The sequence below is a fragment of the Channa argus genome, chromosome 19 (assembly GCF_033026475.1).
Source record: "Channa argus isolate prfri chromosome 19, Channa argus male v1.0, whole genome shotgun sequence".
NCBI lineage: Eukaryota > Metazoa > Chordata > Actinopteri > Anabantiformes > Channidae > Channa > Channa argus.
The window spans coordinates 693451-1270166 of NC_090215.1; the positions used below are offsets into that span (position 1 = coordinate 693451).

General features: G+C 40.0%; 6 protein-coding genes and 1 non-coding gene across 19 annotated transcripts; 3 read left to right on the forward strand and 4 right to left on the reverse strand.

The window, feature by feature from the left end:
* Nucleotides 1–38072: 38072 nt before the first annotated feature.
* LOC137104607 (partitioning defective 3 homolog) lies at nt 38073–381166 on the reverse strand. 9 transcript variants are annotated; one of them, XM_067486037.1, is made up of 25 exons: nt 380760–381164; nt 347836–347937; nt 284233–284407; nt 259600–259784; nt 255138–255275; nt 229200–229300; nt 228561–228644; nt 227641–227724; nt 224097–224222; nt 220994–221221; nt 220105–220292; nt 216114–216253; nt 215371–215499; nt 202130–202318; nt 201452–201622; nt 188301–188433; nt 176670–176856; nt 161737–161885; nt 153534–153767; nt 150554–150791; nt 124882–125010; nt 108188–108478; nt 53310–53430; nt 45519–45646; nt 38073–41453 (listed from the first exon to the last, which is right to left on the reverse strand). In XM_067486037.1, exons 1-25 carry the CDS (start codon nt 380877–380879, stop codon nt 41024–41026), a joined length of 4200 nt encoding a protein of 1399 aa, XP_067342138.1. In that variant the 5' UTR covers nt 380880–381164; the 3' UTR covers nt 38073–41023. The 9 variants fall into 9 exon arrangements, 8 of the variants coding, with proteins under 8 accessions (XP_067342138.1, XP_067342139.1, XP_067342137.1 ...); XM_067486038.1 differs by having other exon boundaries at nt 202130–202315; nt 229200–229303; XM_067486036.1 differs by having other exon boundaries at nt 229200–229303; nt 380760–381163.
* Nucleotides 381167–384569: 3403 nt separating this feature from the next.
* trnaw-cca (transfer RNA tryptophan (anticodon CCA)) lies at nt 384570–384641 on the reverse strand. Its single transcript has one exon. It is a non-coding gene; the product is annotated as a tRNA-Trp (tRNA).
* Nucleotides 384642–385743: 1102 nt separating this feature from the next.
* On the reverse strand, nt 385744–400933 carry cul2 (cullin 2). 2 transcript variants are annotated; one of them, XM_067486751.1, is made up of 21 exons: nt 400828–400933; nt 399634–399772; nt 399108–399210; nt 398888–398982; nt 395872–395977; nt 395572–395654; nt 394342–394438; nt 394114–394224; nt 393156–393318; nt 392940–393064; nt 391299–391406; nt 391086–391145; nt 390875–391003; nt 390540–390626; nt 390281–390433; nt 389208–389285; nt 389044–389110; nt 388600–388802; nt 388306–388407; nt 388080–388196; nt 385744–386491 (listed from the first exon to the last, which is right to left on the reverse strand). In XM_067486751.1, exons 2-21 carry the CDS (start codon nt 399750–399752, stop codon nt 386360–386362), a joined length of 2238 nt encoding a protein of 745 aa, XP_067342852.1. In that variant the 5' UTR covers nt 399753–399772; nt 400828–400933; the 3' UTR covers nt 385744–386359. The 2 variants fall into 2 exon arrangements, with proteins under 2 accessions (XP_067342852.1, XP_067342853.1); XM_067486752.1 differs by lacking the exon at nt 390540–390626.
* A 6632-nt stretch (nt 400934–407565) lies between these two features.
* Nucleotides 407566–412721, forward strand: LOC137105038 (cAMP-responsive element modulator-like). Its single transcript, XM_067486992.1, has 3 exons — nt 407566–407781; nt 409859–410003; nt 410576–412721. The coding sequence occupies exons 1-3, from the start codon at nt 407751–407753 to the stop codon at nt 410718–410720; spliced, it is 321 nt and encodes a 106-aa protein (XP_067343093.1). The 5' UTR covers nt 407566–407750; the 3' UTR covers nt 410721–412721.
* Nucleotides 412722–413885: 1164 nt separating this feature from the next.
* ccny (cyclin Y) lies at nt 413886–452674 on the forward strand. Of its 4 annotated transcripts, XM_067486377.1 has the most exons (12): nt 413886–414685; nt 438377–438451; nt 440446–440466; nt 441715–441749; nt 441917–441940; nt 442400–442500; nt 442625–442660; nt 443626–443683; nt 444028–444147; nt 446679–446845; nt 448815–448977; nt 449454–452674. In XM_067486377.1, the coding sequence occupies exons 1-12, from the start codon at nt 414532–414534 to the stop codon at nt 449568–449570; spliced, it is 1071 nt and encodes a 356-aa protein (XP_067342478.1). In that variant the 5' UTR covers nt 413886–414531; the 3' UTR covers nt 449571–452674. The 4 variants fall into 4 exon arrangements, with proteins under 4 accessions (XP_067342478.1, XP_067342480.1, XP_067342479.1 ...); XM_067486379.1 differs by lacking the exon at nt 441917–441940 and having other exon boundaries at nt 413912–414685; XM_067486378.1 differs by lacking the exon at nt 440446–440466 and having other exon boundaries at nt 413912–414685.
* A 786-nt stretch (nt 452675–453460) lies between these two features.
* On the forward strand, nt 453461–460469 carry gjd4 (gap junction protein delta 4). The gene is made up of 2 exons (XM_067486376.1): nt 453461–455424; nt 455573–460469. Exons 1-2 carry the CDS (start codon nt 455361–455363, stop codon nt 456778–456780), a joined length of 1272 nt encoding a protein of 423 aa, XP_067342477.1. The 5' UTR covers nt 453461–455360; the 3' UTR covers nt 456781–460469.
* A 4561-nt stretch (nt 460470–465030) lies between these two features.
* Nucleotides 465031–467928, reverse strand: fzd8a (frizzled class receptor 8a). The gene has a single exon (XM_067486832.1). The coding sequence runs from the start codon at nt 467512–467514 to the stop codon at nt 465772–465774; it is 1743 nt and encodes a 580-aa protein (XP_067342933.1). The 5' UTR covers nt 467515–467928; the 3' UTR covers nt 465031–465771.
* Nucleotides 467929–576716: the final 108788 nt, after the last annotated feature.

Below are 576716 nucleotides of genomic sequence, written 5' to 3' on the forward strand. Positions count from 1 at the left end.
AACTTGTGACAGTCTTTATTCATTCCTTCACAATCAGATTTGCATACAAGTGTGCATGTACTAGAAAACCAGCACAGATTCAAAGGTAGAGTTGTCTCACATGTTCTCCATCTGTTGAGGGCCCCTAAGAGGCACAGTTAGACACCGCCTGGCAGTTCCACAGACACACATGGCAGTGGTCTGCTGAGTGGTCATCAGCTCCCATTGAGCCCCTCTGAAAGTGTTCACTTCCTATCATTTGGTTAATTAAAAAAAGAAATTTGTGAACACATTACCTCTTCTGCATCAGTGGTACACTGGCTGGTCTTAAATACAGACCTGCTGTGCCAAGACAGGAGGTTTGAGGCAACTTGAGTGATGTATGGCTGCACTCCACGCAAATGACAACAAATAACAGTTGGCACAAACACTTATACACAGTTGCTGAAACAGAGTCACTGTTTTAAGAAAGATGTATTATTGTAGTAAATAAACTTGCTGTTTATTTCACTGTACACTTCACTGTAAATGTCCACAAATAAAGTAAAAAAAAAAAGATTTAACACTTTTTAACAAATTGCTGATATTGGTCTATTGTTTGTGATACATAGCAAATAAATTTGTCATACAGAGTTTACGTTCCTGTGTATGTACACATTTTTAGTGAGTAAAAGAGATTAATGCAAATATTATCTGTTTACTCTAAAAAACGTTGTTTTAAAAATTCAGACTACACTCGCCAACTGTGGCGCAGGACAGTAGAGCGTTTCTGCACCAATCTCACAGCTGTCGGTTCAATCCCAACCTCCCACCAATTCTCAAAGTGTCCTTGAGCAAGACACTGAACCCCAACTTAGTTGCTCCTGGTGAGTGTTGTCCAGCTGCATAGTAATGGGTGAATAAGAAGCAGTGTAAAGTGCTTTAAAGAAAAGTGCAGACCATTTAAACTGATATCTTAGTACAATGTTTTTGATTGTCTGATGGCTTTTTTTTCTTTATTTGACCTGTAGCAATATCACATGTTCTCAGATCACTACTGTTTCTGTGAAATTAAGACTGAAATAAAGTATATATCCAACTGGTACAAATAAAACCCAAGTTGTAATCAAACCAGGACAATCCTTTTACCACCTTGTAGAGTAAAACACTGCACACAATTAGATAGAAATATTTTCTTGACTTGCATGTCATTTTCTCTGAGCCAATATTGACATAATTTGCATATAAGTAATCAGGTCACTGTCTGATTGGTTTTACTGTATGTGCCAAGCTGCCATGCTGTAAACAGAGCTGTGGCTTTGCCTGTGTTGTGCTTAATAGGGATCTAGACCTCTTTCATTTTTTTGCTCAGTAGTCTTGCCCATAAGGAAATCGATGGATTAGCAAATCAGAGCTCACGGTATTAACACATTAAAGTCACAGTCAAAAAAATTAAAGGTTTCAAAACAGATGGTCTCATTTTATGCAAATGTTATTATTCAAAACTAAGCCTCAAGGCTTGGCAAATTTTTCAGCTTTTTAATTGCCAGAGAAGAGAGAGAAGTGCCAGACGTTGCAGGTGGCAAGGTAGCCCCACTTTTCTTTTGTCACATCCTGAGAGAGAATTTTATTTTGTCTTTTTCCACCAGGGCCCTTACTACAATCATCTGCATGGTAGAAGGGGAAATCATAGAGCTCCATGTGATAATGCAGCATCTGAAAGCTTAACTAACTGATAATGCAACACACTTCTACTCGCAGCAGGAGCTGCCTCACTACAGCAAAAACAGCTGAGGATAGATCATTACTTATAGTATGATGGTGAACATTATGAACCATGTTTTGTTCTCTAAACTTTCATGTCCTGAACTACTGATTAGGACAATATACTCTGGAGTATGTCAGGATAAATAGGAGACCTGATGTGAACAGGCCTTCACCTCTAATGGTCTGTTCAAGTTACCTCCTTACAGAGTAGCAAATATTGCACTTCTGCTATTGCACTATTGCACTTAGTAGGTTGCTAATGACTAAAATAAATAAATTCAGTTTAATTCACAGTTATGTGAAAATAAATTCTGGAAAAAAAAAATGCCTGAATACATATCCATGTCCACTGATGTGTCCACTGATAACACTCTGTCTACGCATCCTGTAAACTGCCTTGATAAAGGCCCTGTGAAGAGATGCGTTGGTACAATGAAGAAGATTTAAAAAAAATTTGTCAATATTGTTATAAAGTTCTTTTTATCTCTTGAGCTCCTTGAGCTGTCACTACTGGTGAAGTAGTGAGAGCACACCTCTCCTATTAATACACTATACCACATTATGTGAAAACTAATTAATTTTAAAAAAAAACTTGCGTTTATTTTGAAGCCTGCAAAAATTTCATGCATTGACTCAGACGTCACGCCTGACAGAAGCTTTGAACCATCGAGGCAATAGCAACTCATGCAAAATCACCTCAATCACCCTGATGAAATCCAGATTTTTGGAAATTGATCAAATAAGTATTATTAGTGGATGTGAATAGAACTTTAAAATCCTTTCTTCTCCCTCCTAAAATGTTTTAAAGTTGGGTCGTCTTCCTGAAAACGTGCTCTTCGTCAGTGGAGTTTAAAGTCTACTGTTTGGGAATCAGTCATCTGCCCACCATGTGGGTATGTGAAGTACAGGAAACAGTGTGATTAACTGTTGGCACACACTGTACAAAAAGAACATATGTGGAACTGCTGCATCTGAAGGGGTAGTCTCTTAAATTCGTAGCACACCATTCATGCTGTGGCAGTACAAATATTGTGGCCAATGCACGTCTTAATTTTTCAATCTAATTATATAAACTGATAATCATAAATGTTTTTAAAAATAATTTCCTCTGTCCAAAACAGACTTTATATACATAGGATTTCTTATGTATTCAGTAAAATTAAAGATGTGAGCTCTTTGTGTTTCTGCTTCTCAGTGCTTGTAGAGGCTAACAAACAATACATGAGATAACCCTATGCCATGATCGGACTTGACCTGCTTGTCCTATGGGCAGCACAAACACCTCTGGCTTTATAAATATGTAAAATCCAGGTTCCAGGGCCCCAGCTGAGCTCTGGGTCTGTGAATCATTCAGCCAACCCTACCTCCTCCAGTGGTGCCCTTGCTTGGCCTCTTTGGGGAGCAGTCAGAGTAAACAATGTAAATAAATAATGATAACTAGACCTTGTTAGCAGATGCTCATACAACCTTTAACAGTATTATTTCAGTGTAGCAAAAAAGACCAGATGAAAGTTGTTGCGTGGTAATAAATGCAGTAATTACAAGTACAGGATTGGTAAGGTAACTTTATCAGATAATTCAAACGCTCGTGTCATTTTTCCATTTTCTTTTTATGTCTATTCGGCATGTTGATTTGGCACAATGTCTTTTACGCCTGATGACCTTCCTGATGCAACTCTCCCCAGTTTCTACCGGGCTTGGGACCGACACTGCATAGCGGGGATGGTGTTGAGGTGTTGGGGTTCATTATCAGCCTATATTTACGGGTATGGTAGTTCATCTATTTATTTTCTTAGGTATTATGAACAAGACAAGTTGCAGTTTGTGATCTGATTTAGAATGGTCAGGGTTTACACAAACTGGTGTTTGTGTCTCATTTGTTGTTGCTTTTGTATTTTACCCACTCCACACAGACCACACCCACAATTGTTCTCTCTGGTTTTTGTAGGTTTATTTTTGCTTAAACTAAACAGTCATGCAAGCTACGAAGATTTACTTGACTTGCTAAGTGATTTAAAGCAAGAGAAGAGAAGAATTTACTTTCAAACCCAAGGGAGATGTGCAAATACTATTAAGAGACCATGTTAAACATGGTGGTAAATTATCATAAATGTGATTCTCCTGCTGTTTGTGTGGATCCATCATGTTTAATTTCCAATCATCTTCTGGTGAAAAGTTCATCTATTTTTACTGGGTTTTATTAGAAGCTAAGGTTCATACCAATTATAAAGCTGTCACTCAGGTGATGCCAGATTGATTTTGCTGAAAAAACAGGGCTTCATAAAAGTATCTCATCGAATATTGTTTGCTTCATGAATTAAATGTTTCAGTACAAATTAGAAATATTGTCACTGATGCAGAATCCTGTATGTACTGGTTTTTGGCGATGTGGCCAGAGATGGATGCTGATGCTGTGCGGGTCTGCAAAAATAAAATTCAATTACACTGTTTATTTATTTGAACACTGTAAAGGAAATTTCCTGGTGTTCTGTATAAATTGGTATTAAATTGGGATCTGATCTTCACCAAAGTCACAAATATTAACAACCATCCGGTGTGCTGCAATGTTATTTTGAGGGAGCAGGGCTTTCTTCTGTGGTTTCTTGCCACGCCATGCGCATTCATTGTTTTATTTATGATTCTAACAAACCCCAATAAATATTTCAAGTCTTTAGCTGTTACTCTTAAGAAATAATACTAATTTGAGCATTTAACAGTATACAATCTCCAGCATTCTGACCTCCACACACCTAGACTTAGACTAGATCTTATAAAGTATGATAACGTTCAAGTAAACCCTTCCTAGAATAATTGGCTCATCCATTCAGATATCTATTCATTATTTGTAACAGCTTATCCCATTTAGGGCTGCGGAGGGTGTGAGCCTATCTCAGCTGTCAATGGGGAAGAAGCAGGGTACACACTGGAAAGATCTCTACTCTATTTAAGGGCAAACACAGTGAGAGACATACGCAGACAATCATTCACACATATTTTCACACCTACTGGTGTGATTTAGAGTTAGCATTTAACCGAACATTCATGTCTTCGAACGTTTTCTGGTAACTGTAGTGGCTGTAGTGGGTGGGTAAAGCAGTCAGTATTTCCACTCCTACATGTCACAGTGTCCTCAGACAAGACACTGTATCCCAAGTTGCTCCTGGTGGTTCAGGTGAGCACCTTGCCATGGTAGCCACTGGCAGTAGCGTGTCAGTATGTGTGTGAATGGGTGAATGAAAAGCAACCTTATAAAGCACATTTGATAGAAGTTCTATATAGGCAGATCATTTACCCAAAGGAAACCCACACAAGCACATATAAGAACATGCAAACACCACATATAAATGCTGCAGCCATTAGGTAAATTCAAACTGGGGACCTTCTAGCTGTGGAGCCACAATACTAACCACTCCACCTATTTATATGACTCAAAGAAGCATAGTATGACACAAATTTTCATCCTAAAAACAAATTCTGAATAAAACCTGTGCAAGCATGGCAGATTGGTTGGTTAGCTTTAGCCAAAAATGAAACATTGTTAGGTTTGGTAAAAATGTTGCGACTTAAAATTACTTCTTTCTTAATATGATGCATTATCATATAACATACCACAAATAATTTATTTTATATGCTCATGGTAACCTGCTTTTTTGTGTGCCTAAATACTATGGGAGCATGTCATGTTTACTACAGCTGCTAGACATTTGTTGTTTGCGTTGTAAACTAAACTGTAACAGCAAATCATTTTTGTAGAAATATGATTACTGAGTGGGGTATGATCAGAGGCAAATTTGTATTTTATTATTATCATTATTTTGTTTTTATGAATGAAGCATCACATTTGTAAGCTATTACAAACTAGACAAGTGGTGCTTGGCCTGGTTTGTTCATTAGGTTAAATGTTCGTAATTCACATCTCTGTGAAGACATGCAGTGTATTAGATGTGTATAATTGGACTTCAGACATTTGGATGGAACATTTATTTCTTCTCTTGTCATGAATACTGCCCCCCAAATGTAATTGCAATTGTTTCTCAAAAAAAAAAGTAAAAAATTGTATCAACAGCCTTGATATCTAAAGAGTCATTCTGTGCCATGCTGACATTTGATTGTTGATAGACTATACATGTATGCATTCACAGGCAGGGCAGATATTAATTTGCCAATACGTCTCTTATGAGACAGGTTGCAGGGGAATTACATAAATGGTAATGCCAGAGGGTTTTTTGTTGTTGAAGAATGATTACTGAGGTAAACACAAAGCAGATTGTGAGGAAGATGATTAGTAGTGAACTCCATTTTTGATAGGCCTTACAAGATATTCTCACAGTAGAACTGTAGGCTTGGTTTACAGTTTGTTGTTTTTTAATATGATTTTTTTTTTCATTACCAGAAATTTCCTCCTAACACAATGGCAGAGAGAAAACAACACCCTTGGGGGGTCTGATGCAGGAGAACAAATACTTTAAAACACTTATGAGGCCCCTAATTAATCATGAAAGCTTGTTACAGATTCCGTGTTTTTTTCTGAAGAACAAGAAATCTAACCGAGGGTGGTGCACTCTGTATCGTGATAGTAACTGAACCTATACCTACAGAACTTCCCTGGTCATTTTGGCTAACAAAGCAATTCAGGCACCATTACTCATATCTTGGACAGCAATTTCACTTGGTCAGGAATTGAGCTAAGATGAGCTGTAGTGATCAGCAAAGTTACCAGTTTTCAGGATTTAAGAAGTCAATCTTTCTAGTTTTTATATCAACATTAAATTACCAAGACATTGGTTTTTTTTACATTGATAATTCACAATTCAAATGACCCTCTTGTTGAAAAGGATGACTGGCACAATCATTAACAGGTTACTGGTCAACACATAACGCTTGTTGAAAGGTCAATGGAATCAGACATTTCTAGTGACATGTGTCTCCTCACAGCACTAAGAAATGTGTATTCTTAGCTCAAAGGCACCAGACTTTTTTCTAATTATTTTTTACAGTTGGATTCCTGCCCACAAACCATGATCTATCAAATTTCTGATGGGAAAGAACTTTAAAGAACTGGTTAGGCAACAGTGGCTTAGGGGGTAGAGTGGCTGTCCCCCAATCCCAGGGTTGCTGATTACATTTCTGGCTCCAACTGTTAAAGTGTTTTGAGCAAAACATTGAACCCCACCTTAGTTGCTCCCAGTGAGTGCAGGCCAGCTGCATAGCTTGGCCTCTGTGTGACAGTGTGTGTGAATGGGTGTATGAGAAGCAGTGTAAAGTGCTTTGGGTACGAGTAAGCAGTAGTAGAACCGCTATACAAGTGCAGACCATTTACGATTTACAAGATGAAGTGTCCTTGAGAAAGATACTGAACTTAAATTCAATTCAACTTTATTTATAAAGTGCCAATTCACAACAAAGTCATCTCAAGGCACTTTACAGAATAAAGTCAAGACTATAAAGATGTATAGAGAGAACCACCAACAATTCCCCCTGGAGCAAGCCCTAGGCAACAGTGGAGAGGAAAAACTCCCTTTAATGGAAGAAACCTCCAGCAGAACCAGACTCAAGGTGGGCGGCCAACTGTCTTGACCAGTTGGGGTGAGTGGAAAGTGAAAAGAGAAAAGAAAGTGGCAACAAAAGCAACAACAAAACATCGGGCAGGTTGGTAGGACCAGTAGCTGCACACTGGAAAACACACAGCTTCAAAGCCTGCGGACACCTGCAGAAAGGGACAGAGAGAGGGAGACAGAGAAGGAGAAAGACAACTACGGGAGAGAACACACAGAGTTAATAACATACAGTAGTGACAATTGTGGGGTGAGAAGAGAGGAGAGAGGGATAGGAGGAGGGGTGTCTCCCAGCAGTCTCAGCCTATAGCAGCATGAATATAACTAACTATAAGCTTTATCAAAGAGTTTTAAGCGTAGACTTAAAAGTAGAGAGAGTGTCTGCTTCCCGAATAAGAACTGGGAGCTGGTTCCACAGGAGAGGAGCTTGATATCTAAAGGCTCTGCATCCCATTCTACCTTTGGAAATTCTGGGAACCACAAGTAGGCCTGCATTCTGACATCGAAGTGGTCTACTGGGATGATATGGTGCTATGAGGTCTTCTATATATGATGGAGCCTGGCCGTTCAGAGTTTTATATGTAAGAAGCAGGGTTTTAAATTCTATTCTAGATTTAATGGGAAGCCAATGGAGAGAAGCTAGTGAAGGTGAAATATGATCTCTCTTGTTAGTTCCAGTCAGCGCTCTTGCTGCAGCATTTTGGATTAATTGCAGGCTCTTTAGGGAGTTACTGGGGCATCCTGAAAGTAGGGAATTACTGTACTCCAACCTAGAAGTAACAAATGCATGGACTAGTTTTTCGGCATCACAGACAGGATGCTCCTAATTTTGGCAATGTTCCATAGGTGGAAGTAGGCTGTTCTAGAGATTTGTTTTATTTGTGAGGTAAAGGCAAATCCTGGTCAAAAATAACTCCTAGGTTCCTTGCAAGTACTGGAGGCTAGACTTATGCCATATAATGATATGGTTGGACATCATATTTCTTAGATTTTTGGGCCCAAATATGACTTCAGTTTTGTCTGAGATTAGAAGTCAAAAATTATGGGACATCCAGGCCTTTATGTCTTGTAGGCATGCTTGAAGCTTGATTAACTGATTTTTTTCATCTGGTTCCATAGAGAGATATAGCTGGGTATCATCAGCATAGCAATAGAAATTTATGGAGCGTTTCTAATAATGTTGCCTAAAGGAGACATATATAAAGTAAAAAGTATTGGTCCTAACACAGAGCCTTGTGGAACTCCATAGCTAACCTTTGTGTGCATGGAGGATTCATCATTAACATGAACAAATTGAAATCTATCAGATAGATAAGATTAAACCAACCTAGTGCAGTTCCTTTAATCCCAATTTCATGTTCCAGTCTCTGTAATAATTGTTATACATACTATAATGAAATGTTGTGATCAATGGTTTTAAATGCAGCACTAAGATCTAAAAGAACAAGTATAGAGACTAGTCCATTATCTGATGCCATGAGAAGATTCTTGGTGACTTTTACCAGTGCTGTTTCTGTACTATGATGAACTCTAAATCCTGACTGAAAGTCTTCATACAAATTATACCTATAAAGGTGGTCACATAATTGTTTTACAACTACTTTTTCAATTATTTTAGAAATAAACGAGAGATTAGATACTACTCTCCTTTCGGCTTATCCCGTGAGTTCGGGGTCACCACAGCAGATCATTGTCCGCATGTTGATTTGGCACAGTTTTTACACCAGATGCCCTTCCTGACGCAACCCTCCCCAATTTCTACCGGGCTTGGACCAGCACTGCATCGCTGGGGAGGGGGAATGGGCTGTTAGGGGTTCAGGGTCTTGCCCAGGGACACTTCGACATATAGCCAGGGCCAGGGATCGAACCACTCACCCTGTGGTCCGTAAGCAACTGCCTTTACCAACTGAGCTATAGCCTCCCCTAAACGAGAGATTAGATATTGGTCTGTAATTGGCTAAAACATCTGGGTCAAGACAGAGTTTTTTTTAAGCAGCGGTTTAATTACAGCTACCTTATAGGCCTGTGGTACATAGCCTGTTTCTAAAGATAGATTAATATCTAATACGAACTTATCTATTAAGGGTCTTGAGCAGGAATCTTCCTTGAGCAGTCTGGTTGGAATAGGATCTAGCAGACAGGTTGTTGGTTTAGATGAGGTAATAGTTGAAGTTACCTCAGTGAGGTCTATTCGTAAAAAGCAGTCTAAGAGTCTAAGGAAAGGGGCCTTATTGATGATTCTGGCACTATTGTTCATGAAGATCTATCTGCAATATTTGGGGGGAGGATCTGGTGAATTCTTTCTCTAATAGCTACAATTTTATTCGTAAAGAAAGTCAAGAAGTCATTGCCGCTCAGAGTTAAGGGAAAAGTAGGCTCAACAGAACTCTGGCTCTTAGTCAGCCTGTAACTTCCAGTTATGTGTAAGCCTGTTTCACATGTGATCTCCAGATAAGGTCAGAAAAAATCAGCCTCAGACATTGTCCAGAGTTGCGTTTCACACATCTGGCTTCGTCCATGTCAGAAGCGTCCTTACGGGAGAAAACAAACAAACAAACAAAAAAACAAACCATTTGCTCGCTTGGAATCCTCCCGGGACAGAGCAGCATGCTGCATGCATGGTCTCACAAACAGACTTTGTTATACGGGGCTCGCAGGATAAAGTCCAGATAAAGTTTGGAGCGTCTCATTCAGACATTTGTCTTCTCACATACACCCTGGCAAAGTCAGGATAATGTCAGCATTCCAGTGCCTGTCTGAAAGGAGCTGTAGTTGCTCGCAGTGAGTGTAGGCCAGCTGTAAAGCAGCTCCCCATCATGTGAGTTCATGTGAGAGTGAACGGGTGAACGAGAAGCAGTGTGAGTACCAATAAGGTGGAAATGCACTATTAAGTGCAGTCCATTTACTGTCTCTAATGCAAAGCTATAAGTGATTTTGACATTAAGCATCAACCATAAAAACATGTTGACCTCAAAGTCTCTGTAGTTTCTATTTGGCACCATAATGTGTGCTAATATGTGTGTGCTAATGTACCAAGAAATATGACAGCTGGTTTTAATTTTACTAACCTTTATGCATCCCAGTTGGTCTTATTAACCACATACTGGTTCCCACATGACTTGTTAACTAGGGTTTACATAAAAAATGGATTTGCAGGTTTCACGGGCTGATAATTCATCATTATCCTGTTGTAAGCCCTGCTTTATCACCTGTTTAATTCTTTATGCAGATTGCAGGGTCGCTGACCTTATGGGATGTGTCTGGCTGTGGTGAGCAAAAGTGATGATCTTAGTAATTATGCTGTAAAGGGGCCAAGGTCAATAAGAGAGAAATTCTTGAGCGCAATTAAATTAATGCTAATATATATTGGTTGCTAGCTCAGTTAAGTGCCTCAACTGTCAAATTATTGTATTAGGAAGGTTTCAGAGTGGCTAGGGCTGGTTCCACATTCAAAGAGAGCAACTCACCTCAAATTTTCTCTTGATTGCTAGAAAAGAAAACTGTTCCCTTAAATATCTTAATTGCCACTGTCTTTTGTGCTCTGTGTGTTCTTTTTAAAGAAGAAAGATAATTGAGAGGACAATCAGATTTGACCCAGATCAACTGCCAATAAGTGACACATTTTAATGGGCAGCAAGAAACGGGCAGAAATAAAGACCATAAGTCAGCTACAAACAGATAAGTAGGGAGCAAGTAATGGAAGGAAGCCAGGGGTGGCTGCTGTTGGTGGTGATATCTCTCTGGAGCAGACGTGATGCTTGAGAGGATTTGGGAGACGGGCTGGCTGGCAGGAAGCCTCCACACTGGAGAACAGATACAGTACCTGTCTCAGCAGCTAAACAATGTCTACTGTAAGCACTTTTTAAGTGCTTGTAAATGAGACAGCTTCTGTCTTTTGAAAAAAACCATTCAATTTTGCATGGAAAAGGGTTCTTTCAACTAACAATAGCTGGCTAAGGTGTTTCAATTCAGAACTGATATTTACCTTAATCCAATTTATGACAAATTAAGGATACATCTTTGAACAATGCAGAAAATTCTGAAAAGCCCTGAATGTTCACCGCCTCCCTTCAACAGTGACTGCCACTGCCCTTTACGTGAATATGTGTCCCATATAAAGTCAATCCAATCCCCAGACAGAGGGAAGAAGAGCTGTCACCATATCCCTTATCATCCACCTCAGCATTGTGGCTGTCAGTATTCTTGCTCTTTTCATTACTTCCACCGCTTTTTTCTTCTCCTCCCTCCCACCTCCGCCGTTGCCCCCTGGTATTCAAACAGTTTAAGGAACGCATATAATCTTCAACCACCCAGCCAGCCCTAAGCCTCAAAGAGTCACCCAGATATGGCCAGATGGAGGTGAGCTATCAGCTAACCTGTAACTGTGGGCCTAAAGCGATAATCATTTCAAAACCTCAGGGGGAAATGGTTTTAATAGCCCCGCAAAGGTAACGTTTGTCTGCCTTATCACACCTGGCAGATGCATTGCTGAGAAGGAAGGGGAAGAGGAAAAGGGGGCAGGAGGTGGCAGCAAAAATCAGCTGATAACAGTACCTCCCCAGGGAGAAATGTGTATGGAATTAAAAGAATCCTTCTTTCAGGAGAAAGTTTAGGGGATTACGTTTAGTTGCTTTTCCTCCCTGTTGCACCTGTACTTAATGGTTTCCCCTACCGCCAGCTGTTAACCTCTGGAATTAAAATTTTATAGGCCCTGCAATATGTTTGACAGACACCATAGTTCAATTATTTTCATCATGGCTGAACATTGTTTTGATCAATCCACGGTCATTAAATAAGGAAAATATTTCATTAAATGTGGCCTGAATTAAAACCCTAAACCTAACCTACATATTCAAAGTCTCTCTGTTGGTTGACTTACTGTATTATTTGAAGTTTCAAATAATGTTTTGTTAGTAGCACAACCCTCTGTGCAGTGGTACAGCAAGGCTGTAATATTACACTGTGGACAGACCTGGACTCAATCTCAGACTAAAACTCTTTGAAGGTTTTCTCTCTAGGCTGTTTCACTCTCTTACATCATTGGGAATGGTTTGGATTTATATTTGTTCTCCTCTGCTTCAATGTAAATGTTTTATGGAATAATTATGGAAAAGTTTATTGTTTTGTTTATTGTTCCCAAACCAAGAGTGGAATAGCTTTATGAAAATATTAGCTGATGCAATGTTTGGAAAGTTAGTACATTTGGCACCAATGCAACAATATTCTACTGCCTTTATGAGACCATAGAATATTTGTCATTACAATGCAACCTAAGATGGAAAAACACCAATACTGATGACTGTCCACAAGTTTTGTTTAGGGACGCTGTATGTGGAGGGCAGACTATAGAGATGCTTTATATATGATCATACATTTTTAACCTGAGCTCAAACTGGTCTTCATTCATTCACTTATGTGTTTGTGTTATTTAAGACTCAGGGTGTCCCTGTCCCACATATACTATAAAGCCTCTCAGAGATGGAAATGAGGTGAAAAAAATAGTCAGTGTTGAGGTGTAATATTCCCTGTTTATCAAATACTGAGCTCAGATATACTTGTTATTGTAGTCGTTTTGATAAAGACCTGGGAAAGATTTTCTTTCCTGAATCACAGTATTGACTTTAAAAATGTCAAAACTGTTGGAATGTAATATACAGTATAGAAATGTTTGTCCTTTTCAACAGCATTACAGTCACTGAAATACTAGCTTAGTTGACTTACCATTATGAATTATTACTATCACTTCTTTGACATAAATGAATGTTTTCCAGACTGCTACTATTACAAATTTAAATATTTAAGCTACTGCAGCCATAGGTTCTCTAAATGTTCAAAACCTTTTATTATAGGTTGTTACTTTTTCTTTTTTTTTATGTCCTTTCGGCTTATCCCGTGAATTCAGGGTCGCCACAGCGAATCATTGTACGCACCTTCCAGGGATCACTCACCCTGTGGTCTGTGGACGACTGCCTTTACCAACTGAGCTACAGGTACAGCGCCCCCTTATTATAGGTTGTTACTAATACAGAGAAAAATATAACATAGCAGGTCCCAAGGTTCAGTGGCTTAAATTTTGCATAGTGGCTTTCTTTGGAATTTAGCTTCAGTAGTGTTGTACAGAAACATTAAAAAAGTCTATTTGATTTTACCGTTTTCTTTCATGCATGGTTGCTACATGTCTGACAGAGGAAGGGTAATGTGATAACTTCACAATGGCATGTGGTGGAACCTCTGTAAGTGTTAATGGTGTCTCACGCTCCTCCTGGCTCCAAACAGTGAGTGCTGTTACAGTCCAGACAGGAACTTCTATTATTGGCTAATATTGAATATTTAATTAAAGTTCAATATGTTTGCTGTACATCTGAAAATGTATATATTGGCCTAACTTAAAATCATAAACATTTCTAGCGATCACCTTGGGTTCAATTGGGCCTCCCTCCCTGTGATAACTGAGCTGTGTAGCACTGACGGTGTTTTCTCTTTATGGTTGATTGAGTTTGTCACTAACTGTCAAACTATAACCTGTGGTTTAATATGCTGCAGGCCGAGCCATTTGACAACCATGACAGCCTGCTTTCACTCTCAGTCAAAGCAACAGCATCCTAGCAATCCGCTGATGATGAAAAAGCATCAATTTCCTGTGTGGAAACAAAACAGAAAAAGTCTCTGTTATATAAGCTAAAATTGGCTCTTAACAAAAGAAAGAGGGGGAGAGAATAGAGGCATCCAGACTTATAGTAGAGGTTGTTCCACTGAGCGCCTCTCCGTGTACCAAATCACACCTTGAAGTGTTTAGCCATGTTCAACACTCCCATTATGCTTCAGGGTACAGATAACTTTTGACCCAACAATCTTTCTTTTTCTCTTTCTTCTTCTCTGTTTTGTTCTCTCAGAGGCCTTCAGACTGTTGCTATCTGCACCTTTAATGCTGGAATTAATTTCCTGACACCCTTTTCATCTCACTAGTGTAAATTATTCTACTGCATGCCTCCAGGTATTAGCTTTCACTCTTTATTTAGTAAAGAAAGAAGGTGAAAATTAAAACTCTTTAGCAAGTCAAGCTAGTTTGCATAAGAGTGATCTGTCTGACAATTTAAGTTAGTTGCTAAACTTTCTCCACTAATGTACTTCACTTAAAATGTCAATACACGTACTGCATGTTGATGAGATGGAACATTCAAGCTCTTAAAAACCAATGAACTGTGGCATTAGGAAAACAATTCCCACGCAAGAAACATGTTCATGGATTATTTCCTCAAAGTAAAGAATGAGTCAGTGTTCCAAATCATGCTGCCTTGACACTAATGCCCAGACCATGACAGCAATGTCTGGGAATTCAGCAAATCTAAAACATGACATCTCTGAGCAGACTGAAGCTTAAATGTGCCCGTTCAGCAGACTTGATTATTTAATCGTCCATGATCTGTAACTGTTTATCCTGTTCAGGGTCACAGAGGGCTGGAGCCTGTCCCACCTGTCATTGGTCAGGTGTCCAGTTTGTCTCAGAGCCAACACATAGAGACATAAACAGACAGAAAACACTTCACGCTAACACTTAAGTGCAATTTAGAGTCGCTAATTAACCTAACATGCATTTCTGTAAAACAAGCACAGGTTGAACATTTAAACTCCACATACAAAGGCCACAGCTAACTGGGATTCGAACAGGGAACTTTTGACAGTGAGGTGGAAAAGGGAATTACTCATCCACTATGATGCCCTTATTTATTCATATACTCGTTCAAATAACCAAGGACTGTTTAAATAACCAAGGGGTGCTTCCGTGATGAAGCCAAACTTAATGAAACCCTAATTCACTCAGGGAGGATTAAAACAAAGACCAAATGTTCATGGAAAGTTGATGTACCTTCAAAACACTGCACTGCTTTTCTTACACCAACAGATGTTAACTTGCCTCCAACAAATAAAAGTTTTTTGAGCATCTATAAAATAGTATAAGCATATTATGTTTAGTAGTAGCCTCAGCTTGAGCAGCAGCCAGCTTTTATTGCCCAGCATCCCGCTTTCAGGCCTAGCTAAATCTCCTGTGCCTTGATAAGCCTTACTGCTCACTGTTTCCCTTTAATTCTCACCGTTTGGTTACCCTTCACCAGCATCCAAATCCATCTTCCTAATCCGGCCTCACTCTACTCAACGTCATCCCCATCTGTCTGTCTTTCTTCTCCATTTCTTCATGCAGCTGTCTTGGTGCTCTCCGACAGATCGAAAGTGTGGAAACTTTGCAGCAGCAGCTAACCTAAGCCCTCCACGTGACTCCTAGTCTGGAAGAGGTGAGGTTCATTGGTGGAGCATTTTCATCCAGTCCATTGTCTCCAACGTTCAGTATCAACCCCTGTATGCATTCTGTAATTTTGCCATTGTGAAGAAAGAGCTGAAACTAAGCATCAGTGATCTCTTTATTCTCATAACAATGTGAGATGTGTTTTTAGTGACAGCCTTCTGTTTGGTTTTACCTGCAAAATCAAAAGGAGAAAGTGCTTCAGAGTTTAAATACACTGCCTTGCATATCAGCAGTCAACTGTAATTTTGAAATAATTTCTCAAAAGTATTTTTTGTCCTGTATCCTTTCCCCTAGCCTGATTTCCAACACTGACCTATAATACAGTTCACAGAGTTAACTGTACTGAGCTGAAAATAATGCAAATTATTCTGCCAAGTTCCTGCTGTCTTCCATAATTTAAAATGTGATGTCACTGTATCACTGATGTACAGTATATTGCACAGAGGAACTCAGACACTGTCCTCACAGCCAATTAAGATGCATTTTTGCCTGGATATATTTTGGCAACATAGCATGTTGTTGAAAGTGAATGGAAACCTGGCTGTTTCACATTGTATTCTGTGTCATTGTCACATTGTCTATCTCTTCTTCTTCCATTCTTTATGCTCTTATAGAAGATGTGTTCTTGACAGCTGTCATGGGTCTGGGGTGCCTGAAGGGAAGAGAATTTCTTCCCATACCTTCCATCACTGAAACTAGCAACTTACATTTCTGGGGTGAAATGAAAGCAGAGAGCTGCAGCCTCCCACCTGTTTCCAGACAAATCCTATTCTTATTGTCTGTGTAAATGTTTGTGTATACAACATGTACACTTGTCTGTTTGGAACATGTCCATTGCTCGCGTTCTGAATCCTGGAGTTCTGGAGTGACAACCTACGCTTCACATTCTATGTTTAACCTGTGAGATTCACCCCCTGAGATGTGTGACATGTAACTCCCAATTAATGTCTGCTTGAGCATAATTAATCTTGGGTTGAAACTAAACTTGTGTCACTAGATGCTGCAATTAGCTTTCTTGTTTTCTTGTTATTCTCTTGATTCTCTTGTGGATTGGCATTTTTAATAGCTTTAACGCAGCACTTCGTCCATAGCTGTTGCAAAGCCACAACAAAATATCTAATATAAAATTACATTACATTACATTACATTATTGACCTGTTTCTAATGCAGAAAACCTAATGAGTGCTAAATGTACAACTACACTTTTGCCACTGAAACATGAAAATAGTCAATAATTTAAGTACGTTTTAATGAAGACCATTTTTTATAATAAAAATAAATAATTACTTTTATTGTTAAACATGTTTATACATTTCGATCCCCTTATGATGACTATACTAAGTTCAAGTATTATATTTGATCTTATGTATAAGAAAAAACACATTAAATGACGTTGAAAACCCTGTTGTGCAGTTCCCTCTAAAAGTATTGGGATGGCAATGCCAATGCATTTGTTTTAGTTTTGTTTATTTATTTACTTACTTAATGGGAATTAAAGCAAGATTTGTTAAACAATATGGAAAATAATACCTTTTATATCAGATGACCCACATTTTAACTGAGCAAAAGTATGGAAACATAAGTGAATGCTCTTGGTTTTAGCTTTGCGTTTCACCTATGAAGTGTATTTGCTATTTAAAAAGAATAAATCAGCATAATAAATAAATCAACAGTACCTGTTTGTAGAAGATACACAGAACTGGTCACCAAAGTAAAACAGCTGATGAGAAAAGAACTAAAACAACAGTTAGTGACATCAGCAACAACCTCCACAGAACAAAATGATGAAAGTATTACAATGCACCATTTGAAGAGAACTTAACACTTACCATAAGCAGAAATACAGAGGCCATACTATAAAGATGTAAAGTCCTCATCAGCAGGAAAAATCAGAAAACCAAGTTGGAATTTGCTCAAAAGTACAAGAGTGAGCCATAAAATTTCTAAAGCGAATTTTATGGACTGAAGGGACAAAGATAAATCTCCACCAAAGTGATGGAAAGGCACAAGTGTGGGAGAAAGAATTATTATGTGTGAATGGATTACTTCTTTCGTGCCCTCAAATTATTTTATTTATGAATTATTTATTTATTTTATTATATTGTTGACTTAATTGAGAACAAATTCTCATTTACATTAATGACCTGGACAAAAGCCAGTATGAAAAAAAAAACAGAAACAAATGAAACATTATTAATGACAGTACAGTATAAATGGTAAATGTTCTGCACTTCTATAACGCTTTTCCACTTAGGGCAGACTGTGGTGCAGGAAGTTTAAGGAGCAGTTGTCCACCAATCTCGAAGTTGTTGTTTCAATCCCTGACTCCACTAGTCAAATGTCAAAGCGAGCAAGACACTGAACCTCAACTTAGTTGCTCCCGGTGAGCAACCAATGGGTGAATAAGAAGCAGTGTAAAGTGCTTTGAGAGCCAATAGGTAAAAGAGCGCTATATTTAGACCATTTATCACTTACTATTTTACCTATTGGCGCTCAAAGCACTTTACACTGCTTCTTATTAACCCAACTTACAATCACACACACATTCATACACCGATGGGGGAGCTGCTATGCAGCTGGCCAACGCTCACCATGAGCAACTAAGCTGAGGTTCAGTGTCTTGCTTAAGGACTCGACATGTGACTGGAGGAGCTGGGGACTGAAACAACAACTGCAGGATTGTTGGACAACCGCTCTACCTTCCCGCCTCACAGTCGCCCCATATATATGCAGTGACATGTATTAAAAAGTAGATAGTTAATAGCAATAAGTAATTTGTGCTTTACATTTTTTTCTTTCAAGCAATTTTTAAGTTCCATCTCTCTTTGTCTTGCAATTCAAACAAATATAGTGTAGTAAGTTAACTGCTGCTTCAACATAGAGAACAACATCTGAACAACAGGTTTTCACATATTCCATCTCTGGATTGGTCCAAACATTAGTCTGTATGTTTTCAGTTGGTGGAAGTGCACACAAAGTTCTCATCCAGATTACAAACCACCTCTATGTATGCAGAATTTAGCTTCTTTTGGAATGGTGATTGAACAGGTTTACCACCGAACAATGCATTTAGTTATACAATAAAATCCCTAAAACCATCAGACATCAGCAGGAACGTGTCTCTCCAAATGAGCAACAGCTATAACCACTATTTTTTTTGTGATTATGCTAATAATCAGGCCATCTTGGCTATGTGATGGGTCAGCATGTTGTTGTAAATAACAGCTGTCTGTTGCCAGTAATTTACTGTGAACATTTTTACACTGTATTTTTGGGACAGTTGAGGTCAGGATATGAGGCCTTACTAAATATATTCTAAAAGTTCCTGTGTTTCATCTGAGCCAATGTCCTTTCAGCTGATTGAAGGAAACCGGGTCTTCTTTTAATGTTGGAAAGTGGATCCAACTCCCAGTAATTTGTATTTATGTATAACTGTTTAAACTGATGATCATGGAATATGCAGTCGTTTTAAAATGCCTTAAGTAAGAGACCCTCCTTACTCGTTGTTCTGCTCAATTCCTGAACCTTCTTAAATCCTCACTGAACTCCATGGAATTTCCCATTCTGCTGTCAAATAAACCCTTTTCATGTTGTCACAGAGAAGCTACCAGGTGTAGTCACTCATGAGGATGTGGCAAATTAAATAACACTTCTGACCTTTTAGCATCAATGAATTAATTAATCTGAGTGGGTGTTTTTGTACTTTTAACCCTGTTTGAATAATCTGAATTGTGATGTCAGAAAACCCCCAAATGCATTAAACTCACAGATGAAAGAAGTAATCAGTTCAAAGAAGTAATTTGAGGCTTCTTGCCAGGCTTGTCCATGTTGAGTGTATGTAAACATTTGTTCACAGCTGTAATGATTTGTGCATTGTTTCATGATGCATTCTGTGGGTTGGTTCCTAAATGCATGTTGATCACATTTTTAGCAAATGTTAGAAGGAATGGAAAAAACTAAAGATAAAGTTTAGAGGCTATTCTAGACAATAATGCAACAAACAATTCAGTTTTTACAAAAACTTTCAACATATGATGCTTTTGACTAGAATAGCCACAAGGATTATTTTTGAAAACTGGTGTTTTAGAGTGTGTGGAAATCCAGCTTTAAAGCTAAAGGTAGAGGAACAAAACCCTTCCAGCAGAGAGCTGCTGAAGAGGATCGTCTGTGAAGAAGGATTGAACATTACTATATAGATCATCTATGCCCAGGAGGGTTAAGTTTGTCATTAAAATGAAGGAGAACATTAAAAGTATTGCAAATAATAGAGTCTTTTGTTGAAGTTATGTCTAAGGATCTTTCTTTATTTTTATCAATTTTATTTTTGTTATGTAATAAATGGGCAGAATGTGTAAATATCACAGTAAGATTATTCTGTTTAATATACTATTACAGGCCAACCGCTGCTAACACTTGTGCTTTGCCGTTTTGTGAGTGTTTTAGCTAAAAAGCCAAGTAAATGTTAGCAAAATATCCACAGAAAAGATGATGCCAGTTGATCAAATTAGCAAACAGCTAAAGAAATCAACATGAAGATGATATTCAAATGAGAGAGATATGACACACAAAAGAGTCATTTCATTCACTTTATTCTTTCACTTCAATGAGGTTCCTTATGTTTGACTCGTTTATCTCTTTGGAATAATGCTAAGCATGTCTTTAAAAAATGCTAACAGACTCAGTAACTGCAAGAACATTATTAGTTGCTGTGATTTGCATAACATTACATGACGCTCTGGCCTCAGGGATTATTGCAGTGCTGTGAATTATGACACATAAAGAGGCGTAAAGTCTTCAAAAAGTCATCAAATGAGTCTTTTTATAGGCCTGAATAGTCCTGGCTTTTGAGTTTTCTTGAAATCAGGTTATTTTCACTGTACCATAGTGCCAAGCAAGGAGAAGCTTGGGACAAGCACCATGCTGCTTCCGCAACCAGCACTCATCGTTCTTCTCCTTTCCCGAAAGTCATTCCTCCATGTGTACACTAAATGGCCTTCCATTACCTGTCTGGGTGGTCAGCCAGTCTGCAAAGCGTATGAGAGCCATTTTTTCCTCTCAGTCCTCTACTTCTATTAGTGTTATTAGTCATTGTCACTACAAGATCATCTTAGGGTCAGGGACCCGCACTATGGGCTGTAATTTCAGATCATTATGCCCTCAAGAGACACTCCAACCACCAAAAGAACTGTCACCCAGTTTAATATGAAATTATATCAGGATGAATCATAATAGATTAACATCGTTGGCAAGGTTGGCTCTCAAAACAATAATGCATTGAAAATTGATAAATACCTGCCTAAAAGTATTATAAGGAACAATTGAGGTGGAATATTCAGCCTCATTAATAAAAATCACTGAACTGTGAAAAAAGGGAGACAAAGCTAATCGCCAACCTTTTTTTAAAAAGGCATTGACCATAAGCTTCTTATTAAAGTGGCCGTGGAACATTTATCATATTATTTCGATGACTGTAATAATTAGATTTATAAACGTTTTTCATCAGGGCTGACTACTTTATTAATTTGTCAGCACACAGTCATAATTTATTAAAAGTAGAGACAATGTTTAAAATAAAATAATAAAAATAATAATAACTTCTTTTAAACGATTGCCAGTAACAAACAACTGTTTGAGCATCCACAAATCCACAAAACAACCAGGTATAAACAAGATGCAGAAAGATTTGCCTCCTTTTCAGGACCCAAGCTCATTTATATTGGACTGAATTAAAATGGAAAACTGACCTGTGGTCTAAATTTAAAATTAGACACTATTCTTTCTATGTAAAAAAAAGGGAGAAAGCATTTGACTTTTTATCAGCCAACACTTTAAAAACCAGCGTCTTTGATGGTGTGGGTGGTACAGTAATCCAGTAATTTTGTGAAGTCAGCAGTATAATGTATACGCGGGTTATCTAGGCATCGAAACATATGTCTCTTTCATGGAAGGCCTTGTTTATTTTAGCTAATGCCATTGTGGAAAACTCAAGCTATATGCTAAAGACACTTAGAAAATTGACACAAGCAAGCATGTCCAGTCCTTCTGTAACTAAATGGTAATTTACAATTCTCACACTCAGTAATTAATCTTTATTGTATTGATGTTTTACAGTTCCCTCCAAAAGCAACATAAGTGTTCTATGACAACCCTGTCTCCTAAAAACTGAACAACAAACACAATGTGTTTTTCTGAGGAACATAATTACAACCAGATTACATTTTCTATTTAAATAATAAGAATATGTTGACATGTAAATGAAAGGTTGCAAATATGTTGATAGTGAACATGTTCCCCTGAACATAACCAGACTCAGGACTTTGGATGCAAATTTGGCATGACAGACCTGCACTTGTTCTGTCCTTGTCCTGTCCTCCACCACCCTCCTGATAACTTGCCCTCCCTCACTAAATGTGCCACTTGATTAACTCAAATATACATTGCAGTGGAACACAATAATGTGCTTATTACGTTCCTCAGAAAAATGTATTTTCATTAGCAGTGTAGTTGCATAGGAATGTAATGTTTAGGAGAGAGTCTGGGTCTGGGTCTGGGTGTCTTTTACACATTTGAGTAAGAAAATCAAACAAAAAAAATTTTTTATTAAAATGACTGCCTTGCATCCAGAGATTGTCTAATACTTCCCTACTTTTGTCTAATTTCAGGGGTTTGCGGAAGGGTCCAGGCATCATTTGTGAGCTACATTTTGATGAGTACAAAATTACCATGACAAATAGAACAGAAGTGGAAATGTACAACAAAAATAAATATACTTGAAGGTTTGTCTGTTGCACAGTTGATGTGGGTCATCACAATGCCTTTGCATTTACAGAGTTAAAGTTAAAATGCTCACGATTAATACCCTCCCATCTAAATATGGCAATACAATTCTCATTGACCAGCAGCTCCATTACACATGCTGATAAATGTTTCTGACACTTGAGTACATTTTCATACATCCTCACAGGGGTGATATTAACAGAGATAAGAAAAACAAAATGACACACAATACCTCCATCCCAGTTTAGACGGCAATCATCTAGCATATCACATCAGTGTTGACCTGAAATCCTGAGATTTACTCCTAATGTATTAAGCAAAAGACTACATTAGAAAATAAAAATGATTTTTTTGAGGCAAAAGTGGAGGAAAAACAACATGAAGAAGGACAAGACAGATGTTACAAGGTTTATTTTCAGTGAGTTCCTAGCATTCACTAGGCACAGAATATGTATGAGGTCAGAGCTGTGGTCTGACTATCTGAATGGTTGTTTTCAGTCAGTTCAGTGCATTATGGTGCATTCATGCAAAAGACTGTGATGCCAAAATAAATGTGTTTTTTGGCCAAAGTAATGACATCTGAGTGCTTTCAGAAATAGATCAAATAATTTAAAGCAAGTTCAAATCATTTTGTTTGTGCACACACCATGAAGAAAAGCAGCGTCTAAAAGCTCTATTTTCTAAATGACTCTTCTGTGAATGCACTTGATTGTCTCCTAACTACATGAAGAACGACATTCTTCACGTACATGTGGAAAGGAGTTCATCATCGTTACCGTCCGCACATATTAACCATCTTACACCTTGCTCTCCATCCTCTGATGCTTACAGAAATGCATGAATGAACTCTACTTTAACAAACATTCTAAATAAATGGTTTTATCGATCTGTTGTTTTGCCACATAATTATTTAAGAGGGTTAGTTCTTTGAATAGTTTTAATGGACCTTAGCCAAGCGTGTGAGCTTGTACTTACAGATGACAACATGATTGTGTAATTATTCCGGCACAATAAGTTGGATACAAAGAGCAGTGTTCCCTGTTGCCAGTTGTAACGATCTCCACTACAATCACTCCACTATAAAGTTCACTTGTAAATTTTCATCTAATACATTTCTGATCAATATGCTTTTTTTTATTACCTACCTAATTTCTGTTATCTACTATATAACCTGTTTCAATTTAAAGCTCCTAAGTTAGACTTTATTTTGCTACACTCATTTCACATCAGTTTTCCTGTATGTGTTCAGATCAACACATTGTAGACGCCAATCAAATGATCCCTGTAGGCTCTCAGTCTCCCTACCCTCCTGCCCCAGGCCCTGGAGATGGAGAAAGGACGTCATGGGGCCACAGCACTTTTTGTTTCTCATTCAGAGAAACCGCACTACCATTCCTTTCTCATTACCCACAAATCACGTGTCTGTCTTAACCCCCTTCGCAACAACACGCCTCAGCTTCAACTCAGAGGTCAGGTATTATTGAAGTTATTTATTTCTCTTCTACACTCATGTATCACTGTCACAGTAATCACGGACAGGATATTTCTGATGTGTTTTTCCATCTTAAAAGTAGGGACTCACCAAAAAAGCTTCAGAAGTAGAAAAAGATATTCTGAATGTTGGTGTGACTGGTTGTCTGTATTTGTAGGCGTCACTTTGTCCTGCCTGTTCTGTGTTACTTGATGCTTTCAGTATTAGCAATAGGCACATATGAGATGAATCTAAATTGATGTATCATAAACCCCCTATGTGCAGTTTGATTTTATTTGAATTTCATTTTAATTATTAAACCAGGCCATCATTAAATCAACAAGCCCCAGAACAGGTGCACTATTTTTGTGTAACAGTGAAAAAATAGTGTCGGTGCACTGAGCATGTCAACTGGGTTTTGGTAATTTTCTCATGTCACCAGATGTTTTAACGCTGCTTTTTTGAAAGACATTCTCAACAATATTATAAAAACATGCCGCTGTTAAAAACGGTCCATTGACGTTGCTCAAAAGAGACAACTGAAGTCCTTGAGCGCGTGGCGTTTGGATACGACATGCAACGCAGACTGTTTGATAAATTAAAATACACATTTCTATGCAAAAAAAAACAAAAACAACAGTTCCAAATGTTAGTTTTAGATTATTTTAATATTGTACTTTGTTTAGGTTAGTGTACTACATAGGGAGCAATATACTAAACTCTGCATATTTGGGATTTTATTTAGCCTTTGATATAAATATTAATCTTCATGAGATTACCACCATGTAAAGTAGCTGTAAGGTTTTTATAGTGTTACTGTTTGATAGACAATAAATAAATATTTATTTGTGTCTATTCCATTGTCTTTCCACTATTCTCCACTGAATACAAAGAAGAGTTTGTGGACCAGCATTGGGCAATGGGCCCCCTTTGCAGCAGCTGTTGGCACAGATGTAAGGTGACAGTAATCAATACTGATTATTAAAGTGGGAACACCATCTCTGGTGTGTGATTAATCTTCATTTCCCCATGTTTACAGAGCATCCTCTGGCCCATTCACCTCCGAGGAGGAGCGCTCGCCATTATCTATCCCCTGAGACAGGAAAAGCAAAACAGTGTCAATATTAAAGATACTCACTGTCGCTGGTAAAGGAGGCAGGCACAGGTTGTCATTGGGATGGGGCCCACAAGCGCTGTAGTATCAAAGCACGATATCTTTATTGGGGAGGTGTAAATGAGAATATGTGTTGAATATCTAAAACAAATCTGAAGCTAAATGAATCTCCCTTCTATACAGTACCAGAGTCAAAGTACTGCTAGTGTGCTCTAAACTAACACATTTGTATGACGTTCTGTCTCATCTGACCATGACTAAGGTGATCAGACAGTGTTCTGTCAACATGTGGAGACTGTCACTCCTCCTAGAATGATGACACATAACAGACACTCTTTCTTCTAAGGCATTAAGAACATTATAGTGATTGATTAAATCAATCAAATATTGAATCAATTCCATGCATCTTTCCTATTACAATGTTGAGAAGGTGTCAAGCAGCATATGGAGCAAGCATATTGACCTAAAACTTGACCTCTTGTATTTGAAGTGATATTTGGTGATAAAAGTTTGGAAATCCCTTCTTCTACTGATAGCAACTAAAGCAATACCAACATTTCTTTGATTGTTTTTAGTCTTTCAAAGCACTTGTTCACTTGTAGTGAAACCAAAAACAATGCTAACTCAAATCACAAGACACAAACCCACTTCACATACTTTAGGCAAGTCTGAGGTCCCATAAAAGTACCATAATTACACAGAGGACATGTAGTATGATCCAAACTATAATTTATCCATTATCTGTATCTTGTGTATTCACCTTTTCAGGGTTGCATGGAGCTGGAGCCTATCCCAGCTGTCATAGGGTGAGACACAAAGAGACATACTCAGGCAGACAATCATTCACACTCACATTCACACCTACAGGCAATTTAGAGTCACCAACTAACCCAACATGCAGGTCTTTGGACTGTGGGAGGAAACCCACTCAGGCACAGGGAGAACATGCAAATGCCACACAGAGAGGCCACAGCAGGCTGGAAATTTGATCTGGGGACCTTTTAGCTCTGACGCTGAAGTGCTATCACTGTGCCCACTGCTGCACACTAGTGAATGGACAACCCAGGAATCAAACTGGGTGAGCACAGGCCCTTGAGGCCAACCCAAAGCAACAGGTCTGTATGTCTTTCGTCTCCCAGAAAACACAATCGAAACACACACAAATTTAATCATCATCATGATTACTGGTTTGTTAGTTATATGAAAGACACATATGGGTACTCAGTTTTCACATGTTATTTTTGGACCGTTCAATTTTTAATCTTTCAGTGCTTGTGGGAAATATTTATGCACCAGCAAAAGTAATTTCACAATTCCATAGATATACAAACATATGATCTAGTCAAAAACTTAACTCTTCTCTTAGCTAACAATGTGTACACAATTCATTCTTTTCAAAAGTTGAGTCCTGTAACCTTGCTGTATGGTAGCTATTGTGAAGCAAACAATTCATCATCCATGCTTCACTGCATCTACAATCAAATTCAGATTAATGTTTAAAACAGAAACAAAACAAAAATCAAATTACAGTCACTTAGAGTATGGATTTGTTTGGTTCGGGGCATTTATACTACCAGGTCAATTAAAGTAAGAATCAATAATACAATAATGAAACTTTGGCATCATGTGGAGGAGAAAGTAAAACAACCCAGGGCTATAATGCTAATCACTGGTGTACAGAAAACATCCAAAGCATACAGGAGCCGGCATGAATCATGTATGTACGGAGCCGTGTGCAGATGTTTGTTTGATATGCATCAGCAGAACACCATTAACATTTCTGGACCGAGTTGAAGGTGCTCAGTGGCTCTCGTCTCCATCGCCTGTGACTACAACAGATGGTCACCCCCTTTCTCACAGGCTCCACCCCCTCCCTGTGCACACCCCCACTGGTGTCAGGTTCCCATTCCCCCTATTGTTAAATAATCACCAGCAGTGTCCCTACCTCCCCCTTCTCATGGTTGTCAAAAAGGCACAGCATCCTTCCTTTGTTTAATCTGCACTTACTCCCCCTCTCCTCCCTCTTCCTCTACCACCACCTCTCCATGCTCCCATCAGTCAGCACCTGTGAGAATCCCACGAAACAGAGATAAGACCTTTGCATAGCTACCTCTTTCTCTCAGGGCCGGGTGATCGTGAGAGGGTGTCAGGTAGAACAAAGAGGAAGAAAGCGCAAAGAGACATTAGGAATTCTTGACAGCTGTTTCATTTGGAAAGCAATCTCCTCTCCCGAGTGCCATATCTGAGAAAAATGGGGGGGAAAGAAAGAGAGTGGCTGCACTCTTGAGAAGAAAAAGGGAATAGGCGAAGATGTTTAGGAAAGTTCAGAGGATTAATTTGACATGAGGCAGAGAGGATAGTAGAAGGGAAGGAGGAGGCAGCGGAAAAGGGAAAAAAAGCAGTCTTTGTCAGAGTAATTGCTCTCAGCCAGTCTAGTGTGCAAACTGGGAAGAGATTATAGGATTTATTCCCATGTAGATTTTCAACAGAGACGCTTTGCTGGAGTCATTCTGAACGTGTGGCCTGGAATGTCTTGCATTAATACTTAGCAATGCTGGAGCACCTTGTCTTTTATTCCTATAGAGAGTGAGGCAGATCAAGTACATATGGATCAAATATGTGTGTGTATGCGTGTGTGTCAAAGAGGACAAGTGATACAGTCTATATTTAGTGTATGGGAAGCAGAATGGCAGCTGCAAAGCGCATGGCCATTGTTTTAAAGCCAAACAAGCTTTTATTTAGTGTCAAGGCAGATTTCTTATCAATACTACAGGAAAAGGTGAAAAAAGTAGAATCCAGGGAGTGAGATTGGAAGACTAATTATAGATGCTATCATATAAGTAGATATTCAGTAGAATAATTCGTTTATTTGATGTTGAAAACCCAGAAACGACCTGAATTTGGGGGAAGAGATTATTATGAGATCAAAACAGTTGCACATATTTGCATTTGTTGTGCTACTTTGTTTATCAGAATACTTCAAACGGTGCATTACCACTTCAAAGCTGGTCAAGTATGTGTAAATCCTTGTCCACACATGAAAACAAGACAAAATTGTGTTTTGTTGAGTTTTTATCTTTGCGTGCTTGCCCGCAAGCTAAGAATATTGCGGCTATTACCGATTAGCTTGTTGTTTGCAGTGAACTTGTGCAAATAGCATTGCATTAATAGCTTTGTGTGAATGAGGAAATTGAACATGCAGGACAGATGCAAGCACATATTGAAGAATGAAAGGCTCACTTTGCTATAAAATACAACACCTGCCATACCTAACGCTTTGTTTCAATGTGGATCCCTAATCAAACAACTATCAGATTACCTGTTTTTCAGACTCTTTGACAGGATACTTATACAGGAAAGGGTTCTGAATTTTCGCTGTAATGTATATGTGAGTGTATGACAGGTCCCACTGCCTTCAGCGAAGCCCATAACAAGCTTTTATAACAGTCTTTCTGCACATCCTCATGGTGCAGGGTATCATTATGGCATCAGAGGCAGCAATGTTTACCGAAACATTTTTTTATTTGAGTATAATGAAGTTGTATCTTAACCTTAAGCAGAAACCCTGAGACTATTTCATGAGCTTTGTGGCAGGTTTCAAATCCCACTGGAGCGTAAATAAAAATAAAGTAACGCATCGAGCTCAAGCTTTCGACAAGCATTGACTCATGGCTCATGTGTAGGCTTGCTATTTTGATTGTTTCTCATTTGTAGGGAGGTACCCCCCTCGCACACACCACCCCAATTGCATTTGTAGCTGGTCCCAGACAGTGTGAAACTTCAGGGGTGGCAGAATAGGAAAAGGCCTCAGGTTAAACTCACACAGGAAGAGAAGGACTATCAGGGGAGAACTAAAGTCGTGTAATAACCTAATGTGGTCCTAGGGCTCACATTTGGATCTGTGATTTAGTAGATAAGCTCCTGGGGTATATGACCTTGACGCTTGTGGTTAACATATGGCGAATGGCCACAGAAATGAATGATACACAGTTTGGTTATATGATATCTTGCTAAATGTGGGTTTTCTTCATCTACCAACAGTTTTCAGAAAACGTCTTTTTATCCTTCAAAAATGGAAAATGGTCTGCTTATAAACCCCTTTTATGCAAAAGGGGTGCACATTACAGTGTTATTTGAAATTCACCCGTTCACACACCATCGAAGGTGCTCATCTGACCCACTTGAAGCAACTTGGGTTTCAGTGATTTGTACAAGGACACTTTAACATGTATGATGTAAGATGAACCAAGATTCCTGTGGTTAGCAGCTACTGTTCTACCAAGTGAGACTTAAACCATTGTTGTAATACAATACAATTTACCTTTAAACAAAACCATAGTCTCTCTCTAACCTAAACCACAAACGCTTTTGTTGCCTAATAATGGCAGCTTGACAGTAGGATGAAATGCCCACCTCCCTTCACAACCACCTCCTTACACGTTTCTGTTACTAGTACTGCTACTAAAAAAGAATCTACTGATTACATTCCAAAAACATTACTTGCATTTGCAGTTATATCCGTGCAAGTGTCATTTTTAGAGACAGGATTGGTCAATAATAAATTTAGCATGATTGATCTGGACAATTTTTCAAAAAATCTTGATCAGTGGACTGATTTGATGATGTTTTGAGCACCTACTTTGGCAATCTATTTTCCAAAACGGAATAGTGCTGCAAACAGTTGAAAACCCTGTTAAACAGACAACACCTCACATCCTCTTCCTGAGCTGCTGGTCAAACAGCAGAGCAGCTTCAGCAAGCGGCTTCTTCAGCTCCACTGTGATGGTACAGGAGGTCATTCCTGCAAACAGCTATAAGTCTGTACAATGACTCTCTGCGGCTTCAAGAGTGAGACCTTCACCACTTCATCACAACATAATTCCAACAACTGTAACATATATCCACTGTTACTGCATATGTGGGCGACTGTGGCGCAGGAAGGTAGAGTTTTTGTCCACCAATCTCACAGTTGCTGGTTCAATCCCCAGCTCCTCCGGTCACATGTCGAAGTGTCCTTGAGCAAGACACTGAACCCCAACTTAGTTGCTCCAGGTGAGTGTTGGCCAGCTGCATAGCAGCTCCCTCATCGGTGTGTGTGTGATTGTGAATGGGTAAATAAGAAGCAGTGTAAAGTGCTTTGAGTGCCAATAGGTAGAAAAGTGCTATATAAGTGCAGAACATTTACCATATGCACATTAGTACAACCAGTCCCAATCGGCACCTAACTTAATTGCACAATGTAGTTTTTATATATATATATATACTCTATTATTATGTGTAACAGCTACTTTCCCTTCGGGGATTAGTAAAGTATCTATCTATCTATCTATCTATCTATCTATCTATCTATCTATCTATCTATCTATCTATCTATCTATCTATCTATCTATCTATCTATCTATATATCTATCTATGTATCTTAAACTGATTCAGAACAGGAGTTTTTCAGTCAACCTAGGTGGCTTTTAATCATCTTTAGCACATCTTACCTGTGGAGTTCCCCAAGGGTCCATCTTTGGTTACACCGTGTTTTCCCTCCACATGGTCCCTCTGGGATCCATTTTTAATTAATATAGCATTTCTTTTCATTGCTTCATTGATGTCCCTCAGATTTATTTACCTCTAAGGCATGACCTCATAAAGAACTCTATAGAGCCTCTGGATGAAACTAATGCCTGGATGTCAATACATTTTCTCAATTTAAATGAAAGAAAACATAATCTGTGGTATTAAGAACTGTAAACCCTGATGTTCTCTTAACACCTATCTTGCCCTGTTAGCACATAAACCCCATGCAAGGAACCTGTCAGTGATATTTGACAGGAGGTTTAATTTCAATAAAAGAATGAACTCAATGGTTGAATCCATTTCCTTTGAGTCCTGGCCAAAGTTAAACATTCTCTTTCTTTTACTCAATTTGAGTTGTTCATGTCTGTATTTGAACCTGAGCTCTGTGCACTTTAATCTGCCAGTCTGCCCTCCCGTTCTAGCATCTCTTTATTGGCTTCCTGGTTGATTTTAAGGTTTTACTATTGGTTTTTAAATCACTTAATGAGTTAGCATCACTTTACTTCTCTGAGACTGTCCACCCCAATATACTATCCAGGGCACTTCAGTCTTCTGAAAAAAAAAAAAAAACTATGAGTAGAATAACAATTAGATGAGAAGAAAATAAATTGGCCCTTTATGCAGATGGTGTAATAGTGTTCTTAACTAAAATTCTAAAGTGACCACCACCTTTAAAAGATCAACAGCTTTTGGCTTATCCCTTCAGGGATCGCCACAGTGTGTTCCACACCTCAGATTTGGCATGTGTTTTTACGCTGGATGCCCTTCCTATAAAAAAAAAACCGAAATGAGTCAATTAGACAAGACATTGTCTAACTGACACATGAATAGGATATGTGGAACACACTGTGGCAACCCCTGAAGGGATAAGCCGAAAGCTGAGAATCTTTTGAAAGTTGGTGGCCACTTACATCATAGGGTGGACGTATGCAGTAAGCGTATTGCGTCACTTCCTGTTTCTTCACACTCTTGGGTTTCTATCAAAGGACTGTTAACTGATCCAGTGCAGCTTTTATTTTATTTAAATAAGTAATTTTTCAACAGCTAGCTGGGTGATGGTTCGTAAGAGATCTAATGCTAAACAGACACCTGAGGTTCATCACCACTTGGTTTACGTTTCTAATCAATTTTCGCCGCTCACCGACACACCCGCTGAGAAACCAACTCTGGTAATTGGCAGCTCTACAGTCAGAACGGTGAAGTTAGAGACTTCAGCGGCCGTAGTCAATGCCTTCCTGGGGCCAGAGCAGGCAACGTTAACGACGCCCGATTATGCAAAAAAAATCAAAGGTCACTAAATTGAATCAGTGTGTAACTTTGCTAAAACAATGTCAGACCCTGACAAAACTGACCAGTGACGCCATGTACAGCCGCATGTCATCATTCAACCTCTGGCAGTTTAGGTGGTGTCCAGCAAACGATGTGGGCTACATAGACAATTGGAAACGGTTTGGCGGAAAACCTAGGCTGATTATAAGAAATGGCATCCATCCTACTTTAGATGGTGCAGCTTTCCTATCAAGAAATATGGCTGGTTTTATTAGACAACCAAAAGTATGACAATCCAGAGCTGAGCTTAGGATGCAGAGATCCAGTCCTACATGCCTCTCTGCAGTATCCTTATAACCGTCACCACTCCACAACTCCCACATACCTATAGAGACTGTGTCTGTTCACCGACCAACTAAATTACATAAACCAAAAACAACCACAAAAGGAGTCATGATAACCTAATAAAAGTTAACAGAACAAAACCCCAAAACTATTAAATGTGGATTATTAAATATTAGATCTCTCTTCTAAATCTCATCTTTCATAGTAAGTGACTTAAAATGACGATCATCAATTCGATTTATTTTGTCTATTTACTGTACATCTTTATGCCAAAGTTCTCATCTTCAAAGAACGTTAACCCTAAGAACAGCTATGGAAGATTTACCACATGCTTTACTGCAGCTAAAGGTTAAGTGCTGGGCCCATTGGCTAAAGCATTTTCCGACACTTTGAAATAATATTTCACTATAGAAAAGTATTTGTGTTCTATGTAAGTCTATAATTTCTCACACTTAGAAGGAAATGAGGCCAAGGCTCATTCCTAAAGTTCCTCATCAGGTCATCTTTTCAGTTCATCTGGGGCATTTTTTTCTGACTTTCACACACACACACACACACACACACACATGCGCGAGCATGCACACACACAGCCTACTCTGCTTTTCATGATCCAGAGAATGAAAGGCATTAGCCCTCCTCTTGACTCTACCCACGCATTAGGGATCTTCTTCTTTTCAAATACACACACTCACCAGATGTTGCCCATAGCTTTAGGGAAGAGCCCCTAGGTATGAGAGTGTGTGTGTGTTTTTTTTAAGCGTCCCACAATTGGCCTTTCTTACGAATCTGCCGATATTTATGGCCACACTTTTTCCACAACAGCATCGACTTCCTCTTTTGAAATCCCAGTGGGGCCAGAGATCAGAGGGAGAAGCAGTTTCTTCAACCCAAAACAGGTGACTCAGACTCAGGCTCACCAGGCTGAAAAGAATGTAAAAAAATATATATTTTTATCTACTGGTAGTTCACATGAATGCCACCTGCTTCTCATAACAGCACACTTGCAGAAACTGGTCTGGGCTGCAGGGGTCAAGAGGAGCAGAATCTGCTGCTGATTGCTGCAATCATGAAAGGTTTTCATTATGAAGTATTATGGATGCAAAAGGGGGATATTAAAGAGATTTCTCAGTGTGAGTAACGCTCAGACCAAGTGGGGACAATGAAAGCTTTACTGTTCTTCCTGGATTTAAAGTGTTAAGGTGGAAGCTGATACGGCAGAGTAACCAGTAGATTACATGCTGTATCATGATGGAATAAATTCTATTTTGTGTTGATAGCTTTAGATTACTTCTATAGATGTTTTAGATATGTTCATCATGTCAGTTTTATTGAGATTACATTATTGTACATAAGAAAAATCACTCTTGTGCAAATCATAATAATGTAGCCACAGAATGAACATTTTGCTAAGACCAGGAATTCACCTCTGGTAGTTGGTAGCTCTTTAGGAGTAAACAAACAGGCAATACAATGACAATGAAAAATGGACGTTTAGTGTGGGAACGTGGTGACTGAGTATCAGTATGTCCATTGTGTAGAGTACAACAAGATAGCAGCAATGTAGCAGCAAGTATGAGATCAGCTGTTAATGAGTGTCATGGCATGAGCAAACTGTTGTACTGTCTGGTGGTTTTGGCAAACAGAGCTCTGTGTACCTACAACAGGGGACAAGCTAGAAGAGGTTGTTTCCTGGGTGAGAGGGGTCAGTGGTTATTTTCTTCGCCTGTTTCCTGGACCTCATTATGTACAAGTCCAGAAGAGTAGGCAGTAGAGCACCAATGATTCTTTCTGCAGTTCTTGCTTTCCAACTGCAATCTTTTCTTGTCCTGTTTGGTGGCTGCTCCAAACCACACTGTCACAGAGGAGCACAAAACAGACTCAGTGACAGCAGTGTAGAACTGGATTAGCAGTGACATTTCCTCAGCTGCTGCGGGAGGTACATCCTCTGCTGAGCCTTTCTGAGAATATAGTTGATGTTATTATTCAACCTTAATCCTTGGGAGATGGTGGACCCTGGGAATTTGAAAGTTTCCACTGTTGACACAGGATTGGAGGATATAAGTTTAGTTACGGGCTGCTCCTGAAATCCACAGCTATTTCCAAAGCTTTGAGTATGTTTAGCTGTAGGTTGTTTTGCCTCCACAACAGCACCAGCTGATCAACGTCCATCAGTTTTCAGCCTCACCATCATCTCAGATGAGGTCTATAACCATTGTTTCATCTGTAAACTGTGAGAGCTTCACAGTTGAGGCACTGGAGGTGCATTTGCTTGAGAAGAACAGAGAGAAGGACACATCGAGTACTGGTTTGCCATTTCCAGGATGTAACTTTCCTCATCCTTACTTGCTGTGTCCTGTTGGTCAGGAAGTTAATGATCTGACAAATGGAGAGGGATACAGACAGCCGGCAGAGTAAAGGATAGGATTTTATAAAATAAAATAAGAAAAAGAAAAATAGTATTATTTATTGATGGATCAAACTTCTAAATCTTTGAGTACTAGTACAGGCTGCAGGTGCGTACTGCATAGTTCCTGTAGAGGAGTACAGGATACAGGGAAATGTTACTTTTGTTGCAGAAAAACAGATAAGTGACAAGTAGTAAAAATTCAGGTTATCAAAGTGCCAAATAAACGTCCACAATCCAAGGTCCAACACAGAATCCCAAGATCCAAGGCTTTCCTGTTCCAAGATCCAATTTACACAATCCAGAAATAAAAGGCAACGGGGAACTTACGACACAGAGTACATGGGGGAAGGAACCCGAAAAGAGATTGAAGGGATGGTTTACAGACAGGCAGACAATTTGAGGAGTCAGCAGGTAGACTGATCAGACAGCCTGCTGCCTGTCTGATCAGTCTACCTATCAGCCACTTAGCAGGCAGGCCAATTTAGCAGATTAGCAGACCGGTAATAGGTAAAACTGGTTTAGCAGCAGGCTTCAGATCTCAGGTAGGTGATAGCAGACAAACAAAAGAGATTACCGTGATCCAAATGACATATAGAGACTATCTAGAAAGATCACTGAAGTCATGCAGGGACATGATCTGGCACAGGACTGTGGCAAGAGCTGGGTTTAAATCGTCATGTGAACCGGTGGAACCAATTAGGAGTGGAGATGAATGTCAAGTAGCTGAACAAACTAGGCAGGACATGGAAACAGGAATACAAAATAAAAGTCAGAGACAGGAAGTGAAACCAAAGGGCCGGATCATGACAATATTATTATGTATAGCCTCAGTTCTTATGATGGCAATTTGCATATGCTCCGTAATGTTATGAAGAGTGAAAATTATGATATGTGTAATTCTCAAAACGTTTCAACACGGCTGTAACAAAATGCGTTGCAGCCCTCGATAAACAACAGGAGGGTTTGTTATGGTTAGGAGCTGCATTTCTGCCAGTTGGTGATGTTGGTGATATTGTTCGAAATGATGGAGCTATGAATGCTGACATGTACGGGGTTTAATTAATCATGCCAATTCTTCTGGAACAGCTTTATATAAAGCTGCTCGAACAGCTTTATTGTACTTAGAATGACATTGATCACAAGCACACTGCTTGTAGAGGTGATCTTACTCGAAACTGACGAATCTGACGCTCCAGCAAAAACTTCACTCCAGAGATCGTTGTATGATGAACATTGAACATTTACTGTACTTGCTTTTCAACTTAGCCGATGACGGGTCAATTGTACATACAAGTTCAAGTACAGTAATCTCATTAGCACGTACGCAAACAGCTTCATCAAACAAGTTTCTTAAGGTATGGCTGAACTCACTGAACTCACAGAACTCAGTAAGAAACCGTGTGCCTCCACACCTACACACTGAACCTTTTTCTTCTAACATGTTGCTGTCCACACAACTTTGTATTCAGTTCCTTTACTCCAGCTACCATGTCACATCAGGACCCTTTAGTAGCTGAGCTGAACTCTTGCCACAAACCTTTGCATTGCATTGAACATTGCATTGTTCTCTTGACAAATGCACAACAATTTTAAAGTGTAAACTACAAAGGCAACCATCAAAGGCAAACTATGAAGGCTATATGATGTCACTGATGACATCAACTGGCAACTGTGGCGCAGGGAGGTAGAGCGGTTGTCCACCAATCTCGCAGTTGTTGGTTCAATCCCCGGCTCCTCTGGTCACATGTCGAAGTGTCCTTGAGCAAAATGCTGAACCCCAACTTAGTTGTGGAGCGTTGGCCAGCTGCATAGCAGCTCCCCCATCGGTGTATGAGTGTGTGTGAATGGGTGAATAAGAAGCAGTGTAATGTAATGCAGTGTAAAGTGCTTTGAGGGCCAATAGGTAGAAAAGCTCTATATAAGTGCAGACCATTTACCATCATCAGTACACAGAAACTTGACACAGTACAGTACAGTTCACAATACATAAAACTAAAACTGAGGAAACCCTTGGTTGGCTCATACATTGCTGATGCAGTGAAAGTATATTTGCAAAACAAATGCTGATAAAACACATTCTTCTCAGTGCTTGTATTGCAACCAGAGATGTTGGCAGAGAGTTTGACTAAGCTCACAGCTGGTAAAAATTGTATTCTAGTATTGCTATTATGAGACTATAAAACTTTAAAAATGTTTCATGCAAGAAACTTTTCCTAAATAATATGCTTATAATAATGTAATATAATAATAGTATATTTTATGTGGTCAGCTTATCCGAATAATGTATTTTTGTCATTGTGAGAACTGTTGCCAGACAAAAGAGGTATCATGTCAGCAGCCTGCCGCCCAGCTTCTAAGAGGATCTGACTGGTTGATGTCATCCCAGGGGAGAATAGAATCACTCAGTAAGCTGTTTAGTAGTTTTACTGCTGGCTGTGTTGGCCATAGCATTTTTATATGTGTTATCATTTTGTATGACAAAAGCATTAAGTTGGAATATTTCCTGCCCGTTTGTCTGGCCTCTGGCCTCCAGAGTTGTCTGGCAGTATGGGATGACCTGGACACGGAAAAACATAATAGACAGTTTAATAAATTACACACATACCACACTGCACATAGGACAATAACCTACGCTGTAGTTATTTATAGTAAACCAAATTTCTTTGCATCTAAATTTCACAACTTAGCTGTCAGTTCGACACAGCTTTAATCAGTTTACTAGAGAAAAAGTATTGTCTGAGTTAGCTGATTATTTGCAGCCTGCTCGCTAAGCTAACAAGTTGACTTCTGGTGACTCCAGCAAAGCTGGACACATTGAGCTGCTCTGCTAGTTTGCTAAGTTAGCTCATGTCAAATGTGAAAGTAAACCATAGAAACAATGTGAAGTGGAAGTTCCATTATTCCGCCTCTACACCACAATAAGAGCTACACTAGCAGCATTTGGGTAACAGTATTTAGTTCATTATATTTAATTGGTAATATCTCCACTGCTCCACTCACCACTAAACTTGCTTTTTACTCCCGTTCTTCTTTTTTTCGCTCCCAGAATGATAACTCTTCCTTATTTTGTCAGCTGGTTTTTATAGTTTTATTAGACCTGCTTGTTTACATTTAATCATAAGGAGTGAAAGTTGCAAACTTAAACCTAAACTGGCATTGTGCACCAAGCAGTTGCCTGCCTTGCCTGCTGGCACTGAGTGCGTACGTTAATATGTGCAAATATTTCCTGTATTTTCTGGTTATATCTTGATAAAGAGACCTGGAAATAAATATGGATGTCAGAGCAAAGCTGCTAAAACATGAGTATTTACAGGTTGACAGGATTGTATAAAAACTTAGATGGAAAAATAAGATACATTTTCTTTTTTAAATACAGTACTCTGATAACTGAAAAACAGAAGAATTATTGTCAATACTTAAATCACTAATATGCATTATGGTAAAAGGAAGATTTTCATAATTTTTCCTTTTTTATATATTCTTGTCAATGTCAAAGCACTAAAACTAAAAGCGACACTGAAACCTTTTCAAATTTTTTTACTGTAAAATGTTTAATATTGTATGTACAGAGAAAAGCAGACATTGTTCATGATGATACACTATCATAAAAAGGAAAATTGCACTGTGCACTTGCACTTACATGTTAGTCATTTTTTTTACCACCAAAGTACCATATTGTGGATAATACAACACAATGAAGAATGGTCATAAAAATACAGTGAAACAATAACAATATATTTCTCATATCTCCTAGGATAAAAAAAAATCCCCAGAAACAATAGCTTTAAGGGAAGAATCCATGTGTCACCCAGGCAATGCTCAAACATTAATTACACAACACAAATAATAAATGTGCATTATGGGATACTATCAAATGAGAAAAACAAATCATGAAATATCACCACCACTTCAGCCCCTCCCTAGTTGCTGATGAGACATATAAAACATGGAAAAATCTGTTAAAACAGCTGCTGTGTTAGAGTGGACCCTCTCAAAGACACAAAGCCACTTTCATCCATACAAAGCATCCACCCAGTAATTCTGCTACAAGAAAAAAGGGAAATTGACAGACAGATAAATAAGATAAATGAAGAGGAGAAGAAGACAAAGTAGAAACAATGAAACACCGCCTTGTTGGTAACCTCGTGTTTATACTGCAGACTCAGAGGAATAGTTGTGATTACTCCAATTGACTGAATCATCTGCAAGGTCAGGCTTCCCATCTCTTTCCCTCCTACTCCTCTGCTCCTCTCCCACTCTGAAGCCAAGTTGTTCACATGGCTGCCAAAACACATTCATAAACATATTTGACAATCCAGTTACTGGAAGCATTCGCAGACACTTAAACACATTCACCTACACACACAAACACACACACACAAAAAAAACATAAGTAGCTTAACAAACAAACTAGAACTGTACTTTAGGTATTTTTTTTGCTATAGACAAAGGCACACTTGTTTTTAAGTACTGTTGGGGACCCTCGGCAGGTCACCAAACTATTACATATAAATCATAAAAATCATATTTCCTATATTCTATATATCATATTCCTATATTCTAACAACTGCATGTCTGACCCAGGGGTTTAAATGCAGAAACTAATTTGGCTGTGTATAAATAAAGCAGATATTTTTTGTTTTTATTTTAATTTTTTCCTGTAAGTTCTTTAACTGCTTCTTTGAAAGAATTGACAATAATGCATGTATAATGTACTGCATGTGTTTAATCAAATAGAAATGCATCAAAATGTGTTAAAATGTTTTATTGCATAGTTTTCTGTACAATAAAAAAAACGTGCCCTTATGTGTTCTTATTGTATATAACTGGTTTGACCAGGTTTTATTTCTATAGTGGGAGTAGTAAAAAACAAGAGACAAGGCTTTTGTCCAGCTAGATGTTCTTTCACATGTATTTTGTATGTGTATCTCACGTGTAGCATAGCCTCTGGTTACTTAACAAAAATGATTTGTACTTGCAAAAGGTATAATTGCTGCCTGCGAACGAGCAAATAGGTAAAATTGTGACAATAATCTGATCAGTAAGTCACAGTAAACTCTTAACCTGCTCCTCCTGCAAACTACAGAACAAACAAAAACCTACCAGAACCTAATCAAAAAATCATCACTATCGCCCTACAATAAAAAATGTCTTCACATTACATTGTATACATTAGAAACATTACATCGTCTTCACATTACTGACAACTAAAGCTCAAGCTTTTGTTCTTCCAAGAACACATACACGGACCCACACATACAGGGCCACACCTATACACTCACGCACATTTTGAAATCTGCTCGGATCATTATTGATTGAATGAAGAAAAAGTGGTTTTCTATCAATAGGCATAATCACGACAAAACAAAATCAACTCCATTGTATCCGGTCTATAGACAGGCAGTCCCACACTGAGGCTGCCCACTGCAGAGCTGATGTGATTTCCTGTGTAAGCATCATGATGAAATATTCAGCATGAAACAGCTTGGACACCTAGGGGCCGATAGGCTTCGGTTACACCCAAATCATTCTGGCTGGGGCCAGAGCCATGGCTGTTAAGGTCACTATTTTTTCCTCCTCACCATGCATGACAACAAACACTCAAACAATGTCATACATCCATTTTTAATGAGGAACATTAATTAATAAGTCAGCCCTGACCCCATTTAGAGTGCTGGATTCCCTGGGTAGGTGGATCAGAGTAGGAGTAAAGAAGATCTAAAGCTGCATTCCTCCACTGAGAGTGCTGTTTGAGGAGAGGAGAAATGTGAATAGAAAAAGCAGAGGGGAAGAGAGAATTTAAGATGATCATACAAATTATGAGACAAGATTGAATAGAGGGCACAGACTTTAAGTTGTGTTGTACTTGAAACCGAAAGGGACATTAAACTGGACTGACTTCACAGTTCAAACTGCTTAACCTCCACACCTGCCAACTTCAGCCACTCAGCAATCACGCACACATGTACATGCACAGCAGTGCTTCATAAACTCATGAACAGGAACAATAAGCTTCATCCACCCAAGTGTGATATTGACTGAGATCCCTACTACGCAAACATAACTGGGCTGTGTCTTTTGCTTGGGGTTAGGATGTTTATGTCAGACTGCTCTCAGGCTTGATGTGGTGACATCTACCCTACTGAATGTGTCAGATGAGGGAGTCAGAGCTGCAGATGATGACTCAAAAACATGTCTTATGATCTGCAGGGGAACAGTCATAGAGCTAAAAGGCACTTACAAAGAGGAACTTGATCCTGGATAATAAAATATATAAAACTAATTCTTTTAAAGTAAATTTCAGGTCCATATCATATTGTTCTTAATATTAACATATTCTATTGACATTGTGAATCAGCATTTTATAAAAAAACAAAAACAAAATACAAATACATAGATTTATGGCCCTCATTGTATCTTCCCTGTTAATGCTTTCTAGAGATGGTCCAGATCTCCCAGCAATCCCATTGTCCACATCCTTTTCAGTATCTCAGGAGTAAAATGGCCTCCCTTTCTCCAAACTCTGAAGCCTGCTGAGCTTTGCGAGCTGAGAAGGAGACGGGGGTATGTCCTGTCTGTAGGGACCCTTGGATTGAGGTGGGGCCTGCACTGGGACAGACCTTAAGGACTGAGTATTGTCTCTTATGTGCTTGTAGGTGCTGGTGCTAGGGGTTTCTTGTGGGGGTGGAGCTCTGGCCTTGTTGGCCTCCTGTTCTCTGCGTCTTTGCTCCTGCCTCAGCAACTCCTGAGTCTCTAAGACCACACGGGCATTGAAATTAGAGGTTCCCAGGTAGCCGTTATGTGATCCCTGGGCACCAGAGTAGCGAGCTTTCTCCTTGGATGTGTGGAGGCCCTCTGTTGGCATGTACATCTTGTCCCATGAGTCCAGGGACACTTTGCTTGGGTTCTTGGGAGGTTGTCTAAACACAAAGGAGAGGTCAGTTTGAGCTGTTGAATAAAGTTCTGAATGTAAAGGAAAGAGAGGGGGAGTAGCAGTTAACTCTTTTTTTCTGCAGTAACCTCTAAGTAACCACTATTCAAAAGAAAATGCACTTTGGCAGAGAATATATACCATTTAACATATTGTGAGATTTAAAGGGGATGCGACAGTGCTGCTGAGGTAAAATACTGAAAGCAACACGAGTGGATCAAATATACTTCATGACCACAGTACATCCGGTGACATAAAGCTTAAAACATGAAGAAATAAATAGAAGAAGGCTGAAAAGGCCACATGACTCTTCGTTCCCAATTGTAAACAAACACAAACGCTTTTATCCGTTTAACTCCTCTTTGGAGATGAAGACAGTTGCACTTTCAGCACAGACGAAGTAATGGCAGGTTGCACAGCATTACACACCTTTTAATAATAATAATAGTTTGGCAGACTCTACGCTGAAAGGATGGCCCAAGATGCACACATCTCTCTCTAACTCTCTCTCACACACAAACAGACACTAAAACCTAATCCAACTTAATCACATTCCTATTCAAATCTGGTGAAGCTTGTTGCAATGAAAATAACTAGTTATAATCACCAAGACAGACGTACATATAAAGACATCAATATCGTACTAAGACCTGCTTCAAAAAACCTGAGCAATTCATTTGCTTGTATGCTGATATGTTGACAGTCCAGTGCTGTGTACACCATGATAAAGGTTCTTTGAATAGATGAGACCAAGCCAAAGAATTGTATGCTATGACTGGTGCAGCACCTGAGCAACAGTTCTTAAATCTCCAGCTTCTCAGCCACATTAAATTAAATTATAGACTGTTGTCTTTATTTGATGTTTTTGTCAAAGACCCAGATAAAATATTATAAAACTGTCCTAAAATAAAACGTTTTCACAATAGGAGTCTTGCATTGAATTAGCCATTGGCAGCTAAAGGGACATGCTGTTGGCGTGTACCATGTGGTAGTACTCACATAAACTGTGGTAGTACTCACATAAACCCCTTTTTTAATAAATATTGACTTTTTTTTTTCATCACTGCAATCCTCAGAAGTTAAACTTTGTTTTCTTTCTATGTTAAATTTCTATTAGCAATTCTAATGAGAATACCACAACTACAACACTAATAAGGCTCTTGAGGTCCAAAACTCTAAGAGGAGGGAAGAGCTCAAGCATGTGGGCCTGCAATGTGAGAACTTTGAGAGCTTAGGACTATATTTAATCATATGTAGACAAATGCGTATGCATTTGTATGCAACCTACTGTTCAAATCAAAACACACATACATCATGTTGCTTTGTTCCTTGTACATGTGTATATATGCATGTAGAGCATGTGTTAAGTATGAGGATAATTGGTGAAGGGACAGCTGCAGGGACAGACTGTAGAGAGAGCCCCACCACATGCTCCATATCTGGGTTTCAGTATCTGGGCGGGTCGCCATGCATTTACACTCCAACTTGGCTTCCAAAGCAGCCAGCAATGCTCATGAGGAAACTACTTGTTCACAAACCTGAGGCACCTGTTGCCGAAGGGAGAGATCTGTATTTCTAGAATGACCTTTTAGTTTTTAGAGCAGATAAGAAGATGTAGGAATGTAGTGATAATAAGAGAGCGGAGATGGTTGTGTATCACTGGAATGTGATTGATGTGTGAGATGTCATCGTATCACCTGTACTTGTATAAATCCCAAAGTAGGTTTGTTACATTTACAGAGGGAGGGGATGGAAAAAATGGGGTAAATTTAGAATGACAGAACATAAGCCGCACCAAAGGAGGAAACGTTGGCTGGTACTGGCCTCTGTGGTTTTCTTTGGAACAGCTGAAAAGATTCAAAATTTCGAAAGCACACACACCCACACTCACTCACATACAAAATGATTAAGACAATGTAACAACCACTACTATTTTGTGCAAAATGCCTAAAAACGTGGAATGTTTTCTCTATTGAGGTTAACAATGTTTTGGCAAAGGAATGGAAGCACAGCATGGGTAGACGGCAGAGCTACTGGCAGTTTACTCAAGCCACAGTTAAGAACCTCATCTTGACCACACTCGTGTGTTGGTGTGCATTTGTGTGTGTTCGTCAGGCTAATCAGTAGTTTCACTTGTTGCTCTCCCAGCCCTTCTTGTCTTTCACTGCCTTTCACTGCTAATCCTGCTCCCACAAAAAGCCTTCATTAGTGCTCTTCCAATCCTCACATCCCAGACAGAGAGCTAAGCCAGTCCATCATCAGATAATCGCCTAGCACAGGTTTTTCTGAAAGTTCTATTTGGGATGGAGTGTTTTGGGGGGAGGTGTCCCCCTTTGGCTGCATGGCAGTCTGCTCAGGCTTCCCTCCCTGATTTGGACAAGGACAGGATGAAGAGGTTCCAAAAGAGAGTTGGTTAGAGGTAACTGTGGTCATTAATCTGGGGATGGAAGACTTCAGCTTTTTAATGAGGAGCCGTGTCAAGACAAAAAGTTTTAACCAGGGTCAAACGTCAAGTCTGAGCTCATGCGACTCTGCTTAAAGACCCTGTGAGATTATAAGAGGAATGCATTTCAAAGGCTCGGCTTTTTGGTCGACCAGACAAACATTCCTAAGAAGAGCAACTCACTAAGAGAGGGTGGGAAGCTGGAGGCAACTGTCACATCACATGCAGTGCCGGCAGATAACACCTACGAAGTAAATGCATATATTGGGCTGGCTTATACAGAGCACATTGATTATACGTCCATGTGGACCACAAATCCATAGCCACAGACAGAAACATCTTTTAATTGACCTGACTGTGTCTGTTCAGAGACAGCAGCGCAAAGGAGGATGGCTATGATGAAATGATTACTGTTTGTGCAGGGAGGAAAATCACAGGAGAGCAGAGTTACTCTGGCCAAGAAAATTAAAAGACCACACACACACACACACACACACACACACACACACACACACACACACACACACACACACACACACACACACACAGCATTGGGTATAGTCTGTAAACACATGTTCTCCACTTTCGTTACAGTGGGCAAAGCAACAACACGTCAATAAACCAAGTGTCAGGTTCAGAATTTTAGTTCAGATTGTACATTTGTGTCTGTGCTGTAGAGATTGTACAACACAGAAACACCTGATTGTGGAATTATTTTTAGATTTGTAGAAATAATGTTTATTTTATCAGATTTTGAGTTAGTTAGTATTGAATCTACACTGCCTAGATTTATAAATGACTGACTAAAGAACATTTAGAAAGCTTTAAAGGATTGTAAAGAGATTTTTACATACATTCCAAATTTACTATTACTGATATTTCAACCCTTTTTACCAAATACCAAGTACCTATACAACTAAAGTGCAAATACAATTACGCTTCCTGTGAAAGGTAATTACAACCACATTATGTTTTCTATGAACATAAAAAAGGAAAATGTTGAAATGTAACGTAACTGAGACAGAGTGTCAATGGCAGAAAATTCAATGGCTAACATTAAATTCCTCTCCCTCCAAGGCTGTGAGATATAAAATAGGGTAAGTATTATTGGCATGTATTTGACAAATATGCAAAATAATTGAAAGAGGAAGATGTAGAAGAGACAGCTGCAGTTGAAGCTCTGAACTCGAGCCGCATAAGATGAGATTTTAAAGTGAAAATTCCTGGGAAAAAAACATGATATTGGAAAGTTATCTGTTATAAAGGAAGTAATAAGAGGGGTTTTGATGCTTGTGAAAAAGTTCCTGCCTTCTCAGGGTCAACATTGACTTAATAAATTCATTTAAATGAAATTATTTCATTCAAAGAGTTTTGCAAAGAATCATTGAGATGAGTTGAAAGTGCCTTTGTGGTAACTGACTTTGTGGGCAAAGAGAAAAAAGGGTAAAGGCATACACATGGGCAAAAGAAATCAATGGAAACGGAAAAAGTCAAATGAAGAAGTTGAGAAAGGGCACGAAGAACGTGATAAGTCGCAAAGAGGGGAGAGAGAGAGGGAGGCACAATGCAGTCAGATAGAGTAAAGAAGGCAGTGGAGGAAGGACGTCTCACCGTGGCAAGGAGCTATAGTTTCTTTGTGACTGTTGGAATCCATCTCTGTCTTCTTGCTGCTGTTTCTGGACTTGAGTCTCAACTGTTACAGAATGACGTCCACTCTGTGTGTCCATCCCGGGGTTTACCTGCAACAGGCACCAAATGAAAAACAACATACACACAGTTAAAAGAGTGTCACAACAGTAATAGACATTTCCATTTTGCTTCTCCCCCCAAATCAATGGCTGTTTGTTTGTACACGCACACAGATATGATGGAATATATTTCCCTCAACACAGCAGTTGGTTTGACAGTGTTATGTCTCCTGCGTGTTGTGCTGCCATCAGGGAGCAGCTAGTTAGTAGGTGTGATTCCATGACAGTGGCACTGAGAAATGCACCTGTGCCAGTGGAGTCAAAGTCCCCAGGTAATAGTAAAAGGCAAGAATCCCCAAGCTCTGATCTAACAAATGAAACAAGGACCCACCTATACACTAGCTGAGACCTACAAAACCTGTTTCCACCCACTGCCACAGATTGTTCCTCTTTGACAGTCTATAGTGGGCACACACCAGACATTTGAGGTAAGGGGAACAACTGGTCCATAATGACAAAGTTGTGGCAGTAGACAAATTTGAAAGTCCCACCATAGAAGCTCTCGTGAGTTCTTGTGTCAAAACAAACATGGAGGCCAAATGGCTATTTGCTCTTTTTAATAAATAGTGCAGTTTGTGCTGAATGGATAAAGATAAAAGATAAAGAAACGTACAGATTTCAGGTGGGATCCTGGATAGAGATGAGAGGACAATGCAAAACCTAAAGCCCACAGAAGGAAATGAGTGAACTTAGTATGAATTAAGTTTGTACACCAAGCTAACTTCAGGTAAGCAGACAGTTTTTAGCAGTCAGGAATATCAAGCATAATACCCTTGTGAGAACAACTGGACCAGACTAAAAATCTAAATTTCGAGGCGATTTTCTCTGACTTTAACAGCCCTGGATCAACTAAGACAAATCACATTCATAACCACTACAGTTGTGTGTGGATATTAAGGCTCGAACACTACCATTCTCTAAAAATCATACTGGGTTTACAAACACTCAGACTTTGATTGAAAATGCTACTGTCATTACTGTAGATAATATATATATACATATTTCCATCCGTTCATGCTGTGTATTTCTAATTGAAGTAAATACTGCTAAGACATAAACTATTGGGGAGTTTTACCAGGCACTGTTTCATTGCACATATTTGTGTGAGTTGATTAGTTGACCACTGCCTGTACCAGTGTGTGTTTGTCATCTCCCTCAACGGCAGCACACTGCTAACAAGCTGGCTGATAAAGGAACATGAAGAGCCCATTAAACAGAGGCATCGCAGGCATGGCTTGACCAAGGAGCGTCAGTTTTCATCAGTCTTAAATGATAATGTGATGTTGAGGTGTGTGTTACCATAAGTTACACCAGAGGAGTTTAAAAACTGAACAGAACCTCCAAAGAAGAGAGATTTTCTGGAAATCTGTTTAATTGTGGGGCCAGTGATGGAGAGGGGAAAAGCGAATGATAGAATGGATTAAAGGGCTAAAAGGTGCGTCAGCACACAGACCAGCTGTCAGCAAAAATGTCTTCTTGGAAACATGTGTTTTGATATGCTCTTCACTCAGACAGCTGCAATAACAGTGCAATTACATTTAATTCAGCATCCACAGCAAGCTCTTTCACAAATCCTGCAAGTTCTAAAAACAATAGTGTTCCACATGTGTAAAACAAATAGAACACATATGTTTTAGGTTTTGCAAGCTTCCCCAGTGTACAGAATACACATGATTATCAGATGAACTGTAAGGGAAAAGCGAGAAATTATTTTACCAGGGTGATGAGAAAATGATTAGTCACTAACACTGAAACTTTAAAGTGACCTGAAAGGAAACGGTGAGGAACCCGGAGGTGCTTGACACTTTGGTTTAAAATGAAAAGCTTGAGGTGGATGACACCGTGCCAAGCGAAATGCATGAGAAATAGCCAGGAGAGACAATCAGTCAGTGTAATGGCTTTATCCAGGGAAGGAGAATCAGATTATTCCATGTGAGGCCTGGAATACAAAGCTGTATAAAACATGACATTTGTTGAAATCGAATCAAAGAGACATCCGTTTTTGTTTTTAATCCATGAAAAATGATGTCGAGAGGGCACGCTTTTTCCCTACCTTGTTTCCTTGGTGGTGTCACAGACAAAGCAGGAGAATTCTCCACTTGTTTAAACATATGTAGGAGCAATTACAAACATTAAGTTGAAGGGGGGATGGGGCATAATTATGAAAATTATTTCCGACTACCAAAGCTCTAGGATCAGGACAGCAAGCTGTTAAAGTTGAGCTGGAGACAGACAACTAAAGTGTAATATTTCTCAGTTCATCTAAAGTAGGTTGCTGCAGCACTGACATATGGCTTTACCACCCACCTTCCTTGTAATGTAATGTTTGTAGGCCACAACGTAGGAAAAAGTTTGAAGAGATCCGCCAGGCTGTACACAAATAGACATGTGGAAAGCATTTAAGTTGCTAATGGGCAGACAGAATGAAAAGCAAGTGAAGGAATGGTAGCAAAAAAAACAACATCCTGACAAAAGCCCAGCTGGATAATGATTATCTCAAAATCCTTGCGTGTCAAAAAACGGGTATTTTCTCTAAGTGAGGAGATGGTGGGGAGTTTCAAAGTAAAGGGGTATTTATTTTTAAAGTAAAGAGTGAAGGTGAAACACAACTAAAAATCACTCCAGAAGGAGGAACAAGTACTACAAACAGTGTAAACCAATAACAAGGAAATCAACAGAGAAAACAACAGACATCCTAACATAGGCTGCAAGGCACAGTGACACAATACAAGAAAAGAGACAAACGCAAGCAACTGAGGAAAAAGACGGGTTTAAAAGGACAAGGGAACAGGTGAAACAAATCAGGACAGACGAGGTGGGTAAAGACACCAAACAGAGTAACAGGAAGCGACACAGGTGGAGCAACAGGAAATAAAATAAAATAAATAAAGGACAGGAAATAAAGCTGTGACAAACTAAACACAAGCACAGGGTTGTGACATTGTGCCAATCTAATTCTGCCAGTTTTTCATAAGCAGGCCCAGTCTATTAGTTAGCAGGGCATGTAGCTTTAGGCAGATCTAAGAGTTCTAAGCAGTGTGATCTGATATTTCCCAATATCTATCCCATGCTAAATGGGAGGTTTCTCCATATCACCAATAACTCCACAAACTGCATGAAATTAGGTTTGATACATGTGTGATGTAATACCGAAAAATATCATTATTCCTCCAGAAGTATAAGCTCTTTGGTTCCCCTCTCCTCCTGTTGTTCTCTGTCATATCTGTTTATTGGAACTAACTGAGTGCAATAAAAATGCTGTAACTTGCAGACATGCATACATCTGTACATACTGTACATAAGCTTCTGAGTGCACTTATGTTTTATTTCTGATTTGGCTGTAGGCAACTAAATTTTATTTGATTTGAAAAATCGCAAACCCAAAACCTGACTAAATACATCAAAGCACCATATTTTAAATAACTACGTTTCATATATATATATATATATATGCAGACACAGAAAACCATGGTAGCATAAGACAGACTGAAAGAATTCATATAAAGAAAGACTTTACAAGCTGCTGTTGGTTTGTTTATTTCTAGGTACCAGCATGATGCTCCAACCTTTCTGTGTGGTCATGCTCATTGGTGCTCCAGCCCAACAGCACGAATTGATTTTATTGCCACAGGCAGACCACAAGAGAAAAAGGCAACTTTGGAAAATACATAGTACTTTATGATGAACATCTGGAAATTCCCTTCTACAGATTGCAGGGAGGGAGGGAGGAGATAACATGCCAGCTCTATTTGTGTGTGTTGGCTTGGGGCTACGTACATGACAGACAGTGCTGAGCATATTCTGGTTATTATTCTATTAAGCAGGAAGACTGACCTTAGCATTGTCATTATTGACATTTACAGTAGACATGCCTGAGCTCCGTCTTCAACACCCTAGAGACGAGCTGGGGTCAAACCCATAGAGAGGGTGCCTCACATCTCATGCTGTTCCCTCTCTACTCTGTACCTGTTCCTCATTATGGTGATGAGTGTCTTGTGCATTTTTAGATTTTTTTTCCACCAAAAGTCAAATGTTTTTAAGAGGTAATATGTAACAGCAGATGTTCAGAATCTGTAGGAAAGGAATGTAGTACTGGGCATAATGTTGGATGAAGCTATAATCGCAATTAGGGAGGTACAGAGAGAGAGAGAGAGAGAGACAGAGCAAAAAAAAGGATGTAGTTGTGCTTTGGAAAAGTTGGTGTGATAGAAAAAGTCAGAAGTTAAATTGTAGCTCTCTCGAAAATGGTAAGACTAGTACCATCGCTGTGAAATACATTCAGCAATGACACAGATTGAAATTACTGTGAAAAAACAGATTTGTGAGAAAAGAACACAGTCACAGTATACTACAGCCTGTACAGGTATAAAACGTACAGCGGAACTGTTTGTTTTCGAAAAATACACATTTATACGCTATAGTTTGGAGTGGACAGTATAACATATCTCCTTGCTTCTACCTAAAAAGACCCTTTCAGATGACATCATGTCAAAGAGGTTCTTAGTTTGGATTAGGTCATCTGGTTGATCATATTAAGGGGGATGTAGTTTGAGTTGATGGACTGAAACACTCCTCCACATGATGTCACCTATAAGAGTTATTCAGATGTTCATTCCCATCCATATGTAGTCTCCAATCTAGAACCAGAACATACGAGCTGAAAATTCATGCAGTTAAACAACAGTTAACAGTTAATTTTCTTTAGTAAACTTTCCCTTTATTTCTGCATTATCCATGATCAGTTCTAAAGGTCTTTTTGTTTTCATTTTTAAGTTTTTTCACCAACATACCTAACTTTCAAATGTGTCACATCAGAGTTTTGTGTCTGTCTTCCCTTTCTCTGCTTTTCAAAATACCATGACCATGTTTCCCAAGTCCATGGTTCTAAAATATCCATTTTGTTTTTGAATGAAAAATGAAAACCCACGATTTCCCTTGAGTTTATCCAATCAGTGTCAACACATAACAGAGGTCTACCTACACTTTTCTACAATTGAAAATCATTGCTCACAGGACTAAAATAACATGAAAGAGGGCTAATAAAATAAGACTTAAATACTCCAGAGCTTGCCCTATATCTTATTACCAGTGGAATAGCAGGGTTATACACAACAACGTCAACCATCACAAGCAATTAAGAGCTCAGAGGCTCACGGAGAAAGACTGAGACTGCTTAGTGCTGAACAAACAGTTAACATCTCATCTTGACAGCAGGAATGGGAAGAAAGAAGGAGACTAGGAAAACAGTTAAGAAGGATGTTGACTTGATTTTCAACCTTTAGTAGGAACAACACTGAACCTTATCCAAACAACTACGGTCTGCCTTAATTTCTGAAAATGCAAGCGGTACAACACTGTGTACACTAACCAAACGTTATTTAGATAGCAGAAGATCCCTGCCACTTCACACAACTGTTATTTAAACAAATAATCCTCCAGAAAATTGCTTGCAAAATATTTTAACTGTATCACACATATAATGGCCCTTTATACAGAGGAGCTACACTTGTGCACTTGTACACTCTGTGACTCTGTTTAGTTACGGCACCACCAAAACCCTTGTTTCTATGTGGTAAGGGACCTGCAACTGCCATTGGGGTCTTTGTGATTGGGTGAATGAGAGGCAACATTGTAAAGCGCTTTGGATAAAAGTGGCCACATTTGCCATTTGGAGTTGAAGCTGATGCAATGTCAAAGTGTAACTGCCTGTTGGGATCATTAATGATCATAAAGTATGTGAAATCATGTGTTTCATTTTTAAACTTCAAGCGCAGTTGAACATTTTATGCACAACAAGCAGGAATTAATTAACAAAAAAACTAACTTGATCATAATTTTCCAGTAAAATCCTAATGTTACAGAACAATAAAGTGAAACATTTTTTTAATATCACTCTCTCTCGTTACTTTGCATCAAAGTTATAATTGGCCATCAAAATTTTACCTTGTTCATATCTTATTTTTTTTAATTTGTATCATGACATTCTAGCAAAAGTAAACTTACTAGGAATATTTTGCTACTATGTAGTTGTGGTATGTTTTTATTCAGCTAGTGATCAATGACAAAATACTGATGATATATCTATTTCTGGTAATACTGAATTTTTTTAATATTCTGTGCTATTAGCGACCTGCAGAATGCTCACCCCGACGGATTGTTTATTATTGCCGGAGATTTCAACCATGCGAATCTCAGGACTGTGCTCCCTAAACTCCATCAGCATGTGGACAACTAGAGGAGCGAACACGCTGGATCTTGTTTTCACAAACATCCCCGGCGCATATCGTGTAGAGCCCCGCCCCCATCTCGGCTACTCAGATCAGGCGAGGAAGACCACCCCTCCTCCCAGTGACCAGGTGCTCTGTCTAACCACAGCTGACGTGAGGAAAACTTGCAGAGTTAACCCACGGAAGTCTGCTGGACCAGACATCATTCCTGGCAGAGTGTTCAGAGAATGTGCATGTTGAAGATGTATTTACAGACATCTTCAACATCTCCCTGAGCAGCAACGTTGTTCCTACGTGCCTCAAGACAATGACCATTGTTCCAGTGCCTAAGAAGTCTACTGTCTCCTGTCTCAATAACTATCGTCCTGTCACGCTCACATCCATCGTGATGAAGTGCTTGGAGAGGCTCGTCATGAGGCATATTAAGACCCAACTCCCCCCCTCCCTGGACCCCATGCAGTTTGCATATTGTCCAAACCGTTCCACAGACGATACCATCTCCACAACCCTCCATTTGGTTCTCACCCACCTGGACAACAAGGGCTCATACGTACGAATGCTGTTCATTGACTTCAGCTCAGCATTCAACACAATCATCCCTCAGCACCTGATTGAGAAGTTGAGCATACTGGGCCTGAACACTTCCCTCTGCAACTGTATTGTGGACTTCGTGACTGGGAGACCTCAGTCAGTCTGGATCGGGAACAGCATCTCCAGCACCACCACACTGAGCACTGGGGCCCCTCAGGGCTGTGTTCTCAGCCCTGTGAACTCTGCTGACTCACGACTGTGTAGCAATGCACAGCTCAAACCACATAGCATGAGAAAAAGCATTCGGGCTGCGACATCCAGACATTGCAACCATTTTTTCCTGCAAGCCATCAGGCTCCTCAATACACAGAACTGAAATGGAACTCACACACAAACACACACACACAAATACACACATACACACACACTCATACACTCGTACAACCTGAACATGAAGCACACTCATCACTCATTACTCATCTCAATTCATTCCACCATCATTTATTTATTTATTAATATTATATACTTGATATATACTACACTGTTTACCTGCTGTTTTTTGCACATTCGACTGCATTGCACTGTATACATGCTGCAGATTTAACTGCATTATACTGTTTACATGCTGCTTTTTGCACCTTTAGCACATATGACTGTACTGTACTGTATAATCGAAGTATACAATAGGTTTACTGGTCGGCGCTATCTTAGGTTTTGTGTCCTGTCCTTGTAGCACCATGGTTCTGGAGGAACGTTAACCCAGTTTCTACTGTGTACTGTGTACCACTGTGTATAGTATAAATGAGAATAAAAACCACTTGATTTGACTTGACTTGAATTGTTTATTAATCTGTTAATCTGGTTTGAAAGAAAAAAGTTATTTATTGGACACTCACCCAGGTCTGGTCAAAACTGTAGGTGTGTCTATGATCCACAAGGTCCTCCTCCTGCTTGGCCTGCTGGAACTCGTGCCTCAACCTTTGTATCCGGTCATGGTTAGTGTGAGCCATCTCACTCCTGATGAAGACAGAAAGAAAAGGAAAGATAGTGGGACTAGTTGCTTCACTGTGAAAAACTCTGTAATTTAGAGGTAACTTGTAGCAACCCAATAACCTGCCACATTACATCAGCTAGCGTGTTGCAACACTTTCTTATTTAAATAATCGACCTAACCACCCTAACAGCCCTCTTTAATTGTCAAGGATTGCTTAACCTGACAGTCATGGTTTCCTTTTGCATAATTACACACATTTTTATGTACCTTTATACAATGCCCCCGTTCTTTCTACCTGTTGCTCCTGAACATCCCAGTAAGTGATTGTGAGTCCCTTATGCACCATTGAACATTATGCATATTCCTTTTAGACAGCAGCAGAAGGTTGGGCTTTTACAGTACACAGCCATTAAACACTGTGGAAACCTTCATTTACATCCCCTTCATGAAAGGGCTTTGAAGGCCTGTCAATAGGAATCAATAGCCTTCCCTCAGTTTAATCAGGCACTCTTTTTATCACCACCTACAGAAGCAACACATGACATAACATATAATTATGATGAGACATCCAGCTTGATTATAGCCTGCACCTATGAATAACTCAGGGGTGAAAGTGGCCACAGGATAGGAATGTGTGCTGTAAAGGGGTGTGAGCTTGGGAATGTGAGGAGTTAGTGTGAGGGAACGAAGAGGAGATAAAAGTAGGAGGGGTGTTCTCTGGGATTCGTAGAATAAAGGTTAATTAAGTGCATGTGAAAGAAGGGAAAGAAACAATGTCAGCCAGGACGCAGTAACTGAAACTCCCAGCCAGACCCACTGTAGGGCAGAAAAGTATAGGTGGATGAAATGAGGAGGATGGGGAGACAAAGCCAAAATCATTGTCAAAATGAATACTTGACATGAGGATCTGTCACCCTGTCATTGTGTGTGTCCTTCAGAGTAGCACTTACAGGTGGCACGGCAGCAGTGGAAGTGATTGCTTGTTTGGACCCAGAGGATTCTGGGCACAATTACAGCAATAATTGCAGATTAGAATAGCACCCTTTGATGATAATGGGCACTAGGAAATGCTGCCAATCAAGCTTCATTAAAAGCTCAATAAATAGGATGCGCAGGTCTCATTGCAGACTCTTTAGTAGCATTTGTTGAGACAGTTATCATGTTATTCAGGCTGCCTGATCAAAATTGTATTAGTACAATTGTATTAGGTATACTCCATTTGATTCCTACTTTTGCGTGTGAAGGGGCACAGTGTACATTAGACCCAATACTGCATGTGGACAATTAAATGGTTCAATGGTGTGTGGTGGTTTACGCTATTAGCATGTGAATGTGAAGTCCTTGCACTAATACTAGTAAGTAAATGTTCCTTTTATACCTGCATGTTGTTGTTAAGTAGCCTATCCATCCAATCCCAAAACCCACTGGGTGAGAGGCATGGCACACCCTGGACATGTCACCAGTCTAATGGTTCTAACCCTGACATAAAATTGTGTTTAATACATTTATTATAAACCATATAGTATATAAAGTTAATACTAATGCATATTCATGTTCTGTTCACCACCCTCCTCTTATTTTAATGTACACCACATCACAGACAGTTTTGTTTGTAAACCTGAATATTTTATAGTACTCAGTACTTAGTACTATAGTACTTATAGAACTATTTTCAACTATTTCCATCCATTCCATAGAAATGTTTTTTTTTTTTTTTTATTAAGAGACTGGACTAAATATTCTATATTATAATATATCATTGATATATATCATATATCATCCTATTGATTTTTCCATTAGTCATGAAACACTTTGCTCTAGAGAACAGTTAATAGTTAAGGTTCACTACTTTTACATTTTACTCTTCTAACACTTGAGGATTGGTAGCCTTATATTGTGCCCCTCATCACAAACAGGTGCTCCTGAGAACACTGAACGCTTTAGAAATGAATTTATACTTTGCACGGATCTATGCTTTGCCATTAAATGTTGGTGCGATGCTCCACACAGAGACCAGGCAAGACCCTTGTCCAGTCATTGCTAGCATTAGCACCTCAAATTTGCACCATTATCCTAGTGCACCTACAGGATGCATTGGGATTCTGTTGAAGATCCAATAAAAGGATCATATCGCAAGGTATAAACCTTCCCTTTGTTATTCACCACAGGATAAATGTAAAGACAACGTAGAGATGCTCTGCATATTACCAACAATCTGTTCCACTGTGTGGTGAATGAGATAGGGTTTAGGATGGGAGACATTCAGTGAAGACAAGTGCTCCAGCAAATAGAAGAAAAAGCAGCTCAGCCAGTAAATATGTTTTCAACGACCTGCAGATGTACAGATACAAATTGCATCAAGCAGGAACCGGGAGTGGGGGTGGGATTTAATGAATGGTGAATTTGTCATGGCAGTTGAAATAAGGCCTTTGGAATATCCAGATTGTCTGCAGGGGCTTTTCCATTTGGTCCCCCACCCACCAGTGTGGAATCAAGTTAATGGGATTTTTGGAAAACATTTTATGGCATTTTCCAGTTTAAATATATTCATGTGGTAAGAAAAAGAACTTGAAAGCTAAACACTGGGTAAGGGCAGATATCAAGCAAAAAGAGGCATTAGAAGCTGCCCAATATCACGGCAGCACCAAGCAGAAGGACTTTGACACCTTAAATAACTAGGCATAAAGTGTCATTGCTTATAGAGTACAACAATAGTCCCTGCAATAAATGCGTATAAAGGACTAGCTCATCAGTTTGCTGTATGCTACATGTTTGTGGGGAAAAAAAGTCTGAACTATGGGTTTGCATTGAATGAGCTTGCAGGACTTAATTCCAGTGCTGTTTCTCCTTTTAAAATGTGGGTCAACAGAAAATGGGATAGTGCCTGTAGAGTATTTAAATCATGGGGAGATCAAGTATCCATATGTCAAAAGAGTTTCACAACCAGTATCATCATTCTTTTCTGTATAATGAAATCTGCTGAAAATGCATCTGTGTATTTACAAGCTGAAATGTTAGCACGTACAATAAAACACAAAGACACCAACACACACTCACTATCTCACTCTCCCTGTTTCTCTTCTCCTCCTTTCACTCTTGTATTGAGTTAAGTCCCGATGCTACTGCATTTAGAGCTTGCCTGAGAGCTATTTCTGAAGACGTACGTACTGGGTGAGGTGAACCTGTTCACCAGCATGCAGACTCAGGTCAAATAACAAGGACTCAGACCCATCTGAGCAACAACCCACCCTGTGTCCTCCTGCTGCTTTAAATCATGCTCTCCCAATAGAGATATGACTTAAGAACTATTCAAAGGATGGGAATGCCACAGAAAAACAGAACAATATATATATTTTTTGCAACAAACTATTTCAGACTAATACTGTGAATGTGTGCATATATGTGTACCCACCACCACAACTGTGTTTTTAACCTGACCTTTTGACAGGGGTCACAGGCCATCTAAAGCTGCAGGTGGGGGTATGTGGAGGCCTAGGCCTGCCTGTGTAATAGTCATCTTTTGATCTAGGAGGATTTGGCAGATGTCTCACACACCATAGGGCTTAGGCCGAGGATGGAAACTATGACACAGTCCTCCTGTTTGCTTCTGTTAGTGGATCAAAGCTGCACTGAGCCTCTACACTGCTACCAGCTAATAAAGGAGTAATTCAATCACTGAGTGTGTAAAGTGGGTCATGAGCATGGTACGGTCAAGGGGCAGACCTACCCATTTAAAATGAAACCGACAAAGAGGAAACATTTTAAAGAGATGAAGTTTGACTGAGTTTTGGGAGTTGTCCCCGACATGTTCAGCAACTAAAGTAAAAAAGATGTTCTGTCGGGGCTTTGGTGTGACTCTAAAATCAGACAGTTATTTCTTATCTGATCACTGTTGATTGAAATTCTATCAGATTATGTGCTTTCTTACTCAGGACCCAGTATCTCCATGCAGCAGATGAGGGGGCAGGCTTCTTAAGTTGGGGCCCTTTGGCAATCTTGCATCAAGTCAAAGGCTTAGCTCATCTTTATTCCATCGCCCTGTGGACTTTCATTTATTTCAAAGTCAGAAGGATGAGGCATTTTTAGGGAGATGGACAGCCTTGGGGACCTGCTGTGATGATAGAAAAAGATTAGATATGTATTACTGCTAGTCATTTTTGAAAGTGAGAGGGACAAAGATAAAACATTTTGAGTTTTCAGATGAAATCAGCATATAATTTTCATCAATCAAACAATTGATGCATATACTGTAACTTCGTTCACGCATTTCTTTCCCTTTCTACTACTTTCTCCCTCTCATCTTCATAAAACTATCTTCCCGTTTTTTCTTCATATATCGCTATTTATTATTATTTTTTAAAATTTTTTCCCATATGCTTTATCTCTGAATACCTCAATCCTCTTCTGTGGTAACAGGGATAGTTCATGAAATCCCTCCTGTCCCCCTGACCCTCTCTCACTACCCTGGTAAATGACAGCTGCAGGCTGGATAAAGGCCTGATAATACCCTGGATTTGTCAGGCCCTGACTTCACCCATGTCCCCTTATGACTGATGCATAGACAGTGGCGCCTGGCCAGCTAAAACAGCCACTTCTAGAGAGGGGCTCTTGCTGTTGTTGAGCTGTGTTTTGAATTTGTGTCTGTGCCTGTCTATTCATGGTCCATTTCAGACTCCAAAGCAGCCCATATGGGGTCCTAAGAGGCCATCATCTGGGATGCTTGCCTAGGCCATGGTGGTGTCGTGACTGGGGAGCGTGGAGCTCTGATTAGCAAGGGAAAGAAGCAATGCTTGCAAAACTGCTCGCTCTGGCAGGCTGTCCAGCCTGACTAGCCCCTGGTGTACTGTTCATCTCTCGCTTCCCTAGTGTGAGAAATAAAGAAATAGCTCTGCCCTGAAGGGAACCACAGAAGGCCCTCCAGTAGGAAAACACAGCCCATGTAAAATAAAAAAAAGGAGGCAGTTCTCCAGCTATCGTTGTCCTTTTAGAGACCTATGCATTGCTGATCCATATGCCTAACTTTACAAATGTCCATGAAATGGCCACTTTATTAGGAAAACCTGTACAATCTAATGCAATCCAATACAGCAGTTCTATAATGAATTTTAGTTTTACAAGGTTATCCTATGTCCGTTTTTCATTTGAAACTGTCAAAAATGTGATAATTCTGAAATGACTTTATTATTGAGGTCATAGTGGGTGGTGGCGTTGTTAAGATATCATGTTAAGAAATGGTTCTAATGTATTGGCCACCCTATTTAAAATGAATGTGGGGCTCACTTTACATGCAGACAGGTGGTTAACCTATACTGATACATCGACATATCATATATTCATCATATCTTTATGAAAACCATATATTATTTAAAAATTAAAAGCACCAGGTGGTTTAAATGTTGTGGCTGATACTCTCTTTATTTGAATACAACAAAAAAATTATAGGAAATATGAACAATAATTATATATGTATAATAGTTGCAACTTTTGAAGTTTAACACTTTTGGTTCATCAACATCTAGGAAGTTTGTTGATGAACTAAAAGTGCTTGAAGTGATATTTCCCAAAGGACATTTTCCAAACATTAGGTGTATGTTTTTAACCCTGACTGCAGGCTGGTTTCAGAAAACCCAATATAAATAAAACATGATATTTCTTTAAGTGATGCTGAGATGGTTTCATACAAGCTTATCATGAAATAAAATATATTACTGGCTTTAGAACTACAAGTGCCTCTTTTGTATGAGATTTTCTTGCTGACAGCTTCGCCCTCCATTAAGAAAGAGATGAACTTTAAATTAAATCCACTAATCCCAGTCTATTGATTCAGAGGCATTGAGAGAACAAGAGGACGAGACTTGAACTAGACAGGGACCACCTAATAAAATAATTCTGTCGGAAATCCCAATTGGCACAATTTGTAAAGTGCCAAAGCTTCACCACATGCTAATGAATAAAACTAATCATAGATACAAAACGTGAAAACACACATGCAATTTGTTTTCTGGGTCATACCCCTGACCTCTAATAAAAAAATTTGTATAGAAGTATAGGTCGTTTGTCCCTACACTCTCGTGCAACCAGCGGGACTGTTTGTAAAAATACCACCCAATAACCCCCTCACCCACCTCTCTACACTCTGCAGTGTTTACAACTGTTTGTGTTGCACGGAGGCATCTGATGAGTCAACATTCCTCTTCAGGGTAAGAGGCTAAGGAGAGTGAACTGGCAGTCTTAAATAAGGTGTGAAGGCCAGAGACTAAAGTATCCATCTAAACAGGTTAGCTCAGCTTTTATGAACCCATCAGGATTTAAGGACAGGTTTTATGAGATATCAACTGGCTAGACACTGAGAGGGCAAAGGAGAGATGAGATAAGGGTGCTTTGGCTTCCAATCTAAAATATTTGGTCTAAGAATATATTGCCACAATAAAAAACAAAAATGTGTTGCTTCTTTTGCATTAGGTGACCTCCAATAAATGTTTAGTGACACTGGTGTTAATTTAAACTGAGAGAAGGTCGGAAATTTCGGCAGAAGCACTGTCATGACAATTGTGAGCACAAGATGGACACAAGTTGATCTCGAGACAAGTGTTCTGGCCAAATGTAACTGTCTCAGATGCTTTGCATAAAACTGACAACAAGTGGAAGTGTGAGTGACAAGTTCAATAACCTGCAAAATGACAGTGAGCAAATAGCAAAAGAACTTCAGCGTAAGTACTTGGGTTCGCCCGTACAATCTAATGCAATCCAATACAGGTACACTGCCATGAATTCTACTTTTACAATGTCCAACTGAGCTCATTACACAACGGTGTGACCCCAGATATCAGCGCCAAGCCTCTCCTTCCCACTTGACTTACTTTTTAACTTTGCATTTGAAACTGTCTGATCTGTCAGCTGCTCTCATGTACTGGAATAGGCAGCTTGCTAGACAGACACAAAGGTTTTTTGTAAGCGAGAAACAATTTAAAGGCAGGTCATTGTCTGCTAACAACAGGAGAATGGAATATTCTTTCTATGAAAAACTTTTATCAAATATTAACTACTGTGCTCTTCAAAATATCTCAGATTTCAGTTGGTGGTATATTCAGCTTTGTTGCATTTTATAAAAAACATATTATTTTTCTTAAATCTTCTTTTGTACTTAAAAACAGTCTATACTCGTTTTTTTAAAGGTTTTGATGGAAATATATAATTTAATAATGGTTAGCTACTGTTGTGCATTGATATTGAAAGGTTTGAGCTCAACTTGCGACCTGACACCTTTAAAAACAACCTCTACTTGCACCTGTATTATATGCGTAGCTGTGAGAAATCTATGGTTGCCCGCAGGGTGTAAGCAACACGTAATACATGTGACACACTATGAAACAGTGTTAGTGTTGGATAAATAAATTAAAGTGCAACAATATGAATGTGAAAGATGAGTCCTGTGTCACTTGTGTGCTATTCTAACACGCTACCAGAGTGAGACATTGTAACCGCTTACCTATAATGAAAGAATACTTTTCGATTTTAAAAGTAAATAAATTAACTAAATAGTCTTGCTTCCTTGGCCACACATTACATACATGTTCAATGTATTATTTGACAACTAGTGCATCATTTTCATTTCGTTTCCATTTGTCATTTTCAGTGAAACTGGTTGACGTGGAAGGTTTACTTCTCAGTAGACCCATTTTATTCCCTTTCAACATTTAACAGCCAAGAAGATTTCCTCCCTTAATTAAGAAATGGTTCAAACTTTAGGCCTCTCTTATTCCAGGGCAACATCAAACAGTACAGAATAGAGACAATCACACCCTTTCCAAATGTCAGACCCTGATGCTCAGTGGGTGAGACATGATCCAGCAGTAAATAATTCACATCATAGCCCTCCTTGCCATCCCATACACAACCCAACCTCCAGGTCTTATCTTCCAGGATCCCCCATGCTGCTGCTACTTCCTCTATATATAATTAACAAGACAGGTACAGTAGGGCACCTGTTAGTCAAAGCAATGGCTACAGTAGGGGACACTTTAAAATTAACAATATTGGTAGTGGGTGTAATAAAGCAAAATAACAGCTGGTGGCAGATTTAAGTGCTGTGGAGAGACAAAGAAACTGGGAAATGAGAGGGCGACTGGTTGATAGTTTTTTTAAGAGAATGGATAGAGGTGCAGAAAAAAGGGGCTGATGGTGGCTTGGTAGAAGTAGGAGGGGTTTTATTGCCACTACCCCTTCCCCCACCTCACCATCCCCTGGGATTCTGTGCTGTCTTCTCTCCTGTTCTCACTATTACTGGATTAAATCTTGGATCCCTCCTCTGAGATCCAGAAAGAAGGAAGGAGAATAAGGTTAGGGATCATGACCTTTCTTGATATCCATGGAGAGAGACAAACAAAAACGAAATATGACGATGGAGGCCTCATTTCATTTTATGTCATCAGTGGGGTGTAATAATCAATGTGAAGGTTAGGGGGTTGGCAAATGCTGACATATGGTGAGACACAAAAGGGAGAACAAAAGGATCAAAATGAGAGAATCAGAGCTAAAAACACTAATCAGTGTTACCATAAGAAGATTTGGTGGTTTGTTTTTTAACCTTATACATAATTAACTCCAACAAGAGGTTTGCATGGAAAGAGCATATGAGGACTTGTATGTGTTGGACACTAAAGAGGGACAGGTGGATTTGTACAGGTTGGCGAGGAAAAGACATAGAGATAGAAAGGATTTGCAGCAGGTTAGGGTGATTAAAGATAAGGATGGAAACGTATTGACAGGTGCCAGGAGTGTGATGGGAAGGTGGAAGGAGAACTTTGAAGAGTTGTTTTATTTATGTTGTTTTAATTATGCTTTTTTAAAATAAAAGGAAACGAAGAGTAGAAGAGGTGACTGGTGTGGAGCAAAGATTTGTAAGAGTGAAGTGATAAGGGCGTTGAAGAGGATGAAGAGTGGAAAAGCAGTTGGTCCTGATGACATCACTGTGGAGCTATGGAAGCGTCTAGGAGATCTGGCAATAATCTGACTAGTTTGTTTAACAAGATCTTGGAGAGTGAGGGGATGCCTGAGGAATGGAGGACAAGTGTACTGGTGCCGATTTTTACCCAAGTGGAACAGTAAGGTACCAGGGAGCAGAGGTGAAGAAAGTGCAGGACTTAAGTACTTAAGGTCAAGTACAGTAAATTGGGAGAACTTGCTGGAGTCCATCAGGTGCAGAATTGGTCAAGCATAGTTTTGCTATTTTATTTTCAGCTGAATGACAAGGCTTGGTAGAGATGACATTACATAAGATTATATATCTTAGTAAAGAATGCATGTACATATTGCAAAATCTTAATCTTGACATACTGCAGTGACTTTAGAGCTGTCTATGCTCACCCCAACCAAAAGCTATGAGATCAGCATGTTCACAAGACAAGCTTTTAGTCTAGAAGACAGTAATGGAGACAGCTGTGCAGACATGACACACACAGGGACGATATAGTATATTAAAGTACTGCTGTTCTGTACTCTGTGAATGCTGTTTGTCACAGCATAGGGACTTTTTATCACAAGAGGAAAAATGCAGCAAGACAAAATCAATAGTTTTGGAAATACTAGTTTGGTTAGATGTCAAAAATTACCTAGTGAGGTTGTTTTCTTGCAATATCCTTGTAATAAAATGTTGTTATCATTTCATAGTCCAGCTATTTCTAAAAAAAACATGTTTTTGATATCAAGCCACTTAAATTATGAACCTAGCTTTTATACATTTTACGAAATTGTATTTTTTGTATTACTACCACAAGCTTCTATAAATAGGTCAAAAATGACCCTCATTCATTTCCTATGGAATTTCATGGGAACCTCCAATTCTTTGACTTTCAGGAATATATTTTCTGTGGACCACAACACATAGTAATATTTCCTCATTTAACAATATTTCCTCACAACTCTCTTCTGTCTGACCATTTTTAATAACATTTGAATTTACAATAAGCAATACAGCAGTTAGGGAAAAATTCCACTATAACAAATGCTTAATTGAAAAAGCTGTCAACAAATTTAAAGGAATTATTCTTTCATCATTTGCTTCACCATTTGTCAATACAATGGAAAGTAGCCACCTTATTTTTACTCCTGCACAAGTAGATTATCTTGTTGACAATTCTGCAGCCTCACTATGTACAATACTCGATAGTGTTGCCCCTCTGAAAAAGAAGGCAGTAAACCAGCAGAGGCGATCTCCATGGTATAGTTCACAAACACGCAACGTAAAACAAGCAACACAAAAAAGTTAGAAAGGAAGTGGCGTTCCAGAAATTTAGAAGAATCTCATTTAACCTGGAAAAAAAGTTTAAAAATTTACAAAAAAGCTCTCTGTGATGCCAGAACAGCATATTATTCATCATTAATAGAAGAAAACAACAACCCCCAGTTTCTGTTCAGCACTGTAACCAGGCTGAATAAGAGCCATAGTTCTGCTGAGCCTACTATTCCCTTAACTCTGAGCAGCAATGACTTCATGACTTTTTTTATGAATAGAATTGTAGCTATTAGAGAAAGAATTCGCCAGATCCTCCCCCCAAATATTACAGATAGATCTTCACATACAGCAGTGCTAGAATCATCAATAAGGCCCCAATCCCTGTTAGTCTGCTTTTTGCCGATAGAGCTCGCTGAGCTAACTTCAACTATTGCGTCATTTAAAATAACCTGTGTGGTAGACCCTATTCCACCTAGACTGCTCAAGGAAGCTTTACCCTTAATAGATACTTTCTTATTAGATATTATCAATGTATCTTCAGAAACAGGATATGTACCACAGGCCTACAAGGTGGCTGTAATTAAACCACTACTTAAAAAACCCTGTCTTGACACCAGGTGTTTAAGCCCATTACAGACAAATATCTAATCTCTGTATGAACACTTTCAGTCAGGATTTAGAGTTCATCATACTACAGAAACAGCACTGGTAAAAGTCACCAACAATCTTCTCATGGCATCAGATAATGAACTAGACTCTATACTTGTTCTGTTTCCACTGCTATGCTGATGATACCCAGCTATATTTATCTATGGAACCAGGTGAAAATAATCACTTAATACAGCTTCAAGCATACCTGCAAGACATAAAGGCCTAGATGTCTCACAATTTTTTACTTCTAAACTCAGACAAAAATGAAGTCATAGTATTTGGGCCTAAAAATCTCAGAAATATGATGTCCAACCATATTGTTACTCTAGATGGCATAAGTCTGGCCTCCAGTATTACTGCAAGGAACCTTTGAGTTATTTTTGACCAGGATTTATCCTTTACTTCACGACATTGTGATTTGTAGTGAGAGCAGGGAGCAGGTGGAGGAAAATCTAGAGAGGTGGAGGTCTGCTCTGGAAATCAGAGGAATGAAGCTTAGCCGCAGCGAGACAGAATACATGTGTGTCAATGAGAGAGACCCAGGTGGAACAGTGAGGTTTCCGGGAGCAGAGGTGAAGAAGGTGCAGGACTTTAAGTACTTAGGGTCAACGGTTCAGAGCAACGGAGAGCGTGGAAAAGAGATGAAGAGACGAGTGCAGGCAGGTTGGAACGGGTGGAGAAAAGTGTCAGGTGTAATGTGTGAATTTAAAACCCTGCTTCTTACATATAAAGCTCTGAATGGTCAGGCTCCATCATATATAGAAGACCTCATAGCACCATATCATCCCAGTAGACCACTTCAATCTCAGAATGCAGGCCTACTTGTGGTTTCCAGAATTTCCAAAGGTAGAATGGAAGGTAGAGCCTTTAGATATCAAGCTCCTCTCCTGTGGAACCAGCTCCCAGTTCAGATTCGGGAAGCAGACACCCTCTCTACTTTTAAGTCTAGGCTTAAAACCTTCCTCTTTAATAAAGCTTATAGTTAGTTATATTCATGCTGCTATAGGCTGAGACAGCTGGGGGACACACCCGCCGATGCACTGAACTCCTTTCCTCCTCTTGACCATCTCTCCTCTCCTCTCACCCCGCAATTGTCACCACTGTATGTCATTAACTCTGTGTGTTCTCTCCCATAGTTGTCTTTGTCCTTCTCTGTGCCCCTCTCTTTTTCCCTTTCTGCAGGTGTTTGCAGCTGTGTGTCATCCAGCGTGCAGCTACTGGTCCAAGTAACAAATGTACAGATGAAATGTAACTGTGTGCAATGACCACAGCCAGAAACAGGTAGTTTGTCACAACTGCATATAGTGATGAGACAACAAGGCAAGAAATGAGAGTTACAAACAAATACACACACACACACATGCTACTACTCTCTCAGACACAGGGTGTGAAAGAGAACAAAAAGTTAGGTGGTTGTAGCTCAGTTGGTGCGGCAGTTGTCTACGGACCACAGGGTCAGTGGTTCAATTCCCGGAACCTCCTGACTACATGTCAAAGTGTACTTGGGCACTAAACCCCAGGTTGCTTCTGGTAGGTCAGGTGAGCACCTTGCATGGCACCCACCCATCTGTGGGTGAGTGTGTGATCTAATCAATGAGAAGCAACATTTTAAAGCACTTTGGATAAAAATGTTATATGGAAATATAAGTGGCCATTTTACCATTTACACACACAAAATGGATGTTGACATTGTTCTACTGCTGTTGAGTAAGTTTCTTTTAAATGTTTCTAAATGACTTAAAATGTTTAAAAAGTGAAAAATAAAACTATTTCAAACATTTAAAGGGGCGACCGTGGCACAGGAAGGTAGAGCGGTTGTCCACCAATCTCACAGTTGTTGGTTCAATCCCTGGCTTCTTCGGTCACATGTCGAAGTGTCCTTGAGCAAGACACTGAACCCCAACTTAGTTGCTCCCGGTGAGTGTTGGCCAGCTGCATAGCAGCTCCCCCATCAGTGTATGAATGTGTGTGTGATTGTGAGTGTGAATGGGTAAATAAGAAGCAGTGTAAAGTGCTTTGAGTGCCAATAGGTAGAAAAGTCCTACAAAAGTGCAGACCATTTACATGAAATCATTCTTGTGTAAGCAAAAATATAATACAAATTATTATTTTTAACCAAATTGACAAAAGTGGCATAAAAACACATCAGTGGTGGACAGTAATCAGTGGTATGCAGTGTTTTTACGTCACAGACAGAAATGATACCAAAAAGGTAAAATTATAGTGTCTAATGAAACAGCAAAAAAGGTGAGTAGATATAAGTAGAGAGGTTTAAAGAAAAAAAAACAACAACCAATAAAAAAAATCTTAGAGTAAAAAACTTCACTTAGGGGAACTCATTCATTCCATTTCAGCAGTCACATGAGGAATCTGTACTTTCATTAGAGGATGCAATAGGCCTGAAAAATAGAAACTGCACTAATAAATCTGCTCTTGCTGCATATTTCTTATTTCATCTTTAACACAGCCCCTCCCTTTGGCAGGGCTACATGTTCACAGGAAAAAAAACCATAAGGAGCCATGTGACACAGCCAAGCACTCAGCCAAGCTCCTAATGCACCTTGTAATGTCCAAGAGAATTACTCAGGCCTGGTTAGGTGGCTGACTGGGCTGCTGGGGGTTTACACTGCCCTTTAAGGGAAGAGGGCTAAGAGGCACTGGTGACAAAATACTGTCACCTTCAGGTGGGTTAAGGAATGGGTGACAGGGACAATACTTATGATGGTACTCCCAGAGTCTCAGACAAGCCATAGAGGATTAGACCTAATGCTGCTGATAAAAGAGATTAAGCCATCATGGGTTGCCCACAGATGGTAGCCAAGGTAGGTGATGCGTGAATGAATGTGTTAGTGAGTCGAAACTAAATAAAGACATTGTTTTTTACATACACACACGAGAATTCACACATATGTGCTGACACACCCACATACCCAAAGGCTCATTTTCCTTAACGTACACAATAGAGGGGTCGGGTGGCATGGGAACAAAAGCATTAGGTAGGAGTAAGTAAGCTTTAATTATAGGCCAGTTTTAAGAGCTCCAAACAGAGCAGAGAACAATAAAGGCCTTTGGTAATATTCAACCTGCTGAGTTAACACATATCCTCCAGGTATGACACATTCACACACACTCACACACAAGGCATTGGCAACAGCATGGAAATGAGGCAATAATTATGCAGTTGGTAGCTGATCTGAGTGGACTGAGCTCAGGCAGACATTTTTCTGAAGCATATTTTATTGGCTTTTGCCCACACACTTTACCTCCCAGTAATAATTAAAGTAATTATCTCATTAGATACTGTCACCTTTAACATTTAATTTAAAATAAGTAATTTAATTAAAATGTAGTTAACGTAAAATATAATTAAAAATAGAAAAACTGTTTCTTTGAATTGCTAAGAACTGCCCAAGATCAAAACCACATCACAGAAAAGGGAGTATTTTAAGATAAACAATTGAAATCCGTTGATCTCTGAATTCAAATCTGCCGTTCATTCCACGAAAATGTATCTACAAAAATGTATCTACAATGCATATGAATAAACTGGCTCTCTTGTGGTCTTTGAATGTGCTGAGGTGTTTGACTATTTGGGTACTTTTAGCAGTGCATGTATGAAGGATAAGACCTATAAATAACTTGAGTGCTGATTGTGACTGTGTGAACATATGAGAAGTGACAGCTTTCCCTCTCAGTGCATTTGACTGTCTGACTGTGGAAGGCTGTCCTGGAGCTGATAAACCCCTACTACACCCATCCCCCTTTCCAACAAAGCACTGAAAAAGACTGGGAGCACAAAAAGAGGAAGCAACTGATGGCTCAACAGTCTCAAGGACATTTTTAGGTCAAATGAGAGAAACAACATAAAAGAGACACATAGAGAATGTAGTAATAGTCCAACATTCTATGTCTTCCCCAACAACACCTGAATGCTCAAGACTCCCTGTCTGCTCACTTCCCATCAAAACCTAGATTGTCACTATTAAGAGAAAATAAAAAAAGAAATGGAAAATGAGCTCAACATGTGGTAAGTGCACTTTCCTCACAGTCCAATCAAAGCCAAGGTATTCCGCAAAATAACTTTAACAGGCCTGAAAGGCCAGTTGATATGGCAAATCATAAGTTATGCCATACTTACAAATCTTGTAAAGATTAATAAGAGGGGGAAGGAGAGAGAAAGTAGATAGATTGTAAAACTGAGGCAAAAATGGTAGAAAGCAAAAGCAGCTGGTGGCAGTAAACAGCGGTTGCCAATTGGCCAGCGTTCACAAGAATGCCAGTCTCCAGAAGCAGGGTGTGGCAGCTGTGCCAAAACTGGAACAAAAACTTTTGGTTTTCCTTCAAAAGGCACATTGAGTAATAGAGGTGATTCTTTGACCCTTAAACATGAGACAGACATTGGAAGAACTTGCAAAAATATCTGCAAAAAAAAAAAAAAAAATACATTGGCATTGCTATGAAGTCTAATTAACTAAGACAGGAATCATTCGTAAAATCCCTAAAATTCAATCTTTGGTTTTTCTGCAGTTTTAATACACATGTTTATTTATGTGCTTCAGTGTGTGTGGCCCCGGGTGAATCTGTCTAATGAGATACAGATGACATTTTTCTAATCTTATATGGTTGCTGTGCGTATTAAAATATTTCTTGAGGCGGTTTAAGACCAGAGACCTTCAGTCAATTCAGTTGTGGCATGATGGCTATGATAGTTTTCTTTAGCATACATCCACATTTGCACAAGGCCATTACAATATTTCCCAAGTGGGTGATTTCCAAACCTATGTAGCATGAATTGGCTATTGCTCCAGTAAGTCCAATATTCTCCATTGCCCAGGTTAAATTCAGTAATCGCTGCTTTGCACGACAAGTGCTAGTGGCTTGAAGTGGCAATTTCTATATAGGTACGTTCAGATTCCCTGTGTTGAACTGGGGATAGCAACACAAGATATTTATATGATATGGATATGATGTAAGTTGTCAAAAATGATGAAACAGCGCTGGGAGTAATAAAGGCTCAAGTCCCTGTGGCCCATCAAGAAGAAAATATCTGATAATCAACTCTAGCCTTTTATTGGTCGTCCAATCCAAGTAAAGTTTTAGAGTGTCACAGTGTGTTAGAGCATCCAGCGCACAGAGAGCATGTAGATGGACACCTAGCAACAAACATGATATCTGACTTACATGCATTTCTCCGCACAGTTCCATGGCTTCATCAGAAGGAAACTCACTCAACCAAGTTGTAAAGTATGAAGGAAATAAAATTTAGACTTTCAATTAATGAAAATAATATTTTAAATAAATTTGTCGTTTTCACATTTGCTTTCTCGGGCAGGTTCATGACTGCTAAACTTCAGCATCTTATTTCAGATGGCCATCTCATTGATCCCTGCTTATAATGTCGGAGATGGACAGTTGCTGTTAAGAGGCCAGAGGTCCCTGCTATTACAGAACCATCTCATCCATTTACTTGCAGATCAATGGGACAGTTACTAAAATAGCTCTTGGAACAGTATCATCAGGCTAAGATGCTTTAATGTCTTGTCATGCACTAACTCAGTACTAATCAGTATTATCCTCTCTCATCTATACTGTTTGCTTTTGAGAGAGTCTCTGCATAAGGACTGCACCCTGGGCTAGGGAGTTGTAATAAAGGTTGATAACAATGCCAGGAGAAGGTTTTGTTGGCTCATGTACGTTACAGAGTCACTCTGATTAACAGGTTGCACAGAAACAAAGTAATTTTATGAATAAGTAATGAATTTGTGTGGACACAGCCAAGTTCCCTTTTAATTAAATTCTCTCCTCTTCATTTGAACATGAAAGTGCATTATGATTGCAATTGAGAAATAAAAATTATGATGATTCTTCATCTCAAAGTAACTGCATAGACAACTCAAACTAAAAGAATTGCATGCAGAGGGTTCAAAGGAGCCTTGGACAACATTATTTCACTATAGGCAGTTTCTCACGCCTGTGAACATGCATACATACACGCCAGCATTCCTTTCCGGATGGACTTGCCCCTGAAAAGCCCTCCAAAGAGAAGGAGTAAAATAAAGCCGTCAGTAAATGAAGATTAAAAGGAGTGCCACACACTAAAAATCTGATTTATGAGGCTTAGGTTGCTAAGGGGGGTTTTGGTGTCATGGTAACTCAGTGAACATTGAGGTGAATGGGGGTGGATGAACAAGGAGTAGTAGAATAAGGATAAAAGAATGGAGAGTTTGAACCTCTCACTGTTCCCATCTTTCATCAAACCTCAAACCTTTACCAGGCTAACACATAAAGGCAAAGTTTCAATAGAGAGGTCAAAGTCCTCTTCATAAATTACGAAAGCACGCATCATTGTTTCCATTCAGGCAAAAACAGACCCATTTATCTGTTGAATGAGACAAGGATTTGAAGGCAACAAGTTTAGGACTTCAACTTTAAAATTTGGAAGTCATCATGACGATCATGATATTTTTATTTCGTGCTTCATGTTTTTTTTTTTGCTACTTTCTTTCCTTTCCATAACCTGTCTCTGCTTCTTTCAATGTTTCATCTCTCCACTGTCCTTTATTGTGAAGTCCACCGCTGTTCAGCCAGTCATTTAGCCAGCCAGCCTGTGTGGCAGCGCTGAGACCCACTGCAGTGAGTGCTCCCTCATTGTGTTGTTGTGTTTTGTCTGTGGGAGCTGTCCTGTGCCATGCTGCTGTGTCCGGGGCCAGGGCCCTTTCCTATTGTCTGCTGCCATATGGAAACCAGCACCAACATGGAGATAAGCCTGTCCTCATGCTGTTCCCTGACCTTCTCAGGCACCCAGCTGGCACTAAATGTAGAAATAATTATTATCCCAATTATTCAGGCCAACTCTCTCTCTTCTTTGTGTGCTGAGGTACTTTAGTTTATTGTGGTAGAGAACTACACTAACTGGGGGGTCTATAATTCTTGCTGATGAGTCAATTGTGCTACTGTCAAGTTTATAAACTCAGAAAGTGAATGTTGTAAGAGGTGTTCTACCTTATTATTCAGTCCTAAACTGAACAAACATGGAATAGATTCATTTACATATTCATTTTATCTTTTAGTAGCAGAATATCAAGCAGTATGAAAAAGGTTCTTGACTCTTGACTTTACAGATTTCTAGCTTTAATTACTTTTAATTCTTTTCTTGGGCACTGATTTGTTGAGATGAACAGACAATCATAGTGGTCTCTCTCAGTGGTCTCTCATAATTCAAATTAAAATAAAAAGCTGTCAATTGGGATCCAACTAATGCCACTGATACCTGTAACATTGCAAGAACAGGGCAAGAGAGGCTCACCGATGACCCAACATTGGCCAATTGGCAACAATTAACTTGGCGAGTCACAGGCTTAAGTGTCAATAATGAATTCAGGGGGAGTTTAAAAGGTTTCATAGGGCATTTGATATTTGTCTAAACTAAAGTTTTTCCACTGTTCCACAATTCATTCTTATGATGGATGAATAACAATTGAATTTAATAATAATAAATGAATTAACCCAATGGAGTCTAGGGTATTTCACCTTTATATTTCACCTTAAAACTGTTACCATGCCAGTAGTTTGTGTCATTTTTTCAGCACAACCTCATTTGTTATTTTTGACACATTGATCTAAATACACACAAGTGCTTTTGCTGAGTTTGACATCAGCAGATTTACCACAGGGGAGTTTAAGATCTTCACTTTTGACAAGCAAAGAATTAAGCATTCACACTTTGTCTTTCCACTACACCATCTTACACAGAGGATCGTGGACTTTACACCTGTTACTCTGTCTCTCGTGGTGTCAATTAAGTAATCTCTGTCTCTCCCCTCAAGTATTTCTATCTCCTTAGAACCCACATGGACGCCAAGCCTGGGCGCCATTTTACTGCCCACTCGACTCTTCAATCTTGGTCCCCGACTGTCATGCTCACCACTCACCTTCCCTAGCTCTGAGAGATTCTATTTCTCATTATACCTTACTATTTAAAATTGGCCATCAAAACTAATCCTCAAAAATATACAAATCATATCACTCTGTACTTCCTGTTTTTATTCCATTCCTCTGTATCAGTGCTCAAGATTTCGCCATCTACTGATCCAGAGTCCAACAGATGCCAATTCTTTGGCTTTCTTCTGGGTAAGAGGAGATGGGGGTTTTTTTTATAACGCTTAATGGTATTTGGTTTTTATTTGCTAATTTGCTTCAGAAGAAATACGTAAAATGGTAAAGAGACAAACATCTAATAAAACAGATAGAAGCGTGTAAGACATGCTATTCACCTTCTCACCTTCTTGCAGACTGTTGCTCAGGACGTTTGAACATAAATGCTGCACAGATATTCCAGCTGCTGGAGCATTTGTGTCTTAAATTCTGTTGGACATGCTAAAAAAATGGGTGGACAGTCAAGAAGAGCTTCAAAGCCGAGACAGGAAGGGGGGGTCAGCGCATTTAATACTCTCACAATGGATGTGTTCACTGGATGTGGAAGAAGGCATAGGAGAAAGATGCCTTCCACTAACCCCCACCCCTCCACACACACCCTCACACACACACACTGAACCCCTCCCACGACTGCTGGAGATGCTAATTCCTTCCAGAAGATTCTTACTCCTACTGGATGTAACTTTGGCTTTAGATGCTTTAATCACTTTAAAAAGCAATTTTTTATTGTTTTGTTTAGCTTCAGGGCTAAAGCTCTAAAGAATGCAGTGTGGGGGTTCTCTTCTTAAGAATTCTGTACAATTTTTGCTAGAGAGATAAGTAATACTGTAAATGCCTCAGTTGGTGGAAAAGAGAGGGAGGATTATTACATAGCTCTGGCCACTGAACATATCATGCCTTTATCAACTTTGGTCTGTCAGAGCTTGTCTTCTATTTGATACCTAACAGACACATAACAAAGCAGATCCTCATCCCATACTTCAAAGCCTGGAGTGTTTCATACATGGTTAAGTAATATTGGTGCTGAAACTGGAGCCAATTGCAGTCTTTCACATTGTGAGAAATCACTCTCTTATCAAACGTTCTCTTATCAAAGAGAACATTCTGAAAGAAAAGAAAACAACTCACACCTCGCTGGAGTAATGAAAGCAACAGAGAGTGGATTTGAAGAGATTAGCCTGCCAGCACACACATTTAAACGCCTCTACCTGGCCTTGCTTCAACTCCATCACATAGAAATGTTAAGAACCAAAGAAGGGAACAGTAGGGTTGATTAAACGGGGTTGGGGATTAGGTCTGAGTGAAGACACTTTTATTACACTAGTTGTTTAAATCTGCCCCTTCTTCAAGGCACAAGGCCACCTCCAGGAGAGTGCATCATGACTTATTCCAATGGAATGAATAAAATGGGGTGGACTGGCCTTCTGCTACTTGGCAGCGGTCATTAGCTCATTGCTGTTCAGTTAACAGCCTCAAAAAGTGGTAGGTAATCCAATCCACCACTTCTTATTCTGTGTTGGCAGATGTGGAACAAAATCAGTGACTACATCCAGTGGAGAAAGCTGACAGGGTCCACTTTTAATTAGGATAATCTCTGTGAGGGGTCGCTCAGTAATGGCAAATGGAGGGGATTTATGATGAGTGTGATTTCATGTGCCCTTGAAAGAAAAGGTGAGACTCTGTAAAACTGAGTTGCATACCATCAACATTGCTTACAATTTAAAGTTAAAAAAATTACTACAATCGCTTTCATATTTAACATTAAAGAGTCTAGGGAGGTTTTCATGTTCTCCCACCATTAGTAACGCAAACACTATCAACTTTTGCCTATGTGTGCGTATATGTGTGTTGTTGGTGCCAGTGCCAAAGACAGAGTAGCATTGTCACCATGGGAACAAAGACCTTCTCTTTTGCATTATGTGCCCCACAAAAGATGAAAATGGCCGCTGCATTTTGATAGTCACATTTGCCCATCTGGGATGGATGGAGTGATTGAACAAGTGTGTGTATGTGTGTGTGTGTGTGTGTATACATTTTTATGGTTGTGTAAACAAATTTTAGTTTGTGAAGACATTTTGCCAGTCTTCACACCTTCAAATGGCAGTTTAAGGGTGAAAATTAGGCTTTAGGTTAAAGGCCAGAATACTGTTAAGAATGAAGATTGGGGTTATGCATTATGGTTATGTTGCATTGTGAAGGTTAGGGTAAGAGACTATAGAATGCCATATGTTAATGAGTGTTGTTTTAGCTAAAGAAATGTGTGCGAGAAAGAAGAAGATGGTGGTGTCTCAGTAGGGGACAGAGCTATCAAAGACAATGCCAAAACCACTCATCTTCCTTTGCTGGAAACACACTGCACTCGCATCCAGTAAAACTCAGAAATGTGTGTGCATGCGCGTGTGTGTAGTTGTGCACATGCTCATTCTCAAATCCACAGCACATAATTACTTCTCAGTGTATGACCCCCATCTGTTGGTTGCTGCTGATGCCATATTTGTTGTTGTTTCATCTGCCGAGAATCAAAGACAATAATCCTGTTGAAATGGGCAGCATCACAGAGTGTCTTACAAGAGGAAATCTCTAAGTATGATTTTGTGTTAGTGTGTGACAGGGTTTGTTGGTGTGTTTGACACAGTAAGAACATCAAAGACCTGACTTAACCACTAACAGCTGGTTGCCCCACTTGCACACACACACACACACACACACACACACACATACACACAGTCAACAGTTACAAATTCTTCATTCATTTGAAAAAGGCTTTAGAAGACAGTGCCCAAGCCTGTCTACAGTACATTTAACATTTGAAATTAATTATTTGGCAGACGCTTTTAATCAAAGCTACTTACAAGTACATACAATTGATCTGGGTCCATGTCCAAGTTCTGTACCTGTTAGAGATTTGGCTTTAGGGGATGTCCCTGTTCAATCTTCTTTCATAAAATTACCTTACTATGCAACTAAGTGATTTGCAAGTTTGTGGTTTGAATAAATGGCATTTTTATGGTGTTGGAAAGTCACAACACAGACACGAGCTTGACCCTAGAGGCGTGGTTAGGTTTAAGCAACAAATCAATTTGGTTAAATTTAGAGAAACAACTTCTTTGATAAGTTACACAAATTGGATCCTGTGCTGCCATGAGGAAGAAGAGGCAAAAGTTAGTCAGTACTCCAAATATCAATATTTACAATAAAAAACCAGATGAAACAATATCACAAGCCTCTTTCACATATATACTAGAATCCTGAAATTCTCCAGGCTTTATCTGGAGGTGGTGTATGTGAGAATGCAAAAGTCCGAATGAGATCCGTACTTTATCTTGCCAGACTCCTAGTACATAGCCCAGATTTTGTGCATGAGCCCATTTGTGAAGCATGCTGCTCTGTCCCGTTCTTGGGAGTTTTGAATGCAAGCGAATGTGCATGATGACGTAATTTCTATCAGGTAATGTCCGGGTAATTCCCGTTAATGATTTCTCCAGACACTGTCGAGATTGTCTGTGAAAGAGGCTACATACTCCACCTCCGGATAAAGTCTGGAGAGTTTCAGTCCAGTGCATGTGTGAAGGTTAGACAGGAGTTACACAAAGAGCACCATTTCTTCCATTCAACAGATATAATTTACAGTCTTTAGCTGATTGCTTCAATTGATCACACAGGGCAGTACAGAGGCAGTCCGAGAGCAGCCCACCATTGACTAATGCACAAGGGAGGGACTGTACTGCATTGGTGAAAATAAATCATGTGTTAAGATTATATTCTTACGTGAGGCCTTGAGTGCATATTGATTCGTAATTATTTGGACTACAAGTGGCAAGGGAGGGACAATGCCATCCATTACTGTGTGAAAATAGGCAGGGGGATCAATACAAGTGGAATAAGGACTGTGGTGAAAGGCACTGTGGCAATTCCTCTGTCAAAGGCAATTATTAGCTTGGGTAGAAGAGAGAGCACTCTCCTCCATGACCATTGCTTGCCTTTACAAAGATGATGGTAAATTACATTTCATTCACAGAGGAAAAATTGACCTCCCTGCTCTTATGGTGGCACAGGCAGCTATGTAACAACTGTGTCTTAGGATCAAGGGCAATCATCCATTGCTTCTTGCCCTTTTTTCTTTTGTCTGTCCTTTTCTGTGCCACTGATATCTTGTCATTTCAACTCATCAAAGGAGAATTACCTAACAGTTCGAGACCATAATAACAACAGATGAAGGGGAAGTTCTCAAAAGGCACACATATAAAGGGCCAGCTTGGAATAAGGATTGAAATGTCAAGGTAGAACCTAGTGTGCATTCCATTTACTTTGGAAGTTGGAAGAAGTAATTGGAAATTATGTCACATCCGCAGTGGCCATGATCCATCACACCAGCCTAGTTATTAGGACAATATGGGTTGAATCATATGTTGTATGACTATTTTAAAAAGAAATAAATATGATAAAAGTGCTTATAAACTGTATTTTACTACAGCTTTTATACACCTTGGATTTGGACATGACTAATGAGGTTTGTACAACTTCCCAATTTGGAAATCCAGTTAACATTTCCAACTGAAAACTTTTGTCAATCCCAGTTCACATGGATAAAACCAAAAGAAAGCTTTAGAGCCCACACAGAGCTAATGTCCTGTGTAAAAATGTCAACTTTTAGTTAAAGATGTACAGTATGCTGCTGTGCAATGGTATACAGCATTCTAATGCATTATGCAGTATACTAAACTGAGTAGGAAGCAGATTCAGAAACAAGCCACCAGCTAACAATCTTGGTGTTCTCCACTAATTCAATAATTAAAAATATATGGGAGCCATGAATTGAAAAAAAAAAAAAAAAAACTAACAGAAAAACAAATGAAAAGTACTCTCCCCTCAGTTAGAAAATTGGATAACAGATCTGAACTATCTAAACACATTAACCCAGGCCTACAGGCCCAGGTAATATAACCCTGCTTAGCTACCCGCATTCACATTCACCCACACATACACACAGATGCACTAAGCAAAGAAAGGCAATCTCATCCTCCCATTATGATTTGATAGCTCAAATTGTAGCAATGATTCAAGTGTGGTCCTGTGGGTTTTGCGGATGAGCCCAAAGCCTGTTATTTCACCAGTGGGCACCAGGGGATCGAAAGGGATGCTATTGTAGCCAACAAAATGACTATTAAATCACAGGCTATGGCAGCACTCTGGATTTTGAAAAAGTGCACACCTACTGCCTGATGTGTTAGTTGTGTGTGTGTGTGTTTGTGGACGTAGTGCTTTGCTGCCAGTGTACATTGTTACCTGTGGGCCTGAGTGAGAATAAGTGCGATTTTCTTGCATAAAAATTGTGAGGCTACACAATTGAATTGCTGAACTGTACATTGTGTCAGTGCAAATTGTATTGGACTATAGCCGCTGAGTGCAAATTGACAGTTTTTTTTTCTTTTGTTCATTTCCTCCACAAAGAAAAGAGGTCAAGACAATAAGCAAGGTCCACCTGCCTCATGCTATTATATAAAATACTGTGTTTATACATGCTTTATAATGTGATATGATTCCAGGTAGGTACGTGGATATGCGATCAAATGCATTTGTTTTCAATGACATTAGACAAGAAAAACATAATGTATATGTGTATATGTATCTAGGACTGTTTTTTGATTACAAATATATCAGTTCATAACTGTACATTTATGTTGCTCTTTTGTCATTTCCTGTCATAGCCACTTAAAGCTACAGAGTTTGTCTGAAATGTTCCTGCTGGCTCTGTTATAAGAACATACTGTAGAGGTGTAACCTAGATTTATGTTTTTGCAGTAAATCTATGCACAGCTGATGCCGTAGGCTATGCAAGAGGCCACCACTGTTGTGGACATTTATACAGTATTTACGCACTTGTGTCTGTGTTGCTCTGCAATTACACTGCCAAAATGCTACTTGGCATTGGGGTTTCTATGCCACTGTGTGGAGTGTCTACAAACAACAGGCACTGAAACTAAGCAGATCATATTGGAGTGTGCGCTAATAAAGGTTGAATAGGTGTTGCTTTTAGAGAACTAATTGTAATGCAGAAAAGACAGAGGGTGTGGGAGGAGATTACTTTACAACATCTGAACTGACTGAGGCAGATGGATCAAGGTCTGCATCGCTACAATTATATTTCTGTTGAGGTGCATGTCAAGGTATGGTGTAGGAAACAATGAAGGGTATGGCAGAAGGTATGGTTTAAGTTTGACAAAGAAGCATATATCAAACTTTGGTGACTATAAATACCCTAGAACCTTCCATAAAGACACGTACAGTGCACCACCACTGCTCCACAAACCCTCTAATTAGGGGTCAGTCTTCTTCCTAGCCTGGGGCTAGATTGCTACTGAATATAGACACAAGTTATCATGTGTCTTTATATGGCAAAGGGTGATGTGTTTTGAATATTGAAAACATTTACATAATGCTGGTAGAAGAACATACAAAACAATATGTTGTTTTTCTGTCAGTGCACCATGGGAAAATAGAATAAATCAAGAAGCTACAAGAAATCGCAGCTGATGGCTACAATCTATCACTTGAGCCACTGTTTATCTCGAGGCAAAGTACTTCACAGATAAAAATACCTTCATCCGTTGACAAGCCCTGGGTTCCCATAGAAACATGGATGACGATGAGCCATTACTCCCATCTCCAAGATATCTGTTTACAACATGTTCAAAACATTTTCTTATTTTGTTAAAATTCAAAGACTATAATTATTCTCAGAAAAGTTTTACCTGAAGCAATTTAACTTTCCAGAGGAGGTTTTGTAGCTCTCCCCACAGCTCCTCATTCACTACAGCTGGACACATGATAACTGATTCAAGGTTTTTAGAGTCATATCTCATAGCGTTATGTTAGATCCCTACTGTAACTTTATGTGGCAGCACATCAAAGGCTCACAATAGGACATCTGAACTGTGGATATCTCAGTGCTGTCCTTGCCCCTGTTTGCTGGAAAGGAAGGGACAAGGGAGACAGAAAGAAAAAAACAGAGGTAGGGGCTTAGCCTTATCTCCTCCATGCATGTCTACCTCCAGAGGTGTGAACTTGAATGGTTTCAAAGTGCCAAGGTTTGGCTCTTGTTGTTACAATTACTAGGTTTCAAATAAACCTATATGGTACTGCTGAGGGAGACTGTTATAAAAAAGTAGCCCACCAAAGATGTGAAAGATATAAATCCAAATTTCTAAGGTCCAGCTATGTTTGAGGGCCAAAACTAACTCTAAGCTGTAATGCTTTGGGACGTCGTGTAAAATCAGAGCAGCCTGTAACTGTTATAACTTATTTTTCTAAAATAACTCTAAACTGTAATGCTTTGGGACAGAGCAGACCTTTTATGTGCAGCCTGTATCCTTTAACTGTTATAACTTCTTTTTCTTTATTGCTCTCTGTAGCATTTACCCTCCAAAGTTAACCCTGTCCTAAAAATTATATTGTTATACAACTAAACTGCAGAATTGATTATGTATATATATAGGGAACGCATGGAGCTCATCAATCATTTTGTTTCAATGCAACAAATTTGTTGAATGAAATAAATGTTTCTCTTTTTAACAGGAATTGAGTAGCAAGGATATGGCTGGGCTGGGTGTTTGGACTATAAAGCACAGAACTTCTAGGCCACAGACCACAGATCTATACCACAGTCATGTGTCTAGTTAGGTTGAGTTGAAAACCACTAACGTTAGGGTTAAAGAAAGGTAAAATTTGGGTAAAAATCAATTAAACATTGATGACCTAAACACAACTTTAAAATATTTTTAATAATACTATAGTTAGAGAAACTGAAAATCGCATATTTCAGCAGAAAACAAAATAGGATAGTTTACTGCTAGACCAGTTATTTTGGTGGTAACATTTTATTGATAAGGATCAAATTATCCGCAACTTGTATTTAAGTTATATATCAACATATTTTCATTATGTTTATATAAAAAATGTGATAGTAATTCATTCACAATTAAAAAGCATATTTCTGTTTAGTTTAGTTGTATGGGGTGTTCTTAGGATACAGTATTGGTCTGCACTTACATAGCGCTTTTCTACCTATTGGTACTCAAAACACACTTTTCACTGCTTCTCGTTTTCCCATTCACACACAATCACACACACACACTCACACACTGATGGGGGAGCTTCTATGCAGCTGGTCATCACTCACCGGGAGCAACTAAGTTGGGGTTTAGTGTTTTGCTCAAGGATACATCAACATGTGACTGGAGGAGCTGGGGAATTACAAGTATGAGATTGGTGGACGACCGCGCTATCTCCTGTGTGGTTCAAGAGATAGCGCGGCCAAAGTATAACAGTTTGACAAATCACTAAAACATAATCCGCTCTAAAATGACATTTCCTACAAATATTTCATTTTGCTTGCATAGCAACGCAATACTAAATGTGTTAGATAACTATTAATAACTGTTAGTTAATGTTTATTACTGCATTACCCAATGTTATATATATGTCATACACTATTTTAATCAATGTAAGGTTTTAAAAAGAGTATTGGCTGTTTCTGGATTTGTGGATATAAACATAGTTACATTCTTTTCAATTGTTGATAGTTGGATATTCAGAAGATGCACAAACACGTTTTGAATGAGTGCCACAGTCACAGTACTACATTAATCTCTTAAATCCCCGAATGTTTGTTTAGAAAAGAAATAGAAAGGGAGTTTGCTTTTTAAGGTCGATCTTTACATGACACGTGTGTAAACAAGAAGACGTCTGGTTTTTCTCCAACATGACATCTGATGCCATAATCTCTCTTAACAAGCTGGCTTTTGATTGGCATTTAACTAAACAGCACAGCAGTGAAAGTGACACATGTTGAAACTCAGCATAACAAAGGCAGCATAGCTTTGGGCGGTGGAAGAGTTGACAAGTCAAAGGGCTCCTTCTGTGACAGCTGACGGGATAAGATTTAAAAAAAAAAAAAGAAAATTGCATTAATTAAGTCATTATGGGTTTGGTGTGTGACTTTTGACTTTGGAAAATGGTTAGAGGGAATCACCGGCCTCTATTTGAAAATATCCATGTGAACCAGAAAACTAGAAATTCTGTTTTCTGATTACCAAAGAAAGCTGATTTCTCTAAACGGGCTCATTATGTAGTTCAAGTAATGTCTATAAAAAGACATTAGATTTGCTGTTAGCTATGATCTAACAGTGGGAGAAATGTAGAAATTCAATGCTGAAATGATGATTTTGTGTTTCTCTCATTGCCATACATTTACATTGGAATTAATTTACATGAACACAAGCCTCTCTGGTTGGAATACATTTTCATTTTTCATTAGAGTTGAAAGGAACATAACGCTCATTGACTTACATTTAAAGTATATGAGAGATAGAAACTCTGACTTTTATTATAATGAGAATGAAGCCTTGATGTCGGAGAATACTAAACGACGTTTGCTGCTTTGTGTGCATCACTAGAGGAGACAGAAGCCCAGCCAAAAACAAAAAGCCCAAAGCAAATGGTAACGAAACCAAAATCTTTATTTTGATATGTGCTTTAAATGTGTGTGGTACACAAGTACACACACTTTGACCATTTGCCTGCTCTTGCTGCATCCAGCTACCCTAGGGAGCTGCCCTAGCTACATAAACCTGCGGCACTCATGATCGGCAGGACGATATGTAGAGACATACAGTGACAAGCCCCACCTAGATTCATTAGACCTCTTAAGGAGCAGATCTATATAACACTGCAGGCTGGTGTCACTGCTGGTTATGCTGACACACACACACACACGCACACGCACACACATACACCTAAAGAAAAACAAATGCTCCTGGTGGGAACAACATGGAAGAAGACCTAAATCGATCTTGATACACAGTGAGACCACCTAACATTTAATATCACACAACTCATCTCAACAAGCGTGACAGGTATTGTGCCTGATTTCTGAAAGTTGGCTACACACTGTCATGACTGGTCAAAGTTGATGGAGAAACACTAAGGCAGAAAATGTCGGCAGCACTGATGTGTACAACATGATGATGTGTAGTCCAGAGAGTTGCAGCAGGCTGCTTACAGACTGGCAGTAAAAATTTAGCTGAGGAAAATTATAAATTCATCAACTATATACAAGGTTAGGTTCACAATTTTTTATGTTTGTGCCCTGAAAAAAGTCATAATGGCTGCAACCATGACTCCCGTTCTTGCTAAAGCCTTTACGTTCGTAATGATGGAGCCAAAACTCGTTGTTTTGCACAAAAAACGATTAAATGTGTATCTAAAGCTGCTTTAAGGCTTATACAGCAAATAGTCTGCACTTATATAGCGCTTTTCTACACTCTGGCACTCACAGTGCTTTACACTGCTGCTTATTTACCCATTTGCAATTACACACCGATGGGGGAGCTGGCCAACACTCACCAGGAGCAACTAACTTGGGGTTCAGTGTCTTGCTCAAGACCACTTCAAAATGTGACTGGAGGAGCGGGAAATGGAACCAACAACTGCGAGATTGGTGGACAACCGCAGTGTCTACACAAAAAGCACAGCATGTACATTTTTTGTGAGACACGTGTTTTGTACGTAAGTTATCAATTTCGGGTTAAAGGGCAACTTCACCAACTACAACTTGCTATCTGTGGCTTTGGTTTAGGGTGTAAATGTACATTAATGTACATAAACCTCCCTCTGAATTCCCTATATTAAAGTATTTACCTCCGTCTAGCTGAAAAACTCTTACATCACCCGGAATAGTTTTTTCAGGAGTTCAGATAATGTCCTCTGGGGGAGTTCTGGAAAAGCAGGTTGACTATGATCGCAAACTTCGTAGTATGAGCAAGAAGATGACATAAGCTGAACTCAAGGTGAAAGTGATGTTATCCGGAGGCGTATTTCAGCTCTGAGTAGAGAGATAGTTCAATATTTATAAGTCAAAGGGAACTTTAATGTCATTTATCTACATGTACAACCCAAACTAGAACCAAAAGAAGCAAGTTCAAAATAGTGTCCTTTAACTTACCAAGTTTGTGTTCGTGTTCACTCATGCACTGAAAGCAATTTGTTCATAAATAGCACAGAGAGGGGAAATAGAGAAAACTGTTTAAAACACAGTGGGTCAATTATCTGTTTTTATTCTGTTTAATAATTTCTTCTCATTTCTGAAGAAGTACTTTGGTTTGGTAGCTTTTGGTGCGGTGGTTTATGCTTGTAGACATCCCTAAAATTGGACTTGAAGTCTGTAGACATCAAGACTGATTGACACTGGAGCATATATTAACACGTCTCAAAACACAACTGACATTGGTTCTGTGTAGACATGAGTTTAGGCATATTGAGTTTAATAAATTAATATCTTCCAAAGTTAAAGTTTTTAATGTGAAATTTCCTATTTGTGTTTCCCCTTTCAATCCGTGTTGAGTTGCAAAGTAACTACAAGATGGTAATTGTTCTAAGCTGTTGAAAAAAAAAATCAATTTAATTTGGAATGTTGAAGCCTTATCCTTTCTTTACTTTTATTTATTTTTTATTCTTTTGCACAAATGGATGTCTATGAATTTTCTCCCCTATTACTTACAGACCCTTTAGGAGAGACGTCTTAAGATCTCCAGACATGAACATTGTAAACATTTTATTTGCTTCCAAATGAAACAAATTTTAAGATGGCAACTAAAAGATGTGTCTCCTTTTGTGAATGAGTGTTAGTGTTCTCGTGGCTGAGGGAGTATCCTGGTGGCGGGGCTGAGACAGGATGGCCATCAGATCTGCCAGCCATGCTGTCCCCCACCACCACACAGACTCTGTGTCTGCTCTGATTAGATGGAGCTTCTTACTGGGTTGTGCCAGGAGCTCTGACAGAGATAAAGACAGACGAACAGATGTCCCCTTATCTCAGGACCAACCTCGAGCCCATCAAGTCCTTAACACTCACAATCACTGAGACGAACGCATTGCTTTGCAAACTGAGCATCTTCAGACCTGGGAAGCTTCCTTTGACAGAGAAAGAAAAAATTTTGAGCTTCTCCACCCTTCTGCCCTCCTCCAGCCTCATGCAGTTAGGGCTGAAGTGGAATGTTAAAGTGGCGTTGAAGAGGTGTCTGCTTTGTGTCAACCCAATACAAAACACATTTATTGTTCTCACCATGCACGGCTGATTATATTATTCGTCTCTTCCACACACAGTAAAAAGGGAGCATTGAATAGAGGGGGTAAGGTGTGGGTGGCGAGAGAGAGAGAGAGAGAGAGAGAGAGATAGAAAAAGTAGCTATTGAAGGAAGAGAAAAGAGTGAAGGCAGCTCCGAATCAAGAGTCACAGAGATCACAGCACAAAAAAGAGAAGCCGAGCTCCAGGGCCCCCAGGCTTTGGGGTCCACGTGTAGGTATAATGAGTGGAGCCAAACATATCCAGCCTCATTAATTTCAACTATCAAAGCCTTCTTCTCTGTGTGCCATGCTGCCTGCTTCTTCTTCTGTCTGCTAAAGCCTTCACTTTTCACCAAAGATCAAAACAAGTGAGAAGTGGAACCATAAGAAAAATATGTCTTTCTGATAGAGCGTCTCACTTTCTTCAGCATAACCAGCCAGAGTCAGGGTTTAGGGGGCTAAGAATATTCCCAAACACCTGGTGTGGAGCGGAGATTGTGCATTGTAAAACAAGTGGTTAGACATCAATATTTATGAATGACATCTCGTTGAGATGGCAACAAAGAGACCCAGTTATAAAAAAAAAAACAAAAAGGGCCACGGTCACAAAGTGCAACCAGACAGAAAGAAACACTCAAATCCTCTATGAAGTTCAAAGTCAACATGGTGATTACTCTGTGTAACGAAAATAAAAACTGCATAAAATAAAATCGTATGCAAGAGAAAAAAGACGCACTGGATTCAATGGAAGCAACAGCAAAAAATAAAATATTTTAAACAAGCTATACCTAAGAAAACAGTTGTTGAGGCTTTTTAAGCTCCTGTCATATGTTTTTATCAGTGTTGTTTCTCTACTTGTCTTAGTGAACACTAACCTCATTGTGTGATATTTTACTGCTGGACATGAGCAAGCTTCAGCTAGTTCTCTATTAGCAACAGTTCATAAACTACTTTTGCTTTGTGCCTTTTCTTTATAAAAACAGACTGGTACAATCCTCAGGGTATCCGGAGCTCAATTCCTTGCTTACATGCTTTTCTGTGGTCTTCCCACAGAGGCCAGACAAGGTAGTCATTGTACCATTATCTCCATCATGTGTTAAGGACAGGCCCGAGGATGCACATAACCACCAAAACCTCCCAACCCTGGCATTTGACAGTCTCTCCTTATGTCCCCTGTTTGTGTTGGCTGAACAAAGGTGGAATTCATTAAACAAAAGATGGCATCCACTGCTCCAATAATGCTGGATGATTCACATGTCAAGCACAGTCAGATGTTTTATAATGTTGAGCACAGAGAGAGCTTTTGTAGCTCTGCGCTGAACAAATATGGAGAATTTTCCAAAAGCAGAGGAAACAAAGATTACGTTTATAGCTTACACAACGGTAACTTATCCAATGGCAAGTTTTCATATCAACAGACAATGCAAGAAACTTTGTAACCATATAGAAAACAACAGGGATCATATGCTTCCCAGGGCCACTATCAGGGAGTCTTTCCAGATCGTATCACTGTGTGCAAGTTCTATTATTGGAAAATACCTCAGTGGAGAATGTAGCATACTTTCTTGTTTTTCATGTAAAAAAAAAAAAAAAAAAGTAATTATCTGACCAGAGTGAGGTTAAAAAGTTTACAGGTTGTCAAGGGACAGACATGTCTGTGTCACCTCCTATCTCACTAATGGCATTTTATCACCCTGTCAGCTCCCTCTTTTACTGAAGAAGTGTATGATAAACAAGACTCTTCTTGCAGCTGAAATCAGCTTCAAGCTTGGTATATAAGTTTGTTTGAACCACCCTTCTACTTTATCTTCCCCTTAATCTGGACCCTCTCTACATTGTCCCTCTCAAACAGCCACACACCATACTCCCAAACAATGCAACAAACAAGGTTGTAGACTTCCACAATCACTGAAACGTCTAAAGTAACTAAAGAGTAAAAACTTTTCCATTGAAAAAGTTATTGACAGCCTAGTGGTTTGCCTTACATGTGAAAAAAGAAAGGGTTACATAACAATCTAGGTTAGTGCAAAAGTGATTTATCTGTAATCTGACATTGCTGATGGCAAAATTAGGTATGAATATAAAAAGCAGAAAAGAAAAATGATGTTTTATTCTTTTTGGTCTCTACCTGGTAGACGCTCACTTTCATTTTAGGCTACATGCGAAGTTCTGCAGACAGATGTAAAGTTTTTCACACAGTGGCAGCATGAAACAGAATTCACAATAGATGCTGAAAGATAGTATGATAATTTGTGTGTGGGCAGTATGGTAACCATGGAAACTTGCTTTATTGTAGTTCTGAAACAAATGTGTACTTTTTTTGTTCTTGTTTTTTTCTTTTTTCCTGGGGTGATGAAAATTTGCATCTCCTTATTGGAAATGGCAAAAAGACAAATTAAGACTCAACACAAATGTTAAAGCTAATTTCTAATTAAGTTATCAAGGGGGTGCAAACTTTTGCACTGATTTAAATGTATTTTAAAAAGCTCCCTTTCACTGATGGGGCTGACGCAAACATGCTTAATTGTACAAAAAGCCACCTGGAGGGGCTGACTAGTCCCGATGGTGTGGTACACATCTAAGAAGTTCAACAGTTTGTTTCGTCACACCCCTAAATTGTGTACTTTTTTAGACCATGCTAGTTATATCACCAGTTGTTCTGAATTGAGGTCTTTCAACAATATATAATGAGTTGAATGAATGAACTGGTGAAGTTTATTCTACTAATAAAATAAGTGTTTGAAGAAACAAAGCAACCGGCACCCAGCATGCATTTTGTAAGCTTTAAAGCTCTTCAGAGACCTCCATTAATGATAGAATAATGATGACTGTTTGTCTTTAATACATATTACATTGTTTCAAACTAATAGGAATTATAACATGATGATAGAATGATAGCAGGAGCTGCATGAAGAAATAACTCTATTAAACTACAACTGTTTGTAACAATTGTCCATCCATCTGAATAGTTGAGTCAACTTAATATTTTTCAGTTTAAAGGCTTTCTCAAATTCAGGCAACTTTGATCAATTTACATTTTCAAAATTCATTAAATGGCAGCAGATATGATTTCACGATAAGCAAACTGGAATTGATTTAAAATATAGAAACATTTACAGCTAGTTTAGTTATTGTTAGCTATTTTTTCTTTAGACAAAACAAATTTGATTTAATTGAATTTTCTTTTTGGTTTGATAAAAACCTTAATTTGACTTTTTAACTTAATAATTACAGAACAAAATCCTACCTTTCATTTTATCTGTAATTAAAATTGGGGTAAAACTTGGATGTTGCAGCCCTTCTCTGTGGACACTGTAAGTACTCTCCGCAAATAAAGAATCATTTCACTAGCTTGCAGATACAAATCACTCAGCAACACTTTAATCCTGGGCAACAACATGGTCACTTTCACTGAGCCATGGCCCCTGTAAGCAGCCATCACAGTTTGGCTAGTGACAGAAAACATCAGCAAGCTACTAATCCCCATTTAGGCCTGCAAAAACAAAGACAAAGGGCTCCCCTCCCTCTCACTCAGTCTTGTTATCCCTCTCACTGTCAGTCCTTCTCCTGCCCAGCCTCCCACCCACCTAGCCAGCCCCCCCCTCACACAAATATGCACACACACACACATATGCACACGGCTCATATGGAGAAGCCTGGCGAGTGCCATTGTCTCACAGGTTATCTTCTCTCTCAGCACCTGGTAGGGAGGGAGGATTAGCGTGCCTCCTAACCGCTCTAAGAATGCTCTCTATGCTTTGACTCTCTCCTGCCACGCTTCCTGTTTTGTTCTGGTGTCATCATGGTCAAGCACCATATGTCAGTCTGAATGAGGCTTATCCATGAGGGGCAGGCTTAACATGTAGCGCTGCTCAGCTCAACACTAGCATGTGTTGAGATGGACCAAGAAGTTGAATGGCCCAGGAATTAGGCAACTTCACATTCTCACACACAGAGCCAAATGGTGCACATGCACACTAAACCCTTTGCTTGTGATAGTCCCAACAGTGGCACACTTACCCATGATATAACACTCGTACAGTAACCTCGGTAACGTGGTGACCAAATTATTGTGACTGAATTTTACTATCTTGTGTGTACAGTTACACGTTACCACTATAGGATGACATTAAACTATTTAAAATTCAAAAAATGCCCATTTGTCTGCGGCATTTTCTTAGTTTGTCCCAGCTGTTTATTGTGTCTTATGGTCTAATTCTTAGTGGATACATTTAGTTCACAAACTTGGTAATATCAGAAAACACTGTGGTAGCGAATATAAGATGCAGCGTTAGTGAATGTAAAACAGTTTTGAACAGGTTACAGTGAAGGAAACTGATAAGGAGCTAGTCTGTGATTCCGCAGATGCTGCGGGTTGTCAAATAAGACTTTGCAATGTAATGAGATGAATTCATGTCCATTCATTCACCCTCATTAAATGTATTACTTCAGCTAGAAGAACAAAATCTAATTAAAAATATGCTATATCTTTTCTATTCTACAGGAATTACATACAGTATTGATCATATAATGCATTAGTAGCGGCAGTGGCTCAGTTTGTAGAGTGGTTGTTCACGGCCTGTTCTTCCCGATTACATGTCGAAGTGTTCTTGGCCAAGACAAAGAATGACCAACAGCCCATTCCCATCCCCAGCCATGCAGTCCCGGTCCCAGGCCAGATAGCAATTGGGGAGGGTTGTGTCAGGAAAGGCATCCGGCGTAAAAACTCTGCAAGCGGACAACTAATCGGCTGTGGCGACCCTGAACTCATGGGATAAGCTAAAAGGACAAATAATAATAATAATAATAATAATGATTGATCATTATTGGTGATCACATTCTTTGTGACTAAAGTACACCAATGGTGTTATTTAATAAAAACTTGATTTATTAGTTTTTGCATAAGACACTGGTGAACAAATCCTAGAGGGTTTGTGTTCATGAGGTAAAACCATAAAGGTCTCCAAATAACTTGTTTTCTCCTTTGCTAACTTTGCAGGACTAACAGCTTTGTGAGGTTCAAACCGGAAAATAGACAGTGCTGTAGAGTTACTGTCATTCTTTACCAAGTCATTTTACCATTTACCCAGAAATCAAAGCCTTATTTTACAGAATCCTTTCAGGCCCATAAATTGCACGGGGGTGAAAGAAAATCAATAATTACCGTAATTGTGTTAGGCTAATGTGCAGGACAGCCATCTAAGCTCACATCAGCCTGCCTGGCCAGCTCGCAGGCCAGCACCAGGAAGATAACGAAGGATGGCTCTCTTACACCTACAGCCTAATTACAAGCAATTCATCAGATAGATGCTGTGATTGCAGTTAATTGATTTGTGTATTAAGAATAGGGAGTAAAATAATCATTTTGCCAGTGTTTCCACCCTTATGGTACCTGGCCAACACAGAGACACTCCACATTCTGCAGGGTGCTTTTACTTTTCACACTGCTGTAAGGGAAAAGGGAGAAGATGAAAGAAGGTGATGCACCTTATCACACAATGTGTTAAACAATTACGTTGCCTAAATGGGTTCATTGTTTTGATTCTCTTGAATTTTTCCAATTGGATTCTGCTAAGCAAAAATTTGCCCTAGTCTGCCTAGCTTTTAGCATCCAACATTGATATTTTCCTGTCCTTCAGAATCTTCAAAACACTAGGTGGTATATACATACAGTGCTGCACCATTCTAAAGAACCTTTAAGCAGTTGGAGGGAAGAAAACAGGCAAAGACTGAGAGCAGAAAGAAATCCGGTGTTAAAAGCATGAGTGAATTCACAGACAGCGGTTGAGCTATAGCCTGCAGGGAAACAGCATCATGTCACTGTGTTTGGTTAAAGGTTGCACTGTTGTTAAACTCAGGTATGGGGGGTGGTTGTGCTGAGGTGTAGAGCAACCACAAGAAGGTTAGGAGGTCACGGGGGACTGAAAATAATGAAGAGGAAAGCTTCATTCACTTCCTTGGTTTAGCCTTTGGCCTATAATGAGGGCTCTTGACACCGAGGAGCACACGGATACGACACATTTGGCAGCCTGGCAAATTGACCTGTGAGCCAGATGGGTGATTGGCAGCTACTCCTGAGGGCACCTGAGCTTCCGAGCATGTGTGTGTGCCCGTTTGTGTGTGTGTGTGTGTGTGTGTGTGTGTGTGTGTACGCACATGTGAAGGAGGGGGTCAGACTGACAGAGGAGCACAGAAAAACTGAGATGGAGTGAAAGAAAAGAGCTTGGGCAAGGAGCTGTTGACAATGAAGAGAAAAAAAGTAGCACACCAGGCCTGGAAGGTGATTGTGGGTAATTTAGTGCAGGACAAATTAGAATTGGGGTTCAAACGTGAAAATGGTTTAGACCAGACAGAGTAAGTCGATATTGGTGTGGGCACCGCTCGTTCAGGTGTGGATGCTTTTGTGCTGCTGTGTCTAAATGCATAATGTTTTTCTGCTAGACTCTGCCACTGCTGCTTGATAGTCATCTTCCGAAAATTCTAAAATATGTTGGTGCCAAAATGCCACAGAGCTTGGCCATGAATTCAATTTAGCAATTTTGCAATTATACTTTTCCTTAGAAGTTTTACTTTTTAAACAAAAATGTCTTTTTAACTTTAATTTTACTTTGCAGAAAACTTTATCCTACCTTATTTAATTTAAAATAATATATGTTTAAATTCAGATTTTAAGGGAAACGGACTGTATATAATAAAACAGTGACTTAGTTTTTAGAAACAGTATTAATCACATTTACAGCACAGTTTTACAATAGCTACAAAAGCGTGTTTGTATGATCACTGTTAATAGTGATTAGCATGGTCGCTTTACTGCTCAACATACTTGGTACATTATAAACAAGACAATCTAACTATGATGGATTTATATTCCATTAAATGTAATGTTAATGTAATACATTTCTTTATTATTTGTTGTGAGCAGCTGGATGTGATCTGTGATCATCCAACAGTTTTTACTGGATTTTTACAATAATGATTAAGTATTTAAGGAGGATCTTAGTTTCACTACAGTTAATAATTGAGGAAAATGTGCATATAGTTGTAGTCTTCAGGTTGTAATACAGTATGGATCATTATTGTAAAAGTTTATACTATAACCTGTAATAAAGATATTACAAAGCTGTATAATATGTTTTCTTTGAATATGGGAGAAAAGTATTTTGAAAAGAGCTAAGATACAAATAATGATCATGAATTGTGGTCTTATTGTTAATTTGAAAGTCATCTATTGCCATCTAATTTCACATAATGTCCCTAGGAAAGCAGTCCTACTTTTGCCTTTTATTATTCCCATTAAAAAGTGCCATAAATGGGAAAGGAACATATTAAGAAAGAGATTGCAATGTTGTTCAAACACAGGCATAGCCTTGCTGACACCAGAGACCTTTAAATTCTAATTCAAAACTGCTGTCTCTCTGAGTCCTTCACCTTCTGGGCTTGTACCTGATACCAATTGTTTACCAGCGGGTCAGTCTCAGTCTCAATGAATCTGTTAAAGCTATACAGTTTGTGATCATTGGTTTGGGTCACTATATCTTTTCCTGCTGTCTGCATTGGCCATGACACAGGTCACAATGAATGTATTAAGGGAAATAGTGAAATAGTGCTGCCTCTCTGCCCCTCTGAGAATGTTTCTTCCTCTCAAAGCCAAAATGCATTTTCTCTATAAACCTATTTACAGCCTCAAAAGTACAAACATGGTCAGGGTTTTACTATTTTAAAACATGGAGGCTTAATATTTCTTAAAGTTTCCCCAAATTAACAAAAGTAACTTGTATTTTTTTGACACTGTCTCAATGTCAAGTGTACTGTATGAGCTGAGCAAGAGCTTGTTTGCAGCACCAGCAGAATTAAACATTAAGGTGCATGTAATAGTGGGCCACAGGCATGGAAGCAAACCTGGACGCATCAGCCAAGCAGTTTTTATCTGAATGATTGGATGCCATCTGTAAATCTAATACCCAGTTTTCCTTAACAGATCTGTGCACTTTGCATGGAATGTATTTAGTGTAAAACTGGGGACTAAAATGTAGCTTTGCCTCAGAGGAAACACTGCTAATAAAAACTGGATGGGTATTTTTCTAAGGTTAAGTCTATATGGGGTAACATTTTCCTCTTTGTGTGCCCATAAAGTAGCTCCTTGCAAACACCACAGGAAATCTGCAGAATATACCAATAAATACTGCATCTTGTAAAGTAAAAAGATCTTTTAGGGCCCAACTGGTATAGTTTTACTTTACAAAGATTCACCATAATATTACACAATCACTTATCCCCTTTTGCATAGTCTGAAATCCGGAATTACAGACTAGTTATACTGGTGCCAAACATGAGCAGTGCTGGATTAAATGACAGGACTTCATCAGTTGTTTCTGAAATATTGTCTAGAACTGTCATTAACCTTCATTAACCTTAGCGCTAACAAGTAAACAGACATGTACAATAAACATGACATAGCTTTTTATAATTACAAAAATAGCTGCTAATTGATATATATTTAAATATCCATTAGGCTGCATTGTAAAGCTACGAGCAGTTGTGCAGATGACGGAAAACTGAGTCGACACGCAAAAGCTTCTCTCCTGTTTACTTGCTGTCAACCTACTACAGGCGCACGGCCATCTAATTAATATCTATGTCCTGTAAATGTGCCAAAGAGTGTTTTTATTCTCAGTCAGATAGTGGGAAAACAGAGCAAAAATCACTACAAAAGGAAAGCAAGAGTGTTTCAGCTTGGAGGCATTTGCAACACTGCAATGAAACATACACAGTACATGTCAGCACCGGAGACCAAAGCTGATTAGAGAGACATAAGTAAATAAAAAGAAAAGGATGGTCTCACGTGACTGTGAGCAATAATGACACATTGACAGCTCTAGTTTATATGGCTAATAACCGTGTCTGAGTATCATGGAGCCGGCCCGGTAAATTATAGCCCCTGTAGACTCTATTGCCACCATTTTTCCTAAAGTCTCCCCAAGGAGCTACACATTCCATGTGTACAACATTCTTCTCTCCTGGCCTACAGGGATAAGGCTGGTAGATATACGGAGAATTACGATGATGGTCGTAGGCTGTTGCTTCTCATATCTCTGATGGTTGTTTTAAAGACAGACCCATGGGAGTGATGAGAGGGAGGGAGGAGAGATGGAGATAGGTGGTGTTTAAGGTGTATCTCTGAGGAGAAGGATAGTTGAGTTATGGTGTATTATGGAGACTGGAAAAACTGCACCAACCAGCTCAATCCACACACTGGTTCACACACACACATTATCCAGACTTTCTACTAAAGGGCATGGAGGATAATGTCTGGATTATCTCCAGACTATCTCACTCTGAAATTTGCATTATCACATACCTTATTAGGTCAAATGTTCGTATGCTGAATGTAAATAAAATTATTTTCTAATTTATCAAAACCCAGATGCTCTTTAGTATTTACTTTCTATGCTCATTGTGTGTGTTTATTGCATATTTTAAATCATATAGCGATGAAAATACACATTTGCATTTAGCACAAATAGGTATCTGTCTCAGAGGTTCACAAAGGAGCTGGCATCCTATGTAGCTTCCAGCATTTCTGATCAGCTTATGTGTAAAGAATATTATTTGACATATGTCATATAAATCTGTTGTTTAAAAGGTTTAATGCACCACAAATATAGGTAACTGTCTTTGACCTATTCCTCCTAAACTCCCAGGTCTCTCTGTCCATGTGGGCAGGTGATGATGTCACAGCATTTCATACTGATTACAAGGCTGAAACACAAAGACACAGTGACATCGGAAGTGGCACTGCTAAAGTCACCCTCACAAAAATAGAAATGACATGTCTCAGATGTGGACATAATTCAGTTTAATATGTAAAATATGAGTAGGTCCAAAATAAACACACACACACACACACACACACACACACACACACACACACAGTATTATAAATGATGTACTGTCATAAAGCGGGACATTTTGCTGTCTGTTTGTATTGTGCACCCTCAAACCAGCAGAATGAATTAGACAAGACGTGGGTGGGTGATTAGGGGGGTTCATCCTTTCATTCTGCAGCCCCAGATAAGATGTTTACCCTCTGTATGTGTGTGTGTGCGAGTGGGCCAAGCAGTCAATCGAGTACCGAAACACAGTCCTTTCTGTTTTCCTGTCATCTTCCTCTCGTTCCTCATCTCCATCCTTTTAACTAAGCTGATTAAAAGGCGACCACCCCCCCACCTCCCCCCCACCTCCACCTCCTCCAATCCCAGTAGTTACCCACAAACCAACCAACAGCCCTGTGGTAGCACGGCATGGCAAGGAGCCCCAACTGCTTTTTGCATGAATATTAAGTGTGGGATTTGTGTCATGGGTTTGAAATTGGAAATCACAAGTTTGACTAATCAGCTTTGGAGGTTCCACGTGCGTGTTTTTTGTGTGCCTGTGTGTGTGTGTATGCATGCTTTTCACTCGTCTCCACTAGCAACAGAGAGTTTGTACACACACAAAAACACACACACACACACACACACACGCACACGCTCACACACACACACCCCTACTGCCACCACCCCTGATCCTGCTGAGAGTCAGAGTGCTTATTCACTGCCTTGGCAAGACCAAATACAGCCCCCCACATATACTATCCTGCTCCCACCCACCTCCCCATTTAAAAAGTGAACCAGAAATAGCCCGAGAGGCTATTAGGAAAAATACAGCCAGAGGAGGAGGAAGCTGTAGGGGTTTACGGTCCAAATCCATTCAAGGGTGCACTCCAGCGTCGCTCTCTCTCTCTTCCCCCCTTCTTGTCATCCATCCTTCTCCTTCGCTCCCTCTGTCTTGCTTTGTTCTGATCAGTGCTTGAGTGAACATGCTCATTATGTCTTGATAACTGGGGCTTGTTAAGTATTCTGGTTATTGGTGGAAAATGGGGAAGAATGACATAGATAAAGAAGAAGAGAGGTGGGAAATGAAGGGTGGGGAGCGAAAGAGCGCAACAGGAGACAAGAAGAAAAAGAATGAATGTAGAGTTAGAGAAAGGAGCAATAATGAAGCAGAATAGAAGTGAACATGTATAATCTCACAAACCCACAATGGAAGAGACATGAAATAAAAGGGAAGGACATGACCTGAAAGAACATTTCAGGTCACCATAATACAATTTACATTTTCTATTTCGTTTTACTCAAGCTGTTATAACATTTTCTATGTTTTGGTCATTTCTTCGAATATAATTGGCTTGTGTTATTCCATATGCAGCCAGATGAGAGGGTGGACAAAAGTGCATAAATCATGTTTAGGTTGCATAAGTAAATGGTAGCATTGTGAGCATTCAGTGAATTAAAATCATGAGCTTTATGGGATAAATTGCTTCTGGATAAGTGCATAAAGCCTGAGCCAGGTTTATCCACCACATTCTCTGGCCTGGGTCAGGTAGGACAAAAATACTGTATACGGCTTAATTCAAACCAGATAAATTCATTTCACTAAACAGAGTTATTCCACTTGTAATAGGTCAATTTTATAAAGCACCTTTGTGTTTTCTAAAAGATGTGGAACGCCATAAAAAGTTTAAATTATAGAGAATATTTAGTAGTATTATTGTATGACAGGAGTGGAAATTAGAGTTTAATCTTATCGCTTTTACTTTAAGTCTGCAAACAACATGGCAGCACATAACACACGTGCCTCCAGATAGCAGTGAGCTGTGGTAAAATTAAACACAAAGAGCTACTTTATGAAACACTAAATATATCGCTACCCAGTGATGAAAACTCCAACCTTCCCAACTCACAGTCTATGACCTCACCAAACTGCAAGAATGAGTCCATGTCCTCAGTAATGTACATTGCAGCAACTCACTGCAGTACAGTATATTTTTGACTCAGGTTCTACTGTGAAACAGACGTCTGGTGACCTTTATTGTCATTATGTAGACAGATAAGACCACAGGAATAACAAATGCTCATCTATGACCCTACAAAAGAAATAGTTCACTGTTAGGGATCCCTTCTTTTTTTTATATATCATTTAATATAAAATTCAAAACCAATATATTTTTTATAAACTAATTCAAAATCGATACCAGATTTCTTTGAAACTAAACTGAAACTAAGAAACCCAGTCTCCAACAAAACTGAAATTAAACTAAATAATAATTTAATAATCCTAATAAAAAACTACTAAATGTTGAAACTTCAATAATAGTAGTACAGTCACAAAACACTACATCCTACATTTCCTTTAATGCAACTCAGTAGTATCCTTATGTATAGATTACAACTAAACCTAATTCATGAAAATCTGTATTTTGACTGTCACTGCAGATTAGGGAAAGACTGCGGTCTGGTCACTTCACACAAAACTTGTTGAAAACTTTAAGGATAGCTTTAAAGAACAAGCCTAAAATTGGAATAATAAAATAAAGTACAAGTATGTCAAACTTGTACTACATGAATGTGGCTGCTGAGCTCTTACACGCCACAATACAAGCATGAACAGTTCCCAGCCATAAAATAAAACATAGGGTGCTTTGAGATAACAGGTTTTATCATCTAGTCAGCTCTGCAATAGATGAACTACAACTTTGCACAAAAGGTCATGGAACCGATGTGGATTTTAATTGACATCCCTGACTACCACTAAAACACGGCCATTATCTTGGGTAAAAGTGACTGCAGGTCAGCCTATCAGTAAGGCTTTAATGATGGCCATATAATAGCAGGATGGGGATTATTTTTTTATGGTTATTCGTGGCAGAGAAGACAAGTGTTTCTGGGATGACATCTCTCCGTGGGACACTTTCAGACATTCAGCTAGAAGCTGTAAAACTGAAGAATGGTGGAGTGCAAGAGGCATCATTCACACAGGTGTAACAGTAATAACCAACAATAATGCAGATATTTTACAAGCTTAAAAATTTTCAAAAAAGCACGTTACAGTCAATTTATAGTCAAATTAATTTTAATATATAAGCATTAAAGTACGGAATGAGTGTGAAAGAAGAAAGTAGTGGGAAGAAGAAAAGTAGAGACTTTTACCATAGGCAAATCTGTCAGCAAGTTCAATAAGGCTGATTAGGTTAAATTATCTTTGTTTATTAACTAGTTTTTCTTCTGGCATACACTCTATCTATCACAGCTGACAGTGGGAACTGAGAGACACTTCTTTGCCTTCCTTAAATATGGCTTATTTTCTTTGCATAGCAGCTTAGCTCCTTGATAAGCTGAGATGACATCATAGTCCAAATACAGTCCACTGACAAGGCCACTTGCTGCCATCACTCTACTCCAAAGGACTAAGAGCATTTTATTGGCATGCTGATTAGACATGTCTGGTGACTATCACTGAGTTTTAGGTCCTGCATTGATTTCAAACTGGTCTGGCTAAGGTGACAAATAAAGCAACATTTTGCTATTACTAGGGTTTAGTATCCATGCAAGTTAAAAATTAAACTCTTCAGTTAAAAACAGTTGTAGTGGTCAAAGAATATACAGTCACACATTTGACATGAACATGGACATTAACAGAAAACATCCAACTACAGGCATACAACATAAATGTTGGTTTAATTTGAAATTGTGACATATTGTACTGTTTCCCACTGTGAACACTATTGTAGTTTTGGTTTGGAAGGTTTGAACAGTAGTTTTCTTCTTTTCTTCCTTTGTGACTAATGACTAAATGTAAAGCCGTCTCAATTTTCTTCAAGTCTATTCAGCCATCCAGACGTTTTCTGTACGTTTTTTAGCATTAGCGCACTTGCTGTGTTGATTTGTTATAATGAAATTGAAGCATATTCTCTCTTCATTTGTTGATGTGTGTGTGTGTGACCTGTGACATCACCACCACAGTTTTCAACCCTGGACCTCAAGGATCACATGTCTTGCTTGTTTTCCAAAACTAGCCCCACCCAACTACTACCCCGCCCACTGCTCATAACCTGGATGAAGTGGATTCAACTAAACAGAAGATGGAAAATAGGGTGGGGTAGGGACAAACGAAGCAAACTGGTATCTTCGACCATCAGACTGACTGAACACATCCTATCCTGATGTTTGAAACACTAAAGTCAAACAAGAACTTGGTCACTTGGTCTTTTTAATGTAATAAGGTTACATGTTCTTACAAGTAAGGTTAAATAATTAGAATTTACAGTGTAGATATATGTATATATTATGAATAATTGTAATATTGGAAAGAGCTCAAATCCACTCCATACTGGTAAATTAGATTAAAGTAATTACATCTCCGACATTTAAAGTCACAGGAAATGTCACATTAGTGGGCCCAACCTAATTTAATGTGTTGTTTGAAATACCCTACACAAGTACATTTAATCTTGTTGTTTCAAATAGTAGTTCTATAGTTTTTCGACTAGACAGAAAGTTAGTTTTCAGGTACTGTACAGTTTTTATGTTGTGTAAACTAAAGCAAAAGTGTACTACATTCAATTAGCATTTGTACAAGTACAATTACTTTAAGGCAACTGGTTTACATGTTGTGATAAGTGATAATAAGTAATTAAAATGTAATGCAATGTATATGTACAGTATATATTATCAATAATTGTAATATTGGAACATATCTCAAATCCTCTCCATATTGGTAGATGCCCCTTTTTTTTTATAATTTGCCTTCTCCCAGAAAAAACTATGTGCATTGTCATGAAAATTTTCTGTAGTCACATTTGAGTTTTTCCAGTTTGTGCTGCCCTCTCACCCACAAGTTCTATTTGTGGTGAGACAAGAGCCCCTAAACACTCTCTAATGACTGTACCAGCTTTCTATCTATCATAAACAAGGATTTTCATGGCCTCACTTTACTGGCTGGAAAACACTTGTACACAAAAGGAAAACTACAGCTGTTAGCATCCCTGCCTGACACTGGGGGCATGAAAGTCAACTGCTTGAAGCAGTTTAGAGTGCAAACCCAAACTCCACAGTCATTTCCACAACCAGTGTGTGAGAGCAGCTGATATTAGTGATGAAAGCTCTGTTGCCACATTAGCAATTAGGCCAGTGATAGTGTATAAAAGTGATTTATCTCTTAGGCAAGTTTCCTGCAGAAAAACTTTCAAATTCACATAACAGACACACCACAGTGTGCTATTCAATCCACAAGATTTCTCAGTGATTGAATATGGAGAAAGGTACATGCCATATTTGCAAACAGCATGTTGTGCTCTCTCTCAATTAGTCACAATAGGGACATTTTCAACAAATCCTCATATTCACTCTACATGGAAGAAGATAATTTTGTTTGTACAGTACAGTGTCAGGCATCAGAAGCATGCAGGGGAGTTGAGGGGAGTTGAGGGGGATTAACTGTTTATATGCAGCTGCTGATTAAGGTGCCCTCTAGTCCTGAACAACGAGGCTATGGCAACCCTCTGCCTTATTCCAACCCCCCTCCATCTCCACCTACCATTTTGTCTGCCGGGGCATGCGTCCTCTCAATATGACAACCCCCCACCACTCCCTCTTTTCCTTTCATCTTCTTTTGAGAAATCATTACTCAGTACTATACGCATGTCTTTCAGCCATCATATTTGAAGGGCATTGATAAAAAACATATTATATGTGTATGTTAATCAGCTTGATTCACCTGATGCAGAGTTAGAGCCAAAGTGGGCCTATCTCTCTCTCTCTCTCTCTCTCTCTCTCTCTCTCTCTCTCCTTCTAGAGAGAGAGGCTGTTTGCTTTCCTAAATGAACGTAATGGTACAAACGGGGGATAAATTTCCTTCTGTGTGTTCTGTCTTATCCTGTCCATCCCACAGGGCCCACTCCACAGAGGGAGAGTAATAAAAAACAAATAAAAAAAATGAAAAAAGATCAGGAAAACCATTCACTTGCTTTGCCTGGGAGATTCACATTACTATCTGAGTAGAGCTCCAGCGATAAGGCTCATGTGCGTTTGGTGCATTAGGCCTCCTGCATTACTGCCATGACACAGAACAGGCTATGAGGAGAGGCCAAAAGTCAGTATGTGAATGTTTTTGTGTATTGGACTTACACCTTTGTATTGTAACCTTCATACCTTGGCTTTTCCAAAGCTGTATGGGCACTGATATTTCATCTACATAGGTTTACCTGGTGTAGGGGATGTTCAGTAGACAACAGTAACATCAGCTGACCTGTTAATTCTCTCAGCTCATTTATTAAACTGCCAACTCTCACAACAGGAGAAAACAATCTAGATGAACTCTCCCCATCATCGCTGTTATTTATTCTCAGTTAGAGCAAGAGAAGGCACTGCTCTGCCTATTCACTCTGAGACTAGATTCACACCCATAGAAGGAAGGAATGGGAAACACTAGTGGATGACAGGGACAAACAAAAGGCAGGGTCTCTTTATGGCTCTGGGAATTAAAGGTGATACTGTCAGCACTGACTCTAATTTTTGTTTAGTTTAAAAAGAAACAGGACACATCAGACAAAACACCCTGATGTGGTAAAGTACATACTACATTTGAAATGTAAAAATACATTTTTAAAAATTCTCATGTTTTTTTTTTCTTTATTAAATGTACCAGTAATTTATTCAACGTTACAGAAACTCTGTGTTAAATGTGTGTAACACACAGAGAGACAACATTAAAACTCTAAGAAACAAAAGAGAATATTAGTTTCTCAACAGCAGAGCAACTATGAAATTTGTTTCTTCTAAACAATGAATTGCACATCAGGGAAACACCTCCATAGCTAAAGCTTTGTTGTTCAACTAGAAAGAATTGTATCCTACATTAAATAGCACCGAACTGGCATAATAGATATTTGTGATATTAGTGCATTTGCTTGTACAGTTCTATAATGGTTGTACTGATAAACATCGTACTGAGACAAACCTGCCAGGAAGAAAGTTGTGTTCATGTGCTGGTTGTGTTGACTTCCACCCTGAGTCAAACTCCTTTTTTTGTCTCACAGAGCCAATCATCGTAACAAACACAACACAGTGAATATGAACGTTTGCTGAAAGAAATCCTAGGGAAACAGTTTTTAGTGCTTACTTGCCGAAAAATTAAGAAATTGTATATTGTACTTATTTCTTTGTTAAAAGTAATAATTTAAAAAGTTACTATGTGAGATGGTAAGGTTACTTATGCTTTACTCTTGCCTGACAGATTTCTATGTTTCAGATGAAAAAATGAGATGTAGAGTTGGGTGGTTGCAGACTAAACTGAGGAGCAGCAGTGGATGAGAATAACAAGGTCCATATGAATAGATTGTTAAGTCAAGGATCAGTGTTTTTTGTGAAAAATATTTCACTGAAGACGTGTTTATATTTATGCATATGCACCTGGCCTCGACCATGTTGTGCTTGGAAATATTACAAAGTTTTATCAAAGTAAGATTTTTATTTTTTTTTATTTTTTTTTGCAGTGTAACAACTAAGAGAAATGTAATTAGCTAGCACTAATGTATGTTTCTCATAAAAGCAAACAATTCCTTCATGCTAGACATTTCAAGTTTGTTGGGAATTACAAGATAACATTATAAAAGACTTAGGAGCTGTTATTAAAGTCTTAACGCACATGCAGGGGTCATAAAAGATTTATTTGTTTACCAATGAATTATAGAGAGGGAGGATTTAATCAAAGTTACAGATGTTGCAGTCAGAAAATGTTGTTAATCTCACTTTGATTGCATCTAAATTAAAATATAGGCTATAAAAATCAAAGAGACTGATTGTTGATTGCAGAGTTAATTGCAGACGCCAAATACGAGACAGCAAACAATAAAAAAGCGATTACTTCAGATTGGCTCAGTGATCATGTGATTGAGGTGAAACATTGTTGTTCATAAGAATTTACACTTCATCTGTATTACAATAATGGAGTCATCCAGTGGTCCTTTCAGACAAAATAGAAATAAAACTAAATGACTATGGGTCCCCATGGGAAGGGTAATCTTGAGTTTTCCCATCCAATAATCAAGATGGGGATGACAAACAAGACAACACCCGTCACTCTTGTGATGATAAAATTAGTAGGCATAGATTATCATATAGCCCTGTCTCTGATAGAAGAAGCAACATTTTCCTTGTCCCTTCCTTAAGGTGACTTATTCTGTTTCTGTTACTAAGAAACTATGAAATAATTGTAAAATACTGGCACAGTTTTCATTTAACATAGCAGCCAGCATCCTGATATTAGATTTCTGGCACTTGAGTCCACCATGACAGATACTCTTGAGGATTATGTGCAGCTTTGGATTAAGCTACAGCAAATGTGTTTAGGGTCAGGGTAAGGTCAGAAAACAGGTTAAGCCTCATAGCTCATTGGGCTATCTCACAAAAAAGTGGCTCACCACCTTCTTCAGCTGCCTTGCACAGCTCAGCGGTGCTTTTTGAGTCTCCAGAGTAGCATTATGTTAAATTTCTCTCATTGCTCAAACAATATGAGTTTCGGTACAGTCCATAACATGTATATTATGTTCAGCTTTGCTGAATCAAAATCATGCAGTAAATATTTTTTTCCTTTGGTGTGAAAGGAAACTTTTTATAGTAAATAAAATATTAAAAAGTATTTTTTTTCTTTTGGTGGTGGCTTTGGAAAAGCGACTTTGCATGGAATCTAATTTTTAAAAAAAATTCAACATAATGAATTATTTCCCTAGCACTCAAGCCGCCTCTCCCCTGATATAGACAATGAGATGGAACAGAAGCACCAGTTTCACTACCTCTCATGGTGTCACAAAGGCGGATTAACACTGACCCTCGTGCCAAGAGTTGTACCAGGCAGTAAATGCCTTAGAATGGGCAGTGTCCTGGGTCTAGGTCTCTGAAGAGCAGATGGGTGGGCATTTTAACAGTGGACTGCTGTAAAAGATACTTAAAGTATGTGTCTCACTGCCATTTAACATTCCACGCCTCACATGTGCCTCCTATTGCCGAGGCTGTGTGAGAAATCCTCACAAACCTTCTCATAAGACACAGAGCCCAACCTTTTTATCAGCAGTGGAAAATCCATTACATACCTTGTAATTAAATTTCAGCACCATGCAAAGTAGACGTTTTGACTCAAGTTTAGTGCGGCGAATGCAAAAGGAAAAACACGACAGTGACTGCTTCTTTAGATTAGGATCTTTGGGTTATTTTTTCCTCTTTGCTGAGTTGCAGAGGACTTCAAGGGCTTTACACCGTTGAGCTCCATGAGCTTTATATATTTTCCTCTTTGCTCCCCCTACCCCGCCACCTTTTCCTCCATGTGTCTCTCTCACTCCTTCTCATGCCCATGCTCTAAGGAGCTTTAGAAACTCGACTGGGTAATGGAAGCAGCAGTCAATCAAATTGCAGTTTCAAAGGTGATGCTTTGTTTCGCGCTTGCTTCCCACAAATCCCATGGAGCTGGGCACCTGTCAGGTTGCCGTTCTGAAAAGCAGTATCCAACGCCAGTCACCCAATCCCCACGGTCTCTTGCCAGATGGAGGAGTTGACTTGTCAGCTGCCAGTCGAGAAATGAGGTCATTCCGTTTTGCTAAATCTACCTTTTCTTAATAACGTAAAACAAAAAAGTGAAAAAGAAAATACTGTGTTCAGGTGTTTATGTCTGACTCGGTTTCATGTAAAGTCAGTGACACACAGAAGAGAATTCATACTTGGTTTTAGGGGAAAATTATGTTTTCTTTTGCTTCGTATGAGGTTTTAACCAAACTATACACAAACTAATCCTAGATTCCTATTGGTGCCCTTCACTTTTACTGGGTCTGACACAACTGTCAAAACATCACTGGCTCTGCCAGATCTAATAATATGGATGCTGTTAATATATTGTAAAACAAGTTCTTGTTGTACCATGAGGCCACAGAGGAACCGTAAAACCTGATATGGCAGAAAGGACAGGATCTTTGGAGGCCCACTGCAACTGGAGGTCCTCATATCTAGGGTTTATAAGTTCAGGTCTGACTCATTCCAGCTTTATGGTCACAGTGACCTTCCCATTAAGGCTCCATTACAAAAGGTCTATTAGAAGGAGAGGCATACAACCAGACCATTTGACCAACTGCAGCCTCTCTCTATGAACTATAGTTGAAAGACAAGCATACAGCTTTGAAAATGCATAAAATAAATTAATGCTTATATGTGAAGCACCAAGCAGGAAATTGCAAAATTCTATTACAAAGTAACTTTCAATTGCAATCAGTTTAACCCCTTCTCCTCTAAATACACATCCCCACATCAACCAGAACATGTGACTGGAGGAGCTGGGGATCGAAACAACAACTGTGAGATTGGTGGACAACCACACTACCTTCCTGTGCCACAGTTTCCCTGGAAGAAAGAAGAAAGGTTGTCTCAAGTGAATTAATTTTCATTTACCTGGTGCCTAAGTTTGTGACATGCTTCTACATGTATACAAAAATAAAGAAATTGTCATAATGGTAAAATAAAAATTATGTGTCCAATTTGTCTGTGCTGATACAGTCAGGAAGGACTAAAAATTGTGTTGTGTTGGCACCTCATATTTGACAATGAAAGTTCCATTAAGTTTATTTCATAAATGCAAATTACTGTTTATTTTTGTTATGACAGGCAAGTGACGGATGTCTTGAATCTGAATGTGTTTCAAGCTCCTTTTGCAAATCGTAAATAGAAAGCCTCTGAGCTAAATGAGAACCAGTGCATATTATTATATCTCAAAGTCAGCAAGACAAATATTACAGGCAGACAGCTGGGCTGGCATATTCAAGATATGCAAAGCAGCATGATGGGCAAAACAAAAATGCAGTGTTGAACATGCAGTGCAAATTTCAAATCAAATCACAGTACTTGCAACAGTTAATCCTGTCGCTGAAAATAAATTGATGTACTGTGCTATCAAAACTCAAGGCTCAGACCTCAAGCTAAATATGAGTTTGCTTAACATGCAACACTAAGTTGTATATGGTAAAATATGCAGACGAAAAAAATACTTTTTCCAAGAAACTGCTACAACAAGGAAGGAATTTGGTTTTTGATGATAATGACTTTCATGTACCGCCTGATAAATATTATAGGTATTGTATTAAAATTCTAATGAGTTTTTGCAAAAAAGAAATACAATTATTATACATATGGGAATGCTTTTAGATGGTCAGAGGAAATTTGGCCAACTCAAAGTGTTGTCCTATAATAAGGTTTTTATACTGAAAAGCTGCACAAAACATCCTAGTGAGACAGTTGAATCTTATCTATCACTGACCAAAATTTCTAAGTCTTGTGATTTAAAAACCGATGTTCACTCAACACCAGTGAAATATTGTCTTGCCTCCTTTTGTCAACTAGCTGCTAGGCATCAACGTTGGCTTTAGAAGTAGGATGGTTTACAGAAGACAGTTGCAATGACACAAGGTTATCAGGAGGAAAAATGAGGATGTAAACCTTCACTTTAGAAATGTGGATGAGTGGTCTTTACTAACCCCCAGACATAAATTTAGCCAACTATCAGAGAAGCCCGATAACCTTATCATACTCTTGAGATTCAGATCTCAATAAATCCTTCTTTAAAAAATGCACACACTGACACTGAGGCACTTTGTTGCTCACAAAGTAATGCTTATGGTGCTTTTCCATTGTATTATACTCGCCTTGAAAAACGAGAATATCGAAGGAATGCTGTGCTTAACTCTTTGTATGGATGCTTTTCACAGCAAGTTTTTTTTTCATAAGAGGTTGAAGAAAGATCAAAATACCGGGGGAGTTTTGTAAATATTTCATCAGTTAGATTTTTGATGTCAAAAAGACTGTAGGAATAGTGGTTGTAAGTCTCTAACCAATTCATAGTCCCCAATATGAATGACCACGTCAAACCTGAGGTGATACCAAAAAAGGACCAGGCTTTAGATACCTTTTGCCCAAAGGAAAAGCAAAAAAGTAAGTATAGTCAATTCATGTGGGATCTGTCCAGAAGGGGCTGTATAACCTAACCCACCTGTTCCTAGTAGTAAGGGTCAAGAGCCCCCAAGTGACAACTGTTAATCGCAGGATGGTAACATGCAAACCATTAATAACAACCTACATTTTCTGGAAGACAAGTGGTATCGTAACTTGTCACTGAATCCCAGATGTCTGTGCAGAGAGGAATTGTAACATTAAGCTGGGGACACACATGAAGACTAACAAAGTCTGTTAAAGGCTGGTCAGGTCACACATAAAAACTATCACAGATTTCTAGTCTTTGACAGTCGGGAAGGAGCAACACCTGACGAGACAGTAAACTGGGAGAAACACACTTAACAACTGGTTGGGAACAACTGGACATTCTGGAGATAGATGCACCCCCCAAATCCAGCTAGAGAGGAAAATTCTCACCCGTTCTTGTGCCAAAACAAATATGGTGGATACCAGGAATCTCACTAAACACACTAAACATTTTTTTCTTCCAACTGTTTGGTCAGTGCTGGCCTGAGCCAGAATAGCACTGACCAGGACCAACTAGACGACTAAATCACATCCATAATTGTCAGCTGTCTTTTTCTGTTTGTAGTGTTGTAACACTGCCTTATTTTTTTTGCCACATACAGTCCGTGCCTTGAGAAAAGTTGCAGAAAACACATTTTCTGCAACTAAGTCAAGTCTTTTAAATGTTTTAATCTGATCTTTTTTATGAACCTAAAATTAAAAATACAATTTACTACTGAATCATTACAGTCGTGCTACTGTATTAAGATGATTATAGTGGTATATGAACAATTCAGCTGGTACACTTAATAAACCAGTAGTAGGACCAGCCCCTACTTGTGACCCTTAGTTTAATTACATCTTATATTCAGTTTTGTGCGATGTGTTGATGATCTGTTTCTTATAAAATTCCCTGTGAGAAATAAATGAGACAGTCATTCTTCATAGAAAAAGGGAGATACATGAGGGAACAGTCCTTTATTCTTCTTTTTTGAAATTAAAATACTACTATGCCACTACAGAATAAAGTGTGAGCCTATACACCCTGAATATTACTTTTCAGTATATTATGTATAGGGTTAGACTTGCAGTATAAGTAAAATTAGTTAAAATATCCAGTGTTCTGTTGTTGTTTTTTTTTAATGCTTTTCTAGGAACAAATTTTTCTTCTTCAAAGGAGACTTAAATGGAGCCACGTCACTCACACCTCCATCACATCCTCACTTATTTCTTTATAACACTATTTAAAGGAAGAACAAGAGGGAAACTAAATGATTTAGAATGCCAATCTTGTATTCAAGCAGTTAAACTTTGCTCTGGGAAACCATGGCTAGTTCCCTGCTGAAAAGGGTAAATAAATAAATAATTAACAACACACACACACACACACACACACACACACACACACACACACAAACACAATGTTTCACACTGGCTTTTTGGCAATCGCTTATCAACACAGGAATGTGAAATTAAAGCTCCATATGGCATTGTTGTCACATCAAATATTTGTGTGGCCAAGGAGGTTACAAGCACCTCAACCCCGCTCCCTCCTGTGACAAGGGAACTAAACTCACATGCATTATGACTTTCTGAAGAAGGTGTGTGAGAGGCCAGGGAAGAATAAAACTGGTCCAAGGCTAGTTGATATTAAATTCTAACACATAGTGAGTTGCTGACAGGCTCCTGGGGTTGTTTTACCTTGTCTGTGGTACAATCTGGCTTGCTTCGCTTGTGGTACAAGATTGCAATTCCTTTTTTTTTTTCCTGTGCAGCATCAACAAATACAATCACACCACTGGCTATGCATTATAAATGAGGTGTAAATGAACTAGATTGTTGCAAAGCACAAGCATTAGGCACAAAGCTAGTTAGTGTCAACTGAATGAATAAAAGAGAAAGAGAGCTTCATGGCACATGGTAACCTTGCAATAATCACCCATCGACAATTTTTTGGGCATTCCCTACCTGTCCGGAACTGCAGGGCACCCACTGCGAGGTTTGTTGACCTGGGCATAAAGAGCCTCTATGGGAAGGCCATTGTCCTGAATGTTCAAGGGAATGCGAGGGCTCTCGGGACTCTGAGGGAGATGGTAGTGGTGGTCATTGCTGCTATCGACTGACGAGTCCAGGGATTCGATGCCAGCATAAGTGTGCTCGTCATCTGAGCTGAAGGTGTGGCTGACAATGTCTTGGATCTCAGCATATTCCCTCTCCTTTGCCTGCTTCTCCCGAAGTTCTCGTGTCTTGGCTTGAATTCTGTGAAGAAAATAGAGTAGAGGAAAGTTACATTTATATATGAATCATATGGCAAATTGATACACAGGAATGGCAAAGTTCTGGACAACAGTTTTTATTTGCCTCATCCTATTTTAATTAGTCTAAAAATATTATATAATATATAGTGCCATTATATGTATATTATATAAAAATAATATATATGTTTCTGTTACCATGCAGTGAGTTCAGGGCCTGGTTCAAATATGTGAAATTTGTAAATATAAGAAGTAGATCTTATGTGAATGAAACTAACATTATATGATGGGTTTCTCTAGAGTAATGATGTATTGCTCCACTGGATTTTCTGGAACTAAAGCATGAGTCACTTCACATAAGATTATGCTGCTTAGGCCCAGGCCTCATTCCTGTGGCGTTTGTGCTCCTTTGTCGAGTTCTTAAGTGTTACACGCTGACGCTTAGGGTACCAGCTTGCGTCTGTGAGCTTTCAGCATAGTACAATAGAATCCCTAATGCCTAAAGCAATTACATGCTATTTAAATTGAAAAAGTTTTGTAGGGAGGTGGAAAGGGTGCTGTCCAGGAGACCAGGGTTCAACTGTAGTGCAACGTCATTTTGTACTTTATTTATGATTGGTACATGTGTGGCGCATGTGGTTGCTATAGTAAGGAAATATGTGTGTACTATTATCACTGATCGTAGCATTTTCTTTTTCTTTTATGTAATTTATCTTCTAACTTGACCTTACCCTGAAGTTTCTGTGCCTAATCCTAACCCATGTTCTATTTTAATATAACCTTACCCTGAACTTGTTTCTAACTCAGTTTTCGTGTACAAGTAGTTCCCACCGTATGAAATAGTGGTGCTCTTAGAGCGTCCAGTCTTAACACCAAATGGTAACTGTGGCATCAATATGATGATGCAATACAATTTGAATCCTTAGGAAGCTTCACTATCTGACACTGTGGGATGAGAATGTGTTGTTAGTTCCAGAGAACATGTCTTCTCAGAAACAATCTCTGGCTACAAAGTAAAACTTTACACAGAATAAATGTTAGTGAACTGTAACTGAAATAATCTGATTCTGATGAGTTTAATTGCAGAATCCTAACATCCGGCAGAAAGGGCATCCGGTCTGTAAACTCATGCCAAATCCACGTGTGGAACATGTTCCGCTGTGGCTTCCCCTGAAGGGACGAGCTGAAAGCTGTTGATCCTTGAAGAAATTGTGCCATTTGTGTAAGTGTACACATAGTTTAAAGTAATTATACCAGGTATGCCATGAACTGTATACTTTATTAGCCAATTAATGGATGAGCATGTTGAGGAGCAGTAGGCAGGAAAAGTGCTCTCCACACTAAGCACATTAGTACTGTACGGACCAAAATTCCAGTTCAGTTCAGAGTAGAGTACAGAGTACCTCTGCAGCACTTGCAGGTTCAGATAAAACATGTAAAAGCTTAGTAGAAAAGGATCTGATGCTATATAAATATGGATCCTCCAGATCAGCTAGGGGACATATCAACTGTGTGGTGTAATTTGTGATGGTTATACAAATGAAGTACAGTGATAAGAAGTATGACTGTCAACTTTGTGCATTTAAAAATCCAGTTTCTTTACTGTCTGCACCTAACTGAAAGCGAGCTAAGCTAAATGACACTTTTCTTTTGATTTTTTTATTGGTACTTAAACTGCTTTACACTGCTTCTATTTCGTATAGGCTTCGCCCTCTAAGAGCTGACGCTATTGGGTTTATCCCCACGTGCATGCGCAGTCGTGACGATTTACTTTTGTGGCCGGAGCAGGAGCTGGGCTGACTCCCTCAGCTCCACACCCAAAGTATATAAAACCGGTGTGCCCTGAGTCTGCCCTTTTTACTTTACTGAAGCAGTCACTAAGAAGAAGCAAGAAGAAGATGAATAGTTCATCTCACCGTTCGAGCACTGGGTTCCGAACGTGTTTATTCTGCAACACCGGCTACATCATGGAAAATGACCTCCACGCCCCCAGTGGAGCATGACTCTGGAGACATGGCAAAAACGAGACCTTATAAACGACCCTCTCTAGCCAGGTTTTCCCACCCTCCGACCATTCTTTTCAGTCGCACAAGATGACGCCTTCACCAGAGTCCACGGAGAGATCGAGCACGGATTTCCTGCCGTTCCACCGCTACAATCCAGTCTAGCCTCCATTTTGCTTCCCAAAGCAACATTCTTAGGCAGATGCCGGCCTACTCGAGACCAGGCCACCACCCGCCTCAATGACCGCGCAAACCAGTGCACTGCTCAGACAGGAGGCGCCACTACCAATATTGCGCTTCTCTCATCCGCTGTCTCCTCCATTGCAGCCAAGTCTGGGGCTTGATACGCTGAGCTGGCTGGTGAGATCGGCAGCCATTTTGATGCTCTCTTCAGCCCCAGCCGTGCCCCAGTCATGGATCATGGCTTGGATGACGAAGCTGCAGCGCAACATGTTGCTGCACATGTCCCCTCTTCACGGGGTGATCAGGAAGGGCATGCTGGACAGTCCCATCAGCCCCATTGGGCTCTTTGGGCCGCTCTTCCAGGAATCTGCCACCCATTTTCAGCGGGCATCAGAAGAGGCAGAAAGGTTGAAGTGAATCACTTTTTGGATTCACACACCATTCAGGCCCCACAGGCCCCTGACGCGATCGCAGAGACCATTGCCCTGGGCTGAGACACACCTCACACCTCCGGTGCCACTGCCTCTCAGGCCACTCCTCCGTCTCAGCACCCTCAACCTCATCCAGCGGTGGCAGTGTAGCGTGCCCCTCACTGTGCCCCTCCGCACACAGAGGCGGCCATTACGGGGCGCTGGATAGGTTTATCCGCTATAACTGCCGTACACAACGGCTCTTTTCAGAGTCCCCCACCTCAGTAAAGAGCAGTTTCCTGATCATCAGTCTGCCCCGCTCTCCTCTATAATGCGGCTATTTGTATCAAAGCACACGTTTCACAAACACGTGAGGACTCCACTGCACTAACACACCTGATGTCAGCTGCTGAGTCACTGTCTCCTCCCCGTGTTACGAGCGAAATAGTGTTTTCATCTCCTATAAACACAAATCTCGAACCGCTCACTCCACCTCTCTGTGGCCTCCCTCTCACCAATCTGTGCATGTTAGTGGTGGTTTCACATCGTGACATAACTCAGGTGATAATGTTTTTCCTGAGATCCATGCCACCTCACCTCAGCCCTTTCTCTCAGGCCCTCCCATGGGCTGTGCAGAGCGGACACTGTCGTTCATGTCAACAGAGGCTCCGCAGATGTGTGCTTGCCCGCTCTCAGACCATTACTCAGAGTGGCAAAATCAACTTTCCGTGAACGAGTGGATGGACAAATTAATAAAGAAGTTAACCCTTCTTTATTAATTTTTCAGTTCACCACCCTTCCTCCTTTCAACGTATTACCATCTCAAGTATTGGAGATGGTGATGTCGCCTCAGACAGAAACAGCTGCTCTGACGACGGAGTTAAAGGAGCTTTGGGAGCAAAGAGCCATCTCCTAAGTTCCAACAGGCGAGGAAAGCCAGGGTTTTTACTTCCGTTACTTCTTAGTTCCCAAGAAAACGCGTGGCATGAGACCCATTCTCAACCGGTCTCTCTTCAACAAACGCATTGTGAGGAGACCATTCCACATGCTCACAATAAAGAATGATGATTAGTTTACATCTATCCTTACAAGGGGCTCAGTATCAGTACAACCGCTTGCCTTTCGGTTATTCACTGGCCCCGCGAACATTTTTAAATGTGTGATTCAAATGGCCTCCTCCAGAGAAAGTGCAGTGCTCCACACAGAGGAGCTCGTGAAGCACCTGTCACTGTTGGGTTTTGCCATAAACTCTCAGATGCCCTCCCAGTCAATCATTTATCTGGGAGTGCACCTGGATGCACCCAGAATGATGGCAAAGCTCTCTCCTGCGAAGAGAGAGGCACTCGTTTCTCTTCTGTCACACACTTCTTGCTTCAAGCAGTAGTATCAGCTCTCTCTGTGATGCGCCTGTTGGGCATGATGGCAGACACGTGGTTGTTCCTCTGGGCCTTCTCCACATTTGGAGGCTCGGCAAGATCCAGAGGTGGTTCGGCCATCTCCGCCCTTGACCCAATACGCCACAAAAAAACATTGTGGACTGTCCCTCCATCTGTGCAGTCTGATCTGACGTATTGGAAATCCCCCATTGTTCTGGCAATGGGAATTCCCCTCGGCAGAGCGACTTCACAGATATCTGTGTTCACAGACGCCTCTCTGTTCAGGTGGGTTGGGATGTGTCTGTCTCAGGTCGTGGGAGGAAATTACCAAAAGTCACATAAAGTCCACATAAACTGGAGCTCTCTACAGTGTTGAAAGTTTTAAAACACTTTGCTCCACTGTTGAAAGACAAACACATGATGGTGAGAACAGACAACAAGACATCTGCAGCTTACATCAATCGTCAGGGCGGACTTCGCTCCGCCCGCCTGCTCAAAATGGCCAGAGGTCCCTTGCTGTGGACCCACAAAAACCTGCACCTCATCAGAGCGGTCTACATCCCGGGGAAACAGTACCAGGCTGCAGACCTGATGTCACGGGGAGGGCCTCTTCAGAGTGATAGGAGGCTGAACCCCTCCCTCGCTCACCTGTTGTGGAACAGGTTCGGGACAGCAGAGGTTGATCTGTTCGCCTCCCGCGAAAACACACAGTGCCCTCTGTAGTTTGCCATGAGCGCGCAGGATGGTCCACCTCTCGGAGCAGATGCCTTCTCTCACCACACATGGCCCAGAGCCCTAATCTATGCTTTCCCCTCCCATTCATCTGATCCCACGCCTCCTAGAGGTACAGGAAGAGCTACTATCAGTCATTCTAGTGGCTCCGGAGCACTCGAGCGCATCTTGGTTACCGACAATGATTCATTTTGTGTAGGGCAAACCGTGAAGACTCCCGTGGCCCAGAGACGCACTCTCACAGGTGGACGGCTTGATCCACCTTTTTCCGCTGACAGGTCAGGGCCTGTGGGTTTGGCTCCTTAACGGGAACATTTATAGAGATTAGGGCTCCTATCTGCAGTTATACAGACCATTCACGGCGCACGGGCTCCATCTACAACAGCCTCTTACACAGCAAAATGGTCCGCTTTTCAGCACTGGTGTTTGGAGAGGAGAATAGACCCCACATCTTGTCCTCTATCTCAAATCCTGACTTTCCTCCAGCTCTTAGTGGGGAGAAATCTGTCCACAATCCCTATCCCTATCCACAATTAAAACCTATGCTGCAGCTCTTTCTAGCTGCCATGAAGGTTTTAGAGAGAGATCTGTCTTTGCACATCCTCTGCTTTATAAAAGGAGTGAGAAGGAAGCGGCCCGTGGTGCATTCAATGACGCCTCCGTGGGAATTACCACTGGTTTTATGTGCTCTCAGGAATCCTCCCTTCGAGCCGAATATCTCAGATCTCTCTCAAGTTCCTCTCACCGAAAACAGCACTTCTCTTAGCCCTGACCTCGGCTAAAAGAGTGAGTGATTTGTGTGCCCTCTTAGTCTCTTCCTCCTGTCTCATTATTAGAGAGGACGGGAGTTTGGCCATTTTGAGGCCAAAGCCTACATTCATGCCTAAAATAATAACATCCTCTTTCCTCCCCACACAAATGAGGTGGAGGAAGAGTTTCACCGTCTCTGTCCTGTGCGTGCCCTGTCTCATTATGTAGCACGAATCCTCGGACAGACACAGCAGCTGTTTGTGCATTACAGAGAACATTCCCAAGGGAAACCTCTGACGAAACAGCAGCTATCCCACTGGTTGTGTGAGGCCATCTCACAGGCTTATGTGTCAGTGAGGAAGGAGCCCCCTCGGGACATGCGTGCACATTCTACAAGAGCCGTGTCTTCATCCACAGCTCTCATCCATGGGATGTCAATGGAGGATATTTGTGCAGTGACATCATGGGCTTCCCCGTGTCTTTGTATTCGTTTCTACTTACGGGACACATCAGAGTTCTAACTCACTCCGTGTTGTGCGTGGAGGGCAGTATGTAGCCCACAAATTAGTAGAGACAGGTTGGTGTGTGCAGCAGATGACACACATCCTCCTCTCCTCTGACTTATTTGCTTAAAGTTTGTGATTGTTACGGTGCGTAACGATCGTCCTGCCGCTCTCCCAACATAAGTTTGGCTGCGTGTATTTTGTCATTATTATTATTATTATTAACTCCTGCACAGCCTCTGCATCAAGTGCCTGTCTTGTCCTCTTTTACAGTGCGTAATTATCATCCCTTCCCTCTCTCAGCATTCAGGTTGTGTGGGTGCTTTGTTATCACCCTCTTTGTGCACCGAGGGTTGAATGCAGGAGGCTGTGTTCTAGTTTCTTCTCATGGGCACCTCTGTGGTGCATTGAGCTGGTGTGCTTTTATGGACTCTGGTGGTCCAGTGGGGCATCAATCACTTCCAGCTTCACCCTTATCCAAATAGAGACAGCTCCTAGAGGGCGAAGCCTATACAAAATAGACCGTTGGTTACGTATTGTAACCCAAGATTCTATGAGTATAGGCGTAGCCCTCTAAGCTGTCGGCCTCACTGCTCCCACCCAAGTCGGATAAAAGTAAAAATGCTGGCTTACTGGGAGCAGAACTCAGTGCACACCGTTATTATATACTTTGGGAGTGGACCCGAGGGAGTCAGCCCGGCACCTGCGCAAAACTAAATCTTCACGACTGCGCATGCACGTGGGGATAATCTAAATAGCGTCAACTCTTAGAAGGCTACGCTTATACTCATAGAATCAGGGGTTACAATACGTAAACAAAATTCTCGTTTTACCCATTTGCAATCACACACTCATGGGGAAGCTACTATGCAGCTGGCCAACGCTCACTGGGAGCAACTAAGTTGGGGTTCAGGGTCTTGCTCAAGGACACTTCGACAATGACCGGAGGAGCAACTATGAAAGTGTGACATTACGTGCAAAAAAACCTTGGTGAGCATAAAGCCGATAACAGTAGTTCATTAAACCCCCGTAAAACAAGCATGAGCAAAAAACAGTAATGTCTAAATCTAAGATTCAAAAATCCTGACAACAGATTTCAAACGTTTAAGTGTAATCATAGATACAAATCAGTCCAGATGTTAGAGAGCCATCTTTTAGATCTGAATGTCTTCTCTTGAAAAAATGACTTCCCTCAAAATTCAATATTATTCAAATATGTGGCTCAGTGAGCCATCTGAGGGCGAAAAAGGCAGTTGGGAGACAATCAGATCTTAACTTCCTCCTTCACACCCCTTCCTCTCCCTCCATGACGTTGGTCTTTTACAGAATCTTTTCTGTCTCATAGAATGGTTCCATGTGATTGCCCATCTATCCACAGTTAACAAGTCATGGTTTTGCGTGTGAGTGAGGAGGGCTGGGATTGTAAGAATGGGGAGGTTGACCAAGGGGGAGTGGATAGGAAAAGGACTGAGGCAGGCAGAGTAGGGAATTAACCTCCTACTGTGGTGACCCTGGCAGCAGCAACCAGATTGCTCACTGGTTCCAGATGTTATGTCCTCTCTGTGTTATGTCCTCCCAATGGTGCTTGTATTCCCTATTACCTCAGGTCATAGCTGACCTATCACCTTCCATTGCTGCCCCACACAGATGATTGACAGGTTTGGAATAGAGCTAAAGTCCAAGAACCGTGTCTGTGTATTTTATTAACAGTAATCACATTTCAAACAAACACTATTTCTCAGTGCTGGATTAATCAAGTTCTCACACTCTATCCATAGACTGCCTTGTTTATTTTTAGCCACCCAAAATCCCATTTTCTCAGTATTATTTTTGATTTTGAGAGGCCTGATGCAATGCTGCATCATATGCAGTTATATATAAAGCCTCGTGTTTCGTGTCAGGTGTAGTTCCGCATTGTTGCAAACCAGGTACAGTATGAAAATAATCGACTCACACCACAATTACTGTGTTGAGTTGTGTTCTCTCTTTAGATTGTGCTATCAACAAATAGAACACAATCTTCCATTTGGGAGAAAAAACACAAATTCCCACAAGCCCTTTCACCTGCCATCTGGCTAAAGTGATGTCAGATCACTGCCAGGAACGACCAGACAATGATATTACCACAGGTCCACAGAGGTCCACTGGGATCTCAAGACCCTCTGGCGTTTTATGTACTAATCAGATTCATAATAACAGAAATATTGACATTTGCGATGAGATAATGGCCTTGGCTAGACTGGCGACATCAAGTTAAAAGAAAGAGACTACTCTCCTAGGTCTCAGGAGTCTGACATGGATAAAGATAATAGGTGCATTTCAATAAAAGCATATTAACAAGCAAAAATGCCAAAGATATGAGTCATGCTGCTGTCACTGGTGTCTTTCCCATCAGACGCATGCTATGTTTTAACCTAGCTGCTTTTGAATTTTAAGCTTTAAAACAATAGTCCATTCACCACATCCATCACATTTCTCAGGGGAGAAGTTTTGCCTCTTTATGTTGTACAAAGATCTGTCTTTCAGAGTGTTTGTAGAGAAAACATATCCACAATCCTAACTTGTCACTCTTCTGTAGAGGCCTGTTCTGGATATCACACAGTGTTAAAGTTTCACTCTGGGAGCTGAAGACTACATTCCTTAACAAATATTTTCTGATAATATGATAAAAAAAAAAACATTGAATATTATAAAACATGTGACCAAGGTACATGATAACATTACCATGTTTACCACGGTGATATTAACATTTAGATGAAAGCACAACTGTGTCATACAATCGTCTTACTTTCCAGTATTATATTTGTTATTCCATAAATATGTACAGTTAAATGTCAGAAATTATTGTGGCTTAAGATACATTTTGGAAAATTCAATTCTAACCTAAGGTGTAATGTATGATGTAAACCCATGAAACCCATGAATGCAAAGCACTCTCCCTATGACAGTGCAGAACATTTTGACAAAGTACACAATTGTCGCTCAAAATAAATGTGGCCTAAGCAAGTGTGCCATTTAGGGGGCCTGGTGGCTCAGCGGTAGAGCATTGGCTTGTGATGCAGAATGATTGTTGGCTTTCTTTTCTTTGTGTTGCAGGCTATATTTTTTGATAGAGAATAAAATTAAATTCAAAGCTTCCTTACTTGTTCTTTATACCAGTGCAGTGGAAAGGCATTTCCTCCTGGCTGACAGACAGTCTAGACATTGTAATGCTGAGGCTTTCAGTTCAGTTAAAGTTCAGCCTCTAATCCACAGATGGACCATGTCTTCAAGAAGTTATGTCAGGAACAATGCTAATATTTCTTGAACTTTTCTCTTGTTCAGCTTTCACTTTTGTCCCCTTTTTTCCCATGTAAAGTCTCTAAATTAAGGCTAAAGACTCACTAAAGACTTCACAGCAACCAAAACAGAATTTGTAATGCTATTGTTGCTCAAGGATTATTTTAGCAGATTAATGTGAAAACAGAAGACTGACACATGAAGTACTTACTTAAACACCCTCTTTTGGTAAAATCAGAGGCCTGGTGTGAACTACCATATCAGCTCACTTCAAAATCTTCCTCTACCCACACTGAAAAATCTCACTGTTTATCCAACAGGGCTGTTATTTTGGACCAACAATGCCGGCAGACTCCTCCATATGCTTGTCAATGTTAATCGACCCAAGGGAGGAGGCAGGAGGGAGATCGAGAGAAGGATGGTGGGGTGTGCGTGTGTTTGTGTGTGGGGGTTTGTACACTCATTTTGAAGTCAACACACTTAGAAGTTTGAAAGCCTGCCTCTTCAATATGCATTGTTACCACGGTGGATGAAACAGAATGTGTTTGCTTTCTGACTTTCTCATTCAACTCCTTTGAATAGATTTTTCTTTTCAATACCCGCTCATCAAAACATGTTCCATTGTTCTGAAGTGCAGATGGAGGGCAGAATGTATCTGAATCTAATCAATGTGCACTAAATGACTTGCATGCAGCTGTCTGCGCAGAATTCCAAACCTCTGAAAGCCCATCTTTTGTGCTGACACTTGGCCCATAACAGCATAATGCAATCACGGAGATAATTGTCCAAGTTTTGCTGTGATAATTCACAGTGTTACTAATCGCATTAACTTGCTGTAGGTATCAATATAATTACAAATGTAATCACACTTCCCAATCAGTCATTTGTCGCTTCCTTTGAACTCACTATGCAAATGAGATTAAAATAGAATTTTGAAATAATGAGATGGTTGGACAATTTGGAATAATGGTGTTGTTACCATAATCACTAGGACAAAAAAAAAGACAGAGTAGAATATGTCTTGTTTATAAATTGCTTTACTTTTCATTAACTCACAAATACAAATTAAAAAAAGATACTGTAGGTCGGTGACAGCTGCTGTGTACTGCAAATGAATAATTGAAAAATTAGTTGCAAAACAATTATGTGACCAGCTTTATAGGAATAATTTGTATGAAGACTTTCAGTCAAGATTTAGAGTTCATCATAGTAAAGAAACAGCACTGGTAAAAGTCCCCAATGATCTTCTCATGGCCTCAGATAATGGACTCATCTCTTGTTCTGTTAGATCTTAGTGCTGCATTTGATACCATTGGTCATAACATTTTATTACAGAGACTGGAACATGAAATTGGAATTACAGGAACTGCACTAGGTTGGTTTAAATCTTATCTATCTGATAGATTTCAATTTGTTCATGTTAATGATGAATACTCCATGCACACAAAGGTTAGCTATGGAGTTCTACAAGGCTCTGTGTTAGGACCAATACTTTTTACTTTATATATGTCTCCTTTAGGCAACATTATTAGAAAACACTCCGAAAATTTCCACTGCTATGCTGATGATACCCAGCTATATTTATCTATGGAACCAGATGAAAATAATAAGCTAATAAAGCTTCAAGCCTACAAGACATAAAGGCCTGGATGTCCCACAATTTTTTACTTCTAAACTCAGACAAAACTGAAGTCATAGTATTTTGGCCCAAAAATCTCAGAGATATTATGTCCAACCAAATTGTTACTCTAGATGGCATAAGTCTGGCCTCCAGTACTACTGCAAGGAACCTCGAGTTATTTTTGACCAGGATTTGTTCTTTACCTCACATATAAACAAATCTCTAGAACAGCCTTCTTCCACCTACGGAACATTGCCAAAATTAGAAGCATCCTGTCTCAAAGTGATGCCGAAAAACTGGTCCATGCATTTGTTACCTCTAGGTTGGACTACTGTAATTCCCTACTTTCAGGATGCCCCAGTAACTCCCTAAAGAACCTGCAATTAATCCAAAATGCTGCAGCAAGAGTGCTGACTGGAACTAGCAAGAGAGATCATATTTCACCTTCACTAGCTTCTCTCCATTGGCTTCGTATAAAATCTAAAATAGAATTTAAAACCCTGCCTCTTACATATAAATCTCTGAATGGTCAGGCGCCATCATATATAGAAGACCTCATAGCACCATATCATTCCAGTAGACCACTTCGCTCTCAGAATGCAGGCCTACTTGTGGTTCCCAGAATTTCCAACGGTAGAATGGGAGGTAGAGCCTTTAGCTATCAAGCTCCTCTCCTGTGGAACCAGCTCCCAGTTCAGATTTGGGAAGGAGACACCCTCTCTACTTTTAAGTCTAGGCTTAAAACCTTCCCTTATTAATAAAGCTTATAGTTAGTTATAGTTATGCTGCTATAGGCTTAGACTGCTGGGGGACCCACCCCCCAATGCACTGAGCTCCTTTCCTCCTCTTGACCCTCTTTCCTCTCCTCTCACCCCACAATTGTCACAACTGTATGTCATTAACTCTTTGTGTTTTCTTTGTTGTTTTTGTCCTTCTCTGTCCCTCTCTCTGTCCCTTTCTGCGGGTGTCCTCGGCTTTGAAGCTGTGTGCCATCATATGTTCAAGTAACCTGTATCAAGGACCTAACCAAAGAATATCCACTGAAGTTTGTTTTCATGTGTACCATTTGACAATAAGTATCGAGGGCTAGTAAATATCCACTGTAAGAATTCTCATGTTGAGAACCATGTTTGTGTCACATGAGAGATTTATGGAATCCAGAACTAAGACTGTTGCACTAGGTCACTGCATCACTAAAGCGATTTTAAAGTTTGCATATTATATCACCAATTGGGATTTTGGAGTTCTTTGCACTATCAGGGATTGGAGATTCACCACGGCTATGTTCCACATGCTCACTACCAGGCCTGCCTCTGTGTTACAGATCCAGACCACTACATCTTCCCCAGTGTTCCCTCTTCCCACCTTTTCCCTACCCAATCTTCAAGTTACTCAACCCCGCTACATCTCAAGATTTGTCTACTCTACCAGGGCCATACTTCACTCTTCCCCATAAGAATCTGTCTCCTCTAGACTCTGCTCATCCTCTCACTGACTCTAGTAAGTTTTTTTTTTCATGTTCAGACACCATATCCCACAAGTCACTGTCAAGATACTCATCTTTGTGTCCTCTCTCATAGCCTGCAGTTCATCTAGCGAGTCGGAGGACCTACTTCATCTCCATCCTGTTTTGCCATCTATATTTTTATAATAAACCTTATTTGAACTGAGTAGTGGTGTCAAGTACCTTTATTGGGTCTAACACCAAAACTGGATTGTTACAAAAGGAGCATTTCAGAGAGGCAAAGACTCTTGAATTTAAAGTAGGGCAGAAACTATTTCAGAAAAATATTCCTTATAATATTGTTAAGACTTGTGAAGATCCCACCATGTACAGTATATATTATCATCAAACATTCAGAGAATCAGGAGGAATCTATGTGCACACGGGACAAAGCTGAAGGTCAAAACTGGATGTGTGATCTTTGGGCCCTTGTGTGGCACTGGATTAAAAACAGGCAGGCTTACCTACTTGCTATCGCTGAATGGACTCAGGAACATTACCAGAAATTGCTGTGTGAGCACAGTACGCTGTGCAATCCACAAATGTAAGTTGAAGTATCATGCGAAGAAGTATCCATATGTCAACGCAATCTAGAAACTCCATAGTGTTCGCTGGGCCAAAAGTTAAATGGTCTGAGGCAAAATGGAGACTGTTCTGTGGTCAGATTAATCAAAATATTAAATTCTTTTGGAAACCGTGGACTAAAGAGGGGAGGGACCATCCACCTGAACTGGCCCTGCCTGCAGTTCAGACCTTTCACCAATAGAAAACATTTGGTGCATCATAAACCAAAAAACCAGACAACAAATGCTCAGGACTGTTTAGCAGCTAGAATCCTGCATCAGACAAGAATGGGACAACTTTCCTCTCCTGAATCTCCAGCAACTGGTGTCCTCACTTCCCAGACATTTGCAAACAGTTAAGAGAAAAGGGGATTACTTTATTAAATCCAAACCACAACATTATCCTTAATTCTAACCAGTTTGCTTTTCGACTTAGTCCTATCGCTGTAGTGTTTATAAAAAAAAAACTGTAAATACGACACAGTTCCAATAATGCCTACTGGCTCATAAAGCAGGGACCTACTAAGTCACATGTATGGGCTTATAAGAACAAATAGCAAGCCACTGGTAGCTCAATGACATTTGAATTAGCTGCTTTATCTAATTATCAGGACATAAAAAGTAGAACAAATGCCAACGTTGGGTTGGGTATGTCAGAAATGAAATGTCCAATCAGAGCAGAGGATGTAAATTATATACTCAACACATCCTCTGAAATACACATTTTTGAGAGCCTAATTCCAGATCTGTGTGAATGCCAAACATGCCATAATTACTATACTTACTATAATTATTAATTAGGAACTCTTATGCATGGAGGAATTCTCATGCTTACTCCAGGGTTGCTTTTTTGTCAAAAGTGAAATGTGCTGACTGACCTCCAGAAACACTGCTCACGTTGTTTGTCTAGATTCAGCATGAATTCAAACAACAAAAGCATGTGGTCTTTCTATGAAGAAAGGAAAAAAAAGACAAATAAAAAAAGCAGTGATGTGCTGTGCTGTGGGACTGAGGACTGGGACAGTCGAGTGCTGGACACTGATTACAAGCCAACTGCAGCCAAGCAGATAAGCGAGAATGGACATCATAATCAGTTGCCACAGCAAAAGACAGAGGAGTGGCGCTCAGTTCAGGCAGAAAATGAAAAAGAGACATTGTCAGGTTCGCTTTGTGTTTCCCATTTTGGCCAGGAAAATATAGTTTCAGGGCTAACATGTGCAGAGATAAGTCAGAGACTGATAGAAGACCTACCAACACCTCCCGCCCTGTTTCTTTCTCTCTCTTCTCCCCCATGCCCTTGCATGAATGAGGGCCACAGTCACAGACATGGCAGCTCTCCAATGCACCCAGGGTCCAATCAGAGAGCTTGTTTTCTCCACAGTCCTCTCAACATGAGCCAATCAGACCGGGTTGTCTTGGGTAATGTCCACAAGCAAATGCTGCTGATAAGCACTCTTCATCAAGTGGATGCACTGTGCTTGGGTAATGAAGTCAAAGTTTGATGTACTCTCCTCTCCATCACTTTCAATGATGCCTGACAAAATATCAGTGGTGAAAACTTTTACTCAAAATAAACGAGTTGTATCTGCAAAGACATTAAGGCCAAACCATAAATTGTGTGAATCATGTCATGGTCGGAGTTTTAAATATGTAACTGTAGCTACCTTATTGCAGGGCGAAAAGTGCAGGCTTTATGAATTCATCTGTATCACAGGCTTTATGAATTTATGAAGTATCACCTTTTCTCAGACACCTATTCTTCTGTAATCACATAAAGCCCCTGTCAAAACAGTCTCCCCCAATTAAAGATTGCTAATCTTAGCCGAGCCAAAATTTGGCTGCAGCCCATGCCGACACAGCGTGCAGTCTGAGTACTAACTTTGTACAACTGATATAGTCTAATCCATAATTCTGAAATGATTCTGTTTTCTGTGAGAGTGGTGTAATCAATTGAAGCATTTGCCTTAAGCGGAGGAATTCAATCAACTAAAACCTTGGTAGTAGAGTAGTACAACCAAAAAAGTACAAAAACAAATGCATTGCTTAGCTGTTATCCTTCAGAACACTAAAGCTTTGAATACTGACTGGGTTTCATGTCGAGTTTGTTTATTATTATTATCCACCATCATTTCCCTCAGGATTCCCTTTCCATTAACTAAGGGACAATCCTGGCATTGCTGAGTGATGGGATTTTGGAAAAGATAGAGAAGGAAAGAATTAGGTTGCCCTTTTGCACAGGGAGCTGGGAGTTGCACCGGTGCTCACAGATGCAGAACGGACACAAACTCAACAGGGAATGAGAATGTGCTGCAAGACAAAGTAGCAGACAAAGGAGTTGGTTGACAGCGTTGAATAAAGAGAAGAAGGAGAAGGATTTAAATTGTGTGTGTGTGTGTGTGTGTGTGTGTGTGTGTGTGTGTTTGCTGAGAGGGGAGGGCCTGTACTCCACATATCTCAGGCCCACTGTGTGTCTGTGTTGATTCTGCTGCTTAGCATGACAGTCGTTTGGGAGTTGCTCAAAGGAGACAGATCTGGATGGAGAGCCCGGCCTGCTGGTCTCCAGGGTGCACTGAGGGAATTATGCTGGGTTTTTTTATCCAGAGGGGTTTGCACCCAACTGCGGGTGCCACAGTCATAGCTGAATAACAAAACACAAAAAAAATGTGCTACAGCTTTTTTTTAGCAAGGCCTCCAGATGTTCCATTCAGCAGGCACAAGTGTCCTTTGTGAGTTTTTCAATGTGCGCACTTGTTTGTGTTTATGCATTTTTGACAGCCATCCATCCTTCTCTCCGTTCGCTGTGAGAAGGAGCGGTATCAAGCCTTATTGTTTCTATTCAATTAGCTGTCATTACCAATGGCAGTTTGATTACTGAGTTCATTTGGCTGGTGGAGAACAATGGACAAGCAAGCTGTCTTTTCATTCACAATTCCACCAATATTATCCTCCCCGCTGGAGAGAATTAAATGGGGCTTGTCTCTGAGAGTAGAGGCACACGTCACAAAACCTTTGCCTTACTCATCATGATGTCACGATGTCCACAAACACCAGAGGACATGGAGACAAGAGTGCTGGATAAAATGGAGCAACATATTCCTGGCAATTAACAACTTGGGGGAACTGCAGGAGAATGCAGAGCTACATCGATTTCACTGTTATAATGAGCACCATTCAATCATGCCAAATCCACAGGGGCCTGTGAGCACCATTAGGAGGTCAGCACCTCTCAATGGCACAGGCAACAACAATCCATAAATGATCTATTTAATGCACTGATATAAAAGAAAAGGACATTTCACAAATTGACATCTGAGTGCTTTCCCAGAAATTCCCCAGCCTGGCTGCGCAATTTTGTTAATTAGGTAGTTTGCTAATTTTCTTGTAAGCAGTGTTTTTTTTTTTTAATTTTCTTTTTTCTTTATGTTCAGTTGAGGCATAATTGTTTAGGCTTTTAGCAACCTAAGGTTCTGTCTGAGCACTTACCTTTCTTGTTCTAGCCTCATCTGCATGGTCTCCTCTTCTGATGACTGCATGTCCTCAGTTTTAAATTTACTGGAGCTCTTCCTCTCCATCCTGTCTCCCGCCTGCTCATCCCTCCGGTGCTTTCCAAACCTGAGAATAAGAGAAGGGTCGAGTGAATTTAATTAAGGCCCAGGCTTAAACAATTGCCAAATCAATATGGGTGTTTTTACAGTAGCATATCTCGTCCTTTCTCCAGAAAATACAGGTGAAATACTCACTAGGAAATTAAAGTGTCAACCTGTCAAAGCTTTATTTTGGGTTTGCACTGGGGAGACAGCTTAGGAGGTATCTCCATGGACACCCATTCGTTATTAAAAGCATAACTTGGTTTCATATAAATGCAATCAAAATGCAACAAGTCATATCAAACGATAACTCAATGTAGTGAATTCCCTCCCTGCCAAACCTCCATCCAGGACTGCAGAAGAGAAGTCTAAAAAGCGGAAAGCTTCCCGTTTCCATAAGAGGACAAGCTCCCTATTCCCCCCCCAAGCTGTAGAGTTTACTTAAAGTGATGGGAGCAGTGTCAGCTTATGAGTCTGTTTGAGTTAGGAGGGAACAAACTACATGCAAGATGGTGAAATGTAAGTGGTGGAAATGGTCGAGCTCACTGGCATCATTTCTAACTTTCTAGGTAGCGTTGCAAACAGAAGTTAATGACAGAAGTGACACACTAGTGGCAGTAAATCTATGACAGCTTTACTGCCAGGTGAGAAAAAAAACAAGCAATGAGCGTACAATCTTCTGGTTGGCTGAGCTTAGTGTTTGCTGAACAAATGTACGAGACTCTGGCTGAATAAGGGGTGTGAGAAAATGATAAGCAGTCGATAGGAGTACAGTACATTTACAGAACTGCACACTCACAAACATAAACACAATATTTAGGCAACTATATTATGTGACTGGCTGAGACTTTATTGCAACAATTTGGTTGTGGGTCAGACTAATATCAGATGCCAGTCTTCTATCATGCAATAGCTTAATGCAGCACAGGAGGCTCAACCTGGGCCACAAATAAATTATCATTGAATTTATCATCTATCTATAAATCATCTTAAAGGCAAATATTGAAATGACAAGAACAACACAAGAAATTACAATAGGAAAATAAGACGGGCTAAACATTTACATCAATAAATTCGAGCAAGTCACCAAACATTTTAAACATGCAACCTCAAAAATGTTCATATTAAAAATAATTAAATACATAAAAATCTTTGGGCTTATCCTGTAATAAGTTATGGGTCACCACTGTGTATCATTGGCACGCTGGTTTGGCAAATATTTTACAATGAATGCCCTTCCTGTCACAAACCTTTCCAATTTTACTGGGCTTGGGGTTGGTGCTGCACAGATACGGATGGGAGATTTGGGGTTCAGTGTCTTGCCCATGGACACTTCAGCATGACAGAGCCAGGCACAAATCTTCAACCTTATGGTCAGTGGATGGCCATTCTAGCAACTGAGCCACTGCCCCCCCCCCCCCCCCCCCCCCCTCAGAAAATGGCCATAATTAAGTATAATTAGTTACTTTTTTTTGTATTACTGTCAAACCTTAAATTAAGACAACTAAATACATTTAAGTGATCAAAAACTATCATTTTGGCCTGTGTTTGTAAAGTTAGTGAAAACCATAAAATAAATAAATGACAATAATCATAAATATGACTGGATTATTAGTTTTATGATTTTAAAATCTTATGAGATGTTTTTGAATTGTACACAAAGGCACTGATTACGATGTTGCACACAGCTTTTTGAACAGGCCTACTCTATTTTAGACAGTGAAACAGGAGAAAGCATTAAGCTCTGCCGTCTCCCAGCCGCACAGTGCTTCGCTCTGAGTTTATTTTCATCCTCCTCAAAGCAAAGATTTATTTGACAGTTTGAAAACTTTCTCCAAAAGCTGAAAAAATTACATCAGACAAGACTGACTTTGGGCCAGTGGAAGTAAATATTCATGGAATGGGAGACTGTTTCCCTCACGGACGTTTATTATTCGACTTTACATTAAAAGCAGTCAGGGCCTTTGTGCAAATGACTTCTCTTGAGTAGTGTCTGCTTTGGCATTGTAATCTGTGGAATGTGTTTTGGACTGGTCAGAGAAGCTGGTTTGGGGTTGTGCAGAAAGTCCAGGAGAGGCAAAGCAAGAGTTATGTGGGTTATTTTGTAGCACAGATAGAATACATTACCTGATTAATTAATCAAGTAATGTCTCTAGTAAGGCATAAAACTCTAGACTGGGGTTAGGAGTGCTAATAATAGTAAGCCTGCTATCTATCACTAGGGCAGATAACGGTTCCTTCACCTTACTTCAAGGGCTTTCATTAAGTTCCTGAGGAAAGTTCACCTTCCTTTTTACCTCTTATATCTATTCTGCCTTTTTATTCCCCGAACCTTTGAAAAACATAAAACAGCCTTAGGGGAGACAAACCACTGCCTTCAACTGTTTCTTCAGTCCGGAAAAGGATCTGTCATTGTGAAAAACATTGGCAGATCGGACTGCGCAGGCTTCTGGACATGCAGCTATTCCCATAAGAAACACCATTCCCCCATCGCCAGTGGCTTGAGAAGGAGGACCCACATCAAAGCAGAGGCGGCGGAAAGGGACAGTACTACCAAAGCTATTAGAGGAGTACTGCGACACTTGGGACACACTGGTTCACTGACAATGTGGCTCTGCTCTTCATTTGAACAGCAGAACCCTGCCAGAGGGGACCATCATGGAACACAAGATTAACCAGCTAACCTCTGCTGACACTCACATCCGAGAGTAATATTTCTACGGCCAACATTTTCTCAGCAGGAGAACAGAGAGCGTGTCTATAAAAACTAAAACAAACTGAATCGACCCTCATACTTGTGTCTGAAAGATAAGTATTTCATTTGAGCAACAAAAGGAATTCAATAAAAACATTAATGGTTTAGAGTTAATCAGTGTCAGGAGGGAAGAAAGAAACTCAGACATTTTTATAAACTCTATTGGCTCCTTGGCATTGATCAAGGTTGGCATCAGGATAGCTGCTTTGAGGGTAAAGTTGATGAGGCTTGACAATAACATATTGACTGGCAGATGGAACTCGTGGGCAGAATGACAATGGGGTACCTACAGTATACACTCTAGTTTGGCCCAAAGGTCTGATCAGTTTTTTGCAATGTGGCTGCATCACAGTGTAAGTGTAGATCACTAATTGCTACATGTGAATTGTCTCTATTCAAGCCAGGTAACAATATTGTAACCATTCATGTCCTCATAAATATATGATATTTTTTCTGTTTTAGTCCACCAGTCCAAAGCCCTGCTTAATGAGCCATTCCTAAGCCAATCTTATTATGGCAAACAGGAGGTAGGAGAGATGAACACAAATGCAGAGGGCCCTCAGAAAATAAAGAATGACAATGAAAAATGAAGCACTTTAAACTACTTCTCATTCATCCATTTGCACTCATAATAACACACAAACTCACACATGCAAATAGCCAACTCTCACCAGGAACGACTAAGTTTGGGCTTCAATGTCCTACTCAAGGGCACTTTGACATGTAACAGGTTGGAGCCGGGAATTAAACCAAGAACCCTACCTCCTGATCCACAGTTACCCCATGTCATCAGTGTTTGGTCTTGATAAAGTCTGATTAGCTATTGGATTGAAAATTAAAAAAAATATCAGGGTGTTCAATCAAAGTGTGAAACTGCTGACATTTCATAAAATTAAAACTTTTCATACAGTTGCTGTCTTTACTGTATTTATTTGCTTTTACTGGAAAAGAAGTATAATATGCACTTCATTCTGTATGATCCATAATCATATATATCACATAAACAGGAGGGTTTCTACCACTAGCAGTGGATGTTTTACACATCATAATCATGCACATTCTCCTCCCAGACCATTATGTGATGCTACAAAAACAAAGAAATACTTTTTTAAAGAAGGAAGAAAAGTATATTTGCAGAGCCTCAAAGCCATCTTGATTTGTTACAATCATTTATTCTGTGAAGTATATTTAAGAGAATCAAATATTTTGACAACTTTTGTGGAGAAGTTTGCGGTTTGCTGATAGGTTGCTGGAGAGAGAACAGCAAAAATAACTGTTTATTTTTTCTAAAACCTGTGGTTTTCAAAGTGAATTTATGTGATTCAAAAAATATAATGGATCATCTGATTCAACTTCTTTTGATACACCTGTCTAATGGGCTGTTAAATCGTTTGGCATTATTCAAACCTGCAGAATGAACAGATGAGCCCCCTCAAAAAAAAAACAAAAAGAATGAAAAGAATCAATTTGAGTAAATGATGAGACAATAATTTTGAGGGCAGGCGAGGAGCGTCATTATGGCATCTGCTTGGCCAACCTGAATGTTACACCGAATTTCCCAGGGTAAAGTTACCAACAAGAGATCTGATGTGGTGTATGAGCCCCAGCCCTTTAACTGCATCTGTTACAGTCAGGAAGAAAATAAATTTGCCTGACCTGCTACATTCCATGTTGATAATCCATTAAGTACGTTAAAATTGCATCTCAGAAACTAATCAAAAACATTATTCATCTCATTGACGGCAAAAAGTACACAGCACAGAGTTAAGACTACTACACATACCCAGACACAAACAAACATATATTTTTATCTTTCCACATATCTGTCCAATGCAAGGGCATGTCAATATGAAGCAGTGCATGATTTCTACACTGTGCTGTGCCTTGGGCAAAACCCTGACATTGGCATGTAATTTTAATAGTAGCTTGTTAGGAAGGCAAGGCTGTGTGTCCTCCTTGCTACCTAAGTGTCGTTTCAGCTGTGGTCCATAAACACTCTCTGTCCAGAGTAAAACACAGAGATACCTTGTAAAAATCCAATAAAACAGTCAGAGAAAGTAAAAGTGAGTTTTTTTTTTTCTCTCAAGTATCACACTGTGGCCCAGCAATCGTTAATAGGCATTAAAGGGGCATTCGTTGTTTCCACTATTGGTTTCTAGGGACACCAACCACAGAGAGGAAAATGAAGATGCTCCCCTGTAATTCCCCCAATCTCAAGCCACCACCATCCGATTATCTCCATCCCCGTGGAACTCATTATCCACAACCAACGGTGTCAGTCAGCACTTTACCTCCTTAGCCAGACCTCCTTTAACTCCAATCTAGAATTTGATTCATCTTCAGAACAGCATTTACCTTTAAGAGTATCAAGAAATAGATTGCAGCCAGAGATCCATCAATGACTGCGTTAGGTAACACCTCTCTGAAGTCATGGTTTCTTGGGGTTTATGATATTTAATGTGGCTTTAAAACTCTTAAGGCAGCTGCACATTCTCTTTCCATTTACACAGAAACTGCCTCTGACAGGTCACAGCGAGAGTTGACATCTCTGCACGTTTGCTTCATCGGACAAGGGCTTGGGCATGCTGAACCAATCAATGTCCTCCCGAGAAGGAAAGGGGGAGCTTGTGTTGATTGGTTGATTGGTGTTGATTGGTTGCAGCTCTGAAGGGGATCCAGGCATAATTCTTTCAGCAATGGTATGAGAGAACAGTGGGGAGAGGTACTTGAGAAGGGAGGTTAGTAGTCGAAATTGTTCATGGTTAGTGGGTATGCACTGTGTTATCCACCATGAAGGCATGACATGCATTTATTCATGACATCAGGTGGCGCCCCAGTAGGAGAAGAGCACAACGGACAGGACGGAAAAAAATGTATTTTCATCCGAAACTTCTACACCTCTTAGGTCTCCCAGCTGGGCATAGAAGATGCTGCTACATCAGGGAACGCTTGGATTCAGTGATACTCTCCAAAGCCTTTCACCAAAATAATGAAAAAGAAAAATACTTTACTGTTTAGATTAAAGAATTGTATGCCATCTCAGATCATCATTGTATTTGAATGAAACACTGACAATAGAAGGGAGCCTGGTGGATCAGTGGTAGAGCATTGGGTTGGCATGCAGAAGGCCACGGGTTTGAACCCACCCGACCAGGTGTAGCCACACCCAGCCCGGGCCAGGACAAAATGGGATGGTTGCAGCAGGAAGGGCATCAGGCGTAAAAACTCATGCCAAATCAATGTGTAGAACACGTTCCGCTGTGGCAACCCCTGAAGGGACAAGCCGAAAACTTATGATCTATTGTCGTTGCTCATACAGTTGTACGACTAAATTCTGTGGGGCAGCTCCCATCAATGCATTTTTAAATACAAATAAAAATGATCACATTAAGATGACAGGTCACCCACTCTTCAAGTAAAAACAACAAAAAATAGAATAAAAGAGAGAATCTCAGTACACACGCATTGCACTTTACCATGAGAGTTAAAACTGTCCATTTAAAATCGCTCTTTCAAGTTTAAGAGTGTAATAGTCTCATGGATGTTCGGCTTGTCTGACTACTGTACCTCCTGCCAGAGGGCAGAAAGTTAAAGTGAGACTGGGCAGGGTGTGATGGGTCCGACACTATCTTTTTTGCCATGGTGATACAGCAGAGTTTGGCAATGTCTTCCAAGTAAAGCAGGGGGCAACCAATGATTTTCTTTGCTGTTTTTATCGCTCTCTGCAGGGCTTTCCCGTCTGCCGCTGTACAGCTGGCATACCACACTGTAATGCAGTACACTAATATGCTTTCTATTTGGAAGTGATAGAAAGTCATCAGTACTTTGGCCTCAAGGTGGTTTTCCGGCAGCAATTTGAGGAAATGAAGTCTCTGTTTCACCTTCGCTACTGCTGACGTGTTGATGGTCCACGCTAGATCATCAGTAAGTGACTGTCCACGCAGTCACTGTTTATCTGTAGTGGGGCAATATCTCCTCTCCGCCTCCTGAAATCCATTACTATCTCTTTTGTTTTGCTGGTGTTCAGCATGACATTATTTGCTGAGCATCACACCAAGAGCCTCTGAACCTAAATCCCGTATGCTGTTTAGTGGACTCGTGCGGACTCGTGCGGTAAGCGTATTGCGTCACTTCCTGTTTCTGCACACTCTTGGGTTTCTACCGAAGGACTGTTTACTGATTAATTGCAACTCTTATTTTACTTAAATAAGTGATTTCTTCGCACACGAATTGATACTTGAGTCGTAACATACGTTTGTATTACACAAGCACCTGCTCTTGTTAAACATAACCAGCTTAACGTTTACGAATTCCACATTTCACCTATATTAGCTTTGCTAACTTAGCAGCTAGCTGGTGCGGGCCAACCTAGCCTAGCCTCTGTTAGCTGTCCCACGGCAGTTCCCGAGCAGCCGGGAAGCCAGTCCGGCTGAGTGACGGTTTGTAAGACATCTAATGCTAAACAGACGCCCGAGGTTCACCACCAGTCGGTTCACGTTTCTAATCAATTTTCCCCACACAGCGACAAACCCGCTGAGAAAAAACTCTGGTCATTGGCAGCTCTATAGTCAGAAACGTGGAGTTAGAGACTCCAGCAGTCTTTCTGGGGGCAAATATTAGGTCACTAAAATGAATGTTTAATAGTTGTGTAACTTGGCCAAAACAATGTCGGACTCTGTAGTTTTCTCTGGACCCCTGCCAAATCTGACCAGTGACAAAATGTACAGCTGCATGTTGTCATTCAAGCGCTGGCTGTCTATGTGGTGTCCAGCAAACGATGTGGGCTACATAGACAATTGGAAACGTTTTTGGGGACAACCTAGGCTGATTAGGAGAGATGGCATCCATCCTACTTTAGATGGTGAAGCTTTCTTATCAAGAAATATGGCTGGTTTTATTAGACAACCAAAAGTATGACAATCCAGAGTTGAGCCTAGGATGCAGAGATCCAGTCCTACACACCTCTCTGCAGTGTCCTTACAACCGTCACCCCCCCACAACTCCCACATACCTATAGAGACTGTGTCTGTTCCCCGACCAGCTAAATTGAATAAACTAAAACGACAATAGGAGGAGTTAATCATAATAACCTAATAAAAGTTAAGACTACTCCTCTTACAGAACAAAACCCCAAAACGATTAAATGTGGATTATTAAATATCAGATCTCTCTCTTCTAAATCTCTGTTAGTAAATGACTTAATAAGTGATCATCAATTCGATTTATTTTGTCTTAGTGAAACTTGGTTGCAGCACAAAGAATATGTCAGTTTAAATGAGTCAACCCCCCCCAAGTCAGATTAATTATCATGTTCCTAGAACCACAGGCCGAGGTGGAGGAGTTGCAGCAATCTTCCATTGTAGCTTATCAATAAACCCTAGACCTAAACATATCTATAACTCATTTGAGAACCTTAGTCTTAAACTTTCATCCCCAAACTGGAAAACTCAAAAACCACTATTATTTGTTATCGTGTACCGTCCTCCAGTCCCTTATTCAGAGTTTTTGATTGAATTTTCTGATTTTCTATCTGATTTAATGCTTAGTACAGATAAAGTCATTATAGCTGGTGAGTTTAACATTCATTTAGATGCTGACAGTAACTGCCTGAGCACTGCGTTTAATTTATTATTAGATTCAATTGGTTTTTCCCAAAATGTAAATAAACCCACTCACTGATTCAGTCACACCTTAGACCTTGTCCTTACGTATGGAATTGAAGCAGATAATTTAGGAATATTTCCTCACAACTCTCTTCTGTCTGACCATTTTCTAATAACATTTCAATTTACAATAACTGACTATATAGCAGTGAGGGAAAAATTCCACTATAGCAGGTGATTAAGTGAAAAAGCTGTCAACAAATTTAAAGAAATTATTCTTTCATTCATTTGCTTCAAAATATGTCAATACAATGGAAAGTAGCCACCTTAATGTTACTCCTGCACAAGTTGTTTGTCTTGCTGATAATTCTGCTGCCTCACTATCTACAATACTCGATAGTGTTGCCCCTCTGAAAAAGAAGGCAGTAAACCAGAAGAGGTTATCTCCATGGTATAGTTCGCAAACACGCAACTTAAAACAGGCAACATGAAAGTTAGAAAGCAAGTGGCATTCCAGAAATTTAGAAGAATCTCATTTAGCCTGGAAAAATAGTTTAAACATGTACGAAAAAGCTCTCAGTGATGCCAGAAAAGCAGAACAGAAGAAAACAAGAACAACCCCCGGTTTCTGTTCAGCACTGTAGCCAGGCTGACTAAGAGCCATAGTTCTGTTTAGCCTACTATTCCCTTAACTTTGAGCAGAAATGACTTCATTACTTTCTTTATGAGCAAAATTGTAGCTATTAGAGAAAGAATCCACCAGATTCTACCCCCAAATATTACAGATAGGTCTTCATGTACAGCAGTGTTAGAGTCATCGATAAGGCCCCAATCCCTGTTAGACTGCTTTTTACCCATAGATCTCTCTGAGCTAACTTCAATTATTACCTCATCTAAACCAACAACCTGTCTGCTAGACCCTATTCCAACTAAGCTGCTCAAGGAAGCTTTACCCTGAATAGATACGTTTGTCTTAGATATCATCAATCTACCTTTAGAAACAGGCTATGTACCACAGGCCTATAAGGTGGCTGTAATTAAACCATTACTTAAAAAACCCTGTCTTGACCCAGGTGTTTTAGCCAATTACAGACCAATATCTGAAAGTCTTCATCTAAATTATTCCTGTACAGGTGGTCACATAATTGTTTTGCAACTACTTTTTCAATTATTTTAGAAACAAAGGGGAGATTCCTACTTTTTTTAATTATTTTAGAAACAAAGGGGAGATTCCCTTTGTTTCTAAAATAATTGATAAAGTAGTTGCAAAAGAATTATGTGACCACCTGTACAGGAATAATTTAGATGAAGACTTTCAGTCAGGATTTAGAGTTCATCATAGTACAGAAACAGCACTGGTAAAAGTCACCAATGATCTTCTCTTGGCCTCAGATAATGGACTCATCTCTATACTTGCTCTGTTAGATCTTGCTGCATTTGATACAATTGATCACAACATATTATTACAGAGACTGGAACATGCTGATGCTGATGATACCCAGCTATATCTATCACACGAACCAGATGAAAATAATCAGTTAATCAAGCTTCAAGCATGCCTACAAGACATAAAGACCTGGATGTCCCATAATTTTTTACTTCTAAACTCAGACAAAACTGAAGTCATAGTATTCGAGCTCAAACAAATCTCAGAAATATGATGTCTAACCATATCATTAACCTAGATGGCATAAGTCTGGCTTACTGCAAGGAAGCTTGGAGTTATTTTTGATCAGGCTGTAGCTCAGTTGGTAAAGGCAGTTGTCCACGGACCACGGGGTCAGTGGTTCGATCTCTGGACCTGGCTAAATTTTGAAGTGTCTCTGGGCAAGACAGTGAACCCCTAATAGCCCGTTCCCATCCCCAGCTGTGCAGTGCCGGTCTGAGCTCAGTAGAAATTAGGGATGGTTGCATCCAGCGTAAAGGTGTTTTTCCTCTCCACTGTTGCCTGTGGCCTGCTCCAGGGGGAATTGTTTGGTTCTCTCTATACATCTTTATAATCTTGACTTTATTCTGTAAAGTGCCCTGAGATGACTTTGTTGTGAATTGGCGCTATATAAATAAAGTTGAATTTAAGTTGAATTGAAACAAAAGTCAATAAAAAGCATCCTGCGTCCTGTAGTTCCCTGGTTGTTCTAGGTGGCTCACGGCACTATGAAAAGCACTGATGATGGCATCTGCTATTGACCTGTTTGCTCTGTAAGCAAACTGATGTTTATCAATGTTTGGGGGGTTGATTGGACTTGAGGTGGTGGAGGACTAATCTCTCAAAGTAATTCATTACTAAAGTTCTGTAGTCATTTAATAAGCTTATGGTCATATTTTTATGGAAAGGATTGGTCATGGCTGCTTTCAGCCTGGCCAATCTGAGGGAGGTCTTTAAAATTCTTCTAAGGACCCCTAACAAATGCTCAGAAAAGGCCTTTTGGTCTTTACCCAGTACTGCGTCTGGTCCAGCCGCTTTGTGAGGGTTTACAGCCTTCAACACCTTTCTCACTTGATGTTCCTGAAAGATAAGTGGGTGGGTGTTGGCAGACTGTGAGGTCAGAGGAGACAAGTAAGATCTTTCCGCGGACGAACAAGCAATTTAGTTCCTCTACCAGCGAGACTTAATTTGCTGCCTCTGACTTGTTGCCCTTGTAGTTTGCGATGTGCTGTAAGCACTGCCACACCTGCCTCTGTTATCAGTCAGATGGTTTTCAATCTTTTCCCTATACTCCATCTTAGCAGCTTTGACTCCTGCCCTGGCTACTCTGTACTGGTCTCAGTCCCCTGCTTTGAAGGCAGAGTTGCAAGATCTCATGAGTGACTGTACCTCTGTCATCATCCAGAGTTTCCTTTTGTTGTAAAACCTGATTAGCTTGTCCACTATGAAATTATCCGTGCAGGTCTTAAAGTAAAACAGTGCTTGTATTCGTGCAGCTAAAGCTGTTCAAAAACAGAACAATCTCTGTTTTTAAAACAATCCTGCATCCGATAAAATGCTTCCCCAGACCAGGAATTCTCAATCCTCACGGCTGGTTTAGTTCTCCTACTGAGGGGTTTATAAGCTGGACTATAATCAGTGAGATGTGGTCAGACATACCGAGGTGGGGGAGGGATATAGCTCTGTATGCCTGCTTCTCGTTTGAGTAGACTTGATCTAATGTCTTATTCCCACTCGTAGGCTACTTCATATATTGCTCAAACTCGGGTAAGAAAGTCTTTACACAGGCCTGATTGAAATCCCAAGATATAATGAAGGCTCCCTGGGGATGAGCTGTAGCCTGCTTGGTATGTCTTCACTGAGCTGAGAGAGAGCTGTGCTAACGTTAGCATTGGGTGCTTTGTAATCAGCAATAGCGAGCACTCCTGAAAGCTCTCTCAGTAGATAGTCGGGCCTACACATGACGGTCATTTGTAGGTTAGTATTTTTATTTTTCATCAGCCTTTACCTTTTTTTCTCATCACAATTCTCTTATAAATGTACAGTGCTGTAAAAAATATTGGACTCCATCCTTCTCTAGTTGTGTGTATCAATTTTTTACTTTTTCACATCTTCAAACTACATCTAACATAAACAAAGGCAAAAGCTTTTGGCTTGTCGCTTCAGCGGTCGCCATAGCAGAACGTGTTCCGCACACTGATTTTATGCCAGAAGCCCTTCCTGGTGCAACCCTCCCATTCAACCCAGCACAAGGACGGGTCTTGTTGGCTGGGTTAGGCCACACCTGCTGAGGTGGGATTTGAGCCCATGGACTTTTGCATCCTTACCCAATGCTCTACCACTGAGCCACCAGGGCCCCTGCAAACTGAACTAAAAATTAAAATAACTGTTAAAATCAGGATTTAATTTGATTTCTTTTGGGTCATTTCATACTCCACTTAATCTTATGCTGTTTTGTTAAATTTTTTTGTTTGCATAATCCAGTAATGGTCGATCTTCAACTCACACATTGATGACCTGAAATTCTCTTTCAGAATTCTCTAGTAGAGAGCAGAATACATGCTTGCCCTCAGTTATGGCAGGTCAGATTTATTGACTGTAGTGTTTTTGGAATTTAATATTATGAATACTTTACTGATCCCCATTGGAAATTGTTGTTGAACAGAACATACAGGATGGTGCTGATACAGGAGTTCCAGTGTCTTGCCTACAGACACTTTGACATGTGGATCACCAATCCTGGGGTTCATGGATGACTGGTCTTGTGCTACAGCAGCCACATTTTTTTTTTTAAATCAGTGTAGCACATTTATGTCCCAGTGAATACAACAATCATTTCAAACTGTAATCTTTGCTCACTGTTTTATTTGTCTTAGATGATGTTTGAAGATGTGAAACAGTTTAGCATGAAATGTGTGTGGGTGTGTCGAGTGTGTGTGTGTGTGTTTCTGTGTGTGTGTATGAGAGAGAGCGAGAGAGAGAGACAGAGAGAATGAAAGGGTATGGTAGATTAAATAAAACTAATATGGTTAGATAAGAAATTATCTTTCTAACCACAGAGACCAGACAAAAATCAGCAAGAAAGACAGACATCCGAGATGCTATAATTACATCAGAGTGAATGAGTAAGGATATTATCTGCCTTTAAACTAGCAACTATCATGATCAAAGCGACTGTTGAACTGAAAAAATATTTATGTTTGGGAGAGTGAGTATCTATGTACAACTAACAGTTTTCCATGTGTTGGGAGTTCATATCGGCAAGATGGAAAAAACAACATTCATACGCTTTACTCTTTGTGCCAATAATTTATATTTAAGCAAAACAGGTACAAATAAGCATCTCTGTGAGTGTTTGTGCTCGAGTGTGTGGGTATATTATGTCATATGTATGTGCCTGTATATCAAGGGAGAGCTTGGCTTTTAAAATAGTCTGTGCAACAGAAAGGACGAAGACCAGCCCAACATGATTGTCTTTAATTTTTCCCATAAATCACTGAGATGTGTGTGTGTGAGCGTATGCATGTTCACGTGTGTGAGATGGAGAGATGGGAGGGGAGTTTTTGGACACACTTAGAGTAACGTCTCAAATTCCTGACACCCTGATTAAAGCATCTCCTTACAACACAAATAAAGCATCCAAACACATTCATACATCCATTGGTTAAAGTGTATCAAGGCACTGAGGTAGTAGTCTCTGAAGGACAATTTACAGAAAAGTTCAACTGTTGAGATGAGTTATGAATTGTGTGTGTGTGAATGTGTGTGCGCATTTCAGTCAAGCATAATAATATAAAGTTATTTGAGTTGCTGACATGCATTCCACATTTTCCACATATTACACATAATCTCTCAGTATACTTTCTCTCACTCTACACACAAACAAACACATCAGCTGCCAAACATCTTGGCAAGCCACAACTCAGGCAGAAGCACACGGTGAAGAAGTGGGGGAAAACACTCCCTTTGTCAACAATTAACTCATTTACACCTTTCAATTTTCCTAACCGTGCTTTGTTTAGCCAAAATTCCAACTTTGATTTTTAACTTTGTGTAAAGCATGGTATCGTGTTACCGTGAAACAATGACATGCATACTTTAAGTTTGGGGATTGGTGGCTAGATGATTTATTATTGAATTATGTTTATTATATTTTATTACAATTGTGCAGTGCTGGTCCCAAGCCAAGTAGAAATTGGGGAGCGTTGCATAAAGAAGGGCATCCAGCATAAGAAACAAAAAAAGACTGTGCCAAATCAACATGTGGTGACCCTGAACTCACGGGATAAGCCGAAAGCACAAAATATTTATTAAAAAAAATATTATTACAATTGTAATGTTTCAGAATGTTAGTGGGAGGCAGTAAGTAGTAAATTTGGCTGTAGTGCAGTTTGAGTAGTTGGTATGGGTCAATGGTTTGGCTCCCAGTTCCTCCTGGCTACATGTCAAAGTGTGCTTGGGTAAGACACTGAACCCCAAGTTGGTGTGAGGTTTATTGACCACCTTGGATGGCAGCTGCTGTCATCGGTGTGTGAACGGGTGAGTTTTAAGCAACATTGTAAAGCTCCACATTAGCTCACTGTTTGTTAAAAAATGTATCTGGTAAAAGGTTACGCTTGTTTAAGGAGAAAATTTCAGTATAGCCTAGAGCCACTTGTCTTTTCTGGAGGGGTGGGGGGGTTCTTTGCTATTTTCAGACAGGTAGTTAATATATAACATTGTTGTCTTCAACATTGGTCACTTTTACATAAATGTTCCTCACAAATTAATTTAGACATATGGGCGACTGCGGCGCAGGGAACGTAGAGCGGTCATCCACCAATCCTGCAGTTGATCTTACGATCCTTGAGCGAGGCACTGAACCCCAACTTAGTTGCCCCCGGTGAGTGCCATCAGTGTGTGATTGTGAGTGTGAATGGCTGAATAAGAAGCACTGTAAAGCGCTTTGAGTGCCAATAGGTAGAAAAGCACTATATAAGTGCAGAACATTAACATTCCCACAACTATGACACACACTTGTGGTATCTGCCATAAACACAAGCTTAGTTTAGCTTCATCTTTAATATTAGTCATTCAGTTGAGGATATAGTTGACAAAGACCAATGTGGTTTGTAAATTTGAGAATGTACAAAATGGGACAGTGATTAAAATTTTAAACCTTATATTTAAGGACACATGCATGGGCACAAACAACATGACAGGTCTTCAACATGTGCTTAACTAAAAACATTAACAGACTGAGGATCTGAGTTGCAGTTGTAGTGCAATAAATTACTTAATGTGCACAGCCTGCTGAGTTTGGAATTGCAGATTGAGTGCAGCAATGGATTCTGTGAACGCTTGACTGTAATCTAGTTGGCATAAAAGTCTCAATGAATAGATTCATGACTGTGTTTACTGTTTCTTTTAATTGATTTTATGGATAGTGCTTGATAGTGATTTTATTGATTTGGTGATATATAAATAAAGCTGCATTGAAAATTAAATTCTATTAGTTCATTGAACAAGCTACTTGAATAAAAACACTGAATATTCTGTTTATTATATTTAACAATTCTTTGAAGTTCTGTAAATTTTAGCTCCCTTTTATTGGTCTCATTTGAAGAACAAACTCTTTAAAAGTTAGAATCAGAACCATAGTTCTGCAGCTAAAATGATAAACTTTACACTACTTCCAGTGAATTATAGCCTTTAAGTGACGGGGACTAAATTCGACATCATCATTCGAAAATCAACAACCATGACCTAATTGAACATGCATAAAGAAAGAAAAACACATTTGAAAAACTTTATGTCTCCCATGTTCTATACTACTTGAGATAACTCATAGATATGAGACTCCATAAAGATATTTTGCTAATCACTCTACTGTCAATGGCAAGTCACATACACATACATTGTTACTAAACTTATACATGTGTGTTATCACAAACTCTAGTACACTTTTTTGTTTGTTTGACTTCAGCATTGACTACAGTGTTATTAAACCATTTATGCGTGTTTAGACTCTTAAAACTTATGATTATGGTTAGGGACATATTTGGGTCTGGCTTACCGAAAAAAGTATTTTGCATCAAAAATAACGTGCATGTAAACAATCACTGTCTTTCTCTACCCCTAACCGAAGTCCTTTTCTTGCCAAAACTTTACCAAAACAGTGTAACTTACACTGTTGTTTGACAGTCCTGTGCCTTTCAACGACACTTTCTGATAATACAGTAAATGTTGCACTTCATTTCTAATAATACAATCCATTGGAACATAATCCTGAGCATAACATTCCCTATACAAACTGTCTGTGAAAACTCACAGTCATCCAGGTCATGGTTATCCCAGAATTGCTGTGCACTGGCCAATGGACTTGCATTTAGTTTGCCAAAAACGTTTGACCGCCCATCCAGAAGGCCTTCTCAGTGGCTTCTAACCTGCGGCTACCCCAAACAGGACCTTTGTCAAAGGCACAAAAAGATCCAGATGGAGCACGTCCACAAAAGACAGGAAAGACGAGCAAACTGAATAGCATTGTTATTCCATATGCTGCTAGCATTTTTGAGAAACTTATAAGATTTTTTTTTAATAAACACCACATCCCTGTACATTTCAAACCCGGAAAAAACACACTGTATGCTAGACTGGGACCCTTTCTCAACAAAGGAGGTGGCCTAAGAAACCATCTATCTAACACTTAAAAATGTTGTTCTCCTATCACTTCCGAGATTCAACAGTTGTTCACAGAACAAAGCATGTGTCTCCAAAAAGAAAAAAGGGGGCAGAACAACAACCCCTCATATGATTAACTATCAGGAGAATATCAGGAGGGTCAGGTCCTGAATTTTGTTAGGAGTTTCCCTTTCAGACATGTAGACAACACAGGGAGATAGTTTGTGCGAGATGTGTTCTGACTTGTGAAGAGATACTAATCGCGGCTGTAGCTCAATTGGTAAGGCAGTCATCCACGGAGGGTCAGTGGTTTGATCTCCTGTCTCGCCTACGTGTCGAAGTGTCCTTGGGCAAGACATTGAACTCCAAGTTGATCCTGGTGAGTCAGGTGAAGCACCTTGCATGGCAGCTGCTTCAAGCAGGGGGGAGGATATGACGCTTTCTCTCGCTTTCTCTCATTCTCTAGAGTATTACCTCCTCTATTCACAAATTAGCTCGATTGGAGATAATCCGGACTTTGCACTAGGGAGCTGGCTCGATAAAATCAGAGTAATGTCAGGGGCAACAGACTTGGGCGTTTGCATTCACACATACATCCACCTCAGAGAAAGTCTGAAAAATATCTTAATTCCAGTGTATGTCTGAAAGGGGCTTTAATGAATCCACAGAGTTTATGAGCTGGCCACTCTACCTGGTTAAACAGAATTGAGGAAGCCTTCTGAATTGGTGGTAAAATGAATGTGTAGGTTCGGATGAGTATAATGAACACACCCTCAGTAAAAGGCTAATGCCAAACCAAAGAAGCCCACACTCACATACAGAAATGGAGATGGGGAAAACAGACAGAAGACGGTGCTGTGGTTTGTCAGTGGAAGAGCTAGAGTGGATGGTTCAGACTGTGACCTAGATTTTGTATGACACACTGCATTCCTAATTCGATCACTGCTGCTCTCTGTATCCACAGATACTGTATGCTGCTGCTGCATCCCAAAGACAGTTCCCCTCCTTTATGGATGGGATATGGAACTGGTAAAAAAGCGAACCTGAACTTTGTAATAAATGCACTGCTATGCACAAACTCACAGACAAAGAGACTTGCACAGATAACCTTCTTGATGCTGTATTTACAGCTGCTTCACCTCCTGCAATTTTTACTCATTAGGATGTGTAGGTGAGAGGAAACTACTTATGGTTATTGTCATGACACAATATTACCTCATAAATTAATTTCGTTCGTCAGGCTTCTTTTCGTGTACTTTCGGTTCTGATTAGCCTTGCTTCTCATAATTGTCTTTCAACTCATTTACATGCCAATGAGTCTGGAGAGAGATGTTTTGCGTAATGCTCAGTTGCCTGATTCCCAACATTTCCATGATCCCAACATAAAGTACAGGTGAGGGAAGAAGAGAGGAAGGTTTTCTGTCTCGTGAACACCTGACTTTAAAATACATGCATGACACACAGCCAGAGCGCTGTATTTGAGTTTGTTGGAAAAAGGAGAGAAGAGATCTGCTGATCCTTAATGTACATCTCTCCCATCATTTAGAGGAAAACGAGAGAGAACTTCCTATTAATGCAACAATGGATCTCCAGGTAGGCAGAGAATTATAAGGGAAGAGGAATATGGAAACAAAGACAGAGGAAGCGACATTGTTTGTGAGAAAAGGGACGATGAAAGAGTACAGGGGGTCTCTGCAGGTCTTAAATAGTTAAATGAAATAATAATAATTATACTAATAATAATAATAATAATGCAGGACTGCTTCTACAGTTCTACTACTGTAACATCATATAACCTCATTGCATAAAAAGCTGCAGTATGTCCTATATTAGACTGAACTTTAACACAGCACTGTCCACCTCTCTCCTGTCCCATGTTATTATGGCAGTGAGAGCCAGCTTAAGACTCCTTGACAACAGCCCCAAGGAGGAATAAACTCCTGATCCAGCTATGAAAAGAAACAATTTCTCTGACCACCTAAGTTTTGTTCACCAAAGACTGTACAAAAATGATCAGAGTAGGAAAGAAACAAAGGTGGAAAAGCAGAAATAAAAGTAAACATTTTTACTTTTCATGCACAACACATGTCGAGACGTTGACAGAACAAGAGCAATTATGGTTCCTGGCTTTAACTGGTTGCCTTTGATGAAAATCAGAACCGTAATTCAACATCGATTGATATTACCTTTGTAATTTAAAAGCAATTTTCCCATCTTCTTTCTCTGTCCCACTCTCAATCTTCTCACTCACGTTGGGTGTGTGCACATCAGCAGGCAGGAACTCAGTGGATAGGAAAGGTCATTTCAGCCAAAGACCTCTATTTCATTACATGCTAAGCCTTGTGACTGGCTGAGCAGACTAGCAATGAGTCCTACAGTTACAGGCAGCCCAATCATTTGCACAGCACATAGTGGGAATAAACAGGTTCTCCCATGTGCATTTCTCACCTCTGTTTCAGTAACATTAAACAGGATTTGCATCTCCAATTCAGCATCCTTCTTGTCTTCCTCAGACTAAAACATACCTATCATCTGAGTTATTACAGAGGGCATTATAGATTTAGTTGAAGTGTTTAGAAAAAAACTAAATGAGACAAAAATGAGATTCTCAGATGACTGTGTATGTTTTTGTATGATCTAATCTCATTATTTTCAAATCCACCTGTCCTCTGAGTGTTGACTTGCATTAGAACAACCTTTCTCTGATTGATCAAAGCAATCCAGGCCAGAACAAAAAAAATAACATCAAAGTGGAATCCATGTTTCTCAAAGAGTGAAAAACAAATATCAAACAGCAGGAGGAATCATGCAGTTTCTGTTCGGCGTGTCAGGGCTGATGAAAGGAGGTAGGATGGAGAGATGGAAAGAGGAGAGAAGTCTTCGGTTCCCACTGGTGGGTCTGGGTATGAATCCGCTGGGGTTGGGTCATTAGTAGTCAAAGGGCTGGTAGAGTATGGAGGGGTGCACTGCTACACTTAATTTCAGCTCTTTAATAACATGCTTTATGAATTCAGTCATGTTTGCAGCCCTCTGCCTGAGACACAGTGTGAGAGACATTGCTGGATCTCATTTCAGGCCAGCAAGATTTCAGATTCAATTAACTCCATCGTGAAACACTGCCTCTTCACACACGGACCCACACCCACACCCACACACACGAACACATAGACCACCCTTCCCATGTCCCTTGCTTCAAGGTCTACCTCAGAGCACCACATGATCATTCTAAACCTAATTACTTCAGGGCTGTCTGATGGAGCCCAGTGCTGCCCAATCACATTTGCATCGAGTGGCCAAAGGCAGAGGAAGCCAGACCCCCCCCTTCCCCCAAACATGCTTGAAGAAGCCATGTTTCATTTTTGCATGGTGATAAAGGTTTGCAGAGCATCGTCTCTTCCTGGTCCTTATTCCTTTTACTCAGCCTTTCTCCTTGTCTAACTTCACACTGGTAGAAATTCACTGACATTTCTTTTGGATGGCTCCATTCAAAGCTGTACTTGCCTTAAACACGCGGGAGTTTGGTTGTTTTACTCTTTTCATTTCCTATTGCTGCACTCTGTGACAGTGGTGCTAATCTTCCCAGTGGGGGATTCTTTTGTTAGCTGTTTGGCCCCCTGCTGGGCCTCTTTGGAACATGCCCGGCAGGAGAGTAATGGGATGTCACATTCGGAAGGAGTTTGGAGTTCACCAAGCAAAAATGACCCCTTTAAAGTCCAGGGATCGTACATGGCTTTGAGGTTTTTTTCTGAAAAGATGTTTTTCCTGAGAAGCTGAAAAAGCTCTCCGTATAGCACCCTCAGTGACATGATATTCCTTTTAGCTGTGCAGCCATTTGAAGGTGATATTGAGGTGTGATTTTGCACTTGGAAAAGCTGCCAAAGTTCACTGTTGAGTTCCCTCTGAAATATTTATCCATGACAGGGGAAATGTGTGGCTCACTTTACGTTCGTCTGCTCAATGGGGAGGTCAAATGTCTTGTCCAGCAGCATGAAAGTGTCCCTGAAGATGGCAGGAAGTCACAGAAAAAACACTTTGTTGCTCACACACTTCCAGGGAGTAACTAGAAAAGCAATTTCTTCATTCACTGACCACTTTGCCGAGCTTGTGTCTATTCACCATTTACAGACCACAGATTGTTAATTTTTTTCATCTAATTATCTGTTGCTGCATTACTCAGATTCATCACATCACCCCAGCTGCCAGTCATTCTCATGTACAGGCTCCAGCCTGATGCTGTGCCCTGTGCTTGTCTTTATTTTCTCAGCACACACAATATGATGAGTGAGGCAGAGCAAAAGAAGAACAATTATCATTTTCTCTCAGATTACATTCAGCAGATGTCAGAGCCCACATGTGGAGGTGGCTAATTGCTGCCTCCAAATCAACTGTGCTATAATACTACAAGCATATGTGAGAGTTTGTGCGTGTGTGTTTGTGTCTATGTGTGTGTGTGTCTGTGTGTTGGAGAAGGTGGAGGCAATGATGGCGTGTTCTAGAGATGAGGAATATATGTGGATCTGGCAGGCTTCCTCTGGGCTGTGTGTGTAAAATCTGGTTAATACACGTCATGTCAGCGTACTAAGGATCAAATCAGCTTACCTACCATCAGCTACTTACTCCCACATCACCGGATGGAATCATATGGTATGAACACACAGAGCGGCAAAGGGACACACTACTCTCATGCGAAACACATGCCGTATGGAGAAGAATTAATTCTATAGTCTAGGCATATTCAAACATGCATACACCCCCAGCCTGATTCCCCACAGCCTTCAAATTATAACGACTGAACGGCTGAGAGCAGCCCTTTGCTCCAGCCTTCACTGCTTTCCTTCCAACCCCACACCCCTTTCTCTTTGAATGCGTCTGCATCTGTGGGGAGGTGGAGGCAGACGTGGTTCCAGGGCTGATTCAAGGGGGGGCAAGGCTGTCACGCTGAGCTCCGGTGTCAGCTGATGGCTCAGCGTGAGGCATGCCACTTATCAGATTGGTGCGGATGGTGAGAGTGGGGGTTGGGACTGTGTGTGTGTGTGTCTGTGTGCGTGTGTGTGAGCACTGAGGTGCTACGATGAGATGCCAGAGCCCATTGATAGTCTTTGGATTCGAACGCGAGCATTCATTACACAGCCATGCACACACAAATTTTCATGCTCCTTGAGACCTCTTACGCTTACACCACCACATTCAAGTGATCTAAATAAATAAATAAAGAACGAATGAAAGAAAGAAAGAAACTTCAATCCTTGCTTCTCCCTCAGGGCAGACTAGAGCACAAAGCCAAGATTGCCACTGTTAAAAGCTCCTTTCTGTACTCGTTCCCCCTTTTGCTATCATTTTCTCTATGGTTGCTCAGTCTCCAATGGTGCCCCCCACACGCTCTCTCTCCTTCCACTTTCACCTAATCCACAGCACCCCACCCCCAATATAAAATATACAGTGGTGGTGGAAAAAGATCACTGGGTTAAATAAAATATGATTGCTACAGTGGAAAAATACTGTTGCAAGTAAATGTTATGAAATGTATTAACTCAAAAAGTACTGTATCAAAATAAGTATGTTCATGCAGAATGACTCTTTTCTCATCAGTAAATATATAGACTATAATTATAGATGTTGCATCTGTTGATGATATCTTTAATTTTACCACCATGTATGTTTTTTTAAAGATCATATTTTGTATATATCATACATTTAATTTGAATTATCAAATAAATGGTCCGAACTTATATAGTGCTTTTCTACCTATTGGTGGCCAAAGCGCTTTACACTGCTACTCATTCACCCATTTCCATAAAATAATGGGGGAGGTGCTATGCAGCTGTCCTACAGTCACTGGGAGCAACTAAGTTGGGGTTTAGTGTCTTGCTGAAGACCACTTTGACATGTGACCAGAAGAGCTGGGGCTTGAACCAACAACTGTGGGATTGGCGGACAACCGCACTAGCCTCTGCGCCACAGTCTGTGTATTGAATATTTAGCTATAAAATACAGTGATGTTAAAGTATGAAGTAGCAGAAAATTTAACTACTCCAATAAAGTAGAAATCTATAAACACTGTTCAGTAAAATGTATTAAATATAACACACAGAGCAGACATGCAGAAATACCATCTCATTAACTTATTAACACATATGTTTAGTTTGTTGTAACACATACCACAAATGACACCTGAGTAATTGTATGTGGTTACACATGTGGAGACATGGCTTTCATGAAGGAGGTCAGTCCAGCATAAGAAGGCAGATAAACAACATCTCATGTCATGCTGAGGAGAGTGTTGCATGCGCTGAGACATCATTGTTAGCCTGCTACCACACAAACGTTTCCAATATCTAAACAGAATTGAAAAGTCAGGATCTCATGTTATCCACTAGTAATGAGATGAATGTTCACATGCAATGATTTGGAGGATAATGCTTCACTCTGAAATCCCTTATATTCCACTGGATGCAAACATGAACACAGTGATACATACAAGCAACAAACATCCTTAAAATAGCAGCAATCCTCAGCTGCCTAGGGATGGATTTATATCACACACATACATGCACATTGCTATCCATTCATAAGATTATAAGCTACCCATGAGTGGATGGCTCAGGACTGTGTCAGGCAGGCTGCCACCCTACAGGCAGTAAAGTATGAATCCAGAGATCCAGGGAAGCCTGGATTGTGCACTGCAGTTTCTTTGCTTTGAGCTTTAGGCAGTCAATTTTCTTTCCATCACACACTTGCACACTTTCAGTCGTTCTTGCACCCACAGTATTTATCTCACAGTCTCTCCCTTTATTCTTCCTGTCTCTCCCTATATTAGGCCATCAGCTCCCCCGGCTCTGATGTTAATGCACACCCAATCAGGCTGTCCATTAAATATGCCCACTACAGGTTCATCAGGACATCCAAAGTCCTGCATGAAAATGAACTCAAATTGTAGCACGTCTGTAAACTCACTGAAGCCTCCTTGCAGAGAGCATGTGAGTGTTAGACATTTCAGTGTAGAAAATGAGTGCATTTCATGGAAGTGAAAACCATGAAGACAAGCATTACAGAGGATTAACCACACAATCACAATGTCTTTTTGATATTTTGATGCAATGGTGTGACACTCACAGGTAGAACTTGCTAATGTAAATTCTCTCCATGATCCGTAAGCCTGAGAGTATTTTGTTACTGTCAGCCAAAGCCTTTGTCATGCACTGGAAAACTTTTCCAGTCTGAAATCTCTATCAAAACTTTTGCTGGATTTGCTAAAAGTCAAACACACAACATATCTGCCACATTCTTCTTGTCTTTTGACCGCTAGGCATTTTTCATCACACCATTTTGCTCTTTACAAAAAAGTTTGATACTGTATCCAGTGGGACACATTGATTCTCACCCCAGTTTCTTGCCATCTGAAACTTTCTTTTAGGTGCATTGTGAGGCAATGGGAAGAGAATAAAAAGGACAATGTGGATGTGTGAGTGTCAGCGCTGTCACAGTTTTAAATAGAAAGTGTTTAAGGTATCAGGAAGAAGAAGCAGTGGAAGGGGGAATGAAAGATAAAGCTTAGGAGACGTCCTGGCTAAGGAGGCACATGGCCTGGCATTAAATGCATAGAGGAGAGGGGAGTGTCAGCAAGGCCTGCTGCATGCCAACTCTTAAGTGGTGGTGGCACTCAAAGATAATGAAGAACAATGATGGGGCCGAGGAGGGCATGCAGAGAAATCACTCTGCAGTCACCATCGGTCAGAGCACGACTGCTCAGAAAGGTCTGCCAGGCTCAAATTTCCACTTTAATTTCCTAAAGCAGCAAACCACTGTGTGTTCCTGCAATCGTGCGTGTGTCTCCATGTACATTATGTGTAAGCCTGTACTGTGTGAACCATTGTTATCCCGGGATGCAATGAGAAATTAAAACAAAAACAGAAAAATAAAGGAAGATAAGGGCTGTCACTGCATACTTCAGTGGTGACCTCTGAAGTAATACATTTATCATCTTTATTGTTCATTACCAAGCTGTGGACCCTGATCTGCTAACTACAAATCCACGTGAAAACAACGTACAGCCCGATAATGTCCCATAACACCTACACCATTAATTTATGCCATATGCAAATGCGCACGCAGTTGAAATAATTAATGCCCCCACTAATTTTCCAGCACATTTTTTCTATGACTGCTGTTTATGTGAAGAGTATAGTGTAAATGGTGAATGGTATTTTCTACATATTGGTACTCAAAGTGCTTTACACTGCTTCTCATTCACCCATTCACACACACACTCACACACTAATGGGGTAGCTGCTATGCAGCTGGCCAACACTTCCCGGGAGCAGTTAAATTAGTGTTCAATGTCTTGCTCAAGGACATGTGACCTGGAGGAGGTAGGGATTGTGGGAACTGTGGGATTGGTGGATGACCGCTCTACCTCCTGCCCCACAGTTGCCCCTATCGTCCCTATTGTTGAACCTGTTGTCCAGAGTAATTCTATTCATAGCAAAAAACATTGTGGATTACTGCTCCGTAGCACTTTCATTATTTTCCAGGTTGAAAGAAAAATACACAACCACGACAATGTGCAAGTGTATGTGTGTGGCTGAAGTAGTCTCCTACTTTATAACATTAAAGATTTAGAGTAGGTGTGATTATAGAAATAATTGGCCCAAATCTCCTATTGTTGAAAAACCATTGAATTTAATGGCTGGTTAAGGAGCAGACACAACCACTCCGTCTTCCAACTGTACTCTATCATGAACATTTTGCAATGGCATGATGAGACAGTAACTAACTAACATCAGCTCCAGGTGACAATTGTAACCTGCAACTGATTTGATCAGATTATTCATCCCCGTCCACAGCTCCCACATTAGCAGGACCATGAAAATATTCTGCTGGACGACAAATGTTGAGCATGTTTGAATAGAAGAAGTGCACACCCGGGATGATGAATAAAACATGCAGCACTTATTAAAAATAATCTGGCTCAAAAGTGCCAGAAGCCTGCACCCCTCCAACTCCTCTTTAACAGCAGTTACGATGCATTCAAATTCAGTATAATCTAGTGGTGAATTTCAGCACTGAAATAAAGCAGATAATGATCGAACGTTGAATTGAATGATAGGGGCTGTCTCCGTCCTACCTGAACATCTCACCCAGGCCCTTAAGCACGCCTTTCTTGGCTTTGTTCTTGTCCTTGTCTTTCTCTTTCTCTTTATCCAGCTCAGGTTTCTTCTTATCCTTCCCGCCATCCTTGTCCCGATCATTCTGTTTACCATCTTTGGGTGGATTGCCGTTCAGCCCAGGGCCCACAGTGAGGTCACCAGTGGTGGACATTAACTCCTGACCTGATCGGGAACTTCCCTCTGTATCTTGATCCACTGGCGTAAGGAGAAAAACGAAAAGGTAAAGGTGTGTTAAATGCAGATATTGAGAGGGAAAGCAAAGACAAAGACAGGGGCAGAAAAATTGAAGTCAATGTAAGAAAACAAAAACTTTAACTTGCATTTGACTCCCCATGGATCACAGAAGCCACATTAGCACCTTTTTTTAATCAGTTACAAAGCTTCCGTTGTTTCTTCTGGTTCAGATGAACCATAAAAACAGAACATTGCGTCCCGCAAGATCTAGGAGCTTTGAACAAAACACACTGAATTCATCTGCCTCATTAGAGCAGAATATATTTACATTGCACACCCTTTGAGAATAGTTTTCAACTGAACACATTTTCACTTAGCTGAAAGCCTGAAGTTATTTCTAATGTGTACATTTCACACCGCACATGAGAGCGATAGCTTTTTTTCTATCCTTTTTTTCTTTTGCAGTTCATACAAAAATAGTGTGACCAAACTCTGGAAGCTATAATAATAGTCTTATGAATGTGGTTCTTCATTTCAGTTTGAACTAATTTCAAACAAGACATCAAACTAAAACCAAACTCCTTAGGTGATGTAGGGTTGATTAAACTCAAAGTTTCCATCACATCTAATCAGAACTGATGTGCAAAATGTAATTAATCTGTCAGTAATTATACATTTAAATAATCTTAAAAGAGCCTCCCAGGGATCCTAATTGCAAATGTGATGTGCTGCACAACTTGAATAGCTCCTGCTTATGTTATATATCTGGCTCTGAGGCGTGAGGTAGATGTCCTTCAGATTATACTTTATCACAGTCTCACATGTCATTGTCTAAGTTGGAGGAGAAAAAGGCTCTTATGGTGAGAAAAGAATAGGAAGGGTGGACCACAATGAACTACTGGATGAGCCTGATTAGGGGACAGAGTGGCTCGATTTCCTTTTCAATAATGAGCAGTGGTCCTCTCTTGCCATCAGTGAGGATGTCATCTGTTTCTTGCAGCTGTCATCTGAGAGGAAACTGAAGCAATTTCGAATGATGCTGCATGGATAGAGAGCAAACCTGCAGCTTCAGTCTTGTCAGTTAAAATGCCACATGCTGTCTTTTCCTTCCCTTTCTCCACCTTCACAAATTTAAAGGCAGATTTGGATGGGTATCACTTTAAGCCCTGCTTATCATCCAGTTAAAAGCAGGAGCCACAGATAGTAGCTGTGAGCTGTATACTGTATTGTCATTTCAATGACTAAGATTACCAGGAGTACAATTGTTTAACGACATCAATCGGCAGATAACATGCTAAACATTGTAATCCACAGCTTCCCAGAGGGGCAGTGTCCATGTGTATGTCTGTAAGCACAGACATGTGTTAAATTTGGAGTCAAATTCTTTTTATGGGTTTTTACAAAAGCACCATAATGAGTCAGAAGTAAGGACAACAAAACAAAACACTTCCATTCTCACTTTGATTATTAAATCATCATTTTTTTGGTCCTATTTGATTTATTTTGAGTCTTTTTAAATAGAGCGAGTAGGAAAGAAGTAGATATTTCCTATCAAAAGACTTTAATGGCTACAATCAAAAAGTTAGGACATCCACAGCAATTTAATGTAAGTGGAAAAACACAGGACCAACACAGGAAACTCACCCATTAAACATTGCTGCTTTATTAATCAAAGCCATATATGCTGACCTCACAGTGAATGGTAACACAGGCTAAATTCTTTCATTTCAATGCATAAAAGAAGGGATTTTTCTTTTGCCCTCTACTGCAACATTTTCCTATTTCATCAGACGATGCGACACAAAGTAGCACAAGGGAAAGTGCATTTTGCCCAGCAGGATATCTTGTTGGGGACACATTTTCTGTAGGTGATGCCACATTCTTATTTTATGTAAATAAAAGTCTGGGAGCAGAGGAAGGCAGAGGCTTATCTGTCAACTTTGACTATTAACCTCAGTGACAAGCACAGACTGGCTGCTTTTATCTAAATTGAAAAACAGAGTTATTTAAATATCATGGTGGAGAATGCAATATACGGCAGCAGGGGAAAACGGTTGCTTTCCCCATTTTTCTTTGCAGAGATAAGACTGTATTTAGTGGCAGGCCAACAGAGCTTATGAGAACAAAGCATTTCAGGCAAATAATTCCTTCTTTTTCAAATGTTCCCCAGCTCTTTTAATGGGATCGGTTAATAGTGAATAGAAATTTATATCTAGTGATTACTCCTGTGGTGCTGCAGTGTTATTACCTGTCACTAAACATAAGACGCCTGTCTCCCTAAATCCAGGGTCTGTATATTTGTCACCAAACATCAACAAGCAACTGATATATTCACTCAAACAGAAGGTGGCATTTTTTTCTTCTTCTTCTCTGCATGTTTTCAGAGATATTGGACAAATATGAAATTAGATGGTTTTAATAAAAGCACAGCTAAACTAATGTGACAGAACATTGTAAAGTTTTATGCTTTAATGTATAAAGTCTGTCTTATACACACTCAAACAATATTATTATTATCATTGTTGTAATTATTAACATCTTGATGTTAGTTTTTTTAAATGTTTGCAAATGGCAATGCATTTAGTAAAATTATATATAAGCAAGCAGTATATATAAGTGTACAGGCTGGTGGGACAACATCTTCCATTCCACAATCTCTAACAATTCCAATCAACATGAGAACTAGACCCTTAGAAACAGATGTGCCCTTTAACACAAATTATGGTGGATCACCCCTCTGCAAAACCAAAACTAATTACTCACATGTCTCCACGCTGTTCCCTTCTTCAGCTGTCCTGACGTTGGGTTTTTCGTATGATTTGTCAATTGCAGCTCGGAAGCTCTCATTGCAGCCCCGACCTCTGGCGATCCGTGAACGGGGCCTATTAAGATTAATCTCGCCGTTCAGTGTTACCTCAGCAACAGCCATCTGGAGGCTTTCGAGGGAGCTGGACTTTTTCAGCTCCAATGAGGGTCCAACTCCTTGTTCTGCAGACCCTATAGCAATAGGAAATTGTGTTACCGAGGCCAGCAGTCAAAATGTTTGTGACTCTAACTTCCCCAAACAGCCAAAATAAACCACATATGCATAATCATTTACATGTGTCTGGTGTTGTGATCATATGTGCCATATTTGGCAAGCAAAGAGAGAGTATGAGTCTGGCAATTAACATGAAAAACAAATTATGCCCTTGCATGGCCAGTGAAGTTTGTGAAATGAGTATTATATCCTGTATCTTTATTGAGACAGTTTCCTCTTGAGAACTATAATTTAACCTTTGTGCTTGTATCTTCATTTGTCAGCATAGACCACCTGCAGGACAAACTAAAACATGGAACCTTTCCACTACACTGTAATCACATGCGCTGCTCAGACAGAGCATGAGTGTGACAATCTGGTTCATGAGCAAAAATGCCTTTTTGATACAGGCAGCATATTAATGTACAGAAGGAATGCAAATAAGCTGATTTTCAGGTAGCTAATAAGAGTTGCTCCTATGTATCATGATTCTAAGACAAAGTATCACACTACCACAGGACTGACTGCGAAGCTTGTAGACCAGCTGTGTAGAGAGCAAACATACTGCTTATCAGTAAACCTCTTCAATGCTGGAGCCAGGCCCTGGGCAGCTGTAATTATTTTTCCAATGCTTTACAGGGGTTAGTTTAAGGTAAGTAAGTGGAGCTCTACTCAGGTAATGGTATTTCATTTAGTCAGGGAGCGTCCACCAGTTCCCCAGAGCTTTAAGCTTATCCACCGGCAGCCTGGTTGATTTTCTGTCACATGTTTGCAGCACTGTGTTGTCAAACCTAACGAGATGGATTTCTATGTATGGGCAAGTGAAGCCCTGTTAAATGTAAATTTTTGCAGAGGAAACTATCAGTAGTAGTGGATAAACTGTTGATCCAATTACTTGAGCAGCCTCAGCGACTCTCGGAGGACATGGCTCATGTCGATGCAGAGTCTGGACAGAGCAGCTTTGTGTCTTTACAACTCCCCGCAGACCATATTGGCCATCCACATGTAACGAGCGAGTGCTGCTGTTTCCTCTCAGTGGAGTAAATAAACATCTCTTACAGCTGTTCCTGTTGGTTTTCAATAGCAATGTTGCTTTAAGGTCTAGTCTCTATGGAACACACACATGCAAAGACTTGATGTATACGTATGAATATTCAGACCCCGTTCAGGGATCAGCCCTATAGGCTAAATAACACTCACTCACACACACGCACATACACACATTTCTATTATCTACTATCACAAGTGGTTCTCCTGTTTAAAGTGGCCTAAATGAGGCATGAGCCACTGCTGCTGGGTGATCACAGTGGATGTTTAGATGGAGGCTTGAACAGCCAAACAGAGATTAGGTAAAGAAAATAAAGCCACATCAGTGAGGGAAAACAATTAGTGACCTTGGTATGAAGCACCTTCTCTGAAATGCATTTGTTTCAGTGCATGAGAGAACTGGAAAGAGGAAACATGGAGTGGTGTCAATGCACACATCTTGTTGAAGCTGAATCTGAATAAATAAGAAAAAGTGGGACGATCCAGAAACACACATATGCTTCCGCTGTTAAAATTTAACCATCAGCAGCTTGTCTCTTTTTTGATAGAAAGCCTTTGCTATAGTCTTCCCTAACCCTTAACCAGGCAAACCTATCAACTAGCTAGTGATGGATCAGCTACTTTAAACACAGACTATCCACACAGCTACTTGCACAGGCCACATGGAGAAAAGAAGAGTGCTGACTGATTCTCGAGTCACTTTCAAAAGACCTACAAGTCTTCAAGTTGCTTTTAGGATTACCGGGGTCATAAGGTTGTTTGCTTTTCTGCTACATTTACCTCCAATGCAGCCTTTCTTAGAGTGTGAGTGCTTCTCTATCATGTCTTTTTGTCACAGTCCCCGTTTTTGGACTATAGTTTTGTTTAGATTTACTTCCCGCTCCTGGGTTTTATTTTGTTAACCCTCAGCACCACTTCCCAGTGTGTTTCTTTAGCTTCTTGTTTCCTATTAACCCTGATTGCTTACCCCTGTGCCCCCTTGTATTTATACCCAGCTTTCCCCACTGCTTGTTGCTAGATTGTCTCCCTATGGATTTGCTGTGCTCTTTGGACTTTCCCCTTCCATGCCCTACCTGATCTTAGTGTTTGGACTCTCCCTGTTACGTTTTGGTCTGAAGTTTGCCTCCCCTCAGTCTCTGAGTTTGTTCCCGTGTTTCCCAGCACTGTTATTTAGCTTATCATTTCCCTCCAGAGTGTTTAAGTTGATGTTCTGTTTTACTTTACTTAGTTGTTACTATGTGTGCTCTTCCCGACCTCCTCATGGAGTGACTTTCTGCTGTTTGCCTTTCTTTAAATAAACCTTCATTTACTTTAACACCTTCCCTTGCCGTCCCTCCTCCTTTGGGTCCTACCAAAATTAAAAAAACACAAGTAAGTGTGACACTATTTGCTATAGATCTGGAGTCAAAGAGGTCATAAGGCTAAAAGGTCAGCTGTTAGCTGAGTGTTGGGCTTCCATACTGGTAATGTACTGTTATGCATTAAACTCACCACTTGGACTTCTTTTTGTCAATGTTATTACAAGAATGCAATCCCAGGGGAACCTGGACTTGATCCAATTACCACTCCAAATAAATGAACACCAATTCTATAACGCTGCATCACATTTAGTGGAACGAGCTCATATGCATGCCTTCGGGCTGCAATGGACAGTAAACTGAAACTTTACTATGAATGCAAATGTCTAAGAGGTGAAAAGCTTACTGCTTAGTTCCTCCGAAGTCGTGGACCATTTCTGATTACAATGAGATTTTTTTTAATGCCAGGAAAGCATAAAAAGCCTTGCTGGACCAAGAAAATGCAAGTACAAATCATAAAATGCATTTGCTTGAAAGACGTAATCTCCTTGTGCAAAAGACAAGACACAGTTAAAAAAAGAAGAAAAAAAAAAGCAGCATACATTTTTATTTAATACACTGCGGATAAAACTAAAGCCCAGTATAAATGGCATGTATATTTGGGGGGTTTGAAGCTTACGCATAAAGCCTGCCAACAGCGGACACAAAGCCAGGGTGCATGCTTGTCACAATGGGATTGCAAGTTAGAGCCGCACAAGATGCAACAGTTCAAGGGAACACAAATGACATCTGCTCGGTACTCGGAAACAGGGAATTTCTTCCTGCTCACTATTCCCCACCACAATCCTCTTCACCGCTGTTCTAGTCAGCGTGGTGAATGACTGAGAGAGGCAGTGAGACAAAGAAGCTCAGAGCGAGGCAAAGAGAGACCGTTTGTCCATTTACCCCAGCTGACTCTCGCCTGTCTTTGTTTTCATCACAGGCAGGCCTGGCTCTCCTGGGAGAGTTTGATGGACAGCTTTCTGTGTGCCAGTCTATTATGTGATTCCTATCACACAACAGAAGCCTTGTTGCTCTGCTTCTCGTCTCCCCCGTATTCAGAAAGATGAAAATAAATATTCTCAAGCTGCATACAGACATGAGTTCCCCCACACATCAGGAGAAGAAATGAAAATCATCACAATACAATCTAAAAAAGGAAAAGAATTCTAAAGTGTGCATGGAATTCTGTCATTACTGAAGACAGAAATGGCCAACGTGCTGTGCTCCCTGGTCAGACAAAGGGCAAGGACACTTAATTGGAGAAGATCCATTGACATTAAACGCTAAAGTGGAGGTATGGCAAACTCCATGAATAAATCAGCAGCAGTTATTACAGGAACAAGAGCCCATAGTATAATTAGAGCAGCTAAAACTCTCCTCCCCAGCCATTATTCACCACAGCCCCTTGCATGTAAAGATCTGTGTACAGACAGGAGCTCCATTACACATAATTTATTCAGCGTCTAAGCTTTAAGCAGGGCGGTAAAAGGGTAATTATGTTAAAAATAGCCTCCAAGGTGGTCGAAGGAGGCCATGTCCAGGTATCCCAGTGGAAGTGAGAGTGGAAGTGAGGTGTCGCTGGGTCAGCTCAGATCCTATGTCTCTGCCGGTTGTGGATCATTAGCTAGACAGAGGACGTCCTCCGTATGCTGACCGTGTGTCACAAAGGAATTGTCATTACCTGGTCTTATGGTTAATATCTCAATAATGGATTCTCTCTGGAGTTTGAGTGCTTGTGTAACACCCCATTCATTCAGAATTTTTGTTTTTTTCCTCTCTCAACTAGCTAAACCATTGATCTGAACAGGCTGGAAACTGCCAAGTCTAGAAAGTTAATGGATCAGACTTGAATAGTTGCATATGCACATGCACGACAGCACTGTTACTTTTGTCATATCTCAGAGCAATAAAAGGTGCTCTTTTATTCATTTTGTTCCTTTTTTTACCTCCTCAGTTGTAGTATTTTTTAGCTTAGGCTTTAAAAGTCTAACTGTTAAGTCCGAAGTATTATTGTATAAACCAGTATGACAAACAAAAGGCTGTTGTTTCATGTCTGTAGGTTCATTAGGCCTTTGTGGTCAATCATTTAGCAGAACTTATGATAATATAGTATTTTTGATTAATTTTTGAATCAATATTGGAAAGTACCCTAATTCGGTAAGATATTTATTTTGCTAAACTAACCTATCCTTGCTCTAAATAGTTTATCTATTAAAGGTTTGTTCAATAATTTTTCATAAAAATTACAATTTAAATCATGTAATGATAAAATGGCAAAAGGTATAATGTGTAAACAAATCAAAGTAATTACAATTTTCATTAAGCAATTTCTTAAGGCCCTATGTACTATTTTTGCAGTGTTTCTGATGTCTGATGTTTCTCTTTGATGCAAAAGTAGACATGACATAAACATTCATTACTCGGTACCTAAGCACTATTTGTAACAGGTAATATACATGTATAAGTTACCTATACTTGAATTTTAGTTGTACTGTATTAACAAAATACCTAGTAAAAGTACTTTGTAAGAAATGCTTCTTTGTACTTTAGTACAGTAGTAAGTTATTGACAGTTACAAATACTCAAAAAGGGTGTTAGTTTGTTTTTCTTACTTACAGAACAAAGTTTCCTCGACTTAAAATCATTTTTTGTAATCAGTTTCAAGTATTCAATTAACTTGTTGTGTTTTACAGTTTGTGTGTATGTGATCATAGCATTTCTGAAAAGGAGAGGAGGCCTCTCAGTAAATAAAAGTAAAAACAAAAATGACAAAACTAAGGAAAAGGAGCTCACAGCCTCACTGACAACTATGCTGACCTTGTACTTAATGATCTGAACTTATACAGCACTTTTCTACCTTGTCAGTATCCAAAGCACTTTACATTACTTATTCTTCTGGAAGCAACAAACTTAGGGTTCACTAGTGGACGATTGTGCTAAATGCTCAGCCACAGTCTCCCAGAATACTTACAATGTCACATACTGAACACTTGTGCCCTACACAAGTGACTACCTTTTAAAATAACAAGTGTGTATGAATGCAAGAGGTAAATGTGACACTTACCATCTCATTCTGTGTTAATTTGATCAAACGAATGCAGTCTAAGGTGCTGCTGACAGAGTTCAAAGCAGCTCACTACAATGGACCATTACAGTGTCTTCCTCCAGCCCCCCCCCTCCGCACACACACACACCTCCTGGAGTAATGAGTGTTTTCTTGCATAACAAGCACAATGGCACAAGTTCCCACATTAGTTGCCAAGTCTATTCGGCATCCCTCTTCTTGAAAATGCTTTTTTGATCTTGCTCCATTTACATCAAACAACACTGTGCTATATGCATCTGAAATCATCAATAACAGTTGGTTATGAGCTGGGTAGGGAGGTAGAATGGACTACTTTTCCAATTTCCATCATTGAACCATGGACAGAGATGATGAACTATTGTATTAGTACTGTAATGTGTATACAGTGTGAGCAGTTAGTGTCTTCTGCACCATGTTACCGAGCACATGCAAAGCAGAAAGAGACTGAATCAGGATGGGTGGGTACTTACTGAACTGTTGGAGAATAGGGATCTAAGTGCAGTAGATATTACACTTTGTGCAAGAGTCTGTCAATCAAGAGGCTTACAAGGTAAAATGGCTGGAATGGGCTGCTGTATTTCCGTCTGTTGGAGCATCTCATGTCTCCTACTTCCCATTTCTTCCCTTGCTCAATCTTGTTCTCTATCTAAATAGGATTCAACCGTGGGGTGTCTGATCAGTTTAGCATATTTCAACAAGGATTGGCTTCAAAGTCACAAATTCCATCTGCTCATGTGATTTGGGAGCTGGTTAAATAGAAAGGCAGAAATATCTAGTCACAGAATAAAGTCCATCTCTGCATCTGACAGCATGGTTAAGCATGTTAAAAACTTAATTGAAAAAGCGCTGAAAGAAAACAAAGCAGAGTGATTTTCACTTATACCATTCCGAAGACAACGCCAAAAAATAAGGTTAAGGTTAAATTATTTTACTGTGTTTTCTGTCCCATTTCATTTTCAACTCAGGTATGAGCTTCATTTCATTTCATTAAAAGAGACAAATCAAACCTATGTGACAAATCATAAGATGTATCTCATTTGGTAAAGCAGTTGACGATGGAACACAGGGTCAGTGGTTCAATCCCCGCTCCTGGCTGCATGTCGAAGTATCCCTGAATCCTAAGTTGCTCCCGGTGGGTCAGGTGAGCACCTTGCATGGCAGCCACCGCCATCGGTGTGTGTGAGTGTGTGTGTGTGAATGGGAAGCAACATTGTAAAGCGCTTTAGATAAAAGCGCTATATAAGCGACTATTTATGTATTGACTGAAATGACTGTCCTTGTTAGCTATTATATGAGGAACAAGTTAATTATTTCCATATACTATGTGAGCAAGTAAATCAGTCAGCAGGACAATTTACAAACTCAACTGGATCTTATAAGGAATAAATGAGAATACATACGTTGAATTACATGAAATAACATAAAAACTGATCTAAGACAATAATTATGAAAAAATGTAAAACATCCTGTTCTAATTCTAATCAGTCCCTGTCTTCAGTAAAATACAATTATATAATGGAGACAACATAATCTGTCCAATGACTCTTGATGTTCTACAAAAGTTTGTATTGTCTGGTAAAAAGTTTGTCTGAGGATATGGTGAATACAGACACCACATCATAATCATTGTTGGCCGTTACCTGTTAACCACAAATCAGAGAGAAGTCAGTGTCTGTTGCAGCCTTGGTGGTGGAAGCTCTGAACTCACATTATTATCCCACTTAGATACAGGACAGTATGTATGAGCATGTGCTTGTCTGTTTATGCCCAAGTTCATGCCTGCAACTTACAGGTTTTCTCCCTACTAAGCTATTAGTAAAGAGGTCATTGTGTTTTTATTTTCTTGTGTCGTTTCTGTGCTTCACTGGACACAAAGACCCAATTTGCCTCTGCACCAAGTGATTGCTACCAATTTATAATGGTGATTCATTTTTCTGTTATCCTAGAAATAAAGCGGTTCAGATTATGTGTTCTTGTTTCTTGCCTGACTGGACTTTTGTTATGATGTATCATTTTCACAGATCTCAGAAATTATTGTGAAAATTAGATCACGGCTGTAATGACTTGCTGTTTTGTTTATTGGGAAAAATGCTTTTTTGCAGTTAGCTGCTAAGTTTAATATCACTCAGGTTCGTAAACTTAAATATAATACCACTGCCCTATTAAATTTATGAACTTGTCTTAGCATTAAGAGTAAGGACTGGGAACAGTTGGGACCACCTAGCCTGGCTCTCTCAAAAGGTGATGTGCCAAACTTTCTTGACCAGGATCAGCTCTCAGGGAACCAGAAGAAACTGGACGTTAGTGGTGGCAGTTGAGTAATATTACGGAAAGGAAGCATCCATAAAACAGCCTGCAAGTACTTGTAAGTACAAACATTTCCTTTATCATAGACTTTAACCATTTAATTTATTTTTTACTTTGGATATGCATGCGTTATGTGGGTTTAGAATATCTACAAAGTGTAGTATTTACCTAGATCCATGCTCTTGGACTTGCGGGCCTTCATGATCTCCAGCTCAGCAGGATTATCGTAGGTTTTGGTACGTTTTTCTGACATACTCTGGCGGCCAAAGCCCTCCCTCTGAAAACTGGCATCAGGGTCTATGTCCGCACTGAGTGAACTGCAGTTCATAAGGAAATATAGGATGAGAGGTAGAAACACATATTAAAGTTATTATGTTGCCAATGGATCCTAAACTGCAGTCATTTACATCAAGTTGTGGTTCGATTGCATGGGTCTGTTCCTACAATAGGACTGACAGATACATTCTTCCTATCACACTTCATATAACCCCAAACTAGAGCCCAGAAACACACAGGTAATCAATTTTTATACACTTTAGCGCAATAAATAATTACCTTCACCTCTGTTAGGGGGGGTGTGGAACATGCCACAATAGGGATAAGGAGACCTAGCTAAGATATCTACCAATGAGGTGAGGGTGCTGTGGGATCATGCATGATCACGCAATAACCACTCTACCCCAATAAGTGTGAAGCACTGGCAGGGCCCTGCCCACTATAGCACACTGCCTTTCAGATGCTTTATCACTGTCTGGATCTTAATTGAAAAAAAATCGGTAGAGAGCTGCTAAAGGAGACTGGGAAAGGGGGACACTAGTATTTGCATTCAGATGAGTGCATTTACAATTAAGGTGACAACATCTTGCCATTTGATGGGAGACAGAAGGGACATTCGATGCTAATGGAGTCTAATAAATGTTACATGCATGAGAGGACACTTTCACCACGTCCCTCGTAATGGTCACATATTATTATCATTAAAATGTCTTCGTATGGCCTGTTTCACACATGAACTCAGGACATTGTTAGGAGAATTCAGCCTCTGACATTTTTTTATTAGATGCACAGCTCCAATTCGCTGTAATTAAAACACTGTTTCCCACAAACGACATTTTTAATTTTTTTATGTTGCTGTCTGGTGGATCAGTCGTAGATCTTCCGTTGCGTGTTCCATGTTTCAACCGCCACTCTGGACAATGTCCGAGGCTGAATTCTCCTAACATTTTTAGGAGTCCATATGAGAAACAGGCTATAAAGAGGCTTTAAAAACCCTGACATTCTGGTCAGGTTGGGATACAGAAGTCTCAAAAATCCAATGTCATTGACTAAACAGTTACATTAGTGTCTCCCTACACAAAGAACTGCTCATTTATATGTTTGACTGATAGATCAACAAAACAGTGTTCCTAATGATTATAGGGACAAGCGAACACTAAATGTCCTTTTAGAATTCAACATCACATGCTCAGAGTACAATACATGAGAGGAGTCAGATAGAATCCTATTAGCCTGCCAAATGATTGACTGCTCAAAGATAACCCAGGGGTGCAAGGGGTTAAGGTCACCCCATAATTTTCCTGCTGTCCTAACCAGATTAAATATTTGTGCCTTAGAGTTAACTGTGAGGATTCCAAAGCAGATACCTTAGAGGAGAATAGCAATGTAATGTAAAAATTTGCATGACATTCCTGGTCTCAGAAGAAAATGGAGTCACTGATGATTAGCACTGACAGTGTTCCAGCTAAGGTCCCCATCAATGTGGACACCCACCTATTTATACAGAGTGAGTTGTCTGACTTTATTACATTGTATAGTGAGAGAACTATGGTTCCCATGGTAATGATCTAGGATGTGTGACAATTTCTTCAGTTTTACACGAATTAAAACACAAACGTTGCCAATACTGGAATCCCTTGTAAGTAAACTCACAATAATAGTATCATCAGAAATAAAGACCGAAATTTAGATTCGGAGCTAATGCAATCATTTGTGAACAAATTGAATGAGAAGGGTGAACCAACAGATCTATGAGGAGCCCCTGTCTCACTTACTGCTATATCAGAGAAAATCTGAATTCATGTTTCCCTGAGATCTATATCATTAACTCTACAGTTGTTTGATGAACAAAATTTTGTATCTACAGAAAAGTCTCACATGAAAGAATATAAGAATAAACACAAAATCAAGCTGTTATAAATTATGGAAAACTACAGTGTTTGTAAAGGTGGAGTTCAGATCTCACTCAGCTTAGGTGATATGAAAAGTCCATAGCATTTTCAAACCTGTAGAAAATAAATGAGATGCTTTCAGTGCATTATGTTGTTTATTCCAGACTAGGCTACAAGAGAGAAGCATCTTGATTTGTACTGTATCAAAACATCATAGTGCATTTCTGTTTTTTGGGGGGCCCCTCTAGCTTGCGGCCCTCAGGTAGTTGCATACTTAATGGTAAAGTCCACTTCTGGCTTTGTATGTCACCAAGGAGCCAGTGTCAACATGTCACTTTGCTATCAACCGTACCTGACAATTCCAACTAAGATCAAACTGCTTCACAGAACCAACTCCAGCTGACATAGGAAGAGAGAGAGATGGAGCAGGAAGAGAGGAATGACAGCCCAGATGTATTATTCATTTATTCATCATCCTTTGCTTTTCTCCTCTCATCATTCAAAGCCCACAAAATCCACCCGGCCCTCTCTTTCCTCTGTCTTTGCAAATGTCATCTGTTGGAGTGTGACTGAGTTGGCACGGCAGAGAAAGGACATATTTTCACCCTGAATTTTGATTTCATCTACTCCTGCCAACAGTGTGTCTCTAGGCCAACTAAACACACCACTAATCATACACAATTTGAGAGACCAACAGGTGGAATCATGCACACCCCTGTAACGCAGGTAATCTGCAAGTGTTTGACCATTTGTGAGTGTAACTATGGGGATGTGCAGTCAGTATATATGTCTGAATCTAGCTTGTCTGAGCAAACATGGCAAGAAATCTGTAGTGAGAGTGACGTTCAGAAGGGCAACCCAGCGGTGGTGCACATTTACTCAGTAGGACCTTGGATCTGTTAGTCGAAGCTGCTAGCAACACTGACTCTGTGTTAATTCGGCTAATGCAGGCCAATGACTACAGGGTGGAGTCCACCATATCCTAAAGAGAAAAAGCCCACTGTGTTGCTTTGAGTACCCCCCGAAATATAAAGGTACCTGCTGTTGGAACTTGCACCGTAAGGCTAATTCATAAGTTCCATAAAGGCTTGTCTGGAGATAAGGGAACACACATAGTGGAAAGTGAAAGAGATAAAACAGTATGTGTAAATGCTTCATGTAAACAGTGTCAAAAACATAAAAAAAATTGGTTCACTAGGACTGAGACATAAATATTTGGCCTTCTACGACACTCGTTCCCACCCACTTACATATGTCTTTGATGCCCCACTGTTCGCTTACATGACATTTGAAAGGGACAATTTGCAGCATAAAAAAACAACACATCACAAGCTTTATGTGCTACTTTCCCCATTATGCGCTATATACTGTACTAAAGGCATTATGAGGCTTTTCCTGTTGGATATTTTGTCTACTGATGCTGAAACATCAACATTCAATAAAACAGTGCTGAATTTAAGATCCTGTATTCACTTTGTTCTGCTTATTAGTTTTCCCATAGCTGGCTGTAACTTTAGAATCTCCAGTTCTGGTCTGGTCCAGTTGCTTCCTAGTCTCAAACACTGACCACTGTACAGTTAGGGAGGTGGAATTGGGTAGATAGTTAGGTGGTAGTTGTGTAGATTAAAGTAGGTACAGATAGATACATAGATAAAACTTGGAAAGATGGTAAAACAAACAACTTTTTATTCTAATCTACATATTTAATGTACATTCAACTAGTACAGATGTTCTTTTATCATCAGAAGTAACAAAAATGGTCAAGAAGTGTATATAAAATAAAATAAAATAAAATATGAAATAAAAAATATTTCATCATCTCGCTATATTAAATAACCTTAGCTTCCTCAAAAAGAAAAGTCTGTTATGTCCCTTCCTGTAGATGGTGTTTGTATTTCAATTACAGCACAGTCTGTTATTGAGATGGAGTTAAACTATCTATATTAATTTTACCTTAACTTTACAGTAGCTGTTGAGTCATAATGGTGAGACCTATACTGGACTCAGATGATCACTAAATTGCTCACTTTGTCACTTACTCAAAAATGTATTTGGCAGATAGGAGTATGAGTGACTGCCACCCAGACGGGTGAGATAATCTGCAGAGTATCACAGTTTTTTTTCTCAGACCATCTATTCCATCTTTGACGGGTCTATCTTTAACAGTGGGCCCAATCAATTTGGATAATACGTCCCCTCATCTCTCCTTCTTTAAACAGTGTTTAAAAGCAATTTCCACCATTCCGAGCAGATGCTCTTCTTCATGTTCAAAGTCTCCCCATCATCTAAAATTAACTAGCACTGCGGATTGCTCACAGGCAAATCCACATCTTTAACTTTTATTTTACATCAACTTGTTCCTGTCTCTGTCTCCTTTGCAGGAAGTTAAATGTGCCAAACTGCACATCGGCCTTGTTGCTAAGTGGTGTGCGCTAAAAGCCCTCAGTGCTCACAATTTACCCTGACGACTTGTTACTTTTTTTATCTTCCCTCGCTTCTTTTACCCCAACTCTCAACACTTCTTACCATCATTTAAAAACAACCCCAAAAAGGTACGTTTCAAAGAATCCTGCTTTAAAAAGTGTAACTTGGTTTGATTGACTGACAGGGGGTTCTGGGCATTAGTTTCAGTGCCTTACAGATGGGTCAAGAGGTGGAGAGCAATGCTCTGTAAGGTGCTTCTGAAATGGTCTTTCTGTGGTTTGAAGAGGGGTGATTCAGTTGACTGCATGGGTGCATAGCTGGGCCAAGGAGCTTGGAGCTGCCTTCAATCACTGCATAAAGCTCTGCATGAGAAGCCAATGCAGGGAAAAAAAAGTGCCTGGAGAGTTTTCTTCTTCAATCTCTGTAATAGTTTTTGTTAAACACAAGTTTATTGGCGTGTCTCAGAATAACCCTATTGTTTCAGTTCCTTAATTGCATTCAAAGCATGTCTAGAAAAAAAAAAACAGGTGTAAAAGCCATAGAACCAAATAATTTCAACTGCACCACAAAGATGAGCAGCTGCACCTGTGATTTGCAGTAATTTTCTCTAAACTGTGATAATGTTGCAGAGAGAGACAGATAGGACAAGATAAATTAAAACCTCTTCGTCTGTGGGCTGACTCCTGTGCCGATGCTCTCATTCTTTCCCTGCTTGCTGTAGTAATTGAGTTTTGCTACACCACATTCCCTGCTCGGCAGAATAAGTGAACCAATGGCAAGGACTGAGAAAATATATACTTTAGTTCGTGTGGCAAGAGTGTGTATCTCTTTGGCATCACTCATGCTGAGATTCACCTGCACCCTGTCACATGAGGCAGTGTAGGGCACACATACAAATCGTGCGAAACACAAGATAAACACAGTGAAGGTGCACGCATGAGAGAGCATGTCTCACATGCTTGTAGCAAAGGCACACCACTGAGACATGATAAATATTCATAATGCGAGAGGTGACTATTAGCATCCAAGTAAAGAAATTGCATTCTGTATGTAAGTGTTTGTGTGTACTACCTGAACAGCCTGGTGTAAAAGTCCCTAGGACTTCAGAAATGCCTAACAAACATGCTCTGGAATCCTGAAGTTATAGCTAGACAGATAGATAGATAGATGTGATGCTTCGCAGCTAGAAGGTTTGTGTGTTTGCACCCTGGCCGCGGCCTTTCTGTGTGGAGTCTGCATGTTCTCCCTAAGCTTGTGTGGATTTCCTTCAGGTATTTCGGTTTCCTCCCACTGTCCAAAAACATGCATGTAACTGCCCATGTTTGCGTAGGTTTCCCCTACCGCTAAAAACATGTGTGTTAGGGACAAGGTCAGGTTAGCCCATACCAGTGGTGTGCTAAGTCGCAGCAGCTCAGGACTAACCATTTGTTACTATTTCACTGTACCATTTGTATGTATAATGACAATAAAGCACTTTACCTTTAATCCCCGCAGGGAAGTTTTTGTGTTGTTACACGAAGTAAAATAAAACCATACTATTAATACACTCTACATTGTGCAGTTTAGCCAGAGATATGTTCCTGTATTGTCCATTGAAATGCCTTAGTACATGCTGTATCCTGTTTGTACTCAATTCAATTCAACTTTATTTATATAGCGCCAACTCAGAACAAAGTCATCTCAAGGCACTTTACAGAATAAAGTCATGTGCATATGCAGTGGCTGTATGTTTCAGTTATTGCACTTATGTTGTAATGAAATGCTGGTCTGTCTCTTGACATTGCAGAAAGTCATTGTACAGACTAATGGCTCTTTGCAGAAATCACCTCCGGTACCATTCTTTGTCTAAGCAGATTTGAAGAAATTTCTTGCTGATGCTGCCCCTCAGTTTCACAGCTCATGGAGAGGATGTGGGCTGTTCTCAATGATGTTTAACAGTCTGTGCAGCATCCTCATCTCCACTACCAATTCCAGAGCTTCTACAGTGGTCCCCAGGACAGAGCCAGCTTTCCTAATCAGTTTATTCAGTCTATTAGTCTAGCCAGTGTCTTCTTGTGCCTGTCCCAAGTCTGGATAAATGCAGAGGGTTGTGTCAGGAAGGTCGTCTGATGAAAAACATCAGATGGAACAAGTGAATTATGACAATGACTTCCATACCGGATCGGTCGGGGCCCGGTGCTGTTGACCTACAGGGTACCGGTGGAAATTGGACTACTGTACTTCGAATTCGAAGAAGGAGAGGAGGAAGGTGTGTTCATATGCAGAGAGAAAAGAGGAAAGCTAAGAATGCAGGACTGACAGTAGGGACTTGAATGTTGGGACTATGACAGGGAAGGCTAGAGAGTTGATCGAAGGAAGGTGGATATACTGTGTGTCCAGGAGACCAGGCGGAAAGGTAGCAAGGCTAGAAGCTTAGGAGCAGGGTTTAAGTTGTTCTACCATGGGTCAGATAGGAAGAGAAATGGAGTAGGATTTATCCTGAAAGAGGAGTTTGTGAGGAACATTCTAGAGGTGAAAACAGTATCAGACAGGTAGATGAGTCTGAAGCTGGAAATTGAAGGAATGATGTTCAATGTTATTAGTGGTTATGCCCCACAGGAAGGATGTCAGTAACTAGAGAAGGAGAAATTCTGGAGTGAGTTAGATGAAGTGATGCAGAGCATCTCCAGAGGTGAGAGAGTGGTGATTGGAGCAGATTTCAATGGACATGTAGGTGAAGGGAACAGAGGTGATGAGATTGTAATGGGCAGATTTGGTTTTCAGGACAGGAACGCAGAAGGACAGATGGTGGTAGACTTTGCAAAGACGATGGAAATGGCCTCCAGAAGAGGCAGGAACATAGGGTTACATATAAGAGCGGAGGTAGAAGCACTCAGGTGGACTACGTCTTGTGTAGACGTTGTAATCTGAAAGAGACCAGTGACTGTAAAGTATTGGTAGGGACAGTGTAGCCAGAACAACACAGGATGGTGGTGTGTAAAATAACTCTGGTGGTGAGGAAGATGAAGAGGACAAAGGAAGAGCAGAGGATGAAGTGGTGGAAAGAGGAAAGAAGAAGTGGGACACTGAGAGGACTGAAGAGAGTAGACAGGAGTAAAAGGAGATCCAGCGTAAGGTGAAGGTAGAGGTGGCAAAGGCCAAGGTTGGCGAGACAAAGAGATAGAGATGGGAAGGATGTGCAGCAGGTTAGTGTGATTAAAGATAAGAATGGAAATGTATTGACAGGTGCCAGGAGTGTGATGGGAAGATGGAAGGAGAACTTTGAAGAGTTGATGAATGAGGAAAATGAAAGGGAACAAAGAGTAGAAGAGGTGACTGGTGTGGAGCAGGAAGTAGCAAAGATTAGTAAGAGTGAAGTGAGGAGGACGTTGAAGAGGATGAAGAGTGGAAAGGCAGCTGGTCCTGATGACAAACCTGTGGAGGTATGGAAGTATCTAGGAGAGGTGGCAGTAGAGTTTCTGACTAGTTTGTTTAACAAGACCTTGGATAGTGAGAGGATGCTGAGGACTAGAGGAGAAGTGTACTGGTGCCCATTTTTAAGAACAAGGGAGATGTGCAGAGCTGAGGCAACTACAGAGGAATAAAGCTGATGAGCCAAACAATGAAGTTGTGGGAAAGAGTAGTGGAAGCTAAGCTAAGGGCAGAGGTGAACATTTGTGAGCAGCAATATGGTTTCATTCCGACAAAGAGTCCAACAGATGCAGTATTTGCTGTGAGGATGCTGATGGAGAAGTACAGAGAAGGTCATAGGGAGTTGCATTGTGTCTTCGTAGATTTAGAGAAAGTGTATGACAGGGTGCCGAGAGAGGAGCTGTGGTATTGTATGAGGACGTCTGGAGCGGCAGAGAAGTATGTTAGAGTGGTGCAGGACATGTATGAGAGCTGTAAGACCGTGGTGAGCTGTGCTGTAGGTGTGACAGAGGAGTTCAAGGTGGAGGTGGGTCTGCATCAAGGATTGGCTCTGAGCCCCTTCTTGTTTGCCCTGGTGATGGACGGGCTGACAGATGAGGTTAGACAGGAATCTCCATGGACTATGATGAGTCCACAAAGCTGTCCTTTAAGCCTCTGTACTCTGTCTCCTCACCACCCCTGCAGATTCATCAGAGAACTTATGCAGGTGACAGAGTCTGAGTTGTACTGGAAATCAGAGGCTTAAAGGGTGAAGAGGAAGGGTGAGAGGACTGTCCCCTGAGATGCTTCTATGTTGCTGACAACCCCCTCTGACACACATCACCACAGCAAAATGTGGTCCCTTGGTCAAGTAGTCAAGGTATTATCCAGGTATATATGAGAGGCTGTATGTGAGAAAGCAACAGTCCAAAGTAAAAAGTCTGGACAATATCTGATTGATAACATAAATATGAATAAAGATTTCACAGTGAGGGAGTGGGGGTGTTGATGACTTCTATTTCCTGTGACTGTTTCAAGGCTGACACATAAAAGCACCTGAGGATAAAGAGCACGTATTTGTAACAAGACGACAACAACGATGGCTAACTGGAGAAAAACAAAACGTGTAAACTTGAAATTGTGGAACCAATTCAGGTGATCTTCAATATGCTGTGAACAAAAAACTGATTTCCGCAAAGTACTGTTTGTGTCATGTCTTGCCCGCTGCATGTTCGACCCAGGCCACACCCCTTACCCAGAAACATTGTCTTACAAGAGGAAATTTAATTCTCACGGACTATCTCCTGATGTGCACTACATGCGTGGAAAAGAAACTCCAGAGATTATCCAGTCCTCCATTCTCTTATTCAAAAACCCTTGTTTGTTACATGACTGACATTAGTGATGTCAGACTATTAGGAAGCCCACTGAAGTAGGCAGTCTGCTGTGGTAGCTCACAAGTTTGTTTGTTCATGTCTGCATGGACCTTTTTCACTTTATATGTTAATTTGTGAAATTGTTTACCAGCCAGTGTGTATCCAAACACTCGTGAGACCAAGTGCATCTCTGCGTAAGTGTATGTGTGTGTGTGTGTGTGTGTGTGTGTGTGTGTGTGTGTTGAGCCCTTTTCCATCTCTGCTGGTTGACTGTGTCAGAACTATGTGGCAAATGATGTTTCCACCTGTGACACTTCACAAAGACAGTGAAGGACACAATTTAGTACTTTTCCTCTGTGTCTCTCTGCTTCCAATTCTCTTCCATCTCACGTTAATACAAATTGATACCTATCCTCTGTCAGCCTTATCCTGATCTAGGTCTGTGCTATAGAGACAGTAGTAATCTAGTTATACTGTGTCGGGGCAACAGTGGTTCAAGTGGGAAAGTGATTTTATATATATCCAAAACCTTACTACTGGCTCAACAGTCCTTCTCTTTCCATCTCACCTACTGACTCCACCTATTGGATTTTCAGTATTTGTCTTAATTTTAGAAAATATTGAATAGTTGCAAAGTTATTTTGTATTGTAAAAAATATAGAAATGATTAGCACTCAATGTTAATTTCATACTTTTCAAGACCTCCAGTCAACCATAAGAGCAATTTATGATTAATCAAATTTCACCATATTAATCGCTTCCTAAGGGGGCATCTGATTTTAGCTGTGTATGCTTATGTTCCTCCTGCAAGTCAACCTAAGTTGTGGTCTACAGGATAGCTATGATAACAGTGGTTGGTATGGTAATAGCAGCCTGTGAACCACAGGCTGGATCATAGTACTTAGTTCCTTGCTCTCACTGTGTCACGTAACGCTTCCTAAACCTCAGACTGATGAGCATGCTGTGGACACCCTACGGCTTATGCTATGGGTTACTCACTGCACTTAGTTAGAGTTAGAAAAGTGTGTGCTCATGAATAAAGATACTGAGTACAACAGAAGCTGCAAGACAAGATGTTCTGGAACAAAAACTGTGACTTCCTCATCTTTTTAGGAGAATGAGGCTCTGAAGATTTACAGAACTTCCTTTGATCTAGAGGGTCCTACAGTATTTACATAGGGTAACAGAAACAGGCTGAGAGTGTTGCACAGGGTTAAGGTATTGTAAATTGCAACTGTACTATGGATAAAAGTTAATAAACTGTCAAACTTTTACTTTCTATTGCTTTGCTACTTGCAGATCTTAGATTTGTAAGACATGGATTCATCCATTAGATTCATGTTTTTATTACAAAAGCAAAAGAAGTGGAGGATTATACTACCTTTCACTATTATTAACATACACTGTGAATTCCAAACAACTAAATGAAGCAAAAAGCACTGCAGTGTGGGTTAGAGGAAAACAGCATAAGGAAGCAGAGGTGCTGTCGGTGGGAGAAGTCAGTGCTTCACATTCAAAGTCAACTTGTGTTCGAGCAAATTGTCAGTAAAGTGTTTACACTCCTCCTCTTCCTCACTTCTCCTAAGTTCAGGGTCTTGTGTTTTGGCCTGTTCATGCTGTTTTAGTTTTCTGGAGGGCAAAGTTTATGACATGTCGAACGGGCAAATATTCACACAGGCATGAGTGATGCTGGTGAGCAGCGAAAATGAAAGGCCAAAAGTTTGGAGTCTTAGATTTAATACACGTACCAGGTTAAACTAACCACTCTTACTGTTTATACGGGCCACCAACAGATTTTCTTTTTTCAATGACATTTTAATGGAAAAGATGGGGGTAAAATTCATAGACCCTGTCCTTTAACAAAGTTTCAAACATGTATCTAAAGTTAAAATAAATGTTGAACTAAATAAGCTGCAACTTTGAAAGATGTCCACTTAATGTGACTTTTTTGGAAGTCTTCCATTTTCTTCAGATAAACATTTTAATATGTTTTTACAGAGATGAAAGAATGTGGGTTTTGGCCCCCCATCACTTACACAGGAAGAATCTTTTGGAAGGATCTCCAGAAGGTCCGTTACTCTTCCTGTACTAATAGAAGGAATAATTACAGCAAAAACTAAAATCTGCTTCAGTTACTGTGTTTCCAAGCACTAAACTAACCAGGATTGTTAGAAAAAAAAACAGGTTTCTCGGGTGTATAAGGAATGAGTTTACATACAAGAAATCTCACACACATGCAGCAAACAAGTAATGCAATTTCTCCTGCAACCTCCCACACTTATCGTAGAAGCCGGCTCACAGACTTTCTGATATTTCTGCATAGAATGTAGGTGCTGTGTCTTATTTAGTGTGTTGTTTGTGTGTGTGTGTCTCAGAGAGACAGCGCAGGGAAAAAAAGAACAGAGAAACACAGCAGTACACAATGCGAAGTATCTAAATTCAAAACAAATGCACAGTGCAAAGCGACAATACCCTTTTAGTTATTCTCACTTTTAGCTGGAACTTGGGAGAACATGAATTAAACCACTGTGTTAATGATGTCTCTTTCTATTTAGCCTCTCACCCCACATTTGCTATGTTGCTGCCTTTAGCCATGCACACATTGTTCTAGAAAACTGATTAGAAAACTTTTACATGGCAGACAAATCTCAGGGAGAAATGTTCACTCATCTCCTACTTAAACTAGGTTTTCTGTTTACATAAGGGTTAAGAAATCAGCCTTGATCCTAATGGCATCCTGACTGTTTGATGACACCCTTCAAAAATAGGAAACATGTCCTTTGAGATCTTTGATGTATGATGATTTAATTTTAACTGACTGGATAGGGAACAGGTTCAGTTTTATCTCCCAAATATGGATCTGGATCAGTGTGAATTTTGGCACCAGCTTTTAAATTTAGTTTTATTTTTAGTCTGGTGAAAACAATTTTAAATTGTTGTAGTGAAATTTTTATCCTTTAGTTTAGTTTTAGATAACGTAAACGTCTTATTCTAGTTTTTGGCTTTGATAATTTAGCCACATTTTTGATTTGTAATTTAGAAAATTATGTTTATCTTATATATACAATAATAATAATATATTTAGACATTTTAAGGCTGTCACCATATTCTATCTGCTTCTTATTCGATCTGCTTCTCTCTGCTGTGACTGAGAAGCTGGTTCACTCACTCCCAAATAGCTTTTGATAATGGAATTAACAATGAATATGACCCGATTTAACTTAGAGATTAAAACCAAGTGGAAAATTCATTCAAACATTTCTTCTGCATCTCAGACAAGCGTTCGTTTATATGGGGCTGTCGTGACTGCACACTAAATTGTGTTTCCTTTCCTCAGAGGGTTAAAAAAAGTCTACTAAACTAAAGAAGGAGGAGGGAGACACAGCAGAATGCATAAATGTGTTGGGTCAGGACCAAAGGATCAAGTGAACATAGCACAGCACATATGCAAAGTAATGAATTATTTAAAAAACTTTATTTATACAGGGTCGCCTGACAGAAAAAAACATGCTGGTTTCCATAACTACTCTGAAACACATTTGCACACTACTTGGACATAAGTAGTATTTCATTACAATGCAGTGGATTTAAATACATTTCAATGGACATACAGGTTTAAAGTAGCCACCAAACTTCTTACCACAAAACACTCTCAATATATATTTGTAATAACAAAACATTTCTAATAAAAAAAATAAATTAAAACTTGGATATCTTTACCACTATCACAGAGCCATAAAAGCACTAGTTTGTAATATTTATAACCTGTTTTATGTTCATGAGACTATAAAGTTGACGTGGTACAACAAAGGCTTCAAAAGAATGGGACAGCTCCTTTTGAAGTAGGTCAATTTCTGTGTCTTGTGATGTGTGATGTGGGATTTCTGCCTACGAGCAGTAATTTATCTTGGGGGCCTACACATTAACATGCTAACACATGGGCTGTATCATTTATGAGAAACCTGCCCAACACAAGACAGAAATGGTGAAAGGAAGAGATGAGAATTTGTATTTATAATGTCATTTGAGGCCAAAGGACCAGGCTCTTTTTAGTTCATTTCTGTTTTCATTAGCAAGTATTTGCCGTATGACCACTACCAGATGCTGGAATTACATTTTGATTACAACAACATTAATGGAGAGAATTGAGCCAGGATGAAATTAATTTTAACTGCTTTGCTATTCTGTTTGTGGACAAATTCTCATGCAACACTGGTACTGAGAAATAAATAAATGAATACGGTCAATAAAGGAAGGAATCTCAGTTTGTTAAATTGCTTATTGATAAAAAATTAAAGAACAAGAAGATAAAAAATTTAAATTCTTACACATCATCCAGCTTATTTGTGCTTTGTGTATGCACACTAGGTAAAAAAGCTGTGGCCTTGGCAAAATGCTTCACCAATGAGCAGGAAGTCTGCATGACACTAGAGGCCAGAGGTGAGTTTCACTGCACATTATATATTATACACACATGGTCCTTGTTGCACTGTTGCAAGAGTTAGTTAGTTCCAATTAGTTCCTAATTACTCAGAGCCTGGCTGACCCACATCCCCTGCTGGCAGAGTATGCCTGTTAATGTTACTGTATGTGTGTGTGTGAGTGTGTGTGTGTGTTAAATGGTCTGCCTTTCTACCTTACCGGCAGAGAACCTAAAGCACTAGTTTTCATTCGCACACCACTGATGGCATGTGTTGCCATGGGTTTGCAGTGTAGATACGAAGAAGAAGCCATACAGCACGGAACTTAATCCCCTCCACAAATCTCTGACGTCACATCACATGACTCCAGGGCAATAGAAATGACAACACTATATGATACAAGCTTTTCTATTTATGACAGCCAGTATTCTATCTAAAAAAAATGACTTTGAACAAGCAAATATAGGAAAAAACCTACTACAGTGCAAGTGCAAACGAGGCGAATAAAAGAGTTAGAGACAACCTGCATTTAGTATAAATGCAGTCTGTGACTTTGTCATCCAGATGAGAAAAAAGAAATGATTATGTCTCTTGTCATTTCAGTTCCTATACCTGAACACAGCAATCATACTGCAAATGTCACAAATAATTGTAGAGGGAATGAAAGCACCTTTTAGTTCAAAAAGCTATAACTTATTGTATGACAAAAATAAAGAAGAAAAAAATTCCAATTCTTTCCATACATCCCCTATGATATCTTTTCATTAAGGTCTGGTCTCACTAGACAGTTGTATACTCCTCTCTATAGAAATGTGGGTCTGCACGGACTGTCAGCAGCACCAATTCATCAACTTTGTGACAGACAAAAGACGATCATATCATACACCTTGACTTATGAAGCATTTACACATGCTGTTTGATTTCATTTAATTCACTTTTTCCAGAACCTAATGTACGTTATTGGTATGAGCTATAGAGCTCTGTTGACCACTTAAACACACATCGAGTCACGCTGTCATACTGGGTGACATGTTCCTTTTTTTAACAAAATTGTGAATGCTGTCTTTTTTTTTTTTTTTTTTCAAATAAGGCTAAGAATATTTACTCCTTTTCATATTCACAGAAATTGATTTCCTTATGAAACACTCAACTGTGCTTGACCTCAGATATATTATATTATTGTTAGATTTGGTCATTTTATGGGATTTTATAACAATAAAGAAACATAGAACATCACTGGTCTTTCTTTAGAGGCCAACTACAGCCCTAAACCAAACAATGTATCTGATACCATCACTTAGCAAGATGAAACCACTGCTCACCATTCATTCTGACCAGGCAGCTCATGGATCCAGGGGACCTCATTGCCACTCACAAAAGCCATCTCATCATGGGAACTGGAGGATGACTGATCAGAAACGTGGGCAGGGAGCAGAGGCGGCCTGTCGTCTTCGATCATTACTATGTCGTCCTGTGGCATGTTCACAGTCGGAGACAGCTGGTAGTTACCTGAGAGAGAGTGGAAGAAAGATGTTAGACAAAAGATTCTTCACAATTACATAACACCACATGGCATAAGTGTAAAAAATTTTAAATGAGCATTTGTTGAAGCTAATTCATCTGCATGTATGCTAGTGTAGATTTATGTTTCCTAAAGAATGTGCTGCTGCAGTTTATTAGTGAAGAGACAAATAGTAGCAGGCACATGTGCCAAAGTAACCGTTAAAACTCAAGGAAAGACACACAAATGTGAACTATTCAAAATCCAGTCACAATGCCACAACAAAAAGTTGTAGACCTAAGTTGTTTTATCCACTCTGCTTCATTTCTCTCCAAGGACAAATATGAGAAGAGGAAGGGCTCCGCTGATCTGTATTCTGCCCCAGCTGACCCTTCCCACTGAGGACTTCTTTGAATCGCTCCTTTGTTGCTCCTCAGGACTCAAAGTCAATGGGGAATGAGCTGCTGTAGCTGGCACTCAGCACCAAGGGCAGGAGACGAGTTGTTCAACAGCATTAGAAGTGGCATTACAATACAGAGATGGGTGATTCACTCTGCATAATGATCAGCGTATGACTTAAATATAGGCAAACATCCCTGAAAACTGGGTGAACCAAAGTCAAAGTAAGTGATCAGGTTTAAACCCCATCACACCTGCTTACTATTAAAGGTTTTCAGAAATGCTTGAACTTCCGGTGGTCTTTCCTTTTGTTTATGAAAGCCATTTTGCAAATTTAATAGCCTAGGAACAATTGTGTGTAATCACTAGCAGCAGACAACAATACTTACCCTGGCAAGATCCCAACAAGAATCTCAGAGGCATTTGATTTCACTGGGGCCCAAATAACATTAAATGCATACTGTGGAAGTAAATCTGAGCACCAATCAAGACAGCAATGAGGTGTGTAGTTTAGTTATTTGCTCAGGAAAAAAAAGAAAAGAAAAACAATGTACAATGGAGCTGTACAAGGGAAGATAGTAAGCATGGTGGGCTTAGAAAGATCCTCTTGCGAAAGTAACTCAAATGAAACAAGCATGGACAAAATGCATTTTCTAGGCTATTTATTATATATGTCAGGCGTTTTATCAGTGGCCTGTGACAAAAAGATTTATTAGACCTTTTTTTTATGAATCTGTCTACCATACCAAATGTAATGCTACAGTACATAAATTGAATATTATCACCAAGATTACATAGCAACCACATTGTTTTATCTTTATACAGCTCAACTTCAGCATAGGCCCTGTTTAATACCTGAATCTAAAGTTGCATCTTCACTTAACCTCTCTTAACTGATTCTTTGGAAGGTGTCATTCCTTTATCTGTTCACTGGGCATCTAAACCAGTTAAGATGGCTGCCACCACTGTACAGGTGAAATGAAGGCCATTTCTCACTTGGGCAGCTGGACAGAGAACCACGGGTTATTTAATTCACCTTGTACTGTAAACCGAGAGGATGGAGTAAAGAAAACGGCAAAGTACAGGAAGTCGGTCAAAGTAAGATTGACCTTTTCACACTTACTAGGCAAATTAGGAGCTAAAATATAGCAATATTCATTATTTATCTTGATAGTCTGTTTCTATTACACCAATATCCAATGTTTAATAAATTAAAAATTGAAAAACAATATTAATATTCTTTTGCACCACCAATTTATCCAGTACACCAAATGCCAGCTATACATTGTAAAAGGTGATTTTTTTTTATGTCGCAACAAACCAGAATTTCCAATTCTATTTCTTTTTCATGGTGGCTTGAGCAGCATGTTGAATAGAAACTGTCCTCCTGTAAAACATTATTATATAGGTTTTGAATAACCAAAAACAACCCAAAGATACTGTATGTGTCTGACAACAGCGAGTAATTGTGACTTTTTGTCACCTAGTATTCAAACCCAGACAAGTTTATAAGAAGCAAGATGTAATCGTGGGATCTGGCCTAGTTGCTTGCTAACATAAAGAGACATAAAGGCTGTTTTGTCACCTGATCCAGGAGGAATTATGCCATTCGATAGCAGTTATCATTTCCTATCAGTCTATAATTATTGTTTAGTCGGTGACCTTTTAATTCCTTGTAAGTTGAGTATTCTGCCATAGATCAATGTTAGCAGATAGATCAAAGTTAGCGGCTTGTCCCTTTCGGGGACTTGTTTTGTGGTCTTGTTGTCTTTTACCAGGAGCACCGACTGGTTGATGTCTTATCCAAATAATGTACATTAATTGAGGGTTGTGTTTAGTGTGTGGGTGCTGGTAACAAAGGGGGGAACTATGTGATGCTGAAACACACTGGTAAGACTTTGCTGGTTGTCAATGAATATTTGTAGTCATAGTTTTTATAAATTAAAGTGTGTAGTTAGTTAGTTAGATAGATAGATAGATTACTGTTGCTATCTTTACTTATTACTTTTTGTATATCAATATTAATAACTATCAATAATTATTACAAACATTATTTGTTTCAATCTGTAATTTGTGTGTTATATGGATTTGTATGCCTTATACTGTATACAATATTTTTTTCTCTCTGCACAACTCCTCAAAATCAGTACCAGAATTCAACATTTCCCTCCTGAGTGTAAATCCTTTAGTTCAACAACAACAACAAAAAAAGACATGTCCTGTGGTTGTGTGTCCACAGGGGCCATTCTTATACAAGATTTTACTTTTCCTCGCTTATGTAGAGTTACCTCTCAGTTGCATCAGCGAAATGAGAATTTCACTACAGTAGCAACCTGGAACAGACATGCAGTACAGTGGAAACATCACAGTAAATGCAACAGATGGGCAAATCATTATTAAAATAAGATGTATTACCTTTTTGTATATTGCCTTACATTTACTCATGCCATTGCACTACTTTTGCTAGAGGCCACAATTCAAGTTGAAGCTCTACAAGTTTTTCACTCTCAGTTGTATGAAATATTTTTAGCCCAAACTTTTTGACATATGTGGTCATCACAGAAAGTGTTGTTTAAGAATGTTACTTCTGGCTTTGTTAAGTAGTAATATAGACACGCAATACATGACTAGTGGTTAAGGGGTGTAGTTGAGGGAAATCACAGCTCCTCCAACCCCACCAACTTAAGTGAGTTTAAGTGAGACAAAGAAGCAGAGACAATCACACAGACCCAAAGAAATGACTCAAGATTAATTGGTTCTATGGTTAATAACACGGATTTGAGAAAGATAAAAAGCTAATTCAAGAGCTAGAGAAGAAGGTTTTTCATGTGCTTTTGGCAGCACAGGTGGAACTGTTCACTCACTGTTTAACAGTGCTGTCTCTTACCAGCTTCTCACAGTCATTCACAAAGTGGAAAAGGGCAGATGACAGTACCAGCAGAGACACTTCACTTTTCATTGCCAGGCAGATCAATAGATGTGTGTGTGTGGGTGTGTGCGTGTTTCAGATAGAACTAGCTTGTGATAAAAACAGGTCAAAGGGAAGGCTGCACGTTATGAATGCCAACAGATTGTGATGAAATTAGTAAAAACCCTCATTGCTGTGTTTGTGGTTTTATGCATCTTTTTACTGGTTGCTTTCCCACCAGAGCAAAAATAATTCAAGCACCAAAACCTGAGTGCTGTGAATGGAACTGCTGTTTTCACCAAAGCCCAGAACCGCTATCTTGGTTAGAATCAGAAGGCTGTTATTCAGTCTTTGTTGATCTCAGCAATTCTGAACACACCAGAGCCATTAATTCAACAGCAGGAAAATAAAAATAATACAAAATAATATAACACTCACATATCACACGCATTTGGGGTCACATGGTGATAAATATTTCTCCAATTCTTCTTTGTGGTTCACAGAAGCTCGCTTTTTTTTTTAAAAAGAGCTGTTTGTATTTATTAGAGAGTTTCTGACTCATGCTTCCCATCTATCCAGTTTATGGAAGAGTTCTCAGTCATGATTATGCCACTGTGGCCATCCTCACACTGTAGTTAAAGATACAGTTGCTTCTCATGAGTCACACTGATAGAGTGACAGACACTACCCGCCAATTCATCATCCACTGTCCCACCGACTGTCCCGCTAAAAACAGACACAAGCGATTGGGTGAAGTTTGTGATGTGAATGTTGGGCACATCACAGTTGCCTGAAACAAATAAAAGTTGTAAAGTAATTACTGTGGTTGTAAAAATGTATGCTAAAACATCACTTAAACAAAGAAATTATTTTTTTTTAAATGCCTCCATAGGTAGAACCGAAGGCATAATGCTTTTGAGTTTTTGTTTTTTCCATCCAGCTATCTGTTCTATTCTCGTGAATGTGCAATCTCAGGAATGTCTCTTCAGTTTTGATACAAACCAGGTTAGAACACCATGGGAAAAGGTCTTTAAATATGGCACAAATATCTAAAAGGATGCAAGGGTGAACTGTTTAGGTTTTGTGGGTCAATGGTCAAGGTCACTGTGAACACATGTCCACCTATTGTATTGGATGTGATTTGAAGAAATGTTTTCAAATTGTCTTCAAGGATGAACTGAATACATGTGAGGGTCAGAGGTCAAAGGACAAAGGTTACTATTACGTACATCCTTCCCATTATTGGGGGTGATGTCACAAGAACACATTAATGGAATTTCTCCTATTCTAGCCAAAGCAATATTAATGCATCTTACAGATACGTCTACTTGGACTCATGAATTAATTGATTTGAATATGAGTCTGAACAGACATGCATTTAAACTGCAGCTTCAGTGATTTGTCAGCAGCCAAATCTGTACAACCAGATCTGTGCCGGATTAGCTAGTTCGCATGTGTGGTGGACCTCTGTTGTTGATCATTAACAATTAAAAACCCATCAGTCAGCTTCACTGGGTAACACATTCCAGAAATGTTCAAGAAATGTTCTGAATTGCCTTAATTCCAGATTTTGTTGTTGTTGCAGATGTTGATGTGCAGTTGGCTGGCTAACCTCAGACTGGTGTACAAAGTTTCCGGAATCTCAAAGCTTCAGGGGTAACTTTTGTAAAAAAAAAAAAAAAAAAAAAAAATTCTTATCACACATTTTGCAACGAGAGAAAGTCTCAATAAGGGGAGAAGTAGGTCTACCTGATGTGTTTCAATCACTTGGAATAAATGGAGGTTTACAGCACAGATAAATAGGAGAAATAACTGAAGTTATCTTTGAATGTTATTCTCAGCATCAACATGCAGAGACCTTAGCTCTAAGCTCTGCAGTGTGTATGGCTACCATGCAAATAGTTCAGTAACTACACTGAAAGTCACATTTAGCACAGCCCTTTAGACGGCCATGTTGACTTTGTGAAAGCTTGTCAGTGATACTGCAGCAGGGATTTAAGACAGAGATAGATGAGCTCTCTGACTCAAAAGGCCACTTGGTGACATCCATCCAAACAGTTCAGGCTTCACTCTCCTTCTTCTCAACCCTCTGACCAAGCATTGCCCGTTGAATCATTGAGCTGTAAGGTGAGGGGGTCACAATAATAGCTTTACTCCATCTTCTTTCTTCCACACAATTTACTCATCTATGTCCATCACACACGCTTACAATTTCTTTACCTCTCTCTTCCTTGTCTCCCTCTTTTTTCAGTGAAACCTTGGCTTTTTAATCTAGCTGGAGCAAAGATTGGGAGTTGATCCCCTGCCTTTATACCCATTCATAGACTGCAGCACATAATGGCTTTAAGTACAAACCTATGAAAACTAAAGCCTTAAACTCCCAGGAGGCATTTTCTTTAAATCAATGTTCACAAGGAATTCCCTGATTTTTACAATTGATCAGGACATTTAATTGATTGGCTGGCAGACCCTTAGCTACAGACCCTTTGCAGACCCCTTTGCTATAGACTGAAATGTAAAACCTCCCCAGAAATGTAACTTGTATAGAATTGTGGCAAAGGGCAATAATTGTGACCGGTCCACTTAATCCTTGTGCCTGTATGAACATTTCCTCTGACACCTGCTCCCTTCCTGCATTGCAGTAATTTCAGTGAAAGGAACTGCAATTTGACAGCTACAACTCAACATTATCCACTTTTCACTATTGTAGAACAACTCACCACAGTGCAAAAAGCCTCTTTCACATATGAACTCCAGACGATGTCCATAACATTCGGACCGGACATTGCCCAGAGTTATTATTTCACACATGTAACACACAGCAGAGCATGTCCAAGTAAGAAGCATTCTCACATGAGGAACTCGATACACTTGATTTCAGCGAGGATGGTGCCTGGAAAAAGTGCCAGATGTGTGGTGCTTCAAAACATCGTCAACAGGTTCCATTTGTCCATTTATCTAATCGTCCTGATAATTCGGGACAGAGCAGAATGATCTATACACGCAGAAGCCTACTCTCAAAATCTGGAATTTGTAATGGGGGGTTTCCGGGATAAATAATCTCCAGGTCATCTCACTTACATACACTGTCTCCAGTTAAAGTCTAGAGAAAGTCAAGATTCCACCATATGTTTGAAAGAGGCTAAAGAAACTCAATACGGTGGCACAAAACACGCACCACCAACTAATTGGAGCGCAACACTGAAAGCCCATCACACACGTATAATTGATCACAACAGAGCATAGATTTAACAAAGGAGCATAAATCAAGCCTAACTCTTCCAAGACTGGAGAGGCTACTTGAATAAGTAGTGGAACATTTTAAAGCAATTAGAAAGAAGTCTAGTTGGCATGATTCATCTTCAAGGCATCAATACAAAAGTAACTTTGCTGGATAAAAAAATTGAAAGGCAGCTAAGTAAAATTTTTATGGAATATGTGATGCTGTGAACTGTAATTATTGTTAACTAAGAGAAAATATAGTATACTAAAGTTTATAGTATAATATAGTTTAGCAGACCTGCATGCTTATACTTTTATTAAACCTTTGGTCGGGTCCACATGGGGTAGAGGTATGGTGGAATAATATGAGGTCACCAAATGTGATGGATCAATGAGGCACCGTCAATACACTCCTACACCGTAATTAGTGTAAGTAAGACATGGGTACACCAACATTCATGTTCTTGCATAACTATATCTTAAAATGTCCAAGGTGCTAATGGAATGATGTTATCTATACTTTTCATGCTAATTTTTAAAATACTTCTGCGCAGAACTTGCATGTGAGTAATGTGGTTATAAAGCATGTACTGTGCAAAAACAGAAGGTAAATTGAACAGGTTTGTGGGAGATTGATAGAGACTAGATCTTAAGTCAAGCCTTAAGTTGAACATCCTGTTAACACCTACTTTTCTATGTGACTACAGCATGAGTTTGGTTTTGGTTTTTACCTCCAGCCTCCTCTCACAACTCTTCAACTTCTTTGTCACTTTGAAGTGTGCAGTCTTACGCAAGCATTTGGCCAAAAAGTAACAGAAAGCATTTGTCCACAGGCCTCAATTTTCACCCCAGCATGTGAACCACAGCCCCATTGGCACTTTTCAATTAGACTGAGCGGAAGCCCAAGCAGAGTGTGATGCTAACAACCTTTGCGTTGAACCCCGGCTGTTGCTGTCACACTGTATGAATGCAGGGGGATTTTACTCAGTTTGGTATTTCCGTCCCATTTATTCACCTATTCTTTTTTCTTTCCATTATTTTCCATATTTGAGTGAGAAAGAATCTTTGCTGAGTCTCCATTGTTTCAGCCTAAAAGGGCAAAAAGTATAGCGGAGGTTGAAGGGAAGCAGAAGAATAAAAGAACAAAAGTTATTAGGAAGTCATATAAGTTAGGCAGGGAATCACGGAGAGTGGGCTGTATGTTCACCACCTGCCAGCTGCGAATTCAGGACCATTAAAGGACAATACATGGTTTGTATATGTGAAGCCAAAAGTCCCAATATCTAGTATTTCATGGCTTGAAGCGAAACAGGTTATGGAATTACCTCTGACTATTGATTGGTGGAATACAAAAACAGCCACAGAGCAGATAGTTTTGAATGTGAGCGGTGACAATGTACACTTTGTACCTGTGTCCTGTTGTATTTTGAGCTATTCTTTGCTATTGCCGTGGTTATTTTAATTTTTATATTTCATCCTATTCTAACTATCTGCTCCAACAAACTAGACGTATTAATACTATGTATTCGGAACGGCAACACGCTGCCTGTCACTAGCAGTACACTGGCTAATCAATAGCTGGCTAAAGTAAACATGGCAGCCATTTTCTTTTCTTTTCTTTTTTTAAGAGAAAATACAGAGCATAGTTTACAATTTTACTGTATTGACCTGCTACCATTTGCAATAACTCACAATGAAAGTCAGGTCTTAATTCTTCTGCAGAAAAAGCATTCAATCTAATGTTCCTCTGTGTCATTGTCCATTTATAACATCACAGGCAGTATAATGAAGCAGCGGAGGAGAGCAGCTGATTTGGTTAGAGAGTTTCTCCACTGGCTTTTAAGAAATAAAATGCCTCAGAGTTTTGTCAGTAAAGACTATTTGCCCTGAGGAGAAATGTAAGGCTCACATAAGTGGAAATTGTGTACAAACTGATGGAGAGGTTTTACGTGAGCATGGCTGTGCGTACTCAAATATCTGTGTGTGTGTGTGTGTGTACGGCAGCAGATATGTCTGACCGCATCCAAAAGTTCACGTCTGGCCTTCATGATTCAGTACGTTAACGTCTCTAGATACACTCAAAATTGAAATGTCAGTCAAGCCTTGCTGGCTGTGTTCTTCCTGACCTTGCTGAGATGATTTCAACATCTGTCCTGTAAACACAACTGCCACACTTCAAACACCAGGTAATAAGTTTTCCATTGTTTTAGGTTATATCATTATTATTAGTTCTTGTATGATTAAAGTTTGCCTTAAATAGAACCACATTATAAATCATTTCAGGTTTATAGTTGTATGCTGGGGCTCTACTTGGAATAGTATTGGAGAAATTAAAATTACAAAAACTGCTGAATTTCTTATAATGAGCTTTCAGGCAGTATATTTTTGGAAATATATTGTTTTAGCTCCCATCTCTTTTAGGGCCCACTCTGTTCTTATTGGCCAATATGCGAAAGCCTGCAGGCAGATGGAACTAGGGGTGAAACACACAGTGGTAGAGCACCAGCCTGTTCTACCACAGGCTCATGGGGCTCAACTAAACACTCCACTACTCTGACTCCACTACTATTCTGAAACTGTTTTATTCATTTTTTAATTGAAAATGTTAACTTTGAAAAGAGAGCAAGCAGAATTTGCCATTGTTTAATAAGGAAAACTATAAATTTATTTAAATGAGAAATAAAGGATAAAAAAGGATAACATGGCCCCTTAAATTCAAAAAAACAAAAAATATGAGTTAGATCAACATACTGTATGTCTGCACTTATATAGAGCTTTTCCACCTATATAAAGCACGTTACACTGCTTCTCATTCACCAATTCGCAATCACACACTTATGGGTTGGAAGCAACTAAGTTGGGGTTCAGCTGGAAGACACTTCAACATGTGACCGGAGGAGCCAGGGATTGAACCGACAACTGTAGGATTGGTGGAAACCCGCTCTACATCCTGTGCCACAGTTGCCCTTGTTTGCTTTAAAGGTACATTTTTGACATTTGATCAAGGGTAAATACATCTCACTTCCACTGGTTTGTTTGCAGATAACAGAGATATAGACAGTCTTCGTATAGTTTTTGTTATATATTTCCTGTACTTTAATGCAGTCTTTGAAACAAAATAAAACTTCATCATTACATGGTCAGTGGAGAAAAGAAATGATTGGCTGTGCAGCTGTAATTGCCTGAATTCAAATGATCATTAACCCTTGGGAAGGAGCAAATGTCTGCATTTCCCATCTCAGAGTGGCAGTGTTCTGTTGCAGTAAAGTAGCTAAACTAAACTCAGGTTGCATCAGAAATTTAAATACCAAAACGGTGCCAGTTTAAAGAGACGAAGAGCTGTCGCAGAATGTAGGCATGGGTTAATGAGGGCAACTCAGAGACAGCCTGAAGACATTGAAGAAAAGGAATTGACATTTTATTGCTGTGAGACAATCAGAGTTGGAGCTCTGAGACTCCACTGAGCTTTAGATGTGGTAACTCCAACGAACAAACCTTCAACGCCTCCACCCCTAAAACTTTTCCACTCATTTGACTCCTACTCTGCAGAATAAGATGAGTGCTGGGTACCCTTGTAGTTTCAATGGCACAAAACTTTTCCATCAAAACGCCCACAGCTGCCGCTTATAATCACAGCAGCGTTCTGAGAAGACTAAGTGGAAAAGCAAGTGGCATAAATAAACCCAACTGAGAGGGAAACCCTGCCAATTTGAGAACATTTGATTTGGGGTGGAGGAGTAAGACACGATGGAAGAGGAAAAAAGGGAAGAGGAGACAGAGTGTCAGGGGCAAGCCCTATTGATCTGGAGGTTTAATTAACCATCAGATGCCTCTGACACAGCCTCTGATCTTCTTTGATCAGTGGCAGAGTGGCACCGCTCTGGGGGGAGATGCTGGGGAGGGAATAGGAAAGAAACATGAGAACAAATTTGAGAGGGCTAGAAAGGAAGAAAGTGTAGATCACTGACAGATTACAAATTTACTCTATCCAAGCATAGGAGGGGGAAGGCTGACAAGGTTGGAGAAAAGGGGAAGAAAATCTGAGTAGGTAGGTCATCAGCAGGAAGAAAAGTAAGGAGACGGGGAGCATGGGGAAAGAATGATGGTGTGAACAGGAGGAGGGAGAACAACCAAAAAGGTCAAACAATAAAGACAAAATAATCTGGAGGGGGTAAATGTAAGGTGAGAAAAAGTGTGCAAGAAAACCTGTAGATATACATACGACTAGACTGCACCATCACCAACAAAGACACCGTCACTGTACAATGATGCAACCACCTTCAGCTTCTGTGTATATTTGTGTCTGAATCGTCTGTGGCCGCTGTGATGACAATGCAGGCTGGCGGAGGGCTAAAATGCCAACTCCAAGAAATATTGAGAGATCTCAGCTTGCTGATGCTAACTGGGTAGAATGGGAATTGACCTGGGTGAAAGCAGTTGGGAACGGAGTGAAGCTGGGTAGGATTGGGATTGACATGAATCACTGAGTGGTTTAAATCATGAAACAGCATTGCTTGAGATGTAGGGCTATATGGGATGGGGCGAGCACTTCACGAGGTAGTAGAAGCACTTCACAGTGGAAGGAAGGGACATTAAAATTAAGAAAATGTTACACATATAATGAGTTTATCAGGTCATTGACATGTCTCATCAAGGTCAATGTGGACCAGACAAAGAAAAAAATAAATTTGTGAAGTCATTTAGCCTAGTAGCTACAGAAAAAGGATTAGGGCCTCAATAAAAAAGAGAATAATAATTTGAGTTATGACATTAAAATCTGAATTCTGAGTTTACAGTCCAAACGTCTAACTTCACAGATCTAAGGCAGAATTCTTAAGAAAAGAATCCTCTTCTCTAAGTAGCAAGTGAAAAAGACAAAGAGTGGCAAATAAAAAGAATGGAATAACTGGTGGAATGACTCACCAATGCATCTGATTACATTAGTCCGTGGTGTTGAGACGTCCTCTGTGGCTTCATACAAAGTGTGAGAGATACAACGCTCATGGCTGAGAGAGTTCACAGAATGCTCGGAAATTGGGGGGCTTCCAGGGTCTTCCTATAGAGATCGGAAGAGAGATAAAGAGTTAGGATATGGTTTAAAAATATGTAAAGTACCAACCAAACTTCTCTCATAGGCACATAAACAGTTTATCATTAAAGGCCCAATATAAAATTGTAATAGTATACATTGTACTGTATTCACCAAGGTGAATGACTGAACTGAATGAATGCAAATTTTGTGTCAACTAAATTATTATAATTGAAAATGTAACATGGCCGTTTGGGTGTAACATGTAGCTTAAGGTCAGAGTAAAGCAAATGGCTGATTACTTTCAACGCACACTGTACATGTCAAAATGTGATATCTGTGAATGTAGCCTCTGAACTACGTGGGGTTACACTGTTCTTTGGTCAGGGCTAAAAAACAATAATGAAAAACCAGTAAAAACCCCATTCAAAATTCCAATTATTGTTACAATGACATGAGTACCTGCTAATCCTTCCCTCGACATGTCTCCAGTGTTTCAGAGTACTGAAAAGTTATTCAGATATTGCTTATTAAAACGCATTATATTGTGGTGAGACAAACTCAGAACTCATGTTTCTTTGTAGTTTACATATACTTTGAGTACTGAAAAAAGAGTTCTGGTTAAAATTTACAATTGCATTTACATTTGTGCCATTTAAAAAAAAAATCTGCATTTCAAACTTGAAAACAAGAAAAAATATCAAGAAAAAAGATATCAGCATATGTCACCTAATGAAATTCTATTAATAGTTTAGAAACATTGAAGCAGGTTTTCAGTGTCCATCTTGGCTTATGTCCGTATTTTCTCAGTCCAAGCTGGATAAAGGTCCAGCTTTCCTATTGATTTCCTATAGGCCAACAGACAGCTGTCTCTAAAAATGAAGCCAAGTAAATAAACCAGTGACATTTGCCATTTTGTCAGCGTGCTCTGCTGCTGGTTACTGTGCTCAGTGAATACTTGCTGCTTGTCTCAGGCTCGATGGGCTGCATGTTCAGCTCTTAGTCTTGGTTCCGGGACCAGCGGAACGCCGGCCAATACTTTGTCAAATGTGCTATTTTTAGGATATAGTCAAAAAAGAAGAATGAGTCAAGAAGTACAGAAAATCCAATCCGCATACAGAGAGTTAGAGACCAAGCTCGGGCCTTATTTCCCACACTTCTTAATAGCAGCTTGTGGGCATCCTGGGGAATGCACTGGAGAAGTCCTCCCAGTACAGGACCTATTACAGATAGCTCCCTCACAGCTAGATAAGACAGTCTTGCACACTCCCTACCTCAAGCATACTTTAAACCAGGAGGCTCTGGCTAATATTGATGTCTCACCACACTCTTCTGGCTCCCAGCCAAGAGAAAGGGGAGTAAAAGACCAGACAACAACAGCACCAATGAAACAAAAAATAAAATAAAATAAAAAACAGGAGAAAGCGGAGGAGAGACGGAAGTAAGGTGGTGGTGAGGAATTTTTTCACTAAGCAAATGGAAAAATTAATAAGAAAAAGAGTAACTATGTGAGGGTGGTAGCTGAGGCCCTGGTAAAGTGTGGGTGCTGTCAAGTTCTCTGCTTGTGGGAGTAGCCTGCCCTGGGAGACACATACCAGGGTGGAGAGACTTATCGACTGTTTAATATAAATGAGAGGTTTAATGAGGTTGAGAGCGCAGGACATTATCAGGACAGCGTGCTGATGAGGAAAGAGAGTGTGTTTGTGTGTGTGTATGTGTGTGCGTGAAATGGTGGGACTGGGTCAATGCAATTACTATAAGAGCCATGGCCACTGCCAGCCTTAATAATATAAGCATGTCCCTGGATGATCCAGACTCAATAAGGCTCAAATTGTTGAAATTAACATTTATTTTACTCACCTCTTTCTCTTACACTCAGCATCTCTCTACACTTTTAAATATTTTTTTTTTATAGATTGGGCAGAGACTTCTCAATAACTGACAAGAATAAAGTTGGATGATCTGAGACAGAAATTAGGGTAATGTGTGGACGAAATTGAGTAGAGAGGGAGCAGATGAGGACAAAATGATCTGAAAACTGTTTATAGAATCAGGTGAAATAGATCGCAGAAAGACACTTGTGTCACTTTATCTATCTCTGAACTGGCTTAGTTTTAAAATATTCATTGGCTTCTATGGTAAATATACTTTGGAATTAACTTGGTGGATATCCAAATATGCAGCAATTTAAGCTTTGTGTATCCAGTATTAATTATGTCTGCTTCTGTGCATACTAATGCTTTGGTTCTCTATATTCTATACATATTCTCTCTTATTGCTGACTTCTCAACTTGCTAAGTCTCAGTTTATTTAAACTCTAAGTCTCTAAGTGAGCTTTTTGCCATTTCTTCAAACATGTTACTATCACATTATTCTATATCATTTCTCCTAATCTCGTAATTTCCAGAGTGGATTATCCTGAACGATGATAGCAAAAACTGACTGTGGAGGAAGGTAGAGCGGTTGTCCACCAATCTCACAGTTGTTGGTTCAATCCCCGGCTCCTCCAGTCACATGTTGAAGTGTCCTTGATCAAGACACTGAACCCCAACTTAGTTGCTCCCGGTGAGTGTTGGCCAGCTGCATAGCAGCTCCCCAGTCGGTTTATGTGTGTGTGTGTGATTGTGAGTGCGAAATGGTGAATAAGAAGCAGTGTAAAGTGCTTTGAGTGCCAATAGGTAGAAAAGCGCTATATAAGTGGAGACCATATACTTACAATGGGCCAGTCAACATCAGCTGGTAACCAGTGACTGGACTCGTGAAATGTGTTTGTGCGGTAGCAAGGTAATGTTTTTATTTGTCTATGAGTGAATAAAATGAGAGAGAGACTGTGTGTAACTTGTATTTACATGTATATGTAGGTGCAGACTCAGGCACAAATGTGTTTTGCCGGTGCATCAGCATCTCCCTGACCTTGGGTACTCAGTGAAGGAGAAGTAGTGTGTTGACAGGACTGGCCTTAAGCCGTCAACCAAGGCTAATAATGTCAAGTCCATGGCCATTTCCTGGCCTTCTATCCTGGTCTCAGCCTGTTGTTGTGCCTCTAATCCAGTCAACCTCCACCATAATGCTGTAATTACAATCCTTAAGCTGCCACATCCTGCCACAGGCACAACTCACCTCTCTGCTGCCTAGATAGGCCACTTTCATTAGCTTCTCACATCCCACTAGGCCCTCATTTAATGACAGTGCTGCTAAAAGTAAGCTCCCAGGTCTTTATGGAGTTCGAAACAGATAGGGAATGAGCACAACACCAACAAGTCTTGATCATACAACAAATTAATTAATCAGTACAGCATTGTAGAATGAATAATCTAACGTTTGCTATCAGCTAAACACCATTATTGTGCAAGCATGCTCACAGTAACAATGCTAAATGTTGGTTTAGCATATGGTGTGTGTTTAATATTTTGTTTAAAACTAAACTAAACTCTGTAGTTTTGACTGAATGAACCAGTAGTCTGTTCTGCAGCCTCTATGGACCATAAGACATTTTTGTAACAATCCATCCAATAAACATCTCCATATGTCATCTGTTCCTTCTGTGCTTCAGAGGGCAGTGTAACAATGTTACAGCAGACATGAAGATGGATTATGTTTCAGTGATTTCATATGAGCAGCTTTTTAATATTCTTACTTAACAAGGTTTTTACATTATCAGTTTTACTTCAAACTTCAAAGAGTTGTCAGCAAATTCAGAGTGCTTCTGGCTTTTGTCCTGACTCGGTCCCTTCTCTCCCTTCACTTTAATCAGTCAGATACTCTTCTTTCTGCTTCGCATCTCTTCACTAAAGATCTGAAGGTGTAATTGTGAAGGGAAGATGATCCTCTGTTAGACAACTCCAAGCACACTGTAATGACCCCACATACTGTATGTACAACAGGTTAACATCACAGATGAAGTCCAATGCTGTAAAGTGATGAGGATGGGTGTGTATATGTATTCTGGGATGTATGCATGATGCTAAACAACCCATGGGTTTTCCATCCTTTATCTTAGTTGCTCCCATCTGTCACTGGGCAAAAGGCATGTTCCACCCTAGACAGGTCTCCAGTCTATCTCAGAGCCAACACAGACAAACAACTATTCATGTCATTGGACAGTGGGAGGAAACTGAAATACCCAGAGACAACCCACATAGAAAGGCTGCTACCAGCCCATGGATTTAAACTGGGGACCTTTCGGCTGTGAGGCGGCAGCGCTAACCACTCCACTATCCTGTTGCCACCCATGGGTTTTCAGGCACTAAAACACACTCCTCACCTCCTTCAGTCCTCTACCATGACCAAGCAGCCCACTCAGCCACCAAATTCAATATATTTTGCTCTCAATTGCTCCAATTGAGTCTCCCCTGCTACTCCTAAATTAGTTTGTCCTCAGAGATCGGCCAGAAATCAGGCCCAGCAGCACTGCATTTATCCTGCTCTGCGATCTACTTTGCTCAGTTCAGTTACAGAAGAATATAAGGCATCATCACAACCTGCATTTCCCAGAATGCCCCATTGTACGTCTTTGTCCCTACCTATTCTATTGCCGTGTTTAAGGTATTTAATGATATCAGTCGCACTCAAACATGGTTGACTAGAATAAACTCCTCTTCTTATCATGGATGTATGGTAGGGAGCCCGTTTTTAGTTGCAAAACACATCAATGGTTAAGAGACTGCCACACTTTTTGATTCAACTTAGTTCGAACTTCCACACCATAGTATTTTTAGTATTTATGGCATTTACTTATATGTCCAGAATGAACAGCCTTTCTTCATGTTGAGGATTTTTTTCACCATTTGAAGCCAGTCTCTCTGGACACATATGCCATGTTGCATGACATCAGAGCATCAGCATCTGGCGTGAGTTTTTCAATCTGGGCACTGATTTTAGGGGCTGTTCTATCAAATGCAGCACACGAATGACTCATTTGCCATGACAACAGGGGAGGTACATATGTTACGATATGTTATGATTTAACTGGACTCCAGCCCCTCCATACTAAGACAAAGGTGGGGTCAACACAGATTTCCCTCCCTTCGTCTTGCCTCTGTTGTTGGCCAGCATTTCAGTCTTTTAAAATCTCTCCCAGCAGTGGTCAGCTCAATACTAATAAAACCATAATTTACTAGGCCAGGGCCCTGATTGATAGCTCTCTCAAGGCTCTATCGATCAGGACTTCTCGCATCCGAGTGAGTGTCTTTTGTTAGGTCCAGCCACTTCCTTCCCCCTTGTCTCTTTACATAAATGTTCTCTTAGTGACTCACAGCAACACTATTGGAATGGATAACAAACAGAGTCGGTGGCATGCTAAGCAGTATACCTTGGTGCTCTTAGATATAGCATAAGCTGTTCCATGTCGACTATTCGTGGAGTCAGCTATGCTACCATGACTGCAATTCCCTATGATGCAACAATGCTAAAATGAAAGCATAAAGCGTCTGCTGCTTTGATCTTTCTCCTGTACTCCCTCCTGTGTCTCGTCAATAATAAATCAGGGTTCCAGCCAGTCCATTACCTAACCATGTTTCCTAATGGTGTATTTGTAAAATGGCCGAGTAAGGTAGAGTTTGATCCTTAGTCAGTCCTCTTTACAAAGCACATTCTCAAAGACACAACTGCTGTTTTCAGAGGTGCTAAGTTTGGTTTGTTCGTTTTGAGTCAACCTGTGATATTAAGTCTAGTGACATAACTCTGATTATGTCACCATTTTTGTTTATTCTAATAAGTCAAAAAACTGTAGAAAAAAGCCTTAAAATGTTTCCCACACCGCTATTCACGCTCCCTTGTTATTGTTCTGTACTTCATATTTTAAAAGCCTGTTAAGATTCCCTTAATTTACAACATGATATTAATTAGCTGCCATGCATATCAAGACAGAAGCAGTGAAGGAAATGTAAGCATCGCTACTGATTTGTTTGTTAAGGAACAACAGATTACCAGTGGACATTTTCACAAACACAGAACTCTGCATGGCTTCAGGAAATGAGAAAACAGGAAACTCAAAACATGTTTCTTATGTGACTAAATACACAGGACACTTCGCACTGGCTTGTGGTTTTGCATTCAATTTTCATAATTGAGGCTGCAGGACTAAGAAGTGTGAAAATAGTCAATGAGAGTAAAAAGCAAAAGTATAAAGTTAAATGCAATAAATGAAATGGGGAGAATCCAGTGTGAAGCATAGAACTGGAGTGATAGCACTGCCATCCTTAGGCAGATCAGTCTCATACTCTGTGGCAGAGCAACACAACATTAAAAAAAAGGTACAAATTCAACTTAATCTCTAGATTTGTAGAACGGACTAAGTAGTTTGCTGGCAAACACGGACAGGGAGGATGAAAGAGATTTTGTGGTGAAAGTATGGTTTTGTTCCTCTGATTAATAGTGCTTCACTGGCAAGTTGTAGTGGCATGGCAGGAAGGACAGCAAGCCTCAAGACAGCCAGTCAGGAGATCTCCGTCATAAATAACATCATAAATGGATAGAGAAGCATATCCATAGATCGTGCGGTGAATTCAAATCAGAGAAATGAAACACTGTCACAAGCATGCGTATCATCCGCCTGTCTGCTTTTAGCTGCTGCTGTGATAAATATCTTAGATATGTCACGAACTGCTCTGGCTGCTGCAACACTGTGAAACTGGAGCGATAGTTCATAAACAGGCAAAGAGGGAGAAGTGAGAGAGGGATACATAACACATGCAAAAACTTTTTCTTCAGCTAGACTTTAAATGTAGCTCATTTTATTGGAATAATTAAACCTATATCCACCACTCACTTGCTGCAGGTTTATTTTTTATAATAATCCTCTTTGTAATGAAAAATCCTGAATGCTTTTCCCAAGGTTTGATGAAGTGCATGTTAATGTTACTGTTATCACTGGTCCTTTTAGTTGTATTACTGTATGCAATTGTTGTTGTTGATGATGATGATGATCCTGAATTTGACATTACACTGGAAGTGAGTCTAGAACGTTTCTCACCCCACTTGCACACATTGCTCAACATTTCCAATATATTTTGTCTGGCCACATGAATAATTGCTATTGCAGGTTCTTCAATCTAACGTAGTATTTTTATAGCATTAGTATATGTCACACATATACAGGATTATGTCTTTAAATGTCATGAGTGGTACAAAAATGATGATTTCACATTTTATGTTTCTAGTATTAAAAGAATGCTTGTCCATTTTAAGGCAATACTAGTTTGCTAAAACAGATCTTGTTCTTGTTGATCTAGATGTTGTTGCTTTTGACATATTGCATCTTCAGCTCACTATTATCCTGTGACCTGACTGAGTAATAAATCTTGACAAATTTAGGTCAGCATTTAAAAGGCAATAAGTGTCCATGCTTGTCAGATTTTGAATTAGGCTTGAGGAAACAGTTTGTGTCAATACAGCATAGCACACTCATTCGTTCGGCTTAAAAATACCCTTAATCATACTGCGTTTGTTTCCAAGGTTGGTAACTATTCTCATTTTAACCCAAGGCAAAGGCCACTCACTGCTACTGCTTTAATAGCAGCAAAAATAGACAAGGTACTCCACCTCGGGCAGGGGCTTAATCATGGGCCAACAGTAGTACCAACCTATTGAAACATTGTCTTCACCGGTGAGAGGACACGTGTGCACAGATCTCTTCCAAAATCCTGCTCAAAGCAAAAGACCTTTTGTGAGACCTTGGGCATTGTGTAGAAGTATATGTTTTCGTAGGTTATGGATTTTTGTGCTTGTGCCTGTGAAGAACTTACACATAGTGAACATGTCACTTAGTTCAGATCACATTTTATAAAGGATAACATTATTATTCATTGTTTCAACATTCTCATATAGAGAATAAAACCAAGAAAGAATTATCTCCACTCTTATGTCCACCATTCTATAACCTGGACTAGTTTATATGTCTTGGCCAAAGACCTCTGCTTCAAAAAGGATTATAAACACAGGAAGACAGTCTTCTAGGTAACATGGTTCTTTGTTCAAAAACCTTGGGTAAGAGATTGTTAAAATAAAATTCTCCTAAATGTTCTGAATCACCATAGCTCTGCCAGAGACCTCGGGCATGTGCAGTTGATTGGCATTCTTTAGACCCCCGCACAGCATAATGGTGATTCAGAAAATTTGGCACAACATTTGTTTAAAAAGTATTTAAACATCAAAGTTTGGAATGTATTAACATTTCACCTAGTGGAACGTCTGTCTTTTCTTAAATCCTTTTAGACAACATTGGGGGTCTATAGCTCAGACTAATAAACTAATCCAGGTTCCAAACGGACACTAAATGTTAATAGAGGTAAGGAATTCTATTGTTGGTTTCAGTGTCTGTGTTGAGGATGGTTGAAAATTCTGTTAATGTAGAAAATGACCAAAGGTTTAAAGCAGTTTCATGTTTGTATCCATGTGTTACAACTTTCGAACTCGTACTCAGCTAGAAGATTTTCAGTTACATCACACACAGTAGAAGAAACAGGATACTAGTTCTGTCACTGTTGTGCCACGTTGGTTTTGCAAATAAACCACGTCAAACAAGCTTTAACTATTGCTACTGCTGTGCTCTAACAAAGATGATCATGCTTTAGACCACAGGACCATGCAATCATGAAATCAATGCAATTTTCATGGGGAGACGTGGCCTCGATATGCTGTAACCATCGAATTCCCCACCTCTGATGCATTAGGCTGTACTTTTAGACTCCTCTCCCCTGAAGACAGTGATGGATCTGATTCATTTAAATGGTGGCCTCGAGTGTTCACTCCCATTCAGCTGGGTGACAGTAGCAAACTAGTGTTGGCTCCCCACGTATCTGCCTGGCCAACACAGCAGAACGGCGGAACAGGCGGGGGTGGGGTGGATGTAGCTTCCAGGGGACCGTGTCAACATTTAACTTTTGCTCTTCTTATTTGACGTTTGCAAGTGACCTTAAATTCTTCAATTATAATTTGTATTTGTTCTCCTCCCGGAGTATATTAAAATTTCCACTAGTTACATTACGACACTTTTTCAGACCTTTCAACCTTTCTCTGCAATATTATCAATATGCTGTCTTATATAAGTTGATGTTGAAATATCTGTGAGGTTATAGACAAACCTGTCAGAATTTCTCTCTAAATGGTCTCTAAATAAATCAAAATTGCAATAAATCTTAATGTAAACACCTGATCCTTCATCCTTCCACTGACAGTGATAGTGTAATAAAAGTATAATGCATTTTTGCTGCCTCTCACATTGTATGTGTCTGTGCAGCCAACTGTCTGCGCAGTGTCAGTCTGTCTGCCTGTCTGATTGCTGGTGAGGGATTAAAAGAGGACCTGAGAGTGAATGGACTGATGGATAGAACTCAGTGAACCTTTGAGTTGAGTTTTCCCATCAGTGGGATGTGCCCTTTTCCCTCAGGTGGAGATGGAATATTGCACAGTGTATAATACCATAAAGGGAGATTTTTACAGGTCTGAATATTTATCATGTCTGCAGTTATTTTATCTTTAATGTCAAGACAACTGTGATTCTAGCAATGGAATTATGGGAATTCAAGATTATTAGTCATTCATCAAGTCCGTATGTGATGTTGCACTGCACTGCAGCAAATGTAAATCTATGGTTTTTAAGGTTGAGTCATTTCAGCTGGTTTGCTACTCATACAAGTAGCTCCTTCAGTCGAAGGAAAGTTGGCTAGGGGACCCAGTTGTATAAGCGTTTGTTTCTCACCTGGCCTAAATGTGCTTGTTAGATGGATAATATGGAGGGGAGAGTAGGGCAGAGTCATACTTGATGATGATTACCATGCTAAACACACTTTTTCCCCATTGGGGAGGATCGTTCTGTGTGGCCTTCTTGGTTAATGTGTGAATTGGTCTTAATCCTTCTTGGAGAAGGAATGTCTATACCCTGTTTTAAATATTTGGTGATTTTTTTTTTCTCAGGCAACACAAGACTTTTGTCTGCTAATTTTCATACTATAACTAACTTTCATATACAGTAACTAACTTAACTAGTTGGTCCAAACTGCAATTTGAACTCAGGCAATTTAAAACAAACTTCTAATTTTCTCAAGAGATTGTGCATGAATCATTGCTTTTAATCAGCGATGATAACACCTTGTTGCCATAAACCTTGGTGTACTTATGAAATTCCTTAAAAGCAGTACTCTTAAGTCCCTCTCATTCATGTTTTCATGTACTCCTGGGTTTCTTTAGTTGTCTTACTGTAGCTGTCAGAACTGGTTAGCATCGCCCGCCAAGCCTGTGACACTGTGGCTTCATGTTCTCCTCTTTCATACCATTGGTCCTCTCTGTCTAAAATGTGTACATTTGCCCTTTGTCTTTTACATTAAGTTATACTGCTGTATATGGTCCTGAGGGGCTTCTCCTGTGCTGGGTCATCTTCCTGCATAGAGACTGTTTGGTTTCTCCAATGTAGAGTTCTGAACACTCTTCACTGCATTTTGCTGCATAAACTATGTTGTTCTTCTTGTCTGGACCTTTGCTCTTCTTTTTCACACACAAGTCTCTCTACTAGTGTGTTAGTGGGTTGAAGTGAACCCAGTTTTACATTATGTTAACTGGAGGATCCATTCACACCTGTCTCCAGAAAGCAATATACCAAAGCAACTAAACTGCAATTGTGATTATGATTTTTGTAGGGACAATTAGTAGATGAATTTTGTGATGATGCAATATATGTTTTGAATAAATGAACACATGGACATATCATGACATAAATGTTTTTTGTTAGGCCGTAAACTTAAAGAGTGCAGTGGGAAAAGCTAAGTAACACTGTAGTTCGACAAAATCGCTGTTTTACTGCAAGATGGAAAATTATGGCAGAAATAAATAAGTTATCTGAAAATGTTTTATTAATCTGTTTAGTTATACTGTATGACTTGCCAGTAAATGGTAAATGTCAATGTACTATTATTTTATAGAAAATATCCTGTTGCGGTTATATTCTCTAAAAAAACATATATCGATTAGCAGTTTAATGGTATAGAAATGTCATATTTAGGAGACGGCTGATTTCCCTGTAACTGGCACCATGTGTGTCAACAAAACAGTCAAGGTCCATCATATATAGAAGACCTCATAGCACCATATCATCCCAGTAGACCACTTCGATCTCAGAATGCAGGCCTACTTGTGTTTACCAGAATTTCCAAAGGTAGAAGGGGAGGCAGAGCCTTTAGCTATCAAGCTCCTGTGGAACCACCTCCCAGTTCAGATTTGGGACTCTCTACTTTTATGTGTAGGCTTAAAACCTTCCTCTTTGATAAAGCTTATAGTTAGTTATAGTTATGCTGCTCTAGGCTGAGACTACTGGGGACCCACCCCCCAATGCACTCCTTTCCATTTCTTGAACCTCTCTCTTCTCCTCTCACCCCACAATTGTCACCACTGTGTGTAACTTTGTGTGTTTTCTCCCGTAGTTGTCTTTTTCCTTCTCTGTCTCCCTCTCTCTGTCCCTTTCTGCAGGTGTCCCCCGGCTTTGAAGCTGTGTGTTTTCCAGTCTGCAGCTACCAACCTGCCCGATGTTTTGTTGTTGCTTTTGTTGGTCTTTTCTTTTCTCTCTCCACTTTCCACTAACCCAAACCGGTCAAGGCAGATGGCCGCCCACCCTGAGCCTGGTTCTGCTGGAGGTTTCTTCTGTTAAAGGTAGTTTCTCCTCTCCACTGTTGCCTAGGGCTTGCTCAAGGGGGAATTGTGTGGTTTTCTCTATACATATTCATAGTCTTGACTTTATTCAGTAAAGTGCCCTGAGATTACTTTTTTGTGAATTGGAGCTATATAAATAAAGTTAAATTGAACATTGCCCTTATTGAATTCAGTGGTAGGGCTGTATTTTTCAAACAGGGCTGTTTTCTGTCTAAAAATAATATAAATTAGAAAGAAATGGGAAGAATTTTTTGTGGCCATGACATAAAAAGATGGGTCCAAACAGAATTCAACAGAATAATTATTGTAGAAATATTAGTATTGTGAACAGTTTTCCATTTATTCTATTTTAAGTTTAAACAGCAATGCTACAGTGAACAACAATTAATTAGTACTAATTAAAATATTCCACACCAGTCCCTGGTTTTATCCCAGCGCCTACCTGTAGAACTGTGTCACAGCACACATTGCAGGGAAACGAAATAAAAATTAACATTAAAATATGAAGGAAAATAAGCTCACAGGGTGTCAGGGGAATGGTGTGTTGTAAAGAAGAGAGCCAGATCGCTTGGAGGATAAGGGATTAGCAGGGAGGGTGAAGGGCAGTGAGGGGGATGGGGGCTCAGCATGGTTCTCCAAACTGACACACAGCCACAGGACACAGGGTCCAATTAGAGTCACAGCAACACTAATCTAACCTGATCTACAACCTCTGCCTGCAGAGTTAGTGAAAATGTGTGAGTGTGAGATTGTTCACCCGTGACTCCACCTGAAGTGCAGTCACACATTTATCCAATCGTGATTATAACTAATGTGCATAGAAGAACATAGTTTTTTCTTTGGGGACACAGGCTGGAATTAGTTTTGTATTAGTGAACATTTCATGAATTTTCCATTGAATTTTCTTTAGCATTTAAAATTCAAATATTTACCTAAATGCAATACATATTCCTGTATTTGCCTATCGTACAATCCTTATTCTGCTGGCCTGTCAATCATAACTCAGTAAAGTGTTTCTTAGATATCGTATCAGGGCCCACTGTGGGCTAAAAAAATCACACAGAGAATGGAGAGAAATGTGAGACGGTATCGGCTATCTGAGACAGAAAATGGGACTGTTTGAAGATTTGCATGGTGGTGACATCTCTTTAAAAAGGCCCCTCTCTAGCTGCAGTATCTCAAAGCTCCAAATCCTGTGGTGGACTGATTAGGACCACTGGCATGATAGAGGAAAGCCACTGTCATTCATCATTCAGCGCAGATGAAATGTAGCTACCCCTCTTCTTTAGTACATCTACAGCCCATCTTAGAGTCACGATAGCTTATGATTAGAATAACAAGAGTATGTGATTGGTAAAAATTAGTTCCTAACACATTAATGAATCATCCTTGCATGTCAGCGTACCTCATTGTTTTTGGCCACTTGCCGGGCCACGATGAGCTGAATCATTCCTCGCTTGTTGCCCTCTACTGACATAGATTTACGCAGTGTTTCCATGGCATCCTGGTTGGTCTTCTCTAGCAACAACTCTCCATTGACTCCTATGAGTTGGTCATTGACACGCAGACGCCCATCCTGCAGACAAATGGATGAAAGTTGATATGACTGTTAAGTGATTTTCTGTGTTTTTAATGGAACAACACTGTGATGCATTACCTCTTTCATGGAAAAATGATAATAAAGCCATATTGTATAATAAAATCATAATTGTATTCTGTCTGTAGGTAAAATTACGTCTGGCTCATTAAATACTCATCAATAGCCAAATATAGTAATATGCTTTAAACATTCAACAGCTGCTCCTGAAACTACATAAAGAAAACATTTTACACTTCATTCAAATTACACATCATTTGCAAAAAATTAAAAAATAAACAATGGAATACTGTTGTCACAAGGAAACATTCTGACTCAAACTTTAGACTGACAGTAACCCGAGTATTTCAGTAGCAGAGTAGCACTTCTACAAAATAGTGGTCTGCCTCTATCCTTGTACTGAGTTGGAACAAAAGCAATGAACGAAATCAATAAAATCCATCAATATAATAGCCACTGGAAAAATGGTGGGGAATAGTTACTTGCCTTGCTAGCTGCACCTCCATTGATAATGGATTTCACAAATATGCCCAAATCAGTGTGGCTGTCTTTGGCCCGATTACCCTTGACACTGACGCCGAGGCCGGCTGAACCTGAGTCATTCAGGGGAATCTCAAAGGTCATGAACTCCCTTGTGCCATCAGGTGTTAACACCATGTTATCTTCTTCTGGCTGCTGAAGGTATTGAAAAAAGAGAGAGATGTCTGTTTAATTCTTTGATATTCCAAAAAAAATAGCTTCAGACAGTACTTCAGAAACTATTAAGACCCTTCTAATTCTTTGTTATTTCTTCTTAAATGGCATTTTTCTTGTTTATTGTACACACAACAACCCATAATGGCAAAGTGAAATCATAAAATAATAAAAATAGTTATTTGAAACCTGAACTGAAATCTGTCATTTGCAAAAATATTCAGTCCCTTTGCTATGGCAGTCCAAACTGCAGTCAGGTGTTTTCCGTAGGCTTAATTCTATTAGGTGAGCCTAGTACTGGACTGGAGTCCACCTGAGGCAAAGTGAATTCATTGGACATGGTTTGAAAAGGCAAAGAATTGTGTGTTTAACATCCTGCAGTTCACACTGAATATCAGGACAAAACCTAAGCCATGACATCCAAGGAAATCTCTGTAGACCTCCACAGTAACATTTAGTGGTATAGCACAGATCAGTAAAAGTGTATACAATAATTTCTAAAGCATTTCATGTTTGCACACAGCACAGTGTTCTCAATAATGGTGAAATGGAGAAAGTCAGTAACAACCAAGCCTATTGCTAGAGTTGCCTGCCAGGCCAAACTGATTATTCATACAAAAAGGACCTTGGTCAGGGAGATGAGCAGGAACACAAAGATGGGAAAGCCTGTGCATGAATGAATGAACAACATTCTTTACAGCTATACAATTGTGAGTGTGGTTCAAAAATTTGACTCTTGGGAACAGACACACAGTGGCAGTTTTGTTGACATACATGATGGTGTTCATATATACACTGAAAAATAAAATGCAGTTGGGCACTTGTACATGAAGCTTCACAAATGCTGACCAAAAACACTAAGTACAAGAGTATAAGAGGACTGCTTCACTTTATTCATGATATTACTAACTGTACATTTTCTGTAATTGTATATAGCTTTGGATGATAGGATATTCTATTATACTGAAAAGAATGGGCTACTATAGCTCAAAATACCAATCAACCCAACTATACCCAACTATATTGTCACTGTGGCATCCACATGCCTGAGAGAAGATCTAGCGTGGGGGAATACATGGAAACAAAAAATACTGGAATAAAAACTGAAAGAAATGGTGATGGTGAGCGACATGAAAACAGTAGATGAAAAGATAAAAAGGGGAAGATGAAAAGAGCAGGAGAATAAAGTGAATGGTTGGCAAGCACGTCACATATCTTAGACCTGTCATCACCAATTGGTCATACTGTTAATTCCTTTCCACCAGTCCAGGAAAAGCGCAGTACTTTGAAAACACCAGGTAGCAATTTGACCCTCAAACACCTATAGCTCCTTTTGAACAAAACCCTTTGATTGATAATTTGTGGCAGGAATTCAACCCTCTTTACAAGTGTGGTTCATGGACCTTTAGTTGAAAATCGCCCTAGTTTAGTGTTTAGTTGAAGGCCTGTGCTGCAGATGCTCTTGCATGGTACCAAAAATGATTCACTGCAGCTGCCAGAGAGGTGTGAAAGAGGACCGCTTAATATCTAACACCCAGTGAGGTCAATTAATCTGGGAAATACAAAGAACCACTCCAGTTTATTTTCTAATAGTTTCCACTATTTTCTAACAAACAGCCAAACACATTGGACTGAGGGTGTTGAGAAAACACTAGAGGTGTCAAAGAAGTGGCAGTTTTTTTATGTTGACCAAGACCATATCTCTGGTTGTCCATCCAGACTGATCCAAACAAAGGTTTGTGGCCAGGACTTAAGAGGTAGGTTCAAACAGGATTCTCAATCCTGGTTTCAGTCGATTGACTGAGACTCCAGGATGTGAACATGGGGAAACAGAGCTCTGGTAGAAACACTCTTATCTCACTACCCAAACAGGAGGTGGTTCTTTTCTTCCAGGTGGACTTCTTTGTCTGGTTTCCTTGTTTCTTCTTCTATGACAAAGCCATACCAATATTTTGTAGCCTGTTCAATATAAACAATGCACAGAGTAGAACTAGAATTTTTATAATGGTTCTTTTTTGTTTCTTTTCTGAGGCTGGCTTACGTATTACTCCTCTACATATGCTCAGTGGGCGGAGAATAAAGCATTTTCCCATCCACTGGAATTCTATTGTTGATAAAGGTAAATGTAGAAACAATCAAAAACCCTGGACTGTTTTAGAACATGTACAATGTAATGTAGAAAAAACGTTTTAAGATGCTTTAAAATAATTTTCCCTGAGCAGTTTAGTGTCTACCAAGAAACTTTTGAGCTATAGCCAAACTACTGGAGCTGAATACATGAGTGAGAAACAGTTGCTATTTCTAGACCATTTCATAGAGGATACAGTAAACACATATCAATAAACACCTCCATTTTCTTCCATATACACATAAAACACAGGCTGCTGCTAGAGCCAAACTGAGAACCACTTGAGTTCTTTGGAGATCCAATATGTGCCGTGTTGGAGAGCACATCAACAGGAGGTTCCTGTTCATCTTCACAGACACACTGCGCTATAATACCCCCTCTCACAATGAAAGTTCAGAGCAGTGTGGTAATATTTTTATAGAGCATAGCAGTGTACATACATAGTTATTGACATGGCAGCACAATCTACTCAAACAGAAAAACAATACTGGTGATCATAGCAGTCAACCCTAGGAACCCAGTAAAATAAGTTTTAGTCCACACACACAGCCAGATGAATAGCAGCCAGGTATGTGCCCTTCACTGTTCGGAGAAAAAAGCAAAGCAGCCAAAAGAAGAAGGGAAAGACAAAACATACATTTTCTTTTTTTTTTTTTTTGGAGGCTGGGTTATTAGGATGCAGTGGTGCATTCAGGTGGAGGGTTTTCAACACCCTCTGAGTGAGCCCCTATTCCGCAGCCCCCCAACCCACCCCATCCCAACCCGCCCCTTTCTTTCTCTCAGCTTTTCTTCTCCTGCTTTCGAAATGACAGTACACCTGTCTGTACAACTTATCCAATGGGCTTTGTTCCTGACCAGACCATAACTAAACTCAGACGGCTGGAATCCATTTGTATGACAGAAATCACAGTGAGGAAATGGCCTTTTGCTTTCTATTTGTCAAGTGGAAGAAAAAAAAAACACATTTCTTTAAAAACAATGTTTAATGTTTTGTGTAGGTTAAAATAATACATTAGCAATATCTAACTTCCCAATATGTACTTTTTTGGAACATGCAAAGACATCAGGTCTTCATATAGGCCTTAACAGCTCTTATACTAGAGTAAAATGTACTGTAGCATAGTTTGATCAGCTGGTTTGAGGTCTCTACTAATGCATCAAGAACACTCATGGTTGGACGGCCTTATTCACTATTGGCACAGCCAATCTTTATCATTAATCAAGATGTTTCATCAGAATAAAATTAATAAATAGCCTTTATGAGTTATGCCCTGGAGAGGCTTTTAGCCCAGCAGTTGAAGATAATAATACATTGGATGAAAAAATTACATTGGATGGACCCGTGTGTGTGTGTGTCTATGTGTCTGTGTGTGTGTGGGGGGGGGAAGAACACGTGTGTTCATGCTCTTTTCAAAAATGATGACAAAATAACCACCCACTCAGAGTTGTGTTCCGGGAATAGAGGGGCAGAGTGAGAGAGCAGTGAGACATTTTCATCAGACAGCAACAAGCGCCGCTAGCTAAGAACGAGTTTGTCAGACTCCTTGACAGGCCTTGTTGCACTGATTCAGCTCAGGCGAAGCAGAATTCAACTACTTCTGAACAGGAGAAAAAAGAAAGTCAGCTCATTGTTCCAAGTTCAACTTTAGATGTACACCTAGGACAGACAGCACGGAAGTACTGACAACCGGTGAACTGATGTACGGAGGTTTCATGTTTAACTTAAAAAACTAAGTTTATATAAAATATATTTGTTTATTCAGCTGAACTTCAGAAGTGGCAACTGTGACACCTTGGGTTCAACAGGTTTTCTCAAATCACATCATTGTATCAGGTAACATCAATAGCAGGAAACCTTTGAACTCGTATGAATAGACAAATTCAAAATGTCTAAGCTACTAAAAAACACAATTTACTCTAGAGAAAGCTACACTCACAAACAATGACTTATCTCTTAACACCCCCATTTCATACGGGGTGCTAAAACTTGTCTTGGCTGAGTCTTAAGTCCCACTAAGATTTTTCCATTCTGAACGTAAACCAAACGAACAGGTGAGCAATTATACTGACTTACTTATTAGGCTGTTCTCAGACATGCACTGCAACGTTGAAACCCTTTGTAGATATTATCCAGAGGAGCTGTATCAGAGAATGCAAATGCCCGACGCAGTTGGAACAGACAGCAACCAGCCAGCTCCCAAGTACAAAATATATGTAATGCCCGCTTAAGCCCATGTATGAGGAGAGAATTTTCCATAGAAGTTACAGAAATGAAAGATGTACAGTTAATTTTTATGTTGCAAATTGTTCAAAACAGGTCAAAATACAAATATATAATTTTAAAGAAGGGTAATTTACACAACGACAAATGAATAAATTTAAGTCTAACTAAAGGAAATGAGTCGTGAGCTTCTGTCTTAAGCAGTCAACACTGAAACTAGAATTAGAAGAACCTGGTTGAAGATGAATATGAATTGCCAGAAGTGGTTGATATTAGGCAAAAGTTGTTAAAGTAGGAAAATGGTAGACATTAAGAAAATAGGAGGTTTGGATTAGACAAAAGGGTCAAACGTTAGAAATAAAAGGAAAATATTGTATTATATAGCATTGAGCACCATAATCATTCCAAAAAAGATTAACTTTTGGAAAAACACAACAACTTCCAACAATTTACCATAATGTCATCAGTCTGTGTCTGTCTGTAAGGAGGTCCCTTTCCTCAAATCCCCCCCTTAAACCAAACCGAGTTTCTCCAGTAGAAAAGAACACATGACACAAACTATTTCCTGTTGTGCACTATGTATATGTGACAGTTAAGCAAATATAAGAAACAGCTTCCCTACATCCTGTGTTGGGAGACTTTAAATAACTGTGTACAGGGTCGGATAAACAAAGCCAGCAACAATGAAAGAAAATTTTAATATTTAACAGTTTCCAATGTTAATGAGCCTTTGCGGCTCGTCCCCATGTTTCGTTATTGATAAGTTATTAACAGTTGCAAAACTGTTCTCAAGGTAATACTGTATTCTGATGTCAGCCTCAGATGATTTTGCCCAAATCTGCCTTTTGGTAGATCGAACATCTGGGTATGTGTATCAGAGAAATACAGCAACAGAAAAAGCTAGAGTTGAATACAAACGACAAATAGAGAGTGCATGAATGACAATAACTAATCTTCAAATATAACTCAGAGATTTCCACACATCACTGCCTAAAACAATTAGCACTGCTGGAAACGTCTTTCCACACTTGGCCCAATGTGGTGACATAAAGGTCACTGGAAATTAATTTAAAAGGGCTAAAAGAAATCAGCCATGGATATAATTGCAAAAGCGGTGCACACATGATAACTTTTGTAATACTTTTGTTTCTCTTTAAAAAAAAATTCTGACAAAAGGGTCAAAAACTAAATACCAATAACCCTAAAAAACAGATCCAAGAATTTTCCGGTTCACTAAGGGGTTAAGATACTAGCTGTTAAATGACTGAAGGGCATGAGGCACACCGCAAGCAGTGGCAGGTATTAAGTGTTTGTGGGACCAACACGATGTGTTGTTCACAGGGTAATGCCTTTAAGAGAGACGAGCAGATTTTGACTCAGCACTGACAAACTAGGACTTAAATCCTTTGGGGATTTTCTAATGAGAAAGCTCATTTGGCTCATTAATAGAACAAAGTCTGTTTCTATGAGGGCATCTGAGGCAGAATCTACATCCACAGCAAATTTACTACTGCTACTGGCAGTGGAAGCATTGAGTGAATCGTGCTGTAAGCCACTGAAAGGAGACTCACATACAGGGTTGACTTGACAACACGTTTTTTATAGGCAAATCAAGAAACAATTACTTTTAAATGTACTTGGTAACTGTAAAGGTTTGCAAGGGCTTTCATGATCAACACACATCATGAAGCAGATGCCTCTGATTTCAAGCTGATGGAAATAAAAAGTACTTTGCTATGTCCAACTGCACACTTCAGCCCATTATATGTTCTGGAAACAGACGCTGAATCCCCTTCGGAAGAGTAACTGTGTCGCCATAAGTGGCCTTTAACTACCTTGTTTATTGGCATAGCACAATACTGCCATGCACCCTCCCATTCTCTGCACTGACAGCAAGCATAATTATGGGAACAGCTGCTGAAAAGTGCTAAATGAAAACAGGTGGCTTCGACGAGACGCGCTCAGAAATTGTTAACCAGCCTGGCATTGTCTTCAACCACGCTTGGCAGCATTAGCTTTAATTATGACAGAGCATGTTTGTGAACTGTGCACTTTGATCAGTGAACCCTTTTATAAGAACCAAATTAATAAAACATAACGAACTCACCAGCCTTCTTGATAGAAATAAGATGCCAGTGATGAACAAAAGAAAAGCAAGTAAAAAAAAAAAGCGAAGAACAAAGAGGGGGATGTGCTATGTGAGAGTAAGAAGGAGTGAGAACAAAGTTTGAATCTTATGAAGCTTTCAGTGAAGCATTTGATAAAGTATTACCAGAAGATGATGCTCTTTGTAGATGGGGAAGAGATTTTAGGTGCCATGGTAACAAGTTGAAGGCCTTACCTACGAGATCACCCTCTCATTTCAGAGACATTTCTAGGCTTAAAGTGGAAGCAAAAGTGGCCTCTAAGATGCGCCAGCTGCTGCCAAACTGTTTGAAGAGCTTTGCAAAGTCATAGATGCTCTCAGTGATTGCAGGTCGTCAAATTCAACTGCACAGCTCAACACCACTGCTTCCCAAGCCATTTAGAGCAGCTCCTGTAATTTCACTTCACCTGAGTTTCAAATGTATTTTCAGAACAAATTTACCAAATCAGGGTCAGCTACCGCTAGACATTTTTAGCAGTAGAGCAATTTGCTGATTATATTATAGCCGGTTATATTTTAGTAGCTGGTCTATTTTTTACCTTAAATTATATCATGGACATGCATTATTGGGGAGTGTGAATACTGGGTCAAAAGGTTATAGCAGCCAATTATCAAATCTACCATTAAGAAATTACTCATCTCTTTGAATTATTTGCTGTTTTACTTAGGTAAAATCTCTGGTGCATGTACCTGGTGTCACACAAATAAATTAGGTAAAAGACAGAGATGAAAGATTCTGTCTGAAACACTTTATTAGCAAAAAGTTGCAAACACATTACATCACCCTTACAGTGAGGCAAACAAGCATTACTCTAAGAGACACCTAATTATATTAAAACCAAAGATTCTCCTTTTTTGCCATGGCTATAAATACTACATAGCTTAGGAGAGCACTGTTTATCATCACTTCAGTGCAATACACCAAAAGGTTTATCTGCACTGTTAAAGCTATGAAAAGGCTAATTATTCTGCTTTGTGTCTGCAAGTGGAAGGAGTGACAGAAGATGTAAGGCATCTGATCTCATTTTTTTACAAAGACTTCAGCTTTTTCATACAAAATCAAAGCAAAGACTTGACTCTCTGATCCTAGATCAACTGTGCTCAAAGCAACACAGCAACATGGTATCGGGGATTGAGCTGACTTACCCAAAACTAAATTAGACTAATGAACACTGCTTTCAAGCCAAAAACAAAACAGCGTATGTATCTGCTATGATGTATGATGTACTATTATGTATCGACTTGAGAGTATTAGGGCTTGTTTTTACATATTCTACATTAAGTTTTAGTGCCAATGGCAGAGTTGAATTCTGTGTTGAGAATAGCACAAAATAATCTTTATATATTTGCCACCAAAAAGGCCACTGTGCTTTGTATAAGCCTTGTCTCAATTCATTTCTCCTTCTATGTCAGCAGCATGGAAATCAATATCTGGTAACTTCATGAGTCTGCTCTTGTCCAACTTTAGAACGGGCACATTCTAAATGGTAACATCAATGTACTTCCCACCACAGTATAAGCCAGCAGTGTAATACCATATGGGGAATCATTTTCAGAAGCAACTTTTCCACGAGAGAATGCTTGTAAATGACTGTACATAGTACAAATTTTCAAATCTTGAAACAGAGAAATATGATTGTTGGTATGCCCTGTTTGACTTTGATGTCAGCAACAATCTGAAATAAGTTGTAAGTCACCACTGTATCACATCACACTTGTAAAAATACTCTGTTAGCATTTGAGAACTGACAACACCTTTTCTATGAAATAGTATCTGGAAAAAACTGTAAAAATTCAGCAGTATTCATACACTAGGTGTGTGCATTTATACACCCCCACAGTATGACATATGTTGGCTTTTGAACAGTGAATTCATAACAAGTCAGAAGGTCCCATGGTAGATATGGCATCAATGATTTCTAAAAGGAATATCAAATTGTAATTTGAGTGCGATTTTGATTTTGATTTGTGTGTGTTCATTTGAGTGCGAATGGGTGAATAAGAAGCAGTGTAAAGTACTTGGAGTACCAATAATTCTTTATAAGTGCAGATCATTTACCATTTAATTAATAAAAAATAAGGGTCAAAGGTCACTGTTTGTAAAGATCGGGCTGATTTTAACCACTTTATGGTTAATCCATAATCATACATAATTATTAATGATACATCAACATATAACTATGTGTCTGTTTCTGTGTATTATTTTGTATTATATATTATTTTAACGTTGAGTTATGAATGTGTCAGTTACAGCCCAGTGGTAAAAAAACAAGACAGATAGGATTTAAACCAGGCCACTGGGGTTGGCACTAATGAACCAGGCCATCAGTCTGCTATAATTGTGAGCAATACTGTCATGCATTTGTCTACCACATCCCCAGCATTCACATGAGCCATAAATTTGGCTGTCACATCAATCAGAGGCTGGAATTAATTGTGCAATTAAGATTCTCATTGCTTGGCAGATATAGCTACTAATGGATCAGTGACAAGTGTGATATGATCATAAAGAGCGGATTTTAATGTACTGTTTAATTGCTCTTATGTGGTCTGCAGTGTTACAACAGAGGTTCATAAGCCCCGTTATTCTTTACAGTTCGTAGTCCTATTAGGAGTAAAAAAAAGAAATGTATGCTTGGTCATGGAATCAGGGGTAAGACAATTAAGGTTATTAAGGTACACAAGCTTATGCATAACTTGTTAGCTCATATTAAGTGTCAGGTTTTACATGAACTGGTTTAATATTTGTGGTCTGACTTAAAGTTTATTTAAGGTATGATTGGGTGTATGTGCACATCTCCGTGTACGTACTAAAGGCAGCTTTGCTTGTAGCTGTAAGCACATACAGAGCTGCATGCCGGGAGATAAATGCTTACAATAAATAACATCCACTGACTATGCGTGGTCAGGTAGGTTTGCAGTGAATTTGTATGTGTGTGTATGTGTGAGTGTGTGTGTTTTAAATAGGTCTTTTATTCGGTGATGTGCATGTAAGAGAATGGAGAACTGTTTAGTAATGTTTGGTAAACTTCACGGTCAAGTCTTGCTGTGGTCTGTGTAATGATAACTTGTAGATTGCTGCCACAGTCGTTCTTACTGTGGCTTTCCCAAGTCTGGGAGAGCTACAGTTGCCCGTTCATTATTAGTGGAAAGCCAGCTGTGCTGCTGAGCACCACTGGGGTGCCTGTGGCTCAGGAGGTAGACCAAACGTCCTCCAATTCCAGGGTTGTTGCTTCCTTTCCGAGGTCCCGCAGTCATATGTTAAAGACTAAAGAGTAAGACAATGAACCCCAAACGAGTTGCTCCTGGTCAGTACCAATAAGGTAGTACAGTGCATTATACGTAAGTGTGCATGTATCCCCTGCTGTGTGGTTCGGACGTACATTAAAACAGGAAGTGGAAAGTAAAGTTACCCCATCAAAGAAGGAAAAGAAAACAGGCAAGATAAAGTCTTGTTTTATGGTTATAACCTTGTTTGCTGGCTGCTTTCTTTTTCCTCATGTTCTTCATTGTTTTCCTTTCCTTTCTGTTTCAATCCTATCTCCCAACTTGATGTTAACTCATCAACTCATCTCTCTCTACAGAGACAGCTATGTCAAAAATAGGGTTATGTTGCAGCCTTCATTTAGGCAGTAGGCACCATTTGCATGCAATTAGAACAGTTGCCTGGGGGAACTGCTTCAACAAAAGTTTCTGATTTATATGAGTGGGTAGGGACAAATGATGTGCAGTATATGTAGATTATTATTATGGAAGGTGAGGGTTTGAGAGAGAAGAAACAGGTTTATCAGCAAGGTGTCCACGTGAAGGCAAAGGTTACAGCTGCACTTCTACTGACAATTTTTCAAGGTATGGCTGAACTCACTGAACTCACAGAAACCTGCCTCCACAGCTACACACTGAACTTCTACCTTGTTGTGGTCCACACCACATTGTAGTCAGTTCCTCTGCTCCAGCTACCGTGTCACATCTGCACCCTTCAGTAGCTGAGCTGAACTGCACTCTCTTGTAACAAAATCATTGCTTTCCTCTGTTTCCTTTATGACCGGACAACAAACTTAAAAGGCAACCATCAAATAATGACATCATCAGTAAACAGAAACATAACACCACACAATACAGTACAGTTCACAATATACAATACATACTACAAATTTAAGTGAACTTAAAACGGAGGAAACCCTTGGTTGGCTCATACACTGCTAATACAGCTACTACTAAAAGTTTGTCAATGTTCACCCCTGATGTAATAAGTAAAGACGCAATGTAAACATGATGTAGGGTAAATCAATTCCCTTCACAGTACATGCTGTACGTCTGTACACGGTAAAATATCAACACAAAAGGAGATGTGGAGGAATTTTTGGCACTGACATTAAACATCAGCAGACAAATGTCATGTAGACCCAACAGCTCCTTTCTATTTACATCTTTTTACAGCTATACAGATGATTCAGCTATGTGTGTGTATGTGTGTGTGCCTGTGTGCCTGCGTGCGTGCGTGCGTGTGTGTCTGTGAGTGTGTGGGTGCCCGGATGTGTGTGTATGTAACCTGCCTGTCTCTGTCATGTCACTCATACTGTAATTTTAAATATCATCACATTATAATTGCTGGAATGACAGCATGTAAACACTGAATGTTTACAGTATGTGTGTCCTGGCACTGGAGGGTGTACACACACACACACACACACACACACACACTCACCAATCCAGAGTGTGTAGAAGAGGAGGCAATTACCAACTATGCTTTTCCACTATTATTTGCAGTTACTGTCATCGGCAGAGCCTTGGCCCTTCTTATCTGATTTTTATGAACATAGTTGTAGGGATTATTGAGATTTGTGAAAGTACTGCTGGGAAATGTGAAAGTGTGTTAGAGAAAAAGAGACAGTAAGGGAGAGCAAAATGCTAATATGCTCCAGAAAGTGATGAAATATTAACTGTCACAGCGTGCAGAATTTGGTTAAGAGAGAAAAAAACAAAACAAAAAAAGAAAAAATAACAGAGAGAAAGTGATTATTAGACACTGTTCCACTGGCTTTTTCTAATCGTGTCCTGCCTCAGGAGCTCGGAGTGCAGCCATCAAAATCTTACACTGCACACTCATGGGTAGACAGGCCAGGGGCAGCCATGCATTTTTTAACACTCCTCACAGCCTTTTTCAACGGCTGTCAGGGCTGCTGCAGAGAGGCACAAATCATTTTGTTGGATCCCTCCAGTTAGTGTTGCATTGCTAGTTGCTGTGGTTAACGAGCAGTTGCGCACGAGAAGGTCTGTTGACAGATTGTACAAGGTTCCTGAATTGAAAACTAGCATTTTTTTATGTTCTTCCTCCAAAACAAGTAGGAATGTACCCGCTCGCACGATAGTCTAAAGGTTGTACAATTCTGGTGAAAGGGTTTAGCGGCACAGGTGCCATGATATGTATTAAGGGTAGGAGGGAGGTTGGCATCATAGGGCCTCTGTTCTGGCAAGGTGCAGTGACGCCTTAGCATGCTGTCAGAGCCACTGAACACAGGCTGGACGAGGGCAGTAGCCTCACCATCTGCTGTGCGACAGCCAAAGTCACCCTGTGTGTAGGGTGTGTGTGTCTGACTGGTAATTTGACTGTGTGTGTGTGTGTTGGCAGTATTTCCAAATCATAGTCCCTGTCCATGTTTGCAAGTCTAGGTCTACATCCGTGTGTGTGTGTGTGTTTGTGTATGTTAGCCAATGTGTGCTGTATTTGACCATAAGCTCATGTGTTTTGCTCCGTGCATGTCTGAGTGTGTGCAGTGCATAACTGCACAAAGAGTGTGTGGGGATGTAATGACAGCATTATTTCTGTCTCTCTGTACACATTCCATGTAGTTGAACTGTTGGTTGGTTGTGTATCTAAACCTCTCAACCATTATGTGTAGAGAATTATATGTGTTCATATTATTTTATATTAATATTAACTCTCATTCTGTGTTTTAGATGTAAACTCAGCTGAACCCACTGTTGCTCAGCAACGGTTGGACGTAAAACTGGATTTAAAAATACATTCCAATTTGGTTCACTACCCCAGTGACAATTTAAATTATTAGTTATGAATTATAGCCATGCCTATTTACTTACGAATTCGTACTTTAACCAGAAATCCATAAAGCAAAACGTACTGACCCCTGTTAACACAGCAATAATAGGCACAAAAGACATAACAATATTAACATTTTATATGGTAGTTGCAATGTACTGTACAACTGAACAAATATAGGTCTGAACCAACTACTTGAACTCTTTAGTCTAAATGGAAATGTTGCCAGTGGTCATAGAAAATCATGGTTTTCTCTGTGCATGTTTGTGTTTGCAGGAGTTAAAAATGGCAGGAAGGGTTTCAATAAGCACTCAGCAATCAGTGCATGATAGTGTTATTTTCCAACACTGAAAGGTGCTATGGATGGCTGTAAAGCTGTGCTTAACACAGTAAACTACTAACGAGATGGTCTTCTTATGTGCTGAAGAAGCAGCACCAAAAATATTATCATATAGTAAGGTGCAGACTGGGAACTGACCACTTCTCGGGGAAGGAGGGAGTCCTCCTGGCGAATCACCAACAGGGTTACAGTCCCACCCATGGGCACGGCTCGTAGCAGGCTCACCACCTCTTCCTGTGACTTGCCAGTAAGGTCCACTCCACTAACCTGTGTGTGTGTGTGCATGGCCCCAACACACACACACAAACAGAGAGAGAGAGAGGGAGAAAGTAAGAAAGTCATGTCTCACCACACTCACTGATAATACATTCACAGCCCATTTAAACCAAGTCTTAACCCCTCAAAAAGCCCTATGAGGATTTGAAGTTGTGTGAACTGACAAAAAAAAGTCATGATACACATACATGTGTATCCCCACAAAACAAAAACACATCCAGACAGTCAGCCAAAAATACTCAGATAAGCACACACACACTTACACTCAGAAGCACAACTAAAACCAAAGAGCTTTTTGAATTCAGTGACAGGAAATTTCTGGCTTCCAGATAACCTTTATGGAGACTTTCACTTGAGCCAGTTGGAGCTGGAATTAAACACAGTTTTTTCCCCTAAAGTGAGCCCTGGCTGATTTTCATGTCAGACCAATTGAAGTATAATCAAAATATTTTCCATCTAACCACTTTCCCTCAGCAATTCACAGCTGGAGCTCAAGTGTTACAATAATTAATCCCTGAAATACAAATACATTTAATCTCACAGAACACACTTGCTGAACACTACAGAGTATAATGGCTAGATATTACTAGAAAGTGCTGCCCCACCTCCAGCAACCGGTCTCCAGCTTTCATTCGGCCATCTTGGATGGCGGCCCCTCGTGGAAGAATGTTTTTGACATAAATGGGAGCAACATCACCAATGGCGACGTCTCTGGAAGTGATGCTGAAACCAAGACCCTCTGGTCCTAGGAAAGAAAAACAAAACAAGTGATATTTTACTAGCAATTACCTGAGTAAAGTTTCCCTTTCCTTCGTGATAAGTACAATGAGGTCAAAGGTCTAAAGTTTGATGCATAACACCAGTCCTCACAATTTCAGTGCATTGTTCAAGAACATTTCGCTCTGTTTGACAGCAAGGCTGAAGAAGAAGATCCTGCTCCTTGCTGCAACAATAACATGGAATAGTACTGATTTCCAACCCTGTGTAAATAATGTGCACAGCACATATTTCTGCTCAGTAAAATGTACCAGCAGTATTCATAAATTCATAAAACAATGCAAGATTTGTTTCTACAGGTACAAGTTGTGGCATTTATATTACACACGGCCACATGATTAACAACTGTGCAGGGGTTCGATTTTGTTTTTTTCACCATGTGCTGGAATTCAAACACGTGCAAACACGCTTCCTTAAATCCTTATGTTTGCCATCAGGGTGTTTCTCTTTTAGGGTTTTCAGGAAGGAAAAACTAAAAATCGCATTGATGCAATGAACCAAATAAGCAGAAAAAAATTTGCAGAATGATTCTGAATTACATTCTTATGATGCACTCAACTGCACATAGACTGTTGATCTAAATCACCCCTGAACTGCTGTATATAACAGATGCTTTAACTGAAGACACGTCAAACTTCTTTGTAATGGCAGAATGGGAGGCTGTGCTCTAACCAGCCTTTTACTATATAAAGATATTCTGGAATTCACATAACAATGTGATCTTTATGTGTTCATTAAAAGTTGTTTTTTGCTGGTCTTTCTTTGAGCAAGAAGTAAAAACCTTTTAAAGTGCAGTGACTGGTACGAATGAGAAAGGCTTCAGGTGTCAGCTGTGCAAAGTAATTTGCTTCAGGTTTTAAGATTGACCTTTAAGCTCCATCAAATGAATATGAATTGGTAGTATGGTGGATGTAGGCAAATACAATAATGGATAAATAAGGGGAACTCAGGCTTGACCTTTTCTGCTGACCAGACTGGAATTTGTCAAATTAAGGCCAAAAATAGTTTAAATGTCAGCTGGGGAAACATGTAAACCACATAAACCGTGTTTCTTAGGTTATTCTTTGACACAGTATTTTAAAAAATGAAAATCTCTGCCTTGTAATGTTATTAGATGTCATTAAGAGCTGCGTTTGGAGAGGTAGATTCCAGCATGCACAACCTAGCTGTCTGTGGTTCTACTCAACTGAGGAAGCTGTGTTATTTGGTTTTAGATGAGGCTTCTCTGATGGTAACAACTGTGATTAGTATTCATGTCAAAGTAGCTGCTCATTTCACAGAGCTGTCAGCACCTCTAAAGCTTCATCATGACCTACTTTTCCAAGTATGTCTTTCTAGTCTTGTCAAACTGTCTCTTGTCTCACTGATAGTGATGGTGTTGATGAACTAGAAAAAGAAAGAGGCACGGATGGCTGTCTCCTGGCTTCGCCACACAAACAAACTTGCAGAAAGATGATGAAGAGGTTGCTTATGAAGTCAGAAAGTTTAGTTGTGAGGATAATGATGTGCTGATCTCTCCATCAATGCAGCATAAGGCAGAAATAGCTGATGGTAATGTAGAACGTTAAATCTGCAGGGCCAAACTTTTGATTCAAGGTCACAAAAGTTGCTGTTGCAATCTGCGCAGTTGCTATACTAAGAGTACACACTATAGAAATAGAATAACAAAATGATTCCATTATAATTCACGACCAAAAAAGTGACTGATTTTGTTTTTTACATCTACTGTTTGACCTACAGCCGGATATCTGGATAAGCTGCATGTTACAGTGCCAATGTCAGATCATCTACAGTACATTAAGTTCTTTGTTCCTCTTTCTTCAGTGACCTCCGTCCCGTGCCAGTCCCTTTCCTCTCCCCACAGGCCTGAACACAGCCTAATAAACAGAATCAAACTACTGCCCATTGTCAGATTCAGTTGTTAACGGTCTCCAATCCGGCAATTAGGAGAATGCATCTGTAATAGGCCTGCTGTAATTAACCACTGACGTCTTTATTTTGGGTAATAGAAGACCAGGATAAAAGTAATCGTATCTGTTTCTGGATTAGTTGGAATCCTGGATCCAATAAGCCAATTAAAGCGCAAACATGAGGAGAGGCTGAGGCATATTAGAATGACTTTATGGGCTTTCTATGTCCTTTTCGACTGCAGTATTGGATTAAGGCACTCATGTTAATTTGCCATGCAAGATCTGCTCCTGCCATTCGGAACTCAGAGCCACTTACGCTGAATCACAAACATTACAATGAGTCAACAACAAAACTGCTGAAGCGTGTCTAAAGTACATTAGTAGCGATAAAGTCTGATAGTAATCAAATGGGACTGTCAAAGGGGATTTCAGAAGCACATTTGCACTAACTCTCAGAGTTTAGTGTTCAGTTTCAATTCCACAACATTTGGACAATAATTCATCTTCATTTAGAGTTTATGAAAGGCTTGGCACATACATTTCAGAAAGCCTCATTTAAATTAGGACCAATAATCCCAAAAACCATTTCTGTCACGAAGCATGCTTTGGAGACTTCCATCTCACAACAGCTCCCAAGCTTGGTTTCACTAAACTTAGAAGCTTGTGTGCAGACAAAAAAAAACCCCCACAAACTTTAACACATTATCAACAAATAACTTTAACTTAGAGCTGCAGCTCCACATTGTATAGCAATAGAAACTCTGCTGGCAGTGCACAGAGACCTTTGCCAAACATATTAGAGCAGCTTGTGACTGCACTTCCCCAGAGAGTGTTGCATTTAGCCTGTGCTGCTGCCCTGACTATTCCCTAAAGCACACTGCTAGGACCCCAGTGCCAGCTTTCAACTAAACATCTGCTCCGTCCAATAAAAGGAGCAGAAAATAGAGAATAGGCAAGTAACCTCACTGGTTCATTTGACTAGCAACTGCTCCTCAGTATGTGTAAAGATAGTGAAGTCATGAAAATGAGATGGAGCTTGGCAGTAAACCCACCACAATGGTTTGCAAAGATATACCACTATCAAAGGCCTGTCCACAAACAAACCAACCTCAGCTGGAAGCAGACTGATTACTGAATCTCAACATTTCAGCCACAAGACAGCAGTGATGAACCCTGAGTGCATCAAATTACAAACTGAACAAAAAGGGGGATCTATTCCAGTGGCACAGAGAGGTTTCTGAGTGTTTACTGAAGAATTACAAGTTGTCTTTAGTTGCCTTGAACCTTTATATTACTCAGAAGGAATTACAAACCCTATTAGCAGAAAATTTAGGCCACTGAGAATAAAAAGGGAATTAAATATTTGCAATTAATTTAAAACCTGTTTTCTGTTTTCAGGTCATACATCAGCTCATATATCATTAAAATATATATATAAAAAAAAAACATGATTCTATTATGGAAATCACCCTAAGAGCTCAAGAACACCTCTGGCTAAGAGGTCTCAGTTAAGTAGAATTAACTACTTTGGAAATATAACCCAAAATGGTTCTAAGAGGTTAAAATGGACCGAGATCAGGCAGAAAACTGTCCTTAACACATTTGCAAATCAAAGAAGCACATATTTTGTCTTTGTACTAATAAAAAACAGGTTTAAAGTAATTTGCAAATGCTTGCTTTCTCTTTTGGTTTGGATTTTACAAAGCATCCCAACTTTTCTGGAACTGGGTATGGATAATGAGATGGCCCCTTGATTACTAAAGAAGAGGTGACAAACAGCAAAATTCTTGTCATGTGACTCTTGCTCCCACTAAAGCCAACCAAATCATTTATTTTATTACTATGTTCATGAAAATGCTGAAAGACATTCACTTTGCAACCATGCGTCCATGTGTCTGCTGATTCTTACCTTTCTTTAGCTGGATGTTGAATCTACGTCCTTTGTTCTTGATGTAGGAGCTTGTAGGTAGATTTGTGCTTATTCTGCGCTGCAGTAAAGAGGTGGGAGCTGATGAGGTCCTGGTGACTAAGGTATGAGGTAATGTGGTGGATCGTTGGCTTGGCTCTGGGGTGCTTCTTGCCAGGGGTCCCTGGTGGCTACGATAGTAGGATAAAAAATAAACTTTAATATCTTTTTGCGCACTGAAAGCCACAGGACTTTTCCCCAGGACTGGGTTTTGTCTCTAGTGTGAGAAATTGTGTCCTTTATTGATGATTGTTTCACAATGTGGTGCATGGCACTAGTGTGTGTTTGCCGTTGTCCCTGTTTGTAGCGTCTTATTTTTGTTTTTCTTTTAATGTAATTTTTCTTACTTTACCTTGAAATTTTGTGCCTAAAACACATATAACCTTGTGTATATAATGTTTCTTTGGCATCAAAAGATGCATAGCAGCTCCCCCATTGGTGTGTGCGATTGTGAGTGCGAATGGGTAAATGAGAAGCAGTGTAAAGTACCACTAGGTAGAAAACTGCTATGTAAGTGCAGACCATTTACCCAATGGTCTGCACTTACATAGCAGTTTTCTACCTCAGGCTTGAGCAACGTTGTCATTGTCAAAGACTTTTGCTTAACGTCTCTAAGCTGAGACTATCACGTACACATATTCGAGCCAGAGGTCCTGGTCCAGACTGTATTTCTTACATTTCATTTCATTTTCAGGTATTTTATCTTACCAGGCCAAACCAGAGAGTCTGTCATCTATCTGGATTCATCAATAAATACTTGTTCACGACACCAAAAATATAAGCAAATAATAAACAAAAACAACACCAACAAAAAAAAGAAGGTCAAACCCACTTGTGGTTAAGTCCAGGCTGTGGTCCACACCTGGTTGGTGGTGCCCCCACCAAACTGGCCCAGTATTCCGGCTGCTGGAAGTCTTGGCTAAAGCGCACTCTGTTGGACTGTGGTGGGCTGAGTTCACTCTGGGCAGACAGGAGCTCATACTGCTTCTTCATGGCTGCTGGGACCACGTGGAAGAGGATGACCTTGGAACGCATTGCCTGCTTGAAAATGTTCTGGGCTCTGGAGGGGAAACAGCGAGAGAAAGATGAATCAGCTTTAACATGATAAAACATAAAAGTACAATAATTTCCTAGTATAGCTTGCCAGATATAGAAGGATAGAAGGTGATATGATGTACTGTATGTTGAGAGACGATAGGAAGAGGTGAGGTTAATGCATGGCTAATCAAAGGGCTACTGACAACACAGCAGCAGAGGATAGAAAATATATTATAGTTTCCAGCATCAAGACACAAGAGAGATAAGCATGTTGAATAGCAGGGCAGCGATAAAATATCATATACTGCCGATTCCATCTTATGCCAAAGAAGAACACTGTATGTAGAGTATCTAAATGTGCTATGGTATAGTATGTGTGTTTTTGTGTGGTTGGAGATGAATGCACATGAATTGACTCAATAATCAGAGAAGAGATGATGAATTATGCATCAGGAAAGCTTTCCAGTCAATGAGGTTCCAAAGTAGACACACACTTCATTCTTTACACGCAAAACAAACAAAACACACACGGAGACTTCCGTGAGTTCTGGGGCCAAATAAGCCAAGACAAGAGCTCAACATCACTCCCAGGTGGAAGAATTGTTTAGTCTGGTTTGCTGACGGCATTTAGCATATAGATAGGCTTGCCAGGAGCAACCCATGCAGCAGCATAAGGGGCCAGAGGCGTGGTGGGTGTCTGGATTCAAACAATATCAACTCCCGTTTTCAGACCCCCATTACCACTGCTGTAATACCACGCCGATTCCATCGAAATGACAGCAGCTAAGTTGTTTCTACCACAACACACAGCGCTTCAGTGGAGCAGAGTCATAGAGGCGTGGCGCACCAAGCCACTTCTGTGGGATTTGGCTTCGCCCTTCTTCATTCTTATGGTAATTTACAAAAATCACTCACACTGAGCAGTGATGACTGGGTGAGTGTGTGTGTGCGTACATGGGTTTTTTTCCACAGAGGTTCTCATGTGCACATACAGTCCCATCACCTCAGTGATCAACCTCCACACAAGCCTGATTGAATAATATATTACCCCATCAATTCATTATTACATTCAGTTAGATTAAACACTTTAAAATGTTTACCCATGCAAAACAATCCAAGCAGATTAGACTATTGCTTTCAATTGGTGCTTAGTGCAGCACACAATCATGAGGAGGGGGTAAGTCATGAGTGAGTGAGGCGGGGGTAGGGGAAAAGTTTAGCTCCTTCACCTCATTTCCATGTAGAATTTCAAACATCATATGTATTTGGATGCATGTGAGGAGTGTGTGTTTGGCAGATGAGAGTAAGTGCAGGATGCTGCAAAACATCACTCCCTTAAGGATTTGGTTTGTAAGCCTCTTTCACAGATGAAAAGACTTGGATAACAGAGGGATGTTTACTAATGACAATAGCGTCATTTTGAAAAGAAAGGAAAAAAAAAATGTAGTGGCTTTGTATACAGTCTGATGAACCCATTAGCATGATGTGGTAAGGTAGTCTGGAGGTTGAAAGAGAGCTTTTCTTTTTTGCCAAAGTCAACTTAGAGATGTTAGGCAAAAGACTTTGACAGCGATAACATAAAAATGCGTCTTTAGTTAGTTTAGTCAGTCATTCAACAAGGTGGCTCTGAGCCCAGTGGTTCTAGATGACTATGTCCAGCCCAGTCGGCCTGTAGGCTGGGCCCTCTGTAGCAGGGAGCCAGGCTATTTCTTCCTGCGGAAGAGTGAATTATAAGGGAGAGAAGCAATCTATTTCTCAACTTGGCACACACACACACACACACACACACACACAGAGCTGTAGATAAAACTTTACAGCTCACTGTCACTGCATGTGTGTGTATAGCATGTGCAAGTACAGTATGTGTCCAAGTCCTTTAGCGCTATTTGAACATGAAAGAGATAAAACGCTTTGGTGAAAAGGGAGGAAAGATCCCAGGATTATATCTTCATTCCACTTTAGGATGTGAAAGGAAATGGTGAGTTGAAAGAAATGCTTCGCGAGAAGAGTGTAGGTGGTTTTGGATCCGAAGGCGAAGCAGGTGACTGAGCCATATTACAGGAAGGCCAACACGTTTGTGATATTTCTGCTTTAATGTGCAGAGGAGTGGGTGCGGGCAGCTACTGTTAAGGGCGCAACTCATAGCAGAAAACATATTTACCACGACTGTTGGTGCTGCTACGTTACTACAGAGAGGCTTGTTTTTCTTATTGTATTATTAAAGGTAAAATCCAATGTAAATAACCAGTGTGAATAACAATTCATTTTAGTGTTTTGTTGCTAACTGATGATGATATGCTTTAAAAATATGTGAATTCGTAAGAATGTCTTTTGTGTTTTGAATAGTTCCTTTTCATAGAGATTCTCAATCATCACATCTTAAAGCTTTACTGCTAGTACAACGTAATCCAAAGAAAAAAAAAACAAGACATCTTAGATTAATGAGGAACTACTTAAGATTTACATTAATTAGGTCACAAAAAGAGTAAATACTGATTAAGTCATCTGTTAAAGTGATATCAGAACCCATAAACAAAGTGGTAATTACTTACCTTATGACTCTAAATATTGTACCTCCAAGTCGGATCTGTACTAACTCATTTATATTTATTATTTATTAATTAGGAACTTATTCAATTAAAAGAAATGCAGTGCTTCTTTTGTTCATATTTCAGTGAAATATGCTCTCTACATAAACATAATTGCATATGCAATGTGGCTGCATATGAGCATACAGTTTAGGAGACAGGTGAGAAGAAATTAAAATTAGCAGAGCGTTCAGTGCCACTCACAATTAGAGGAAAACTGAAATGAGTAGAAATGCTCCTCATAGAGTTCAGGAAGTGGAAACATAATGACTAGATGTTCATCAAGATAAGGCCGACTTCAGAACTTACTGTTCAAAGCGCAGGTTGCGTATGTCTCCCTGATTTATCTTGACTATGCAGTCATTCTCTTGGAAGAGGTGCTCCTGTTCAGCTTTGCCTCCGGGTTCCAGACGTTTAACTACCAAGCCCTGAGTCCTGCAAATGATTACATTTACAAATGAAAGTTGGGTCAGGTACACATCACACAGTCAAAGCAAATTAGCAGCCGTGTCCTCTGCATCCTTACATTTAAAAAACATCTAGAAATAAATCATGGTGGAGATAAAAAAGTGACCAATATCACCAGTGGTCTGTTATTTTGTGGTTTAAGTAGGTTCAGCGCTATATATAATTTGTAGTTATGTAACACTGGTCAGAAAGTACCAACACCAAACATTCACGTGTCCTACACACAGTTCCTGAAGCTAAACCAGCTTCATTTATACTCAAAACTAGCTGCACCTGAGCAGCGTAAAGCTACTCTCTCACTTCTTTAAATAATAATAATAATAATAATAATAATAATAATAATAATAATAATAATAATAATATTAACTGCTTCTTCAAATATAGCTTTTACCAGGGACATGGAGTCATCTACAACTCTTAGCGTATTAAACCTTACTGCTGCACAGAGCCGTTTCTAGTTATCTATCATCAGACTAATTGTGAGTGTAATATGTGAGATGGAAAAAGGATGAAATGTGGGAAATGTGAAACGCGTTTGTCCAGAAAACATCAATTACCATAAAAAAAAAATCACGGTATGGTTTCTGAATCCGATAAAATGTTACTGCATGAAATACTGTAACTAGTGATGTATTACTTCGGTGAAGTGTGTGCTCCTCTCCATATCATGAGACAAAGAGACAAAATCTATTAGAGTGAATTTCAGATAATGTGACATCACCTTCACATTCTCATAAAACGCCTACTTTTTACTTTTTCTACTCCCACTGAAAGTTAACTTTCAATACTTTAGGCTCACAGAAACACCAACATGCTCTTGCAGTCTTTCTAACTTAGTTTTTAACTTTTCTTTATCCCTCTGTCCTCTTACTCTGCCTGCGAGTAGACAGGTCTGAGACAATGACAGGGCAGGTTGTCTAAGGTAATCCAGACCAATAGCTAAGTGATCATCTTATGGCTTTTGAGAAAACACTGCAGATGCCCCTCACTGGAGCTTAGGATAAGAGACAGCAGTGCTGTAATAAATACCCACCCAGTTCCACCGCAGTCCCATCTCAGCAATCCCTTCAAAAAAAGGCAACCTTTACCTTTTAAAGTCCCATCCCCTCCTTCCTTTAAATAAATACATCAGTGAGCTCCTCTGGGCTTCAGTTATCCCCTCAGGAAAACCATGTGGAAAGAGCTCTGATGTGTGCTTGCATTAAAGAACTACAAACTCCATCCATCTCTGCTAACTTTTGGAAAATTAAGAGTAGTGGTGAAATATGTCAGAAGCAAAACTAATAAGAGCAGCAAGAAAGACATCTGGAAAGCACTTCTGTGGCTAGGACATAAGCAGCAAGCCTTTCATACTTCTCTTTAATTTCCTTTCTTTTACGGGACATATAAACGGCACTTGTAATTTGTAACCCCGTTTACTGGAGACGTCAAGGGCAATTTTGCAGAGCTCTTTAGCATTTCAGCCAAAGAGAGCCACTCTTAGAACATTGCTCTAATTGACTGCATAACGTTGACCTCCACGCCCACACCACAGACTCATCTCAGCTGTTGGGGGGAGGGAGGATGGTACAGCCTTTCATTGCCACGTCATAAAATATAACAAATACTAATTACTAATTTTAGATCTCATTTACAATTTGGCTTTAGAGGAAATCGTTTCACCAAAACAGCAAGCCCACAACTAATAGAGCAAATAAAATCTAAGCTAATATTTATCAAATAAGATACAACTCGACTGCTGTTGTTTTCAATGTGATGGTGTTTTTTGATGTGACCTGCCAAGGAGGACGGCACATGAAAATTTGCTTCAAGCAAAGTCTGGTGCAATCCATCAAATGAAAACATTTATATTTATTATTGCAAATTGTCCCTTTTAAAGAAATGTTAAAAATAATATGTGCTGGCAGCTTGAAAAGTATTGTACTGTGCATGGACACACTCAAATGACTTCTGATTGGATAGAAGAGTAGAGACAGTGGATAAAAGAGTTTTGGTTATTCCATGATCAGTATGCAAAGCAGCATTATGGTTTAGAGATAAAGCATCTTTTAGAAATTTAAGGAGGATGATGATTTGATAAAAGCATTAATATTTCGATGACTGTAATGCGCTGCCACTCCCTGAATTCCATTTTGTCTCACTGTTGGAGTTTCTGTAGAATCTTGTTTATTTATGGAAAGCAGAAGAACTATTGCAAAAAATAAAGGGCATTCTGCAAATCAGTGAATTGATTATGTGTCAGATATAATTGCAAGGAGACCGTAGCAGATCCTCTACAGAAAAATATAAGACACGCAAAGTCCTATTTCTCCAAAGTCGCAAGAATCAGCTTTGTTTTGTGGCTTTACTCCAACTTGTGGCTGGGCAGCAGTGCTAAGAAATGATTTGGAGGAGGCCACCTGCTCTCACTCGCTGCCTTTAATCAAATACTAATCTAATCAGGATCTATTTATGGACGGCAATTATGTCCGCAGTTTGTTTACAATTGAAATTGGTCATAGAATGACAAGTTCATTAAGCAAAGAATGCATCTGCAAGGGACGAGTGTGTTTGTGGGTCAACAGATATGTATGTGTGTACAGCAAAGAAGTTCTCAGGGTAACTCCACACTGTTTACAACCTCAGATGTGTAGCTAAGTTTTATCTTAAGTAAGGCTCTGTGCATGTGCATTTGGGTGTGTGTGTGTGTGTGAAAGAGAGAGAGGTACTGTCTCCTAGAGTGACAGTCTCTAAGCTCCCTTCTGCAGATGCCTTCCCCTCTTGTTTGGCTCTAACTTGATGTCAGTGCAGTGAAGCAGAATGCAGGCAGCCGCTGGTGAAGAGCCTGCTTGTTTGCTGTCTGGTTTTGCTGGCTGTCTGACCCTTGTGGCCCTGGTCTAGACACTAATGACAGCCCACTGAGCCTAATGCCTCCTGTCCTAGTGCACGGGAAAGAGCTGGGCCAGGCCATTAGCATCATCCCACTGACCAGATGCGAAGTCTTATCATGTCTGAAGTTAATTGAAGGCTCTGATAGCTATTAGTGCCAAATTGAGCTGATGAAGGAGAAATGCATTGGCCATGCAGGATCACTAATATGTCTTAGAATATGCAGCCTGATTTTGAGGGAACACAGAGTCATTTAAAGATAACTGCATGACAATAAAAGTGCGGCATCAGAACTGCATTTAAACAGTTGTGTTAATTTATGTATCGTAAACATCATAACCAGATGTCACAGCTTATGAGAGTCAATCACATGAGCTCGAAGCAAAATATAGTTTGCTGACACTTGTTATGAAGAGCAATGGGATAAGTGTCTTAAAGTAATGACATGCAATCTTCAACGACAGCCATCCTCTCTCTAATGTCATCCCATTTCATCTCCCTGCTCATGTTGTTTCACCTCATTCCCCTGCCTCCATCTTGCAGCGCTGAGTAGTCACATCCACCTTGGTGACGTGCCAGTTCCTTGCAATGCAGCAGGGATCTGTGTTATACACAAGCTTTTAGTTTGATTATATCTTCCCACTTCATCTGTCCTTTACTCTCTTTTTTTTTTTTTTTCTGAATAATCATAAACTCAGAAACATTGCTCCTCTTGTACCTTATCATTGACATTGCTCATTGGGTATAATAAGGTAAAAGGATGCAGTCTGAATCTGCTACAATTTTTCTTTTAAAGTATAGCAAGACTTGAAAACACTGTGCAGTCAAGAGTAAAACTACTTTCATCTCTTTCCCACTATGGACAACCAGGCTATGGAATATAGGCAGTGCTGAGTATTGTCATGCTGTTTCAGTCTCACAAAACAAAAAACACAGTAAGGAGAATGAGAATAAATCTAAAAGACCTGGAAGCCTGAGCATGTGCAGGGAGTTTCTCTTGGGCATGGTCTCAACTTTTACAAAGGGACACGTATCAGTACAGAGCTACACTCATATCTCAAGCAAGACTTGCAATAACAACTTGACTGCTTCATGCCAGTATCTGAGAGCAGGACTAGGCCACAAAAACAGGAAAAATTTGCTACTTGCTTGTTGTTTTGTGGATGTTCATTTTCATTTTGAAATTTGATTTGATATTGAAATTATTAGATCATTTTACTTCTATTGACCACAATATTATTATCAATAAAGTTTCAGAGATACACATTTATATAATTGTGGTAAAAGGGAAGAGGGTTGAGTCCTCAAAAAGAGAACAACATCCACTGGCCTTCAAGCCAAAAGCTGCAGGCAAGAGACATAATGGACAGTGAAACTAACAAGCCAGTGTTGTACACTAAGCTGCATCGATCCCCAGATTTCTCCCCTTTCTTTTACCTAATATCCAGTGAACTGAAAGGCACTACGTGGATCCCGAGCGGCCCTCCTTCATTGGACACTTCCACCGGCTTGAGCATGCCTCTTTGGGGTGATGATAGATGAGGCCGAGGGGGGGGATGAGAAAAAGGAGGAGAGGAGACAGGGGAAGACATGCATGAATAAAAAATAACAAGAGTGACAAGAAAATGTAGAAAAGCTAAGATGACAAATATGACAACAGGTTGATGGTATGTATGCGGTGGGGGTTGCCACAGCCCATTGTGTCATCTGTATTAAGTCATCCATTACAAATTCAGGCTGGTGGACCTCGGGGTCGATTAGGAACACAAATGGAGACTCCAGTTAAGTGATTAAGATCAGATTGTTGAGAGAAAGAGAAGTGATTCATTTAAAATATGTGAAAGAGGGAGAGAGGAAAAGCACAAGGTTAATCTGTGAGGATAAAGACATAGAGACAAAAGAACCCAAGTAACAACTGATACGGATTTGTTAAAGGAGGAAGCCATAAAAAATGACCAAGTTTAAGCATTTAATTATGGTGTTCTGACAAATATTCTCCTATGTATCGTTTTTCTATTCATTGAATTTTTTTTTTTTTTTTCATTTTAAATCCATCTTTTGTTTCAGCTTACTCACTCCAGACTTAAGACAGGTGAATGTTCCAATGAGGAGTCGGCCCTCCCCACTGGCTCGATCCTCTCAATCCTCTTTTCTCGTTTCCTTAGTTCCTCTTCCTCCTGCTAAAATAGAAAAATTAATTAAAAAAGAAAAGAAGACAGGATAAATCATGAAAAGACTCTTTCAGCAAAGTTTAAAAGTCACACTCTCTCTGTTTGGCTGCCCTTCTTCTCCTTCTCTCCTGCCCACATCTCTCCTCTGGCTTTTAATCTAATTACCTCAAGGATCAGGCTCCATTTTAAATCAAAAGAGACACAGTGCAGAGCAGACTGATGGACTGATGTTGCTGCAGGAACATACCTGTCCAGCCCCCCCAAAAAACTTCAGCAATTTAAGTAACAAAATTGCACTGATCAATTGCTCCTGCTCAGTCGTTTAGGTCAAGCCTTGAATGTGGCACCACTGCAGCATATTTGCAGCGGTGAAATCAGGTCTAGAATGAAGGGAAGTGGTTGTGCTCTCACTCTCTTCATTTCATTTAGTCATCTTCCTTCAGGGCCATTAGGCAGCAGGGCCAGGAGGCAGTGGTTTTACGGGCAAGCCAGACATCTGAGGACTTAACTAGGCTCTGGGATGAGACAGCAGCTTGACGTTGTTCCTAATGGAGGATAAAATCTTTATCTGAGCTCCTTTTATGGGGGTGGTACAGACAGAGCAAGCACTCACAATTCTGATGACATGCTCCATGTAGAGTTGGTTAGAGACATATTCAATAACACAGGGGTCATTTTCATCCATCCATCTGTTATCTGTAGCTGTCTATCCTTTTAAGGGTCACGGGGGCTGTAGCCTATCCCAGCAGCCTACTGGGGCCAACACAGAGAGACGTACACAGACAGACAACTATTCGCACTCACATTCACACCTACAAGCCATTTAGAGTCACTAATCAACCTAACATGCATGTCTTTGGACTGTGGGAGGAAACCAGAGCACCTTGAGGAAAGGGGAGAACAGGCAAACTCCACACAGAGAATCCACAGCTGGATGGGATTCAACCTGCGGTGGAGCTAACCACTCCACCACAGTGCTGCCCGGGATCATTTTCAGCTAATCATTATTTGTTAAAGGTTGGTTACAAAAAGGACACTAACTAGTCAGGGAGGTTCAAGCACACTGAAAGTCACAGTTCCAGGAAGAAGATCCTTTCAGTCTTTGCTTCAATTCCTGTTAGTACCTGCATTAGCAGGGTTAATCCTGTGTGTGTGTGTGTGTGTGTGTGTGTGTGTGTGGGGCAGAGCTTGTCTGCATCCAGACAGCACATTGTCTCCTTGGGAGGGTCTGGTGAAACACTCGGTTGGCCTCTGCTATTCTCCGCGCTAGCCGCTCGCCTTTCTCTTTTTGTCTCTTACTGAAATGTCAAGCACATCTAAATAGGTCGTGTTTTTCCGATTTCTTTATGGAAATGGATTCCAGCCTTTTCAGCAGCTGGGATATCTTTGGTGAGATAGAGGCATGGAGAACAGGGACTCAGCCCCCTATTTATTTAGTAGTTGGGGGGATAAGGAGAGATGGGGGCATGAAGATTTTATCAGTAGTCTACTGTACCTAAAGAGACCTCAGCTCACCCTACCTGTCTGCCTCCCCTCTTTAACTGCACTGTATTAAAATGAGTCAGTCAACCAGTCACACTCGCCTTAATGACATGTCATTTGAGGTCCTGGAGGCCTCAGAGGGCCCGTTATACACAAAGCCATTTACAAACCCTCCTAGGTGGGTTGACTGCATTTGATTTATAAATATAAAGTAGAAAATCTTTACTTTGGACATGAAGAAATATAGTGTAGGATCCAGGTTCTGGGTGCTGCTTTGAAACATTAGCCACCACTGATCAAATTCCCTGGAAAAACATGATCATAGTTGCAGTTTAGTTGCATAGGAACATAAGTTGCTATGCAACATAACTTGTAGGAACAAGTTCCTGTGCAAAGTGACAATGAAAGTGACATGTAATTAACTCAGTATCAGTGGCTCTGAGATTCAGACTCCTATCTGTTAATCTGCTGATTGCACCTCCTTTTTCCTTTTTTAGCAGAATATAAAACATAATAAAAAAGTGGGATATTATGGCATGGGCTAAAGATCAGGTAAAGAATAAGGAAACGTATATATCGTCAGATTGTCTTTAAATAAAATCTCACGGGTAAAGATTTGCTTTATTAAAATATGAGATTACAGTGTTTTGTCTTTGTGCAGTGATCAACATTACACAGCCCTGACTCAGATATTGACTTTCCTTCCAGGGATATCTGTGAAACAGCTGAACTGCTTTGGCTATTAAAGCAGAATAATTTCCGTGCTTTGCAGGGTTTTGTAATTTGTAATTTTGAAGTCAAAATGAGCTGAAGTGTTGTGCGTTTGATCTACATAAACTAAATAAAAGCCCCATGTTGCACCACTGTTGCTGTTATTGCTACTGTAATGTTTCTCAGTGTTAAGATCACATTTCCTCAGACACGGATGGTGTGTGCAAACTCATATTTGAACAGAAAAACACACTTTAACTGCCAATCACTTTCAAATGGTAACACAAACGTATGATTGACGCTTGAAACAGGGCTGACAGAGCAGTGCTTAACTGGCCGCTGTTGGTTTGTCAGAATCAAAATTGGCATATCCCCCCAACTACGGCTCAGCCTCTTCATTGTTTCACATTATCAACAAAGTGCGTGTTTTCTCTCCGCTAAAAAATACCACTATTAAGAAGAAATATTATAGATGATGACATGTCCTGCAGAGAATAGCAGCTAGTATTACAGTTAGTAATACTGGGGTCAGCGTCTCCTTGAGGCCAGGGGTGAAGAAGACGCCAACTCCCTTTATATTCATTGACAACCCACTTATTGTCTGTGGTAAAGCCAAGTTTTGAGTGATAGCAATGGAGAGACACATTCTAAATTTACATGAATCTCACTGTGCCCCTCTCTTCTCTCTTTCTTTGTCTGCTGGTCACTCTGAATCTCTCCTCTCCCCCTTCTCCTGAAAAACCCTCCATTTTACCCTCCCCTTAGTGTTTTTAGCACCCTGTTGATCGCTGGTATCCAAAAGAGTGCACAAACCCCCAGGCTTTTCATCATGGCACTACTCATTCCTAACATGCTCTCTCTCACATTGTCCCCCTGCTTCCCTCGGTCCTTCCTCCTCTCTCATTTTCTACCCGTGCAGAAGAGAGGACATAGAGCTCTGATCTGTTGCCAAATATCCACCAGCTTCTTTGATGCGAATAAAACGCTAGGGTTAGAGACTTGGCCATCAGACAGCTGCAGCATTAGATTATTGAGAATCATAAAAGAGACCGAGAGAAAAACAATAAAGACGGCGAAAGTGAAAGAGGAAAAGCTGCAAAGTGCAAAGTGTTGTTATTCTCAAATATACAGAGCAGAAAACTGTGAGGGGAACGAGAAGAGAGAAGAAAAGAGGGAGGGGGCAGCAGCTGTCTTCTCAGGAGGGAAAATGCCCATATACACATTAAAAACTAGCGCTTGAGGGCTGGGGCAGAGGGTGTGTGTTGAGAAGCTGTCCTTCTTCATCAATCACCGTCCTAAAGAAGACCTACTGTAAGCTTGTCTTTGTATGTGCATGTTTGTCATGACACGAGGCAAGTACAGCATATAGCTCTTACGGGCGGAACGGGTTCCCTCCTGTGTCCATCTCTGGTGTAAATGGCTCCACAATGACAGCGTCAAAGGTTGCAGTAAATCGTATGTTACTGGCTGCTGCCCTTTCTTAAGGGCTGTGCGACAGCTGCATGTGTGGAACAGGCCTCCCTGTTAGACAGTTCCACACGTTCCCTAATAATGGACCATGTGTGCCGAGTAGAACGGAGGAGGTCAAAGAACAGGAAAGGACTTCACACAAATGATGTGGTATGTAAAAATGAAAGTTATATGACCACAGCATTTAGCATGGTTAAAATATTTACCAAATTGTAGCCAGCTCAAATTATGAAACGTTTACTGTGCAAGGCACAATATGTGAAACTTGAATTTAGCCAAATGAAAGAAACAATGGCAGCATGGGAAAAAAATGTTCTTCTAATAATGTTTAGGTAAAAGCAGAGTCGTTTCCTCTCTCTCACAAAAGGTTAAGGAGCCATAACTGTCTCCTTATTAAATGTAGATAATGTTGTTCAACGAAACACTGTACAACAGACAAGGCTGAATAGGACTTTTGAGGAATGCTGCATTGCACAATGGGCGACGCGGTGGAGGAATAGCAGAAATCTTCCAATCTAGCTTAGAAATAAACCCTCGACCTAAAACTCTTAAAACTCATTTGAGAGCCTTACTCTTAGCCTTTCACACCCAAACTGGAAAACTCAAAAACCACTATTATTTGTTATCGTGTACTGTCCTCCAGTCCAACATTCAGAGTTTTTGATTGAATTTCCTGATTTTCTATCTGATTTACTGCTTAGTACAGATAAAGTCATTATAGCTGGTGACTTTAACATTCATGTAGATGCTGACAGTAACTGCCTGAGCATTGGATTTAATTCATTATTAGATTTAATTGGTTTTTCCCAATATGTAAATAAACCCACACACTGATTAAGTCACACCTTAGACCTTGTCCTTACGTATGGCATTTATGGATAATTTAACAATATTTCCTCAATATTACTCTCTTCTGTCTAACTATTTTCTAATAACATTTGAATTTACAATAATAGACTATACAGCAGTTAGGAAAAAATTCCACTACAGCAGATGCTTAAGTGAAAAAGCTGTCAACAAATTTAAAGAAACAATTCTTTCATCATTTGCTTCAACATATGTCAATACAATGCAAAGTAGCCACTTTATTGTTACTCCTGCACAAGTAGATTATGTTGTTGACAATTCTGCAGCCTCACTACGTACAATACTCGATGGTGATGCCCCTCTGAAAAAGAAGGCAGTAAACCAGAAGTTAGAAAGGAAGTGGTGTTCCAGAAATTTTGAAGAATCTCATTTAGCCTTGAAAAACAGTTTAAAAATGTACAAAAAAGCTCTCTGTGATGCAAGAACAGCATATTATTCATCATTAATAGAAGAAAAGAAAAACAACCCCGGTTTCTGTTCAGCACTGTAGCCAGGCTGACTAAGAGCCATAGTTCTGCTGAGCCTACTATTCCCTTAACTCTGAGCAGCAATGACTTCATGACTTTCTTTTTTGACAAGATTGTAGCTATTAGAGAAAGAATTCACCAGATCCTCTCCCCAAATATTACAGATAGATTTTCACGTACAGCAGTGCTAGAATCATCAATAAGGCCCCAATCCCTGTTAGTCTGCTTTTTACCCATAGATTTCTCTGAGCTAACTTCAATTATTACCTCATCTAAACCAACAACCTGTCTGCTAGACCCTATTCCAACTAAGCTGCTCAAGGAAGCTTTATCCTTCATAGATGCGTTTGTATTAGATATCATTAGTTTACCTTTAGAAACAGGCTATGTACCACAGGCCTATAAGGTAGCTGTAATTAAACCACTACTTAAAAAACCCCGTTTTGACCCAGGTGTTTTAGCTAAATACAGACCAATATCTAATTTGCCCTTTATTTCTAAAATCCTAAAAAGCAGTTCCAAAGCAGTTATGCGACCACTTGTACAGGAATAATTTGTATGAAGACTTTCAGTCAGGATTTAGCGTTCATTATTGGAAAACACTCCCTAGATTTCCATTGCTATGCTGATGATACCCAGTTATATCTATCTATGGAACCAGAGAACCAAGGAACCTTTCAGTTATTTTTGACCGGGATTTGTCCTTTACCTCACATAAAACATAGAACAGCCTTCTTCCACCTACGGAACATTGCCAAAATTAGGAGCATCCTGTCTCAAATTGATGCTGAAAAACTAGCCCATGCATTTGTTACTTCTTGGTTGAACTACTGTAATTCCCTACTTTCAGGATCCCCATTAACTCCCTAAAGAGCCTGCAATTAATCCAAAATGCTGCAGCAAGAGTGCTGACTGGAACTAGCAAGAGAGATCATATTTCACCTTCACTAGCTTCTCTCCATTGGCTTCCCATAAAATCTAGAATAGAATTTAAAACCCTGCTTCTTACATATAAAGCTCTGAATGGTCAGGCTCCATCATATATAGAAGACCTCATAGCACCATATCATCCCAGTAGACCACTTCGCTCTCAGAATGCAGGCCTACTTGTGGTTCCCAGAATTTCCAAAGGTAGAATGGGAGGTACAGCCTTTAGCTATCAAGCTCCTCTCTTGTGGAACCAGCTCCCAGTTCAGATTCGGGAAGCAAACACCTTCTCTACTTTAAAGTCTAGGCTTAAAAATCTTCCTCTTTAATAAAGCTTATAGTTAGTTATAGTTATGCTGCCATAGGCTTAGACTGCTGGGGGACCCACCCCCCAATGCACTGAACTCCTTTCCTCCTCTTGTCCCTCTCTCCTCTCCTCTCACCACACAATTGTCCCCACTGTATGGCATTAACTCTGTGTGTTTTCTCCCGTAGTTGTCTTTCTCCTTCTCTGTCTCCCTCTCTCTGTCTCTTTCTGCAGGTGTCTCTGGCTTTGGAGCTGTGTGTTTTCCAGTGTTCAGCTACTGGTCCTACCAACCTGCCTGATGTTTTGTTGTTGCTCTTTTTTTCTCTATCTTTACTTTCCACACACCCCAACCGGTCAAGGCAGATGCCTGCCCACCCTGAGCCTGGTTCTGCTGGAGGTTTCTTCCATTAAAGGAAGTTTTTCCTCTCCACTGTTGCCTAGGACTTGCTCAAGGGGGAACTGTGTGGTTTTCTCTATACATATTTATAGTCTTGACTTTATTCTTTAAAGTGCCTTTGTTGTGAATTGGTGCTATATAAATAAAGTTGATTAAATTAAAATTGAACTATTTTGTGTTAACATAATGAGTGTGTGTTGACAATTAACATATTTGACAATATCAGTGAAATGTTTCCAAACATATTTTTGGCTGCAAAAGTACAAAATCCAGTTTGTGTGACTACAGCCATATTAAACTCTAATGCTTGTGTTTAGATTTTCGCAGCAGTCGGTTGAAGTTGGAGAAAAATTGTGGTCTGGTTTAATTAACTTTCAAATGAAACCCTCATCTTTTTTCTAAACCAAAATGTCCTTGTTGTCTAAACTTAACCATACTTGAGTCAAACGTATGACTGTATTATGACAATGAGATACACTTTCTGGTAATAAATCTAACGTTTCATTCAAACAAAATATAATCAGTGTCATCAGAACATATAACAGTTAGTGTGTGACATTTCCTATAAATATGCAATTATGTTTGCAGTTTACTTACACAGGAACCTAATAATAATAGATGGAGCAGAAAAATAGAGTGAGAGCCTTTACCAGCTGCTGATGGATGACATATCATGGTTGGATCATTCTTCATGTTACAGAAGGTCTTTTAACATCATATCCATCTCCTGAGAGAAAACTGCTATTAGGACCAATTTAGGCCTTAAAATGGCCAATCTCCTCTGTGATTAGATTGGACATAACCCTTTCACCCAATGACCTAGTCCCACCCTTACCACCACCCTTAACTCTTCATTGGCCATCAGCCTGTTGGACTCCAATGCCATTAAGACAACTAATATGTCACAATCACTCAGATTATGAGACATTTATTTACATTTATGTTTCAAATAAAGGGGCACTACAGATGGGTCTGTGATAAGTTAAATGGTTAGTGCATGATGAAAGGGTCATAATGACCTTATTCATCCTACCCACAAGTTCAAAGTGGGTGTCAGCACAGAGGCAAAAAACAGGTTTCAGGATACTTTCTTTTACTGTTTCAGCAGATGATGTAATCTAACATTATCTTCAATATACAACTTTGAGCATTTATTGTTTTTATGTGCAGCTTGTTAATCTCAGAAAACACAGTTCAGTATATACATACTGAACCCAGATTCTTTTCACTGCATCTTTTATTTGTTTGTCAAAGCAACAAATCAAAGGTCCTGGTGTCTGCTGTCTCTCGCTTTGCATGTGTGTGCATGTAGGTGAGGCAGAGAGACAAAATTATTGTATATAGGTATAATCCTGTGTGCAAAAAGGAAAGGTAGGCCATGTATTTTGATGGGGACATGTCTTATCTTTCATTTATCATACCCTGCACCCATGGGCTCCAGCCTCTTCAAACAGAATTATTGTCATTCCTGATTAGAGGTTTAATTCCTTTAAGTAATAAAGAGAGAAAGTTAGATAAAAGACTGTAAGGAGGTGGACAGGGCCTCAACATCCTTTTCTGAATTGAAACACTTTTCTAAAATTATAGGGTTTTCATTGTAATGTGTTTTTTATGTTGTCACACAAAATAGTTTATATGTTCTTTCAGCTTAAAAACAAAAGTTCCTCTGATTCCTTGAAAATGTGAATTACTCTGAAGTTCAATATTTTTTTAAAATTGTAAAAATGTGAAGCTAACTCTGCTAACAGAGCTTGAGATACCTGGCACTGTCCTCCTGTGAAACCAAACTCAGTCTTCATTTCAGAGATGCATGATCTCCTCTCAACACTTTGTCCCACATATGCCAATATTATAATACTTGGAGCTTGAACATCCATGTCGACACCCCTTCATTTAGACCCTGTCTAAACTCCACACAGCATGTTGATCTACCCCCACACACCAGAGGGCACACTCTAGATCTTGTCATCATTGAATCTGACTCTAGAGTCAGAGTGTCTCCAATCACAAAGTAATTTCCTTAGAACTGCCAATTTTTACCAAATTCAGTTTTGGAATCTCAAAAATATACAACCAAAAAACTTGGCTTCAGATCTCCAACCTAACTCTTTAAGAAAGCTTTTCAATAACTGCACCTCGATTGTTTAGAGATAATGTTTATATGTTTTATGCTCCCTTTTTCTTGTAGCACTTTGAGATTTATTTTTAATGAAAGGTGCATTATAAATTAAATGTATTATTATTGATATTATTGTTATGAGAGGGTATGTCATTTGTATCGTCTTAGAGCTTGGTGACAACCAGCAGCAGTAGTGAACATATAGTGAACAGGACAAATTATTTACAGCCCTCAAAGTTCGCTGAATGACAGAAAATCTAAGTCAAGGAGTAAACATCAAAGCAAAGTCCCATCAATAGAAGTGTTTATGAGGTGCAACAAAGAGCAGAAAGGAAGTTTTTTTTTTTTTTTTTTTGATTTGAGTGCTGTTTTTTCAGCAGTTTTTTTTTTTTTTGGGGGGATATTGGGAAAGAGGTTGCTGAGCGTGCAGAGTTTGGTAGCCACCATCCATTCATCACCATCGTGCGATCACTGAGCTAAAGAATTTAGCTTGTTGTCTTCTGTGTGGTGTTGGGACCACCAGACTTCATTCATTGGTAGAGCGCATTGGACATAAATGAGGGAGTTGATGTAAGCAGGAGCTGTTGAGTTGACCAATTGAATTCAATTCAACTTTATTTATATAGCGCCAATTCACAACAAAGTCATCTCAAGGCATTTTACAGAATAAAGTCAAGACTATAAAGATGTATAGAGAAAACCCAACAATTCCTCTGTAGAGCAAGCCCAAGGCAACAGTGGAGAGGAAAAAGTCCCTTTAACAGAAGAAACCTCCAGCAGAACCAAGCTCAGAGTGGGCAGGCATCTGCCTTGACAGGTTGGGATGAGTGGAAAGTGGAGAGAGAAAAGAAAAAAGCCACAAAAAGCAACGACAAAACATTAGGCAGGTTGTTAGGATCAGTAGCTGCACGCTGGAAAACACAGGGAAAAGCCAGGGGAAAGCCAGGGACACCTGCAGAAAGGGACAGAGAGAGGGAGAGCGAGAAGGAGAAAGACAGCTAACGCAAGATTAATGTCATACAGCGGTGACACCCTGTAGGCAAGAGACAGAGCTTTGAACCTGATGTGGGCAGGAAGCCAGTGTAGAGTTCTAAAAAGTAGTGTGACATGAGTCCTTTTTGGCTGAATAAAAATGTGATGCTGCCTTTTGGATCATCTGCAAAGTTTTGATTGTGCGTACCGTTAACCCCATTAACAGGGCAGAGTATGCACAATAAGTTGGGTTGGATATTCTGTGAGCTAGGGTCCGATCTTTCTGATGTTGTAGAGGGCAAATCTGCATACCCTAGGTCCTTAAAGCTGGTCGTTGATGATGACCCTAGATTTCTTGTTGACTTAGTGTGGACAATCACTGCAGATCCAATGTTGATACGGATGTTGTGTTGTGTTGAAGGTCCAGCTCGGAAGACAAGAACTACAGTCTTGGAGAGGTTGAGCTGAAGATGTCTTTCGCTCATACAGTGTCAAAGGTTGCAGACAGGTTTTTTCGCGTTTTTTTGCAGACTGCTCGTAATATGGTCTTGGCCAAAATTGGAAGAAACAAGAAGTCTGTAATTCTCCACAAGTAAAGGGTCAAGCGAAGGCTTGTTAAGCAGTGGGGTAATCTAGGGAATCTTGAATGAGGACGGAAAAAGTTCCTGTTGTGAGAGACGCGGTGATGATTTGCGTAAAAGCTGGCATTAGTGTGAGTGCAACTGCTTGAAGGAGAGTGAAAGGGATCGGATCCAGAGAGCAGGTGGTCAGATGGTTAGAGAGGAGGAGGTTGGAAAGATCATCCTCAGAGTTGAAAATGAGGAAAGTGATGTTAGAAGAAATTAGCAGGATGTCCTCTTCTAGAGGAGAGAACTGTAAACTGATGGCTGCCACCTTACTACTCAGACATGATGAAAGTATGGTGCAGAGGCTGTCTGTGGCTGCATCCCAATTGAGGATGTAGAGGTCCTGTGGTGGTGGGGGCAGAGTTGCATAGACCAGTGAAGAGAACTGCTCCTGATTGAGAAACCTAAGGTTACGGCGGTATGTTACAGGGATGAAGACTGTGAGCTGAATGAAGAAATGATCCGAAAAATGCTGAGGAGTGACCAAGATGCTGTCTGTGGTGCAGTTCCAGATAAGAATGAGGTCCCGGTTGTTGCCAACATTGTGGGTCGGGGGAGGGAAAAACAGTCTCACAGGTCAAACATGTTTAGAAGAGCAAACACGTCATCTGCCCGAGGTTTGACCAGGTGGATGTTCAGGTCTCCCAAGATGATGAGCGGAGTGGTGTCTACAGGGAAGTGGGACAGCAGCATGTCAAGCTCATCACAGAAGTTCCCCAGCTGGGCCGGTGGTCGATAGATCACAATCACATGTAATTGGTGCCATAATTCTAATGGCGTGATATTCCAAGGATGACAGGGTGTTGAGGGGTGCTGCCAGGGAAAACGTCCAGGTGTCATCAATGAGAAGTCCAGTTCCACCCCTACGCTTAATTCGACAGCACAATAACTCAAACAATTAGCAGAGCTCGGATATCATCGTGTTGTTTGGTGTCTGCCTAAAAAACTCCCCTACATTAGATGATCGCGGATGAGTCTTTTCGCTCACTCATGAGTGGACTCCATGCTCTCACTGAACACAGCCCTCTTACTTCCTACAGGTGATGCATCGACACAATCAATGACTTAACAATGCCATTGTGAATTAGCCAACACCTCGTCTTGCCACTGATATGCATATGCTAAATTCTTTCACGAAAATAGTTTAATATAATTCCCACAACACACATGTATGTTTAAGCACAAAAATCTCCAGACTTTAATCTGTCTCACTGGGTTTTCTTGTGGAAAGATGTAGCTTCTGGCTCATAAAGGTTTGGGGTCTGATGTACTTGAAGCTAATAACCAGAACAGACAGGTTCCTAATGCTGTTAAGCAAATTGGATCAGAGATATGAGGCTGCATTTGTCCACATCAGGACAGACAGCAGCAAGATGCAGAGGGGTGCGGCTGAGAGACATATATCTGTTAGAAAAAAGTCTCTCTTCTCTCACCCTCCCTCTTTGTCTCTCTCCTACAGGACCTCTCCTGGTGGTAGACCTGCTGCATGTGGAATACATTTGCCTGTGCCTGTTTTGTATTATGCCAGGACTGATCCATCAATGACACAGCTCCCTTCACCCACTGTATTGTTAAATTGCACTTTGAATCAATTAGGCATTAATTAAATTAGGCCTCTTAATTATGAGAGCTTAAATCAATCACCAGGTCAATAACAAAAGCCAAAACCTGACAGAAAAGCCCAAGACTTTTTCCAAACCTCATCAATAATCAGCCACAACTAGAGCAGCCCACTCATGTACCAGAGAACTGGAGGTTCCAACAGGGTAGGTATTAATGTGAATTGAGTTCTCGTCACCGGCTTTTGTCCAGAGCCCTCTTTACTCTTGTAAGTACTGTGAATGATGCTGACTGAATACAGTGGAAGTGCTTTGCATTAGAACAGCACTTCAAAAGAGATGTTTAACATAGATTTATAGTTTCTGGTACATAAAAAAAAATAGTTCAAAAGAGATATTATGACTTTCCAGACACCTGGCTTACATGAAGGGAGGCAATTCTGAACGGATAATCCAGGCGGTTGAGCGCACAGCCGTGCCGTGCAGACGGTCCCATCTGAATCTTGGGTCTTTACCCATGCATTAATAGAAGCTCTGTGCTGCTTTTCACAGATTAATCATCATTTTGAGCTTATTAAGTGGGAGGACAGTGTGCTTTCCACTGCTCAGAATGTTTAATCCATCTTTCAAACCGTGAAGGTCAGTGAGCGAATGTTACCCCCGTTGAAATAATAGCGGCTGTTAGAATTTCAATGAGAGCACCCATGGTTCGGCTTTGGGTTGTAATTAAGTACATTTTCGGTTTTTTAATATTTTTACTAGCCACCTTTGCCTTTGTACAAGTCAGAATTCCACTGACTTATTGAGTAGCATTGAGTCTGCCAATAACATAGACTCCCTGCACTGACAAGCTGACATCTGCACAATGCTAGTATTAATGGCAGCACTGGGGTAAAATGTGGAGAGCAGCTATTCAAAGAAGAATCTTCAATCTTCTATAGAATATTTGAACACACTGTGACCTTAAACCCTAAATTCATGGAACATAAAGAATGAAGAATGATGAAGAGGAAGTAAGGATAGATGATGTTAAACTATGAATAATTTAGTCGAAAGTAAAGCTTTGGTAAACATTGCAGAGGTTATTACAGGGGGTGAGCACTCAGCAGATCAGTGCTTCTTTGCTGCCTTGTTTGAGCAGGTGGGGGTGGGGGGACTTCATCTATAGCATCATGGGAGCAGTGTGGGACGAGGTGGGGGGTGCTTTCTATTTCGTTTTTAATTGGAAGCTGAAATTCTTGGATAAGGGGGGAGACTGAAAGCCATTTGGCCGAGTCTTTGCTCTCTGTCAGGTCTAAATGAAGAGGGCCATGTGGAAATGAGGGGCTGGTAATGAAGAGAGGTCCCAAAAGACTCCAGCACTGCCATGGCAATCAGGCATGCTCAGGAAGGTGGGTCTGGGGTACAGCAGGGCAGTGAGCTTTAGTGGAGAATGGGGAAGAAAAATCAAAAGGGGGGGGGGGTTAAGAGTGGGGATGGACAGACTAGACAAGAGGATGTTGGAAATGTGTCTGTTTCTTAAAAAAATAAATATTCTTGTAATTATGTTGTTATAAAAAAAGCTATTTTGTTTGGATGTGTTTATTTCTATGGCTTTAATGATCAGTCAAGATATTGATAAGAGTTAATGATCATTTACCCACTAAATACAACAAGTGATTGGAGTCACTGATAACATAGGAACACAGGCAAATCATCAGTTGCAAAACAAACAAGACCGACTGAAGTATGGATAGTTCAGTGTGTGTGTAGAAACCCACCTTCAACGCCTAAACTGAACACACACAGGGCCTACATAGGTATGAAAGCATCGATTCATATTTTACCCAATCACAAGCAAGAGTCTCACCTCCCAACACACACTCACAAAAGCCGGACAAACAAATCATTTTCCTCTGCTTCGCCATTTACTAAATGGAAAAAGGTTGTCAGCAGGGATCTGGTAGAAACCATGAATGTATGTGGGAATATCTGAGTATGTTGTGATGGAGCTCAGCACGAGTGTTTTTCCATGCAACAGTTCATCAACCTATTTTTATACCATCCGCCTCACAGCACCAATTGCTTCTTTCCTACATTTGCATTGTTTCCATTCTCTTGAATCTATGTTTCTTATAAACAGAATATTACTATCCTGCTTTAAGTTATTTACTTTAAGGGGGGATTTTACTCCTGACTGCTATTTACAGGGCTTCATTCCCATTCATCCTAATCGATGGGGTCAGTGCCAAAATCTCTATTAAATAAAATTTGGGTATTAATCATAATTGTGTCTTTGCTGATTTAATTGAAGCTTTTAGCATAATTTCAAGCAGTATAACACCTGCCACCCATCTCTTCTCATCATCACAATGAGCTAAATCTCCTTCTCCCTACTGCTATCCAATAATTTAGGCCTATCCTGTGAGCCAGGTCATCTCTCAGCCAATCATCATCTTGGGTAAATGTGAATAAAACATCACTCAGCATAGAGGGTTGCATGGCTCATTGTCGTACAACGGGGAAAATGTTTAAAGGCTTTAAATTTGCTTGAGATGCTGAAGATAAAAAGCCACATGAAACACAATGCAATCAGTTTGGACACAATTATGATAAATACGCAAATTGAATTTAATAGAGGTTTTGGCATTGACCCTGTTTATTAGGATAAATAGGTATGCCTGGAGGGAACCCCCCCCCCCCCCCCCCCCCCCCCTCCCCCCAAGGGCTTGACACAGTGGGTGTTGGAGGTGGGATTGGGGTGATGAAGGGGTGAAGCTGTGGTAATGTCAGACAACAACAGCAACAACAAACAACAGGGTGAGGTGGTTTGAATGTTCTCAGGCTACAGGGATCTTTTTTTCCAAAATAAATGATGGGGTAGATGATATTTAAGGACAATTTACCAGAAAATTCAACAGTTATGGCACTGTAGACATTGCAGAGTAAGTTTTACCAGTAACTTGATAAGCAACTGAGTGTCATTGTTTGATGCAGTGGCATATGTCATTCGCCAAATGTTAATGTTAAACTGGAAAATAATGAGGCACAGGCAGAACAGTGGGTGCAGCAAATGATTGTTGGCCTCCACGGCTGTAACTACATAAAGGAATCGAAACGCAATTGCCATCTCTTTACTTCTCACCCTCTGTCTTCAGATGTGTTCTCTTCCTCCTCTATCCCCCCTGCTTTAAAATGAAACCCCATTATTCCTCCCCCCTTGCATCCAGCTGTGACTGCTTTTGTTTTCAGGCTGATGCAAAAAAAATAAATAAAAATACTTCTATACTACTAAGCTGGTGAAGTAGCCTTGTCTCATGTTTCTCTGTGGCTCCAAGATGAGGATGTTCACTGTTGGCTGGGGCCTTATTGGATTCCTTCAGCACTGCCCCCTAATAGGACCATAAAACAGTGAGAAAAGCCTATTGGGACAATGGAGCTCATTGTGCCGGAGTGAACTCATTTGGCACTCTGTGTAAAGTAATTGTGTCTCATATTAAATAAAAAGAGTGATGGAAAGAGGATGAGAAAGTGGAAAGAAATCAAATAAATAGCAGTGAATGACTGTGCACTGTGGGAAACTAGGGCCTGTCAATCACACAACTCCATCGTATGCCTCACTGTCAGGAAGAGAGGACTTTAAACTCTACACTCAGTAGCAGTGGCAGGATATTTCCATTAGCCTGTATATTTTTGTTTGGGTGATGATTATCCATTAGTGGAAGACATCAGGCTGGCTGCGAACCGCAATGTAATTTACTTTACAACAGAAACACCTTGCCAGAATATTTTCTGTGGTATTCCTACATGCCACTCAGCACGTCCCTCTGCAACCCAGACACTGCCCCTTCTATGAAAAGTAAATTGATTCAATTGAAAATACAGGACGATGAGCACACAATGATCTTATCTTAAAAAATAGGATTTTTTTAGGGTTTGCATCTTTCTCTCCTAGCTTTGCTCTTTGCAGTCAAAACTGGTCGGCTCCATTCTGATCATTCTTCTTAGTCCCTGAAATCATTATTGTCTTCAGCTAAGGTGCCACTGCTCCATGTGATTTGCAGGTAATGAACTGGCACCCCCCCTGCCCGTGTTCAATTATTGTCATTGAGAAAGTGATTTCTCACTCCAAAGAGCAAATCAGAGAAGACGAATGCATGAACTCTAATCAAGAATTAATGTCTTCACAACCAGCAGTGCAGAAACGGACGGGGGCCCGGAGGCATTGTAGCTGTAGTAGTGGACAGGAAAGGTGGAAACGAGGAACAAGGAAGGCAAGAGAGTAACTGAGGTAAACAACTTCTTTACTTCTCCCTGGAAAACCTTGCAACTCCCGTTCCATACACAAATACAGCTCTTCATTCATTCAAAATATGGTGCATCCAAACAATCTGTCCACTGAATATGTTTTCTACAAAAAACAAGTTTGCATATGCAGTTTAGTGGCCTAGAAACTTAATTTTAGACAAAGGGGTTGAACTTAATGTGTTCTAAATAAATGAAGTCCTGGTTCTTTCCATACATGCTAATGGAAACAATGAGAACCATTTTCAAGGTTAGTTACACTTAGAATTTTAGAAAGTAAAGTGTATTGCAGACTCAGCACCAAGACAAGGAACACTTACATACCTACATACGTAGTGCAGCACAAAGGTCGTATACTGGCTGGCTGCGACCTTTCTGTGTGGAGTTTGCATGTTCTCTCTGGGCTTTGTTGGGGTAACCAAAGACATGCATGTTCTGCACTCTAAATCGCTTTTGGTGTGAATGGTTGTTTGTCTGTGTCTGTGTCTCTGTGTTGACCCTGAGAAAGACTGAGCAACTGTCCAGGGCAGAGCCTGCCTCTTGACCAAAGACAGCTGACATTAGGTTCCAGCCCCTCCTCACCCTGAACAGGATAAGTGGTTAAGATAATGGATGGGTGGACTGAAATTGTTTTATTAACTACTAAACAAAACTGCATCCAATTGACTGAACTCTAATGCAACATCTTGATCTTGATCTTGATTCCAAACTTTTGCTGTTTTTGTTGTCAACTTTTCTTCCAGATGTGTTTTCAGATGCCCTTCTACTCTAATGACAGTTCAACTCTAAAAGGGTTTTTGCATTTAATAATCCAATTTGATAGGTGGTATTGGGAGCTTCAAAAACATTGCTATCAGCACTCTGAATCCTGGATCAGTCAAACTCTAATCTGGACAGTCTGGTTTCACACACACACATACATCTGCACACACAGCCTGCACAGCTACACAGGTTTTCAGGCTACGCCTAATATAGAAGAAGCTTGGCAAGTTTCAAAAAATGTCTGCTGCCTGTTTAAATAAGATAAGAGGAGAGACATGATTTGAACAATCCTCAATAAAGTGAGAAAGGCGAGAAAATAAATAAGAGCAAGAACAAACAAGACATTCCTTATTTAAGGGAGAAATAAAAAGGCCAAAGTGAGAGGAAACGTTGTCATGGAACAACAGAAAATAACAGCACTATCTGTTCTGTTTCCAAAGAGGCTGATTCCGATCATCATTTTCTGTTTTGTCTCTGTTTCAGTCCCACATCGACTGCATTTTCACATACTGTCCTTGGAAACTACATCTGTCTGCTGCAATGTTCTTAGAATTAAGGGAAAGTTGTTAAGCATGTATTTCTATCTTTCTCCTTCTCATTCTCTCCCCGTGCCTCTACGTTGCGTGTAAAAGTTAAAGCCGAGCCATTCTGAATGCTAATAGATGCAGAGGCCTAAAGAAAAAGCTCCTGGGCATAAAAAAGAAATAAAAAAAAGTGGGTTGATGCTTAACTGTCATTGTTTCAATATAAATCACACACACACAGTATGGTTTATACTGTATAAGTGTATTGCTGATCTCAATTACAGAAGGACTTCCCCACCTGGTGAAGTGAGTGAGTAAAAGAAAATGTGAACAGACTTCATTGCAGGATTAAAATGACATCTCTAGTAACCCTGAGATCGCATTCAGGGCATGAGAGAAGGAGGTAAGTCGACTCTTCCAAAGACAAAACCAGGAAGTCACTACAGCATGTCCAGATGTGTTCCGGTGCTGTCTGTAAGCCTTTGATGTTTGACAGTTCACTGGAGCTGTGTGAAGTCCTCTCCACCTTTAAATATCTTATAACCAAGAATTATGCTTCAGGAGAAGCTCCAAGTAGGTTAAATAGGAGGTGGTCATGCGATTTGTTTCACACAGTCATTGTCATAATGGTTACAACAATACATATAGAGTCATAACCTTCTTAGGTTTACCAGCAAAAACATATTCTATAACAGGACAAAATGACAGGGTCTCTGCTAGACCTCCTGCAGTTTTCCTAGAGGGCCCTAACTTGTAACCCATGTGGCTGCACTACATTGTGGAACACCTTGGCTACCTTGGCACATATTAAAGGATCCTGCTTGTGAATTTCACCTCAGCATTCAAAACAATATGAATAGTGAAATAGCATCTTCTTGACCAACAGGTCACAGCAGGTGACCCTAAAATTAACATCCTGTATACAAACAGTCTGGTGCTCTTAATGGATGTGTCATATGGGTCTTACTGACAGGAAGTTCAACAGCTGACCTTCTGCTACATACTACCCCCTTCACCAAACTAACCCATGAACTGTGAAAACCTTGATGCGTTGCTCTACCATTTAACAAACCTAAAGTGTGCGAGTAACATTACCTCCATTATCCAATCCAGTTCTACTTTGCTGTCACTGAGTATGTCCTGTGTCTCTCTATCAGTCTAGTTTGGAGAAATCACCAAATAGGACAAGAACAAATTGGAGATGACAGTAAAAAACTTCTATGTGCTCCCCTGCCAACCCTCTACACCTCTAGAGCCAAGAACCAGGCAAGGAAATTACCACTGACCACTCTCACATGTGGTATTATGTTAGACTGTACCCACACATTTTCCCATAGGACACAAGTGAAAGTTTTATTTATGCAGTTATATTGTTTTTATATATTTATTTATTTTTAATATTTTGTACAATCCTCGAGCGTTACCAATGACCAGAAACTGGCCCCTCAGCTGAACCTGAACTTCTCCGATGAGGTGCTATTTACACAGCATTAGCGGAGGAGAAAAAAAAACTCCACCATGTAAAAATTTGATCTTTAAAAGCAGCTCCCTAATTTCACAGAAAATGTATATTGGTAATATTAAAAGTATGACCAAAAATTTTAAAACAGACACATCTATTAACTTAATTTATATTTGAAACACTTAATTTAACCCAGTTAGAAGTTTTTGTACTTTACAAAGGGAAGAAATTTAATTGTTAAAAATGTTAAACATTTTTGAAATGGGACACACAACAGAGAAATGGGAAGAGGCCTTCATTTGGTCCACAGGACTCCAATATAAGAGACATCAAGGGACACTGCAGAGGGACTAATCTGTAACTGTTTTACTCTACCATGCCTCTTCCATTAACGTTGGTGCAGGCTTATCCAAATACAAAGTCTGCATACTGCATATTCAGTAGCACAAGACGGTGGATGTGTAAGGAGACTTGTGCAGACAACAAGAGTGATAGGAAGAAAGACAGACTATGTTCAACAGGCAGGGTTTGGAGGTTGTTGCTGTTTTTTCTTCTCACGTTCAACTGCTTTAACAGTGACTGCAGCTTACTAAGGGTCTGCGCATAACATTAGCTTTACTTTATTAGACCAGTCAGGAGAGTAGGCTACATCACTAAGTTCGCTCACAATCAGCAGCAAAGATAATTACAACTCTCGTGCAGAACTGACTTCCAAAGTCTGACTATTGTTTGACTGTTTGAAAACTTACTGACTTGGAAATGCTTGACTTTTTAACTTTAATATTTAAAGTTGTGTTTAATTGGAAAATTCTGTGTAACAAATTATGAGATATTCATATATTTAAATTTATTTTATTTTTATTAGGTTTTGTTGACTATTTTTTCTCGACCTTTTTACAACTCAAACTAAAATCTATAAAAACGGTGGATATTACCCAGAGCAGCTACATCATACAGCTGCATAGATAATGTGAATAACTACTAGGTTGAAAAAAAACTTGAGTTAATCTAGATATCGAAAAATCCATTAACCTTTATTCACTTGTATTTGTCGGGCCAGGTAGCAAAGTGGTGGAGTGGTTAGTGCTGCTGCTTACCACAAGAAGGTTGTGGCTTCCTGCTTGGCTGGCCATGGCCTCTCTGTGTGGACTTCTGTGTCTGTTCTCTTGTGTCTGACTCTAATTGCCCCTAGATGTGAATATTTGTCCTTCTGTGTTGGCCCTGAGGCTGGTGTCCTATCTAGGGTGTACCCTGCCTCTTGCCCTATGACAGATGGGATAAGCTCCAGCCCCTCTGCAGCCTCAATAGGTTATGCAGTTACGGATAATGGATGGGTGAATTCGTTGGGTTTTTAATAGCATCACTTGCAGTAGTAGAAATATTGGTCACAGTCAATGAAACAACTGAGAAAAAAAAAGCAAAAAAAAAAAAAAACAACAGCAGAAAACTCACTTATTTATGAGAAAATATAAAAATAAAAGCCTGGCTCCACACTGCTGCTCAGCTTGAAGTTGCCTGGCGCCTGGCGTGATGATTTAGCTGGGCACCTCGCCACTTTGGGCTTCCTTTAAAACTCGCCAGACAAGGTGTTGTATTTGGACAATAAAGACAGGGAGACACTCCAGCAGTTGGAGGTTTGAACAAAAATGTGTCATCACAGCTGTTTGTACTCAGACATTTTGTGGACCCTGTTGTGTAACACTTCAGATTTTTTTTGTGTGTGTGTGCAGAGGGGGCTGGTTTCTAGAACTGGCTGTTTGAAATAGCACATTCAGAGCAGTACACTGTCTATCCACTCGTTTCCTGCTGCTTATCCAAAGTGGAGTTGCCGTTGCAGTAGGTTAAGCTAGGTACACCAGACATGCTCCTGCCCAGCAACCATTCCCTCCTCAGGAATCCCAAATCACTGACAGACTATATGAGAAACAGTGTCTCTCCCACATGTTCTGGGTCTACACAGCACTTTGCTTTGAGATCTCCACTTTGAATTGCCTCTACAGCTTATCAGTAAGCTGGTGAGTGTGACGGTTTGAATGTAGGATGCATCAGTTTGTCTATGAATCCCACACTGCTGAGCCACCCCAGTGCATCCGAGTAGACAAGATGTGGTAAAGCCAGAACTGTGTCATCTGCAAAACCAAAGAGGTGGTTCTGAAACTTTCAGAATCTGACAGGAATGGCCGAGTGGTCTATCACCTGCTCACAAAATCAATTCAATGCTCCTCATCGACTTGAGATTGCACAGTTGAAATCTTTCAGAGTTTCTATGCAAATGCTTTCTCAGAGATGCTCAGCAGTGTAAAATCTTTTAACAGAACCCAGGCGATGTCCTTTACAGCCCTCCACCCGCTCTGAATTGTGATTCAGTGCATAGGTCTTTCCTCTTAGCTATCTGCGGTTGCATAAGGACGACCTTCTCATTTCCTGGGGGGGAACACTAACACAGTGGCTTTAAGCCTGGAGCTAATACTGTAAGTACCCTCACACTTGCCTGGTGCTTCCCACCCTGCAAAAGGCTGCCCAGCCAGATATCTAGTCATTATACCTCCACCTCCTGCACCAATTATAGTCCTTCCCTGCTGAAGAGGTCAGAGCTAGTTGTTGACATGACTATGTTCCTACTATTTTCTGTCACCTGGTTTAGACTGCACCCACTCCAATTCCTATCCTTGTAAGTGGTGGGTCCTTAGGGCGGCAGCCCTTCTACTGTAATTTTCTGTGAAAGCAAGCTCTCCTTCCAAGACTGGCAAGGGGGGATGTGGTGGAGAGGCTCAGTTTGAAAATAAAAAGAGGAAATCAGTGAATGAACTCACACTGTATTAGCATGATTTCCTTTTTTGTTTTATAAAATGTTTTATAAAATGTTTCGCTTTCACTATATAAAAACTGAAACTTTTTTAATACACATCAAACATCACTGTGTGCCTCCATGAGAGCCATTGTGATTTCTTTAAATCTTTCTTAGCCAGTGTCATGCACACCTCTGGTACAAAATAATACTCCGTAGAGCTACTCAACCAGATCCAAAAGTGTGTGTTTGTGTGTGATGGGGCCTAAAATAAGTAAATACTGGGTACAGTTAAGGTTAGGGCAGGATTATAATAATGGGTAGTAAAAACAAGTTTGTGTGTGTGTTTGTGTGTGCGTGAGTATGTGTGTCAGTGAAAAGCTGAGCCGTGAAGGCCCATTAGCATTCATCAGTAGGATAACAGGCCAGCATTAATGTCAGTTGTTTATATAAATAATAACTAATAAGGCTTTGGTGCTTAAGGGCTGATAGACAGCACTTTTCTCTATGCCACTTTAGGGAAGGTGTCGGAAGATTAGGAGGTCTATCCTAATCTTCGTTGGAACCATTTGACACTGAAGTGAATTTATTGTCTGATTAGATAAACATACGCTACTTGCCTGATATAACTGGGGGTGAGAAGGCCTAATGATTGGTCTATACTAAAGTAATGCTGCTATTCATAGACCCATCACTCATGTAAAGAGGAAAACGTGTGGAGCACATGAGTAATAGCAGCAAATATATCAGCGTGCTCCTGAGTTTTTTATGATGTTTGTCGTCCTTGATCTGAGAAGCACCCGACCCTGCTGTATATCATTAGATGCATGCAGAAACCTTTTTGGCTTCACATTAAATTTTTCACTTTTGAATCCTAAATTGTTTTCATTTTATAGTGTTGTCGGTCCAACTCCCCCAGAACCTCTTTGGTACTTTTAACATATAAAGTCAATGTAACATTTTACTGACTTCACATTCCTTATTTATAGCATGTGATGGGAAGACCTGCTTAAATATGCATAAATGCCCAAATAAAACACTTTAACGGCTAAATGTACAAAATGTGACTGCAAACAACGGACCTGCTCCAGACAGAAAATCTGATGAGAGAGAAAACTTTTGAAACACTTATATGTGTGTGGGTGTCTTCATGCTGAAGAATGACGCATACACACCCACACACATATAAATATAAATATATATGTATATATATAAAGTAAGTAATCATGGTGTCAATTGTTGCAGTGAACAGAAAGAAGTAAGTGTGATGCTTTGTTTCTGCTTTTATCTCTTCTCATAAAGCAGGACAAAACATTACAGAAGATAACTAATCCATGGTAGACAAGCAACTAATTGGTGTGATATTTCTAAAATCCTGGCATAAATGTGTGTGTGTGTGTGTGTGTGTGTTTGTGTGCTCATTATCTCTATCAGCGCTCTAGCACTAATCAGACCTCTTTTTAATTAACCCACGAGGTGTGTTTGTATCTTACAATTTGATACTGCTGTGCTTCCTGCCCATCAAATAAAGAAGACAAAGTATTAAACTATCATGTGTGGGAGGTAAAGGCAGCAATCGAGGCTGACACACACGGAAGTGAAATGAAGAGGAGAAACGAAACAACTAAGTGTAAAGGTGTCCATTTGAAATGCATACTGTGTCACTTCTAATGAGCGGATTTGTGTTTTGTGAATCATCTTAGTCTTGCCGCTGTCAGATTACAAAGACTCAGGTAGAACTAAGTATTAGCTACCATGGGGATTTTTATGCTGTGACACTTCTGCTTTTATCCATTAAATGTTTGCATAGTGATGTTGATATTAATCTCACTCTAAAATAATGATCTTCTATTTTATAAGATATTTGTTTTTGCTTATTAACCTAATGTTGGATTTGAAAATTACTTTTGCTTTTATATTTTGCGGCTATGTGGTTTTCCTATCAGATATTAAAACGTCTATTACTCTCTTACTTACTAACAAAGTGAGTTTAAAATAAAACTAAAAAAAGTTACAAGTTTTTTGAATATTGTACATAACTGGGTGTATTGGAGAGTTTGGTATAAAGTACTGTACTGCAAAATAATATTTAAAGGAATTGTATAATATATATAGTTTTCCCTTGCTTTTTTCCCTTGCTGCTGGCCTTCATGCTAAACTATAATAAACTAAGTAGCTGGTAGTGGTTGCTTTATATTTAGCACATAAATATACTTTATGAATTGTGTTTATTTTCTTATTCAACTTGTGGAAAAGTTAATAAATATTTCCCAAAATGTAGAATAATTGCTATTAAATTCTAGTAAAAAAACAGCATGAGCCTAGTAAGATGTTTGACCAAACTCTCTTTTGACAATTTTTCACATTTTACTTCAACCAACGTTCATCCTACAAAAACTAACAGTCTTTTAATGTGTTACATTACGGTAAAATCAAAAGTTACTTTTTTAGATAGGGAAAGAAGTTAGAATCAGAGTCGGAACACCCTTACAGTTCTTTAAAGAGTTTTTCTTTTCTTTGTGACATGGCTGGACATTTAGAGTGATACTGCAATTTCCCTGGTGGGCGCACACACACACACACACACACACACACACACACACACACACACAATAAAAAATGAATGACAATGCGAGAAGTAAGGTGTGTTGACAAAAAATTATGGCTTCTGTCAAAATAGCCATGTTTCCTTCAAGTTAAACAAGATTTTTTTTAAAAGCAGGCAGACCTGGTCGGAATCTGGTTCACCAAAACCTGAACAAATAGAATAGAATGCAGAAAATGTCCAAGCAATCCAAGCAAAGTAGTGCTCAACAAAGAATATTCTGCCCCATTATTCTGTCTCCTTTTATCATCCATTGTTTAAGTGTAAATGTTATTTTACCTCTGCTCTTATCCATGTGACCTGATAGCCACAATTAATGTATTGCAAAATAACACAAAATGACTATATAGCAAAACGCAATAACAAATCGTTTTTCTGAATTTATGGCTCTTATAGCATCTGTGAAATACGCCAACAGCCAGAAGACAGATTTTTTTTTAACTCTTTAATTTCTTTGTTCTATTCCTCTTTATCTCTCTTCCTCTAAATGTCTCACGCTCCTTTTTGCTTTTTTCAGATTCCATGGTATAAAAAAAAAAAAAAGAGTGATTAAACACCTCCCACAGTATGTGGATCAGAGCAGGTAGCAGAAGTAGTGACTCGAAGACACTGGGAGAAAAACTTGCAGAAATCCTCTTTATGTCAAGCTCAGCATGTCCAACACCTTCCAAGGTCATTCCTGTTCTCCCAGCAGAGAGCCTCTGTCACATTTAATAACTTTTAAAGGGAACATTTTTTCTCCTGACAGGCGGAGGAGCAGAGGGACCAGTCACAGAGTGAAGCAATCACAAAGTGCCGACAGGGCAGGGAGGTGTGAAGTGAGGAGACAAGCCTGCAGTACACTGTTACTTTATGAAAAGTATTGCCACATAGAGGCATGTAGTCTGGTGGGTCACTGTTTCACATTGACTTGGACAGGGAGTAGTCAGCATCTAATCACTACTCTGTTATCTGTCACTACTGAGCTTACACTGCTGTTACACTGCTGTACATTATGATACAATGCAGCATACTGTGAATTAAACATAAAGATGTTCCAGATATTCCAGATAGAGAGTGCTACAAATATAACATCAGCTATCCAACACAAATGTAGAATGATGCTTCACTATGGTGTATGTTACTGTCACTCAGCAGGATTAGGATAGCAGGGCTGCATGGGTGTGTATGTATTATACCTTCCCACAGGGATGTTCAGATCTAACATGTTTTTTCCTCTAAAGGCCAAATCCAATAACTCAGCTCAGGGTAGTTTTTTTTTAAAGAGACAACACAAAAACTGGCAGTGGTCCCTTGTTCTACGATGTAAAACCTCTCATTTAAATCACTGAAATTGTACTTAATATGGATTTGACACACCTAATAAGGTCAGCATCGGAGTAGACACCAATCTGGCTTACTGGAGTGGTACATCCCTATCTTTCCAGTTTAGCTTATGACATGTTTGCTACATCTATTTGTGCAAACCTGTAGTAATTCTAATTTTTTGAACCATGTGAAAGACTCAACCATACCTGCTCCTGTCTGCTTAGCCATTGGTCAACCATTGGATGGTTGGCACTGAGGGAGGTTCTAGTCATCTCTCTCTGGAACTGAGTGGTCCAGCCACTCGCATCCCGGGGAAGACTCCGGTAGGCATGGGCTCCTCTGCCCTGCAGAGGAACACGGGAGGGTTGAGAGATTACCTTCCACTAGGTCACTATGACTCAGACACTAGTATCAGAAAATAGTTTCTACTCTACATAGTGTCTGCAACATCTGATATCAGTGCTGTCGCAAAGAAACATAACCAGCTATCTAAAAACCTTTATAAACAAACAATTTAAAGTTTGATACAACTTCCATATTATGCCCTTTAAACAGATACTTTATGGATTAGTATTATCTACAGCTGCTGGATGACTGACATATTTTGGTGGAAGTCAGTTAGTTGGTCTGGTTGCTGAGCCACACATTAATACTGGGTTGTTCATACTCATTCAGCCTAACCCCATCCCACCCTTTACCCCTAACCCCAGCTGCTAATCAGATATCTCTTAGAATAAGACTGCCACAGCTGAGCTTTTCCATTTCACAAAATACAACTTCCAAAATGCTCCTGTCAAGGTAATGTCAAACGCCAGCGGATTTATATCAATGGGCACAAACAGAATAACACACACAAGCACTCTTGTTTACATTCCACTCATACTATCCTTGGCTAAAAAATCCAAGTGATCGAAGGTCATGGTCACTAAAATATGAAATTATTATTATTATTATTTCATTATTAAGACATATTTAATTGCAGCTAGAGAGTAAAAGAGACAGTAACAGAAGCTTGGCTTTCTTTTAATGAGACACAATTAAAGAATAGAGAGACAAAAATACAAAAAAAAAAAAAAAACACACTCTCCCGTGGCTTGTTGGAGAAGGAGAGGAAGATAAAATGAACATTGTGCTTGAATTGAAAAAAATGAAATTAAAAAAAAAAAAAAAAAAAAAACGCGAGAAAGAGACCAGCAGGGAGATCCATATCCTCTGCGTGCTTTAATAGGACATGTGTTTTAGTGCAGTTGAATGTGGCGTGACTGGGCTTGAGGAAGCATTGCAGACAGGCTGTAAAACCGAGTTCTACTAAGATGACCCCTTATATCCACGCAATACAACGCGACAAATGACCCCAGATAGTAAACTACGGTGACACCCAGAGAGCTGAATCTAGTTGTAAATCATTAAGCTCATATCTACTCCTGAATTCTTCTAAATAACTATGCTCAGTGTGATAAAGCATGTGAAATCATTTTGAGACATGAGGAGTTTCCAGTGCAAGCTGATGACTGACAATTCCCATTGGCTTATAACGTGGAGATTTAGCAGAAACAAACTCAGCCGTAAGTGAACTCACAGGGAACTAAACATACTATGGGAGGCTGTAAATTGTAAAGGAAACAATCTCAGACAGTGGAGACTATGTGGTGTGTTTGGCATGTATCCATGAGCTTTTTTGGCACTTTTTGGATCTTTGATGGTCTCTCGAAGACCAAGCTTTGTTCCAAGACATAATACATAAGAGTAGAGTGTAATATGTTCAACATCTGTTGCTGATTGGTTAAAAATAGATTTCATTGCACACTGATGGTACATGCGTGACAGCTAGATATATGAAAAAAGAGAAAGTGAAGAATATGTGGAATAAGACTTCTTTTATATTGAAAAAAAATCTAATAGTCCTGTCAGAAACTGGACTAGCAGAATAAAAATGACAGCCTCCTGGTGTTAGCTCATTACTTTTCAGAGCAGTCACCAGTGACAGGAAAACGACTTAAACGGATCTAATTCAGATAACTGATCACCTGTCACAGAAGGGAGTCAAGAACTGAGTGTGATCATGTATATTAACTATGATAGAAATAGAATTTCTGTCTATCTATCTATCTCTCATTCTACTAGGACCTGCCAACCTATGCACTGCCCACAGCAGGAGAGCACTTGAAAAGCCTTCATCATGAACAGGGGATGTAGAAAACAACCATAGAGGCCAACTTTGAGCCAATTCCAGAGGTCACTATCAAGTGCTGTATTTAATGGAGATGCTCTCCCCCTTAGCCAGATCCTTGCCAGGAATGGGTGTGGATACGGACTGTGGAATGGAGCAACCCTGGTACTACCAGAAGGCAACACATCAGATGTTGAAGACAGCTACATGTGCTTAGTGCTTAGCAATGGAAGGAATCGCAGGAATCATCAAAGGATAAACCCCTACACGGTGTGTACCACCACCCGATAGAGGAAGTAGCTTATATATATTAAAAAAAAACTACCAGTGGCTGGACAAAGCTGAAAGACAGCACAGAGGCCTGGGCTCTAAATTCAAGAACCCCACAGCCCGGGGTCTACCATACCAGGCAGGACTCCTGGTGTAGGCTGTGCAAAGATGCCTATGAGACAATCCATCACATAACAGCATGATGCAAGATGCTAGTAGTCAGGGCATACTGGGCATTGAAGACCATAACCAAGTGGTGGCATAGAGTACAGAAACATTGGTGCTGAGTAAATGCTTTAAGTCCCAACCCAAGTCCAAACTGGACACATCTATGAAGGAGGTTGAGAAGTTCCTGTGGGACTCGATACAGACTGACAAGCTGGTAGTGGCCAACCCACTGGACAGATTAGTGGTGGAAAAACAGGAGAACAAAGCTGTATTGATGTAGCAATCACAAGCGACAGCAACATCAGGAAAAAGGAAAACGAGCAGCTTGAGAAATACTAAGGGCTAAAAGAAGAGTCAAAAAAATGTGGAAGGTGAATCCATATGTTACCCATGGGAACCTACTGAAAGAGGGAAGTCACTTGTTCCAGCAGCACATTTCAAGTACAAAGAACAATAAGTCACAAAGAAACATTTATACTATATCAATAATAAAGCCACTACAGAGATGGCTTTAAAGAGACATGTACAATATAGAGAATAAACTGCTTGGCCAAAAAAAGCCAGTGTACCTTGCAATAATCCTTCAACTTATATTTGCAAAATTTAAATCAGTTATATATCAGTATTTGTTCTATATCAGCTTGACGTTGTAAAAATGGGAAAGTGCGGGCAATGATCTTGATCGGCCTCATAATACCACCTGGTTGTTTTAATGTTGTGGATGACAGGGGTCACTATGGGCACAGTACGCAGTAAGTTAATCATGGCCAGAAATAAATATTTCTAATGCTGACCAACAGCTGCTGATAATGTGGTGGCTAATCTGTGAATTTGCCAATGCTTTTGTAATGCAATCAGTTTGTTAATCACCGTGCATCATCTATTTAATCATGTTTTAGAAGTAAATTACCAGAAACAAAAGAACTATAATACGAAGACATATGGCTGTACAGAAGGAAGCCTTACATTTACATTCAAGGTGGGTTTGCTGCACCAACATTCTGCCTCACTGTTTTGTATGTAAGGTACCAAAAAAGCGTGGTGGGTAAGAGTTAGGGCGGCATTTTTTTAGTTAGGTTGCCACCTGACAGAGGCATATTAAACAAGGACCAGCTGAACACCCATAGGTCAGGGTTTCTCTATAAAAAGGGCTCAGGTCTAACGGTGATTTACCTCCAAACATCCTCCTCAGCTCACAGCTGGGGAGCATTATATGCTGTTACACTGTTAAGCTCTGACAATTAAAGTAGCTTTAAATAGGATTATAAGAAGACACTTCCAGACAAACTAATCATGTGGAGACTATTCGTGTCACGTTTTAAGCTCACACTCATCTTTCTTCTTTAACCACGCTGTTTCATTGGGAACATATCTCTTTTTCAGAAGGAAATAAAAGTCTGCCAGCACCATGTGGAGACAGCCATTTTGAGAAATTAATTGGCTCTCCTTCTCTTTGGAAGCTATAGGGAGGATGTACCTGAGCTACGTCTTTGCAGGATTTCTAATGAGGGCCTTAAAAAACCCTCTGAAAAGGTGAATTTGGAACAAAAGGGAAGGTGTTTAACAATTTCCTCTTTTCTTTTTGGAACACTAGAAGAGGTGTTATCAGAAGGAACTAGCTTCAGATAAAGACTATCTGAGCCACTGCTGGATGTCTGCAAGCAGGGTAGCACAAGCTTCATATCTAATGGTTATTTCTTTGATTTGGGGTGCAGGGGAGAGAAGGAAGTTGAAAAAAAAAAAAAAAAAAAAAAACAGACTGTTGGAAGATTTCAGAGCACATCACTGACATTATAATTGATGCGGCTCCAGTGTATCCGCAGTATAGTAGAAAATAACTTCTGTGAAAAATGCTACTACTTGACAGCAGCGTGATAAAGAATAAATGCAGTGCCGATCTTTTTTATGTTCTGTGGAACTTTACCACCTTATCAGATTCACATAAACCTTTATGACATAAATGGTATTTTACAGCAGGCAATACTTTTTGTATTTATTTTGATAGCAGTCACATATCAAGGTTAATGCATATTTTATAAGTAACCAATGCAACACGTTACCTTTCTTTCTAGGCTGCCATTACCAGTGCTTGTGTTTGGTCTGGGGTTGTACTTTTGAATGCCAGCAGCTGTGGACCAGTGAGATGGGTTCTTTCTTGACGGTTCCTCTGGACCATCCGAGACTTCACCTGAAGAAAGCCCAGCCAGGGAAGGATCACTGCTGCGCCGAACATGGAGAGGCATGTCTGTATAGTAAAGAGTGGAATGAGGAAACAGAAAGAAAAGAGAGGTTACAGCAGCTTTAAACCACTTGCTGTTTTTTCACTTACTGAGCAGATCACTTTCCACCTTGCTGTTCCAACAGTGGAACATTTCTGAGGTCAAACCTGTGTCTTATAGCCAAAAAACTGTCAGATGAGACATGGGAAGTGGCGATTAGAAGAACTTTTATTTGTATTAAAGGTTAATTTAACCTAAAAGGAAACACTGTGCAACTGTGGCAGGTTTGGCTTGTCTTAAGTCCTGCTATAGAAATAAATAGTGGATATTCTTTTAACTGGAACATTACGCAGACTACCATATGAGATGTTAATATGAAAAATTAAGTTTGTATGTTAGAATGTATATAATTATTTGTCCCTTTGCAGCAACTTTATAAAATATCAGTTACAATTATAACTGCAGTAAAATTCCTGATACTGTATATCGTTAATGTCTCTTAAAGCCTGATGCTTAAAAAAAAAATCAATTGAAGCAGAATTTGCAGAACTTACTAAGAATGAAACTGGGTCTCACAATCAAAATGACCCAACTCCCAATTATCTACAAGAAACTCTACACGAAGCAGTGGCCCATGTTACAACTGACCAATTTGCAATTACATGGGGGCGGCTGTAGCTCAGTTGGTAAGGCAGTCGACCATGGATCGCAGGGTCAGTGGTTCGCTACCGGCTACATGTCGAGGTGTCCTTGGGCAAGACACTGAACCCCAAGTCAGGTGAGCACCTTGCATGGCAGCCTCCGCCATCGGTGCATGTGAATGGGTGAATGGGAATCACCATTGTAAAACGCTTTGGATAAAAGTGCAATTTAAGATTATTTACTATTTACATGGTAAAATTTGATCACAGCTACCATAAAAAGCAGACAGAATGCAGTTGTGTTACCCTTTACACTTAAGTTCTCCCTTTTACACAGAGAAGGTGCTAAGTATAGCCCTAAACTGCAGTTGAATCATTTGGATTTTCCCTAAAGACCGTATGAATTTGTTTATTACATTCTAGCATTCTGCAATTTACACCCATAATTATGCAAATAGTTGAGTAACCACCTGTCATCCATCAGCGGATCATTGCAGCGAGCATATGGTGGTGCTTAGCTTCCATCTGATACATCACAGACATGTATTAGTAGTAGAAGCAACACATTTTAATCACGGCTTACACTGCGCCACAATTTGAGTGTATTTAATAGTGTGATAAGACTGGGGAGAACACAATGGTACTGTAAGTTGTTCTTGTTATCACCTGCAGGGCAGATTCAAGTAAATAATCTTAAAAACAGGCGAGATCAACAAATTTGTCAGTGTTTGTATTTTAAGTCTTGCAAAAGACCAAATCCCTTCAAGAAGCACTCTGGACCCAGACTGTTAGCCCTTTGCTATTTTAAGGCTTTTTTTGGAAGTATTAAGTATAATTGTCAAGAATGCTACACACTATTTTGTCTCATTAGATGAAACAACTTCCATAAATGTCAACTTCTATAAATAGCTCACGAACAAATTACCGCTGCAAAATTATTGCACTCTAAATAAAAAGGTATTTAGTGTGAACTGGAGCATTTATTTGTACCAAATGACAGCTGATACAAATAAAAAATAAAGGTCTATTGTTCATTTCTATAAAAAAAATTGTATTATTCTTGGACCATTGGAGAAGTTCAGAAATCAATATTTGGTGGAATATAATCACAGCTTTTATGCATCTTGGCATCCTCTGCAAATTTCTTTAACGTTCCTGACTCCCAGCCACACCTGGCACAAAAATTCACATAACTCACTCCCAGATCAAGACCAATCCTTCATCAAATTTTACAACAGAAGGTAGACACGGTGGCTTCTGGTCTTCTTCAGGTCTCTTTCTTTACATTAGAAGATCAGGTGTTAGCTGAAAACTGGACATATCAACTCTGTGGGGAGAACCAAGACATAACATCCCACCCTCCTCATTCCCGAGCAAAACCAGCAAGAGCAAGTGTTCAAAATCCAAATGCTAGCAATTTATTGACTTTGGAGGTGAGCAAAGCAACAAAACACCCTACTTCTTCACTGCAACCCATCTTCAAATGAACCCTTATTCAAGTCTTATTCCTGCCTCTGGACCTGTGAGTCTTGTGAGTCTTTGAGACTTATTTTGTTTTTGAAAGCTTTCGGCTTGTACTTTCAGGGTTTGCCACAGCAGAACATGTTGCACATGTTGATTTGGCATGAGTTTTTTTTTTTTTTTTTTTTAACACCTCATGCCCTTCCTGCCGCACCCCTCCCATTTTTTCCGGGCTCGGCACCAGGGTGTCCCTTGGCGGCTGGGCAGGGCCACTTCAATGCAGAACATGCATAAAAACGTTTGAGATTTGCAGACAAAGCAGGCTTAGAGCTGGTGGCCTGTTAAATTGCCTCTACAATTTGTGTACTTATAGTCTAGTATCCAAGGATTCATGTTGATATTGGACACCACCTCACAAACAATCAACTCTTACAACCAGTGTAAATGTTTAGTTGCAACAGTTTTCGGCATTTGTTTGAATATTGGGAGGGAGGTTTCTGACTCTTTCCACCTTGCTTGGTGTCTTCTGTGCGGTGCTGGGACCACCAGATGCAGTTCGTTGGCAGAGTGCAATGGAGGGGAGGGACTGTAGAACTGAAGGAGGGAGTTGAGGTAAGAGGGAGCTGTTGAGTTGACTACCCTGTAGGCAAGACACAGAGCTTTGAACCTGATGCCGGCAGCTCCAGGAAGCCTCTGTTCATATCTGAAGACTTGTGTGAGACGAGTCCTTTTCGGCTGATAAAAATGAGGCGTACTGCCGCATTTTGGATCACCTACAGGAGTTTGATTGCGCATGCTGGTAACCCCATTAACAGAACATTGCAGTAATGGAGATATGACCAGTGCTTGCACAATGAGTTGGGTTGTAGATACCATGAGGTAGGGTCTGATCTTTCTGATGTCGTAGAGACTATTCTTGATGGAAGTTTTATAGTAAAACCCAAAAGTTGAGAAACTGGTTTGGACACAGAGCATCACTTTTGTCCCCTCGCAAAGTCACTCTGCTGAGATCATGCTGATATAACACACTGGTGGCTTTTGATGTGTTCTTTATACGTTTGTTAAAAATCTGTTACATTTATTTTGTTCTGTAAACTTTCTCAAAGGCGGTTGGGAGCCAGACTTTGACCATTAAAATTGGACTGAAGATTCAATAATGCCATTTAATAGACGTTGCCCCCCATCAGTAATTGCTGATTCGCATCCAGTTCAGAGCTCTAATGACATTCACCTCAGGCAGCTGGGGCATCAAACCACCACTCTGTTGCTTCCAAGATAGGTTTAGGCATGAAACAAACTCAGTAATACAGAAAGACAAAAAGTGATATTTGACATTCTCAGCCACAGGGAATATTTAAGAGGCAAAGAAATAAAAAAAAAAAGAACTAAAAGAGAACATTAAAACGTAGGCTCAGGGATTGGTTGTCTTAATCAGAATTCACAAATAATAATATGAGATGAGTTTACTACGATGCCGGTGAAATTTGTCAATGAGTGTGTGTTTAGAAGGTCACAATATGAACATTCTCCCCCCCCCCCCATTCTCCCTGACCATTATTCTTCTTAATATATGGTGGCATTATCCCAGCAGTCTAAAGGGTTAGGCTGGTCCCACGTTTAATAACCAGCACCGGCACTTCAGACTAAGCCATCCATCGATCAAGGCTGAAGACAAAGTAAAGTCATTGGAGGGGGGCTAATCCAGCCCCTGTAGTGAAGGATTATGGCTAGGTCACAGGGTCAGAGGGATGTAAACACACTACGATTCACCACAAGGACAGGTTAAATCCTCTAGGGGCTACTACCTCGTACTGCTTTGTCCTTTATCTTCCATACTCACCTTGTTTGGAGGAAAACTGTATTCTGATCCACGATCCACAGCATGGGCACGGTTACTGATTATTTTAATTTTAATTAACGAATAAAGACAATACAACCAGTAAATAACTTGTTAACTTGGCTTGTCAACTATCTGTAGATGAGTTTAGTGAGCTCACTATGGTGAGACTGAGGACACTTGAGTGTTCTTTGGAATAGCGTCTTATGTTCTGGCTCTGGAGGAAAACTGCTGAGCCAGACAGCATGTTTATATTAGCAGCAAAAATAGAAAAACATCTACAAATAATTAAATATTTGAAACTAGATATAGTTTAGCAAACAATGAACTTGACTGTTACTATGCCCAAAACCTGCAAAAAATTATGAAGAATTGCACAGCAAAGATGCCAAATAGTTAAAAAATCGTCAAAGACTAATGTGTGAAAAATATCTTAGTCCGGTTCTTTGAAATTTCTAAAATGTGCCAATGGCAGTGGTGTTCAAATCAGTGCCAGAAAAGGTTTGTGTAGTTGTCCCATAGGAGATAACTGTCAATCATATACTGTAATTTCCACAGGAAACCCACTCAGGAAGCACCATTCCAGGGGTTTAAGTTTTCTTAATGCCTCTTTGTTCTAGTGTCCCTTTGATTTCATTTAACAATTTATTTCAGACCTTATTAAGGACACAGCATGTGAGGGAAACAATAACAAAGAAAACCAATGTTCTGCAATAACAGAAATAAGTAGGAACACCATAGTTTTTCAGTAATAATGAATAATGATTTGTCTCCTTTAGCTGACACCTGATGTGAGACATAAGAAAGCTGCTGGGATAAAGAGGACTTTGTGAGTGAGTCATACATTTTACATAATCACCCCTCCGCCTGGTAATAAACAACACCAGCCTGCAATGCACTGAGTCTACATGACTTTCCAGTGTTTGCCTCAAGTGGCTCTATTAAAATCGTGAAATCCACTTACAACTTAGTAGTGACAGAGGTTGAGTTCTGCTTTGTTTTACCTGTGTGAAGTTTGAACTCACCAAGAGTAATAAGTACACAAAGAGAGTCTTTAGAGTAACTGGACTGAAGAGAATTGCTCTCCAGGTGAAGGAGCTAATAATGAAGACACACTAATTTGATTTGTATGTGTGTGTTTGTATGTGTGTGTACTTGCATTGGTGTCATTATGATGGTTTAATTACCAAGAAACTAAGTGTAGAGCTATAGTCAGACATATGAACAGGTTTTGTTGGTGGGCAGCATTGCTAAATAAATAAATCAGAGTAAGTTGGACATACGGACTCATGCGCAGCTTGATTAATAATAATTCAAATATGGTGATTAATTTTTTTTGAATGTACGAAAACTAAGATGGAACAACTTTTGCTCCAATATACAACTACATAGATTGTTTGTACAACAAGTAAAATAAATGTATTTCCTTTTAACAATGCCTATCACTGAAGACGTAAAGTTTTATGGAGAAAGTTGGGATGGATCAATGGGTCAACAAAGCACAGGAGTTTACTACTGCTATTGGTATTATCGTAACCAGTCATGTAAAATTTCTGCTATGTTTATTTAGCGTCTAAATCTAAACCTGATGTCGTTGTGCATTAACCAAACAAACATATTTGGATAGTTTTAATCTGGCATATTTCACATTTTTTGTGGGGGGGGGGGACTGTGTCTGAAGTTGGCCTATAGTTTGTTTCCTATTTTCAAAATAATGAGTTTGTTCTAATGGAACAAAAATGTAGTACACTACTTTTTGTTAACAATCCCACAACGCAGTGGTTCCTAGTTTAGAGATGGAAAACTTATTTTTGCATTTCATGAACATCTGTTCTTGATGAAGCAATATGACGATGGCCTGTTATAAACAGAGTAGTGAATGGGGTAAATAGGGGTGTTTTCGAACAAAGACTTATTGTGTTACGCTAGAAGCCACGTTGGTGCCATTGTAAGACAGTCTGATTCTTATTCACCCATTCACACTCATACACCGATGGGGGAGCTGCTATGCAGCTGGAGCAACTAAGTTGGGGTTCAGAGTCTTGCTCAAGGACACTTCGACATGTGACCCGAAGAGCCGAGGATCGAACCGACAACTGCGAGATTGGTGGACAACCGCTGTCCTGCGCCACAGTCGCAAAAAGCCTGCTTCCTTACATGGGGGCACTCTTTCAACAAATAATACCGTTGGTAGTGTGGCAGGGTAGGAACAAAGACCTACATTATACTCCATGACCAATAAAGTTGGCAAAATTGTTTCTAAGTTCACTGACACATGGAAACAGTGGTTCTTTCTCCTATGTGGTTGTCATTTTATTTGGGAAATTAAAAAACTATATAACTAATAAATTTAAAAAAAAGAAAACCACATCACACTCTAAATTGCATTTTAAGAGTGAAAGTTTCAAATGTTGCCTGTTCTGATGTCAGTGATTAGATGTTTGACTCATAAGAAGCTATTTTTGCAACAGCAGTTTATTTTCCTAGATGTCACAGTTGCACTTAATCAGAGAGGGTGGGTTTAGAAAAGAAGGTAAAGTTACACAATCACAGGTGCACTGAACATTACACATAATGGAATTCTTTAATATATTCATGGATGAACTGTTCCTGTAAAATGTGTGTTAGGTGCAATAGAATAAAAAATGCATAGAATATATACACACATTATATAAGACAGACTAGTATAAAGCATACAAACAGTCACCATATAGGTTCTATCAGCCTACCAGGAGGGAAAATTATTTTTATCTTGTGACCCTCCAGTCCTGGCACACTCAGGGTCTATGATTTCACATTGAATTGTGAATGATGATTTAAATATAAATGCCAAGCAGCTATTTTTTCTGGGCTACTTTATATACTTCAAGCCTGGGCAAGTTCAGCATTTGAATAAATTATGGCACTGAGCCATTGTAACTTTCTCCCCGACCACTGGCTACATATTTATGTCCCTTGAGTACAGAAAAGGGGATTTCCACTGAATACACCCTGACTTGAATCATTCACGAGGGGACAAAAGGTTCCATTTTTGGGAGAGCTAAACAGCTCTGGAGTGGTGGGAACCAGAAATGGGGAAGGAGATATTAAATATGTACACAACTTAAATATAACGCTGGTCAACTGAAGGGCAATAGTGTCAGGAATATCACTCAGAGTGCTCTATAAAATGTTTAGTTTTTACTCTAATCTGACGTAGAATAGCAACAAAAAGAAAGATGAGAAAAACATCAGCTGTTGACCTTTAAGTGGAAGGTAAACTACGATAAATGGCTGGATGAAAAAGCATTTTAAAGCAATACAGCAGTAAAGAAAATACAATAAAACCTCCTCTTGTCCTTTTGCCTTCATACTATATTGAATATACATTTGGATCTGTATGCATGTTTGTGTAAAAGTCATTTTAGAACAAGCATTTTTTCCATTCATCCATCTATTATCTTAAACACTATTTTGCACAGAAACAGCACTTGAGGAGCAGAAATAAATGCATTAAAGAATTTAAATTCATGATCTTGCGAGTGGCACAGTGGTTAGCGCTGCCGGCTTACAGCTCAAAGGAATCTGGTTCAATTCCACCGGCTGGCTGTGATTTTGTACATTCTCCACGTGTGTGTGTGGGTTTTCTCCCACAGTCCAAAGAGAAAAAATTGCTCATTGGTTGCCGGACTGTGTACGTCTCTCTACGTTGGCCCTGAGACAGACTGGATGGACCTCGCCTCTGGCACAATGACAGCTGGGATAGGCTCCAGCCTCCCAAGACCCTAAACAGAATGAAGCTAACATAATACAACCTGTTTTAATCTTACATGTCTTTAATTAACATGCCTATTAAATTTGGATATTTTAGGAGTTAGAGTGGTTGTCCACGACTCCCACAGTTTGATGCTCAACCCTAACTTAGTTGCTACTGGTGAGTATAGGCCAGCTTCATAGCAGCTCCTCCATCGCTGTGTGATGGTGAGTGCGAATGAAGCAGTGTAAAGCACTTTAAGTATGAATAGGTAGAAAAGCACTATAGTATAAGTGCAGACCATTTCCTATTTAGTTCTGGTGGGTGATGATAGTGGAGCCATCACGGGGTATTGAACAGGAAGCTCTTTATGTTCTCTGCATAGCAGTAATAGGAAAAGCTATGGAAGCAGATTATAGAACCCAGAGAAGTAGTCTAGTTGTAGAATAGAGGACCAAGAACTGAGTCCTGTGGCACACCTGTGGAGAGGCGGTAAGAGTTGGAAACTTTGGCCCTGCCCAGATACCTTGAGGGTTCATCTGGATAGGTAAGACCTAAACCAGCCTACAGCCGTACCAGAAATGCCCAAGTCAGAGAATGTGGAGAGGATCTGGTGGTTCACAGTGTCAAATGCTGCAGATAGATCAAGTAGGATTAAGACAGAAGACTGAGCTACAGATTTTATAGCCTGCAGAGATTAAATTACTGTCTCGAGTGCCATTTGTGTTGAATGACCACCCCTGAAGCCGGAATGTTTGTTGTAAAGGTTCAGATAAAGAAAATCTGAGATTTGATTAAAGCTTGGCAGAGTACAGAAGACTGATACAGAGATGCACATTAGCACTGTCTTAAGTTACCATATACCCCGAGTTCTACTCAGTTCAGAGTCTGTCTTGTCTTTTTGACAAACTGTCAGTCAGTTTGTTTTGGTGCTCAGTATGATGCCTGATCACAGTCCCTGAGTCACGGCAGGAGACAGGTGTATTCCCACAGGGATGCTCACTCAACCATCCTAGTTACATTTAGAACAAAAAGTAGAGAGTAGCACAGACTGACAATATAGTCAGGAGAGGATGTTGACTTCCCTCAAGCCCTCAGACTAGAGGACTCCATCAGCAGACACTTTGGCTATTCAACAGCAATACAGCACTGTGTGTGGGAGTGTTTGTGTGCTGTTTGCACACAGTTTCCGCAGACAATGAACTTCTCAAAGAGGAGGGGAGTGAAGTTCACTCCCCAAACCAAACCTGCATCATGTAGGTCGAAGCTCTACTCACACTGACACCCCAGACTTCAACACAACTAGTAAACTGTATCTGCACATGTGTGTGTTAGCATAGGTGCTAATGTGCAGTACAAATCAGTACGCATGATGATTTTGCTTATACTGCTTATTAATTATATTTTTATTTAAGATGATCTCAGGCTATGGAAGCTTCTCTGGCCAGAGAAGAAGAATATAATTTGTACTAAATATCTGAGAGGTGTATGTTTTTTACCATGATTGCACAAGGTATTTATCACGTGCCAGCGACTTATTATACTTTGCAAACAAGATAATTATCTTGTGGGAACAAGATTTATCTTGTGCAAACAAACTATTTGTCTGCATAGGTTTAAAGGCATGAACGTTTCTTTCATAGGAACACTTCAGATAATCATGTAACTTTAGAGTAAATTATCAAAACTAATCCTTTCAGAGGTTCAGGTGCTCTGTTGCTTGGCCTGCAGTCTTGGTTTAAATGTTTCTCAATGTTTTCGGCTGCCTAAACATAATTATTTTTCAGGGTTTCAATAGTGGCAATAGTTGAAAAAGTGCCCTATTCCAACAAAAGAAAATACTCTAATTATAAATGAGATCAACGGCCAAATTAAACATCCTAACTTTATCTTGACTTAGACCAGACTCATGGCGACCCTCCTCCACAGTGCGGCCCGTGGGGAGTTGTTAATCAGCAAACCAAACAACCCCTCGACTGGCCCAGAAACAGGATCACAGCAGCATCTTCCATGTAAATACCACTTGGTGTTTTTCTCCATTACAACCAGTCCGGAAGTACAGGCTCCCAGAGAAAAGGAGCCATAAATCTCACTCAGTCTGATATGTGGCCAAGTGGTTCCTGATTAAAAACATTGCTTAGAAAATGTCATGAGGCAGGTGTGCTGGAAACTATAAGTTCTGTAAGTACACTATAAATGCAAAGCTAAAAGGCTTGTTACATTTTGGGTTTCAGTTTAATTGACCAAATAAATGTGGAAAGTATCAAAGAGTTGCTACTTCTGAGACTGGTAAAACGTCTTACTACTGAAAATGTATTTTACTGTTAAGTTAGGTTACTTTATTTACCTGTATGTAGATCTGTTTGATGTACTGTGGGCGATGGCTTTAGACTCCTTCAGGAGTGTCAGTAAACTTGTACTCAAAGAGGCCACTCAGCCCACTCTGAACAGTTCTATGAATATGGCATCCAAAGGTACTTATGGGTGCCCAACTGTAGTCTAAATGTATTTGAAGAGGCTTTTGCACCCGTGTTAAATGATCCGGAAGTTAAACACTGACAATGTGGTTGATCATTATAAGAAAAGAGTGAACGTACTGAAGCTACGCTGCAGCAGAATTTAAGTGCCTGCCAGGATTTCAGGATTACTACAAAAATCCAGACAGTATTCAGATACAACATGGGTTCATCTAATCGAAACCCAAACAAACAAGAATAAAGCCTAAATAAATAAATGATAATAATAATAGGAAAACAATATGTTTTCTTTTCTGCTAACAATAATCTGTTTTTAGAGACGCTGCTTTCTATAGTAAATGAAGGAAGTAAATGGAAAGTAAAGTTACCCTAACTTCATGCTGTTGCTCCATCATTCTTTTATCCTTTTTCCCTGTTTTCTTTTCTTTTTTCGCACTTCCTGACTTTAAGATGTTAACCAGTTAGCTTGTTGATGTGTAGCTTTGTACATCATGTCTTTCGGATTTGGACACATCAGCCTCTGCAACTATAAAAGACAAAATCTTATTCTGCTTGTGGCAGGTTTCCATGTGGCCGCTGGATCCGGAGCAGATCTAGAATTTTTTTATTGGGATGGCCACACTGGGACACACAAAAAAATGAAAAGGGTTTTAGACTCAAATTTAAAAGCCTGCGGGGAAAAAATAAATGGTGTGATCTAGTGTTTGTTCAGAGTCAATGTGAAATAAATAACTTATCTACTATTTTATCTCTAAATAGTCATAAACAAATAATAATAAAAAAGTTTGGAGGTGGTAAAAAATCGATCCTTTGCTGGACTATTCTGAGTGGTTTGCAATTGCAACATATTTCTATTGTGCCAAAATATATATGATACCGCCAGAAGTTTACATAATGTTAAAACTGTGTATATTCATTAAAAAAGCAATTTATTTCTGCATCAGATGTGGTCAGATCTCATTGTGCAACACGTTCCAAAGCAGGTATCCACCACCTTGTCAGTCTGGGAAGGGACCTGGGGGCGCTTGGGGCGCCCCCAGGTCCCACCTCTGCACTGGATCATGAATCCAGCTTCCTATGGCATTGATTCTAAATGAAAAAAGAAGATCTGTATTTGTCACATACAGTAAATCTGATAAACATTGCAACGAGAACAACAATGTATTGTCTCTGACATAGCTACTTTGCTTTCTTTGCACTTGTCTGCCAGAAGACTAAAGCTGTAAAAGCCATATATATATAACAGGTGTAATGTATACCATGTAAATATCAGTATCTAATAACCACAGAGATTTTAAACATTGCTACAGCAATGAAAAACAAACCATTTTTTGCAAAGGCTCACAGCCTATATCAGCCCATACATATTGTGCTGTGCTATTTAGGATCACTTTGCAGAACAAAGGCTTTGATTCTAATATCTGCAAACAACATCAAATTGACACCGATTTATCACAGCTGCATGAGAGGAGTGTGAAAGGAAATTTAAATTTCAAATTAAATGCATTTAAGATATTTGCAGTTCAGGCAGGCTGTTGGCAGACAGCACAAACACGAACTCCATATCACAGATACTTTGGATACAAGAGCATTTTCTTCCTCTGTTCAGTACAAAAACATCCCCAACCCCGCTGCCATTCTCAGAAGAGCCTACCATACTAACTTTCACCAGACTCTCTAACTTTTTCTGGAGCCTTTGAGGGTTTATTGGGAAAACAGAAAGTTATTTGGTGTGTGAGATGAGAAGAGTGCTGCGGGAGAAGTGATATGGGCACTGGTGTGAGGTCTGGCCTAAATGTGATGTTGAATGAACTGAGACATTTCTGGTTAAAAGCTGCCTGCTGGGAGCCACCACTGAGTACATATGCTAATCTTAAAACAGCTCTCACACACAAAAATCTATTTCTGCTCAGATGCACACACACACACACACACACCCGCACACACATCTTAAGACCAGGGAAAAAAATACATGTATTCGGTTTCCGTGCTGGTGGATCATAGCCCGGTTCCAAGCAGTGCTTCAAAATGCCAGAAGAAGCAACAGGAGCAATAGACAAAAAAATAGAGAGTAGGCAGTTTATAGAAAGCTGCATTTAAACTGAAACAGGCTGTTCATCAGGTGATCGAAAGTTTGAGAGTAAAGCCCAAAAAAACCCTCAAAACAGAACTTAAAGTGTCGAAAAAAGGACTCATTAATGAGCTCAACTGTTCTTGTTGATCACTTCAAACATTAATTTTGGCATGTTTGATGCAACTGTTGTCAGAAAGTCCAGGACCATTTTGAAGCACTACTTACAAACTGGTTATGATCCACCAGCACAGAAGCCGAATACATATCATTTTTCCCCCCCGTTTTAAGATTTTGTTCAGGACTGTATAAGGACAGAACAGTCAACATATGCAACAAGTGAAAGCATATCAGAGCCACATACTTTCTATAAGGCAGAGGACAGAGAACTATGACTGTTGAAGCCAAAGTGAATACAGAATTCTCAGGAACAGATGGTATTGTGATGGGATGAATTACTCTGATCAGCCACAGAGCATTATGAAAGAACATGAGGTTTTCATAAAGATTTGAGGCAGGGGCTGATGAGAGGCAAGCAGAGGTTTGGCAAATGTAACTAACTTTCCCAATAACACACACACTACGATCGGGAAACACTGTGACTTAGTGAGTAGGGGGGGGGGAACAATAACTAACAGTTAATCTCAGTTTGTAAGAGAGAGGTGATTAAAAGTGCCGTGTGCAGCAGATAAACCACGACTACAGTCACTTCACAATCCTTTTTACAGCATATATTGAATTTCAATGAGATTTAGCTGGTTTGTCTTACGGCACGAACACACTGCTTTAAGTTGTAGAACACAAAAAATGTGTTCTTTCAGTGCACAGCTAAGGTTTTTTTTTCCATCTCTTGCAGCAGTGGATTGAGCTACTTAAAGGCCTCAGTCAAGGTGCAGAGTTTCAATCGCTCATGGTAATTTTTCAACTTGAATTCACAGTGAGGTGTGCAGAATGATGAAATACGTAAGTATATTCTCAGCAATTGCAACAACATGTAAAGTGCTGAAGTTCTGATCATACAGCAAAAAAGCAGCAAACTTTTAGTTTGTCAAGAGGTTTTTCCCGCATGTAAAGGACCACAAATATTAACAAAATATATCATATATGTATGAGGCAATTGTATAATTAAAGCCATTAAGTAGGGATCTGCTCTATACCTTATCTTATTCTAAAGAGGTGCTGTCATCACAAAAGTCTTATCTTTTAAAGGTTGCATTATTGTACTTTAACTAATAAAACAACTATGGAAATGATACAGTAACAACATAATCATCCACTTTCTACATTTCTGTGCAATTCAAACATCAGATGCTTGAACGTGTCATTTAGGATTTTTTTTACAACCTGATAGACTTGCTGTTGACAGCAAATGTAAATTTGTCAGCATATTGTAGTTTGTGTTGCTTGTTGTTTGTGTGTAAACTTAATTATAGGAAAAAGAGTAGAGATACAGAATCTGTAAAAGTCCAAGAGCATGTTGTGGCTGATCACAGAGTAATTTTAATATCATTTGAAGTGTCAATCAGCCTCCAAAAAATAAATGAAGAACCCCACTGAGACTGTTCCCAGCCCTTATTAGGGAGATATTTTGAGTCAAGTACATGTGGAATTGCTTTCTGCTACACAGCAGAAATTGTGGTGCTGAAATTGCAGATATCAACATTTCTGGATTAATTTTAACTCCCAGTTTAACTTAATGTGTTTAGTGTTGGGAGTTTATTGACAGAGGTTATCACATGACCCAACTCCTTGGATGTATTTAAACCCTGCCCATACATTTTCACTTTTTTGATTGGACATGTCAGTAGCGTTGAACATTTTGTGAAATGACTCGAAACTTACTGAAAATCAACTGTGTTTTGCACGACTGAACATACATAACATGATCATGTTAGTACAAAGCTTGACAATCATGAGTCTCTGACATTTTTCCCTTCTTTAGAAATCTCACGTTGATAGTATGGTAGAATAGTTAGTGCTGCTGCTTCACAGCTAGAGGGGCCTGGTCTGGTAAATCTACTTGCAGACTGAGGCCTTTCTGCATAGAGATTGCATGCTCTCATCTACAGAGTCAAAGTAACTACTTGTTTGTGTACTGTTCTGAGAGTTAAATGAGGACTTCTGGCTTTGTGTTAAGTGTTGAAGTCTTTTGAAAATGTTAATATAACTGTGTGAAGCTATACAGAGCCTGAAAACAGTGTTGAACTCAACTCTATCAAAGTCAATTCAATACGGACTTTTTCCTGGGTACTTGACTAAATTCCGCATGATATGGAAACTCTAGGCAAGAAGACTTTAGGATGTAGGCAAGGAATCCCACCCTACCTCAATCTGCTCTGCTAAACAGTATGTTTGAGAGTGCTGATGGGCGTAGTAGGGAGTTGAAAATAAAAGCAGACTTTTCTTTATTGATATAAGATAAAACAATAAAGAATAAATTGATACAGTCTTATTGCTGATGCAAATGTGATTATGTGACTGGAAAAACATCTCCAACTGTTCAGTGAAAATCCAAGGCTTCCCACACAATATATGATTGATGTTGTTTGCTGCAGTGGGAAAGTAAGTGATGATTCCTGTTTTCATGTTTTTCTGCCGATTCCTGTAGGCAAAAAAAGTATCTCAGTGCATGTTAATTATTTATGGTTTAGATCACTGCCAAGAGATTGGAGGCAGCTTTTTCTTTATATCCAAATATTCAAAATCCAGAAGTTCATTTCAATGTGCTGTACCAACATGTGGTTTCAAAATGGTTGCAAGGGTAACATAAAGGAAGTCTGCCAGGCAGTCTCAGTGCATTGTCAAATTAATTTTCCCTAAGTGTTGAAATGGCTGGCAGAAACCATCCCATGAGGAAAAAAAATAAAAAAAAAAATCAAGCAGAGAATGTGAAAGTGTTTTGCTTTGATCAAAGCTGATATTGTGAGCCAAAGTAAGTATTTTGAAAGTGATCATGTCTGGGGGAAGATAGGAATGTAGTAGGGGAATGTTACATGTTTTCTACTGCCCTTTACGGGGATTTGCAACTTTGTGGATCTAATAAGAAAAGGAGGAGGGATCGTAAGGGGGTGGACTCTAACTGTAACTGTGGCCAAGGAAATGCATCTTCCTCTGTTTTAAGCAAGCCAGGACTTGTACTGTTTTATCATTATATAATAAACACTTCACACGCACACATTGTACTCTCCCCCTGACTTTGTGAGTTGTGTTTCACTTGAGTATTTTTCTTTGTTTCAGCAAAAAATATATACTTTTGTTACAATATGCAATAAGATAATTTCAACTGTTACTAGGGATGTTATGAACATATTTTTTTATTTGGTACTGATCCCTATCTACACGCTTTAATATTTTTCTGATCTGATAGTTATTTACCTTCCGTTTCTGAAATGCAATCTCGTGTATGACTGGTGGGGCAATATACAGCGATACAGCAGCAGCTTTGAATCCCTATAAGAAAAATGTACTGAGCTTGTTTAAAACTAGCCACATCCATATACCTGCCATTTAAAATTGTCATTCTCCAGACACACAAAGTACTCAATGAAGTTTTAGAACAATAATACAGCCGATCAAGCTGTTGTCTATGCAGATGCATTAACAAGCAAATATAACTCTGCAATGATACAAATAGTAGTGAATGATACACAGTGTTGGAATTTAATACACTTTGCCAACCGAAGCATCTAAAACAATAGACTGTCTGAACTGTGAATCACTCAACAGTGTGTCTAAATTATTTTTCAATTCATACACTCTATTTTTCACTTTCCTGTGCAGCAGAAAGTGCTCTCTGTAGAGCCCAGCTGTGAAGGAGGACACTGCTGCAACACCAGGCGGTTGAGAGCAGCCTGGGATAAACTGTGAATACTGTGAATTGACTTGTTTCAATATCATTTACAAAACTATCCCATATTCTTAGGGGAAGTTTTTTTGTTTGTTAGGTTTTTTTTTGGTTTTTTTGGATGCTTTGTTTTATGAGCCCATGTTGTTTACATCAGCCCTCACAGTCTGTCTTTCTGGTTGCAATAGCTATGGATAAAGATGTGCTTAAGCAAATGATGCTTTTAGCAAATGTCTTAAATTCTACCCTCATGTGTTTTATAGCAGTCAAGGTTCACAGGTGACTTCCCCATGAAAGACACTGAAACAGATCCGTGCAGCAGTGAGAGAGAAGTGGGAAGCTCTTACAAAGAAAAACTAACGAGGTGGGTGGAGGAGTCAGTGGGGTTGTATGCAGGTCCATTGGGACAAAAAGACAATAAGACGCTAAACACCACATATTCTGTTTGAGGATGCCAAAACCAGGAGGGATCGCCGATGGCCAACTGTAGCCCCCTGTTGACATATCAAACGTTCTCCCTGACTAAACAGTCACAAAGAGAAGGAGAAACATGAAGGCAGATTAACTGCTTACCATAACTTCTGGTACAGCACTGCTGTGCATTTACAGCTGAAACAGTTCATTTAAATCTCTTAATATAAAAAGACTTCAAAGGATGAATAATTACGCTAATTGCTGATTATAATCATAATTATCACCACAAATCTTACAGTAATATATTCTTTGATAAAGCCTAACCTTATTTTCTTACTAACATTTTTTGTAACTGTTTTGTATAAACAGTTCTGCTAATAACGTTTCTCTTGTTGCTGTGATACGTAGAGGCGAAAAAGCAAACACATGAATTTAGAAGTAAAAAGGGGGAAACAAATCAAATAAGTGTGACAATTGTGGTTTAATGATTCTTATTCAATTGAATTTACAGAGCTATTTAGTGATAATGAATTAACAACTCCTAAACAAAGCCCAGAAAAGAAACAAAGAGGGAAAATCTATTTGCTCATTAGTGACTCAAGTGACAACTACTGCAGAGCTAAAGCTGTGATTTGGTTGGATAAAACATTAAACCGATCGGCTATAACATTATGACCACCTCCCTAATATTCAATAGGTCCCATTTTGGTGCCGAAACAGCCATGACCCCTGACTCCATTAGACCTCCAAGTCTATTTATCAGACTCATTTTTCTAGCACAAATGCACCTAGAGGTTGGATTAAGATCTGAGAAATTTGGAGGCCAAGTCAACACATTTTTTGCAGTGTGGCAGGATGCAGAAAGTGTCCTCTGCTTTCAGGTAATACTGTTTCCATGAAGGGGTGTATCTGGTCATGTTTAGGTAGCTGGTACATGTGAAAGTAACATCCACATGAAAAGCAGGATCCAAGGTTTTCCAGCAGAACAGTGCCCAGAGCATCACACTGCTAGTAGTGAAAACAGGCCAGGATGGGCACCACGACCAGTGTGCAGCTGCATTATAGGCGCAAAAAAAAAAAGAAATGTCCAAAAAATGTCCAGTATTTTAACCTTACAGTTTATACAAATTGCTTTCTGGGCTATAGTTGCAAAAATGAGCAGAGATTTTTTATATTTAATTGTAAGATGGTCGACTTCTGTGATGTTTCTGAGCACAGAGTTATTCAAATTCTTAGTCTTTCCCATGATTTTTGCTTCCAACACACATCAACTTCAAGGAAAAAAAAATGTTTATTTGCTGCCTAATGTTGCCCACTAACTTCCAAGTGCCATTGTAAAGAGATATTTTTTTATTATTTTCTTTTTCGTCTGTCAGTGGTCTTAATGATACGGATGATCAGTGTAATCAGTTACATTAATATTTAATAATAAGACACTAGTTGTAGAGGAGGTTATCACAGCTACTTTTTGAAGGATTTTACATCTCGTCATTATCTAGTTAAATGCAAGACAACACGTGATCAGATAACGCTACAAACTTTGAAAGCCTCCCAAAGAAGGGCCACTCCTAAAGAATTTATCTGTGTGTACACAGTACAAACAGACCAAGAGGGAGGATCTGGACAAAGATCCCAGGCAGTCACTAACAGGCAGACACAAGATTAATGTAAATGTCCTTCTTGTGAGTATCTTTGGTTCCAAGCTAATACCAGAGTCAGAGTAAACAAATGTTGGCTGCACCCTCACTGCGATCCAGCCAGAGTCCACTTTGAAGTCTATTTTTGCAGTGTCAGAAAATGTAAGTGAGACTATTTCCCAATCTAAACCACTTGAATGGAAACTAGTCCAAACATTTGGGATGGACCTTTTTTGTTTTGTTTTTTACCTGTCGGTCCCTTGCCACTTAAAACAACAATTTCACTTACCATGCTCTCACTTTTCCACAACCTGATCCAACTCTACCCCCTGAGTTTAATTTATTGTCACAGTGATGCCGAATATAACTGCTGTGATATCATCTTCGTCACAACACACACAAGATCAATGGAGGATATCAAACGAAAGGATGAGATCAAATCAACTTTACTCTAATCTGAACATGTGCTTTGATAGAAGAAATAAATCTGAAGAAGCTGTGAATTTTTGTTTGAAGCAGTTACTGTACCATGGTGAATGCTACAGTTGGATTTTCTGACAGAAATAAAAAAATCCTATATATTTCTTCATCGTTCTACATGTCTGCACTTTTAAATCTCAAAAGCTCTCAACACTTTCATATTTGCAGCAACATGTCACAGATCCCATGTGCTTTTACAAATTTGGACCCAACTGTACACACTGTCACACTACCAAACAGACACACACACACACACACACACGCGCACACACACTTGCGCTGTATTCGGCTTTATTGGGATATGAATAATAATGTTAGCAAATTCCCAGCAGTGCTGAGTGGAGACTTTTACCACTTTAAGCACTTCCCACTTCATTACCAAAACAGTGTCTTCACTATTTAACACTGCTGGCCATTGCAATAATTAGCTATAACAAGCCCTGGATGATATTATGACAGTATGAGTGATATTATGACTGATATTCCCAGTGACTGTGAACCAAACGCCCACTCTTGAGCAGTTTAGAGACCCAACCTGGGCACTCCCTCTCTTTTCTGCTACAAGTGTGAGTATGATTAAGAGTTGACATAACTAATAGCCTCTCGACTAACTCAGGTAGAGGACGGCAGTTCAGACTCTCATGGGGACCGGTGGGTTGAAAAGTGCTTTCGGCTTGCTAATGATGAGCTTGCTGTCCCAACATCCTTACTGCCGAGTGTGTACTCAACACTGAAGCTATTTCGAGAAGTGTTATGTGAAGGTAAAGTGGCTTTGGATTGTTGTGTTGAGTATTTCACTGGTCTAAGACTCCAGGAGGGAACTTGAACAATGCCTTATAAAGGGAATCCAACCCCTTTTCCTGAATTTTATTTTCAAATGATATCCATTATCAGCTAGTTAACATTTGCTTTTCTTACTTTGAAGAAATGTACTTTCTTTGTTCTCTTCCTCAGGAGAAACTGTAACCAAAGATCGACAGCTTTTAGTTTGTCCCTTCAGGGGTTCGCCATAGCAGAACGTGTGGGATGGGATTCAAACCCGAAGCCTTCTGCATCTCAACCCAATGCTCTGCCACTGAGCCACCAAGACCCAGAGAAAAACTGTAATCAAAATCATAAAAATCGTACAATCATAACAACAATCGTAGATGAGAGCGATAAATATAAGTGCCTGCTATGGGCTGAGATCCAGCTGCATGTGGTTTCAAACCTAAACTTGGTAGTTTATCTATAATGGGTACTTAGAAAAACATGGCAATAAATTGCTCAAACTACTTCAAATACTCCCAATGAATACCAGTGTTTCAATTATGAAGCTCTATGTTTTTGCTCTCCCAGAAACCCTGTAATTGCGGAGCTTCAGGGAGCAACAGGAGAAGGTTAGACAGTTGTGGGATGTATGTTTTATTACCACCTTGACGTTCTTTAGGGACAGAAGAGGAAGAAAGCAAGTTCGTTATGTTTGATATCGAAAGATGTCAACAGATCCTCACAGTGAGCAAGGTAAAATGACAAATTACCTGCTGGTGTGTTATATTGATCTGTTAATCAGTGGGGGGTCAATCATAGAGGTATCACTGCAATCACTGTGATATTCTGGTGAGTTTTCGAGCCATTCTACACCATTGTCATTGCAGTTTAACCTCTGTCAATAGTACTTGAGCCTTTTCCATTTCCTGATTGTTTATCCTGAACAACTGCAATTGAGCGTCTATTAAAAGCCAGCAATAATGTCGACAAAAAACACTCACATAAAAGTAGCAATCTTTGAAAGTCAAGGAAGACACACAGCCAGCTTTAGTCAATGCCTCAAATGGTTTCTGTAGTTCGGGAAATAACGGTTTCACACATATAAGTGCAAGAGGGATGTTAAACCCTGTTTTCGATTACAGTATATGTTCCAATGCAACTACTATACACTGCAAATACATGTATGTACATTTATATAATATATCTGCATATAACATAAATATGTTCTGATGTAACATACTGTTAGAATGGAAAATGGTCTGCACATACTGTATATAGCACTTTTCTACCTATTTGCACTCAAAGCGCTTTACACTGCTTCTTATTCATCCATTCTTACCAGGAGCAACTAAGTTGGGGTTTAGTTTCATCCTCAAGGACACTTCGACATGTGACTGGTGGAGCCAGGGACCGAACCACCAACTGCGAGACTGGTGAACGACTGCACCACAGTCGCAGTGCTGAGTGAGTTGCTACATTTAGTAATGAAATCAAGTTACCAAGACGACTACAATGTGGGGTTATGCTAGCAAACCAAAGCCCTTTGGTTAAGGTTAAGGATAGATCGTGGTCTTTTCATTGGGTGGATTAATGGAAACCAAAACAGCCATTAGGTTTAAAGAGCAACCTGCCACATACAGCAGAAACTTTTGACTTCTGCTGCAAAAACATGTGCATTTAAATACACATTTAATACGTGCAATAGTGCAAAATGGGAACAAATGATTGTGACAAATATAAGTGAGCAATAATGGTTTGCAAATGTGCAAGATGAAGTAGGGATGGAGGTGAGGAAAGGAGAGAAAATGTATCTGTATTATTATTATTATTAAAGTTATTCAGACCAATTGTTAGCACAGTATTGCCCCTAAAAAGGAAACACACCTTACATGCAAAGTTGTCTTATTTTGACTTGTGTCTTCACTGACTTTTTCACTTCCTCAGAATGTCTGAACAGTTATATCTCGATTTGGCTATGCTCCAGATTCCCCCGCCACCATTCCTCACTGGACCACACCCACCACAGTAAACTCCAGTTTGATTTTAGCTCTAATTTCCTCCTCTTTATTTCATGCCAGTGTCATGAAGATATGAAGAGTTTTTGTAGATTGTCTTCTGAGGACTTCACATGAGGAGCACTGATTCACACTGCCAATTTCAATCATTCAGTAAACACTAAAAGGTGATTAACAAGTGCTGTTGACTGAGTCAGGGTTGCTGACAGCTGCAGAACATTAGAATAACTACATCCAAATTACACTTCTCCTCTGGACATCTTCAACACTATCAACAAAATAATGATTCAGACAGAAAAAAATGTCTTTAGGGTCTAAGCACTAACTTAAACATCAAGCTCTGAACATGAAGTTTTACATCTTCTCACTGTGACCTCAGGTCTATAATTGGACCCGGTGATTGAATGTTGTTAACATACACATTCAGTTTGATCCTTCATGTTCAAGTCATCACAAGTGGACTGACTTATTCCACTATTCCTATCACCCTATGATGGGCCTATTTTTTGAGGGACTGTCAAGAAACGTACAGAAACCTGACTGCCAGTAATATAAAGTCAACTCACATGTCAAACAGAAGCATCCCGGGGAAACTCTTTTAGCAGAAAGGACAGAACATTCGCTTCCAAAGTTACAAGCACCATCAAGATTCAGTGTTCATTTAAAGTTTCAGACATTCTCCTACTTCTAAAAGAGTAGAATTTTACGACTGGAGGCGGCTCAGACGTCTGTATAATTACTGGAAAATTGCATTCATTATTGTAATTTACATCTCATCTCAAATCCAATTATTAACAGTTTGACCTGCGTGGCACATGTTAGCTTGTGAATCTAAATTGGTTTCCCATGGCAGAGGAATGGGATGAAGGACAGTGAAAGTAAGCAAGAGCGAGAGTTTGGGAATTTGGGAGTCATAGCAGGGGAAAAACAATTCAATATAGCTCTAAATGATGCTGGCTATTTTAAACAGCCATAATTCTCTGGCTCGGAGAACAGCTGTCAAGGTCAACATTACTGAACTTTGATATCCAATATTGCTGCCAGTAATTTGTTTATCTGCATCTCTATAGAGATCATCCCCTGTCTCTGACTATGTGTAGTCCCTCTGGCCATTTCTTAAAATTCTTCCCAACTTCTAAGCAAAGTGTGGAGTAGAAACAGCAACTAACTAATTGACACTAAGTGTATAAGAGTTGGAGCCATAATGTCCAAGTAACAAACATTCTGTACACAATTCAATGTCACTTGCATCTCGCTGGTAAAGCTGCTCATATGGTGTTAGCCTCCTCTGCCTTTGTCTAAGTGATTAGCTTTAAAAAATGGTTATAAATATACCCGTCACAATAGAAGACGCCGTATGTAGGACGCTATCAGTTCATTCTTCACTCTTGTCATCTTACTTCTTGAATGCAAGATGTTCAATTTACAGTGTGTGCAATGAACAGCCAAATCATATGTTTGTTTGCGTGGGTGGACGTGACATAGCTGTCAAAAGCTCCCTATTGTCGCATCAGAATGAAAATACATGTGGCTCGCTTGCCAAGATGGGAAAAAAAAAATCCAGTCTAAATATTGAATTAATTATAAAGCTCTGCTGCTTCTTTTGTTTCTTATCACTTCTCCTTTCACACACTGACAAACCTCTCCCTTCAAAATCCTTCCCATCACCATATCTGACCAGTACATGTTAGGCCTACCTCCCTTGAGCCCATCAATCACTGGATGCCAATCTTTAAATATCATCGCAGTTGCTATTTAACTGTCCCCTTCCACATACACAAACTGGTTTGGGAAAGCCTTTAATAAAATAAGCCCTCCACACAAATGTACCCAAAGCAGACAGACAGAGTAGCCACTGAACTGTGATTTACTCGGGGCCTTGTTCGAGGACAGAACACAATATTACAACACAGCCTTAGTTTGCCCAATGGATAGATGGCGTCTTTAGAATCTTTGTTTAGTCTGAACAATAAAGCCTGGTTTGAATCTGCAAGTGCATAATTGCATTTCGATACATTTCCAAGCGTAGCAAGCAGGTTGACAGAAGCTGGGTGTGCTTTTACGTTTGGGCAGGAGAGTAAAGTTAACCATTAATTCAGGTGCATGTGAGTGTCTCCCTGCCCTTATGTGAGCTTTGCCTTTAAGAATGTCTTAGATGTCCTTTGAAGTTTAAGACAACTCGGAATCAGCTCACTCAACTCCATAGAATGTAAATATGTGGAAATAAGCAACATCTGAGTCACTGACTTGTGTGTCCCATTTCCTGGTGGTGTGTGTCATGAGTGAAAGACTGCATGCCCACCTTGCTCTGGCATGTGTACTCCTGCTCATGCATGACTGACTATCCAACTGTGTTTCGATTCTTTACATTGTCTTGGTTTCTACCTGTCTGTCTAAGTCAGTACGCTGTCATTCCCTGGATACAGTGCACTGTCTTGACAGACAGTCAGCTCCACACACTACACCTTAAGCATGTCAAGTAAAAAAGACACTGGCTAGTTTCTTGTAAAAAGAGGTTACTGAAAAGTTTACTTTTTTGCATTTTGGTATCATTTCAGCCATGTTCCCACTGTCCGTGACTCACATGTCTTTTCAATCAAGTAATATGATGTTACCAACACTTGATCAAATCTCCATGCCTTTTTAATTTGAACCCAAGCATATGTGAATGTAGTAAAATATTAATTAAAAAAAAACAAAAAACAGCCTAAAGTAAAAAAAAAAAAAAAACACTGGCAAGTGCTGAAAGAATCCTTATAAAACATTCCAGAAGATTTGTTAAAAAATGTCCAAATGTCACGTCAAAATGTCTCTGTAAAAGAATTCCTGATGTGCTATCAGAAATATGTAAATATGTTGTGTTTTTTTATATTGTCTACATATTTCTACTATTGTCTACATATTTTTTGGTTATGTTAATAATAAGACCTAGAAATCAGCAAAGCTGACGGGGTATGAGACCTTTGCACAGTACTTTATTAGATATTGTTGTTTTTTTGCAATTTTAGCAAATAGAAGGAAAGCTGAGTTAAGACATTGTGCTGGAATGTCACAGCAATGAACTGTTAGCGTTAGTATGCTATAATTCAAAATAACATTTGTTGTGGGACTTACTAGACAGCAGGGTGGACGGGGTGACCTCAATCTCACCACTGGTTGGGTAGGGCTGGAAGGCTGATGTAGAAGTCATCTCAATGGGAAAAGGTTCAGGGCTCTGCGTACCCGTGGAGCTGGCACTGGTACCATCGCCTCCATTGTGGGGATCCTGCTCTTCGTATACAGCTACCAGCTGAAGAGAGAGGAAGTGTGAGTTAGTTTCTGTTTTGGGTTACAGAGCAATGTGTTCATTATCATTCGTAATAAGAAATGTATGCACTAATAGACAGGAAGTATTTATATAGTAAAAACCATTTGCACACACACACACAATCGTGCAGCGTCTGTAATCTTGTAGCATAAGGTTTTCCTGGGTTGCTAGGTTTGGCTCCCACAGTGAGCAGGTGCTCCGTTCCCATAGAGGTGAGACGTTGCCACGTGTGCTGGGCCAGACAGGGAGAACCTCCCACACCATAGTGTAATTATCAGTCTATCATACACTGCTCACAACTACCATCCATCTAGATTAACGTGTATTAGACACACTACAGTCTCTTTCTTCTTTCAGAAAGTAATTTATTCTTTCAATGGGGCAGAATACATACAAATCCCCCTATGCAGACAATAATACATATTTAATATCAGATCATCCAGTACTGATTGACTCCCAAGTGGTTTTCATGATCAGACAAACCTGTTACTAAATCTCTCATGAGATGTCTTTTTGTGCTACCTGCAAATCTAAGTAATTGAAGGCCATGGATGTGGAAAGAGGGAACCGCTTTTGTAAACCCCGCATCATATTTGTCTGAAGGCAAAAATAGCCCAAATGTTTCCCATGTATTTGCTGTTTTTCATCACTCCAAAGCAGAGAAATCTGCATATAAACAAGCTCTTCTTTTAAATGTAATTCAAATGCAGAGGACGATGCTTAAGTGTGTTTGTGTGTCTGCGACTGAATTCACGCCTTCCTGTGAGTATGCATATGTGGCTTATTGTTGCCATAATTCACAGCGACGTCTCTCAGACTAGCTTTGTACAATTAAAGCAGGCTGCTTATTTTCCCTAAGATGTTTCCTCGTATCCCCGCGCCGCCTCCAAGAAGTACTCGATCACTGAAGGCTTCAGCCATTTCAGTCTAATCACGTTTCATTCCAATCTTGAAACTACATTTCAGGTTTTAAGGATTTATCACAAATTTGCTCAGTGCAGCAGAAAGGCAATCAGAAAGCGAGAGATCTGGTGGTACAATATGAAAAGGCCTTGATATTACAAATCGGAAAGTTTGAGCAGGTAATTTGCTGCAGGTTTTGTTTCTTTGTAAATGTGCATATCCACATTATGGCATTGAAAGAAGATGTATAAATATGATTGGTTAATAATTGTTTCTCTCATTCAAGTGTCATTTCTTTAAGTTGGATAACTTTTTCATATTTTAATATCTGGTTGGCTGAACATTCTTGGAGCAATAATGACATCAAGAGTTATCTGAGGATGCCGAGGCGGCTGGAAGGCAGTCGTGAGAAAAGGGCTGTCCCCAGAGATATTTAGTCTGCCCAAGCCTATATGTGTGTGCCAGCGAATCATTAGTGACAAAGTAATCAGGCCTCCTATTCATATGTTGCTGGGAGTATTTAACAACCTGACAAGCCATGTTCCTGCCAGCTGCCCATTTGGAGAAGTGGTGAATACTGTTGTTGGTGTCACGGCGTGATTCCTTTTTAAATACATTCCAAATCCTTCTAATTAGGTCCACTTTGCTAGCACGCCTTCGCCTTGCATCGTTTCACAAACACTCCAGAGGACTCTGTGGGTATCTGACATGAACAGCTAAACCCAGCCACACACCCTTCAATCCATAATCCAGTGTGCCTGCTTTTCTGTTCATTCAATATTTATGGGCTCTTGAAAGAGCTCGTTCATCCACTAAACCCAAAAAGGACACGACAAGTTCCCACTTTTAAGACATCTGAGGGCCTTTTTGTATGTTGGTGGCTGAGACCCAAACTGTCCTGTAAGTAACCAAATTATTATTTGCAAGCAGCGCCTGTTTTTGTTCGGTTACAAGTAAAGGGTTTACACAACATGTGGGACCCAGTGAAAGATTTCAGCCAAACAGTAAAGTTTGATTTAATGGAGTTATGAAAATTATTTGTACCTCATATTGGTCAAGAACTTTAAACAAGTACAGTTCCCAAAAGGCACCAACTTTCTAATATGAGAGTTTCTGAAAAATTTCTTCAAGAACTTCCAAAACTTTATGCAAGTCCAGCTGCCACTAAACAGCATCTTTGGAAAAAACATGTGACTGACTGAGGATCTTCACAGACTTAACATAAGAAAGATATGGACAGAAGGCACAGCTATGGCTATTGCATATAATTTCATAAGTTCTTTACCACTGATACAAGCCATACCACTCTCAGTCTAACTTATTTATACCAGCTAAAATGGTCTGGATTTTAAATAAGCGTGTTTATCTACCAAGTCCAGTTATGAAATTCTAAATTATTATTTCAGAAAGTGCCAGTATTTCTTGTAGCAAAATGACCGTGCTGTGACCAAAACGTATACACAGCAACAAAAGAAGAAGTTGGGGTTAAAAAAAAAAAATTCTTGTTTCATCAACACATCTCTGTACAATGTTTTAGCAATATTTGGAGCCGTACCCAACAATGCCTCCTCTTCTGGTTCTCTCACTCTGAGTTCTTTCCATTTCCTTTCTGCCCTCTGTCTTTGCTGTTAAGAAGAGGGCACACTTGGCCAGAGGGAAGACTGACGCAATTCTTGATGTTTACGGGACAGAACTCTAGAGGCAATACAGTGGAAGCCATCACACAAACACTTCCCCTGCATCTGGGAATTGGTCACAGCCACTTTAAAACTGAGAGGATTTCACGTTTCAGTTTTTTTCTCTCCCACTTTCCCCCTCTAGCTGTTGTAAAAGTGGGTGTCAAGCTGTATTCAGAAGTTTTTGAAAGAAGGAAAAAGTTTTTGGCGATGCACAGGCAGGCACAGCATGGCTAATTTTCAAGTTGTGTGACAGCTATGGTTACGGATTCTGGGTGGGAGTGAGGTGAAAGAGATTTTCAAAAAAGCCCCTAAATAACACGATGCAACAATCTACAATAAAACACACACTTATATCAAAAGCAAAGGTATAAAAGTGAAACGAGAGAAGGAAAGCATATGACAGGATGTGGGGTGAAGAAATTTTCCAGTTTCCAGCCTCAGGATAAACTCTGGAGCAATTTTAAAAAACCTATTTAGCTCATACCTGCTTTAGTTGAGAGAAGTGAGAAGAAGAGAAGAACTGACTGAGTCTTACTTCGTGGCCTCGCTCTCTCTCTCAAGCAGGGAGTTACAGCATTGCTGCTGCCTTAAGCTCCAACCCATTCACTCTCAGCTGGTTCCACTGACTGTCACAGCAGCTGCCAATCATCGCTATCTACCTGCGAGCCCGAGGGCTGCTAGAGAGAGGAGAGAGAGCCAAGGACGGTAATAGATGATGATGAAGGGGTGAGACGAGGCGGCAGAGAGGAGAAGAAGCAAAAGCAACGAGTGAGAGAAGTCAGATGAGGTCGGGCATTCTTTACAGTCAAGGTACAGGCTGTATTTGGAATCCGGCATTTCCATATCTGTAACGGAGACAGCAGGGAGACAGGGCACAGAAAAACAGAATCTCAGGGATGCCTTTCATGTTGGCCTCCTTTGATCTCCTTCCGGCTTGTGGCATCAAGGGTGAAGCAGGAGAAGCGATAGAAAGGAAGCAGCTGAGGAAGGAATAAGAAGCTGTTTTGACAACCTCTCTCTATAGCTCAAATTTATCTTCTCCAACCCCCCCTTCACGATCACAACCTCTGATCTGCCATGAAGTCTGGGCGTTAGGTTTAGTATGGAAACAAACAGCTGTCCCGAACAACTGGCAAGCGATGCTCTGGTGAAACAAGACAACGGAACTTATTAGCAGTCACTGGGCAGAGTTGGCAGTGCCACCAGAGACTTGTAATACCTGCTCTGCAATGCTCTGACACTAATCCATATGTGCCACCAACAGCTTTTTGCAGCCGAGTGGATATGACATGAGTTAACCTGCGGAAACTTGTCCACCCAATCCGCACTTTCAATTACAAAGCACACTCAGAGTTGTGTCAAGTTATGTTCTGCTGTAAATATTTGATGTTGGAGAAAATGTCACCTCGTTGGAAAAGGGATTCATATTTATTCACTTGTCCGTTGCAAGTGCAACGCCAAAAAGCTGAAAGCCGTGATTATTAGTTAAAAAGCAGGTGGACAAAACAATTTATTTAGCTACGTGTACTCTGTATGTCTTTACTTATGTTTTCCTGGTTCTGCGAAAATGTTAAGAGGAAACAAATGCTGAAACTAATTGTGCATTCTTGCTTAGCAGATCCTTGATGCCACAACCCTCCCATTTTTTGCCTGGGCTTGGGACTGGCACCAAGGTTGCCTCAGGTGTGGCTCGGTGAGGCCACACCTGGCAGGCTGGGATTCAAACCCACTGCCTTCTGTTTCGCAACCCAATGCTCTACCACTGAGCCACCAGGACAACATAAATATTGAATGACATAATGAGATCTGAATCATTGGTATAATTAAGAAATTGTGTAGTATGTAATGCTAAGGTAGCTTCAAAGCACAGAAAACATGAACTCAAATATACTACGTACACACACACACACACACAAGTTTTATGAGGTTTCATCTCCTCTATCATCATTTTATTGCAAGGGCACCAGGGGCACAAAGTTATTGCAGGTACAGTAACAGTAAACACTTTGAGAGCCACTTACTCCACCAGAAACTCTAAACTTGTTGAGTAATGGCCATGAGCCACAATCCTTCTTTCACACAACACCCAAGTATCCATTCATCTATCTATCCACTGCTGCACACTCTATCAGTCATGGATCCTTTAACCATCCATCACATTTCTGATCACTTATTGGTATGAAGAGAGATCATCTCAGTGCATCCTGATATGACATACTCTTGCATTTCATTAAAGGAAACATCCGAGAGAACATGACCTTTATTTTTTGCTACTTTCTCATGACCTCAGGAAACATTGTAATGGACTAACTCTCCTCCTATTACTGTACGGTTATCACACATTTAAATGTTTCATCCCTTCCTGCTGTCCATTACTTCTCACACAACGTGAGTCAAGCAAACCAACAAAGTGCTTAGTCCTGTATTTTTTCCTGCTCATTAAGACCATCAAATATTCAGAGAATTGGTATGGAGCATTCTGGCCTGCCATCACTAGCATTCCAAGTAACCCACAAATGGCACCCTGCACCACTTTGGAAACATATGCATATTTCAGGTGCTGTCACATTGGGTTGATGCAAGGGAAGAGCACCCGGAGGCTTGCTAAGGCAAGACCTAGAATGATGACACACTCCACAAACTAAATGTAAAGATGCTGGAACACATGTACCACCTCCTCCCATTTATAATGGCAAGAATGTGTCAGTAAAGTGGCGGCGGGAGGTTTTATATGTGGGTGATGAGGAAGATGACAGGCTTATGGAAATATAATCCCCAAACAAGCAAAGGCAAGTGCTAAGATTGCTTTACACTGCTGTTATTGCAAAATTATTCAGTCATCATTTCTTTCAGTTTCTAAAGCAAAGCAGCTTGTGCGGTGGAAGGAGAAAAACACAAAGTGAGAGGCATGTTAAACAAAGAATGGCTGAACAGAGAAAATATACAGTTAATAGAGAAAATATAAAGTTTAACCAGATTAGAGACTCATCCCTTTCATATTCGCACAGCCAAGTTCTCATGTCTGCCTTTGAAGTTTTCCCCCCTGTTGGGGGAAAATGAATTCACACATATTAGCGTGCCCTGTGCAAGTGATGCCTACTCAGTGCTGACACAAAAGGAAAAATTCCTACGATGCTCGTTTCCCATTCTGCGGTGTAAATTCATGCCTTAAAACCCATGGTCACATGTGAAATTCAACCTTTTTCAGTCTGGGAAATTAACAAAACCTTTCAACGATCACAAAAGAATTGATGCCTGCAGCTTGGAGGTAGTGAGGGATGAGAACACTGTGACACAGTCATGATACTAATTAGTGTAGGCGTCCATACGAAATAAAGAAACATGATGAGCACATGACCTCTGTGGATCAAATTACCGATTTGATCCATCCATCGATGCTGATCAACACTAAGTAGGGAGATGAAACAATCCTGACCTCAGCCTGCTCAATCAACATGTCTACAATTAAAATGTAACCGTTGTAATTATCCGATTCCGTCCTAGGTGTACAGAGGAAAGTTTGTGTAGCCCAGTCGCTTGTTAATAATATCCTCTATTGATTTTCATTCCACCATATATTTATTTTGCTATTCAAACATATTTGTTGGGGCCACCTTGAGGTTTTTGCACCCACAAACTACTGCTGTGGGTGCAAAATGGCTTTTCCCCAAGTAGTGATTCACATGCAACACAACAACCAGACAGTCTGCCTAGGGGCCAATCTCACAATGCACACATATGAGTATGTGAGCAAGCGCACCCACCCCCACACATAGACACAAACTGCAGATACACACAGAAACACAAAAAGTCACTTTGTGTATTAGTATTCCTCTCCCAAAGCCATGGCATTAGAAAAACCTACATTCTAACCGTGCCTTTCAGAGGGAAGTGCCCTTCAATCTTTCATTGGTTATGCACAAAGCAAGAGAGTAATTAAAAACCCCACATCCAGGGACTTCAGCAAAGAGAGAGAGAAAAAAGGGAATGCTTCAAACATTTCAGGCCTCCCCTGTGGAATGAGGAGCAGAACGAAAAGTGGAGCAGACAGAGTGAGAACCATAGCCTTGATGAACCCACACTCTTCTGTAGTCAAGGCAAATGGAAATGAGGTGTTTCATACCTTTAACAAGGCCAGACCCAATCATTAACCAGAAGAAATCAAGCTTTAAGGTGGTAAGCACATACACACTGGCCCTAATGGCTTAAGCATTATCTATCTTTAGGCTTTGGTAAACAGACAAAAAACATTTCTCTTTGATTCTTAGAAGATGACACTAAAACTGATATGTGAACAGCAATGACTCTAATTTACCTGCACAGGTAAATTTCTTGACAAAGACCTTTCTTACCACTAAAGCAACAAACACGTCCAAACGTAATTTAGTGACTTAGAAATCTAAAGTCCATTAATAGTTTTTAAATGAATATTTGTTTTAGGTCCCTTCTGTTACTTGCATTTACTATACATTTAGTCATGTCGTGCATGTTTCAGCACAAATAAATAGTTGATACCCAGTAAAATGTAAAATAATGTAAATGATCTGTAGTGATCTACCTATTGGCACTCAAAGCGCTTTATCACTGAGCACACATACACATTACAATAAACGTCTTTCTCTGCATTTAACACATCCCCATCAGGGCAGCAGTGCCAGTCACAGGTGGCAAATGGGAAGCTTATGCTGAGTGCGTTACTCAAGGACACACTTGGTGCAGACATCTGTATCCCAGACTGATGCTCTACCCAGTGATCCACCAACCCACCAACAGCTTTACATACAACATAAAAATACTTCGAAACAAACTTCAGTCAACTATGTGTTGCTACCAATTGCGCGTTCAAGTGTAAATCAATGATGATTTCTTTTCAAATTTCATTTGTATTTTGTTATTAATAAGTTAGATAAAGGAATCAATTAAAAAAAATCAATTTTCTTACTTTACTATCATTTACTTCTTAACCCACATTGTCTTAGTTTCTGTCTGAAATTAAGGCCAATAATGATTTTACACATCTACAAACATTTTACTTTTTATTGCAGCAATCCTCTAAATGCACTACAAAGGATGCACATTTACCTCATAGGAAAGATTCATGGAATAGAACATGTTGTATCTAGGGTTTTATATACTTGTCAGGTTGTCTTGGATGCTACGTATTTGCTAGACACTTTTATCCACAGTGACTTACAAGTGCAAAATCAAAGCAAAAGTCAGGGTGAAAAATTAAAGCAAGGTGCTATGACAGTAAGCCAAACATGCAAAAGAGAACAAACAGAAAAACAGGACTTTTCTTTTTGTTAAAGTCCATAAAAAGGATGCAGAAGAGTTCCAACTGTTTTTTGATTATTAAGAGTCAGGCTACTTAGCCGGCAAAGTTTAGCGGCTCATTCAACCATTGCGGGAGAACAACTGCACGAAAGAGCTTTGCATGGGAGATGTTGCTGTGTATCTAGAGTTCAGGTATAAAGGTGCTGTTGAGCTGGTCACTCTCTTGCTGAGTGTCAGAACTTTTAAATAATGCAGGCAGCTACTGCATTAGGGATCAAAATGATGGTGTAACATGTGTACTTTTTGGCAGTTTCAAAATGAGATATTAATAAGATATGACCAATGTTTGCATGAGAAATTGTGTGGGTTGTTGATGCTCATTATGCTGCTGTATCACATTGTTGAAAATGAAAAGGAAAAACAAACAGCAATTAAATGTGCTTCTTATGTATAATGAGCTATTTTTGATAATGTGTTAAACCGCAAACTCCAAGACCAACCCCCTCTGTGTACCTATACATGTGCTTAGTCTAAAAAAGTGGTGGTCAGCCAGTGTATTAGTTAGTAGCCAGTCAACCTCACTATCAGTGAGCTGTGAGCCAATAACGTGTTCCACCACCCAGTGGGGTCAGTAAGCCAACCAGTCATCCAGTCAACCATTCAGCTAGGAAGGCGATGGCCAAGTGGAGCTAAACACCCCACTGCTGGCACTGATCTGAGTAGAGGCAAAGCCAACACCCACTACTTACTCTTTCACACACACAGAAACACACAAACTAGCCAGTGGGGACAGCACTGTCATTATCTGCCATCTGCAGGCCTGAGTGGCCTCAGCCTTGGGGGAGAGGAAATGAAGGGAAGAAGCAACAAGGCTGGATGCCTGTTCTTATGTGTTTTTGTGCGTGCGTGCGTGCGTGCGTGTGTGATGTGTGTGTGTGTGCTGGGTAGGGGGACCACAATGTAAAAAGTGACACACTCACGGAAAGACATCAAGAAACTGGTTTTGTGCCATAGGACTTATAAAAAAAAAAGCAAAAATCACAGGACTTGCTTTGTGTGGGAGAAGTATACAACCAGTGTGTTAGATTACAATGGAGCAATTACAGCAGTGTGTACAACAAGAAAAAAAAAGAAAGACAAAACACTCTCACAAGTGTGTCTATGTGTGGAGTGTGCAGATTGTTTTCCCACAAGCCAATACCTCCTTAGACATGTAGGTGCTAATCACAACGCTAAATACACTGCTTTTTATAACTGTTACATGATGGATTTACGTTTTACTGCACATGTAGAGAACGGAAGTTGGGCCCAAGAAGACAGGACTGTACTGTGCGAATGATGGAACGACGGGAAGAAAACTCTGAAGCACACAGGCTAGTGAGATATTGAGTGCGTTTATCTGCAGCTGCTTCCTATCCATGCTGTTTCTGTGGCTGTATTCAAGCACATCACTCCAGGTTCTGCATGTGACAAAGGGTTGGCATAAGATTGGGTTGCATTCCGCTACGCATAGAGGAAGACTTACATCCTGGAGTAACAAAGATGCTCATAAACATGCATACACCTGTCCAGAAGTAACGATAGCGCTAAAGATTGCTATGAGCCGGAGGTTAAGGTGACAAACATAAAAAAACAGACCAAACGTAGCCTAATAAGTTAGAATACTATGCAGTTGCTGAAGTGAGTGAGGGCAGATATCACAGGTAACTACAACAGATCCTTTCTTTCCTTTCTTTCAAAACCACAGCCAGGAGTCAGCGTAATAGTACACTCACACTGGCAGCTTTGGCCCGTTGAATAATCTCTATCGAAGAAAATATTGACAGCTAAGAATAAGATCAAATACATTCTCAGTGTATCAGTGTTTGCTATTAAAGATATGTGCACACTAGACAGTACACACACCGCTCCTTTTTTTTAGGCAAAGCTTGACTCAAACATTTACAAAGAGTAAATGGGTTTCATTTTGTTGGCCTTTTACCACTAAGGTTAAACATTTCAGCAAATCCTTCGTTCCTCTCTGTTTCGTCTCCTAATAGCTTTTGAATAAAAGTCCACCTTTCAGCTCGCCGCCCATGTCCTTTCTGAATGGGGGCTTGGTGTCTTAGTAAAGCAGCTTGTGCCCTCTAGTGCACACCACACTCCAACTAAGTTGCAAGTAGCAGTGCACTTTGTAGCACTTCTTCAAGCCGTAGCAATAGAAATGTGGATATGAGATGTTGGGCTATACCTCCAAAGAACACATCAGAGTGTATTCAATAAAAATCTGGTTTTACACAAATAGAGTGATTCAATTTGTATCTCACTGTGTGCTTTTGCACATCTGCAGGCTCTCCAGAGAAATAACAAGAATCAGTCTAGGCAGGCCAGAAGTCTGTGTCAAGCTGTATTTTTAGCCGCAGTAGGAGAGCTCTCTTCCTGAAGAACAGTAAACCCATGACTGGAAGAGGAATTGAATAAAGGAACACTGTATTAAATTGATCAGTAACTCAAACAAATGAACCTACAGCATCTACAGTGTAGATCCAGAGAAGGGAACCGGTGCACCCTACCCCAAGCATAATAGGAGGTTGCTCAACGAGATGGGGGTGCACGTCTGGGGAGTGCTGCTGAACTCCCTTAACCTCAATTATTCAGCATTAGGCGCTGCTATTGATTTCCTGTTGGATCGACTTACTGAGTCCAGAGCACTGGGACAGTGACATGCTATAGCATTTCTTGGGAGGGATCTTTAAGAATGGATGGATGGGAGCTTGTTAGAAAGAGAGAGAGAAAAGAGATACAGATCCACGGGTGTAATTAAAGATATACTTATCAAGGCTGTGATAGATGAAGATGTGACAGCCTAGTGGGTTAGTCACTTAGCATGAGGCAAGGGGACTGGTTTGTTTGACTGTGAGACCTTAGGGAGGGAGACGGTGCATAAAGGCCAGAGGTTTCCCATGACTGGGGTTCCTGCTGAGGGAGAAACAATATTTATGTTTGAAAGGAAAACGCTGTAGCTGTAAGATATGCGGCGGGGGGGGGGGGGGGACTAATTGGTCGAGGATATAGGGTATTATTACTGATGTTGAGGTTTTGGGGGAGCTGGAACATTTTCTCAAGCATCCAATAAGTGCCAAAGGCTACCTAAGTGAAAACAAAAGGAAAGTCCCCCGACATATTTATCACACTTTTACCACAACCATGAGCTGTAGAAAGTGCAGGAAAACATAAAAGACAGTAATACAGATTTAAGAAAAATAGTTTGTTTTTTCTTTATCCATCTAAGTTTAAATGTAGTTATTTGTAGGCGTGACTTCTTCTACAGCTGCATTGCCAGACATGAGTTAGGTTCCAAATAAAAGAGATGGCAAGAGTTTCCTTTCTGCAGTTTGTCCTTGGCCCAACCTTGAGAAGCTGTGCAGGGCTGAGCAAAGTGCGGATCTGAGCTGGTTTGGATGTTGACCAGAGGCAGCAAACTCACAGTCTGGAGCCCTGAGGGCACACTAAATCAAGGAGGCTGAAGTAGATGAGGTTTTAGAGTAGCAAAGAGGACATCTTCAAACTGAATCCCTTAAACTGCTTTTTAATTAACTGTGGAAAGGCTTGATTTTTACAAAATGCATGCAAAAATGTCCATTTCAATATTAACGTCAAGAAAATCCTCAACATTATACAGAGGTGGGAAGTAACAAATGAATTAGATCATTACTGTATTGTAGGTCAAATTTCAGGTATTTGTACAAAGTACTTAACTTACATGTTTTTTGGTTACATTTTATTTATTTCTACCCCCAACATTCTACCCATTGAGCTACCAGGCTGCTGATACTTTTTGAAAGGCAGCATGATGGTGGAGTGGGTAGCTCTGCTGCCTCCCAGCTACAAGCTTCTTCAAATCTATTTTCCAGTTGTGGCCTTTCTATGTGGTAGTTTGGATGTTCTTCCCGTGCTTGTGTGGGTTTCTTCCAGATACTCTGGTTAACTGGTGACTCAAAATTGCCTTCAGGTGTGAATTGAGTGTGAATGGTTGTCTGTCGGTGTATGTCTTTCTGTGTTGGCCCTGAGATAGACTATAGACTATAGACCTGTCCAGAGTGTACCCCGCCTCTCACCCTATCACAGCTGGGATAGGCTCCAGCCTATTAACTAAAGCATCTGTACTTATGAGTAATGACACTAGTAAAGAAATCTTTTTTTTTTTATTTAAAAAGCTGTCCCTACTGTGTCAGATAACTTTAAAACCCCATGTACAAAAGTTGGATCTGTTTCATACTGTAATAAATTAGTCTATGCCAAGGTTATAATAAGAGCAAATACACATTGTTACATCTAATTGGCCACTTAAATACAGATCTGCACTTCACAAGGTGACAGACAGCTTGCAGTGGCATCTTGCAAATAGTGACATAAATGTAAAGGAGCAGGTGGATCACACTGTAAGCCTTAGTCAGCTGTTGCAAGGACAGGGTCATTACTGCTCCTATCCACAACTAACCACTCATATTCTCTACTTGTGTCTCTTGTTTGAACCTTCCACTTCCTTCTGGAACTGTGGCGCACACATGTCGAAGTGTCCTTGAGCAAGACACTGAATCCCAATTTAGTTGCTCCTGGTGAGTCTTGGCCAGCTGTATAGCAGCTCCCCCATCGGTGTGTGCGTGTGAATGGGTGAATAAGAAGCAGTGTAAAGCGCTTTGAGTGCCAATGGGTAGAAAAGCGCTACGTAAGTGCAGACCATTTACCATTTACCATTCTCATGCTCTTTCTTATGTTTGGACTTTTTCTCTTGCTCCCTTTTGCCCTGTGTTTGGTTGTTTCTGCTTCACAGTGTTTATCTTCATCTTTCTTTCCTACTATATGCTTACTCCACTACATTCACTTGTCATTTCAAAATATCATGTACTGCTGATGGGCTTTTAGCTACGGGTTAAGGGTAAGATCACGCTGAAGAAGCAGAGCTTGATTAAGTCAAATAAATGTATGTATAATTAGGTTTAAATCAGGTTTAAACCTGTTTGAAACTGTTATTTTTTTATGAGTTAACTGAGGAAATTTTATAATTTAAAGCTCGGGGTACACAGTCATAGTTTGGATTTGTGAAGGACTGTTTGAAGAACAAGAAGAACAAAAAAATCAGTTCAGGAAATCCCTTGCAACAAAGCAGATAGGTGGTAAAGTGAAACAAACACACACAAAGAGAGAGCTGTTCATTAACACTTCATCTTTCCAAAACACAGAGGCAAGTGTTGTTGGCTGTAGTGATAGTAGCCTGTCCTGTAGCCGCACCAAGCCAACACCGGCTGGAGACCCAGCTTCCACTCCTCTGCACACAGCTGTAAATCACTCAGCCATTCTCAAAGGCTGCTTTGGAAAAAAAGTCAGCTCTTCTAGCGGTGGACAGCTGATTTGCGTAGTAAATAGGCCTTGGCAAACCGGAAGACCAGCAGTGTCTTGAGGGGCAACAAAAGCCTTCTTAGACCATAATCTCCCGCTCACAAGAAGTGTAAGCTGCAGCTTTCAAGGAACAGAATCAGCAGATTTCTTAGGAAAACAGCAGTCTCTGACACCCTGTGACACTTGTGATGTGATTCAGATTCTAAGGGCATGTAAAACCTGTCCATATTTTGCTGGAGCTACAGAGAACATTACAGCTGGGAACAAAATCTATTTTTCTTTTGACGACAGTAAAGGAAGCTGTTAACCAGACTGTGAAAAGGCCGATGTTTGCTGAAATGTCTTTGAAATAAGGTTTGTTGGAGGACTCTTTTTAGGAGACCTTGGATTGGGTTGATGTTTGACTGTGCTTGAGTCATGTTTTGACACTGAGGTCTTTTTTAGAGAAAGGTTGTATTTCAGCTTCAGCTTTGGAGTCAGAACTTGTAAAGCTCTACACACGGCTCCAGGAGAAATGAGAATAATGTGCTATTTGGAAGAACCATCACGATTCAGTGCCTAAACATTTTACATAATACTGCCTTCCAAAGAACATCTAACATCATCTCCATAATGTTAGAGTAATCCCCAGCCTCCTGAAGCACGGTTTTCACCTCCATTATTTCTCTGGTTCTGCACCAAAATCATTCACAGTGCAATGAAAGAGAAGCAGCTGTGACATTTACTTTACAGTGGAAGATCAAGAGATAGGTGATACATGCAAAGTGGCCAAAAGTGAGCTTTCCATTCATTGTGTATCATGTTTTATAGAAGAATTTAGGAATCAATTGTGTCCCAAGGGAAGAGGATGGTTCTGGGAACCTTGGATATATTTAGGAGCTGTTGGCACAAAGAAAATCATTCCTTAAGAGTGTGTGTGTGTTTTGTTTGTTTGTTTGTTTGTTTGTATTTATTATGTATTTATTTACTATTTAAGGAATACAGGCAATCTAACTATCTATGGAAAATCTGATAAGCACCACCTGTAAATCAGTACCATTCAGGTTTTGTCACTTAATAATGTTTTTAAATTTTTGATTTAGATTAAGACTTCTTTAGGTCGTTCACTCCGTTTGGATGGAGATATTTTTTTTTGTGTGTAAAGTGTGTGCATGAATGTTTTCTGCAGGGCCACATAATGGGCAATATAAGCCAGAACACCTTGTGGCCTGGGTGCTGTCATGCACCCAGGCCACAACGTTCTATTTATAGGCCACATGCACCGTCCTAATTCAGCTTTTCCTTGTTTGTGTCTTGTTAGTAGTCATTCAAACCAATTAACACCTAGACAACCATTCAGGTCTGATTCCAAATGTCTGGATGCAATTAGACAAAGGAAACATGTCCACTTATGGCAGGAAGGGGATTTAAGACACTGGGCTGAGGAATGAGACTACAGTTGGCTGGCCTAGTAATTGGGAGGTAGACAGTGGCTGCTGCTAATTGTTCTTGAAATAGAGAAAAAAAAATAAATAAATAATCGAATGACAAATTCAAGTTTGGAATATATACAGTGTACTTTGCCAATAGGTGCATTAAAATTAAAACAGTTGTGAAGTCAGACTGTAGTGCCCTGGTTGTGTTGTTTCATGTTATTTTTTCCTTCACTTTAAGGGTCCCATGGGATGAAGCTGCGGTGGCGACATTACACTCTGATGTCTAAAGACTCCGCCCCATCCAGATTATCGCTACGGGAGACTGGCGCCATTGGTTGCGGCCTGGCTCAGGTTCCCAGCGTTGCCCCCTGCAGCGAGCTTGTGTTAGGCGCGAGTCACGGTGCTCATTAGCACCAAAACAAGCCCGCGCCGGTCTGAATCACGACCGCCGACCAAGATCTGAAAATGTATCCTGGAAATATTACAGTGACTGCGCAGCACGACTCCTTGTGGAGGGCTTTGAAAACAAAGTGAAATTTTACATCTGTGTCAAAGGTGTTTTACTTCATTCCATTCTGTACAGTACCGTGGCCAGTAGAGTCCCAGGCAATGTGTTTGCAGAAGAGGTGCAACATTGAGCAACATTTAGTGGTTAGAAATAATGTTCTACTACTTAGAAGTCAGAGGTTGGTTAACATTCAAAGAAACATTATCACTACAGCCAAGCTAATTTTTCAACTTTAGAATCTTTCACAATTTTGTATCAAAGGGTTTTACACAGCTTCTCCTTAGGCTCCCAGTGTATATAAGGTGAACTACTGATCAGGCAGCAATAAAGAGCGAGAAAGTAGTGACCCCCATAACAATAACAATATCACAGTATAGAGTACTGAAATAATGTGTACCCGATTAATACAGGATTAACAATTCCTTTGTAGAGGGCCTTGATTCAAAATAAATGTTCTCATTTTAATTTCTTCCCCTCAACAATGCAGTTGATGTGACAGGATAAACTGGGCCAGCCTCCCCATTTTTCTCTGTGGGCTGTAAATTATTCATACCAACCAGTAGCCCATACATACAGTTTAACTATATGATGGCTTAATGAGGGTTATTGATTGAGTAAGTGATTGCTTTATGCATGGCCTAACTGCCACTGATCCATTTGGGCAGCTCATTACTTAATATGCATTATTCAGAAATAACCGCTAACCAGTGGAGACTGCAGCATCATCTGAGAAAAGACTTTCAACAGGAATATAATAGCAGAGTCAGGGCCACATCAAAGGCTTGGTCACTCATTCAGTCAAGTGGGTAAACACACCAAAGCAGAGTAGAAGCAACAATGCCAAACCATATCCTTAGCTTATAATATTGTAATATACCTAATATTCCCTGCACCAATTTTATTGGCTCGCCCTGTTGTTTTATTAATTCTGGGCTGATCAGGCATTTTATTCCCCCGAAAAAACGGACAGACCCAAAACAGGCCTACACGCCTTCGCCTTTGAAATAAATGTTGAAATATCTTTGACTTGCATCCTATAGAGGCATCAAATAATGTGCCATTTGGCAGATTTAGAGATGTGAGCCACAAACAACCAAGTTTTTTTTTTTTCTCCTTATCTAGTAACACAACCTGAAATGAATCTCTTCAGAGAGGGCTTTGCAAGAAGTAAATGACCTAAAGCCTACATGCTGACTCTGACCTGGCTTTGTGGCTCATATGTTAGGTTTCAGCAACGCTGGCAGGGCCCACAGCTAGAGGTTGGACTGTACCATTGTGCTCACTTAGCATCCTTCCTGCAACTGGCAAAGCAGTAAAAATACTGCACTCTAAATCTTTGATTACAACACCACACATTGCAGTGTGCTGTCAAACTGAATAACAAGATGGGGTTACGAACCAGCTCCCTGGCCTACTTTTTTATCCCTTATTCTATTTTCTGTGATGCTATCAGACATGCCTTCTTTCCACAATAAACCCTGTGCACTGACCATTTGACAGAGATGACAGGAGTGGGGTGCCCTCCTGCCTGACTTTTCAATGAAGCAACTCCTCCGTACTCTCACTGAGATCTTTTTTTTTTAAACCATAGATAGACAAGACGAGGAAGCGGAGTAGGGAGAAAAAGAGTGAAAGAAGGAGAAACAAGGAATATGAAGAAATGCACTGGAGAACAGAGAGGTCTCAGGAGAGAAGGGGAAAAAATTAAAATCATCGTGCTGGGAAAGCACCAGCAGGATGACAAAGTGTGTGCAATAGGTCAGCAACTCATTAGGTCATTACGGTGTGGGCAGTTCAACTTTCACTTCTTAGCTTGGACTTCTTTTCCTATTGACTTGACTTTAGCTCAGTGTAGATGTGGGCCAACATATGGCACTCGAACACACCACAAAGACTGAAACCCAGAAGCAAACATGCATGTACGTTGTGTTACAGAGAAAGGGAATATGTAAGACCCACGGACGGCTTGTACAGTAGCTACCATTATCAGAACATATGTGTGATAAGACGTTACAAAGGGATCTGGTGTAGTTAATACTGTACATGGACTTTTTGCAGTTTTTCGTTCCATTATCATTACAGAAGAGGAAAGAATGCCAGCCTCAAGACACAAACGTGCACGAAAGCCAAGTGTGCTCATATTTTTCCGTCTCACTCTACATTTCATGTCAGCGATTTATTCATGACGTGACAGTTCCTATCGCTTCGCACACATTTCAACGAAATTCTCTGCATAGCTTATGCACAAATGCGGGGCTATGTTTGCTAATTATCTACAGAATAACTCCAAAGCAGATTGCAAGCAACAGAAAACATATCCCGATGATAAAAGTGGTGTGTCATTCCATTCCTCACAGAAAGGATAAATTAGTCCTCGGCCTCTGCAGCAGTAATAAAGCACAGATATTTCAAGCTACAGCAAGATGTATGCAGACAGAAAGACACACCAAAACACAATTTTCCATTCTAGTAAATTAAAATAAATTGGAGTGTAAAAGGACGCTATTGCACGGGCTGATTTAAAACCTCTGAACTACACATGTTCTGTGTCCCTATTAGGGAGGACACGGCTGTGAGTAGTTAATTAAAAAATGCATCTCTGTTTCCATCCTCCGAGCTCTCTGGCACTCACTGTGTCCCTCCAACAGCTGGATGACTGGATCCCCCTGCACGTAGGCATAATGTCACATCACATTTCTGGGGTCATGGTAATGTTCACTTGGCCTTTAGGTGATTCTGCTGGGACGGAGTTAAATGTCCCCATTCACTGGCAATTCACATCTTCTCTTCAAATTAATGTGAAGCCGAACGTGGGCTAGGTTGAGGATCTATTTACAATTCTAATTTTGCCCATGTGCTCCATATAAATATTTGTCAATTGAATACAGAATAGTAATTGTCAAGCACAATGGCAGCAGTAGAATGGCAAATGGCAGCACAAAAAGCAGAGTCAAGCTGAGCTCCCGCCTTTCATGTCCCCTTTCCTGTTGTCCCAGCTTCAGAGCTGGTTTCCTGCCAGTCCATTTCAGGCAACAGACAGAAGGGACATTCACAACAAGCACCTGGAACCGTTCCCCAGTACCAGCACCATTTATGAGCCAGGTTATCCCCATCTCTCCAGGGTTCGCTGGGACACCAGCTCAGGTTTAGTCACTAATGGGGCTCTGTGAGTGCCAGGCTACCAAAGCTGTGAATCCCCCAGAGAGGCATCAGTCTGAAGGGTCCATGCCACTAATAGGGGGAGCCCATGTACATAAATGACAGATTATGACCTATAAATGAGAATTTATGTGAACATTAGACGTGCCGGGTGATCCCGGCAGAGATGGAGAAGGCGTTCATTAACAATGCATTCAGAAAGCCTGGCTATGCCTAATTAGCCCGATGATATGCAGGATACAGACATTTCCTTGTTTTCCACCCTCAAACATTTCAGTCTTGTTATTTTTGTGCACTTTCGTGGTCAATTAGAAGGTGATTTAAATTCCTAGTGTTCTAACTGCACTTTTGTGTGAGAGGAGCAAAAACAGGCCATCAATCCACCCAAGGTTGCCAGTTCTAGCTGTGTGATACCCATAGCAAAGACTTTAACAACTTTATTAGACAACCCTCCCTTGTCATCCAAAGAGTGGATGAAGAGGATATTTACTCAATAATAAAAAAGCTTTGATTTGCTATATCCATGGGGAAGGTATATGTCTAGAAAAATCCATATGCTTGTCCACAGGTCTTCAACTGAATGGTAATATCTGGGAGATTGATCGGTATGATTGGGGATTTGATGGCAGACTCAAATATTTGCACATGAAGTGGCAGTATTATTGGTGTAATAGTGAGTGGTGATGGTTGGGGGAGGCAGCTGTCATGGGAGGAAGAGATGAAGATAAGTTGGACGGGGGAAGGCAGTGTTGAGGAGTGTAGAACTTACATAGCATCAGTTTTAGAAATACAATAGTGCACATTGGTGATTCTATTGTGTTTACAGTGATAGTACCTCATATCATCACATTATAATTTTTTTTTCTTTCAGCTCATCCCGGGAGTTCGGGGTCGCCACCGCGGACCATTGTCCGCATGTTGATTTGGCACAGTTTTAATGCCGCATGCCCTTCCTGACGCAACCCTCCCCAATTTCTATGGGGCTTGGACCGGCACTGCAAAGCTGGGGATGGGAATGGGCTGTCAGGGGTTCGACATGTAGCAGGGAACGGGGATTAAACCACTGACCCTGTGGCCCGTGGACAACTGCCTTTAACAACTGAGCTACACATTATAACACACATTCTCAACATAAATATCCCTGTGTGTGCTGTGACAGGCCAATGGTTTGATTTTGTGTGTGTGACAAAAAATGAGAGCGAGAGAGAGGAAGACAGAGGGAAGCCCGTTTGATAACACCCCCTGCTCCAGATCCAGTTTTGATCAGCTCACTGAGGGGCTGCTGGCTCTTCATACAAAGAGGTGCAACCATTACACAATTAACTGCTGGTGACAGACAAAAGGTGCAGCAAACAGTTTTGAAAAATAGTGGTTTATAGAGAAATGCTTTTATAATGTCTTTCACTCCTTTGTGTGTTGACACTGTTTCATTTGTGACATGCGACCTGAGTGATCAAATGTGTAAAAAGGTGTTTTTTTTTCCCCCCCGTTTAAATGAATCGGAAAATTAATAACTAAGAAGAAGCACTAAGCAGATCATCTTCAAATTCAGCGTCTACAGACATGAAAGCATGTATGGGATTAAACAAGAAAATGTAGAGAACAAGCAAACGACTTGGATACAAAATCTGAAGAATATCACTGTATTGAGATCACAAGGTGGAGTTTGACTAAGGAAGCTGCGTTTCAAACAAAGAAGAAAGAGTCCAGTAAGAAGAATGTCCAGTTGATGTGACTTAACCTTCGGATAACCAAACCAGATACACTTTATGGAGAATAGAACTGGACTTAATTACTTGTATATTAGTTGTTTGGGTCTCATTTTTTCAAATTTTTAAATGTGGGATAGTGTTTAGTGTTTCTGAAACACAGATATCCAACACTCTCTACTGTCCCTGCGAGGTTGAGAAGTGACAGCTTCTGAGAAACAGAAGACGACCTACAGACTAGTTACATTTTTAATGTAAAAGGACAAATGATATTTCTGCTTATGACAAGATGAAAGAAACATAGTTCAGTTAAGGATGTTAAGGATACATTTAAATGGCAGGTTGTTTCTGTTCCCAGCTTATCTTTCTGTTTGAATTTTGCTGCTCCTCTTTTTTTCTCATTGTTTGACATAAAACTGTCACTGTTGTTTTGACATTAGTTCTGAAATGTTTTCTAATTATTTTTTTTAAACGTAGCTTATGACACTCTGCATAAACACCCACTGTCAGCTGAGAACAGAGATGTATATGTGTAACCTCCCACTAAAGCTTTGAATATTCCCTATTAGCACTGACACCCTAGAGCCCAAACAATGGTATTCAGGACATACAGAGATGTGCAGTGCAGCAGGAATCAGCTTGTTGAAATGTAATCCAGAAAGCTCAGATGTAGACAGGAGCAACAGTATAGTTATGATACCAGGTCTACAGGGAACCTTTCTTCATCCCCACCTCTCATCTCTCATCTCTCTTTCTCTACACCTCATATTCCTATTTTTTTTGTCAGCTAACAATGTCAGAGTGTTATTTCTTTTTGAGGAGTCTGTGTGAGATCCCGTCGGGCATGAGGGCAGCAGGGTGGAGATGGAAGCAGTGACCGTGCGAGACGGCGACATCGAGCCGGTTGAGCCTATTAGCACACTTCACAGCTGGCCCCTCTGTCTCTGCCTCTATTTCTGTGGCATCCACACACACACACACACACACACACACACACACACACACACACACACACACACACACACACACAATGGTCTTCAAGAAACCCATTGAATGCTACTAGTTTGAAGGAGAAGAAGAGAGAAGGAAAGATGGTCCCCCTCTGAGCTCCTATTAAAGACATCTTAAAAGCTGCTAGAGAGGCTGCACGAGGGGTGAGAGACAGCATCCATCAATTAGAGGAGAATGAAATGGATGAAGAGCGGAGAACAAAGAGTCTGCAGGTACTGTGTGTGTCTCTACTACAGCAAGGTGAACTAAGCAGTGAAAAACCTTAAACAATAAAAACTATGAAAATATCACCAAGATTATTGCTCCAGTGGTCTTCGCTGGCAAAAAAGGGTTCATTAGTTACAAGAATACTGTGGAACTTTCCACACTGACACTGAGATTGGCGTTACACCCGACAACCTATAGCTCATGTTAACACCAGGTTATCGGACGGATAGAGCAAGAGAGTGTCACAGTCCTGATCCCGTGTTTGGTTGTCCCTGTTTTTCCCAGCTTTATTTCCCGTCCTTGGCTTTAATTAGTTGCTCTTCCTTTGCCACTTCCTGTTACTCCGTTTAGTGTTTTTGCCTCCCTCGTTTGTCCTGATTAGGTTCAACTGCTCCCCTGTCCTTTCAAACCTGGCTTTCCCCTCAGTCCTTCGCCACTTTGTCTTGTGTTCCCTGTTTGTTGTGCCTGTTTGGCACTAAGTTGTCCTCCCCATTTGGGTATTTAAGTTTACATTTGGATTTATGTTGTTTAGTTACTTTGTTTTCTCTTATGCTGTCTGTAATGTCCTTGTCCTCCTTGTGGAGTGATTTTTAGTTGTGTTCACCCCTCCTCAGTTAATAATAATAATAATAATAATAATAATGAGGAGGAGCCTTTATTAGTGAATGTTATGCATAGTGTAATTTCAAAAACACTATCACACACCTTTTATGCTGTTAGAGGACTCGTTGGAATCAAGAGGTCAAGTACCCTTTTACTTTGTATCTCCTCTTGCCGTCTCCTTACTTGGGTACTTGCAATTAACTTCCACAATTCGTGACGGAGAGAACGAGCTGCACGAATAGCATGAGGTAAAACACAAAAATAGAAAACCTTCTAAATTTGCTTTACACAGAGCAAAAGGGTTTGTTTCTTTCCCAACACTGGTAAAACCAAAAAACAAAACTGTAGTTCAATTATATTGAGTAGATTTTAAAGAAAACCAAAGACATAAAACATTTCATTTAATGGGTAGTAATAGGTTAGTTTTAATCAACTTCCACTTCTGCCTGATTCATGACACTTTGATGTTGGATTAACTGGAGATTTTTTGTTCTGGCCACACTGGAGATTGTTTGTATGAACGAGCTCAGGTTCAAGTTTATGTTTTTGAGCGTTAGGACTGAGTGTCAGGAGAAAACAGCAATGCAACAATATATATTGAGCTACTTGCTATAGTTGTATAGTAAGACTGAGGGGTTAAATATTGTTTTGTGTAGCAAGTGGAAATGATACTGTATAAAATGCATAATTAGTAAACACAAATTATTATTATTACTATTATTATAAAAAAATTTGTCTCAAAATTAAGTATTAATTAATTTTATTTTACTAACTATATTAATTATATAAACTTATAATATTCCACACTATTGCTAAACTTTTGCTTTACTTAGTATTGATTTATGGTTTTTGAATACATTTCACTAATTAATTTAATGCATTTTACTCATATGTTTATGACTTTAAATCAACTAAATTATATCATGTATCCCTTTGTTAACACATTTTTTAAAGTAAATATTAATTGACATTTTCTAGAATGCATTGCAGTCTCCACGGTGCTGTTCTAATTTAGACTAAGAGATGCCACAGCTTTCAGCCTGCAGGCAGGTACTTGAGGTGCCAATGACACTGAAATACTCTGAATATATTACAGTAGTAATTTTTACGAGTACTATCATTTCACTCTTTTTTTTTTTTTCATATTAATGACCCTTCAGCAATGACACCAATTATGATCTTTTAAACTATTTTAAAATTAGAAACATTGAATTCAATAAGCAACGCAACTGATGTTCATAAAATTTGACCTAAAGTGTTAATAACTTAGTTATTATCACTTTTGAAATGTTTCTCTGTGGTAAAGTATCTCTTGATCCAGGAGCCTTTATTAGTGAACGTTATGCATTCTGTAATTTCAAAAACACTATCAAACACCTTTTTAATGGAGTTAGAGGACTCGTTGGAATCAAGTGGTCAGATCCATTTATATATATCGACTCTGGAGCAGGAGGTAGAATAGTCGTCCACCGGCCCCAGGGTTGTTTGTTCGATCACTGGTTCCTCCAGTCACATGTCAAAGTGTCCTTGAGCAAGACACTAAACACCAACTCAGCAGTTCTCCCATCAGTGTGTAGGTGTGTGCGACTGGGTGAATGAGAAGCAGTGTAAAGGGCTTTGGGTAACAATGGGTAGAACAGCGGTATAAGTGCAGTCCAATTGCAATATAAAAAAAAAACAACATCGTAATAATTTGATTAATGGTTGAATCTGCTTTGTTTTCGAGGTTCTGCCTGTACGTGATGCACAGTCCCAAGATGATTAAGTAGAATTACATGTACGTAGAATGTTTCATCATGCTGTTATACAGCACCTACTCTCTTTGAAATAGCACTATTTAATTTTGAAACATGAGTTACTTCAACAGTCAAATAAGTAGTTGTTTATGGATTTCTGTCTACCCATCTTCTATCACTCAAGCACTTTGGCTCCTGTGGAGTCCCAGGGGCCCCGAGGGAGGATAAGATTACATACAGTGTAGTGCATGAATAGATTTGTTCTTAGCTGCATTCGCATTATGTTGAGGTTGGCTACAGAAAACATAGAAGATCTTCTGAAGAAAACATAGAAGATCTTCTGAAATGGTGCATCTGCTCTTAAAAAGGCTTTTATGACATTTTATTCTAAATGAAGAGTATTTTATTTGGTTTTATTTGGTATGTAGTTTCCAATATGTTGAATCAAATATAAGAGCATGATGATCTAATGCCAAACATTGTGATTTTAATATGAAAATAAGTGCAACCATCTTAACCAGCTGGCAGTACTTCTGAAAAATATTCCATTACTGTTCAGTGCTGCTGTGCTTCAGCTGAGAGCTCAGCTGTTGTAACACACACAGCTTTTACTTAATCAAGATATTACATATTTTCTGATTTGCTAAAAATCTAAAATCTATTCTCAGAACAACTGCCAAGACTGATTTATCCAAAGAATCACTCTTTTTGCAAAACCTTCAAAAATAATCATCTAGTTAAACCAGTTTTAAAAAGTGTATTACATTACTTTTACGTGTGTGCGCAATTTTTCCTACACTACATGCATAAGGCATATATAACAAAAATCAGTATTTGTTTTATATGTGTTTGTATTTGCACGCACACTTGCAGGCATGAACACACTTCTGCAATGACAAATCATCACTGTCTGTATCAACCTGTTTGATGGATCATCGAACCACCAACACACACTAACGAATGGTCCTTTATTGTGAAGCAGGCTGGACAAACACTGTGGTAATAATAAAAAGAGACCCTCACACCATAAGAAGGGCGGAACTGGTATGAGAGCCAAAGAAAATGAAGAAGAGAAGAGGGAAGAGTTTGATCAAGAGGGTGGAGTCCAATGCAGTATGTGTTTGTATCCTGTCTGTGCTCATGATCACATAGTGTGGCTCTTGGTTTGAACATAGTGATGAAAAAGGCTTCTGAGACTAAGGAGCACGAAATCAGTTACCTGGTGCTTTAGAAATACAAACACCCGACAACAGCAACAGCAGCAGCAGAGAAGCCCCCAGAAAAGGAAGACAAAGAAATAAATACACGATAATATCAACACACATTCCATCTGAGGCTTGAGTGAACTGAAAGCACAATACAGTTGAATACATATCAAGGTTAAGGTCTGTGAAAATGGGTTCATGCAGTAAGGCAGGTGGTATATAAAAAGATGGATAAACTCAACAAGTCAAACATGACAACTCTACTATCAGACCGAAGCTTTACCCAGTTCTGATCCAAATGAAGTCACTGTGTGATGCTACGAAGTTATCAACTTTTTATGTGTCGTGTCATAGTTTTACCCAGAAAGTTTTAATGAGTTCACCACCCTGACATATCCCAGGATGCACCTGTGTAAGGACCAGTCCTGTGCATAGCTTATAAAAGATCAATTTTCAATCTTGACTGGCGCTTGATGTTCACTACCTCAAACATGAGTGTGTAGGAAAAGCACACGCAATAATATTTATCACAAACAGACACACAAACACACACATCAGCAAAACCATTGGCAGCAAAGCCACAAGAGGCTGATGGAGTGGTTGTCTTGGAAACAGAGACTGGCACAGGTTATTATAGAGGAAGAAATGAAGGGGGGGGGCATGATGCAAAGATCTGCACCACGACAGATGTGCGTGTGTGTGTGAGTGTGTGTGAGTGTGTGAGTGGTTTGCATGTAGATTGGATCCATTCTCTCACTAACTCCACTATCAATAATTCACATAAGACACAATGAATCAATAATTCAAACAAAGTCCAACATCTGTGGCGATGCTTTGCATGGTACTATTTAATATACAACTGGTAGAAAAACACAGGTAGATTCATAACAAGCACAAAAGTGACAGACTGACAGCCGCCCCAACCCTCCCTCGCTTTTCCTGTTCTTCACATTTCTCTTCCAGCCGTCTCCCTTCAGTGGGTTCGTACCCCTGTGGTGATTTTTGTTGGCCTCCTGCTTTACTCCCTGTCTCCATCCTCTCTCCACTCTAGCCCCACTTTTCTCCAGCTTGCCACCCTCTTGCAGAGAGGAGAAAACAAGTATCTAGGCAACCTAGCATCACATTAGTAAGTGAGGAGCCAGAGGGATAGAAAGAAGAAGAGAGGAGGAGAGGAAAGGAGAGGAGTAAAAACAGCATTGTAATGGAACCAAAAATACAGATGAGACCCAAAAAAAGAGGGGTTGAACGCGGGAACGGGGACATTGAGAGATTCTGTATGTTGGTGTGGACAGCAGAGAATAAGAAGAGAGATACGGAATAAGTCTCTTTAAGAATAGAAAATAGGCCAAGCATCTACCACACTAAATAAAGGGAAGAACAGAATCCGCGATTTAAAATGACCAGCGAGTATCATACGTGAGTCTTGAATTCAGAAGAAAAGAAAGACAATAGCCTTATTGAAAAAAGCAAATGTGCCTGTTTTTATAGATGATTCGGTTTTATCACAATGATTAATACATAACCCCTGAGCATTAGATGATCAGCAAAACTAATGAACAGTAAAAGAACACTAGAAACACACACACAAAAAAATACCTTCAATGTGTCTCTGTAATGTAGGATTTGAGGTCGTATGCACTGTTTGCTGTTTATTCCCCGATCTGTAGCCATGTCGGCTTGAATATGAACATGATATTAAAAACCAGCTTCCTGCTGAAAACAGCTTCTACATCACTGTTGGTGGACTTGCATTCGAGCTGAAGTCTGCAGTAAACATAAGAAATAACATGGAAAATTGGAAATTATGTTAATTTTAATGTGTCTTGAGGCATTTGCGAGGTGTTTGAATGAGGGCAAGCTGCACGATAGATAAGGTTCCAGAAAAGAGGGTTTTCCTCGGCTCTCCAAACCCCTCAAGACATACAGTGAGATGGCAGAGGAGGAGGAGAGGGAGAGGGGGGGGGGGACATAAAACGTTGTTGTTGTTGTGTGTGTTTACTTTCATCTTTTTTATTTAGCCAAGAAAAAAGTTCATTTATTCATTTTTTTCAGTGACAGTAGTGGAAGTGTGGATCCCAGCATGCCAAGTAAAGTTTGCTGATGATGTGCAGCCCCTTCTGGGGACTAAACACGACTGCTTCAGTCATAGATACGCATGAAAGCAAGACTATTCAATTTGCAAAGAATTGTCCACATTTGACACTTGCAAATCCTTTTTAGCATGAGCCAGTACATACAAATACACTGACTTGGATGATGCATTTGATACGTCTCATCTTCACACCCATGGTAATTCCTGACACCGCTGCGAATTGCGGATAAATGAGTTACCGTGTCACGCTGTACCATTCAGGGTACGGAAACTGGGTTTGGTAATTGTCATGGAGAGGCCTGGAGAGATGGCTTAACTGTTCTACACCAGGTTCTATTGAGATCAACACTCTCCGAATAAAGGAGGTTTAAGTTTGCCAGACAATGTTTTAATTTTTTTTTTTTTTTATCACCATAATGACATAAAATCACATGCACATCCAGTTTCAATCTCTAATCAGACTCAACAATCAGCAGAGAGCTGTGTGTGGGGAGCTTTCTAGGCTATTTCCAAGAAGCTTCTCCCACAGCCACCTAAAGAAAAAAAAAAAGCTTTCCGCAGAGGAACTGAGCTCATTTTGAACACATAATTGTCCTCCTCTTCCCCTACAGCATCATTACAGCGGTTTGATTACAGGGTGGGAAACAAAGAAGATAAAACCCATCAAGCATCTATGGATTCTGGTGGACCTAGGTCTGTTTGTATCTCTGTCAACCTGAAACCTGACCCTCCCTCCTCGACTTAATGTGCATGTGATTGTAAGCAAGCAATGAAAAGTCCAACTCTATAAAAACACAGTTTGTGTTCATCCCAAGTGAAATTGCATGTCACATCCGCTTGTGTTTCACAATGTAAAAAAAGCATAAATTCTCATCCCCGGTGTCAGAGCGAGCATACAGTAACCAAGCAGGAAAGTGGCAGGGACCTCTCAGGGTTTCAGGAATGAAGTCAGCTTATTTTCCCTGTATGACAGCAGCAGAATGAGACTGTTTCAGCTCAGTTACCACAGCAGCAATCTGGACCCTGCTCCCAATAAGCAGATTTCATTGGCCTCCATTACTGGGTCAGCCTGGGTTTGGTGACGGTTGTGTGTGTTTGAGTAGGCAATAAACCTAGTGTCACTGTCACTTTCATCAGCAGAAACTCTCTCTCTAGCTCTCTCTTGCTTTTAGGTCTATTTTTCTCAAGGGCATTCTCTGAAAAACCATCCAACCCCCCCCCCCCCCCCCCCCAAAAAAAAGAGGAAAGTGGGAAGATCCAAATGTTTAATGCAAAAGATTTCTTTTCATTAACTTCATATTTAATGCACATTCATCTGCTACAAATGTTTTTTCATCATCAATTAAAAAAAAAAGGTCAATGAATTTATAAAAAGAAAGTTGGGGTAAAATAATGCAAAACTTTGCATCCCGCTTTATGAAATGTTCTCTTTGTATGTCCTATGTCCTCCTGTTGCCTTTATACTCTCCTTTAACCACTTTGTCCTCTGAGCAGCATTTGGATGTAATTTTGGTGTCATTTTTGTCCATTCTCAATGGCATAATTGTCCCAGGTCCCAAGATTGCATCATTCTTCAGACCAAGCCACAAGGTTTTTTAAGTGTAGAGACTAGAAGACCATGGCAAAATATTAACCTGTTCATTTTTAAACCATTTCTGATGGCTTCTTAGTAAAGGAGCCATTGCCTTTTTATATAAAAATGATTCAAAAAGGACAATGTGCAATATTAAACAGGAATGTTTCTATTTGATGCATTGCACCAGAGTTACAGCTTAATTTCATCTGACTGTCTGAATAGTGCTTCTCTCCTCGTAGGCAGACTTTTTTCTCACCAATCATACCTGTGCGAACTAACTAAATAATTCAGCACGGTCTCATCAGACCACATTATTACAAACTCATTTGGTTTGTTCACATGCTCCTTAGTTTACTTCAGGTATGCTGCCTTCTGTCTAGAGGTAATCAGTGGCTTCCTGCGTGTGTTTGGCTTATACAGTCTGGACTGTGAAGACTGTGCTTGACAAGGGGGATATAGATTTTTTATCTGATGCCAATAAGGACTTTTGTCAGGTCCCCTGCTGTTAGATTTGGGATCTTACACAGCTCTTGAACATTCCTAGCCTCTATTTCAATAGTTTTTCTCCGTTGTATACTTGTTGGAAGAGTCTTAGTTTCCGCATTCGTTCCATTTCTGGATTATGGTCCTCACGTTTAGTACTGGTATCCCTAAAGGCTTTGAAAAGGCTTTGAAGACTTTACCACTTTCTGAAAGCTGTTTTCCTAAACCAATTGTTTTTGTTGTTCTTCCAGTAGCAAACTGCTCTGGAGATCTACTCACAATTTAAAGCGCAAGTTGAATTTAACACACCTGTTGCCACTCATCAAGCATTAAGTCTTGACAGTCTTTATTAAAGATCAGACACTTGGTTTTGCATATCATTTTTATTATTTTACTATAACCTCTATGAACAGTTTGTTACTTCTGATTTGTACCAGCCAAATGTGCATTAAATACTGTATAGTGAAAAAAGCATTTTTTGCCAGTTCAACATGAGGTGTGATTAACGCTGCATCATATTTTATTGCTAAGTCTTCTTTGAATTAACATGTTCAAGAAAGTCTACAAAGTAGAGGTGAAACGAAAAAAATCACTTTGTGAGACATAATCAATACGCTGCCTCCAAGTTTCAATATTAACTCTTGCATTGTCTTCGGTGTGAAAAATGATCTTTTATAACTTTAACAGTTGAGAAATCCCTGATCATTATTCAACTCAAAAACTTTTTCTCTTATTTAAATACAGGACATTGGGCAGGTTGCCCAAGTATTGTATGTGTATTGTATAGTATATTGTATGTGTGTGAAAAACTGGTTCTAATATATCGAAATCATGGGCAAAACATTGTGATCATATACTATTATAAGCTTACCGACAACTTCCACCCCTAATGCAAAGTATTACCAACCATCAGCAGCTTTTACAGTGTCCTGTGGTACAGGGAGCACTAATGCTAATAGCACTCAACAATATCAGAATACTATACATCATAAAAGCTATGTTTTCAGTCCAAAACACACTCAAGAGCAGTCAGCTCTTAAAGGGTTTTTCTGTGTTTTGCATTGTACAAACTATGAAAACAGCTGATTCGAGTGTCGTTCCATTGAATGGCAACTTATCAGCTCTTATGACAATCATAGCATTGGTTCGCCAGGTCACTTACTACCCAGGGTTATTTGGAGCAAGATGTTTGGGAAATTGGTGACATCTGATGGCTGCTAAAATACAAGAGAAGAAATTAGCCAGTAGTTTGTGTCCTATTTCACATCACTATTCAATGTTGTTACTTAATTCAGTGTTGTTTTTGTTGTTTTAGCCAAAACCATGACCATGAATTCTAACCTTCTCGTTTTCCTTATAATAAGCCTGTAATTTATGCGCTAAAACCAAACATCATTGCAGCTCATTTATTATCATTGATTGATAATTGCATACTAACCTATGGAACAAGTACCTGCTGGCCCATAACAATGATGCTGATAACAACAGAGGAAATATGCCACTGATTGTACCATGAGAGAGCAGAGACTCTGTATGTACACAAGATTGTTAACATGCATGCAGGGTTATATACACCCAAAGTTTCTAGAACTTCAGTGCCACTTCCCCAAAGTTCCAAAGTGAGCTACTTAAATATTGGTGCTACTGCCAAACTAAACTATTCTTCTCTTTAAAAACTCTCTGTCTGGAAAATATAAACCCAGCTCCTTTAAGTAAGTAAAATGTGCAAGATGGCTGATGGCTTGGACATTCATTGCAATGTGTGTGTGTGTGTGTGTGTGTGTGTGTGTGTGTGTCTTTATATAATTTTAATAGAGAAACTTAATGAAGTCTGGAGCTGGAAGTGCAGGCATGTGCACCCATATGTTAATGTGTGATAAATATAGATTTCTGATGAACTGGTAAATCAAAAGTTAATTGCTAAAATAACAGCTGTTTAGTGCCAAAATAAGGCTAACAACGCCCGTGTTACATTTTATCGCTCTCACCTTACAGGGAACCTGAGCAATAAAGTTTTCAAAATAGTCCCACTGCGATTTGGAGTTCTCAGTGTACAAAACGGTCTAGTGCTGCATGCATTACAGTACCATTTGGTTAAGGCTGTCATCAAAGTTCTATTAGCTCTAAGAATGCATCCAGGCAAACTGTCAGTCTAATAAACCCAGTTATTGCTTCCCTGCTCTATAAATATGACAAGCAACAGAGAGAAGCTCAACCTTTTTATTGTGCAAAATTTGCCTCTTGAATAAATGAGCCGCAGTAATATTCCAGGCATTTTTCTTATTCCATTCCATCCCCTCTGATCATCAGTCCTTGTCCAGCTCCATTAGAGCTGTTTCATATTGGGGAATAACAATATCTCAGTTACTGTGTGCTTCAGCAAACTACCGTAGAGCTAATCAATCTGCGGTTCCTCTCGTCTTAGGTGGACTGATCGTCTGGCATTATTCTCCAGTCAATTACCTCTAGTGAGAAGCAGAAAAAGGAATGACAATGGATACTGATGAATGCCAATCAGGGCTCAATTTAGCCATTCAGGGTATTATTCCTAAGCTGGCAGTGAGACAATTGGGCAGTTTAAGTATTTATATTAGCTCCCTATCAGCAACCAGCTATTTGTTATAGAGGTTACTGCTGAAATGAACTGTTTACCTGTGTTGTGATACTTTGGATTAGGACAAAATAGAAGGTCCCAGTGTGTAGAATAAATGCCAGTGTCTTTATTCCTAATCCTGAAATAGCTACTTATAAATCTCCTTTCTTTAAGCATTACAGTAGAATTACAGTAACATTAATATTATAGTAGGCCATTGTGGAAATCCAACTATCAATTGCTGTGGTTCAGGTCTGAGTAGGTCTAGCAATAGTTAAACAGCAGGTGAAAGGTATTTTTACAAATCATTATGATCTGTGCATGTGTGCAAGAGAGAAGAAGCAGCCCAACAAATGTAAGCATTTAGGCAATGGCAGAGCCAGCCATGGTCTACTGTGCTACAGGATAATGATGATTAGAAAAACACGGCAGCATGTACGTGCATACAAGATGAAAGGAGGAAATGGAAAAAAGAAAATGTAGGGGAGGAAGTAACAGAAAAAGACTGAAATCCTAGAGCTATGCCTGAAATAACAGGATTTAGAGGAAGAAGGAGGAGGAGGCTGGTGAAGACAAGGAACTTGTGAGGAAAAGGAAAGGGGTGAAAAATTTGGAATTGACACTACTGTGAGATAAAAATAAACTAATCCAGGATTTCCAAACTGCTGCGCTTACAGTACAACGCATAATAGACTTTCTTGATTTTGTTAGTCCTTTTAACTTGGGGCTGGTCAAGGATTTAGATCACATTACCCAGCCAACAAGGTTGCCCTTGGTGGGGCCACACCTGGTGGAGTTGGATTTGAACACGCTGCCTTCTGCATCCCAACCCAATGCTCTACCACTGAGCCACCAGGCCCTTTAGCTGTTATTCAATATTAGTGAGCGTAAATGGTCAATGTCTGCACTTATATAGCACTTTTCTACCTATTTGCACTCAAAGCGCTTTACACTGCTTCTCATTCACGCATTCGCAATAACAATCACACAAACACACTCACACACACACACACACACCTGTGGGGGATCTGCTATGCAGCTGGCCTACACTCAACGGGAGCAACTAAGTTGGGGTTCAGGGTCTTGCTCAAAGACACTTGGACATGTGACGGGAGGAGCCAGGAATCAAACCAAAACCACATTCGCCCTGCTGACTTTGTACACCCCTGCAGAGCACTAAAAATTCAAAGGGAGCACAGCTACACCAAAGGGGAAAGGCTGAGAAGAGCTCAACTTCATGCAACCAAGGCTCTAGCAGTGGGGCAAGATCCAATCTTGATTCCAGAGGACTTACAGATTACATACCTGTTGTCACAGATGGTAAGAAACAGAGTCAGGACTTTTATGTTTATCACGGTTAGAACATTTTATTGTCATCTGTGATGAAACCGTTCACCATGAACTGTGTGCATCTCTGCACCTGCTTGCGGACCTGATGGTTGCATGTTAAAAATCACATCGGTTAAAGCATTTGACTGTCAGAACCTCAGCAATAGGAAGCAGGAGTTTGTCTGAAAAAAGGTGCTGTACCAAAGCTAAAAGGTGCAAAGTGTGAGGAGCTGGATCCATTTGTTCATTACTCACGAGTAAGAAATATCTCCATCCTCCCTTACTGAATTCCTTTCCTATGAAGAACATACGGCCGCATTTTTTTCTAACCGACTCCTTTGAGTTTTGTCTGTTTCACAGGTTCTTTGTTGTAATTATTTTCACAGTCACTCCTACAAAGGTGTCCAGTATCCTGTAAGCCTAATAACAGATGGCCAGTCTCATCTTCTAAATGCTTTAGGCAAATGGCCTAAACATTGGCCAGTTATTCCGTTACAACAGCTTATGTCTTACATTCTTTTAGCATTGTGGCTTTGAGAGGCAGGTTTCATGGCCCTGAGCTGAGCTAATATCCCCTCAGTTATTCAGGACTAATGAGAATTGTGTGACTTTGGACTTGACTGAAGTGTGAAGTTAATTGTATTTTCTCATGTCTTTGTTCATGAAGCACATCTGTTGAGGCTAACAAATCTGTGGGCACCAGATACACATAGAAGCAGGTGTCATGGCAACATAAGACTTGTCCTCCTCCAGCTATTCTTACATGTTTGCCTTCTCTTCTCCAGCTCCTTTTATAATTTTGTACAATACTTTGTACAGTAATATCTACTTAGTGACTTGATATTGGCTGCTGTTGTATTTTAATTGTGATGATATTGTCTAGTCATATATAGAGTCATCACTCCATATCTGGACTGCTGCTTACAGTGTAAATATATATTATTTCTGTGAAAATACTTTACTCTTTCTTTTTTTCAAATACTAAAACAAAAGGCACCAAAAACCAATAAAAGATCTAATGACTTTAACAATCTAAAGTAGCAGTTTCTCTACTTTAAATCAATGCTTTGCAGATGCTAAATTAGTTATTATTATTAGTTATGTATGCAATGGCTGATTAGGGTGGGAGATTTAAAAGTGTAAAATGTGTCATTTACAACTCAAATAAATGTGAGTCGAGTGTGTACGTCGTCCACAGAGCAGACACCTGCAGCTCAGGGCTTGCGGCCTGTATGTGCCACATCTGTGGTAGTAGTTACACACTTATGTGGCACCTGCACATTCAGGAATACAGTTCACACACACTCACAGCGCAGTCCTCCAACCTTAGCGCCCGTATACATTGTTCATCCCTATTGACCAATTGCACCCCGTCTGGCGCCAGGCACCAAAATGGCAGATGCTGACTCTTTCAGTGGCAACCAAATTTACACTACTTTTCACCTCTAACACTGAGAAATGCAGCATTAAACTATGCAGACACGGTGGTTTGATTAGGGTTAAGGTGTAGGCGTAAATAAAGATCTTTAGCGTTAGATAAAAAGTTGTCCTTTGAATTAATAATTATTGCTTCCTTCGTGTCACATGATGTGCCACAAAATTTTTTATCTCTTGTTATGTCTCCAGCTTGTGGTAAACAAACCACGGTAGTAGAGTTGTTTGTAACTGAACTCTTTGTATTCGACATGTGTGACTGGGCAGCAATAAAGCAGTAAGTCTAAGTAAGTTTGTGTGCATGGTGTGTGTGTGTGTGTGTGTGTGTGTGTGTACATCATTGTTCAAATCGTTGTTATAAGCGAATTGTAGAAACATCTTATTCACACACCTGGGCTCCATTCAGCACCCTGAACAGAGCAGCATCATGGGAAATCTAAATTAAGCATAGCGCTGTGACACTGCCACGGCACAGCGTCAAACACTTGGTGTGTTTGGTAGAGTGAGAGTGAGACAGGTGGAACACGTAGATGAGATAAATGTGCTCTGCAAACATAATATGTCGAAATTAAACCGGCTGAATGAATAACAACTCCAGAGCTGTAATTAAACTTACTTAAATAATTAAAGTTCTGAAACATGGGCCTTTGATTGACGTGAGGATACGACACCCACACTGCTTGCTTTAACTGGTTTTCTTACGTAATTTATAAAGTTATTTGTAAGAAGCAATCATAGTTGTCCAGTTTGTAAATGCAGCGTGAGACCACTTTAAAACCACATCATGAATTAGGAAAATACCTCTCTAATATTTCACAGCCGTGCCCAGTGTGTTATTTCAACATGTTACACTCCCAACATTAATGTAATAAATAACAGGAAACATCATGAGAGAGCAATATATATATATAAATATACAGTCTATATTTCATGGTATGTCCAAATTGTTCCTAGTCTGTGTAATAACAAGGGAGAGGGGAGGAAAGGCCATTCCCAGAACTGGATCTGGAATATGGAGCGTTGATATTTTCTTAAGTAGGCCTCAGGGATGGCTTTTGGAACTGTACTTGATGTAGGGTTTTATTTGGCTTGGAATAAAAGCCATCCCTAGGGTGCTTCTCCTTATAGATGCTGGTTAACCCTCCCTGACACACACATTTAAACACAGACACACACACACACACAGCAAACATTAAGTAGGTTATGATTCATTTTCTTTGTCATCATTTGCCCATAAAACAAAGTCAGCTGGAACAAATGGGGGCTTCTCTCCATCCCTTTTATGCTGCATACTAAATCGTTCATGGTTGCTCAAGAGGACACGTTCTGAAAATGTAAAACTCGATACAAACAAACGCACACACAAATGTATACACTCATAGTCTGTAATTCCACATAATGCCATTAAAACTATAACCCGACATTTCCTCTGTATTGTTGCTTTTGAAATGGACCTGTAAATAACTGGGGGCGAAACGGGCAGGCGCCGGTCGGACAGTTAATGAATTCAATTAGTCAATGTCGAACCGATAAAGAGGCCCGAAAAGAAGCATTGACGCATCATAGATAGGAGAGTGAGTGCGTGGTTGAGTCTATACGTGTGTGTTCGTGCACGAGCCAAAATCAGAGGCTCTATCAGACAGCGAAGCCAGGCCTTGCACTACGGGCCACTCTCCCCATTCATCACAAAGGAGCAACGAACAGAAGGTGTGTGTCTGCATCATTGTGTGCATATTTCCCCGCACGTGTTTTTCTTCGGTACTCTTTGTCTGTTTGTGTGCAGGAGACTGTGTGTGTCTGCATACACTGAGCTCATTATAACTCTTTGTACCAATATGCTACACATTTCAAAGCGGGCAACATGGCCCCTTATCACAACAGCAGAGTGAACGCTTTGAAACTGTCAAAGGCCTCACACATCCTCTCTCAATTAAGACTAACCTTTATGCTGCAGGATTCACATCCTACAAAAGCTTCTTGTCTGCTTTTTACACTATGTACAACAAAAGAAATTGGAGGTGCAGTACTTGTAGCTGTCAGATGCTCGGTTTAAATGGTGTGGTTATTTTTTCACAGCAGGCCCAATAGGGAATCGACCTTTTCACTGAGACGTCTGAGTAAACAAACAAAACAAAACAAAAAAAAAAACTAGAAGCAAACAAAACAAAATGCCAAGCAAATTCACAGAGTGATTGCTTGATGAGATGGTGCCAAAAGATTGCAAACAACAGAGCTCCTCAGCAGCCTGATGAGCCTCTTCACGAGGGGACACTAAAAACCAAATGTGTTTGGGGAAATGGTGCTGCGCTTGCAGGGCGAATAATTTCAGCTGGGGCATTTCCTTTGCTGATGCAACTTGAAATAACTTTTAACACACAGGTTGGGAGACAGAGACGGCTCAACATGCTGAGCTCAGATATTAATAACAAGGAAAGTTTGGATGAATACATTAGCAGGACTCAATTAAAAAACTCATCTAACACCTTGCTGGAGTGAGAGAGGAGGCAGACTTTGTTACAGATTCAGAGATAACAAGGTGTTGGCTAAGGGAGACTTTGTGTGTTTGTGTGTGTGTGTGTGGGGGGGGGGGTAATCATCAGTGTTTGTACCTGTTAACTCTGTTAATTACTTTATTACATAAAAAACACATAACATTTGCCAGTGTTTTAGTTCCGATTAATGTTAAAGATAAACTGTTAAAAATGACTCTTGAAAACATCAAAATGAAAATACATCCCACTCTTCTTCAATTTAACCAACTTTAATCACAATTATAGCTATTGAAGATGCTTCATACTATTGTATAATGTTACTGATTGAAATAAACATAGACCTTGAAATGTTTTTTAACATTTATCTAAATGTACTGAGGGGACATACATGTTTATATTATATATAAGGAACCAAGAAACAACCTCAAGATATCACCCATATAAAGGCCCAATGGCTGAAAATGTCTAGTGAACAGTTGAAATTATACATATTATATTCATATATATGTGTATTTAAATTATATAAAAATAGTATAACATGTTTTAATTTTGATGGGTTTACCTGGAGACCCACAAATCTACAACTTGCTGTGGGTGTTCTGGCAAGAAAGAAAAAAAGCATTGTTATAATATATATTATATGTTATAATATATATATATTTGTATAGATACATGTATATAATTATATTATATTATATATTTATAGATATTAGTAAGTGCTATGGTAAAGATGTCCCTAAACTTTAAATGCAAAAATGTTCTTTACAACTACATAACTTTTTCAAATAAGGATGTTTTGACAATTAAAATAAATGCCAAGCTGCAAAAACATTGATACTGAATATATTAAAAAAACACATTCTGTTCTCAAAAAGTACAGCAGAAGTAAACATTTTTATGTTTCATTCACACTTTCACAGCAGTTGGTTAAGATTAGAAATGGACTTTGGTGTAGCTTAATCAAAAAAATGTGACACTCACTTCACGATGCATTTGTCTTTCTCCGGCGCTTCTTTTCTTCTAAAACCTAACCACACACTTCACTCTGGAGTCAAACTTGGCTCTGTAGCATAACAGCCCTGCACTTTCCATTGCTAGATGTAGCGCTTCAATTATTTAAACAATACACTGAATCGGGACATAATCAACCACTGATTACATTTATTATAAAAATGTATTTATTTTTGCAGTTTACTTGCAGAGAAACAGGCCTGGACACAAAAAAAACAAAACAAAACAAAAACCAAAAAAAACAAGACCAAGACAAAAACCAACAAAGAACAACAATGACTAAATGATTTACAGACAATAATCATGAGTAGTAGAAATATATTAGTGTTTTACTCTTTGTGTGGAAATAGCTGAAAATATGAAAAATATAGAAAGTTTCCAGCCTTATCACTTGATCTTATGAAACATTTATCATTATGGTTCCAACAATAAGAGCATGGTTATAATGATAGATCATGATCGTGGCCTTTAACAAAGTTCACAACAGGAAATGCACAGCATGTTGAAGTCCAAAGTTTTGTGGAGCCTTTCATCCAGCCCAACCTCCTCTCTGAAGTAAGAGATACTTTTATTTAATTTATTTTTTGTGCAGTTGTTCCTGGTATAATTGTGCTCGTTTTTTCTACATAAATTAAAATTTATAACCTTTCCTCTGTTAATATTTTAATAAGTTGCTGTTTTCATTTTGTAAATTCTTTTCAAACCACAGTTATTCAGTACACTGTAGTAAAGTGGATGGTGCTATAAAGTGGTTGAAATGAACTAATACTTTTTAATATCATCTTAACTCGTGTCAATTTCCAGGATATGGATGATTTCATAATGACAAAAAACAACATTAATATAGATTCGACAGTGGCAGTGTCTATGTCCAAACGCAGAGAAGATCTTTCCGAATGGCTTTTTTAGAGTCCACCTTGGTGTCTGAGCGCTAAGAGGTTTGACTAAGTCTGTTTATTGAGAGCAGTCACTCAAGGTTTCCCAAGAGGCTGTTTTTTTTTTCATCTGCTGTCCATCCGCTGCTCTGACAGATGCTGAATTTTGCACTGAGCCAGGAAACTTCACTCTGAGATGCATCTATCGATGGGTCGGCTTGCACAGGAGAGATGAATCAATTCTCTGTGAGGGAAGTGTGTGCTCGGTTCGGCCTGAGGGCCCTGCTGATACTACACTTTGTTTATCTCTATGAAAGACTAGGCTTCTTTTTTCACCCCCACATTACACAAAGACACACACGCATGCCTGCTCAGACCCTCACCCAATCCCTTATTGCATCTGGCTTGTCATTGTCAGCGGCCAGCTCAGCTCTTCGGGGCCCCCGCTGCTCTGGCCTCTCTCCATATACCCTGTCCATCCAACCCCCCCCGCAGTTCTACCCTCCTAAAGACTAATTTAATTTGGAGGTGCCAAGGACCGATAAAGCCAGGAGACAGCATTAGGGGCAGAGGGGGAGGGGAGGTAATTTGAAACCCCCTCCTGCCCGCTTTTCAATTCAGACACACATGTACATCCTCCCCTCCTTTTCCTCCACCCTGCACCCCCATTCACTTCAATCCCTGCATCCCCAGACAAAGACATGCTTTTATTCTTTTTTCTTTCTGCCATGTTTTCTGTTATCAGACGGATGACAGGAAGGAAACAGAAGAGAGGAGCATGAGCAACATGAGCATGAGCGGCAAAAAGCGATTTCCTCTGAAAACTGATAAATAGAAGACTAACATTTGGATATACGCACTTTAATAATTGACATAGATTTTGAATTTTAACATTTTATTCATTAAATTTGATCTTTGTATTGAAATTTAATGTGAAACAATAAAGCATCAATTACTCTGCTGATGTAAATTACCCGAGATCTTAAATCGTCTTTTAACTTCTCTATTCTTTTACCAGCATACATTTTTTCTTTCATATGTTTTGACATTTCAATAGTGGAAATTGTGAATCAAAAATAACTGACTGATTCAGAGTGAGACACAATGAATAAAACCAAGAGAGAATACTGGAGAATACTGGAGGGTCAGGACCACAGTAGTATTTTAGGGCAATACAGGGGTCAGGTTCAGAATGTAAGTAAAGGAGGAATTGAGCATAAATTCCGGCCCCAGTTGCTCAAATTAGGCTCAGGGTGTTTCATGAATGCACACAGATGTTGGCAACAGTCAATCGAAACATTTTTATTAGATTAGCTGAGCTGTCTGGTTTGCACAGGTCAGTGCTCTTTTCCAGACGAGCAGATGCAAGCTGAACCTCAACCTGACACTGACACTGTGTGTGAGTGTGTGTGTGTCTGCGTGCGAGTGCGTGTGTGTGTGTGTTTGAGAGAGAGAAAGAGAGAGAAAGGAGACAGAGAGATGATGCACAGAAAGGGCTGACCAACTAGTCGACAGATGGATTTTCTTGAAATCACTAACCACACACATCAGGCTTCACACAAACACACACATGCACAAACAACGGGTCAGGCAGGTTGGTGTGTATGTAGTTGTGTGTGTGTAAACAGATTTGATGATAGTGGGAGCCTGACCCATTTCCTTCACTTGGACAGGTAAGTGCTGCTGCCGTCATTCTTGGGAGCTCTCTCACACACACTTCACCAAGTCCCCTCTAGAAAGCCACAGTGAACAGTGTCTTCCTTTCCTCTAACATCGGTCAGCTCATGTTTCTATGCCAGCCCTCTACACCAAGCTGGTGAGTGGGCACTAAGCCCCCAACACCATACTCCCGCCGCCCAGCTTATCTATTATTTAAGCTAACATAATTGCAGGGGGCATCATGCACCAATATCAAGACTCCTGATATAAAAGGCCTTTAAATAATTCAGAAAAAAGGTGCCCACCTAATATTTGGTAGGGGGGGATTTTTCACATGATGAGATCATGGTCCCTCAGACTCAGGAGGGGGGGGTGTTACTGTCTGCCATATATGTGTTTCTTTGTCCGTGTCAAGTGTCAACCTGAGTTGTGTAAATAAAAGAAGGGGTGACCCCAGTTCATTATGGGATATTTCATCAGGGGAAACGCTCACTCCTCACCTCCAGGTTCCACACTGACTCCATCTCATTAATCAAAGGGGTGTGCATTAAAAGAGAGGGTGGTGGATGGGCTCAGTGTGCCAAACTTCATGCTTCAGCATATACTGTGATCACGAGCATGACTGACTGTGTCTCATTGTTAAAATAATGTGTGGTCTGTGACCGATTAGGTCTCCCCACACTGAATGGCTTATTTGAATATTAACGACCCACTACATGTGTTGCTATGAAATATTGTACCTAATTTTGATACACAAATAATATGCATGAAGTAATTTGAGCATCACTGGTGCTGCATAATAACGATGCAGCTTCCAGGGTGGCACAGATGATACGTGTGAAGTCATAGTTTCACAGCTATATAACATTTAGAATAATTTTTAGTTTATGCTAAAAATTAACTAATCGCCGAGCTGTGGGGAGTGTTGTTGTCAGGTACATATAAAATACACAAGGCAGACAAACATTAACAACAACAACAACAAAAAACTAACTTCAAATATTTACTTCATTCACTCCAACACTGTGCTTGAGCACAATTTTGAGGTACTTGTACTTGTTTTCATTTCTTCATGTTACTTCACTTTTTTTACTTCACTAATTAATATTTACGAGATACAGATTAAAATAATTTTGTAAATGCTGATGTATTACTATAGATTAATCGGCTTATTTTAAACTGTCAGATACTATTAATAAGTATGATACAACTACAGTACATTTACTTTGACATGTGTGTTACATGAAGTACTTCTTAGAGCACGTAATTAGTTTGTTTGAGTAAAAAAGTACTTTATTTCACTTTACTGAATTCATGTTCTTCTACCACTTCTGCAAAAATACAACTTACTGTATAATTGACTGTTCATCCTCTCCAGTAGCTGCTGCTTTAAATATTCTGGGAAACAGAGAACTGCACAGTCTTCGAAAAACCCCTGGAAATCTTAAATTTAATAGCTGTATGGGATAATTTCTAGTGCTATAACTGCTGAGTTTCTCAATTCAGATTTATTGTGCGCGATACATTTAAAGGAGGATTTTATCCTTATCTTCATACAAACCCACTCGAATCCCACAACAAATGGCAAACAGAAGAACGCGAAGGCGGCACATTCTTCTCCCCCATAGAATATCTGCGTCAGAGAAGCAGTTATCAACAACTGTAAGCTGTGTGTGTTAGTGAGAGCAACGATACGCACTAACAGTACGACAATCTGGGTTTGTCCAGAGCTGGCTAAACACACAGTCAGACATTTGCTGGCTTGAGCCTGCAGAGTTTCAACATTGATGGAGATATCAGGGGTCATTTCCCCCCCTTCAGAGAAAGCCATTAACTGCCATACATTCCTGCACAGGAGGGTAAACAACTTCCGGAGGGCAAAACGATCCATCACAACAACTTTCAAGGCCACACATATAGTCTGGAGTATATCGGTTTGCTGAGTTGGTATTTTCATATACTTGTGCTCATTACACTGCCTCACCTGAAGCAGATTTTTGTGTCACTCATTTATTTCTTAGCTAAACTTTATTAATCAGGGCACCAATCAGTCTCCAAACATTCGATGCTATGTGAAAAAACAAAATTGCTTTGGAAATCTTGAAGCATAGATAAATGAATAGGATACAACTTTAGGTGGGTTGAAGGGCACGAAATCACCTAACTTTATTTGGCTGCACGACTTTGAACTTCACCCACTGCTTGTGAAACTCCTTCCCTTCCTCACTGACCTGTGATTGCAGTGACAATAACACTACAACCAAAACCATCAAACATAGAGACTGATGTCTAAAGTCAGTTGCATGACCAAAGAGCTAAACTTTAGCGGGCTTCTGCTAGGACCCATCGGAGAAAATCTGCCTCCCTTAGCTAATAAACAGTAATGACCTGCTTCCCGACACATCTCGGAGCCTCCCTTTGTGTCAGTGTGGAGATGAGGACAAAACAGCGAAGCCAGCAGAAAGAAGCTGCGCCTGGGGTGGCCTGGTAATTACTGTTAATTGGTTTAACATGGGGATGGACGGAAAAAAGGATGAGAGAGAGACGGCGGGAGGAGTGGAAGGAAAGAGTTCTTCCTCCAAGCCCTCTCCACAACTTGTTTGATGTGATAGTGCGTTATCACAGCTCTCTATCAGTGGCATGAGCTAATGTAGAAGAGTGGGGAGGGGAGCTTAGATATGCAGTACATATGCTGTCTGGTAAACAAAGTATCGGTTTACATGTGCTCAGCTATACTTAAATAGAAAAACATGAACATAAATAAAAAATTTTATAGGACAAGGGAACAGTAGCAGTGGTGCACAGGTACAACGAGGACATGAAGAACACGCTAGATTTACCAAGAAAATCCAGGTATGAAGACTGAGTATGGACATGAGGTCTACACACTGAGGATATACAGACATGCAAACACACCACCAACAGTGCCTGAGGGGTGCTGCTCACCCAGATAAGACTGGCAGTCGGAAGACCATTTACAGCAATTTGATGCCTAATGATCCTCCTATCAGTAGCTGTGTGGGCAGAGAGAAGAGGTGAAGACTAGTCCCAATTCAGCTCCATGTTAATACCCTGAGCATAATCTCATCAGCAACTTCTGGACGTGTACACAGTGCTGCACTGTAATCTGCCCGAGAGATGCAGGGAAGAAAAACAGATTTTAAGGGACGATGAAAGGGACATTTTGTACCAAATGCTTCAGTGTGGGTGTGTAGATGCAAACAAAAGGGAGAGTTAATACATGCGGGAGGACTGTGACCCATGTTACTTACAGGGCTTTCTCCTTACTTATCTGGTATAATTTGCACCATTGATACAGAAGCTGAGGTGAGCTGCATGGAAGAAAAACAATTCCACAAAAATGACAATTACAGGTTGTTCTTCATTCAATTGTAGGTCCACTCATGAGTGCCACCCCTCACAATGTGTCTATTGCTGCATGGCAAATCTTTACATTTGTGATCATGTGAATCCCAAGGACAATAAGACCAGCAGAAGGTGCATGTTCACAACATACGGCTACAATGTGTTTGCCTGTAACTGAGCTCTGGTAAAGCTGTAGTTGTTGGGCGGTACTGTGTTTAGTATTTGCAAGCTCTGGTCCAACTGGGTAGTTGTTTTCTGACTGATTATCTTTCACTGCTAACAACTGTGGCATTGTTTTCACAAGTCGATCTTGTTTTTTTCTGTCGCAGTATCTTCAGTTACACATCACGTTCAAAACACCTAATAATCGAGAAACCCCAACATCGCATATTTATTCTTTTTAGTTTGCATGATAATTTCCTTTTGGGTTGTAAACTGACTTTCTGCTGAGGTTTAAATTGGCATCAACATGATCCAGATAAATTACATTACAGGTTGTGTTAAACCCAAATTATTAACAATTAGAGCACAATGAAAAAAATTAAGAAAAATTGTTGGTAAAGGTGGAGCTGACCGCTTTCTGTGCTGACAGGTGGTTAACCCATAGTGATGCATCAGTATTCATTAGTTCATGATATTTTTATAAAGACATGACAGGAAAATGAAGGGATAAAAGACACTGAACCCCAAGTTACTCCCAGTGGGTCAGCTGAGGCCCTTGCATGGCAGCCGCTGTCATCCCGTGTGTGTGTTTGTGTGTGCACGTAAATGAGAAGAAACATTGCAAAATGTTTTTCGAACAGATATTTATAAAAAAAAAGGCCTGTATAAGACCATTTACCAGTTATTTATCCCTAGGCTTCGAGTCTGTCTCTGAAAACACTCTATTTGAGGGGCTGAGTAGCCCTACCACTTTGCCCTGTTCCCTTGTTGTTCCCCTTACGAATCAGGAGACCCTTACCACAACATGTGAACATGCAAAATGAAGTTTTACGTTGAGAAGTGGGACTGTGCCTACACTTTGCATTATGTCCTCTGCATCGCCTGCACGATCTTTCTTTGTTTTGTTTTGCCTCGTTTCAGTCAGGTGTGATTTAGCCTCTTAGACTTCGTGTTGCTAAAATTTACCTCCTCTACCTCATATTTTTAATGGAGGATGGAACCAATTCCCATTCATAAACTAAGGTCTATGAGTTCTTACACATCCAAATCCAGTTTAGTGCTTGGTGGAAACCAACCCACTTTTCTATATTGTATATATATATATTTATTTATTTAGTGCAGTTACAATGTACAAATCTATATCCGAGGCGTTTTGTGAAGCGTGTTGCATTATCACCCACAGAAAACAAGTTTCAAATTGACCTGAACTACTCACATCAAAACTGTTGATGGTTTCTATAAAAAACATCGGTCATGACACACCCCATTCAAATTTCTGCATAAAGTCAGTTGTAAGGCTGACTATGACTATTCTAAAACTAAGAGCAATAAAACAGAGCCACCGCAGGCAGATAACAACAGCTTCTCTTCATGCTGATTTACATAGGTCTCAGCTTCTCTTACTGGGTGATGTTTCTTTTTTTATTTGTTGGGACAACAGAGTCATCCACAGAATTCAGGACGCGCTGATGTGGAGCAGTAAAATCAGCTGCTGTAAAACATGATGGCGAGATGATGGGTAAATAGACCTCCGCCTCAATGAGACTTACAAAGGGGTGGCCATAAAACAGAGCATCCGGAGGACCTGCCACTAAAAGAGTCGAGCAGGTGAAAATACCCACTTCACATTGCGTTCAGAGTGTGTCAAGAGATATGATTTAACATAACTGGCTCTTCAATGGCTTTTATTCATACATTTTAATGCAAGTTATTCCTTAACTGAATACCAATCTGGGTCATAGACTCAACACATACAGTGGCCACAGAAATGCCTATATGTTATCTATGACAAATAGGGTGAAATGTGGCATCAAATACAACAGATAGTAGAGTTCAGTTCATAATACATTATTAGCCATTACATCACCTGCTGTATATGTCAAGCTCCATTGGGTTTTATACTCCCAATGGAGCATGTCCCCACCTTCACTACACCTTTACTGCAATGTCACTTAATGGTTTAACAGCTCAGCGTTGGAACCTGATACAAGCAAGTACAAACCCTGTTTTTAGAAAAGTTAGAACACTGATCTGCAAATCATTTAAAACCTATGTTGTATTCTAAATAGTGCAAATAACAATTTTTTTTTCTAATTTGTTTCTTTCAGAAGGATGGGACAAGGGTTACAACTCTCAACTATTCACTGTATTTCATTTAAAACTCTACCATGTAAGGAAACAATATACTGTATAAACAATATCCAGAAATGCAGGAGAAGTAAAAATTTGAAATTATTTTTAGAAATTAAGAACACTGTGTCCTACATACTAAAGAAGAGAACGACCATCTGACATGTTATCGTCTCACAGATCCAAAGCCATCATCTGTGAAGGCCCCATTAATGCTGAATAATAAATACAGGTTTTGGTGCAACTTTGGGGGCTTACTTCAGCATCACAATGACAAACTGCATTCTGCATGTATTACAACAGCATGGCTCAGTAGTAAAAGAGTCTGGGTGCTGAACCGGTCTGTCTGCAGCACTATGGAGCATTATGATGCCCTCTTTTCTCAAGAATTCAAAATGAATGCACCTGTTCTCCTCAGTTCCTAAACCCTTGCACAGTATTGTTAAAGGAAGAGGTGATGCACCACAGTGGTAAACATGCTACCAGTGTCTTGTCTTTCTACTATTTAAAATCAGAAAAAGAGTTTTCTAGATGTGTGTACAGTCCAACCAGACATTGTGGAGGGGTATATTGTTTATCCCTACTCTTAACGGGCAGTTTTAAAAGTCACACATAAATGCTCTCCAAATGTTCTATGTCTAAGTGTCACGCGGTCTCAGCAAGTCGAGTCTGAGTGATGATGAGGTGCAGCTCAACTTAGTGTCAGTAATATTTAGATGACTATTAAATCCTGCTCAGAAGATTCTTTAAATCTCCTCAACAGTGTCCACACATAAGTCTCACCTCTTCCAAATTCATTATTATTCTGCAGTGTTTGACTTCGGTTTTGAGGTCTATTTACAGGTTCTTCCAAAGTGCTCCATTCAGCTCCCCCCCCCCAACACCCCCTCTCTCTCACTCACTCCCCTATCTATTGACAATCTCATTTTTAAACTTCACCAGCACACTGCAGGTTTTAGCTGCTTGAGTTCATCAACAGGGCTATAAGCCTGAAAGTTAACCAGCGCTGGGCCATTAGGATTTCAATGCGTAAGCTCTCAGAGCTGTGTGGTATCGTCAATGAGCAATGCCTCACAGATGTGTACTGTGGGAGTCAGTAGGCACAAGGCTTAGGGCTTTAAAGTACTGTAGCTGTGGGGAAGTTTTCTGAAGTACGCAGAGTTAGGATTTGCTCGCAGAGGGAGGGAGAGACAGTCTTACAGTAGATAGGATGAGTTGAAGGACTAATGTGTAAAGCATCTGTGTGACTGATGAAAATGATTTGTGCTCCCATCCATGTCTTCCAGAAGTCTATGAACAGAATTTCAGCCGTAAAAGAAGAGCAGTCCGCTGAGGCCTCTTTGATCAGTCAGGAAGAGACTGGGTGGAACAGAAGGAGTCCAAAAAGTTTCTGAGTCTGGAAATGTGACAGAGCAATTGCTTCAGTATACAGTGTCTCTCTCTCACACACACACACACACACACAAACAATTCCTGGCTGAAAATCAGATTTATGGGTACGTTCACACAAACAGTTAAGGTGGGCCCCTGCTGTTAGACATGTCCCACTGTGGCCGCTGCAAAACAGGGTGAGACACAATACACTATACATCTGCTTGCCCCCATATGCTTAATTTAAAACATTAAGCTGCCAATAGACAAAGGGAATCCATTTGAAGCCATTTCACGCATGGTGTAGGGAAAGCAACAGAGGAAGAAGAGCGTGAGGACAGTGGATAATAAATAGGACATTTTCCTTCCCTGACTGCCTCAAGAGAAAGATGGTCTTCCCACTCTTTCCACATCAAAGTGACGACAGCACTGCTTCATGCCTGTTATACTATTCGTGATGAAACTCTCCCTAAGAAGGTGTCTGTCGGAGCAAAGCTTTTCACATGCTCACCAAGTATGTTCAAGTTTGCATCATTACAGTTCTGTTATTTTTAAGCTCGAAAATGCAGTATGTGTACATATCTGCGTGAAGCATAAGGGGTTTGAGATAGACCTCTGCTGTGATGAGAAGTCCCCCAATCAGGTCCTCACATTGTGGACTGAAAACATGCCTCTGCACACACAGACATGCCTCAGCACGGGGGGAATCAGAAAGTCCTGATTGGTGGATAAGTATAGGACTGTTTAAATCCCTTCAACGGTAACTGACTTAAATGTCCTTGAGGAAAAATCTTACTTTTAGGAACGAGGCATTAGCTGAGTGTTTGACATAGTGGCAGAAGCCAGCATCTACACATCTACATGATTTAAAGGCATCTTCGGCCAAATGGATACAACCCATTACATAACCACAACATTCTCTTTTAATGTAGAAGGGTTCTTTAAAGTTAATTCTGTGAGTGACTTGGCAGTGGGTAGTAGCAGAAGGTGTCCTGCTAACATAAGAATTTGACCCTGTCGAACAGTCAGCCCATACAAGAGCCAACAGTGACACAACAGTGCTCCCTGCTGTGCACCCAGAGAAGTGCGAGTGGAGTCATAAGTCGTCCCGGCTCGACAAGCTCCCATTTCAACCAGTGGATCATTCTGACACCCTGGAGAGGCGATTATACTTCTTCTGATGTATGCTATCATTGACGTGCGCCTGCCACAGTTGAGTGAGTCAGTGTGGAATGAGGAGATGCTTGGTATAGATCACGAATTCCCTGATGTCCCGTAAGCGTAATGTGCTTTTGTACAGTGTATTCAATGAGGGAAGAACACACATACAAGCTGTCAGCTCTCACTCGTGTTCACTCCATTGGTATAAACCAAGAATTTATAAATAAAAGTGACTATTTCATGTTTCTAACTGTGAAGTTTACTGTCTTCTGTTTCATTTCGACACGTCATGTGTAAGACGGAACTTGCTGAAACTGGAAGCAGTTTGTTTCACCAAAAGCTCAAGAGACTGACTTAACTAATTATGTAGAAAGAGACTGGGTAGGTGAGGTTTCTGGAGCTGGAACACGCTTTCCAAGATGCAGAGGGAAGATTTATATTGTTATCTGATTCCTTATTCATTTTTAAGATATTTTTTAACTCAGTGTTTCTACTCTAAAGAGAGACGAGCCTCATTGCTTATGGACTTACTGTACCTAGATTATGGGCAGTGCAGTGCACCTGCAGTCTGTAGATGGATTGAAATTATTTGTGAAAATCCAGAACCTTTCATCAAAATTATTGATTCCATTACCCAGTTGTGAAAACTTCAGTGAGGAACAAAGTACGGTTTTCCACTTTCTCCATTTTAGAGGTGGAAATAAAATTTTGACAGTTTCCAAAACTTCTGTATTCAGGTATTTGGAGTAATTGTTAAAAATAAAAATAAAAATTAAATAAAATAATTATAACCCATCAAAACATCTGCAAATTTGTGCTATTTAAAAATATTTATAAATAAATAAAGTGGTTCCATAATCCATAAGAAAAGCTACCTTGGAGTAAAAACTGGCTCAAGTGTTCTAATAGATGAATGAATGGATGAATAATAATGTCATGAATAATAATAATGGATGAATTCAAAGCTGATTATACAGCAAGTACTGTACAGGTTATGTAGTACTGAAAAAACTGAAACAAAAATGTTAATCTAATTCTTTAAAGAGACCATATTTGGTATCATACTGCACCTCTGGCTTTTAAATGTTTTGTCAAAGATCTGTTGAACATGGTTAACACAGCAACTTACATCACTAAGCTAGTAAACAACTTGTAAACGCTACACTTAAAAAGAGGATGTAACTTTTTGGTGAATATCCGTCTGTAACTTGGCTTTCAATGGGCGTGAGGTGGGCTGCTGTCTTGTTGCTGTCTTCTCCTGTCTCCAGTTTGTGTTTGGTTCAAATTCATGTTTGTCAGTTAAAGACCATGTAGACATTTGGGAGCTTGTCTTTCTGCACAGGATCTGTCAAAACAAACCTGACATGCCTCCTTCAATAGTCAGACATTTAACAAAATTTAACTTTGACCTTTGTGCGTGTGCAAGGTCACCAGGTGACACAGCCATGCATAAGCTTTGCTCAGCAGCTGCCTGCACCCATTCATAAAAAAGCCACAATACACATAAAAACTATGCATAACAACAGAAAGGGAAGCAAATGTATGAGAACAAACAAACAAACACACAAACCAAGTCATGACTAAAAGCATCTGTCACTGTAAATTGAGCAGCACAGACATCATTTGGAATAAAGCTCTTTGATATTCATACAGTCAAACATCAGCAACTCCAATCAAATTCTACCACTTTCCTTTTTTGTCTCTCCCCGTTCTCTCAGACATCATAATGACACAATGTAAAGGTGGAGTGGAGAAAGCCGGCGGTACAGTTAAGGTGTATCATCAAGGGGAAACAAGTTAGCTGCTTTTCTGAGCAGCCGCCACTGCAACTCTTATCAACATCCCAATCAGAAAGCAGGACACAGCCAGGGGACTGAGCTGGACCGATAGGTGCAGAAAATAGAAAACAGTCTAAACTGCACCAAATAGTCTAAACAACATTAATGTTCCTCATTTCTTTCTATATTTCTAGTTAAACAAATAGTAACATTTCTAGGATACTGTTTGGTTGAAGTAACTCTTCTTATACACAGGAATGTTCTTTTACATGTATCAAAACCTCCCCGGCAACACGAAAATTATTTATTAATGTAACCCAGCAACCCTCAGCGTTGCATTTAAAAAAGTAACATTATTTAACTAATAATAATGGTAAAATTACGATTTTTCTACATTATTCAAGCAAAATAGTAATACTTTTGCACAGAAGTATAGGGGATTAGTGATGACAAGGGATTTAAGGATGAATGGCTGTCAAGGCAGAAAGAGAAAGACCAAATCTGAATGTCCTCGCTCCCTGCTTTCTGCCAGCCCTGTTCCACATTTCTCTTTCAGAGTGTTCTCATGTTGTACTGTGCCTCTCTTTGTGGAGAATAAGTGCTTTTGCCTTACAACCCTCTCCTTCTATGAAACACTGGTGCCAAGGTAAATGCTTTAGCGTTCGATATGCAATTTATTCTGCTATCTAAGTAATGTGTTGCTGAAATTTTGCTGGAGACATTTTCAAATGTCACAGTGATTCTTTTGTCAAAATGAAGCAGAGGCTGGCTCTGCTATAGTGCTGCGTTTAGAGGTGAGACTCCCTGCGCGGCGTGTCTGGTCTCAGGTGCCACACCTGTGCTAATATGACTGGTAATTGGAGCGTGGCTTCATGAGAGCACACACACATGCGCGCACACACACACACACACACACACACACACACAGACTAAAGCTTGGGCTTCACCCAGGGTTTGTGTTTGTTCACATAAAGATACTGTACTTTAAAGATTTAAACTTGGGACTGAAAGAAAAACACAGAAATAGCCTGAATGGAATTTTTTCTACTTGGCAGATGTGCAAAAGTCTGGTCTGCACTTTTTCCATTTTTTCTCTCTTCTTTTCTTCCTTGTGTCCTTTTTATTCAAGCCTCCTCTCCCTCCTAATAAACATGCCGGCAACACTTTGAATAAAATATGAGCATGTGTCGTTGACGACATAAACTGGGTTGCCTAAGTGTGTGTATCTGTCTTCCTGCGTACAATCTGTACAAGCCAAATGTTTCTTAACTTCTTTTTATTTTATTTGTCTATTAGCAACAACCAATTTTTATGATTACAGCTGTACCAGAATTAACAAGGCCTGTGCTTGTGTACTCTCACAATGCCAAGTTAAGTTTGGAAAAAGCTTGGTCCCACTTAAAGCTCCAACAATTAACTTGAGCATGAGACTTCAATCAATCAATCAGTCAATCCGCCCAGAGTGTCAAATACTATAGATGTGTAAAAGCCAGTGGCGGCTTCTAGATATGCCTAGAATATTTCATTCAGCAAAAATATGCTTCCATTTGTATCCACCCTACAAAATGTTATTGCAGCTGCAGTGTTCTTGCACAGACACGTAAGCTTTAGGACACAGGGTTGCACCATGTTATACAGATTATCAGGATTACACAGACATACACCTACTAAATGCTACCAACACTGTCTAAACATATGTCGTATATATCCCACACACCCAATCCATTCACCGTCTAAGAAGAAAAAAGTATAAAGCACCAAAAACACATGAGAAAATACAGTGGGTTCCCTCTGGTTGTTGATTGATAGGGATGTTTTCCACAGTTGTTCAAAGGCCCACAGTTGAACACAAGTAGGTAGCACATCTGTTGTTCTGTTTTGTAACATGAATTATTAACATCATGTCATTGCTGGCAGCAACAGTGGCCATTATTTCATTTATGAATCGAAATAATGTGCTAAAACTGGGTCTCATATCTATGAGTTGTACCCACGCACCGTTTGCTATGTTGAAACTTTGACTTTTTTAAATTTTATTTTTAAGTGTGTATAATTTGGTGACACACACTTGGTGATCATTGATGCAGTGTATTTTTCCTCACTGTTCCCTAACATAACAGCACCTAGTTAGTAATGTGCATAACTGAAATAGCAGGAAGAATAGTTTAAGATAAAACAGCGATTGTAGAAGCACAAAAATTCACTATTCAATTAACAAAGTTTGTGCGCTAAAAAGTATTGAAACCTTATGTACAATACTTAGAGCAAGCTTTAAATTTTACTCTAAGCAAAAAAAGTACCAATGCTCTGCTGTTCATGTGGGGGAAAAAGAGAAAAATGTATTTACCTCAACAGTGTTTTATTAAAATGTCTCTGAAGGGGAGGAGTTGAAAAAACTAATGTATCATCTGTAAGAGTTTTTATGTTCGGATGATATGATCTGGTGACAGTTAAGCTACTGGTTTGCATCAGTGATCAACACTACGAGCTTTCAGTGTATTGTATCTGTGGCATCAATATGATATGTCAAAGGATGATGATCAATACAGCATAAGAGGAAAAGTAGGGTTTGTCTCTTTCATCTTCTCTTTCATCTTATGAATTCAAGGGCTCTTGAACATTGAAGTATATAGAGGATGGATAAACAACAAAATGAAGACAAAGACGTGCGGATAGAAAGATAATCTCCCTGTAGTTTGGCCGTGGTTCTGTGGAAGGTTGGGAAGAATAATGCACTGATCTGGACTCGTCAAACACCATCAGTCTAATGTTTACCAGGACATCAGGAGATTAAGATGTAACATGGAGGATCTATAACCTTCAGCATGTATACTTCTTTGTCTTAATTCCAGTTACCATAACAAAACATCCCTGCAGAAATTGGTAATTTGAGACTCTTAGAGGAGACAAATAGGCTTTTACAATGTAATGGACTACGTACTGACAGAGGACAATCTAGCATGTCACACAGTATTCTTCTTTATCCATCTAAAGACAAACACTTACACTAATGCTTGTACACAGGACAGTGCTTCTGGCACAACACAGCAATAATATCACAAACCATCAGAAAGTTCTTCAAGTGCACGTGTGTTTTGTGTGTGTGAGGGTGCGCGCAAAGACAGATGGAAGCGTATCTTCAGAAATGGGTGCCTATTATTTGTGTCTTTTATAGGCAAACTCCCCACTGACTTCCAAATGGAAACAGCATGAAGTATTTGCACTTGCAAACTAACACACACACACACACACACACACACACACACACACATACACATAAGAAGCTACAATGGGGATGAGGGGGTGCATGAGGGGGTCGAGGCTGTGGCGCATCTGCTGAAGAGGAATAAGGCTTTCATGGATGGACTCTCAAGATGTAATAACACATGCGTATACCGGATACACACATACACACATGTGATGAATGCGCATCTTGTAAAGGGAGAGGGAAGACATAATGGTGGAGAGGTCATACGACAATTCTACCTTAAAATCCCTTCTGGATGAAGCCGTGGCCGCACACAAAGACACACAGACACGTTCTCTCAAATTGGCCCACTGACCTTCAGATGCACTCTATAATGAATACACATAGCTTTTATTATTCTTAACTTGTAGTGCAGGGAGACGAGGGGATGGAAAGAGAGAGACGTGGGGATCTTGCACATTAAAGACACGGCATTTTGTGGTTCTCTCTAAATGTCAGTTTTTTGGAAAAAAAAAAATCTAGAAGATTGCGATCTTTAAAAAGATTTAGATGGAGATATTTATCTATGATGTAGATATTTGATGTACAAAAGAGAATCTACAGTCCGGAGAAAAAGGGAAATTCATATGGACCCGCAGTCCTCTGTTGTTTTAGCGAAGCAGGACATAATCTGAAGAGGTCTTTAGGCTTTTCTCACTAACAGGAGTGGCAATGAGAGTGCACAGCCACGGTGTTAGAGAGGATTCAGAGCTCTGTCGGCTACAATATGCCTCTCTTAAGCTCTCCAAACCAGGCTTAGCTTCCCAGCCCTGGCACCGCCTTCCTTCCTCCCGGTGCCAGTGTCAACTTCAGCTCGGTATAGTGCCAACTGCTGCCAACGCCAGACTCAGCTTAGCTTGTGGCAGTGCCTGCTCTCCACTTAAACTGGTCTTCTCCTTTCCTTCCTACAGTACATTAACCCCTTCCTTCATGTGCTTGGACGTCCTTTAACATTTTCTATTGCATTTTTTCCCCCTAGCTATTTATTCCTTTTCTTGCTTGTCAGACTTACTCTAATGCCCTCTTTGGCATTATTTACTGTATTTACTTTCCATCATCCTTTTTGATTGAAATTCATTCAATGTATGTTTTTCTTGGCTCAGGGTGACACCTTACATATTGTATATGAAAAGGTCCTTTGCTAAATAACTCTCTTATTAGCCTCTGCATCGTGGACATAAAGTATCACATCTGCCTACTCGCCTGGTGTATATCATGCCCCATGTAATAAATGAACCCAGTTGAAAACAGAGCTTCACCCTCTAAAGTCTATTTGTGAACCAATTTTATTACTCAACCTCTGGGTGACTTTGAATCTGCAAGGGTAATTATAAGCAGTTCTGAGAGAAGTAGTTGAGTTTTGAAAAAAAAACAGCAGCTCGTGATCTTGAGGCTCCAGAGACAAAAGCTACAGATAATTGTCATGCAGAAGAATCTCCCACTTGGTTAAACACAGAGCGTAGAGGCAGCAATGGGAGAGAGAAATAGGTTTCTATTAAAAAAGGCATAAGAAAGTGATGGTAGATTGAAGTGTCTGTTTTAGATTGTGGTTTCTGTTGAACTGCCAGTGACTTTCTATAAGTGATTCCCTGGCAGGCAATCGCGCTCCGGAGACACACGGAGAACTGTTGCCCCCATGAGGCAGGTGGAAAAGACTCACGTGTGGAGAAGATGACTTTCTTTGTCATGGGCCAAACTCCCTGCAGCCACATAAAGATACGATACAGAAAACTGCAGCTCATTCCGTTTCAAAGAGAAAACCAGGGCAAAGTCTGTAGCCCTGTATCTCTGCCTGATGCCAGTGGGCCTTGTGGGCACACCGCTCAGTGCATATGGGTAATGGGGGAAAATAAGTCCTTTGTTATCTAAGTGCTCCTAGGTATACCCTCTCTAAAAGTCTTTGGGAAGGACACCAGGTCCCAGTGGGGGCTCTGCATCTGTCACCTCAGTTTAGGGCCTGTCTTGTGGTGGCTGACTCAAATCAGCCCCCTGGGGCAATGCCAGGCCCCTCCACAGGACTGTACCACTGTAGATAATAGGCTTGTTTGGCAAAGTATCCAGACAGTGAAAGCAAAGCAGCCCTGACAGCTGTCAGCCAGAACAAACATCTTTCTGCACACGCACGTTCAAATGGGGGTGGGATCATACGTCCCTTATGTGGAATGTCTGCGTGCATGCGCGCGCATGATTGTGCATCATCACAGGTGTGTAGATGTGTACACTTGGTGGCATGTACGCGTCCTTCCACATTGTTTTTCCTATTGTGGCAATGCCTGGTTAAACACCAGAATTTCCCAGACAGTATCCAGGCAATCTGACACCGTGCCAGGAGAAATCGGCACAAATATCTTCTCGTATGGGAGCTGACAAGAGGAGAAATCACAGACACCTATGCAACTGGCTGAGTTGCCTTCAAGCTGAAAGAAAAGCTTAGCAACACGACCTAATTTAACCCATTTTGCAGAAAACCACAGCAGACGAAGGAGGAGCTGCCTGTTGGTTTGCAATATAAAGTAATATCACTCTTGCCTCAGGCAGGGTGTACAGTGTGCTATACAGCTGAGGCAGTAGTTTGTCAACAAGAATGGACTAATATCTTTACAAAACCCTCAGCAGATCTATATCTATAGATGCAGCAGGCTGTCATGTACTTAGAGTTACCACCATCATACCATCACCATGTTCCACACCATCACCTCTAAGTCTGTCATAAACACATGCTGTGAGCCTTTAACCCTAACACGTACATTTAGCATGTACGACATGCAAAGAGGCGTCTTTTCTTTTCCTTTGTGGGTTCTCTCCAGGTTCTCTGGTTCCTTCATACAGTCAAAAGACACACAGTGAGCTTAACTGGTGACTGTAAATTGTCTATAGCTGTAAATGTGGGAAACATTGATGATGTGTCCAGGATGGCTTTAGCTTCTCTGCAACACTTACACTGGTTTACATGATGGATGGATGGATGCAATGCTGTGACATCATGTTTGACCAGTCTGTATTCTACGTATCCTTGACCAACTCGACTGCTTGACTGATCCTTAAAAGTGATTCAAAAAGTGATAGCAATTCTGGTATTTCAGCCACACTTTTTCTAAACCACTTGTTTGGAAATGACAGAATACGTCACCAAAGTCTAAGTAATGTGGTTTGAATAGTTTTTGGACAACAAAGACGATCTACCAAACAAGATGAACATGCTAATGCAGGTTTTGGACTGACAGACGTTACCTTTTAATTTAGTGTCTGTATGGGCATTGTTGAAAATACATATAAAATGACCAAAGTTGTTCTTTAAACCAACCTTAAGGTTAATTACTTTGAGAAAAACAGCAAGTTGTGTGTGAAAGCACATCAGTGCACATTGACCAACTCACTATTGGATTGCCAACTGTAAAGGCCTGTGGTTTTTCTATAGCCGTTTCCAGTGTAAATAACACAAAGAGTGTGTTAACAGTAGGTATCTCCCCACTGTGGAGGATTATAAGTGTGTAAGTGGGAAGAAGGGAGTTGCCGAAAAAAACAACAGTGCTCAACAAATCTTTCCCGAGTAAGTGAAGTTCAAAAGCTAGGAACCTAATAAACAAGCAACAACAGACAATAAATCCAAAGCCCCAGAGAAAAATGAAATGAAAAACTGCTTGCTGCCGCCCACAAGCCTCTGAGCAGAGCAGCAGAGGTGAGGATGAAATTCCACACTGAGTTTGTAGAGCTTACTCTGTTCTTTACAGGCTAATTACAGCTGACTACAGCAGGGTGTGTGTCTGTCAAGATATATGTCTGGGCATGTGCATCTCTGTCAGTGTATTCGGGTTTTTAAGATTTCTTTTACATTATCCATGCTTTGTGAAGACAGGTATACTTTCAGGTTAGGCAGCCATCCACAGACCTCAGTGTCAGTGATTCGATCCCCGGTCCAGGCTACGTATCAACGTAGCTATATAAGCGGCCATTCACCTTGTCATCATTGCGAGGACATTTTAGCAATGAATTGAAACAACGAATTGTCTGTATTCATATTCAGTACCTTGATGGTCTTCTTCATCTGTGCTGTAGACTTATGTTGTTGTCCAAAAACTATTAAAAGCCCATTAGCCATGTCACCGATTGACATCAAGTCTGCAACACAAGCCAATAAGCTCATCCATGTGTCAAACTCACAGATGTCAATAGAGACTATTTTGTGTTGGGTTTAGTGTCTGTGTAAGGATTGTTGAAAAGTTGTCCTTTAACACTTACACTTAACATGTTCTGGTCAACATGGTTGTAATTGAACTAAATTTTATCAAGTAAAGTAAAATAAAACCCTTTGGTAAGATGTCCTTCAAATGCCCATTGCTAATATAATATTTCCAATATAAGTAGCTATTTGCAAAAAACTGTTGCCAAAGCCATTTGAACATTACATTTACAGAGGTTTAAAGAAGGCAGTCCGGCCTGTTTGTCTTTACAGTTGTAGGTTACAACATTATAATGTAGCCCTTTAAGATTTGCATAATTTTACGAACACAACATAAGCTCTTTAGTGGGTTTAACAAACAGAGCTGCTGGAAATCGACCTAAAGTCATGTCTGTCAACTACACACCACTGTGCACAGGATGACTGAATGCTTTGATGACTCACTCCCTCATGGGATCATACTGTACGGCAAAACTCAAATAGTGCCCCATGAATCCATTAGAATGTTCAGGAACTACTGTGCAAGGTTGATGAATCCTTCCAGGAGATGGACAGATGTACAGGAAATGCTAAATACACCCACAATGTGCCGAATGAATGAATTACACTGTCTGAGAGACGATGGTGAGACACAGCCAACCAGACACATTAGTGTTCGGTCTATGCCAAAAGGGGCTATTCACACACAAACACAAATATACACAAACACGAACACCGTGCACACACATTTCCACACACACTCACAGACAAAAAGTGTAATTAGTCTTTGATTTCCCGCGGCAGTGTTCTGGTACCAGGGGGCAGCTGCTGGGACCCTGCTTTAGCCTTGGCTAATTTCACTCACGGCTTGATCTCGACCCAGCACAGGTGCCCACTTGGCACCCGGCTGTCGTTGCCATGACAATGCCACCTTCAGGAGCCAAGAAAATGCCAATTGTCCAACCAGCTCAACCACAGGAGCCATGGATGTGCTAGTCCTTACAAACAGACCACATTAGCACAAGGATCTGCGGTAGTCAGTTCTGTCAGGTTTTCCTTTTTCTTTTTTCTATCAATGACTGTCTGTTGCTGTCTGCTGAGGCTAAATACTGTACTGTAGCTAAATTTATATACATTGCATATATATCTATTTTTCTGCATATTATATATATATATATATATATATATATACCTACAGTATATACATACACACATATATATATGTGTGTATGCATAAATATGCATTCTTTGCAGTAGACTGTGCACAGATAATCCTATGTACCTTGAGCTTGACTGCCACTTTGTGGTTTATGGGTGTCACTGCAGCATGTATCAAGCTGCATGTCAAAACCTGCATGCACCTGCTGCACAACACACTACATGAAGCTGCTGATTCAGGCCTTTCTGCTGTAATGAGTTTTCCCCCCCCCTAGGGGTTTACCCTTCACCACTGTGCTCATAAAGCCCAAGGGATGGACTTGCTTTGACTCATCTTTGCTAATGAGCAAGAACCAAAGTATGGACCCCAAGGGACCAACCTTCTAGAGTCATCTTCACTTGTTTGCCAATCAACAAGTGAAGATGACAAACTATCAAGTTTAGACAGAATAGTTTGCTCACAGAGCAAAGTGACAGGTTGCATGAGACCGTAAAGTGTAATGGGTTAATGCGGTTTGATGTTTTAAGAGACTGAAGTGCTGCCATTTATAAAAGGGAATGTATGCAGTCACAACTAGGACAGAGGAGAAGACGAGAAACAGCTCAGAAGGGTCTGGGTGAGTGGGTAAAGTATCAATCGGTGTACCATACATCCGCATGTGTCCCACAGACTCCAGAAGAGATGTTCTCCACTCAAATCATCTGTGAAATCATCTGAGACTAATCTAAAAAACTGCACATTTTCATCAAGTTTATCCTGTACAACACTTTTAGATGTTTTATATTCTTTAATTGCCAATGCAAATTGCTCCATTTCCCTGCAATGATTATTAAAGAGGAATCTAATTTCATCTAATTGGCAATATCACACCCATTTCAGTCCTTTATAAACTCATTCCAACAGACCGATGCTGTGAATTTCTCACCTAAGGCCATCTTCTAACCAGGAGTCATTTTAATGGCCTCATTGCCATCTGGAGTATGAATGAACATGTCTGTGTCTAAGAGACTTTCAGTCATATCAGACTGGAAATTCACATTTCCTCCTCACTAACATTTGTATGATGTTATTTCACTTGCCAAAGGGCTTGATGAAGACTAGGAATTAGCTACAATAACTTTTTTTTAAATAACAGGAAACTATGAATTACATGTACTTAATTCTTATGCGTTTTGTGCAAATTTGATTGCTCTTTACTTTCATTTCCAGTTTTTCCATTTCCATTTTTCTATTTTCTGCTACTCTAACTTCACTACATTTCCGAGGCAAATATCATATCATACTAACAAATACTAAACAAATTTCATGCTTCTATTCTCAGGGTCAAAGAAGACAGATAAATCTTAAGGTTTTGAGAAATATATTTTTAATTGGGTTAATTTCTATATTCATTTATGGTATTGTTAGGTAATCATTATACAGTTGAGTCAGACTGTAAAAGACTTAGCTTAACTTAGAAAAAAACTTAGATTAGACATCTGCTCTTTTATTATTCTGAAATACCAGGTCATTAAAATAAATGTGTTAAACTAACTGACTAAACGGTGGGAATTAATAATCCAACATACACAGGACCTTAAGAGCACAGTCGACGGGTGCAGATCAATAATAATGAAGTAAAATAACAATGTAATCGTCTAACCAGCTTTTCTTCTGCTAACCTACTGCTTCACAACACCAGTCCAGTTGGTGGCAGCAATGTACCAAAAATTTGGTTGCAAGTGCTAATCAACACCAGTGAACCCCTGAAATTCAGTAGACTCTTACTCAAACTCATCACTTGTAATAAACTACAAATAGTGTAGGACATATCTGACAGAATGTAAATGTTTGGTGTGTTTAGATAACAGAAGCAGTTGCTCAGAATTTCGCTTTCCAGCTTTACAAATGTAGACAAAGAGTTTATCGTCCTACTAGAAACAAAGACGGAACAGCAACAACTCCAAACTTACAAAGACTTTCTCGTGGATGTGAAATAAAAGTTCGACCATCAGTGTGAAGATCTTTGGAGCCGGGACAGACAGGCTGCAGCACGCAGCTCTGTTACTACATATGAGTCACAACATGATAAGCTGACTGGCGAACCTGAGCAAGATACGTCACATACCACACACACACACACACACAGAGAACAGTTTGTTCATTAACTGCCCTCGGCCAGTACATGTGATAAGTTAATCCTACTATAGCTTCTAGTGGTGAGTGTCTGTGATGCATGTCGCTCTTTATGTGTTTATGATATAGTGGCTTAGAGACAGGAGGTCAGTCCCTCCTTTGGAGACAATAGCCTTGATAATGTCAATTTGTTGTTAGGGGTTCCACACACACACACACACACACATATATATATATATATATATATATTCACTACACATACATCCAGTGTACAGATAATACATCCATGTTAGTCTTGTCGTCTGTCTCATAAACATTAAACACAGGATTGAGAAATATGTGTTGTAAAAAGCCGAAAATGAAAAACAGCTAAACAGCTGGTGTAGTTCTGCTAATTCAGCCATGTAATGTCTATTTAGGCTCAGGCTAAAGCTCAGGTGTATGTAGATCTTGAGGTGCAGCAAACACACTTCTTAATCCATATCAGAAAGTTGTGTGTTGAAATCACATCAGTGTCAGTGTTTTTAAAAATAAATGAAAGGATTAGCCTCATGCCACTAATGCATTCCATTAAAGCTGTGAGAGGAAATCTGCACCAAGATATTGTGACTCACACAAAAGAAAATTATTACATTCAGCTCTATCTTTAGACTGAATGCAAAACAGTCAAAGAAGAATGAATTACTAATATTTGAGTAGCATAGCTTGTTGTGCTACTAAATGAGTCGCCCTAAGAACAAATATGACTATGTATGGCATCGTCTGTTATAGTTGATACATAGTTGCTAGTTTTCAATACATACATAAATTTACTATCACTAAGAGTTGACATGTGCTTTAACACATGTTCCCACATGTGGCAACAAAAAAGTCCAAAAAGCACACAACATAAACTTCATCTGGAGTATTTTCTAGTCATTTTTTTATAATGGGACATTACATCCAAGTATAAAAACAATGTTGTCATGAATGGATTAAAAGGATCAGGTCGGGTTAAATATGTGCCTCTCTGTGTGGCTGTTGGATTATAAAACAAGGGCAGAGGCAGTAACTGATGAAAAGAACTGGACAGACTGGATTTACTAGTATTACTATAAACACACAATAAGAAGCAAACTCCCACACACACTGAGATGAACACACGGCTGGTTCATTGTAGTAGGGTTAGCTGTCCCAGCCGAGAGCCCACAGCTGCAGTCAGTACTAAACCAGAGTATCGTTGTATCCTGCACTTTACAATCGCTGATGGAAAGGATAAGAAAAGGGCTAAAATGTTAATTAATGCACACATCCACCAGGGGGAGCAGCATTAGAGCCGATGAGCTACTGTATGATGAAAAATACAGTATACATTTCATTTTAATTGTTCTTTTCTTCTTTTCTTTCTATTTTCTTTATTTCTTGTTTGAAAGGGCTAAGCGGACATGGATGGAGAGAGAAAAAGAAATCAATTGGGAGAAAATTGAGCAGGTGCAAAACAGCTGCTCACACCACTGCTCCCACCTGGTAACCATGGCACCTACCACACACTCATTATAACGTGTGTAGATGTGTACACACATACCCTTCCTCTCTCATACACACTACACTGCCTTTCATTCATTCAGACGCTCGCACAAAAACAAAGAGAATCTTCATGTTTCGGTCAGGCAGAGCAATCACTCGAACCTGCTGCTATACATGTCAGACAGATGTGGGAAATGAACTAATCAACATGGAACAAAGGCACAACAAAAGAAGACTAAGAAGAGGAATCAAATACAGCAACTATAGTTTAAACCCACGTGTTTCATCACCATTTAGAGCCAGGGTTCTCAATTCCAGCCTTTATGGACCCCTGCTCTGCTTGCTGCCCTACCCAACACTGATTACCTGGGTCAGGTTTGTTCAGTGTATCAGAAGCTGAAAGATACCAATTGCCTTTGTCTTTCCCCACTGAACCCTAACAACATGGAAACTTTGCTCCCTTCTGATTGACTGAACACACCTCATCCAGACATTCAGTTATGTCAGTAAACGATTCAAATGAACTGGTTTAAAATAATCAGTGGACATAAAGGAGGGCATAGCTGTCGGACTGGCCCAATATTAAAAGCAAAGAGCTGGAGACTGAGGTGGAGTCAGCACTGATCCCATCAGGAGGATGCAGTGGGATTATTCATTGGTGTAATAGGTGAAGGGGGTAGTGTGGTGTCATGCTGCCCTTGAATTAGGTTTTCCTCATGCAATCTTATCTGATACACTCAGCTATAATACCCACACACACACACACACACATCATACACTGCATCATACAACCTTCTGTCATTCAAAGCTGCTTTGCATAAAGTCAAGGTGGATAAAGATCAGAAGAGGTGGCAAAAAAAGAGTTAGGAAACATTTGGGAAGATAGAAAAAACTTTTGTCTCAGTTACACACAGTGTGACTCACTCTATCTTTGTCATCCACCACGTCACACAGCATGTCATCCAGGTCCAAAATACCTCCATCTCCATGTTCCAACCTGTGGACCTCCACCCAGTAGCTAGGGTCCTAGATAGAAAAGAAAAAGGAGAGAGATAGATGCTTATTGTCATCTTAGCAATTTAATCCTCTTTTTTGCAACATATATACTTAGGATTTGTAGCCATATGTAAAAAGAGTCATACAGTACAACATATTATCACTGCCAGGGTAAAGGACTTAGCATATATCTCCTTAGGAATCAGCTGATCATGTAGTAATCCATTCATCTGGCTCACATGAAAGCAGTTACGTAATGTTTTAATCTCATGCTGATTGGCTTGTGAACAGAAGAGTAAAACAATAAGAGGTGTCATTCATCCATTCATTATTTAAACCACCGCTCCTCTTTAGAGTCACTGGGTCACTGAGCCTATCCCAGCTGTCACTAAGCAAGAGTCTGGCTACAGTCTGGGCCGATTACCAAACGACCACAGGGCTGACACAGAGACACAGACACATTTACACGTGCAAGCAATTTAGAGTCAGCAGTTAACCTGCATGTTTTTTTGGACTGTGGGAGGAAACCCACACAGGCAGGGGAAATGAATAGAAGTGCTAACCACTCTCATGTCCATAGTCTTATAGTATCAACATTAAAAACAAACATTGTCTATGTAGGATGCTGTTCATTTTTGCTGATACATTTTAGAATATGTTCTGTTTGATTTCACAGAAATATGCTTGTTGTCAATTTATAATATATTAGAATTATTATAAAAGCTTTTAATATTAGCAGTAAAATAGATTTTCTAATTTGAAGTATTATTCTCAAAGGAAAGTACAGTATTAGTATACATGTCCAAAGCTTCCTATTTGTAGGACATTCAGTAACACTGTGTATTATCAAAAAAGTGTAAAAGAACATATAGATGCTTCATGTCTAATAAAACTTGTAGTATTGAGGCACCCAGTCAGACACAGGTGTAAAGAGAACACTCAGTGACTGTTCTTCCTTCTCCACCGTGTTCAGAAATAATCTCCTCTGTTTTATTTCTCTTTCCTCCTTCTCTCTTTGTTTTCCTTCATGCTTTGTTCTCCGAACAGATCTGTCTTCAGGTCAGTGGTTAAATGCCTTCATGCACAGGCGCTGTTGAGCTGAAATCCATTGTGGTTCACCACATAAACTGGTCCAAATCATGAAAACGTAAACGACTGTGTGGTATTTTCCAGACTAGGCACCATCTTAAAAACATTTATTCTATTAGTTAAATGTATTAGTTAGTTTAATTCAGAGAATATTGCAACATTTAAGTCATTGTACAAAGATCCGAGTAATTGTGTGTGAAGTGTTTCTTGTTTCTTTCTTTTTATTTACATCGTATTACCGATGCAAAATATACAGAAAAGCCACAAGAAGAGTGAGCACACAAACTTCTCTGGAACTCATTACAAACCACACACTGACCTTCAGTAATAAACAGAAGAGTTTTCAGACAACACAATCCACATGTGTTTGGCTTAGTCTTCGACTTGGTCTTCAGATGGATGAGAAACAAATATGATTGTGACCCACAAAACTTTGTCCCCCATACAGAATTGGGATGGAAGGAGAACTTGATTTTGACAAACACAGTTTGGATTTGACATGGTTAATATTATTTTGAGGTCTTACATCAGAGCTGGCTCTTGGCTTAGGCCATCTGGGTGGTCGCCTAGGGCACCACCTGCTGGAGGGGGGCGATGCTGCAAGCCCTCAAAAAACAATTTCGTAAAACTAATAATTTGTGTAATTTGTGATCTGTCTTGAAAAAAAAAACAAATCCAACAATAAACAAACAAAAACAAAAAATGAATAAATAAACAGGACTAAATATTTGCACTAAATCTAAACAGGAACTCTGGTTTTATTAGTTAGTTTATTAGTTCATTTCATTATTTTTAATGTTATTTATGGTATTTTAGAGTGTGTTTGTTTATGTGTTGGTGTGTTTGATCAACAATTAAAGCTTTAAAGTCTGTCATATGGCTGTTGTCCATTAATGTATTGGGGTGGTGTGTGTGGACAGAGGGGTGGGGGCTGGGGGCGCCAAACCATAATCTCACCTGGGCAACCAAAACGGCTGTTCATAGTTCTGTTGAGCCTAGTTTTCCCTTAACTCTGAGCAGTATTTACTTCATGACTTTGTTTATGAATAAAATTTTAGCTATCAAAGAAATAATTTACCTCCCCCCAAATATTACAGATAGATCTTCAAGTACAGCAGTGCTAGAATCATCAATAAGGCCCTGATCCCTGTTAGACTGCTTTTTACCCATAGATCTCACTGAGCTAACTTATTCATTAATCTATCTTTAGAAGCAGGATATGTACCACAGGCCTATAAGGTAGCTGTAATTAAACCAGTACTTAAAAAACCCTGTCTTGACCCAGGTGTTTTAGCCAATTACAGGCCAATATCCAATCTCCCCTTTATTTCTAAAATCCTTGAAAAAGTAGTTGCAAAACAACTATGCGACCACTTGTACAGGAATAATTTGTATGAAGACTTTCAGTCAGGATTTAGAGTTCATCATAGTACAGAAACAGCACTGGTAAAAGTCACCAACGATCTTCTCTTGGCCTCAGATAATGGACTCATCTCTATACTTGTTCTGTTAGATCTTAGTGCTGCATTGGATACCATTGATCATAACATTTCATCCTATCTGTCTGATAGATTTCAATTTGTTCATGTTAATGATGAATCCTCCATGTACACAAAGGTTAGCTATGGAGTTCCACAAGGCTCTGTGTTAGGACCAATACTTTTTACTTTATATATGTCTACTTTAGGCAACATTATTAGAAAACACTCCATACGATTCCATTGCAATGCTGATGATACCCAGCTATATCTATCTATGGAACCAGATGAAAAAAATCAGTTAATCAAGCTTCAAGCCTACAAGACATAAAGGCCTGGATGTCCCACAATTTTTGACTTATAAACTCAGACAAAACTGAAGTCATAGTATTTGGGCCCAAAAATCTCAGAAATACTATGTTCAACAATGTTGTTTTCCAGTCTGCAGCTGCTGGTCCTATGAACCTGACCGATGGTTTGTTGTTGCTTTTGTTGCTCTTTTCTTTTCTCCTCACCACTTTCCACTCACCCCAACCGGTCAAAGCAGATGGCCGCTCACCCGGAGCCTGGTTCTGCTGGAGGTTTCTTCCGTTAAAGGGAGTTTTTCCTCTTCACTGTTGTCTAGGACTTGCTCAAGTGGGAATTGTTGGGTTCTCTCTATACATCTTTATAGTCTTAACTTTATTCTGTAAAGTGCCCTGAGATGACTTTGTTGTGAATTGGAGCTACCACCATGCAAAGCTACCAGCATCCTCTCCAGATGGTCCAAAATGCAGCACTACATCTCATTTTTAGTCAGCCAAAAGGACTCATATCAGACCACTCTTCAAATCTCTGCACTGGCTATCGGTAGATGCCCACATAAGGTTCAAAGCTCTGAATCTTGTCTAAAGAGTGGTCAACTCAATAGCACCTGCCTACCCCAACACCCTCAGTCAGGTTTACAATTGCTCATGCCCACTGAGCTCTGCCAACGAATAGCATCTGGTGGTCCCAGCACCACAGAGAAATGTGGTCAGTAAATGGTCTGCAATTATATAGCGCTTTTCTACCTCAAAGCACTTTACACTGCTTCTTATTCACCTATTCACACTCACAATCACACACAACTAAGGAAGAAACTAAGTTTAGGTTCAGTCTCTTGCTCAAGGACACTTCAACATGTGACCAGAGGAGCAGGGGACTGAACCAACCACTGCGAGATTGGTGGAAAACCACTCTACCTTCCTGCACCACGTCACCCCTGACACCCCCTCACCCCTGACACCAAGCAAAACTCAATTCTGCAAGCAAACAAGCAAACAAATTCTGCACGCTCAGCAGCCTTACTTCTAATATTTAGAACTGAAAAAATCCTCTAAAACTTCCTATGCACTTAAATAAAAAATAAAACAAAAATATATCCTGTTTATTCTATGTTGCACTTGCATCTCCTGAAATGAAAACAATACTTCTTATAGCACTTTGTTTGATGGTTTCTCCTTTTACTGCTTTTTACCTCACTTGTAAGTTGCTTTTGATAAAATCATCTGTCAAATGACTAAATTCAATTAAAATGTAAAGCCTATATTGAATGGACAATAAGTAAAAGCCATCACTTTATTATTTGATCATCTAAGAAAAAAAAAAACACACGAATGAAACAAATGTGCACAGTTGCCAGAAAAAGTTGAAGAAAAGGTTTCGGTTTTATCTGTCTTTTTTTTTACAGCAAACAGGAACAAGGATTACAGAAAACATGTAGAAACCAGAGTAACCTGTGTTGGGTAAACAGTTATCAAAATTCCAAAGATATATCAAGTCAAGTCTTGTGTGGTTGAACTTTTATCCCATTGTGGAAGCAACATTTTATGGTCAGATGTGGGGAATTTCCATGTCATGATGGAACAACAAGTTTCCAGCTAAGACACAGTACAACAAAATACTCCACATACATTAGAGCTTGGTAAACACGCATTACTACAATTAGGATTGGTATCATAGTAGTCACAGTCCTAACAAAAGTCTTTAAGTTACTGTCACTGGGGGCAAGTGCCCATGAAAGGGTTAGCTCAAATTGACCTCCTGTAGCATTGCCAAGAACAGCACAGGAATGCACAGCATGCTTGGTTTCACTATAATGAGAATAGAGCGTAAGCACACAGAGCAGCAGCCCTGTAAAGTGAGCCCAACCTGCTGGTAAGTACAGTATGCAAATAGAAGATATAATGGCAGGTGTTTCAACACGTACAAAATGAAACAGAAGAGCATTCAACATATGTTAGAAGGAGATGAGTAAAGTGGCTTGGTGGGTTAACGTGCAGCCGCAGAGTAATCCCTGTTATGACATCACATCTGCACATTCAGCACAGCGCTTAGGAGCAGACGTGCAGGGTGTGCCACAGAGGATTGACTGCTGGTCTTTTACTCCTGCCCCAGTCACCTGTTGAGTCGCTCCTGTGCATTCGTTTATGCACTGAATGAGTGAAATACTGCCACCCAAGCCCGATCAGGTATCTGCTTATCTGATCCCGTGTAGACGGGTGAAGGGAAACAGAGAGCCAGTTGTTCTCTTTGTCACACACACATGCATATACACACTTACAACATTAACCCAGACAGAGAGAACATGTGCCTGGGAGTGTTTTATGAGTGCTGCTTTAAGTGTTGCTATTCTCACAGGCAGTATCAGTGTACACTACATGTACATTTAAAGTGGCTACATGTATTGTGCAGATCGGATGGTTGGGTGTTCAAATCATGTTAGGGTTGGCAGATTCTGAGGTCTGCCAAACCTCACTGTGACGATGCATTTCACTAGGAATCCGGGTTGGTCTGATAAATAGAGAACGTGGAATAAGTTGGTACGACACTCACTGAAAGGAAGCGGCAGTCACAGGTGTGGGTTTTTAGCAATAACACACAGATGTGTTTCTCATTAGTTAGCACTGGAGAATGTTAAGCATTTGGACATGGTGCCACAAGGTTAGAGAACCAGCAGAATGATAAGGTTTCACAAACCACAAGCAGCAATGCTTTACAGGAAAGATGAAATGTGACCCCTTTTGTTATCTTCTAAAGACGGCATCAACCAGCTCCGCTCTCTCGAAGTTAAGAAAGTGCAGAAACGTAATATGCATGCAAGCAGCTTACATTTGACCCCCAAAGTTCACTTCATTAGATATCAATCATCTCCTCCTTCATCACTATGTGGTTCAGCTCTGCATCGTCACACTCCAAACACAGACTAGTGTGCAGTGCGATGTGCAGAGAAAACCATCCGTTTCCTCCAAAAAAAATAAAAAATAAACAATTGGCAAGATCTGGTCTGACCTCTCTCACCCCTGTCAACGCGCCTCCCAAAGTAAAAGTTCCCCTGCCAAAGGAGAATCAGACTGAGAGCCCCCAGAACCAAGACCACTCAGCACCTCCGCTTCGTTATGACACAAGCCAAAGCCAAAAAACTTTAATTTGCTCCTCTACGTACACAGTTTCAATGTTCATACTTTCTTAACATGTCAATAGACATACAGCCCATCCACCCACCTACTACTCAGAATATACATAATCCAATATTTATCATTTACTATCATGATAATTTATTTTTTATTGTTAGCATGACACAAATAGATAATTGCAATGCAAATATAAATTATATGTTACTATGGCTTTTCTAAATGTAGCATTCTTGGGTTGTCTAGCAAAGGGTAAATCTTTCAAATGATGAAAAGCAGACAGTAGGACCACAATCAAAACCTCACTAAAATTTAAAAAAGACAGAGGACTATAAAAAATCTTCAGATTTTCCCTGTCTAAGCAAAATTCTTAAACACCAGCATTAGGCCTTGACCTTTGACCTCTGCAGCTCCTTATCTTTGCCAGGAGAGAAGAAAAAAAGTAAAGCAAATTCAAAATGACTGTATGCTAGTAGCACATGTAGTACTGCTTGTGCAAGACAAAGTGCAGTATTACTGAAACCCCGAAAACCCTAAAAACTCTTCATCCATATCATGAACATCAGCCCTTCAATGAGCTCCTAATCAGAGTGTAAGGGGCAAACAGGAAACAATATCTTTATTTGGGTTCGAGCTGCAGAGATTTCCTCCTGAACAAACAAATACAAAATGTATTATTTAGGTAAAAGGGCTCCAGTTTCTTTATGAAGCTGCCGCTGCCGTTTCACAATCGCTTGTCTGTGGGAGACAGTGGCTGATTTCCTGGTTTAGTTTAAATTAACTGATTTAATTTAGCTCACTTAAAGAAAATGAATTCCTACTACTGGAATACTGCAGTTCCTGCTGGGTATTTGGCTAAACTGTTATAGGGAAGCGTTAGAGTGGTGTTTCAATAGGACAAAGTCACTTTTAGAGTCAGTGCATTATTGATGACCTGCCTAGACAAATAAGCTACAGCCTGCACCGCACTGAGAGAAATATGACACACATACAGTACAGTACATGCAGCTCTGCAAACTCAAGAGGAAAAGTAGTGATATTGTGTAAAATGTAAATAAAGAATGCAACAATTTTTTTTTTTACAATTAATTAAACCTATTTTCAAATAGTACAAAAACAATAAGAGGAATAGGATTTTGAAAAAGATGGCAGCAACATGTTTTAAAAAAAGTCTCTACTATTGTGTTGCATCACCATTTCTTTTTATAACACTCTGTAAGTGTTTATAAGAATGAGGAGACCAACTGCTTTAATTTTGAAAACAACATTTCTCCCCATTTTTAATGATATCCAAGAGACATTTAAAATTTTCGCTCTTCAGACCCCACAGGACAGTTTTTCACAACAATCAGTCTATTTTAAACGACTGACTCAGAAATCTTCACATGTACAAAAAAACATTTGGGTATAAGAGTTAACGAACGGATTAATGGGTTTGTAAGATGGATGTCTGTAGCACAGGCACACATGGCAGGGATAAACACATGTATATTTCTTTTGGCCAACGGTGCACAACTCCCCACCCTGTGGGCTCTACAACAGAGATACATTACTGGTGCCAGAGAGGTTAGGAAGGGATCAAGCTGGTAATTCAGGTCAGCCTGTCAAAAAACAAGCCAAATCCTGCAGCCACTCAAGCTCGAGACCCTCCAAATATCTGCTACACACTGAGCCAGAGCAGAGACTGCTCTCCTGTCAATTCTCAGGGGTCTCAAGCTTTAGCTGTGGACTGGAAAACGTTTTCTGTGACTATTCAAAGGCACCAACCCTAATGACACCTGGTTTTTCTGGAACTGTTCTTGAATTAGTTAAAGCTGTGGATAAATCTCTGTAGTTTACTCTCCTGCTGTGCGATCTGCTTGTGAAGGGGATTTGTAGTCCCTAAATCTTGTTTCTCCAGGACTACAACTGCACACACTATGCACATACTTATCATTCGCGATGATAAGTATGTGGAAAGCTGAGCATCTGGTCTGGATAAAAAAGCAGGTCATTGTGTGTGTGTGTGTGTGTGTGTGTGTGTGTGTGTGTGTGTGTGTGTGTGTGTGTGTGTGTGTGTGTGTGTGTGTGTGTGTGTGTGTGTGTGCACGCGCGCGTGCAGGCCAGACATGCTGCCTCATGGCTCAGCATGAGCTGGATCTGCTGCTGAGATGAAGGTTTCACTAACAAATTACAAAAGACATTATCACATGAGGATCTCATTGCATAGTTTCATAATCATACCCCATTAAGCCAATTAAAGAGTAAAGCTTCAGAGTGGATGTGTCAGTGATTAGTTTCATGAAGACTCATGAAATAAATCCAGCATTTCTTTCAACATATGTCCATTATACTTGAATATATTGTAGACATTTATTTATTCAACAGACAACAGACACTACATAACAAATACTGAAAATGTAGGTACTGTACCATAGTTCTGCATATTTACCACAAAAAGTGGACAAACTTTTATCCAGTGAAAACATTAAAATGAATTAGAACGTGAACTACAGACATGCTGAGACAACTAGCATGTTGGCTTTAACCCCAAAGTCACATTTTTACTAGCATGTTTATGGGGATTCTGTCTAGTGTGCCACGATAGGTACAGTAGCTTGTTTGGGCAGCTAGCCAGCTTCTTCCCATCCCCCTGAGATAAATGAGTCATTATCTGAGTCATTAGCAACCCCAGGGGGGCTTTGCATACACACACACACACCTTGCACACCCTGATTTTCTTGGCATCAAATGCAAATAAAATAAAAGCATCATAAACCTAAAATAGAAGTAGATTTTAAAATAAGATAATATATCCCAGATTTGAAGTACATCCTACCGTACTGTATGGCCAAACCAGAGCCAATGAAGAACTAATAAACCTTGGTGAGCAAGTAAGAACTACCAGTTAGCAAGGTGCCGTCAAAACACCATTATTCTGTCTGTGGCATCCCACTGAAGTTTTGAGACCAGAATCAAGTTTTTTGGACGACCTTGACCTCAGGCATCCCGTGGGAGAAAGCAAATGGACTTTAAGGGGTTTGAATAGACTGTAGAAATCAAGGGACAGCAATAAAACAGTGGATGAAGGTGTCAAGTTACTGAGAAACCATCGTAGTTTCAGATTCAGCCCATCTGCTCAGAGGAACAATATACAATATACAATATAATAATAGGAACACGATTTGGTGCTAGTGTGAAATATCTGTGTGCTGTTGTAACACTGACATACTTTAAGATAAAGAGCAGGTGACAGACTGTTATCATTTGTCCATAATCCATTATTAAATAACATTTTCTTTGCATGCTTACAAGCTTAAATCTTAATTGGTGTAGATATGTCAGTGCCAATATGCAACAACATGGCGTATGGACAATTAAATCAAGTCAGGAGTTAGGGGCTGCTGGTTGTCTTTAACGGACTAAGCACTGCAAGACTCTCTGTCTACTTGCAGAGACACCAGTCAGCAACATTTCAGCAAATTACTTTTGTTTATTATTTCATAAACACTGAGGTTATGCTTGCCAGACAGAACAAGTAAATCAGCCAAGAAAAACATAGAGCACAGAGTGAAACACTAAGAACTGACAGCCAACGGTGGAGAAGTCACAACACGTGGCTCCTTCACAGACTCCAGATGCTGCACACACAGCATTCACTGCGTGTTTGTGTGTGGAGAAGCAGCAGTGTCTAGAGTGTAGATGTTGGAACGAACAAAAACACATACACGTCCTGTTCAAACACACAGGTTAAAATGTGGACAAGCAGAATGGAGTGTGAGCACACTGGGTGACCTGTTGAGTAGAAAATAAGAAAGAATAAGAAAGAATGCTCCTCTGACTGATATAATCTGCTTTTTGACAGATTAAATATCTGATGTTATTGCTGACACCAACAGAAACAGTTCAATAAGGCCCCATGGCTTAGATTTTTTTTTGATTAGATATAAAGTGTGCACTCACTTTGAATTACTAAATATTGACAAAAGTGTGCTAAATGGTAATATTTGATATTCACTTTGGTGGCCATATAATGGCCTGACCCCACCTGTTAAGTCCACAAACTCTGACACACTGACGAGTGTGTTAGCAAGGCCTCCTCCAAAAACTCACTAATAATTATATAATGAACATATTTCGACCTAAAGATCACACTGTATAGAGAACTATAAAAGCTTTGACTAGTTGCCTGCTTTTTTTCTTTTAGACGTAAGAACAACATGTGTAGAGCAGACTCTGTGATCCCAGGACTGTAAAGGGCACCAGGAGGGAGTGGCAGCTCTTTGCTGTCACATGGTGAGACAGTGCATTATGCTCACCACATCTGTACTGAGCCCACTAAAGAGTACTCCAACACCACTTTCACACACTGTGCACTGAAAAGAAAGAACATCCGTCTCAATTCAAGAGCAAAAGAGCCTTCTTTATTCCTGAACCAAACATCGGCCAGCAGGTGGATACTATATTTTGGAGAAATGAAGGTGTCACTGTCACTGCAACTGTGGCGATCTCAACAGTTGTTGGTTCAATGTCGAAGTGTCCTTGAGCAAGACACTGAACCCCAACTTAGTTGCTCCCGGTCAGTGTTGGCCAGCTGCATAGCAGCTCCCCCACCGGTGTATGAGTGTGTGTGTGATTGTGAGTGTGAATGGGCGAATAAGAAGCAGTGTAAAGCGCTTTGAGTGCAAATAGGTAGAAAAGTGCTATATAAGTGCAGAGCACTTACTATTTTCATTTTGAACACATTAGTACACAGGAGTCCAGGACATGTATGTCAGTTATAAGTTAGAAACTGCAGTCAACATGACCAAACCTTAAGCATACACCTTGGCATGTGGCCAGTCCGATCTAGCCAAGCAGGATAAAAGCTTGTATTTGCCAGCTTTTGGAAACTGTTTAAGTAGATCTGACCACGCGAAACCTTAAAAAGCTCCGACTCCAAAGTGATCTGATCACACAACCTTCTGATGTGGAGTCTTGCACCATGAGCTTCTTGTCCTGTGTTGCACAGCTGTCATCTCTTCTTTGTCGGGTAACTCAATTGAATGACCTGACAAAAGGCAGTGCCATGGAAATGTGTTGTGCTGTGAGAGCCACAGCTGCAAGTGATTTGCAGTGAATTGGAAGATGTCAGTGTGTGAAATTGTATCATAAAGTTGCTTTAGAATATTGCTGCATTTTTTTTTTATGTTTTACATGACACATTTTGATCTTTTGTAAAGTTTTGAGTCATGTAATGAAAATGATAAGCTGCATTTTCAGCTGAACTCTAGCTGTACTGAATCTTTGTCGGCAGAAAAGACACACAGACAGAGAAGGGAAGAGACAGAGACAGAGCTGATAAAAAAGCCAAAATGAACAACAACTGATATCTCAAAAACTGAACCACAGAATTACGGGTAGGCAATAGATTCAATAATATGTGACATAAGGACTAAAGAAGGAAATACTGTTTAAAGAGAAAGACAAAGAGGATGTAGTATTATGAAAATCAAGCTCATCTCTCTAATTACATAGTGATAAAAATGATTGCTTCAGTAGAGGGAGAATTGTGTGAGTAAACTTTTAATGTAAGCGTGGAAGTAACAGTAACTATTTACAGTGATGCATCTCTAGAGAATCTGGATCTGTTTGTGTGTGAAGAAATATGCAGATCAAAGCATTTAAAGTTTACACAGCAGTACTGTAAATTATTATTTAGGTATTTTGTGGAAAAAAATCACCCCTTTCTTCAAGCTCGGGTTCCTAAGACTGCACTTTTCTGGACATGGATTGTTTGGTTTGTTGCCCTTTACCAGTTTGTCAGTCTCTATCTGGACGTCCCACAGGAACATAACTTGGCAATTCTCAACCACCTCCACTTTATAGGTGTATCAGTGTTGAGGCAGGTTGGTGGGATCTGCTTTCAGACCCACTTGCCACTGGGCATTTGTGATGTGATGCTATGTGATGTGTCCTTCTCCCACATTTTCCAGTACTGTTCAGTCTACAGCCTTGGTGGCTCTGCTCTCATGTCATTACCCTGACACTGAGAGTACTTTTTGGAATCACGTGGCACATGCACTACCACAACATACAACATTTTGTAATATCAGAACCCTCAGAACTTTGTCAGTTCCATTTTTAGGCATCATCAAACCAGCATGTTAAATCACATTGTCATTGTGCAGGGTGAAAAGGTAATGTGTCACATTCCAGCACTCCACCTCAGCAGTGAGTGATGGAGGAGTTGTGTTAGTAGCTGGGGTGATGCTCGATGATCTGACACAGGAAACACATAGGAAATGTACTTTCGCATGAAGATAAGCAACATCAGCGGGAAACATCCATGTACATGTAGGTATGAAAATCACGGAGGAAGGGAGCGGGACACTTAAAAGTTTGGTTAGACAAAAAAAACTGAGAGAGGAAAAGAAAGAAAATCATCTCGGGACACAGAGTCGTTTCTGATGTCACATCTACATCTGCAGGTTTAACAGGAAAATTCAACATGTGGTTCACTGTTCAGAATATGAATATGCTAACATGATAGAAAAAGGACAAAGAAGGCTCTCAAAACATATCTAAACTGCCGTAAACTCTGAAACAGCTGACAAATATCATGTACATAGAACGAGGTTAAGCAGCCAACTAGTCCGAACTTGGAAATACCAGATCCCAATTAGATTAGGGCATTATAATGTAATCAGAGATCGCAAGAGCAATGTCCCGAGTGCTCTGATTTCAGCGAGAAGGTGAAGATGGGTGATCCCCTGCAATCTCTCTCCGCTCTCCACACCAAGGCGAAAAGTCTTCTTGTTTTTTGACTTATTTTGATCCCAATGAAGACATTTTTGACAGCTTCTAAATTACTGAGCACTACTACGTTGGGGTTTGGTTTCTTTTTCAAAGATGCAGTATGTGGCCACGAGTCGTGCGGCGGCTGAAGAAGCTTGGAGCCGCGCTGATGCCTCTGTAATAAGGAGGATTCTAGCATGCAACATGTAACAAAAAAATTAATATTCACCAAATGATTCATTTGATTAATTCTGACAAAAAGATGTCTACAAATAATGTTTAGTGATGATGTGTTTCTCACTTGAAAAACACACATCATCACATCTGCTCAGAGTTATTGAGATCATTAGGAATTATGGGGCAATTTAGTGCGGCTGTAGCTCAGTTGGCTGTAGCTCAGTTGGCAATTGTCCACGGACCACAGGGTCAGTGGTTCGATCCCCGGTCCTGGCTATATGCCGAAGTGTCTCTGAACCCCCAACAGCCCATCCCTCCCCAGCTGTGCAGAGCTGGTCCAAGCCCGATAGAAGGGAGGGTTGTGTTAGGAAGGACATCCGGCGTAAAAACTGTGCCAAATCAACTCGCAGACAACGATCCGCTGTGGCGACCCTGAACTCACGGGATGAGCCAAAAGGACAAAAAATAAAAATTATGTGGCAATCATCTAAGTTATGACATCCCTCCCCAAACTTAGGAGACACTACGTCTGTACTATGAAGAAAGGAAGAGAGTTCATAATTCTTCTGTAGTGTTTCTGTGTGATAACAACCCTTTAATAGAGAGACAACATTAAAAAACCTGAAAAAAACAAACACATCTGTAATATGCAAGACAAGTGAAAAGATCTACATCTATGACTGACAGTGACATGTAGAACAGCTCTTATTCAGAGGATCCCAACTAGTCCAACCTTAAGTTTCACATTTGTTCTTAGTCATTAGGTGAATTTCCGCAAACAAATTTCCACAATGTTTAAATACACAGCAAATGCACAGTATAGGCCAAACAAAACCAAGAACAGGGCCATAAATAACTGCTTTCCTGGTTTGTTGGTTCGTTTAACTGTCAGTCTGTCAGACTAATAGACAAGCACAACTGTTCCTAAAGGCCAGTGCACAGTGTAACCAGCCTTAAACTGGACCAGAGCTGAGGAGCAAAGATATTTTGAGCTGAATGATAACATGAAAGGATGGCTTTTCTTTTTCTGTTCCTTTACTTTCATGTCTTTTTGTGCTGAGAGCAGCTCTAACAAGGTGAAGTAATTTTCCTCTGGGATTGATAAAGTTCTAGAGTCTTGAAGATATATATAATAATACTCACTAATAGCCATCAAGACTAAATGAAGTTCATCACTAAATTTGTTTTTAGGGAAATGTCACATGGCAGCTTGACTTTTTCAAACATAACCTCATTATATTTAATACCCACCCAAAACTAAAGAATTGTCTGTGAAGTAGAGGGGGCTTGTGGATGTGGAATGTTCACTAGGAGGAACACAGATTAACATTGGTTTGATTTTCTTTCCTTTCTTTTCATAGAAGCACCAGCTGGAAAATACAAAAGGTGAAACGGTGGGTTAATACAGAGTGTGTCACGTCTCCAGGCTGCAGCTATTATGCTACCGATCCTCCTCCTCTTACTACGACTTCTACTACCACCACTACAACTACTCTCTCTGCTACCTCATCTTATTTGTAATGTATCATCAGATCACAAATGTCAATGTGCATTTTGTGAGAAAAAGGTGTAAGATGGTGTAAAGATGTTGTGAACAAATAAATAGACTAAGAGCCACTTGGAAAGGGTGATGAAAACAGCAAGGAGAGGTGGGGGGAAGGGAAGGAAGCTAATAGAGAATAAAAAGACAGAGAGAAAGTACTGCAGGCTGTGCTGCAAGGTTAAACTAATGAGTTCAGTGTTTATCGATGAGTGAACTAGAGACGCGGTTATGACAGACAGTGTAGAAATGTTGAAACGTGAAACAGTAAGTCAAATCTGTCGCTTTCAGAAAGCCCATCAGCCCTATTCAGACCAAATCAATTCAGTCAAAGCATGAAGTGGTGAGATATTACAGTAGCTACTAGCCTACACTTGTTTAAAATAAAGTAGGTTTACCTTATGGCATGGTGAGGAAGACACATGATTTTATGGATAAACCTATGTGACAGCATTAGTCTGCAGATACACTTGCTTTTATAGTTTTCACTACTTAGGGTCATTTATTTACAATTTACAATTTCCAGATCAGAAGGTTTTATGGCTGAGTAACGGCAGAGTCAAGGCAATAAATCAAATAAATTCTGAAGCTAAAGCAGTGACTGCACGGGGTTGGTGTGTTACTACTAAAAGCCACCCCAAAGATTAGGCATTAACCATTATGAAAGCCGAGATCAATAGATACTAATACACCACCGTAGTACGTTATATGCTCCTCCTTGAGTATTGGAGGACGACCTACACTTGGCTGTGGACTGTGGACTGAGAACTCGAGGGAATTGGTCAGATTCCTTTCCTGGGAATATTGTGGGCAGACTGACAGGCTCAAAGGAGGTGATGAAAGTGTGAGGGCCTCAAGACACTCAAGTCATTTGCAAAGAGGAACGTTGCTGGGAAGTTGTTTGGTTGACAAACTGTGGAGAGAAGCTGACAGAAAGAAACCAGCTCAACCTGGTCATTCACTGTCTCTTGACGGCACATGCACAAAAACAGACACACACACAATATAAACGGCATTAAGCGTTAAGAAATGCCAAGGTCAAGACAAACTGTAAGGAAATTGCCAGGTTTGGGAGACGTACTGTAAATATGGATGGCGATTATGTAGCCATTATGTTGTGGAAACACTCAAATTCATTAGTACCCAAGTAGAAGCACACACAAACACCACGAGAGGTTTTGTTCTGTCAGAGGTAAGGCTGCGGTGAAATGGGATCTGAGATAGCTAATACCCACTGAGAGTCAACATCCTGCTAACAAAGTCTGGGCACCTACAGAACCAGTCACTTTCCTCAGTGCAAGAGGATTCAGTTAGATCAGAAATGAGCACAGAGGTGAGCTCCACTGTTTTCATTGTTGTTACTTGTAGGTAAAAACATGATATCTGCTGGTTTATACTTACACTAAAACTTTCGAGATGCTTTGCACCAATTTTCTTCTAACAGCAAAAACAGAGGCTAATACACAAAACAACCAGTGTCCTGATCGGACACTTTTAGTCATCAGAAACAGCCTTGTTGTATCCTGCAGTACTGGTACAATGGATTACATTTTAACCCACGGCACTAGATGCCTTTACCCAAAAGCTAAGCAGCTACCATTTCTCATTGACCTGTTTAAAGCATTTATTTTGAAGATGTGGGAAACTGTTTGCACAAAGTGAATGCTATTTACAGCCCGTGTCTTTGCCTTAAGCATTACCGATCCCTAATCATAGGGTGTGAGATAGACTGGCCCAGTGGCAACTCAGCGTCCTGACAGTCTGAAGAAGCAGACAAGCTAACCATTAACAACAATACCCAACAATTCCTTATGCCACCATAAAGTCTGCCCCGTTTTAGAGGGTGAGTGATATGTGCTGAGTCAGCTGACTTTCACTTTCCACTTGCTGTTATAAAAAACAGAAGTTCAGGACTGTGATACCGCTGTACTGAATGACCCCATTTTATGGGGTGAGAGGGGGTATTTTATTTAATCATTCTGCAACATGTTGTGGGACCAGAAAAAAATGTCTGGGCAGGAAATTACTCTGTGCCGACAAATCCACAACTTAACATATTCATCAGTGAAAGTCTCCAAGCAAAACCTCTGTGTTGACCATTAAAACCAGATGAGCTGAATTTACAAGTGATTTGCAGAACCACAGAGGCACAAGTTAAAAGTGAAAAGTCCAGAGTGACTCGTGCTTTGGCACGATTTCACATTCATGCTTTTTTTTTTTAAAAACATCAACCTGCTACTAACCCTAAATGCCAGTCCCTTTATTGATAATCCTATTAACACCAAATATGTAGGGGGATGCCAGGTATATTATCTTCATAATAAAACTAGTAATGTGAATTTAGATTGACACACCTGTTAAATTGAAGGGTTTGTGCTATTGCTCGATTTGTTCTTGCCAGCAAAGGTGAAGAAACCACAGGCCACAACATCATGAGGAAAGAACCATCTAATCACCAAAGTTGTTAATGTGTTAAAGCAGACTACTGTACAATGAGACATTAATAACTGTAGAAGCAGCAAACCATGCACGTCAGGATGTCTTCTCTTTGTTCTGGACACGGGTTCTGCTAGCTGTTCATGGGATAAACAGCATAACATTCATATTAGTGTTGCACCTCTGGGTGCCTGTAAATTCAAATCCAAGGCAACATGACAAATGGACTGACTCACCTCTGAGTCATTTTCTAAGAAGAACGTTATGCAGGAACATAACTGCACTGGAACAAGTTATGATGCTACACACTGCTCCACTGGATGACATTCATCTTCATTCATGCTCCAATTCAGAACCTTACATGTATTTGCCTGGTAAACTGTACATGCGCAACAATTTAGGTGGAATTACAGAGATTACAGAGAAGTGTGGACAATATTTACAAGGATCTGTCACCCAGTGGTGTGGTGTGTCTGGCTGATGTGTTTTTATGGCATCAATGAACGAATGAATCCAGGCTGCAGGCTGGCAAATGGCCAAATGTGAATAGAGAAGATTCAGTGTTGGCTTTAGCATTTGTATGATCATGGTTGACAACATAATTCATTTGGGAAAATTAGCGGTTTTCCAATATACTAGCCACTCAGCATTTTTACAGGCTATATTTAGATAGAGGTTATTAGGATAGAAAATCTGAACCACAAAAGAGACCTCCTACACCTGTTCACTGCGGGAAACCCTACAATCTGTGCTGTGCAGTATTGTGGGTTGGGGGAGGGGTGACACTGTCCCTGAACTGCCTGAACAACTTACAGAACAACTTGCTTACCTGAACAAGGCTGCTTTCTGACAAAACACGGATCGCCTACAGGTTGTTGTGTCCCTTGATGCATCTCATCTGCAGAGGCTACGCGGTTTTTTTTCAATGATCAACAGTGGTACTGCTTAATTAATTTTTCCTGTGTACACCAACAGAGTGGATTTGAAAAGAAACAACCAACATGTGCCGAAAGTGCAGTCAGCTTTAATTGAATGGGTTGGTTTAAAATATTGAATGACCCATGCTGAAATTAAGGTCTTTTTCTATTCATACATTCATTCGGATATTTGGCTACTCAATTGTTTCATGGCCAAGTGAGTTTTGTTTCTCCTTATTTACAAGTAGATAAAATGAATCTGTTGTTAATCATCAACATGAAGTCCAAAGAGTGGTAACTAACTGCCAAGTAAGCCGTCATTAAGCTAAAAAACCCAAAGCAGATCCATCAGAGATAATAATAACAGTAGATGTGGTCGGATCAACTATATTTAAAAAAGAAAGAACGCAGTGGTGAACTCAGAAACACTGAAATGCCTGCAAGACCATGTCAAATAATTGTGGTGGATGAAGAAAAATGCCTTTACAACAGTTGGTCAGAACAAAGACACCATCCAGGAAGTAGGTGTGTCTGTCAAAGTCAAGACTCAAGAGATTTGACCAGAGTAAAAACAGAGGGTTTACCACAAGTTTGCCTTGAACTTGCTGAAGCCAAAAAAAAAACACAAAAACATGCAGGAACTAAAGGGAACTGTGATATAGGTCTATATCTTGTTATGTATGTGGTTTCAGATTTCAAGCATTTATTGACCGTACACTCAAACTTCAACTTAATTTTGTTAATGTTGTGTCGAAATATTTTGAGCCTCTAAAAATGTAAATACAAATGGCTGTAATTCCTACACGGTTCATCAAATAACTTTGAGGAAACCATTATATTAAAGTTGACAATCCACACTTAACGCATGTTAATAATCAAATGTAGTGTGGGAGCAATAATAATGAAAACTGTGTCACTGTCCAAATACTGTAACAGCGTAAGAGTTGAAATATCTCAGAAAATACTATATGTGTTACACTATGTGTTTTTGCATCATTGCAAAAACACATAATGTCAAAATGATTTCACATCTGTGTGATGCTACTTGTTGGAAGAACTTTTTATAGAAAAAAAAACGTTGTTTGCAGAGGGGTTTGAAGTATAATGCAAAACCACAGAATAAAAGATACTTTACCCCAAGGAAGAGAGTTGATTCACTTAAAGATACTAAACTGCACTACACTAGTAGTACACTAGTGCACTGACAGAGAAATTATAAATTTAAACTAACAAAACAATAGATTCCAGAGCAGCAGAGGATGATATATAAAGTCAAATACTGCTGATCAACAGATGCATGATTCAAAAAACACACAATGCTTAGCACAATGCTTTTTTATGAGTTACTGCATCCAGATGCTGCAGCATCAGCCTATCAACAGCATGAACATTCAGTTTATGATGAACACTGAATTAATAATGATGATCATATCCTGAATACAAATCCCATTTAAAAACCATTTTAAAACTATGACGTGACTTCCCTGTAATTTATATTTTCAAATCTCAATATAAAATACAGGTCATGATGTAGCCATTGTCCGGTGAAATGACTAGTTAGTAATATGTCACACAGTTGCTGCATTTCCTTATACTAATCAGGCTTAGCATCATTCAAGCTTAGCTGCTAATACAAGATCGAAATGTAGGTTAAACTGTGTTTAATAAAAGCTTAGTAAAACTACTGACTATAGCCAACTGTGTTTATTTGCCTTATCCATTAAAGAAAAGGCTTTGTCTGTGTGTGTAGTATTCAAGGGTTGAAAGACCCAGAGAGCATTAGTGGAATCAAAAGCCAATGACTGACAAAGCCACAAGCCTACTTTTATGTTGTCTACAATCCAAACTGTTCATGGATCAGTCAAGTCAGTCTAAGCCTTTCAAATAAGTTTAATTCATTTTAATAAAGCTCATATAAATCAGTTAGCCATTCAATCTTCACTGGCATTGTATTTCCCAAGCAGTGTGTACCCAGACTGTCTTTTCGGCAAAGGGTAAGTGCTCGAGCTCTGATATGTTTGTAAGTAATTCCTAAAGGGGCCGTGTTGTGTTTACTGGGGCTACACAAACCTAATTCTATTTGCACTTTAGGAAATGTATAGATTGGTCAGGTTTATTTTTAACACTGTGCAGAAACATTCAACACAGCCTCACGATGTAGGTTAGAGGTCAGGACGTTAAAAAGGGGAAAAAAGACAAATTGCAAGGAAAGACACTTTTCTGACTCTTTCCCAAACAAGAGAGGAGTCTACATGAACGAGATAACACCAGGGATAAATGGGTCGAAGAAAAGCGTAAAGAAAGTAAGATGTAAAGTAATTAAAAAATTCCATAAATCGCAGATTTTCAAGCAACTTAAAAATATCTAAAAGGCTACACAAATAGTTTAGCTATTTAGCCAAATTTCTCTTAAAGCATTTTTTTTATAGTTTGATAAGCATAAAGCAGCAACAAGCAGTGACTTGGTTACATTAAAGTTAGGGTTTAACTAGGTGGGGAAGAATGTCCACACCTAGTGAGCTTAAAGCCCATAATTGAACACAGTTCAATTATGAAGTGGACAGAGATCAAAACAGAGCTAAAATAAATATGTGAAACATCTGTCAGTCGACCAGAAACACAAATGAATGGTGATTAGAGGTGTAAGGATTAACTGATACATATCAAAAAAGCAATAAATCAATAAAGTCAGAGATATGGCTTCAATATAGTTTTAGTATAGTATATAGTAAAGAGTAGTGGAAGCTCGGCTAAGGGCAGAGGTGAACATTTGTGAGCAGCAATATGGTTTCATGCCTAGAAAGAGTCCAACAGATGCAGTATTTGCTTTGAGGATGCTGATGGAGAAGTACAGAGAAGGTCAGAGGGAGTTGTCTTCGTAAATTTAGACAAAGCAAATGACAGGGAGCCGCATCAAGGATCAGCTCTGAGCCCCTTCTTGTTTGCTCTGGTGATGGACAGGCTGACAGATGAGGTTAGAACAGAATCTCCGTGGACTATGATGTTTGCAGATGACATTGTTATTTGTAGTGAGAGCAGGGAGCAGGTGGAGGAAAATCTAGAGAGGTGGAGGTCTGCTCTGGAAAACAGAGGAATGAAGCTTAGCCGCAGAAAAGCAGAATACGTGTGTGAATGAGAGGGACCCAGGAGGAAAAGTGAGGTTACAGGGAGCAGAGGTGAAGAAGGTGCAGGACTTTAAGTACTTAAGATTAAGAGGTGTGTACAAGCAGGTTGGAACGGTTGGATAAAAGTGTCGGGTGTGTTGTGTGATAAAAGATTATCAGCGAGAATAAAAGGAAAGATGTTCAAGACGGTGGTGAGACCAGCGATGTTGTTCGGCTTAGAGACAGTGGCACTGAAGAAAAGACAGGAGGCAGAGCTGGAGGTAGCAGAGCTTAAGATGTTGAGGTTCTCTTTGGGAGTGACGAGGATGGACAGGATCAGGAATGAGGACATCAGAGGGACAGCTCATGTTAGATGTTTTGGAGATAAAGTCAGAGAGGACAGATTGAGGTGGTTTGGACATGTTCAGGGGAGAAACTTTGAATATATCGGTAGAAGGATGCTGAGGTTGGAGCTGCCAGGCAGGAGGTCTAGAGGAAGACCAAAGAGGAGATTTATGGATGTAGTGAGGGAGGACATGAAGTTAGTTGGTGTGAGTGAAGAGGATGCAGAGGACAGAGTTAGATGGAGGCACATGATTCGCTGTGGCGACACCTGAAGGAGAACAGCCCAAAGGAAAAGAAGAAGAAGATATTACTTATATAGTATTAAAATATTGGTGCAATGGTACATGACGCAAAAGCAAAGCTGCAAAATAAACAGTGTTTTGCTTTGTAATCTGGTTGTATACCACAGAATCTTGCGCTGCTCCTTGTATTTGTTTGACGATTTCCAGGTCTGCCCTTACCAAGAGAAGTTCACGAATTTCGTTGTCCCTCCAGTTTGACGTTGTTGTTGTGTTCGTGTGAGTGAATGACTTCTTCAACTTCGGGTGTTTGTATTAGTGCGGTTTCGCAGCAGTCACAGGAAATGGACGTCATCAACGCGCCCCCTTCATCATGATGCATTTTCTGGAGTGTTGCCTGAGCTCAGTTGGAGAAAATCTGGACTTTGCATTAAGGAGCTGGCTGGGTACAATCCAAGTAATTTCAGGGGCAACAGACTTGGGCATTTGCATTCACACATACACCCACCCCAGAGAAAGTACAGTGACAACACTCACTTTATTTCTTGAGTCCTCATAGACTCTTCTCACCATCTGGCTAAATAAATAACAAGACACAGTGGACAAACAGTATTTTCTAACTGTTTCTCAGGCGGCATCAACTTCTGACATCATCTTGTTTGTTTTAAAAAAAATCTCTGGCAGCGTCATTAGGTCTGTGAGGGTCTGGATAAAACTAAAGTGTTATGATGATAATGTTATGATGGGCTTAACAGTAAAGTATGGCAGTGGTAAAAAGAAACAACAAAAAGATCTTGTCTCCCCCTTGTACACCTGGACGTAGACTGTATAAACAGACGGTATAAAACGCATTGTCAACCTGTGGACCAGATGACTTAATTACAGTATCCAGATTTACGATGATGGTTCAGGAAACACCTTCACAGCTGGGGTGAGTGTTCTAAAACGAACTTCCATATTTAGAAATTATCACGTCTCTGTGACTCCATTGCAAAGTGATCTACCTTAGCTACAGGTTCGTAACACTGTCTTTCCTGGCTCTTTTGATTATTCTGAAAGAACTCCAGGGTCAATGTTTAACAATGGTGGAAAAGAAGCAATAAAAATTAGTCTCAACAATGTTTTCTTGCAATAAAAAGTTCAAATGTTTTCCATGGACAAAGGTCTGTTGCAGATGTATGTATATTAGTCTGTACACTTTCAGATGGATGCACTTTTTTCACAGTGCCAGAATTACAGTATTTGTACAGATAAATCCATGGCATTATGGGCATTAACTCTTTAATAATACAGACTAAACCTGTATGTTTCACTGTTCCTGTAGTGCAAACCAGGTTTTTAGGGTATTTGCTGAACATCAGTCTCATCTGATCTACACAAATTGGAACATATTCTTACAGAAGGGTCAGATATTTCCAAGGAAAGAAAATCGCTCAAGAATCAAGTTCTTGTTCTTAACCCTTTTTCAAACATCCTGTGCTTGTGCTCCCATTACCAAAGTGCTGTGTAACTGCAGTCACTGGTATAGAAATAAGCTGTTGACAAAACAGTGAATCACACCCAGGAGGGCCTGGCGTGGCCTGCATGTCGACACACCGCAAACCACATAGTTGGCCTTTGTAGCAACTTGCTCAAAGTTGGATCCAGCTTGAGGCAGGAATTGTCGTCTCATGGAGAAGTGGGATGAGAAAAACAAGAGGGATAATTTTGAACTTAAAACTGTACTTAAAACAACAAAAGGAGGTGCACTTTGAACTGGTCATTGAACTGACCATACCCACAGATTCACCTCTCACCAATAAGCACAATAGTGTTAGCAGTAGCGACGACGTTCATTTTGTGAATAAGGAAAACGCATGATCTTATTTGGCTCGCATTCCCATAACTGTGGGATGAACTTCCTCGATAACGTGGCCATCTTTAATTTCAGTCTATTCCATCAGCCAATAAAACAGCCAGTCAAGCATAGTATATAAATCCAAAACCACTTCCCTACAAGTCTGAAACAAGAATCGATTGTTTTCTCAGCGGGGAAGCTGGGCAGAAATAATCCTGTTGTCGAGTTATTTGCTAATGTGCAGAGTTATTTTTTTTATGCAAACACATTATAGCCAATTGCAAAAGTAGAAATTAACATGGGCAAAAGTTAGCAATTATGACAAACTCAGCGTTTACTTCTACAAAACTATAGTAACTAGGCTGCATCCACTGAGGTTTAACTCAACCAGTCTGATTAGTTCTGCTTCTAACAAAAGACAGTAGCTACAATTGTGAAAACTTCAGCTCCTCTCAGAGCTGCGTTTGGGAGCCTTCTTTGACTAAAAGGTGGAGCTACAGAAGTCTACACCATTCCTGAATGTAAAAGCAAAGTCTTTATTTATTTAAAGAACACAAAAAAAAGCAACCTCCATGTTAAGACATGCAGTGCGTAGTCAGTGTAAGCTGTCAAAACAGCTTTTAAGAGTGTGTTGGGAAAGTTACATGTCTTGTCTATCTTAGCAATATTAGCAAACATATTCTTGGAACCCTGTCTGAAACCATGCTCAAAATTTCCATTTAACATAACTCAGAGCTGAGTTATATGTTTCATCTTTCAACTCATCCAGTACCATCAGCAGTGGAACATTGTGTGACTAGAAAAAAAAAGAAAAAAAAATTTAAATAAATAATAAAATATAAATCAAGGGTTAAAACAGAGAAAACCTTAATGGGCTGTTTATTTAAAGTGTTTAAATCACAGGAGAATTTTACCAGAAGATCACTGATGTTCTACTGTGCGCCCTGAGGCTCGTTTCTCTGATATGACCTTAGGGATGCCCTGATACCCAGACTGAGCACAAGTACTTTGAGTACTTTACACGGATGTCCTGATGTCGATACTACTGTGGGTCATCAGGCCTCAGACAATTGATGACAAAATACGCAGTCTTAAAGACAGTCTTAGTCTTCTTGTTCATGTTTTTCAAGAATATTTTAAACAATATGTGCAACTGGCATCTGGGAGAAACGATGGGCATCTACAGTACCTACAGCTTTACCAGAAGCACACTTCATTTTGACTTATTTGATCTCCTTGTACTGTACCTCTGCAGACTATACAGTCTGTGTTGTCTGACTCAGGATCTCGCCTCAAATCTGTGCTTTGTTCCTCTTGTTTTCCGTTCTTCTTCTTGTTTTCTGCAGAAGTTGCTCCCCATAACTGCCACGTTTGTTTTGGCAGAAGAACACAGGAGATTTCTGTTCTCACAGGATTCTTGGGTTTGTCTGCCTTGGAATCTCCAATTGTCAGATGTCTGCTCCCTCCAGACCGTTAGAGACTAGAAAGCTGTCCAATCTTTTTTTAAAGTCTGCAGGTGTGTCCCCACTAATATTTGGACAGTGTCTGCCCAGTGTCTCTCTTCAGCTTAACTGTGCAGTGGGATAATGAGGATTTTACCTTTCAGCAATTTTTACTAGAAGCAAAACAGTTTAGTGATATGTGGTACAATGTGGTACATTGGTATCTGGTATCGGCGAGTACTCAAATGTAAATACTGGGAAGAAGTGGTATCAGGACATCCCTAGTACTTACTGACATTGAAGTTCCCAAATAAGTACTAAACTGTGCTTCCACTATGACTTGCGGATAAGAATAAGCACAGAAAACCCGGTATTAACTGAGCCCTGGGGCTAAGTTATTATATATCAATAAGATTTGATGTTATCTGTTCTGCTATTGGTTCTGGAGAAATGAAGAAAATCAATTCCCTATTTAATATTGCACTTTTTTCTTACTAACTCAGTTTCAGATTAAGACATTTACATTTGAAGCTTATTGGATTCCAGAGATCTCCAGTCGAGCCAATGTGAGAAAAGTTGGGGCAGCTCTCTCCCCATCTCACCGGTTACAGCACAAACACAGACACAGAATCTGCTTTCAGTGACAATGGTGGAGCGAACTAAACATTCAAAGTGGGGTTGCAACTTCACTAGAGTCAATGCTGACAAGGCTCATCAAGTGCAACGAGTCTATAGCATGTAAAGGTGGAAACATAGGTCGAGACATCTAGTCGGCCACATACAGAGTAACATGGGGTACATGATGCACAACACTGGTAAAAGTATCGGGACATGGCTTTGTGTCACCAGTCTGGCAAACAGAGTTGTATGCAAGAGGCCTAATAGTAAGATTTCCTAAAGGTTGCCTGTTGTGTTCTTGTTACTGGTCCAAGATGACAAATCAAAGTGTAAGAGCTGAAATGGGATGGAGTGAGTGGGTTAAGGTGGAGATGGGAAGCATTGACAGGTCGCCAGTCTATGTCAGGGCCGACACAAAGTGAGACACACCGACAAACAGCCTGTCACACTCACAATCCATTCACATCTACGGGCAATTTAGAGTCACCAACTAACCTAACGTGCATGTTTTTGGACTGTGGGAGGAAATCAGAGAACCAGGGGGAAACCCACGCAAGCATGAGAAGAACATGCAAACTCCACCAGAGATTCAAACCCACGACCTTCAGCCGCCCCCAACCATTCAATTCCGGAGAAAAGCATTACTTCAAAACCTGTCAGAGAAACATGAAGTGTTACCTGAACCTCAATACCTTTCTACTAAGAAGACAAATGATGGGCACAGGAAATGCATGTTGTGTCCCATTTTTGTCACAACCTTATGGCCTCGTGACCTCATCTACATCTAAAGTTTGCCTGTTCAAATCATCCCTGAGTTAATGTGCTAAGATGAACATCTGTCTTTTTAGATACAAATGGGTTCCCGCTCATTGTCACAGTCAGGGAAACACTAGCATCTTCCTTTAATTCAACACTGTCCCAGTGTCATGGGAAAGAGAGTTTACAGGTTAGAAATTCAAGTTGTGTCCTAATTGGGTTGGGTTCCTGTGTTGCAAGCGTAGTGTGTGCAGCTGCATGATCAGATCATGTGGGGGTCAGAGCTTAAAGGCCTTTTACTTTGGCATGTAAACCTATCTGATAAGTAAAATGAAGCATCACATATTTCATATGGCTCACAGCAGTCTGTCAGCGATATATCAGCATGTTGCTTTTAGTCCGATTCTCTGTAAATCGGCCTAAAAGACGAAATCATGCCCATTTCATAAATCTAAACTTTATAATGACTAACAAAGAGCTGTTGTTGATTTCTGCTTCCACATTATATAGGGTATTCATTATCTTGAATAAACAGAAACATCTCTGATGTCTGACAGTGCCTGAAGCCGTCTGGGGAAACCTCTCAACACAAACACACATCTAAGTTGTGCAAGATCATGTGCGCCGGCTCTATTGTCCACTTTCTAACGGTTCTGGGTAATGATTAGCAGGATTTTCTGAGCCGCTGGTTTAAGATAACAACAGTTGGAATCATACCACAACCGTGGATAGGACACAAAAAGGCATGATAGCCAGAAGCTACTGTAGCAGGAACTCGTGTTCGATGGAACCACATTACCTATTGAAGATTCCATTTCCTGAACACACATGTCAAATCCTGCTAACTCTTAAAAAAATATTGTAAAGCAACAGGAATTTCTGGTATTTAGCCAGCGCGGCAGTGGATCAACACCAAAATGGAAAACAGTATCAGATACTGATTCTGCAGCTACTGACCCAGAACTCTCCAACACGGAATATCTGTAGCCCGGAGACAAGCCGTGTAATATCAGTTACCATAATGGTATGTGGTCTGCTTGCACTGCTTAGACTTAAGACGTACAGAAAGCCCAGTGCTTTCAACTCAGGATCCAGAGCCACTGATGTCTACGGTGCAGGTGCCCTCCCCACCATGTGCACCATCTACGTCTACACCTGAGAGACATGCTTGTGTCTAGTTCAGCTTTAGTGCAATTTGGGAACAATATTGTGTCATCCATTAAAATAAGAAAGACACCTACATCCCAGTCCCTACATATGCGGACAGTGATAAAATTCTTGTTGTATTGCCTGTGTAGCCCAGTACAGTGAATTAATTATCAAGTAATGGCTATGAGGTTAAAGTGTCTTTACTGTCATTAACATCTCTATTAGATACAAAGTAACAACCCTCAATTGTAATTCACTAAATTTAAATTGGACTTAAACACTGCCAACATACAATAGTTCATATTTGGATAGAAATCTTCTGCAGTTTTTGAAACCCAAAGTCTCTTAGCCACAGACACTTGATACTGCAGCCAAAGTCAATTCTTTCTTGGTGTTGTTGACCTTGAGAAGCTGTGCAAGTGATGGCTGTTGTTAGTCTGTGGAGCACCTATATTTATTAGAATAAAGATAATAAATCAGGTAATGATGAGTAGAGGCTATTCAGTGTTGGGTTCTTTATGGGTCTGATTAACAAAGATATTTAAAAAAATATTTTTTAAAAATCACCAGCTTTGTCAGAAAAAACAAGTATCCACTTTAATCTCATAGTTGCTGTTTTATTTCAAGACCATATGTGCTTGAGTAGAGCACCAAAATACAACTTTGTGTGTTTCCCCGCTAAATCGACTTGGTTATAACAGCTTGGTACAAGCAATGATGATTTCTACGTAGTAGCAGGACATAATCACATTGGTAATATTGTGGAAGCTAAACACCAAGAACTGCAGCAGCCAACTCAAAACAAACCAGGTATTTTTGTGTAATAACCATAACTAAAATGTGCAACTCCTGGTTTCTATTTAATTTCATGTGTTTTGATAAGGCTGGATGACCTGAAAGTGAAGCCATCTTATTCCACAGTAGAAGTCAGCATTAAATCTTGTGGGTGTTTCCATTGCTCTGAAATAATAAATGTGTCACTGACGTTACCTGTAGAGCCACCGTGAGGCTGCAAATTGTGTTCATGAAATCCGGCACAGACTCTTTGCTGTTACTGTTACTCTCCAGCTGCTGTAGCTCATGAAGAGTTTCAAGCCGGCTGTGTAAGCTTGAATGTTTTTCACTTGAATTTGTATATAAGCACCTTCAGTCAGTGTCTCTGTGCAGCATCGCTGCATCATTACTAAACTCAGGCGAGTCCCTGCACGAATCTGCCCCTTCTGAGCTCTCTTCCAAACGTGGCCAGAGGGCAGACCCAGTTGCTGATTGCAAAATCTACCTCAGTAAATCTGGTGCTAATTATGTGCATAAATTGAATGTATAGAAACAGGGCGCTGAATATTAATAAAATAATAAGAGCGGCTCAGAAGCATTCAAGCTGGAGGTGAACTCTGGAGTAGTTGTTTTTTAGAATATTTTCCAAAGTTGAAGACTAGTTTATTATTCATCTATTTCTTTATTTAGCATCACTATGTATCACTGTAAACATGAAAAGAAATGATAGACCACTTATGTAGTCTGCAATCAAGTTTCTGCGAAAACATTTTTCCACGTTCTTACATACTTCCTGATGTGCTTTACCAATTGAACATGTTCATTCGAAAAGAAAAAAAACTCCAAAACTTAAGTAGATCACTGAGACTACACATTATTTCTGGATGCTTGGGCGAACTTCCTCTCATCTCGTGACTTTATGTAATAGCAAGTGCGTGGTGTTTTAGATGTGTTCAGAATTGCCCTGGAAGGAGTAAGCACGAAAGAATGGACGCGGCTCAGTTGGCTGTGGGACAACAGTGTGTGGACCAGCTGGACAAGAAAGAAAAAAGAAGAGAATCCAAATGCTAGATAGAAAATGAAAAAGTACAGGAAAGTGATGAAAGAACAGAAGATAACAAGAGGATGAAAGTTTGGACCCTGCTGTGACAGAAAACAAATGCACAACAAACCTTCTTTTTCTCATAGCATCAATCACACTGCCTCCCATCATCCTTCAGGGCCTATACAGCTCAGTTTTTGACCAACCATTCACTGATAATAGCCCCCGATGCCCTTTCACTACTGTCACATTTCTGTTCCTACACAGCAGCTCCTCTTTATTACATAAGCAGTGAGCAACTGGGTAAGCGAGCTGATGAGCACTGACAACACTTCCACAGGCCACGGTCATGTGTTCCTGTACAGCTGCACCATCAGATAATAGTGGTTCATCATGTTTCACCGACAAATAATAAATTCTCAAAAACAACAACAGACGCAAGAAGAAATTAACCAAACTGTTCACTACATTCTAGTTTTGTAAAGGCTGTGGGGGAATGGTGAGAGTAACAAAATAAAAGATCCATCACAATAATAATAATAATAAGCAGTTTCTCCAATTGTATATCATCCAAATATAAGCCTGAAATTATATGGCCTGTTTGATGAAGTTTTTATCGAAGACATTTGGGGGTATTTTATTTAAATTGCAAACTATTCCTTTACAGCTGAATTTTTCATACGGTTACTAATGTGTCCTTCTGTCACTCGGAGAGATTCACGATGTCGGTTTCATAAACTTTATTACATTATTTGAGGGAAGTGTATAGTTATTGTGTGGAGTGACTTTTAAAAGTGCTCCTAATGTGGATGTGTATTTACTGAGTATCTCTGAATTGGAAATTTGTCCTAACTGTGATGCCATTTTGTCTCTGCTTTTAAGAACACAGATATGTGTCCAGATTCCGTGAGAGCAGAGATGTATCTAACATGTAATAGCATAATAAAACAGAGCTCATTAAAAGATACAGTTTGGACAAAATGAACAAGTTTTTCTGACAGCGCTTGTGCAAGACACAGTTGCTCCACAAACAAGAACACATGCTGTGTACACAAAAACCACAGTAACTGCAAGACAACATTGACTGCAACTTTGCTTTTTTTAAATAACTGGCAACATGGGGCTGATTTAGGCCTGTTTCAAAGCACTAGGTTTGCTCTTACAGCTGTGCAGTAAATGTGTGGATTCATCTATTTCTTCACCACCAGTATAAAATCTAAATAAAATTGTTGGAGTCAATGATGACTAACAAAGACACTGTAGGGAATCAAAAACGTCACCAGTGCATTAACACCATTTAGCAGCCCTGGATCCACATACACTTCGGGGTCTTGAGTGAGCCCAGACTACAACTTCTACTTTAATCATGTTGTGATGTCACATCCATGTGTATGGACCACTAAGGAAATTACTTCATTGAGTTGCCTTGAGGTAACATGCTCATCATATGTCGCTGATACACAGAAAATAATAGAAGGCATAAAATGGCTGTATGTGACTTTTCTTGAACTGGAGAAACTCTGCATGTGTGTTTTTAGCAACGTAACCATGCTGCGACATGTCTCCAACCCTGAACTTGTGGAATAAAAGGGCAATTATGTGCTTTAAGGCTTTAACCTACATTTAGCCTGGGTAGCTGTGGGAAAACAGGAGACAAATATAATCTAGACAAGCAGCTCTTTCAAGAGTTACAGTAGAACTGCAAATTATGGCTCCAGTGACTAAATATATAAGCGTTCTTTTGTTTTAAGTCTCTGGTACCAGATGGGATTGAACTCACACTATGAGAGGATGAGTCCTAGTCATGTCCACGTGGCCTGCATGCTAACAGGAAAGCTGCTAGTGCTCACATGTGGCAAATACCTGTTGATCACTAAGTGCTAAAACAGCAGCCTGGGGAGCAGAAAGGCCTGAACAGCCATTTAGCATAAATCCTTCATCGACTATACATCGTGTTGACCAGATTGACTCTCAAACTAATGGTGCTCGAGGTGCTGATTGGTGTGTACTTCCTGATCCCACTGAGGCTGTGATAAAATCTTCAAGTGTCCCCAGAGAAGATCAGACACACCAGCACATCTGCCAATCCAACACGGCTAATTCAGAGCTACAAACACACAGAGGGAAGAAAGGATAACTTCACTCATAACTAATATTAAAGGGCCACCAAGGGCATCTGTGTTGCCACAATGTCTTTAATTTTTTAGCAGTTTTTACTGAAACCTGAAAGAAACTTCACGTGACATCTTCTTTTTGAGATCTTTGTGACATCAGACAACACACAAGGTTCAGGTCATAGTGTTTACAATGATAAATTATGATTTCAATGTTGAACGACACTGTTTAAGATGTCAAACATCTTTTTAAATTCATGTGATTTTTAAACCATTGTGTTTTGCAGTCAGCTACAGTAATAATATGGCACTGTTCTGACTAACAGCATGTGTGATTACTCCTCCTGTAATTCAAATGTCTCAGCTGGCCCTGTGACACAGTTGTTAGCGTTGACCCAGAGGGAAATTCTAGACCTCTACATTTACAGTACCACTGTAGGGATCAATGGACCAGTCGCCCTCCGTTCTGCTGAGCCATGGAAAACCAGAGCGTGTGTGGGTATCGGTGTGTGTGACTGCTGGTGTGTGTCCAAGCAGGAAGTGCTTTTCAAGAATGACTGCTAGTGTTGACATACTTGATCAGTGTTTGCTCTGAGCGCTAAAATATACTCCAGAGTCGCAGCAATAGAGTCACATTTTCCAGGAGGTTAAAGGTATTTCATCTGTCAGCAAACAGGTGTGAAATGAGAAGCGGGAAAGTGAGCAAAGCACTGAATCTCAGGCAAGAAAGTGATGAAAAAAAAAAAGATTGTGTTCTAGATACCTGCCTATATGTTACTATAGCATATAAAGTGCAAAAACATAACTTTGAATCATGGGTATTCTCATCTCAGGGTCATCCCACCCTGCGACAAAGGGGACAAAGTGCTGTCACCAACCATGTCCACAGTTCCAAATTCATGAATTTGTCATTTAAGGGGCTTTGAAGTCATACACCGAAAAGCCACGAAGGGAAAAGAAATCAGCGTCCCAGTCATTCAGATTTACCACAGGGGGGTTTCACTCAGTGTTCTGTCCACTGACCACACATGAAACTCGGATGAACACACATGTTTTTTGCTCCATTTGAAAGGGCGAGCAGTGCAAAGCAGTGCGTCCATCAGCAGGCAGGGTTGTCATCCTACTGACCCAACAGGCCACAACTTCAACCTCAACTCTGGGCAGCTGTGCTGTGACTTGAAGACAAAAAAAAAAAATGCACAGGCTCACAGACACAAACCAGTCAATGAAATTGCATTGATAGTATAGTGACGGGCACAGCTTCCGTATTACCAACATTCCCTGGATGTCTTTGCACATACTGTAGTTTCACTAGTACTGTATGTGCACGTTTCCAGTGACTCCACACACATTCACACAGCAGCAATTAGTAAGATTAGTTGTGGAACCTAATAAACCACCACAGTAAACAGAAGTGACCACAATAAGCCCAGTCCCCCTTTTTGACTCAGTGTACTCCCCCAGTGGGGTCTCTGATTCCTAAAGGACAGCCACCGGCTCTCTCTGTCTCTTTCCAGCCCGAGAAAAAGCGCCATGTTGAGGCTCCACAGAGGGTGCAGCGCCCTGCTCCGAGCAGACGGAGCGACGCGTTACAAAAGCTCTTACCTTTCCTAAAGCCTTTTTATATCTCATGGCCGCTTGTTCTATAAGGCTGTGGACTTTTAGATTCCCATCGCCACACGGAACCACCACCCGGGTCCTCCCGAAACACACCGTCACTTTCATTTCTCCTCCGCTGCGTTAATTCCAACGAGGAAAATGCGGCGTCGAAGCGATCATAATGAAGGTCACAAACTAAAGATCCAACGTGGGGTTGTCTTTGTGTCCCGAGTCCTCGAAGGGGGAAGAAAAGCCCAGCATTGGATCCAGCTACAGTGCTGGGTGGCGTCCTCGGTTTGCCGCGTTGACTCACTTACAGAAACTTCCCAACAAGAAGCCTCTTCAGAAAGAGCGCACAGCTGGACTGACGCTGCGAGTGTGTCCGCATGATGGAGCAGGCACCAAGAGTTTCCCAACACCGAGCACTGACACACGTTGTGCCTGAGAGGGAAATCCTCCAAATGCAGTTGATGGTTTTTTTGTTTTGTTTTTTTTTCCTTTTGTATCATCAAAAAGTTGCATCACACGTGGGTTTGAAATGAGAAATAATAAATATATTATAGTTGATTTTAAGATGTCATGGTGATAATCGTTTAGACTAAATGTGTATCATAACTCACATCTTCAATCTTTAATTATATCTAGATTGCAGAAAGAATCTGGGTTTTCCATGGGTCATTAGAATCATGGGGTCAGGGTCAGAGGATTCCTGTGCAAGGGGGAAGCTGCAGGCCCCAAGAGTTCTTTACCTCTACACTTTAGAGTCCTAACAAACAATTATAGTACTACACTGTACTACTGCTCTGCCTCAGGGTTACTCATTCCGAAAGCAGTCATAAAACACAAATTAAGCAGTAGTGGTACAAATACTCAGATCATTTACTTGAATTAATGTATCATCATCTCAGTGTAGAATTACTACAGTATGTACAAGGAAAAGTCCTTCAAATTTGTGCACAGTCCAGTTTTACCTTGGCCAGATGAGAAAGGTCTGAAGAATACTTTTATACAGTAATAAAACAGCAGTGAAAGGATGGGAGTACATTTCATTTGGAATTCATCTGGAGTCAGACATCTCAATTGAGAGCCTCAAGTTTGAGAATTATGATTGGTAAATCTATGAAACCCTGATCCAGGCTCGGGTAAGGTACTGTACTTCTACTGTGACAAATATATAAACATATATACTACACTATACTACAATATACTGCATATGCATTACCACATTAGGACTTGGTAAATCTGGGAGCACCTGGATGATTTAGCTTACGATATAAACCAATGCTGAAATTAAATATGGATTAAGGAAGACAGAATGAGTCGAACACTCCAGCAGAGCACATTGTTAGAGTTGTATGTAGATGACAAGCACCAAAAGGAGCTCTGTGTTGAGCTGGATTCAAAATATGCCACTGACAGAAAACATATATTATTGTAATGTATGTCTAACTTACAGAAAGGAAGTGCACAATAGGAATGAGCCCAATGCTGGATCTACAATTTGACCCAGTTTAAATGCTGCAACCATTGTATAAAGCATCACTTGCTCCCTGCAGCTCTTATTCTTTATGATCTAAAGTAGTACAAATGAGGGAACATGAATATCGGTAGTCTGTTTTTGAAATTACACCATTTCAATACAAGATGTGAGAGAGCTTGAAAGGTTTTATCCCTGCTCTTATTTGGACCATGAGGCCAAAGTCTGTGTGAACACAACACACTTACGGGGGCAACTGTGTAGAGTTTGTTCACATAATCCTGCAGGTTGTTGGTTCAATCCCCAGTCACATGTCAAATTGTTCTTGAGAAAGACACTGAACCCAAACTCCCAGTGAGTGTTGGCCAGCTGCATAGCAGCTCCCTCATTGGTGTGTGATTGTGTTTGCAAAGGGGTGAATGAGAAGCAGTGTAAAGCGCTTTGAGTGCCAATAAGTAAAAAAGCCCCATATAAATGCAGACCATTTACCATTTACCATCACTTAACAGATTATCTCCTTCATCTTTTTACTGTGTTTTCTAGTGTAGTAATGCAATAATGCACCAAAGTGACCCAACGGTTCTCGTTGAAAGAGCTACTCTAAGAAAACAGTGTAAGTCCATAGAACTATTTCCCAGACATATCTGCAGCTAGACAGCAAATTAATTGTTAAGATAATGACATCTAAAGTGGAGGAACTTTTGAGATGGCAACGCAATTATCAGAGAACACAGCCCTCTCTCAACACTGACTTACCTCTTCATAGAAGAATCCAACACTCACATAATGTACACAGCTTACATATACATTAAGAATAAACTGCATCACACTGTATGGTTATGGAAGAACCTCTGGTCTAAAGTTGCAAAATAAAGTAACTTGGGTGAAATATGCCAAATCCACATCCATATATCACTGTGTTATCTTATTTGCTTACTTGTTTCTCAGCCTACCTGCATAAACCTTTCTACTGTGGTGGCACAGTAGAAAGAACTAGTGTCACTGTCTGATAATAATCACAGTCTTTTGCAAGCGAGGGCATGTGGATTTTAACAGAGAGTAGATATACTGTCATCTCAGTAAAGACAGTCCAGCATGCACTAGTTATTTGTTGCAGCATCTTGATTTTATTAAAAAAAAGGATTAATAGCTAAATGATTAATTGCTAATGTATCTGTGATAATACACCGGCACAATAATAAAGAAGTGAGGCTTTAGGCTGATAAATCTGTTTGTGGCTTTAATTGTGATGTAACTGAGAGACCTAAATAACTATTAATAAAACAAGTATATTTGCAAGATTTACATAATTGTTTTTTAACCTTTACAGTTGAGTCCTGTGGTAATAAAGTGAACTCCACTGCACAGCTGACTGGCCCCATCTGCAGGGGGGATCCAACACTGCATCATGTTTCGGGGATTGGGACCTTAGCCATGAGCACTCAACATGATGTTAACACAGCATTATTACTCAGAGTTCATGGATTAGGAAATGCTGCAGCTCCTGTTTTGCATATACAGGATTTCTGTCCTTCAGTTCTGTCTCTGGAAGCCTAATGTACTGTGCAGTGTGAGTTTTGTGAAGTCTGATCAGATGGTAACTGCACAGTGGCTGAATCAACTTCCATCTCATGAATGAGCAAAACAATGAGGCTGGAAAGTATCACAGCTTCCTTGTTTGACCATAGCATTTATCTGACAGTGAACAGAATCGCTGTATTATTTATCCTCTCTGATCAGCCATCGCAGTTGATCTAACAAGAAATTTTTCTTTGCCACATTTTAAAAGCATTCTAAAAGAATGTCTCAGTGCCGTGTAGTGCGGTGATTCTGCTCCTGAGTCCGCCTCAACAAGCTGAAAATCACAAAGGGGAATAAAGTCTATAGACTTTGTGGAAATGCATTCAAAGAGAGAGTGCTATGTGTAATACTGCAGGGCCTTAACCTCTACAGCTATACTTTTCACCTCAGATCTTGTGGTGCAATTACGTGTGATTACCTACAGAACTGAAACAGATTCTTGTAGTTACCTTCAGATGAGTGGTAATAAAACTGCTAATGCGGAAGAGTGGGTCTGCTGCCCACCTGTAGCCTGCAGCAGAGATGCCCCTTCCTTTGAAAAGGCCACAATTTGATGTCTCATTGGTAATGACTGAACGCATAAACTGAAACTAAAAAGAATGTTTGAATATTATTTAAATTCTGTTTTCTGAGGATGTTGCCACAATGTTTAGTACTAACTGTAAGGTAAACGTCATGTTTCATGTATGTTCAACAAACACAAAGGAACAAAAAGGGATAATTTATTCAGTACAGTTGAAGTAATACATTAAAACTTCTGACCCCGACGTGATTTGAACACGCAACCTTCTGATCTGGAGTCAGACGCGCTACCGTTGCGCCACGAGGTCTTGCATGGTTTACATCCCCACAAACAAGATTAGAAAACAGTAAATACCACAGCTTTAAGAAGGCAAACTACTCTGACTGTTACTTGGATTTTATAAACTGTTTAACTAACTCGGGGAATCATGTCAGAATGGCTCATGACAAAAATAAACGGGGAAAATCAACAGTTCCTCTTTGCTCGTATTCTCGCATACAACTGACCCATTCTGAGAGTTTTAACTATATTTAATCTTCCTTCCACAAATAACAGTCTTTCTCATTTTGGCTTGTAGCGTTACGTCAGCACCATGGACAGCTGTCAGCACGAGAGTTCCGCGCGTGCTGTGGTTCGCTGCAGACGGAACACGCATGCGCACATGACAACATTTTTGTTATTCACGCTACAGCTCCATAGACAGCAACGTCTGTACTTTCAATACATTACTATCTTTTATTATGGGGTTTATAGTTCTTAGTAGTAATAAAATAATTACTTCCATTTTATTAAATAAAAAAAAGCAATTAGGTTAAAATTTGCAAACAGCTAAAAATAGGAATATCTGTACAGAAACGCTGTTTCAAGTAAAATTCAAAATAATACTTAGTTAAGGCAACAGTCCAGATTTGTTAAAGAAACATTTAAAGGTAAAACATGTCTAATAATGATGAAAAAGATAAGGATAAAAATCAGTGTTACTATGGGGAGCTGGTGTGGAACAACAGCGAAATTCTACTTAAGTAGCCTGGTTAGTTTTTAGGCAGGATGGCTTATTTAACTTAATATTTTTGCATTGTAAATGTTTGCACCATTGTAAGTTAAATGTTGCAATTGTTAATGATGGAACTGATTTTGCCGACTTTATACACTGTTATGATGCTCACGTGATTTGATTATAATTTAAATTACCTTTGCTCCTTTTTTTATTATATTCTAGTTTATTTTATTAATCTGATTCTGAAAAGGAACTACACTTATCAAACACATGTAGAGAAGTATGAGAATAGTTTCATTTAAATGTAGTAAAATTATAGTAAGAAGTGGCAGAAACTGGAAATCATATATCAGAGTACACGGTTATTGACAAACACCCACAATGACTCAAATATGGATCCACATGAGAAATGTTTACATAAAACCTCAGTGTTTTTATTTATTTATTTGACAAGCAGCATGATCATGTTTGTCATTGTATTTTTTTTAATTGAAAGTAGATACCATAGTAAGTATAACCAGTTTTATTACAATACTTTTTCCTAACTTCATTACATTTAACAAAAAAAGAAAAATAAACACACAACTGCAAACGTGAGATAAGAAAGCATGTTTTTTAATATGTAGCCACCAATGTCATTGATTTTTACGGCAGTTTTCTTTTTTTTTTCGCTTTACTAGTATGTTTATCAGCTCCTACCTCATAAACGCCTGCAGGCATTTTCTTTTCGTTGCTTGACGCACAAGTGCGTGGCACTGGTGATGTTGTAAACAGCTTAAAAATCAGAAGGTGGCTGCGGTTTGGGTGGTGTCAGCTGGCTGTCTAAGGTGAGGTGATGACCTTTGTTTTCAAAGATGGAGGCACCAGTCCTGCCTCCGTCACCATACAGGATGACAGCAGACAGCAACAGACCAAAACCTAAATGGATGAATGAGTCTGTTTTATCATTTTATGTGAAACCTGTATCTGAAAGTCAGTCACACGGGTGGGGGTTTGTGTGCCGGAACGCCATGGCTCTGCTCCTCTGTCTATGCCACATAGCTGTACTCGTCTGCCGAGGTCTGGCTTCGCTCGATGTACTGCTTGTCGATGAGCACTTCGATGCATTTCTTGATCATGCTGATACTAGGGTTGAACCGGGCTTTGGACTGATTGATGACCTGCACAAGGGTGATTGAGAAACAATACAGAGCTGTTACGGAGCTGTTTTTTTTTACTATTTGAAATGGGTAAAATCCTATTTCATTGAAAAGCTGAGCTCCGTGTTTTTATCTGCATAGCTGCGCTTTTGCTCCTCAATCCAGATGAATACTGAAAAACACGAGTTTGCAATTCACTTTGTATCCACTTTGAAACAACAGCTGTTTTCCAGCTGGATTGGCCCTCAATTCATACAGTGTTAGTCGCATTTCAGCTGTAAACAAACATTTACGGAAACTATGAAAAGCAGTAAAACTTTTTACAACCAAAATTATTTTCCATTTGCATAAATAGCACTCATGTTTCTATTAGGACTAGCTTGAAAGAGCCCGAGCTATTCCAACGTTTCCCACACATACAATATACTTAGACAAATATACTTGGGCTGCTCAGCTACTGTATCTCTCCAAGAGGAGGACAAAGACCAAGATCAAGCTTTCTGCTTGTAGGCAGAAAAACAGGCTTAAATACAACATTACTGCCTCTTTCAAAGATTGTGTATTTGAGTTAAGTAGTCCAACCAGAGGACTGAGTGTCTCTGTTGTGGTGGCCAGTCAACTCATCAGGCCGATCTTTGACATTTTTATATATTTGGCATTGGGCGCCGTCTGAGCTCCTGCCCGCTTAAAAGTAAGTTAGTTTACTCCGTAAAAACAAACAAACAAAACAAACTAAATATCATATATTTCATGAAGTGAGTATTTATAGGAGTGGCCCATCCTGACACAACCCTCTGCACTTATCCAGACTCGTGACTTGCACAGGAAGACACTGGTGTGTTCTCCTCTTGTTGTTGCATTGTATTTAAAAATAAAGCAAAGTACTTTACCAGATATCCTTGTTGCTGCTTTACAAGTTATATTTTAAAAATAATGAATTCTGGTTCTGATTTAATTGTGTTGCTTATTGCTAATAGTTTATTCTAAATTAATTGCAATAATTCAGATATTATTAATGTTCATCAAATGTTCATTTAATAGAGCATGTTTGTCTCTCTCTTATTAAATTACATTTTATGTCAGCAAATGACAAACCCATATTGGCCACTTCTGTAAACGAAAACTTCAAAACAGAGGGAGAAATTTTCCATTTTAAAAGTTCATTTCGATTCGTAGTTTTCTATTTCTGTTAAGTATCCTATTTCAAGCATGTAGTTATTGGCCAAAACAAGAATAAGGTGTGTCAAAGTCAGTAGGCTGTTAATATGTAAACCCAAATAAATAGTTTATGTGTTTCTACTCCAATTATAATTCAATTCTGTGGGAAACACTCATTTCTTTAATAAAAAAGCTGGATGGATTAACAGAAGCCTTAATTCAGCTGTAGCTCTCAGCTGACATTTTTATTGCAATATGCTACAACATGGTCCCAAGAGAGAAGAAAATCAATCATAAAACATCACAATATAGCAGTGTACAGAATTCTGAGTAAATGCCTTCTTCAGGGAAAGAATGGCCTTTCCCTCACTTAATTTCATGAGCCTAGTATTAATAAAAATAAATAAAGTTGAAGCACCAACATTTTTAAAAAGAGATCACTTGAACCCACCTCTTGGATGAGGGCGTTGTGTCGGAGCACTTTGCGAGCCTTCATAATTCTTACTATAGCAGCTTGTAAATACATTTTGCGGTCCTCATCTACGGCACTCCTCGTCTGCTCCATTTCCTAAAAGCAGAAACACGTACGCGAGATAAGGGTTTAGATAGAAACATAAATGTTAAAATGCAGGTTAACAGAAAATTATGGAGAAAAGATGGGAAACCGGTTCTCTGACCTGTGGTGTGTCTTTCTGCATTGACGTTGTGATCTTAAACTTCGTCCTTTTACTGGTGAAATTCATATTTAGTGAAAACGTAGACTCTGCTTCAATATCCTCCTGTGTGCAAAAAAGAAAAGAATCCTATATTTTAATAATCTTCGCTGCTTTATTTCATGTCTGCAAAGTACGTAGTCTGTAGAAAGACGCTGAGTAAAGACAGAAGTGAAACAGACTTCTCTAAAGACTCTGCAAGTCCAATTACAAAAGGAACATGCCAAGGAAACGTCTTCAAAAAGCACTTTTCTGCACCTTTTCTGAATCGTGGTTGAGCATCTTGACATCCAGCAGGGACTTGATGGTTTTCTGTAACTCCTTCTCATTCATCTGGGTGCCGTCTTGCAGCTCCTTGTAGGTCACTGTCTGACTGTTGTTGAAGGCCAGCAACACAGCCATCTGGTAAGTGGTCACCATGGCAACATATGGCTTGGAAAGATAGTTCATTTTCACCTCACCTGTTGGTAACAAGGTAACATAGATTAACAGTAATGCACTATTTGGCTTCTTTATTTTAAATATTTTTGGTCATATTATTGCAAACAACATCTTTAGCTGTATACCGGCATATGTTTATATTGGCTGCTCAGGTGCAAACCTACTGCTCTATAGTTGTAGCCACACTTTCACATACATCATTGGCTGAAATGGATACGTTTGCATTCAAATCATGAGTAAAGCATCTGCATGCTTTGTTACCTGTGCAAAGATAGTGCAGCCAGGTCAACTTCCTCCCACTGAAGTGCTGATTATAGAACAGCTCAAACTGTAAAAACAAGTTTAACACAGAACTGGTTTTAAAATCGGCTGCTTTAATCCATTTTAACATCTACTACAATTCAGCTCCACAAGAATAGACTCACCATCTGCACACTCTTTTCTAGTTCTTGAGGAATAGCAAATGTGGAGGAGGGGACATGTGTGAGAGGCCAGGCTCCAGCCTGCAAACAATGCATATACCACAATGTCACATACATGGAATATCATAGAGTGGAGATAAGATTTCCAGACATGCCAACCCAAAAGAAAATCTTATCAAACAAAACATTTTCAGCACCCACAAATAGGTACACACATAGTAGCCTATGTTTTCAATGGCCTTCTTTTATTAATATGAGAAATGGAAATTCGAAGTTAGTTTTTACCTCACAAAAACTGAACCATTCACAAAAGCTTAAAAAAAAGAATAATGGAACCAGTGTTAACTTTATGCAAAGTCTTGAGGAAAGAAATAATTTGAAGGAATTAAGACTGCATGAGAAACCAGACATATGAAGACCTATGTCTATAGACTAGATGCTCTTTTGACATAGACTTGAGTACTGCACAGTTGCTAAATATTACAATCATGCCATTCATTTTATAATTTAATGGGCTAGGCCATTTGGCCTTCAATTTCATACATTTTACATTTAATTAGAGGGTACATAGGCCACTTGTGTAAACATTAAGGCTTATACACAAATTCACTTATTGTAGAATCTTTACCTTTGTCTTATATCCTATTGCCTATTACAGTGTAAGTGCAATGAGATCTGTATGTTGTACATTGGACTTATATAAATAAAGTTCAATTTCACTGAACTGAATCATAGCATGTACAATTGCATTTTTCTCGTATTGAAAAAAAAATGCAACCAGATGCCAGATGAAAGTATGTATTCCATTTATAACTTGAATGTCTAACTTAATTTAAATGATTGTAAATTGTATATTTTAATGATAATGCTTACATGTTTTTATTTCTGGTACTAATGCTGTATTTGTGTAAAATGTTATATAATATCTCTCTCTATTTTTTTTTTTTTTCAGCATTCTAATAATTCATTTCATTGTTGTTATCCTTTAGGTCAGGCTGGCTCAACCGTCACACAGTCACCAATAAAGAGAATTAAATCTCATCTGTTTTCTTTTCTTTAAGGGTCAGGCTCCTCACCTGTAATACATAGATCTGGAAGCTGATGCCGAGGTCCACCACTGTCTCTTGTGTCTTGATGAAATTGTTAAACTTGTTGTTGAGGTCGGCACTCACACTCATGTCTGTGTACATTCTGTGGAGTTTGCTTGTGAACTCATAGCCACAAGCTTGCTGCGGGAAAGAAGAGATGGACCATGAATATGTAGATGGGTACAGGAAAAAAAGAAGAAGAGAGACATAACAAGTCGTTGTTTCCACTGCTGAATTTATGGTTTACCTTAAGTTTGTTAATCATGGCTTCTTCAGAGTCCATCGACAATGATAAACCATGTATTAACCGCTTTGCTAGCATTCTGGCATAAAACTGTGGAAATTTGAAAAAATAAGATGAACAAATCCACTTATTAATACAGCGATGGGTGCACAAAGCTGCCTGTAAAGGCGATATTTTGGGACTTCTGAGGATTCTTCTGAGAATGAACACACACTATAAAGCTGATACATCTTATACTATTTTAAGCCCAAAACCACCCTACTACTCAGGGTTTGTGCATCACAGAGTCACCAGGTATTATACACAAAAATAAATGAGACTGTTTTTTTTCTCTTCACCTTTTGAAAGATATCCTTGTCATCAATGTACTTAAACACTGTGATGAAGCTGGTTAGCTTGTCCTCCACCTCATTCTCCGTCATTCCCTTTGCAGATTTCTTCAGCAGGTTGTCACAGTATTTTGCCAGCTAGATACCAAGAAGTGCATGAACAGGTCAAGGAACTTTCCACCAAACAAAATCTGTAGCATGTGTAAAAGTGTGTACTCACAAGTTCTGGGGCTTTACAGATGGACTTGGGTTCCCTGAAGTTCACCACGGATGTCAAAGCCTGAGAAAGAGAGAAATCGAACAAACAAAAAAAATACATAAACATATGTACCAAATTATACATTTTACAAATTTATAACATTGTCTGTTCTTTGGCAGATGCAGACAATGTAGTGGTAAAAGCATGTGTTCAATAGAGTCTGGAATCGAATACCTTATCAAGTGCACTCATGAAGTGCTGATCCCCATTTAGAACTGTGTTAATAAGCTGAACAAATTTACTGTGAACCTCCAGCACAGACTCCACAAACAGGGTCGGCATCTACATGAGTGAGAGGAGTGGGAAAAAGTTGTGTTAAAGAGGAGGAAAGGACAAAAAAAAATTACATTTTTAATAGTTAAAATACTAAACACACGTTAAACCTACAGGCAGGTTACAAAGTTTCTTATCGGCCACCATGTGCCACTAAAACAGCTTGGCAGGTATTTTCCAAGTCTTTAGAAGTCTACTGGAGGGACCACCATTCCCCCATCTAGTGTTTTAAAGTTTGTGGTAGAGAGCGATCTAAGGTAAATGTTCTGCACTTATGTAGCGCTTTTCTACCTATTGGCACTCAAAGCGCTTTACACTGCTTCTTATTCACCCATTCACACTCACAATCACACACACACTCACACACCAATGAGGGAGCTGCTATGCAGCTGGCCAACACTCACCTGGAGCAACTAAGTTGGGATTCAGTGTCTTGCTCAAGGACACTTCGACATGTGACCAGAGGAGTCGGGGATTGAACCAACAACTGTGAGATTGGTGGACAACCGCTCTACCTTCCTGCGCTACAGTTGCCCCTGTGGGCTGTGACAAACAGTAAGCCAACACTGGGAGTTGGCACTGGTAGGTGTAGTTATTTCTGTGTGGGCAGCTGCACGGGCACTAGTCACACTACAGACTTTTCAGCTTATTCAGCATTTTGATTTGGTGTCTGTCCCATCACTGACAGAGACCAGTGTGATTGGCTGTTTAGTTTTTTAAAATCAGTCCATGAGAAGAAAGCACAGTAGGTATAATCTGCCTGTGGTGAAACTGTCAAGCTAATGCTGGTTTGTTTACAGTTAATAAATCTGTGGTTCCGGGTTTTTCAAAAGTGTAGAGCAAACAATGTCTACATGTCTGTTGGCTATCACTTTCCTGTTTTCTAATGGGTTCAAATGCCTCTGTTGGCCGAGACAAAAGACGACGTGAGCTGATTTAGTGGTTGGCCTTCTTTGGCATCTAGTTATTTGACATCGTCTTGGTTTCCCACAGAAACACCTTTCACTTCCATCCTCAAAACACCTAACAAGTTGGTCTAAAACCAAGTACAGGAAATCAGTTGGGCAGAACCTAGTCTGTCCAAAAGCCATAGGATATGGCTAATATGAATGAAATTGTTTCAATAATGGCATTGCACTTGTGTGGATACATCTGCAGTTGTTATGTTTCTCAACTGATTAATTTAGGTTTTTATTCTTTTTGGTTTTGGCACTTGGCAAACTGTATATGCAAGGAAAAAAATACTTTATGACAACCCTGGACAAACGCTGAACCAACCTGAACTCTAGAAATCAAGTAATTAAAATGCGTGTAAACTAAACTTAACTGGTTTGCGGAAGCATCGAACCGGGATACAATAATTTGAGTTAATAATGTGTTTTATATAAAATTAAGCTGTCAAAGCGATCAATGATTAAAAGTAAAATAAAAGCAAAATAAAAAAAAGGGAATTCCAAGAAAATATATACAAATAAAATGTTGTCTTAAGTTATAAAAATGAAAAAGTACAGGCATGCACACACTCATCGCTGTAGTACTAACGTTTTCCTGAGAGAGGTTACTGGTGCCTCTGATGCCTTCATTGTGGATATGAACCTGCAACTCCTGGATCATATGAGGCAGCCCGTTGGACACAGCCCGTAGCAAGGTGTACATGTTGGCCATGTCTAAACAAAATCGACACAACAGAGTTTGATCATAAACTCTAGAGATCAATGTCTCACATACAGTAAATACACCAGGAGCAAACAGACTGACCGTCTCTCTTCTCCTGTCGAATAATATTCTGGCACTCCCCATGCAGGAACTGCAGGTGGTCTGCCACCATCCTCTGCTGGCACTCGTGGATGACTTTGGCGTAGGAGCTGGGGTGCAGGTACTTCCGACATCGCACTTCTTCGTCTTTCAACCTCGCCAAAACCTGAACAATAAAAAGATGCACTGCAGTCCGTTTTTGAACTTCACAATGAATGTTGATTTGGCACTGTTTTTTCGCCGGGTGCCCTTCCTGACGCAACCCTCCCCAATTTCTACCAAGTTAAAATGCACAGGATCCGAAAAGAGCCATTTCACTTACTTATGCAGATGACATGTTGCATATAAGGCCATTAGAATATGCACCTTTAAAAAATGCAAATCATACAACCTTTTTTCAACACAGCCGCTAAATAAAATAAAAGACTTAATTTATGGATAATATGGTCCCTAATCTTTTGAGAGAAAATGTCATCAATCCCAAGACATTTTCAAAACCGATTATTTCAAGAGATGCTGAATGTAACACAGTCACATCTTGTCATAATCACACTGACTGGCAGGATTTTGGAAACCAGCAGAATCCCTGCATCTGTCTCATTGGAAAAGCCAAATCTGACTAATATTTGCCAAACACTGCAACATTCTTCATGTAAAACTGTAGTGATGTATTTGTTTGTTCCTATTTAAACTGTATATATCTCTTTTTCTAAACAGGTCTCTCTTGATAAGATCACAATGGCAATGAGAAAACCTGTTTAAAAAAGGTAAATTAACACGTGATAGTGGCTGGTGTACACACAGACAGACTAACACTCTACAATTATCTGTAACTAGATACACAGTGTTAGCCATCATAAAACCAAGCACAAACAAAAGCAAAGCATCTGAGACAAAAAGGCAAAACAGAATTATAGCAACTAACATTCACGTACATGTATAATCTGTCCAAGCATCTTACCTTTTCCATATACTGTGAGCAGTTAGATTCCTGCAACAGATTGGAGGCCTCTTGTTTATAATATTCTCCTGTTTTTAGCAGAAATGGCCCTTCGAAGATTTCCTGATAAAACTGCAGGAAAATGATTTAGTACATAGGTTTAGGATTTAGGACATATGTGTATACACAGTCCCACATGAACACTTACAGTTTCATACGTCATGTATGAATTACAAAAACTTGTCTCACCTTTAGTGGAAACTTTTTCTTGTACTGTTCAACATGAACAAAGGAGTTGATGACCCCATGGATTACCTTCTGGTTGGGATTCTCACCACACCGATCACTGAAGGGCAGAGATTCGGCTGTTAGCTCCAACTATTTAGGTGCAGGTTTAAGTGCAGGTTAAAATGCTTAGATAATGATGGATTTAGGAAGCAATCAGACCTCTAGACTTTTTGCACACTTAAAATGTATTACAGATTCACTTTTACATACATCTAAACAGATCTGCTGTGTTGCCCATCAATCTACACTCAATAAACCATATTGACAAAGTAACATGGTTATAGAATTTAATTTTTAAATATGTAAATGCGGAAACCTGTCATTAATTTGGGTTTTGAGGTAAGGGTTGCTCAGGTTTGTCTGACTTCCGAGGTTGTTCCAGCTGAAATTTCCAACTTGAATTCTGACTTCCAGGTACAAATGGAATGCACCAAAAGTCCTCTAAATGCTGTGTTACAAACTCAAAATAGGCTGTCAGCCATCTCATAGCAACTTCACCATAAAGGTTTGGTAATATTACTCTAAAGTTCATCCTTCTCTGAGGTTCTATCTCTGTAGATAACTTCTGAAGGTGTGTCAGAGTGATTGTTGTGTACCCTCATAAACCAAGTCCATTAGTATTAAGTTACTTTTTTTTTGCCAGACACCGAGCCAACTCTAGACCAGCTCAAACCTAGCTTTAGAAAGGGTTTTATACTCTTTGTGTCATCACAATGTTTTTGAAAATCTGCAGAAGGTCCACTAAACATTCTTGCTTGTTTTTAATCCAGAGATGCTGTCTGAAATTTAGGGACCTTACATCTCAAAAAGAAAAAGTAAATACATTTTTGTTATGAAGAGATTGCAATTTTGAGTTTGTTATATGTTTCCAAAACTCTAAAACCATATTTTCACTTAGGACTGATGGACAATAATAACTATTTTATTCATTTAACATCTATCAACCAGTATGTAAAGATCAGACACTATAACAATAATCTCAAAGTATAAAACAATGTAAATCAAATGAGCAGATCAAAGAAAAATACATTAAAAAGATAAAACAAGATATCTCTTATTTCTACCAGTGCAGAAAAACAGATTATTAGGTATTATTAGATTCAGATCAGATATCAGATTATTAGATATTAATTCTATCTTCCAGAAAAGGAAAGAAATGTTCTAGTGGCTCAGCTTTTATGAAAAACATACTTTTTGATTTCATTTAGCAACATCCGGATCAGGACAGCCTGAAGGGGCTCAATCATTAGCTTTCTCCACATATCCAAAGCCAGCTGCAACAAAAAAGAGAGAACATATCACAATGTTGCAAACAATCCTTCAGTAGATCCATGTAGTTGGGTACTGTAAAATAAAACAATTTATTTGCGTAGCTAATCGTAGAAGTTGAGTGCCCCTTACCCCTTGATCCCTTTCCTTACTTGTATGTATTGCCCCCTTATGAATCTGTAAGTGTTTGTGTGGAGAATAAATGTTTCTACCAATCAATACCTCTCCAATCTCCATCAGTGGCTCGTTCATATCGACTCCTCCATAGCCATACTGTAGGTCTGCTTCTGTCAGCTTGTTCTTCCTGATGAACTGAGTGTTAAGGTACCTGAATAAAGTGGAGAGGAGGGATGCGATATGAGTTGGATTTCCAAAACATAAAGTAGATTCCATTTAAACTCAGCTCTGTTTGTGTTTGAAGAATCAGTAACAGCACCACAGTAGTACTGTCAGTGTCCGCTAGCTGCAAACTGAGATTATTAACACATAAAAGTCCAAGTGACAGTCATGCTTAGGTAATCCTATTAGTCACTTACTCAGTCTTCGGCTATTTAGTGTCACATTAGCCAAGTTAGCCACAAAAGCCAAGACAAACAGAACAGAGTAAACCAATCAAACAGAATGTGCCCTGATCTGATCCTGAGGATTGGCATTTGCTAAACTGAAGCCAATCCAAATTCAGTATTTCCTTTGTTAAACTCAACCTGCTCTCACTCACAGTGTGAATGTGAATGATAATTTGCACACAAAAGATTAAAGATAAATTCAATATTAATTGGACAGTACTGACCACCGCATTTGCTACTTAAAACACAAAACATAATGGCAGAAGATCCATTGTCTGTACAAAGGCAAAGACTGTTTTTGATGAAAGATCCCCCCCCCCCCCGAAATGCTGCTTTACAACCACAAGTGAGCTTTCTATAGTTCCTGTATTGTGTCCAAATCTATTTCAAGATGTATTTCCTCTTAGCTACCATTATTTACAGCTTAACCTTATCCTAACACCCCTGTAAACACTACAGACAACAACACCCAACATTAGGTGTTATAGTAAGGTGTTGGACCTTAACTTGCAACCACAACAATATCGATGCCCTTAGTATTGATTCTCCAACTCGACTGGAGAGATGGAACATCTTCCTTCCAAACATATTCCTTCTTTCAGCCCATCGTGTTGGCCCAAACAACATGAGGGGCTGATACATCTGTTTAAACAGAGGCAGTAATAAAATTCAGTATATACTCTCCTTTAGATTTTAACTGGTAGAATATATGGAATTTGCAGGTTTGTATCTATTCCATTTAATGTATTTATAAATAATTGATGAATAATATTGTTACATATGAAAGAAGTCTAATCGGTGAGAATTATACTACCAAAGTATACAGTTCTCTGCTTTAGTTTCACAGCCCACACATTTACTATGTGGTTATGCGTCACTGCTCTCATTAACCCGCTGTAAGCAGCTGTTGCCAGCAAAAAACTCCGGTAAAACCCTGAGCACAACCTGCCCAGTATCAAACAGCACAGATATAAAGTTGTGTTGTGGCTGTTGAACACTATTGACTGTCACTGCTAATAGAGGTTAGCAGAACAGTTAATGCAGCTTTGACAGAAGATATTTTACCATGATAAATTCTACTATGTTGAAATTCATAAACTGAGGATGTATTAACTCATCCCTGGTGTTTCAACACGTCTCAAAAGGAAGCACAGTGTAACGTAGCAGAAAGACGACTACAGAAACATTCCCATCGTCAAACTATGGCAAGCATAATACAACAGGAACAAGTGCTGCAAAAGCAGCTATGGCCAATGTTCAGCACCACTAACCATGAAACATAGCTAGCATAACTATGATCAATGGTATTAACTGTCTGTCTGTTTTGATTCAGTTCACTTCAACTTTCATGATAATTTGTGTTTGCCAGGGTGCAAATATACAGATCTACTTACAATAAGCAACCGTTTTCCAAATTAGGAACTGAGCTTTCGCAGATATAATAAATCACGGAGCCATATATGTATGCAATGTGGTGGGACGTAGACAAAAAATAGATTTAAAGTTTCCCAGTATTGGTTTAAAATAAATCGGGGCACATTAAATGCCTGCTCACTCTTCACACTACACTTTGCAAGGTAATATTTTAAACACATTTCTAGGAAAAAAGAAACCTCAGTGTAGAATATTATAGATTGTGGTAGAATAAATTTCGTCCTTAAAAACTGGGCCAACTTCAAAAGAATCTGAACTGATAAGGACAGCCACTTAATTCACCTCACATCTTATGTTACAACTTGTCATTGAACACATCGACTGAAATAGAATATGTTGTACAATGTAAATAAAAGATAATGCTTTATTTTACACTATTCTCAGCATCTAGTCGTGTTTGTGGGGAAAAAGACCACACTAATTTGAGAGTTTCACTGCTCAAGCCCTCCCCCCCAACAAAAACCTGCCATTGCGCATGTTTTTGGGCATGTATGTAGTTTTAAGTTTTTTCATGTAATGTCATCCAGCAAGCTGCTCTGTTGACCAATCATGTATATGCAAGCGTGTATTACTGCTGGCTTAATATGTAATGTGAAAGATAGAGTTCTGTACTCTTTACCTGGCAATTGTCAAAGCCACATCCAGAGTTGTGCAATCCTGTCGACAGTACTGCACTTTGGCGTCTACATCATTTTTTAAAACATGCACGCAACCATCAATAACATAACCTCAAACATCCTAGATTGTGTTTCATTGCTTTGCCAGTACATTAAAGAGCGCACCCTCACCAAAACAGCCCCTTGTGTTCTTTTAAAGTGGGGAAAATTTCTGAATAAATATGGCCTAAATGGTAAATGGTCTGCACTTATAAAGTGCTTTTCTACCTATTGGCCATCAAAGCGCTTTACACTGCTTCTCATTCACCCATTGTCACTCACAATCACACACACACACTCATACACTAATGGGGGAGCTGCTATGCCGCTGGCTAACATTCACCGGGAGTAACTAAGTTGGGGTTCAGTGTCTTGCTCAAGGACACTTCGACATGTGACCAGAGGAGCCGGGAAAGTTGAGGAAAGCTGAAACAACAACTGTGAGATTGGTGGACAACTGCTCTACCTTCTTGCACCACAGTTGCCCCTAAATGGTGATTCAGCCTGATGACTCACTGGGAATAAATACTACATCGGTGTACCAAGAAGAAACATAGGACAAAAAAATGGCAGCATTGTTACCTGTACAGGCAGTCCATGTAGTCAGCTCCTTTGCTGTATTCATCCCAGTATCTATGGTACATCACTAAAACTTTCTCCTCTGATTCCAGGACTTTCTAAAGAAAAAGAGCCACATGCATGACAGGTGTTATGGAAATGCTGGTATGTTTCAGGAAAAAAAGGAAATTCATTCAGCAAGTTTTTCTTTGCCAGCAGCTAGAGAGCTGGTGGGAGCATTTACCTTGTACAACTGCCGAACATGATTCTCAAGAAACACCTTGGTCTCTGTGTATAATCTTTCACCCAAAGGCTCTGGGTAAGCAACGCACAAGGCATAAATGTCACTGGTGTCAAAGTTGAGGATTATTAATAAAGATAAATAGAATTCAATTACAGATTCAGATGGTATGTAAGTTAAAGACGTATTATGTATGTAAAACTAGATAAAGCAATTTCAAAATTTCTGATCCTCAACAAATCATTTTACTATTTTGCCCTGCCTGAACAAAGAGCTCTTCATTTCATACCTAAATAGTGTTTTCACACCTAAACAAGTGTTATTAAACTGACAGATCAATATCTGAATTAATTATATCAGGTGTTATGAAGTTATATACATTACACTTTATTTTACATATATATATATATATAGATATAGATATATCTATATATATATATATTTACTGTAATTAGCAGTTCTTTAACTTCCTATCTTCTTGTTGTGTTGTAATTAAAACTTCAATATGAAGCAATTTGGCAAAGGATACGAGAATCGATCATTCCACGTGGCTCTCTCCACATAATCAAGCATCACAACAGCCTTGATTGTCGTCAGTAACTTGTTCCATGTCTCGTCGAAATCCACTACCCGTGGTTTTAAGGACATTGTATGGTTTCTCTTTCAGCCTGACAAAAGAAAAATCAAAAAAGTACAGGAGTGAGGAAGCGACATTTAGAAAGAAAAAAAAAAAACTCATTTCAGTTTGCTTTCAGTTTGTCATCATGTAAGCTAAGGGAAAATTTGAATTTAAGTAATTAAAAGGACTGAGAAAACAGAGAAAATATGTGTTTGTAAAGTGACAGAAAAAGAGACAGAAAACACCGGATTTGTTTGTACTTTGTAGCCTCTGATACCAGATATATATTTGTTTTATTAATACTTGATATTACAAGAGGTGATAACAGTATTAATGGTGTATAATTAAATCTGACAGCTGACAGAACGGAGTGCAGTAAATATATACATTACCAAAACAATACTTTTAATAATAAATACCCTAATTCAACAGCTGATACTATGATAGCAACAGATGAGATAAACAGTGTGCTCAAGTTCATAGAGGCAAGATGACCGTTGATCAAAAGTGATCCTAATGATACCCATCAAGGAGCAATACTATGCACTATTCCAGACGATGGTGCGACATTAATATGTCACCTTCGATAGCTTTATCCGAATAATCATAATAACCTCGAAGTAGGAGAAGATAACGTAAGGCCCTATGATGTTTTTCGTCATTCATACCAGACTTCACGTCAGAGAAAACATTGCTAAATTATAAAGGATTCCTGTTAACTACTTTACATGTGCCAATATCTGATTTTAATAAAAACTCTGGGTCAAAGTTACAGTAGAAGCATACCTCCTCCCATAATAAAGCCAGCTAAGTTCACGGCACTAGCTCGCAGAAAGCGAATCCCAAAATAGGATGGCTAGCTAAAAGGCTAACTAGCTTCTAGCTAGCATGCTACCTCTTCCTGCTCAAGTCCCAACTATTTTAAAGGGGTCAGCTAACAGCTACTGGGCTGGCAAGAGCTAATGATAGCTCCGCTATAGCTAGCAAATTATCATCTTCACTGCAATTTCCCCACATTTGCAATGACAGCTCGGAGAAAGATTGTGCTGCTGCTAAACACAACAGCTTAGTGATGTCAAGCGTGGACTTCTGATTAAAACATACCTCTATTTAGTAGTTACTTATTATAAAACTCAAGTTTCACCGCTGTCACAGGATTGATTTGCCTCACAGGGTTCTCCTGCCTCTTGGGTTGTACCAACGTATTTAGATGGGGGTATAATATGAAAAATGATTAATACGTAATGAATCTTTTTTTTGCGATTTGTCATTGTAAAGTGTCTTTGGGAGATTTTTTTTAAATCGTATGCTATATCGATATATCCACTTAAGAACAAGACAAAACCCACTCGGGTTTAAGCTATAGACCCGTAAACTCCCATTTGTCCATGGTATCGCCCCAAACTACGGAAACCTCCAAGGGATTAAGTATGAAACTCAGAAGCTGAAATACTGTCAAAACTAACTAACTTCATAATGGTTTTTATAACCTCCGATTTAAGAAACGGTAAAAACATTTACCCTCAGCTAAATTTTTATACAGTACATAGCAAAGCATCCATTTTCGATGAAATTCAAACAAAAATCTCTTAGTGTCACACTAAATGAGAGAAATATCAACAAAAAGTGGAAGTTGTTTGCATAAGGAATTAAATAATGATATTTGTAGCGTATGTTGTTTTTAAACCATAGAAGCCTAAAGCATGCCTGGATTGATAGGCTAACATAGTTAGAAGAAACGTAAACCAATCTGAAAACCTAGTTACTGCCAAAAGTTCCTTAAAGCTAGCTAGATTAGTGACAATAGGATTTATACTAAATTAACAAAGGCTAAGATTTTCTTTTCACAAAACAGGTAACGTTAGAGTTACAACATTTTTAATTTAGATAGAATAAATGAAAAGTCTGTTTTAACTAGCTAGTTAAATTGAGAGATATATCCACTATGTTATTGTTATTATTGTTGTTTTGAGCTATTTACTTTACTTTTTGTCAAGCTTATTTCCCCAAGTTAACACTACGGATAAGTCAGAAAAATTGACCTCAAGCAACAGAGGCAGCCACCCAACGCCAGGGTTTGTATTCTGACAATACATTTTTTTAAAAGTGAAACCCAACCCTGAAATGAATGAATGAAGTATTATTTCACTAGCAAGCTGATAAGAAGTTAAACCTTTTTAAAGTTCTCCAGGAGGATTATGGAAGGATTATTGAAAGGTGGCAAAGCAGATAGTGGCAGCTCAGAAGAAGCTTCTATGTATTTGTCTTACTGAACTGTGTAACATAACCTTACATCACAACTAAAATAAACCAACTCTTACTTTTTCTGATCGCTAAGGTGTCAGAATGAACACCGTGATCAGCAGCTCTTGTTTTCTCTTTGTCAGAATGAACCCAATGAAAATAGAGGAGGAAATTAACCCATGTACAGCTTAGTCCTGCTGCCATACACCTGTGTAGCAGCAAACCAGCTGCAGCCAGTGCTGTAAGTACTGTATCTTATTACTGCACTTATAACCTCTTCTACTAATAATACTAATGTTAAATGTTCAAATATGTTACCAGTCATGGGTAGTTGTTTGTGTGTGTTAATTATTTAAAAAGTAACAAGCAGTAACAACATTTGACCCATTTCAACCCACCTTTAAGGCAGGGTTTGCAATGGTGAAGCACTTATTAATGACCATAGAAGCTACTTTGTTGTTGCCAGGTTTGGGTTTTGGGTTTTTTCTCATTTAAACTTTCTGCCTGGCAGAACACTGAGCCTGCCTTCTATGTACATGACTGGTTTACAGACACCACAGTTCAGGGTTTCCCTCTTCTCTCATCTGAGTAGTTCCCCTATGGATTCTTCTGTTATTTTTCCACCAAATGCAGTGATTTTCTTAAAATAACAAATAATGTCATATCAAGAAAAACGTAGGTGTAGATGCAGAAAACAATGCTAGAGGCCAACTTTAACCATCAAGTGCTGTACCAAGGAGATGCTCTATCTTCTCTGCAGTTCTGCATAGGGATGAACCCCCTCACCCAGATTATCGCCAAGAGTGGTTTCGGATAGTGACTACAAAATGAAGCGACCATCAGCCATCTCCTCTACATGGATGACATCAAGCTTTATGCCAGGATTGAACAAGACATGGACTTACTGAACCACACCTCTAGGATTAGATTACATATCTTTTGGATGACATGCAGAGAACACCTGTTTTTCACATTGGTGAGTTAGGTATTGAGAACCATGCATTCAACAGTTATCAAAATTGCTTTTGCTGTGATGGATCAGAGGGATATTGGAGAACCCTTTTTGCTTCAATGTAATACAATATTTCGATTGTTTTATTTTATTAAAAAAGATGAAACCTTCTTTTGGCCCCGTTGACATTGTTCCAACGACTTTACTGTTAAACGCTACCGATTCGCTTGGTCCTTGTCTGGTAAATATGATAAACTTGTCTCCTTCTGCTGGCACGGTCCCCTCCTTTTTAAACAAGCTGTAGTGAACCCCATTCTTAAAAAGCCAAATCTGGATCCTACTGACCCTATAAACTACAGGTCCATATCTAAACTGCCTTTCATGTCCAAAATTTTAGAAAAAGTGGTAGCCCAACAACTTTCCACTTAACTGCATCATCATCAAATCTTGGACAGGTTTCAATTAGGTTTCCGCAAAATGCACTCAACAGAGACAGCCCTTCTTAAAGTGTCATGTGACATTTTGATGGCGGCAGACTCGGGCCAGTACAGTGTTGGTTTTAATGGATCTCAGCATTTGACACAGTTGACCATAAAATTTTAATAAATTGTCTCCAAAATGATATTGGTTTGTCTGGGTCTGTACTTTAAGGAGTGGTTGGGCAGTAACTACCTTCAACTAAATCCAAAAAAGACAGAAACTTTGATTATTGCCCCTGATAAGAAAATTCCACAGATCAGGCAACATCTTGGTTCTTTGGGCTCCTCTGTTCAGTCAAGCCTCAGTAATTTCGGTGTTGTATTTGATCAAACCATGTCCTTAGATCAACATTTAGGCCAGATGGTCAAAAACTGTTTCTATCACTTACGGAATATTTCAAAAATGAGGAAAATGTTGTCCAATGTAGATTTGGAGATGATCATACATGCTTTTATCTCATCTCGTTTGGACTATTGTAACTCACTCTTTACTTGTCTTAACAAACTTGTTAGAAATTGTGTTTGGATTGTTCGAAACTCAGCAGCGAGGTTTTTAACTGGAACCAGAAGAAGATTCTCTTCACTGGATACAATCAAATTTAGAATTGATTTTAAAATTTTGGTCCTCACTTATAGAGCCCTTCATGGGAATGCTCCTGAGTACATTTCTGACCTGTTGACCCCTTATGGCTCCTCGAGAGCATTAAGGTCATCAGGTCAAAATCTGCTCATGGTCCCTAAAACCCATTTTATTCATTTTTACCCATTTATTCTTTTAAAAAGCAACTGAAGACACTTTTCTTCAGACAAGCTTTTAGCTGACTGGGCTCTTATGGTTGCATCCTTGTTGTAGTTGTGTTTTATTTTATATTTGAAGTTTTATTGTCTCTAATATTCTCTAATGTTTTATTGAAGAGGGAATTCTTCCGCAACTTCATAAGTGCTTAAGTTACAGTAATTTAAAAAAAATAATTGTTTTTGTTTCTTATCTGTTCTATATGCCACTTGTTTCTCATGAAACTTACATGTCATAAGACGTCTCATAGCAATGTGATTTGATTACTTTGTACCTCACTTGTAAGTCGCTTGGGATGAACTCATTTGCCAAATTACTAAATGTTGTTTTAAGATGAGTTTAGTATGAGATAAACACTAAAAAGAGAGGAAATCAGGAGGGCATCCAATTTTTTTTTATAGTACTGTGTCTACTAGTCATATATTCATATAATTCATATATTTGGCAACCATAGACTAGTTTTAGCAATAGTGTGTAACTTAAACTACTGTAGCTAGAATGTGAGCCTCAGCAAACACTTACTACGCTCTGCACTGCCCTTCAGCTAGTCTTTTTATTCAAGATTATAGACTAAAGATTCAAAGACATTGTTACATATTACATGTTACAATATATACCAATAAATATCAATGATAACAATATATAAGAATGATAAAGCTTAGACATCAAGCATTAATCATTGCTTATCTTTAATAGGTTAGAAGGGTGAGTCTCACGCAAACACATTTAGAAGCCAGAATAAACAAAAAAGCTTGCTTTAAAAATAAGGACAAGGTGGGTGCAGCTGCAGTTCAAAAGGAACTCAAGAATTTTTTTAAGGACAGCAAGGGAGAAACAATGGAAACCTCTAGTAAAGAGCCTTATCTTTATAGACAACAAAAACCTTTGGGACTACATGAAGAAGATCACGTTTGAGAACTATGAATGGGGGCCAATACTGTTACGGGAATGCTGCATTCTTTGGTGCAGACAGCACATATTGTGTAGACTGTTTCTTCTGTCAATGTTTGTCAGGCACGTGTGTGTACTGTTAATATATTTGCAGCTGCGTGCAGCACCGTGTGCCTAAGACAACTTTCCCTGTGGAACAATAAAGTTAATATCTCTGCACTGCTGCCAGTGCTGTTTAATGAGTCTGTGAGTTAGGGTCACCACAGCAGGTCATTGGTCTGCATGTTAATTTGGCACATTTTTATGCCGGAGGACCTTCCTGATGCAGCCCTCCCCAGTGTCTACCAGGCTTGGGACTGGTACTTGGCACTGCGTTGCTGGGGACGGGCGGTTGGGAATTCAGTTTCTTGCCAAGGGACATGCGGTCGAGAGCGGGGAACAAACCCTATGGCCCCCTTAGCACTTTAGGAATAATTAATTACATTAACATTATATTGTTAGGGCATATTTCTATTAAACAAATATGACAGGAATGTTGCAAACTGTACCCTCAATCACTTCTTCACATACACAATGAGCTTATAAAACATGATGCATTTTTTTATTTTTAAGGGTCCAATAGAATTAAGCAGTTAAAATGATCGACTAGATCATTTTAAAAGATAAATGATATGCACTTACTAGCCATTTTATTAGGTACATCTGTACAATCTAATACAGTCCAGTACAGTCTAATTCTACTTTAAGTATGTGTTTATTATTGACTTTATAGCATGTCTGAAAGGTGGTTCTAAAGTTTTGGCCCCCTTATTTGAAATGAATGAAGGAGCCAAAACAGTTGAAACAACTTAAAATAAGAAATTATTCACTAGTAAAAGGAAAATTCATTGCAATGCTGCTGTTTTGCATCACATTAGATAGCGTTAGAAAAGACAAGCTGAGAAGAGCAAGCTGGATTCAGCCATGTCAGGGCTGTACCAATCAAATATTCATAAACTTCATAAACTAGCAAAGGATAGGATTCACATTTACATTTACATTTAGTCATTTAGCAGAAAGAAAAAGCAGAAAGGAATTTTTTGGATTTTTTTTTGGATCATCTGCAAGGGTCTGATTATGTATACAGGTAACCTCATTAACAAAGCATTGCAGTAATCAAGACGACATATGACCAGCGCCTGAACAATGAGTAGGGTTGTATATTATGTATATAGGTAGCGTATGAGGAGATGCGGATCAAGACCAGGTGCAGAAGGCGAATAGCTATCGTCTTTGCTTCACTAGTGCAAGGGAAAAAAGTTGCATCCACCACCGAAGTACAAACCAGAACTGGACAAGTTAGGGCAGCGTTCACTTCGCTCAAATGTTGCCTCTGGAAGAATCAAAAATCACCACCAAGACCAAAATTCACCTCTTCCTAACAATTCTTCTGTAGGGATCAGAAACATGGACTCTGCTCATATAGAACATGAACAAGCTTGAGGCCTTTCAGATGTGATGTTCTAAACAGATCTTGGGTGTCTCTTCTCGTGATGGTCATCAAAACGAGACAATACGGACACTGCAATAATCAGCCTTCAGTCCAACAACAAATCCAAAAGCGTGGACTACGATGGCATGGATACGTCTGCAGAAAGAATTCCAGTTTACTGCCATATAAACTCCTCTAGAGAGAGCGACCCGTCCAATGGAGGGTTCAGCAAACAGGGCAGAGGAAAATGTGGCTCAAACACATTGAGGAAGACTTAAAAAACCTGTGAGTGACCAGAGACAATGCTAGAAATATAGCCACTCAACGAAAAGAGTGGTAGCGGATTATGAATAGTGCAACCCACAGATCCACAGCCACCTAAGCAAATTAATCAAATACAGCTAATACATAATGCTTATTCAATAATAAGCATTATGTATTAGCATCAGTAAAAGAATGATGTAGACTGTGATAGTGTACAGTAACCTTTACAATATGTCTTACAGTGTGGCACTGTGACATTAGGGATGTGAATATTTTCTCACTGTGTCACATTTTTGAGATGTCACCTGGTTGAGACATTATCTTGGAAGTTTACAAACGAAACACACTGTACTCTTTCCATAATAGAGTTTAGGTCCTCATTTTATCTCTTTAAGTCCTGCAGAGGGAGCCAGATCCCTTGAGTATGAAGTAAATCCACTGAGGCATAATGTTTTGCTGGGACAGCTGCTGAATAAACACACACGCTGTGGTCGTAAAGGCTTAATTTTATGTTTGTTTGTTTTTACATTGACTATTACACGTATATACCATCATTATTTATAACAATGAAACCAGACTTCATGTGAGCAACTGTGATGTCTTGCCTGCACAAACTTTTAATTATATGAAAGGAGTTTCGTAAGCCTGTCTATCGTCAACAAGCTGTAATCTTGAGTGTTTTGCTTCAGTGTAGCTGAAGAATATTTCTTCTCTAAGACAAACAGCAGAGCCACTGACTCACAGCGCTGTGTCGGGGAGAGAGCAAACCATACTGTTGACATCAGGAGGCCAGTGATGTCATGCTGATGTCAATGGCTCTAATTGTAAATTGCAGCCATAGCCTCACTGTCAGCTGTGGTAACATTTCAGACAGAGAGAAGACTCTGAAGTGGGCAGTTTCTGTTGGAAAAACCTGGGAGCAGAAATAGTATGGCTGTTACAGGGGATGAGACAGAAACAGGTATGTTTGCTATCATCTCTTTTACCGAAAGCTTCTTTTTTCCACATTTGTGTAGTTGAAATACTCATGTAGGAACCTCTCAATATGTAGTTAATGTTATGACATATTAATTCCAGTAATCAATAATGCGTAGTTTACTTAATTCTGAAATACTGGAATGGAAGAGACTCTTATTCTTGTGAGCTTGACATTTCAGACATTACACTGGTTTCTGTTTTTCCCCAAACCACCAATATAAAACTCAGTTTCCCACAATAGGATCTGGACCTCTCATCTAAAATAGTAGCAACAGATTAGTTAAAATATTAGTCTTCTTTTCCACAATCAACTGCAATAAGCTTTGATAAGAAATATTTTTTACAGACTCTGCTTGTCTCCCCTCTTTCCATTTCTCCCACTCTCTGAAATGCTGCACTCCGAGCACATAGCAGCAGTAGCTGACATCACTGCTTTTCCTGGATCAGGCCTCCAGCAGCGACATGTAAATGCAAACCAGCAAATAGATGTACGCCGACGTCAGTCAGTGGCCACTGTGTGATAATATGCTGTTCCTCTTGTGGTTCCAGCATGTAACAGGATTAATCATTGAAGTATTATGTGAGGGGCAATGAGCTGTACTGACACTGGGCAAACAATGAACAGAAGGAGAAGTAGATGAGACTTATGTGTACTGTGTACTTCTTTTATGTTTGGTGTTGCACATCGATTTGTATAGTTTTTTGTTTCCCAAGGATCTTTATATCAGAAGATGTTATGGATTTAGTTTGGACAAGGAAAACTGTGTACTCTGGGAAGAAGAGGGAAGAAAACATAGAGATTGGAAATATACACTTGTATTACAATATAAGCATATAAAAACATTTTTATTATATACCACATAATTAAGCATGCAGTAAATTAAACACTCGTAATCTTGATATCTGAATTCTACTTCCTCATAGAATCTCAGAGACTGGGATCCTTTTACAGTACAAGATGATGCAATATGATAAAGTATACATTATGATTGGGATTCGTCAATGATGAAACTCTGTATATGCAGTAAAAACAAAAACTAAATCTGGTACAAACGTGAGTAGAGTAGGGTAAGAATTAAAGCTTAACCATTTTAGTGGGCTGCCATAAAGAAGAGTTTTTTGCAAAAATTAACTATTTAAAAGGCCCCTGGGATTGTTGAATGTGACAGAATAGCCAACAAGACAAATATTTGCCAGTACTGATGTATGGACAATAGATTTTTGCATACCTACTTTATTGTCCCCTTAATTAAATTGTTTTTAGGCTTGTGCTGCTGCATTGCATTGTCCAGACATTTTGGAACTACAAAACACCTTGCAACATAAAACAGCAGTTTATTGGACAAATGTAATATGGAAAGGTTAAGTTACAGGAATATTTCTTATGCTTCAGTCACTAAACTGAAAATTATTGGCATGCCGACCAACACTGAGACATTGCATTGTTGTAAAATGTTATAACAAAATTATTACAACTAATTTAAAACTAACTTAACTCTGATTGAACCACACAAACAAATCCGTACATATATGTAGATTTGTGGTTGTTATTAATTACATCTAGTATTTGCAAGGTGTAGATTTTGTGAAGCTTAATGATGAAACCAAGGTTAGCATATTGTCGAATGTTGTTAAACTGTCAAATTTGTTAGCATATCTAGCCTGCCTCTTTATCAAATTCAATTAAATAATCTAAACCAACATTTCATAATAAAAGCCTAGTGTTAGTTTCAGTTTATAGTATTTCAAATTATAGAAGGCCAGCCCTCAACACGGCCCTTGAGCTAACCCCAACTAATTAAGTGGAACTGCTCAATGACCAGCAGGTTGTACTGAGCAGCTTCCAGGTGTGTAACTGTATGAATGTGATCAGAGTGTTCCTGTAAAAGAGATAGTAGCCTGAAAAGTTGTTATTTAGAATAAAAGAAAAAAGCACTTTATCTGATATTTCATAATCAGTTTTACATATTGTGATCACTTACAAGGACTTTACATTCAACCTTAATAATGGATTTACAAATAGTCAGTCCTGTTCTCTGTCTTGTTTTGTGTCTCCCCAGGCTCTGCAGCTGATTTGACCACCTGCCAGCTTCGTAATCCCAGCTGTAGCCACCCGCAGGTTGTGTCAGAGGCTAGTGCTTATAGCTCCAAGAAATCTATTGAGGATGCCTTACAGAAAAGGGAGCATCGCTTGATGAAGAACAGGTGGAGAACTTATCCAGACATTAAAAATGCCAAACTGATATTATCAGCAGATATTATAGTTTAATGCTGTAGTATATCTGTTGTGAAACTGCAATACAGAATACCAAAAACAGGTCTGAGACACTTTAAAGCAGTTGTTCAGTGTGTTGCTAAGGGTTTGAGGAAGATCTCTATATCAACCCTATGTAGTGCAGCCAACAGCTGATTAGCAGACACTGGACACTGTGGAATGCACTTAATGTACCAGTGCCTCACGCTCACTGTATTTGTCTTCTTCGTTTAAGAATCATGTCTCTGTTTCATAGTTTTTTCAAACAGAATGCATAGAAGTTAGTTAGTACAGATCCTGTAGTCATGGATTTTCGAAAATACATTTAAAGGATTCTTTATGTCTCTGTTAAGAAATAATTATTAGTTAATTGGAAAAAGCCTTTTTTTTTCATTTTGTAATGTGAGCTTAAATTTTCTCTGGTCTCTAGCAAACTTATAGCTAGATTGAGCACTCTGTCATATGTGGCGGGGGGAAGCCAAGATGTTAAGGCTTTTATTCCATGGTAACTTGTTTCTTTTAGGGAAGCTGCCCGTGAGTGTCGGCGAAAGAAGAAGGAATATGTCAAATGCCTTGAAGATCGTGTAGCTGTGCTCGAAAATCAGAACAAGACACTGATTGAGGAGCTCAGAGCCTTAAAAGACATTTATCGACACAAAGTCGAGTGATTCGAGTGAGAGGAGTAACTGGGGTTGTGTGGACGGTGTTGTTCTGCGTCTGTGGGCTTATTACAGAGGACACACACACACAAACGGTCTTATAAACACGCTCACACAAAACAATCCTTGCTATTTCTATGGCTTTAGTTTAGGGTGTAAACATTAATGCTTTGAAACTTTCCTCTGACTTCCCTTTATTAAAATATTTTTCTGCTCTTACTAAAAAAAAAAAACTCCTCCAGATGACATCACCTGGAGGAGTTTTTTTTATCATTTCAGCTAGAAGTAGACAGATTTTTTGATACAGGGAAGTCAACGGGAAGTGGCATTTATGTACATTTACCATCCAAACTAGAACCAAAAGAAGCAAGTTCAAAATCAGTGAAGGCGTCCTTTAAGTGCATTTACACAGTGAGGTCAATGTTACTGACTCATCATCATCTATCTACCAGCAAAAACAATAACTTTCTTTTTAGGTGAGGGTTATTATAAGTGAGTATTTTGGGGTGAGGGGGATGTCCAATTGATCAAGCATGAAGATAAATAACGACTATATAGATTATCCACAGACTTCAGTACTATATATGGAGAATTAGCCTTGATCAGCCTTGATCTGTCACACATCTCTGTAGTTATTAAAACTTAAACCGCACTTCAGTTTACATTCCTTTGAGCTTAGTTTGAATATCTGGCTCTTTTAATAAACTTTACAACTTTGTTTTGTATGATGCTGTGCTTGAATTTTGGGACTCTGATTATCAGCGTTTCAATGTTTATGTTTTTGTTATTCCACTTCAGAAATCTTGATGCAATTAACACACGCTGTATTTTCACCCACCATACAAATCTAATGTAGAGACCTACCAAAATCTGCATCGCAGTGATTTATCTGTTTTCAACTTGTGGCATTAATATTAATTTGCATGAGTCTATGGTTTATTTTTTAAGGTTTTGAACACTAGTCCATAGTTTGTAAAAACATATTAAATATTATAAAAACAAATAGCATTAAAAAGTGTTGTCTTGAATATATGAATGAGTTCAATAGTACAATTTGTGGAAATTGTATTAACTTTTAATTCGCTTTACTCCATGTCTATACCTAACTGAATACTTAATTGAAGTATTTATGTGACTGTTGTGTGTGTTAAAGACAGAAGTTATGCTAAAATCCAGCTGCTTCAGGTTTATTTCCCCTCTGTAACAAATGAGATGTTGTCTTGTTATTGCAGTACCGAATCTAAAGGTTTTTCCACATACTTTTAAATGTTATTTTCTTGAACAATGTTCTTGCTCTGTGTTTCTCTTTTGTTTTCATGCAGAGTAAATAAGAACATATACATAATGTCAGAGTTAGCCTCTAAATTTTGGAAGTCTAAATAAATTAGTTGGTGAGAGTTGTGTCCTTGAAGTGTCCTTGAGCAAGACACTAAACCCCAACTTAGTTGCTCCCGGTGAGTGTTGGCCAGCTGCATAGCAGCTCCCCCATCGGTGTATAGGAGTGTTTGTGGTTGTGAGCGGGTGAAGTTACGTATATTCACGTATATTGAAGGAAAGTGAAAAAGGTGTGACAGAAGTTTGTTATTCCCTACAGAAGAGGATGGATTGATACTAATAATCGTAGTAATGGAATTCTGCTTTTCTGTTACATTGAACATTTCAAATTAGAAATATTAAAATGTCTGTGTTATCATTTTATTATGTATCATCTTCACATCCCCTGCGTAATACACACTCCCATGTGTTGTTTATCAGTGAGACAACATGACCTTGCACATGAGCCTTTGTGAAACCATATTCCTCCCCCTTCTGCTGAAAAACACAGCCAGCTTCCACAATGCTAGAAATAAGACTGTGGAATCCCCCAGTAGGGAAAAGGAAATATTATTGAAGTGTGGTTCGAGACTGTACACAGCATTTCAGAGAGAGAGAGAGAGAGAGAGAGAGAGACAGAGAGAGAAAGAGAGAGAGAGAGACAGAGAGAGAGAGAGAGACAGAGAGAGAGACAGAGAGAGAGAGAGAGAGAGAGACAGAGAGAGAGAGAGACAGAGAGAGAGAGAGAAACAGAGAGAGAGACAGAGAGAGAGAGAGAGACAGAGAGAGAGAGACAGAGAGAGAGAGAGAGAGAGAGACAGAGAGAGAAAGAGAGAGAGAGAGACAGAGAGAGAGACAGAGAGAGAAAGAGAGAGAGAGAGACAGAGAGAGAGAGAGAGAGACAGAGAGAGAGACAGAGAGAGAGAGAGAGACAGAGAGAGAGACAGAGAGAGAGAGAGAGAGAGAGAGAGAGAGAGAGAGAGAGAGAGAGAGAGAGAAAATCCACATCGTTACATGTAATTCAGCTATAGTACCAGTTGGTTGCACTACAGCACCATATCTGATCTTTTCAAGCTGCGTAATCATGCAAAAAGCAGATTTCCTCTCATGTATTGTCCAGCATGTCAAGGAAACATTTGAAAGGATCATGCAATTACTTGGGACTCGTTGACTTTCACAGTTAATCCGAGTTCATATTGCAGAGAAATTTAGAAGGGTTTGTCAGTCGTTAGCAATATCCAATAAAAACCTCTCTTAACCATTTGGGTGAGAAGAAAACAAATGTCTCTGTTTTTGTCCTTGTCACGTCGTGGTCAGGGACACGCACCTTTAGTATAAGAATTTAGTTTAGTTGACTGTTATTATATGTCGGCAGCTATTTTTAACGTGATCATGATTTTGTTTTTAAATATTCATTTTAATTTTAAAGGAACAAATCTTTGATGTGCTTCAAGAACCTACTTGAATCATACGATCCCTTATTTAATCTACTGCATTAAATTCCATTTTCTTGATTTGTGCCCCCTACATACAGTCACAATTGCCCTAGACACAGCTGTAGCCACCCACTTGAACCGGAAACTTTTCCATCAGCCACAGTATTTCTGAGACATGTTTGCGTACTCTCGGAAGTATTTGAATTCCAACTCGCATACATAAAAAAACTGAAAACAAAAAATAAATACAAGAAAACAAACAGGCAAACACACACCGCAGGTTTGCAGGGCCAGTACCTTAAGGTGGAAAAAAAGAACGCTGCTACGGTACTTTCCCGTGGATGTTGTTTTAAAGTTAAATAACATACAAAAAAAAAAAAAAAAAGTATATACGGCCCAGAATTTTTAACCTAAAGTTTGTGCTGAATGTTCTGTTGTCGCCTCTAGAAATTGATATGTCGTTTGTGACAGCCGTTTCTAAAGTCGTGGAAACCCGGATTTATGTAAAGCCCCTGAAAGCAGCACGGTAGCGGATGTAGCAGCAGCGGCAGCAACAGCAGCGTACAGTACATGGGTAACCATGTAGCGCTGGGAGCAAACAGATCCTCTTACGTTATCTGATCGCTAAAGCATAATGTTTCCATCCCCCTGCATGTCGCCATAAAGTAAGAGTGTATCAATATGACTTCTTCAGGATAACTGGACTGGCGGACAGGAATTAGCCTACAAGGCGGGGGAGCCCACGGCGGAACCGAAGTCTGCTTTAACGGAGGCGCTGTATGTCCTCAGCTGGACGTTTGGACGAATACGTCCGGCTGCTCCTGATTTATTAGCCACCCGGTTTTCATCGACTTTGTAATCGACTCCATGCGTCCGAGTGAACGTATTTAAGATCCGAGAGAAGGGCATGTAACGCTAACGTGTACCGGGGCCAGTCTTTGTTTTGCATCAGATCGGGGTGTCCGCGTTACCGCCCCGTTTTTTTTCTCTGCGGGGGTAACGCGAAAAAGACAGGTCCCTTCAGCTAAGACAAGGCTGCAGCGCACAGTGGTGCACGTTCTGCTTGAACCATGGGGAATACAACCTCCTGCTGTGTGTCGTCGAGCCCCAAGCACCGGAGGAACAACCACTCCAGGCTGGAGCCCTACCGGCCGGAGCCGGAGCTGAGTCGCGAGGACACGGGCTGCAACCTTCAACACATTAGCGACAGAGAAAACATAGACGGTAAGACGCCGCGACGTGTCTGAAATCGCAATCTGAATATGGCAACTAACGCATCTTTAAATTTAACGTTAGATTATTATTGTTGTTGTTGTATTACTATTATTATTATTGTTGTATTAATGCTATTATTTTGTCAAACTGTTGCTGACAGTGATTTATAGCTTTATTATTCTATAAATAACCCGGTTCTGCAGTAACATATTGAGAACTTGCAACATCTGTGGACCCACCCACCCGTTACACCAGTGACTTAAATACCAATCCTTCCTTTTTAGCAGACTTTCATCATGTTGGAAATCAGCCACATTTCACTGGTTTCCTAACTAGCCCGTCTTAATTGTTGCACGTCTGCTTTTAGGAACAATGACTTCTGGTCATTTCAAGAAAAAGGGGGGAAAATCCCTGTTTTTCGATGTCAGTTCTCCAGTTCACGTGGTAGTTTGAGCTGAGGGAGCAATGACTTTGTCAAAGACCGGAAGTTTTTGTTCATCGTCACTGGTTCTGATAGAATGTGTAAGAACAGGGTAATGAAGGGAGGGAAGTTGTCCTGTGATGTGACAGTGATGGACAGTGTTTAGATGGGTGTTCGTTTGGTTTGTTTAGGGTCCCAGATAGGGAATGACTAGGAACACATGTAACCGTCATTACAAATTATTGTGCAAAATTTCCCTAAATGTATTACCAAATACCAAATCAATTTTTTTTTGTTCTTTTCCCCAACTTAATTACAAAATAGTTTAAAGAAACTGACCGCGTCAGCAACAAACACAGTTGTTTTACCTAGATGGGTATAGATAGTTATGGATGGAATTCTTTAAAATTTATTTATTTATTATTTATTTTGTTTTTGATCTTATGAGAAAAATAATTATTGTGACAAAATGGGAAGGAGAGAAACAGGAGATCAGAAAAGTGATCATTTCCTGTATGGCAACACACTGAGATTTTTTCCCATCTTATATAGACATTTTTATACTCTTATGTTTATTTTCATCTTGCATAGTAATTGTGTCTTTTTAGTGATTATTCGTAGCAGATGTACAGTATTTACTTGGGACATTTTTACCAAGCTATTTACAGCACATGTACACTGTTTATTTTATGTTATTATCTTATTTTTAGTCTATGTCCTTTGACATTAGCTCGCACACAAATGCATTGAACTCTCATTGACATCCAAACTTGTGGCAGTAAAGTTTTGAATCCGAATCTGTAATGCTCAATTTGCAGTTAAAATCATTAAACATGGAGATGTTCCAATGCCCCGATACCATCATATCAGTCATCGGGTCTGATCCAGCCTTTGTGTACTTGTACTTATAAAACTCCCCAAATACTGCATCTGATACCATGTTAACTTCGCAGGTAGGCAGAGGTGGAGAAATGTCTGTGGTTTAGAGCTTTTTTAAGATAAACTGACAATGAAAAAAGGAAAGCTGAATGGAAACTGCTGTGCTAAAATCCTAACATCTAGTTAATGACAGTTATTTTCACATTTATCAATATTATTTAAAAAAGTTCTCATATTTGCGATAGTTATTTTAACTCCATATTCCTCTGTAGACTCTACAATCTGTGTTGTCCATGCTTCTTCATCCAGAATTTTACTCAAAGTCTGTGCAGTTTTTATTTTTTTACATTTTTCTTTTCTCATTGTTCCTGTCAGAAAAAAAAGCTCCTTTTATATAACACGGGTTGCCACCATATTTGTTTTGTCAGAAAAGCATGTGAGAATTTCCGTTCTCACAGGATTTGCTTATCTGCATTGTATTGCTGCAGCCTGGTAGCTCAATGGGTAGAGCAGCAGGATGGGATGCAGAAGTGTGCAGGATCAAATCCCAGGCTACCAACCAAGTGTGCATCCCTGAGGAAGACACCCATGGCTGCCCACGGGGAGGATGGGTTTAATGCAGAGAAAGAATTTCATTGTAACATGTATAGTCATGGCCAAAAATATTGGCACCCTTGCAATTCTGTCAGCAAATGCAACCCTTCTGTCAGAAAGTTGTTCCAATTGCAAATGCTGTGGTATTTCATGCACTTATTGGTTTTATTTGCATTTGAACAACACCAAAAAAAAACAGAGAAGAAAAGTCAAATCTGATACAATTCCACACAGAACCCCCAAAAATTAACTGGACAAAATTATTGTCACCATGCCAAAATTGTAAGAAGTAATTGCTTTTCAAGCATGTGATGCTTCTGTAATTTGTGTTTAGACACCTGTGGCAAGTAACAGGTGTGGGCAATATAGTAATCGCACCTGCAACCGGTTAAAATGGAGAAACGTTGATTCAACCTGTGTGTTACGTCACACTGAGCATGGAGAAAAGAAAGAAGTGTAAAGAGGTGTCTGTGGATTGGAGAGAAATAATTGTGGAGATCTTCATGTTCCTGTGTCCATTGTGCGCAATATTACCAAGAGGTTTACAGCCCATTGCACTGTAGCTAACCTCCCTTGACGTGGACAAAAGAGCAAAATTAATGATAAAATTACAACTCTACTACTCTCCTTTCGGCTTATCCCGTGAGTTCGGGGTCGCCACAGCGGATCATTGTCCGCATGTTGATTTGGCACAGTTTTTACGCCGGATGCCCTTCCTGACGCAACCCTCAATTTGTACCGGGCTTGGACCGGCACTGCATCGCTGGGGAGTAATGATAAAATTACAACGAAACCATGAAAAAGCAGGACTGGAGTTTCCGAAACTTATCTGACAAAACAATAATCCTTCTGGGAGAAAGTACTGTGGACAGAAGTATAACTTTTTGGTAAAGCACATTATGGCGCTGTTTACAGAAAAAGAAACAATGCCTTCAAAGAAAAGAACAGTCCCTACAGTCAAACGTGCAGGTTTAAAGATGTTTTGGGGTTGCTTTGCTGCGTCTGGCACTGGATGCCATGACTGTGTGAACGGTACCGTTAAATCTGATGGTAGTGGCCAGTATCAGAAAGCTGCATCTCCACCAGAGGTCCATGGGTCTTCCAGCAGGGCAATGACCCGAAACGCGCTTCACTTTACCTGATAAATGCATCATATGCTATTGTGTCACTACATTATTGATATTGTGAAATAGCACTTTAAAAAAAAAAAAATCATACCAGTGTTATCATGGAACACTTTTAGTCCTCTTTAGGTCTTTTGACCCACAAGTCACTACTTCTTGTGGCGTTCTTGGTAATAGGCCTCTTGTTTCTGTAAATGAGCAATGACTTGAGGCCCAGGATTTGTCTGTGTCCCGTTTGTATTATCTCGTTTATTTTTAAAAATTCATACCGGTGTTGTCATGGAACACCTTTAGTGCTCTTCAGGTCTTTTGACCCACAAGTCACTACTTCTAGTGCCATTCTACATCCTAGTGGCCCCTGTACATATGCAGTGTAGAAAGAGGTTTGTCCAAACAATATATGTACAGTTACTTTCTATAGGTCATCACACCCAAGCCTGTCTATAGTAAAGAGCTGCTAAACTTCAGTACACTGTTGCTGTTCAAGTAAAGGAATGTGCAAGGATATCATATGATGAAAAGTGATTTGTTATCTGTGTTATGAACAAGTCAGAGAACAGATGCTCAAGTGTTTGCGTGTGTGATTAGCTCTCATACAAGGGCACTTTGATGGTAATCTAGCTCTTATTTTTTTTATTTGATTTGGTATTGGTTTTATAGTATATAGCATGCCTGCCAGTGCTTGGTGTGTGTGTGTGTGTGTGTGTGTGAGACCCTGGATGTGTAAAGCATGGGATTGCAAAAATTCAGCCTGCTGACGGGGTTGACTTGCACAGTCTTGCATGTGCATAAACAAAACACACTCTGTGCTCACTGAGCCATCTTCTGCCCGGGATTGGGTGGTATAGCAAAAAAGTCAAATCTTCTACTTTTTCAGTTTATGGAGGAATCACAATTCAAAACATTTGATCAGTACTTCCTCTGCTGTCACTGTAATGGCACCGTCAGTTCTCTGGAGTTACAATAAAGTCAGCTGTCCCAGTTTCCTTGGAGCTATATGCACGAGTGTGTTTGTATTTCTTGTCAACAAGCTGGACTAATGGCAGCCGCAGCCAGTGAAAACAACAAAATAAAACCAAAGTAAAGTAGTCATGTTGCCTCAGTGATATATAAACCCCAACCTCCTCTCTGTTACATTGTATTAAGTCATTAAAAACAGGGTTTTATACAAAGTGCTTTATAAGTAAACCATAGTGCGCCAAGAAGAAATGTTTTAGTTTCACGAGACACAAGTGCAAGATAGAACAGTTAGGAATTTAGTTTTTTACGTTTAGGTCCATAGAAAGTTGCAGAAGAGTTCCACCTTTAACAGCCTTTTAAATATTGCTAGTGAGGTTGCTGATTGTGCAGTTTTGTCGCTTGGTCCACCACTTGTGGGACCACTTAGCTGAAGAGATTTGCTTGGGATCTTTTGCCGTTTGGCGTAACGATCACCAGATGCTGTTCGCTGGCAATTCAGAAATGTAGGATTTGATCTTTTTAATATTGTAGAGTACAAATCTGCGTGCGTGAAAGATGGAAGAAAAATGTTCAGTAACTCTCAGCTGGTTGTCAATGATGACCTCCAGATTTCTGGCAGATTTTGTGGGGGCAATCACTTCATCCTAAATTGATGTTTTGTTGTGTTGAAGATATTTGTGGAAAGACAAGAACTTATGTTTTGAGATGTCTTTCTCTTTCAAGCAGAGATGTCAGAGAGGCAGAAATGCATGATGAGACAATGGAGTCATCCAGTCTGAAGGACAGGGAGAGCTGTGTGCCATCGGTATAGCAATGATAGGAAAAGCTGTGTGGACCAAGAACTGAGTACACTTGCGACACACTTGCGGATGGGCATTGAGTTAAAACCTTTTCCTTGCCTTTGTGCATGGAGTTCACAGTAAAAGAAAGTAACGCTGTGTTTACATAGAAGCTGTATTGTTAGCTACTATTACTTTGTAACAAATATGGCTGAATGATATAGGAAAATAATTGGATTGCAATTTTGATTGCTATTTTTTCACAATGTTCCAAAGTTTCTCTTCTTCTGTATTATTTAGTGCAGACAAGCTGTTACTCAGCATTGTACAGAATATCATATGAACTACTTTTTTATGTTGTCTGTGTGTATAAAATTGCATGTGCCCAACCGCATACAGACATAGTTGAAAACATCCCCTAGACAAATAATAATTAATTAAAATAATGAATTCAACTATTCTAAATCTCCTACTACATTCTCCAGTCTACTCTCCACCCTCAACTCTCTCTTTCCTTTACACAACATTAGTAGGTTTATAAAAAAAATGGAAATGCCAACCAATAACAACATGCAAATGTATTGTCAAGGTTCCACTTGAATAGCCCCTGTCTCTCAGTGACAATAATGTTTTCTAAAACACAGACATTAAACTTTGAGAATAAACTGAAATAAATTATCTGTGTTTTGATCCAACGTTTCTCCATCATTTTTGGCTACACATGCATGTCAGTTAATACCTGGCTTAACGGACCCAAGTAGCATTTGGAGGTTTTATTAGCAGATGTATTTTTAATCAATAACTTTTTAAAATGCTGGAGGACATTTGTAGTGTTATGTTGTGCAGTTGCTTCATCACGTCACCTGTTTCTGCTGCACATGGTAAAAGGTAAATGGCCACTTTTATCCAAAACGCTTCACAATGTTGCTTCTCATTCACCCATTGACTCACACACTGATGCCGTTGGCTGCCATGCAAAGTGCTCCCCTCACCCACCGGGTGCAACTTAGGGTTCAGTGTCTTGCCCAAGGACACTTCAACATTTACCCAGGAGAGACTGGGAATCAAACCACCGACCCTGTGGTCTGTGGATGCCTGCCTCTGTGTAGCCTTTTTATATAAATCATATAATAAAAGTCAAAAATTCAATCATTCTAGTGTTATGTCATTTTTTTTACTTGAAGGCATCAAATATTGAACAGTATGTTAATTTCATTTTCAGTCAGACTTGAGGCAGACTTTGATTCTAAAACAGGTTGGCATCACCTTCTTTTTGTTGAAATGGATTTTATTAAATTGATATTAAAAATTATTGTCCAGACACTGCTATGGAAGTCAATTTATTGGCACAGGTACTAAGATTTTATTTAACAATAGCCATCACTACGTATAATGCTTAAAGTTAAGTTAAGTTCAGATGCCCTTCTTTGGGATTATTTTATTGTCTTCAGTTGCTGTAGCCACCATTACTCCAACTTGTTTGCTGGGAAAGCTCATACATGCAGGCATCTCCAAGGAAACAGTGACTTCTTCTATTACTGTCATAAGTTTTAAGGGAGCTGTGAGAGAACTGCTGGTGCTGGTGCTTAAGTTAAAGCAAAGGAATCAATTAAATAAATTCTATATATTTCTTGACATTTTTTTTAATTGATTTTTTCACCCGAGTCAAGCCCATCAATTGTCTTTGACTGTCCAAACAGGAGCGAGGTTTTATGGTTATTGTCCTAAGGGAAGCAAATCACATAGAATGTGGTTGTCTTTTCTAAAAAAAACAGCTTTCTTGACCGGTGGTCTTCATGTTCACTGAAGAGATTCATAAAGATGTGTATTTTAACTCTTTAAACTGTATTTTTTGCACAAAAAGAAAATATGGGTTAGAATAACGGGGAAGGAATATAGAGAATAAAATCAAAGATTACATTTTGTCATTCACATGCACTGTACCTAGCTTGACCCTTTAATGAGGGACTTTTTTCCAGTTCCAGACTCTCTAAACAACTAAGCTATTTATATTCTAATTTGATCAGAAGATATTATAAGGTTGTGTTGCTGCTTGCGCTTTAGCTCTACCTCAAGGGAAAGTTAGGCCTCTTATGATGTCTGGGGAAAAAAACTAACCCACTTTGAGCTTTACTTAACAGAGGCATCTGTAAATGAGCAATGGCTCGAGGCCCAGGGTTTGTGTGTGTCTCGTTTGTATTAACTCGTTTATTTTTAACACACGCACACACACACACACACACACACACACACACACACACACACACACACACACACAAATAGATGCAACTTGCTTGGAGGCTAATTAAAATCTGGACATGGATTATTCATTCCTGGTTGCTGAGCCTCAGGAATCTCCCAGCTATGAATTCCAGACAAGTTGACCTAGATGTATGGTGTATGATAAAATTTGGTTTTGATTGTTAATGAGGTGAAAAGTGCTCCTCATTGTGGCTGGGGTTTTTATGTCCTATATAGAGATTTACACATTAAATGTATATTTAACCAATAATTTTTTCTTTTCCCATATAACTTATGGCCATTGCAATAAATACACTTGTTGGTTACTATAGTATACTTAAAAGTTATTAAAAAGTAAGAGAGTTCAAACACATTTTCTAACATAAAAAGAGTGATTAAAGCGGTTCTATAAAGTTCTATATTTGGTTAAACTGTAGTAGCGATGTTAGAGTCTTTAGCAGTATTTTGGTATCTGCCCCACTTGCAGGTTTTAGGTCACAAAACATTTAATTGATTTATAATAGTAACAAAGCCATATAAGAACTGCACTTTCTGTTTCACACTACAGTTTGCTGTGTTGTTCCAAACAGAAGACCACACCTCGAAAGAAAATATATCACATGATTGCATTCCCACTGTTTTATGCACACATTGAACAAAGAATCAGGAAGACGTCAGTCTTAAGCCATGCATTGATACAGTGTGGGTGTGTGGAATTGGCTGTGATTCTCACTTTGTCTTATTTTGACACACTTAACCTGTGCTGTCACCACTTATGTCACTGGCACTGTTCTTTATTACCGTCTCCACCGTCGCTAAATCAGTGAGTTCATGCACACTCCTTTGACAATGGAAATATTCATTCTAAAATGTTATTACATAGGATGGTATAAAAAAAAGTGGATAAACTGAAATGGTATACATCCAACTGCTTAACATCACAGATCACCAATATTGTGGTAGAAAGCAGTTAGGGTTTTAAAGAAGAAGGGTCCAAAAAAAATTCTTCTGAGGAATCACCAGAACATTTAGCAGAAGAATTTTGCATTTTGATGTCTACATTATGATATGTCAGATGTGAATGATAAGGACCCATGTGCCTACAAACACAATGCACAATGCCTCAGTACAGACATTTAATTCTAAAGGGTTTCGTTTGCCATTGCTCTTCAAGCTAACAAACTGACAGATTCTGGGACATGCTGCTGAGCTTAACACATAATGTTAATCGAGAGTGTGGACAAGGAGGCAATTAGGCAAATGATAAAAAAGGTCATATTCATTTTAAGCCTATAAAAATTTGAAAATTTGGAATTTCTGAGGAAAAACACAGAAAAGTGTTAGATGTTAAATGTTAGTTGAGTTGTTAAATCTAGGGGCTGTTAGACCTCTGGTCTTACTCAAAATCACAGGGCAACAGTTCACCTACTAATAATTCATAATGTCATTTGTAAGCGCAGGCCCCCGAGCTGGTCTGGCAAGCTGAGTTGATCTGGTAACTATACTGTTTTGAAGTTGGAAAAATGCCTGGAGTCAGCAGTGAAACAAATGCCTTTTTGAACCTTTTTAATCATTTTTTAATGTGGGTCTTTTGGCTGACTGAAATGACAGAGAAAGTAAAGAAATAAATAAAAATCGGATTATTGATACATCAATAACTCAGTGACCCTTAGTAAACGTGGCAATGTCTGAAATGATCTAAAGTGGGTTTACATTTTTCCTACCAACAACAGCGAAATGCATTATTGTGCATTCATATTCTGTGAAATTTAATCAAACCTCATCACTATCTCTGATCTTCTTACAAAACAACATATTACCAGACTCCACTAGTGAGATTTCTGCTCCTCCAGTTACAGTCTGTGCAGTTACACCAACATTCATGTGCTATCTTATCTGTGCATGTGCGGGGAAACTTTAAATAAAGGTTGAGCACAAATGATAAGGCTGGCTTCAAAGCCAGACTGTCCTTTGTAATTCCTGATGTAGCCTTGGGATTTCAACCTACAGTTGTGTGCATGGCTCTTGTCTTAATGACTTTCTAAACTGACAGTACAGCCACAGCATTCGGTTGTGAGATTCTGAAAAATTTCTTTCTTTATACAACTCAGTGAATTGCTCCATAAAAACAATTACGCTACTCGACTGTTTTTCATGTTTGCTTATAAAAGCCCGCGGTATCCCAGAAGCAATAACAAATTGTTTGAGCGGGAATGTTTATTGTTTAAAAATAAATGAACTGATTCACAATGTTAATGAAAATTCAGTCGCCTGTGACGATCTCATTCTGGCTCGATAGGCCTCTGTCCTTGTGAAGATGAATCTACAGCTTACGAACTACCCACTGAAAGGTTCACTCGTACGGCGACACGTCAAAGATTGTGAATGTTGTTCTCTGTTTCTGCAAAAATACACCCTAATATGTGGCCAGACTATTTTGTAATAATTGTATGATTTATGCATGTGTGCTAATGCTTTGATGTACAGTATGTATGCATGTGTGTGTGCATGCCAACAGTTCCATATGTGCTGTGTGGAAATGTCATCTCACAGTATGACAGAGCTTGGTTCACAAGGTCTTCCTGTCATTCACAGCTCCTTTCGCAGCTTGACACTTGACACCATATGAACATTACACACAGAGAGAGAGAGATATCAGAAAAAAAGAGAGCATAGTAATATATGTGGCATAAAAAACTAATGTAAGTTAATCACACACACACACACACACACACACACACACACACACACACACACACACACACATAACCATCGCTCTATCTATTTCTTTCTCTCTCTCTTTAATTTGGCTGCACTAAATTCCGAGCAGTGCAGCAGAGGTGTTTCAGTGAGCAGTCTGTTTTTTTTTTTTTTTTTTTGTTAGTCTCACAGACAAAAACACCACAAATTGTGTGATGAGTTGACAATATTCACATTTCTGAGCAGTTTCAGCAGATGCACTGTAGCACGGTTTCTCCCTCTGACGTAAAATGTCTTAAATTCACATTTACTAATTCAAGGCCTTAAAAAGTCTTAAAAGGTCCTAATAAAAGATTAGATGGGTCTTATTGATTGATACTGTAGATTGTTTTAGGTCATTTCAGTCTCAGAATTCCAGCTTATACATAAAATACAGTAGGAGACAGAATGCCACCAGCAGATTGTGGGAGCGCTTGTTTTTTGTAACGTTTCATCCCCACTGCAGAGCCATCAGTGCATTTACATGGACTTAAGTAAGTTACAGTCGGCTTTTCTCTGTTAAGTAAACAGTAATAACAGTAATAGACAGTAATAAGCCTGGGTGTCTGACTAAGGTCCGACCTAAAATTAAACTGGCAGTAGTGCCTCGTAGAAGTTCAAATGAGTCACAGATTTTCCTGTTCAGTTCCCATTGTGGATCAGCTGTGTGTCTCCCCCTTATTTTTCTATCTCTCCCCCTGCGCTGTCAATCAGCTACAACACAAACACACAAAAAGAAAATTCAGAAAGCAGTGTTTTCTGTATGCAGGAAGAAATCTGTGCACCAGGCTTCCAAAATAAGTTGGAAGTGAAGGAAAAATCTTCTTCATTGCATGTTAACATTAAAAAACAAATTTCTCAGAGTAACCTAGTTACTTAAACGTTGTTTATGTGTGAGGCGCAAAGCCGCTAAAGTCAGTAATTTTGATGCTCTGCTGCTTTAAATGTTTATTCAGATTTGATGTGTAACCAGGCTTGCAGCTAAGTAGCTTCCCACATGCATTGCACTGTGCCTTCTCCTTTTCTCAAATGAATCCACACTTTATGTTAACTGTGGTCACAATGTGTTGTAGGTTGCAGCGTTCTTGCAGGATGTAGCCTTTGTTAAAACCTATAAGTCAGAACAGAAGTCTGCTTTCTCAAGAGTTTAATAGAAAGCAACAACAGCTTGATCAAAAATAGTGACCAGTCAAATAAAAGCTAAGAAAGTAAGTATAGTAGATAGCTCGGTCCTTAAGGTTTATGTGGAGTGATCCTACATAATATCAATTTAACAGTTTAGTCAATCACATTGTTAATAACTCCACAGCCAGGTATCAGCACTATATTAACTAACGGTACTATAATTGTTATAGCTACAGTAACTAACTGTGCACATTTGAGTTATGTTACTACTGTGACTATTTACAGAAAAAAACTTCTTATTTAAGAGTTACTAATGAGTAGAAAATGTCAGGATGCTACAGAAACATAGAGAAAGCGAAGAAAGGGAAAAAAATAGCAAATGTGTAAAAGTGTCCTTCATTATTTTCATACAAAGTCTTAAATGTAACTAGTTTAAACTTGTAGACACCCTGAAAATGACAGGTCAGTAAGGCAATGTGTGAAGGTGGGGACATAAGACGTCAATTCATTTAATTAAGTATGAGCGTTGTGTGTAAATCGTCACTGGCTAATCAAGCACAATTATGCGCAGCAGCAACGAGCACAACATAGTGTATAAGCAGGGGGGAGAGGCATAGAGTGAGAGCAATAGAAAGGAGGGAAAAAAGTGAGAGCGGCTGTCCGTCTTTGATGTGGACCTGCCTCTACCATCTGAAACGTTTGAAGCCTGCGTTGCCCAGTTACAGCAAGCCAAGGATGCATGGCTCTCAGCTGGGTGCAGAGTAAATGCTTGCTCTCTCCCTGCCCATGGATTCTACAATCCTTAACATCCCAGATTTATTATGTCTTCAGATTTATTTATTTTTGAGTTCATTGTATGAGTTAACCTCTCTCTTATTTCTGGTGCATTTTTTTTTTTTTTTTCCCCGTTCAGGTTTATCTATTTATAGACATCCATCTAGTGTATAATGAATTGACAACAGTGTTCCACATCCGACAAATGGCCAGTTAAACTGCCCTGGACTGTCACTGCCCTGGTGATTGGCTGTAGGTAGTTGGGGCTTACTGAAGGCTGTAATGTAGAATTCCACTACAGCTCTATTTTATCATAGGCCCGAGGTCTTTTCTTATATGGCTCCAGGATGTCTTTCTCTTTTAGGACAGGATGTGGGAGTGCACCTCCAAAAACAGGAGGTGTGATGTAATATGTTCATGTTACTTTGACTTCCCATTCATACAGTATATTTGAACAAGCAGTGGATGATGCGTTGGAAGAGGGCAGAGTTCTGAAAACACTTTTGTCAGTTAGGTGTTAAAACTAACAGATAATGTTAGTTTTGAGCACCATTTGATGTATTTGGGTCATGCTAATTGCATGGCAGTAGGGATGGCTGTTAGTCTGAACTAAGTGTGGTGTGTCTTGGGTGATGTATGTGGCCTCTTGTGAGATTTCCTATGCCTTTTGTTGGTGAGTTAGCTTCAAAGCTTTTGGAGCGTGTCAGTCCGAAACACTGGTTATGCAACTGTTATGCAGACCAAACCCGTAAGCAGGTGACCGCTGTGACTACTCTTTTAAACTGAATTTAAGCGGTGATATTAAAGTGGTTTAATACATTTTTTAAGTCAGCATTCACAGACCGTACTCACTGTTTTGTGTCAAAGTTGTCCTTTTTGTTTCCGAAATAAGTACGTGTATTGTCATTCATTTGCCTCACTTGACATTGCGCATGTGCACATTGCAATGACTATAATGATACATCCTACAGTTCTAAAACAAATGTCAATGATCGAAAAATGGCTTCTGTGCGATGGGCCTGAGAGCTCATAGCAATGCAGCTAGAAAACACATACAAATGAACAAAACACAAACAAATGTAAAAAAAAAATATATATATTTAAAAAGCGACGCTTTCGTTGTGTTATTTATTTTTGCAGCGCATTTCTTTTTGTTATTTAGTTGTGTTCATCTCATTTTGGTGAATTAAAATTTGCGGATATGAAATATTGCATAAGTAGGTCAAGAGCACAAAGTAAATCTTCTTGTCCAACTTGATATCATCACATGCATATAAATTGAAAACCATGTACACTAAATACATTACAATTTCAAAAATAGCACTAAAAACAAAGTTCCATAAACTATATATGGTATTGGATTTAGTTAGGCTTGTTATAAAAAATTATTTTTCAGCACTCTGTCTGCAGCTTTGTCAATTATAGGTACCCTCCCCAGGAATGAGCAACATAAGCAAAGCCATGTCAAAACAGAAATCATAATCTTAGAGAGCCATGCATTTATTCTTGCAATAAAATTACATAGAAATAGTATAAATTACTACATCACAGTAAGTAAATGTTAATTATTCAAACCATTTATATATCTGTGACATAAACATCCAAAAGGCTTTTCTTCTTTCAATTATATATAAGTTGTTATTTCCAAGTGGCATTTCAACCTATTAAATGAAGGGACACTATGTCATATTCTGTAATTTCTGCAAATTGTGCTTTTAACCCTACCTCCAACGGGTTCCTTGCCTCTTACAGGATGAAAAATAGAATTTGGAAATATTAATATTGCATGTTAATTTGCAATGTTACCCCCCTAAACTACAATTTGATTTATCATTATGAACATTTTAACTCGCATTCTAAAACCGATGCGTTGACAACATATTTCACTTGAGCTTCTGTTTGACATTTTCGCAAAGAAGTATCTTACATGTGCTATAGAGCAAAGGAAAATAGTTCTCTATTTAATCCATGATGCATGGCATCGTTCTTTCAGGCAGATTAACAACGATGATATTGTGTACATAAATGCCTCGGCCAGCTCTTTACACATGCTGGGCCCTGTCATGGAGCTCTGAGATTCATTACCGTTAGTGAATCTCTCACTTTTGTGTTGTATACTCTCTGGTCAGTTGGCTGGTACCATAATATTTGTTGTGTTTTATTACATGTAAACATTATCATTACAGCCTTCCCTCCAAGGCTTTTATTACTTTCATCAGTTAGTACTGAGTTTGGCAAGAAGGAATTCTCCTATTCTGGCCCCACTACCTGGAATATGCTTCGGCAGGATCTGAAATTGTGCAGTGTGGTTTCTAATGATTTATCTGCTACTCTTATGTTAAGTATGTTTTTGATATATTTTGATATTGTCAAATTTCCATTTGTATTTATATACAATAAATACAAATACAAATACAAATACAAACACATCTCTCGAAAATGAGACTTGGCGTCTCAATGAGAGTAACCTGTATAAATAAGGACATTTTAGAAATAATTTCTAAAAATCAGAATGTGTGGGAAACACTGCTGAGAATATCTATGATATGACTACAAGATGTGTCACAACCCTACATGCACTAATCCTATCTTGCCAAATCTACAGGACTGACATGTATTGTTAACTGCCACTAGAAACAGCTGGTCAGCTGGGACTGATGTGCGAGGGGTGCACAAATACTGTCACACCAAATTTCTAAGTCCAGACAATGCATCTAAACTGTTTTCTTTTGACAATGTTGAATCATGTTTAATAGGGGACAAGCTTGGCTTGAACATTAGCATAGAACTGTCTGCGGTGCTCACTGCATTGTGACGCATTAACCGAGCAGCTGATTGGATTCTGGAAGATGGTAGTTTGCCGTCTTCACGAGCCTCCGATAACAAGCTAAATCACACAGCTTCATCGTTTAATCGCCTAGTGGCACAACTGAGTACTACAGGGAACCGAAGTACTTTTTATTTGTCTTCTGGATTATAGTTCATGTTTTAATCAATTTATTGATTACTAATCAATTATTGATTAATCGCCCCAAGAAGCACATCTGTTTGAGTGGGAATATGTTTTTTGATGAGTTCAGGTTAAGGTTTTCTAAATCATTCTCCTCAGTATTTATCTCTTCGTTGCTTTTCTGTGATCAAAGCTCAGCTGTTTCCCCTGATGGTCACTAGTACAAGCTCACTGGTGGTTAAAGCTGTTATGGAGAGTTGTGATGATGGTGCTGCGGATTGTTCCATTGTTGTGTGTGTGTGTGTGTGTGTGTGTGTGTGTGTGTGTGTATAGAAAGTTAATAAGCATTAGTCTTTCATTCAGTCCATTTACCTTCTCTATCCCATCTTTTCTTGTCCAGAAAACACGTACCATCACAGTGGCCGACTTGTCCAACCTGTGGGCGAGAACAGTTGTCCACCAATCTCACAGTTGTTGGTTCAATCCCCACTCCTCTGGTCACATGTCGAAGTGTCCTTGAGCAAGACACTGAACCTCAACCTAGTTGCTCCTGGTGAATGTTGGCCAGCTGCATAGCAGCTCCCCCATCAGTGTATGAGTGTGTGTGTGATTGTGAGTGCGAATGGGTGAATAAGAAGCAGTGTAAAGCGCTTTGAGTGCCAATAGGTAGAAAAGCGCTATATAAGTGTCGACCATTTACCATTTAAAGCAGCACTTTAAGTCACACATTTTTGACCAGGCAACATGTTTCTTGTGGCAGGATTCTCAAACAACTGCATGCACTTTTAAATAATTACAGTTGCATAATTATGGTTGAGGGCCCCCACAGAAAATATTGCACTTAGCTATTGCTGTGACTCTACATTTCTTTTGTTGGTAATTGGCTGATTGATCTGTGGAAACCTTTACCCAACCTGTTCCCTATCAGCCTCTTTCCAAAACTCAGGATAATCTGAACACCAGACCAGAAGCAGGTAGAACCCAGCACACAGCTGTACATGCAGAAACCAACAGTTTTAACACAGCACTATGTATCTTTGTGTAAACTGTAAACTGGTCCACAGCACCCAGTACAGTGTCAGAGAGCAACAAAAGTGCTGCACAGCTCATACAACATCATATGTACACATCAATTGTTGCGGACAGTGAGCGCACGCACACATCCACAGATGCCCAGGGAGCTCACACAGGGGTTGCCACATGTTCCCACCTTAACTGTTTAGTGTGGAAAAGGTAGTTTTATTTTGAATTACAGTCTCCTCAGTAACAAAAGGAATTCCTTAAATGTGTTTCTCCTCCACATAAAACAAATCTAAGCAGTGCAGTTTTAATTCTCGGGTTTTACTTTTTATCACATGCATGAACACACAGCAGCTGTGCCATAAAGTGTGACAAGTGTCATAACACAGATAACAGCCTTACACAGATGTGCAGGGTTAATGCTGCTGCAGCTACTGCCCAGGCCTCCTCTGTGTTGTGTGAAGTGTTTTGTTATTCTGTGAGAGGCACTTAACTGTCGAGATCTGCTCTTTGCCACACTTATTCACCAACAATCCCCACTATGTGTGTTAAAGGATGCATTCTTTTTTTGAGTTCTTACTTTTCTTCTTTCTTACATAATGGGACTCACACACATTTACACCGCAATGTTATCAGGCATCACGGTATCATTTTGTGCAGTGCTCATAAAGTTTCCATTGTGATAAGTATCAGATGAAAGCTGTTTTGCTTTACTGCCCAAAAACTGCCCTTCAGAGGCTGTTTTACACCAGAAAGCAGATGGGTTAGATTTATGGTGAGTTGGGAAGAGAGACTAGGCAGTGGAGCCAGAGCTTGAGGTTATTAAGGTGATGTCTTACAACAGAATATTTTTCCAAGTAGATATAAGATTAGGGACAGTTTGACTCTGCTTTGCTCCACTTATTGACTCCTTAGTTGAAAACATTTGGTAAAATACAAAATCTCAAGAATGGCTAAGTGATTTTAAATGACGTACAATTTAATTCAACTTAATTTATATAGCGCAAATTCAATCTCATGGCACTTTACAGAATAGATTCAAGACTAAAAAGATGTATAGAGAAAACCCAACAATTCCCCCTTGAACAAGCCATAGGTAACAGTGGAGAGGAAAAACTCCCTGTAATGGAAGAAACCTCCAGCAGAACCAGGCTCAGGGTGGACGGCCATCTGCCTTGATCGGTTTGGGTTAGTGGAAAGTGGAAAGAGAAAAGAAAAGAGCAACAAAATTAAAAACAAAACATCGGGCAGGTTGGTAGGACCAGTAGCTGCAGACTGGAAAACACACAGCTTCAAAGCCTGGGACACCTGCAGAAAGGAACTGAGAGAGGGAGACAGAGAAAAAAAAAGACAATTACGGTAAAAAACACATAAAGTTAATGTTAGACAGTGGTGACAATTGTGGGGTGACAGGGGAGGAAAGGAGCTGTGCATCGCGGGTTGGTCCCTCTGCAGTTTAAGCCTATAGCAGCATGACTAAAACTAACTATAAGCTTTATCAAAGAGTTTTAAGCCTAGACTTAAAAGTAGAGAGTGTGTCTGCTACCCAAATCTGAAATGGGAGGTGGTTCCACAGGAGAGGAGCTTGATATCTAAAGGCTCTGCATCCCATTCTACCTTTGGAAATTCTGGGAACCACAAGTAGCCCCACATTCTGAGATCAAAGGTCTACTGGGATGATATGGTGTTATGAGGTCTTTTATATATGATGGAGCCTGACTGTTCAGAACTTTATATGTAAGAAGCAGGGTTTTAAATTCTATTCTACATTTAATGGGAAGCCAATGGAGAGAAGCTAGTGAAGGTGAAATATGATCTCTCTTGCTAGTTCCAGTCAGCACTCTTGCTGCAGCATTTGGATTAATTGCAGGCTCTTAAGGGAGTTACTGGGGCATCCTGAAAGTAGGGAATTACAGTAGTCCAACCTAGAAGTAACAAATGCATGGACTAGTTTTTCAGCTTCACGACAGGATGCTCCTAGTTTTGGCAATGTTCCATAGGTGGAATAAGGCTGTTCTAGAGATTTGTTTTATATGTGAGTCAAAGGACAAATCCTGGTCGGAATTAACTCCAAGGTTCCTTGCAGCAGTACTGGAGGCCAGACTTATGCCATCTAGAGTAACGATATAGTCGGGTAGCATATTTCTGAGATTTGTGGCCCCAAATACTATGACTTCAGTTTAGAAATACAAAATTGTGGGACATCCAGGCCTTTATGTCTTGTAGGCATGTTTGAAGCTTGATTAACTGATTTTATTTCATCTTGTTCCAAAGATGGATATAACTGGGTATAATCACCATAACATGGAAATGTATGGAGTGTTTTCTAATAATGTTGCCTAAAGGAGACACATATGAAGTAAAAAGTATTGGTCCTAACACAGAGCCTTGTGGAACTCCATAGCTAACCTTTGTGTGCATGGAGGATTCATCATTAACATGAACAAATTTCAATCTATCAGATAGATAAGATTTAAACCAACCTTTTGCAGTTCCTTTAATCCCAATTTCATGTTCCAGTCTCTTTAATAAAATGTTGTGATCAATGGTATCGAATGCAGCACTAAGATCTAACAGAACAAGTATAGAGACTAGCCTATTATTCTGAGGCCAAAATCGTTGGTGACTTGTTTCTTGGTTGGTGCTGTTTCTGTACTATGATGAACTCAAAATCCTGATGAAAAGTCTTCATCCAGATTATTCCTGTACAGGTGGTCACATAATTCTTTTGCAACTACTTTATCAAGGATTTTAGAAACAAAGGGGAGATTAGATATTTGTCTGTAATTGGCTAAGACACCTGGGTCAAGACAGGGTTTTTTAAGTAATGGTTTAATTACAGCTACCTTATAGGCCTGTGGTACATATCCTGTTTCTAAAGATAGATTGATGATATCTAATATGAATGTGAATATGAAAGGGTAAAGCTTCCTTGAGCAGCTTAGTTGGAATAGGGTCTAGCAGACAGGTTGTTGGTTTAGATGAGGTAATAATTGTAGTTAGCTCAGAGAGATCTGGAGAGATCAGAGAAAAGCAGTCTAACAGGGAGTGGGGCCTTATCGATGACTCTAGCACTGCTGTACATAAAGATCTATCTGTAATAGTGGCGACTGTGGTGCAGGAAGGTAGAGCGGTTGTCCACCAATCTCACAGTTGTTTGTTCAATCCCCGGCTCCTCCGGTCACATGTCGAAGTGTCCTTGAGCAAGACACTGAACCCCAACGTAGTTGCTCCTGGTGAGTGTTGGCCAGTTGCATAGCAGCTCCCCCATCGGTGTATGAGTGTGTGTGTGATTGTGAGTGTGAATGGGTGAATAAGAAGCAGTGTAAAGCGCTTTGAGTGCTGATAGGAAGAAAAGCGCTATATAAGTGCAGACCATTAATAATTGGGGGGGAGGATCTGGTGAATTCTCTCTCTAAACGCTACAATTTTATTTATAAAGAACGTCATGAAATAATTGCTGCTCAGAGTTAAGGGAGGACTAGGCTCAACAGAACTATGGTTTTTAGTCAGCCTGGCTACAGTGCTGAACAGAAACCAGGGGTTGTTCTTGTTTTCCTCTATTAATGATGAATAATATACTGTTCAGGCATCACAGAGGGCTGTTTTAAAACTGTTTTTGAATGAGATTCTTCTAAATTTCTGGAACGACACTTCCTTTCTAACTTTGTGTTGCCTGTTTTAAGTTGCGTGTTTGTGAACTATACCATGGAGATAACCTCTTCTGGTTTACTGCCTTCTTATTCAGAGGGACGACAGTATCTAGTATTGTACGTAGTGAGGCTGCAGAATTGTCAACAACATAATCTACTTGTGCAGGAGTAAAAATAAAAATGGTAAATAGTCGCTTATATCGAAAGCGCTTTACAATGTTGCCGCCGATGGCGGTGGCTGCCCATGCAAGGTGCTCACCTGACCCACCAGGAGCAACAAGGACACTTCGACTTATAGCCAGGAGCGGGGATTGAACCACTGACCCTGTGGTCCATAGTCAATTGCCTTACCAAATGAGCTACAGTCATTAAGGTGGCTACTTGCCATTGTATTGAGATATGGTGAAGCAAATGATGAAAGAATTGTTTCTTTAAATTTGTTTACAGCTTTTTCACTTAAACATCTGCTGTAGTGGAATTGTTTCCTAACTGCTGTATAGTCTATTATTGTAAATTCAAATGTTAGAAAATGGTCAGACAGTTATGAGGAAATATTGTTAAATTATCAGTTTTAATACCATACGTAAGGACAAGGTCTAAGGTGACTGAAACAGTGAGTGGGTTTATTCACATTTTGGGGAAAACCAAATTGAATCTAATAAATGAATTAAATGTAGTGTTGACACAGTTACTGCATCTACATGAAAGTCAACCACTACTATGACTGAGCACTAAATCGAATAGAAAATCTGAAAATTCAATCAAAAACTGAATAAAGGACTGGAGGACGGTACACGATAACAAATAATAGTGGTACCAGTGGCACAGACAAAATGAATCTGATCTACAACAAAATAGCAGCCAGTGTCAAACTTACTACAATGCAACAACACACTGTTACTTTTTATACAGCTATTTTCAAACAACAGCTACATCTTATGCTCTTTTCTCAAACACTTTTATTACTCGATGTGTTGTGTTCTTCTTGTCTCGATTGTGTGGGCGCACTCTTTGATAGCATGCTGTTGACAGCTGGGCATTGGCATGCTGCACCATCTGGATCCCCTCAGGCTGGCATCTCAGCAGGGCAGCGAACAACTGGCCAAAGGCCTTCCTGTCGAGGCTGATGCTAAATCCAAAGCCACCCTCATGACAGGCTCAGAAGGCAAGAAGCCAAGGGCGCCAGCTAACCATTAACCACAGTAATAGAGCTACTCTTATTCACAGCTCAGAGGCAGTATAAAAGGCATTTCCTCCCCAGGTGGTTGCAGCTGGGTCGGCTGCATGTTGTAGAATCTTCTTGGTTCAGAATTGAGGCACAGGTGTCACCTCAACTGCAATGAACTGAGAGTATTTTTCTCAGTTTCTATATATTAACCATGTTCACCCCAAGTCATAAAAAACTGTTGATGTTTGAGGTTAATATTAATATAAATTATAATATTGAAAGTGGTGGTTACAAATCTCACTGCACAGCAAGAATGTCCTTGGTTCAAACCTGCCAGATGTCTTGTTGGGCCCTGTCTTTGTGGAGTTTGCATATTTTTCCTTGTGCCTGTATGCATTTATTTCCGGTAATGCTTTTTCCTCCAACAGTCAAAAAACTTGCAGTTAGGTTTAATTGTTGACTCTAAATTGTCTCTGTTGCCTGGCGTCAGTAATAATTAGCTCAAGTCCCCATTAGATGGTTAACAAGTCTCAAAATGGAATTATGTATAATAAACATTAGAAATTGATTTGTAACCCTTTATTGTTCTCTAGGAGTCACAAATTCCTAAAGACCACATATACCAAAGCATAATGTTCCTGCAGAATTTATATAGAAACGCATAAATCCTCTTTGATCTGGAAAGTAGACCGAAATGGCCTGATACAGTCAGAGGTTGTAGGAGAGCTACGGTTAAATATTGTATTAAATAAACTCTGAGAGTGGCAAATATCACATTCCCCATAGCTGCCCACGATTTATTAGTGTGCTTGATGAAATGCCTTTGCTTCAAATGGAACCTTAGACATTGCAGAAGGAAATAGTGAACTCATTTATTAGAGGAAAACCAGAGGAAGAACAGCAATCGATTACGATCCTATTTTGGATTTGTCTGTCAACTTTCCCTATTGTAGGTGTGTGCTCTGCTGGCTTTCGGTAGGAACGGAAATGATAGAAGACAAAACATGCGTTTTAATATTCAAACAACTTTATCGATCCCATAGGGAAATTGTGTTGCCTTGTTACAGCTGCTCTCCACATGAAAAGTAGAAAAGAAAGGACAAATCTTCCACCCAAGCAAGACAATAAACAAGAACAAGTACAAACTTCTGATCAATAAGTAGGAAAAAAACGGCTAGATGAGTAAACATCGATTAAATAAAAAATAATAAATGAAATTAAATGAATACTATTTGTCCAATTTGACAATTTAGTGAAGGAGGGGGATGACGTGAACAGTTTAATAGCCAGTGGGAGAGAGGGTCTCCTGTGGCGTTCTGTGGAGCACTTGACTGTGATCAGTCTCTGGCTGAAAGTGCTCCTCTGTGCACCCAGCATGCAGTGGAGTGGGTGGGAAGGATTGTCAGGGATTGAGAGGAGTTTGAACAACATTCTCCTCTCATCCACAACATGCCGAGGGTCCAGCTTCTCCCCCAGAACAGAACCAACCCTCCTTATTAGACTGTCAAGTCCACACACTGACCAGATCCCTCCATTCTTTGTTCAGCCTCCCTCCCTGAACAATATGTAATTGCCACTCTCTACATCATTTCCTTAATAGTTCCTGAAATGCAGGAAATTGGCTGCTTTTTACTGCTGCAGGTTGGACAAATAAAGAGAAACAAGGGGGGAGAGAGACAAACCCTCTTAGGTCCTTAGGTAGTCAGCTTTCTGTCTTAAACATTTCCATAACTAGAAAGTAAAGGAATTGTATGTCACACAAAACACTATCAGCTTTAAACAGTATTGTGCGACTGATTGGTTGGACGTTTGTGTAGTTGCAGACTGTTCTATGTCACCAACAGTTGATTAGTTTGCAGTTTCATCAACCCACCTTTACATCTCCTTCACTGATCTTTGCTGCTTCCCACAATCCCATCTTTACTTCATCACTTTCTTATTTCCATCTCCATCGTGTGTGTGTGGCGGGGGGAGGGGGGCTTTTTATTTGGCTCTCCAACACAAAAAGACAGTAGCTCAAAAGAGTATGCACACCGCAACAAAGCCTTGCTTGCATAATTTGCAATGTACTGCCCCCCTCCCATTTTTTCCCGTACCTTTGTTCTCATATTTTCATCAGCCTGTCTGCTCCTTTGATCTGATGGCATCTGTTTCTCTATTAGGGTATCTGGGTGTTGGTCCTGTAACCGTCCCTTCCGATTTTACTGGCATCACAAAAACCAGGAAATTGCTGTTGGGGTCTCCACCCCTCACTGCTTATGTGCATATTACATTACATCCTCTGAGGTATAGACGATAGTTGACTTTGTAGATGTTACCTTATTATTTATTATAATATTTTAGAAGAATAACAATTGGAATTCATGCTTCCTTCAAACGGAAACAATGTTATTAAAAAAAAGTTCCATCAGAAACTTATCAAGTCACATCATTAGGCTATTTTAAAATTCAAGCACTATGTACTAAACATTTAGGCACTGCAATTTATTTTTTGCTATATATATTGCAATAGCAAGACACTGAACAGTAGCTAGTGCAATAGTAGCTCTGCCACCTCACAGCTAGAATGTTGCAGGCCCGATAACACACACACACACACACACACACACACACAAAATATATATATATATAGTCCAAATCCACAGACTCTGTGGTCTCTGGACAAATGCCTTACAAACTGAAAGAATGTGGCAGACAAGTGTACAAATGTCAGTGTTACTCAAAATCAATTATCCAATGCTTGAATTTCCAGTGCTCTGTTGCGACCTTAGGTGGTCTGTGTAAAGGCAGTGATCTAAAGCTAATCCATAAGTTTCTGCTTTGTTTGCTTAGTGAATCCATTTACAAATTGGTGTTAAAAAATGCTGGTGTACAGGTTGTTTTTCTATTATGCGTAGTCTAGTATGAGAGAGCTGATTGGCCCCTACAGCCAATTTTACAATTTTTAACACCAAATGAAAGATTTACATAGATTGGAAGTCTATCAAACATTGTTGTTCTATTGGTAGAATATTTAATTTCTTGAATAAAGTTTTGTCAAAAGAAATCCAGCAACTTAAATGACAGCCTTTTTTGCTCTCTTGTCAGTAATTTTAGTTGCTTGTGTCTCTGACTTTTGGGTTCTACATTTTGACTCATCTGCTACTAATAATACACTATTCAACAGACGGCAAAACTGCTTTGTTTCAGAAGTTCACATAATTATACAAATCATTTTGGAATTAATCGATAGTACTGCCTGTCAGACTGACTTTTTTTTCTCTTTATTCCTAGATTTGCCAATAGAGTATAATCCATCAGATCATCCCCGGGCCAGCACTATCTTCCTCAGCAAGTCACAGACTGATGGTGAGTTCTCCCCCCCACCCCCACCCCCTTTTTTGGGGGGGGGTTCCCTTGTTTCCGACCAAAATTTTTTGAATTCCCTTACTTATTAGTTGCAAATGGATTATTGCAAAATGAACAGTATGGTAATAATGATGAGTAATTTTGGAACCGTTCCTGTGAAAGTACCATAAATGAACTTAGTCCACAACCAAGAAGGCCTAATACTTATACAGTAAACAGTGGCAAGAAAAACTATTTGCAGTTTTCTGCATAAATAGGTCTTAAATCCATCTTCATCAAAGTCACAAATCTAAACAATTTTTCTAAGCTGGTATAACAAAAACTTTCATGTCTTTATTAAACACACTCATTAACAGGGTGGAAAAGGTAAGATAATGCCAACTGGATTTAGGTGTTATCAATCCTGGAGTCCAATCAATGAAATTAGTATGGCGCTCTGGTTTAAAACTACCTCGACAGTTGTACAGACTGTTGGTACCATGGAAGGACACCTTGCAGATGAAACATAGGTTGAATTGGGAAGAAGAAACAGCACTACATATGGCATAAAAAGCGAACCAACAGAAAAATGTAATCGCAACAAGGAAATACAGTGCAAGCATCATGATTTAGGGCTGATTTGCTGCCTCGGGATCTGGTCAGCTTGTGAAGGATAAAATGTATTTCCAAGTTTATCAAGGTGTCCTACAAGATAATTTCAGAATGGCTGTCAACAAGCTAAGACTCAGACAAAGCTAGGTACTACAGCAGTACAGTGACCCTAAACAAGTAAATATACCATAGGTGGGCTTCAGGGATGCAAAATCTACCTTTTGGAATGGCCCAGTCAGACCCCGGATCCCAATCTAATAAAGATGCTGGGGAATGACCTCAAGAGAGCTGTTCACTCCAGACATAGCTGAGCTGAAGCCATTTTGTAAGGAAGATTGGTCCAAATTCCACCAGGTTGAATCCACACCGACCGGAATCACATGCTTGAGGTTATTGCTGGTTTTCTGAATTTTCTGACTTTTTTTTTAATCACTTTGTGTGTTTATTGGTTGTATTGTTGATATTTTACGTGTTTGGTGAGGATCAGATCACATTTTATGACCAGTGTTTGCAGAAAAAGGTTGGTAAATCTGCATTTAGCTGTAGATGAATAATTACCAGTATTTGTCACCCACAGTTTTTGTTTCTGATGGCCTTTTGTTTTGGACAGTTAACTCCTGTAGTTATATTCAGTTATGTTCCTACTTGGTGGCATACAACCAGAATCTATTGTGTCTACGACCCTGTCATTTGAAGATGTGTTGTGCAATTTAAATAAGTTGCCAATGCCTTATGCAGTGTTAAAGTTAAAAGTACATAATAAGTGCAGTATATTACAGAATGAATAAGTGGTGCTACAAACAGAATTCAGATAGCTCCGTTGCAGAGATTTATTCTATTTTTGTTACATTTTCTTACTACTTTACTTGATCTTATTCTCCTGTTTTCAACAATCCTCTGAAGAACTCTCAGTAATCATGCATTTTTATCTATTGGCATTGATCTTCAAAAATGTGACACCTGTTGCTGCCATGAGTTCTTCAAAAAAGCAGCATTGGCAGATTGCATATCTAGCAAACTGCAAAAAAAAAAAAAAATGCCTGCATATTTTAACCTCATGCAGTGAAGAGATAATATGTGCTGCCAGCTTTGTGGGAAAGAAAGCTGTTTGATTAATGCAAGGATTTGACATACATCAATAAAACAGATGTGAAATGTTTCATTGAGCTGCCTATTGTCAGATTTTCTGAGATGTGATGCAGAGAGAATGATATTATTAGGTTAGATTAATAGGAGCCGACCCTCTATTTATTAGTCTTATAAGTCAGTTGTGTTAATGTCTGCTGGCCTATTTTCTAAATTCAAATTAAGCCGTAGAGTACATAAATACTGATACAGGAAATCACACAGTGGATACATTTCACAAACAAACATGGAGACAACTTGGACTTTGTGTTTTTCAGTTGCTGTGCCCAACAAGAGAGGTAAGCATCAGGAGGCAGGTGGCATCATGCTCACTTTGTGTTTATGTAGTCTTCAGCTTTATTGTATTACTGTAATCAATCCACATCGTCTTTTGTAACCAGGTTGTGCCTTCACTGCTAAACTCCTGATGTCATTACGTTTTCCGTGCATTTGTGACTGTGTGCATGTCAGCCCAGGAAATACACCATTGTTGACAGGGCTGCTTTGATTACTGAAATGACATGTCAGCATATTTGAGCTTAAAAAAAAAAACATTTTTATTTGGTGCATAATGGGGTGAAGGATACAACCAGGAAAGACCCAAACTGATGAACAGCTGAAACTCTATATCAGTCAAGAATATGGAAAAATGATTGCCTTCAAAATTAAAGCAGTTGTTCTCCTCAGTTCTTAAATACTTGATGGTAAAAGAAGAGATCATGTGCTATTGTGCTATTTGTAATCACAAATAGGTTTCAAATTATTTGCAAATCATTTTTTTAATTTACATTTACACAGTGTCCTAACTATTGTGGAGTTCAGAAATGATGGCTTCTTTCTTACAGTTTCACAAATCCATTTAAAAAACAGCCTGCTGCTTTTTGCTAGAAAGCAGGACACACAATTATGAATATAGAAAAAAAGAACATTGTGTGTCAGAGAGGTGGGGCAGTAGCCGGTTAGAGGTGGGAGACCGCTCACAATGTCAGTGGGTGTGTGATGCTGCATTCTGCATCATTTGCTTTGCCAGTGGTTCTGTCTTACTTGTGTGGTCTTCTACATCAGAGTAAACATATGAATACACAAACACACAGCAATGACACACGACTATGTGTTTCATGCCTTATTTAGGCTAGAATGGTGAAATATGGCACTCAGAGAAGAGCACAATAAAACACATATAGTATCATCATGCTCTTTAAGCAGAATTAAGATTAGAATTTGCAGTGTATTCAGTCAATTTCAAAGTCAGACAATTTCAAAGCATCCACAGGCCTTGAAAGGGTCTGAATGTGCTGAATCTGCATTAGTCTTTTTAAAAAAAATGAAAGTAGCCAATACTGTCTAAATCCTGTAATATATGGATAGAGAACTGATCAACCCTGGAGAAATGCTGCTCCCTGTCTGCCAGATGTGTGTACTGCACTGATGCTTAGATAGTTTTGTGTGTGTGTGTGTGTGTGTGTGTGTGTGTGTGTGTGTGTGTGTGTGTGTGTGTCTACCTTGAACAACACCACTGACACCTGACACTCTGCTTTACCTTTCAGTTCAAGACAAACGGAAGAGCCTTTACATCAATCATGTGAGTAACATACAGCGCAAAAAAAGATGTTATGGAATAGACTGTTTAACTGTTTAAATGTTGACCCATTATTTTGGTCAAGCTGTAAAATTGTAACAATTATGATTCATACAGAATCATAATTGTACAGACTGTACAGTAATCTTAATCTCTTGTATTTTTGCAAGTTTACACACATTTTGGAGAACAAGGTAACCTTTCAGAATGACCCTTAAATCGATCCAACCTTTTTCTCACTATTCTGACTTCTTCAAACCCCACTGATTTCAGCTACAGTCTTATCTTTATATATTTATTAACCTTCAAGAACTTCTGTGTTTAGGTGTAGTTCATTGTCATTAGTTTATAATGTATGGCAGTAATTCATCACATTTGTGTGCGGTTCATCTTTGTGCATTATCTCATCAAAATATGCAAGTTTGATAAAGTGCACTGGACCACAAAATAATCGAATAAAAAGTAAAGCTATTTGCTAAATGGGGTTTGGGAGTTTCCCAAGATTTACTCCACCATCGATACCATTCCCGCATGCAGCCATTCTAAATTCTGACACCAGAACTGTTTGGAGGCCCATTGGCTGTGTCCAGGTATGACAGAAATGGATACTGATGTGCATAAGTGTGTTTATATTGGTTATTTCTGAATTCCAGCATCACCTGGGCACAGTGAGGCGGAAATACAGCTCATGTTCCACCATATTCCTTGATGACAGTACTGTCAGTCAGCCCAACCTGAAATACACCATCAAATGGTAATTTCACATTGTTGTTGTTTTTTTTTTTTTGTGAAAGTGGAAGTAATTAATTTCAGTCCACAGTGTGACTTGATGATAAATGAGTAATTTTCATTTATTTATTTATTTTTTCTCTTTACAGCGTAGCCCTGGCAATATATTACCACATAAAGAACAGGTAGGAAAGCTGTTTTCATCCATTTGTTCAGGTTAGCACACAATTCTAATGCTTAGCAGAAACAAATTCTGTTATGTTGAACTGTAAGTTCTTCAGATGCTTTCTGCAAAAAAACATAACCTTGTTGAAAGGGGCTGATACTTGACCCTATGCAAGAGCACCAAATTGGAATTGAGTGAGATCTGAAAGAGCTAAAGGAATTGACTTTTGGTTCAGGCCTGTCGTACAGAAACATGTTTCTTCACGAGACTAAAATAAACACAAAATCTATACTGTGTGGCTAAAATAAACTTTATGCAAAATAATATTGTTCATAACATCAATATACTGATGTGTTTTTCTATGTTTTATAATATTATATATGCTATGTTATCTTGGGTAGTTAACCTTATAGTTAAATCTTGTTGCTCACAGTTACCACAACATCTAACAAAATGTTGCCACAGCAAAATAACAAAAGAAGAAGAAAAAAAGGCCTTTTTCTTCATAGGCATTTTTAGCAGTTATTTCTCTCACATTATTGAGAAGCTCTTGAGCTATATTAAAATATAGATTTGGATTCACTAATACAGCTACTGACTCTAGTGAAGAGACTGTTCTCCATACTAGCTGAACCATACCCACCACACATTAACCCACCACAACATTAAAACAAGCAAGTGGTATTAATATTGCTGATGGCTTATGATGGTTTATAAATGTTGATTACGCATTGTGCTTTGCATTTAAAAAAACTATATATACCAAAATGATCTTGCATAAGGTCGAATGTCCCCTACTTTAAATCTTTACAACTGACAGGAATCTGATGTAAAACAGCTGTTGGAAGCAAAGATAATTGCCCATAAAATCTTTAAATAGGAAAATACTTTGCAGATGAAGTCATATTTTAAATGATGATTATTGTTTGTTTGTTTGTTTGATTTGCTGTAATATTGTCTTGTACTTTGTGTTTTTTATTCCAGAGACATCGACGGAAGAATGCTGCTAGACATTTTTGATGAGAAACTGCATCCGCTCTCAGTAAGGTCTTTTGGTGAAGATACATTTCCATTATGCATAAGCTGTACAGCTGTGAGGATTCCTCAGCAAGACAAACTGCACAAGCTGATGATAGGCAAATAAGTCCGTGTAGATCAGATTGTGCTCCATCCATCTAGTAATCTCAGGAGCCATCTGGATTGTTTCACTGTATTTCAGTGTCATTTTGCAGGTTTTCAATGGAAACATTTATATACTGTGCCTGATGCTTTATACACATGTCTTAAAAATCACTAGCACCATGTAATTCTGTATTCATAAACATTCACATCAAATGCTAATAAGGTATCTTCAAAATAGTTGATTTCATGCTATGTTCGTTGCAGAAATTGGAGGTTCCTGGTGATTATGACAAACACGACCCTGAGCAGAAGCAGATCTACCGCTTTGTCAGGACGCTGTTCAGTGCTGCACAGCTCACTGCTGAATGTGCCATTGTCACATTGGTGAGTTTATGTGTGTCTTTCAGTGCAGGCACTAGGAGGGAGTATTGCTTCATCATTATTTCTCTTTCACCATTTCAAGTGACAAGGACTGCTGTCTTCCTGTTGCCTTCCTATTTGTATTGTTTTTTTTTATTGTACCATAATTTCTTCATCTTGAACAATTAAAAATCTTCACTTCTGTACTTTTTTTTTCCTAATCTTTTTTTTTTTTATATATAGTTTTGCAACTTTTATCAGCTGTATTGAGTTGGGTATAATCCCCGTCCCTGTCACCCTCTGATCTGCCTAGAAACATGTCTTTCTCCTTTGTTCATCACTGTGCCTGAAAAAGTTGTTCCCATAACTGGGAAATGCAGATTTAATATGGCTGCTTTGGTGGCCCAGTATTGAGGTGCTTGCTGTACTTTCTGACAGATGTACAAATGTGTCAACTTGATGCAAAGGCAGGTGCATATGTTGATGTGTAAGGACAGTAAATGCAAAGCATGCACTACAATGATGTAGTCTATCTGTGACTGTGTCTCCGTCCTCTGTCTTTGCCCATGTGTTGAGGTGGTCCAATTCTTACACATGCTCACATAGCACATTCTGCCACATGGTCTGTCTACTCCACCATCAACCCACCCCCCACATTCCCACAGTAGGATCTGGGACACCTTCAGTATTGAATAATCCTGGTGTGGTTTAGGCGGTAAACCTAGCCATAGTTAAGGTGGTTGAGATATCTTGGTAGAGTCTGTTCAATTTTATGAATAATTGTAAACCTACAGCTGCAGGTGCACTATCAATAAAGACAAGTTCCGAGGCCAAAAGCTCATTTGTTGGGGTGTCACCGGCTTTTGGGCTTTAGCTTGAGATCCTATATGAGACTGATCTGTTTAATTCCTGCTACATACACTACTGTACTTGCCAAGACTCCAGGACCCTTAAGAGACACAGAATTTCAATTCTGCTGATCAGTTCCAAACAAAGGCTGGAATTTCTGCTGAGAACATCGCAACCAACAACACATTGTGACATTGTAACATTCTAACATTGTAATGACAATTTATTTCACTGAAAGTCTGGTTACTCATCAAACATGATTAAATATTTAAAGCAGCACAGCGACAAACTGAATGACTAGACAGTCTTTGATGTCTTGCAGTCTTCTAGCTCGGGACTGTTTCTCATGGAGTTCGGAGACAGTCCCGGATCCATCTTATGATTGGTAAACAACTTTAAAGCTTTACTTTAACAGGTGAGAGCGAACAATCTGATTGGCCTTTTCACTCTTAAAACCTTTTCTTCTGTAAGTGGACAGCAATGTTGAAAACACTTAGAATAATGCAAACAATTACCCCCATGGAACCTGTCCAAATGTGTTTTTGAATCCAGTGTCTTCTCCTCATTCTAGTGCGGATTTGCTTAAGGGTAAAGCTTCCTTGAGCAGTCTAGTTGGAAAAGGGTCTAGCACACAGGTTAGTTTAAATGAGGTAATAATTGAAGTTAGCTCAGTGAGATCTATGGGTAAAACGCAGTCTAAGAGGGATTGAGGCCTTATCGATGATTCTATCACTGCTGTACGTGAAAATCTATCTGTAATATTTGAAGGGAGGATCTGGTGAATTCTTTCTCTAATAGCTACAATTTTATTCATAGAGAAAGTCATGAAGTCATTGCTGCTCAGAGTTAAGGGAAACAGTTTGTAAGGTACTTGATTTGTGATTAGAACACAGTGGGGAGTCTGGCTATGAAGAAGAAAGAGATAACTGGAAAAGGGACTAGAGGTGGAAGGATGGAGGCCACATTGATATTTTATGAGCAAGCTTTAGGGAAGATGAATTTCAACAGCCTCTGACATCTTGTTTTTGTGGTTTTTACCTGGATGTGGAGGATGCAGGTAAACTAACTATAGAAAGGGATGTAGACATTTTGAGCATGGGGTGAATAAATGTAGGATCAGGGACATAGGAATAAAAATAAATATCATTTTATCGTGTCAGTGTCTTGCTTATCTTTAGTGCATTGTCTTAAAATTGGAAATTTACATAAGCTAACGCATACAGGTTTTCACATTAACAATTCAATTCAATGAAACTTTTTCACAACAAAGTAATCTCAATGCACTGTACAGAATAAAGTAAAGACTATAAAGATGTATAGGACAAAACGCAACAAATCTCCATAGAGCAAGCCCCTAAGCAACTGGAGAAGAAAAACTCCATTTAAAGGGAAGGAACCTCCAGCAGAACCAGGCTCAGGTTGGGGGGGCCATTTGCCTTGACCATCTGGGGTCAGTAGAAAGTGGAGAGAGAAAAGAAAGAAGAAACAACAAAACATTAGGCAGGTTGGTAGAACCAGTAGCTGCACACGGGAAAACGCACAGCTCCAAAGCTGCAGCGGCTCACAAATGCCTGAGGTAAAGCATAGTTTAGTGATTCCATGCAGCATGTTTTTTTTTTTTTAGAATTAAAATGTTTAGGCTTGAAGGAGTAGAAAGAAAAACTCGTCAGAGATATATTTAATCATGTCACATCTGTTTGTCTCAGGTGTATCTGGAGAGGCTCCTGACCTATGCTGAAATCAATATTTCTCCTGCCAACTGGAAGCGTATAGTGTTGGGAGCCATTCTCCTAGCATCCAAGGTCTGGGATGACCAGGCAGTCTGGAATGTTGACTACTGCCAAATTCTCAAGGACATCACTGTGGAAGACATGTGAGTTGATGCAAACACTTTTCACTCTCTACACATATAATACACGTGATAGGGAAGCCTGTAGATTCAGGTCAGTTTGGTCTCGCCTCATCCTTCCAACCCTTTGTTCCTCCAACACATACTGATCATAAGCAATGCATTTCTAATGACCAAAACAATATAAAAGCATGTAGAACTCAGCCACGTGCTGTACGTTAACGTGAAGAAACGTATTGTTTTGCAAAAGGAAATTAAACTTTTCTCAAAACTTTACCTGTTGTTGGTAAAGGGTCAAACATGCTTCCCACAGTGGACCGTGTCAGAGCCTCTCTGACGGGAGTATGCACCAGACACAACAATCAGTTTTTTCATACTTTAGCGACCCATGGACAAGCCTACAGCCACACAAGATACTTTGTTAGAACTTGAAATGCCAATCTGTGAGAAGGATTTTTAGAAAAGTAGTTAGAAATGTGACTATTATACATGAGAACTGCACTGAAAAGAGAACTTGCATGCAACATTCCATTACTCTTCGTTTTCAGTATCAACATTTTACAGTTGATATCTTGTTGGGGCCAAGAATTATGCTGCTAAATATTATTGACAACAAGCATTTCAAAAAAATCAAAGAGTTGTTACACTGGTATTCATATGCAGTTAAGACTGCATATGAAAACATTTTTAAATTACATACTGTACATCTGCAAATTCTTTAGCGGAGATTTACATTTACATTTACATTTAGTCATTTAGCAGACGCTTTTATCCAAAGCGACTTACAGGTGAGGTACAAGGCAGCAAGAATCTAAGTCAAGGAGATAAACATCAAATCAAAGTGCTAACAGAAAGGATTTAAAAAAAAATATATATATATATATATATATATATATATATATATATATATATATATATATATATATATATATATATATATATATATATATATATATATATATATATATATATATATTTAGTTAGATATTGCCATGTGTAATCCACCACTCTGTCATTTGTACCACATCCACCTCAAATTCACTGGAATCTTGGCTGGATTATTCTGAGCAGGAACACGATGCCACCACAACCTTTGACCTTAGCTGCTTTAACGCTCCACTGCACCAGTGGCTGTAAATTCTTGTCCTTGAGCTCAGAGTCACACAGACGGTTGACTGGGATCCACCTTTTTGGGACTTTCCATTCAGAGTAGTTTTGTCCGTGCTTCTGCTGTGTTCTCATGTGGCAGGTCGCTGAACAGTGACTCAGCGTATGATCAGAGATTTCTGTGGAACAATTTTAGTCTTTGTAAACCCCTGCACGGGAACCTGGGCTGTAGAAACCTCTTCACTGTAGAAGGGAGTTTGTCAGGAATTATGCAGAGCACAGAAACAGAAAAACAATGATGAGATGAGAATAGCTGAACGAGTGTAATAGAGAGATAAAAAAAGAGTATTTGGTTATGGTAGAGTCTAAATTTAGCTCGTGTGTTGCTGCATGTGCTCGAGCAGAGAGCGGTAGTGGAAGGTATAATGCAAAACAAATCACTCATGACCGAAAAGAAATGAAATTCAGACAGATAAAAGCAGCTGCCGTCGTGCTGCAGAAGGGATCACAGAGTTGTTGAGCATGCAGCAACATTTGACAATAGCATTTTCAAGATGTGGGATTAATATTCAGTTTAATTCACATTGCTTAGAGTGTTTCTTAGATATTGTTCCCTTTAATTAGGAGAAAAGGCTTATGGTTGGTGGGCGTACTGGGGATTTACTCGGTGCTTGTCCGTTGGTACTGTATATGTGGTAATAACAGCCACTATCTGTGTTTTGTGAAGCATTTGCCAGAACGTTCTCAAGGGCATCTCACATTACACAGAAATTCATTTACAATGGACTAATTGCATTTATTTGATTTCAACTTGCCCATAAATAATTATGAGCTTGTTTTTCCTCAAGAAAGTCAAGCTAACACACTCTCTCCCTTTCCACTAAAGGAATGAGTTGGAGCGTCAATTCTTAGAGCTGCTGCAGTTCAACATCAACGTGCCATCCAGCGTCTATGCCAAATATTACTTCGACCTGCGTTCCCTAGCCGAGGCCAACAACCTCAGCTTTCCCTTGGAACCACTCAGCAGGGACAAGGCTCAGAAACTAGAGGTGAATAGTGAACAAACAAAGCACATTTACATTTTAAGATTCAAGTCCTACAAAACAATTCTGAGAAAAAGATTATAGTAGTTTGATATTTGTTTATCTAAATTAAAATGTCATTTATTATACTTTAATATGTATATGACATGATGAAATAACAAACAGCTATAGAGACACTTTAACCAATCAAGTTCCTTACACAATAAAGTTCATTGGTGAAGCTAAAACCATGTTTCGTGTCAGTGAAGATTCTCAGGTTTGGTTATCTGAAGATTGAGTCTTGTCAACTGGACTTTTTTCTTTTTGGTTAGAAGAAGCATTCAGCTACTTATCCAAGCAGCTTCTTCAGTCTGAATAAAAGTGGCTAAACATGTTACATTTTTAAACCGTATATGCAGCATCAGTAACTTGTACGATAATGTCACTTTTGTCTGTGAAACTGTGCCCTCTCTTCTTCATTTCTTCTATGATTCGACCCTCAGGCCATCTCACGGTTGTGTGACGACAAATACAAGGATTTGAGGAAATTGGCCAAGAAGCGGTCTGTGAGTGCAGACAACCTGACGGTGGTGCGGTGGTGTCCAGCCATTGTTTCCTAACACTGGCCCCCAGCGGCATGAGAGTTACTCTGTCTTTGCCTAGTGAACAGGCGAACAAGTGGGCAGCAGTCCTGTGGATCAGTGAGTCTGTCTGGAATTCACACATTCACTGTACACACACACACACACACAAAGCCACACACACACAAACAATCTGGCAGTGTTACAAGAGTGACTGCACCCTCTCTGGTTGTTGTACATAAAACAAGTCCCACTGGCTGCCTGCGCTGAACCAAATGGAGCTGAGCTTAACCAAACTGACGTGTGTGTGAGTGAAAGATGTTGGAATGAAACCTTGATCTTGAAGAGAAGAGGTCAGCCGCAAAAACAGCTTGTGAAGATGGAGTCAAGTAAACGAAAATAGGAGCAAGTTTAATGTGAAGTACAATTCATGATTGCAGCGACAGCATTCCTTAATTATCTCTGAGGGTCGGGGGGGCCCATCATTTACATCCCTGTGATTTAAAAAAAAAAAAAGTATTTTACCATTTAGTTGTCCTTTACATATTCTTTTACATTCCCATCATGCCCCTCCCTAAGCTACCAGATTTAAGATTATACAAAGGAGAAACATGTACATTTCACAGTTAACTTGAAACTGGACTACATTTCTTCAGCTCTCCTACATACAGCCATTTAACTGAAGTTGGTGTTCGGCTCAAGGGCACAGTAGTTTAACATGTACTAATCCAGTTAGAGAACAATTTCCAGACAGATCATCTAGCCACTATTTAGATCCAGCGATTTACTGAAAGCAATATTCACGCATTGCTTTGTTGTTGCCATCGACCACAATAAAGCATGTGCACTATGGGAGAAGGCTAACTGGTAAGTGAGGGTCCACTACTCTGAAACATACTGTAGAGCTTATGGTGTTCTTCATTCACTGCCATTGTCCTGACCTGTGGTGCCTGTAATAAGCTACTCAAACATTTGACTTCCTTTTTCTACTGGAAGAACAATCAAGTGAAACTTCCAAGCAAACAGCACAAATGGGATCTCAACATTCGGAAATCACAACAACAAAAAAAGTGTGATTTTTCAGGGTTGTTTGTGTTGGTGTTGTTCGGGGTTTGACCTAAATGAATGATGAAGTGATGATTCGATTCAAACACTGCTTACTAAAATACAGATTGTACACTTTTTGCTAAAATGTCTCTGTACAGTGTAAATACAGTGCCAGCGTGCAGATCTGTAGACTGAAGTCGTACTGTAAAAAAAAAAACAAAACAACAAAAACAAACAAACAAAAAAAGATGTCAGAATATTTATATTGATTTTTTTACTGCACAGGAGGGGGACAGTGGTAAATATGTGTGATTACTTGTTACTTTGACAAATCAATTAAAGAGAAATGAGAAGTATTAAGGTTTAAATGGGAGACACCACTGAAGAATTCTAGTCTCTTATTATGATGTTTTGCACTGCAGAAAATGCCAAGTTATTATGTGTTACATACTGCATATGGTATATAGATAATCCAATACTTTTCAGGCTTATTTGATCATGTGTTGCCTTTTTCAGTAACAAAAGGAGCCCTGAAACTGACAAAATGTATTAATTGGTCATCAAGTCCAAAATGCAACTGAGCCCATTCTGTATCTTTATATACTGTAGTTGTGGTTTTTAGCGTCTTCATTTTTTCTCTCCATTTTTTTACATTTTTTGATTTTGCTAAATAAAGTTACCTATGGAATTTTATAGTGCCCTTGACAAAAAGCCAATGGGTTTTTTTCTACTGACAAACTAAAGTTTGATACTAAATATGTTAAGCAAGAGAATTTTCGTAGATAAACCAAACTTCTAATTTTTGAAGTCTAAATACAGTTGCAGCAACTAAAAAGGTTATTATTAAGCTATAAACTAAACCTTGCTCTTAGCATGGCCTGATCTAGATCAGGTCTAGATCGTAGCTCAGTCAACTGCCAGTGTCATCGTTTTTCAAAGGCCATAAAAAAGATTAATATTAATAAATTAGTAAATATACATAGAGGTGTGGTCCAGTCAACCTCTGTAGTTTTATTTAGCTACTTGTTAGCAACTGCCATAAAAAAGACACATAAAAATTTAAAATCACAACTGGGTCATGTACTGTTACATTTTCAGGCCTACAATAAAATATGAAAATGTCTCTGGAAGGGAACCAGAAGTAAAATGATGCTAACTCATTTTTGGGCTTTCCAACATGTTCCTATGGCAACCTGTACAACATCTTCATTTCCCCACTGCATTTCAAATTTTGCCAATGCTTCTTGAGTAGTGCTAGTGCAGGGTCATCGTTAACGTGAGCTTGGGCGTGTTGTTATAGCTCAGTGGTTGATTATCATACCCTGCTTGAGCTTAGGTAGCTGGATAAAAAACAAAATGTGTTCATTAGACCTCATGCAAGAACTGCTCGTATGAACAGACTGGTTCTAGACCTGTCCTGCGGGTCCTCAACAGATAGACTACCTCTCCCCACAAGGGGAAAATACACTCTTTTGTCTTAAAAGAGAGTAGAGTGACCTAAAGTGGCAAATGCATGTGAGTAAATGTTGAGTTTAAATCAATTGAAATTGATTTACTGAAAGATTTCTCATCAACCCACAAGCTTTATGAAAAGTGGGAATCTAGGAATAAGATACACTTGTGTGAGCAAAAAGGTTGATAAATGTGTGCCAAAATGTATATTTCACAAATTAGTTTGATAACCCTGTATGGCATTTTGTCAGTTTTGGGTCTCAGGGTTTTTTTTTTTTTTTTTAATTTACTGTAAATTCTAACTATTAAGTTTCCCATTAACAAATAAGTTCCTGATTTTCCACTTTTTTTGTTGCTTTTTAAATCCGAATTAGGACAGTGATGTAGTAACTGTAAATCTACAGCATCTTTGAGTTGAATTTGTTTAGTTCATTCTAGTTTTGTGAGGATACCTTGGTCAATTATAGTGTGAAGTCCCGTTTCTTTACTTTCTAATTGTGGTTGTTTGCCTTATGATCAACAACAGTCACGTTTGTCCTTATCCTTCCTTTAATGCTTAAAAATACTTTTAAGTTTCAGACATTACCTGTACACATCTGAAAAGAATCAAAACAGCTTTTTAATACAGTTCTCAAAAAAGTTTTTTTTTCAAAAGTGAAACCATTGCACCCATCTTCAAACCTCATGCTTATGTTGTGCATTTCATCTGCAACCTCCACGTGCAGGATTTATATTGTTTCTTGAGCTTTGAGAGACTCACTCAGTCTGGTCCAGCCCTGACCAGCAGGTGGAAGGAAAAGACAGAACTGCAAGTCACCTAGAACTGAAGGACCACAGTGTTGCTCTCACTCTGCCCTCTTACATGTGAAGCATATGAAGAGCAGTCAGGACTCTGAAAGAAATGCTGTTGTTTTGCTTGGTCATTCGAGTAAAGTGCAAGTTGTATCATTAGGAAAGCGTTACTGAATTCAAACTGTTGTCAGTGACTCCTAAGCTGGAACAATTCCTCCAGAGCCTGTGGTGTCCTGTTGGCTGGTTACCAGGTGTGTGTATGTGTGTGTGTGTGTCATAGCCTCGTGCACTGAACTCTACCTCTGCATAGAGTTTTTCCTTTGTCTTCATTTAAATCTAAACTTATCAGTTGTTGGTTTAAGAATTTTTAGCTTTGATCATGACGGTTTCCTTTGCTAATGTCAAATCAACTGTTGTAGCTATGACCTTTTGGTTTTTGTCTGTTTTTTTATTCATTCATATTTTCCACAGGTTGTATTGTGTTCTCTTGTTACTCCAAGTGCATTTCCTTTTTTTTGGTGAGTCAGTTCTCAGCTTGCCAAACTGAGACGTCTCTTTTTCTCACAATGTTTTTAATTATGATTTCCAAAAAGTTTATTCCTATGTTTTCTCTTCTGAAGCAGTGTTTAGAGAAATGTGAGCAAGAATTAAAGTTTTAAACCTTGCAATAAACCTGGACTATGTTTTTTGTTCTGTTTAAAAAGGACCACTTTACCCAGGGTGCATTTATACTATGAGACCTCACACCATTCATTGATCTATCATGCTTTACACTCCGTAGCACAGTGTTTAAATGGCTTGAGCGACTAGTAATTCAGAGCTTACATTTGGCCGTGTTGTCACCGTGGGACACATTTAACCCTCTGTACAAGCCTTCATTTGCATTTCAATCCGCTCTCGGGTCATTGCTGCACAAATCTGCTCAGTGCAATAAAGAGATGCTGTGAGCAAATCTAGAAGCCTGAACAGATCAGTTAGTGCAGACATGCTCTCACATATGTCAAGTGTCTTTATGCTTTTTATATTTTAGTGTTCACATTGTTCTCTTTAAATGTTAAATGTGAGTGTGTGCACTAAAAAAACATTAGGTCAGCAAGGGTGAAGTCAAGGTTATTTAGGATTAAGATTTATTTTGTGTGTGTGTGTTTTTTTTTTAAGGGAGGTTACGATGGAGTTGATTGCAGGGGTTTTCTCTACATCAATAAATAATAAAATATTTAACAGACTCCGTATTTAAACTTTTTCCAGCTTTCCAACTATATCGGGGTTGATAACGAGGGGGATAAACTGTTTATAGGCTCTGCTCCAAATGTTGGGTAAGTTGCAGGCTGTCAACTTAAAGATACAAAGATGCTGTAGAGGCTCAGAAAAAGTACAAGTACTCCACTAATCAAATCTGTTATAAACATTAATGATTGTGAAGCTGTTAAGAACACAAATGCCATACTTACTTTCCCAATTTAACTGACAACGTGTCAAAGCTGAAAATGTTGGCAAAGACAACTTATGGTAATTAATGGAAAGTAAAGGTTAAATGGGAAACAAAATGGTCATAGCTGGTAATGTTGGAGCTGACTTTAACTTCTTTATGTACTGATATGTTGTTAATCCATAATAATATATTATAATTTATTAGTTACTTACTATGCCTGATGTATTTTTGTCCTGATGAGACAGTGTGGGAGTGCTATTGATCATCAGACTGTTTAGAGATTAGGAACCAACACACTTAAGAGAAGGTGGATGCAGAATGTGAGAATCTGATTTCTCCCCTGTAAAATAATGTCAGTGGGGAACTCGGCTCTATGACGTGTATTTGTTGAAGACCCACATTTTTAGTTTAGAAACTTTTCTTGTACTTCTGAATAATATTTAAACATGGTCTTATCTTTATTGAAAATACACTTTATTGCCTACTTATACTCCATGAGAGCAAATGTATGGTCTGAATGTCTACATGTTATCTTGATTTATTATTGGATGATACGCAGGAAATAACGATGTATTATTATGGGGCTCGTAGTTAAAACAAGCTTGTCGTTGTTCTTGAGAACTTCATACGACAATTTAGAGGGTGTAAGCCAGGAGGCTTGTTACACTCGTGTAAAGACGACCTGCAGCACAAAAATATCTCTGCAATACCAGGACAGCAACGTGCTGTTGGAAGCGTGTTAAGAATAGACCCACAATGGGGCTCACTCCTGTCTTCTGTTGTCTGAGGACAAACAGTTGTCTGTTGGGGGCTGATTGAGAGTCTCTCCCTGCTGATGGAAACTGTGTGTCTATCCACCCTGAGGTACTCACACTTCTGGAAGCTACTGTGGCTTTTTGTAGAAAACAGTTGGAAGGAATGACTGGAACTTTTTATTTGAACCTTCATTGATTCAGGGTCATTTAACAGAGAGACGTCCTCTTGGATTTAACTGCCTTTCTGATAAAGAAGGCTTGAGCCAACAACCTTCCAGTCACCGTTTGGCTTCCCTGACTTTATTGGCTCATCTGGACTAGAAGACTTTTGAGGGCTTTGAGTCTGGGAGCATGGCTGGACCAAGTGTCTCTGAGGTCCTTTTTATCTCGGTCAATCACAGCATCACTTTGATGGGTGAGTTTACTTCCCTGACAGATGAGCTGGTTTCTGCACTAATATGCATATTGTAGCATTAGCATGAGACTGTAAGGAAACTACTTGAGCCACATTCACATTTCTGTCAAAGTAGCACATTTCAAATTCTAATAAACTTTGCTTTCAGGGAAAATGTGGCTCACCGTGATGTTCCTCCTCCGCATCCTGATGCTTCTCTTTGCTGGCTACCCTCTCTACCAGGACGAGCAGGAGCGATTTGTGTGCAACACCATTCAGCCCGGTTGTGCCAACGTGTGCTATGATCTTTTTTCTCCCATCTCTCTCTTCCGCTTCTGGCTCTTACAGCTTATTACCTTGTGTCTCCCATACATCGTCTTTATCATCTATGTGGTCCATAAGGTGTCAAACCGTCTCACCGTGGAACTAAACTCCTCTGGTCATGTCAAAGCCATGCAGCTGTTCAAGATCCGCCAGGAGCTGTTTAGCAAGAGGCCCGTGGAGGCTGAGCAGCGAGGTCGAGCCTGGTGCTTCACAGGAGCATACATCCTACATCTGCTGTTCAGGACTCTGCTGGAACTGGGGTTTTCAGCAGCTCACTATTATCTATTTGGTTTTTACATCCCCAGGAGGTTCCTGTGTCAGCACCCCCCATGCACTACCCAAGTGGACTGCTACATCTCCAGGCCTACTGAGAAGACTGTGATGCTCAACTTCATGCTTGCTTTGGCTGCTCTGTCCCTTTTCCTGAATGTGTTGGATTTCATCTGTGCCATCAAGCACACGGTGAGGCAGAAGCGCAGGAGGAAGATGATGGTGGAGAAGATATATGAAGAAGACAATTGTTTCCTATCAGCTGGAGGACCCTCCAGGGGCATTGAGCCAAATGCCTCTGTGGTTCAACAGGATTTAGAACAGGAAGCAGGTCAACCAGTGATCTTCCGGAAGAGGCAAGAAAGCAATGCTTCTTGCAGAGGGGAGGTGTTTGCTTTAGGTGAGGAAGCCCCTTGTTTGAATCACTTCTCTCTTTGTCACACTCCACGACCTCAAGGGTGCAACACCAATGGGAACAATGGTTATTCTGTTTCCCAGGAAGAGGCTCTGGACAGGAATGGCAGTGAAGTGGCTCTATGTCCTCCAGAGCCACCAGGGACACCAAGGTCCATTTGTGTGAGCAAACGCAGTCGGCTTAAACCACCACCTCCACCTAGACGGGACCATTTGCTGCCCTCCGGGGGGTTGGTGGTGCCCGTCACTAACATTTCCACAGTTACTGCAACCAGAAGGGTTGGCCAGTACACCCAGGTGCAGCTGGGTAATGGCGCAGAGCTCCAGACAAGTGATGATGGCCAGGAGAAACTGTCAGAATGGGTTTGACCTTACAGAGTCGGCTCTTTTGGAACAAGAGAGTAGGACAAATGTTTGAGGAGGATCCCAAACAGCAATAATAAATATTAGACTCTTGGGGCAAGATCATATTCTCTGTGATCTTTATCATGTCATCAGATTAGGTTGGACCTCAAAGCAAGAACATCTCTGTGAGTCTATTCTGAAGTTTCTCCTGCTCATATGAGCATTCCAGGCCACATTCATTACATTATAACTCTCTTCACTTCACAAGCATGTCATAAATCTGCTTTTTGTGGACGTTTTAGTGACTTTTTACTGTTCACAAGCAGCTGTGCCTCTATGATATTTGATAGTTACCATAATTGACCCTCCTAAAATTGACATATAAAGCTCCTGTTCCACTCCATTTGTAATGAAGCTTTGTTTATAAAAAAAAAATAACAAACCAGCTCATGACAATTTAGCAGAAACAGATGGTTGCAGAAGAAGACTATTAGAAAATGTTAATAGTATATGTGTCGGTGAAGGTTTGATCTGAGCACTGCTGCAGTGTGACACCAACGTGCTCCATGACCAATATGTAACGAGGTCAAGAAATGACACTGAGATATTAGAGCAGAGAATAGTCCAGCTGCAGTAGGTGATGTTACACTGTTGTTAGAACAGAGCATGATAGTGGACACTGACCTGCATCGTAGCCCTGTGAAGACGTGTAGGCCTAATCTATCTGCAGACAGGTTTGGCAGGTCTGGACCAGGACGACTCACGAATTTGAGAGAAACAACTAGAGTTTGTTCAGAGCAGTTAGGAACTAAGTGATTTTTTGGTAGGGCCCATTGTCTCAGGGGACTTTGGGTTCTTCTAATGCAAAATAAAAATAATTCTCTCATGGGTTGATGATCTCCTATGTTGAACACTGACACTGAGCCTAAAGTGTCCTTGAGCAGACCTCGACCTTTGGAATTTCAAAGAGTGCAGCCCACCTGTTTCTTCTCTTGTTGTCTTTGCCCCCACCCCCTCGACACACTGTCCATAAACAAAGGCAGGCCATGACCTGTCCACATCCACAGACCCCCACCCCCTGACCACAGTCATTCTATATGACACAACCGTAGTCTGCTGTGTGTAGGTCATGGGGGTCACGGTGGATTCAGGTAGCCTTTGCTTGGATGTTTGGGTGAAGAGGTTTAGGCCAACATGACAGACACTAATCTTGCTAAGGCCTAATAGAAAGGAATAGGATTCTTCCTGCAGAAGTGAAGGACACTATGCAGTCACCTAAAACCAACATAGGCTCACAAAGTAATTACATTCCCCTTAGGGTCTCTGTATTTATGGAGACAGCTTGTCACTCTATTTTAGGTTCTCATGACGCTTTGGAGGAATAGGGGGCTCAGCACACTCTGAGACTTAGAAATAGAGCCCAGTGGAGCTCTGCAAAGGAGCAGCCCTGCCTGTCCCCCCTTCAGGGTACAGTATCTGCACACTGCGTGCTGTGGCTATGGTTTCACCTTGATCAAAGGTCAGATTGTTGTGTGTCGGACCCCCGCACCTCAGTGTGACACATGGCAGTCGCAGACAATACAGTAACTGTGCTAACAGTGTTTCTTAGCTTAATGTTGCCAGGAATGTTTTGGCAGCAGTGTAACCTGGTATATCTGACTATACACACACCAGTGAGCGATTCCCACAGTAAATCAGTGACATCACTGTTTCATCTCTGCCTCTATAGCTGAGAGGCTGGTCCATGTGAAAACAGATAGCTCTTGATCTTTCTCCTCTTATGGTCTCTTTGAAGGTGACAACAAAAGCTCCCAGCCTTGTATCTTAACTCACTTATAGCCACACACTGACTTTCATAGGGGTGATGCTGCACCTTCTTTATACACCCAGTCTTTAGTGTGAAAGCAGGACTGAGGGGAGGTGACACACAGCTCCAACTTCTTTCATCAAAGTAGGGTTGGGTTACATTTGATTAGATTATGGAACTTTCAGGTGATTATTCCTTTTTATCTCTATACCTGAGGGCACCTGCCTGCTGTGGCCTTTCTGTGTGGAGTTCGCATGGTCTCCCTGTGTCTCCCTTAGGTTTCCTCCCACAGTCCAAGGACATGTTATGCCATGTTATCCTAATTAGTGACTCTAAATTGACCGTAGGTGTGAATCAAGTGTGAATGGTTGTCTGTCTGTGTATGTCCCTCTGTGCTGGCCCTGAGATAGACTGAAGCTCGGTCTAGGTTGGACACTGAATCTTGTGGGGATGAGCTTGGATAGGCTCAAATGCCCCAGGATCCTGGACAGGATGAGCAGTTACAGATAATGCATGGATAGATATATATAATAATGACCCAATAAATTCGATTTTTAATACTTTTTCTGCTGTAATTAGAAAGTAAGGATACACACACGCACACACACACACACACACACGACCAGAGTGGACTGGAGGAGCCGAGAATCAAACTACCAACTCTGCGGTTGATGGAAAATCCTCTCAAACTTGTACGCCACAAGTGCATATAAATTATGATTCTAACTGACATAAGTCCTTCATTAAACTATTAAAGGATTAGATGCTCAGTTTCACTATATGTTAAGTAGAGCTTTTACAGCATGAATACTCTACGATCGTTTTTCTTAATTTTGGGGGGTTCCTGTCTCAGATATCATGTGGTTTTCCTGTGGCTTTCCATTAGTACATCAGCTGAACCCCAAACTTCAAACCAGCTGCAGACACATACTAAGCTAAAATGTGCAGGAGTCTGTCCTCAAGTCTGTCATTTTGTACAGTTGATTGGCTGTAAACTAAAGCCAAACAAGTGCTATGGAAATGTTCACTGCCTGTTTGTTGCTGTTTCGATCACCGGCTCCTCTGGTCACATGTCAAAGTGTCCTTGAGTAAGACACTGAACCCCAACTTAGTTGCTCACGGTGAGTGTTGGCCAGCTGCATAGCAGCTCCCCCCATCGGTGTGTGAGTTAGTGGGAATGGGTAATTAAGAAGCAGTGTAAAGTTCTTTGAGTGCAAATTGGTAGAAAAGTGCTATATAAGTGCAGAGCATTTACCATTTACTACAACATATTTGATCAGTGACCTCAAACAGAAAAGAAAGACAGAGATGAGGTGTCAAAGGACAGAGGACTAAATGCCTGTGAATGGCCCTGGCAGACAGTGGTAGAGTTGAAAGGAGCTTTCTCGGTTCACTTTGATGGCCGTGAGTAATTCTGCTCTGGTCTGGGGAAGCAGTCCAGGGAGCGATGAAAACACTGGAGAACCCTGTGTACTCTCACTGTGACCTCAGTGTTAGCACATTATTGGTTACATCTGTTTCTGTGACAGTACAGTGAATTGACAGGTTTTCTTTGGTAGATTAGGATTCGGATGATGACGTAGTCAAAGCACTTGATCAACTCTTTAGAGAAAACACTGTGTCAGCAAGGCACCAACTTTAGCTCTGAAGAATGATGGCTGTGGAGAGTGGCTGTTATTTAAAGAACTTCGTCTCTTCTTAGTGCGGTTTCTGTATCTCTCTGTCTCTTTGTATTTGTGTGTGTGTGCGCATTTGCGTGTGTGTCATCCAGTTGCAACAAAGACTGAATTGTTAAATTGTCCAGTCTAATAAAGCATAAATGCATGTATTGTTGGGGTTATAAAGTACAAACTAAGAAAAAAATATTTATCTGCAAAATAAGTTGTTTAGGAGAAGAACTAATGTTTCAAGCACAATAAAATCTTAAATCATTCTCTTTGTTTTTCTAAATGTGTTTATGTAAATGGTCTGGACTAATATTGCGCTTTTCTACCTATTGGTACTGTAAACGCTATACACTGCTTCTCATTCACCCATTCACACACCGACTACGCAGACTCACTGGCAGCTACTAAGCTGGTGTTCAGCATCTTGGTCAAGGACAATTCAACATGTGCATCGAACCAACAACTGCGGGATTGTTGGATGCCTCTCTACCTTCCTGCGCCACAATCACCCAATGCATGATTAGTTTAGTCTGATCATTTGTGGAAATTTGAACAAACGTCTACTTTGGCATTTGCTTTATTGTACGAACAATAATCTAGCCAGTGTAATGTTGTCCATCTACAACTGCGGAAAGAAACATCCAGACAATGGCTCCCCCAGGTGGATCAGAATGGGTATGGCATTAAAAAAGTTCCCTTTATTTAAGACTTTTTGGATGAATTGGTCATGTGATGTGATTTTTCATGTACTGTCACACTGAAGACAAACAACCGAAACGATCCCATCATTCGTTTTTTTAATCAAACAGACCCATGGGCCTGATCCTCTGCTGTAAGACCTGCACAACTTTCAGGAGAAACTTCAGGTCTGCTTCAGGTCAGACAAACTCCATTTCTAATGATATCTAGTGTGAGCAGTAGTTTTAAGCTCAAGCTATATGGTTTGGGCTCTTTGTTTGAAGCCATTCTATAGTACAAACACTTGTCTTGCCGCATCAGCCACTGGTGAACATTTTTCTGTAGAATAGTTTGATAAACTCAGGAATTAATTTCCCCGTGACGATGGGAAACCGCAGGCCTATTGAACATTCTGCATTGCTGCCTTTGATGAATGAGAGCAGCCACAGTCTCCTAACTCATCTGCTTTTATAGACACTTTATTTGTCCAAGTCTAAACTTTCAGAGATTACTTTGCTGACCTTTGCAGTTTATGCATGTCAACAACTCTTTGTTAGTACTAAGTCTTGTGAGGTCTCTTTTTTGTTTTAACAAAGGTCAAGGGGTTCACACACTTTTCCCACTCTGTGGATGTCTGCCTGATGTATTCAGTTTGGGAAATAATACAGTAGTTTTGTTATTAATGTAACCTAGATAAGCATGTGACCATAATTTAGGAAACTAAAAACATAAACATAAATGTCAGTAATTCCAAATGATTTCCTTGGGGTTCATTGTCATTCATTTCAGACGGTTAGACCTCAGGAAGAAAAACACACTTGGATAACTGTGTCAAAGTTGAATTTACAACAATAAATTGAATCATTCTGAAAATGACAGAATGCAGGTGGATTTCTGTTTAAAGCTGCGCTGAACTTGGCCTGTGGTTGAGGTGAGCGAAGGTGTAATGAAACAAAAAAATATCCTAAAACACTGTATTAAAGTCCCGTTTTCCCATAAGCTACATGTAAAAACACTGTGTTCTTTCAAGACTATCAGCCTATCGACCTTTTTGTCTCCATATCACACTATGCAGACTTTGGTCTGTGATTGCTCTGTTCCACCACACACCTTCAGATCCTTCGGTGCTGTGTACAGAGTCGTTTTGTTGGACCGTGGGCCTGCTCAGATTAACCGTCCAGAATGAATCTGGGAAAAGACTTGGCGCTTCAGATGAAAGAAGTTTACTTTTTGTGTACACGTCAGTCAGTCGGTGAATGACTGAGGGAACACAGTGTACTGCTGCTGTGTGTGTGTGGAGGTGGGGCAGTCCCTGGATTGGTGGAGGCAGCAGGGATGCACTGTAAGGATTACTAAACCACTGAGGCTTTGTTAATGTGCCAATGGGGAGCTGGCCTTTTTGTTAGGCTCAGTTGTAGCGCTGAAGTCTAGTGTTTACGGTGGAAAATACATTCATTTTCTAACTTTCTTTTTTTTTTTTATTTCAACTTGACAAAAAGACACAAAAGATTTTGTAACCGCCACAGACAAGGAGAAGAAGAAAAAGTCAGGAATCGACCATTTTCCTATGCTCATCTTTTAAATGTGCAAAACAAATTGCAACAGCATCAGTGACATCTACGTCCCCTAGAAACTATAACCACGCATACTGACAGAACTCTGAAATGCTGAGCTGCTTAGTTTTCCAACATCTGGTGCCTCAAATGGCCGGCTGGGAATAATGTGTTTGAGCCGGAGGTCAGAGACTTCAACATTAATCTAAATGAATCCCAGAGACCCGAGGTCACTGTCAGGCTTTATGTATAGAAGAATACACCAGTGGAAAATCTGGAGTTTTACTGCAATTGTTCATCTTCCACTGACAGATGTTCGTAACCTACAAACGCAAGCAAAATGATACAAGCTGACTGAGATTTCAATATCAATTTATTGATTAAATGAAGCACATGTCATTGTGATGTAGATGACTTTTAAATCATGTCAATTTCCTGTGCTTCAAATTAAAAAAGTGTGAGACAAAGTCGTTAACGTAAAACCAATGAATCTAATCAGGAGCTGATCTCCTGTCACACATGAAGAGATTTTAAAAAAAATGTACCTCAGTGAATCTAAGGGATCAATAGTATGAAGAAGCATGTCCTGTCTATCACCCCTCCTCCATCCTCGGTGTCTGCCGCTCATCAAACACTGGCATTAATATTTTAGAGGCAGCAGTGTGGGAGTGCTGCTCCTGGCTCCACGAGTGAGGCTTTAACACCTGGATACAAAGTGTGATCAGGGAAGAAGACAATTCAATCAGAGAGACGCCGCATGAAGAGATCAGAGCTCAGATCTGTGTGGTTTCAAGGATTTGTCTCTTACCAGTATTGTTTAAGTGTCTCAGCTTCAGCTAGAATTGTTTGTGTTTTTCCAAAGAATTCCAGCGGATATTTACGAACAAGTAATATGACCATAAAACAATAAGTAATAACAATAAGCTGGAAAATGAGTTATTGCTCATCCTTCTCGATCTGTTGTTGAACCCTCATACTTCCACCTATAAAAGCCCTATGGGTTATTGAAGGAAACACATTGTTAATTATAATGTTTTAGTATCAGAGCTGAGCCCAGACATGCTGCTTTAAGTGCCGGACAGTTGGTTTTCAGAGCCAGGTATTTGAGCACAGGGGCCGACTCGTCAATGAATGCATATTTTAAAACGTCACGGAAATGGCATCCAGAATGGATTTAAGCTTTGACTGTGTCAGAAAAAAATTAAGCAAAAAGCAGGACTATGATGATTTCTGTAAAAAAAGCTCAAAGTAACTTTTGTTAAAGTTGAAGTGCTGACTGATTCTGACCATAACACATGACACATTTCTGTGGAGCTTTAAAAATTGCATTTGCATGGTCGTATATGGTCTCGGTACTATATTACAGCACCAAGGTGGTTTCTAAGATTTAGAACTCTGAGCCACTGTTTGACCTGAGAGTCTCATCCCTCCTGGCTGACGTTATGTGGAGGTGTGCGGTGTTACTTTCAGGCTGCCACTAGATGGAGCTGTACTTTAACGTCACCACTGTGATTTTTGGGACAAACAACACAACAGAAGCAAGCTGCCAGACTGTGTGAGTGAAAATCACATGACATGACACCACTAAAAGATTTTTCATCAAGTCCAGAACAATGAGTTGTTGAAAAGTTCTAAACTTGTCTCAAACATGCAACTAAACGTTATTGAGATTTCCAATAAGGACCTTAAGTCGTTTTGCACAAACACGACCCCTGCGCCAACCGCTGAACACCATAAACTCAAAATGCCAAAGGGCCTGTTGGTTTGATCCTAAGTTGTGTTTGCTATCGCTGACAGCATTGATTTACACTCCCAACAGATGCATGTCTGTGCTATGCTGAAAAGAAGCTTTTGGGTTTTAGTGTAAAGAAATAAAGCAGCAACAAAGCAGTCACTACAAAGGCCACTGTCACCAGCAACCCGGTAGGCATTTCTACACTGGGTTACAATGTGTCATCTTATACCAGCGCATTGGGTTAATTGGGACCAAAGCAGATACATTTGTAGCAAAACTTCCTTGATTAGGAGGCCCTAAGATGTGAGATCATGTGAACAGACCACCTGTGGGGCTTTCATTGCCATTTCAATATCATTCATGTCAAGGCCCCTGCACTCACTGACACAGCTTGAGCTGAGGGAGAAGATGTTTCAATTCAGGCTCTGCGAAAAAACCAAACACAAGACGCAGGGGCTCTGGCAGGTTTCAGCTCTGACAAACTCCCCCCCCCCACTCGAAAAAAAAAAAAAAAAAAAAAGAAGCGGGAGGGGGGGGGGTCCAAAATGCTCTTTCAATTGTAGTACGTCCATCAAAGCTTCCAAATGGGGACGTTTAGGGGGAACCTTGGCACATCAGACAGACACTCCTAATACACACCACCTTTATTCCAGACTGCTAAAAAAGAAAGATCAAAGTTTCTGCAGATGAAAAGAGTCCGTTCCCTGCATTTATTCTCCCATTCACCAACTCCCTCTTTTACTAAATTAAGAAAGCGGGCTTCGACAGGCATGTGAAGAGGACTTTAACAATTATGGAGATGCTCCAACTCAACCCCTGCCTCTAATTACCAGTCTCTGATGGTTATAAAGGGCTTCCTTTTTAGCCAGGACTCTCAAAAGCTGTTCTTGCTGCCATCCTCAACACAGTGACCACAAGGAACCACAAAATATGCCTGCACAAGCTGAGGAAACACAAGCCTCCCTACGCATGAAAACACAGCAGAGTTACTCAGATCACTTATGTATCCAATGTTTTATTGTCAAAATAGAGTTCATATTTGCTTTGTCACAAAAAGAGACATCTACACTTTGTACACATTTACAATAGCTTATAAACTTTTCTTTTATACACAAATGTACATATTTTTACACAGGTTTTATATAAATACATTTGAAATTACAAAAATGAGGGACCCGTAAAATAGTTGGGCGCAATTAAGGCTTATTTGAAACTATCTTTGATGTGATTAAATTATGACGTTATCTGGCACTATGTTGATAAAATGGTAACAAGATCCCCAGACGCTTTTTGTATGGAGCTAAACTTAGGAACACAGCCCTCTGCCTACTGCAGGTAATGCCCGGTTTGTGTCTGCACCTCTAATACATATAAAGAGAGAGGAATTAACCTGTGTGAATGCCACATACATTGTTCAACCCGCTCTCCCCACAGAGGTGTGTATGGATGGATGGGGGTGGGGGGGGGGCGCACCTCAGCAGCAGTTCATTACTATGCAAATTGCTTAAGACAGGGACTGATGGGTTATCCCCCAAAACAATTAGCAGCCTTCGTAAGCTGCTTTTGTTTTCCCATTCAAACTTGGGACAATGGCATCTGCTTGGGGCAGGACACGGAGCTGGCCGTGCCTGACCTCCACGTCAGTCCGGTGCTCACGTCGCTGTACATGGAGCCGCTGGTGCCTTTACTGCCCCAGCAGCACCTGGTGCAGAAAGTCCTCCATGAGTCCAGAGTTTTACCAGACCAGATCCACACTCCGGATGTGATGCCCACCAGAAGGCACATGAAGTACTTTAACATAAAAACTGCATAGTCCGGACTCCTGCGGTCCTGCTCTAATAAACAGTTGGAGCAGTTGTGTGTGATCTCCCAGCTCTGCCTGTTGTGCTGCTCATAAAAGTAACAGGCGACTATAATAGTTGCTGGCACAGTGTAGAGCACCGTGAAGATGCCTATTCGAATCATCAGCTTCTCTAGTTTGTCAGTTTTGGTGCCACCTTGTTTGATTACGCTGCGGATCCTGAACAGGGATACAAATCCGGCCAGGAGGAACATAGTGCCAATGAATAAATAAATCACCAGAGGAGCCAGAACGAATCCGCGCAAGTTGTCCAGGTTTTGGTTCCCCACGTAGCAGATGCCAGCAACAGAGTCCCCATCCACGGAGCTCAGCGCCAGGACTGCGATGGACTTCATGCTGGGGATGAGCCAGGCGGCCAGGTGGAAGTACTGGGAGTAACTGGCGATGGCCTCGTTTCCCCACTTCATCCCGGCTGCGAGGAACCAGGTTAAGGACAGGATAACCCACCAGATGGAGCTGGCCATGCCGAAAAAGTAAATGAGCAGGAACACCACAGTGCACAACGCGGGACCGGTGGTCTCATAGTGGATGTGTTCCAGGTCAAACTCCCTGTTGCACGCCACCTTCTCATGCCCAGCGATGAGCCTGACAATGTAGCCCACCGAAACGAACATGTAGCACGCCGAGAGGAAGATGATGGGTCTCTCTGGATACTTGAAGCGCTCCATGTCGATGAGGAAAGTGGCGACAGTAGCAAAAGTTGACACGAAGCACAACACAGACCAAAGTCCGATCCAAAACGCGGTGAACGCTCTCTCGTCGTGCGTAAAGTAGGGGTTGTGGCACGGCATGGCGCAGTTTGTAATCTGTCCCGTTTTGACACGGTTGTAAAGCGGGTGACGACCCGTGTTTACTGGCACCATGGGCTCCAGACACTTGCACCCGGGCTCACAGGGAGCAGCAGGCGGCTTGTACTTCCCAGGCGTGCCGGGTCTGCCAGGCTTTTTAGGTGGATTGTAACCCTTACCGGGGTGGTTGGTGGGCTTCGAGAGAGCAGGGGAGACGGTGGTGGAGTCTGTCCTGTTATAGTCCATGCACAGAGTGTCGGGGTTGCCTTGCACCGGCAGCAAGTCACACTTCATCCTGTCCGGCCACGGAAAGCCGTACTGCCTCATGAGAGGCGCACAACCCGCCCGCGCTCTCTCACACACGCTTCGGCACGGCGGAAGAGGTTTTTTGTAGTCTTCCAGGCAGATCGGCGTGTACATGCTACACAGAAAGAACTTCAGGTCCGGTGAACACTGGATCTCGACTAGAGGCCAGAACTGGTGCACCTCCAGTCCCGCCTCGTCCTGTGTATCGTGGTTAAACTGGTTGGGCATGTAGGTGTAGTTATAGCCGATCCCCTTACACAGGGGCACGGCTATCTCTTGGCAGGTGATCTCCTTGGCCGTGGTGCCGCTGGATCGGGGCAGGAGAGCGAGAGAGAGGAACAAGTAAATCCCAAGCAGGTCCATCTCCGCGGCGTTTCGCGCCCCCCTCTTTTTCTCTGATACACACAGCAACCGATCCTGTCAGCCGTCTGTTTTGGCTCGTTAGATGGTGCACAGCGAGCCCATCTCGCTTCTCGCAGGATCTTGCACAGAGTTGCAAGCAATGTGCAAGCCGTGTTTACTTTGGGATGTGCAGGAGGAGAGGAGAAAGACGCCTTCAGGGCGGCGAGCAGCAGGCAAGATGGCTGAGAGGAGAATCCACCTCCTTCTAGAAGCTGCTCCCAGTATCCAGTCTGTGTATGAAACAAAACAAAGTGCCGCTGTCCCGATCGCTACCAACGGACAAACGCAGGCCCTTCCCGTCGTTCTGCAAAACACATCGACTCGTCCCACCTTAGTCTTGGTCCCCATACAAATCATCAGCTCGAAACACGAAGCGGTGCCAATATATATAGCACAGCCTGTCTGACTACACCCTCAGAGCCGCTGCTCCAATCACAGAGCGGCGGGGGCGGGGCTTCCCACGTGTCAATCATTTTGTTTTCTACCTCAAATGTTTTGCCAGATAGATCATGATCGTTCTCTTTCAGACGGGGTTTGTGGCACAGGGTGATGTGATGATACGTAGACACGCTTTCTTTATCAAATGGCATTTCATTCAAATATTGATCTTATGCTTTAGGCCTTTAAATACATACAAAGCTCAGAGCCACTATTGATTTATAAAATATACGTCAACGCTCAAATTCTCAAAAATCATTTAAACGTATTTTAACTGATTAACTGACGCACTGGGAGACAGAATGTCGCTCCAATATCTATAAACTTTTTCAGGTGACTAAACATTTTGCTTGCAGTGTTGTGTTTCCTTGTAACACGCACACACACACACACACACACACACACACACACACACAACCAGCCAGAGGATGCGTCTATTCCAGATGATTGTTTCTGTGTGCGTGAGACCAGTTTGGTAAATCGGCTAATTTGCGCATGATAGGACAACCCAGGGAGCAGTCTGTCCTTGTGAAGAACGGTTTTATTTTTTAAATGAGGTGCTAATGTTTCGTTTAACGCTTGCATAAAGCTCTGTGGGAGGCGTAATTGTGCGAGGCAAAGACCAGCACACTAATATCAGTGTTACCATCCTCACACAGTTTGTCTGCGGAGCTCTGGGCTGATTCGACAGTAAAGCTCATTGTGCTAATTGTGGCATTTTTGTTATCGCCGATCTATTATTCTTATAACTAGTGGATAAAGACGTTCCCCATAGCGCATATTAATGCATTTTATCTCAGGTCTGCAACAAGACTTCAGCTGCATGAATTGAACATGTGCGCTCAGCATAAAACTTTATGGACTTGGTGTTTTACTTAATTATCATAATTGGTGGTTGCAAAAACAAAATAAACAAACAAGACACTTTCAGAATTGTAGTTATGCGACACAATTTCCTCATTATAATTCTACTCCAATACATTTCTGAGCCTAATATTATACTTTTGCCAACAGCTTTAATTATTTTACAGATTAACATAATGATCTACACTGCGTTATAAAAGTATAAAGGCTGACACTAACCCTTTGGATAAAAGCGTCTGCTAAATGACTAAATGTAATGAAAATCGATCAATAAGTGGACATAAGAATACAAACACGTGCCTTTCTGCTGCATAATGAGTACATTATTGTAATATTTGCCTTTTTTACTCACAAATATTTCTCACACACAACTTTGACTTGCTATGGAGGAATATTTAGACATATTAGCAATATCTCAGGTTTAGTGATCTTTTCCAGGTCTGCTCATGCTTATGGTTGTCAACATGTGTTTTCCTTGTCTTATATAACTATTTATTGCTATATATTACTATAAGTATTTTACACAAATTCATTAGCAGAATCATAAGCATTTTGCAGCACAAGGTAAAATCCGAATAATATTGCTCATCGTTTTACATCACAGGATGAAGTTAGTTTACTTCATACTGATATAATGAACAAATAATCCTCATTAAGTGTTTTTACACATTGCAAACTAAAGATTTGTTGTTTAAAGATTCCAATTAATACAGTTTCTGATATTTAAAAAAACAAGGCAAGAAAGGGTAGGTGTGTGATCAGCACATCTGTGGCTGTGAAACCTAATATTCATTTCACCAACAGGAGGGATTTGTTTTTGAATAGACATTTTGTCCTTTGCTGCATACACGCACACACACACACACACACACAGTTTCTCAATGGTTTTGAATACTGGGAGGACAATGTGTGGTCCAACACAAGCAGCGTGTTAAAAAAATCTCCCTCTCAGTTTCCCATCACACTGTAACATTGTGTACAGGAACAAGGTTGGTGTTGGAGTTTACATTTAGTGGTATGTGGAATGGAGTCAATTTTTTTTAACATGTGTGAGGCAGCTTTCTTTATCACAGCCTCAACCCAGTGAATAAATATAATAACCTGGAGGAAGCTGGGCATGAGTGGAGCACAGATTGATTAATGAGTCACTGATGAGCAATAACAAGGAAGAAGTTTTGTAAATGGCTGTTTGCTTTGTGTTAGGAAACCAAAGTTCAGCTGGTCATAGCTGTGAAAGTGTGGGAGTGTATGTTTGTGCACGAGATGGATGGTGTGATATTTTCTCAACAATACATCCTGGTGAGTTGTGTGAAAAAAAAAACACATTATAAAAAGGGAGTTAGGACAAGGTGCTGGTCACAGTCTAAGGGAGTGATAGTCAAGGGCAAGAGAGGGCAGGATGCCTGATGTGTACAGAGATAGTGTTTGCCCCAAGGAAGTCCACTCATCGGCTGTTTGCAACGCAGAGCTGCACGCTGCGAGAAGATATCACCCCCAGACCAAAGTCTTAAAGGAACCACTCAATAAAATCCACAGTCACATTAAGATCTGAAGTTAATGTGTGCAATTTAAAGTCCCATTCTGCATGTCAGGATCAAGTGCTCCCACTGAAGAAAGGAAGCCCATCAAGTGTGACTGCTCCCCAGATCCTGGACTTACTCTGAGATGGCGAGCCAGAGACATGCTAATGCAACTTTATCTTGTAAAGGAAAGCTTGGAGGAGATTTAGCCAATCTGCTGGACACAATTCCAAGAGCCTCGGTGGCATTTAGCGGGCTCGCGCTAACCCGGGGCTGCTTGTTAAGACTTCATTAGTTGTGTTTGCTCAGGCCTCTTCTCTCCAAAGAGGAGAGGAGGGCTCCCTAGGCTCCAGCCTCAGCACCACTATAGACACTCCATATGGGGCTTGTTTGCTCATGGCTGGCCTGGTAATCACTTTCAGGTGGAGCTGGAGAAGACAGGGCAAAGCTGAGGGGATTTTGGTGAGAGCTGAAGAGCTGGAAACCTCCCCGCCCCTCTGGCCCCAGCCCCCACCAAGCCCTCTTTCTATGGAGGTACTCCTGAGGTGACACAGTGTGGAGCATGTACCCTGTGAATTAGCTCACCTAGGACCTATTACCTTAACAAACACAACCAGCCCCTCCAATAAGCCTACTGCTGGGAAGACAGGAGGCTCCTGTAAATCCTGCCTTACAGCCACTGTCTCGTGTGAGTGACGTGGGAGGACTGTGTGTGTATGTGTGTGTGTTTGCAGAGAGTGAGACATGTACAAAATTGAGAATTAAATTCAAAGTAACACTGGTTAATTTCACATGGTAACAACAGGGAGCTGCTAAGAAATTGACCTTTGTTACCCCTTTGTTACCATGATGTAGCAGGAACATTTTGCATTTATTGTATATTTTAACCTTATATGGGTAAGAAAATACATGAACATTATTATTGACTTGATAAGATGTCCAAAAACATTTAGCTCTAAATGGAGTGATTTACAGGGAGATACTGGATTTCCACAGGTAATATCATGGCCAAGTAAAGTATCTGAGTGGTAACTATACCCTATAATATGTACTCATACTATACAGAAAATTAGTGTGATTTTTCCAACAAAATTCATATTGTGCATAAATAAATGCTTTTTGGGCCACATTTTGCATTAGTTTCCACTTGATAATGATAATCACAATGACATAGACGTCTCTTTGAGCACTTTTACTAATCTGGGAAAAACTACAACAACAGCGGTCAAGGAAGCTAAAAGCGAAACACAACGTAGTCATTACCATGACACCCACATCTACATACCTGCCATTTAGGTTGTTGCTGTTTTTTCTGCCCTGATCGCAAAATGAATGTCCTCTAGTGTCACGTGGCTTCTGTTTATGTTGTTAAAAAGAAGTAGTTCACGAGGAAGAAATGCTGCTGTTGTTCAGGGATAATTAGGCCTGAGTTTGCCCCCTTGTGTCTAACCTTTCAATCCTCCAGACATAGACAAAGTACACAAGGAAGGATGTGAATAATGACACCCGAAACACTGCTGTTCTACTACACGTTACACAGAGGTAAACAGCAAGTATCTCAGCCCTTAAAAAAAAGGGGCTTTTCTTGTCTACACCTACCAACACACAGGACTCTGGAGTCAAACTCCTGTGTTCCATAGAGAGTCCTGCGTTTCATACACCCACCATCCTCCCTATCCACTATGCTGAGCCAACTCGCTCTCCATATCTAAAGGTTGTGTTTTTCCTAATAAAAAAAATCTCAAACATTACTTTGTAGTTGATCTACATGCTAATAAATATGATACTAACCGGTTTTAGAAAGTGTACTCAAAACAACAATAGATGTATCTCAGAATGAGGAGGATGTGTACAAACTGGAGGTAATTTGTTGAACCACTTAGTCACAATTCTTTTCACAACACTAGCGAAGCACAATATATGCTTCTAAAGAGCAAGAGCTTCTAAATCTATTACAACACAAAGATCTGTGAGGTGCCTTACATCCACTTTGTACTCCAACAGATAATTAAGGGTGCAGTCCTATTCTGTGCATACTCCTGTCTGGAGATGGACGCAGACAGGGTGTGATTGGGAATAGTGACGCAGACATATTCCACACATGCTCAGTGCAAAACATCAACAGGAAGGAGTGCTCCTTTGCATGTTGTGTTTGTCTGAACACAGTGAAAAAGTAAAAGGGATAAAACAGTATGTGTGAGTGCTACATGTAAACACCATCAAGGAAGTGAGAACAAATGTTACATAACTCAGATATATGAAATCAACAGCTACTTTCTCGGACGTATCTATTCACACACAGAGCTTTGCCCTGCACGTGGTTGTTCACCGAGAGTCTGGCCAGACTTTAAGCGGAGCTATGATGAAATTCACATCATGGACGTGGACATGCCATACCATTTCCTTCAGGAGGAGAATCTGCACTTTTCTCTTGCAGCCAAAGAACTGACTGATGTTGCTTGCTGTCCCTGAGCCAAGTGAGTGTATGTGTGTTATTGTGTAATTGTTTGGAGCCATCTGATGCCATGAAAATCTGGCCAGCCAGTAGAGGTCTGCTTTTGCTATCTACGATGCCTGATACTTGACACTCCTGTCAGATGTATCTTCGCTCTTGTAGAACAGCATGCAACTTGTTCTCTTATTCAGAAAGGTAAGTGAGCTCTTTCCTGCTCAGGAAACACACACACACTCAGCCTATATAATAGCAGAAGCTGATTCGTTTTTAACTCCTGTGTGTAAGTGGAGATGAGGCCTGGAACGACACATGGATGGGACTTCAGCAGGTAGACTCACCATCTGGTTTCAACTCATGTGGTGGAACCAGTCTTTGAACCCTAAAATGGGTGTTTTTATGTTCATGAGCTGCTGCCTGTCGCTGTTGGTGCACACGGTGTGGTGAGGTACGCTGGACCTGCTGGCCTGGTTGCTTCAGGGCTGAGTCTGACCACACTGCAGAGAGGTCACGGGGGTCACGAGGTGTCTGCATTCATTTCTTCAGAAAGGGAAAAGAAAGAGAGTCTGCAGAGAATCAAACGTATTACCATTCATGCAGTCTTTACCTGTTATTCCATCACTACCTGTGCTTCTTTTACTTCTCCTCAACACTTATCAGCTCAACAACTAATTTTAAATTATAGTGTTAGAAACATTTGAACAGTTTTGTAGGTTTTTTAAGCATCTGACATTTTTGTTAAGGCATTTTCTTTTAATCTGGTGTGAAAATGTTCAGTGTGACTACTTTTCATATGACGGCATTTTGGTTTCCTTTTAAAGACGTAGTTTGATTGTTTGGTGACTCTAAACCCGTAGTTGTGAATGGTTGTCTGTCTCTGTGATAGACAGGTGAACTGTCCAGGGTGTAAAGTACCTTTTAACCACTCAGGTAAAGGGAGTATGAGGATTGGCTAAAGTAACCAATGCAACCTCTAACAGCAATAGCAGTAAAGACAGCGGGTTGATAACAGGATGTAAAAGTTTAAATTGTGTATGTCAAAAAAAAAATGAAATGCATGTTAAAGTTAATAATGGTTAAAGAAAAACAAATGTGTGTAGGTAACAAATTTTTGGATGAGTTCTGTTTAACAACCTCACAGATTAACAATCCTTCATTTGCCACATGCTAAATGTACAGTGACCAGGAGCCGTGTGCAGATCATCATGAGCCTGGTCTGGTTAGCCTGCAGCTCGGTGTGCAACTAGATCTTCCATGCAATGTGCAAATAGGATAATTTCGGGTTTTACTTTTAAAAAATCAGGAAATAGTTGGATTTGCTGGAGTTGATGAAGTGCAACAGTGTGAAGGTGTAGTTATGTGTTTCCTGCTTCAAAAGAGTGAAGTAATTTGACATATTGGAAAATATCTTCTTTCTTGCTTTCAAGAGTGGGACAAACTTTTTAATATGTTTTGAGTGTACTGCCAAGAAGTGGTTAATTGATTGCAAATTAGAACTAAGGGTACACAGGAAACCTGGCAGATTTATTTAAGTCCTTTTTTACTCTTTTACTATTTTTTCACTTGTATAGATCAACAAAAGAAGATATAACGTGTGCTCATTAAAACCAGCGGAACCTTAGACAGACTCATTCGTAATTAATGGACACATAGGCTACAGTATGACAGTGACAGTTCATTTCTCAACCTCTTTGAGTCTTTTAAAGCAGGAAAAAACTATGAAATGTTAAAGTCCCTTAAATGTAACTAAGACAATACCATCAATTTTTGTGGATTTTCTTCTACAGCTCCACTTAAGGATCTGTTATATTTTCCCAAACATTACTTTAATTCGTCCAGGATTAAAGTGTCCCTAATAGTCTAATAGTCAGGAGTTACTTACCTTTGTACTAAAGATAGTGGAAGATAGTTGTATTAAATCTTTCTGTTATAACTGTCCTAAAACATGACTAGAGAATATACTGTAGAAGCATATACAGTATATTCTTGAAGTCCCCCCCCCTAATTCATCCTCTCCATAGCATCATCTTCCTCCCTGCCTCTTTCTGTTCGTGCATGTGGGATGCTGTGAAACAGATGGTGAGGGCAAGGATGATCACCGGATAGAAAGGGGAAAGAGAGTGCGAAGCAGAAAATTAGGAGGTAGAGAAGTGAGAAACTACATCCATAGAGTGAGCAACCGAGAAGCAGTAAGGGAGCAGATGTGTTAAACAAAAATGACCTTGTGGAGTTTGTGCCTCGTTCTTGGCGGGCGACAATCAAATCCTTGATCGCTCTTCACTGTTATCAGAAGCAGAGTGACGTCCCTAGCGAAGCACCCTGGGCATCCTACACGGCTCATTAGTAGTCCGTCATGATTAAGACACGATTATTTATGCAAACACAAGCATTATTATTTTCGTAGACCACTGTCTGACAAAGTTGATTTGGGGAACAGATAAGGTCTACTCTCGCTGACAAAACATCTGCAACAAGCTGGAGGCATATGGAGACTCTTGGGTAGGTGGTGTGTATGTACGAGTGAAGACTGAGGCTCCCCAAGGCCAGAAAGTAGGAACCTGGTGACCTTATCAGTTGCATGTGTACTGCCACCCCCTCTCTCCCTGGAGCAGAACTCTTCCAAGTCTCAACAAGCTTTACCCACTCCCTGATATCAACACTGACATGTCCTTTCTGGTTAAATAATTAATAAGAATTAGTAATAAACATTGCTACCCACGTGTTACGCTCATACAGTCTCACAGACACTAGGTCAAGTACAGCCTTACACTGTGATGTCACATGTACACTGAATATTACCCTGTTTTTAAACCAAAGGCCACTGTGGCACAAGAAGTAGAGCGGTTGTCCACCAATCCCGCAGTTGTTGGTTGGTCACCTGTCAAAATTTCCTTGAGCAAGGAACTAAACCCCAACTTAGTTGCTCCCAATGATTGTTGGCCAGTTGCATAGCAGTTCCCCCATAGATGTGCGTGTGTGATTGTGAGTGTGAATGGGTGAATGCGAAGCAGTGTAAAGCTCTTTGACTAGCAACAGGTAGAAAAGCACTACATAAAGGTAGAGCATTTAACATTTGGCATTATGTGCATGTCAGGCAACTGATACGCTCCAATTTGAAGTAATCTACGTGTCAGCTCTCCTGCCACTTGCACCCAGACATGACCCATCTTGAAGTCTGTTTTCCGACTATCGTGACTGTGTCTTAAGCTCAGAGTACTTTCAAAAAGTTGGTGACTCATACTTTCGATGTTGTTCTTTTGGTGTTTCCTCCAACCAGTGATGCGATTACTAACAAGGGATGTGGATGGCACTTCAGAAGTCTTGAACCAAGCTAGGAACCAGCACTGTAGTTGCAGAATCAGAGTTTGGTCTTTAAGGCTCTACAGCAGCATTTGATGTAAAGTATACATCTGTAACTAAGCTCACTGACATGTGGATTGTGTTTCCTCAGAGGAAATGCACTCACACAATAATTATGTCGGTTCTTTTCATTCACTCCAGATCTAACTGTGCAATAAGCAACAACACCCAGAGATAAAAGCTTATTGTTGACGCTGTCTTGCACCTACTAACATTTTGAGTGTCTTCACTCCACCGAAGAGTAATTGGATCAATCAGAATGATTGTGTTGCTGAAATGAGCTTAGTGGGCTGGACGGAGCTCCTCTGAGGCTACTTTGTTTTTTTATTTTCCACTGATTGCATCAGACAGGTAAAAAAAAAAAGAAATGGCTTAAAAGTACTTAGACTCTCCAGCCGGTGATATAATCTTTATATAGACTGCTGATGTCTCTATCAGCAAACAACACCATTAAGATTAGCATCTCCAAACAAATGTGGACTGATATGCTAATTGTGCAATCAGAAGAATAAACATGAAGGTTGTAACTACATTTGTATTATGGGGTTGCCTTACTGTTGGCTTGTGTTAATATGTGTCATTGTAGCTGGATCAAAAATGGGGAATTTGTAATAAATTGGTAGTAAAACAATTGAAAAGGCTCCTTTCCAAGTAATTTGTTGTAGATTTTTGTAATACTACCATTACCATAAGTCAAGATAGCCAAGATAAGCCACATGGTCCACCTGGGTACAAGTGCAGCATGGAATCTGTTAGAGATTCTCGCTGTAAAATATCTGTGCATTGAATACTGTGAAAAATGTGAAAGTGTGGATGATCTGAGTATGTTTTAATGTGCAGGGAAAAACATAAAGGTGAATGGAGGAGCAGAGGTTGAGGAGAAGGGGCAATGAAGTGGAAGGGAAAGCCTCCCCTGAGCTATGCTGTATGATGTCTGATTGACAGGCTACACGCTAAGCTCACCTGAGCCCCTGACCTCCTTTTTTACATCTCTCTGTCACTCTTTCCTTTCCTCCTTCTCCTCTTTTTCTGTTTTTTTAAGAGGAGGGAAACCTGAGGAGGGCTAGATCCAGGGTGGAATGGCTTCAGGCTGTGACCTCCTCTAAGGGGGGTCAGCGGGAAACAAAGGCCATTCAGGTAAACCGCTCTGAGCTGGACTGAGACAGACAGGCTCCCACCAACGATAACACTGAGGCCAATGTACGAGCACTTACACAGTCAATGCCACCAGACTCAGCTGCAGCAAGTTCTCAGGGAGTGTGAAGTGTATGTGGATATGTAGTTTTCTTCAGTCTGTGACAAGAAAGGCAAAACTGACTGACAGGTGAGTAAACAATGCTCTAAAAGCCTGACTGAACATTCCTGAAATGACTATGCCCGTGTTGAAAATTCATACAAAAGTAGTAATCCTCTTTATGGAGGCTAATCTTGCACAAATTCAGAACTTACAAACCACATAAGAGGACTTGAAAGCTCTGCCCATGCTCACTCACTCCAAACTTCATTCGTGGACCACCCGACTTTGTGCGAGGAATCAATATACTTTGTGTTTGATTAGTACCTCTTTAGCAAAGTGCTGCAGGCGGAATGTTGAGTGACTGGGACGTCCGCGTTCATTGCAGCAGGAAAATGTCAACCTTTCAGCCTTATCTCATCTGCCTAACTGGTCCACTCTTGTTCAAGGACGGAATAGTTGCGGCATAGAAAGCAGAACCTTGTTTGTTGCTGTGTCACAACAAAAATCTATTGGGTTCCAACTTAAGTTTGCATGACCCCCCCCCCCACCCCCCACCCCCATATTTATGTGTTTTCTTCTGGAATTTCTGGTGTCTTTACACGCTAAAAGGCAAAGGAAAATTTCTGCTATTGCTCATGACGAAAGACCTATGATCTATAATCTATGACCTATGAACTGTCCATTTACACTTTGGATTTTGCATAAATAGGACATGATGATTGTTTCAACTTTAGAGATGCTGCTAGTTAATTTAGCTTGCGTCTAGACAGGACCAGGCTAACTGATTCCTTATTTGCAAATGCTAAGCTAAGCTAACAGGTTGACTGCTAAACATTTTAGAGAGACTCACTGAAGTCTTGGCGATAAATCGATCACTTCCACAAACACTTTACTTAAGAATTGGGTATAACTTTAATCACAATCAGCTAAAAGTGCACAGTATGCATCCTTTCCATCTATGCTTAATTTCTCTTCACACCTTGGACATATTGTCTGTTGTCCCATTTGCCATACATTTCTACCTTGCAGATTTGATAGATGAAGAATGTGGATGATTTTGGGACATAAATATGTGTGACTTGTCTCTCCAGTTTTTCAAACCCTGCCAATCAAACCACAGTTTGTGTGTAAGTGTTTTGAAGGTGACAATTAATGTGATACTTTGAAAGTTATGGAAAGAATCATACTGTGGCTAATGTCATTTATCAGTCCAATAAACTCAAGTTACTACTATCCTCCTAGTTACCTCCAACCAATTCTGAAACTGACGTAGCAAAACGTTGCACTACCTCATGCGCTGCTTCATTGTCAGAAACATATCAAAACCAGTCTGCCAAAAAAAAACCTAAATGTAAAAAGTTCTCTGTCTTGTCTTTTCTTGCAGAATCTGGCTGTCCTCGGCTAAACGGGACTCCTGAGTCCACTGTCCCACCTCAAAGGTTCTCTAACACTGAGGACCACTGGCATTAATGCATTAAAACTTAACTGTAGCTGAACTGTAGGTTTGAATCACCATCTGACGCTTCTTCCTCCCACGTCTGTCTTTGTTGTCTCCCTCCTTCTCATTTCTCTGAGCAGGTTTCAGTCCTGTGATTGTCATTCTTCCGCCTTTATCTTTTTTTTTTTTATCTGCGGGCCTTTTTGCTATTGAATGCTCCCCCACACCTATCCTCTCTCTCTCACTCACTCACTCACTCACTCTAGGGCCTAATTATGAGATAGCTTCGAATAAATACATGTATTTTTTTTCTCTGGCAGGGGAGGGTTCCACTTTTTTGACAGTAGGTTGAATTCTAGATTCAAGGAGGTTTTATTCACTGAGGTCCCTCTGCAGACCGAAGTGGTTGCTGGGATGGGAGATTTCCTGGGTGCAGTAATTGTGTCTCATTAATTCTTACTGTAATCCTGGGTAGCTAAACAGGCTACGCAATTAGGGGGCTGAGCCCTGAATAGGCTGGCTAATCAGGGGACAAAAGCTGTGGCTCAGAGGCCATTAGGCCTGGAGGAAGTGCTTCCATTGTAAGGAGTGGCCTGCGATGCCTTCATCTTCATCCAATTCGGGTGGGGGAGAAACCTGAGTGGGGGGGGGGGGGGGGGTCTTTCGCTTTTAAACCTTTACTGCTCAGTTCAAAATAATGTGCCTGTAATACTTTCAGCTTATAGCACAAATGAAGGCCGCATCCTGCTCAGGATTATACAAGATCAACAATGGATTTCCTGGCTGCATTGAAGCAAAACTTCCCACACTTTGTCAACCGTACTGGACTGTTTATGGATGTGTAGTGATCATAAGTTATGGTCCACAGCAAGTGCTCAAACGTCTACTTTTCTGATCTCCCAAAATCCTGAGATGTAAAGTGCACAAAGAGACACATTCTCCCTTGCAGCCCCTCCCCATTCTGTTTTTTAGGTTCCCCATACATTCCCCAAACTGTTGACTCAGGAGTCTGTGAGACCTCACTGCCATGTGGGAAGGGTGGAGGAAGGAAAGAGAATAGAAGATAACATTATCCGTCCTCCGCCTTTCTTCTCTCTCCATCTCCCCTTCTGCTTGCTACATCTTTCTTCCTAATTAATCACATCGTCAGGCAGCCTCGGCATAGAGTAAATGAACTCTCCTGGTCATTAAAATTAAGCATTGAATTATTGACATGCAATTAGCTCACCTTTTTTTGGGTGAAAACGTTCTCCCTGTGGTGAGTGGATAGAAATAATGACTGCTTTAAAAAAAAAAAAAAAAAAAAAAATGGGGGTAGGGGGTCCAAAATAACTCTAACTTGGAAAAAGTCTAACTTGGAAAATCTTATTTGTCTCATAATAAGAACAGTCAGCCTGGTTCTATCTCATTTAGCTGAGCTCTATTCCTATACGGAGTGATGTCTCACGCTCTTTATCTGCTTCGTTATGGAGAGGTCTGCGCTGACACCTCTGGATTATACCGAGGATTATGTTAATGTTGAAAAGACATTTCAATCGCTGACCGTTCAGGTGATCTCTCTCTGCTCCACATACCTATGCACTAAACATGTTTATCTGTTAAGCAAACTCTATTATTATAATAATAAGTGAACAGACTGATTTCTAACTCAATTTGCAATAATCCACTATCACTCCGACCGCAACGTTTTGAAGAAGGTGAAAAAGTAAACAATATTTCGGGGAGCTGTTGCCTACATGCTCTCTTTTTTACAGTCGCTTCCAATTATGGTGACAATTGCCTCTGTAAAATATATGAATAGCAAGAAACACTTAGTGAGCTTGTTAGTCAAATACACATTTGACAGCCTTTTCATAGAGGCATAGCAGAAGTTTGACAAGCTGTTTACGCTAAGCCTGAGTAAATCAAATTCCGAGTTTGCCTTCCCTCCCCAGTAATCTCATTTTGTTTACTGCTAACGCTAAGTACATTAGCATCTGCAAGGCCTGTCTGTATTTACTCTATTTACCCCTACTGTACTGGCTCGAAGCCAAACAGGGACTAATGTTATGAAATCAGGGTTAACCAGCTCTATATTCATGAATAACTTGCTCCTAATCTGACACTGAGGCAGGGATCCGGAGCCGGCAGAGCCGCACCTGAGAGTACAAACTGACAGAATATGTAGTTTTTGCTTAAGTGAATGATGATATTAGCTGCTTTTAAGCTGTAATATTTTCTTTTCCTTCTGTGGGTGTTTATGTGGGAAAGTTATGCATGAGAGTGAGGGAAATAGCAAAGCTCCCTCTCAGGAAACTAAAAGATACACAGTGGAAATAATGGTTTGGGTTAGATCATTCCCAAGCTGTTAAGCTACTTGAGGTTTACACAGGAAGAAAGTGTAATTTAAACTTTTAAGTAAAAAGGAAGTGACATCAGGGTCAAGGATTGTGGGACTGTGGTGTCTTCTCTCCTGGTGTCGAAGTGAATGGGGCAGTATCAGGTCTCACGTCTTCTGTGTTTCCACCATTGTGTTGGCAGCTTCAGCATCTCATAATGGTACAGGTTCCCATAACCTCTAACCTGGCCTCCACACCTCGTTAGGCAGCCGGCTCACACATCAGCAAATGTACAAATGGATGGTGAATTTACTCAGCATTTTGGATTTTTTTTGAATGCCACATAGTGTGGAGTCAGACATGGCCACCTGGACCCAGCAAGCGACATTACAGTAGCGCTGACTGATGCTCTCTACTGCAGTTATCTCCAAAATTCACAACGGGTTCAGAAGATTACTCAAGCATTCTTGTGCTTTATTTGTATAGACTTGTGGCCCTGCAGTGTAGTTGAAAACAAAGGATTTTGATTTTGATTCATCACCGAAAAAGCTAAAATACACCCAGCTTATAGCGCCTGCAAACAAAGTGGCCACATCATGTGATGCCTGGACCTCACATGCAACTCAGTCCTATGTCACTGTAACCTGGCACCATATTTCTCCGGACTGGGAAATAATTTCACACGCTCTGCAGACAGGAGCCAACTTTGAAATTTACACAGGGACGAATACTGAAGAGGTTCTTCAGAAGGTAATAGACAAATGCAGACTTGCTGATAAGGATCCTGCTTTGGTGTCAGATAATGCTTCAAACATGGCAATAGCTGCTCAACTTGTTAATTTGGCGCACGTGAAATGTTTAGCACATAGTTTGAATCTGGCTGCTCAAAGCACCCAGAAGGTGCCGACTTCAGAAAAAGCACAATTGCAAGGCATCCACTAAGAGAAAAACTGAGGATTCCTAAGCTACCAGAAGATAAATCGATGTCTGACATTGCTATGAGGTGGAATAGCATGTATGATATGCTGGAGCGCTTTCTGGAGCAGCAGCATGTGGCTTTACTCTCCACTGACATGTGCAAAAGTCTTAAGGAGCTGTGGACATTGACTGAAGCCGACCTCGCATGAGCTGAAAATATTGCAAAAGCTCTGAAACTGCTAAAAGTATCTACAAATGTAATGTCAGAGGAGAAGACACCCACAGTGTCCGTCATTCCTCTGCTGCACTCTCAGCTGATCCTCAGTATGACTCTCATATGTCTCCGCAGTCATATGAGACATCAAAACGCTGTGACAGAGGACCTGGGAAAGCTGCAGCCGCAAGGTGCACTTTTTTTAAATGCTATGTGTCCTCTACTTTAATTTGAAGTTGTTTAAAGTTCTTTGTAATTTCAGACTCAGAACACTACACCTGACCAAGGCCAGCGTGTTGCGACATCTCCTTCTCCAGCCTGCAGATCTGTGGACTGGACTGCCATTCCTGTTGGCAACCAAAGCATCTGCTCCTGCCTCCATCACAGAATGCCATGGATGAGGATGAAGTCAGAAACTATAAGGAACAAGTCCCACTGGCTCTTAGTGGAGATCCTCTCAGTTAGTGGAAAGAGATTGAATCTGTTTTAACATTACTCTCCATCTAAGCTGGTTCCCAGGAACAAGTGTAGCTGCAGCAAGAGTGTTTCCTACAGCTGGTGATGTAGTTACCAGTTCAGGTTCTATGACATTGTGCATACATGCTGTTCCTGTATCTAACTCACAAAAGTTCCAAAAAAGGAACCAGCTTACTGTGACAAAATTTTTAATTTACTTTATGAGAAGCTTTTTTTTGTTTTTTTCAGAACAGAGTAGTTTTATTAACTTCATGTAGTTTATTCGGTGTTACGGCTGACTACACATTAAACAAATTTAAAAGATTAAATTGATTTTGTTATTAACATGTTATGATTACCGTACCCTTACATATAGTTTGTATCTTGTTACAGACGCATCGTATCGTGGGGCCTGTATTGTGATATGTATCGTACTGTGAATTTATTGCCAATACCCAGCCCTATATATCTGAAAAGAGTTTTCAGCAAATGCTCTTTTGACTCTTGTTTAAATTATATTCTTTAATGTGCCCATTTTGTTTAAAGAAACAATGGATGGACAGCATGGATGTCTGAACTTGACATCCATGCTGTCTTACAGTGTTTTACAGTGGACAATACAGTGTGAGTAAGGAAAACACCCACTGGCTTACATAGATACATACATAGAATACATAGATAAAAAACACCAATCAACCACAACATTAATATTCCATGGTGTTTTTAGTGTTGTTGTGGACATGGGTTAAGAGACAGATGACCCCAGTTACATAGCTACAGACCGGTCTGATTTCTGTGGCCAATCATTGCATAGATGTGCTGTTAAACCTCTGGACAGACAAACGTATCCTCCAACCTAAACGACTCATGTTCACCCTGAACAGGTAAAACAACCGTTCAAACTTTACAGTTCGGTTGGGTTTAAGCACAGAGACATCAGGATTAGCTGCAAAATAGTTTAGTTTAGTGAAGCTTGTGGTCTAGCTGGAAAACACTGCTTCTTTGTGTCAGGGTACATTACGTAATGTACATCATATCTAGCCAGTGTCACATTACACACATTATGTAACAGAAAATAGTTTTTCTTTGTTTCTGCATCTTTGACCCTACAAAAGTCTAAATACCATGTGGCTGTTCACTAAAATTGCTAGATGCTGGCCCATTGTAAGACAAACAAACTATAGAGACATATTTTAAAGGAGCACAGTCTCAGAGACGACCTTGCTGTTTAACTTGTTTTCAGTCTTAATGTCGGGTCAAGCTGATCAGCTAATGATGGTAGCTTCTAATTTACCATTTAGACATAAGCGCAATCTTTTTATCACATGATTCCTTTAGGGATTAGGGAAAGTCAACCTCTATTTCAATTGTATCCGTCAGTTAATTTTTCAAACTAATACCAGGATCCAGATAATTACATTTTGAAAACTGCTTTAGCATTGATAGAGTAACATCGCTGCCTTGTCACAGCTCGGTGATTGTTTGACTGCCAGTGCAAACAAATGATTAGCAGGAGTTTTAACGAGGTATTTTATTCGCAGCAGACTTGACCTATTGTCTTGCTAATGCTGTTGCCCAGTATGAACAGATTACCTGACACACTGCACATCACCAGGGGGCACAGTGTAACGCAGAAATTAACACAGGGTCCACAGAATGTTTGTAGTAGTAGTTGTTGTTTAGCTGTTTATTCACATTCACAGAAGCCAAAAACCCCCTTATAGTAAGTTTGAAATGGTCCTGCTGTACTCTGGCCCGTAGTCAAATTAATCAGTGCCCCTTCGCGTAGAGGTATGTACACATGCTCATCCAGCTCACGTGGTCTTGAGAGATGAAAGCTTGAATAGCATCTTAGCACTTCATGCCTGTGCTTGATTTCCCCCCATTTAACAGGGATCAAACACAGCCTGAGTGTATTCGCCTCGCCAGGCTTATTGTATCTGCTGAAGCGCTGAGAACTTATAGTGATAGGTGTAGTTTAATGCAATCTCTGTATCCCAGTGTAATTAACGGAATGAGACATTCTCTCTCCGGTGCCGAGAGGCAAAGTCTTCTGCCATGGTGCCCGCAGATTTGATTTGATTGAAAAGACTGTGCTGCATGGTACATCCTGGTGAGCTCCAGGGCTCCTTCAGTTCATGAATCAAGCCTCCACGTCCACACACAGTAGATAACAGAAACCCGTGTTCCTTTTCTCGGAATTACAGCTGCGTAGGACTTTAACAGCAAGGGGAGATAATGTGTCCTATGTAAAAGTGGGAAACCAATATATTTTTTGGAAAAAGGGGAACATTTATTGTGTATCTCTGTAGGCAGCTGAATCATCCATGTCTGGGTTACCTGTTTCCTAACGTAGAGGGATTTTATTGCATCTGCTTGAGGCATTTTTCCTTCACCGCGTCAGAACACGAATGTGTGGAAAAACAACATATCTAACCAGGGAGGGTTAGTGTGATGTTTGAGGTCACTCAGTTATCTTGGCCGCTTGATGGGCCGCTGGGGTCAGACACACACACACACACACACACACACACACTGACCAATAGCTGACATCTGTCGTAATAGTTAATTTATGCATTTTATGCATTGTCTATTTGGACATGCAATTAATTTTTCAATCGCATGCTTTCATGCTGCATCCTAATTTCATATGCTAAACTGAGTCCAATGAACACACCACTGAATGCACCGCTCAGCTGGTTAAAAATTAATAGGAATGTCAGTGTCTGAGCATTGTGTTACTTTTTAACCATGCACTTCGTTAAATATTCAACCTCAGGAATGTAAATATTACATCCCTATACCTTCAGGTGGGTCGTGTTGCTTCCTGGCTTCCTTCTTTTCTGTCTTGCTTTCTTTCTTTCTCTTTCTCTCCTGTTGACTCTGATGCCCATGCTTCTGCTTAATTGGTATTTCTGTTGAGCTTTTCTGAGTGTGAAACAACAGAGCTTCACACCTCAAATACAGTATTTATTCATTATTTTGCACACAGTTATCTGTCAGCAGGAAACCTTATTAGCCAAGCTAATTTAAGGGGTGACTAGCAATCCAATTAGGTCTAATTGGAGGCTGATAGAACCATCTTCAGAGGTAACCTGCATTGACTCCAGCCAACACTGTATCTTCACACCCCTGGATGCCTTCCTCCTCCCTGCATGAACATTGCTGCCGCCTTGCTGAGGTCCGGGTAGTGAGTCAAACTTCTGCGATCAGGTAATAATGAGATGGTTACATTATGCAATACAACAATGGGGATCTATTCATGGAGCACAAGGGCTGTGAGAGGAGGCAGAGGCTAATTCAGGGAGGCCTTATCACAAAGCCGAGGACATGCCGGGTACAGAGCTGTTGTCACTGGGCTAAGACAAACCGAGCAATACATCTCCCAGATGCAATGGAGACCGGTGGCCTCTTGGTCAACACTTTAAAAACACGACCAACGGATAGAAAATCGCATTTCATAGGTGCTGTGTGAGAATGTGCAACTTACAAAAAAACTTGGAGGTTTTTGTATCTTTCCTTTTTTTCATTCAAGAGCTGCTCCATGACATCATGGCGACGTGAAGATCATTTTCAACACACTGTGCTTCAGTTATTATTACCAACACAAGTGCTTCTCCAATTCAGAACTCTCCTGGTAATCATAGCTATTCTCATCATACTCATCATGCGCACATTAAGGTTTAACGCTCTTTTTGTAAAAACTTAGAGGTAAATATCTCTGTACATCTGCTAGAGCTGTTCTGTCAGCCTGTGTCATACAAACCATCGACAGCCCCAGTCAACATTAAGATAAGTTATGTTATTCCATTAATATTGCATGTATTGCATAGCCAAAACCAGGGTGAGGCAATCCTGGTCCTTAAGATCCACTGGCCTACTTGTTTCCCTGTCCGACCCAACGCTGGTTAGGTGCATTCCATCCGTCATAAGCTGGAAGATATCATCTTAGATGAGGGTAGAGTGGGGGAAGACAAAGTAAACTGGTGTGATCCAACCGACTGACTGACTGACTATACCAGGTAATCAGCTCCCATGTTGGATACAGGTAGAAAACAAGCAGAAACAAGGGCTGCCTAATCCCGACCCTCTGAGTTAGGCTTGATTTATACTTCTGTGTCGAATCTACACAGAAGATATGCCATAGGCTGTGCAAGTGTCCCACGCAATTGGGAACATTTATACTCGTGTGTTGCTGTGTTTATTTCACGCTGCAATTACAATACCAAACTGGTAGTTGGTGGTGGGGTTTCTGTGCCACTGTGCTGAGTTTCCCAGCCACTGTGGTGAGTTTTCTGGTGTTCTACAAACAATAGTGACTGAAAATGAGCAGATGATGTTGAGTCGGAGCTGACAGATGTTGAACAGGAGTTACTTTTACTGAAAATACTGCAAGGGAGGAAATATGGCAGAAGTCGGAGGAGATGGTCGGTGTGACCACTGAACTGATTGAGGCAGAAGGGCAGAGTGGACCAATCACAGTTTTTGTAGTTTGTGTCACCACAATGCAGAGTTACATTTCTGGGGAGGTGTACATCAGGCTACAGCTTAGGGGTCAACATTGGGTCCACAGCTATGCCGAACATATGATAGACATAAGGTAAAAATTCAATGGGTGAGTATAAAACAAGCTTTACCCTACGCCTTTGCTTGACTCGCACCTCTCCAGAAATGTAACTACATGTTGCAGTGATGCAAAATGCAACGACTGTAATTGGCCCACTTGGTAGCATCACATTTTTTTCTATGAATTCCATACAGACCGTCTTTTTTCTTTTGTGTCTTGGAATATTTTCAGTTAAAGTAAGTTTGTTCAATTAACTTTAACTCCACTGTTTGCAGTACACACATATATAAAAAACTCACCACATTAGTGAAGACAACTTAACACAGTGCCACAGACCCCCCCCCCCATGTCCAAGTACCAATTTAGAGGTGTAGTATCAGACCGATTACAGAGATAACAGTCCAAAAATGTAAATGCTTACAATGGTGAGCCTTTGGTTTAGGCTTGGTGTAGATTTAAGGGTGAAGCTTAATCTAGTTTTTCGAAAATTTCCCATACTAATATTATTTATTACCAAGGTAACAAGCTGCCACAGTTTCAAACATATTGTCGGTATCTCACTGTACATCACATCTGACAATATTGAGAAGAGCTAAAATTACAAAATTTCCAGCTGTGCTTCCTGCTGAAGACTATGCTAAACATTTTAGTAGCACTATTTAAAGCATAGTTTAATTCTCAATTTGCTTAATGTAGTTTCAGGCAAAGAGCTCACTTTTATGATCCAGTAGTATCATGCTCAGGTGGTGGAAGTGGCTTTCTGCATGAGACCAGCCCAAAGCTGTAACACTGTAAAATACCCAGGGACAATTGTGTTTTTCATTTGGCTGATGCTTTAATCCAAACCAACATACGACTGAGGTACAAAACAAGCTACAAAAACCAAATATGTCATACAGGTACATCATGAGTTTTAATAGTTAAGGTTTGAGTTTTGTCTGGTCCTGACTTTCTGACTCACCTTCAAACAGCTGTTTGAGAGTAACGACCTCTCTGGGTTGATGTTATTTAGGTTTTAGGTTGGTCTTAGGCCTTTAGCTTTGATGCTTAAAGTGAGCCCAAGGAAGACATTATGTCAATGTGTGTCCTCACAAACACAAGCTGTACAGGTAATGTGTTTGCGAGTGGGCGTTTTCTGCAGATCAGATAAGTTCAACAAAAATTCAAAATTAAAAACATGTGGCCCGTTGTGACAGTCACAGGTTCATTGCTGTTTAAATTCATTATAATTCTGCTCCTGAAGTGTTGAGTAAATTCTCAGAGTATGACATCAAAGTATGAATCCAAAGAGCTGCTGTACTGAGTTCTGCTTGGCACACTGAGTACGGACAATAGCCCCTTACAGACTGACATAAAAGGAATGTGAGCAGTAATAGATTACGTATCGCTCATTTATGTTAAATTTGTTGGGTTCTAACTCCTTATAATGCATGAATAAACGGGGCCAGTGCTAAACCAGTACGTCTTATCATGATTAGTGAAACAGGAATAGAGATCTTAGAAATTTAGATCTGTTAAAATGACTTCTGGGAATGCAATTAACCAATGCAAACAGTCCTTGGGCTGGCTCATTGTAATTCCTGACATATAGACACAAGCAGTTCCCTCTCACTTCGGCAAGGCAGAAAGCAGACAGACAAGCTGTCAGAATCGTTATCGCTGGGACCTCATCTCGTTAATTTGGTAGATGGGAGCGTGGGTATTTGCCCTGTGGAAAACTAAACACACTTGCAGGGTTTCTCCCAATCACCAGCCCCCTCCTCCCTGTCCATGGAGAAACCAGCCAGGCAGCCAGGCCCACACATAGCCTGCAGTCATATCAGACCCAACAGCCTGGCTGGAGTCAATATGACCACAGGCAAAAAAAAATGGTGGTGGAGCTGGTCCCCCTCAATATGAGACCTGGCTTGGGCAGCAAACACTGAGCGCGGTGCTCATTCAATATGAGTGAGCTCCCCCCCCCCCCTTTATACACCCCAACACACACTTCAAAACTTGCTCTCCATCAACCTGTCACTCCCTCCCCCCATTACCACCTCCTCTCAGCACCTCTCTCCCACTTCAGCAACTCTCTGGCTCTCACTCAGCCTCTCCTTGTTTTTGTTGTAAGTTGTACAATTTTTTTTTTTTTTTTTTTTTATTATTTGTGATGAATGGTGTGTCTGTGCATTTGTGTGTGTCTCTCCTGTGTGTGTGTGTGTGTGGCACAGCAATCTGACAACCACATCTGATTTGACAGCAAATGCCTCTCTTTTTTCCCCTCTCTGCTGACCCCGCAGACCAGAATACAGAACGGGGAAAGGAAGAAAAGGATGTATTTGGGCTAAAGGTACCTTTTTTATTATATGGAGTTTGGTAGTTGTTATGTTCCTATGTAAAAAAGTTTATCCACCACACTCTGCCTCACAAACTGCTTCATTGCTTTGTTATACTCGAAACCTTTGCTGCTGGAATCAAAGTATTTTGTTAACAGCATGTCGAAGCAGCACCAGTTGCCCCACATGTTTTCACGGTAAATTCTCCAGACCATTCCTACATTGGCTCGTTAAGACATTACCTGGACATTGCTTGGACCATCTAACTCGGACTCGCCTACAGCCCCTCAAAGCAATGTCAAGGGTTGCAATGCATGTGTAAAAACAGCTTATGAAAAGTTTGCTTGTGTCATTCTGTGCTGAGAGTTGGTCAAAAAGGACTGATGCCGCATTCTGTCTGTTCAATGGTTGATCAAAAAGACAAAAATCAACATGACCACAGGCATATTAGCTTTCTGAGAGTATGAATTATTAGAATATTCACAAAGGTGAACCTGTAAACGCTTACATTTTGCAAACACTTTTATCCAAATTGAATTCTAAGTACAAAATGCACATGCAATGATTTTTTTGCCCAAGGACCCCTTAACTTGTGAACAGGAACAGCCGAGGAATCGAACCACTGACCCTGTGGCAAGTCACTCTCTAGTTCCAATCACTGTTGTTTTGCATCTGCATAAAGAGGTTTGTATTTGCACACTGTTGTCCGTCACATGATTGACATACTAACACAGCCAAATTTGTTAGCTGTAGTGTCTCTAAAGATACTGATTGGTCACAGGAGTCTTTTACAAAACCAGAACACATATTATATAATTGCATCAGAAACCTGTATGCAACAACAAAAAAACTAAAATTCGTAACCCTGAAAATGAAAATGCAAGAGTTTGCAGTAGTCTTAAGTTTACAGACGAAAAAAGTACAGCTTGGAATATTTTTTAATGGTTTGGAATGTTGCATGATTAGCTGTAGACTAGTTTGTATTGTTTCTTTTACACCAGCCTTTATACTAAGGCAAGATAATCCACTGAAATTATGTTTAATCAACTTTTTTTTCAACAATGTCAACCCATCCGTTTAAGGATAAAGGTCCTCTGTGCATAATACGTTTGCAGGTCAAAGTAATTTGACTGTCACTATAAATCCACAGCTCCTAGTTGTATTCTAGCTGCTGTCATTTTCCCTGATTAATGTCGTGCTCCGCTGTCCTTTTCTTCCTGCACCAAACTCAGCCTCTGGGCAGCCAAGAAAACAAAAAACAAAAGAAGTCAGTTGTATGGAAGCGGCCGTTTAGTAAGGTGATTTCTATAGTAACAATCCACTGGAAAATTTTCATTTCCAGCATCAAATGGGTAAAAATGCAGCCATGATAATTAGCACTGTGTGTGTAGCTACAGTGTATAACCTGCTTTAAAGGACTTAAAAGCCTGGAGGAAAACACAGGTTTGTGTTATACGACATCTCAGCACTCTCTGTGCTGTCACTCAGCATTAGGGGTTGTTTCTGCCGGTTGTATTTTTCTTTTGTAATCTAAAGGACCGTCCTTTTAAAATGTCTCTTTTAATTACTTTGTTTAATCAGTTGCTGGCCAAGGAATTAATTTTGTAGCCCAAAGCTAATTTTGAACCTATAACAATAAAATGTGAAATATCAGTTTAAGATTAAAAAGCTTTTATAGTTAATCCCGAAGGCCTTTGAATGAGTCACACTTTCATGTGGTCCCTGCAAGATCATGAAGATTTTGATATACTGTAGCTCTAATACACAATCTGGACAATCTGAAAACCACTATGACTGTGTGACTGTTTGCAAAACTAGCACCAGTGTGATACTGAAGAAAACAATTCACTGTAGCTACAGTTATATCATTTTTTTTTTTTTTCTATTTGATGAATTTACACTGTCAACTCCTTTTCTGACCCACACCTGTTTCGTTCCCTGGCACCCGCACTCCACTTGTCTTTTTCCTTTTTGAATTACAGAAACCAAACACAGGACAGCGAATGTTGTTTGAAAGACTGATTAAAAAAAAGACAGGGTTTGGGGGTCCGGTTTTAGTGGCGGGGGGGGGGGGGGGGGGGGGGGGGGGAATCAAAGGGAAATCGGCAGAATGCGTACTTTCAGAGGCTGCGGCACAGTTGAACTGAGCAGGCCCAAGTCCTGTGAAAAGAAATGGAGACAGGCTGAATGCAAATTAAATCCCCCTCATTCCTGCAAATATTGTCTTAGCCATTAGTGCGGGCCTGACTAGAAAGGAGTGGTCCCACTCATTGTCGCTCGGCCAGGGAGAAGTCAGGGGAAGAATTCTTTTCAGTGGCCGTCTTGGGGGCTTGGTGCACTTGGGTGCTTGTTTGGTACCATTCAAACGCCACAGACCGTGGCAACAAAGAGAGCTTTCAGCGTACCTCACTGTAAAAGCATGTGAAAAAGAAGAAAGGAGGTGGATAGGAGGAGGGAGAGAGGTTGGTGTGGGGGAGGGGGCGAGAAGAACGGAGAAGCAAACACTGGAAAAGTTTAGGTGTAGGTCCAGAGTGGAACTGGGCCTGTGTGTTGTTTTTTAATGGTCCGGTTTATTTTGCTAGGTGGGATACTGGAGAGCTTTGCACTGCTGGCTCCACTGGGTGAGGAGCTGTGGATCTTGCACACGAGCACACGCACATACACATGCACAGCCTTTGTCTACAAATAGCACCCACGAGAGATGAAAAGAGCCATTTCAGCATAAAACCATACCTGTCTTGGCTCCTCTGAAGCTGGTTGTGCATATTTATGTATTTACAGACATATTTACAGCTGTCCTCTGGTTTCTGCATCATCACTAGCTGCTGTTTCAGTGTTACACTTCATCATCAGTCAGATCTGATATGTGCCATTGACCCAAAGTGACTTTCCTCCACACGCAGATGACAGGTATTGTTTTAAAGCAGAGCATGTATACAGCCCCCCCCCACTTTAGTTCACATTCCTGAACCTTCTGCTTTATCCATCGCCTCTTTCACCAAACATGACTGTTCGCAAATGATTATTTGTGTTTGAATCTACACAAGACACAGTACACAAGCGAATGAACAGCATTTGTCACAGGCCTTGCAGGTTAACCAACATTGAGAAAGACTCCTAAAGGGCACAAGTGGGAGAAAAGTGAAGTCAGTGAACTAATACTGCTCAGGTTTGTGTTTGTGTGTATAGGTGGAGCTCGGGTGTGTGCACAAAGCATAATAGTCCTTGGCATCCCAGATTTATTTTGACTGGTGTGTTTACAGCAGCTGGATGGGCGAGGAAGGACCCAGCTGAAATAAAACAACCAAATTCTTCCTGTTCCTTTTCTGTCACTCTTCCTCCTCTCCTGTCTTTGGAAATGGCTCCTGGCCAGCCAGCTGTATAATCAAGTGCTACGTTTATACTTTATTGACAGATGCTGCTTCTAGCTCGGTTGGGGGAACATGCTTTTTAAACCTTTGGGAAAGACTGAATTCCACGGCAGGGTGATTTGTGTCTTACGAGGTTTTGCTGATGTTGGACTACAGCTGCATGGTAGAAGAGCTGCAATGTTATTTCTCCTCTTTGTCAAGAGGCAGAAACATCTAAACAGTAAATGCTTTAGTGCAGGACGCTGCTGTGATTTCAAACTGTTCCAAGTTCCAAAGAATCCAGAATCACTTCTGTACTGTAAATCATCAGTGGAGATGCTTTATCACTCTGTTTGCATGGATTTAAGCTCACTGTCAAGAAAGTTAAGTGAGTCTTGCAAACCTGGCACAATTAATGCACATTTACAGTGTAGTTTATGTGGATGGAGTCTGTATGTTCATACGGGAAAGTATCTTTGCTCTGTATCTTATTTATGTTGTGTATCAGCTGGGATAAACTTCAGCTTCCCATGACCCTAAACAGGGCAACCAGTTACAGATGGATACTCTCACCTTCTACTTATTTTCTTTTGAAATATGATTGTTCTCGATGGGATAAAAAATTATTGGTATTTAGATTCCTGTCTGAGAAAAAAAATCTACCACAGACCCATTGCTCTGAACAACTTTGGAAATTGTTTAATTCAGTTTAAGATATTATAAATACTAATATTAAAAAACAAAAACAAAAAACATTCACACATACTTTCTCTAAGTGTCTCTCATTTGTGATAAATGTCAGAGGCAACATAGTGTCCTAGTATCTTCACGTGTCATCCTCTTTGCTGTACTTTGTAACAGTCCCTGCTTCTAATCTAGAACCAGAAAATTTTAATACTAATGTAACTATCATGCTCATACAACTGCTTTTGTATATTACTGTCAAAGAATTAGTCATAATACTCTAGGTCTGACAGAAAAACACTGCAAAGTATCTTGCAACTTGAAATTCGAGGAGACAGTCAGTGTTCTCTTTTGGAATGTTTCACAGTATTACCATCTTATGGTAAAAGCTTCTAAGTGAATGAACATGAACAGGGATACTGGCTGTCGTCTTCGTCTTTTCTTCATTTATTTATAAAAGTCCTGGAAAAAAATAAATGCTTTGAAAATACTAATGGAAAGCCTTGACATTGAAGTTTCCCATTATTTCTTGTTCCATTTCATTCTCTTCTCTGCAATGTCACCATCTTTGTGAAACCTCAGTTTCCCCCCTGTGCTGCCTTGTGCTACAAAAACAACCAAGAACACTCTGAATTAGTGCATATGCTCTTTGGATTCAGTTAAAGCATCAGCCAGGAAATCCTCGCTCACCGGAACAGAGGAAGCCAAGATGATCCAACACAATCTGAGGTGGAGAAGACGGCAGGTTAGTGTCTGTGATAGATGGGATGGAAAAGCTGACTCTTCTATCTCTTTCTGCCAGCCTGTCGGTTCACTCCTGTGCCTCCATGTTGGGGGACAATCTGTCATCTTGTGCAAGAGGGAGAGTGATACAAGAATTTCACATACACACACACACACACACGCACACACACAAAAACCAAACAAATCATGTTGTTTTTTTATTTGCACCAATATCATAGGCACAGGTTTGCAACATCCCACTGCTGTTCTGAAATCCTAGATTTGATGGATAAAGGTGGATAGAAACATGAATGAGTAACATCCTCAAAAGTTTATTCTCCACTTTACCAAATAGGGTTTAACCCTCTAGTGAAAATAATGACCACGAACAGATCATCTGAACGCTGATTACTGCATGCAAAACAAACTAACAAGCAAAAGTGTCTCCAACTCATTATGTAATAATAATGTTTTATTTAGCACTATAATTACTAAGAGTTTTGGCCACAATTCCTTTTGGTAATAGTATTTTAAGTCACTCAAGTCATTAGAAGAAAAAGAAATTCAGCAAAACAATCCTACAAATGCGCCAACCTTGTTGGAAAAGAAATAGCAAGTGGTAACATGCAAAGAGGGAATGGCTATAGATCAGGAAGTCGAGCAGGGTTTTTACTTTAATGCCTGGATCCTCATGGTGAAGTGTCCTTGAGTGAGACACTGAACCCCAGGTTGCTCTTGTGTATATGTCTCTTACTTGTAAGTTGCTTTGGACTCAACAGCATCTGCCAAATAACTAAAGTCTCATCTGATTTGTTAAACCTTCTGTCTTTTTTGCCAAGGGACGGAAACTCTTTGATTACTTAAGCTGAACAGCCAATCGGCAGGCTCTTGCAGAGATAAGATTGATGCCGATTCAACAGGGCGAATCAGCTGAAAAGTCACCGGCTGGGGTCCAACTAGTGCCAGTGTTATGGGACACACCACAAAAACTATGACAGATGCTCAGTGATTGTGCTACAACGGCTGAGGCTTAGAGAGTCACACCCCTGTGAGAGTGCACATCTGCAGAGTCAGTATATGGCCAACTGATTTAGTGGCCTTCCATAAACATGCTGTAGCTTTTCATACCAAGCACATAGCTCATGCTAAAAGAAAAAAAAGACCAATTTAAGAGAAAAGGCAACTACATATATAATGTAAATCATTAGATCTGGTGGCAGAGCACAAGGGCATCAGAAATATTTTCAGCATGTAAAAGGAGGAGACCTGACATAATGTTGACGTATACAGGTATTTTTATTAGTTGTATTTCCACAGTTTTGCTGTGCTTTAACATCTGGGAGAAGGTGCTCTCACTTTCAGTTCAACCCCCAAAGAAATGTGGTGGTTCATTTCCCGCATGGCTGATTGTGCCGCTCATGTTTGGCCTCAGAAGACACTACTGCATTATCCACATATCGGCTATTACTTTGACGAGTATGGATTTTCATAGAAGTTATGTCCACCACATTGCTCAGGATCAAAAAGGTCATTTAAAAGTTGCACACTTAAGGTGACTAATTATTGCTTGGTTTGAAACGGTTGCCGGCACTAGAAAGAAAAAAGAAAAAAAAGGTCTATTAACATCGGTGTTTTTGCCATGTAGAAGAAAACTCTGGACAAAGACAGAAAAACCTCAAGCCCATATTCACTATGCACTGCTACTGCAGCTTTGTGTTGATTTACATCCCAAGGGATTAAAAATCTTGCTATCCGTCCTCCATAAATGCTAGCAGACACTGAGCTTAGAGAGGATGAATTTGCTCATTTCTAAAAATGTCTTTGGTACAGGTGTGTGGTGGAGACAGCCACACCTGGACATATAAACTGGACTATTTATCATCTCTCGCTCTGCCTCTCTGCACTCTCTCAGGCTTGCTTGCCTGCCAGCCTCGACTATTTCCCCTCCAGCAATGACAGGATTATGTCTGACATGTTTGAGGAAGTGGCTTTGGCAGGCAATGAGACACACAGATGCAGGTGCACACACATTCCTGATGCCAGCCTTGACTCAGTAACCGTGTATAGCAGGACAGGTTTCAACAATGTGTCTGCCTGTCAAGCTGCAGCTGAAATTAATCTGTGTGTGAAGAGAACAAGGGAGATGAAGCAGGACGGCTTTAACACCAACTCTGTTATCATTACAGATGTCAGGTGGGATGACGGGGAAGGGTTAATGGTGTTGGTAAACCAATCGCCACTGCTCGTATCAAATGGGGAATTAGCCTTACTTCTTTAAATAGAAGTGTTAGGACAGGTGAGCTACCGCTCCTGCTGCTGATGAAGGCAGCTGTGATGATGAGAAAGCCATCACTTGTCATCCAAGTAACTGACAAATGACCCTTTGGAGGAAGACAAGGGTAAATACATCCTCCAGTTCTGGTTTCGCACGGCCCAACCGGACCAGCTCCATCTAACGTTTCACAAACACAGAGCCATATTCTTGCAAAGTGACTTAAATGTGGGGTAGATTTCCAAATGATGATTCGAGTCGAAAAGAAGCCAGGGCAGGTTGGGGGTGTCGTATAACTCTGCTCTACAGGTGAAATCACTGAGTGCACACTGTAACAGAGCTAACATTCAAGTAATAGAATTCATAGAGGAATCCAGGAGAAGGTAGTTATACCTTCACAGGCACCTCCAGCAGGAACGCAGACAGTAATTGCAGACAAATGTATCCAAAGCGAGGAGATCTGTCTACATCCGATATCCTGTGCTTTCAGATGCTTTTTTTTTTATCCCAGAGAACAAATGGCAGGAACTGGATTGCCAGGATGTGCTGAGGGGCTCCTTATACCTGCTCTTAAGTTGACATGCCCAAACACGTCGCCCCCTGCGTTTACCCTGGAGGTTCGGCCTTTTCACTGCTGCTGCAGACAGGACACACTCTGTCTATGTCTATATGAAGCTTGTAAAATTTCTAAAAAGAAGAGATGGAGAGAGAACGGGGAAATGTTCAAAGAAGCTCAGAGCGTCTTTGAAAATCTTGCATCGTCACTAACAGGTGTTTTGATTTATGGTGTGTGTATTTAATTGGGGCATTTCTCAGATTCACATGAAAGGGAAGGTGAATTGATATTTTTCAGACTCAGAGTGGCTCACTATGGGCAATAAGAAGACACAATCGATGTTATAGACTTCAAGATGCGTCCCCCAACACCCATCCCACTGTGCACCTGGGAGAAAATCCTGCAAACATTCCTTTAGGCATTCATCAGATATGTGGCTTTATGATTAAAGTCTTGGGGAAGAAATAACTAAGGAGTCAAAGTGACTTCAAGGGTTTTCTGTTGCTCTTGTAACAGCACAATGCTTTAGCAGTGCTAGCAGAATGACGTATGGGATGGGAATGCTGGGCGACCACTTCAGGCCCAGTTCACACTGATACACTGACTGTCTGTTAAGCTCAGATAGATATTCATGGTGGCATGAGTAGGTGGCACCAGTAGGGAAACCTAAATGTTCAGTTATTCAGTAAAATGGCTTCAGCCCTACACAACTAAACCGGATTTGCAATTTACACTTTTATCAGAAACGTAATAAATGGTCTGCACTTGGTAAATGTTCTGCACTTATATAGTGCTTTTCTACCTATTGGCACTCAAAGTGCTTTAAACTGCTTCTTATTTACCCAATCACACTCACAATCACACACATTCATACACTGATGGGGGAGCCAACACTCACTGGGAGCAACTAAGTTGAGGTTCAGTGTCTTGCATGTGACTGGAGGAGCCGGGGATTGAACCAACAACTGTGAGATACCTTCCCGCGCCACAGTTGCCCACTGGGTCTGGGCGTGATAGGTTTACATGAAACGACACAGGGTGACTGGGATGCAGAAGGTAGAGCAGTCGTCCACCAATCCCAGGGTTATTGGTTTGATCCCCGGCTCCTCCAGTCACACGTTGAAGAGTCCTTGAGCAAGACACTGAACCCCAGCTTAGTTGCTCCCAGTGAGCCAAGGCCGGCTGGATAGCAGCTCTCCCATCGGTGTATGAGTGTGTGTGTGATTGTGATTGTGAAAGGGTGAATAAGAAGCATTGAATGAAAATCGTTTAAGTTTAGACCATATAATGCAAATCCTGAGTTGCAAAAACATTGATATTGAAGAAATCAATAACCAGACCATTTTTGTCCACTAAAATATCCAGTCTTTCAGCAAAATATCCAGTTTTATTTTCTGCCATAATATGTGATCCTGCACACTACAGTGTTGTTGTTTAGGAAAATTTGACATTTTACACAAAATGTGTTTTATTGCTTTTACACACTTTCCTAAAGGCCCAGTCTTCTCCAACCCTAACATAGTGGTTTTCATGCCTTAACCTAACCAGACACAGGACTCAGAAACCAGACTGGGCTCCTGACTTGACAGTCCAGTGCTTTGCAGTGCTGTTTGTGTCATTCACAAACTAGGTTGCATCGGAACAAACCCAAAAAACGTATTACATTTGCAACAAAAACATGATAACGTTTGCAGTTTAGTTGTATAGGAATGTAATTTTTAGGAGACTGGGTTGAAGGTTAACACCTATTAAGTAGATCACATTTAGACATCAGTACACAATGAATTCGTAAGAGTTTCTATTTCAACTTTTGGCAGTTTTGACAATTATGTGTTGCTATTAAATTAGGTGTAGATATTGATGGACCTCTCCTACTACTCCACTACTGCACCACTGTCCTTATATAGACTCTATATAATCCTCGATAGACTCTAATGGGCTTATTGTATGACCTAAGACAACTAAACGAAAAGACGGCCCTTCAACTTTCTAGCATTACGTTACAGCAGCAGCACCTTCTAACCCAAGAGTTATAATTTTAATGTTAAAGACAACAGGACGTGGGCTTTTATAAAAACTAATAATAAAAAACTAACTATCGAAGCAGGATTCTCACCATTACCATATGATCAGCCTTCCCTGATTGACTGTCTCCTGTTATGGTTTTTGAACTTTTCCTCTCTGGTTCTGCTGCATGAGCAGCGCGCCATATAAAATAAAAGCTAATTACATGCTCTCAAAGCGAGTGATGCTGTAATGGGATGAATCTTTTTTATTTTTTTTTTCTATTTTATAGCTGTTATTATTGGCATTGTGTTTTATTTTTGATTTATTATTCAAGGGTAATAGATTGTGGCTCTGGTGAATATCACAGTCCAGCTCAGCCGTGAGGTTAAAATAAGGCTAAAATGAGGGGAAAATACGTATTGGTTTGTTATGCTTGTTTGAATAAAAGTTGTGGACTCCTCATGTCGGGTTTCTTTCTCTCCTGAACACAGTTACCTAATGTGTGCCTTTGCAATACCTGAACAATTCAAAATTATAAATTTTTTTAATTCATGAATAGATATTGACTTTGGAAACTTGGAAAAAGGATATTAGTAACTGGCTGATTTGATTTTCCTAAAGCCACTGAGTAAAGTGCTGCAATTCATCACAGAAATTAACTTGTGCCAGCTTTTCCTTAGCTCACACACATGTGGGAATTGTCCAGTGTGTCAGAAATGTGTTACTAGTTCCATCGCTGAAGTCATTAACATTGAGAAGACCTCTGGAAGTAGTCAGGAAAAACACTTTTTTTTAATTTTTTTTCATTCCAGTGAAGTGTTGTAAGTACAGCACATGGTGAGACGCAGCAAAATGCCTAAAACCTCTAATGTTGAAATCAGTGAATAGCTTCTCCTGAAAACACGCTCGACCGATGAAAAGCTGTGATTAAATACAGGGAAAGGTATAACAACTATAATACCTTCAGCTGTTAATGAAAAATTGCACTGCTCCAAAGAAGCCAGTGCTACTTTAATGACCTGCAGTGTGGACAGATTATACGGGAAAAAGAGATTTTCTGTCAAAACTGTGCCCCATCGAGTGGATCAGCAGCAGCTCATCTGTTTTCCACTAAGATGCTGAAAGACAAATCACAAGTCCATGTGTCTATTGGAGCAGATTGAACTTGGCGGATGTGTGTTAAACGACTGGGCCCCCGGAGTACGAAATAACGATTCCCACTCTCCCTTTGCTCAGTGTAGGAGTGTACAGCACAGGAGAAAAGTGAATGGAAAAATCTTCTGTCAAAACAACATGCACTGCTGTCTCCGCGGTGCGCCCTGAGCATCTGTCATCAGCTGTCTACATTGTTTTTGAACAATTGGCACTAATTTGCCATCTGGATGAGAGAGTCTGTTGCACAGGAAAGAAAGCATTGTGTAGTTATCAATGGTTAGTGCACTTAGTGAGCCACCTGTGGACGGAGACAAACGAAAAGACAATGCTCTTTATCTCGGCTCCACTCTGATTCACTTCACTGGAATAACTGCTCATCAGATAATTTTGCAATAAATTTGGCATGCAATCCACAGTCACATGATGAATTTGTTTCTTTTAAAGCATTTCATATAACAAGTAAGTTGGACTATTTACAATATTCCTCAGAGCCAACTAATAAAACACAATATTCACTAATTTAACAACACATACCCAATTAGCAGCCCAACTAAACACACTTCAACGAAAACGCAGACAACACCAGTAATACAGCAACGTGCTGCCAGTATAGAAACAAGCTCCAAATGCAGCGATGTAAATAAAGAAATCTGGCATATCAGCCATTCACAAAACATAAACTGAAATTCTTTTATTTATTTTTTTTTTTTTATGCAGTCTTTTGTTAATTTCTAGCACATGGTTATAAAAAAAACCTGGTGCAAAGTGGTGGTGGTTTCACTGTAACACCTGCAATCTGATTTTGTCACTGTCAAATGACAACTAATGTCTTCCAAAAATTATGTTTTTATACCACTAAACCACAAATGCATCTATATTTTGTAGGGAATATACTTGCAACAGGATTATCTTTTCTGTAAGTGAAAAATACCTTGATATTGAAGGTATCAGTAAAATGATCCCAGACGTGCAGTTTCCTTGTCGACATCGCTCTGTCAGATTACAGTGATATTAATCTTTTGTTGTTGTGTTCACACTCTCAGTACACTCAGTACTTTGTTGCTTACAGAAATATGATGGTCTGGTTTAATAAATAACTATGTAACAGCACCATTACACACAACTTAAAAAAAAAATCACAGCCTTTCTTTAACCTCACCAAAATTGCTTTTGTTCCCTAAACCTAACTATGCACAGGACTCTGGAGTTCTACGTCTATGGGATCACAGTCCTGTGCTCCTGCAACTTTCCTTTCCTTTACTGAATGCAGGACTTTTATTTGTTCCAAAAACACACACACACACACACACACACACATGCAGTATATACAGGTTACAATAAGTTATTAGTTGAATAAGTGTCAAATAAGGAAAAGAAAAACTTCCAGTTTTAAAAATCTGCACAGTGTTGTGCTCAAATAACCTGGCATCACAAATATCATGGGTCAAACTTGATCTTTTGCAGAATACCCAAGAGCTTAAGTCGACCACGAAAGTAGCTTCTCTTACAGCAACAGCCACTTCTCAGCTTGGCTCAACTTTTCTCTTTTTCTTTCCTCCCCCTCTGCCCTCCTCTTTCTGCTCCGTCCTCGGGGAAAATGCACAGTGATGTCACCGCAGCTGAAAGAGCCGTAACAAAGCGCCAGTGCCTCTCTCTTTTTTTTTTTTCCCCCTGTTTATTTCTCTCTGTCCCCTCTGACCCCCTCTTCTCAACAGGCCTACCCCCTTTTTCTCTACCCTCTCCATCTCCCTTACATTTTTGTTGTATATCCCCCCCCCCCCCCCCCCCCCTCCCTCACTGTCACCACCTCCAACTTCTTAACTCCAATCCATGTTGCAGCCAAGCCTGGGGAAGATGAGAAGTGGAGCTTTCTGTCCACAAATCAATAGGCCTTACTTACCTTTGAGTCAGGCTGCGGAGGCAACATCATGACTGTATTTGGCTGTACAGTATGTGTAGGGGGAAGAGGGAGAGATAGAAGGGACCCAGGGGTGCTTGCTTGCCAGTCTAATGCATTATTGAGAAGTGCATCTCAGCCATCAGTTGCAGGCAGAAAGCTGAGATAGTCTTATTAGCTGCTGCAGACAGAAAGTGTGGTGGAAAACACAGCTGACCACAGCTGAAAGCCAGTGTCTGTGAGGTAGAAGCTGATGTTACTTTGTGTGGGGATGCTGAGGGACTGGCCTGGTGGGACTCTGTAAGACTTGACTTGCATGAAGCATTGCCTTACAGTTATTCGGATACAAATGAGATTAGACAAATCACATTCTGTCATTGAGTCATCAAAAAAATGAAAGAATACAAGGAATTCTGCGATGTTTTTGAGCCAATAGATCATTATTTGGACAACAAAAACAACTGTGTGTTGTTCTGACTTTAACAGTGGATTCATTCATTGATCCGTATTAGTATATTTTGACTACATAAGTGTGAGTCCTCTTCATTGAATGTCCAATAAACATCTAAACCTGAGGTTATACACTCTTGGAAAATAAAACTCTTAAGGCCCTGTCAGCTTGGTGATCCAACAGCATACTTAAATATCCCCCCCCCTCCCGAAAGCTACTTTAATTTGGAAAGTTAATTTGCACCCCAGTGGGTCTGTAAACGGCCTCAAAAGCCAATAAGCACGGACATGTTATTAAAAATGCATACCCCCAATTGATTCAATCTCTGAACAAAATATGGGTGCTGTGTTAAATATCTGACATGTAACTTATTCATGATATTTCTCAATTGAATCAGGCTAAGGTGATTTCAAAAAAACATTATGAGGTTGAACACAAATGACAACTACATTGAGCATCCGGTAGTTTGGAAATTATAGGCAGGTAATGATCAAACCACAGCAAAGCTCTAGCAAATACATGCCACCTCTGTCATAACTTTAATGACTTACGCTCGAAAAGCAAGTACACCCACTTTGTGGAATATCCAAACAATGACACCACTGCAACAAATCCGACTGGTTTGAACAATCCTGTCAATTTGGTTTAATTGGTTTGTGGAGTGTGCTGGAGCGGGTGACAGCGTTCAGAGCACGGCTGTTGACAGATCCGAATCCTGCCATTCTCCTATAGATAATGAACTGACTTGTTGATACACAGATGTCCCTTTGTAAAGCTGGATTGGGGTCTCTCCTTGCTCAAACATGAACTTTTGATCAGTAACGCACCGGTCGACCTTAGCTGTGTGTCAGGGTATTGATTCTCTAGTTTACCTGACCTTCTAGATACAGATACAATCTTTACACACATTCTTTGCACTTTTGTGGTTTTACTCATTCCCTGACCTCTAGAACCAGTTGGACCTACATTAAGGGTTAGGGTTATTTGGGGGGCACATAGAGAATGTGAGGTTACATCACACTGTATAAACTATTTGGGCGTGGTTGCCATCTTGTGATCTATGAGGGCTGTTAACCTGTGCCTGCGATAGTGGTTAGAAAAAAGTTTAAATTGTTCAAACTTGATGGACACGGGAAGAGAAAAAAGTGATTCTACCTGGAGAAGTAAATTGGAACAACAACAACAAACAATATTCGGGAAAACTAATAACAACAAATACATAGACTATTTTCCAGGGGGCTCTCTGCAAGATCTGCTAAGTGGCGTACAGTCATACAAAGATAAGACAACACGCATTTACTGACCCACTATGGCAGCAGCACGGATCCACTGTGGTGACGCTTTTCAAAAATCGCCCCAGAAAGTCAAAACACAGCCTCAAAACCAGTTGGGAACTACTGATGTAAACCACGTTCACAGGCTGCAGCTTGACTAAACACTGTCAGGTCACGCTGACAAGTGAGACTGCATTGCTGTTCACATTAGTTTGGTCGTCATTAGCCCCAAAGACATGTCACATTCAATTACCTCCAAAGTGAACTTAAGTGGTATGCATCTGGAGCAACTGCCATCTTACAATTACACTACATCGTGTTATGTGAATGGATTCATTGGCCCATAACTCAATCTCTTATTCATGTGTTCAGACACAGGCAGATGCATGTATGTCTGTCGCTCTCTCACTCACACACAAGTAGATGCTCTGTGTTTAGTGAACTTTGTTTCCTCTAAGAGATCAACTACAAGAATCTAAGAACGTTATTAACAAACATACCAGAGGTTTGCCATTGTCATTCTGCCTATACATGCTAGACTCACCGTGACAGCAGTGTTTAGTTAGCTGCCTGACGTTAGAGGCTAGAAAACCTGCTGAGGCCTGTGTCAGAGACCAGCATGTAACACCGGAAAACTCTATTCCCGATGTCCAGTTCTAGCTCAGTTTTTTCACACTCGCCGCTACTCTTCTCTAGGCACTGGGACGCGCCCTGAGGCTGAACCCAGAGTGACCTGATAAATGCATGCCAGGTCAATGAAGGGAGTTCTGCAGGAAATGGATAGTTGTCCTCTGCCCTGCTGCTATGCCCCTGTGTACAAAACACTTTGCTTGAGTTGCAAGTTCTTTAAAATGAAGCGGTTAAAAAAAAAGCAAAAACTAGCAAAAAGCACTTAAAAATTACGTGGCAAAAATGAGATACATTACTAATAACTGAATATTCTCCTCAAGCAGAGTTGGATTAAGCTGTTGATGCCATTCTTTCTGTGTATTCAGTCTGATAATTCTGAATGCAACTTACAACTTACCTGTCTGTTTACCTTTAGTGAGCCACAGGTTTGCTTTTCCACCCAAGATGTTTGGAAGAAAAACATTTTGGTTTTCCCGAATTGGCTACAGGTTTGTAATAAGGTTTACATGAAAACTCTGGTCTGACTTCAAATTCCTGTCTACAAAGACTGGCAACAGTCACACTGAGGATCCTGGACACACAAACTTAGAGTCATAACTCCTGCCAGAGTTTATGATAACACAGATACTGTACATGACGAAGCTATAAGGGCCAACATCCTAACTCTGTTTAAAAAGAGAGAGTCATAGAGTTCTGTGATTTAAGTAACTGAATGTGTGGGACCTTTCCTTCTCTGCACGGTGGTCCCTGGTTTAAACACTGAGCAGGCATGTGGAGGTACAATCCTAAAAAGGGGCCCATTCAATCAATCTAAGATGTCAAATGTAAATAAACCTGTACGATGGCAGCAGTGGGTGGTTGGGCAGAGCTCTCAGTGTGGGGAGCTGCAAGGCTTTGGGGAAACGAAGCAAGGAAAAGCAAGCAAACCGTGACCCGAAGTGATTTGTACGTTTAGAATAACTTCATTGGGACCCATGGGGTGCCATACAATACAGGGTATATTGGATTTGTTTACACCTCACTTGGCCTCAAAGAGTTCCACAACGGGTGGTGGTAGAGGGAGGGTCAGTGACGGGGATCATGGCTCCATTTGCAGATTGAGGGCACAGAGGGAAGGCTCTGCCTCTTCTTTTAAGCACAGACGCAAGGCCAGCAGACTCCAATCGGGATTGTGCATGCTCCAGAGGAGGACAGGCTAATAACTGTTTTGAGATGGGAGGGAGATGAACACCCATCCGCAGGCAGACAGGACACACACCGAGGCTGCAGACAGGACCTGACTTGCGGATCACTTTAATCCCATTGGTGAGCTTAAGTCCTAAATTAATGTCAGTCTTCCTAATCACAGTCTTCTTGAGAAGACACAAACAGACCAACAGGTGCTGGCTGAGAAACTGACAAAGTGATGTGATATAAAGTAATGCAAAGCAATATGTGACTCAAATGCAGGTACAGGTAAAGGGCAACGTTGGTTGCGATGGAGCCGCGAAACAAATACTTTTTAGGACAAAAACTGGAAATGTTCCAAAGAAGTTCGGGTCCACAGTCTGCAGTGTAAAAGCTGAACAGTCTGACAATTTAAGTCGTACATGTCCGCGTACCCAAGGCAGATGCCGTTGTGTAGTTAAGAGGGTCTGTACGTGAGAGGACAGGGTCAGGAAGTGAGCTGCCTGCCAGCAGAAATGCAGCTGCAGAGCTTAAGGAGCCAGAGGCCTGGCTGTATGAATGCATCAAGTAGATGTTAATTGGTGGGCCCCACTTTCTGCCACTAGTTGAACTCCTCCCCCTTGACTCCCTCCCTCCTTCTCTCCTGCTCTCCTTCTTTTTAAGAACAAATGCCACATTCCTGCCATCAGTTATCTGCTCTGCTGACAGCCCCACTGGCCCGTGGAGGACTCCCCCCCTGCAACCTGTCCACTCCAGGAGGAGGCCTGTTTACACAGTGCTGATTGGGAGCACCCTGCACTGCCCTTGTGACCTCTCCCCCCTCCTCTTATGCCCCCCTTTCGCTCTTCTCCCTCTTTTCTCTCCCTCTTTTCTACACTTCAGTTCTCTCTTGGCCTCTTCCTCTCAGCTCCCCCTCTGTGGTTCTTGCACTCTCATACCCCCAACCAGGCAGTGGGGATGTAAATCAGTCATGGTTTTTACTGGCCCTCCTTAAGTGAGCCCGAGTGCCATAGTGGGTCTCAGCAGTGGTTGGCCCAGATTTGAAGCTTATTCAGAGGCAAGTGACTTTTGTTTCGCTTATAGATGCTAAGTTTCAAGGCTCTGATTAAAATAGTCTCTGAGACTGACAAATCTTTTCATTTCAGAAAACAAGATGGCCGGAGGAAACTTTTTCAACCTCATAATCATGATGACAGCCACAGTAAATGCAAATGTTGACCAGGTATTTGATAAATTAAGAAGTTCTTCCAAATTCTATCAGTTCTATTTCATTTATTCATTTGTTGAAAACGTTGAAACCTGCTCTCCTCATCCTGCAAGCAACACCCAAGTCCGAGAGCCCCTGTCTAAGTGAGTGCTACAGGGATCAACCAAAGACTGTACTGAGATGAATAAAAAGGTCCAGGGGTCTATGTCTTTATAATAAGCATGAATGAACAGCCTTGGGTGGGTGGGTAAAAATTGTAGCAGGAAAAAGGAGAGGGAAAAGGCAAATAAAGAGGGGAGCGAATGGGAGGGAGAGGTAGAAAGACACCAAACCGTACATCAGCATGTTTTATGTCAGGGGCAGGACACATGCCTGATTCCAGATCTGTGAATAGTTGCAATCCTCCAAAAGCAGCCCAGGTGAAATCAGTTGACTTCAGGTGTAATCAGTTGGCTAGATGCTGCACAAAAACAAAGAGGAGAGAGAGCTGTTTAGGCTCCCTGTAGTTAATTTAACCATGTCTCCTAAAATTTATTGTATCATATCACTATGCATATACATTGAAAACACAATTAGAGGACTTAATGTCTCGGTAGATTATTTTTCAATGTTTCTAATTCACGATGAACTATGTCCTTAAACCAAAACTAGTTATAGACAACCCAGTTAAACAAAGGAGAGACAAACACTGATTTATTTTCTAAGGAACATGATCATTTTTTCCTTTTTTCAATGTGGCAATAATACAGCACATAGTGATTTATTCCTAACCCACACTCCCGTTTTTTCAAGGTCTTGTTCTCCAGCATTAACAGGTTTATTTTAGTGTCAAATTAGTCTTTTTTCTGCGGTGATAATTACTGTTAGGGTTAACCAACCGAAACATGTCATAATCTGTGTCATTGTTAATGTGTTTTATTTATATTTAGGATTGTGGATTTGTTTCCGGTCATCTGCTTGATTAGTGATGCTGAAAATGTGGGCCTTTGCCTTGTTTAGGGATATTAAACACAGGTGTGTTATATAGTGCCGGTGTGAGCTTGTGTGTGCTTATATCTGACTATTGATGCAAACAATGCTAAAAAGGTTACATGATTATCTCCTTTATGTGTAGCTTCTGAATGCTTGGCATCACCTGAGCAGATGGTATGTTCCAGGTTTAATTAACAGTGAGCTACTGACAACAGACTGTTTACAGTCAAAATTGTAAAATGGATGAAAGCACGTGGTGGCAGCAGGGGGGCAGACAAAAAACTTTCAGACTTTCAGACTTTCCAACAGCATTACCATCTGTACAGGAAGTCATAGAAAGCCTTAAGTGCCGTTAGCTCCAATACAAATTTAATAGGTTTTCAGCACAAACCTGTTTATCTTACTCGCTTCCAACTTTTCCCTCTATATTAAAAAAACTACACAAGCTGTTAAAATAATAAAGTGAGACTACTTTTTACATGAAAATCCTGTTGAGCTACGCTTCTCTTTTACAGCAGTCATCATATCATCGTGCCTGTTGTAGAATAGCTGATCCTACTTGGTTTGGTATAGGGGCAGCAGTGGCTCAGTTGGTAGAGTGGATGCCTGCCGACTATGGGGTCGCAGGTTCGTGACTGGCTCTCCCTGAACACATGTCAAAGTGTCCCTGGTCAAAACACTGAACCCCAAACCACCCATCCCATCCCCAGCCGTGCAGTGCCGATCCCAAGTCCGGTAAAATTGGGGAGGGTTGCGTAAGGATGGGCATCCAATGTAAAAATGCATCAAATCATCAGGCGGACCGATGATCCGCTGTTGTGAACCTGGACCTAAGGGAAAGAAGTCAAACCCCAAGAAAACGCAGGATATACATTTTTGTCAGATGTTTAGACTGTCAGGCCTTCACAACAGTACAGATGTTAATGTACTTAACTTTTTTTTTTCTTAATTCTGTAACCAATTACATTAATTTGTGAACGTGGCTGGTGGAACCTGCCTCTTATCCAGCTCATGACAGCTGGGATAGGATCCAGTACTCCCCGCAACCCTGAACATGATACGATGCATGGATGAAATAATGAATGTCCCTAGACTTCAGCTGTTAAAGTCCCTTTCAAAAGTATTGGAATAAGATGATAATTTCGTTTGTTTGTGCTGTACATTTGTTCCATAAAAAGTTAAAGACTGCCTTCACTGATATTAAACTTACTACTGAGTATTATATGCAAATGAATGCCAATAAAGTTCCCTCTGACGTCCTTATATTAAAATATCTCCTTACGTGTCTCAAGATGACATCACTTGGAGAAACCTTTCATTCTGATTATAGCATCTTGTTGCTCACACTCTGGAGTTTATAATCATGGTAAACCTGCTTTTCCAGAGCTCCACCAACATTATCTGAACCCCTAATACTGAAAAACCCCATCAAGTGGATAGTTTATAGTATTATAATTCACAAAAGAGGATTTGATTGAAAACAATTGAAATGGTCTCAACCCCTTGGACAGACATTTTGTTGTTTTATAAGTTATTATCTAGTTTTAATGAGTGGAGCTGAACAGGTACATTTGTTTGTGGTGTAAGAAAAACACTGTTGCTCATTACATATTGCAGGTTGAATAGGGACGGAAAGGGGAGTAATGGGACTGGGTGAGCTCAGAAGCAGTGACCCAGAGTCGGTCTTGTGTCCCCTGGTGGCCCTGCCCTGCTCAGTCCCAAATTCCTGAATGTCTACAGCTTCTGGACAGCCTTCTCGGCAGACAAACAGCAGGGTTCACGTTCCATTTAGTGAGCTTCTTGGATAATTCTCTTTCATCTTGTTTATCGCATGCTGCCCCATCTTGGCACAGGACCAACACATTCGTGCAATCAGAAAGCACACGCTGACATTTGTTTCACAAAGTGTTCTCAAAAGCTGTCATTTAGCCTATTGGTCTGTCATTAGATGTATTTGAATGAGATCAGAGCAATTATAATTTACAGTGCTTTTTGCAGGCAGTGCCTTCATGTGGTTGCGCTTTTGAAAGCCTCCTGTGAACCAGAGGGGTGTGTATTTTTTTCTGTCATGAGCTGAATTGACAATACCTCCAGGGCGTCAGTATTTATACTGCATGCAGTTTTTACACACGTAGTTCAATTTGTAGAATAACATAGAATCTAGAGAGGTGTATAATCAGTTAGGTGATGTCTGATTATATTAAGGTTTGTATTACTTTCATAGAAAATCATTATCCAGTCATCCAGTTATTTTCGTATATGCTCACTGGACATGTATTTGCCCCTGAATGAGGGACCAATACATTAAAACTACTTCATACATAAAGCACTCTAGTACAACTCCACCCACCACTATGACCTTGATAATAAACACATAGTGTTGGAGAATTTTTAAACCCGAGAAATTATAACCTTATAAAAGTAGATTTCATTAGAGCTGCTGTATTGGATTGTGTTAGATTGCACAAGTCTTGAATGTTTTTTTTTTTTTTAAATCTCAGGTGAAATTCTATTTTTCATTTGTTAAATAAATGTGTAATTAACATTTTGGAGTTTTACAAATGTTCTATTTATAAAGTGTTAGATGAAAGAAATAAAAATTGGGAGCCCTCTTATTTAATTCAAACTTTGGGACACTTTAAAGATCCTGGCTCAATTTCCATCTGATTGGTTAGTGCTTGGTCACCACAGTTGCTTGCAATGATTACAAATAAGACTAATTGTTTCATGATTAGCTTTTTGTACCCATTTATACAATATTTGTTTTATTTCCAAATGAACATTATTCTAACATTATTCTAGTCCATATTATTCTATACCAAAAACATGAGAAACACTGAATACATTTAGAGCTCTGCCCCTGCTACTGTATGTTAAAATGGTAAATGGCCTCCACTTATATAGCTAATTTCTACGTAGTGATACTCAAAGTGCTTTACACTGCTTATTCACCCACTCACACTCACAATCACACACACTCACACACAGATGGGGGAGCTGCTATGCAGGTGGCCAACGCTCACCGGGAGCAACTAAGTTGGGGATCAGTGTGATTGGTGATCGGTGGACAACAACAGCTCTAACTCCCGCGTTACACTCACCAAAAGCTTTTTTCTTACTAAATGCACTTTGGGTAACTCATTAGAAAGTGATGCGTAGGTTGATAACTTATCTCTTTGTAGCTAAGGTTGAGATGGGTTACATGGACTAGCAGCATCATGAGTGAGATGAAAGCTGAATGGAAGCCACTGATTGTGGAGCACGCACTGAAAATGGTGAAATGTTGGGGAGAAGGCGTGCAATTGGCAATGAGGGCTCTGGCTTTGCTCCATTGTTGTCTGGCTAATGTTTAAAGGTCAGAGGGAGATAAAGGCCTGACTGACAGTAAGGACAGGCCTGGTGTTGGAAGGGTCAAGAGTCAGGCCTCCACTGAAACACTCCGATTTATGGCTCCTCAGACTGCTGGGTCAGGAACTCGGCATTGTTCTGGGATGTGATAATTTCCATAACACTGTGTGCGTGAGTGAGTATGTGTGCGTGCATTTGTGTCCATGAGAGAAAAAGAGAAGCTCTCTGAGCAGCTCCAGAGTTTGTGTAATCCTTAAAAGATCTGGATGGTTGTGTGAGCGAGAAAGAACTGGTATGTGAGAATGCGTGTGTGTGCTTGAAACTTAGACATGGTGTCTGGAAATAGCAGCGAGGACGCTTGCTCTGCTGTTTGACTCCCAACTTTGATTTGACATCCTAATTGCCACATGGAGGAACAAAATACTCTGAGGTTCCCCAAATTGAAGTCGGTGTTGAACCAAGCAGGCTATGTTTAGCGGCCTGGGCTATCTGCAGAGGGCCCACATTTACTGTCGCTCACTCTTCCTCTTTCTGTCTCTGTTTTCTTCTTCTTCTTCTTCTTCTTCTTCTTTCTCTGATTCTTCCTGACGGAGCATATATGGAGACAGAAACACAGAGAAGATTGACTTGTGGCTGCCAGAACAAGAGGAAAGTAGGTAGAAGGAGAGTTAAAGATAGAGGGAAAGGACGAGCAGCAGAGACAAATTGGAAGATCACTGCTTTTTATGCACCCCTCTAGTGAAACTCCCCAGCCAGGCCGAGCACACATAAACACACACTTTTCATTTCTCTCCTCCTCCATCCAACCCCCCCCCCTTCCATATCTACCCCTCCCTTGCTTTCTGTTCTATACACCCTCTAGCAGCAGCAGCAGGCAGCCCAGGCAGGTAGCTGACAGGCAAACTGAAGCCTGGCAGACTGGAATAATTACATGTGGCTGTCTGCATGGAACATGACAGCTCTACCTTCAATTAAGCTCGGAGAATGTATTTTCATCACCTGCCGAGAGCTCCCAGCCTCAGCCGTCTACCAGCCTGCCAGCCTGTTGTCCACCATGGTGGAACACAGAGCTGCAGAATGGGAGGGGGTGGGCAGGAGGCAGGGGGAGAGTCACTCACTCACACACATACACACACTAATGTCGATACAGCATCAGCCTCTTTCAGATTATGAGTATTAATGAGTGCCAAATGTGATTGGCGTGAAGCCTTTTAGCAAAAGAAAAAGTGAGGCGGGGGGGGGGTGGAATCAGAGGAGCTGGACCCTGCACATGGAGTAACAAACCAAAATACCTACAATTAACCTCTGACCCCAGTTTCAAACGCTCTAGTGTTAAATAATTTTCCTTCCAGCGAGAAATAAAGTAATAAGAAAATAACTCATACGTAAGTGCAGATGTCTTCTTTCGAGCACTTAAAAAGTCTAAAAGGTTAATTGTAAACTGGCCCCTTACATTCCATCCATAACTGGAAGGACACACAGATCCCGGGGAACAAATCACAGAATGGAACAGTGCTTACACTTGCAAAATCTTAATTTACATTTAGAGTGATTACCCCCCAAGTAGAGCAGTTCAAAATGACCACTGCTGCACAGTAGGTAGCTTGCTTTAAGCGGAGCAACACGATGTCCAGTGGTTGGTAAGTATTGAAAAGAGTGACACTGCTACCAAAATCCACGAGGCCAACAGGGCTAAACATGCAACACAGGCCCCACAAAACATAAGACGACACATCCGATTAGAACGTATCGGTGGCCGAGTTGCTCAACACGAGTACTGGAGTAAGCACGGTGAAGGAGGTGAGAATTAATGGTCCACATAATCAGAGGGTTTACTGATACACCCCCTCACAGGCTTTCTTCCCTGCTGTTTGACCCCAGCAGGCCCTGCTGTACACCAGGCTCCCATGGCAGCAGAGATAAACGTGTGTAAATGCTCTTTGCTTTATGTTCACACATAAACACACTAAGGGCAGATAGAAACGTACATACTGGAGGCATGTGCATACATGCCACATATATACGCTAAAACACACACACACACACACACACAAATGTACGTATAATGGAAGAAAGAATCTGAGAGGAGGACTGACAAAAATGCCTGAGGTAAAATGAATTGAATCCAATGAGATGTATTTGGGGGATAGATATGTAAAGGGCTGTTGCTGACAGCTGCTATTGCTCCCTTGGTGGCTGGTGCCAAATGACAGGCCTGTGGAGAAAGGTGCGTTTGATAATGCAACCAGCAAAATCGACCAAATTCTCGTTCCCTTCAGTCTATTTATATTCTACCTTTGCACTGTTGACGGCGCTAACCTCGAGTCAAAGCATCTCCGGCTGCCTTCACAAGCTTTGCATGTGAAATGCACTTTGTTTCTTTTTGTGGCCTACGAGTTGTCTTTAAAATAACATCAACTTTTTGTACTTTAAAACAACACCCAGACACAGATCTTGGTTTCCTTTCTCCTCCTCTTTCTGCCGCCCCCCTCGCCAGTGCACATCACATAGATATTCAGGCAAGGAGGGGGGGGGGGGTTTGCAGCTTGGTGAGGCTAACATGTTGCACTGGGATCCTTGAGTAGAGAGGACAATGACTAGCTCCACAGTATCCCCATTAAAGCAGCAGCCTCCAGGCTAGCGGATTAGCCTGAATAGTCTGTGCTCCCCAGGTACAGGATTTGGTTTACATTAGCCAGCTTTGCCCTTGGCTGCCACTGCTAACTCCTGTTCAGGTCACTTAGCTCAGGCTCACTACAGAAGATCTTTTCTCCTATCCTAATTACAAAGAAAAGCTTAATTAACATTACTTTGTGCTTCAAAGACGGTATGTTTGCCGTGCAATTGCTACAGCACATACTGGAATGGAGATCATTGCGAGAGAAGTAAAATATCTAACTTTTCAACTGTCTCGTGTGCTTGACAGTGAGGACGGCATGTAGCTTGGGGCAACGGGACCACTTTAAATTTTAAACACGATCTCAGGTTTGCCTCCTTTCAGCGCATTACAGCTAAAGGTGACATTAGAATGCATAAAATTGACTGAATCAGAAGATAATGTATAATAAATGTACTCCACAGTGGACGTCAGTGGATCGAATCATTGATTAGCAGTGGAGGGCCCAGTGCCAAACACAGGTTTCATCCATATTTCATTACAGCTCTGAAAGTGGCTGGGTCTGCTGTCCTACAACTGTGACAGATGTCCATTATCCGAGCTCAGAACCAGTGGCAGGGAGGTCTTGGTAAGCTGCACCACCCCAGATCTGGTGTCACCATCTGGCTGGGTGCATAGCGACCGGGTGGCCCCTCTTGCACAAGACGCTGCTTCCGGTACAGGATTTTCAGCCAGACTGAGACTCCCCCACTGCCTCCATATTTCTAACAGCTCTCTGCCTACTGTATCGCTGTGTTTTACCTTTCATTCTTTTCTGGGACCTTGTGAACAGAAGGTCGTAGGTCAGTGGCAGCTCCAGCGCACTACAGTATGCCAGCAATTGACAGGTGTTTCTCATTCTTCTGTGGGCAGGACAAAATGAATTATTTAATAGATCTGACGCATGTGAATTTGATAAAACTGGGCCTAGACTTTTATATCTCAAGATTAATTTTAGCATGTCGGACCAAAAAAGACACAGACCACACAATAACAAAAGGAGTAAGTGCAGGGAATAAAGTTCTGCTTTCCTAGTTAATGTTGTGATAATCCCCATTGGGAAGGACTTTCCATGGTGGTCCTGACACCTGGGACCACAGAAGGATAACATCATGGGCTGCAAACAAAAATATCCTGAAATCATAGACCCCAGTGGGGCCTCATAATATCTGTATGAGGACCCTGCTACACATCATTCTTACCATCTGCCAAGCACAAGAACCATCAAATGTGCACTATTATAGATTTTCGTTCCTGCAGTTCGTCTGTAAAAACAAAAATGTCTATTTGAATTTATGGATCCTTCTGAGAAGTTTGCAACGGCCTTTTTTTTTTTACACCTATACAAAAAAGGAACATAACTTTTTTCAAACCAACCTCGCAACAGGAAATTGGATCAGTCGGCTTGTTTGACACAGTGTTGCATGATGCATTGTGGAGATTTGGTAAATGTTCTGCACTTATATAGGGCTTTTCTACCTATTGACACTAAAAGCAGTTTACACTGCTTCTCATTCACACACCGATGGGGGAGCTGCTGTGCAGCTGGCCAACACTCACCGGGAGTAACTAAGTTGGGGTTCAGTGTCTGGCTCAAGGACATGTGAGCAGCTGGGGATTGAACCAACAACTGTGAGATTGGTGGACAACCACTCCACCTTCCTGCACCACAGTCGCAGTTGGGAGTTGTGTACATAAACGTCCTTTTGAGCCACTGCAACATACAGTTACCAATAGCATCCCTGTCTCTGTCTGCCTGAATCCATAGTGATGTTCATGAATATCCTTGCAGAGCTATGATTTTATTCTTTGTTGAAATGCAGTCATATGGCCCATTTCAAATAAATTTTCGGATGCCTTGTAAAATTCTGCAAATAAATTTAAGGAAACTTCTTTCATAATTCAACATGTGTAAATACAATGGAAAGTAGCCACCTTAACTTTACTTCTGCCCAAGGTTATTATCTTGTTGATAATTGAAAAAACTGTAACGTCGGAAGAGCGTATTATTCATCACTAATAAAGGACAATTAAAAAACCCCGGTTTCTGTTCAGCACTGTAGCCAGGCTGACTAAGAGCCATAGTTCTGTTGAGCCTACTATTCCCTTAACTCTGAGCAGCAACAACTTCCTGAATTTCTTTATTAATAAAATTGTAGCACTTAGAAAAAGAATTCACCAGATCCTCCCCCAAATATTACAGATGTGCAGAGTTCATGTACAACAGTGCTAGAATCATCATTAAGGCCTCTATCCTTAGACTCTTAGACTGCTTTTCACCAATAGATCTCACTGAGCTAACTTCAATTATTACATCATCTAAACTAACAACCTGTCTGCTAGACCCTATTCCAACTAGACTTCTGAAGAAAGCTTTACCCTTAATAGATACATTCATATTAGATATCATCAATCTATCTTAACAACTGGCTATGTACCACAGGCCTATATGGTAGCTGTAATCAAACCACTACTTAAAAAACCCTGTCTTGACCCAGGTGTTTTAGCCAATTACAGACCAATATCTAATCTCCCCTTTGTTTCTAAAATAATTGAAAAAGTAGTTGTAAAGCAGTTATGCGACCACCTTTACAGGAATAATCTGTTTAAAGACTTTCAGTCAGGATTCAGATAGAATATAAAACCCTGCTTCTTACATATAAAGCTCTGAATGGTCAGGCTCCATCATATATAGAAGACCTCATAGCACCATATCATCCCAGTAGACCACTTCGCTCTCTGAATGCAGGCCTACTTGTGGTTCCCAGAATTTCCACCAGAATGCTCACCGGGAGCAACTAAGTTGGGGTTCAGTGTCTTGCTCAAGGACACTTCGACATGAGACTGGAGTAGCTGGGAATTGAACCAACAACTGTGAGATTGGTGGACAACCGCTCTACCTTCCTGCACCACAGTCGCCCCTTAGTGTAGCTCGGGAGTTTTATATGAATGGCACTTTACCGCGTTGTGTGTGGAAGGTTCATTTTTGTGCAAGCTGGAGCTGAACGAACCTACCAATCACAGTGGAGTATATGGCTCCTGGGGTCAGGCCATTGGCCAAGCTTGATAAATGGTAAATGGTAAATGTTCTGCACTTATATAGCGCTTTTCTACCTATTGGCACTCAAAGCGCTTTACACTGCTTCTTATTTACCCATTCACACTCACAATCACACACACACTCATACACTGATGGGGGAGCTGCTATGCAGCTGGCCAACACTCACCGGGAGCAACTAAGTTGGGGTTCAGTGTCTTGCTCAAGGACACTTCGACATGTGACCGGATTCGACATGTGGCCGGGGATTGAACCAACAATTGTGAGATTGGTGGACAACCACTCTACCTTCCTGCGCCACAGTTGATGCCAGCAGAGAAACATTGCACAACTATGGAGGCGCCCGTGTAACATCACATAACCTTCATAGAATTACTACTTCTTACTGTGTTTGAAATGAGCATGTTTGACTTCGAGCCGGACGAGGGGAGTGGACCTCCGATGGGGGCCTCCGATGGGACCATTCAGCCAGCTCCCGCCCACCTTCCCGCTTCGGAGTCCGTCTGGAGCCTCATCAGGGTTATAACATCAGTGTTGGCTGGGACGTACCGCTGAATCCATGGGGTTATTATAGAAAATAAAAGCCAGTAAATAACGCCTCCATGGCTGCATCCCATTGTTTGTATATAAAAAATAAATGATGGTGTCCCACTGTCCCAGGTGATAATGAACAGCCCGGTAGCAGATAGCTACCGCTATCCTGGTACTTTCTACCATTTACAAGTGTTATGAGGTTCATGTCATCACGACCCCTTCTTCTTTAATGTGCAAGAAGCCCCTTCTGTGCTTCAAATGGAGCTCACTGAGCAGCAAGAAGTAGGCAAGAGAAGCCTTGTTCAGAAGAACTGTTCATGTTTATGTTCAGAAGAACCCATTGAGTAGTGATGTTTGAGAAGAATTTTTTTTGAGGAATTAGAAGCTTTTTTTGTGGAATACCTGATGCGGCCCAGCCTCACCCAGACTCTGCCTCCCATGTAATTTGAGTTTGAGACCCCTAGTTTAGACTGTTCTGGGCCGCCCCCAACTGCAATGAGCTCCTCTCCTCTCTCTTCTCTCTATATATTTATTGGCTACCACTGTATGACATTAACTTTGTGTCTCTTTCCCATAGTTGTGCTTCTCCCTCTCGGTCTCCCTCTCTCTGTCCCTGTCTGCAGGTGTCCCCGACTTTGGAGCTGTGTGTTTTCCAGTCTGCAGCTACTGGTCCTACCAACTTGCATAATGCTTTGTTTTTGCTTTTGTTGGTCTTTTCTTTTCTCTCTTCACTTTCCACTCAACCCCAACTGGTCAAGGCAGATGCCTGCCCACCGTGAGCCGGGTTCTGCCGGAGGTTTCTTCTGTTAAAGGGAATTTTTCCTTTCCACTGTTTCCTAGGGCTTGCTCAAGGGGATTTGTTCGGTTCTCTCTATACATCTTTATAGTCTTGACTTTATACTGTAAAGTGTCTTAAAATTACTTTGTTGTGAATTGACGCTATATTAAAAAGTTGAATTAAACTGAATTGAATGGAGTTAATAGTAGTAATAGAAGAGAATGTAATCATTTGCAAAACATTTAAAACCTACTTTTGATTGTAAATAGTACAAAGAAAACAACATGTCAAATTTTAATTTACAGCGATGTTATTAAGAAATTAAGAAATGTGTATATATACATTTATATAAATATACTTATTTTATATATTTTATTATATTATTTTACTTTAATATATACTTTAAATTTTATGCCACCAAAAAACATTGGGACAGGGGCAATTAAAGGTAGTTTAAGATGCTCAGAAGTAAGGAGGCAGCTAGGTCATCATATAATATACAGTATGTCGGAGAAAGTGTTCCACTAAAGTTTACTGAATCAAAATATGAAACCAGACTGACAAATTCTTAAATTTTCCAATCTTTACATGTGCTGAAATCATCATCATGTGAGGGTATTTGCCACATTTTCCCACAGAATATGTTTAATGTCAGAAAACAATGTTGTATGTTTAATGATCTCCGTAGGATTTCCAGTTCAAAGAGAAGCTCTCCCAGTGTCTGTGCTTTTTACAGCCTGAATGCAATTTGTCAGGTGAAGACGAGAAAAAAAAAAATTAGGCCAGCATATGGGCCCCCTGTGTGTGTGTGTGTTAGTGAGCGAGCAAGTTTTTCCTCTTTATTTTGGGGAACTAGAGCATCGTCTCAGTGCTTTGCTGTTCCCTACTAATCAGGTGCTGCCAACCTGCCAGCCAAGGTGGGACGCAAGGCCTTTCAAAACACTCTGCTAATTAACAAGCCCCCAGTGCATCCCTCCCGCTTTTACAGCACTAGCACATCTGCCATAGAAACTCCAGAGAAGAAAAACTACATTATCGTCAGCCTGAGTGGGTCCCCTTCACTTTGCACACAGACTAAATACACGTGTGTGTGTTGTGCTGTGTGTATGCGTGTCAATTGCAAAGGTGCGCACAAAGTTCTTCACACGAGCTCCGAGTTTTTTTTTCTTGAAGTTACATTGGCTTTGCATTGGTGCACTGCCTGTGTAGACATTGGCAAGCCATTTATCAGGCAGCTGAAAAGCTTGAATAGCGTTCCCACCGCCTTAATGACTGTTTACATGTCCCCAGTACAGATTAAAAGATGTTTCTGGTGTCGCCTGGGGTCTTGCTGCAACACATCTTTGACGACTTTCTTGCATGATTAACTTTCAAAATGTGTTCTTCCTTCCTTTTTTCCCCTTTATATCTCCCAGCATCGGAAAATAAAATAATTTGAAAATAGAGTACCGATTTTATAGAACAATGTGTGTGAGTTATTAAATCAAATCTATTATTGGCTACATACATTGTGTTTTATGATGTTTCCTTATGGGGATTTGGGTAAAACGGGGGCATTTAGAAACTGAATAGTGAGCACATATTTTCTCAGAGCTCTTTCTAATATAAATATTCATGTCAGTCAAAACCCGGATTTGTACTTACACAGGTAGAAAGGAGTTTCCTGGTCAACAAGAATCCCTTTTAACACCGAGTGTGTAATTTACACAGGGCACTGGTCTTTGAAATCTCTGGAAAATTGGACAAAGCAGCCACAGTGACCTTGTTTACATTGGAAAGCTCTGCCAGAGCTTAAAGGGTCTATACATTCACAGTCATTCTGCAGTTATGACTTTTCCAGGCCTGGAATTCCATCTCCATTATGTTTGCCAACCAAAGGCCAGCTGGGACCCAGGAGATCCTTTCAGCTCATTAGCTCTCTATTAGAAAGCCACACAGTGCTCTCTGTCTGTCTGGGATGGAAACTCATGCTAATTTACTTCTGCTCAACAACTACACTCTTCGAAACTGTCAATAAACTCATCCAAAGTCTTGGGAAATGATCAAAAAGATCAATTTGAAAAGAATCATTGTGTTATGGCACAATATTGCTGGAGGTCAAATGCTATTTTCAGAGTAGGGTCTGAAAGCTAAATGTACAGCAACTTTATGGATTTGCAAATGGGTTAAAATTACTATTAATTTTGCTTAGAATTGACTATGTAATACGTTTAAAGAATAAGTTCACAGTGTTTTATAACAACAGTCATGTGCCTTTAAAATTTATGTGTCGTGTAATTAAAAACCTTAAACAAATCCGTCAAAGAGGTGCTTCCCGAAGACAAAGTGTGCAACATTTGTTTTGATATAAATATGCTTAAAAAATTTTTCTTCTAAAAAGGGTTGGGGGTGAGGGTGAGGCTCACCCTTCAGACCAATGAGAGAAAAACAAAGAATTTATTCTTTATTGGTAAGTTTTTTTAAATTTTTTTAGCATTTTTATTGATTGTAATTCTATAAGACTGTGTCAGGGACCAAAGTGCAAAACAAAGCTGTATCAGTGCAGGGAGAGAGACTCCAAGCATTATGTTAGCGCTAGCTTAAGGTGCAGAGTCTTCTTCTTTTCCTTTGGGCTGTTCCCTTTCAGGTGTCTCCACAATGAATCATGTGTCTCCATCAAACCTAGTGATCACATTAGCTGTAATGGTCCAGTCATCTGGAAGCACCTCCAAACCACCCAGAGTCTGTCTCAGTTTCCTGAAAACTACACAACATTCTTTCTTTTTTAATTTCCACCACTTCATCCTCTGCTCTTCCTTTGTCCTCTTCATCTTCCTCACCACCAGCATCATTTTACACACCACCATCCTGTGTTGTCTGGCTACACTCTCCCCTACCAATACTTTACAGTCACTGATCTCTTTCAGATTACAACATCTACACAAGATGTCGTCCACCTGAGTGTTTCTGCCTCCGCTCCTATTCGTCACCCTATGTTCCTGCCTCTTCTGGAAGAAAGTCTCCACTACAGCCATTTACATCCACTTTGCAAAGTCTACCACCATCTCTCCTTCTGTGTTCCTGTCCTGAAGACCAAACCTGCCCATCACATTCTCATCACCTCTGTTCCCTTCACCTACATGTCCATTGAAATCTGCTCCAATCACCACTCTCTCACCTCTGGAGATGCTCTGCATCACTTCATCTAACTCACTCCAGAATTTCTCCTTCTCTAGTTACTGACATCCTTCCTGTGGGGCATAACCACTAATAACATTGAACATCATTCCTTCAATTTCCAGCTTCAGACTCATCAACCTGTCTGATACTATTTCACCTCTAGAACATTCCTCACAAACTCCTCTTTCAGGATAACTCCTACTCCATTTCTCTTCCTATCTGACCCATGGTAGAACAACTTGAATCCTGCTCCTAAGCTTCTAGCCTTGCTACCTTTCCAACTGGTCTCCTGGACACACAGTATGTCCACCTTCCTTCTCTGCATCATGTCTACCACCTCTCTAGCCTTCCCTGTCATAGTCCCAACATGTCCCTACTGCCAGTCCTACATTCTTAGCTTTCCTCTTCTCTTAAGTTGCAGAGTGTAGCTTTAAATAAGTGATGAGGTTCACAAATTAAAAAGTGATGTCTTAAAAGGTAAATAACAATGGAATTGATGAATTGATCCCAGGCTTAATACTTGGTGTTTGTAGCTTAATACCAAGAAATATATGTACTATACTTTTGTTACAAGATTTTTGTGTGAACTGAATAAATCCAAGATGAAAACGAGGGTTTAATATTGTAAAAAATACTGCATTGTGCAAATGTCTTAGTTGACTGTTTTAGCAATGTTGCAATTTACATGCCATACTTATTTTAATATCACTTCATTAGTATAGAAAATACTTGATGTACAATATGTACACAAGCAAGGCAGATTTTACATTCCATAAAAATAAGTCAATATTTAGAACACATCTTTTGGGGTCACTTTTCTGAAGTTATCGTCTCGTATAATTGACCTGACACCCTTCAGTTTTCCCAGGGTTCTTAGGCTGTCTTTTATATCCTTGTCTGTCCATGTGATCCCATACTTCCTCTATGATAGTCCAGTCTGGACTCTGGAAGCCAGTCCATGATCACCTATTTATTTATTCATATTCATATTTGCATGATTCATATTTTTTTGTTTAACAACTACATGCTATATTGCACCACAATGAAAAGGGATCACATTTTTTTTTATACTCTAAAAAGTGCATATTTAAGTGAACATTCCTTAAATGTTTTCCCCATTTGGTTTATGTAAATATCAGCCACTAGGGATAATTTCAGGGTTCAGTGTCTTGCCTAGGGACTCTTTGACATGTAACCAAGGGGACTGGGAGTCAAACCACTGACACTGTGGTTCATCGACTACTTTACGGACTGAGCTGCAGTTACCCCTTGGTCAGAGAAAGTCTCTTGTCCACAGAAGGTCTCTGGGAGACTCTTGTGTTGGTGCGATTTCTTCTACATACATTCACTCAAATTGCTGGAACTCTGGACACCCATGGAAACGCTGGAAGTCCATCATCACTACAGTTCAAACTGTAGCATCCAAACTGACTGTTAAGTATGATAAAGTCAAAGGAATAGTCTTCAGTGTGACCTGAGACGTCTCATTAACCTTACTCTCTTTGAATAACACTTTGCTTGTTACACTATTATAATCTGTTGGTAAATTATGTCAAAATGCTGCTTGCTTGCTGATTTTACCCAACAAAAGCTGAAGCTGTATATGAATGTTGTTACAGCAATTCTACAGCAGCGGAGACTGTTTTATTTGAGTCCTGCGCCTCAGCATTGTAGACAGAGGCAAAAAAATGCCAGTCAGGAGGTAAGTTGAAATCCCATCATCCCTTTCCTGCCTAGAACACCTTCACTTTGTATTTGCTTCAATATGCAAACCAAGCTGTTTAGGGATGAGGAGAGAGGCAGCTAATGAGCTGCTTGCATCAACCATGCAGAAAGGGAAGGACCCCTGTTCATAGCTGCTCTAGAGAACACCTCCGCTGGGCATGCTCCAAAACGCCAAAACAACAACTATAGCGCCACAGCAACACAAACCGATGTGATTAAGCAGTGAGAATGACAGTTGTTGCGTGAGGGGCTGGATGTAGAGCAAGCAAATTTCGAGTGCTTGAGTCTGCACACAGGCAGAAATTGTGCAACTGCAGATGAAATGCAGAGATGGGGAGAAGTTTGGGTAGTGAGACATCAGCTGCCGATGACGTGCTTGACCTCTGAAAGACAGTTTTCTCTCCTTCTTTTGTTGTTGAACTTGTCATTTAGTGTCTAATTTTTCAGTTCATTGTGAAACCAAGTTGTAGAATAAATGACCTGGCTGGCATGCTCCACTGTAAATCAATGTCTGTTAGAATAATGACACAGTTTAACAGTCTCTGGCTGTTCATTTTCCAGAAAAATCTCCCATTATAGTATGTCTGAAAGACTGGGAATCCTAATTTTTCCTTACACCACAAAATATACACAAATTCTTTAACTCTAGAAGCGTTACACTTGATGAAAAATTCAATTTCAGCCAAGAGCTAAAATAGCTCTATTCAGTGTCACCCCCTTCCTGATGTTTCAAGTATGTGATGACCTTTACTACCATTAGTCACAAACAAGAATGAGTTTTCTGTTTTGTAACATTAGTGCTGTCACGGTCAAATACGCGTACTGGAAATGTTCCAAGGTCCAGTTCAATTTACAGTTGTAGACACTAAACTTTTGCACTTTCCTCAGGCCAACCAGCGCTTCGGTCCGCCACAAACTATCACTAACAGAACTTGAAGGAAGCCTCCCTTCACATAATTGCTCAGCCAGAAAATGCCTATTACGCTGTTGTTTTCCTTGGCGCATGGACTAGAACTTTAAACCATGAAAGAAAAGCAGTGTGGGAAGTTCAAATGGTATTGTCATTAACGCCTCAGCACAGTGATCATTCACAAGGGCCTCGCATGTACAGACAATGCGGGCCTTTCTTGCCGTGGCGCAGATGGCATCGTAAAAAAAAGAGGCCTTCTCTGCAAACACCAAAAGCAAACACACAAATAGCGGTGACCCTCTGAGTCTGCAATCTATCTTTTTCTCCTGTTGGGCACTTGTTGTCCCGGGAAGATCAAGGCGTTTTTACTGAGCTGATGTTTTCGTGTGGTTATGCATTTTTTTTTTTCAGGTGAAGCTGAAATGTAAACGAATAGTTTATAAATTATACAGCTTGTTTGTACTTCATACTTTTGCTGATTGATTTTTAAATATTTTTATTCTTAAACTTTAATGTACAGTAATTTATTCCTGCTCATCAATATTAGTCAGTGCAAAACAACCCTATTCGTTAAAGTTTCTGGCCCATTCACAAGCATTCTCTGTCTTCCTGTACTTATTGTACTCAATTCTGTGTCGGTCAGTGGAATTTATTTGCACAAACCAATCATCACGGTGTTTGGCAAATGCATAGTGCAGCATAAGGCTGTCAGCTCCATTTGGTTTAAGGCAAATTGGCTAACCTTTTGGAGTGACCAGTGCTGGACTTCAGCTCTCCTCTAAGACTAGTGGGTATCTTGTGGATTGCCCTTTAGAAACACAGATGTTCCATCTCCAGAGTAATGCAGCCTTCCTCAGGCCTAATCCCCGGGTGCTGGAACAGCCACAGCAGAAATATTTCCAAAGTGAGATGCAGCACTTCTGTGTGCAGCTGTGCCTCAACATTTGTCAAAGAATTTTGCTCATGATAACATTGGACACAAGCAGGAATAACATGTCCACATACTTGCATAAAACACCAGCAGGCAAACACGCGAAAACTGATTTAATGGAGGAGTGAAAAATGCATTATTATAATGAAAACTGCAATTGATTGACTGATTGATTCATTCATTCATTCTTTTCATTTTAAATAGTTTAGGACAAGTTCATACAAAGCACATTTAGAACACATGTTGATTATATATCCGTGATAATTCTTCAGTTGGCTTTGTTTGGACAGGTGACAAGTACAACCAGATATAACTACACATTTAGCTCATTTTAAACATCTGGTAGTTGCTTAGTTTTTATTGAATTTTGTGTTTCCCTGAGGCATTTATACAGTAGCAAACATGCCTAATTTTAAAGTTGTGTTTTTTGTTGAGGCAACAAATGGTGCAGTTTCTTCAGATACACACATGAAGAAGCAGACTTTTACCAACTTTCTGAAGGACAACATGTTATGTGATATTATATATATTCTGATGATTCCTCTGAGCCTTCACCTTGCAGCACCAGCATGTAATATGTTTTCAACAGCAGCACAATGAGGTTGCCATTTGTGATTGATGGAATGCCTGGAATTGTTTCAGCCCCGTCCTTCATACTGCATGTCATTAAACAAGTAATGCTGCATGTTGTAATTCTGGATATTGTTAACTAGTTATTTACAGTAACTAGTTATTTCAGGTCTTTGAGAAGTGGATTTGAACAGCTGGATTTAATTGGGTCTTAGTGTGGGTAAAATTTAAAGTAACCATCACAACCACAACGTAGTTTTTCCATAACCGCTACACACACATGCACACACACCACACACGTGTTCACTAACTGAAGTAGAAGTTTACAGGTTACATCAACTGAGAATCAGTATTTAGCCCTAAGTACCTAAATATAATACTGTATGACACAGTAGTCTCTATTATAAATACACGTCTAATTAGAAACCTTAATCTCATTATCATTTCCCTGATGTCAAAGGGTCACTTGTGGCTAACCTGTCAATCTATGTATGAAGAATAAGGCCCTGTTGACAAAAGGGGTGGATCTACATGGAGCAAAAAGGCTTAGCTGACCCCCATTGTATGGTTTGCCCCTTTGTCTGTCCCGTTGTCTGCTTCCCAATCATCCCCATTCAAACAGTTCAGTTCCTAAAGATCTAATTTTAAAATTACATGACAAATAGGTCTATCAGCTGTTCCAGTCACAAAAACAAAATTATAGAAATAGTTTGCTGACTTCAATTGGATCTATCTAAGTTAATTTAAAACAAAAGAACAGTGTTTGCTTCAGAGCTCTGGTGTATTATGTGATTTAGATTTTCCAACCCCCAAAATCTCTAAGCCACTTGTTGGAAATGTCACTTTTGTTCACTTGTATTTTGTTGGAGCATTTTTTTTTAAGAATTCCTCCTAAGCACCTCCCACTGGTGGTTTTCCCGAGCTGGTTGGAGACTCCAAGGTAGAACCCAAACATGCTGGCGAGATTATATATCTCATCTGACCTGAAAACATCTAAGAAAGATGGAAATCATTTCTGGGAAGCCTTGCTAAACCTGCTACCACCGTGACCTGACTCTGGAAAAGTTAAGATAATGGATGGATGAAACATGGTGAAACAAGATGTGGGGTTCAGTGTCTTGCTCAAGGACACTTTGACATGTAACCGGAGGAGCTGGGGACGGAACCACCAACTGCAGGATTGGTGGACAACCGTTCCACCTTTCTGCTCCCCAGCAGTGACCTGCTCTGTCTTCACCGTTTTCAAATGTTGTTCCTGGCACTTGCAGCACATTTACTTCATAAAATCATCACATTATTTCCTTTTAATAAAGTTATTTTCTCTCTGCGATGTTTAATATGTTGCTGCTATGTTGCTGCTGCTTTTTAAATTCTTTAAGGTATTTGATTTACAATAAAGACTATTTTGCCTTTGACCTCTAAGGCACATTTCAATTTCTTTGAGTTTATTTATTTATTCTAACATAATGAGAATGGAGTTCTGGAAGGGTATTGTTATTTGAGCCAGTGGCAAGAGAGTGTGCAATCCGAAAGAAAAAGGTTGTGTATTTTTATTGGTTATCTGGAAGGGACATCACTTGGTCAAACAGAGTAGATTAATAACTGGAGGTTCAATTTTCAGTCATAATAATTTAACATTGCCAGAAATACATGGACGTGCTAAGAATTAGCAAAGCTATATTTTTTGAAAAATGACTTAATACATTTAAACAAGACGATAACAATGACATTGGATTTTCTTCCCATTTCTCCCACATATTTTCATTATAATAACTCACACAGCCTATTTTTTCTCCTCTTACCACAGTTAAAATAAGGATCCAGCATGATGTTGACTTCTTTTGTGGCTCGTGGAAGTTTCATGAATGATTAAAAACACTGGGCCTAGACCTCATAAATAAACAGCAGGCAACAGGCTTCTCATGGACAGGGAGAACTGACAGATTGACTTCCAAATCATACTATTCAGTGGCAGCTAATCCAGTGTGTAGCACGCAGCAGCAGCCTGGTCAGAAACCACACACGTGCACTACGTGGTGGAGGGTAAGTTAAAAAGTAGAAGACAAAGGTGCACGACCTTATAATACACAACTTCTTGCTCTGATTGGAGAACATCCAAGCAGTACAAATTAGTCAGTGAGACATCTTCTACAAGTGCAACAAAATGCTGCTAGTTCTCGTAACCTTGGGGAAATATTATCATCGTAGACCACTGCATCCACATGTGGTACTTTTACATCCACTGACCTCCGAATGAAGCCCAAGCTGCATTTTATGGGGGCCTCTTAGCATAAGGATGCATTGGGGAATAAACACGGCAGATTGTTCGCTGAAGTCAAAGTGATAATGCATTAGAGCAAGATAACTTTTTATTTATCATGCTTCGAAGCATCACAAAAAAAATAAACAATTGTACTATTCATTCTTATTATGCTTGACTACGTAATCAGCTGTGCAAAGAGTATAATGAGAGCAACACTTAAATGAATATTTCAGTGTTTTATCAAAAGTCCAAAATCTTTGTGATGTTATCACGAGACGGAGCTTAACGAGCGAGTGGGTGTTCTGATTTGCTAATTGGTGTGTTTATTGAACAGCATCACAAAGCCTTGCTCCAAAATAATGAGGTACAACAGTTTCTTCATCCAACATTGCACAGGTGTGATGAGCCTTGAGTCTGAGATTTCAAATGTCCTCCTCTTTGTTGCTGAACATTGTCACCTGACACTCTCCTTTTCTTTCGCTGATTCACCATATCATTCTAACCAGGGTTGTGACACAAATTGGGATATTATGACAATGACCACAAGGGTTAAATGTTGTGTTCGCCCCAGCACTGACTGGTTCACCCCACTTTTCCACCCTCCCCCTTCTCACTATTTTCTCTTTTCAGCCCATTATGTTGTGGCCCCAAACCTGCTAAACACATTTGTAAATGACAGTTACTGCGTCTCTCTTCAAAGAAACCTCAAGATGTGGGTTTTCTTCGCCTAATGTGGCATCTTTGGCCACGCAATAGACTGGAGAGAGAAAGGTGGGGCCCTTGGGGACAATGGTGGTTTGTCTGAGAGACGGCAGGGAAGGGGTCAAGAATCAGAATGTGGAGGACATTAGCAGTCAGCAGATTGATACAGGACCATTGATTCCCACCGTCTTTTTTCTTTCCTTCTGGACATGATCTGCATTGCAAATGGCAGTTCTGTCGCATTGGTCTTTTCTGGAGTCAGAAAAGACGGGAAAGGGGGGTTGGAAAGGGTTTGAAGGGGGGATCGGTGGGTTCCCACAACACACAGGCCATCGAGACTCCATAACCCCGCACCCCTCCCCCCATAAAAAACACCCTCCACGGCACTCCTCCTCTCCGAGTCCCAGCCCTTGTCCCAGGATCCCACCACAGCTGCCTCTGCAGTCTCCCAGGACTTCTCCTCACTACTGAGGAAAGCACAACAGGCTCATTGTTCAGCAGGGAGGAGGTTTAGACAATTCTGCCTCCCCTAGGTGTATTGTCTCCATTAACAAGCACCATAAGGTCTAAAAAGGGACGGCTCAAATGGAGAAGGCAAAGTTAATCCTCTGATTTTTAAAAGCCAAGTAATGAGGCTGCTCCTTTTGCCCACCCATAATACAACTTAAATTACACACTGGAGGTAACTATTTTACAGGTATACATGACATTACCTGGGAATATCTAGATATTTAGAAGTAAAGGGCAGAAATTTAGAGGAAGAGTGGAAATTTTGCAGCTGCTCTTAAAAAATCCTTTTTTGTTTCCAGAATGCTTCAAATTACATAACATAACAGACTCTTTCTGGCACAGTATACTGTACAGTAGTACAGTACTCTGCCCTATTAACTGCTTACTAGTTTTTGCTTTGCGTTTTACTACTTATGACTGCCTATTATAATGAAGAGGTTCACAAACACCAGCACACTTTCACAAACACCAGCCATCAGTTCAAGTCTTGCTAACTGGAAGGATTTCATGAGACCAGACACTGTTCGCAGTCCTGTACACTACTCATTTAAGACAAGAGAATTATGTTCTGACTATTTATTTTACATGTTTACGATGAGATGCTGAAGCCAGGATCATGTCAAACTGCAGCTGCTGCATCTTCTCCAGTTCACACTGGTATTTCATGTCATAATCACTCACAGATCCACCTCGACACAAATGTGATCCTGGGTTCAGACACCTTCCGATCAAATTGTACGGACTCCCCAGGATTTCGTGTGAGAAACAAAATACACAAGTTGGTTTCTGTTGCTTCAGTTTCTGACATGGTCTAGTGTTAATCCTCCCGCCAGTACTTGAAGTCAAACACATTTGATTATATTGTGTACATGATAACAAACTTTAAAAACCCTGCGATGTGAGTACAGCATCAGCTTAGCTGTAGTCAATGTGAGGTAAAGCTGATCACTTGCTGAGACTCCTGTAGTCACTTCCCGTCAAAACACAAATTTACAGTTAATTACCGTTTTTTTCTAATCTTTGTGTCACATGTATGTGAATGTACATTTTAGTGTAAAAACAAGCATCGTGCTTAAGATAATGCAAACGTACACATGAACCTTATACGTTTGTTCAATTACTAAATGAAAATTTAAGGGAACTTCTACATGAACCTTATGTAGTACTTTATATAAAAGTAATTGTTTTTGGTTTTATGACCCCTATAAACCAATTCAGCCTAAAATACTTTTATGTAAAATACTTAAATAATCACATAAGGTTTTTGTAAAGGTTTCCCTCAAATACACAGCAGACAAAAAAATATAAGGCTTGCTCTGTCACAGCTCTGTCAGACCAAGACTGTTGGAGAAGACTGTCAGGGATGGGATTGTCTATCTAGAGAAGACATGGGACTCTGCAGATGTCTGTTGTTGCCTCTCATCTCCCCAAAACCTGAATAAAATAATCTTCCATCGCTGTTTGCTTGCTTTTTTTTTTTTTTTTTTGTAAGGACACAACTAAATGACAATTGTGTGTTTTCTTGATCAGCCCAGGTCTGGAGAGAAAGTCACAAAAAAAAAAAAAAAGCGTGAACACGAAATATAAAAATAAAGAAATACAAGTGCCGACCATGGACACCGTGAGTGTTCCAGCTAATGTTCCATCACCTCACAGAGACAGTCGAAGTGATATGCAAATGGTTTTCCGCACACGCTGAGCGTGTCCTCCAATTATAGGCTCTCATGTTGCTACCGGCCACCTCAGTGCAATTAGCCCCCCTCTATGTCTGACTGTTGAGCCATGTTAGCTTGGTCTGAAGGCAAGTTAGCATTGCAAATGAAATGAGAAGCAGCGTTTCCGGGAGTGTCATTATGAATTAGTGTTGCATGATGGGCACAAATTGCCATGCCTGCTCAAACTTGCATCTCCAATAAGAGCTAGTTTTTTCCCAGGCAAATACTATTTATCTGAGTGTATATGTGCTGTGAATCTGCTCTCAAACAGGCACAGACCTGTTCATGACAAGTAAGTGTCTTAGTTACAGAGAAACCAAGGAATGGAAGACGTTTTGGTCACAAAACAGATAATTCATAAACTTTGACTGTCAATATAGTTTTAAAGTCGGTATACTATTTAACATTGCAGTCTTACAGCTGTTAACAAGGATCTGCAGCAAGTCATTGTTGATACAGCAAATATCTTGGTCTCAGTTTGCATCCATACATTTTCTCTGTTTTACCACGGCTTCTTAACTCTGTTATTATAAGAACATGGCTTAGGGTTTAGACATTCTCTGACTACGAGACACTGATCCACCATGTCTGCTGTTTGCCATCCTAATCAGCTGCATTGTCTGGAAGATGACCCAACTCTAACCTTGAGCCTGCCAACTTCAAGGCGAGTGAATTGGATCTTGGGACTGTGTTTGCGGCAAACACTGATCTAAATTCATTAACCCTGCCACAAACAACTTTCTGACGTTTGTCTTCAGGGCCAGGCGCAGCATCAGAGGGAGCACAAAACAAAGGATCTTGGAGTGGTTAGTGAAAATCCTGCTACTTATATATATGTCATTTGAGCAGCGGTGGGGAGGGAGCACATGAAAATAAATTGTTCGAAGTGTGTGACTACATCAAGAGTGTATCATGTGTTTCCCCTGCAGCAGATAGCTCCTATATGAATTAATATACAGCCAAGAGTCAAGTTTATAAGCCTTATAAACTGCTTAGAATAGGTTACAGGAATATCCCTGCTGTGAGTTTTGACAGCTTAGTAATTTGCCACAATTGGACCAAAAACACTGGAGAGATTCTGTAGCTATGCCTCATTTAAACCTAATTTGTATCTATAAAATTGACTTTATACATGGATTATTTTGTTTTACCCGTTCATGTTTTGGGTGAAGTGGGACACAGACTAAAGCACAGACAAACACCTCCCTAAAGTGACCAGGACATATTGACATGCACATGGGCACTATATCCTCACAGCCATATTGTCCTTTTGAGCCATGCAGACTCCTAAAAGTCTGCTGTAGAACACTTTGCTAGTATGTCCTTTAGATTGTACCTGTATGTGCTTTAAGTTGACTGTGCAAATTACATGACTCAATCATTTTGTCCTTATGAAGCAGCTTTAAAATGTGCCGAGTCAAACATTTGTGCTATGCATAAGAAACCCGAGATTGAAACTGCACATCTTAGGTGAAGCCCCAATTTAATTCTGAGCATGAATGAGGGAATATGTGGCTCACGATGACCATTTTAATTGAGTTGAGAGTGAACAAGTGTGAGCGTTACACAGAAATGCAAAGGAAGGAGGGGTGGAGTGAGATAAACACAGGGAGGCAGACTGATTGAAATAGGCGCGAGGGTTGCAGCGTGCTTAGATAAAATGGCTGGGTTGGAAAGAGAAGGTGAGATGGAAAGAGGCCTAGTGAGGAGTGGCATGCGTGGCATCTAAGCCCAGAGTCACATTATGCCAGTGCACTGAGGTACCGCTTGCTCTGTAGCTGCCAATAAAAAGGCCTCTTCTCCTTGTCCCCAAGGAATAATATCTAGGGGAGCCGGAGCAACGCCACTCTCCCTTTAAGGCCTGTCAGAGGCTTTGACAGCAGCCGTGAATTTAATCCTGGGACCTGCTGGGATGCAGTGGAGCTGAGCAGCAGGAAAGCCTTTCCTACTTCAAGGACCTTCGCTGGCTCTTGGATAGCCTGCCAGAAACACTTTAAACCTGATGACAAATTCATTTTAAGCAGCTGCACCCCCAGTCCAGCACAGAATTGGGGTTAAATGAAACCTCTGCAAACAAATTAGAAATAACCATACAGACATTTCAGAGGGGAGTATACTTTAACTTTAGCATGTGAGAAAGAAGTGGAGAAATTAACAGTATTTTTTTTTTCTGCCCTTTTGCGGATAAATAGTAAATGTTTTTTTCCAATTTCGGACTTTTCCAATTTAATTTTTTTTTTTTCTGTCGTGTTACCAAGCCTTCTTATGATTGTGTGGCCTGTGGCACCACAGGGCTCTGTCTCGTATGAGAGGCATTTAGATATGAGTTAATTCTGTGGAGAGACAGTTGCTGAGATGGCACAGAGGCGGAGGTAACTGATTTTTACAGCCATGTGAGGAGCGGATTGCAATAGCAGCAGCGGAGCCGGCAGAGGCCTGCAGGGAGAGAGGTTTATGAATATGTTTGTATCCAAGTATTCCCCTCCTCCTAATGTGTGGCCATGTTAATCGTTTGGTGCTCTGACATCTGGAAGCCTCCCAGTCGAGGGCAAATCGCATAAGTTTTCTACGCTGAGGTTTCTAGAATCATTGAAGTGGCCACACCTAATCTACAGAGATTAATTTCTCCTTTATTCCAACATGGCAACCTTCAGATATATGTTGAGCCATCTTTGGTCAATTAGAAGCACTTTTCCAGATCATCCCCCCCTCTGCTTCCACTTACTCTACATTACATGTGAAATCTTGAAATAACAACTTATTTCTGCATGACATTTGTGTTGACAGAGCAACAGCACTAGAATGTTATCTGAATAATATATGTATTCTCTGTTGCATTCTTTATAAGACTTTGGCACTTAGTCCTTCCATCTGAGCTTTCAATCCCAAGACCCCAGGGAGTTTTGGATACCTGCTCTTTTGAAGCACTTGCAGAGAAGAAGGGGAGAGAGCAGAGTAGTGTCCGGATCTGGGAAAAGATCTAATTCCAAAAACAATGCGATCCACAGAAAACAAGCATCACGATGTACACGATGACTTTAACAACTCATCATTTACAGTACTACTATGTGTTATGTAACAGTAGTCCACCAACAGGAAACTAACATTTCCCTAAAACAGCTGCTAAATTATGGAAAGTGTTCAACGTTATAAGCAAGAACTGCTTAAATCAAAAATGTGATGTAATGTAACACATTTTTAAACCTCAATAAACCAAAATATTACTTTTGCAATGAGCCTGTGGCCTTTTTACTATGAACAATTCGATTTAATGTTAAACTCTACTTTTATTTATACTTTACTTACATTAGTTGAGCTCTAATTCTTTTAACGAAGCCCAATTATTAGCCTTTAGTTTGTGTCATAGATTATTTTATGGTCCAAAGAAAATGACAAATTGTATGAACTTCACTGCTGGTTCAACACAGTTTTTATTATATTTATTTTTGCCTTATGTATTCAATATGCACTAAAGGTAAGTGAAGTCACAGTTAACATATCCAACAGTCTCCACATGCTGAGACAAGGCCTGCTATGTCGAAGCCTCTAATCAGTAACTTGTCTGATAGAGAAACATGTTTCTATCCTCTGAACACTTGGCACTTTAAGTATGAACAGATTTCATCTCCGAGCTCTGCTCCAGTGTGCAAAAGAAAGTTTGTGACATTCATAACTAAAGTTTCTTCATATTGTACAAACTGTTCCATCCAAGAAACTCCCAAGAACTGACATTGTTTTGGATTTCACTCTTTATGGCTCTGAAACGGAACAGGTAGTTCAAATCCAGGGGGCTGTAGCTCAGTTAAAGGCAGTTGTCTACGCACCACAGGTTCAGTGGTTCGATCCCCGATCTTGCCTATATATGTCGAAGTGTTTCTGGGAAAGACACTGAACCCCCAGCAGCCCATTGCACCAGCTGTGCAGTGCCGGTCCAAGCCCGGTAGAAACTGGGGAGGGTTGCGTCAGGAAGGGCATCCGGCGTAAAAACTGTGCCAAATCAACATGCGGACAATGATCTGCTGCGGTGACCCTGAACTCACGGGATAAACCATGGGATAAGGACTGAGTTCAAATCCAGGCTAAAACCACATCAACTGGTTCTCTTACTATTGTCATGGAGGACAACAGTCCGCATGTTTGCAGCTACACTGCAAAAGGTGATACACTTTGTGCAGAGGTGGTAGAAAAACAAACTTACTACTCAAATTATCGTAAGTATTGATACTTGCACTAGTATAAGTACTAAACAAATTCTCCACTATGAGTACCACTTCAAATATTTTACTCAAGTTAAAGTACTAACCAGATTATCTACATGTGCAGAAATTCATAAAATGATAAGGGTCAAAGGTCAACTGGGTAAAAGTGGAGCTGATTTACCCATAATAATACACAAGCATTTATTAGGTCTTAATATTTGTTTACTAAAATATGGTCGGCACTTGGTAAATGCTCTGCACTTATATAGTGCTTTTCCACCTATCGGCACTCAAAGTGCTTTATACTGCTTCTTATTCACCCATTTGCAATAACAATCACACACACAATCTACAGTTGAGCTTCCTTTGCCACAGTCAGCCCTGTTATGTTGTATATATTATATAATAGGCTCCAGCACTTATCTTAAAGTTGAGGGGTGCAGTGGAAGAGTCCGAGTTATTCATTTCTAAATGCGTTTTAAGTGAGGCTCACCATTCTAACTAAACAGAGAAAAGCAACAATGTACTCTTGATCAGTACGTTTATTAGCTTATTATTTATTGTAATTTGATAACTAGACTCCCTGGAGGGCTGTGTTGAGCATGGTGGAGTTTAAAGAGTGAAGTAAAACTGTATCAGAGCAGAGAGACTGTATTAGAATATTTTATTTATTGGTCAAACACCAATCCCACGCTTGTTGGTTGGATCCCCGGCTCCTCCAGTCACATGTCAAAGTGTCCTTGAGCAAGACACTGAACCCCAACTTAGTTGCTCCTGGTGAGTGTTGGCCAGCTGCAGAGCAGCTCCCCCATCAGGGTGTGTGTGTGTGTGTGTGTATGTGTGAGATTTTGAGTGTGAATGGCTGAATGAGGACCAGTGTAAAGCGAGTACCAATAGGTAAAACAGCGTTGTATGAGTGCAGACCATTTACCGTTTTCACATGCAGTAGCAGGTGCAGAGATCTAAATGTATTCAGTGTTTCTCGTGTTTTTGTTTTTGACTAGAATAATATGTTCATTTGGAAATAAACAATAAATTGCATAAATGGGTACAAAAACCTAATCATGAAACAATTAGTCTTATTGTTTCTACATAGCTTACTTTATTGTAATTTGTACCCAGTTGGCTACCTGAAGAGGTGGGCAGGAGCATGGTGGAGTTTTGCAGAAGAACAAAACTGCACAAGGAGAAACAGGGCTGGGGGAAGCAGAGGGAATTGGCTCCTGGTCTCATGTTACTGCTACAGTAACTTAAGCTGTATATGGTACATTTCAATAGCGGCATGTGTTACGTTTACACCTGAAAGGATTTTCAGCTCAAGTTTTGTAGTTTTCGTGCCATCATAATCATTATTTCCAGATTTTCCTTCACTAAGAAGTCAACGGCAATTGAGCAGAACATACCTGGGCATACATCCATGGGCCCTCTTTGTGTTGCCCTGATACTTCAAACAGCAGTACCTCAGTTTGAAAAGCTACGGTGTTACTTTTTATTCCTCCTGCATCAAACACATCCTCGATCAAACGTCAAACTCTTCAAACAAGGTGTCATCTACAGCTGTCCAGTCAGGGTTTGATGTAAGGATGTGTAATGATAAAAAAAAAAAGGAAGGTTGAACCTGCTTGTCCGCCACCTCTTCTGATGTCTTAGTACAATATCATGTAGCAAAGCAAATAAAAACTGACAGTATACTGCCCTGTTCTATTTTTAATTCATGAATATCTCTGTTCCAAACACCAGCTACAATTTGATGCCTGCCAGTGGCATAGTAAGGAATCAATAGAGTTGATTGTTATGTTTGTATTCACGGATGTGCAGGCACACCGGGTGTTTGACTGCCATGTCTATGGGCCAGAGTGAAGGAAACCACAAATACAGCAACATGGTCACAAATCAAAACCAACTCCCAAATGCGACATTTGCGATGCGATGTTTACACAGGAAATCAATCCACTTGAACTATGTACAATTTGCCACACCAATTTACTTGTGGGTTCCTGTTATTTATTTTTTTTTTTAAACAAAACGGACACAAGTGTCTCTAGATTTACCGTGGGCCCCACCAGCAGCGGCCAGTAGCCTCACTCAGGTCCGAAAAAACAGAAACCAAGCCGAGTCCAATTTGCTGCAGGTCTCCCCGATGAGAGGAGCGGTGTTGATTTTGGCACTCACTTCCACTCTCTACCAACAAATCCTGCCTTTTTTTTTTCCAGACATGTTGGCTCAGGAACCCACTGGAGAACTGGGGAAGATGAAGATGAAGGGAAAAACAGAGAGGGGGGGGAAAACAGCCCCAGGGTTGGAGGGAGATATTGTATGCATGTGCACTCAAGCACGAGGTTTGTGGCCAGCTGCTTAAGCATTTTTTTTTTTTTCTGGGGAGTCAAGATTATCCACATAGTAGAGTGAGTGAAGGAGGGAATGTGTGCTTGTGCTAGTGCAACTCAATTCTGCGACGGTAACTGAGAGGCACCATCAGCTCTGTTTTTCTTTTTTTCAGACAGGTAAGAAATCTGCTTCATGCAACTCAACAATCAAACAACCAGTCATACCAGAAAAATATGGTTCGCAAGGGCTTTAAGTACAAATTTTAAATTCGGTGCACCTTGATTAAAAACACGCAGGAGACTGACAGTTGCCATATTGCAACTATATTTTTATTTTAGTAAGGTCGAATCTTGGTTTAACTTTTTTGTTTTGTTTTAGTTTAAATTTCTAAAGATTTATAAAATCTTTATACCTCTTATACTAGATTTTAATCTTTCATTTGTGGCAATTAAGTGTAAATGAGGCACACACACAGTTAGCGAAAGGATACGACAACTGCAGCTCCTCCTGCAGTTCGAAACGGAGCGGGGATAAGAGCTGTTGCCAAGGTCACAGCTCTGCATTTGCACAGCCATGGCTGTCAAAGACTGAAAGGGCTCAAGCCCTTGAAACACCTTCTGGCTAACTCCCCCATTCTGCATTTAGCGAAACAGCTGAAGGCAAGAGAGAAGCAGAGAGGAAGAGAGAGGGAAAAATGGAACGCCTGGGAGGATGCGAGAGGGACGAGGGCAATGAGAAGGGAGTCTGCACTTCACTGATACCAAATCCTACTGCACTGTCACACTTTGAATAATTGTGAGGGACAGGCTGTGGGCACCTCTGAGCCAGAATATAGACCAGAATAATACCCCTCCTCAGGGCTTTCTCTGCCAGCCCTGTGCTGAGGCCTTGTCGGCAGCGCCATGAAAAGCCAGTTAGCAAAGCCAGTTAGCTACCTACAGTAGTTATAGGCTGCACTTAATTTTGAAACTTGAACCCAGAGCTCCACATTTTCCATAGGAACAACACATTCCAAGTGTCTTAACTGAAACCCCTGTTGCTGAATAGTCTTTTCGGGGTGCTGCATTCTGGATGGACAGCCTATTCAGACAGCTTTTTAAAAGTTTTGTCAGACAGGAATTTAGATTGGAGTCTTACGTGACCTTTCCCAGGGCTCACTGGTTGGATCTGTTGGAGCTTTTGTTGGCACACCTGGGTGATGAGGCCTTGATGGAGCCACTGGCTCCTGTTTCATGTTTTGTCCTGCAACACCTCCTCCCCAAAAAATACATGGCAAAGAATAGGGGAAAATTAGTAATATGCTCACTTTAGCAGGTGGTTTTGTCAAAAGTAATATAGCATGTTAGCAAAAGAGATAAAACTATATATTCAGTAGACAGATGACTTAATTAAAGCCCTTTGAATATAATGAAGTATTCAGTGAAAGTTTGGGTGTGAAACCAGCATTTGTTTATATAATTGTATCATAACTTATTTGGGAAGTATTTTATTTTTACCACATATATGCACGTTCCTCCTTCTTTTTTTTTTCTATCGTGTGGTAGTTGTGAGCCCACAACTCTGACGTTGTGAATTTGCAGCTGCAGCCAACATGACCAGACAGTGGCAGTAATTATAAAAAACACGGAATAATACAAATTTTGGAAATCACTACTCAAAATTGACTATTTTAACTCATTTTTTCTTAAATGAAGACCATAATGTGAGGAATCAGAGATCAGGGAAGGATCAGAGATTAATAGGAATAGAAACACTTCAGCATTCTGACAAACAAATGTATTCACTCTTTTTGCTTTCAAATGCGACAATTCAGACCAAATCCTTATTTATGAGCTAAACCTAAAGCTTATTCCACCAAGCAGTTCGCTTTTTAGATAAGCATCAAGAAAAAAAAAACTGGAAAAAACTAAACCAATTATTACACTTACCAGCACCTTAATAGCTCAATGAGATTATGTTTATCTTCTCATCTATACAAATAAAAAAAAAAAAGTATTTCCCAAAGTTCTATACTGCAGACACACTTCAGGCAAATTACCTCCTGCTGTATAAGACGTTTTCACAGTACTTTTTTGGTTTTCTGGATTAAACAGCGACTTCATTGATCCCACAGGTAAATTGAGTTGCCTTCTTACAGCTGCTCGGAAACTGAACTTCCACCAAGCCAAGACAATAAAAAAGTTCAAACTACTGATCAATAAGTTAGAAAAAACCCAGTTAGAGGAGTAAACATAAATGCCATTAAATTCATACTATTTGTCCAATTTGACCATTTAGTTCCCTTCCAGTTTACAGAAGGGGGATCAGTTGAACAGTGTAATGGCCAGTGGGAGAGAGGATCTCCTGTGGCACTGTGACTGTGATCAGTCTCTGGCTGAAAGTGCTCCTCTGTGCAGCCAGCAGGCAGTGGAGTGGGTGGGTGGGAGGGATTGTCCAGGATTGAGAGGAGTTTGGACAACATTCTCATCTCATCCACAGCATGCAAAGGGTCCAGCTTCTGTAATATTGCATGTGCCACACTCCACCAGGAGTGTTTCAGAGACTGTTCCTCTGCATGTTCTTATTTTTCTGAGAGCTTCTACACTGACCACATCAGTCATCACATATGTACAGCACAGAACCTATTTGAACTTTGAGTAATTAAAAACATTTCTCATTCATCCTTCTGTCAAATATAAACTAGGGGCGTATGTTAAGGGAGCGGAGCAGAGAAAGACGTCTGGGAGAACTCGGCTCTAGTGACCATGTTGGAACTGGACCACGGCGCAACTGGCCCCAGTAGAACTGTGGGCTAAGATTAGGCAGCCTGAAACATGAATGTGGTAGGATGAGATCTGTCCTCTCGCTTTGCTCTTTGTGCTCGTGTGGCTGAGGGAGGGGCTCAGTGATGTAGGCACACGCACACACACGCACCACACACACACACACAGTGGTGACTGCAGGTCAGGAGGAGAACAGACTGGGGTGAGGTGAGACACTGTTGATGTCAGTGTCAATGCTTTTCTTTGTACCATCAGAGACCATATAAGCTCAGTGGGTAACAAGATGTAAAAAAAGAAATTCTATCACCGATCTCGCAACACAAACCTGTATAATTTTAGATTTCATCACAGTCTCCATCACTATGTGTTAAACCAGAAAGCTTGTTTGCTAATCACTATGAACATGCTATAACAAGAGCTGTATGTAAATTAAAATTTAACCTAATTTGCCACAAAATATCTTAAAACTCCACAGGACCAGTTACTTATTTAGACTTTTAGGAGTCACTTTGTGTTGTGTAAAATGTTCTGTTGGACTTCAATTTAAGAAAAGAGGCAGCATTGGCCCCGTTAATGATGTCTCCTTTCACTCAGCTGTGTGTTCCTGTCTGCAGACTTTTGGTTATGCATGTCCACAGTTGGAGAAGCCGCTTAGAAACCTGGTTACGTGTATACTCTGACAGAAATCTACCTGCAAAATAAGCTATTGAGAGAAAGTCGACTGGAACCTGGTTACTTTAGTCCATGTAAACACATTGTCTGAAAGCGTGCACTGGGAGACAGCAGCTCCCCTACTTCCAAACAGCCCCTCCCTCTGCCAGTCGTACCTGCTTAGCATTGAATCACATCAGATCAGTAGGTGGATCAGCAGGTGCTAGTGACTGCATTCTATATTCTTTAATCTTCTTAATCATCACCCTGTGATTAACGTCAAGACCATTTTTCAGTTTATTTCATTTCATTTTTTTCACCCAATCACACACACACACACACACACACACACACACTCTCATACACCAATGGGGGAGCTGCTATGTAGCTGGCCAACACTCATCAGGAGCAACTAAGTTGGGGTTCAGTGTCTTGCTCGAGGACACTTCGACATGTGACCAGAGGAGCCGGGGATTGAACCAAGTGTCTAGTGTTAGTTATGAGGTTTATATTTAACTGGCCAACAGTGATCAGTGCAAATTTGCAATAGAACACTTCTTAGAAAAGTAAACTTAAAGTTTTCCGGACTGTCCATTTTGTTAAGACTAGTGAAAACCAGCACTGCCCACTGACATCAACAGACCACTATTGTGCCTTCGAGCAGCTGATCCAAGCTGCTCCAGGTGTGAATCCGTGGTGTGTTCAAGGTGTTCCTGCAAAAAAGAGTTGACATGTCAGTGAAGACCCCTCCTCTAAAATATGACTGCATAGGTTGTTTGTAGTGTGACCATCATAACTGTATTACTAAAGGGTGATGTGTAGCACCTGTAATAACTTAACACAGACACACAAAAAACTAAAATGAGGAGGTTGGGATGGATGGGTCAACAAAGCAGTAGACTAACCCAGAGGAGACCAGAGTTTGATTCCCATGTGAATCAACTTTCTGTGGCTTATTAAACCCAGTCTTGTGAAGAATGTCATTTAACAAAGGCGTGTAATTAAGCAAAATATAAATCTAACCCATGTACATGTAGGCTAAATTTAAAATAAATCTACAAATGTGACCATTACAAAAACAAAACACAAAGTCATTTGTCTCCAAGTCTCATTTCAGCAGTCACTTATTGGCTGCTCCCTGCACAATATGCTATCGTTTGTTTCTTTTGTCCGCAAACAGAAATCTGCACTGGGTAAAAACTACTAATTTACAAATTTTCCATATCTAATTTTAGCTATCAAACGCAAGTCAGTGCAGATGTTACCTGCACAAACAAACCCAACTGAGTAAGAAAGACTGTTCTCAACCACTAAGTGTTGTATCCCTGCAAGGAAATGTGGGAAATCTGAAAATAGCTCTGAGGCTCCCACTGTTATTGTAGGGATCGAGGTGGATGATGCAGAAACCATTGAGAAGCCACAGTGGGACGGTACTGGACCAGGCTTAGTTTGGATAAATGCGTTCTGAGATTACGTGGTTTGCCAAAGTACAGCCACTTGTTTTTGCTTTTTCAAACACTGGGGCTGTTTTTCTTTGAAACTGCACAGGCACGGAAAAAGGGGGGAGAAAACGCAACTTGGATTTCATATTTTCAAAATGTCCATTTTCAACAGTGGTACATTGCCTGGAGTTGAGACATTTTGCATGAGTTAAAAATGAGAGTTATAAAAAGAAATCAAGCAAAATAAAACTAGAAAATCATTTTCTGCTTCTGTATGGTGCATAGTTTGTACCTGGCTCGTTGCTGGGGAAACTTTATAGAGCATGTGTGTAAAAGAAAAAAGTTACACAAGTTACCCAAGTGCATAAATTAGCTAAACAATTTGTTATGACCTCTCAATATGGTCTGGTGTTTGTAATAGGAAATTATTATTAAAAAAAACAAACCCTTCAAGCTTCTGTGAGCAACAGACTAACAGGGCCTTGAAAGAAGAAACCTCGATCAGCCCCATCATCAAACAGTGATGCTCACGTGATTTGTTGGCATCTCAGCAGAGTGTGTAATTTCTAGATATCATCATGCCCTTACAATGGTAATTGAAGGGCAATTGTGCATGATATGAAACTAATATGAAAAGGGAAATCAATTTGCTCCAGATCTTTACATACAGCAGCCAGTCAAACATTCACAAGAGTTTCAAACCGCCTGGAGCCACATCTGGCAAAGCTGCAGTCACATGTGATGAAATACAGAATGAATCGGGCCATCCTTGCTGTTCAGATCTGGAACAGGCTGAAGAGCAGCCACATACATAATTGCAGGTGCCCTGGCTACATGATCCCTGTGAAATGATCAGTTACCAAGAACTCTGTGTAGTTTGTGTGTTCTTACCACGTACATGTATGGTAAATGGTCTGCACTTATATAGCACTATTGGCACTCAAAGCGCTTTACACTGCTTCTTATTTACCCATTCACACTCACAATCACACACAAATTCATACACCGATGGGGAAGCTGCTATGTAGCTGGCCAACACTCACCGGGAGCAACTAAGTTGGGGTTCAGTGTCTTGCTCAAGGACACTTCGACATGTGACTGGAGGACCCGGGGATTGAACCAACAACTGTGAGATTGGTGGACAACCGCTCTACCTTCCTGCGCCACAGTCGCCCTGTATGTCATATGTAAGTTGCATCCGGCTTCTTCGGGTTGCTCCCATAATGCAGGCACATGCAGGTGAACTGACAACTGATTGTCTATTGATGATGATTCTTTATTGGTCCTAATCCTCTGTCGACCAAGTATCAAGTATCAAGTAGTATCAAGCTTTGAGACCTGCAGTGTGGACGTCTGGTCAGTGTCTTAACGTTTCGCTGAAGGCAGAGAGTTTCAGAGCCCTCACTAGTGGCTGTTTTGTCGTTATGCTTGAGTACGATGACATTAGAACATTGGTTTGAAGCCTTAAATATAACTTGTCTGTGGTAGGTACTTGGAGGCATTTTCCTGTCATTTAGCTGGCAGCACTGTTCTCTAAGCTCTACAGTGCAGGTAGAGCAAGGGGTGCCTGCAGTTTACAAAGCAAAGTGTATAGCTGTGGTGCCCTGATGAAATCCAACAATTAAGTACTACATAGAACAGGAAAAACCTCTTCAGTCCCTACTCAAACTTTAGGAAAAAGAACAGGTCAGGCCCAGGGACACCTATTGGAAAACCTCATGCGACTGCTTTGACTGACTATGTACATAGTTTTGTCTCCTAAACAAAATCCACAGCTCTCCAACTCTGGAGAATTACTACAACTGGCAATACTGAGGATTAAACCAGAACCTAAACAGTTTCCTGCATTCTGATTCATTTATTAAATTGCAATGTAAAAAATATGGTAGTGACCTATCTGACCTATATGCAGCCAGAGTTAATGTTTGTCCTGCAAAACTTTAAATCGTGAGAATAAAATCACTGTGTTCAACAAAAAATTATGTTTTTCAAAAATAGAAATTGGAAAATACACCAAAAGAAACTTGTGTATTCTAATCTAATCCACCTTTATTTATAAAGCACCTTAAAAACAACACAGTTGGCCAAAGTGCTGCACACAAACACAAGAACAAATTTAAAAAAAATGTGATTATAGATTTAAGACATTTAATTGAACAGACACAAGATAAAAAACAAGAGAAATAATGTTTTAAGTAAAGGTTTTAAAAACAGGAAATGAGTTGGCCTGACTGATGTGCAAGGGCAGCTCATTCCACAATTTTGAGGGAGTAAAATTGAGTGATCTGCTGACCTAAGAGAGTGTGATGGAGTGTATGGCAGGAGGAGGTCAGACATATACTGTGGTTTGAGACCATTGAAACATTTAAAAACAAATAAAATAATTTTAAAATCAATCCAAAAAGGAACCACAAGCCAAAGAAGTGAGGCCAAGATCAGAGGTATGTACTCTCCTTTTTTTTGTACCAGTTAAAAGCCGGGCAGCAGTGTTTTGAACTAACCTACAGGGCGACTCAACTTGCTTTTTATGGCTTTAGTTTAGGGTGTAAATGTACATTAATGATTTTAAACATCCATCAGACTTCCCTATATCAAAATATATAATATGAAACACCTCAAGATGACATCATCCGGGGGAGTTTTGCTTCATTAGGAGTTCAGATGATGTCATCTGGAGGAGCTCTGGAAAAGCAGGTTGACTGTAATTACAAACTCCATAGAGTGAGCAACAAGATGACATAATCGGAAATGAAGGTTAAGTGATGTGTGGAGGCATTTTTCTGCTAGAAGTAAAGAGACATTTCAATATAAGGAAGTCAGACGGAAGTTTAATGGAAGTTTATTTACATGTACTACTCAAACTACAACCAAAATAAGCAAATTCAAAATTAGTTAAATCAGTACTGTGCTGGGTTTTAAACCGAGATTTAAATAACTCAAGAATATTGTGCTCATCTAACAACTATTTCAACTTCCATGAGAAGAACTAAAGAAGACAATTACTATGAATAATCATTTGGGAATGCTGGACAACAGGCGACAGGAGACAGGAAGTTGTTTAAAAGAAAATAAGAGTATGAGGCTTCATAGCAAAGTCTATGTCCATAGAGTCTGTGGTCCACCTGCAGTGGAAAATAAAGGAAAGTTCAAAAGATCAGAATAAAGGAGAATCCCAATGGTAGGAAAAAAACAAATGGAAACTGGAAACATTAATGTAGGTTATCAAAAGCATAACGACCGTAGAAATTTGTGTTTTTTACTTTCCAAGTGTGTTCTGATAGCCAGTTAACGTATTTAACAGAGTAAATGGTAAATGTTCTGCACTTATATAGTTGACATGTGACCAGAAAAGCCGTGGATTGAACCAACAACTGTGGGATTGATGGACGACCACGCTCCTGCGGCACAGTTGCCCCTAGGTATTATGTATTTGGTAGGTGATGTAAATTCGCTTGTAGATTTGATCTGTAGCTTAGAGTGAACAATGTGAAATTAGCCATGTGTTGTAAAAGATTAGGCTATTTTCTGTAAAGTGAAAAAAGAAGGATTTATAATTGATATAATACTGAAATACTGAAAACAATGCAACCGCAAAGGGGCATAAGCCAGTGTCTTCTTGTGCCAGTCCCAAGTCTGGTTAAATGCAGAGGGTTGTGTCAGGAAGGGCATCTGACATAAAACACATGCCAAATTAAAAATGCGAATCATGACAATGACTTCCATACCGGATCGGTAGGGGTCCGAGTTAACAACGACCGCCACCGGTGCTGTTGACTTACAGGCTGCCGGCAGAAATTTGACTACCGTTGGTCGAAGAAGGAGAGGAGGAAGGTGTGGTCGTAGGCAGAGAGAGAAGAGGAAGCTAAGAATGTAGGACTGACAGTAGGGACTTTGAATGTTGGGGCTATGACAGGGAAGGCTAGAGAGTTGATCGACATGATGCAGAGAAGGAAGGTGGACATACTGTGTGTCCAGGAGACCAGGTGCAAAGGTAGCAAGGCTAGAAGCTTAGGAGCAGGGTTCAAGTTGTTCTACCATGGGTCAGATAGGAAGAGAAATGGAGCAGGAGTTATACTGAAAGAGGATTTTGTGAGGAATGTTCTAGAGGTGAAAAGAGTATCAGACAGGTTGATGAGTCTGAAGCTTGAAATAGAAGATGTGATGTTCAATGTTGTGAGTGGTTATGCCCCACAGGTAGGATGTGGGTTAGAAGAGAAGGAGAAATACTGGAGTGAGTTAGATGAAGTGATGCAGAGCATCTCCAGAGGTGAGAGAGTTGTCATTGGTGCAGATTTCAATGGGCATGTAGGTGAAGGGAACAGAGGTGATGAGACTGTGATGGGGACATTTGGTCTTCAGGACAGGAACGCACAAGGACAGATGGTGGTAGACTTTGCAAAGACGATCGACATGGCTGTAGTGAACACTTTCTTCCAGAAGAGGCAGATAACATGTGTGTGAATGAGAGGGACCCAGGTGGAACGGTGAGGTTACAGGGAGCAGAGGTGAAGAAGGTGCAGGACTTTAAGTACTTAGGGTTAACGGTTCAGAGCAACGGAGAGTGTGGAAAAGAGGTGAAGAGGCGAGTGCAGGCAGGTTGGAAAAGTGTCAGTTGTGTTGTGTGATAAAAGAGTATCAGCAACAATGAAAGGAAAGGTGTTCAAGACAGTGGTGAGACCAGCGATGTTGTTCGGCTTAGAGACAGTGGCACTGAAGAAAAGACAGGAAGCAGAGCTGGAGGCAGCAGAGCTTAAGATGTTGAGGTTCGAGACGAGGATGGACAGGATCAGGAACGAGGACATCAGAGGGACAGCTCATGTTAGATGTTTTTGGGATAAAGTCAGACAGGCCAGATTGAGGTGGTTTGGACATTTGGACAGAAGAAACTGTGATTATATCTGTAGAAGGATGCTGAGGTAGGAGCTGCCAGGCAGGAGGTCTAGAGGAAGAGCAAAGAGGAGATTTATGGATGTAGTGAGAGAGGACATGAAGTTAGTTGGTGTGAGAGAAGAGGATGCAGAGGACAGAGTTAGATGGAGACACATGATTCGCTGTGGCGACACCTTAAAGAAACAGGGGAAAGGAAAATAAGACTGAAATACTGAAAAAAAAAAGTTTGTCATGATTAAAAAAACCTTGAATAAAAATGTTTCAGATAAAAATTCATTTGTTCCAGTTCAGATTTATTCTGCTCCTCTGAAAGTGTTTACGTATTAATATCTGATATCAGTGAGGGATCTGCTGCTAGTATCAGTGATCGTGGTGATGAAGGTTGATGCAGGCTGCAGCTCTATGGCCGGTAGACAGCTCATGCCTGGCTCTGCCTGATGACATGTTAAAGAGTCTCCGGGCGAGACACTGAACCCCAAACCGCCCATCCCCATCTCCAATGGTGCAGTGCCAGTCCTGCACCAAGTGCTGTAAAAAATCGGGGAGAGTTGCGTCAGGAAGGGCATTCGATGTAAATCAACATGTGAACAAATGATGCGCTGTGTTGGCCCTGAACTTATAGGATGATTCGAAAGACAAAAAAAATAAAAAATGAGAAAAACTCATAATTTCGAGTGTATATCTCCAAATGTTCACTTCCTGTTTTGCAGTGCATCTCAAAAATGCTGATCCTCAACTGTATAAAGCGTTTGAGAAAGCAAAACCCTTTTTGTACAGGTGTAAACATTAACATCCAAATGCTTTGTTTACACAGTGAGCATCGCTCTTTTAAGTTGAGATTTCTTTCAGCATGTTTAACTCCAAAGCACCAACATCAACACCTGAAGATTAATTATAGCCATTCGCTGACAGGTCCAAACGGGAACTCTTTTGAAGGACGTGATGTTTTCGGAGAGCCTTCACTTTTTAAAATTATCAGAAACAGAGTAAACAAATTGAAGACAGCTGAGTGAACACTTAGTTTTTTTTCACCATCTTTGTGTCTTTGTACGAAAAGGTAGCAGTGGGTGGCCGAGAGGTGCTGTAAGCCTTGGCAGTGAAATTAAAAAGTAAATGCAACAGGGTTTAACACCGAGAAAAAAAAAAAGGGAAAAAGAGCAGAAAACACGCAGCCCCTATGAATTGTATGAGCTCCCCTGTAGTTGAATTATGGATCTGCTTCTGTGTGTTTGCCCAGATGATTGACATCTTCAGACCCCATGCCCTTGCCATTAAAGCGAAATGAAATTTCAAAATGTACCGCAAGAGCTCTGCAACTCTCAGCATCTCTGTTTCTGACTCAATGCCAGCAATGGGCATTGAAATCTCCTTATTTGACCATACTGCCTTCATGCAGTAATATTTCTTTTTCCTTATGAACCGAACCGCTTGTCGGAAAAGGTCCTGAGTGTGCCCATTGTCCGTGCATAACTGTCGTGATCCGTGTCGTACTCATTTTTCATGAACTCCTAAATCTTATTGGGACCAAGTATTAACGGGCTCTTCATGAAGAATGCAGAAAATAAAGCTGTCAAATCAATGTAGTGGGGTAAATAATAAAATATTTCCCTCTACACTATCGCAGAGTCAGGGGCGTCTGTAACCCACTTGGTAAGGCGGTCGTCCGTGGACCACGGGGTCGGTGGTTCGATCCCCGGTCCCAGCTATATGTCAAAGTCTCTCTAGGCGAGACACTGAGCTCCTAACAGCCCATTCCCATCCCCAGCTGTGCAGTTCCAGTCCAAGCCAGGTAGAAAACGGGGAGAGTTGTGTCAGGAAGGGCATCCGGTGGAAAAACTGGGCCAAATCAACATGCAAATAATGATCTGCTGTGGCGACCCTGACCCTGAAAAGGACAAAAAATACTATCGGGGAGTCAAATTCTGCTCAGTGTCTTACCAATTGAATGCTTTACAAGTTCTATAAGTTCTAAAAACTTCTAAGCAATAGTCTAAAAATGGAGCTAGTGTTTTTTGGATTAAAACCTAATTTAAAGTGATTTTTAATTGAAATATTACAGGCATGGCAAAGAGAAACCAACATGTCTGATTGGTAGCAGACAGGATGCAAATCTGAGGCTTTAAAAAGAGAACAATCCAAAGAAACTTTGTCTCACACTGTTTCACCACATAATTACTAATAACAGGGCAGCTCGGTAGTGGAGTGGTTAGTGCTGCCGTCTTGAAGCAGGAAGGTTGCGGACTTGGATCCCTGGCCAACTGTGGCCCTTCTGTGTGGAGTTTGCATGTTCTCCGTCTGTAGCTTTCCTGTGGTTCTCTCCCGCAGTCCGAAGACATGCATGTTAGGTTAATTGGTGACTTTAAATGTCCTGCAAGTGTGAATGTGAGTGCGAATGACTGTCTGTCTGGGCATGTCTCTCTATGTCGGCCCTGAGATAGACTGAAGACTGGGTGGAACCTGCCTCTTGCCCAATGACCGGTGGCTCCACCCCCCCACCCCACATGACACTAAATGGATGGATGGATATCAGATTTCAGTTCTTTACAATTAAACTACAGATGCACATGTGATTGCGTAGGGATCAGTGCATTTTCTTCAAGTCAGAGAAAGACATAACACAGAAACGACACACTAAACACAAGTTTATTAACACGATTATGAACTTTTTTTACAAAACCGCCAGTCTTTCTCTTTCTTTTACAGCCTAAACTTAACCACACATTGGATTCCAGAGTTGAACCAAGCTGTTTGGTGTGAAAGTCATTCTATTACTAAATTTAGATCCTTGAAAACATACAGTAATTATCCACTGATTACGAAAAAATCTGATCTGGGAGATTCCTCTACACAGTAAATACTACTAAGAAACAACATTTTTCTTGTGCAGGATTGAACCTGCAACCAAACATGCGCCTGGTATGGACATGAGAGTGAGTTTCACACAAAACTGTACATGCTCCTTAAAGTATGTCTTCGCACTGTGAGCCTGACTATAACAGCTGTGTTGAAGAGTACTCATCGTTAAAGTTCAGTCAATCCAAGTGCTTGAGTTCACTCAGCACATCACACTTCTGAAGGGCAGGCAGCATTGAGTTTCGTCCAATCTTGATAAATCAGCAAAACCATTATTCTTTCTAATCGAAAGAAAATGTGCGTTGCATGTCAACTAGTGGTTAACCGCTCAGTCTTTCACTGTTAATCTTGTGGGAGAATCTGAGTTTTTTTAATAGGGAAAAGTCAATTAAAAATCAGTTAACATCAATGAATGCTGCCACGCACCTTTTTTCAGAACAAGACTCCTCAATACCTGCACTGTTCCCAGCAGTAACCGAGAGACCCATGACCGCACCTAATCCGCAAATCATATAACACACGGACCATTTCCCTATGTAATTCTGTGGGAAACAAAAGGACAGTTATTTCAGGGGGTAGCTGTTATTCAGCACCACGCTGGCAGGGGCACAGTGGCTGCTGGAGAACAGCTTCCCTCTCTCTCTGCACCATGAAATGAAAATTTACATTCGCTTAGTGTAGCCGAGGTGCTCGGTGGTAGACAGCTGTATTTTTAATGAGAACGGGGAGATTTAATTACCTCTGTTTTAGCAGGCGAGACTTCTGCTATGCAATGGCGAGGGATATACAGCGCAGGAAAGAGGTGGCAGATGATTCCTGTGCTCACATCCCAGCAGTCGCCAAATGGAAAAGAGCTAGCTGACACGAGGGCTGCAATTAATCCAAATTTATTCCACAGCTGTATGAAACTGATCTGATTAAGACGCTAGAAATAGTGAAGTCATTTAGGGAGAAAACCAATAAATACTCCTAAAAAAAGTAGCAACAATCTCCATATAGTCAGGTGACACAGACCACTCATATTGATTATTGATGATGAGAGTTTTCCCCTGAGGCCTGGTTTTTGTTAGATCAGCAAACAAGGCCACATCAGACATCTTCACACTATTTTGCAGCTGCAGGATTAAAGCTTCTACAGAGGTCTGGTGATGCAGTTATCAACCTAAAAACATTTCAACTCATACTAAATGAACCCTTTATCGTTCCCTGAACCAACATGTAGCATCACTACAAACTTCATGTGCAGTCAAGGAGCGAGAGTCTTGTAGTCCAGGGGACAATCACTCACCATCAAAAACCCACTATGATCACCATTTTTACTTGAGCATCAGTTGGCAGAAGAATCAATTTAAGCAGTATCTGGCATCTTTAACACACACACACACACACACACACACACACACACACACACACACACACACACACACACACACACACACACACACAAACACACACACACACACACATTTTATCATCATGGGCAATGATGAGAATTAGTGGAATTTCTGAGAGCTAGTTTAAAGAATTAATTTTATCTGAAGGAAGATAAAGGACGTTGTTTTGACCATCATGCCAAATTGAATATCCACAAAGATTCAATTTAAATGCTGATATCCATCAGAGCTGTTAAAATACAAAAATATTAATGACTCAAGTTCAAGGGTGAAATGCATATTTTCTTTTGCTTAAAGCTTCAGTAGAAGTCACATCCAAAATGCAAAATTGTCTTACTGTAATTATACATGTCCTGATTACCAGGATACTGAATATATATTGATTACAGATACGTAATAGAGTCATTACTTCTTTTTCAATATTTTTGTATTTGTATTAATTCATATGTATCCAGAACAACTCCGGGGTCCTAAGCTGAAATACATTTAACAGTGAACCAAATTAATACAACATTAATAATATCATATGTGCAACAGTCAAATTCCACCATTAACCTAAAACTGCTGTGTTATGACCATTAAATCCCTCTTCTCTCTGTTTTTGATAGTCTTTAGGTTCATTTGTAGTTTAGTCGATTATGAGGTGCCAATGCTGACAGATGATGGCAAGCAATATGCACATACTCAGAAACATAAAAAGGTAAAAAAAAAAAAAACATACGCCATTTTGATTTGACCTTTTTGACAGCAGTGACTTTGTCCGACAATAAAGACACACATGAGATGGCCCAGATCTGTTTTAAAAAGTCAGACTTGGTTTGTCCACACGTCCATGAAGAAATCTGACGTGGGCCACTTCTTAGCTCTGCTTTACACATCACTGAAGCTTTTTTTTAGCTGATAAATGCTCCATTATGTAAACTGTATGGTGTAAAACATATCTTAGCCTGCAGTGGGCTTTTATAAAGCCTTAGTTTTTGTGATCTACTGTTAAAATGAAAAAAACAAAACAAAAAAAACCCAGTAAGTATAGCTTGTAGGAAGCACAACACACAATCGAGTTTCTATGAATTAAGTGCAGTATAGGAATAGTTGAATGTTGCCTATGATCTCTAGGCAGCAATTACTTTCCTCCAAAGCGTATTCACCAAGAAAAAAAGTGTAGTATATAAATGTATTTTGCAGGAGACAAGGTTGGTGGTACAATATGCAGCGGTGCTGGTTCCAGCAGTGCACAACTTTCATTAAGCTCCATGATTTAATCAGTAAGTTAACAATACCACGGCTGCCCAAGGATACGGCCTGTATAGCATTTTTGATTCTCAATTATTTCAGTCCAGTTGTTCATTTCTTATTAAACTGCTGGGTCTGGTAGTTCATATTTTAAATCCCAGGAAGTAAAAATTCAGCTATGTAGCAATTAAGGCGATGTTCAGCAATGGAGCCAAATTCACCTCCAGCTAATGTTTATAATATTCAAACACCAATGGATTCCATTCCTCGGTATCATTATGAATCCTCACTGCATGGCAACTTTGAGTCAAATATGAGAATAGTTGGAGGCAATGTGTTCCTTGGGGTTTAGTATAAATTAAAGTTTTAGAAATTGGTTCATGCCAATCAATGTGGTGAGTAAGGGGAGGGAGAGGCGAAATAAGTGAAAGATGCAGGAAGAGAAAATAATGAGGCCAAGAGTGCAGGAAGGATAAACCGCCATGATGATTGGAGTGACAGTGACTGAGAGGCAGAGGAGCAGAAGACAGTCAGAGAAACCCAAACTCATTGAGTTCATCTTAAACTCAACAAAACCCGTCCTCCTCTGCAGCACTTGTCTCCCTACAAGCTGCCCTCCCTCTCACACTCATAGCTACCATATTATGCTTTCTACCAGCCTTCTTCTCTTCCAACAATCTAACCCCCACCCCCCCTCCTATGTTTGGGTTAGGGCAGACTAGAGCTCCCTCCCCCGCTGTCCCTCAGCCACTTATGAATCACATGGAGGCCAGGGACCCAGGGGCTGCCAGGGCCTTATGATGACTCCCAGCACGGCCATAACAAGTGGCTGACAGCTCTATTTACATAAGACCAACACGCAGTGTGTAGAACCAACCCAATATTTTACACACACACACACACAGCAAAATATGTCATAATAACTATTGTTGGGGCTATGAATGAACATCTCACTCCTAGTGAATACGGGACATGCACAGTCAATAGGTTTTATGGCCTCAGGGTTGAAGATCCAAGCATTTGTTTTTGCAGTTTTTCCACATGAGCGCAGAGGGTGGTGGGACCCAGGAGACGGAGGGGGGCCTTTAGACCTCTATATCCGCCCTAGTCATATGTCTCTCATCACTAAATACCATGGAGAGTAGATTGAAGTATAGCTCTGATGATAGATTTTTAGCTGTTAAATTTGGGCCTGTTTGACATTTCATCTGGGCCTGACCTGTCTGCATCTAGTAATACATCTTCAGTTGCATTTCAAATACAGAGAATTTAGGCTCAAAAGCTAAAGAGTGAAGTTTAAAATTTAAGAGCAAAGGAAGAGTCTGGTGTCTGTATTCGATATTAAATTCTAACACCAAACTCGTAGTGGCTGTTTTTATTATGAGGCAGATTTTCCCCATTTCATGTGAGGACACCGGGTTTTACAGGTGTGTTGCTGCTTATTTACCCTGATGGGTAGCTGAGAGGAGATATGGAGAGCGTATACTATCTCTCCCAGACTGACAGCTGGGGAGAATGTTTATGAAATAAACATGGGCCTGATGCAATGCTCAGAACCCGGCTCTGCAGTGGCCTTGGAAGCCTTCTGTATCATCCCCCACCTTCCCTTCCTCGCTGTCTTTCATTCTTTCCATCCCTCTGCAGTACATAAACACACACCCACATCACCCAGAGCTGTGGATACAAAGGTGCTCATTGGCCTAATGGGGTCAAACAGACAATAAATCAATTTCAAACCTGTCTCTCCAGAGTTTTCTCCAGAGAACAGACTCTGCCACTGAAGTCCTTTACTCTGCTGCACACAAGCAGCTACAGTAGACAACACATGTATCACGTTACACTGACTCCCAGTGTGGAAGAATGTTAAAGTACAAATGTTACAAACACGATGATGATGAATGTTTCCAAGGGTGTGTTCTGCTTATCAGCACCGAAGACAAGCATGATGGATTGAGTTTGAGCTATGAATGCTATTTAAATCCACTGGACTTTGCTGACATGCACATATTATTAGCACTTTCTGCATCCTGACAGAAATAAAATCCAAATATTTAAACATAATTGTTTTTTTATTCTGAGTAGTATTTGTGAGTATTGATGAGTACTGATACATTAGATCATTATTTCAAGAGGAACTGAAAATGTAATTGTGCTCCTGAGGAAATCTAAACTACGATAAAAAGGCAGAACAATTGTTGGACAAATTTGTGAAAAATTTTCTCTAAGCTTCAGGATCTGGTTGGTTGATTCTCATGGCATTATGAGATTTTCCATCCACACTTTACTTTATGTAGCCTACAAATATTCACACACATCCTCATTGCATTGGTTGTTTACTAGAGAAAGTTAAGTACACTATGAGGACATATAGTAGTACTTTTAGTAAAGTAGTTACAAACATCTTCAATTACAGATAATACCCCACATGCATCAATACAATCATGAAAACTGGCAATTTATTAAGTCTACATTCAAGGTGGACACTGTCACAGCAGAAAGATCTTTTTGGTACGCACACATACACACACACGCTAACGGACTCCAAATTACATTAATATGCAACGCAAGGATTGAAAAGTCCCACAAACCTTCCAGATGAACTGTAGGCTCAACACTTTTCAAGCTCACGAGCATCCAAAACTCTGACTAATGTCCTGAGCAGCTTCGGAGGTTGCTAGGAATAACAGGCCCCACTCACTGTGGAGCACTGGCCTCTGTGAGCCATTACCTCCACAAACGACCGGAAAGAAAAGTCACTTGCTGGAGTAATGGCTCCCTGGATGGGAAGCTGTCGTGCAGATGGTTGTTTGCCTATGCTCCGAGAAGGAATGAGCCCCGTCGAACTGCCTGAGAGCACACTGGAAATTCTTGTGTGATTGGTAGCAAGGGGTTTCCTTAACAATGGATTCATGATGGAAGGTGACCCTTACTTGGCGCTTCCTTTCGCAAGCAAAAAGTTCAGCTGGTTTAAAAAAGAAGCCCTGATATATGTACATTAGGTATATATCACAATGGCTGTCCCTTCGTCATACTAAGACTTGGGCAAAGCTGCCAAGGATATGTAATTAGCAAAGGCTACGGCTTTGGTATTGCGAAGCTGGACCTAAAGACCGAATCCCAAAGTGGAGTGGAGTTCCCAGTAACACAGACGCAAGTCACCGTGGAAGACCAGTTAGCTGAAGGACCGAACGTTGACAATCTGAAAAATGTGCAGTTACAGATGAGTTTATTTGAAAAATCATGGTTCAGTGCTCAAGAAAAATCGAGGGGGAAAAATGCTAAACATAAAATAACTAGTCATTTATTTATTTACATGTTTTTAAACAAAAATAAAATATACTGTATAAAAATACAACAGATGTGATGATGTAGCCCTCAGTATCTATGGGAGTCCACCCATCAGCTGTGAGTACTTCAGTAGACGTTTTGGACCAGTAGTGGACAACAGCAGCATTTGCTTGTTCATAAAGGCGACACTGCTCATAATGAGGCGCTATCCCCTGTGTTCTCAACAACTGGATTTATGTTCATAAATCTGCTGCTATAAAAACAACATTATTGCTTTGGCCTGATCTGAATTAACAAGGAAAGGCTGTTTCCATAATGGTTAATGGAAGCAGAGATAGTACTAAATTTTTTTTTTTCCCTTGCAGAACTAATATTTAGACTTACTGTATGTTCTCTGTTTCAAAATAGTCAGCAATTTGCACTGGCCATGTAGTTTGCTAACGCAAGAGGCTTTATCTTTATCTTTATTTTTACTTTATTGACAGTATACAATTTTTTCTAAAAATAAATAGAACAAATAAATAAATAAACCAACACCAGCCAGAAAATGTGTTTCCTTTTGCATAGAAAGAAGTAAAGTTTGTCCCTCAACAGAAAGCTGCAGCACTATAGAAATGTATTTCTTTCATAATTCAAGAGCATGTTTTTTTTTTCAATTTGATAGCTTAATCTTATGATTTCAAGTTCAAATTTTACATTGCATTTATTCAAAACCAGCTCCCTTGCACTCAAAAGGGCCCTGCCTGCTTGCACTCAGATTTGCTGTGCTCCTGTGTAAAAATAGTCGGTGCACTCTCAGATTTCTTGTGCTCCATCTCAAACCCTCCTCCTTCCTCTCAGGTGCAGCTGCACGCTCACAAAACCTTTGGATCCTGGACCTCAGCACTTGTGCTGGAATTTTTTTTTTTTACTGAACAAACCCACTTGACCCTGTCAAAATTCGCTAACCAATAGGAGTCACGCTGCGTTGGCCAATCACGTAATGGGAGGTGGGCAGAATGCCAACAGGATAAAGAGTAAATTTCCTTGTGTGTATATTTTCTGAAGTTGATTGAAAATATATGTAATAAATTAAAGCCAGAGCTTTGGCTTTCAGACCTCAACTGTGAATGTTTTTTCCACTATTATCATTATTTAAATTGGTTTGGTGAAAATTATGGACCCAATAGGCAGGTCAGACATCTTGTCCATTTATGATATCATTCTTTGCTCCTGTGATGGGGAGTAAAACCCACTGATATGCTACCTAGCAATACCATCACAGCTTGACTTGTGTACCAACAGTCACTGGGGAACTTTCTTCATGTTTTAGCCTGTTCACTCCTGCTTTCAACTGACTGACATACTGTGATCACACTTATCCAGTGTTTTCATTCCCTCAGCTAAAACCTCTCACTGTACTGCTGTCAGTCAGTAATGTTATATTTGATGTTATCTTAACGTGCATGACTCAACCGTCTGACAACCATCAACATCATTCAACAGCCTTTCAACCTTTACTATGGCTAAATACATTGTGTCTTTTGGTTTTTGCTGGAAAGCTGCAGAAACTAAACCACCCTGAAGTCTTTAGTGGTTTCAGTGTCAAATGGGAGAACTAGTCAGGGAGAAATTCAACAATCATGCTGTGTCAACTTTAAATCACATGGACAAAATTGCTGCAGGCCATAAGTTATGAGACTGTACTTTTTTTTTCACTGAATTCTACTACTGTGACAATCTGCTGCAGTAGTTCACTTTGCAGGGAATTGCATCATGAGCAGTGATAGCATGAATCATGACAGACAGCCAGGGGGGGAAGTTAACTCCTGCATTCTCAGCCTCATGCCATTTTTTTTATATTCATAATAAGCCTCAAGCCTGGAATGCAAAAAAAGAATTTGCATTAGAGGTCAACAAATGACTCTGCTGACTGCACAACTTGTCTTATATTGGGTTTTGCCACATCTTTCTTTAAAAACAAGTTTGTCCTATTCCAGTATACCTCAAAAATTGTTTTTAACCTCCAGCGTGATGACTGGGCTGTCTCGGGGCTTGCTGCAAATATGAAGACCCCCACTGCTGAAACGGTCGTTTCAGTAAAATAACAAACTCTGTGGCTCTGCTGTTCAAATTTGCACAAAGTGATAGTGTTTCACTGGAGCACTTTTGAGAATTCAAACAATTATAACAAATGACGGTCAGTTTTAACGACTATATATATTGTATATTATAGCTATGACAATAAGCCAATTTCAAGAAAATTAGGAACTTTGTGTAAAATGCTATAAAAAACTAAAATCTGTGATGTTTCACTTGTCTTGAGCCTCTAATTAAATGATTTTCAGTGTTTCCACTGACCAGGTTAATCATATTTTGTAAATATGGGCAAATGTAAATTCAATGCCTGCAACACACTTAAAAAACATTTTGGCAGAGGCACAAATTACCGCTGTTCTGGCTGATTCCAAAAGTAATAACATATTAGCTGCTTGCTCTGTTTCATGCTTTTTATGTTTTTGTGTTTGCTTGCTTCATAGAGGGAGATTCCCTTGTGTTGGTTATTTTACTCCTGCCAGAAATATAGCTTTGCACTCCTCACTGGGCCTGTGGGAGAAATATTGAGATTTGATAGTATGAAGTTGAGAACCTGTGTGATTGGAGTTGGGCCAGGGTGAGACGCCCCTATTTCCCATGTCCAGCAACATTATAGGCCTCTCAGGTACCAAATCTATGTAAATGCCTTTACACAAAGACTCTGTTAATTGTAAAAGTGGTTGTGTAATTGGAGTTTGACTTTGTGTCAAGGTTGAACAAGTTTTCTAATGGTCTTTTAGTTGCCTATAGCTCTCGTTTGTCTGTTTGAAATCCAACATTTTACTATTCACAGTCGTTGCGCCTGCACATAAGTCACTATTAGCAACACCAAAAGCAGTAAGCTGGTGTGGAAGATGTGTCTACATTCAACAGCTGGAAACCACTACTTTAATTTAGATGGAATTAAAGTTGATTATTTTAACATGTAAACGTGTCTCAGCACTCACCAATCACACCACTAACTTGCAGTTAATGGCGTGATCATTTCCACTGTGAAGAACACAACGTCAAACCTCTTGAAACAATAAGAAAGCACAGCAATGAGCCAGCACAGCCATGGAGCATGGCTGTAGCCTTTCAACTTTCCACTAAAACTGCATTCTCAAAGATGACAGCACCTACACCAAACAAAGAACTAATGAAGCACGAGGCTGCAGATGTGGTAAAGTTAAATGTTCCCCAATTCTACTACTGACTGTTCGTCTTTAAGACCCTAACGCGTTGGAAAAGTAGTAAAACATGTACTGCAACAAGTTACTTTTGACAGGGTGTGATAAGTGAAATCGAAATCTTTGTCAGATTCATAAATCTCTGCATCACTGTCATATTTCCACATTGTTTTTGCCATGACTGTGGCGCAGGAAGGTAGAGTGGTTGTCCACCAATCTCACAGTTGTTGGTTCAATCCCCGGCTCCTCCGGTCACACGTCAAAGTGTCCTTGAGCAAGACACTGAACCCCAACTTAGTTGCTCCCGGTGAGTGTTGGCCAGCTGCATAGCAGCTCCCCCATCGGTGTATGAATGTGTGTGTGATTGTGAGTGTGATTGGGTAATTAAGAAGCAGTGTAAAGTGCTTTGAGTGCCAATAGGTAGAAAAGCGCTATATAAGTGCAGACCATTTACCATTAGTGTTTTTAAAGTATGAAATGTTGCCACTTTATTAATGCTTATTTATAATGTATGCATGCAAAACGTGAAGCCTATTACAATTAACAGAGTCTTTGTGTGAAGACATTTACATAGATTTGGTACCTGAGGGGCCTATAATGTTGCTGGACATGGGAAATAGGGGCGTCTCACCCTGGCCCAACTCCAATCACACAGGTTCTCAACTTCATACTATCAAATCTCAATATTTCTCCCACAGGCCCAGTGAGGAGTGCAAAGCTATATTTCTGGCAGGAGTAAAATAACCAACACAAGGGAATCTCCCTCTATGAAAACCTGAGGGGGCAAAGCTGTAAATTTCAGCCACTTTTACAGCAACTTTTTCAAGATCTGAAGAAATTGAATACAGCGCTGATACTGCCTGGACACTTATTAAACCCAGCCTTGGGTAACAGGAGAGAGGCTTGTTCTATAGCAAGTAGACTTGCCAAGAAAAGAGTGATTTCACTGAAATGACAATGCAAGACCAAGGAGTGGTGAGACCAGAGGATTACTCACAATCTGAAACATGATGTGGACAAGGTTATGGCAATGTTCCAGATCTTTTCAACCAATCTGTCCTGGGTGTAAATGTTTATGGATCTACTAATTTGGCACTTCTTTGTGTAATTCACAGCTGTAGTTCAAAGCGAACAATGACGTTATTGCAGTCATGAAATGGAAATGAAATGTTTACATTTAAAAATATGGGTATGTTCTGCACTTATATAGCACTTTTCTACCTATTGGCACTCAAAGCTCTTTACACTGCTTCTCATTCACCCATTCACACACACACACACACACACACACACCGATGGGGGAGCTGCTGTGCAGCTGGCCAACGCTCACCGGGAGCAACCAATTTGGGGTTCAGGGTCTTGCTCAAGGACACTTTGACATGTGTCACAAAAACTGTGAGATCGGTGGGCAACTGCTCTACCTTCCTGCACCACAGTCACACAATACTGAAGGTAATGTGATTTTAATGGTTTTAATGCAAACCAATACAGTGTCCGCCATAAATTCTATGTAAAGTATGGTGTTCTTTTTGTTTAATCCAGCTGTAACAGGACCACGGTCATCATAGCAGTTAGCTTTTGACTCATTAGTCCATAGAAGATTTTCCTAATGATTTGAGGTGTGTGTGGGTTTGTGTAGTGCAGGATTCAGATGAGCCTAATGTTCTTCTTAGAGATGTTACAATCCAATATTAACAATTGGTTATAGTGCCCAACACTTAAGAATGAGATTCACACAAAAAGATTCCCGCAACCAACAAGATGGTTGAATTTTAACCTTGAAAGTTGTCAACTCTTTCCAGAAGTTAATATTTTTAACTAGCCAGATTCCCTTAAAAAAATGAAAAGAAAAATGTGTAAAATGTTACCACTGTATATTAAATGTATATTAAAATGGGTGTGGAGCAACATGTTAAACTAGTAAAGTATAAAATTTTTCCCAGTAATTACATTGGCTAGTTTGGATTTGAACTTTTACAATCAGCTAGTGCAACTGCTGACTGGTCAGAAAGATTTTCCAGAATGCATTTTCCATTTCATTAAAACCCTCACTCGATTCCACAAAGGTGCCACGGTGACAATGAGCTCAGGAGACAAGGTTGAATGTGTGGAAAATGATGGTTGGCTCCACATGTCTCTGGCCCGGTGGCTTTCTTGGAAGCAGCTGGGAACTAGGCTCAGGTCGAATGAGATCATAGCAGTCACGTGATACTGGGGTAGGTGGGGGTGGAGACACAGAGAAGCTCCACAGGTTATTTGCGTTGCAGTCCTACACTGCCATGCGTGGATACAGTTAGCTGAAACATGAGCCAGTCAAATCAGTCAGTTTCCTCAAAACCTGCCCTGTTAGCTTAAACACCCGTTTCTCCAATTGCTCAATAAATAATCTTTCCCATTCTCTTCAGTCTTTGTTGTTGATCTCCTCCATGTTTACTTGTACCAGACTGTGAAATGCAGACACTGAAAGATGACAATACACATTTTGCAGGTGCAAAAAGATATGACACACCACACACACTCACTTCAATTGTGACCTGACTGTTGACAGTGACAAAACGTTACTAGTAACTCATGAGTCACTACAATGTTTTGTAAATGGCAAGAGGGGTGAAAATATATGAGAATGCAATCACAAATCTGAACCATGTTCTTACGTTTTGAAAAATAGTTGCTGTAAGAACCATATTACACCTGCTGTTAGTGTAAGTCCTTGTGCATCCAAGTCTCCATAAAACGGTTTTCTTTGCAGTCTAACATAATGAGTCCTTTCTTAAATTTCCAGAGCACTTTGACATTTGTACAGCTGGAAATCTTAAACTACTGGGCCATCAGATACTGGAAAATGGAAAATAACCTAACTAAAAGCTCTGGAATGGCTAAGAACGTCAAATGAGATCTTATTTTTTACTCTCATTAAAAGATTAATTTAAGATTCTACGTTAGAGTAAATGACTTGTCAAGATGAGAAAATGCTGTGTAGTGCACACTACAAGGAGCGACTTCGGCTGGGCCTCTTCTAAAGTTTGCGGAGGGAAGAGAGCTGTTTGGGCCACAAGGCTTAATAATTTATCCTACAGGCCCAAACATAAACCCCCAAACACAACTGGCACAATCCCAAAGGAAATGCATGAACAAACATTTCAGTTTTTATGGAATTGTAGATTTATTTTGAGCGGTTTCCATGGGGTCCATATGAGTCACATCATTGCAGAGGAAACCTTTCCTTCCGTCTTTTCTACTTAGACAAAGTGTCAAACATGTAGGTTAAGTAACAAAAATGTTTGATAAGATATTACAATCATTTAGACCTAAAAAAGAGACCTGCATTTTTCTTTACAAAAGGCTTGAGATGGTTATTTCCTGACCTGGTATCTATTTACAGGAAGAGATACCAGGTATTTCCCCTCCAAAGGCAAAGAGGAAACACGAGAAAGCTTTGTGCTATCGTCATATATTGTTGTTTTATCAACAGAAACAGTTAACTAAGAGTGAAAACAGCAGAGCTGATCCACCTGAGTGATGCGTGTTGCTTTCCAGGTGAGGTTCCCACAACTATTTCAATCACAGCAGCTACAGGCTGCACAAAACAAAAAAACATAAAAGCTGAAATAATAAAAAAGAAGGAATTTCCGCTGAACTCTTTGCTTTTATTTAAATCCTGATAAGCACTTGGATCAGGCGTCAGTATCGTCAGCTGGGAAGTGTACTGGAAAGACAAAAAAAAAAAAAAAAAAACCTGAAACCTAATCTGAGACACACCTGCTCTTAGCAGATCAGCTGGCCTGTGAAAATCAAGCCTCTTTTCATTGGCAGTGTTAAGAAAATCACACCGTGCCTTGTGCAGACTTCACAAGAAAGCCAGTGAGAACAGAAGGCCGGATTTGCTCTTTTGACCCTGTTGTGTTTTCACTCATTTAAGTTTGCAACACTCTCAGCTCTATGCCTGTCTTCATCAAAGAAGCAGTGGCCTCCTTTGGAGAATCACCCTGCCATGGGAAGATTCCCGGCGAGACACGGCCACAATATGATACAGTCCACAACCATTGTCATAGGGCAACATTTGCAGAGAACAATCATCAGTGCAGCCGGTGAAAAAGTTAAAGATCTTATACTTTACTCGCAGCACCACCTTAGCTCAGACTGAAATATATTGAAACCTACCAACTGGCTTGCTCCTCATCCTGACTTTTTCCTTAGTGTGAGGTCAACTACTAACTATTCAACTACTAATTGTATTTTCAACAATACACATACAGAATAATCCTGAAACCAACACTGAATCTTCTCTCCTCATGAGTAATCAGTCTCCAACCAGGGTTATCTTGTTCTTCTGTGCTGGAGACTTTCACTGTTGTCCAAAAACAGATTACAACACAATAGCAAGACACACTGCTCCACTCTCTGACATGTTCCTTCATGCTAAAGAACTTGGTGATGAAGTTGTTTAGAAACCAACTCACCATCCTTTTAAAGTCGTCACAAATGCACAGCTGTGGTTGCTGTGAAACCACAGTCATACTTGTCATCTCTTTGTGTAAATAGCACTGATTTCTTTTTTATTCTTTCCAAAGAGCATTTGAATGAGATATGCAGTTCAGATTAACAATCTGTATTTGATTAGTGTTTTGCTAATGAAAACCAGCTTTTGACTCAGTTTATTTACTTACAGTCATTTACATTCTCAGTTTGTGGGCTTCATAAAGTCATATTTGACACAATTTCAGGGTCTTTTCAGCCTCATTTACAGAGAAGTCACATACCAAAGCAAAGAGGCGAAACCTGTTTGGTTCTCTGGTGAACGTTGCAGTAGATCCTTCTAGAACTAAGAGAGTAAGTTTGCATATAACCTAGATAGTAATAAGTGCAAAAATACATAAAACCTCCAATTATCCTATTTTCCTATTTCCATTTTTTGGTTTTCTAACTTCCGGTTGCTAGTGCTGGCTATGGTAAACTTAATTTAGAAGTTATGGTATGAATCGAATTACGCCAAAATGTTACATTGTCAAAGCTTTTATTGCACATCCACATTCGCTGAGCGATCATATGACCAGATACCTTCATATCCACCACAGATGTCAGACCACAAATAGTGAACTTTGATGCAAAGACACATTCAGCATTGAGGTTAGTTTACTGTGAGTTACAGCATTACTAACAATTCGCTTCATTCAGCAAAAGCACTTGAATTTAACTCACCTTTAAAGTGCAAGTTATTTCTAATAACTTTGTTCTTTATTCATTTTGTATTGCTGTCGCCACAAATGATTTCGGATCGAGCTAAATTTGGCTTGTTGGTTTAAAGACAAATTTAGAAACAGAATTAAAATGCAAATGTTTACTTCTTCATATAATAAAGGATACACATTTGTCAATTAAATAATTTAGAATCTTTTGTTGATTGAACTATAATAAATGCACAAAATTTGGTCAGTCCAAAATGATGGCTTATCAGATATCATAAAAGAGCATTTTTTGACAAAAATGTTAGATTCAACCTACATAATTCCAACGTGTCCCCTAACTGACTAAATAATTTATGTCAATATTAAATGTTTCAGATGAAATACCTGCAAAGACACTAACATGCTAAAGATATACGATGAATATGTAAAACATATCAGCTAAAAATCAGTGACATTTACCTTGAAACACTATTGTACAGAAGTACAATGTCACAGAATCCACTAACCACTATTACATTCTATGTCTTGTTTACCTAAAAAATAAAAATAAACATTTTTTATCAATAAAAAAAAAATTGTTTTTTCTTTTTTGACAGATTATGACTTGTCTAGATCAGGTACAATGTATGAGAAAACATACATAAGATTTGGGACACTGGTGTCAATTTTGAAATACTTTTTCTTGCAGTTCATATTACGGTGACACAAAGCATTGTTAAAGTCTAAAACCTGCAGACGGTGATGAAGATTGGACCCTAATGTGGCACGGGAACACACTGTTGAACAGGCGCAGAACAGTACATGTCTCATCATCCACCTAAACTGCAAGCCACACATTGATGATAATGAGTCTCTGTTAGTGGCATCCAGCAGTATTGAACCAGATCCCGTGTGCCAGGGGAACAGCCAGAGCAGAGGCACATCCCCCTATACTGTAGCTCTACGCCCTGTCACCAGCTTGCGTTCAGGCTTGGCTGATTAAAACCGATGGGATGACATGATTTTGACCTGTATGGATTTCTGACGCTGCCAGCCACACTGCCCAGCTACATGTGTCTTCTTCCCTTTGACAAACCCACCTGGGAGCCCTCCGAACTGAGCTGCAGAATGCATAATTTAAGAGGCAGCAGGCAATCAATACCAAAAACAGTAACAACATGGGAGCAAGAAAAAAGCCAGAGTGATGGAAAGTGGAAGAGAAAGAAGCCACATCAGCTTCCTGGCTACGTCCATCAGCAGTGTCCATAAGTATTAGCTTCTAATCCTGTGTTGAAATAAAACATCAGCAAAGCACAATAATCCCAGAAGTTCAGATCACGCATTGAAGGTTAACATGATATATTATCATCATGCCAAATGCAGCTTGTCTGTGTTATAGTTCTTGAATGCGCTAAATGAAATAAAATTTAAACAGTGATTATGCAGCTTAATTAGCATCTTAGAAATTAAAATGATGTTTTAAACATGTCTTTTTTTTTTTCAAAGTGGCCTGAAAATGTGTTTTTCCATGCAGTAAGTTTGTTGCGTTTAACTTTGGTGATTGACATCTCTTTCTCCCTTACAAATTCTTTTCCATTCTAGCAATTCCTCACTGTCGCTCTCACATGGGGCTACAGAGGAACTATGGTTTCTTAAAGATTAAGGAACATTCTCACTTCTTACTGAAAAACAAACAGTAATTGGGAGCCAAACCACTCAAGGACAATGGGAAACAAGGAGACAAGCATCTATGGGCAGCTTAATGATACATAATCATGTGTGTTACTACTTCTGGCAGAAACGCACTGCAGATTCTCCTTAACCCCACAAGGAAGAGGCCAATTCCCTCATATCACTTGCGGGGGTGTGAATTTTGGCACAGTTTACTGTTGTTTGTTGTTTCTTATCCCTGTTCCTTCTAGAATCTACCGTTGTGTCTTCATTGCTTTTGGACTAATGTACTTTTGTTTTAAGTACATCAGAACTTTGACCCGAAAAATAATTGATATTATTTACAGACCACTCAAATACAGCATATCTTTGTCTTTTTACCTGAGTTCTCTAACTATGAAATGATTTGTCTACCTTATCACCTAACATCATTTTAATGAGAGTTACATTTTCACTTTCACAATATTTATAACATTACATACAGGGGACTTTGTCTTGGCTCAATATGTTTGGTCTTCAACAATAAGTGTTTTTTTTTTTTCAACCAAATCAAAATGGCAAACTTTTGACTTGATCTGATGTTCTGGTGTTATTCCTGTTGACTGTGCTGCAAATGATTTCCCCATATCTGACTATAAGTAAATATCCTTCAATGTGCTGCAATTGTTCAATAACATACCATGTCCTTTTGAAATATAATAAATGCCAACCCTTCTACTTTGGCCACTGCACTCAATAACCTCCTCTGTGGTGATGATCTGACAACTCCTGATGATCTGGTTCCTCATTATAATTCTGGATTACATAACTTTGGAGACTGTGGCACCTCTTACAACACACAAATTGTTTCCTTTAGTCACTCTGTCGCTTGGTTGACTCCTCAGCTAAGGCACCACAGATCTAAACGCTATTACTTGAACATCTCTAGAACTGACTACAACTGACTGAACTGGATTCATGGTACACAAGGAAATATATTGTGAACATATTAACTTCTATAAAGAAGCCAAATCGATTTATTTCAACAACTTAATTACATCTGGTGAAAGCAGCACCAAAGCTCTGTTCTAAGATAGGAATATCTCTTGATTTACTTCCACATCACTTGTACTATACAGTACTGCTCACTGTGCATTTGTAGAGAGAGGAATTTAGAACCATTCTTCCCTACAGAATTGCTTCATGTATGCCATAATCGTCGGAGAAGTGGTATGAATGACTCTTGAGGTTATTTTACAGTATCTCCATTTGGTTGAGTTCATCTGTCTAGAACACATTTTCTCAGTAGAGTTGTGGATGGTCATGGTGACATACGAACTTCAGGCCTGCTGCAATGTTGTTGCAAGCACGCATGCTACCATCAAAATGCCATCTTAGTATAGTAGGTCTTTTGAGAACTCTTTATTGCCAGCCAATAGCACACAGACACAGTTTAAGTGTTTTTGAAGGTCAAGGTAGTTTAAACTTCATACAATCCCCTTCTGAATTACTGGACTTGTTATGACAACACTTAAAGCAACTGCTATAATTCAAATTCTCAAGAAACGTTGTGCTGACCCAACAACCAAGTGTAGCCTAATTTCTAATTTGCCAGCTAACTCTACAATCTTGCAGAAATTAGTAGCAGCAAAGGTTTATGCTCATCTTAGTATAATATTGTCAGAGTTTTGTATGAGGACCCAAGAGGCGACACTGTGAGAGGGATGTGGAATGTAAGCAGTTTTATTTGTACAGAAACAAGGGATGAATAACAAATCTAAATAGAGGATAGGCTGAATAACAGTGAGAGTAAAAATACAAACTAAGCACATAAAGCAGGGAATTTAACAAGACACGAAAATACCAAAATCTGAAACAACACATAACAAAAAGACCGGGGCTAATGAAACTGAGACAGCTCACCCCAGTGCGCACCTATACAGAAACTGAGATGGGGTAAAAAAGGGGAACAAACAAAAGGAAAGGGGGGCATGAGACACAAATTACATTAGAGAATGCAGCGTAAAATCACTCCAAAAACAGCTGGAGAAATGAACTGGGGACAGGAAGCGGAGAAAAGGGCTACAAAATAAAAGTCCAGGACAGGAAGTTAATGTGAGGACCAGATCGTGACAAATATTCCTGTTTGAAACATTTTTATGTGGGGTCACGTCTAAAACACAGTCTTGGTTAAGGCCATTAATGATCTGTTAATCACGGCTGATGCTGAACTTCAAACTATTGTTTTGTACCCATTTTGTACAAGACAAAATGGCTTCTCTGCTCTATACAACTGATGTCGCACAAGGTTCTGTCTCTGGCTTTTTGCTCTTCCCTTCTCCCCAGATTACATATTTGGGTGTTTTCTTCAATAACCCTTATCTTTTCAATCCCATGTCAATAGTATTACAAAAACTGCACATGAACAAGGACTAGCTAGGATATACTACACCAAAGCAGCATTCTTTTCACATTTTCACACCACTTTCACCCACAGGACAAGTTTAATAAAAAGTTACAAGTAGCAGTTTTGTTGTTCCTATTGTATTAAGAACTTGCAATGGGCAGTTGGGTGCATCAATATAAAGAACTGTTGGTATTATGCCGTTATGGACAATTCAAATATTTTAACAATTTAAATATACAGATGAAGAGGACGTAACTTAAAGAACTGCAGTCAAATCTAAAATGGTAAAAGCCATTTAAATCCTATTGGAAATAACGTATGTCTGTTTATTTTAGATATTAACTTGATGAATGTTAGAGTCTCTTCATTGCTGCACACAACTCTGAAATGACATAATAACAAAAATAACAACCAAAATAATGTAACTAATTAATTTTATTTGTAATTAATTTTACTGTGGAATGGAGAGCAAATTAAATCTGAAAGCAGTGGAAAAACAACAATAAGTGTAGTAGTATATGTCGAGTTGTGTATAGTATGACTTTATTGCAATCATAACAGCTGCTGTGATAAGTTATGCTAATTTCAAATTTAAAATATTGCTAAGAAACAAGAGACAGGGTAATCCATATCTCTGTTAATCTTTTTATTATTATGGTCCAATTAATTTCCCTTTCATTTCATGGCTCATTATTGTGAGCTCTGTGTGTGTTCATCAGTTTGCATCTCACCTCGAACGACCTGAGCAGGGAAGCAGAAACAGGCTCTGGGTAGCTGGACTGTGGCCAAAACACAGCAAGTGGATAAACGGAACAGAAAAGAAGCTTCACTGCTGATGGTGCAAACACGGATTTTGGAGATATCACTTTTTGAACATATTAGAGGATAAGAATGTATGTATGAATATAAATGTAAATCAATGTTCATATATAGTGATTTGGTGAGAGATACTACAGGGTACTGAGAGAATGGCACGTATGTGACTTTAGGGTAATTTAACCTACATGCAATCAGATAAGGGGCTCATAGGAGTGAATAGGTTGAATCCAAAAAGCTGCCTGAATGACTTGCATCTGACTCTGACTTGATTGACACTCTAAATACAGTCATGGCGGGGGAGCTGGAGCTCCAATTTAGGGGAAGCTTCTGCCTGGGGTTTTCCCGCTCCCTTGTTTTTAATTAGTCACGCTGAAACCTGTAACTGGAGCTGGGGCTTAAACAAATTTAATTGCTACATAATAGCTAGTTTAATACAATTGTGGCGCAATTAGGATGGATATTTGTTGGCAACTGGCATAATAATGCTTGTGGTGTCTCACTTTCTCTCCCTTCCCTCTTTGCTGCATTGAAGTGTCTTCTGCTGGGGGATTTCTCTGTGGGCACTGGGCACAGATGTGCCCTTGAGTGCAGCATATGGGGCCCTGGCTCGATCAAAAAAACATTGCTCCAGCATAGCATTTATTCAGTCCTCCCCGAGTTCTCCAGAAATATCCCAATTAGAATTAATTACTATCTCTCACTACAGGCTGTGGTTTGATTTCCATGTATACCACAGATAAGCTTAGCATGCTACATGCACTTTTTTCTGGACAGTTGCAACAAAAGTTCTTGTGCTGATTTAGGAATTTACCCTATTGGCATGTCTATTTAAGATTTTGATTGCATAGCTTGCTGTACCAAACTATAGGCAGACTGCAGCACCAACAGTTATATGACTGTCATAGCTGTCAAATGTCTCATTACTTCATGTCAAGTCAAAGGTGTATTCATATTTATGTCATAAGGCTGCACTGTATGGGAAGCGGTGGTACAGCCCATTATTTATTGAAGCGGCCGTGACAGACAATGTACCTGAGAAAGTGTGAAAAGCAAAAAATAACATTCCTGTCCCTTAATAAGGCTGTCTTGTCAAACATTTATGGGACAGAACGAAAACTAGAGGTGTATATTTATTGACACTATGATTAGGGAAGGCTGTCACAGGATATGGGTTTAGGGAGAGCACCAAAGAAAATCAGGTGTTGCGTTTGGAGGAAGTGCTTATCACTGAGTTGCCCTGAGGTCTTTTCAAAAGAGCAACAGGATGCATTTTGTGATGTTTTTTGTGTCTATCTTTGTGTGGGTGTGTGCATGTGTGTGTGAACCCTATAATCCATATCTATTACCAGAAAACCGCAATACAAGAGTTTCAATCTAACACCAAATTCCCATTATTTAAAAAAAAAAAACACTTTGTCAGGCTAAATGCCTGCAGGCAGAGTTCAAATGCTGAAATACAATCAACAAATGGGAAGTCTTTTCCTGCAAGTTTTAACAAAAATTGTATATATCTGAATAGATATGGGAATATATATATATATATATATATATATATATATATATATATATATATATATATATATATATATAATATTCCCACTCACCCCCACATCAGGTCTGTCCTATTCCTTCCGTTCAAGCTAATATCTTCAACCAGAGGCCTGGGAGCTTGAGAGTCCTACGATGGATCTTAGTTGTGCCGAGGACTGCACACTTCTAGACAGAGATCTCAGATGTTGTTCCTTGGATCTACTGGCGTCAATCTGCCAGGTTGGGGGTCACAGCCCCCATTGTTCCTATTACCACCATTTTACCGGAGCCTTCACCTTCCACATTTTTTCTAACTCTAACTCTTCTTCTCAGCCCTTTGTATTTCTCAAGCTTATTCCTGATGTTGCTATCACTTGGGATTGTTAGATCTACCACTACAGCCTTGTTCTTCTGTTTGTCTACAAGTACTATGTCCGGTTAATTGGCGATTACCGGTTTGTTTGTCTGTGTCTGGAAGTCCCACGGGATCTTAGCTCTGTCATTCTCAACCACCTTTTGAGGTTTTACTGTACATTTTGACTTCCTGTCAGGTACCTCCAGTCTATTTCAGTCTATAATTGCAAATAACATGCAGTGTGAGTAATATGTATTGTGGCTGAAGCACTGCTGTAAATTAAAGGGGTGTCCTGATCCAGGCCATCACACCAATTCCGATGCGTTTTGTCAGTCTCGAAGTGTCTCTGAACACTGAACCCCCAACAGCCCATTCCCATCCCCAGCTGTGCAGTCCAAGCCCGGTAGAAATTGGGGAGGGTTGCATCAGGAGTTAAAACTGTGCTAAATCAAACAAACAAAAAAACAAAAAAACATTAAAACAGCTGTATAACAGCATGTTGAAGTGTCCTTGAGCAAGAAGCTTAACCCCAAGTTAGGTAATCCCGGTGATTGTTGGCCAGTTGGATAGCAGCTCCCCCATCGGCCTTTGAGTGTGATTGTGATTGTGAGTGCGAATGGGTGAATAAGAAGCAGTGTAAAGCGGTTCGAGTGCCGATAGGTAGAAAAGCACAGACCATTTACCATTTAACAGGATCATATAGGCTCTGCTGGATTTTCTGGAGCAATAGAAACTTTTTAGCCTTAGGCCTCAAGGTTAAAGAAACATTGAAGTTTTAATTAAGGTATAATTATGTTATTATTGCAACTTGTGTTGTGTAAAATGTGTTAAGTGAACCCTGTATCCTAAAAACTATATTCCTACATACCTAAATTGCCAATGTGATTATTTGTTTGTTCTGATGCAATACATTTAGGTAATGACTGAAATGGAGTTTTTAGCTGGCGAAATGCAAGGATGTAGCAGGGAAGGGTGGCAGGTGTACGAAGCAGTGATTAGATTCAAGCAAGAAAACCGGTAACGTTAGGCATAGAGAAATGTAATGGATGTGTTTCAAAGTAATCAAACACACATTTTCCTCTTACATTAGCCCTCAATCCTCCTCTGACTATAACCAGCTGTCGCAACTGCCTAAACACAACCATAAAATGCTTTAAAGCTGCAGGATTTCATATTTTGGCAGAAATACAACAGTATATTTTACTGCCTGAAAGGATATTTTAGTGGACACAATAGAGTTGCATGTTACACTACATACAAATATGGTACATGTTTGCATTTGAAGGTTAATTGTGTGCAAACATAATATTTAGGAGTTTTGGCTTTGTAATATTTTTGTAATACACGTCGATCCATCATTTACAAAGATGTTGCTACAATTTAGGAAATGAGGCAAAGAAGAGAATAATACATGTCCCTGTTGCTGCTTAAATTATTGATACAAAACCAAATTACACAATTATCAGGCAAATGAAGCTGGGTTTCTGAGGGGCACATAGTGGAGTGCTCTGAATGCCATAATTGCGATCTGATGGTCAGGGGCTGCTCGTTAATTGACCCCCGCTGATCCGCAATAGAAGCAGTAACTATGCAACATTCACGTGTGCAAAGTGCTGTAAATGAAGATGGCAGCAGCCACTCTGTTGGAGCTGTTGTCAGCTGTAGCTGTGGAGGGGTGATGTGGACAGGCTGGTAACACACTTTTCCAAACCCCCTGCCCAGCCACAACATCACCAAACAATGAAAGGAGACAGCTTACACCCGGCGAGGCCCTTTGAAACTAAAGATTCAAACAGAGAATGGCGTGTCTGTGCCAGCAGTCAGACAGAGTGCCCACTGAGCGCTGGGGGCTCTCGTCAGACAAAGCCAGTACCCAGAGGTTGTGTCTGTTAACTGCTTAGTGGACATTTGAGAAGCACAGCAGAGCCGGGTACCTCATTTCACCAAAACAAGATGTGGCGGCAAAAAGCGCGAACAGGGATCCCTGGACTTTCCAAGTGTTTTCTTAGATTCAAGCAACATTTGAATCTCCGCCTGTTTTGTCATACTACATGTGGACATTCAGGGAGAGAGAAAATGAAAGGGTTTTAGTTCAAGTTAGCTGAGTTTGATGTTCCAGTCAGGAACTGCCAGGGTGACCAGGCAGCTGTCCAGTAAGCTGTCCAGCCACCCTTTCAACCAGACAAATGAACAAAGTGTTTGTGAAAAGACATCAGCAGGGGAAACCCTGCACCTGGGGCTGAGTAAACTTTTTTTCATGGTTTTCAACAACTCACCCTCTTTTTCTTTCTTTTCCATTTTTTGTCACCAAGGGGTATAACACTCTTTCAAAAGGAAAATATTTCCCACCAGGTTGCCTCAAGACAAGCCTTATGTTTTTTTTCTTGTCACCTCTTGTTGGCTGAATGTTGGTTTAATAGTCTGCTGATAATTTTCTTTTTCTGTTCAGAACTTTGAATCCACAGCTATTTTAAGCATGAAGCCTATAAGCCAAGTACGGGATGAAATCCTTAACAGGATATGTAAATCGCGTGTCCCGTTTGAGTATCCAGATGGTAGCCATAATGGATTAGCTGAAATATATACGCATAGACGTAATGTGACTGGGCAGCAGACGTAAGAAAACATATTTCAGATGTCCCTCATGGTTCTAGACTAATGAGGAGCATTTAAATGATGGACAGGCGTGTGGCTTTATATTGTATGACCACTCAGACAAACACAGGGTAATGTGGATTAACTGCTTGACCCCCTCAACCTCTGTGCCCGAACACAACAGTAACTAGTAACTTTCCTTATATATGAGCCTGCACCATTTTCACTGTTGCATCATGCTTGCATCATTACTTAGCCAGAGCTGCACATCCCTACTCACCTTAACATGTCTCAAAAGTAACTTTAAATTGGAAGATATATTTAAATTTTTCAGTGAATGACAGACTTTTTTTTCACTGAACATTTCTGCCAAGGTATGTCCTGAGAGTCATCATGGAAGTTCAAGGCTAAATTTTTATTTTATGCAAATATGGAAAAAGAGAAAGCTTAGGTTAGTCCTGGACCTTTTTTTACAGTAGCTTCAAGATAAAGTAATTCAAACTTAATTTTTTTAAATTTTATTTTGCCAAGCACTAAAATGGACAACAACAGGAGCAATTAATCAGCACTGCAGCAGTTCTTACGCAACACCAATTTAAGTTAGAAGTATTATTAGAAGTACATTAGAAGTGAAGTAAGTACCATTACTAAATCAAGCAAGCACAGGGAGAATATGCAACTCATTCACCCATTATCTATCCCAGCTGTCATTGGGCGAGAGGCGGAGTCCACGCTGGACAGGTCTCTAGTCTGTCTCAGGGCCAACATAGAGAGACACACACGGACCATTTACGCCGGATTAACCTGGAGGAAACCCACACAAGCACAGGGAGAACATGTAAACTCCACAGGATAAAATCAGAGTGAGAATACAATCTGAGTTTACATGTGGTTCAGCTGGCTGCTGGATGCAGTGTGGGATCAGAGAATTAAACTTCTTATGTACTTCATACAAATTTAGTTGCTGGACAGTTTGTGCAGGGTGTGATAATTCAAGCCAATGTGCCCACTGTACTGACATTAGATGTAAGGTAAACAACATTATAAAGTGAAATAAATGAATAAAACAGTAACACAAACAGTGTCAGGGACGTCAGCATGAACAATTCATGCTGTAGCTATGACAAATGAGTGTCCGGTTTACTTATTTAGTGATGCATCAGAAAATTGGTGCACTCACAGTGCAAACAGTTCAATCAGATGACATATCCATCACCCTTGTGTACACATTGATGCAGTGTATCATGGATTGTTCTTGTGAAAATCTGTCCTCCAATCAAAGACTAGGCTCTTTAAATATTTGAAGCTAATTCTGGGCTCTTTTCTGGGGTCAGCTTGTGGATCTGGTTAATGGAGTTGTAACTGGACTCGAGTGTGTAACGATCTGGTTACCCTGATATGTCCAGAGATCCCAGTACAGAAGCCACATGCAGAATGGACACTGGAATGCTGGCCTACAATTCAAATATAGACCTTAAGCAGTTCAACTCGCTGTGGCTGCCAAAGAAAAAAGCCTTAGCTTGGCCTTTCTCACGTCAGTGACTTACAGTGGAACAGAGTGGAAATCACTTTGAAATGGTCACCAAAAGAAAAAAACATGCTGTGTATTTTTCTACGTAGCTAATGTCTCTTTAAAAATGTTCAACCCTTCCTAGTCAGTACTCATCATCACAGTAAATGTGAGTATCCCATCATTCTTCGATGTCCTAGACTAGTGGGAGTTCACACCCTGTCTGGAGTCTGGAAAACTGTGCTGCGATTTCACTCTCCAGACAAGGGAATAGCTGTCAACTGCTGGAATTTTTCTGTGAAAATAAACAACACTCTAGCTGCTCTCTGTCTCCCCCTGTGTCTCCACTACATCCTTTATGCATAAAACGATTGCGGAAGAGTCGAGAGGGGTAAGTAAATCAGAGTAATGTATCCTCAAGGTTAGGAACAATCACTTCTGGCCCTGACAGTGCCATCTTTCAACCCCTCAGCAAAAACATGTGTTCGAGGTGCAGTTACAGGAGTCCGTCCAAGTAAGCTGCAGATCGTATTCACTACAACTGTCATCATGCCACTAAAAAAAGACATTCCTGTGTTCAGGGCTTTAGCAGTGTCCACACCTTTGCCTGCTGCAGATTGTTTGTCAACTCACTTCTGTATATACATAAGTGTATAAGTAGATCGTGTCTCTCTAACATTATGGGTTGTGATGAGATTTTTCTATACTACTTCAAACTATTGAAGTCGCTGTATTTATGAAAAGGTTCGACTAACCTACAACAGAACATTTGTTTTGTAATGAACATGTTTGGATTGCTGTGTATTCGGCTGCAACTTATTTTTGGAATGACTGACGCGATACATTTACCTACAGACATTTAGACACATGGACATTTAAGCTGTTATGCAGCATTGCTAACTACTTCACTAGCTTGCACAGACGATGTTGAGAAAGCCTCAACTGGTATGCAAAAAACTTCTGGTACAGTGTGAGCAGCAGTGCGGAAAGGAGCTATTCACGATTATTTTGATTAAATATTGTTTCCTATTTCACTCCACGGACGTTTAAACAAAATGGATGAAAAACTGCAAATTGGGTATCTTCCAAAACTGTTTGGCTGAACATACCCGATGCAGGTTATCAGCAGTGGGTAAGGCAATAGTTGGGTAGGAATAGTCCAAAACAAGCAGAGCAGGGGTCTTAGAGAACTAGAGTTAGGAACCACAGCTTAAAAGGGTTGAATCTATTCACAGTATTTGGTGTAATAATATGTGATAGAAAATGTTTCCAGTGGCTACCCAGAGACATACTGTAGACGACAAAGCCACAACATGCATATTATTCACTATTAGTCGGTAACTAATTCTCTGCTCTGGAAATAGTTTGAAAGCAGTCTGTGCATTGCCAAATCCAGAGAACTGTCCTAGTGGTGTGGCAAGCCGAGTTGGAACTAGTGCAGTGGTAAGAAGACGATGGTCTGAGCTGGCACAACAAGCACAGATTAAATGTTCTCTAGTTTCATTGCGTTGGCCCGAAAGCAAAAGCAGCGAGACCATTAACTTAT

Bases quoted from the DNA above. Each gene is read 5' to 3' on its own strand.
- fzd8a (XM_067486832.1), bottom strand. From the start codon at position 467,514: ATGGACCTGCTTGGGATTTACTTGTTCCTCTCTCTCGCTCTCCTGCCC.
- cul2 (XM_067486751.1), bottom strand. From the start codon at position 399,752: ATGTCCTTAAAACCACGGGTAGTGGATTTCGACGAGACATGGAACAAG. The intron at 391,004-391,085 runs GTGAGTACACAC...CTTGGTATCTAG, and splicing joins TCTGTAAAGCCCCAGAACTT to CTGGCAAAATACTGTGACAA. The intron at 386,492-388,079 runs GTGGGTTCAAGT...ACCCTTGTGCAG, and splicing joins ACAACGCCCTCATCCAAGAG to GTCATCAATCAGTCCAAAGC.
- LOC137104607 (XM_067486036.1), bottom strand. From the start codon at position 380,879: ATGAAAGTGACGGTGTGTTTCGGGAGGACCCGGGTGGTGGTTCCGTGT. The intron at 215,500-216,113 runs GTGGGGCAGCAC...ACACACACACAG, and splicing joins CTGGAGACCGGTTGCTGGAG to GTTAGTGGAGTGGACCTTAC. The intron at 45,647-53,309 runs GTGAGTGTCCAA...TGCCTGTTGCAG, and splicing joins ACAGTTTTGACCAGACCTGG to GTAAACCCCGGGATGGACAC.
- ccny (XM_067486377.1), top strand. From the start codon at position 414,532: ATGGGGAATACAACCTCCTGCTGTGTGTCGTCGAGCCCCAAGCACCGG. The intron at 441,941-442,399 runs GTAACCTTTCAG...TCTGAATTCCAG, and splicing joins CACACATTTTGGAGAACAAG to CATCACCTGGGCACAGTGAG. The intron at 444,148-446,678 runs GTGAGTTTATGT...TGTTTGTCTCAG, and splicing joins AATGTGCCATTGTCACATTG to GTGTATCTGGAGAGGCTCCT.
- LOC137105038 (XM_067486992.1), top strand. From the start codon at position 407,751: ATGGCTGTTACAGGGGATGAGACAGAAACAG. The intron at 407,782-409,858 runs GTATGTTTGCTA...GTGTCTCCCCAG, and splicing joins AGGGGATGAGACAGAAACAG to GCTCTGCAGCTGATTTGACC. The intron at 410,004-410,575 runs GTGGAGAACTTA...TGTTTCTTTTAG, and splicing joins CATCGCTTGATGAAGAACAG to GGAAGCTGCCCGTGAGTGTC.
- gjd4 (XM_067486376.1), top strand. From the start codon at position 455,361: ATGGCTGGACCAAGTGTCTCTGAGGTCCTTTTTATCTCGGTCAATCAC. The intron at 455,425-455,572 runs GTGAGTTTACTT...CTTTGCTTTCAG, and splicing joins TCACAGCATCACTTTGATGG to GGAAAATGTGGCTCACCGTG.